At 30.9% G+C, this 464,647-nt stretch overlaps 19 protein-coding genes, 3 long non-coding RNA genes and 19 other non-coding genes across 56 annotated transcripts; 27 read left to right on the top strand and 14 right to left on the bottom strand.

Moving 5' to 3' along the window:
* The first annotated feature begins 30,009 nt into the window (after nucleotides 1–30,009).
* On the top strand, nucleotides 30,010–73,099 carry EndoB (endophilin-B). 4 transcript variants are annotated; one of them, XM_067275682.1, is made up of 11 exons: nucleotides 30,010–30,143; nucleotides 46,737–46,878; nucleotides 49,180–49,305; nucleotides 49,399–49,532; nucleotides 53,375–53,467; nucleotides 57,989–58,081; nucleotides 58,383–58,418; nucleotides 65,014–65,103; nucleotides 67,093–67,193; nucleotides 70,666–70,846; nucleotides 70,930–73,099. In XM_067275682.1, exons 1-11 carry the CDS (start codon nucleotides 30,072–30,074, stop codon nucleotides 71,035–71,037), a joined length of 1,176 nt encoding a protein of 391 aa, XP_067131783.1. In that variant the 5' UTR covers nucleotides 30,010–30,071; the 3' UTR covers nucleotides 71,038–73,099. The 4 variants fall into 4 exon arrangements, with proteins under 4 accessions (XP_067131783.1, XP_067131785.1, XP_067131784.1 ...); XM_067275684.1 differs by lacking the exon at nucleotides 57,989–58,081; XM_067275683.1 differs by lacking the exon at nucleotides 58,383–58,418.
* Nucleotides 73,100–73,619: 520 nt separating this feature from the next.
* Nucleotides 73,620–75,418, top strand: LOC136979607 (uncharacterized). The gene is made up of 2 exons (XR_010881408.1): nucleotides 73,620–73,947; nucleotides 75,265–75,418. It is a non-coding gene; the product is annotated as an uncharacterized lncRNA (long non-coding RNA).
* On the bottom strand, nucleotides 73,986–77,858 carry LOC136979606 (uncharacterized). Of its 3 annotated transcripts, XM_067275629.1 has the most exons (3): nucleotides 75,188–75,404; nucleotides 74,275–75,107; nucleotides 73,986–74,181 (listed from the first exon to the last, which is right to left on the bottom strand). In XM_067275629.1, the coding sequence occupies exons 1-3, from the start codon at nucleotides 75,376–75,378 to the stop codon at nucleotides 74,054–74,056; spliced, it is 1,152 nt and encodes a 383-aa protein (XP_067131730.1). In that variant the 5' UTR covers nucleotides 75,379–75,404; the 3' UTR covers nucleotides 73,986–74,053. The 3 variants fall into 3 exon arrangements, with proteins under 3 accessions (XP_067131730.1, XP_067131729.1, XP_067131728.1); XM_067275628.1 differs by lacking the exon at nucleotides 75,188–75,404 and adding an exon at nucleotides 77,601–77,858 and having other exon boundaries at nucleotides 73,986–75,107; XM_067275627.1 differs by having other exon boundaries at nucleotides 73,986–75,107.
* A 6,625-nt stretch (nucleotides 77,859–84,483) lies between these two features.
* On the top strand, nucleotides 84,484–95,706 carry LOC136979605 (uncharacterized). 4 transcript variants are annotated; one of them, XM_067275622.1, is made up of 3 exons: nucleotides 84,484–84,584; nucleotides 85,345–85,540; nucleotides 94,515–95,706. In XM_067275622.1, the coding sequence occupies exons 2-3, from the start codon at nucleotides 85,353–85,355 to the stop codon at nucleotides 95,575–95,577; spliced, it is 1,251 nt and encodes a 416-aa protein (XP_067131723.1). In that variant the 5' UTR covers nucleotides 84,484–84,584; nucleotides 85,345–85,352; the 3' UTR covers nucleotides 95,578–95,706. The 4 variants fall into 4 exon arrangements, with proteins under 4 accessions (XP_067131723.1, XP_067131725.1, XP_067131724.1 ...); XM_067275623.1 differs by lacking the exons at nucleotides 84,484–84,584; nucleotides 85,345–85,540 and adding exons at nucleotides 93,332–93,509; nucleotides 93,727–93,881; XM_067275624.1 differs by lacking the exons at nucleotides 84,484–84,584; nucleotides 85,345–85,540 and adding an exon at nucleotides 86,431–86,473.
* Nucleotides 95,707–98,457: 2,751 nt separating this feature from the next.
* Nucleotides 98,458–98,934, bottom strand: Pop5 (POP5 ribonuclease P/MRP subunit). Its single transcript, XM_067275607.1, has one exon. The coding sequence runs from the start codon at nucleotides 98,932–98,934 to the stop codon at nucleotides 98,458–98,460; it is 477 nt and encodes a 158-aa protein (XP_067131708.1).
* A 574-nt stretch (nucleotides 98,935–99,508) lies between these two features.
* Nucleotides 99,509–111,805, top strand: RpS18 (ribosomal protein S18). Its single transcript, XM_067275621.1, has 5 exons — nucleotides 99,509–99,618; nucleotides 107,278–107,376; nucleotides 107,610–107,696; nucleotides 108,642–108,835; nucleotides 111,673–111,805. Exons 1-5 carry the CDS (start codon nucleotides 99,616–99,618, stop codon nucleotides 111,749–111,751), a joined length of 462 nt encoding a protein of 153 aa, XP_067131722.1. The 5' UTR covers nucleotides 99,509–99,615; the 3' UTR covers nucleotides 111,752–111,805.
* A 5,081-nt stretch (nucleotides 111,806–116,886) lies between these two features.
* On the top strand, nucleotides 116,887–144,655 carry Vps52 (vacuolar protein sorting 52). Its single transcript, XM_067275673.1, has 18 exons — nucleotides 116,887–117,004; nucleotides 117,087–117,165; nucleotides 121,248–121,300; nucleotides 121,381–121,456; nucleotides 122,144–122,211; nucleotides 122,300–122,413; nucleotides 127,608–127,669; nucleotides 136,906–137,056; nucleotides 137,131–137,364; nucleotides 137,433–137,490; nucleotides 137,563–137,696; nucleotides 137,777–137,935; nucleotides 138,006–138,124; nucleotides 138,190–138,313; nucleotides 138,391–138,594; nucleotides 138,660–138,837; nucleotides 138,914–139,032; nucleotides 144,408–144,655. The coding sequence occupies exons 1-18, from the start codon at nucleotides 116,996–116,998 to the stop codon at nucleotides 144,552–144,554; spliced, it is 2,088 nt and encodes a 695-aa protein (XP_067131774.1). The 5' UTR covers nucleotides 116,887–116,995; the 3' UTR covers nucleotides 144,555–144,655.
* Nucleotides 144,656–144,661: 6 nt separating this feature from the next.
* LOC136979650 (uncharacterized) lies at nucleotides 144,662–179,448 on the bottom strand. The gene is made up of 17 exons (XM_067275672.1): nucleotides 179,432–179,448; nucleotides 175,103–175,127; nucleotides 162,910–162,969; nucleotides 162,554–162,754; nucleotides 156,505–156,606; nucleotides 151,146–151,337; nucleotides 150,280–150,399; nucleotides 147,846–148,097; nucleotides 147,668–147,760; nucleotides 147,281–147,583; nucleotides 147,099–147,200; nucleotides 146,799–147,017; nucleotides 146,352–146,723; nucleotides 145,783–145,942; nucleotides 145,557–145,711; nucleotides 145,318–145,485; nucleotides 144,662–145,255 (listed from the first exon to the last, which is right to left on the bottom strand). Exons 2-17 carry the CDS (start codon nucleotides 175,122–175,124, stop codon nucleotides 145,116–145,118), a joined length of 2,661 nt encoding a protein of 886 aa, XP_067131773.1. The 5' UTR covers nucleotides 175,125–175,127; nucleotides 179,432–179,448; the 3' UTR covers nucleotides 144,662–145,115.
* Nucleotides 179,449–201,242: 21,794 nt separating this feature from the next.
* LOC136979649 (uncharacterized) lies at nucleotides 201,243–207,426 on the bottom strand. The gene is given in 8 exon segments (XM_067275671.1): nucleotides 201,243–201,930; nucleotides 201,932–203,563; nucleotides 203,642–203,781; nucleotides 204,807–204,976; nucleotides 205,063–205,177; nucleotides 205,730–205,784; nucleotides 205,950–205,991; nucleotides 207,338–207,426. Coding segments are annotated over 6 exon segments (2,529 nt in total). The 5' UTR covers nucleotides 205,772–205,784; nucleotides 205,950–205,991; nucleotides 207,338–207,426; the 3' UTR covers nucleotides 201,243–201,500.
* A 9,108-nt stretch (nucleotides 207,427–216,534) lies between these two features.
* On the bottom strand, nucleotides 216,535–219,619 carry LOC136979602 (uncharacterized). Its single transcript, XM_067275620.1, has 4 exons — nucleotides 219,468–219,619; nucleotides 219,052–219,142; nucleotides 216,954–217,120; nucleotides 216,535–216,823 (listed from the first exon to the last, which is right to left on the bottom strand). The coding sequence occupies exons 1-4, from the start codon at nucleotides 219,492–219,494 to the stop codon at nucleotides 216,704–216,706; spliced, it is 405 nt and encodes a 134-aa protein (XP_067131721.1). The 5' UTR covers nucleotides 219,495–219,619; the 3' UTR covers nucleotides 216,535–216,703.
* Nucleotides 219,620–219,853: 234 nt separating this feature from the next.
* Nucleotides 219,854–287,885, bottom strand: LOC136979646 (innexin inx2-like). Of its 5 annotated transcripts, none has more exons than XM_067275664.1 (10): nucleotides 287,754–287,885; nucleotides 282,839–282,890; nucleotides 282,709–282,745; nucleotides 281,636–281,814; nucleotides 281,413–281,555; nucleotides 278,251–278,399; nucleotides 278,069–278,144; nucleotides 223,054–223,219; nucleotides 221,195–221,330; nucleotides 219,854–220,158 (listed from the first exon to the last, which is right to left on the bottom strand). In XM_067275664.1, exons 2-10 carry the CDS (start codon nucleotides 282,875–282,877, stop codon nucleotides 219,914–219,916), a joined length of 1,170 nt encoding a protein of 389 aa, XP_067131765.1. In that variant the 5' UTR covers nucleotides 282,878–282,890; nucleotides 287,754–287,885; the 3' UTR covers nucleotides 219,854–219,913. The 5 variants fall into 5 exon arrangements, with proteins under 5 accessions (XP_067131765.1, XP_067131766.1, XP_067131769.1 ...); XM_067275665.1 differs by lacking the exon at nucleotides 287,754–287,885 and adding an exon at nucleotides 283,024–283,105; XM_067275668.1 differs by lacking the exons at nucleotides 219,854–220,158; nucleotides 221,195–221,330; nucleotides 223,054–223,219; ... (3 more) ...; nucleotides 282,839–282,890; nucleotides 287,754–287,885 and adding an exon at nucleotides 254,275–255,638 and having other exon boundaries at nucleotides 278,251–278,303.
* On the bottom strand, nucleotides 240,238–241,895 carry LOC136979601 (innexin shaking-B-like). The gene has a single exon (XM_067275619.1). The coding sequence runs from the start codon at nucleotides 241,638–241,640 to the stop codon at nucleotides 240,555–240,557; it is 1,086 nt and encodes a 361-aa protein (XP_067131720.1). The 5' UTR covers nucleotides 241,641–241,895; the 3' UTR covers nucleotides 240,238–240,554.
* On the bottom strand, nucleotides 259,799–261,453 carry LOC136979600 (innexin inx2-like). Its single transcript, XM_067275618.1, has one exon. The coding sequence runs from the start codon at nucleotides 261,161–261,163 to the stop codon at nucleotides 260,051–260,053; it is 1,113 nt and encodes a 370-aa protein (XP_067131719.1). The 5' UTR covers nucleotides 261,164–261,453; the 3' UTR covers nucleotides 259,799–260,050.
* Nucleotides 262,418–263,939, bottom strand: LOC136979643 (innexin inx2-like). Its single transcript, XM_067275661.1, has one exon. It carries the CDS (start codon nucleotides 263,881–263,883, stop codon nucleotides 262,798–262,800), a length of 1,086 nt encoding a protein of 361 aa, XP_067131762.1. The 5' UTR covers nucleotides 263,884–263,939; the 3' UTR covers nucleotides 262,418–262,797.
* On the bottom strand, nucleotides 270,919–273,187 carry LOC136979642 (innexin inx2-like). Its single transcript, XM_067275660.1, has one exon. It carries the CDS (start codon nucleotides 272,788–272,790, stop codon nucleotides 271,675–271,677), a length of 1,116 nt encoding a protein of 371 aa, XP_067131761.1. The 5' UTR covers nucleotides 272,791–273,187; the 3' UTR covers nucleotides 270,919–271,674.
* Nucleotides 287,886–289,662: 1,777 nt separating the features above from the next.
* Nucleotides 289,663–298,950, top strand: LOC136979647 (glutamate--cysteine ligase regulatory subunit-like). The gene is made up of 7 exons (XM_067275670.1): nucleotides 289,663–289,832; nucleotides 296,880–296,936; nucleotides 297,009–297,081; nucleotides 297,150–297,206; nucleotides 297,287–297,477; nucleotides 297,548–297,662; nucleotides 297,727–298,950. Exons 1-7 carry the CDS (start codon nucleotides 289,740–289,742, stop codon nucleotides 297,891–297,893), a joined length of 753 nt encoding a protein of 250 aa, XP_067131771.1. The 5' UTR covers nucleotides 289,663–289,739; the 3' UTR covers nucleotides 297,894–298,950.
* Nucleotides 298,117–339,156, bottom strand: LOC136979644 (rab-like protein 6). 2 transcript variants are annotated; one of them, XM_067275663.1, is made up of 17 exons: nucleotides 338,961–339,156; nucleotides 318,058–318,204; nucleotides 314,768–314,874; nucleotides 313,056–313,184; nucleotides 312,879–312,970; nucleotides 310,625–310,765; nucleotides 310,449–310,554; nucleotides 310,231–310,334; nucleotides 309,136–309,248; nucleotides 308,821–308,978; nucleotides 308,643–308,742; nucleotides 308,404–308,560; nucleotides 306,124–306,284; nucleotides 304,879–304,928; nucleotides 304,555–304,717; nucleotides 301,633–301,733; nucleotides 298,117–299,226 (listed from the first exon to the last, which is right to left on the bottom strand). In XM_067275663.1, exons 2-17 carry the CDS (start codon nucleotides 318,155–318,157, stop codon nucleotides 299,017–299,019), a joined length of 1,992 nt encoding a protein of 663 aa, XP_067131764.1. In that variant the 5' UTR covers nucleotides 318,158–318,204; nucleotides 338,961–339,156; the 3' UTR covers nucleotides 298,117–299,016. The 2 variants fall into 2 exon arrangements, with proteins under 2 accessions (XP_067131764.1, XP_067131763.1); XM_067275662.1 differs by having other exon boundaries at nucleotides 318,062–318,204.
* Nucleotides 299,390–301,789, top strand: LOC136979648 (uncharacterized). Its single transcript, XR_010881418.1, has 2 exons — nucleotides 299,390–299,512; nucleotides 301,601–301,789. It is a non-coding gene; the product is annotated as an uncharacterized lncRNA (long non-coding RNA).
* LOC136979587 (uncharacterized) lies at nucleotides 319,849–321,945 on the top strand. The gene has a single exon (XM_067275606.1). The coding sequence runs from the start codon at nucleotides 319,849–319,851 to the stop codon at nucleotides 321,943–321,945; it is 2,097 nt and encodes a 698-aa protein (XP_067131707.1).
* A 10,594-nt stretch (nucleotides 339,157–349,750) lies between the features above and the next one.
* Nucleotides 349,751–407,731, top strand: LOC136979641 (ATP-binding cassette sub-family A member 2-like). The gene is made up of 50 exons (XM_067275659.1): nucleotides 349,751–350,083; nucleotides 367,643–367,736; nucleotides 369,722–369,836; nucleotides 370,901–371,058; nucleotides 371,142–371,263; nucleotides 371,983–372,258; nucleotides 372,913–373,011; nucleotides 373,092–373,193; nucleotides 373,289–373,351; nucleotides 373,415–373,567; nucleotides 373,643–373,766; nucleotides 374,737–374,858; nucleotides 374,938–375,066; nucleotides 375,145–375,406; nucleotides 377,791–377,963; nucleotides 378,063–378,166; nucleotides 378,262–378,376; nucleotides 378,442–378,632; nucleotides 378,699–378,849; nucleotides 378,959–379,163; nucleotides 380,195–380,377; nucleotides 380,615–380,685; nucleotides 381,203–381,312; nucleotides 381,383–381,514; nucleotides 383,435–383,515; nucleotides 385,170–385,366; nucleotides 386,913–387,101; nucleotides 387,178–387,429; nucleotides 387,506–387,763; nucleotides 390,111–390,420; nucleotides 390,490–390,791; nucleotides 390,869–391,091; nucleotides 391,168–391,273; nucleotides 391,349–391,460; nucleotides 392,364–392,424; nucleotides 392,496–392,670; nucleotides 395,587–395,702; nucleotides 398,312–398,459; nucleotides 398,552–398,675; nucleotides 398,752–398,884; nucleotides 401,477–401,597; nucleotides 401,876–401,947; nucleotides 402,015–402,121; nucleotides 402,193–402,334; nucleotides 402,395–402,529; nucleotides 402,604–402,707; nucleotides 403,970–404,162; nucleotides 405,437–405,574; nucleotides 405,655–405,801; nucleotides 406,835–407,731. The coding sequence occupies exons 1-50, from the start codon at nucleotides 350,018–350,020 to the stop codon at nucleotides 406,871–406,873; spliced, it is 7,305 nt and encodes a 2,434-aa protein (XP_067131760.1). The 5' UTR covers nucleotides 349,751–350,017; the 3' UTR covers nucleotides 406,874–407,731.
* Nucleotides 407,732–417,823: 10,092 nt separating this feature from the next.
* Gs2 (glutamine synthetase 2) lies at nucleotides 417,824–422,623 on the bottom strand. Of its 3 annotated transcripts, none has more exons than XM_067275658.1 (7): nucleotides 422,477–422,623; nucleotides 419,482–419,649; nucleotides 419,244–419,405; nucleotides 419,016–419,162; nucleotides 418,817–418,944; nucleotides 418,544–418,743; nucleotides 417,824–418,454 (listed from the first exon to the last, which is right to left on the bottom strand). In XM_067275658.1, the coding sequence occupies exons 2-7, from the start codon at nucleotides 419,633–419,635 to the stop codon at nucleotides 418,166–418,168; spliced, it is 1,080 nt and encodes a 359-aa protein (XP_067131759.1). In that variant the 5' UTR covers nucleotides 419,636–419,649; nucleotides 422,477–422,623; the 3' UTR covers nucleotides 417,824–418,165. The 3 variants fall into 3 exon arrangements, with proteins under 3 accessions (XP_067131759.1, XP_067131757.1, XP_067131758.1); XM_067275656.1 differs by lacking the exon at nucleotides 422,477–422,623 and adding an exon at nucleotides 421,300–421,450; XM_067275657.1 differs by lacking the exon at nucleotides 422,477–422,623 and adding an exon at nucleotides 419,944–420,098.
* A 21,028-nt stretch (nucleotides 422,624–443,651) lies between these two features.
* Nucleotides 443,652–443,724, bottom strand: TRNAR-UCG (transfer RNA arginine (anticodon UCG)). Its single transcript has one exon. It is a non-coding gene; the product is annotated as a tRNA-Arg (tRNA).
* Nucleotides 443,725–446,671: 2,947 nt separating this feature from the next.
* On the top strand, nucleotides 446,672–446,744 carry TRNAR-UCG (transfer RNA arginine (anticodon UCG)). Its single transcript has one exon. It is a non-coding gene; the product is annotated as a tRNA-Arg (tRNA).
* A 129-nt stretch (nucleotides 446,745–446,873) lies between these two features.
* On the top strand, nucleotides 446,874–446,946 carry TRNAR-UCG (transfer RNA arginine (anticodon UCG)). Its single transcript has one exon. It is a non-coding gene; the product is annotated as a tRNA-Arg (tRNA).
* A 132-nt stretch (nucleotides 446,947–447,078) lies between these two features.
* Nucleotides 447,079–447,151, top strand: TRNAG-UCC (transfer RNA glycine (anticodon UCC)). Its single transcript has one exon. It is a non-coding gene; the product is annotated as a tRNA-Gly (tRNA).
* Nucleotides 447,152–447,283: 132 nt separating this feature from the next.
* Nucleotides 447,284–447,356, top strand: TRNAR-UCG (transfer RNA arginine (anticodon UCG)). The gene has a single exon. It is a non-coding gene; the product is annotated as a tRNA-Arg (tRNA).
* A 134-nt stretch (nucleotides 447,357–447,490) lies between these two features.
* TRNAR-UCG (transfer RNA arginine (anticodon UCG)) lies at nucleotides 447,491–447,563 on the top strand. Its single transcript has one exon. It is a non-coding gene; the product is annotated as a tRNA-Arg (tRNA).
* Nucleotides 447,564–447,696: 133 nt separating this feature from the next.
* TRNAR-UCG (transfer RNA arginine (anticodon UCG)) lies at nucleotides 447,697–447,769 on the top strand. Its single transcript has one exon. It is a non-coding gene; the product is annotated as a tRNA-Arg (tRNA).
* Nucleotides 447,770–447,902: 133 nt separating this feature from the next.
* On the top strand, nucleotides 447,903–447,975 carry TRNAR-UCG (transfer RNA arginine (anticodon UCG)). Its single transcript has one exon. It is a non-coding gene; the product is annotated as a tRNA-Arg (tRNA).
* Nucleotides 447,976–448,108: 133 nt separating this feature from the next.
* On the top strand, nucleotides 448,109–448,181 carry TRNAR-UCG (transfer RNA arginine (anticodon UCG)). The gene has a single exon. It is a non-coding gene; the product is annotated as a tRNA-Arg (tRNA).
* Nucleotides 448,182–448,314: 133 nt separating this feature from the next.
* Nucleotides 448,315–448,387, top strand: TRNAR-UCG (transfer RNA arginine (anticodon UCG)). Its single transcript has one exon. It is a non-coding gene; the product is annotated as a tRNA-Arg (tRNA).
* A 135-nt stretch (nucleotides 448,388–448,522) lies between these two features.
* TRNAR-UCG (transfer RNA arginine (anticodon UCG)) lies at nucleotides 448,523–448,595 on the top strand. Its single transcript has one exon. It is a non-coding gene; the product is annotated as a tRNA-Arg (tRNA).
* Nucleotides 448,596–448,728: 133 nt separating this feature from the next.
* On the top strand, nucleotides 448,729–448,801 carry TRNAR-UCG (transfer RNA arginine (anticodon UCG)). Its single transcript has one exon. It is a non-coding gene; the product is annotated as a tRNA-Arg (tRNA).
* Nucleotides 448,802–448,934: 133 nt separating this feature from the next.
* TRNAR-UCG (transfer RNA arginine (anticodon UCG)) lies at nucleotides 448,935–449,007 on the top strand. The gene has a single exon. It is a non-coding gene; the product is annotated as a tRNA-Arg (tRNA).
* A 135-nt stretch (nucleotides 449,008–449,142) lies between these two features.
* On the top strand, nucleotides 449,143–449,215 carry TRNAR-UCG (transfer RNA arginine (anticodon UCG)). The gene has a single exon. It is a non-coding gene; the product is annotated as a tRNA-Arg (tRNA).
* A 133-nt stretch (nucleotides 449,216–449,348) lies between these two features.
* On the top strand, nucleotides 449,349–449,421 carry TRNAR-UCG (transfer RNA arginine (anticodon UCG)). The gene has a single exon. It is a non-coding gene; the product is annotated as a tRNA-Arg (tRNA).
* Nucleotides 449,422–449,557: 136 nt separating this feature from the next.
* On the top strand, nucleotides 449,558–449,630 carry TRNAR-UCG (transfer RNA arginine (anticodon UCG)). Its single transcript has one exon. It is a non-coding gene; the product is annotated as a tRNA-Arg (tRNA).
* Nucleotides 449,631–449,763: 133 nt separating this feature from the next.
* On the top strand, nucleotides 449,764–449,836 carry TRNAR-UCG (transfer RNA arginine (anticodon UCG)). Its single transcript has one exon. It is a non-coding gene; the product is annotated as a tRNA-Arg (tRNA).
* A 133-nt stretch (nucleotides 449,837–449,969) lies between these two features.
* TRNAR-UCG (transfer RNA arginine (anticodon UCG)) lies at nucleotides 449,970–450,042 on the top strand. Its single transcript has one exon. It is a non-coding gene; the product is annotated as a tRNA-Arg (tRNA).
* Nucleotides 450,043–450,175: 133 nt separating this feature from the next.
* TRNAR-UCG (transfer RNA arginine (anticodon UCG)) lies at nucleotides 450,176–450,248 on the top strand. Its single transcript has one exon. It is a non-coding gene; the product is annotated as a tRNA-Arg (tRNA).
* A 3,958-nt stretch (nucleotides 450,249–454,206) lies between these two features.
* Nucleotides 454,207–459,023, bottom strand: LOC136979599 (uncharacterized). Its single transcript, XR_010881407.1, has 2 exons — nucleotides 458,714–459,023; nucleotides 454,207–455,267 (listed from the first exon to the last, which is right to left on the bottom strand). It is a non-coding gene; the product is annotated as an uncharacterized lncRNA (long non-coding RNA).
* Between the last annotated feature and the right edge of the window lie 5,624 nt (nucleotides 459,024–464,647).

Genomic DNA, 464,647 nt, shown 5'->3' with positions numbered 1-464,647 from the left:
ATGTGGATTTTTTTCTGTTCGGTATTTTTGTTTTCTACATGGGAAATATCTGCTGATTTAGCTACAAAGATATTGAACAACGCTTCGACTTGGCTACTTTTTCCCCCCTTACGTTTTTTAGTCAGAAGAATTAAGCTACTTAGACATATATATATATAAAATAGACTTTTGTTTACTGGAAGAATCATTCTTTTGCATTAAAACGTCTCGAAAGAATGAATTACAAACGTTTTAAACAAGAAAATAGTTTTATAGGATTTTGTATTTTTATCTGTTATAATATATATATATAATATATATATATAAACAGATAGATTTAGCCAATTGATAAGGACGGATCGAAATCGTAAGATAAACGATGAAGCTATTAATGGAAAATATAACTTCTTAAACACGTCGTTTTATCTATTAATGATTTATCGATTTTTACTACAACCGAAACATTATCTAATTCTTTCATAAATAAACTTCTTGTTTATGATAAAACTCAAAATTCTAATTAAGATATCGATTTTTTTTTTCTCTTTTTTAAATAGGATTTTTGTTTTCTGGATTTAGGAGGGGGAGGAAGAGGAAAAAAATCATTTTTTCCTTCGTCTTCCCCTCAAAAATTCAGAGATTCGTATATATATATATATAAATTGAACGTGAACCAATATAAAAATGTTTTTCAAATGTGTATTTTTCTATTTTTGAATAGATTTACTGGATTTATTTTATTTTTATATATATTCTTGTTTCTATTTATATACACAATTTTTATATTTACAAACAAGCGAATGGCTGTGTATATTTTTTTAAATATTTATTTTAAAAATTACACATTTTGTTATTATTTAATGCCATAACTTGACTCTTTTAATGTAAGATATTAATTATATATATCTGATCTGTTATTTGTAAAATACTTTAAATTAATAAATTCCAGGCAATTCCTCTTCATTATTAATGTAATTTAGAGTTAAATTTCACTCAGAAAGTTATAGAAATGAAGGGAAAATCAGTTATTTATAAGGTCCTGAAAGTATCCTTAAGGATATTAAGAAAGTAAGACATTTATCTCGTGATAAACTAATTAATTCACGTGTTTTATAAATGTCAATCCTTTCAAAGGATATCTCGTGGATAACTTCACGTAGAGTTTATCTGTAAAAAGTTCTGTGGATTATCTTTAAAAATTTTAAATAATATATAAATATGTATTTAATATTAGATTGAAGAAAATATAAAGATAAATTAAACTGATTTATTTTTCTGAAGATGAAGAGTAAAAATGAAATATTTATCATCCTGTATACGATATAACCTTTTAATTTTATGCCCATCACGTTAATGTATTTAGATAAATATGGTTTTAATATTTCTGTAAATTAACAAGGAAATTAAATATGAAAAATAAACATATTAATCATTTTAAAATTAAACAAAATCGTACGTCAAAGCAAGCTTCGAGATTTCTCATAAAAGATTTCTTATAAACTTTAATTATAAATATTAAATAAACTATTAGAAAGACTTTTCAATAAATATCAACACTATTAATTATATTTATGTATACGTTAGAGGAAAAAAAAATAAAAATATCGAAAAGTTAAATATCATCTTAATGTTTTTCATAATTAAAACGGGGATTTTAAAATAATCTTAACACGTATTAATTAAAATTTGAAAAAAAGGGTACATTTAAGCAAAGTTTAATTACTATAATTAACGTAATTTTCAGATTAATTTTTAATCACTTAAATCACTTCAGAACATTTTCTAATCTCCAGATTAAAAATTACAGGAAGAAAGTTCTTTAAAAAATATTATTATTATTATTATTATTATTTTATGAAAGAAAGTGACAGGTTGCTGTAAAGTAACGTGATATTTAATAAAATTATTATTATTATTTTATTTTATTTTTTGCAAAGTTTAAAAAGAATTTCTTATTAAAAATAACATTCTCCAAAAATCGCTTCCCCTGTAAATGCCACTTTGCCTGAAGACACACTATCCGAAGGAGAACACGGAATTAAGGAAAAGTACATTTTACGACACCCCAGTAAAATTTATTATCATATTTACAAGATAATTAATAACTTTAATATGTTAAAATTTAAATAATACTTATCTCATTTGGATCTATATTTTCTTATTCAATAATTACCTCGGGTCATTTATCAAATATACGTATATAATTTCAGTCGAAAATTGTTATTTTGTGGAATTTATTTACATCATTTACCCGAATTTTATATATTGTAATGTTTCAAAACGAGTGAGTAAATATAAAAATCTACAATATATATATATATTTTAAAATTTATTCTTAAAATTGTTTGTTGTCGAACCAGGTCATCTAACACAGTTTATTACATTTTAAAGCAAAGGATAAAGCGGAAAAATACTTAATTATCATTTAAAACCGTATGTAATTTTATATTAATTGAATATAAGTAAATATAAATGGCTTTATTAACTATGAAAATCATCGCACGTATACGTTATGCGCCTTTAGAATATGCTATTCCTTAATATACATTATCAGGAATGCTGCCATTATCAGTAAATTAAACCAAACTGCACTATTTCGTATTAATGGACGTATGAATAATGATGATAATTTGCAAAATTTGTTGCTCAGGAAAGTAAACTTCTCACTTTCCGCTACATTTACTATGAAGTATTATTGAAATTACTATCTTGGAACGGACGTTTCGATTATTAGGACTGTTTACGACCGAATATAAGGTAAATTTTACGATTATTTATCAGGCTAGCCGACTAAAATCTCTTGTAATATTTATTGTCGTTATTATTATTATTATTTTTTATCGTTTAAGTCTTTTATAACGTTCCAGTGAAGGAGCATTGATATTTATTACATTATAATTCACCTTAAACAAAAATGTGTAGAAACTTTAACGAGTAAACCTTAATTGGGCTCCAATTTGTAGACCGTCCATTTGTCTGTCCTTCCTTAATCTCGAGAACAGTGTTAGATACGTGAAAGTCGAGAACAGATATGGAAAGCATAGAAGAGAAGACCTCGATTAAGGACTTTACATAGACTCTTGTTATCAGGAAGAGTATGGTGTACAGGGGCACGACCCTACTAATTTAAGGTGGAGAGCGTACTTTAATTTAAACATAAGTTTGACCCATCTGGTCTCGATTTTCACGTATCTAATTAGAACTTAATTTTGAGGGTAGGGATTTGTAGTGTAAATGCTAAAAACGAATAAAATCGTCGTCAAGTTCGACCCCCTCTATCTCCTCATCACCTTGACCTATAATCACCAAAATTTAACAACAACAAACCCTCTAATACACGAACCACCCCGCAAAATTTCAAAAATTTTCGACAAAAAGCGCAGGAGTTATTCGAGATTAACGAAGAACAGACGGACGGACGACGTTTGCAATTTGAAAATCGCGGCCCCCCAAAAAAGAAAAGAAAAGATATACTTTTAATCTGAACTAATATTAAAAATTTCGATAGGATTTTTAGGGGTATTTTTCCATTGAAAAGTGCTTATGCCTACGGTCGTAAATCTGTCAGCAAGTTCGGGAATTATCGTTGAAGAGATCGAAATCTTTCACGTATTTAGCGAAAAAAATAGTAGATTTTAAACTGGCGAAGAGAAAATAGGAGAGATAATTTATTTAAGTATTTATTTATTTCTTTCTTTTCTTTTTAAAGCTGATATTTAGAACTAACACGACTCAACTGATCCTACTCCGAGCCTCTAACAATCTTATTTATTGTAAGTAACCTTAGAAATTTATGAAGGGAACTTAATGTAATCCTCTTCATCCAATAATTTTTCTTACCGAATTAGCTTATAATTAAAAATTAACTTGTAAGATTTGCTTCGTCGCTGTAAAAATTATACACGAGAATATATTATTAATTAAATAAGCATTCGTTATCAGAAATTCTTAATAATTTAATACGTAAATCATTTTATAAATATAAATTTTAACAATTTTTATACAAAAATCTTAATGAAATCCCGGCTTAGTCCTGTTGTAATTTTAATTATTTACTCGTGTAACAAATAATTAAAGAATTAATAATATTAACGATGTGAAAAGTTTAGCATCTCTGCCAGTAAATTCGAATAACAATAACAATAATAATACGTTTTAAATTAAAATTTCATATCTATAAATTAAATACAGTGGAACCTGTAATGACGGACACCACCCAACAACGTCCATTTTTAATGTTTACGTCGGTGGTCGTCGTTCGGAGGTTCTGTATAAAAATTATAACGATTCAAACGAAACCCTTTTTATTTATGTATGCCAATAAACCCTGCTCAAAACGGATAAATATTCGGTACGTACGAGTCCGCTTTATACAGGTTTTACAGTAGCTACACTTTTTTTTTAATGCTAAGCATGTAATTTATTATATGCAATTTCAATTTTTTTTAAAGATTTTTATTTAAAAACTGCTTAAATTTTATAATTATAAAATTATTTTCTTAAAGTTTATCGATTATATAAGTTAATTTACTAAAAACAAATCCAGCAACGAGTTGCCTAACTTTTCCGGCAAAAAAAAAATCAAAACTGCGTGTGGCGCCATCTGTTAAGAGATTTCATTAAAAATTTTTCATATAATTAATTAATATAAAACGGCAAAAACTTAATTTTAAGGGCGTAGATGAGTTTTATAAAAAATTGTAAATGTAAAATTTTTATTAAGTCCGACACTACTCGAGACACGACACACGAACCCCTCTGTCTTCCTACCCACTCGACCTTTAACCACCAAAATTTAACAGCGTCAAACCCCATAACATACAAAACTACCTGAAAAATTTCAGAAATTTTCGACAGAAAGAACAGGAGTTATTAAGCTTCAAAGAGTGTGAACAAAATCGGGCCCCAAACACACAAACGTCCATACATACAGGTGAAAAACCCTGAATTTTTTTTGTATTTCTCGACATTTCAATGGCCCACGAGTCCGAAAATGTATAAAATCTTGAAATGGGGGTGGTCCAATCGCCATACTTTCCCTCTGTTATATATAACACCCGGGATAGTGTCATAAACAATGGGATTGCTTTAAACTTTACACACACAATTTTATTCATTTAGGGCATTTTAAATTAATTTTTTTTTTTAAATAAAAAATCGATAAATAAGCATAAATCATCGTTAAGAGTGGAGAGTTAATTATAGAAACGAGCGAAAATTTTACAGGATAATTATTTTCCTAAAAGATTATAAAAGTATAAATACTCGTTTGGGATTATTCGAAGGCATTAGATTCTTTTTAAAGGTGTTAAATTATAATCTACGGTTAAGATTCTGACAGAAAGGAGTTTTAAATCTATATAATGTTTAGAAGAGGAGGGAGAAGTGACGTTATCAATAAATTTACAAGCATTTAACGAATTCAACCGGGATTAAAATCAATTAATTATTATTCCGTTTATACAGGTTTTTAACCATAAAAATAGAATAAAATATCCGGTACGTAGAACACTCCTTTTCCCCCCTTTTCTAAATAAATATATCATCGTAATCCCCGTTTTAATCTTCGTTACCTGCGAAAAAAGAATTGGGAAGATAATCTCTTTAATAAATTCTGTAAATCTCTATTAAAGAGAGACTATTTTAATACCTTTTATAGCAGTAAATTCTTTACAGGAAAGGGAAAAAATAAATACAGTAAAACCTCCTAAACCGGTATTATTATGCGAGTTCGGATTACACAGGTTTTACTGCACATACGTGCAGTAAAACCTGTGTAAACCGGAATCTTTCAGTATCGAATTTCTTCCCGTTTTAGGTAGGTTTTATATACACACACACAAAAAGCTGGCCGTTATTTGGAGGTTATTTCGCAAACATTTCTGGCCGCTGTTGAGAGGTGGCTGTTATAAAACATTAAAAACTTAACCGATTTTCTATTAATAAAGATATTCTACAGGAAAATAATTGAAATTACATAATTTTATGTTAAAAAAAACAAATAAAATAATAACTGTGGATATAATTTTACATATTTATATTATTTTACACGAAGGAGATAAAAGGGGAAATATATATTTATGTTTCGAAATTTATAAATATTTAATGATGTTTATTTTTAATAATGAAAATTTATTACACAGTTTTAAAATTTATAAATAAATTATTCAGTTAAGAAAAAAAAATATTTAATTAATTAAATACATTTTTATTCTTGAAACAAGATCTGTATACATTCCGTTTAATTTATATTACATTAAAATTTTATAGCAGTAAATAAAAATTAATGTTTGTTGTTTTATTAGAATTTTCACGGAAATAATTAAATTAAATAATTAAAAATTCGTCTTCTCCCTTAAAAGATAAAGTTTCTAAAGTTTTAAATATAATTAAATATTAAAATATCTTGTCTGTCGGTATGTCTGTTCGCTAGTTTTAGACGATTATTGAAGAGGATCGATGCATTTGGCGTGAAGGGTTCCATATATAAACTAATAATTCAGTCCCGGGAGAGGCGAGACATTTTTATCACTCGACTAGTCACACTTTTCAGGCTTACTGTAACAAGAATTCTATAGAATAATATATGTATATTAATACGATATTTTATTTTATAACGCTATGACGTTTGTTATAATTTAAACAATTTAATATTTCTCTTATACTTTTACAGAATTCGTCGCTTGTATACGTGTATGTAGGGCTATCGGAGGAGGAGGAGGAGGAGCTGGGGGTTTTTCCCGGAAGAAAGGGCCCTACCTCTAACTCAGACTACCTTTATTAATAAAGAAACATTCTATGTATTTCATTAAAAAATGATAAAAGGGGTCCACTCTGTCCAGAGCAGATTGCTCACTAGATACTGTACATACGTAAGGCACATTTTAGGCGCACTGGGTCTCGGGGGGGACGTCCCAAAATTGGAAAAATGCAACTGTATATCATTAATTCTACAGCTAAAGTAAACGTTATTAGTTTACGATGTCGTAAAATTATGTAGAAAGCCCTTTTGTGTCTAGTGGCAACAAAGGTCCTAATCCACAATCGTCTCTACACCTCGGGCTCTCGACAGTGGCGCGTTATCCTATGGGCAAAAGGGGCAATATTTTATAAAACGATATTTTCCCCCAAAAATTTCTTCGAAGGAAAAATGAAGTCAACACTGTACGTGACCACTGGCTCTCTACTGCCCTGTATGTATATGTATACGTACAGTACAAGTACAGTACTGTACTTGTACTGTATATAAGAAAGACGTTAAGCAAATAATTACGTACAGTTTAGTTTCTACAGAATATAAATATATATATGTATATAAAGTTCTTTTTAAATTTTGAAGGGAACTTTTAAATATTTACTTTCAGAAAATTTATGAGAGTTCTTAACGTATAATGATTAAAACTATATTACAAGTTGTAATAAATTAAGATAATAGGGTAATTTAAGGATAATTATAGGGCAATTACAGTTATTCGGAAGTAAGAGATCCTCAACTTAATTACAAATATTCACCATTTGAATGAAAGTAAGAGGGGTTTACATTCAATTAAATCCTAAGTATTGTATTTAAAGTGTAATATTTAACAGATAATTCGTAATTTCGACGTGGAAAAAGCTTAATTTTACGTGCTGTTACAGTTCAAAGACACACTACGGATGCTGCGAAATCACCACCACAAAAGCTTTCTTCCTGCTTTTTATCTCTTATTTTGAGGAATTTCGAGTGGATCAAGGTCTTTTATCAGATGAAAATATCTTCTTTTAAAGTAATTTTCAACATATTTTATAACAGGAGAAAGAAGACAAAACAGTATTAATTTAGTGTCACTTTAAAATATTTTATTACGTAAACAGTTGAATCGATATTGTTGTTATATTTTTTATTTACTCCGCGGCGGTTTCTACGTGATAATAGAATAAAAGATTATTTAAAATTCGAATTAATTTCGGTAGAAAATTATTTAATAAATTTGGAATTATTTCTTTATCTATCGCAAGATGGCAGCATTTTGTTCTACTTTTAACAAGGTCTATATAAGAAGGTCAGGACACGCGTACTGGAGCCGCCATTTTGGCACTTTTTGAGTCGCATGTTTAAAACAAACTTGTACGACAGTTAACATAAATTAGATTAATTAAACTAATTTATGCAATTTTAGTTAAATTAATGCCGTATAAAACTGACTGCTCGTACAAGTTTGTTTTAAACATGCGACTCAAAATGGCGGCTCCAGTACGCGTGTCCTGACCTTCTTATATAAACCTTGACTTTTAACAAATTAAAAATTAACTTATACACCTATTTATTTTCATAATTACAATTTATTGCAGTTTTAAATATTTCATTTAGTAAACATTTAAAAATTAAGCGATAGGTCCATTAATTATTTTTAAAAAATTAACATTTATTCTTTAAGTACATCAATATCAAGCTTTACTTTCGTAAAAGCGTGATCTTTAAAATGAACATCTATTAATAGCATAATGCATCAAACGTCCATAAACGTAAATTATATATAATGAAAGATTAATCGTATTATTTCTTAATCAATTGAAGTTAATCTGTTGATTGAGTTAGTGATTAATAACTAAGTTTACTAGTAACTTTACGGGATATAGTGTTAAATGTTTAATTATCAATATAGATTAACATTTAATAATATGTATAAAGGTCGATGTTAAGTCTGTTTATTGTAACGAACAACTCTAGAAACTTGATACCGGAGAACCTCCTCTAAATAGCGGCCATTTTGTCTTTTTTCAACAAAATTGCATGCAAAATAACCTGTAAAGAACGGCCACTTTAGCCGTTCTTCACAGGTTTGGCTATATATTTATTTAATAATACTATAATTGCTCGCAATAATACAGGTATTATTGCCAGCAATTGTGACATCGTCACAATGCCAGGTTGCAATTTTTCGTCACAATGCTCTCAATTTTAGTAGTGTGCATCATACTTTTCCTGTTAACGATAGAGTCGTAACTAACTCCATCCAAGAGAAAATTTTCGAATTGAAATGATGCGACTTCCGGTCCAAACCGGAAGTTCGTATATAGTTAATCGAAGACCTCCGCCCCGAAGCTTTCTATATCTGGTCTAGACTTTCATCTGTCTCTTCAATAATGTTTTATTTATAACGAATGAAATATTTAATTAGGACCGTGCGTTAATTACGTGTAAAGTTGAAGGGAGAGAGGAGGTCCAGGAATTGTCTACGTGGACTTTTTCAAGTAGTTAAATTATCAATTTAAAAATATTTACAGAACTTTTAAAAGCCATTTCTTCGATGTCAAGGTGGGTCCGTGAATTGTTGTACACGTTACTAAAAGGGGGAGTTTGCCGAAAGCAAATCATTGTACACAATACGGAAAGGAAGAAGTCAAAAATGGCTGAAAAATTAACGGACGGCCCCTTACAGTTTGATAATTTAAGATGCTATTCATATAAATATACGTACATACAGTACATCAATTCAGTAAAATTCTTCAAGGATGTTTATGAAGACCTTAATTAATTGAACTTTAAGCAACAACAAGAAATGTACACCCAAGTTCGTACATATAACACATATTTTACAATGGGGTAGGATACGATATATAGAATAAGACAACGAAAAACATGACCGATCTGCTGCCCGAAGGACTATCTGTGGGAACTAATCCCTATTTAGGTGTTATACGCGTGTAGAAATCATGGGAAGACTCCTGGTGGCCAGCCTGTCGGTCAGGGACGAACCCACACCAACTACAGTACCAATGATTTTTATCTACTTGGCCACTGGGGACCTGCATATATATTTTTAAAAAAGGGGTTATTAAGTATACTTATATAAATTGACGAATATAAAAAGAAAAACTACAAAAATCGATCAAGTTTCTCCATTTATAAATGGATTTCGAACTGAAATTGGATATCAAAAGATAACAATTACTATGAATGACGATAATACCTATTTTTATATGCAATCAATTTAACGAAGATAAACGATTATCGTTTCCATATATAAAAAGACAGGGTTATAATTTATTCGCTAGTTTAAATTTAAACATGGCATTTATCTTAAAATATTTCAAAAGAAATTGCTCAGAAATTTCGAATTATCCTAAAAACATTTATAAACTGACGAATCCATTACTTTCACGTGAATTGTATTCGATTAATACTTTCGGTAGTAATTAATTATGTATTTCATTAACTAATATTCTGCAATTACTAAACAAATTATAGTAATATTTCAATGCTGGATTACTTCGAAGCAACAAATAAGTTGTAGAAGATCGACCAGAAAGTTTTATTGATATTTTCTAATCCGACATTGCAACAGATATAAATAGTGTATACATCAATCGACGTACACCTTCCATAACCTAGCATCAGTACGGATTTAGGAGTGAATCGAGCAGGAATTGCTTGCCTTAGGACATCAAAAATTAAAATATTCGCAATAAAAATCAAGTTATGACAATATTTTCCAGTAATTTTAGTTGTTTTTAATACATTTAATTAATAAATACGCAAAATAAAACAGACCACTAAGATTGGCATTGCAATCACTAGAGTAGGTACTAACTAGAATATTAAAGGGTTGTATTGATATATTGATGTATAATTGATTGGTTTGCGACGTAAAGCACAAATACACTACATGGAATTGTAAGTTGTAGATCCAGGTTCAAAAAAGAATTTCGATAAATAAGTTTATTTGAACAAATTAACGTGCTTGTGCGAATAACAGAAGAGTTGGTGTGTCCAGAATTTTGAGAATATGGGAGCTGCTTTCGGTAGATTAGGGGAATCACGGTACTTGCTTCCTGTCATTTCTAGGAGAATGTTACTTATAATTTCTTCAGTTACCTAACTGAACTCGTGCGATGTGATTAATATATTGATTTTTATTTTAAAGTAATAATGCTCATTGCTTCGGTATCAAGAGGGTGCTGCAGCGCCATAAGCTCCCGGATACTTTCCTGAGTAGAAATAAACAATAGACAACAAATTTGTTGTATAGGCGGCAGACTATACAATAAATCCGATTTCTGTGTAAGTGCAAGAAGTGCATTATTTTACTGGAAAACAAGATAAAAAATTACACTGTTTCGAGCCAAGATTTCTCAAAGGAAGAACAGGAAGGGCTCCTCCCTGTGAGCGCCCTAGGATTGAAGAACAGCATAGTTCTCAGGGACTGCACTATATAAAAAAATTCTACTTATTTTTTTGGTAGTTAGACTTAAGTATAAAACTAATATTAAAAAGGTTCATTTTTATATTAGTTTATTATTTGAAGCAACGGTAGGATTGTAGGATAGGCTAATGCAGTACGACAGATGGACTGTGCGCCAAGGGGGATGCCTCCGGGTGGATTTACAGGTTAGACACCCCAAGAAAATCCGGAAAACTTGGCGCAAACTCGCGACCAACTTCCAGTATTTCGTAGTTTCATCTATTCGGCCACCCATCAGTCTAATCTTTTAATGGATGAAGTGACATTCATTAATTGACGGATCTACATGTATTATGTAAAACACTAGTAACTGGCACCACGGAAAATATATCTGGCCTCATTTTGTGTACTATAAGCAGGCCCGAACGCGGTGGAGAGAAATGAAGCTCGATCTACAAGACTATATATAGAAAATAAAATAAAACCTGTCCGAATAATAAAAAAAAATCTAATTTCTAGATAATCAGAAAATGGGCCCAATAGCGGTGGACAAAACTACTGAACGATGGTCGTGGTTTCTCCCCGAACTAAGAACCACATAGAGTTTTCCGGATTTTCTTCACGTGTCTAACACAGAAATACGGGCCGGTTTTCTAGTCCTCCGGGAGGCATCACCTGGCAGACTGCCCGCATATTGCATTGCTGTATCCCATCAAACCAAACCATAAAAAGAGAAAAGCTCCCAGGAGGTCCTCTTATATTTTTTGTTCTTGATAACGTTTCCATGTTTAGCCTTTCTGATATTATGCTATTTATGTATGCTAATTAATTTATTAATTTTGATTTCAATTATGCCCTCTAAACTTCTTCTACTTGACGAGAAGACCTATAACTTCTTTAATTACATTTAATATCTACTAATCTCAACAGTAAAAATAATTAGCAATAAATAAACAATAAAAATATATAAATAAATAAAGTGCAGTCTAGTGACTAAACTTTATTTTGAAATGCAAAAAAAAAAAAAAGTCCGAGAGAATCGATTCTTCTCAGAAAGCTATTATAAAGATAAAACACCTTATGGATTTATTGACTAACTGCGGCTATATTACTTCACATTTTGAGTGTCGTATATTGGAAATCACGTCCATTTAATTGGACAAAAAAAATGAAATATGGAGAAATTTTTATGGGGAGAAAAAACGAAACTTTCACATTTTATATAAGTGTTTTTGATCTATCTATTAATAATAGCAACGAAACAAAAACAACTGATAAAATAACATTAAAATATTTGGTTAATGTTACCTATGGTTCCAAGATGGCGGATCGTCTGATTCCAGCAAGGAACAGTGGGGACGCACGTTCTAACCTAACCTATTCTAATAATTTTGTTGGTAATAATTATGGTAATTTATTAGAATAGGTTAGGTTAGGTTAGAACGTGCGTCCACTGTTTCCTTCTATTTGCTGGAATCAGAGACGAGCCGCCATTTTGGAATCATAGGTAACATTAATTAACCGAATATTTTATTTAAAATAATTTATTGTGCGCTTATCAGAAAAATTTTATAGCGCATACCAGTTGAACGTAATTAAAATACCCCTATTTAACACTGTAGAGAAAGGTATTCGGCGGCCAAAACTAGTATGGCGCTTCGGGATACGCGGAAGACATTTCTGTAAGGAAAAATCAGCTAATTTTAAAACTCCTCGCTATGGGAGTTGTGGAGCTGCGAGCGTCAACTCCATTTCTTAAGGTAACTCTCAAAGGGCACTCGCATCATTGGTATCGTTTTCATTAAGTTAAATGGCTTAATGAAGGCGCGGTCATGACTATTGTTACGGATCTGCACTAATACGAGATATTTAACACGCCATGGGTAGGTTTATACCCAGAAATTGCCCATGGCACGTGCGCATTATGCACGTGATATGTATTTTTTCTACCCGCCGTGCCACAAGTTCCATAATGGCGAGTTGCGGAACTAAATTTTTCCTGCGCAGAAATCTGCTCCGCAAGCTGGGAAACGAATATCTAGACTGAGATTCACAATATATAATATATGTTACAGATTGGACTGATGGGATAAGACAAAGTAATTGGCTAATCTGCTAAGGGAGAAATACGTTACTGGGAGCAAACTGGGATTGAATGGGAAACTATCCAGGTGTTAAGAGGGCGTGAAAGAAAAAAATTATGAACATTTCCAAAATGTTTATGCACGTCTTCCAACTATAAGTATTTTCTAATAATTTTCTGTTCTAGTTATATTCTTTACTTATCTACAATATTTAAAGACAAATTACTTTAAGTTTCTCTGCAATCGTGATAGTTTCATAGTATAGTTTCAATGACCTGAAGTGTTCCTTATTACAGTGATTGGATTAAATATAATACATTATCAAGTCCAATATAACAAGATATTAAATATGAATTAGTTTATATATTGGTATATTTATAATTAATAGATATAATTTAAATACTAATAAATATGTAAATATCTATCGATTATAAATAGTCTATACTTACATTTAAATTGATGAATATATTTTTCTTTTATAAAAATTAAGATTATGTGTATCAAATATTCAGGATACCAATATATATGTGCTTAAACACTTGTAATTAATACAGATGGATAATAATATTTATTCATTTTTGACTCTTTCCACCTTGCGGGCACTAAGAGGGCCTTTTTATCGAGTCCATCGTACCAGGCCCATAACGCTGATGGGGAGAGACATACTCGAGACAAACTGCCCAAGAATAAACTCTTGGGACTTTTTGTCCATCTGGATTTGATTCTGCGTCACAGAGAGGTAGACTGACGCTTAAACGCCTTGGCCAATAATATAAATGTAGGCTTAATTGTAAAGACAAGGTTGGAATTAACTTACAACTTAGTGCCACAACGTTATTATTTGGTGGGAAAGGGCGTATTATAATGCACGTAAATATATGAGACCTTAAGCTATAAACACGCGCAGCTTGTTTAACTTATGTGTAAATCCGCCCGTGTAAGAAAACTAGTTACAAAGTTGTATCTTTCAATAGAATAATTAACCTTGTTTCAATAAAAAATAAGTGTGTAAAGCATATTTATTTGCTAATTTCACATTTTATAACTAATTTTTTAACAAGAATAAAATTATCGGTACCGTTTCCTTTTAATAAATATAATTGCAGCCGGTTACTCCTACTTAAAAAAGGAAAGAAGACATAACTAGATGATAACTTACTGTAATTATTTAATTAAACGTTATCATTCAGTTGAAATGTGTGTAGTGTGTTCTTTTATGTAAATTTAGTAACGTATTTATTTTATTTCTATAACAAGAGATAAATTATATTAATATTACATGTACTTATTTTAATTTTATTAAAGTCAAGCGTTCTTATAAAATTTCTATTTAAGATTATTATTATTATTATTTTTAAATGATGAAAATTCAAACCAGGATGCTTGTTAATGCTAAAATTCTTATCGTTAACGAGGTTTAATACATAAATTACCCAGGAGAATAGCAATTGATTTACAGTACTTTAACCTTTAAACTTTCTTAATGCTATGACTTTAAAATAGCTCATTAAATTTAAATATTACAGCGTTTAAATGGTTCAAATCTAAGAGTTTGCCTGCCGGATGGCAGTTAAGATGTCAGTCTACAGTACGGAGCTCCGGAATTTCTTTTCGTTCTTTCCACCGTGCGGGCACTTAATGAGGTTGTCAAAACAAAAGGCCCTTCCTATATGGATCTGGTCGAACCCGTAATGGGGCGGCCAAGAGCGGTTCGGACAGTCCACCCCTCTTGAGTTTTTCGACCCTTCAGGGCATTAGGCTGCCACGTTAACCACTCGCATCCGGCCATTAGGGGTCCTCCTTATCGAAGGATCCAGTATCCAGGTCTGTCTCCTCAGCATCCGGCCACCCCACTGTGGGCTTTGCAGAACCATAATGGGCAGAATCAGGGAAAAGGCCGACTGGTGCCCAAAGGGAGAAAACAGTAGAAAACAAGATCTGAATTTAATAGTAATATGTATATACTGATTCATACTCGTACCCAGCAGAATTAAATAAAAAACTTAAATCAACACCTTAATGCTTGCTGAGAAATTTTTAATTAAACGAACGTTTTCGGCCTCATCTATAGGCCATCATCAGGTCGAAATACAAAAATTGGAACGCTTACGTTCCATACATAGAATACAGAATTCAAACTAAACGTTTTTTAAAAAATGGAACTAATTAACGAAAAAAATAAAAAATAAATAAATAAATAAACATATAGTGAGAAACTAGAAAAACAACAATAATAATAACAAACGAACATAATATCAATATTACCTATCCTAACTAGAAATAATTCAATTTAAATATAACTAAGTTCATGCCCCTCCTATAAGTTTTTAAGGGCATATTTCCAAGCCGAAGGAAGACCTTCCGCGTCCCTTGCGTTAATACATTTATCTTTTAGCTTACTTCTGTAAATTTCCATTTTTTCCGCTGTTCTCGCCAAAGTTGGGGAATGTACCTGTTTTATGATTCTCGCCTCATTCCACCGTACCACTGATCCTTCAGCTTGCCCCATCTGGGCTAGTACTGTTGTATTGGACCCTTTTCTAATATCATACTTATGTTCCTTCATCCTAATTCCTAAGTTTCTAGTAGTAACCCCCACGTACTCTTTATTAATAGTACGTGGGGGGTTTAGGTTTAGGTTTAATCTAGTTTCTCACTATATGTTTATTTATTTATTTATTTTTTATTTTTTTCGTTAATTAGTTCCATTTTTTAAAAAACGTTTAGTTTGAATTTTGTATTCTATGTATGGAACGTAAGCGTTCCAATTTTTGTATTTCGACCTGATGATGGCCTATAGATGAGGCCGAAAACGTTCGTTTAATTAAAAATTTCTCAGCAAGCATTAAGGTGTTGATTTAAGTTTTTTTTTTTTTTTTTTAATATGTATATACTTTTTAAATTTATTTTTTTTTAATGGTGTGATAAGAAGACGTAAGCAGAATGATGCAATTTTTATTCTTGTTAAATTCTAAACATGATAAAGTACAGGAACTTATGATAAATATATTTCGAATGTAATGTATACAAAAATACAATTTTATTTTTTTGATAATTTCCTCATGCTGTGCTTATTTTAAATGCAGAAACCGCTTAGAGCATTTATTATTGTCAGTTTGAATCACGCTCGAACGAATACTTTCAACGAAATCCATAATATTATGGAATTAAAAAATACGAAGTTACTTCTATACGTTCTTTATAATGAAGTAAATGTGCATGCCGAGCAAATTATTTCTATATTTATCTTTAACAATTTTTTCCTATTGTGTACAAGACTACTTTACATTAATAACTACTATTAACAATAGCCTAATTCTGATCGTTGGATAAAAAATTATTTTCTATTTTCCAGTTAGAAATAATAATTGGTTTTCTGGCCTATTTATTATTATTATTAAAGAAATTTTTTATTTTTTAAAGTAAACAAACAAGTCAAAGTATAAATATTTAAAATAAAAACTTTTATTATTTCAATTATTTATTACAATATATTAATGACTACTTATTGCTAAGATTTCAATAAAAAAATTTCTATATTTGAATTTAACGCATCCAAACGCTAGGTTTAGTCATTTTGTTTAAAGTTAATTGGAACGAAAATCATAAAATGACCCCCCAGTGGAAAAAAACCACTAAACACTGGTAGATATGTTCCTGTTTCCTTAGCATTTCTAACGCTAAATATGGCCTATAAGTCCTCCGTGAGATATCCCCTTGGCGTTGCCGTATCTCACCCAGATTGTGTGATCCTACCAAACCAGATCAAAAATAGTTAATAAGCCATGCACTTTGGCTGCAATTTGAAAAAATTGTAGACCTATAAATCCCTACCGTCGTCCGTCCGTCTTTCCTTAATCTCGAGAACGGAGTTAGATGAAAGACGAGACCAGATATAGAAACCTTAGGGGGAGAAGGCGCCAATTAATTTTATACGAACTTCCGATGCAAAGAGGAAGTCATGTTATTGCAATTCAAACATTTTTCTCCGAAAGGAGTTAGATTACCGGCTCGACTCTATTGTTAAAGGAAAAGTATGATGTGTAGGGGCAAGTCACTACTAATTTGTACATCAACCGCTAGAGTAACTGTCGGAGTTTCATCTCCCATCCGCATTCAAAACGTCTTGTTGTCTACTGGCCCACCAGTAGCTTAGTGGATAAAACCACCGAACACTGGTAGCCCCTGGAGAACCCACATGGAGTTTTCCTGGTTTACTTCACGTTTGTAACATCTGAATAGGGGCAAGGTAACATGGTAACATCCATAAAAGACCTCCCAGGAGACATCCCCGCGGCAGATGTCCCTCGTCTCGCGTTGCCATAACCAAGTAAACGAAACTTTGTTGTCCACTACCATTTTGAATACTTATTCAAAATGGCAATTATGCAACAGCGAAATCGTTTTGTTCTGCAGTTCGCAAAGCCGGAATCACGCACATTATGAAACACGAGTTATCTGTAGGATCTGTAGAATTGTGGTTGCTGTGAGAGGGCTGACAACGAATATGCCATAGCGAGCGTAGAATTTAAGTATAGATTGGAGGTGTGCACTCCAAGAAATTTAATAGGGAAATGTGAAACTCGAAGTTGTAATGTATGTTTTCGTACATAATCGGTAATCGGAACAAATCACTAATCTGAACAACCCCAGTCCCCAATTGATTCCGATTTTCGGTTCTCTACTGTAGTTACCATACTTTTTATTACAGGATTTCTAGATACTTAGCGCCAGGTATACCACAAATTACACGCTCCGTCTGACCCAGTTTGGAGTGCAATAAGCTCTCCTCGGCACCAGATAGGTATTAGTACATCAATCGGAACGAGATTTAGACCCGGAAACAATTATGGATGGACAATATAGACGACGACCACCTAAGAAAAAAGACCGACGACGTAACGATGGTTTTCTCAGAAGAGTGACGAAAAAATAGGTCTTTGGTCCACGAGTGACGAAGAATGACGAAAAAATAGGCCTTCGGTCTTTGAGGGCGAAGAAGCACGAATTTCGTTATTTGGACGAATTCGACGATTTCATTACAACACATCCTTACAAACACTCCTCGCCGTAACATTCACAATTGAACCATTATCTAGTTTGTTCGTCGCATCCAATCATTTACATATCACGCTTTCTTACCGTAAACGACACCGTCACATAACACCAACACTGCTTCCCGAAATCCAACCCCTAGGTCCTCGTCCTGGGAAGTGGAAACGTCACTCGATGTTTTCGAGTGGCGGCTAAATGGGCTCTGGAACACTGGATATAAACACACTACAGTTGTCTGTGCAACTTTGTCAACAGAGATGTAAGGATATTTGCAAAATGCTAAAACATTCTAAAAATATTTTTATTGAAGGTTGGAGGAATTATCTAATTATCAATATTTTCGACTTTTGGGTAAAGATGGTTTCTTTGATGTATTTTTTGGTAAACAGGAAACCGGTTCGTCTCATTTCCTATTTACAAAAAAATATTTTTTTTTTAAAGAGCCGATGCCATAGAACAGAACTTATGTTTCAAACGACTCTGCTGCAAAGAATTTCCGAAGGGATTTCATTGCTTTAAATGGTGTGCAGTTGTTTTGGATGATGAATTTTATCATACTATGTTTATTATATTATTGACTACTTAGGACTTAGCATATCTTAGCACTTATTATAGCCTGGTGTTCGGTTTTGCAAAAAGAGGAAGTAAATCTATGTTTAAAATAAATTCCAGCAACGAGTTGCTTAACTTTCCCGGCAACATTTAAAATTGCGTGAGATGCCATCTGTTACGAAATTTTATTTAAAAAAACTTTTTATATTTTTAAATATTATAAAATGGCAAAAAGTTTAATTTTGAGGGTAAGGACAGGTTTTATAAAAAATTGTAAATGCTAATAACGAGTAAAATCGTCATTAAGTCTAACCCTACTGGAGATATACACGCCCTTTATCTCCCCACCCCTCTCAATCTTTAACCACCAAAATTTAATAACGTCAAACCCCCCTGCAAAATTTCCGAAATTTTATATAAAAAGCACAGGAGTTATTAAGCAAACTTTTAAAAAAATTACTTTACAAAAAGATCTCATATAAACTGAGTTATGTATTGCACTATAGCGAGGTTGAGGCCGAAGTTTTAAACGCGAAAACGTGTACGTCGGACGTCGAGCGCCGCTTTCCTGTAAGCCTAGAAGTTTGACAATGGCGTTTGGAATGTCGAGCATGATTTCACTGCCTTTCCAAACGTCATTGTCAAACTTCTAGGCTTACAGGAAAGCGGCGCTCAACGTCCGACGTACACGTTTTCGCGTTTAAAACTTCGGCCTCAACCTCGCTTATAAACGATAATTTTATGCATAATACAATTAAGATAAATAAGATTTGCATTATATCTATTAAGAGAAGGATCAAGAGAGAACTAATTTGATTTTCATTCATTCAGTTACAAACTGAATTATTTAATATCACGTCATAATAAGAACGCGGCTTAAACGATTCAATCATAACTGGATAATTACTTTTCATGATTAATTTTTATATTGTCACCTAGTTTAAATAGTGGCCATTTTTTATGACCCTGTTAGTGGGCCTTGATCAGAAGATTTTAATTAAAAACGTTGATTTGGCTCTAAGAAAGTATGATATTTCACTGCCAAATTTAATTTCTGGATTGGGTAAGATTATGTAAACATATGAGAAATCTAAGACAACAGTACAGACAACTTACAATATAATAAATTTAACTTACACTACTTCTCTGAGTACAGGGCCGGCCATTTTTATCCAATAGTTTTCAATAGTTCACAAAACTTATTTTTCATTTTAAACAGTTTTCTCCAAGGAATTTTGATGTTTTCTTTATATTCTGTGTTAAACTTATGCTTTTCCCATGTATTTGTCCATATGCCAACATCACACCTACAGCAAATTTGTTTTGTTAACCTCCATTTTGGATTTTTTAAAACTATAAATATAACTTTATCTTAATACCTATTGTTGCGAGAGCTTTCAGAATATAATATATCGTATTCCTGTATCAACTTTAGACATAGACAAATTCCATTTACTTAATAAATAATCCATTCTCCGCAAAATAACCCATCGACACGAGTTTTCAAATCAAAGACTAATTTGCATACCAGCGTGTAATATTACACTATGTGCTACGTTCGATTCCTTAAAAAAAGAAATACTTATTCCGATTGCTTAACAAAAAAAATACTTTGTAAATATTATAATTAAAATTAATTTGTTACAATATTTTGATTTCTGGAAATCTGAGGCCACCCATTCAAGTTTGTCTATGTCGTTTCGTAAGCGATGCGACAGATTGCGATGGATACGTAAGATTGGAATGCGAGACGACATGCTCCAAGTGTTTATTATAATCTTCTACCACTTTTAAACGTTATTCTTAAAAATATTTCAGAATAAATAATTTTATACAAATAAATTATTCAAAACGTGATCACATGGAAGCAAACAATGCAAGAGTTTAGCTTTGAAAATCATAATTGTATTCAATTTGGTCCCCTAAGGACACTAAAAGCTTTTTTAACAGGTCCATCGTGGGTTTGGCCAGCCAACAATGGGGTAGATGGATGGTGAGGGACGGGGTTCTACCAGGAAAGACCAACACAAAAAAAATTGCTGGTGTTTTTCGACCGCGCAGATGCAATCCAAGGTGCTCCAGAGCGATCGGATCAGTGGCGTAGCGTAGTGGGGCGGCAGGGGCGGCAAAATTTTACAATAAATAATAATATCTTATAAAAATACCTAAATAAAGAGGCGGCGAAATTTTCCTCCGCCCCGGGCGGCTGACACCAACGCTACGCCACTGGATCGGATACCTCAACCGCCACGATCATCCGGCAAGCAATATTATATTGATATTATTTCGTGTGCAATATTAAAGTTTAAGAAAAATGCAATTCTATCATTACCATAGGTTTCATCATTGATGCAAATTTCATAAAATATCCTCGTAAATTAATTTTGAATATATATATATATATATATTTTAGGTTTTCAATCGTCCGAGCACTGAAATGGCCTTTCTTTTATTCCCATCTTTGATCTGGGACGATGTGGGGGATGATTGACATATCTGGAATTAGTCACCCAAGAAAATTTCTGAATCTATAAAATAATTTTGTCTGAATATACTGATAAATGAAATTTCAGATAATTCAGAAATTCGTTTGTTTTTTGTGTTTTGGATACATCAAGTATTGTAACAATAGATACTGTAATGCAATTACTGTATTTGAAGGTAAATTAATTTACTCAAAATCTAACGTAATGTTATCGACGTAATGTAATGTATATGACCTAATTTCGCGGCGCTGCAACACAATAGACATTATGATTCTCAGATACAAGGAAAGTTTGGTCTATATGTATTATACTCTGTGGTATGTAGTACAATGCTACACTTTTTTTAAAAAAACTGTTTCGGATTATCGGGAGTTTCCGATAATCGCGTTTCGAACAAATGACTATGCAGAGAGCTGTAAACATCATGTGGCGCCATCTATCAACAATATAATATATTAAGTTTTATTTAATTACGAATTTACGCAAAATATTATAGTGTAGATTGTGTGCAAGCATGAGAACAAATGGGATACTCGCCCCTCCCTAGAATCGAGTAAAAAATTACACAAATTATAATCGTAAAAATGATTGAGATATGTAACCTTAAATGTCTTAAAAAACCCCAAAATTGAATAAAAATTTATTGATGTATTTATTTTTCTCCAAGCTATTCCCCCCTGGAAGATTTTCTGCGGATGCCCATGTAGGATGGTATCTTGCATATGCAAGATACCATTAATTGATTTAATTAAGATGACCAGATGTTCCGTTTTAGAGCATCGTGTCCCGTGCCCGATGAATATTCTCGAGACAAGCATTTTCCCTGTATTTTGATAAATATTTGTCCCGTATAGTAGGAGAACCTTTTTCAAATTATACTCATTGTGGGTTTGTCCAGGACCACAGTGGGAGCAGTAAGATGGAAAAGAACGGGGTCTGACATTCAGAACAGATCACTTATGAAACATTTCTAGGGTTGTTGTTCTCTCGGATTTGATTCTGGCCCTCAGAATGGTTTGGTTTTATTCGATTACGGCACGACACATGGGCGATCTGCCAAGTGGGATTGCCTCCCGAGAAGTCTTTTATGGAAACAGGCCCCTATTTAGGTGTTACAAATGTAAAGAAAACCCGAAAATCTCCATGTTGCCAGCCCGTTAGGTTCGAACCCACTGTCAGTGTTCACTCGGACACTGATGGATTTTGACTATTGTGAAAGATATACTATAGACTCTGTAAAACGAAAGACTTAATAAACTTAAGTGGTTTAATATTTAAAAGGAGTTAAGCGATAAGCAAGTATCCAAAATACACGCACGCACATCGAAACGAACGAATAAATGAAATCCATTCAGTTCAATAAGCGGTGAATGAATTTCATAAAAGAAAGAGTTGTATTAAAAAACTTGTTGCATTTAAATGTAAATTTTCATTGACAACGGCGACTTGTAAGCACGAGATTTATGGCACTTCAAATTTTAATACCAGACAGTTGTCATTGAAAAGAATGTTACGTGTTGATAAAAATCGGTAATAAAAGAACCCGGTAATTGAAACTAATTGACAGTATCTTGTACGCAATCATTATATTTAAAATATTCATAAAGTGTTCATGAATTTTAAATGTACGAACACTTACTATAATTCTTGTCAGTAGACTATGCATATACACATAAATGTAGGCGTAATGATTAGTAACATGATAAATCATTAAACGGTGAATTTAGAACTGTCGGCACATAATTTTAATCTGCTTTGTCGATTTCGATCATACAGTGGCGTGTTATCCTACGAGCAAAAAGGGCCATTGCCTGTAGTCCCTACTGATTGTGGACTTCAAACCAATTTTTTTATAAGAAAATATTTCCCCAAAAAATTCCCTCGAAGAAAAATGTCTGAAGTCAACATTGTACATGGAACCCCTAATTCAAATTTGCCTGGGCCCTATAAAGCAATAATGCGCCACTGCGATCACATTTTTCTCTATCGAATCGACCGTTTTTATAAAGAAAAAACAAAACAACAATAATTCAGTAATTTCACTTTATTTTCGAAATTCAGTAATTCAAATCTGAATCCATCAGCTATAGATTTCTGCGTAAAAAAATATCAAATGCTTTCTTGTTAGAAATTACAATTATTGCACACTTTCAATCATAAAAGAATGAAAGTGTGCAATAATAGTAATCACTTCTTTACACTGTTTTTTAGCTTTGTAAGAAACACCGTATAACGTTGAAACTGAAACAACATATTTGAAACAACCAATCACAGATAAACACAGTGTAAACGTATGACATAAACATAGAGATTTCATATTTTAAAAAGAAATTATCAAATCTCTTTCCATTTTTTGCTCTTTCTGTGGCCCTGTGGGGTCTAAATAAAAAAAAAAAGTCTCACTCGTTAGTTTGTATGCAGTAATATGTTATTAATTAAAAAAGATAATATAAAAAAAGTAATTATAAATTTTACTTTCGTTTCGATGTGTCCTGACCTAATTTTGGAATAATAATAGTTCTAAGATAGGAGAATGGCACATAAGCTTACGTGGGTCTCTTGTTGTTATGGTGATCGTTATATATAACTTCTTCCAGACAGAATTTTACATAACAAAATGAGATGAATGAATGATGAAAATAGAAAAGAAGTAACCTAATCGTACATACCATTACATTATTGTTAATGGGAACAATTCAAAACCGATACTTGATACATCTTCCTATACAGCCCACCAAACGGCCACTGGTGGGCTGTATAGGAAGGTGTATCACGTATCAAGTATCAATTACCAACCGTTTAGTGGTGTTGATACATCGCTAAACACTGATAGTTGATCGGGGGTTTAACCTCACCAACGTACTAGTGGAATTTTTCGAGTTTTCTTTACCTAGATAAGAGACAGTTTACTAAACGAAGCGTGTAATGCCATAATGTTGTAAATGCCAAAAAACAAACTTTACAGGAGAGATAGAAAAAACACTTTTTCTAGTTAATGAATTCATTCCAATTTTACAATAAAATGGTAAAAATCTCGTTAGGATACAAATTCTCTGGAATATCAAAATGATGTAAATATAAGCAGTAACGTTTTATCGCCGAAAATCACTTTAAATGTTACGTCTTCGTAAATTCAATCTCTAAACACAGCCAGTTACAGAGTTACTATCACCACAATATTTTTTTCAGGAAAACCATTACATTTATAATTCAATAAAACGTATTTGGAGAATAATGGTACTTACAACGTTAAAGCATTGCACGCTTCATATAAAGTCCTCCTGGCAGGCACACCTCTTGGCAGTCATCCAAGTATTACGTTGCCTTATTCTATTAATTCAATCTTTACAAAAGTTATGACCTATAACGATGAAAAACAGAAAAAAAAGTTTAAAAATTCGAGTAAATCTTCGCATAAATTTCCTCTTTTTTAATCATAAATTCACCATTTTGAAAGAAAAATTTCTGAATCTAGCGACGTTTAGCAAGTCATAAATGCCCTGTGTTTTTTTTTTTTTTTTTTTTTTTTTAGATTAAATTTAGATGTAATTTAGTAAGGATTTTAATATTAAAAATCGATTTTTCTCTTGTTTTATTTGATAATATCGTCCAGATATTTAACTCACGGTTATATTTATCGATTTAAATAAAACATGTATTAAAAGCCCAGACTAATAAAAATTCATACCTTCGAACAAAGAGTGAAATTCTCCGAAATATTTTGGGGTTTAATTAAATTCAAAAGTAGTAAAAATAGAACAGATATTATTCTTATTGATCAAAAAATTTCCGTTTTTAACTTCGTTAAAGTAATTGCTATACTGTACTCTAACATTGGACTTGTATCTGTAATGTATTCGTACGAAAATTAGAACATTGCTTATTTTTTTTAATGATAATAACAATAATAAAAGCTGATTAACCGATTTTTATACTCTTTCTTTTATTGCTTACCGATTAGATTTAAATGTAAAAAATAAATAGAATAAAATAAAATTGTTTTAGAATTTCGAAATCAATTTTTTTTCTTTTTGGTTTAACTTTAAAAAAAATCACCTAGAAAAAATTTGTGCAGAGATTTGGGTTAATGTTACCTATGGTTCCAAGATGGCGGCTCGTCTGTTTCCAGCAAGGAAACAGTGGGAACGCACGTTCTAACCTAACCTAACCTAACCTAACCTATTCTAATACAGTAGAGAGTGGCAGGATGGCCGAGCGGTCAAGGTTAGCAGCCTGCCGCCCTGGGGGACCCGGGATCGAATCCGAACGGGTCGAGAAATCCCCAGGAATTTTTCGGGGGGTGGTCCGTCCGGATATGTCGGTCCCCGTCCCTCACCACCCTGGCCGAACCCATAATGGGCTTACTATAAGAGGCCCTCTTAGTGCCCACTGGGCGGAAAGAGTTACAAAAAAAAAAAAAAAAAAAAAAAAAATACGGTTAGAGAGTCGTTTATCCGAATCAATTGGAGACTGGGGGGTTGTTCGGATAACCGATTATGTACGAAAAATAGGCTATATTAACCTGTCCGATGTTAAAATTTTTCTCCGTTGCGTGTCGCTTCGTGTTGAATTTTCGTCGATTTTAAGCCTAACGAAAATTTTTATAATAATAATCGAGGCTATTGTATCATTAAAAATTATTTCTTTATTTTGTACAAACAAAATAAATATATTGAAGAATATAAAAACATAAAAATTATACTTTAGAAGTAAATCTAGTATCAAAAAAGTTCGATTCAGCACGACATAGTCCGACTGGAAAGCGTTCGGATAACCGGTGTTCAGATAAACGACTCTCTACTGTAATTTTGTTGGTAATAATTATGGTAATTTATTAGAATAGGTTAGGTTAGGTTAAGTTAGAACGTGCGTCCCCACTGTTTCCCTTCTTCTATTTGCTGGAATCAGAGACGAGCCGCCATTTTGGAACCATAGGTAACATTAACCGAGATTTGATATAATTGGAACTATTTGAATACATTTTTATTCTCACTTGTAGAATTTTATTAATAAAATTCGAATGATATCAATAGACTTTTGTACAAGAGATCGTCCATTAGTTACGTGTACAGATTAAGGAGTTGGGGCATTCTACGTGGACTTTTTTAATGGTATTTTTGGTGTAGCCATACAAATTTGTTTTTATAAGCTTACTTATTAATTATGCGAATATCAGAAAATATTTGAAAAACTTTTTAAAAAATTTTCAAAAAGTTAAAGCTCAATGTTTCTTTAACATTTATATATACATACAAATAAAATGTATCTGATGTGTTCTGTATATTCGTTTCGACTCCAAATTTTTAAAATATGATATAAAATAAAAATACGTACCGTATATAGTTTGGGAGGGAAAGAATTTTCTGGTACAATAAGGTTCCTTTGAACCTTATCGCCCTTGTCGAGATCCATGAACTAATGTACACGTAACTAAAGGTGGGGAATTTACAAAACGTACATCATTGTATACAACAAAGTGAGAGGAGTTAAAAGTGCCTCAAAAACTGTACACGAAATTAATGGAGCTCTATACAAGCTCTGGGAGCCATCGAGAGCTTGTATGAGGGCTCGGGGTCCCTTTATCTCTAAGCGGACCCCTTTTACCACTTTTTTTTAACAAATAAAATAGTAGAATGTTTTTTTAATCAATAAAAATCAGTTTTAAAGATTTTATTATCTGTTGTTAGTAAAAATAAGATTAATTTTATAGGGGTAGGAACCATTACGGGCCTCCAAGTTTTCTCACAGCTATACTCACTCGATGGCTCCGAGAGGCCCTAAAGAATGGACCAAAATTAGTTAACTATTGCAAAGACTAATTACTGTTTAATTTAAATATTTAAGTATTTAATGAAGTTTTTTCTCCATCAATTTTGTAAAAAAAACACGCTTTTCTAAACAGTTTTACGATTCAAATTCACAGATTTACTTGAAATACATAAAAGCAAAACATAGTTAATTAACTGACCTTATCTATCAAATAAATTAAAGATTAATTAAGAATTGGCGAAATTAATAAACTGCTTAATTTTTTTTATCGATAATTTGTAACGATCTTTAAATTTTAATATTATAGCAAGAAAATTAAATATTTAGTTATAAAATATTGTTTAAAATTAATTAATTCTGGATTTTCAATATTATTAACTTTATAGCTAAAAATATTTCTGAATGTTATATCGATTTTCCCATAAAAATAAATTTAATTTAATATAATTCTGCTAGATAATTAATTATGTAAATATACAGCATTTAAAAAAAAATATATATATTGATAAACGAAAAGTATTGTGTCATTTAGTGTTTATTAAATTCCAAGTAATCCTTTTTAAGTTATTAAATTTAAGTTTAAATTAAAAATAAATATTTATATGCAATTTTATTTATTTATAAAATAATGAAATATAGGCTATATAGGTCTATAGTTTAACCTCAAATAATAGCAGCCATTTTTTCAAAAACGTATTTATGTTTTGAAATTTAAATTTAAACACACACATAAACACACAGAGTAATTTAATTGTAATTTTATAGGTTTCAGTACAATGCAGTTTTTTAATATTTGATTTAAATTGTTTAGAATTTTAAAAAAATCTGTCAAAATATAAAATAAAGCTGTTAGAATCGGAGATCTGTCAGAAAAATATATAAAATAAACATAAAAATATCTTTAGAAAGTCGTGTTTACTCAAATTGATCGCGTTTCGCTCTAGTAAAGGTATAGGATTCAAGAGGTTCCGCTATAATTAACTTAATACATTATAATTATATGAATAGTTATGAAGAATAAAAACATGTTAGCGTATTTATAGCTCAATATTTCAGAACTATAATAATAAATATAAGGAAAAGAAAAGACAAATGAATTATTTTCGAATTTCTTTACATTTATGGAAGCGTATCTTTATGTACTGTAGCAGTTAAAATGTTATGAATCGCTTATTATTGTATCCAGGCGGGGTTTTAAAACAGTTCATTGATGCAAAGGCCGAATTTTGCATGCATATAAATCTATTTAGTTGCAATTGAAAACGATAAGAATCTTGTATTGTAATTAATTATATACACGTGACTCGCACGTCTCAAGAATTTCGTGAATAATAGAGAAGAATCTAAATGCTTAAGCAATATTTAATGTTGTATTAGTTAATACAGGCTACTATTTTGTATAGATGTTTAATTATGCAACAATTATCTTATAAAACTTTATTAAAGCAAGATAAAAATGATGACATTATCACCTTTATTCTCTAAACAACTGAGTTCTCACCATTTCAAAATTTCAGAAACTTTGCAATATATTCAATTACATGTTTTATGCAACTATGTCGAGTCATTAATTTCGTAAACATTATTTTATGCTTTTTTTTCTACGGAAGAAATAAATATATAAAAGGGAAATCTGACTCTTTTTCCATTGACAAAATTACAAAGTTGATTCCATAAACCATGCACTTATTACATTATCCAATTTAAGTAACGACAGTGTTTTGATATTAGACAGTCACTAGTATTGATTGTAATTGTCTGAACTTGTAAACAGTAACAAGATTTTTGCATTTACATATTCGAGACTTATATTAGATGCGTATCACGTTTCTTGCAACCAACTACAGATGGAAAATAATGTCGACTTGATGAAATTAACTATGTATACAGTACTACTGTTACATATTATTATCACGTAACAGTTGTCTGTTGCAAAAATGAACTCTTTTTTTTCTAAATATTATAAATATGTTATATTTTAAAATCTTTTTCTTAATTATTTTTTTAAAAAATGCTTTATAAAATAAGTACATAATCTAATTTTCATATTCAATCATAGTTTTAACTATTGATAAATTGTTTATAATTTATAAAACAATAAATAAATTATAAGATGTTGGAAAATCAATAAACAGAATAGCAATAAAGTACACACATTTCAAACTCCAGCAATTCAGATTTATTTGGAACAAATGTTTTATTCCTGATTTTAAAATCTTGAATAAGATTTAAGGACCTGAGGAAGGCTTTTAAACAATAAAGAATTAACCTTTGAAACTCCAGAAAACCAGATTTTAAGATTTATTCAAGGTCTTGAATAAATCTGAGAATCTGGTTTTCAGGAGTTTCAAAGGTTAATTCTTTGTAACTAAATTTTAAGAACCATCCATTATAAAGAAGGCTATTTCAATAGTATCTGTATATAATTATGCTATTTTGGTATTTAAATAATTGATTTAAACTAAAGAAATAAATTTTTTTGATATCATAAACAGTACTCCATCTCCTATTTTGAAAGTTGGAACCATAGAAAAATATTATATAAGCTAATTCCTTATATTAAGAAGAGTCTAAATACAGTATAACTATATTAGAATTTTTTCAATTTAAATAGAAAACCTTTAAATTGTTAGAAAAAGTCTTCAAATTTCATAATAATAATAATAATATATGGTAAATCTTATCCATTTTACACAATTTTTTAAAAAATTAACACATTAAAAATTACATTTATATATTGTTAATTTATTTGTATCTATTAAATGCTATTCAGTTTCTTGTTTCAAAGGAATATATTTAACGAAATTCATTACATTATTAATGAATGATGAATACCGTGTTCAATTAGCAATAACAATACTCTAAACAATAATAAAATGGACTTCAAAACATGTTATTATGATTGGTCGAGTGACGAAGGTGATGTCATAGTGAGCTTGTGTGACGTCAGCCACGTGTTAGGTTCACTTCAAACATTCAAGATGGAGTTTAGTGTGAAGACGATTAAAGGTTTTGCTGCCGAAGCCGCGACTGTTTTTACAAGAGCAGTTCAGGTATAATTATGAAATCTGCAGTGTTATTTAACAATATTTTTAATATATTACTATTTACTATAATATATATTTTAGTATTTATTGCCTTATTAAATAAACATTTAATTTGAAACACATCCAGACATTTAGTACTGTCATAAGTATGATTCATTATTTAAAATTCAGCAATGATATATGCTTTTTATGGTTTTTTTATAAGGAATATTCATCTAATGGTTTGATATGTTGTAAACATTCTATAATACATCTGTTTTATTGTTTTAATACAAGAATCTGTCTATTTCAACCTTTAATAATAATAATAATAATGAAATATTTTCAGTTGGATTATTCTAGTCATTATTCCACATCAACTTAATCTCAAGGCTATATTTTACTTAAGATATTTTAGTAGAATCTCTTGTTTTTTCTTAATAAGTTAAAAAGAAATGAATGCATCTACATATTTTCCATTATTACTATTATCATTATTCCAAATAAGTATTGTCAAATTACATTATTTTTCAATATTAGAAACTTATTGGTAAGCTTTCGAAAGTTTCTCGAACTTATGTCCTTGATGTATGAATTCTAACAACATATTATAAATATATAAATAATCTACTAGTAATAAATTAATACAGATAAACTGGTGCAGCCAAATTCAATGTTTGTTGTTTTATTTTTGTATTTATGATGACGACAATGCTGTATTGTATTCATTTGTCACTAAAGAGAAATAAAATTTAAATAAACAGTTTTGTATATATTAATGGAGATTTTCTGTTAATTATAATACAATTAATATACGTCAGTCTATTCGGTAGCAAAAATTAATTAGTCGGATATAAAATTATCTTCGGATGATGATCGATTTATTCGAATACGAAAGAATTTATTGTATTTATAAAAAAAATTCTCGATAAGTTATTATAAACTTCACTTCTTGTTCTAAAAGAAACGTACGTGATTCGTTTGTAGTGTTTTAATTAAATAATTTAAATGGTCGAAATTACATAAAAATTTTGCATAAAGATTTTAATTCGCAACTGATTCGATAGATTTGAACTAAAATATTATTAATTATAAATTTACTAATTAAATTTTCCCATTTAAACAAGAGTTTTCTACAAAATATTTAAAAAATACTTAATATAAATATTATTAGAAGAGATAATATTTTAAAAACAAAAACAATTAATTCTTGTTTATGGAGTAACAATAAAACATATTGATAGCCTTGACCTTTTAGGGTTACTCAGCCATTTTATAAAAATATCTCTAAAATCTCATATAACATTAAGTTTTCATTTAGACGTCTACAAATTTCTAACATTTACTATAATAATTGATTGTATTTTAATCAATTAATTCTAGTTATTAACAATATATTTTGTGAATGTTACACAAAAAGAAATTAATGTCTCAATCAATTATAAAATCAAACATAAAATCCTTAAATTTTGAAATCCTTTTAATTCAGAATATGGGTTATTTGAATTTAAAGTTTCTAAGTCTCGCTAATTAATGTTTCCATGTTGTATATTTTATCAATAAGAATGTAATTTACTTGAAAACTCATATTTGTTTCGTCTTGAGACTAAATATTAGTTGGATTTGTGCACTTTATGCCTTTATCATTCAACGCTACGGATTAATTTTGCGACCTTTCTCCCGACAAAATGGTACGTGTAATTATTTTATTACGATTTCTGTCGCTTAGAAATTGAATTATATAGTAACGATTATCCTGGAAACATTTAGAAAAATAAATAATTTCTTTTCTAAAATATAAAACTGGTTTTTTTACAATAAGATATACATAAATTTTTTTTTTGTATTTATGATATTTATAAATTAGCATCAGATTTTATTATATAATTATTTTTCAAAATATAAGTGAATTTATGTTTTTGATATGGTCATATGTGATGTCTGAAATTGTAATGTAGAATTAATTATAAATAAAATGACAGACAAGGAAGTTATAATTTAATTAGGACAGCAATATTATTTAAAATCTAACATCCCAGTGACTAAGTCCTTGGTGATGCAAATATAATTTTTTCCACTTACCTGTTTTGAAATTATGTATATTTTCCTTAAACGATTCAATTTTTTCCATTTGTTTATTAAAATATTTCCTATACTTTTATTATTATTATTATTATTTTTATTATTATTATACAATTTTATATTTTAGAAAATATAATAATTGATAATATATGAATAATAATAAAGATAATTTTTAGTATATTAAAAGCAATGGGAAATAAATAACAATTCACTTAAAGATATATTTGTTTATTTCCCAGTATCAGTTAAAAATGTATGATTTTGGAAGAGTTTCAAAATTTATAATGTAAAAACAAAAATAAATAATAGAGTTTTTAGCTCTGGGAAGCTTATTGTTTTATGAAATAACTCTGGAATAATTTATTCATAAATGTAAAAATGCAATAATTTATGAAAAATACATTTAAAAATACAATAATTCATTTGTAAATGTGCTTTAATAGATGTTAGAAAGTACAGTACATTCTAAATTTAGAAATGAGGAAAGTTTGATTAATTAATAATTACTGAAAATGTATTGTACGTTTTTACTTCATTAATTCAACTGTATCTAATAGGATATTATAAAGGAAATTTATTAGAAGAAATGTACATTTTGTAATCATTTTGCAATGCAGTTTAAATGATAAGACTATCTGAATGATAATGTTAATCATTAAATAAAAATTTAGCATTTATAGCAATATTTATTGGTATAGAATAATAAACTAACTATAATTAAAAGTTTTAGTACACATATTATCTAAAAACAGTATTTTTGGTTAAAATTAATATTCCTTTCTTCTAGTTTTAAGTTTACTGTTTACTTAGTACAGGGTGTTTGGAAAGTCACTGTGCACTTTTCTAATCATATTTTTGCATTATTTTGAAAGACGTGTGGCTCCCACGATTACCAGTTCTAAATCCACCAGACTTTTATCTACGGGGAGTAGCAAAATCCACACTGTATCGAGATTGTCGCACATGCTGGATGACTTGAAAACAGCAATAACACCATTCATTCAGTTTTTCAAGTGAACAACTGATGTTTAGAAACAAAATAAGAAGGATTCAAGCCTGTATTGATCCTAACGGGGGTTACGTTCAACATTGTTTATAATTGTCATTCATATATTCTATATTGAAACATATCTGTTAATAAATTTATAAGTGCACTTTCCGAACATCCTGTACAATTCATTAATAAAATTTTTATATTTGTGCTGAATAAAAAAAGTATCTAATTTTTGTTACTCCACATATGTTGTGTCTTAAGTACAGTTTGTTTGTTGTTTGGATTTTGGTTTTGTTTTTCATTTGATGATTTCAGGTGTCTGTTTGACATTAAACATTTCAATAACATGTTACTATCAATAATTTATTATTTATATATTGATATTTGCAATATTTTTCTGTCTGTGATATTTAAAATGGTCATCAGTCACGAATAAAACATAAAGTAATCATAAAAAAAAGTAAACGACAAGTTTTTTCCTTATACATTTTTATGGAATCAGTTGGAATCTGATAACATTATCCTTGACTACAATTAATGGTATTCATTACATTTAATTTTTATTTATTAATGTTAAGCTATTTCCAGTAAAAATGTTTTCAATTATATAATAATACTAATAATAATAAAATATGAAATTGAATAACTTTAGATCAAGCACTGATTATTTACATTTAAAATTTTTAAAATGTGTTTAAAGTCAATGACATTAAATTATTTTTAAAATGTCTATATAAAGAAGAGTTGTATTTAGGTTTGTAAAATGGAAAGAAAACACAAACTAATAATAAACTTGAATGACTGACAAATTTTATTATTATATTATCTGTTAAATTATTTAATTATTAGAATTATTTGAAACTATTATATTAAAAATTTTCCATTGAACTAATTAATGTTTAATAAAAAGATTTAATACTTTTGGTTGATCCACGGAATGATTTATTTATTCTTAACAAGGAAATATGAACTTTTTATACACATCCTGTTTGTTTGGAAATACATTTTGGACCTTTTCTTTTCTTTGAAAAAACCCAGGACTGAAGAAAGACTTTCTTCTGAGTCTCTTCAGTCCTGGGTTTTTTCTTCGTAATAATTCATTTTTACAATGGACTACTCAATTAAAACACTAAAATCAAAAAATTAAAAACTGTCTTGAATTCAAGATAAAGTTTTTTGTTAAAAAGAAATAAATTGAAATTTGTTTATTGGATTTCTCAAAAATGTTGAGTCTTGTTATTGAACATTAATTAGCTCATCAGAAAAGTTTTAAAACTAAAAATTAAGATGTGGATAATTAAAAGTTCAAAAAAATTAACTAATAGCGAGGTTGAGGTGAAGTTTTAAATGCGAAAACGTGTATGTCGGACGTTCGGCGCCGCTTTCCTGTAAGCCTAGAAGTTTGACAATGGCATTTGGAATGTGGAGCATGATTCCACTGACTTTCCAAACACCATTGTCAAACTTCTAGGCTTACAGGAAAGCGGCGCTGAACGTCTGATGTACACATTTTTGCGTTTAAAACTTTGGCCTTAACCTCGCTATTATGTTACCATCAGTGATAACTTTAAAGATTATATAATTTAGAATTACTGTATATTGCATTTAGAATAATTAATTGTGCAAAATGGTGTTTAAAAGCTGTAATTATATCTCAATTTACAAGTATATTTACAAATGTATTGTTTAAATAACTAAATATGGAGTCAGATTACTTCAAAATGTATGTCAAAGCAGTAAGTGAATAGTTTTTGGATCATCGAAATAATCTCAAAACAACAATAATAATAATTTATTAAATTTTTTTAATTTACTGATATACAGTATATTTTTATGTATTTGTTGGAAAAAACTTTTTTTTAATTTAAATTTAATTTATTCAAATTTAATGTAAATTATGTTAAAGCCAAACAATTGCTGGATTAAATTGGACTACATTACTGATACTATTAATAATTAAATACCGAGTAATTTGACACTAGAGGTAGATGTTAGGCATCATCTCTTATAAAATTTAATAATTATAATTAAATTAATATTTATTGAATAATTTAGAAACTTTTGGAAGAATCGGCCCAGAGTGAGATGCTAACCCACCGCACCCCTTACTGTACAGCTGCATTGCCAGTTATGCTACCCAGACCTCTGATCTTTGCTTCCTGACATATTTAATTTAGGCCTATATATATATATATGTGTGTGTAGAATTATCAATAGCAATAGCTAAGCAAAATTCTCTCTTCTAGAGCTTGTATAAAATTTCATTATAAAATTTTTGACAATTATCAGTATAAGTCATTGTTTTGTGAGTAACATGGAATATTTGTTTCTAGAAGTATAAGTATCACACACAGTTAACATTATTTCTGAAACTTCTGATTACAGGAATTGTGACTTGGTTACCTTGAAACCTGGGCTGTGAAGTTGATAAATTAAACCCCCTGACTCCAAATCCTGTCTCTAAATAATAATTTAAAATGTACTTTTATTTTATTAACTCAGAATGACATTTCATCACTACCAAGTGAATTATCAGGCTACTTTTTAAACATTTTTTAAGTGAATCAGCAGAAATTTCTGTTGAAACTGTGTGTGTTTATTTTTTCCACAGTTTTTCATTATTACCACTATCATCATTCATTAACCACACATTGACACAAAATATTTTCCATCTGTGCTTATAGTAGTCAAAAACATTAGATTTAATCCAAATTATTTTAGCAATTTTGTATGAGTCTTTTGATTATAAAAATTTAGACTTTAACTAACAAAGAATGTATTTGAATATAAATATCTGAAAAGAAAATCAACAATAATTAGTGATAACCAAAGAAAGATTTTTAAATATGGGAATCATCATAAAATAAGATCTTGCATTCCTATAATACAAGACAGGAGATTAAAGCTCTGACTAGGAGCTTAATATACAGCACATATAATAAAAAAATGGGAATCAGAAGTAAATTTGTTTGCTATGGGAGTCAGAATTGGTCCATTTTTACTGAATCTGACTCCTCTAGCAATGAATTTACTTCTGACATGCACATGAGTTCTCCAACAAATTCTCTGATTCCACAGCTTTGCTTGAAACACAGAATAACAGTATAAGGAATAATTATTCCTTATACTGTTATTCTGTTCATGTTCACTAAAATAGCAAATTTTGTTAAGTCTTACTATATTGAATGATAGATTTGTCAAATTTTATTATATTCATTATATGTCTTTAGTATGTTATTTTCTCTAAATATTTGTGTATACCAAAACACTGAAATAAATTATAAAATTAATTTTCATTTATTTAATGATTACAGTTATCATGATTGTATCATTACTACTTTCTTTACTGCTGTCATATTTTCCTTTAATGATAATTATCAAAATTAATTTTTATTATGGAATTATTTTCTATATATTCTTTCAGGATTTATTAAGTTTTCATCTTCAAATATCATTATATAAGCTTCAGTTAGGAAAATTTTAATTACAATCAAATTAAAGTTGCATATTTGAATCCTGTTCTATATCACTTTTTTTCTAGGCTTTATTCAAAATTAATTAATATCAATAAATTAATCATAAAAATTATCAGTAGATTGCAAGGTATATATATATTTAGAAATAAACTCTTAATCATTAATTCTTTTTTGTTAATACTGTATTTTAGTATGGTTATGTCATCAATAAAATTATTTTATAATCATTGATAAAATACATTATTAATTAGCTAATGATTATTTTATTTGATTAATAAGGCTTTTGCTTTCTAATTGCTTTTCACTTTTGTCTTATATAAAGTCTCTTTTAAGACTGTCAATGAAAAACAACTTGGAATTTTTAAGGGATTTATAATCATAGAATGTAGTGCAGATTCATTAAATCTTAATATTGAAATTTTACTATTTCTTTATGAACATTACAGTTCAAAATTATAAATGTTAAAGCTGTTTCCACTTGCATGGATCTGCATCAGAAAATATCTCCATATTCGGAATTTCAGAAGCAGGGCACGTTCCAAATTTTAAAAACCTTCGAATTAAAGAATCCAGCTCCAATGGAAGAAACAAATTAAGCCTGATGAAGCCCAGGAGGGGCATCGAAAACGTTTGCCGTTTTTGGATATTTCACACTTGGTTGTGAATATTATATCTCAATGGCATTGGCAGAACATATTTCATGCCATCCTGCAACAGAAAGAATGCTTCTGTTTCAAGTTCACCTTGTCTCAACTTTTTCATTGCAGTAGAAATTTGTGAGTGACTATTTTACTAATCCACACTGCTTTGAGATGATAATTTTCACGTATTAATGCATCTGTTAACATAACTCGAATAACAGCAAGTGTTTTTTGAATTTTGGAATTTATTTTAGACAGTCGTGACTGTGCATTAAAAGATTTCTGGAAAAAATTTACAAAACCCAATAGAAGTCACTGGATGCATTTTCTGTTGCATTTGCAAGTTTTAACCACTTTTCTTTCTGCAGCATAAGATGGCAAGTGGCTTTATTGTTATTACTGCACATTATTATTCAAATACAGCATTAAAATTGTAGATGAATCATTGTTGAATATGCAGAATATATAATACTCATTTTAAATATATTATTTAAGTGCCCTTTGTTTATATTCTACAATGATATAAATATAAATCAAATACAAATAAATATTTGCCAAATTGTCTAAATTATTTATTTATATTTGAATGATTCATATTCAACTTGTATATGGGTGGATGAATGTATACACCCATTTTGACATTTAAATTCGCTTGGATAAATGTGATAACGTATCTTGTAAAATATTAATTGTTTTAAAAAACTATGCAAATTTTCTAATTAAGTTTTTTAAATTTGTGAATAAAACTTTCGTGAAAGAAATTAAAAATAGTCAGGTTTATAGAGAAGCCAAAACTAAACATTTTCAAAAATGATTACAAGGTGTCAATAATTATACCACTTTACACCAATCTGGAGAAAAACTGTTAGAGATAGATTGATAAAGATCTTGTATTCACATTTATTTTGACATGGGAAAACTATGGACAGTTTTCTTGTATGTTAATTGCTTTCAAAGGAAAAGTTTTGAATTGAAATAACATGACTTTTGGTTTGCATCAGAAGTTCATATATAGCTAATAAGGGCCTCCTGCCTGTAAGGTTTCTATATCTGATTCGGATTTCATCTATCTAACTCTGTTCTCGAGATTAAAGAAAGAAAGACAGACAGTGGAAATTTACAGGTTACAATTTTTTCAAATTGCATCCCAATCAAATTACCTTCAAATTATTTTTATTGATGAAATTCAACTCTATTAATACTTATTTTGATTTTTATTGTTTAATAAATTAATAATATTTTTGAATTAATAGAAATAAAATTAAGTATTTTTAATTAATGGCATTTACATATTATAGTTTAAAAGTTAAAGTAGATATACTGTATTTCTGTGCGTACTGTTACAGATGGGACAAGATCAGCATTATACTCCACATAACACCTAAAAAACTTTTATATTATCGAAAATATTTTCTATTGCGGCTTTTTTATTATTTAATAATAGTTACCTCAGAGTTGTTATTGAATAGTATCAATGCATTTACATTTAATTTACATTGACACAGCAGTGCAGGGATCTTAAAAGCTGGCGTACATAAGAGCATTCTCTTACGAGTAAAACAGTACTGTATTTCGTAAAACATAAAAACAAGCAATTGTCATGTATTAAGATCATATTATTTGTGTAGAAATATGGTAATTTTTTCATTAAAATAAAATGCTTCAATTAATGTGAAATATTTTCAATTTAGCTAGGTCTATATTTTAATATGAATTAAGTTATTACTGTAATCTTTTATGGATAACTTGAATGTTATCTGTGTTTAAAAGTCAATATGAAAGCAGGTGTAGAATATCCATATGAAATTACAATAATAATAATGATTTGAAAGTGAGATAAAAAAAAATTTATTGAAATAAATATAAAGCTCTTCAGATGTATAGTAAATTTAAAATATTGACTTGAATTTTCCAAGTAAATGCTTAATGTGATTAAATAAAGAGAAATAATTATAATTGGATTTCTAAATGCAATCAGAGTTTTAAATCTAAGTTTGAATATATTTAAGAGTACTGTCTTTGCTTTCAACAATATTAACAATCTGATTGGACTATTCTGATTTTATCATTAGCCTGAATCATGGATTTAATTTGGATTACCATTACTTTTGTACTATGTAGGGTTGGAAACTTTATAGACTGCATTGTGTACATTTAAGGGTTAATGTTACCTATGGTTCCAAGATGGCGGCTTGTCTGATTCCGGCAAGGAAACAGTGGGGACGCACGTTCTAACCTAACCTAACCTATTCTAATAATTTTGTTGGTAATAATTATGGTAATTTATTAGAAAAGGTTAGGTTAGGTTAGAACGTGCGTTCCCACTGTTTCCCTTCGTCTGTTTGCTGGAATTAGAGACGAGCCGCCATCTTGGAACCATAGGTAACATTAATCCATTTAAGTAATATGGATTTTAAGGTCCAACACTTAGTTTTTCTCGTTCTCTCTTTTTTTTAGAAAACTATACAATGTTTAAGATGTGCAGAGAACTGTACATGCTAAAGACATTGGAGAAATAAATCTGGTTGATTATGTTTTATGAAATATTTTACTTTTATATATGTTGTTTTGGTGAAAAAATTAAATTATGGACTGATATTATTTAATTTGTTTTTATATATTAAAGTTTTTAGATAAAAAAAATTGAATCGAACAATAAGAAAATATCTTTGTCGAGTAGATTTTAAATGTAAAAATCATCAAGAATAGTTGAAACTTTTTTATAATCTGTTTTTAAATGAATTGTACATAATAATTTATATGCAAAATCACTTTAAAATTTTAATATTACTTTTTGCTGTTATCTGTAAATACAAGAAAAAATATTGACAATACCAACTTTACCTTTCAGGATACTAAACTTCCAGTTAAATTGAAGTTTAGCTAGAAACTCTCCTTGGACTTTACTTAATTTACATTTTAATAGGAAGCTGAATAGCTTATTCTACCAATTCTTTTTTCTTCTTGTGAGTTGTGATGATAGAATCAAATGACTTAGAATGATTTGTTTTTAAAAGTCTGTATTATTTTAACTCTATTGTCAGATGAAAACTTTTGTTTTAGTAGTAGTTAAAAAATTAAAATAAGTTTTTAGTTTACTGATATTTTAATAGTATTTTAGCTATGAATGAAAGATAAATAAATCAATTATAAAATACTAGCAGATGAACCCAGCATTGCTCAGGCAAAAAGTAACGATAGCAAAGGTTAAGATTATTAAATTATAGCCGATCTTACCAGTTTTTACCAGGTGCAAGAATATTGTTTCCCCCTCTTTAGAGAATGATGACATCGAACATATTTTTAGACCCTCTTTAGATAGGTTTAAAAATGTGTTTGATTTTCCCACGAAAATGCAAAAAACCACATCTAAAATAGTACAGTAGAAGCTAAGTTCTTCAGGGCTATCCTTAATCCTTAACCCTCTCCCTCTCCCCCATGGGGTAGGGGAATTTTTAAAAATCCCTTCTTAGTGTGCATTCTCATGAAGTATCTTAACTGTGTACCAAATTTCAACTTTCAAGCTCTTAACTGTTTGGTCTCTGCACTTATTATCATTATCATCATCAACCCATCTCGATTATATTATAAGATTTATAGATCTTATTTATCTGCTTTGTCATTAGTTAAAAATATATTTTGATCAGTATTATGTAAAATAATACTGATCAAATATAATACTACAGTAAGACTATTTTCATTGATGTGAATACATAAAAATGTAAAACTATGATTACATAAGTAATTGTTCATATAATTTAAAATATTAAATTAAAACTCCATATGTTTATCTTTTGTTGAAAGATAATCATATAAAACTTTAATTTATTTTTAAGAAAAGATAAAATGAAAGTAATGGAACCAAGTCAGTGAATAAAATAACAATATTTAGTTAATATTTATGAAATTGCAAAATAATAAGGTTATGTTTTATTTCAGAAAGTTTTGTTTATTTTTCATTTAAAATGAAAATATTTTTAAATTTAATTTTAAAAAATATACATAGAAGAACACTAAAACATCTTCACATCCATCTTGTCCAATCACCAGGAATCAAACAAGCTTGCTTCATAGACACAACTTTTTTTTTAGAGGCTACACCTCTGTAAAATTATGCAAATACAGTTATAAACATTCACTGATAATAAGCCCAATAATTAAAAATTGTTTCATTGTTTACATTGTTTCATTATACATTATTCATCATACATTATTTCAAAATACATTGTTTCATTTAAAAATGGCAGATGGTATTATACACTTTTAAAATAATATACATAGAAGAATACTAAAATGTCTTTACATATTCGTCTTATTAATTTAAATAATAATTAAAAGTTTAATTATACTTTAAGTAATTTTTCGAATAAACTTACAAAATATTTTGAAGTTATTTATTAAAAATTTACAAATTGTTACCTAAATGCTTAAAATACAATTTAAGGAAATCAAATTATTTCTCAGTCATAAGTATTGTCTTGAAAAAATAATGCAAACTGAGATATCTAAATTATTTATAAGTAAAAGTTTTAAAAATCTCTGTAAGCTCTATATAATCTGTATATTTAAATTTCTAACATACAATTCCAACAGCAATGTTAAAGTACTATTAGAAAATTAGAATTTTGGGTTAGTGTTACCTATGGTTCCAAGATGGCGGCTCGTCTGATTCCAGCAAGGAAACAGTGGGGACGCACGTTCTAACCTAACCTAACCTATTCTAATAATTTTGTTAGTAATAATTATGGTAATTTATCAAAATAGGTTAGGTTAGGTTAGAATGTGCGTCCCCACTGTTTCCCTTCTTCTATTTGCTGGAATCAGAGACGAGCCGTCATCTTGGAAGCATAGGTAACATTAACCAAATTTTGATTATTTTTGTAAATTATCTTACCAAAATTTAAATTTTTACAGCAATTCAAATTAAAGTTGAATATAGTCAGATACAAAATTTAAAATTTTAAATTGAACTTTTATGAGAATGAAGCCAAGAAATGCTTTGAAATTATTTATATATGACTTTTTGACTGAAAATTGGAAGGGAGAAATTATCATATTGACTTTTTCTTGTGGATTTTACAAGAATGGAATTATTCATAAATATCCAATTGAATACAAGTTTATTAATTAGGAGTAATTAATAAATATATTATTATAATTTAGGTATTCTTGAAACCGTGTTTTCTTATATGCTGAGCATCAAACACAAGACCGTGTTATTTATTAAACACTTGGCACTTTTCCACTTCTATTAGTCGACTTCTATTAGTTAGATCAACTAATAGAAGTGGAAAAGTGCCAAGTGTTTAATAAATAACACGGTCTTGTGTTTGATGCTTAAATATATTATTATTAATTATATACTAATTACCATAATAATGATTTGTAATGATAATAGATCCAAATTATACCTATTCTAAACTTTAGAAATTTCTGTTTAAAAAGTTTGTCTGAAATTTTAGTCTTTAAGATCATTTATTCAACTTATAAATATTTGCAACAGAATTTTAATGAGTATTTTTATTCTAATAAAGAAGTTTGAAGAGAAATTTTAAACTGAAAGAGATAATTATTTATTAATAATCATTATGAATACATTAAGAAAATATTATACTCTTTTTATTAATTGAGACAATTATCTGAAAATTAAATTATAATTTTATAACAAGAAAATTAGTAATTAGTTCGGCTTTCCTTTACATAATGAGTGTCTTCACGTAAAATTATTTTAATGATTTATAGCAGTTTTAATTATAATTAAAACCCTATTTACAGTTAAAATCTTAAAATCTATTTATATTTACCCGTGTTTAAAATTGTAAGTTAAAAATATATACTATGCAATATTTTAAGTTTTGCATATAATATAGAATTATGCTTCTTCTAAGAGAAAACTTCTACCACTTAGTCTTATAATTATCTTAAAAGATATAGCAATAGTATAGCGAAATATTATACTGAAATATAGGTTTGACGTTAGAATTGCGTAATACATTCAAAGTATTTTAGAAAGAATGCTTTAGCGAAGATTACCAATGAGAATAATAATTTGCATGGATTTGAAATTGTATATAACAGAGGTGGGCAAGCAAGAGTTCAGTGGGAGCTGAAATGTAGGTTTTGCAAAATTTGTGGAAGCCGCAGTTCTGTACTGTTGTGGCAGATAGTACGGTAAGGCAGGGAAGGATAGGGCGTCCCCCATCCAGCTCGAGAACTTGTTTTAAAAAAATAGATTTGAAATACCAATTTAATTTATTGCACCAACTTGGAAATAAATTACTAAATATTATATATATATAATTACATATTTTCACAAAATTGTGAAAATAAAATTGTAAAAATAATAATGAAAAGCAGAAATTAACACTTTCGGCAAGAGCCACTTGTAACTCAAAAAGAGCCGCATTTGCCCACGTCTGGTATATATGATTCGATGATTCATCAAATTTACAAAATTGAAAATGTATTTCAAGTAAATAGATAAATATATATACTTATTGAATTTGTGTTTAAAAACTATATTTTAATGAAATTAAATAAAATTGATAGTTGCATTAAAGCCATGTATAATTTCTGTACAATTCAGTGTCCTAAATACAATTACTGTCTTCTCAGTGCCGAAACGAATTAATAAACACATTTAACTAAACCTTTAATTTCCAGTAACAAAAATTTTTTAATATAAAAAATTTCTGATGAACTTTTTTGACCTTAACCAAGGTCTGTCTCAGGTTATTAACCAAGGTTATCAACAATATTCTAAAATTGGAATGCCCTTTTCTATAAATATGTGTATTAATTTCTTCCTGTTTCAAAGTATGTTTATTAATTCAATGCCTTTTTTATTTATAAAGAAACACCAGATACTTTAAATATTAGAAAAGACAAAGTTTTTATAGGATGCAGAATCATGTATTAATTCCACCTTCTTACTTATGTTAATAAATCATTATATTTATGAAATATTGTTCATAGGTTGAAATTTGGATAGGATAATGTCTGAACTGTATGGAAAAGAAGCAGATTTATATATTGGAGAGTTTAAACATTAATAGGCAACTCTGCAACATCATAGCAGAATATTTGATTACTAATAAGTTAAAACTTGAAAAAATTTAATGAACAGAAAAATGAGCATTATTAACTTTTATTAAAGAATTCTTCATACATTAGTAGGTTTGAACAGAATAAAAATTCTTTTTTGAATAAAAAGCAGCAGCTAGCAGAGATTTTAGTGTAGGAAAATTAAATAGTAATCCATTTTAATTTGTTTATTTTTGTTTGTCTGAACTTGCTTATTTCTAAAGAAAGCTTAAAAAGGCAAAAGAATATATATATTTATAATTCTTTTGCCTTTTTGACACTAATAAATGTGTGTGTGTGTGTGTGTGTGTGTGTGTGTGTGTGTGTGTGTCAGGTTTCAATGTTAATCTTTAAATGTTTTTGTTTGCATCAAATTACTGCATGCAGATCTCATTATATTAATACTTTTGTATTATGTCAACTATTATGAATTGTCAGTTTTATATGTTCTCAAAACATGACATTAGATGTATAATTAACTATAGAATCCCCTCTAGATATTATTATTGTATTGTTCCATGTATATAAAAAAAATATATCATATCTTTTAATAGTTATATTTTGAATTTTCTAATATAATGCTTTTAGAAATTTTTATTCTTTATTGTGGTACTTTCAGATACATAACAATGAATTAGATACTCTCACTATAAAAATGCATTTAATCGGGCTGCAATTTTCAAAACTTGAAGCCCAATTAAATGCAGGCCTATAAATTCCAACTGGTGTCTGATCTTCCATAATCTTGAGATTAGAGTTAGATAGATAAAAGTTAAGATATAGAAAGCATAGGGCAGGAAGACTTGATTAATATGAATATCCGATTTGGACCAGAAGTCATATTATTTCAGTTCAGAAATCTCCTGAATGGAATTAGATGATGACAAGCATGACTTCAATGTTAACAAGAAAAGTATGATATACGGGGCAAGACTACTAAAATTGAGAGCAATGTGACGAAAATTTGCAGCCTAGCATTGTGACGATGTCACAATAAATAATTGCTCATTATTTGTATTTATATAGATATTTGCAAAGGCATTGAAGTTATTTTCTTATACATGAACTGACATTGTTACATTTATGTTATAAAATATAATAATATCTGCAAATATGGTCTAAAAATTTGATGTGGGTATATAGATGCAGATCAGGTGTTTTTAGAATGTCAGTACCTCACTAAGCATTTGAGAGACAATGTCGATATTTTATGACTCAGTAGTGGCCTGAAAGTTGTTGTATGTTGATTATTATACCTTTCGGTGTATGTTTGCTGTCTATTGTATATACCCACGGTGGCCAAACTGTGGCTCTTTTCTAGTATACTTGTGGCTCACTGCAAGATACTTAAATTTATACCAAATTTGTTTTTATTTTAATTTTGCTTTTATTATTTTTTATGTATGATTCCTGGATAATATAAAATAAATAATATATTGTTTGAAATAAAAAAGTCAAAATATGGCAACGTTATACATTATTTATTGAAAAATAAATGTAATATTTATTAAATATCATAATACGTAAAAACATTAATAGAAAAAAATAATTATAATGCTTATTCATCCAAATCAACATTAAAAATGAATATATAATGAATAACAATTTCTATAACATTAATAGTTTTGAAATTTATATTTCCTTATTGACAATTGAAACTAGGAAACGTTTTAGCATTTTTTGGTTTTTAAATTTAGATTATGCTACTTAATACGGCAATTATAATTTATTTATTATTAAAAAAATTATATTGTATTATAAAACATAATATAAAATGAAATAATAGCTAGAGTGTTGTTTTTTTTATTAATATTTAAATGAATTGCTGTGGAAAAATATGTATATATGTATATGCGGCTCTTCAACGAATTCTGTTTTCAATATATGGCTCAAGTTCTAAAGAGTCTTGCTACCCCTGGTATATACCTTTTCTAGAAATTCTGATTATTCTGAATTATAATATATACAGAACTGAAACCAATCTTAAAACTCTACTTAATATGTAATCATTAATGATAATTATTCAAGATCATCTAATATTATCCATCAGTCCATGTTATCACTGATTGTTTCAATGATATTTAGTGCCTTTGACAGATACTGAAATTTTTCAAAAAGACTTATCATACCGTATATAGATATTATATTGTAAAATGAATTTTATAGATTAAATTAAAAATTGATGAACATTATCAACAGCTGGTATACCACTTGCTATTTCTATGTTAATGTTTCATTAATAGTGTCTGACTAAGTCTGAATTATATTCTGTCTAAATAATGTCTGAATTTATATTCTTATAAACTAATTCATTAAAATATGCTGTTACATTTTGATTTTTTAGTATACGGAAGAGAAACTTGGAACATGTGAAAAAACAGAACTTGATGCCCATTTTGAGGGCTTGGCTCAACGTTCAGATAGGACTAAACAATGGACCGAGAGAATTGCATCTCGTACAGAAGCAGTTCTTCAGCCTAATCCAAGTAAGATTTAATTTAATTATGAAATATATTTACTATAGTTGTCGATTAATTTAAATTTTAGTGGAAATATTTAAAAATTGTTATACGTATGAAATTAATACATGTAATAGGATGTTAATATTGAATTCTAATCCTGTACCACAAAATTAGATTAAGAATATGTTCTTTTATAATATATACTATTTTAAAAATAATTAAAATCTAATATATCTATATATATAAAAACGAATGTGTGTCTGTGTCTGTGTCTGTGTGTGTCTGTGTGTGTGTGTGTGTGTGTGTGCCTTCATGCATTACCACACCATGTATCCGATTGCTATGAAACTTTGGGAAGTTGTTTAATACATTCCCACGAAGGTTTGTGGCATATGTGAATATCACCATTTCCCCCCTTTCAAAAATATATTTATATATGGATTAAGGCTTTTATGTCCAACAGATGGCGCTAACTTCAGACAACCTAAGTTTGCTTTTCTGTGAGGCATTATGCTTTTCTGTGAGAATGGACCTAAGCAGATCATTTTCTACCTACCTAAATAAATAAAATACAATGTTTGTTTGTTCCTACCGATTCCTTTGAAATTTTGACACAACGTTGCATTCGAATATGCACGTGTTTTTATATAATAAACATGTCGAAATTCGCCCTACGGGGGGAGATGGACGGGATTAAGGCTTACTGTGAAGAACTCGGCTTCTATTTATACTATTTTACATGCGGTTTTTTGCGTTTTTAATTGCGTTTTAATACGTGACGTCAACAGAATATACACTAAAAAGGGATTTTTCGATATTTCCCAGCGGGGAAAGGGACAGGATTAAGGCTTACTGTGAAGAACTCGGCTTCTATTTATACTATTTTACATGCGGTTTTTTGCATTTTTAATTGCGTTTTAATAGGTGACGTCAACAGAATATACACTACAAAGGAATTTTTTAAAATTTTCCCCACGGGGGAAGTGTTACACATTTATAATAGATACATTTTGAGCCACAACAACGCGTGGCCGGGTCAGCTAGTAAATATATAAAAACGAATGTATGTCTGTGTGTGTGTGTGTGTGTGTGTGTGTGTGTGTGTGTGTGTGTGTGTGTGTGTGTCCTTAATGCATTACCACACCATTTATCCGATTGCCATGAAACTTTGGGAAGTTGTTTAATACATTCCCGCGAAGGTTTGTGGCATATGTGAAGATCACCATTTCCCCCTTTCAAAAATATATTTATATATGGATTAAGGCTTTCATGTCCAACAGATGGCGCTAACTTCTGCGTTTTTAATTACGTTTTAATAGGTGACGTCAACAGAATATACACTAAAAAGGGATTTTTTGAAATCCCCTTTACGGGGGAAGTGTTACACATTTATAATAGATACATTTTGAGCCACAACAACGCGTGGCCGGGTCAGCTAGTATATAAATATACCTAGTCAGGGCTGGATTAAGCCTCTAGCGGGCCCTAGACAAAATTTAAATTGGGGCCCCATTTAAATAAGTTGCTTCTAAACAAATCTTATATAATGTGACATTAGCGTAGCTAGCATGGGTGACACTCGGTGTGGATATCGTGGTGTCACCCCAAGTCACACCGTAGTGTCACCCTTTTTAACTCTTTTATAAAACACTATTGAATTGTAATATCTTCGCACTCGAGCAACTTGAATGCTATACCGAAGATGCGATGTCGCGACGTATAAGTTTAGATTTAGAAAATAAATCATAACCATATATCAGGAATATTTCTAGATGGTGCGAGAGATCTCGTAGCGTACATTACTTCTGACGCACGGGTGGCTGTTGACCTTTTTTTTTTTTTTAGTCGGGCGGAGCTTAGTAGGAATTCTTAAATACAGCCTTTTGTGTCCTATCGAATTTCTTAAATAATTTTAACTCGTTTTGAAACAGAGAAATCTTTTGCACTGAAGCCAGGCCCCTCCAAGTTACGGGCCCTAGACATTTGTCTACTTTGCCTATTCGATAATCCGGCCCTGTACCTAGTTAGTTAAATTGGAATATGCTTCAAGTATCATTCCTACATTTGTATACTGATGTTCATAATCAAAGGTAAATACAATTTAATGAATATAAAACTTTCATTAAATTGTAAAAATAAACACAAAGATAACTAATAAACTGTAACACTATTCAAAGTCAATTAGATATTTGATTAATGATTTACTTTCCTTAATGATGAAATAATCAAAATGGATTTACATGAATGTAATTGTAATTTTGTTCTTGTGTAATTAAAAGCAAGAGTTTAACATTTACTGAAATTGTATTATGTATTTAAAATTAGATACACGTGCTGAAGATTATCTCTTTGAAAAACTTGATAAGAAGAGAGATAGACTTACAAATTCTGAACAGTTAGGCCAAGATATGATAGATTCAGGCAATGATTTAGGTCCTGGAACAGCATATGGTGAGAGTAAACTTTCAATAAATTTTATTTTAAATAAAGATTTTTTTTATAACAAATTATATGTGAATATTAAATTTTAATACATTTGTTTAGGTAGTGCCTTGATTAAGGTAGGACAAACTCAACTTCGGCTGGGTCAAGCCGAACACGAATTTATCCGTGCAGCTGTAACTAACTTTGTTCAACCACTTCGTCGATTCTTAGATGGCGATATGAAAACCATAATGGTAAGATTGTAATATTTTAAAATTCATAGTGATTAAAGTTTGTTATAGAGTGTATTCTAAATACAAATAATATAAATATTTCAATTTATGAAATTTTTTATGTTACTTGAAAACACAATAATCTTATATATTTTTTAATCAGTAGAGGAACCATTAAGCAAATCCATAAAAATAACTGACAATTTGCATGGATTTTATAAGAAAGAAAATAGCTTTAATTTTTTACATTACTTATCTTTCTTCAGTTCTTAATCTGAAATTGTTGCAGAAATCAATTAACATTTTACAATACAAATACAGAAAATTCTACAATATAAACTTTACTATTAATTTTAAGAAAAATGACGTGATTTTAATAACTTGATCTCTGAGATATTTTGTTTGTACTTAACACAAGAAAGATATCTTTTCTTATGATGAATAACAATAAATTTATATGTTATGGAATTCTTTGTTTTGTGTGTAAAATTGCCAGAACAATTTGATTGCACTAAAGATAGAGAATTGCAAAGTGGCTAAAAACAAATGTCTGAATGCAGTTTTTTTCTAAGAAATGAAAGCTTTTTTTATAGTTATCACTGGAGATTTTATAAACTATCTATTATGTAATATTGGAAATGTTATGAATTATCTATTATCTGTAATGAATTAATTTCACTTATTTATTGAAAATGAATTGTTATAATTATTATTTTTAAGTTAATAAATAAAATTTAATTAGAGCATTGATATGCATTGTGTCTAAAATTTATTGCTCTGCTTTAAATATTAGCATCTAGCATTATTTTGTGATATAAGAAATGTTTATGATCTTTAAAGTAATTGAAGTAATTGATATTTATAAATAATTTGAATGCAAACTGTGAGGACCACCATTTCCCCCCTCCAAAAATACCTCAATGTTAACATTTTGTGAACTACTGTTTACAACATTTGTAATATAATATTATTTACTTAATCACTTATTTTTACCTTTTTTTGATAATTACGTATTCGCATGAACTTTAATTGTATCTTAAACAACAACCGAAGTTGTAAGAGGAAATTTGCCTATTTTACCAATCTAGGGACCCCCCTTTTCTAAATTTTAATATTAACTTAAAACGATTAGAATAAAACAGTTTATTATCCAAATCTCACAACATGCCAAGGGAAAAATGACAAAGCAATCAATGAGTAATGATGAGAACTGCCCCAAAAACAAGATGAGTCACATCGACTCAATGATGACTCTACAAAAGCTAGATGTCATTGCCAAATAAAAACAACAGAGAACAATCATCTCAGCTGTGATGACGACATCGCAAATAAATCGTCACCCGATGATGACACCACAAATGGATCATCACTGGATGACGAACCTTTTCATGCTGGAAGTATTTAAAAGGAGAATTCCAGTCTGACAAAAAGGAGTATCATTCTCATACTCAAGACAGGCAGTAAGTGAGAGCAGACCCAGGACAACAGACAAGAGAGAATAGACCAGAGGCAGTCAGACAGACACAGGACTTAAGCAGCCAAAGAGTGCAGTCCAGTCCAGACAGTACCGGATTATCGAGTAGGCAAAGTAGACAAATGTCTAGGGCCCGTAATCCGGAGGGGCCCGGCTTCAGTGCAGAAGATTTCTCTGTTTCGATTTCGAAACTCGATAGGATAGATAAGGCTGTATTTAACAATTCTTACTAAGCTCCGCTCGATTAGCCATTACCTAAAAAAAAAAAGTCAACAGCCACCCGTGCGTCAGAAGTAATGTATGCCACGGGATCTCTCGCGCCATCTACAAATATTCCTAGGGCCGCGTCTCGTGGTAGTACTGATGTATGGATGGTTATGATTTATTTTCTAAATCTACACTTATACGTCGCGACATTGCATATTCGATATAGCGTTCAAGTTGCTCGAGTGCGAAGATATTACAATTTAATAGTGTTTTATAAAAGAGTTAAAAAGTTATGGGTGACACCATGATATCCGCACCGGGTGTCACCTATGCTAGCTACGCTAATGTCACATTATATAAGATTTGTTTAGATGCAACTTATTTAAATGGGGCCCCAATTTAAATTTTGTCTACGGCCCACTAGAGGCTTAATCCGGCGCTGAGTACAAGCAAGAAAGAGTGAGAGGAAACAGGATCAAGAGATTGACCAACTGTCGAAATAGACGAAAGAAGACATCTTGTTTAAATGATATGTTGTGAGTCGCGTAGTTCGAATACCCCTCGTTGTATAGATAAAGATAGGCGGATTTCCAAAAATCGGATTTGATAACTTTGTTCTGAACTTTCAGTTTTTTTTGCTAATAAATTCCTTTTTAATTGATTTCATCTGACTCTGTATTTTTCTTCCTGAGAGGCTCATTCCTGGACTTCAGAGTGACTCTTACCCTCGCGCCTTAGTCATTTACTTCATCTCAATCAGTGGTGTGTCCGGTAAAACACACCTGGTGGCAGGACCCTATCAAAGACATACGTAATAAAACATCTTGACGGCCCCGAACCCCACAAAACAAAGAAATTAATTAATTCAGTATGAATCTATGAATGTTAATGTGTTACATGCAATCATTTTTTCAAAGCTATAAATAGCAACTGTGTGTATATCTACTGAATTAGCTACTATGTTTTCTTTGATGGATTTCTTTGTGTATAAAAGTAGATTTATTTAAAACTTCCTTTTTTTAAGGTAGACGGGACTGCATGTTAAGTATGCCAAGATATGCATGCCAATCTTATAGCATAACATTTTTAGAAATTTCTTTACTGATGTTACAATTGCTAAAAAACATTCTTGTAAAAATTTTACAGAACTTATCACATATTGGTTACTAAATGAAATTATTTTTGATTTATTAATAGACATATAGCTTTAGTTTAACAATTAATAAGAATTTAGATAAATTCGAAAGATATTTTAACCGATATTATGAAGATTGTATATATAATTGAATGAAATTTAAATACATTTGCTATTTAAATAGACAGTTTAGTTGTATATCATTAAGTTTTAAAAATAAATATAATTATTATTGAATGATTAATAGAAGAAATTATCAAATGACAGAATATTAATATTTTAAATGTCAAAAATGTTTTTTATAAAATAACTAAACATTGATGTAAACTTATAAGAATACTAAAGATAAATAAACAAAATTCTTACTGGAACTAAATAATAAAATAAACACCTTTAACGATCCAGCAATAAAGATTTAACCGATTTAAAGATTTCGTTTAACCGAAGATGGCTATTTAAGATGGTCAAAAACGTTATTAACGCATTAAATCTTTATTGCTGGATCATTAAAGGTGTTGTTTATTTTATACTTAAAGATCCAGACAAAAATGCATGATACTGAGGGAGATATATTGTTAGTTCATCAGAAGGATAATTCTGTTCAGACTACTGAATTAAATTTATTTACTTTCATATGCAAAGAAAGAATTTAGTACTAATCAAATAAAAACAATAAAAAATAAATATATAAAGTAATGTTGTAGAAATTTCTCAATTGGAATGTCCTTCTTTCCTTTGTTTTTAAATCTGAATCCATCTCTTCTTCTTTTCATGTTGTTTAAAATTGTTCTCTCCTTTTCAAAATTCTCTTCTTCAAACATTCCAAAAAAAAACATTTCTATGCCATCAAAAATATTGTTTTATATTGGAATTTGCACTTTAGTTATTCTTTTTGTTGAAATTGCTTCAATTTTTTAATAATACAGAACAGTAAAAAAATATTTATTTAATAAACAATAAATATCTAAAAATATTTGAGAACAATTAATAATATATTTGTAATTTTGACAGATTAAAAGATCTAAATGAAACTTTAAACTTTTTCAGAAAGAACGGAAGATATTGGAAAATAAACGATTAGATTTAGATGTCAGCAAAAATCGCTTGAGGAAAGCCAGGACAATGGAGAGCCAAGCAAACGTACTTAAATTTATTATGGGAATATTTTCATATTAATCTACTCAAAAATATTTGAACTTTATAAAATTGAAATGTCATTTGCTTTTATACTGAAAATTTAGTTATAATTGCAATTTTGCAATAAATTAAATATTTAATAATGTTTTTTTTTTTTTTAGATCAGTAATTTGATAATTTTAAATAAGATTTAGAAATTTCAAGATATTTTTATAATAATGTAAAATAATTTATTTTAGATAATTATTAAAATGTATTTAATTTAATTTTAAAATATTTCAGTTTTATTTTATATTGAATATTTTTTTAATTTGATATTTTGCTATTTAATATTTTATTATATGTTTTATTGGAACATTACATTTACTTGCATGAATATATAAATCATACATTGCCAAATTTAATAATGCCTGATGTAATTTCCAAAAAGTAATGATGCACTAAATTTTATAATTCTTTATTTGCTCCTTTATATATTTATTATACACTACAAATTATGTTGAGAAAGATAGAACTTCATTAGTTTGCAATATGTTTCTATCTGTCAACGCATATGTTAGCGGCTGGTGGAGCTTTATTTCCAACATATTTTGAAGTGTATAGTAAATGAATAAATAATTTATAAATGACAGTGCATAATTGCTTTTTGACATCTTGTATTTCTAAAAAATGATATTTTAGATTGACAGAATATAAAATTAATTCAAACTTCCTTTAATTACAATATGTGGTTTGAAATTAATAAATAAAAAACATTAATTTATGTAATAAATTTAATTTTTAGATGTAGAACATTTCTTTATAATTGCCACATATTCCAATTTAAAAATCCAATATTTTTTGTTTTTTTTTTTTATTTAAATTCTAAGCAGCTTTTATATTCAAAACTAAATTTTTATTTATTTATATTATTATTTTTATCAGTTAATGTCACCTTAGGTAGCCGAGATGGCGGCTCGTCTCTAATTCCAGCAAGGAAACAGTGGGACGCAAGTTCTAACCTAACCTAACCTATTCTAATAGTTTGGTTGCTGATAATTATGGTAATTTATTAGAATAGGTTAGGTTACGTTAGAACGTGCGTCCCACTGTTTCCTTGCTGGAATTAGAGACGAGCCGCCATCTTGGCTACCTAAGGTAACATTAACCTTTTTATCATATTCTTATATAATAATTTATGAAATTTATATGAATGAAGATGTTTGTTTATCGTATATAACTTTGCATCTATCATAAAATTTGTCAACAAATTTTATATTACAAAATTTTGGACAAAATAATTTACTAAATAATTTCATAAACTCATTCTCAGAAATTTTGAAATATTAAATCTTATTATATGTTTTGTTATTTATAAAATTTGAAAAATCTTTTGTCATATATTTTTTTTATATTGGCAAATAATTATGTTAAATTAGGTAAAATTTATAATTATGCAATTTTCTTTATTAGGCGATAGGTTAAAAAGTTTTTTTAAACAGATATTTCATTCAAAATGCACAGTTATTTTGCTTATTTCAAATTTTATGAAATTTTTTGAAATAATTTTAACGTAAAGATTTATAGAGCTTAAGATTTCGAATTTAAATTTATAATTCATATAAAGGAAGACAATTTTGATTGTATTATTTGTAATTAAATTTAAACACAACTGAATTTTATCAATAGGAAAGTCCATAATTTATTTAAGTTAAAATTTAGCATTCTTTTCAAGACTAAATAGAACTTTTTGAAAGAATGGTAAACAATGTTCTTGCAGCTTCTTTGTAAAGTTACAATATATAAATATTTCAGTAGAGCTACTTTGCATTGTCACTTTTTAGTATCATTGTTTTCAATGATCTTAAACTTAAAAACTATCAGTTGTTTAAGAGTTACATGCCTTATGATATTCTAAATATAATCTGAAGATGAAATATAAACATACTACAAATACCGTACTTTCCGGCGTATAAGACGACCTCCAACTTTTACGGTTAAAATATAGAGTTTGGGATATACTCACCATATAAGACTACTGTGCTTTCTGGCATATAAGACAACTGGGCGTATAAGATAACCCCGACTTTTGAGAAGATTTTCCTGGGTTAAAAAGTCGTCTTATACTTCGGAAAATACGGTAATATTACTTAGAATTGAATATTTTCCAAGTTTCCTATGCAGAACAAACTTAATCAATTGAATCAAAACTTCAAATTCAATAAATAAGCTCATTTGAAGTATACTGTTGCACTTGCATAGGCCCATTGTGTATTTTTTTTAAAAAATCCATTTAGGATGCGAGTTTATTCAAGCTTGTGGGGCTAATTGAATTTGTGGGTTTACTTTTTCAGAATTAATTTGTGTGTATTGTATTTGAAAGATTCTGTCAAATTTTACATAAAGTTTGAAAATGTATTGTTTCGAAATATTGTTCAATACATCAAAAATGTTTGAATTGAGCTGGAACATTGACTTGTGTAAGTTAAGAAGCTTGAAGCTGTCCTAAAACAGGATGAAAACATCCCCTCGTGAAGAATTTAAACAGTTTTCTACCTGAAAGTAAATAATTTTTTCTCATTTGCATTTTTGAATTTATCAATATCAAGTTTAAATTTTAAACATTAGAAAAACTTTGTTTTTAAAAATAATTTAATTAAATAAATATGAAAATAATTTGTAATATTTCATGCCTTTGAAATGCATACATATATATATATAAATTTATATTTATTCTAATGATGATAATTACTTTTATACGGCATGACATAACTGATTGTCATAGTTAAAATAATTTTATAATTGATGAATAGTTAAAGTAAATTAAGGGATATCATAATATGAAGATAATTCAAAGTTGTGATTACAAATAATGGACATTTTGTCATGTAATACAATACAGAAAGTACTTTCTATTGAAAATGTGTGTCAAAAATGAGAATTTCTAAGAGTACAGTTTCTAAATTTGTTTATTTTTACTGAATGATTTATACATTATGACAAAATATTTTATAATTTAAAAATAATGGAATTTTTAAAAATCTATTTTCAACATTTTAAGTATAAACATTTTACAAAAATTCAGTTATAGTAATAAGTTTTTATCCGTTTCCATGAGTTAGTTTCTTTGTTTTGAAAGTTTTTTGATTGATATTTTTTTAATCAAATGCTACAAATGTTCTAATTATAAGATTGCATTTGTGAAAAGGTACAGTACATCTATAAATTTAGACACTTTGAAGAACTGCCGTATTTAAAATATCAGATAGGCTGTTTCTTACGATAAACCATTATCTTTTTTCTGGTTGTGAAATTTTCAGTCTTGATTGCACGGATTTGATGTCGTCTTCAAATTTCAAGCTTCTTCGATTTAATAGGATACATTCTTAAATTTAAATTTGTTTATATATACATCCTCTTTATCAATTTCTTTTACTTCGATGTTAAAATATTGCGTAAATTTGACAGAAATAACGTTATTGGCACTTATAATGAAAACATCTTATATTTATTTCCTATCTTTTGATTCTTTGCCAAAATATTCTTTAACCAAAGGATATTTAAGAGCTTCACTATAGTATTTGGCAAAGAACAAGAAGCTGCAAGGATACATTTTTATCTCATAAATATAATATTTAAAAGAGTTTTGAAAAGATTTATTAATAAATATAAAATAGAAATACGACTTCACAAAGTTGGGACCTTGTCTTGTCTTTTACTTCCGCCGTTCCGCGTGTATTTAATTTTTTACTTAAGATTTATTAATTTTCCATCAGGATGATTCTTCTCCCATATTATTACAACAGTTTTATTAAATATTCAAGAGTATACTTAGAATGACTCGTAATAAGTTATAAAAGAGAATTATGGGATTCGTCATCGTGGAATTTTTTTTTATTTTTAGGAATTTATAAAATTGTATTACATTTATTTAAACTAAAAAGGTAATTAACTTAGTGAAATTTTTATTAAAGAAACGTGTCTTAAAAAATTATAGAACAAGTCATTATCATAAATAATTCATTAATAAAATTTTATAAAATTATAAATAAGCAAAATAAGATTAGACGTATTTTAAACATGACTCATTATTATAATTTCTAACATAAAAGTATATTTTTTACTGTTTATAACTTTTATGGTATAGATCAAATTTATTTATTTATTCGTTATAATTGTGTATAATCATTACGTAAGATTTATTTTATCATAATAACAAAGATTTTTAAAAAAATTATAAATTCAGAAAATTATACTTAATATAATAGAGAATTTAAAATAATATATTTAGGAAAAATGGATATATAAATATAAATTAATTATACAAACTAACCTCGTTAAGCTGTAACAAGGAAGTGCTGAATATTAAAAATTATAAAAGTTTAAATAATAATAAATAAAATTGGTTTGAATTTAACAATATGCAAGAAAATGTAAGTAATGTATGTAAAATATTTTTATTTTAACCAAAAAAAAATATTTTTAAATGGAAATTCTTCAGTCATGTTCTCGTGCTCAGTACACTCCTAGTTATTTACATGCTAGGATTCGAATGGAAGAGAGAGTCCTGATTTAGTCATGTGGGACTGTGGAGTTTCCATGCACGCCAGACGATTAGCACCTGCAAATATGAAGGAAGTACGCAAGCATAATTAAAGCATTTAATATTTTAAATAGTGTATAAAAAGCTTAGCATGTTGATTTATGTTGCTTAGTAACAGTTGAAAGATTGATAGGGTTTTTAATTTAAAAGATAGTTCACTAATTTCTGTTATCATACATTGTTTCCCACTGAAAACATTTTATAACAAAGCACAAAATTTTTGGGTTTGCATATAACAGTTGAACATTTTTTTGTAGGAAACATGTTTGATATTATATTGAACTATTTTTTTTTAAATATTTAATATTAACTAATGATAACTTTTTGAAATGCAAGTTAAAACCTGACCTGATTCAAAAGGAGATTGAACAGGTAATATTTTTTGTTTCTTTATCAATTTCAATTAAGAAATTTATATAATTTTGTGCTTTATGTGAGTTTTGTTGTGTGTTATGTCTTGTGAATAAAAGTGAGTGATATATATACAAATATACACATCAAACGAAACCCGATATCTTAAGCAAATACACCAACAACTGCCGTAAATGATCGGGCTAAATTTTGGATATATGATTATAGATTAGAAATAAATTTGGCACTAGAGATAGGCGTTAGATGCCATCTCTTATTAAAATTAATAATTATCATATTTAATTAATTAATTTAGATTAAACTGGAAGAAAAGAATCGGCTTAAAGCGGGACTCGAACCCGCAACTCCTGCTTACCGTGCGGACGCGTTGCCAGTTACGCTACCCGGACCTTTGGCCCGATCTCCTCCTCCAGCATATATTGTGGGTTCGAGTCCCGCTTCAGGCCGATTCTTTTCTTCCAGTTTAATCTAAATTAATTAATTAAATATTATAATTATTAATTTTAATCAGAGATGGCACCTAATGCCTAACTCTAGTGCCAAATTTATTTCTAATCTATAATCATATATCTAAAATTTAGCCCGATAATTTACGGCAGTTGTTGGTGTAAAAGTGAGTGATTTGAAATTGAAAAAATATCAGAATTGTTTTGGAATAAACTTCAAACTAGAGTTTCAAAGGTGAAGCTTTACATCTAAATTTTTTTGTGAGATATTTTTACATTCTGTGGTTTGAAATTGGGGCAAATATGATAATAGAAAGGAAATTTTCTAAGATTCTTGTTGTAAACCTTAACAATATAGATGTAATAGGCATGTATTTCTATTGATTCACAAAATTTTTGAAACGTTTGTTTTTTTTTATTTATTGGATAGTTCATTTTAGAATATATTACCAAACTAAATGCTGTTTGTTGGATTTTAAACTAGAATTTAATGAATTTTGAAATATAATATGGTATAGAAGTAAGTGATGTTGCCAACTTCTAAATATTTTAATAATTACAATATACTTAATTAATTTTATAAACATTCAGAGAAGATTAAATTCAAAACTATATTTGAATTCTGAAAGTTTGAAAATTGAACAAATATAGTACAAAATATGCCATTCCTGTTCTAAGCTCACTTTTTCTTTATAGATCAGGGGCCGTATTCTGGTCACCGTCTCTGGTCTCTCGTCTCTCACAAGCCGGTCGCTGATTGGCTAATCCAAATGATTAACCAATCAGCGACCGGCTTGTGAGAGACGAGAGACCAGAGACGGTGACCACAATACGGCCCCAGGATTCTGAAATAAAGTCACCAAGAAAATTTCATATGACCACCAGGTTATTTTTATGTAATTCTCTAAGCCAAGAAACCAATTCTGTGACCTTTCACTTATTAAGTGTCCACAATTTGGACGGTTTTTGACTGAAGTTCATATTGGATAATAAAATTACGTGGGCGAAGAGATAGATGCATGGCCAAACAATTGCCTTAAGTACTCAGGCTATAAATCTATTATTTTTTAATAATTAACACTAAGTAATTTGCTACTAGAGATAGACATTAGGCACCATCTCTTATCTAAGTTAATAATTATAATTTAAATAATTTAGAATCATCTGGAAGAAAAAACTGGCCCTGGGTGGGGCTTGAACTTGCAACCTTCACTTGCCATGTGATGTGTTTGCAATATGCAAATATAGATGATATTGCAAGAGATTCTTATTAAATTTCAAACAGGTGCAGCCATGAATCTTTTTCAATAGCTGCATTTGTGACCATATATATACATACATTAGACTTAGAACCCCAATTAACTGACATTCTCACTATCCGAGGCAAACCTGTAAGTGAATATGCTACTTATCGTATACTGTAATTCATTAAAAGAAGGTTTAAAACAATATACGTATTACAAAATTATTTGTTTTTTCATTGCTTTTTATCATTTAACTTCAATGTGATTCATATTAAAATAGAAGTACAATAATGTACATTTTTATTTTTAAAGCTATTGTATGTGTAATAAACATTATAAAAAATGTTGTTCTTACATATGGTTAAATTCATTAAGGTATAAAAAGAGGTTTAAAAGTGATTATATACTGTATTTACTCGTGTATAAAACAATCTTGCATATAGGATGAGGTGTGACTTTAAAGATCAAAATAAAGAAAATTAGATTTATTAATACAATTCTAATTTTATTTTGTTTAATCATAAACAAAATATTACGAAATGTGTGTATTAAGTCAAATGACTATGTCTGCCTTAATACATGATGAATAGAAAACAAAACCAAAACATTATAATGCGCAGGAAAAAGTTTATTTGTAATGATTCATTATGTACTAATATTCGTTAACAATAACAATTTAACGAATATGAAAAAACTACGTCTATAATCATTGCTAAGTGACCTGTATTTCACTAGTGATATTATAAGTAATGAGGAACTATTTTCTGCAGGCAAATGAGATAGAATGCGATTTTTAGTTGATGGACATAGGATTAAACCAATAAACAAAGGGGGTTGTATCTTAGTTTGTTTACAGTAAGTGCCAACTTACGATAAATAGACTGTAGACCTATAATGGAGCATGAACTATATATGATTCACAAAAATTACTGCAAAAATGCAAAAAATCCTTCGCTTGCGTGTATAGGATGACCTAGGTTTTTGAATCAGTGAAAAATGAATGAAAACCTCATCTTATATGGGAGTAAATACAGTAGATCAAGTGAAAATAAAGGTATTTTGTTTTACTTTTTTTGACTAAGATTTCCACTCTTTGCTAATCAGAAACTATACCAGAATAATAAGTCTTATTTATAAACAAGGTCCAAATAGACAAGATAAAAACAAGTAGTAAAACATTAAGGACATAGAGATAAAAAGAATTAATATCATATAAATCCGTTATGTTCATAATTTTTAATCCAAAATGGCCATGGCTCTGTTTTATCCAAATTTTCGGTTATTCGAGATAGCATCAGTCCACATTACCTCAGATAATTTGGGTTCTATTTGTACACCTATAATTTAGAATCATCATATAATTTGTTGGCATTTTCTAGATGTTTCAAATCATTAATAAATTCTTAATAGATAATACATATTTATATTAATTCAAATTATTAAAATATTAAGTGATGATATCACATATCTCTTGGTCAAGATTGTATTCAGAATTAATTTCTAATCTAAAAATAATATAAAACCTGATAACATTTGATTTTAATCTGTATGTTTTTTTGTACAGACATAATAATACAATACACAAATGTATATTTTATTAAAGGTATTAATATTTCTTGATTTCTTCCAGTTTTAATTGCATACGAAAGACCTATTCGATGGATTATTTCAATTCTCTTTTTATCTTCAATTCTAAACTTTCTGTATATCATCAATTCATTTTCTATTTTTTGGGAAATTCTAAAATATGCTTATGTAACTTTCATTGTTAGGAAACTCCTTCACAATGATTTTTATTGGATGTTTTAATTTTTAAGATAATAATAAAGATTATATTATCATCAATAATTGTTCATTTGGATTATTTTTATTTTTATATTTCCACTGTTTAAAATTTGTCTTATGATATTCCCTCCCTCTGTTTTATGAATTATCAACAACTGAAGTAACTTCATTTCAGGTATGATCCGTCTATTAATTTTATCATGCATTACATTTTCTGTTTTATAATTTTATCGTGACTGAAATGTCAAATTTTTTATTTACTAAATTAACTTTTGTCTTCTTTTCTGTAATGATTTAATACATTCGTGTACAGTACTTACTTTGAATTTGGTCTTCTGTAAATACTTGTATTATTAACATAATAAATGTTATATAGTTATGTTAATTATATATTGTTAAAAATTATTATATTTGAGTTTATAAAATACAAAGTGTTCTTGTCTACTTCTACATTAAAAAGTTGTTTGTTGTTCCATACATTGAATGTGGAATGTTCTGATGTTTACTATCTCATGTCTGTCCTATTTTAATTAAAATTATTTCATGAAATATTTTGTAATGTAAGTATCTCAAGCAAGTTACTTTCAGGCAGTGGTTAGCTTTAGATATTCCAATGTCAAAAAATAGTGTTAGATTTAAATTTTAATTTAATATATTAGCTACATACAGATGTTTTCAATATAAATTATACAGTTAATGAGAGAATTAAATAGTTTTACTATATTCAGTTTTTAAAGTATGCTCCATAACTGATAAAATGCTTTATTTTTATACAAATATATAAATTAAAAATGAGAACTTTTAGATTAAATATTAAATTATCATTCTTATTATTCATCACAAGAGTTTTTCATATTTAGTAGTTAATAAAATCCCATGATGATTGATTATTTGTTTGATATGATTTTATGTTTAAAATATCTGAGAACGTTTACTACCCTTTATTGAGTGCAGCGCATTATCTTCAGGAGAATTCTTATATCAGTTTGTCCTAAACATGCTAACAAACAGTTACTTTAACAGTCAGCTTTACAATGAATATACAAAAATTTAGCATTAAATCATTTTCTTAATTATGGAGAACAATAACTCATTGAAATTAGAGAACTGATAGAAAATATTTATATAAATTAAAATATACTTTGAATTTTTTATATTTAAATCCTATTTAATGCTTTATGTAGCTAGTGTTTTATTTTATTACCATCTTTGATAAACACTAAATTGCTATATTCAAGATTTTTTTCTCTGTACATGGTAAATAAATAGTGAAATGGATTTATCAAGGAAACGAATTGATATATCGTATTTCTGGGAAGTTTATGCCAATTTTTAAGAAAATGCAAAAACCATTTATGTATGTGAAGTCTACAAAGTCTACACATGTATATTATGTATAGATATGTCTTTGTTCAATTATATAAGCTCTGTTTTGTTCCACCGGCTTATAGTTGGAATTTTCAAGTTGCCTGGAAGATCCCATTCTTTCAAAATGTCTTCAGTTTCCTAGCAAACATTTGCTTGAAGTGGTTTTTTATATCAGCCAAAAGAATCTAAATTTTTTTCATTAAGAGAATTTTCCAAAGATTTTTCAGAATATCACTTTAGATTAATAAGTGATAGCGTATTATCTGGTGAATATGGAGGATGAAGTATCACATTCCACCCAAGCTACAACAATTCTTATTGAGTAGTCAGAGATGTATAATCTGGCAGTGAACACGACAGCTATTCCATTGACTAATTTTAACTAATGTTATACAAATTTCTTGGGTTACTGCCTTCAATTTCAGTTACAAGTAGTATTTACCAGAATCTGTTGTTTGATAGAAACTCATAATATTGGATTCTCTGCCAATCCCACCAAACACAGAACTTAACCTTCAATGGACACAATTTGGAAGTAGTTAACAGTGGTTCATGTCACTCACTTCAAGACTTTTTCACTTGTTGTATTTATTATCTTTGCACAGAAAATTGAAGATATAAATGTGATCCATAAGGTTTTGTGGTCAAATTGTGCAAGGCTCGTACATCATATTCAAGCTTAAATAAATTTTTTAAGTGATGATTTTTAATATTTTGAGGCCTATACTAATTCCTCTAAAGATTATTCTACATTAGTATTTTGATTTAGTTATTATCAGTGGTAGGTCTTCTAGAGAACTTTTGGTCTTTAAGCTTGAAATTTTTCAGTTCTAAACTTAGAGAACCACACTTAGAAACAGTTCCTTCAGTTGAAATACTAAATTGAATATTTGAAACAATAAATTGAAAAAAAATTATTTCTGATTGTAAATTATTATTAATTTACATAAATAAATTAATCACAAATAATTTTTTTAAAGAAGTAATGAAATATTACCTTAACAAGATATATGTATATCTATATATATGCACATGTAAAGTATAGATACATACAGTGCTCTTTTTCTATAAAAATATTATTGCTGGTGTACACATTGTAACTGAACATATGGAATTGTTTTTACTGAGCAACTGCTGGTACTGTTGTACTGTACCTGTGCATTCTGGAAGAAAAATACCCCTGGATATATATATATACCATATATACATCATATACTATATATATACATTTCATTTTCAGTGGCTTTGGAATGTTCATATATGATCCAGATGCTATATATTGAATATTGGCATATACTTTTCAGAGTATCCAATAGAATTCTGCTGTATAATTCAAAAATGTTTAGAGAAGCAAATTTTTAAAAATATTTTTATATTTGCTAGAAAACACTTTTAAAAATTTGCTGAGAAGAGATGAGTGTGTATATTTGCTGTTTGATAAGACATATTTCTTTTCAAAAATATTTTAGTATATAATGACAGATTTGAATTTTTGCCAAAATTATGAATATTGCTTGAGAAAATAGCATTTATTTTAAATTTGACTTAATATTTAACAACTATTCACAACATTTAACAATGCATGAAATTAAAACATCTGTTAGAGAAATAAATTAATATAATTAAAATTTTTGCCATTAAACTAATATGTAATATAGTTTATGCATGGAGAATTTTAATATTAATGTTCGATCAATAATACATCATTATTTTTATAAACAGTTAGACAATTTTATATAATTTTTTTTCCAGGCTGAACAAGAACTACGTATTGCCCAAGCAGAGTTTGATAGACAAGCAGAGATTACAAGGCTATTGCTTGAAGGAATTAGTAGTGCCCAAGTAAACATATTATCTTTTCTTTTTCTTGATGACGATTATTGAATTTAATATATATATATATATATATATATATATAATATTTTTACAGTATATGCAACATATAGAGTGATTCGGGGTAAGATAGTAAGTGGGGGAAGATGCCTACTTTTTGATATTTTCAAACGGTGACGTCAGATATTGTCATGTGTTTGTACGATGAATCTTTGGGCCAATATTGAGTGCGGGAAGTTGTAGTTGGCTACCATTACGTCATTTTCTACATTTGAGAAGAATAAAAGCAATATAAGAACAAAGTTTTTGTTGCAAAATGTTTCTAGAATCATTTTAAAGCTAAAAGTTAAAATAGAATTTATTAAAAATTAACAATTAATGTGTGATGTAGTTAAGGTTCTAAAGTTTCCATTGTGAGCTACCGCCGATCCCGATCGGACATGCTAGAACACGTGACTCCACTAGGCATCTTACCCTGACAGATGGGAAAAATGCCAGATTTTTCTTGGGGTAACATGCCTATTTTTTGTTAATTGAATTCCAATATGCCTATTTTTAATAAATTTTTTGTTTTCTCATTTTATTGCAGTATATGCATAGAAATTATATAAGGACTTCTCAAAAAGATTTTTAGACTGAAAAAAAGCTATCAGCTAGCTATAGAGCGCGTTAGAACGGGCGGAAACTTAACAATACTTTTATACTGTGCTGTTATACTTACTATGAAGTACTTTGTACTACATATGCAATAAATTAAATTTGGTTAAGATATTCGAAAATTAATTTAATGCAAATATATTTGTTATCTTACCCTAATGGCATTTGGCATCTCACCTGGATACTTGGGGTGAGATGCCTAAAATGCCAGACAGTAAAAAAGTCATCATTGCAAACACAATATACAATTATTTTTCATATACTCCTAAGTTTTATTTGAAAAACATGCTCAAGAATATGATATTTTTGTTAGAGGCCTCCAAAATGCAAATTATCGCTATAATTTCCTTCATAAGCAAAATGTTAAGCACCTTCCCCCGAATCACTATACATAACTTTATTTATTTTCCCCAAACATATTTATGTAGCTAAAATTAGTTTTAACAAATGTTAAAAGTTAAAACTAGTTTTATCTAAAATCAAAACATGTACAACAGTAAATTAACTAGACAAAACCTGTTTTGTCTAGTTAAAACTAGAATTTACTGCTAGTCAAAAATGAATTTGAGTTAAAACTAGTTTTAACTAGACAAAACGAGTTTTAACAAAGACATCCAGTATAAACTAGTTTCAACTAGTTAAAACGCGTTCTAACTAAAAACGGGTTTTGACTGTAACATATATACTGTAAAATATTTTCAGTATTAGTTGAATGAAGCTGTTGATTCTTTTTCTATAAAAAATTCTTTGCTTATAAAATAATGTTAGTAAACATGCAGAGAAGCATCCATAAATGTAGCTTAATTCTAATTGAATAAAGATCAAACTGCTATATTTTTACAGAAATTAACAATGAATCTGTTACTGTAAACACAAAATTGTCATTTTGTAATAACTTCATCAAATTAGAAATTATTTTCTTCTTATTAATTTTATTTTTTTTATTTGAAAATGATATATGATATGTATAAAATGAGCAGTTTCGTATTATTAGTTTAATTTAAAATACAGTTTTAATAGATTTACTTTTTAGATAAAAATATTAAAAAATAAATTTAATTATTTCTGAAGTTAATCATTATAAGTTAATACAAATTAAAGAATAATAATCATTTATACATTTATATCTAACAATGTAGAGAAATCAAAATTAACCGTTATATGTAAGGTCTATCTCATTTTTGATAATCAGATGTAAGATCATCTATCTTATAGATCTACATTGCGGGATATTGCTGTTCTTATATACTTCTTCAAACTGATTTATATAATTTTTCATTTATTTTTGTTATTAAATGACTGTATATATATTCAAATATATTTTTTTCTATTATTTTGAAGGCAAATCACTTGCGTTGTTTAAACGATTTTGTTGAATCACAAGTTACATATTATGCACAGTGCCATCAATATATGGTGGATTTACAACGAGAACTTTCAAGGTATTTATTCTTTTATTAATCAAAAAATTTAATATACCATATTTTCCGGCGTATAAGACAACCCCGGGCGTATAAGACAACCCCTGACTTTTACAGTTAAAATATAGAGTTTGGGATATACTCACCCTGTAAGACGACACCCGACTTTTGAGAAGATTTTCCTGGGTTAAAAAGTCGTCTTATACGCCGGAAAATACAGTACTATATATTAAAATAACATTTGGCCTAATTCAATAGAAATTAATATGAAATTATAATCTGTAAAATTATTTACAAATTTTAATTTCATATCCAGTACAATCTTCTAATCCAAACTAATTATTACAGAAGGTTGTTCAAATTACTGAATGCTCTTGATTAGGGATTACATATGAAGAAAAAAAATTAAATAATGCTACAGACAAATTATATATTTAAAAATACTTTTGTATTGTGCTCAGTATATTTGTTAAGTGTGTTAAGTTTATAGTAATTTTACAGATTTGTCATGTTCTTAAAAATAGCCCGATTTCCTCTTGTTTTAGACTAAAAATAAAATTGATTCAGATTGGTCCACGTTTTTGGATTAGTGAGTGTGAATTGTATTTATTTGTATAATAAAAGAAATTTTATAAAGAATTTAAATTATCTGTAAGATTGCTGAACGGCTGTGGCAGTTAAGGTGTCAGTTATTGCTCTGGTGAGAGAGACCACAAGAATTTTTCTGGACAGTTTGTCTTGGATATGTTGGGTCACTCACCCAGCTCTCTCCATTGTGGGCTGAACTCAAAATTGGAATGATTAAAAAGAGCTTCATAGTACGCGTAGGGCAGTATGAAGGCTTTTTTAATCATACCCATTAAAGAGAAAAAAATGAAAAAATAAAGGAATAGATAAGCAAAAATAAATTTACAAAGATTTTTAACTTTCTATTTTTTTATATACATAATTGTCGAAAATAGTTAATGCAAAACAAAATAATACACACAAAAACTAAGTGATTACATATAGTAATATTTAAGCAATGAAAGTAAAGAAATATCTTTTTATTTTTTATAAGATGACGATATAACACAATAATTAATATCTATTGAAAATATTTTGCCATTTGTTAGTATAAAATATTGGATTTAAAACTTTATTTAACACTTGAATTTTGTAATGTAGAGTTTATTTTTATAAACAAAAAGAAAAACACCCAGATAATTAAGGAAACCAAGAACAGAATTGAGAGAAATGTTTTAGATCTTTATTTTGACCATCATCACCTCTTTTGAAAAAAGAATCTTAGATTGCAGAACACATGTAATGTTTCATATATATGTTTAAATTATTTAAATTTGTAAAATTTTTTTTTTGCATCTTAAAAATTGAAGAAAAATACAGGATAAGTTAAAATAAAATAAAAAAGAATAAAAATACTATAAGTAAAATTATAAAACAGGAAAGCTGCTAATTATCCTATTATAGATAGATCTGTTTAATTAGTCCAATAACTACTTTCATGGTCTTTCAGGACTTGGAAGTAGTTATTAGACTAATTAATAACTTCACTATATTTGTTCAGGTAATAAATAAATAAATGTTCTAGTATTCTGAGTTGCAGAGCAAAGTTATGTTCTGTAATAATATGGGGTTGATTCCACAGGATTTTAACTCTAATCATAGGCCCACTGAGCTGATACTACTAGAAATATCAGCTTTACTAATTGACATATGTTTGTTCATTTTTTTTCATGATATTCCATGTAGTAAAAACTTTTTTGATCCCAAATAGTTTGATCATATATACCCTTTCTTTATCTTCTGTTGTGTTTGCACTCTTATCATTTCTTAATATTTGCTTAACAGAGGACGTATTTCACCACCAGTTGATGTATATTTTTGGTATACTGATGGAACAACTTATGCAGGAAGTAATCCATGATTCTTAATTGTATTCATTTCATCTGAGATATGTGTGCATTAAAGACATTCCAGATTACAGAAGAGATAATTGAGTTAACCAGTTTTTCCTCAAATTTATGCATAGCCACTTCATTTCTTATAAATAATATTTCATTCCAATGTCTATATTTAGCATTGAGTATACATTGTCAAGTCATATTAGTTAATATGCTCACTCCCTACTTTTGTTGTCAGCAGTGCTTAGCCAATGAAATAAGGCACGGTATGTAATACCATTAAATAAGATGATACATAGGCAATGTGCAAATATATCAGTTGCTGTCATGGGTAAATGCATGATTTATCAGATTTACAAAATGGGATGATCATCGGCTTTTGAAACTTGATGGCATTACTTTTGAAATGACACAGTTTGTGAACTGTTTGCTTGCTGCTGTGGTTAAAGTGTGCTGTGAATGGATAAACAGCACCATTGCGAAAAAACAACATGGAAATTGCAGAGCACCACATGCCATTGCTGTGAGAGGACATACTTTTGAACATCGGCTTCAAAGAAGAGCTGACCAAAATGTTGAGCATCTCATTACCAAATGAACAAGGGAGCTACCAGATGTATGTCTAAAACGAGATTACAGGGAACCCTGTTACATACGAGGTTCTGAAACAGATGGATAGTTACTGCACCTACTCTGACAAAGGTGCAGCAACAGAAATGGCTTCAATTTGCACAATACTACCAGAATTTGACTTCTTCTGAAGAGTCATGTTTTCCATCGAATGGGTTCACATAGGCATATCATATGAGAAACTTCCAAGAAGAGTCATTCTGCAACTATGAAAGAACACAAGCTGATGTTGGCAGCATTATGGCAGACCAGAAAAGACCACTTTTGACTCAGGCTTAGAATGGAAGAGAGATATATTTGTTTGCCACTGTAGCAGCTATTCTTTAAGTTTGATTTTTGAATAATAACCTTTGGTTATATACAAAATACAGATATACAGATTTAGTTTTAGTTTTTATATTATTTTTAAGAATAATTATATGTATATATAATATGTATAAAAAGCAAAATATTCCGTCACCACCCCAGACACAAATTTATGATTTAAAAATTAATTTGATTTGATTTTTGGTTTTGGTGTAAATGCCAGAGTTATAATTAATTTTTGGTTTAATTTATTTTGTTTTATAATTATTTATTATTATTATTTATTTAATTTTGCCCTCGTTTTTTGAACTCTTAATAACAATTGTTTTAATTAATTGCAACTTTTTTCTTTTGCAACATAACTGTAGAAATTGCTTTAGTGTTGCTTCACACAAAAGATAATCAAATTTAAATTTATTTTAATTGTTTAGTAATTTCATTTATTTTTGTTTTATAAATTTGTCTGCTTTTAAAATTTTAATTTTACGCGAGTTAGCATTAACCGAACTGTCGGACTACCTAGTATGTAATAATTGTAAAATATAATATTTCAAAGCAAATTTTTTCAGATTTATATAATAAATTATATTAATCATTTTCTAATTTTTACAATACAATATATATTTATAATTTCTTGTGTTTTATAATTTCAGCATGTCTATAGCGACATCTGCTGGAAATCATCCAGCAAGTTTTCAGAATCTCTATCCATCTCCATCCAGTCCAACTGCCCCACCATTAGATCCTGCAGTAGCAGGGGATAAAAAAAGAGCTAGAGTATTATATGATTATGATGCACATGATAGTAGTGAACTTTCTCTTTTAGCTGATGAGGTAATTTATTTTATTATTTAATGTGTTTTACATTCAAATTCTCGAGCATCAAATTTATATATATTATTTATGCAATTGTTCAGGTAATTTATGTTACATCAAATTCTGGATTGGATCCAGATTGGATGATGGGTGAACGAGGAGCTCAGAAAGGAAAGGTACCGATTGCATACTTGGAAATACTGAACTGAGGACACTGGGGAAAACATTTGATGCTAAACTTTGATAATGATGAAACATCGAAATCCAAATAAGCTCGGAATTGCAATACAATTCCTAATGTGATTATAGAGAATTTACTATAATTATGTTTAAATATTACTATTGAATGTTTATCTTCTACTTAAATTTGTTGGATCCTATTTAAATCACTAAGTGTGCTTATCGATGTATTGTAAATCTGATGTTTCACATAAAACATTCCCTTTGATCTTCAAATTCAACGATATATTAAAAAGAAAGAAAGAGAGAGGAAAAAAAAAAGGAAATTTAAAGAATGTGGTTGAAAATAACAAAATAATAGTAACTAATTATTCTTTTATTATTGTTATTTTTCTCAGAGCTTTATATACTGTATATACGTGGTTTTCTGTGGCCAAGCTATATACAAAAGTTATAAAAAAGTTCAGGATTGTAATAAGACTAAAAAAATATTTAAAAAATTATATCCAGTGTGATAAGGTAATATTCAGAGTAAAGTGTTTAAAAACTAAATTATTTAAACTTTTAGTTTTAGTAATATAATGCATTCCAGCTTATTTCAGATGTATATTACATTTAGTTTATTCATTATTTCAGTGTACATATTAAGTAATATTTGAATAATCTTCAATTAAAATATAATAAAATTGTTGTATTAGAAAATTCCATTCTATTTCTAATGTAAATGTTTAAATTCCACTAAAATTTCAATTGAAATAATAATCCGAAGAGCTTAATTACTACCGTATGAAAATGTGTTTGAATATTAAAATGTACCGTATAAGCAGATAATTTAATGGTAAAAATGTTTTTAGATTATTTATTCTTGAATCTAAGAGTTTTATAGATCGTTCGGACCGGAACGGATTTATAAGTAATAGATTTTAGTCATAAGTTTATAGTTAACAATTAGAGGATTCATTTCTTATGTGGAGTTAATTAAAAGCGAATTTAAAATCTTAACTATTAAGTATGAACAAATTATAGAATATAACATAGCGATATTAAAAAGTTTTCAAGAAAATTTCTTTAATCTTTATTTAAAAATTGCATTTAACATGTATGTTGTACAGTTTTCATAGTGAAATGTGATTTGTAATTAACTTTTATGGAGATTACAAAATGTTTCAATGAGATTATTAACAATCCTTGCGAGATTACTAAAATTCGTGCAGCACCTTTTAATGATGATGATAATTAGGGAAAGGATTAATAATTTTTTTAAAGATTTGGGGATTTATTTAAAACAATGAGGCATTATTGCTATATTTCAATAAGTATATACAGTGTATAAAGAGGATATTACCTCAAAAATATATTTGTAAAATTTAAATATATTTGAAAGAGAATCCTTCATTTTAATTATTCTATATCTTAGTGAATTTTTCTTTCGTTTCACTAATGTATAGAATATATATTTAAAAAAATAAGAACGAGCCCACCGAATGATTCTTTACGGCATAAATATACAGTTTTTTCTATAGTTCACAGGCTCGACTTTATCGTTACGGCCACGTTTACAAGACAAGGAATTTTTTAAAATAAAAAAACAAACTTTAAAGCAACTTCAAAATTTAAGAAATAATTATTAATATTTTATAAAGACAAATCTAAAAAATGTTTGAATTATTAAGATATATCTAATGCATTTTGGACCAAAAAATAAATAAATAAAATATTACAATGGAAACAAAATCAAATTTCGACATTTATTAAACTTAGATAAATTGAATAGCAACTATCTACATGTATATATAAATTGTATTTAAGACTTTCATTCTATTTGCTAGATGTTGTATTTTAAAAGATATGTCAGAAACAATTTTTTTTTAATGGTTATTAGATTGTTATTGAAAAGAAATGGTAAAAAAAAAATTGTAGTATTCAGTTATACTTTAAATTATACATTGAAAATTGTAAAACAGAAAAGCATTTTGCACTAGAGACGGATTTAGAATTGTTCTTCGGCATCCGAATGCGGTATTCAAATTTAGAAAATGAAATTTCATGTTGACAGATCGATAATAGAATAAATAATATAAAAATTTTAAATGAGTTTTTCTTTTATTTTAATAATTATACAGTACATAGCAATAGTTCTGAAACTGCGCACCCCGAGGGATGGTGTGATATACCACAAATATTACGAGTTTATTTAAAAAATGAGAATGATTCATATGAATATTTATTACATCCATGATAAATTATAAAGCTGTCATGGGTGTAATAAACCTATGGGGCCTACAGGATAGCAGTTGTTATAGTACGTAACTATTTATAATTTAAAATATATTAATGTATATTTAATTTTGTACGCGAGGTGTGCCAGAAAACTTTGTTTTACAGTGTGCCGCCAGCAACAAACGTTTGAGAACCACCGGTTTAGAAATGTTACACTTCATATTATTGAATGTTAAGTCTGGATTCATCTATTAAAATACTAATTTATAACCCATTGTTTTATTGATAATGAAAAGTTGTAAACTTAAATGTTATATTTTAATTTTAAATTCCAATTTTTCAGTTCTGTTGAAAATGTAATTTGTAAATATTAGAGATTTATTTATAATTCAAATCTACAGTTGATGATGATCATTTTTTTATATAACTCTCTGTCCCATGGGCACTAAGAGGGCCTCTCTTAGCAAGCCCATTATGGGTTCGGCCTTCCCACAATGGGACAGCCGGGTACTAATCATTTGATGTATTGCACTCTAATTCTTGATTATTGTTCTTAACAGTCATGGCCAATCACGACAAATTTTACAGCCCAATCTCCAATAACGGCCACCATACAATGCACATAAAATAACCTCCGAAAAATATAGTGGCACCTGTTCAGAGGTTTGACTGTTAGCATTTATATTCGAAAATGACGACGAAATTTCAGACAAGAAGGGGTATGTTAAATCACTTTAATTATCTAAAAACATATTTAATTGTAACTATTTGATGTTAAGAACAGAAGAATTTTACATTAAAATTTTTTGGAAGGACACTTCTGTGTTAAAAATACAATCTAACTTTGATGTAATATTGGCGCCATTCTAACCAATTGATATTCTCTTCGCGTAATTCATTAAACAGGCTGTCATCGATATAAATTGCCGGATTTTGTGCTATCTTGATGGTACCTACAAACCCAGTATTTTCTAAATTTGGTACAGCGTTAATAATAACTTCTACATTCTTTGGTATAAATATAGGATATGGAATACGGACTTCACCGTTTCTTTCACAATAATAATCGTCCTCTTGAATAGAATTTCCAATCATACATTTGACTCTAGCGGGTATTTTCGTACCCTCCATTAAATGGCAAATGGGGATAACAATTCTAGTTAAAAAACAATCTTCTTTAGCAATGAAACAACAATGGAATTTACAATTTTCTCGAAGTCTGGCATTAATTTTAGTTTTGAATTGGCGGCGGTGTTTATAATCAATCAAAGGTCTGTAACATTGCTTTGTTCTTTTCATTCGAATTGGACAGATATTGGGATGAATAAGTAAATCGGGAACGTCCCTGCATTTAGATATACTTTCTTTCTCTTCGAGTAATAATATATTTTTCATAAATACGAAGTTTAATTCTGTAGAAGTCATGGATAAAAAGCGTATCCTATTCAAGAAGGGTAATAAATAATGGCGGATTTTCGTGTTACGGTAGTTTGGATCGCTGCCGTTTCCTTCGGATTTGAATCTCTTTTCCGCCCATAATACTATATTATAAAATAGTTCGACTTCTTTTAAGTATTTATATTTTGGGCGGGAAACGAATGTTTCGATTGTTAGGGTTTTGCAACGAAGAAAACCTTTGGAAGTTAAAACTGCGTAACAGTAATCGTCGAACCAAGTCCAGCATCGATATTGAAGCCGTCGATCTTGTTGCTCGTATGCAAATTCATAAATTTCGCACACGTCGTTGGAATTTATGCTATCGTTTAAATATATTCTAGCGCTCATTAAGACAGAGTTCATGCGAAATTTCTTACTCATTTTATATAATTCGTAAGCATCTCCAAGACATGCCAATTCGGGATCTCCATTTTCTAAATACCTGAATTAAAAGAATAAGTGTGTTACTTTTTAAAATAATAATATACAATAAGTTAAATTGATATTTTCGTATGATTTTACTTCTTGGAATGTATAAGATTTTTAATGTCCGAATTGAATATCAGATTTTTAACCGGTCGTATGATGTTTCTTTCCAGCATATCTTTTAACAAAGGAGTAGAATTTTTCAGAAGAGAACTGCTGATGTCAACCTTCTCTCCATTCTCACTCCAAATGCTGATACTGTATACTTCGGAATTAATTGAGGACATTTTACGATAATAAATCTACTATTCGACATCTATTATTAAACTTTATTGTTTAAAATTATTATTGAAATTGTTTTATATAATGATAGGAATTTCTACTGATTCCTGTTGAACAGGAAACTTTGTTTTTGACTCTCCCCACTTCGCACGACCGTGATTGCTTGTATTGATCTCTTCTTTATTGTGTATGAAAATAATATACAGTAGAGAACCGAAAATCGGAATCAATTGGGGACTGGGGTTGTTCAGATTAGTGATTTGTTCCGATTACCGATTGTGTACGAATAAATACATTAACCTGTCCGATGTTCAAATTTTTCTCCGTTGCGTGTCGCTTCGAGTTGAATTTTCGTCGATTTTAAGCCTAACGAAAATTTTTATAATAATAATCGAGGCTATCGTATCGTTAAAAATTATTTCTGCATTTTGTACAAACAAAATAAATATATTGAAGAATATAAAAACATGAAAATTATACTTTAGAAGTAAATTTAGTATCAAAAACGTTTCGATTCAGCACGACACAGTCCGACTGAAAATCGTTCCGATTACCGGGGTTCCGATTAACGAGTCTCTACTGTATTTACATAAATTCGTTTTAATTAAGCTCTCGTATTACTGAAAGTATAAGTAAAAACAATGCAAACTGATGAGAGTCCTGTAGTCTTCAGTTATTCTCGTATCAAGATGAACCCATTTAAGGAATAGGATTGAATTGGTGGAATAAGACTCAACACATTAGCGAATTGTCAAGGTGGAATACCACCCGGGATGACTTTCTATATAAAAATGGTCCTTATTTAAGCGTTTAAACACGTGAATAAAACCCAAAATCAGCCCCAGTGTTCAGTGGTATTGGCCACTAATATTTGGCCCGCGATTTTCACTTATTAAATCTCGAATTGAATTTTGAAACTTTATTCAATTCGTCGAATTTACAATATAAAATATTATCTAGAAGTACAATCTTGCTTTAATAAAATAGTTAATACATTTATCGTATCCATAAAATGGCGCATGGTGTACATTTGGATCGGTTGTGTAGTAATCTGAATTTTTCGCAATTTTTATCTTACGCTCTTGCTCTTTTGATCTTATTTTGCCAGAAATAAACACCTCTGTGCCTTTTTTTATGAACGAAGGTTCAGAGAGAGAAATTTCACCAATTTGCGAACAAGAATATTCTGCCGTTGGTAACGATTCCGAACCTACATTTATTTCGATCAATACACACAAACGTTGTTCTCGGTGTATTATAGGAATCACCACACCAATTAGAAAACAATCGAGTTTAGGAATAAAGGAAGAATAGAACCCGCTCTTTTTTCCGAATGTTTTTAGTTTCCAAAATTTATGAGTGTGTCTGTTAAGATATTCCATTAACTGTCCGTAACACTGTTTATCTCTCGCGGTGATAGATGGACAGATCGTGTCGGGAAGCTTAGTTAAAGTACCTTGCTTTTGATATTCAAGAATTCCTCTCACTTCCTCCGATGATAGAATATTCCGAGAGAAAACTATATCCAATTCTTCCGTTGACATCGATAAAAAACGAATTTTATTTAAATATGAAGCCAAATAACGACGAATATTTTCATTTTCGGGCAAATTTCCATCGTTGCTTAAGGATTTTTTCTTGGCCCACGAAACGAAACCGTCGAAGAGATCGATTTCTTTTAATGTTTTATATTTCGGACGTGAGACGAATGTTTCGATGGTTGCCTCTTGGCATTGTGCGAATTCTTCAGATTGAAGAATCTCTTCGGAGAAATCGTCGAATGTCTTCCAGCAATGATACTGTATTCGTCTGTCTTCGTATTTACACGCAAAATCGTGAATCTGACAAACGTTTTTAACATTTATGAAGGATATGAGAGATTCCCTGCAGAACTTTTGCAATCTTGTTATCTCGTAAATAATGCCAAACTCGTACATCTCAAACCCGTTTTCTAGCGAAGTTAATTTGGGATCTCCAGTTTCCAGGAACCTAAGCATGAAATTATTGTGATCTTAAATTAATTGAAAGTACAGTACTTTATACCCACATATGCCAGACTCGCTCCTGAAAACCCGACAACATTGTGGACATGAAAAAAAGAGCCTTCTTAGTGTCCACGGGGTGGAAAGAATCGAAAATGAAAAATATATTTATATAATAAAATCGAATTTAAATAATTAGAAAGTATTTATTATTATACGAGGCACTCGATGTACAGGTACTGTACCTTTTCATTTGAAGAAGTCTTTGATAATCTTCAGATATGTTCAATACATTCAAATTCTCTTTATTTAAAAGATCTTTAAAAACGAGACTATGATCCAGAAGAGATCTTGCTATTTGAACGCTTTCTCCATTTTCGGATTTTAGGCTAATCCTATGAGAAGGGACGTATTCCATTTTATAAATCTATGGCAATTTTGGTTACAAAAAAAAATTCGCCTTGATAACGATTCTTTTCTTTGTTGATAACTAAGCAATTATTATGTTGAGATATTCAATAATTAATTTCAACAATTGTTATAAGAGGGCAATAAACGTGAGTATTTTTATAATGTTACAAATTTATCAAAAGCATCGGTCTTTGATAGAATAATCGATGGCAATATTGTGATGTAAAAGACTGAATTGGATTGACGGAATAAGGTAAACATAACATTTGTGCAATTGCTAAGGGGGATGCTTCTCGGAGACTTTGGGAAAATTGCACGTGAAGAAAACACGGGAAACTCCACGCGGCCAACTCGTTGATCACCGAACCCGCCATCACCAGTTTAAAATATCTATTCTTACATCTAATTTCTCTACCCAGCAGAGTCCGAGTGAATAAAACCGCTGAACACTGACTTCGGTATCGGATTCAAGCCTAATCATCGGCTAGTCACGTGGATTTTTTCGTACTTTCGTCACGTGCCTAAAATCTAAATATAAGTCAGATTCTCATTATGAGAAGCATCCGTCTTGGCACATTGCCCGAGTGTTGTGTTTGCCCTATTCCGTCGCGTGGTTACAAATAATATTGTATTTGAAGTGGTTAGGCTCGCATCTAATATTTCAGACCTAATGTTTAAATAAAATGTAAAAAATATATTATTTAAGTATTGAAATTTTTATTATAAAATGTATAATAATTTAATGTACATCTCAGTATTTATTATTATGATATTAACATTAATCTTTTATCTAGGATCAGTAGAAAATTGTCGAAATATTTCTCTAATTAATTATGTTGTATTATTTTAATAAAGACGGTAAAATATTATTTAAATATCGATTCTCGGCAGCAAGAAAATCAAAGATACGAAGTAAACTTTCTCTGATTGGCCACAATTGTTTTTCATTATTCTCCACAGTGTTGCCAGATTTGGCTACTTTGCGCCAAATTGGGCTACTTATTTTTCAGTTTGGCGTTAAAAAAAGCATTTGGCGCACTGGCTACTTTTTGGGCTACAGACATTTGACTTGGCTATATTTTGGGCTGGTTACACAAATTATTTTATCATTTGTTTTGCGCTTAGAAAGGTTATACCTGTGTGCTGTCTACTCGTTTTGTTTTTATACATAGTATGATTTATTACTATGTATAATAACTTACTTTTTCAAGGTGAGAGTATAGATACTTTTGCAGCTATTAAAGAATTACAGTCACTGTTTATGTCATTTGCTAAAAGAATTATAAAACCTTCAGTCGTAAATAACCATTTTGTAGAACAGTTCTTGTGCACAGATTTGATGAATTTAAAGTCAGTGTACTTGCTCATACCTGACTGTTAACAGCGTGGAATTAGAGAAGATGATACGCTGTGTCCAAAACATTCCAGGAATTACTCCAGACACAACGGGAGAACATTTTTGGAAAACAGTTATTGAATATAAGGATACTGCAGGTAACAATCCTGCAACACGACTTGCTGAAGCAGCATTGAATATACTTACACTACCGATATCAAATGCTTCAGTAGAAAGAGCTTTTTCTGCTGTTAACCATTTAAAAAGTGACACACGGAACAGAATGGGGTTGCAACTTTTACGTGCACTCCTTCACATTCGATTTTATTTATTTTCCAGAGACATACGTGTGAGTGAATACAAATTACCTGATAAATTACTAAAAAGTATTAATAGTTCTATGTATGATTAAGGTATATTATAAATTATAATAATAAATATGCAGGCTATAAAAATATAACCTGTATATTTATTCTATTATAATTTATAGTTTGAGAGTTCTCTGTAGTTGGATATTGTACTGTACATGTAAATTTTGCAATAATAGATAATTGAAATAAAAGCTGATAAATATGTGTTGCATTTATTCCATTAGTTCTTAAGCCTGAATAATTACTTAATAAGTATAGACTACTTACAAACCGATGTTAGTACTTTAAATTTTAAAGACTGCGCTTATTGAATCTAGTACTTTATACGTGTTGACTGTGGCATTTGGCTCGAGAGCAGGGTTGTTCCAAGCCTTTCTAAAAAAGGTACAGTACTAAAAAGAGTACTAGATAACAAAAAATGGTACTAAGTTTCCTTTAAAAAATCGACCAGTAATGTGCTATAGTATTTTTTTAAATTTATATTAATATCGATAATACGACATACGTATGTGCAAAATCAATGCATTAAGTCAAAATGATCTATTAACTAATGCAAGCATTACTTTAATCTTAAACTGCTGAATGTATGTATATATTATATATTATTTAAATATATACGTATAAATAATATATACATTTATAACTTATCAAATTTCTATTTATTAAAATATATATAGTGTTGCATGTAACACACAAAATTCATATACAGTAGAGCGTCGTTAATCGGAACGTCGGTAATCGAAATGGCCGGAAATCGGAACGATTTTCAGTCGGACTGTGTCGTGCTGAATCGAACGTTTTTGATACTAGATTTACTTCTAAAGTATAATTTTCATGTTTTTTTTTATATTCTTCGATATATTTATTTTGTTTGTACAAAATAAAGAAATCATTTTTAATGATACAATAGCCTCGATTATTATTATAAAAATTTTCGTTAGGCTTAAAATCGACGAAAATTCAACACGAAGCGACACGCAACGGAGAAAAATTTGAACATCGGACATGTTAATATATTATTTCGTACAAAGTCGGAAATCGGAACAAATGACTAATTGGAACAACCCCAGTCCCCAATTGACTCCAATTTTCGACGCTCTACTGTATTACAAGAATCTACAAGAATTATTCCTCAATAACAATCAAATGAACAAAATTTTGAAACAAAAGTAATGAACATGAAGTACTAAAATTTAAAATTATCACATTGAAAAATCACTGGTAAGATCATCATCATCATCAGAATCTTTTTCATTAGAATGTTTTTGTATGGTTGAAGCGGATCATTGTTTCCAAGTTAAACATTTATCGTTGTTGCTTTTAAGTAGCTCCTTTGTTAATAACTGCTTCAAGGAATCGATTTAGTAGTTTTCATTAAATTTAATTGCAAAAAAATACGTTCAACTACTGCACTTGAATGAGGAAGCAATAAAAAACTCAATTTACTGCCAAAGTAAAATAATAAAAAAAAAGAATAAAAGTGAATGTTTTGAAAGGAAAGGTATTAGGATTTCATGAATGGTACTAGGAAAATGGTGTTGGGTATCTTGGTACTGGGATAAGTAATAAGGTACTAGATTAGTACAAAAATACTAGGTAAAACAACACCTAGTACAAAAGTAGCCAACTGCTTGAGTAGTTGGCGACTTTTGGGCTACTTTTTAAAATTTTTTGGCTACAACGGCAAAAAACATCTGGCAACGCTGGTTTGGAGGAATTTCTTCGTTCGAAGGAGTTGTGGTTTGTAGGACGATATCTCCATCTTGGATTTTTGGATATAAACTGTTCCGGTGTGCAAGAATCGTAGGTAAGTTGATAGAGTTGTTGCGCGTTCGCGTCTATAAATTAATTCGGGTTGTTAGTACTTAAATCGGATGGTCGGTCGTAAAGTTGCGTGGGTCAGCCATCTTCGGGTAAGGTGACTAAGACACTGTTCTTAGATTTAAAATAAATGGTAATATTAAGTTATTTGGAGTAAAGAATCCTTGAATTCCGGATAGAGGTATGTAAGGTTACATAAATTGTTATCTTTACTTTCTCTCTCTCGTTAAATTAATATTTAATATATATCTAGGTTAATATAATATAAAAATCTCGTCAAAGAGGGTTATTCTACAGTTCTAGGATAATAACTAAATATTTGAATCCTTCGCTAAAAAATCCATGAATATAGCTAAGAATCTACAAATATAGCTAAAATTCAAAATGTTAGTAGGTTAAAAAGAAAAATGGCGGCGTAGAGATGATCCTGTTAATAGGTTTAAACAATAGATTTTTGTTTTTGTGGAGTCGGGTCGCCTCGGGGCTTTTCTTCTTGGGAAGTGCCCGGTTGTGTGCTAGGTGAAGGCGGTCTCCTCGTGTTCCTCTTCCGGTGGAGGTCGGTGACTAGTCGAGCGGGGAAAACAAATTACGGATTTATACAATTTAGATTAATTCTATTTTGCTTCAGATAATTTAAATCTTCAAATAAAATATTACTTTTATCTCTTCTTTAGTATAAACACTCATAGATTAAATACAATTTCTTAAAAAGTTTGTATTAATGTTTTTGTTTATTTTTCAGATAAGTTTCGCAATGAGTCATAAATGTGAATTTTGTTTTAAAACTTTAAAATCTATTATCGATCGCCACAACAGAACTCGTACCAGAGAGAAGCCGTTCAAATGTGATATATGTAAAAAATGTTTTTCCAGGAAATTTCTCATGACCACTCATCGCAGAATTCATACGGGAGAAAGACGTTACCAGTGCAAGATATGCGGCAAACGTTTTTTTCATAAATCCCATTTGGCCGATCTTAGCAGAAAGCGTACAAATGAAAGGCCGTTCGAGCGCAACACGAGTCACAAAACGTTTACGTATTGCTCAAGTTACTGTAAACACGAGAAAATGCGTACCGTTGTAAAAGATTTCGCGTGTTGTTTATGCAGTAGTTATTTTGCTCGAGAAGATAAAATGGTTAAGCATATTCGAGTGCATATTAATTCGGGCTGTCCAAAGTGTGACTGCCAGTTTTCCTGTGAACGAAGCTTTTTAGCTCACGTTCTTCAACATTCGGAGGAAACACCACGAATGTGTGAAACTTGCCTTTATCCGTTTGCTCGAATTTCTGCTTTTAACTTGTATAAGAGTATTCTGTTGTCGCCGGAAAATGCATCTTACTGCACCAAGTGTGGATCAAAAGTATAAATTGAAAGAAATCTAGAAAATTAACTTTGAGTTTTGTGCCATGTTTCGCTATTCGCTATGCGCATTAAATATCACTTACGAACAAGCTATCCCCAGTACGAAGAAGTTTAACTTTGATGTCTCAGCTTTCTGCTGAAAGAGTAAATGCAAATTTTCTTTTTATTTGAATGTAATCAAATGACCATTGTATTTCAACAGTAAGGTTTTTATGTTTTGTATCGAAGATGAGATTTTTATATAATGATTTATGAATGTATTTGAAAACTGAAATTTAGAGGAACGACTAATATTTTGTGTTTTATTTACTTTTTATTTTTTAATTGTTCTCCAATCAAAAGGTGTATTGTAAACGAATGTAATGTCACTTGCGTGTATTGTGAAATACTCGACAATGATTGTAACATTTTATAGTTTACTAAAAATATTTTATTATTTACGTATAATAAAATAAATATAAAATTAATTTTTCAAGCGTATTATTAAAAAGGAATATTTATAACTGCGCAAAAATATTAATATGCAAAATTATATCTTTTTGGTTGAATGATTAAATACTGTATAATCAGATTGGAATTTTTATAGTAAAACCATGCGATTATTCGCCTGTCACTTGGATATCTGTGCTGTCTAAATCAACTGAAAACAGACCCTGATTTAACTACATAATTTTTTGGTATTAAAAGAATTTCATAAATGATGAAGATGTAAAAAAAGAACATAAGAACACACAGAGAACTACAGTTAGTGTGATTGTTGGAGTTTGGTGTATTTGAGAAACGATCTTGAAAATAGGAATTAAACTTTGTTGTTATATATACATATTGAAACACTCGCTTCAAGTTTTATAGATTTTATTAGTTTAAAAATACGACTGACAAATTACAAAAAGTTTTGTAGATTACCGTGGGAAAAAGATACGTAAAATGTGCATTTCTACAGTTAGCTTTCGTTTTTGTATCTTTTTAAGATGCATAATATTTAAACCAGAAGTAGTTCACAAAATTATCGTAGCTGCCTTCATCTTTCATATTTCCTGTTAAAGTACCTCGACTCGATATGTACAATTTGATGGTAGAATTAACACCGTAAGATTTTAATGCATTAAAGGTAGGCAGTTATTTATTAGAAACACAGAATTTTTGAAAATTTAAAAATATCACATTGAAAAATCACTGGTAAGATCATCATCATCATCAGAATCTTTTTCATTAGAATGTTTTTGTATGGTTGAAGCGGATCATTGTTTCCAAGTTAAACATTTATCGTTGTTGCTTTTAAGTAGCTCCTTTGTTAATAACTGCTTCAAGGAATCGATTTAGTAGTTTTCATTAAATTTAATTGCAAAAAAATACGTTCAACTACTGCACTTGAATGAGGAAGCAATAAAAAACTCAATTTACTGCCAAAGTAAAATAATAAAAAAAAAGAATAAAAGTGAATGTTTTGAAAGGAAAGGTATTAGGATTTCATGAATGGTACTAGGAAAATGGTGTTGGGTATCTTGGTACTGGGATAAGTAATAAGGTACTAGATTAGTACAAAAATACTAGGTAAAACAACACCTAGTACAAAAGTAGCCAACTGCTTGAGTAGTTGGCGACTTTTGGGCTACTTTTTAAAATTTTTTGGCTACAACGGCAAAAAACATCTGGCAACGCTGATTCTCCATAATTTCAACGTTGGATAATTAATATTTGCATAATAAGTTTTATTCTCTGTATAACGTCAAACACAATAGTGAAACAATCATTTATATTTTGGCTGATTTGTATTGTTTATAGAAATAACAGCAGTATTAATACTGTGGATAAGTGAAATGTGTTTTTATTGTGAAATTTTAGAAAGACTTTTCTCGTTTTTTCAGTAATTCCAATTAAAGCCAAGATATTTTGGAAACTTCATCGAAATTATTATTATTGAAGTAAGTATTTAGATATTTTCAAATCGATATTTCGTTTTAGAAGTGACTGAAACATCTGTAGTGTACTTATTTACAATTAGAATTGTTACGAATATACAGTGGATGTTAGATATATTGTTCGTTTTAAATAGTTATTTAGTATAAAGTAGAACAATTCTGGTTTTAATTAAATTGTGAGTGATAATTAATTAATAATCTATTATAAATACTAGCAAAGATTACAGTTAATTTTGGCTAGAATGCCTTTTTGTCATACACTTTGAGTTGCAACCAATTGGGTTAACGTTACCTATAGTTCCAAAATGGCGGCTCGTCTCTGATTCCAGCAAATAAAAGAAAGGAAACAGTGGAGACACCACCATATAAAGCGATAGTTAGGTTATATACTGTACAATATGGATGATGAAATCCTTTGCAACAACGTTTCATAATCTAACTTATTGTATCCATTAACACTAGATTTAACAGAAGATATACTGTATGCATTTTTAGTGTCGTGCAATACCTTGTATGATCGTAGTGTTAAATTTGTTTCCCAAAGTGTCGTAGGCATACTGCCAGGGGTACGCAAAAATTCTTCATGTGGTACTGTACGTGGCAATTTTTTGCTACATAACACCTGACACACACAATCAGTATTAAGAAAAAATACCGAAGTAATGAATTATTTTAAACATAATTTATTGGGAAATGTATACGTATTTAAGTATTTAATTCGCAAATGAAATTGATACTAACACTTATTAAATGTCTATCTTAGGTTTTAGAATGGCATCATCATTATGGTATAATCAAGTAATCTTAAGAAGTGAAATTGGAATGGAAGTACCCGTTTCAAGAGATCAGGCATTCGAAGCCAGTCCTGTGATTAGAGAAATGTTAGAAAACTCTGTGATGTTTCCATACTGTATGGTAACGCTGAGTGAAAACTCAGAAAATATTATCCAAATAAAAAAGTAAGTTAATAGTGATAAGTCGCAATCGTAGTGTTAAAGATGGAGGGGGTGAAGAGTTAGAGATGGTCATGTATCATATGTCGAGAGGGGTTGCACTTAATGATGTTATTCGTTATTCCGTGGACCCTCAAAATTAAGCTTTTTTTCCGTTTTATAATAATTAATGATATTTAAAAAATTTATAACAAAATCTGGTAACAGATAGCACCACCTACAATTTTATTTATTATACTGTAATTAATAATATAAAATTGTTTTTTAAATAAAATCTCACAATAACCGGGAAAGTTACGCAACTCGTTGTTGGATTTTTTTGTTTTCAAGTTGATGAGACACGTATTTTTATCACATGGCTGAAAATCTGGGGGGATGTTGACAAATTACGGTGGTTTTGGAATGAAATAAAAGCGATAGAAAAGTAGGCAAGATGGATAATTTTTTGCATTAAAAAAAATTAATATCCATTATTAGTTCCAAATACAGAATACATTGCTTTAATGATTATTTAATATCTATCTTTTTCGGACAACAAAAGAAGAATAGAGAGAAATGGGCACGGCAGGTGTGCATTAAACAAAATTGTTTTTAAGATATGTCGAAAATAAACTTTGAACCTTTAATGCCAGTCACGCGTAGACATTCCCGGTTTTAAACCTTTACAAGAATCTTTTAGCGTAAAATTATACGATGCCCTTTTGGTTTTATTGTACTCTGACTGTACCATAACGAACCACACACAAAGCATTAGACGGAACTATGATACTCAAATTCCATAAATGTGGACATTCCTTGTTTTCTTCTTGTTAAATTAAATTTGAATAATAATTAATGATTAAAATTTTCTATATTCCGTGTTATAGGCATAATTAATTATTGCAATAAGCTGCCATTTTTATAAATAGAAAAGACTGTTTTATTGTTTAATTTTCTAGTGTAATAATTTAAATTATTTTCTAAACATTTTAAACATATTCTTTATTTTTTCAGATTTATGACCACAAAAAATCCGCATAATAACATCTATTGAAAATGCTTTCGAATTATACAAGTTAAGTAAAAAATATTCCATGAAAGCATTGCGGACATTTTGTACTACGTACTTAAAAAACAATATAACTGCTTCCACGGCATGCACCATTTACGATTTCGCTCGCGAAGAGAAAGATCGATACCTTCAATATTACTGTTGGATCGCATTCGACGATTACTGCGATCAAATTCTGGAATCCCCAGATTTCTCTCGATGCCAGAGGACTACTGTTAAAAGATTCGTTAAGTCGTCCAATATATAGAACGTTAAAAGAAATAACACTATTTCGAGCTCTATACAAATGGGCAGCGGTAAAGCTGGATTCGATAGAATTCAGAAATTCGGATGAGATTGGTCGCGGTCGAAAAGTTCGGCAGTATTTATCCCCCTTCATTAATAAAATTCGTTTCTTGACCATGAACCTCGATGAGTTACGAGAGGTGAGAGACTTAAATATTCTGTTTCCTGAAGAATTTCAATTTCTTTATGCATTTCAGAAAGGTGGAGATTTATCGGGTTTACCAGACACAATTTGCCCAATAACTACTGAAAGAATTAAACAAGATCATTGGAGATTGATCGATTATAAGAATCGACGTCAATTAAATCAGCGTTTTGACTATTGGTCAGTTCTAAGACAGAACTTGATTTGTCGTTTCACTCCGAGAGAAAATTGTTATTTAAAAACGTTGATTCTTCCCGTTACGTTGTATTGTTTCAGTATACCTGTGAGAACGACGATACAAGTGGGGACAAATACTATTAAGGATAATGAAATCTGCGACTGCTCGTTGGTTGGAGAAATTACATTTGAGGAACCCATTTACGTGCCTAAAAATGTAGAAGCGTGCGTAATTTGTAAATTACACGACGAACAACACAAATTGATAAAAGACAAATTTAATTTGAAATGGTATTATTATATAACGAATAATAAATATAAGGAAATAGGAAGAAATAAAAACGATAGGTTAAATTATTATATAAAAGTTAGTGTATATTTTTAATAATAATAATAATAATAATCTGAAATATTTTAAATACATTTTATTATAATTAATTTTATTTACATGTATGTCTTAAAAATTTCGACTATCAATAAAAACAAGGTAATCATTTTTTACATTTTTCTTGAATATCATTGACATAAAATTCCGATTCATTGGCAATTAATAAAGATTTTATACGTGAAACATACGAATTTTAATTGTATTGTTTTCTTCCACACCGTGGGCACTTAGAAGGCTCATCTTGGATTTTGCCAGACCCACAGTGGAGCAGCCGGTCGGTGAGGAACGAGTTGATCTTCGTGATTCAATTCCAGGTCCTACGGTATCGTGTAATGTGTATTGTAACTTTACCCTTAAATTAGATTAGATTAGTACCAGCGCTCATTTATTAGTTATTAACATTCGTTTTAACAAGGGCCACACCCTTCTTATAAAATAGCTGCCTTCCGTGCACTAACAAGATACACACCATACTTATTGGGGAGACACTTTAATAGAGCTAAAGATCTGGAGGACATAACTATAAAATATGAGTTAAAGAAGGGACCTAATACGTAATTTAGCCCGCGCCTACTCGAACCAACAAGCCATGCCAACAACTCCAACACCTAAAGAGTTTCCAACAGAGGTGAAACACGCAACCCTAACTTCAGGTGCGCGGTGATAGAATATAACCAGTATTTCCATGCATTGTAATAAGAATTCGCTGACAACACAGGACAATACTTAGATACAAGAGAGCTCCCACGACGTATAAATTATTACTCAAGGGAGGACAAGGCCGATAAACGTAGAACCACGGGATACAGGGATCCTATGACTGACGACAGATTTCAAAGGGTTTAGTCCTCCAAACGCTGAATACAAAAAAAAAGGGATTCTAATTCCCAATACAGGTTTTGACACATGAAAAATCATAAAAGGGGAATACATATTATAGTGGTGTAAACATGGCATTTGTAATTACGTAAAATCTAATGTGTCCGCTACGTCGGCACCGTGTGCCCAAATCAGGACTGCTACCGCTAAGATCGTCAAGCCCGTATGTTAATCTCACGTAATGGTCAGATTCGGTATGGAGGAGGGGGTCAAGATACACTTCTAGCATAAAGGGGGATGAAAACCCAGAACTATTCAGGTGTGAAAATGCAGAAAAAGTTGTTCTAGAGAATGGGCGAAGGTGAAGTAAAAGGAAGATAGGAAAGGGGACGAAGAGGGAAGTCTCACGAGCATCTGTGTCCGTATTTATTTATCGAAGTAAAAAAAAAAAAAAAAAAAATACAAAAGCTGCGGCTACTTTGCCATAGCATGAAAAACAGTATACACAATAATACCTGGTGGTAATGTTACTGGATTGCTATGTAAGCCAGATGTAGAACATTAGTTTACAGTTAACTCTGATCTGATGTTAAAAATAGTGTTACAGAAGATAAGTATAAATACATGATGTTAACCGCGACTTGCTGCTACCTAAGATGATGATGATTCCTGTAACGCGAACATTTACCGAGAGAAATCAGCCCGTCGTGATTCTCCTTGATGAGGTATAACAAAACCGTACAGTTTTTTTCCAATGGGAGGACGCTTGGCCTACAACATCGGCCGAGACAATACTACCCCTACCTGAGGTTTTACAAAACACGGTCTGAAGTTAAGCAACCATGGCTCGTACATAGCAAAATTTGGAAATTAATCGTTAGTCCTCCTGATAATCTTCTCCACTTCCCGTAGATAGATCGGACATCTTTTTTCCAGTGTGTTACGGTCGTGACTTTCTCGCTTGTGTCGCACGCAGTTAGCACACGTTGCTGTTTCTTCTTTCTTCTTGCAATTCTTAAACAGATGAGCTTCACCGCAGTGACTGCAGGTGTTCTTTTCCGATCGGCAATCCCTCGCAAAGTGCCGAAGGCAAGACATTTATAACACCTCTTGACTAATATGTAATCAAACACGGGGCATCTTGTCCATCCTAAATTTATTTTTCCTTCCCTTTGCATTATCTCTCTCAAGTCTACTGCGACTTCAAGAACCCACGACACACATTCCGTATTTCTCTGATTTATCGGAAAGTTTATTTTAATCCGTTCATCGAATTCTTCTCTTGTGAGCTCGCATGCAATTGGCACGTTTTGCTCAAAGATGTTTTCCAACAATGTCTCTCTGGTAATTGACTTGGGAACCGACACGATCTTTACCAACGGGAGATTCCTCTTCTTTTTAATTGTTTCGAACCCCTTTACGCTTTGTTAAAGCTTCTGAGAGAATTATCATGTCGTTCCAACAGCAAAGATCAATTGCTACTTCTCCGTTTTTTATATTCCGAACTCGTTTTACCCCTATTCCTAGAGTTTTTGGTCTCACTTTACTTGTTAGTATAGCTTTTGTTTGCTCTGAACTGCTCTTTTTATCTTTACTATATACGAGCACCGGTTTAGTGGCTATAGATCTTTTTGAGGTTGCTTGTTGCCTTGTTTTAATATGTCATTGTAGCTTGGAACAGAGTTCTCTTTCTCAACCGGGGGTTCAGTTGGTAGGGCTTTACTAAGTGCACTTATTTCCTCTTTTACATTCGAGATTGCCTCCATCGTTTTCTCATTTTGAAGAAGGGTCGCTTATTGTAAATCCTGCTTAGTTGCCAGTGCATCTAATTTTCGCTCGAGTATATTTGAAATGCCGTTATCTCTCAGCTTAGACTCGGCTAGATTTATTATTTTAGTTATCTGTTTTGTGATATACCTCATATGTTCCCTTGTACCCAATCTCCCAGTCGGGTTATCCACGAAATATTCCTTCGCTTCGTCCAAAATCTCATACGCTTCGTCTAAAAAAGCTTCGCTAATGCGTGGATTCATATCAATACAATTCACTAGTAGAGAACGTAAATAACGTAAAACACGTCGTAAAAACGACCTTGATATTATTTACAAAACTTTAAAGACGACCGCCGCAGCTGTCTACCGAACACCTGTAGTGTTGGCAACGGCCGTTATAAATAGTCGTTGAAGTTGGTGAGTTAGAAACTGTACTTAATATCGCCGTAATTTAAATAATTTTACAGATAATCCCGCCAAACTTTGTCGTAACATTACTGAAGAAGTCCTCTAACTGATAATGATGAAATTTTCTTCGGATGTAACACCGTGAGCCCGCGGTGGCCCGCCGTAACCCGACTGTAATTTTCCGAAAAGAAGTACAATATCTCCCTAACTAGTGATCCTAGGACCACGAAAATTTAGGACAGTATTCACAATATGTATGCTGTCAAGGTCCCGTCATCGATTCCGGTCGAGCGAGCTTGGTTTTCCGGAAAAACGGCTCCGAATTTCGTTGATTTCGGTCAGCGATAACTCCCGAAAAGAAATTGCTAAGTTGTCAACCTCGACGTCGTCACAATCCTCGTAAAATGCGGTTTCTGAAAATATATCACATCACATAATACAAGTAAAATCCTGGGTCAAAGTATGCGTGAAACAGGAGCCGAAACACCACACGTCCTCAATGCTCGACGACTCGACCCATTCACAAACGAACAAAGAGAAGACCCACGTGTACTAGACGCTTGTCGGATCAAGAGACAGCGCACCAAGACTAATGCACTCCCGCTTTTAACAAAATTAATAACAGTTTATTTAACGGGAGTAACTCTAATGTAAAACACTAGAAAGAAAAACGAAAACTTGGGAGCTGCTCTGTTAAGCAAACTACTCCCTTATTCCGTACTATGTTAAGTGGACTCGACTATAAAATTCGAATTCTGAAGTTCTTAGTTGAAGTAAAAATGTTAAACGAGAGAAAATAAAGAAATTCTCAGAGCGAACTCGTTTCTCCACTCTTTTGTAAGAAATCAAATAGTAATACATCACAGAATTTCTTTTTACGAGACTCGAACCCACATTGTCCGATCATACCGATTCACACTGTTAGAGCGTTACCATTGCTCCACCAATCATCACGATAGAAATCTTTTGTTTTCATATATAACTTATATGTTATTTGCCATTTGTAAAATGAAGAATCCCATATAATTAATATAAGTGCCGTGTATTGGGTTCGAGAATGAAACTGTTCTTTATCTAAGCACTTGAAATAATAAATTTCTTACGACTTACACCAATCTTAATGTATATTATTTCGTAACGGAAACATCGTCGTAACATTTCAACGTTATTTTATTTAAATATTATTATTTTGTTTAAATTAGTTCACGTTAAAAATTATTCATAATTATATTTTAATGGCATCTCGATATAATAATACTGCTGTCATTTGTCACAAGCTTTATTTTTAATATTTTTAAACGATTAAATAAGTCAAAATCATTTTAAAATTTCACTTCTAGTTGTTTTCAGTAAGTCGAAAAGTCTTTGTGTTACATCTTGTGTGCTTATTGCCAACAATAAGCACACAAGAGGTCGTAACACGAAGCTTATAAGCTGCAAACTGTTATCCTTGATTTTCGTCTATTAAACAAAGTCTATATCATTTTCTGAATATGCTGTAGATAAAATGGATAGGCCTACCAAAAAAATTGTATCCTTTTAGATCCCTCGTCTCACACCACTAAGATCTCGGGTTCGAATGGGGAGAGGTGGGCTTCTGATCTGGGGGCCTCGCTGTAGGATGTGGAGGCCACGCTTTTAATAAAGCTTTTGTATTGCCAGACATTAGTGGTAGTGTTTGGTCATTACTTGTGTGTACGATAACATGGTTACGCATTCAATAAATTAGAAAGTTTTTTCCATTATTGTAAAGAATTTCTAATAGGAGAGAGAATATTAGAGTATTTATTTTTGATATCCTCACGTGACAGAGGTGGTTTATGTTATCCTAATCGACACGTTACAACTTGTGCTGCTAAACCTACTTTGTAATGCTAAAATGTCTGCAAAATGAAAAAGAATTTTTAGTTTTTGACTAACGAGTAAGATTCTTTAATTGATGCAGATAATGTTATTTTGTGGCAATTCCTGCATCAAGCATTCTTCGAATGAATTGATAGAAAAGATATTAGCCTACAATGCATTTCAAATATTCTTCAGTTTTAGTTGCATTGAATATTTGAATATTCAATGCAACTAAAACTGTGCGCCCATCAGTAGCTGTGTGGATAACACCACTGAACACTAGGCCACGGGTTGGCGCATAATCAACGATGGATTTTTGTGAGATTTCTTCACATATGCAAAACCTAAATAGGAGCCAGTTTTCTATAGAAAGTTTTCCGAGAGGCATCCCCATTGGCAGATTGCCCAAGTGTTGTGTTTGCCCTATTCCGCGTGGTTACAGATAATATTGAAATTGAGATTGTTACACTCGCACCTAATATCTCAAACCTCATATTTAAATAAAATAAAGTATAAAAATATATTATTTATGCTTAAATTTTTGTTATAAAATGTATAATAATTTAATGAACATCTCAATATTTATTATTATGATATTAACATTAATCTTTTAAATAGGATCAGTAGAAAATTGTCGAAATATTTTTCTAGTTAATTATGTTGTATTATTTTAATAAAGATGGTAAAATATTATTTAAATATCGATTCTCGACAGCAAGAAAATCACAGTAAAACGTATCAAAAATGTTTTTTTTTTAATTAATTTTAAAAATCAAAGATACCAAGTAAACTTTCTCTGATTGGCCACAATGGTTTTTCATTATTCTCCAAAATTTCAGCCATGGTTAATTAATATTTACATAATAAGTTTTATTCTTTGTATAACGTCAAACACAATAGTGAAACAATCATTTATATTTCGGCCGATTTTTATTGTTTATAGAAATAACAAAGCAGTAATAATACTGTGGATAAGTGAAATGTGTTTTTATTGTGAAATTTTAGAAAGACTTTTCTCATTTTTTCAGTAATTCCAATTAAAGCCGAAATATTTTGGAAACTTCATCGAAATTATTATTATTGAAGTAAGTATTTAGATATTTTCAAATCGATGTTTCGTTTTAGAAATGACCGAAACATCTGTAGTGCACTTATCTGCAATTAGAATTGTGAATATACAGCGGGTAGTATTAAGTGTTAAGCAGTAAATTCACAAATAAAATAATTGAATTTGATGCTTAACACTATAAAAAATGTTAGTAAATATTTTAAACCTTACTCAAATTAAAATTTCGATCTTAGATTTAAAATGGCGCCGCTTTAATGGAACTCGTTTCGAGACATCGAGTATTCGAAGCCAGTCCTGTATTTAAAGAATTATTAAAAAACTGTATGATATTTTCATACACTATGTTAACGCTAACTGAAAATTTAGAAAAATCGATCCATATAAAAAAGTAAGTTAATAGCGGTAAGTCATAATCGTAGTGTATAAAGGCTGACATAAATAAATATAAAATAATTATTTATGGTGTGTGTGAGGGAGAACGATTTTGTTCACCCACTTCAAAGCTTCATAACTTCTGTTCCTTTTATCGAAAATTTATGAAATTTTGCAGGGAAGTTTTGGGTTAATGTTACCTATGGTTCCAAGATGGCGGCTCGTCTCTGATTCCAGCAAGGAAACAGTGGGACGCACTAAACCTAACCTAACTTATTCTAATAATTTGGTTGCTGATAATTATGGTAATTTATTAGAATAGGTTAGGTTAGGTTAGAACCTGCGTCCCACTGTTTCCTTGCCGGAATCAGAGACGAGCCGCCATCTTGGCACCAAGGATTACATTAACCAAATATTTAATTTTGTGTGAAATTTTATAACTAATTAAAACAATATTTAAACTGTTAATGGCTTTTGTAACAAAGATTACTCTTGAAACTTTTTATAATTACTACAGTAAGCTGACATTTTTAATACAGAAGACACTGATTTATCGTTTCCTTTATTTTAAAAAATAATTAGAAGAAATAATTAATGTCTTAGATAAGCTACATTGGATAATTTTATAACTCAAATTCGTTTTTTTCAGACTTATGACCACAGAGGATCCGCATATAACATCTATTGAAAATGCTTTCGAATTATACAAGTTAAGTAAAAAATGTTCCATGAAAGCATTGCGGACATTTTGTACTACATACTTAAAAAACAATATAACTGCTTCCACGGCATGCACCATTTACGATTTCGCTTGCGAAGAGAAAGATCGATACATTCAATATTACTGTTGGATCGCATTCGACGAGTACTGCGATCAAATTCTGGAATCCCCAGATTTCTCTCGATGCCAGAGGACTACTATTAAAAGATTCGTTAGTCGTCCGATATATGGAACGTTAAAAGAAATAACACTATTTCGAGCTCTATACAAATGGGCAGCGGTGAAGCTAGATTCGATAGAATTCAGAAATTCGTCCGCAATCGATCGAGGTCGAAAAATTCGGCAGTATTTATCCCCCTTCATTAATAAAATTCGTTTCTTGACCATGAACCCCGATGAATTACAAGAGGTGAAAGACTTAAATATTCTGTTTCCAGAAGAATTACGATTTATTTACGCATCTATGCACAGTGGTGTATACTTGTCGTGTTTACCAGACACAGTTTGTTCAATAACTACGAAAAGAATTAAACAAGACGATTCGAGATTGATCGATTATAAGAATCGACGTCGATTAGATTATCCGGTTTTCTATAAACTCGTTCTAAGAGAAAATTTGATTTGTCGTTTCGTTCCGAAAGAAAATTGTTATTTGTTAACGTTGATTCTTCCCGTTTCGTTAGAATCTTCCTCTTCCGGTATACCCGTGAAAACAACTATACTAGTGGGAACGAATACCGTTAAGGATAAAGAAATGTGCGATTGCTCGAAGATTGGAGAAATCGCACTCGAGGAACCGATCTATTTGCCGAAAAATGTAGAAGCGTGCGTAATCTGCGAAATAGATGAGGAACAACTTGAATCTATAATGTACAGATATCCATTGAACTGGGATTATTATCTAACAGATCTTGAATATAAGGAACTACAGTTAGTACCGAGAAGTGACGTTCGGATAAAATATTATATAAATGTTGACGTTTATTTTTAATAATAATAATAATAATTGAAATAATATTTTAAAAATTTTAAATATCAATGTAAATAGTGATTACCTTGTTTTTATGTCTTCTTGATATCATTGACGTGAAATTCCAATTCGTTGGCAATTAATAAAGTCTTATACGTGAAAGTTTCAGAGTTTTAATAGTACTTCCCCCCTTTCTCTCTTTCCTTCTGTGGAGATTAACTCTTAAGAGGACCTTTTTTTCAGCCAACAATGGGTCAGCCGGGTTTTATGGAAGTTATACTTATTCAAAAATTCGTTAAATTTAAAACAAGTGTAAAAGGAAAGACTGAATAATTATTACTTGAAAAGCACTTTTGTGCTTTGACACTAGCCGATTGTGACCAGAGTTGCTCGGACTTTTGAGAGAGTGGGAGAGGGTGGTAGAAACAATGGTCTTAGTAACTAAAATGTACATTTATTGGCTTGAGTATTAACAATAATCAAACCAATATGTTATGTCAACGCTTGCTCGAGCTTAAGAGAGGGTGAGCTTTAGAAGTGGTTGGGTGTCCGGACCCCACAGTGTTTTTTCTAGGGTGTCGAAGAATATTCGTGCCTAATTTTGTGTTGAATTGATACATTGAACAGTGTAAAACCTATTACCTAACAAACATACAATTTTAAAAAATCATTTCAAGTGGAAAAATATTTAATAGAACCTAATAAATAAACTATATATTCTTCATAACTTGCAGCAATTTTATTTTGTTTATTAAAATATTTTAAAATCAGAGGAATACTTTAAAATCGAATGATCTACTTAATCAAATGCATTGCGAATGTCACGAGGCAAGATTTTTTGGTCCTTACACGGATCAATTAGTCAGTCTATCTCGTTTTGTTTAAAGATTTTTAAAATATACTTCTGATTTCAAGAGATTTTAATGAACAAAAACAACTATATTTAAACTTGCCAGTATAGTATATAATTAATTAATAATAATTGCATTTTGGCATTACATTACACTGTTAGGCAATCACACGTTAGTAATATACTGGCTCCCCATATCTTCCTATGACATCTCCATAGGGGCCAGATCCTCGGTTGAAGGTCAACTTGGTAAATACGGCTGTTTCCTATTTATACAAATCATTTTACAGCTGCAACCAGCTCGATAACATGGCCAGGAAAGTAGGATTGAAGGTTAACATTGACAAAACAAAACTATATAAATCAACAACACCGCTCCTTCTGATCAAATTTATGTTCCATATATTATGTATTTTACTGTATTTCAAATAATCTCAACAAACTAGAGAGTTCGCTCTCAAGTTTTTCTTTAAAACGAAGGGGAAGAGTATTATCGGAAGGAGAAGAAAAAGAAATTCTCAGACTAAGTTCTCCCCAGGAATCTGTAGGATAATTAACTGGGAGTAATCGACATCACAGAATTTCTGTTAAGTGGGATTCGAACCCCCAACCTATGACACAAGCAGCCTAGAACGTTACCATTGCTCCAGCAACCTCAGCGAGTCTTCTTTATTTTAAACACAGTATTTAACTACTATCGGGGCAATCCAGAGTTAACGGGGAGCCATACAGCAAATTAAATTTATATAAAATTTAAATTTAGTTCGTAAATATTTTTTCGAACTAAATGCTGGTGTTTATTTAGCGACTTATACAGGAATCTCTCTGGCAATTTGCTCCTTATGCCCCCCTCTGTGAGTATCTGACTATATGAAGGCATGCGGTGCAAACAGGTATATCCTCAAAGTTTGTCTTTTATCTTAAATAAAAGTGAATGCTTATTCCTTTATATACTGTATAGCAGGGGTGGCCAACAAGTCGATCACGATCGACCGGTCGATCGCCAAGCCAATTTTGGTCGATCGCTAGCGATGTCTTGACTTAATGTATTATATTTGTAACCGAACGCAACTGTATGCATGCAGTTATGACTCGACTCATAAGCAGTGAGTGCACTTCGTACTGAAACAGTGTATAAACATAGTATGTATTTCATACTTTCCCCTCCCCACTTAGACTATGCCTATGACAACAAGTCGATCGCGACACATTTTTACGATAAAAAGTAGATCTTATGTGCACAAAAGTTGGCCACCCCTGCTGTATAGAATATGCAATAAAAAATGGGAATCCTTGACTTCATTTTCGAGATAAAAGGTCTATTTAAATGCAAAAAAAAAAAGTTTTTGATATACAGAGGTATTAAAGTGACAATGTCCGTGCTCTTCGATGTGACTAAGCGGCTTAGGAGTCAAAAATAATGGAAAATAGGAGCGAAAAACGAACAAAACACAAGAAATCTTAGTTTAAAATATGCCAGAAGCGTTTCGAGAAATTATACGCAAGTACAGACATTTATACAGAACGTAAAAATGTTTCATATTGTTAGTCATACTATTAATAAATAACCTGGTGTGGCGCCATCTGTTACGAGATTTTATCATAAAAATTGTTTTATATTATTAATTGTTATAAAATCCGATTCCTTTCTAGATACGACGTATTAAAAATTAACGAAGGGGAGAAAGAAAAAGAAATTCTCAGGTTACGATATTTTCCCCCTGTATTTGTAGGAAATCAAACGGCGGGTACATCATAGAATTTCTTTTAGACACTCGAACCCACGACATAATGGTTAGCTTTACAAGAACGTTACCACTACACCATGAGCGCCCAAGAATAAAAGCTTTTATTCTCTTACTTAAGGTTAGCTTTTTGTTGTTATTGTGTGCATGTATATACGTTATATACTGTATACGTTCAGTATGCGTAAACTATTTTGTATTTTAACAAAGTATTTTTATTTTACAAATAGTACTGTGATATTTTTACATATAGGCGATTATTAAATGAATTAACAAGAAAAACATTTGTGTTTCTAGACAAAACAATCACGTTTCTTCTTGTAAATCTTCGTCTCCAGTCAACTGTTTCTGACATTCTTTCATAATTACCTTCGCTTTTTCCATTAAATCTTGGTCGTTACATAATTTTATAAGTTCGTCCAACTTCTTTATATCGTACACAACGATGAATTTCAAACACGATCTGATAGTTCCTGCAAAATGTAAAACTGTCAACTTTACTTTTAATCCATTTATTTTATTCACGAAAGGTAAAGTGGAAGCTACGAAAGGATGACACCCTCTATGCACTCTCAATATGAAAAGCCTCGTTAGAGGATTAAACATTTTGATAGTCATTCCGTAAATACAACTTCCGAGTCCATAATCTCCATGAAACCTTTGAAGAGACTCTTTAACGGCTTCCAAAATATTTCTCCCATTTATAGGGAGACAAGTTGTCTCAGAAATTTTATCTAAAGTTGATATTTCTGTTACAAAATAACGATTTTTGATACGAACCATCTTCACGTCATGCCTTACTCCACGTGTTTTTATCGATTCTCTCGGTTTAAGTGTTGCCAGAATTGTTAGATTATTACTATTGACTTCGCCAAAAAACCGCCAACATTAAAACAGAGCGCGGCCGGTAATTTTAATTAATAAATGTGTGTGATATAACTGTATAAAAACATAATTTTTTTTAATGTTAATGTTCTGTTTGAATTAAATTTCGTACTTGATACTTGAAGCAGTAATATACTTTTTTTTTTTTTTTAAACTCGTTCCGCCCCGTAGATATTAAAACTTTTTTTATTGTTTTAGCAAGCCTATTAGAATTTCTGACAGGCTCATGATGGAAATGAGGGACAGAGTCCGACATATCTAAAACGGATCACTTCCCGAACAAATTCTGTGATTTTTTTTAACCGGATAGGATTCGATCCCTGATGACGCAGAGCGGTAGGCTGCTACCTTAACCGTTCAGCCATCCGTCTATCGTGCATTAACGTACTATTATTTTTTTTTCTTGTTTCGTCCTGTGATTCCGTAAATAAATGATGTTTTCGGTGCCTTTTTTATTCCATTTGAAAATTTCGGTTGGCAACTTGCAACGGATATAAGCAAGTTTTCTCTGGCAACACTGTTCTGTTCTTGGCATCCATTAACGAAGTTGGATTGTTGAACGTGTTATAGAAATCCAAAATGGTGAGTTGCTTTATGTATTTTATATCGTTTCAATCTTACTTTATTCAGCGTTAAATCGATGTTAATTATATAAAATTCGTTAAGCGATTTAATATATTTTGTTATGTCGTATATATTGTAGAGTTTTAAGACCAAATTTTTTTCCAATATGAATGCTAATTCGAGGTAAATTGTGCTATCAAGAGGTCCACCGAGTGTAATTTTTATATCTGAGAGAATTTAATTTATTTATATAATGTACAGTACCACACCTCATTTTCAAAATTGTAAATGCGAAAGATAGTTGTGTAAAGTATACTGTTTCATGTTGTATTTATTATCTTTTTGGATTTGTTAAAAAACCAATACTATTGTTGTTTTAATTATTGTATACTATTAATAAATGGTGTAAGTATCCGTTTTTTAACAATTTTACATTAGTAAGATCTGCTGATGATGATACTAAATTGTAATCTGATGGTCTATTCAAACATTTAATTACACTACTATATTATGATTACTAAGTTGATACTGAATGAAACATTACCATTTTGTAATCAAAACACCATGCTTTTGTTAATTCTAAACTGAAGGATTTTGCCATTGGGCCATGATACAAGAATTGTGAGCATTACCATTTTGTTTAACTGAACAGCAATGGACTTGCACACCGTTGAGGATACTTTGCTCCTTAATCAAACAACAGTGATATTTGCATTTTTCACCGGATGCTCGCCCTCTGGTTTTTAAAAACAAAACTATTCTATCTGGGTTGTTTGATTAATTTCTTGTGTATTATCAGCAGTAAAGACGAATAACAATAGAAAAAGCAAAGCTTTCTGTTGCGTTCCAAATTGCAATTTCAAAGATTTACGGGAGCCTAATATAAGTTTTCATCTATTTCCACATGAAAAACAGATGATTATTCGGAAATCGGTCGGTTATATTTATGAGCTTCTTAGAATTGTGAAAGAGTGAATTAGACTTAAGAATTGGCAGTTTCTCGATTGTCCAACTTTACATGAACAAGTTATGCTGCCAATTTTAAAAGATATTTTCTTAAACTTAAAATGCCAGTTATTTTGTGTGGGACACAGGGTCGGATTTAAGCATTTCAAAGCTCTAAGCTGAATGTAAGTCCCTTACCAGCCCTTCACAATTTTAGAAGTCATTCATAAAAAGAAAAGAATTAAATTAGACCACCTCTCTGATTCAATACGGTTATTGGAAGAAAAAGATGTGAGGTTTCACTAGTCTTCTGTTTTATAACTGAATTTAATTAAATTTTTATACACATTCCTTTAAAAATCTTTTTTAAAATTGGTTTTATCATTTTTTTTAAAAAAAAGACTTTTTCTTTTCTTTTTGTACAAATGTTTGAGGCTTCTTAAAAGTTGAAGGCTAAGTAACAATTTACATAGCTTTTTACTTGTAAATCTAGCCCTGATAGGACAATGTCAAAGCTGATGTTTTTAACACAAAGGGCACAAATATGTATAGAACGATCTCGCTCACTTGCTTCGATACCACGTAATGACGTATCCTGCTAGCAATAATTGTTCTGCTACTATAAAATTTCTCGATAAACAGCTACAAGCAGCATATATCATTATATCGGGCAGTAATATATGATTAATTTTACATTACTAGTTACAAGCGACCCAGATAAAGTAGCCATTTTGTAAAAGTTCAGCGCTCTCTATAGTTCATGAAAATCGCGAATTACACTAGAGTAAAGTAAACAAACATACCACTGAATGTGTTACCAGTGTGTGTCTTCTAATAAACAGACCATTATGAACGTTTTCAAACTCTCAAGTTCTTCTTCAGGTAACTAATAACTCCTGAACAAATGCAATCAAATTAAATTCAATTGGAACACCAGTTATCAGTTACCTGAAGAACCCGAGAGTTTGAAAACGTTCGTAACGGTCTGTCTAATAGAAGATGCACAGCACACTGGTAACAGGCTCAATGGTATGTTTGTTTACTTTGCTACTGTTAACACCACCATTTACTGATATTATGTTGATACTGGCTTGTATTTTTGGATGTTGTATAGATTACTCCCTATGGAATTTCAGGACTTTGAGTATATATCTGAACTGAGGGGACCGAGACGAGTTCAATGGTACCCTACTTTTGGACCGGAGACGAAAAATAACAAAGTTATAGTATTTACGATTTTTTGCCTTTCACAATGCATTCTACACCATTTTAGAGTTTTTCACTAGGTGGTGCTTTCTGATTCTTTATACATACTGTCTCTATTAACACATTTACGGCGTCGGTAGATAAATGTTTAGGCAGCTGCTGGGCATTACAAGTCATGGGTGACTCATAGTCTATTTTAATACGGGGCGGCACGAGTCACCTGTGCTTTGTACTATTAAATTAATATATTTTATTGCACATAATAAAATAATATCAATATATCAAGTATGATGTTTGTAGAATAATGTTATCAAAACATATGCGCCACTCATGGAAAAAACAAGCAGTTATGTCTGTCACCCTAACTAAACATGTCCATACAAGTCACATGTGCCTCGTAATGCCGTGAACATGTTAAAAAAGTATTTCGTTATCATCATGTTCATTGATAATCAAACTTTAACAACTTACATCGCGATCGGGAGTCGCGTCACTCTCTTCGCTAAGCCTGTCGCGTGTTTAACAGCAGTCCGGCAAGCTGGCCATATATTCTAAAGAAAACTGCTCACATAAAAGGCCAAGAAAATGGAACACTGATCGTCTGCATTTGGAGTAAGTTCTTTTCGCACACCCCTGCACTCCTTGACCTCAGGGCCTAAGGCCCCTCGACTGCCGACACGCTCGCTACCACTCACAGTCAGCTAGTACTACGCATCACTTTCACAGCTTGTCCAAAAAACCTAACCTACCCCTCTGGGAGGTGACCGCCCTAGTTAAGCTAATAAAAAACCTTTTATTTCAGCTTAATCAATATTCAAGGCTGCAAGTTCACGCACAGTTGGATTAAATACATTACTATGGAAAACTCTAAAATGGCGTAGAATGCATTGTGAAAGGCAAGAAATCGTAACTATGATAACTGTTATTTTTAATATCCAGTCCAAAAGTAGGGTACCGTTGAACTCATTTCGGTCTCCTCAGTTCAGATATATACTCAGTCTTGAAATTCCACCAAGAGTAATCTCTACAAAAGCTGTATTTTTTACAAAAAAATACAAGCCATAACAAACATAAACTCTCCTTTATAATAACAGTTTATGTAACTTAGTCTCTGTAGTTCTAGTACAGTGAGGTTTATTAGTGCTAAAGACAGAAATTAAGATGGCTGCCACCATAAATTATACTTATATTACGTACTGTACCTCGAATGAAAATTGACATACAAAAATCTACTTTAAACTGGTTATCGGAAAAATTTGAAATGCAGTTTTTCACATAAACTTTAATTCAGACAAATATCTTCAGATTTATTAGTAATGGCGAATGCATGTTCTATTGTTGTTTATCATTAGGTAATTGCATTTTCTCGATTGGTTGCCTCCGATATTTTATAGTCTCTGTGACAATTCTGTGTCATTTCTGACTAAACATTTTTATTTTACAAAAATTATAATTATAATTAAAACATGCCAGGACAAAATTCATACTTTACAATATTAAATTCACAGAAGCAATCACAAAACATTTGCGTCTTCTTTTAACGTCCTTTTCACCCTCGGGAAATAACTGTCTTTACGGCGGAGTCGGCCTTCTTTTGTAGGCTGCTCTTCCGCCTCAATATGTAAAACACGGTTAAAAATATCCCCAAGGCTTTTGGCACAATCATTAAATTTAATTTACAAAAATTATAATTATAATTAAAACATGCCAGGACAAAATTCATACTTTACAATATTAAATTCACAGAAGCAATCACAAAACTTTTGCGTCTTCTTTAATTAAATTTAATGATTGTGCCAAAAGCCTTGGGGATATTTTTAACTGTGTTTTACATATTGAGGCGGAAGAGCAAGAAGCCTACAAAAGAAGGTCGACTCCGCCGTAAAGACAGTTATTTCCCGAGTGTGAAAAGGACGTTAAAAGAAGACGCAAAGGTTTTGTGATTGCTTCTGTGAATTTAATATTGTAAAACATTTTTATTTGTATAAACAATGTATACAAAGAGCCAAACAACAATGCTGAGTAGCTGAGGTATAGAAGTGTTTCCTGTGAAAGTGCTCTCCAGCAGCTTAAAAAAGTAGCTTTACTAGGAAACTTGCCTAATGATTCTCACCATCCTGGATTATGAAAGCCTATTTCTATTGATTAAAACAGCAATAACTCTCAAGAAGCAGCATAGATGTAGTAAATACAATATTCCCTCATACTAATTTAAGGTTGCTACAACTGATAGACCACATTCTAAACAATTTTTATTTCATTTGGGAGGACAGATTTTACCTTCAAATAAGGGCATCCCAATGAAATCATCTCTTCAGTGACATTACAGAGCTAGTTCTAAGATGGGTGGAGGATTCTTTTATTAAAGTAACAATATCAAATTCATCTCATGATATGTAGACAAATGCAACATGCTTACAATTTGAAAAGACTAGTACAAAGTAAATAAACTTGTTAACATAAAACTGGCAGTTTCAAGTTGTAGCATATCCCAGCATCAATTTCCCAGATATGACTATTTATATTGCTTATTTATTAAAGTACAGTAAAGCTAAGATTGAAGATTTATCTATTCATTGAGAGTTAAACAATACAATCTCTCACAAATTAGGCTGCATTAATACTACTGACAACAATGACCACAAATCCTAAATGATGATGATTGTATGTTTTTTTTTGTCATATTTGTTCCTCACCAAAACATTCATATTACTCATTATTTTTCAGCTTAGACCATGTACAATTTACATTAGGCTTAGTGTTATTCCATGGCTTTCTGTGCTGTTAGACCAGAATCATCTGTTTTAAAATTGGATATGCAGAGTAAAATGTTAATTTTTCAACATTAACGGCAGAATTTGCAGGCAGAGCATTAGCAAAATTGGTTCCATGCGGCTTATAGAATTGTGTTTATTCTCAAAATCTGTTTGATTAATTTTGAGTAAATTTTTCCATTTTCCATTAATTGCAGTTAGGAATCCAAAAATGTAATAAAAAGATGAGGGTCTGTGACTTTGCTTTCAACATATAAGGTTGTTTCATGTGACTTTGTCGTGTGATTTTCCATGGTTGCTAGCACAGCTCAATTCAAGCTCTGAATGAAATGATTGGGACCTTATCAGAGCTGTAGAACACATCCCAATCTCATTCAGAGCTTGAATTGAGTCATGTCAAACTCATCTAAACAATGGGCCATTGAATGCAACACACATTATGTAGTTCGGTGAATTGAACTCACCAATATATAATTGCTATAGTATTGCTTTTATTTAAACATTAATTTTAGTTAATGTACATATTTATAAAACTAAAATTAATTGCTTTTACCTAAACTTGCCAGTGCTTTCTTCCTACTAGTTTTCCAATATCTGGATTCAAAGACTGAGAACAAACAACCGTCATTATGGCAGATAGATGTATATCAGTTAATCTTGATCCATAAGCAGTTTTATTTAATTTCATGTATGAAAATAATTTGCTCACGTAAGTACATACAGTAACACCCTGCTTAACACTGATCCGATATAACGTGGTTTGCTCGAGGCCTTAAAAAAGCTCAAAATTTACACTGATTTAAATTATCGTGGCATTTTATTAATTTGTATTATAATATGATTATTTATGAACATGGACCAATCAGGAAAGGGGGGCAATTTGTCATAACACTGTACTTTCCTTAAATCTGTTTGTTTTGTGCAGTTTCGGAAAAAATATAACATTATGGATGCCGTACGCAATATCGACTTCGCTTGGCAAGAATTAACTGATAAATGCACAAACGAAGTGTGGAAGAAGTTATGGCTGAGGGTATCCAAGAATTCTCAGCGAGAAGAGCCTATCGCTGTATATTAGGTTGACCAAATTGTCAATCTAATCGATACAGCAGGACTAGGAGATGTAGACGTTCAGGATATTGAGAAATTACTACAGGTTTCTGGCGAGAGCCTTACCAAAGACGACCTTTAAGAACTAACAGAACAAGGAATTCACGTAGAACTGGAAAATAGAGATTCTGAAAATGAAGAACCCATAGACTTTCTCTACAGATTTCCTTAGTAAAAGTTTGGTAACAATGACCAAAATCATTGATCAAATTGTAGCGAATGATCCAGATTTTGAAAGGAGTGCAAAAGCAAGACGAGGTGTTTTGGATGCAATCTGCTACTGACATTTGATTTAAGGAAAGAAAAAAGTGACAAAGGAAACTACACAACTTTATTGCAAAAAAAAAAAAAAAAAAAACAAGAATTTCAGAAAAGTCAGGACCTTTGTCACAAGAAATGAACTTTATATTTCTGTGTGCATATGTTTCTGTGTTATTTAACATATATTATTATGAAAATTAATATAATAATAACTTAAAATTGAAGTAAAATTTGTTTATTTTTGGTCGTGTGTTTCCCTTTCCCTATTTCCCTGTTTCGTTTAGCACTTTGTCATCTTACAGTAAGACCCCTTGTTAAGCGGGGTCTTACTGTACTTCCAAAAAAGCATAAAATTTGTGCAGCAAACTTTTTAATTTTCGGGTATTTTTCACCTAAATAGGAATATATTTTGAGAGTTCCTACTTCTCAATATTTGTCTTTTAATTAAAACCAAATCATTCTAGAAATCAGCTAATTCCGATTGTATCAAAAGTCGGAGTTTTTTCAACATCAAAGGAAAAAGGTCCAATGAAAAAAGAAAAAAAAATTCTTTTAACTCTTTGAAATCATCAAAACATTTATCAAATCCTATTTTGATTTCTTCAATTTTATCAACAGATTGTGAAAATGAAAATCTGTTTTTTTACAAAACTTGCAATTGCATTGTATACATTCATTGTTTATTAATTGATCTTTGCCTTGCAGTGTAATATTAAGATTATTCAGATGGTCTGTAATCTGTTAAAAATGCTAGGTCTTTTACCCATAATTGATCTTTTATAACCAATATATTTTCATTGTTTTCATCTTTTATTTCAAGAAATAATATTACTTCCTCCAAAAGCAGATACAAGCTGTTCAGGACAGCCAACAAACTTCTGTGTAATAAGGAAGATCTTTGAATTCGGATTCTAAATCTTTAAGGAACGGAGTAAATTGGAGATGGTTAAGTGCTCTTGATCAAATAAAGTTGACTGTCTTTGTAACTGTTTTAAGTACTTTGTTCATTAATAATTTTAAACGGGACTTTAAATTTGACATACGTGGCATGATTTTGTTTTTTCAAATGTCCAGTCCATTGATTTGCAGTACAGTATATTCTACTCAAAATTTTCCAATATTGCAGTCGATGAATTTTCTCTGAGACAATAAATATTTTGAAAAATTCAGAAAATACGGGACTAAAATGTGAAAAATAATATTTAATATTTATTTTTAAAAAATAAATTTTTGTAGTATTAATATTTTAATTGTATTGTCAGATACTTAATTGAAAAATTTTTCTATTGTGATGACATTTATTAAGAATTATTTAAATTTTCTAATGGTATATGTAACAATATAAAATCAGTTTAATAAAAATACAATTAAATATTTCTAGTCACTGGTCATTCCAGACAAGTTTCAGCACATTTTGCGTGTGATGAATACAAATATTGATGGACGAAGAAAAGTTATGTTTGCACTAACTGCAATCAAGGTAAAGAATATTTTAATTAATATTCCTCTGTCCTTATTTTCTATTTGTTATATATTTTGTCTATAATACAAAGATCGTTTTCTCTGAATAAGGTTTTCCTCGATTGCTAAAGCCAAACACCAATAAGTCTTATTAATAGGCTAAGTCTTAGTAGACAAAATATATAATAAAGAATATTTTCTCTACGTGAAAATTAAATACCAAGATATTCATTTTTTTTTTTATCTCACTAGGGAGTTGGGCGTAGATTCTCCAATTTGGTCTGTAAAAAAGCCGACGTTGATCTGAACAAGAGAGCTGGTGAATTGACAGAGGAGGAGGTAAGAATAAACAATTCATCTAATATAATTATTTTAAAAAATTATTATGAAAAGAGGTATTGTAAAGAACGTCATTATATCATTTTGACTGTGAACCTTTCATTTTTATCTGTAAGTCATTCTTCTGCTGGCCACCAGAGGTTATTTTAAGAATGAGTTTATCACTTAAAATTGTTTTTCGAATCAACAGTTAGAGAGTGAAATTAATTCATTATTTAATTAAAACCTAATTAAGTATATTAGATTATTGTTTTGGCTCATGCAGTTCCTGGATGGTGTAGTTGGTTAAACTTACGTACAAGCCTGAACATATGCAAAATACTTGTATATAAGTTTATATTTCTCATGCAAGAACAGAATGTTAACTCTTAACTAATATATGTGCTTGTTCAATTTCAACAAGTTTACTTCCCTGGCTGTTTTGTATACATAACAAGGGAAAGTGTTGGAATTGTGTCAAATCTGCTTTTCTAATAAAGGTTTCTCTACTTGTTCCACATTCATAGATATGCATGCGAAAGTATTTTTGTGCATAGAAGCCGACGTCATAGAATTAAATCTAGTTTCCATTATTTAAAATTCCAAAAGTGTTATAGAACAAAGATGCATTCCCTTTTAAAACAAGGTTTTATGTTGACGTGAGGGAGACTTGTAAATTAAATCAAAAAAATTTTGTCAGAACCAATTCTTTGCTGGATAAGTGCTCTGGTTGTTATGGTTTGATATTCAACTACAGTAGCAAAACTTTTACAATATATTGACCTTATATATTGTATTAGTGTTTAACCTGTTAGCTTTTTAATTTCATACAGATTTTGTACATCTGAAACATTAAAAACTCTTTGTCTCAGATATGATGTAAAAATGTACTTTTAATGTATTTAGTTTTACTGAATTTTTATGTGATTGATTTCACGAATTTTACAATTGATAAAATTATTCTAGGTAGAAAAATTGGTAACAATCATGTCAAATCCTCGTCAGTACAAAATTCCAGACTGGTTTTTGAACAGACAGAAAGATGTGAAGGACGGAAAGTACAGCCAAGTTACATCTAACATTTTGGAAATTAAATTACGTGAAGATCTTGAAAGATTAAAGAAGATTAGAGCTCACCGTGGTCTCCGTCATTACTGGGGGTAAGAGAGTTATAACAATTCAAAATATAGCAGTTATTCGTCTAATGTGCAATAACTTTTTAGTTTTTAATTTAAATAACTAATAAAAAATTACTTATATAGTAGAATCTACTTGTATTTATGGATAGTTATCAATTCTAAAAATTACCATTTTCCAAAGTATATAATTTGAATGTTGTAAATTTATTTATTGGGATCAGAATTTGTGGTTAACGTTACCCTAGGTATTGAAGATGGCGGAGCTTCAGGTCGCCATTTATGAATGTGTAATTATCGAAAATAGTGACTGCGATGTATTAGTTACAAAATATCGATTTTATAATTTAGATTATTAAAAAAGTAAATAATATGAAACAATAATTTTACTTACATTATTGTGCATCGGTTTTTCGTTTCCGACGTTTGGTTTCTACCGGAGGAAACTCCAGATTACAAATTGACGTTCTTTTTTTCCTGTTACCTTTTTTTCTTTCTTATTATTTTTAGTTACTGGAGCAGCGGGCACAGACTCAGGTTCCTTCCATAAAGATACTCTTCTAGAACCAGGAAATATCTTACTTAAATGTTTCACAAAAATGTAAAACCTTTCACCAGGTTTTTTTGATGGCCAATTCGGGTATTTTTTTATACATAAAAGAATACATGTACGAGTCTGATAGATCTTCTGTGTAATGCTTAGGCAAATTTTTTTTGTTTTTCAAATATCCCCATAATTTTTCGATATTTTGAGTATGAGTGCCTGTTTTCGGGTTCACAAAATTTTCGGAATGATTAACTGTCCTGTGTTCAGTTTCTACTCCTTCCAAGTCGTCTATGTGGTTGTAACCTTTCCATTCATCAGTCAACATTACACTGCTAGAATTTACAAATTTATAAATAATCCAATTAAGAGTTATTTCAGATCTATCGTTTACTTGACATATAAAACAACTTTCTACATATTCCGCCTACTACCCATTTTGTACTTTTTAGTTTATGGGCTTTTTCGTATTTACGTTTACATATTACTGTTTCGTCTATTTCTACGGTTTTATTCGGACTTCCAATTTTAAATGATGTCGTATTATGCAAAGCAACTAGCATCACAAAACATATGTGGTTAGACCAGTCTGCAGCCTTGTTAGAAATACAGTAGAGGGTCGTTTATCCGAATCAGTTGGGACTGGGGTTGTTCGGATAACCGATTATGTACAAAAAATATATTAATCTGTCCGATGTTGAAATTTTTCTCCATTGCGTGTCGCTTTGTGTTGAATTTTTGTCGATTTTAAGTCTAACGAAAATTTTTATAATAATAATCGAGGCTATTGTATCGTTAAAAATTATTTCTTTATTTTGTACAAACAAAATAAATATATTGAAAAATATAAAAACATAAAAATTATACTTTAGAAGTAAATCTAGTATCAAAAAAGTTCGATTCAGCACGACACAGTCCGACTGGAAAGCGTTCGGATAAACGACTCTTTACTGTACCTGCAGCAATAGCTGAGGTAGTTGAAGAGCATTCCAGTCCCAGATAATGCCATATAAATGACAATATTTTAGTCGAAGAAGTTTTACCACATTTACCACGTTTCAGCAAAGGCTGAACTATTATTCCAGCATTTTTGATATCACATCACACATGAGTTTCTATCATTTCGATATACTAATTTGCAAGCCTTTGAACATTTCTTGCATACATCATCAGTATGCTGTAATCCTAAACGTACTGCGAATTTAAAGGCTTTGTCAATTCTGGGATCCAAACCTATTTCCAAATGCTCAGATTCTAGTAGTTGATAAAAATTATGGGAGGTGCATCTGGCCCAAAATTCTTCAGAATTAATATCAATATCATTCATTTTAAACAAATTAATATCTGCAAAATCCTACTAAATTAATGTTATAGTTATCAAATAATTAAATTAGAATTACAATATTTTAAATTAATATTAACTTAATCCAATAAATCTTTAACACAATTAATACGTTATATCAACGATATCACTTCACTAGTTACTTTGTTCTTATAAATTTTCATATTACAATGTAATATATCACAGCTCCCTCTATCAACAACGTCACTTGGAAATCTGATTCAAGATTACCGGAAGCGCTGCCATCTTCGATACCTAGGGTAACATTAACCAAATTTGTATGTGACTTATATTATTCTCAGGCATTTTTAGGCTTTCTTTTTTTTTGCATTATTAAGACATAGTTGATAATGTATAATCATTGCTGATTTCATCAGTGCTTTAAACATCATTTTAATTGTTATTTCTTGCATTACTGTGTTTTTCATTGAGACATTTTTTCACTGTGCTAGTTGCTGTTAGAGACAATATTGCAAAAAACAACAGGAAAAGAGTACTAGATGAATTACTATTAATTATTAAAACTATAATTAATTAATCTTAGTTATCCAATTGTTTTTTCGGGCTTGGGTTATGTTAGGTTTTTTAATGTCAATCAATAAAATCATAATTTATTTCTGTAAGAATGAACTTCAATCTACATACATGCTTGCCTTGTCAAACTGTTTTTCATCAGTTGTCAGATGCATTTTGGGATCATTCTCTCCCTTAGTATGGCATTGAATGTAAAATGTGCCATACTGAGATAGGAAGAAGGATCCCAAAATACATCTATGACAATTGATGAATTAGAAATGGTTTGACAAGGCAAGCATTTGTGTGGATTGATATAATTTCTAAAGGATGGAACAATGTAGTCCTACTTTGAAATTATGGTAAATTGCTGTCTGAAAACCAGAATTGCCATTAATTGTAACCTTTATATACATATCTTATCCTGTTTAAAAATACTTAAAAAATCAATGATCTTTACAGTCTTCGAGTCAGAGGTCAACATACCAAAACAACTGGAAGAAGAGGAAGAACAGTCGGTGTATCTAAGAAGAAGAATTAATGTCGATACACGGTTCATTGTAACAAAAAATAAAAAAAGTGATTGAATTCTATACTTATGGTATCTTTATTTTTATCAATATATCTTGTTGTTATAGTCAGTTATGGCATGAAACAAAGATTTATACCATTTTAATACATTTCAATTTTAAAAAGACGTTATATAATTAGTATAATATAATTATTAATCATAATTAGGTACCATTTTATTACTTTTCGTGTCAACACAGGATTTGACTTAAATCAGTAGTTTCTAATGTAGTGAATGTGTTCATTTATTAATGTATTGAAATCCTTCATTTATCTTTTAATTAATGAAAGTATCTTGACCTGGAAAAAATGTCAATTACCAATATTTACATTAAACAATGAATAGAATGAATGCATGCTATTATCAATAGTTAAATTACTAGAGAAATTTTTAAATAATATAAAGGGAAAGTGTTTCGAATTTTCTTTGGTTTCAAGATATAAAATTACTTAATTACATACTAGAACTTGTTTTGAATATAGTAAGTTTGCATCAATATCAAAATTTATTTGCTGGTAAGTTCACTTCACTGTGATCTATACAATGAAGTGACCTGAAAGCATAGAACACTTACATTGTTGATGTTCCTTCAGAATGTTGGGCTGCAGTTAATCTATTTAAAATATGCTTTCCACCTCAAATTAGTAGTGGCTTGTCCCTACATATCATACTTTCCCTTTAACAATAGAGTCGTACCGGTCATCTAACACCTTTTGGGGAAAGTTTTGAATTTAAATAATGTGACTTCCAGTTTTCGTGGGAAGTTCGTAAATAGTTAACTGGGGTTTTCTGCCCGTAAGGTTTCCATATCCAGTCTCGTCTTTCATCCAACTGCTTTCTCGAGATTAAGAAAAGACGATGGACGACAGTAGGAATTTATTGGTGCAAGCTACAGAAGTAAAATTTGTAGATTTGTGACGAACGAATAATTGGTGAAAGCGTAGGGTGTCACATTGCAGAATTGAGATGCAGGCAACAAAATAAAATTAACCTAGAATTAAAAAATGTAATTTTCGGATCTTGCTCAGAACCCATGAAAATTTAGTTACAGATGAATTTACACACTACTGTAATTCAAAATGTAAACATGGAACTGTTATAATCAAAAGCAGCATAACCAGTGGTGAGCTTCAAAGTACACTCGCACGAGCCCGTTGTTAAATTTATGTCATTTGCAAATCCATTGTACAAATTTTGTTTACTTATTTATTTTCTCCAAAATAGCGCATAATTTTTTAAAATAAAAAGTCAATTATGTATAGAGTTGAACCTGTCTGTCTTGAATCCCACGGAAACGAGAAAAAATTCGAGATAGATGTTTCTACATTTTTGTTGTTATTTGCATTTTAATCCTTTGTTACAGGTGTTATTTATCGAAGGGATATCAATTGTCTTGTGGCATTCCCTTTCGTATGTGAAATAAATGAACTTGAGATATAGAAATTTTGGGAGACTGTCTCTATCAAAATTATTTGAGATAATACGTGGAAAATATTAGATTGAGTCATAAATAAGTTCCGTTTTCTAAACTGAAATTTATTTGCCAATAAAATGTACAAAAATAGACTTTAATCTAACACATATTCACCATCATTATTAATGACTTCTTGCCATTTTTCGGGCAACTTGTCAATTCCCCTTGCATAAAATTCTGGTGGTTTTGAATAAAAAAAACTCCTGGATGAACTCCTGGACTTGGTCATCATTTTGGAAGCATTGCCCTTGTAAAGCATTCTGCAGTGCCCGAAAAAGATGGAAATCTGTTGGTGCCAGGTCCGGTGAATATGGTGGATGAGGCAAAACAGACCAGCCAAACTCCAAAATTTTTTCTTGTGTAATCTTCGCTGTGTGTGGCCTTGCATTGTCATGCAATATGGTGATCTTTTTTCTGTTAACAAGTGCAGGACGCTTTTCATAAAGTTTTAGCCGAAGTTGCTCTAACTGTTGTATGTATACATTTGCAGTAACAGTTTCATTGCGTGGCAACAACTCAAAATGGATAATTCCTCGACAATCCCACCATACACATAACAAAATTTTCCTTCCATGCACACTGGGTTTAGGGTCTGGTTGTGGCCGATAATTTTTGTCAACCCATTGTCTTTTTCGAATAACATTTTCGTATGTGATCCACTTTTCATCTCCCGTAACAATTTTAGCCAAAAAAGATTCCTTTTTTGCCAAGAAAGCAAGGTAGCAGCTATTAACCTTCTGTCTGCTTTATTCTGTTCACTGAGGTTATGTGGAACCCAAACTCCCAGCTGGCTTACTTTTCCTAGTTTTTGGAGGTGACGATTGATGGTTGATTGGGATGTGTGCAGTTTCTCTGCTAACTCCCTCGTCGTTTGCCGTGGATTCTGCTCAATCAGGACCTTTAAAACGTCGTCGTCAAAGTCTGAGGAGCGGCCTGGTCTTTCTTCATCTTTTAAGGAGAAATCACCAGAACGAAATTTTGTAAACCACTTTCGAACTGCTCTGTCTGAAATTACACCACTGCCGTAGACATTGCAAATCTTTTTTGTTGTTTCTGTAGCGTTATTGCCGAGTTTAAACTCCCACAACATGATATGGCGTACATGCACTTTCAAATGTTCCATTTTAAATGAATTCAAAAATAATTTTTTATTACATTATTGACACTTCAGTGTTAAACTTTACATTTATAGACTATTTGCTAATGGCCACTAATAAAACTCAGTTGAAGCGACACAACATCTGGCAAGTATTCCACAGTCATTTACACTTACTCGCTAACGGAACTTATTTATGACTCAACCCAATAGATTAAATTTAGGCTGAAAATGCAGAGGAAAAATATATTTCGAGATAAACATGTTTGATATAGACAGGTTCAACTTTATATGCATGGGCGCCCACGGAAAATTTTCCAGGGGACAGAGCGCGGAGACAATTCATTGATACACTTTTATTTAATTTTTTGGGAATTTTTATGATAGTCAAAGCTCCCCATGATCGAGGGTTGAGTATACATCTGAATCACTTTTACGATTTTTATTTATGAAACTTTTACTCAATCTCGAAGGGCAAATGCCCTGTTTGACCCTATCTGCACGCCCATGTATATACGAGGTAGGGGCCAATGTTTTCGCCTGTTTTAGATGTTATAGGTATAAAACAATGATGTCATTTATCAATATAGTCTTGTAGTTTAACACACCTGTTACATTTTGGAATTAGCATTTCAGTACCCTTCAAAAATAGCCAGGGGCGGACTGGCCTTAAAATTTCTGTGTGGAAAAAATCATTACTGGCCCAGCCCATAAATAAAAAAAATGACCTTTTTCTATTTATATTTAAATATATTCAAAATACAACATTGACAAAAATTGCAATAAGCACAAGTCTAGAACATTAATTTTTTATTTAGAAGTTTGCTTTGTTGAGCGATAATATTAACACTTTACAGCTCTATACGAAGTGTCCAGTGAAGTCGGGTTAAAATACCAAATAGTCTTTTCAATTAGGGTTGGCCCTCGGGTTGGTTTATTTTTGCGTCTTTAGTTAAAGGATGATAGAATCGTTTACGAATGTACTGTACTGTACATACGTATACTCCCTTGGACTTCACTTAGTCTTGAAAAGGGGTCGAGCGCGTATGGACAGTCTACGAAAGTATATGTGCATTTGTACACAATTCTATCATCCCTTAAAGACGCAAAAATTAACCAACCCAAGGACCAACTCTAGTTGCGTCGAATATATGTACGAAGCGGGCTCTTGGTATCTAGTGCGATTACAAACGACTAGATGTCAGTATTTAAAATTTTTATTTTATATAGCGTTATATTGTTTTGTAATATTATGTTCGACGCCGCAGGTTGCCCATCTACAATCAACGCCATTGTGGGTGAATGGCAAACTAAAAATTAGTTAGCCGAACCTAAAAAATAGATTATTTTTAATTAAATCGTTTGGAATATAGAGAAATTATTATTGAATAACATTTTTACTTATCTAAAATAAAGGGAATGATATAATTGGCCATTAAATCTGTTATGATTACAATCAACGTTTCGGTGGCAGGGTGAAAAACCAATAACTCGTGCTTCCAAAGATTCATAGGGGTGGTGAATAGTTTCTAGCAACGTAAACAAATGACCAATTTTGTCTGTTTTGATTATTTTTCTCCTAGGATGCTTTGTTTGGGCCGAGTCGGCCAATGTAGTGTTAGACTCGGGTCGGCTGGACTAATTTAACTTCGGCCTCTGGTAGGGCCGGGTAAAACGATAAAGGCCTACACATATATCTATATTACACCTAAAAATTGAAATTTATCTTACTTAACGAAAAAAAATAAATGAATTTTTTTTAAAAATAAAACCGAACAAAACGGTATATTATGTACATATTTAGAAAAACGGCCCAAATTGTATACGGCCCGTGTGGAATTTTCCACATTTTCCACATGGCCAGTCCGCCCCTGAAAATAGCCCACAGTTTTGTCTGCAAAATGCTCTTAAGTAAGCTGAAAAATTGTGACTAGTATTTTTCTCTTTTCTTGGCCTATTAGCTACGATCTGAGTGTAAAAACGTAACAATAACCCAAGTTTACATGATGAAAGCGAAAGCATATACAATATTACGTATGTTGCATATATTGCCAAAAAAGCTGTGGGAAATAGCCACTTCATAGTATAGCTATGGTTCTGTGTATAAAAAGAAAGATGCTAAGAAAAGTAACATCTTGTTACGGAAAAACGGCAGGATGGTCGAGTGGTCAAGGTGCAGCCTACCGCTCTGGGGGACCCGGGATCGAATTCGGATGGCTCGAAAAAGCCCCGGGAATTTTATGGGTGGATTATTCGATCGTATATATCGGCCTCGGTCTTTCGACACCCGGCCCCCCATTGCGGGCTTGGCCGAACCCATAATGGGCTTGCTAAAAGAGGCCCTCTTAGTGCCCACAGGGCGGAAAGCCCACGGAGAAAGGATATGAGCAAAAAGAGAAAATTCTTAAGAAAAGTTATTAAACCTCGTAGTAAATGCAAATTAATATAGGAAAACTCAATAAAATTATTAATAACTAAATATAGATTAAAATAGCGCAAATTTTTATACATTTCTAAAAACAATTTCTAAAGAGATGGCAACACTTATAGATTTAAAAATGGCGACCAACTGTATTTAAAATGTCTGTCACCTTTCTAACTTTTAACACTTTTCTAGAATTTGCGCTTTAAATACTTTCCAAAAATGATCGACGTGAGTAAATTTTGTAACAGAAATAACTGAATTTTTATATTTAGTTAACAGAACGTTAATTAATGTTGATTATTATATTTAGCAAGTTGAACTGAATGAAGAATCTCCTGAATTATATGTAGAACCTGTTTCTGAAGATCCAATATTTGAAGAAGTCGATGGTATAATTCAGTTTATACGTATTTATTGTATGGATAAAAAATAATCTTAATGTAGTTAAATTTCAATTCCACATAAATATTGAACATAAAGGCAATTAAATGCATGTATATTTATTTAATTCTGTTTTTACATGTGAATACATTCTTTATCTTCACTAACACTTACACTTACAGTTTATGTATATACATGGTATAATAGACGGATACAGAGCTGAACTAATCAAAAATGTGGCCCCACCCATCTCCAAAAGCCATAAAAATTATACATGTGAAATCAATAAAACAAAAACACTTATTAGAAGAAATTTTAATTTATATTATTCCCATATTGTACTTTTACATAAAGAGAATATTGGGTTTTGATACCAAAATTAAATTATCTTGTATGTCCTATATATGTATAAATTATATATACATCTTGGTTAATTATATACACTAGTAGACAAACTTAAGTTTAAATTAAGGACATAAAGGCATATTAATTAACACAGTTAACCATTTAGGTTAATGTAACCCTTAGTTCCAAGATGGGTCCAGAGACGAGCCACCTTTGGTTCCAAGATGGTGGCTCGTCTCTGATTTCAGCAAGGAAACAGTGGGACGCACGTTCTAACCTAACCTAACCTATTCTAATAATTTGGTTGCTAATAATTATGGTAATTTATTAGAATAGGTTAGGTTAGGTTAGGTTAGAATGTGCATCCCACTATTTCCTTGCTGGAATCAGAGACGAGCCGCCATCTTGGCACCAAGGGTTACATTAACCTAAATGGTTAACTGTGTTAATTAATATGCCTTTGTGTCCTTAATTTAAACTTAAGTTTGTCTACTAGTACTTTATCAATTAGCAGGACTTATTATACTGGATTTATGAGTGCAGCAATTAGGTCTTACAGATCAGAAATAATATTGTTTACTTAAATCACCCGAACACATACACTTTAACATTGTGTTTTGGACTTGTTTGTCCCTCATCAGCAGGCATTTAAAAGACATTTTCTACAATTAAAATAAATTTGTTACAATCATAAATAAACATAAAATTCCCGACAATAAAACCATAAAATTCTTACAAATTGTGGTTTTTTAAACATATTGATTGTGCACATTCACTTAAACCTCACCCCAATCCGTTCCTTTTATACATCTCCCCCTCTCTTAACTGTGTTCTTTGATGAAAAAACTTTAAAAAACTGGATGTATTAACTTAAAATTAATATTAAAAAAAAAACCTTAAATACAGTAAAAATAGAATGCTTATTAACAGAACAAATGTTTTTTGACTATGTACAATGGCCTTTGATGTTTGGAAAGTATATTGTTTTTTTTAAATTATATTATTTTAATGGTTAGTGATGCAAGTAATAAGATATTTTGTTTTGTAATTACAAAAATACATTAAAACCCACTATGTGTCAATGCTAAATACCTCATTTAAGTAAAAAAAAAAGGTATTTTTAATAATTTATTTATTAATGCATAGTTATTGAATATGAATGAATAAATTAGAATTTTGAAATCAACTTATTTTTAATAAATTATAAAAACAACAATCAAAACAGACTTTTATTATCATCATATTTCTAAGATTAATGGATCAATTTTTGTGCCACTTTCGACTTCCTCTCTCTCCCTCTTTGTTGTATACAATGATGAATTTTTGGCAAATTCCTTTCTTGTAATCGTGTGTACAATAGTTCAAAGACCTCTTTGAAATGACTTAAAAACGTTCTTTAAATATTTTATAACTGAATAGTTCATTCATATGACTTTGTAAGTAGAATTATTTCACTAAAAATGTCCAAGCAGATAATGCTTTGACCCTCTCCTTTCCTGTTGTGTACAAAGGTCTACTTGATCCTCTTCATCTGTTTGTATAATTAATGAGAGCTTATATTGTTTTTGAGTATGTGTTAAGTCTAAAAATGAGTAGTGAAAGCTTAAAATTTTTATAATTTATTCCTTATACAGAGGCATAACTACTGTGGAGCAGTTGGAACAGACTGCTCCAGGCACACGAATCATGAGGGTGCCAAGTTAGAAAGGGTGAAATAAAAACTTGTAAAAAAAGTTTTTGGATTTAATAATCAATCAATTAACTATTAGATTTGAATCCGTTCGACAATTATGTACACTTTTTAAGTGTGTATTACCTGCATATCTTCTCACCTCATCTGATAAAAATATTCCGGAAGGATCAGAATCGTTACATTCGGCATATCCCTCTGATTTTTTGCCTAGTTTTGGACCTCAGCTACTTCAATTTAAAATGTGTTTTTATACTCAGAGAAAAGAAATTACTTCTATACGCGAAGTAGCCGAACTACTTTTAATTCACCCTGCAGCCTAAAGTAGCTTCTCTGACATTATTGCAGCATGCCTTGTTTTTTTAACTTTACTGGCAACAACAGTGACAGCAGAATGAAGTTTTACAAAAATTAATCAAAACTTATTTAAGAAGCAGCATGTCATAACACCGTCTTAGCTCTATCAATTGAAAAAACAATAGCTGGTCAACTTGATCTAGAGAAAGTGATTGACCGATTTGCAAACAAAAAAGCAAGAAAACAACAATTTTGAAGTCTTTTTTATATATTATTATGTATTTGTTATGAAACTAAACTTGCATACATTTTGTCAATACAGTTTATATAATATTTAGTAAATATTATTAGGTAAATCGTACTTAAAGAATTATATTTTATTATTATATTTGTATTTATTAAATTGAATATCTTAATTGTTGAAATGTCTTGAATCTCAAATAAATTGTTATTAAGTAAGGTTTTAAATCGGAATAATTAGATACATGTTTTTAAATTAAATGTTTAAAATAAATTTTGCAAGACCTCTTCCGAGGAACAAGGGGCGCATTGATTTTACTTGCTCCAGGGCTGAATATGTAGCTATGACACTCCCCTTATATACAATGTATTAGAGAAATGAATTATTTCTTATTCATAAATGATTTTAGAATTAATTAAAATTTCAGAGAAATAATTTGGAAATTTTTAAATTTTATTTTATATTTCAAACTGTTTATCTGAAGATAGAATTGTGAGAATTGCCCCCTTTATTTTTTCTCAAATTTTAAGTTAAAATATAATATTTTATATAATATAATTTTTCTAATGTTTTACCAAATTTTGTGGTATATCAAAAGACGCATTTGCGAATGCAGATGCTTTAAGTCGTATCCCTATTTAAATTAAATAGCTTATCATTTCGTATGATTGTAAAATCTTGTCTCCACCCTTTTTAACACTTATTTAGGAAGCCATCCCTTTGACAACTGAGGGTTAATCAAACGATTAACTGCCGAATAAACGGTATAGTGATCACAACGATATCTTTTACCCCGTCTAGCCCCCACAGAATGGTAATATTAAAGTATATATGAATTAATTCTATAACTTTGTATATTTTCACTAGGAATTGAATTTAAAAAGTAATTAACATGCAGATGAATAAAACAGAGTTTAAATATTGTTAAAATATTTATTAATTATCAGGAGTAAGGCTTAATTTTTGGTTTTATTACATTATTTTTTAAAAGTATAGAAAATATATTTACTTGTTTTGAAAAATAATACAAGAAAGAACTGATTTTATTCAGACTAAAAGTGCATTATTTAATTTTTAAAATTACTTGCATTAATAATTCTGTATTTATGCTGTTATTTTTTGTTAGTTAATGATAATTTAACTATGGAAAAGATAATTTAGAAAAAAAAAGTTATAATTAAAATTAAATTTTAAATACTTTAATAACGGAAATTACATTTCCGAATAATTCATTTTATTTAGGAATTTACTTATTTGAGATTTTTCAAAAATTATTTCTAAATATGGTGACTAAATTAGTGCTTATAAGAAAGGTAAAAAATTGTACATTGTACATTATAAAACAATTACTAGATTTTGTCATAGTTGATTCCAGAATGAGCTGTGTTTCAGACCCGATGAATATTATTTATATAGTTTTTGAGGTAATCAATTGATTTGATATTAGATTTTATATTATAGATTTTGAAATTTTTTATTACATTTTAGACTTACAAATTTATGAAATTTATATTTAGTGCACATTCAAGAAAACTTGGAAGATGACTTCATTAAAGAAGCACTTAATTCGGTATTGTATATTTGTAGTCGTCTGAAATTGTTTTAATTTTTTATTTTTTAAAATTACTTATTTTTTTTCTAATCTCTTAGGGTATGGATCTGCGTCAATATTCAAGACAAATTGAAAAAGAATTACAAGATGTTGAAAATGCTTCCATTAAGGATTGTATCCTTCTTATAGAATATTAATTTTTCATTACATAAAAATTATTATAAAAATTTGTTGTATAAGCTAATCAATTACAGTTATCACTAATAATTTATAAATAAATCATTTTAGAAAAGAAAATGCATATTGTTTTTAGTATATATAACTTATATATATTTCTGCAGCATTTATTTTTTAATATATATGACTCAGAACTGTCTTCATTATTGCCATTGATTATTCGAAGAATAATCAATGGTGATAAAGCCAATAACTACCAGAGCAGCCCGGGGTGGGACTCGAACTTGCAACTGCCACTTACTGGGTGGATGCATTGCCATTGACACTCCAGGCCAATTCTTTTCTTTCAGAATTTTTAAAATTATTTAATTTAATTATGATTATTAAATCTAATAAGAGATGGCACTTAAACCCCTTCCTTTAGTGACAAATTATTTAGAAATTAATTTAAAATATTTGCGATATATTAGCCCGTTGTAATTCGGTAGTTGTTGGCTTATCACGATTGTATATTGGGTTTGAAGATTGTTTGTTTGTTTACGAATAAATGTTGCATTTTTCATTAAAAAAATAGAGAAATATAATATATTACTGTAATTCTTTAATATGATTATCATTATTAATAATAAAACTGTGTTCGTAGAATTGCATTTTATGAATGATTCTTAACTTTACTTTTTAAAGATATAACTGAAAGTCAAAATATAGCTAGTTTACATAACCAAATTCATGCATGTGATGAAATTTTAGAAGTAAGTTATTTGTAATTATTGTGTACAAATTAAATGATATTATTAAGTTTCAAATAAAATTATCATTTTGTCCTATTATTATTTTCAGAGAATGGAACAAATGTTGAGATCTTTTCAAAATGATCTTGGTAGTATAAGCCAAGAAATACTTACGCTCCAACAACAGTCTGTCACCATGAATATACGTTTGAAGAATCGACAGGTAATTATCATTACTAAGAAACAAAAAGCCAAATAGCCATTAAAAATATTATATTTCTTATAATGCCATTTTGCATGTCTTTTTACAATAAATATATCTGATTTTATGATTTAAATTTCATTATTATTATTTATTATTACCATAAATAGATTAATTTATTTGCCAAAATATAGATAATTATTAATTTTTATAAAAATCTGTTGAATTACTTTTATTTAATTGATAAGAAAATTATTCTTTCAAAGAATTAAGAAGAAAGAAGTTTTCATAGAAAATTATTTAATTTATAACACAAAACATATAGTTCAAATTGAACAAAACTTGATACCATGCTTAAATATAAATTAAACTACATGCTTATTATTAAGAAAATTGATAAATACGTTAGGCCAGGGGTTCTTAGCTTGTGTTCCACAGGATCCTAGGGTTCTGCCAATAAAATTTGGGGTTCCACAATAAAATCTGTTGAGTCTAGTGATGTATGAATGTGTCAATGCAGATTTGGGATGAGGTGTAATTGTTCTAGTCTCGGATTGAGTCCTCTTATAATGTCCTCTACATATGCTAGAGTTATTTACAGCTTTATAAACAGATGAGATCAATTTATCAGTAACGTATTGAACTGAAATCATGATATAATGTTTGACAAGATAATGAAAATTGTAAAAACGGTAAAACAACCTAAAGCTAGAAAATCATAAAAAAATAATTGTAAAAAGTATCCAGCATATAAATAGTAATACAATTGTTAAATATGCCTTAATTCATTGATAACTACAGAGTAAGCCTATTGAATCTAATGACCGGAGTGGCCAGTCTGATGCCCGATGGTACTGTACATGATACTAGTGGTGGACACTCATGTCAGACAAGCATACACAGGTTTAATTAATGTCCCATCATCTGTGGTGTGTTATAGTGCAGTGGTGCAGTGTAAAAATGGATATATCAGTCAAAGATTATTATCATTCTGTGATATTTTTTTTCATATAAAAATATAGTGGGAATCATATAAATTTACAGTGCTTTTAATATTGTGTATACCCCAAATTGAAAAATCATGGAGAAGAGCTAAGCCGAGTGAAGAATTTTGAAAAAATTTAGCAAGTACTTCAAATGTTTCTAGTGACAAAAAGACTGAAAAGGCAGATACAAACAAAGAAGTTTAACCCTTCACATTAATAACCAGTTTGAATTAAGTAATAATATTTGTTTTCCATTATTAATCTTTTTTTTTCTTTTATTTTTGCATTTTCAATAAATTGTTTTTGATGTTTCTATTTGCTGTTTTATCCATAATTGTTAAAAATTTCAGGGTTCTAACATTTCTTACTAAGGTGAAAAGGTTCCATGATGAAAATGAGTTGGGAACTACTGCTTTTTAGACCATCATATTATGATGGCCTAATTTAATTATTTCTCTCATCCACCATTGATGATGAAAACATGTCAAAACTCTGACATTTAAAATTGTTAGAAAAAAATGCTAAATTCAGGAACCAAAAACAAATTATATTCGAAGCTCTTAAAAGATCGTCATCAGCTTGGAAATTTACACGTTAGCATGTTAGAACAAATACATTAAAAACAAAAATATTATTACCCGAATAAGTTTGTTCTTAGTTTCTGAATAATGATTTTGAACATGTGTCAAGTACAAATGTTTTTGATGTTATTCTGACATTTTATTTATTTTAATATTTTCACAAAACAGATATTTACATATTTTATACAGGCATATTTTGTTAAGTTTTCATTAAAAAGCACAAATGAAAACATTATAATAGATTGCATATCATTTATTTTTTCACTCATATTAGACAATACATAAAATGATATTTATTATGCAATTAAAAAAAAACTAAAAAAGCCCGATATCTGTACAGTATATTATTTATTAAAATAAAAAAGTACTTATGTTCTTTTGACATTGAGATGAAATTGAATTGTCAAGTGCTTTCTATGCAAATTTTGCAATTATGTATTTAAAAAAATTGATTTAACATTAATGTAGTTCTGAATATTTTACTATTTTTAGTTTAAATAGATCAGGGATCAGAAGTAAGTTATGAGTGCTGTGCTAAAGTAAAACGACGCAATGAATCATGCTAGTTTTAATTCGCTAAAAGATTTATACAAAATTTTCTGATGTTCAGAGTAATGTGAATAATCATAAATTTCAGCACAAAATCTTTAATAGCAAATATTTTTGACTCTACTCATAGGCCTTCATCAGACTATGTCACTTTGAACATGAAAGATGCTCACAGAAGTCTGTGGATTCTATGGATGCCTTTAATGTTTGGAGTTATGTAGTAGCCTGATGACTTTTGAATAAGGCAAAAAATGTTTGTTACTAAAGAATTTGTATTGAAATTTAAGGTTGTGTACATTTTGTTCCAGGTTATCCAGTTTCTGCATTTAATTTTCTAAGATTCAAGGAAAAATACTATAGTCTATATCAGTAGTTCCAAAGTAGGTGCTACCACCCACTTTGGGAACCGCTAGATTTACTCACCATTGCAGGCAGTGAGTAAATCTAGGGGGGTGAAAAGAAGCAAGTTGGTGCAGGGGCACTGGCAGGTTTACTATAGGCAAAGGTTTGCAGCCTAAAAACTGCATGCCAACATCAAACATAGAGGGTACTTAGTCATATATACGCCATTCAGAGGGATCCTACCTTTCTCTACTGTCTATCTCCTCTTCCTTCTTCTTCCCCTTACCCTCTTTTCTGCTAGCTAAACACTTCGTGTATGGCTGATGTCTTTCTTGTATGTATAGGCAAAGGTTGGGGTCACTGACAGTCTTTCCCTTTCCTCTGTTAAATGGGTAAGAAGAAATGGCTTTAATGACTTTCAGATGTTGAGAACAATATACAGTAAGGACACAAAGTGTGAGATTCAAAGAAAAGTTTTCCTAAGAATATTTCTAAGCCTTTCTCACACAAGGAAAAATGGGTTAGGGCATTGGGATACAGTTGGAAGAGCTTGGTATAACTTTATAAAACAAAGCATGGATCGAAAAAGTTTGGGAATCACTGGTCTAGATGTAGAATAATGTAATCTAATCTAACCATTTTTAAAACATTTTTAAACCATAGAAAGAAATGAATAGATTTCATCTTATGAATTATTAATGTTATTGATATGAATAAACATTCCTGCAGGAAAGTGTCAGGCCAATCTCTTGTTATCTGATCGTTATACCCCGTTCGCACCGAGCATTTCAATCTAGATTGTGACCAAGGTCAGCGACTATGCCTTGGTGCGAACACCCTCGACCGTTTCAATCTCGACTGAAACGACGTTCAATCGCGATTGACTGGAGAGAGTTCTTGAAACTAGATCCAGTCATAAGAGAGATCCCACAATCCCACGCGCATGAGAAAATACAACATGGCTACAGAACACGTGTCGGGCTATCGGCAAAGAAATAAAAAAGATGTTTGGAGAGACGATGACATCTGTCTATTATTAGATATATGGCAAGATAAAGTATTTATTTCTAATCAAAACTTCCATTTTGTGTGTTGGTGTTTGTGACTTACCGAGTAGTTATGCCAGTTTTATCATCGCTTACAATAGCCGGGTTATTCTCAAGCGAATTACCTGTGCGAACGGCACGACGTTTGAATAGCGACAGTCACAATCCAGATTGTAGGTAAATCGAGATCGAAGTTAGTCGAGGATTGTGTGCGAACGTAGTATTAGGCAAGGAACTCCAAGAATTTTTCATGAGTGTTCTGTCCTGGAGTGGTCATCCTCAGTGTCATAACTAGCTTTTCATGTGCCTTGTTTAAGATTATATTTTTGGCTTGCTTTCTTTCATGTATAAACAGAATATTATATTTATTTGACTTTCTTAGAAAAATAAAAAACAAATACAATAGAAACAGTTAATTAATTTTTAACTTTAACTAAAAATGTTATGAAATGGGCTGCAGTAGTGGCAAATTTGAAAATTTAAATATAATGCTGTTCATGTTTTGATATTGTATTTTAGGGCCCCCATTTTGTCTTGGCCCTGTGTACCTGCCTAGGTGATGAGGGAGGGGTAATGCCTTAATTAGCATTACTCATCTCAAAAACTGGCCATCCCTATTAAGGGGATAGTTAAAAAGTTAGTTCTAGAAAGAGTCTTAAGTAAAAAGTCATTAATTATCATGACAATTATTAAGGAAATATCCATCATCTATTAATTTAATATATACATTTTATTGTTTTATTAAACATTAATAAAACAAGTCAGATAAGTCTGTTATTGAAAGTAGACAAATATTGAATGACATTACATGATGAAGAGGACTATTTATTAATAAATAAAACAATGTACAGAATTATTCTCTCTTTAGAGAACAAAGCACAAATTTAAAAGAACAAAAGCTTAGATTTGTATTAGTTATTTGCACCTCATTTCTATATAATCAAAGTTTTAAATTAATGATTTCTTATAAAACATAATACTAACAAATTGACAAAAGTATAAATGGAAACACAGTCAACTCTGCGTAAGTCGACACCCGGATAACTCGTCACCGTAGGTTAATTAGTCAATTTTCTGTGGTCCCGGCCGACTTACATAGGCAATAATGTTATTAATGTTAAAAAACTCGGTTTACTCGACATTGTTTAACTCGTCACCACTGGATAAATCAACATGCTTTTTCCGTTTCACACTTTTTAGAATTTTGATAAGTCGACGCCCCCCTGAAAAATGAGTTCACACCACACAGCTTATTGTACGGTGTGAACTCATTTTTTCAGGAGGGGAGTCGACTTATCAGACGTCAAAAAAGTGTGAAACAGAAAGAGTATGTTGATTTATCCAGTGGTGACGAGTTAAACGATGTCGAGTAAACCGAGTTTTTTAAGGTTAATAACATTAATGCTTATGTAAGTCGGCCGGGACCACAAAAAATTTACTACGTAACGACGAGTGACGAGTTATCCGGGTGTCGACTCATGCAGAGTCGACTGTATAATAATATTTCAAGAACTGATTTTGGTAATCAGTCTTGTCTTATTTCACCACTTTCATTTATTACTAAAGAGCATAAGACATTGAGTAAAATGACTATCGAACAAAAAAAGATAAACTCGATATTTTAACGTTTTATTATTATACAGTTATGTTATATCAATACATTACTTGAATGCCACTGTATTAAAAAGTTATTTAAAATTATTTATTGTAGGCGGTACGAGGTGAGCTCAGTCAATTTGTGGATGAAATGATTGTACCTGACATTATGATCAAGTAAGTATGATCAAAAATAATATATTTTATTATGTATCCAATATACATTAATAATCGAACGATAAGCCTGGATTCATAGCAGGCTATAAAATGGCAAATTAATTATTAACATACTAAATAATTTGAATTAGTGATAGATAATTAAGCCACCATCTTGTGTTAAATTTAATCATTAGAAATAAATTTAGAAAATTGTGGGAAAAAAAGATTTATATGAAGTAGGACTTAAACTCATAACACATCTGCACAGTAAGCAGGAATTATCAGTTATGATAACCAGACCTCTGTCTGATTTTTGCTTCTAAGCTAATTAATTTAGAAGATACAACCATATTGGTCACTCACTGTGTCAACTGGAGATGACTATGTGCCTGCAGCCTTCCATGACCAGGATGTCACATGCTTATATTGGGTCTGGAGTAGAGCTGCCCCGTTTGTAATTTTTTTTAACATATGAAATATCTAGATTATTTCTTTATTAACAAAATGCAGCACCCATTTTATTTTTTGTTAGTAAAAATAACATTAGTTTATAGGTTTTCTTTAAAACTCTTTTCATCCTGTGGGCACTAAGAGGCCTACAGGATGGAAAATGCCTTATTTTTTTAGAAGTCCATTCTAGGTTTGGCTTAAGCCCACAGTGAGACAGCCAGGTGATTAAGGATGCTGATAGACATATCCAGATAGACCACATCTAAAATTTCCTACAGTTTTTCAATCTTCCTGGATTCGGTCCCAGGCCCCCCCAGTAGGTTGCTGCTGGTCATAATTTTTAGTAGTAGTACAGGCACCCATTTTTTGAGAGCCTAGGGAAAAATAAAAATCTTTAATTTTCCTTTCCTTTTGACAGCCCTCTCCATTGCACTCAGTCAACTCAAGCTTTTACACAGCATGATTTACAGTAATACCTCTGTTTTTGTTGACTTCAGTTATCGTCGATTTTTTTCGCAAAAAATTTGTCTCGGTTTTCGTCAATTGCCTCGGATTTCGTCGGCATGCTCAAGTGACATCGCTGCTAATTTTGCAAAAAGAAAGGGTGTTTTCCAGTGCAGTGTGGCATTATTTCTCGTTGCAGCCCACCATTGGCCAACGCTTCCATTCCCTGAACATTGGGAATTCGGTCGTGGGTTCGCGCTTCACCAGGGCGGGCTGGCCACGTGAAGTTTTCCGGGTTTTCTCCGCATCTGTAATGCCTGAATAGGGACCAGTAACCCTTAAATGGATTTTTCGGAAGGCATTATTCCCCTCGATACAACCATCATAAACGCATATAACTACAGTAGAGTGTCGATAAGTGGAACCAATTGGGGACTGGGGTCCTTCCAGTTAATGATTTGTTCCAGTTTCCGACTTTGTACGAAAAAATACATTAACCTGTCCGATGTTCAAATTTTTCTCCGTTGCGTATCGCTTCCTGTTGAATTTTTCTCCGTTGCGTGTCACTTCGTGTTGAATTTTCGTCGATTTTAAGCCTAACGAAAATTTTTATAATAATCATCGAGGCTATCGTATCGTTAAAAATTATTTCTGCATTTTGTACAAACAAAATAAATATATTAAAGAATATAAAAAACATGAAAATTATACTTTAGAAGTAAATTTAGTATCAAAAACATTCGATTCAGCACGACACAGTCCGACTGAAAATCGTTCCACTTTCCGGCCATTCCACTTACCGACGTTCCACTTATCGACGCTCTACTGTACTATTACATGACAGTTAGGTCACACTTTACCACGGGGCGATATAGGCTAGAAGCTCGTGTCCAACTAGCTTCCACAAAACAAGACATTACCCCACGTGTCTAGCCAAACAATTCCTTTGCTTTCATCTTAATGCTAATTATCTTATCTTTAATCTTAATGCTTTTATCTCTATGCTAATTAGTCTTTATGTTAATTTCTTATTGCTTTTAGTATTTAACGCCATATTAATTCTCTATAAAATGTGTTTTTGGTATGTATTTTGGAGTGTCTAGAACGAATTAATTGGATTTACATTGATTCGTATGGAAATAATTGCCTCGGTTTTCGTCGGTTTTGGATTTCGTCGATTGTTTTCAGACAGATTATGGACGAAAACTGAGGTATCACTATACATATATAGTATATAATTACATGTAAACCAAATTTGATATATTTTAATTGAATGATACAGCCAAATGCTTATTGGGCTATAATTAATTAATTAATTATAACCCAATAAGCAATAATTAATTTGTTTGGAAGGAAATTTGAGTAGCATAACTGATGATGCATCTAAACAGTAGGCAGAAGTTGTGGATTAAAGTACCATACCAGATCAATATTTTCTTCCAGAATATTCTAAATTAATTGATTTATTTTTAATGATTAAAGAACTCTGCACAAATCTTATAAGAATTGGGTCCCAGAGGATTTGGTTGAATCTTTGACACTGTAATTCTAGTGGTCCTGATCAAATGTCTCTATAGGAACAAAGTAAGAAAAAAAAATGGAAATTTTTCAGTTGTTGAGAATTCACGAAGCAAAAATAGTAATTTGCCTGTGTGTTGTGAGGCTTGAACTCTTTTCTGTTTCAAAGTATAAGATATGTCTATAGAGTTCCTTTTCAATTACTATAAAGGCTCAGCAGACTGATTCTCTGAGAAGAAAGGTATTCATGCACCACATAGAGGAGCGCACTGTATAGTGTGGTATGATTTATGGTTTGACATATGCAAAAATTATGCTTTTTTTGTACCTTGGCCACTCAATAACTCAAAAGTGCCCATTTTATGACTTTGAACCTGTGAATTTGAACCATATTATAGTTGATAAGAATCCTGTATTATCATTTGATAGTATACATTATATAAATTTATAATTTTGAATGATCGTAATATAATTATGAATTGTAATAATTGTATGAGAAATTAATTTGATTAACACTTTTTGTGTGTTAATTAAAAAATTTATCGAATATATTATTGAATAATAATTATATACTGTAATAACTGAATAATTATATGCTATTTATTTGCTGAATATTCAATATTTGGCAAATAAATAGTTATAACTTTATATATTCATAAGGAAGTTTGATAAATATATTACTGTACTTTTTTGTATTGTGTTGTTCAAGCATTACAATAAAATTGATACGATACAACCAGTGGCGGATTTAGCAGTTGAGAAGTCCCAGGCACAATTCAATTTTTTTGACACCCCCCCTCTAAATATTTTCACTACCCCAAACCCTACAGTGTGCATTCTACACGCATGTTTTTTACTCTAGTAAATCTAGTAATCTATGAATAATAAAAATTTCACTATTGTTTGATAAATAATGGAGGACATTTTGAACATTTGTTATAATTAATTCCATTCCATGTACTCGACTTCATCTTTTGGGTTTTCTGGGAATTCGCCGATTGATGAAGTGAATAAAGAAATCTGATTTTTTGGTTCCCATAAATTGTGATTATGTCTTGAATATTATTATTATTAATTTTTGTTAAAAATAAAATTATTTAAGAATATTTCCACTCTTTTTATACCTAATTTATGAAATACAAATCAGTATTAAAATTTAAAAATAAATTATTTTTTATATTCACGGATTACTAGATATTTTTGTTTTTGTTTTTAACTCTTTTACTTAATGAAACTTAATAATTCTTATACCAGTAAGTTTCAGTTTTCATAATTAATACAACCTGAACGTCAGCAAACCTTTAAATATAGCCAGGCAGTCGTAATTTTATATTGGTTAATTTTCAGTGTTATTTCCCTACGTCTCATCTTTTTGGACCACCGGTATACGGTTTATTTCAAAATAGGGTTTTTTTTAATAAAAAATGCATCACTCAATGTACACCATTGTCTGCGGAACAGTCAGTGCATACGGTTTGAAATACAACCACTAGGTTGCCACCTGCAAAACATGTCATAGCTAGCATTATTTATTTGTCAATTTAATTTAGGGAATACTGATAAATTATTAATTATTTTTATTTTGAGAGGCCCATTAGTTTTTGTTGTAATAAGTAAAAAAGTATTTTAAAATATATTAAATTAAAAAAACTAGATTGAACTAATTTGATAGTCGTTAATTAGTTCTTTAATGGTTGATAGTTTGTGTAATAACATAATTTGATACATTAGTAATACCAAACAATGTATCTGTCAGATTTTCATTGGGTTATATCAAGGGTAATTAATATAGTCTGTTAAAAAATCTCGTGGACTCTTATTCCTTCTTTTTGATAACCATAAAATAATTATTTGCAGAGATTTCAATCTTTCGAACATAACATGGCCTGATTTTAACCTTTTACAACATTTAAGTAACCAGAAGTTTTCTTTTTCAATAATATTTATATGTTCATTATGCATTTTCAAAACAACATTATGATTTACGCTGTCAAAGGTATCTTGATTATTTTAATTCAATCACAAACAAGTTTTTTTTTATTCGCATATCTTTTCGCAATTTGTTTCTAGTTATTTTAGGAAAAGCTAAATATAAGAGAAACTGCTCCTTGATAGTAAAATCTCTTAATACTTACAATAGTCTTAAACATGAAGGTTTTGTTTGTTTCTCCTAATACGGCACAGTTTAGTCTTCGTTTAAAAATTTTGAATTTCCCACTAAATCTGATATTCATAATAACGGTGAAACGAATGAATTGTTAAAGTTGACGGCTGTTATCTGAAGAATTTAACGTGTTTTTGACCTTGATTTAAATCAATGTTTTCCAAACTTTTTAAGACTATCATCTGCTTTTAGTGCATACATTTCTTGTTTTGTTTTTTGTCACCCCTGTTTTCTAACACTCTACTGCCCCCTTGCATTCCAGCATCCCCTTGAGTCTTTTACCATCCTCGAGGAGCAGTAGTATCCACTCTGGGAATCACTGATTTAAATCAAGGTTGAAAACATTCCTAATTAAAAACTTTTGGTAATCTCGACTTCAGCAGTCTGATTTATTATTACAGTATTATTATAATGGTGCCAAGTTTCATAAACTTTAATCTAATATTCAGTTTACATTTCGTAAAATTTGCTACTGTTATGAAGAAACTGTCAGTTTTATATCGTAAACCAGACAAGATACCATTAACTTTTGGAAAAATTTGGAAGATGTTTGAGATAATTTTAAGAGTGTTTTTATGTACTTTATTCTTTTATGTATTTATTAATAGAATTATTTCTTTTTTTGAATCTTTGTTATTAGCTTTTCCTGGTGATTTAAAACCAATACATTCTGATGCTAATATATTACACAAATAAATTCTTCATTATTTCTTTAGGGATGTTAAATCTTCAGGTTAATAAATAAATAAAAAATAGTTTGTTATTCCTTACTGGAAAATCTCTGTTGAGCCATTTTTTTCTAAACGGTCAATTCCATACTTGGATATTGTTTGCAATTTCGGCAAAACATTTGATAAGAAACTCATTTTCAATAATCATATTAAAAATGTTACTAAAATTCTAGCAATATATAGAAGTATGTTGTGAAGATATTGTAAAGTCACATCATCTAAATCAGTATTCAGATCATTGTTTTTTGCCGACTTTCAATCGGCGTTGATTATACTTTCCCAGTTTGAACTACAGTGCCGAAATCTAGTCCCGAGAAACTAGTATTCGAATTGTATAAATCCTATTTATTGCTAAATATATTATCAAATCTTTCCTTTAACGATTCTCCAACAAATGTTATTTGCATGCCAAATTTTACAAAAAATTATTTTCGACTACAGTATTTTACTATAAACACTATAATGGATTTTTAAATCTATTTTTACTTTCCCGGCTGTTATATATAATGGAAGGAAAGTATGGCAATCGGTCAAAAAAACCACCCCCAAGATATTTACATTTTTGGACTCTGCACTTTGAAAGGTAGAGAAATGCAAAAAAATTCTGGGATTTTTTCCTGTATGTTTGGATGTGTGTGGGGACCACGATTTTGTTTACTTTCTTTGAAATTTAATATCTCCTGTACTTTTTGTCGAAAATTTCTGAAATTTTGCAGAGAGGTTTGTGTATTAGGGGATTGATGCTATTAAATTCTGATGGTTAAAGGTCTAGGGGGTAAAGGGGGTCGTATCTCCAGTAGGGTCAGACTTAATGACGATTTTACTCGTTATTAGCGTTTACTAATTTTTTTATAAAACCATCCCTACCCTGAAAATTAACCCTTTGCCATTTTATATTTTTAAATACAATAGATGGTGCCACCAAATGTTGCCGGCGAAGTTAAGCAACTTGTTGCTGGATTTTTGTCATCATCATTCTCTAGTGAAAGAGATCTCATAATTAAAATTAATTCGTTCGGATGGCCAAGCGGTCAAAATTGCAGCCTACTGCTCGGGAACCTGAGATTAAATGGATACAAAAAGCCCCAGAAATTTTCCAGGGCGTGGTCCGTCCAGATATGTCGGGCCCCATCCCTCACCACCCAGTCGCCCCATTGTGGGCTTGGCCGAACCCATAATGGGCTTTCTAAAAGAGGTTCTCTTAGTGCCCACAGTTTGGTGAGTTAAAAAATAATAATACTAAAAATTAATTGAGTCAATTGATTTTTTTAACACGCGTCGCCAGATCTTTTTTTTTTTTTATTGTCCAAGGACCATTGACAGAATAAACAATAGCCTGCTAATGATAACAATGAATAGCTAATGACAGTTACTATTTTTTCATTACCTTTAACGACTGTGATAACGTCATTATCATAAATCCCTACACTTGATCTGTTGATCAAGTGTAGGGATTTAAAAACACTTAAGAAATATAGATATGAACATTTCTATATTACTAAATACTACAACTATTCCATCAAAAACTCTCCAGCCATCATTGGCAAATTCGCCTTTGTACACAATAATAGTTAAAGATAGATCTAAAGTAGCAATGCAAGTCAGTGCCTGGTTGCAGTGTATCAGAAAAAACAATGAAATGTTTCAGACATTCCATAATGTTCACAAGCCAGAAGAAGTGTTCCAATACTATAGTAAAGAATCTGAATGTCTCTGTCACTATCTGTGACTATGAATCTGAATGTCTCTGTCACTCTGTGACTATGAATGAAAGAGTAACTTTCATTTGTACTTGTCTCCAAAAACTCAATTTCTGAAGCACCTCATATTCTATCAATGAATGTTGATGTACTGTACATCTATGATAACTGTCGGACATCTTTCTGGTAAATATTCTTTAGGAGCTTTGGTATATTTTACTAGTTGAACATTATTAAGATCAAAGGGAAATTGTTCCGCTTCCTGAAAATATTCTACGTTTTCTTTAATTTTGGAATCTTCTCTTTCTTCCAAAATATCTTGATACGAACTGACCACAATAGCAAGGATAATATTCAATAGAAAATTAGTTCCAAAAAAATAAGAATGAGCCAAAAAGAAAATACCAAATGGACCTGCTGTGTAAAAGATATTTTTATAATTTTTTTTTTCAGTCTAGCATCATTACGATGCTAAATACACAAAACACAGAAGAAAGGTATCGAAATTCAGTATGTAATCTGGTTGATTTATGCCAACGTCTTTCAGACAGATGTAACCACGAGGACAATGCCTAGATCCTGTTATTTTTTCACAACTGATAGAATGACCCTCGTCGTCCGACGACCAATACGATTTGTTCTGAATGTTAGAAAAAGCGAATGGAATGGCGTCAAAAATGTATTTTTGTAAAAGAACCCCCATAAACAACTCTTTTGTCACAAGACTGGAACTTGCTACGAAAAGGATTGTAAGCAATGTGATACCAGCCATAGTTATAAAGGATCATAGCATGTACCGCACGAAGACCCAATGTGATTGAAATTATCTTTAGAATTATAATTGCTTTCAGCGATTGTATTTCATTCAGATATTCATTCTGATAGTTGACGTTTAAATTGAATGTAACAGTTGTCATGCGATTCTTCTAATCCAGTTGGTTGGTCCAAACATATACAGTGACTTCTCTTTGTTGAATCTGTAGACGTAATCTCTTCCAAATATATGAGAGGTCATCCAGTCGTCGAGCGGTCGATGTCTCGAAGCATCCCGAAGAGGAATTGTGGCATCTTTTTTCACACTTTGACCATCATTTCCTTCAGTAAATTCCCATTTAGATGTATTCATTTCTTTATTTTTCCAAATTATTGGCATAAAAGCTGTAGCTTAGCTGTTAAATCGGTAATTATTCTAATCAGTTTTCGAACATTTGAATTGGATTCGTTCAATTCGATTTGCATTCAAAATTTCGTAATGCGTTTCGAAGTTTTTCATCGTATGGAATTTCAAAAATTTTTATAATAAAAAATAATTAATTACGTATTAATAAAATTAATAATTTTAAATATATATTTATTCTGAACTTAATGACGATTTTACTTATTAGCATTTATAGATTTTTATAAAACTTATCTTTACCTTCAAAATTAAACGTTTTTTTATTTTATAATTAAAAAAAATTATAAAATTTATAAATATAAAAAATCTCGTAACAGAACGGAGCCGCTCACAATTTTATTCATTTATTACGATTAATAATATAAAAGTTAATTTTTAAAATAAAATTCATAACAGCCGGGAAAGTTACACAACTCGTTGCTGGATTTTTTTCTTCTCTTTGAGTTATAAGAAACAAACAAAAAATTTTAAATAATTATTTTGAAATTATGGATAAATCTAATATTGTTTTTGGACTGCATATTATTATTATTATTATTATGAAATTGTTTAATATGAGTATTGTCTTATTTCACTATATGTTTCCAGCAAGACATTTTTCATTATCAGATTATACAATAAAGGCATTGTCGTCTTATTTTTGTGTAAACAAGAAACATGCAAGACCATTCACATGTATCTATATACAAAAGTATAATTACAGCATATCTGTCGGTTCTTTTTTGATGTCTCCTTTGTCCTAGATCCTGTGCTTGTGCACCTGCCTATTTACGGCACGGACAAGTGAATTATATTTCCTAATGAAACGAAAATGGTCATTTTTGATGTACTATTTGCTTTAGACGCTCGCCCAAATTTTGAAAAGAGGCCCTCTGTATGTTCCTATGGTGGGAAAGACACAAGAAATAAAACAGAAATTATAAAATATGCAATTTTTCCTTTTAAGTTGTACTCAAAAATGAAGATTTGTATTGCTAAAACTATTTGGGGATTATATAAACTTAAGTTTTAACAAAAATCTTGTACATTTGCTTCATAGTTTCTTAATAATAATTATTTTTTAATCCCAGTCATATTTTAGAAACACCCGTAACAGAAAAAGGATTCTTGGAACAGCTGTTTATACTGGATCACAAAATATCATTCGTCAAGGAACAAGGTTTTAAAGATGCTCGCTCCTGTCAAGACGTAAAAGACATTTTAGAAAAATTAAAATTCAAGGTTTGTATTTTATTACGAATAAATTTATATCGCTTTAGAAGTCGAGTGTCTAAATATTAATATATATTATTTAGGCCATCGTTAAGATTAGAGAATATCTCCTGCAGAAAATCTATGCGTTTCGTAAACCCATGACGAATTATCAAGTGCCACAGAACGCCATGCTCAAACACAAATTTTATTATCAGTTTTTAATGACCCACGAGAGGGAAATAGCCAGAGAAATCCGAGACGAGTATATCGATACTATGATGAAAATATATTATTCCTATTTTAAGAGTTATTCTAGTCGACTGATGAAATTGCAGGTTTGTATTCTACCGTAAGAGTTTGGCATTTTATAATTAAAATAAAAATTGTAAATAACTCAATTTAGTTTGAAGAGATGGCCGATAAGGATGATCTGATGGGCGTAGAAGATACTGCCAAACGAGATATCCTTTACAAATACTTTTAAAAAAAACTTTTTTAATCCGTTATTTGTAGTATTTTCTTAACGTTAGAAAGTATTTTTAGCTCAAAACCTTCCCTGAAAAACCGATCGACGATATTCACGCTGGGAAACAGAGGCAGCGTCCTGACCACCGATTTAGAAAGTCCAATTATTGTACCGCATGCTGCACAAAAAAACGAAACCAAAGTAATTTCTCTATTTTATTTTCTTATCAAACTATCATTAAATCGGAGCATTTAAATGGTGAAAATGAAAATTGCTTTCAGTACACATTCGAGAGCTTATTTCGCAGCCAACATTTTGCCTTAGTCGACAATTCCTCTAGAGAATATCTCTTCCTCTCCGAATTCTTCATGGCCGCAAACACGGCGGCGGCACAGGATTTATTTAATTCCGTCATGGGTAGAACACTTACCACATTTTTGGTAAGTTCTTATATTTTAAACATATATTTAGTTTTAAAAGTTAAAAGCTTGCTCTTAAAATTTCTCGTAGAAACAAATCGATGTTTACGTACAAGACTGTTACGATTCCATTGCAATATTTTTATGCATACACCTCATTCATCGTTACCAACTACTGATGCACAAAAGAATAGTCCCCGCTCTCGATAAGTAAGTAAGTAAAAAGAAAAATTAAAATTACTTAATTTTTACAAGTTAAACGTGTAATTTTCTAGATATTGGGAAGCCCTATTTCAATTATTATGGCCACGCTTTGAATACATTCTTCAATTGAATATACAGAGCATAAGAGATTGCGATCCCCAGAAACTAGGTTCTATAGACATGAGACCGCACTACGTAAGTGTTTTTTTTTTTTTTAACTGCATAAAAGTTTATTTTTTTTTAGCGTAAAAATTTGAAATCTCATTTTTCAGATTACCAGGAGATACGCGGAATTTTCTGCGGCCATCGTGGGCATCAACGAGAGTTTCCCAAACGAATGCGTGGCACGACTACTCGCGGCTCTTCAGGGAGAGGTGGAAAATTTCATACTCAGGATGGCCGCGGAATTTCCCGAGCGTAAAGAACAGTTGATATTCCTTATTAATAATTACGACATGATGCTAAGCGTACTCCTGGTGAGTCTTATTATTTAATAGGGCACATTTATTACGTAAGGTTTCGAGATTTATGTTATCTTTAGGAAAGAACGAAAGACGATTCTAAGGAATCCGAAAGTTTTAAAGAATTATTAAATGCCAGAACTCAGGAATACGTGGAAGAGGTTCTATCGCCTCATTTCGGCGGAATGATATCATTTGTAAAAGAATGCGAAAAATATCTAGAAAGAGGCAACGTAGACATTTTGAAAAAAGAAGAGAGTAAGTAATTTAACAGGTAACCGAAGTGTTATATGTTTCTGGTAATCTCCCTTTACACGCATTTTTTTTTATTCAGAAAAGGTCGCCTCTCTCATCCGATCTTTCAATTCTGGATGGAAGAAGGCCATTGACGATATAAATCAAGATATTATGCGATCTTTTACAAATTTTAAGAATGGCACTAATATACTTCAGGTGGGTATTTTTTAAATTAATTAGGACAATTAAATTACAAATGTTTATATTTTAAATGCTGTGGGTTTTCAATAATTTCAACGTTGAGAAGTTACATTTACATTGAATGATAAACAAACTTTAACAAGATCAAAGACGATAAATTAACTTTCATTTTCTATTGGTGTAGGACTACTGGATACTGCAATGTCAGGTTATATTTATATTACACATAACACAGTATATTACAAGTTCAAGTTTTCCAGTTCGATTATCCCTTTGGAGGGTGTGCCCACAATAAATTCCACAATTTCGATAATATTTTGTTTTTAAGACATCGTACAGTATGTAGATGGTGCACTTCAGTAGTCTGGATTTATAACACAAGTCACCATCTACATAAATGATTTTCCTGGTTCTGAGCTTTGAGTTAGGCAATATGGTATTTGTGGTGTACTTACCACTATGTGCCTTGTGATGTGAATATAATTTGCACTTAATAATAAAAACAGTATTTTTTTAAAAATGTGCTTGAGATTATCTTTGTTAAATATTTTCTGCAATGTCATAAGGCTAAAAATTTATTGAAACCTATATTAATAAAATATATCAAACTGTTTTTGGTGATGTTTCTCACTCTTAAACAGCTTTGATCCAGGACTTGTATGGTGGTCTGCAGAGAAATTTGGACATTGGTCAACTCTTTGTTTCTTTGAAAAACACAAAATGCTCGGTTGCCTTCTTTTACTCATCGGTTTTAAATTCGAATAAAAATTCCCAAACACAAAATGACTGTTGTCAATGGTCGTCCTTTGTGGAAAAGAGCCAAGAATCCATATACTTATTTCAAACAAGCAGCAACAAAGTGAATTTCATATTAACCCTTTCCTTGCCGTTTGCCACGCCCCCTTATTTTGTAAAACGGCCAAGGTCAAAATAGGTAAATCAGGCAATATTATTTTAAAAATTAACCAAAAATTAAATTATTATTTGATTCATATGAAAAAAATCACATATATTTATCAATGTAGTTAGTTTTAAATACGACATTTTTCAATAAAGTTTGTTTGAAAAATTTATGAGAAAAAAAAAATAATATATGATAATTGACATTCAAACTTGAAAATTTGTTACTTTTTGTCAAAATTAACATTGTCTGGTTACTTTATTCTTATTGTCACTGAGCCAGAATGACGTAGAATATTGTTCTGTACAATTTGATATTACATTTATGCACGTACGTTTATTCGTTGTGAAATTATCGCACATTATATCAAACATTTGTTTGAAATCTGAACTTTATTCTGCTTTCATCTAATATAATTAACTAATATACTTTATTCATTTCATATCAAACAAGACTATATATTTTTGTAATAAACATATGATTACCAATAGCAATAGATGTAACATTTGCTAATATTTTAGATTTAAAAAAAAATAAAAATTAAAAATTAAAAAAATATATAAAATATCAGAACTGAAGGTCATAATACATCGTAAATATTTAAGTTAACATATTATAGCTGAATAAACTTATTATAGCATAAATCAACTTATTATAGTAATATTATTGCATGAATATGCTAAAAATAAAATAAAAAATTATCAGAAAATGAAAAATTAAGGAAAAATAACCGATAATTAAAATTTTTTAAGTCGACAAAACACCTGGACAAAAATATGTGAAACGAACGATAAACGAGACGATGCTGTCAAGTGCTGACATCTGTTGTCGATAAATTTTATAAAAATCGATTGTTAACAGGGTAACGATCAATCGGTACCCTGGCTGTTTTGCTAAACGAATAGGGTAACGATAGATCGGTACCCTGGCCGGGAAAGGGTTAAGTAGTGTAAAAGTTCCATTTTATTTTAATCTTTATAGATGTTCGTATCGTTTAAAAAAATTTATTATAGTGGTCTGTGGGATTCAGAATTGCGAGGTCAGGAAATTCATAAGAGAAGAGAGAGATTTCTATAATCTCTATTCTGAGTCAGTTAAATCAAATTTATTAATTATGAACCTCTTTACAAACGAATTACTTTGAGTGTATCGAGTCTATATAATATACAATTTATAACCTTTTTTTTATTTGCTGATAGTTATTTCCTTTAGAGAAATAATGGTAGGTTCTATAGTTATGTTGTAACTAAGAAGAAATTGTTGTGTCCTGGTTGGATAATATATTCACTATTAGGATTGTACTTTTGTGTCAATATTTGTTTGCTTCATAAAGAAATATTTTTGAGTATAGTAGTTGTCTTTGTGTGTGACAGACCAAACTCCTAGATATTGATTAGGCAGTGTTACAACTGAATTTAAACAATTTACACAAAAAATAAGTAATAGTTGAAGAGGCTGTAAATATCAGATGGCCCGCATGCTTATTTAATCACGTGAGCCTTTCAGAATTTTCGGTAAGAAATCTCTCTTAATGTACTCCCATTTCTGGCCTTGTTTGTAAATTTCTGTATTCTACTAGTTTTTGATCTTTCATTTTCTAACTGTGGAAACAAATTGCATTAATATTCGAAAAAAAAATTAAATATGTGCAGTTATCCTTTGTTCTCAATTTCATTTCTTTAAACTATACACTACTGGCCATTAAAATTGCTACATCAGGAAGGAATGCAAATAACAGAATGATATTTATTAGACACATACATTATAGTGGGAAAAACAAGTAATGAATTTTTGAAGTATAGATCTTGAGAAATCAATAATCTGGCAGCAATAACAGCACTTATCTGCCTCGGCATGGAGTCGAACAGAGATTGGATGGCATGTACAGGTACAACAGTCCATTCAGCTTAAACATGATGCCACAGGTCGTCTACCTGTAGTGACTGGCGAGTGGTGGTGTGCCAGTTGCTCGGCAACCGTGGACCGGGCATTTTCAATTGGTGAGAGATCGGGAGAACGTGCTGGCCGGAGCAACGGTCGAACATGTTCTGTATCAAAGGAAGGTCGGGACAACAAGGACAACTGTGGTCGTGCATTGTCCTGCTGAAACATAGCATTATGGAGACCTCAAAGATGTGTTAAGACCCATGGCTCTGCCCTATCAGAAATGTAACGGCTGCTGTTCAAAGTGATTGAGACATGTTTCAACAGCACCCCATACCATCACTCCAGGCGATGGGCCAGTATGACAATGTTCAATGCATGCTGGCAATGTGCATTCTCCATAATGCCACCAAACACTGATGTGGCCATCATGGTGCTCTAATGGTGGAATGGCATCGTGTCGGCTTTTCAGACGAATCCCAGTTCTGTTTAGAACAGGGATTCGTCCGAAAAGTCGACACGATGCCATTCCTGCGTCCGGGTTCGTCGTCGATCGCACCATTGGAGGCGCTTCTGCCCGTGATGCAGTGTCAAGAGTAGCCGAAGCTACGGTTGCCGTGCTGATAGTCCATGCTGCTGCAAATGTCTTTGCACGAACAGTTCAGACTGTTGTTGTCTTGCAAATGACCCATTTCTTGACATGGCTGTATGATCCGTTAAGGCTGTGCAGATAAGACCAGAAAACAACATTCAAATGCAATTTCTGTAAAATCTCTTCTTTTATAGAATCATGTCATGCAAATTTCACGTATGTGGCAATTTTAATGGCCGGTAGTGTATTTTAAATAGTAGGTATGTGTTGTGTATCCTGAAGCTCTAGTAATTTAGTTTTTATACAGATTTGCAGCTATTATTATTATATAGAATTGAAATTGTGGCTAATGGAGTGATAGGTTGAGGTTCCATATTTTATTATGAATGATGTTAAGTCTTGTTGAAGGTCATCAATTTCATGATATTGACTTTGTTGTGTCATAATAGTTGAATACCAGAAAAATGCAGCAACAAACTTCTGATTGTCTGATGCTGTGGGAATTTTGGATAACAAAAAGATCAGTCACCCTATATAAACAATTATTATTACAGTTACAATAAACAGAGTTTACCTGAATTTAAGGCAAGATGTAGGATTATGACATGTTTAATATCGATTTGGGGTCACAAAAATGCCAAGAAAGTTTAAGTTTCTTAATCTGTTTTCCTCCTCCTTTTCAGTGTCTCACATTATTCAATACGTATACTTAAAGGGTTACATCAGGAAGAAAGCCACAGGGAAAAATCATAGACTACATCTGGCACTTAGTTGAATTGGATGCGATGGTCCAATCAAACCATGTTGGGAAGTGCTTGAGATTTCCTGAATAGGGTTGCCAAGTGGAGAAAATCTCTTTCAGGAGCATGACTTATATTATTTCTTAATGTTTCATAAGAAACAATTTTACTTAGAGCTTCAGAAAGCAGCTTTTTATCTCAATCTTTTAGCACCGTTGTATACATCTGTTGACAGTATTTCTTTGAATTTAACTTAAGAAACGTTCATAGGTGTTTTGGATGAAAAACTCTTTCTACGAAAGCATTAGTATCTGAAAGTCAAATTATTATCAGAGTTTTGCTACAATTCAAAATTACATAGGAAAATTAATTTTCCTATGTAATTTTGAACTTTGCCATACTTTGCTGGTTCTGTTATATATAACAGAGGGAATCAGTCAAAAAATGACACAGATTTTTACATTCAAGGTCCAGTCCAAAAAAAATTTGGGGGTTTACTGTATGTGTGTGCATGGGACACAACTTTGTTCACCCTGTTTGAAGGTTATTAACTTCTGAAATTTTGGTGGTTAAAGTCAAGGGGATTGGACTTAAAAGACTTATACCATAACAGATGGTGCACATACTGTTTTAAATATTGCCAGGAAAGTTAAATGATTTGTTGTGTAATTTACTGATAAGCCAAGTCTTGCGATCTGAAAATAAGGATTGCAAGACTCAAAGTACAAAAGGTGTCTTTGATTTTATCATCAAAAGAAAATCCAATTCTATTTACAAGTAGCAGCATGAATCCTTAGCTTACATCGATCACGTGTGTGTGTTTAAAAATGCCATATAACAGTTTTTTGGCACACCATCTTGTCAACGTCCAGATGTATTCTAGCTGTCTTTGAACATTTGGTGCAGTTTACTGCCAGTCAGGGTTATCCCCGTCTTCAATGTCAAAACGGTGATTTTCTGATCCCATATTTGCTATGCATAAAACAGAGCTGACAAGAAGCCTGAAATGTAAATTTGGAAGGGCCTCAACAGATGATCAATTTGCAAAAAAGGTTTAAAGGGAGAGGAACTGTGGGTGCAACACATCCATTATGCTTACATAGTGGTAATTATATTTTGTAACAAAATTATTATAAAAGCTTTTCTTAACCTTTGTATTTTCATACCTAATTATATTATTTTAACTGGGTTAATTTTGTTGAAAAAGCATTCAAGCTTATTAAATATATGTTTTTTGCTCTCTTGCATGTAATTAAAAAAATTTTTTTTACAGGCAACACTGACCCAACTCATTCAATACTATCATCGATTCCAAAAGGTTTTATCGCAGACGCCGTTTAAAAATCTTCCCATTCGAAGCGAACTGTTGAACATTCATCATCTAATGGTGGAAGTCAAAAAATACAAATCCAATTTTTAAGATGATGATGATAAATATATGTAAATAAGATTTTTTTGCAGATAATTTGTATTAATTTATTGTGTGGAAAAGGAGCATAAAACTTCTAGTATTTGACAATACGCACGTTTTTTAAAAACAGAAAATGATTTATTTAACACAGTTATACAACTTTTTCCCTCCCAATTAATAACACAAATTTCTGTAGTCTAAAAATTGCTATATATAAACAACAATCACCAGAGGAAAAAAAAAATTTCGTTTTTATAAAAACTGCATGTTGACGTAACAAAATTAAACTTACGTGAAACGGTATTTTTTGGTAACTCAAATTGAAAACAAACCAGAAAAATAGACCCTAAGTACCGATAAGTGGCCTTGGCGCAAGAATATACCCATGGTTATCACAGTTATCGTAATTGGAAATTTTAATAATTATCTGCAAACATTTGATGTGGGCGAAGCGTACTTTACACTGATGCTAATTTTGATATTCTGTTTTATAACAAATGACGTTATTTACGTCTTCCACACTGTGGAATTTACAATACGTACATAATTTTATCGGTTGCTTGACAAAAATCAAGCTTCTGCAGATATATCCCTGAATTGGTGGTATTGGCTGCTGCGAAATCTGCGGTATAACGGAGGAACGAACAGTGCGGCCAAAATGCCGCAAATGAAGGCGATGGGCAATCCCAGCCCCAGCGCAACCGGAGAAACTGTAGAATACGATAATTATTCGGAGTTATTCTTAATTATATTAATCTATGCCTAGTCTTACCTCCTCCTCCTTCGTGCGACGGTGCGGGAGCCGGCGTCGTCGGAGGTTGGGGCGGTATGGGCCTGCTCGTACAGTTCAGTTCGTCGGTGTTATCTCCACACTCGTTGATATTGTTACACACCCAGGCTGCGTGGAGGCACATCTTATTCTGGCATGTCATGTTGCAAGCTAAATAATAATAGATTAGTTGAAAGTCGGATAAAATTTTTAATAATAGATCCAAACGTATCGAAACTTACTTTGTGAATGAAATTTCACCACTAAGTTGTCGGTCGGTGGCAAACCAGTTCTGTTGTAAACAAATATTAACTTATTTGTTCTACTTAGCATCTCTTTAGAAGAAACCTCTTTGGTCATGTCTCTTACAGAACCACCATCATAAATCTTCAAGTGACTAGCAAATAAGAAACGACTTATGAGTAAATTTAAAGTGTTTGTTTTAATCTAGTCGGGAAAATTACTCACTTATCTTTCTTGTCGCTCATCGTCACGGTGAAATTTATAATATTCGGATGATCAACATCTCCACTTTTTGGAACTTCGAGCTGCCAAATACAATAAGAACCGGTAGTTTTGTTTAGAGTGCTAAAATTTCCATCCTTGGCAGTTATTGTTCCTCCGCAGTCTTAAAATAAGCCAAATTTTCAAATCGTACGAATTAAAGAAAACAAGTATATATACAGGGTGGGCCAGCGAAAACGAAACGGCAGAGTGTTCGTGTTCATCCAAGCAAAGCGCTCGGACAGGTCGATTTTACTCTCGAGGGGACATCTTTTGCAATAAAGTTTTTGCGATTCTGAATATTAACTAAACAAACATTTTTTTCGAAATAAATGCTTGTTTAGTTAATACAAAATAAATGAGTTTTTAAAATTTTTTGTTGTCTGTTGTATTCAGAATCGCAAAAACTTTATTGCAAAAGATGTCCCCTCGAGAGTAAAATCGACCTGTCCGAGCGCTTTGCTTGGACAAACACGAACACTCTGCCGTTTCGTTTTCGCTGGCCCACCCTGTATAAATATCGTTTAAATTACCTGCAGATGTTACATTCAGAGAAAATCCCGGTGCCGTGTCCAAATTGACATTTTTTGTAGCGTTACACGGTCTGGAAACGAATTCGATGGCTAGATCCGGCCGAAACAGTAAATCGTCGGGAAGTGGCGAACTCACTCCGCTAAACATTTTCATCGTCGCATTTTTAGCTTTAATGTCTTCCCAAAACTTCAAGCAGTGAGTCGACGAGAGAGACAATCCATCAAATGCGACGTGATAGAGCCGTTTACTGCCGTTATTAGAAGTAAAATTAGACCAGCATTCTGCCAATAGTGGATAGGTGTTGGGGTAATTAGGAGAAGTAATTTGCAACATCTGTCCCGGTGAAAGCTGTTCTATTTTTTTGTCGCATCCTGAAATAAAATTTTACGCAAATCATTACGAGAACTGCGTTATCGTAAGTCTTTTCGGAAATTAAAAGTAATTACCGTTTAACTTCTCATAATTTACATGAAGTAACGAATTGGATGCGTTGCAGTTAACATTTTTGGTGTTCATTACGAATCCCACTTTTGCGGGTAAGTACAATTCCGGAATAGTTTCTATCGTCCTTATGTCTAGAACTTTAGTTTTATCTTTATCCAAAAGATTGATTGTCAAAATATCTTTCACGTCAAAATTTAATAAATGCATATGTAATGATATAGCTGAGGGGGAAAAAAATATATTTAAAAATTAGTGCATCTGAAGTATTTAATAACAAATATTTATACAAACGCATTAATTACTCTCGTAGTCGTTATCTGGTAAGACGGTCCACTGGCATTCCTGCTGACAGTTACCGCTAACGACATAATCGTAACTGGGTTGCGATGTCATTTGGTAACAGCCTGTAAAAAAAAAAATTACTATTAAATTCTCCATACTTTCCAAATTTCTTACAAAATTAAATAATAAAAATATTTCAAACCATTAGGAATTCCTTTAAAATTTGCTTTATAAGTTGCGGTGTCGTTAAAATTCTTTGCAATTATCATCATTTTGGAAGTATCCGACACGATCGGGTAATTCGGAATTTCTCCTTTTAGAGTAAACAGTAACTTAGACGAGACCGAAAAATCGTTATAAACGTAAAGAGGAACCGTCAACGGATTTCCTTTTTGACTTTCCAGAACAACGTTTTCATTTTCGTTAACTTCCAACAGATAAATTATGTCTTCTTTACTCTTAGAAAAGGAGAGTTCACCTTCCTTTTGCAAGTAACCACCCTGATCTAAAGATACACACAAATACATTTAAAATCATTGCGTATTATATGTATGGTAGGCTATAATAAAACTTTTGTATCCGTCCTTACCGTGGCTTCTAACTTGTGCATTTACAACGATTTTTCCATTAAATGGAGTAAGCGCTATCCTCAAAAATGTTCCAGTAGACAAAATATAAGTACCTAATAGACAAAAAGATTAATTCTTAATTTATTGTAATGCGTTGTTTGTTTCTTTGAATTAAATCACTTTGTTCTTTTATTTTACCTTTAAGTTTATAATCGAGCGACGAAATCTGTCTGATCGGCTGTGCTAATTTACTATTCCCGTCGCTGACGAGAATCTGTGCTCCGTTCGTCAACGAAAGATTCATAAATTGCAAAGATATAACTGTTTTCTCTTCACTTTCAATAATCCAGTGGATCTCGGAGGGTTGTTCTTGAAATGACGAAATTTCTGACGAATTGTAGGTTAAATCCTGAACCGTTTGGTTTCCACTTAACTTAATAAATTTACTTTCTGTAAAAATCAATTAAAATATTACTTTAGACACACACACTAATAATTTTTAGTTGCGTTAACTTTTAATGCATACGTTATTGTCACTTAACTGCATGCAATTAATGTGTCCCTAATTCCCTAACTAAAAAATTATAAGGTCCCTAGAAGTCTTGTTTCAAGTATTTAGAACAAATGGAATATGTGAGAGTTATACAAGATTATGTATACAAAGTCAGACTCAAGACAGGATATGGATACAGGAAGCTTTTGGACAGAAATAGAGATATGTCCATCAAAGTTCAGTATTAAATGTTTTGTCTTAGTGTTACAGATTCAATAAATAAGCTTAGTAATACTGTTAAAGAAAATGTAGCATACAAGTCAAGACCAATAACTGTGAAAGAATATAGTAAAACAGCCTTGTACCAATACTCTTCCGTGTCAAGTGGCATTGGCGTCGCGTCCACACTAGGCAGCTTACAAAACAGCATTGCCCAAATCGAACGGCCACCGTTACTTAATTTTTGATGGCCGTCATTAAATCTACCGAGACCCACTGCAGGACTACATAAAGTTTGGATTCGAGTTTATGTGGCTCATTGTCTACGTTTGTTTGGCCTTACTTGAAACTTTTGAACCTAATTACAAGCTTTTTGCAATTATACTGCAAAAAGCTAAACCGTTCATACAACCAGCAGTAGGTTTCACTAATAGTTTTTAGGTGTCAAAAAATTGAACATCATCTTACTGTTTGATTGTAGTGCAGTTTGATATGGTTGACACCATTTTGTAAACTGCATAGTAAATACAAATGTGACCTGGCAGAGAGAAGTAGTGGTACAGGGCTGCATTACTGTATGGTTATTAGTCTTAATCTTTTATGCTATGTTATTTTTTGAATTGGCCTTGAAGATTAACTGTTAGGAGGTAGCATTAAAGAAGAACCACATAACTAGAACTATGTCTGCAAATAATATGCTTACTGAAGGTAAGAAAGAATTAAGAGGCGAGACAGAAAAATTAGAGAACTAGAAGAGGAAAAATGGAGCTTATAAATTGTGATTTTTAGCAACAAGCATAAAGTGGCAAGTTAGTTATTGGAAATAGGGAAATAAAAAGTAGAGAAATTTAAGTACTTAAAATAAATATTAATGAATGGAGGGGAATTACAAATACAACTAACAGACAATGTGTCAATAATAGCAGAAAGCAAACAATGCTTTTTGATAAAAATAATACCAGTTAAGAGTTTTATATGACAGTTGTTAGAATTGCAATGCTGTATGAATCTCAGGTTAAAAAAAGATGCAGACAGTAGAAATGAGAATGCTCGGGATTGTTTGTGGAGTTGCCTTAGCTTATAACATTAGAACGAGAGATAAAAATCATAAAAAAGAGTAGTTTAAGAGACATTAGAGAGAAGCTTATGGAAAATAGATGACTTGAGCATTTGATTAAGAGGATGAATTGATTAGACAAATTAGGAACTTAGGAAATAAAAGAGTAGATTTAGGCTAAAGTTAGGAAAGATTTAAAGGAGTTATAGTTAAATGAGGAAATAATTCAAAATAGCACAGATCGAACGGGTAAATATATCAAGACCCGATCTCTCTATAAGAGGTAAAAGGGATGGCTGCCGCTGCTGATAATGCTGTTAATCATCATCGACATAGTGGGCATGACAATTATTAAAAAAAGAAACAAAAGTAGAAAGTTTATGTTTTGTCAGAAGGAAATTAATGCAGTTCTCTTTAAAGTAATTTAAACAGAATTCCCTACAATGATCATTTATCCTAATCATTAATTATTCTATAAATTTTTTTAATTAATATCTTCAAAAGTTACTCTTTAGAGTACGTTAATAATGCTCTAAAGAGTAGCTTTTGTTTTCCAAATGTCCGAAAATCTTACAGACAACGATCATTCTATTTATGCAGAGCAAGATAGAAGAAAGACAAAAGTTTCTTAATAAATTTGATGTTATTTTTCATTTATAATTCACATTTTTGTTGATTTAAATATTATTTCAAAAGTGTACTCTCAAAATACTTAGTTATTCAAATTCATTTATTTTTTACAGTCATAATTGTTTATATATGATAAAAACTTAAAACCGTTTCGTAGTTAAATATTCGCATTTATTTGTTTGATTAACCTACACGAATTATCATAATTTCATATAATGTAGAAAAGTTCTTACCATTTTGTACATTTTCATATGCAAAAGTTAGTCTGTCACTTTTTGTTTCTTTAACTTCAATTGTCAAAGTTAAGTTTGTGTCTGTATCTTTTCCAATAATCTCGGAAACATTTTCGTTACCTGAAATAAAATTTTAACGATAAAGTAGAATTACGTAAATGATTTGAGATTTTTTTTATAAACTAAATTTCAATAGAAATTTCTAACAAAAATAATAAACTTTTAATATTTTGCTAAAGATTTTACAACCTTCTCAGTGTATATTCAACTCATTTTATAATTGATAATGAGTTGTTGTTAAGGCAATGATATATTGAATGAAAGGATATTGATATGTTTTATAAATTAGCTACATATAATTTGAAGAAAAACTTTATTAGGAGGAAACATGTCACAGTGCTAATACAACTCTGCATTTTTTAATTAGCACAGTAATCAAATTTGCTAAAGAGATGACTATCAGAAACACTAAATTGAAAACCCACATTACAACAATTCCAATAATCTTAATAGCAAATTTTTAACTCTCTCGTAGTAGAGTCACGTATTCTGATGACCGCATTAAAGACACAATAATAGGGTCTTTCAAAAATCCCATTCCCTACAATCTCAAATTGAATAAGCAGTACTTATTACGCAGTTTAATAATAGCCAGTGTTTCGTAATATAGATAAGATCCCTAGAATTAAGCCTTCGACAGAGTGACGGTTATGCGAAACGTCTAATTTGTTAATACTAAGAGAGTCATCATTTTATATTTTAGGAGTCAACTATATTATAAGCTTCTTATTTTAAATTAAAACAAATATTTATTTCTTACTATATATTATACAATAATTTATATATATATACATATATTAATTTACCTAAATAAGCAGAATCTTGAGAGCCAGAACCACTTATGTAAATTTGCTGATTAGAAAGAGCATGGAGAAATGTAATGCTACGTTTTGAGTAACTAGTCTGAGAAGGACTCAATATAAACGAACAATTATCAGTAGCTCCATACAAAGGAGTAGACATAAATCCAGAATCTTTTTCAATGACATACATACAGTCTGAAAATAAATTATTATTATTTATAATTTAATTGTAAAAGCTTGATAAGAAATAATTTTATATCATACATTTAAATAATGCATCTAATGTTGTTGTTATTATTTTGAAAATGTCATACTCGACTGTTACTGATTCCAAGTGCTATGCCGGCCAAACTGAAGTCAAGATGTAGCTAACGAGTGTTACATTAAGTTCCTGTGTTGTTGGTATGCATCTCAACATCTAGAAACTTCCTAAAGATGTGACGTGTGTTCAATATTGCAGCTTTTTGTAGTGCCATGCATATGTTTTTATTAAGATTTAATGTTTCTAGACATTTCTGTAGTGTATGTGATAGAACACCAGTAAAAGAGAGAACAACAGGTACAATAAATATCTTATCCATCCTTCACATTCATCTTATTTCTTGAGCAAGTGGAGTGTACTTGTTGATTTTTTCAGTATGAGCATTTTTTGTTATGAGTGTTTGGAATTATTATTATGTTGGGTTATGCGAGATATACTCGGTTAACCAGTTGTTTGCGGAGTACTCCCATTGGAGTAACCGGTTTTCGTTAAACTGTCGCGGAGTACTCCACTTGGAGTAAGTGTCAATTCTTTTTTGTAATTAACTAGTTTGTGGCGATTTAAGCACTGATTGGCTTTTATCTACATAGACTAAGTCTGTTTCAACGAATAAGATATTTGTTACCACCCCGTATTTTTAAATTTAGGCACAAAACTCCTCCATTCCACGTTAAGTCTAAGGGATACCCTTCTTTTGTTCATTTGACAATAAAATCCTAGTTAGCATGCCCGTTGGGCTCTAATTGGTATATTATAGCTAAATGACTATCCTTTAACCAATAAGCATCGACTTGGGTTTGTGGGGTGGGAACTTGGAAAAAGTTATACCAACTCGGAGCTACAATGTCAGCTACAAACGTAAACAAACAATTATAAATCGTTATTCTTATCTATTTTTAGCTTGAATTTAATAAATTTTTATGTATATTTATCCTATTTAACAAATAAGCATGTTTTTTAAACCATTCAGCCATAAATCTTTCAAAAAACAAAGTACTTCCGGTTATCGTGGTACTTTCGTAATACATAAGAAATACATGTATAGTCGTTAATATAATAAAGTAATAATCGCTTATTATAGTCTACTATTAGTACAATAGTGTAAATAACGTATAAATAGAATCAAATACACATCATCAATAATAAAAGTGTATTGACCTAGATTTAGAAAGGCCACCACCCCCCCATGCCGATCGGCGTTATAATCTATAGGCCGTATTATTTCTCTACGTTGATTTAGAAAGATGCAGTTTTTTTTATTTGACAGAAAATAGACATATCTAAGTAACGTATATAACAAATTAATAGATTATTTATAAAAAAAAACTATTTTTTTAATATTTTAAAATATTAAATTTTATTAATTTTTTTAAACATACATAATATTTTGATGTTAACAATCATAAAGTGTAATATGTATGTGATAGAAAACCAAAAACAGATCGTATCTGCAACAATTTTTAAGCGAGATATCGCAAATTGAAAAACCACTTTAAAAACCACAAAACGTGTACGCAACAGCGGTGTTGTTTTGGATTATCCAGTGCACAGCTGACAGGTTAACACCAGTGGCTGTGTATATGCCGGACCAAAGTCAAGACATAGTAACCAAAACAAAAATTAAAAAAGTGTATCAGTGTGTGTGTCTATATTCACAAACTTCCTCACAATATGACAGATTCACACAACAATATATTGAATACATACGATGTAGTTGTTCTCTGTATGCTGTCATGTTTGTTTTTAAGTTTTGCGATGGTGTAGTAAGTACGGATGATAAACTTGTTCATTTCTATTGTCCATTTCATCTGTTGGCGTGGTTTTCCAGCCTTTGTGGTCTGTGGATGCATTGCCATAGAAACACCAAGGCTAGGTTGGTTCCTCACATATGTTGAAGCCATGCTTGGGCCGGTGCTGCTTTTGCCACTGGTAACCAAGGGAGACTGTGGCCTATTTTTCGAACGCAAGCCTCTGCCTAACCCACGAACGCGGACCTTGTTAACCCGGGCGACGTCCGAGCCAGTATCATACTTAGATCTGGTTACTACCATGATAAATATATCCACAGAATGTGGGTGTGGTCATTCTTAGCTTCATTTCTCCCCATAGACTTTACTGGCATGGGTGTCCCTACCAGGAGCTTGTGCTCCAACCTGCATTGCCCTATGGATCAGTAAAATTACTGGGCTCTCCCACTACGACCAGGTGGTGACCACGGGAGAGTTGTTGTTATTATTATTATGTTGGGTTTAGTGGGTTATACTCAGTTGACACCAGTGGCTGTGTACTATGCCGGACCAGAGTCACGGCATAGCAACCAAAACAAAACTAAAATACAATAAGTGTGTCAGTGTCAGTATTCAGAAATTTTCTAACAATATGGCATGTATTCAATATAGTGGCCTTCTGTAGTGTGATGTATGTGTTTTTATTCAATTCTAATGTGCCCAGGCTTTTGTGTAGTGTGTATGGTATGACACCTGTAGCGGAGAGAACAACAGGTACAATAAGCACCCTATCCATCCTCCACAGATGCCTTATTTCCTGGGCAAGTTCTGTGTACTTGCTGACTTTTTCAGTGCATGTATTTTGTATATTGTGAGTGTTTGGAATGGATATGTCTATAATGTGTGTGATTTTATTGTGTTTGTCAATGAGTGTGATGTCTGGTCTGTTGTGGTAAATTGTTTTATCTGTGATTATGGCTCTGTCGTAGTACATTTTGTGCGTGTTGTTTTCCAATACTCTGTGTGGGATGGATTCGTAGTGTGGTTTGTGGATGTCTAATAATTTGTGTTTTCTTTGCAAGCTCTTGGTGTATTATATTTGCTACTTGATTATGTCTATGTAAATAATCTCTCTGTGCCAAAAGCTTGCAACTGGAAGTGATGTGTTGTATAGTTTCTGGAATGATGTGACATTTTCTGCATGTGTCATTATTATTATCATTTTAACAAACTAAAAAGAAATTTTATTTTAAAACATTTTCAAAATAAAACCTAATGAATTATTTATATCCAATTAAATTAACATTCAGAAAAGATTATGTAGCTAAGTAATAGTATTACAGTAAAGAAAAATACTGTACAATTTTGTATTAGGATATGCAGTGTATTAAGGGCTAAAAAACTAATTAAAGTAATTACTTTTAAAAGCATATAAAAAAACTTTAAGACGTATTTTATTAACAGCTATGTGTTATTTGATTCAAACTATATGCTGTATACAAACAACATTGCTAAACCCGATATATTATAAGACTAGACACCAACCAGATGCCGAAACTCTATCGGGCTAGTTATAACATTAGTTTATATATGCTGGAAGGGGAGATCGGACTGGAGGTCCAGATAGCATAACTGGCAACCCATCTGCACGGTAAGCAGGAGTTGTGGGTTCGAGTCCCGCTCCGGGCAGTTTTTTTCTCCCACCAGTTCTAAATTATTTTAATTAATTAATTAAATTATAATTATTAATGTTAATACGAGACGGTGCCTAACGCTTACCTCTAGAGCCAAATTGGTACGTAATTCATTTAGTAATTAGCCTTAAACTAGCCCGATAGAGTTTCGGCATTTGGTTGGTGTCTAGTCCTATATGCTGTAATCTCAAGACAAAAAAACAATCATTCCCTGATTATAGCTTTTCCTATTTCTTCATTTAAATAAACATGTGTACATTTACATTCATTATATTTTGATTACTATTTTTTTTTTATTCTTTTTTGTTTTATATCGTTCGTCACAAGCTTCAATTATGAAACTCATGTTCTTATAAGATTGTAATTGATGAATACCAACATTACCAATAATGAAGCAATGAACAGATCTGATAAAATTAACTAGAAAAAACTGTATTTTCCAATTAGTTACAGCTACTGTTTTGAGTTCTGTAATATTTATCATCATACCAAATACTGATGATATCATTGTAAGCAATCCCACATACAATAAAAAATATATATATATAAATTTAAACTGAATCTGTTATAAAATGGTCATCATTACCTCCAATACATTATCTCCAGTAAGACTAAAGCTTGTGTATGACATTTACAAAAAAATTAAGGTTTCTAGAGTAAAAAGTACCTTAATAATAGTTTTTTCATGAGAAACAATTCTACATTTAAGATACTTAAAAAAATTAAAACCAGTAGAAGACAAGTCAGATGAATAAGCAGTATAGGAAAATATCTCATTGCTCAAGTCGATCAACATATAGACAAATTTGAGCAACACCGGGACTATATACTGTCTGTTCCAGATAATGCATAGTCAAATATTGCTCAAAGTGAGCCTTTGTAATTGATCAAAGCTGGCCATTTTTACTCAACTTTTGCATAGTAGTTGATCTTAGAACAATAGCTTTCTGCATCCAGTCTTAACACATTTCAAAAAGCTGTACATTAACCAAGCACTGAACACAGTCATGATATTTTTATGATTTCAATGTAAGTTTTGAAAGTTCACTAACATCCAGGTATCGTACAAATTGTTTACGATTATGTTAAAGTTTCTTTACAAGAAAGTGAATATGGCAAGCTGAATCCTCACAGTTCAGAGTCAAGCTTCTTTGCATTTCTAATATTGGCAAAGTATCCCGAAATGGTCATAATATTTACATCAAAATACCTTGCAAGATCTCATACAGTTTGATTGGAGTTTGATTCAACTTATCAAAAGACTTTAGCAATTTTCCAAGAATTCATCTTTGAAGCTTCCATCTCCAGCACAAATTCCATCAGATCATGTTTGCTTAATCCATTTTTGAGATGTAAATTCTTAAAATTCAGCAATGATGTTACAAATTGCTTTTACTGTATTATGGTCTAGTTTGAATACATTCAGAAAACACATAGGCGAGTCATGTTTGTTTATGGAGAAAAACAGCTTGATTTGTAATGCATATTGTTTCTGACAGTATAATCTGTGGGCTTTTTGTTGTTATAAACACTACTTGTGTTATACAATGCCACTTTCTATTCAAAATTCTGCATACCAAAAAATCAATCATTTCGTGTTACAACATATAGTAGAATATATAAAATTACATAATTAAAATGTAAAATCTAATCTATTAATATAATTATTAAAATCTTACCTTTCATATTATAAAATCCTCTAAATGTTCTTCGAACTTTACTGCTAGATGTATCAAGGGTTATTTTAATTTGCTTTGCTTTAATAAGCAAAGAAAATGGAACTATAAAAAAAAAATCATTTGTGATAAATTTCATTATTATTCTTATCATCGTCATATATTTAAATTATAAGCTATAAATATTTAAATTATTTGGAGAAATGTCACCCGACTTGAATTTAATTACACACAGAATTCTGGAAAATATTTTCTTATTAATATTTAAGGAAATGAGACTGTTGTCATCATCAGTGTTTTTGTAATTTTAGCATATTTTCCAATATAGTGGGTAAGTCAATCTCAAGATTTTGTAGCTACAAATAACTTACTGCGAGTCGTTTATGGGATAAAACCGAAATGCACATATATATGATAGCCTTTGGCAAAAACAAAGTTACTTTCCTTGAATCTTTAATGACACAAAAGCTCATATAAAGAAGAATCTAGACAACAGGAGCATATAGTTCATAAAAATCTTCAGTAAATTATTTTGATAAGACTTCTATATAAGTTTTATCAAGTTTACCAATAAATGCGTTCGTGTCAAAATCAACACTTTCAATAAAATATTAATAGTTTACGCATTACAGTACTATAGCCGTACTACTACGTATATTATATGATAAAAGAACATTGTAGTGATGTATGTTTTGTATATCAGCTACTAGAAACACTGGTAAATATGATAAAATATGGTATAAATGACTTTTTCTAACTATTATATTATTAATCTCAATGTTAAATAAGTTTATTAAACATAAATTTTAGTTGAAAACATTTCGGCTCATGCTGTTTTGACTTTTATCATTACTTAAATAGCTAATAAAAACTTTGCACTTGCTTTTGTTTGCATATTAACAGTCATTATCAAATGTATATATCATCTGCCTGATTTAATTTCTAAAGTTATGTTGTTAGTTAAATTTTCTTGAATTTGCAGTTCAACAAACAAACAATCTTGCAACAGAGTTAACCTTTTAAAAATATATAATTGTTGTCGTGGCTTTTATATTAGGTTTTTTTGTACTACTTTTTTAAATGTTATAATATGTATGTTTATGATTTAGCAATCACTTTTACAATATCTACATATGTATTTCCTTTTCATTAGTTTTAGAAATTTTATGACAGGTGAATGTTTCTATTTATATCTATAAATGAGAATGTTTGTTTGTTCACTATGTATTCCTAGGCTTTTTGACCAATTGCTACAAAACTTGGCAGTTCCATTAACATACTACTAACTTAGATAACGTCATACATATCACCCTAAAATATTATTAGATTTCTACACATCAATTGATTTTTGTCCAAATTGGATTTGCTGGATTTACATGTGGTGCCATCTATTGGCCAAAACATTTTACAAAATAATAATATAAACTAATTTTTGAAATTTACAATTAATAATGCCGAGTGTAACAATTACCACGATGGGTACTTTAATTACCAAGTGTAACATGCTAGTTTCTCTATATTTGAATTCACTATGTAGGTAAGTAATTACTCTTCTTGATATCAATAATAATTTTTAAACAATAATATATAGCAGGGATGGCGAACCTTTCTGAGAAGTGGGTCAAATTTTGTTTATTATTTTTTTTAGTACTAGCTCATGGGTCACTAAATTAGTGACGTCACATGGAAAGGAGGGAGGATGGTTAAAAACTAATTTTTTTTTTGTTCTCACTTTTAAAATCCTCTAAAAAGTTTACGTTTCCTTTTTGTTTTACAACTTTTACTTTTGCAAGTGAAGAGCAAAAAATAAAGGTCGACGTCAAAAAAATTGATATCAATGGGGTGATACTATGCTTAGTAGGCAGTCGCCCTGCACCGAGTATTTGAATGAACAAGGAATAAAGAAAATCACATATACATTATGAAATATTATTTATTAATAGATATGGTTATAGGTGTGTGTATGTATAATAAAGTTGAAGTATATTTAATGAGAAATCTGTTGTTGTTTATTTTCAGATAGTTTCTTAATATTAGGTTCATATTCCGTATTCATCAGTTTAATGCATTTTGCAGTCAATTCATTCCAAGTTTACTTCTGTTGGTAGATTTTACAAAATTCATCGAAGAAAACACTTTTTCGTACAAATATGTGGACCCAAACATCGTTAAAAGAGCATTAGCAAGTTTCTTCATTGATATAAAATTATTTGGTAAAGAATCCCATACATTTAATATAATATTTTCAATTTTTAGTGTGGGATCATTATTATCTGCACTACTTTCAGACATTTTTCTTTCTACTTCGGAAATCAAGTTTTCAAATTTATCCTTCCAAACTATGCTGCTTTGAAATTCAACTAATTTCATCTCTAAATCATGGATACCTAGCCACATAAATTCGCTTAACTCCATTGCTTCGAATTCCGTTTTGTATGGATATAAAATAAAGTGAAATGTATTTTCCAAACTTTTAAATTGATTAAATCTCTCCTCAAAACCTTGTTTTATTTCCTGTATAATCATTAAATATTTTTTAATTGCATTTTCTTGAATGTCAAGCGTATTTTCAAAAATTATTGTGTTTTTAAAATGTTTTTGTAATTGAGGAAAATATTTCATGATTTTCATTTCCAAATCCTTAGTAAAGATGTCAAGTTTCGTTACAAATATTTTAATATTTTCAAACATCATTAAAACGATTTGTCCATTTCCTTGAAGTTTTTTTATTCAGTTCATTAAAATGCCGAGTGATGTCACATAAGAACATTAAATCATTTAACCAATGTATATTTGAAAATTTGTCAAAACTATTGTCTTTTTCATTCAAAAAGAGCTTAATTTCTTCTAATGAAATGACAAACGATTAAGAACTTGACCACAACTGAGCCGTCGAACATTGTTATATGTCAAAATCCCTGAATACTGGCACTCAATTTCCTCTAATAATTGGTAAATTGTCGTTTATTAAGAGCTCTTGCATTTATAAAGTTGATGGCTTTTATTACAACTGGCATTACATTGGAAAATGTTTTTAAACCTTGCTTTGCACATAGAACTTGCTGGTGTATTATACAATGAAATTCAATCAGAGAATGTGTAATATTTTGCTTAAGACCAGTACACTTCCCTTTCAACGTTATTAGTTTCATTAGTTCTTCTTGCATTATATTGCCTGATTTATATCGAGCAAACACTGCTAATTGTGCATAACCATTTACATTATTACTCTCATCTAAAGCAATTGAATACATTTGTGCATAATTTAAGTCATTATGTATTTGCGAAAAAATATTTCTTTCTAATTCTATTACTCGATCTTTAATTGTATTGCGAGTTATTGGTAACTCATTTATACGCTTTATAATCAAGTCCTTTTCTTTAAAATCTGCAAACAAAGTAGCACTACATTCTAAAAACGCTTGTTTTACAAACTCTCCTTCTGAAAGAGGTTTCCCCTGGCGAGAAATGCAATGGGTAACTTGAAAACTAGCAGCTGTAATGTTATTTTTTGGAATCAAAAAAGTTTCTAAAACACTGGTTTGTGAATGATTCTCTTTTTTCTTTTGTAAAAAATATATTCTTCTTTCTTCATCTGTTGAAAGGCTGAGACTAGAATGCAACTTTTCAAAATGTCTTTTTACATTGTATGTACGTGATGTAACTTTTTCGTTACAAATTAGACACAAAGTTGTTTTATTCTTTTCAATCACACCATATTTATCAAACCATTCTGTTTGATATGGTCTAGAACTTGTATCATTTGTTTTTATTTTTTTAACCACCGACATGGTACGGGGCTACAACTAAAAATATTTATACTTAGTATACAATAATTTGAGAAAAAATTTCTGATTAACATACCTGATATACATACATATGTAGATGAGAAACTTTAATAATAAAAAAATAATAATTTTGAATTATTAAACACTTCTAGACGCGTATGACAAGGCTGCCGTTTAGTTCAACACTGGTATATCCCCGAGTTGGTACATCTCTTCGTTCTACAATGCAATAAATATGTATGAGCGTCAAGTTTATGACTAACTGTCATGAATGCACAGGTGCTGTGACACAATAGAAAATCAGCTGGCCAATGTCCACTTGGAAATATCTACTATGTAAAGTATTGGCCTTTTAGCAGAGAGGGAACAAAAGAAGCGCGACCTTGTCAATTGGACCCACTGCGGTCAGGTAATATACCACTTGTAAGGTGTTGACTTGTAAACAGAGGGAAAACAAAGGAAGCGACTTTGTCAATTGGGCCCACCTGTGGTCAGACGATAGGCTGCTTGCCATATAAAAAACTACTAAAAATGAGTAGCGGATGCTAATGTAAGCTCATACTTTATTTTTTAAATATTTTTGATTGTCTGTTCTCTCTTTTATGATATAAAAAATAAGTTTATAAAAATCAACGCGTGGGTCATTTAAAAAGCCTGCGTGGGTCAGTGTCTGACCCGCGTGTCATAGGTTCGCCACCCCTGATATATAGCAAGGGTGGCCAACAACTTGATCGCAAAGCCAATTTTAGTCGATCACTTGCAATGTCTTGACTTAACGTGTTACATTTGTAACCGAACCCATGTGAACATAACACACAAACGCAACAGTATGCATGCAGTTGTGACTCAACTCATAGGGAGTGCACCTTGTGCTGAAACACAGTTATAAACAAATACAAGTATGTATTTCACACCTCCCTCTCCCCACTTAGACTATGCCTATGACAATAAGTCAATCGTGACACATTTTTAAGATAAAAAGTAGATCTTATGTACACAAAAGTTGGCCACTGCTGATATATAGTACCTAATAATAAACCACGTGACAACAATTTGTACAAGGATTGGTCTAATGAAACCCATTCCATAAATTTATTAAGACAAATGAAACAGTATATCCGTCGGTATGGCATAATTAAACAAAGCAATAAAAGAAGCCAGAATACACTTTTGTTTGTTAAAAAAAATTTACAATAGGCACTCAGACATGCATCCCACTGCTCGGGGAGATGACTGATACCATCCAAAAAGTTTGTTGGTTCTTGAACCATTTGGAGACTGCTTTTCTTGACTTCCACATTGGTGTTAAAGCATTGTCCCTTAAAAGCTTTTTTTAAAAAAGTCTGAAAAATGAAACTCACATGGTGACAGATCGAGGCTGTAAGAAGGGTGGTGCAGAACCTCCCAACCTTTTCGTGCTCAAACATTCTGCACAATGTTTGCAATGTGCAGCCAAGCATTGTCATGTAACAAAATCACACCATGTGATAGCATGCCTGGTCACTTATTCTTTATAGTTTTATGCAACTTGTCCAATGTTACGTTGTAGTTGGAATTGATACTCACGTGATGGGCTTAGACAAAGACCCCACAGTGTCAAAAAAAAATGTAGTCATCATAACCTTACAGGAGGAGACTTGTGATATGAATTTTTTGTGTTGGTAAGCCAGGGTGTTTCCATTGCATGCTTACTTGTCTACTGGTTGGCTCGAAGTGTTGGCACTATGTTTCAACCTTGGATGGATTCCAAATAACTCTGCCCATGTTTTCACTACTCTACGCCGAAAACGAAACACGTGAGACGACTGAATTTCTCCCCATTTGTTCACTGATACATGCATATTGTGTCACATGTGATATCGTTCCTCTCTCCTTGTGCCAGACCACATGAAATGGCACAAACGGGTTTCATTTAACCAATCCTATATTATATTAAATGCAGTTTTTGTTATCTATCAAATTATTTCATGTGTGTAAAGAACTAATGTCAAGAAAACATCAGATTTAAAGCTCTGACCAAAAAGATATTCAACTTTGGATTTTTTAATTTTAATTAATTATTTTTATCAGATGAATCAAATTGAAAGAACAATTATTTTAACAGTTCAATTAACACAGACAAGTAGTTCTGAATATTTCAAAATACCCAACTTTTATAAATCAGTTGGTAAATTTTGAAAATGAAAGATAACTTGGCATAATAGAGACAAATGTTTGTATTAAATCAAAAATTTAAGTTTATAAATATTCTAAATTTAACTTACCTTGATTACCATGAAAATTAGATAAAGTTTTATTATCTTCATTAGTAATAGTCAAGTTATCTGCTGCATCTAAAAGCATATCTTCTAAGACAATTAAAATATTAGATAAATTATTTGAAATTATTTTTCCTTCCCACTTAACATCAGGGTCAACAGAATCATCTGGGTTAACATTAAACGTGCCATATGGATGTGTATAATCTGCAATTACATTATTTAATATTTTTATATTGAATGCATTTCATTAAAAAATATTTAATCATTTAAATGCATATTTATTTTTCTATAATTATAATTATTCGTAATTTAAAAAATTTTAATATTAGAAACTTAAAATACATCAAAAATAAACTTACTAGGATTATTTATACCAATTTCTCCATTTATAGAAACAGTAAAGGAAAGAAGACAAAGCACTGCAAAGAAAATTAAACTATTTAAATACTGACAATAATTTATTAAAACTTATTTATACTGAGTAAGATAACTGTTTAATAATAATAATAAATCCAACATGTTAAACAACATGGAATATGGTTACAATATCAGACACGAAAAAACAACACAGTTTACACTGTCACATCTCATGTACATGGATGACATAAAACTTTATGCATCCACACAAAAACAACTTCATCAACTCCTATAAATCACACATTCATACACCAAGGACATACAAATGGAATTTGGCCTAGATAAATGCAAAACAGTTCACATAGAAAAAGGAATCCTGAAGAAAGAAGATTTTGCACTTGGAAATGGAGACATTATTGAATCCATGGAAGAGGGCGAGTTCTACAAGTATTTAGGATTCCAACAGGCCAAACTAACAGAACATACACAAATAAAGCAAAGATTAATTAAAGAATACCAAAGTAGGTTAAATGCTATTCTCAGAACACAATTAAATGCAAAACACACAGTTAAAGCAATAAACACATATGTCATCCCAGTACTCACATATTCTTTTGGAGTTATACATTGGACTCACACTGATCTTGAGCAACTCCAAAGGAAAACAAGAACAACACTTACTAAGCATAAACAACATCATCCTAAATCCGCCACAGAAAGACTAACCCTTCCACGTAAAGATGGCGGACGTGGCCTGATTGACATAGTTAACTTTCACTACAAACAAATACAGTCACTGCGAGAGTTTTTCTACAAGAAACAAGAAACATCACAATTACATAAAGCAGTAACTCTAGCAGATTCAAATAACACACCATTAAACTTACACTCACATCATATGGACACAACACAACATATAAAAAGCATAGACACCATTAAGCAATCGTGGGCTCGAAAGGCACTCCATGGCAGGCATCCTTACGATCTGGCCCATGATTTTGTTGACAAAACTGCGTCAAACAGCTGGTTAGCTCGGGGATGCCTCTTTGGGGAGACGAAAGGATTCATGATCGCCATACAGGATCAGGTCATAAATACTAAAAACTACAGAAAACACATACTCAAAGATGCAACACTCACAAATGACACATGCAGAAAATGTCACATCATGCCAGAAACTATACAACACATCACCTCTGGTTGCAAGCTCTTGGCACAGACAGATTATTTACACAGACATAATCAAGTAGCAAATATAATACACCAAGAGCTTGCAAAGAAACACAAATTATTAGACATCCACGAACCATACTACAAATACATCCCACAGACAGTATTGGAAAACAACACGCACAAAATGTACTACGACAGAGCCATAATCACAGATAAAACAATTTACCACAACAGACCAGTCATCACATTCATTGACAAACACAATAAAATCACATACATTATAGACATATCCATTCCAAACACTCACAATATACAAAACGCATGCACTGAAAAAATTAGCAAGTACACAGAACTCGCCCAGGAAATAAGGCATCTGTGGGGGATGGATAGGGTGCTTATTGTACCTGTTGTTCTCTCCTCTACAGGTGTCATACCACACACACTACACAAAAGCCTGGGCACATTACAATTGAATAGAAACACATACATCACACTGCAGAAGGCCACTATATTGAATACATGTCATATTGTGAGAAAATTCCTGAATACAGACACACACACTGATACACTTCTTTAATTTCTGTTTTGGTTACTATGCCTTGACTCTGGTCCGGCATAGTACACAGCCACCGGTGTTAACCGAGTATATCTCACTTAACCCAACATAATAATAATAATAATATTATTATTATTATGTTCACTTAACCCATTCATTATTATATATCACTTAACCCAACATAATAATAATAATAATAATAATAATATTATATATTATTATTATGTTGGGTTAAGTGAGATATACTCGGTTAACACCGGTGGTTGTGTACTATGCCGGACCAGAGTCAAGGCATAGTAACCAAAACAGAAATTAAAGAAGTGTATCAGTGTGTGTGTCTGTATTCAGGAATTTTCTCACAATATGACATGTATTCAATATAGTGGCCTTCTGCAGTGTGATGTATGTGTTTCTATTCAATTGTAATGTGCCCAGGCTTTTGTGTAGTGTGTGTGGTATGACACCTGTAGAGGAGAGAACAACAGGTACAATAAGCACCCTATCCATCCCCCACAGATGCCTTATTTCCTGGCGAGTTCTGTGTACTTGCTGACTTTTTCAGTGCATGTATTTTGTATATTGTGAGTGTTTGGAATGGATATGTCTATAATGTATGTGATTTTATTGTGTTTGTCAATGAGTGTGATGTCTGGTCTGTTGTGGTAAATTGTTTTATCTGTGATTATGGCTCTGTCGTAGTACATTTTGTGCGTGTTGTTTTCCAATACTGTCTGTGGAATGTATTTGTAGTATGGTTCGTGGATGTCTACTAATTTGTGTTTCCTTGCAAGCTCTTGGTGTATTATATTTGCTACTTGATTATGTCTGTGTAAATAATCTGTCTGTGCCAAGAGCTTGCAACCAGAGGTGATGTGTTGTATAGTTTCTGGCATGATGTGACATTTTCTGCATGTGTCATTTGTGAGTGTTGCATCTTTGAGTATGTGTTTTCTGTAGTTTTTAGTATTTATGACCTGATCCTGTATGGCGATCATGAATCCTTCCGTCTCCCCAAAGAGGCATCCCCGAGCTAACCAGCTGTTTGACGCAGTTTTGTCAACAAAATCATGGGCCAGATCGTAAGGATGCCTGCCATGGAGTGCCTTTCGAGCCCACGATTGCTTAATGGTGTCTATGCTTTTTATATGTTGTGTTGTGTCCATATGATGTGAGTGTAAGTTTAATGGTGTGTTATTCGAGTCTGCTAGAGTTACTGCTTTATGTAATTGTGATGTTTCTTGTTTTTTGTAGAAAAACTCTCGCAGTGACTGTATTTGTTTGTAGTGAAAGTTAACTATGTCAATCAGGCCACGTCCGCCATCTTTACGTGGAAGGGTTAATCTTTCTGTGGCGGATTTAGGATGATGTTGTTTATGCTTAGTAAGTGTTGTTCTTGTTTTCCTTTGGAGTTGCTCAAGATCAGTGTGAGTCCAATGTATAACTCCAAAAGAATATGTGAGTACTGGGATGACATATGTGTTTATTGCTTTAACTGTGTGTTTTGCATTTAACTGTGTTCTGAGAATAGCATTTAACCTACTTTGGTATTCTTTAATTAATCTTTGCTTTATTTGTGCATGTTCTGTTAGTTTGGCCTGTTGGAATCCTAAATACTTGTAGAACTCGCCCTCTTCCATGGATTCAATAACGTCTCCATTTCCAAGTGCAAAATCTTCTTTCTTCAGGATTCCTTTTTCTATGTGAACTGTTTTGCATTTATCTAGGCCAAATTCCATTTGTATGTCCTTGGTGTATGAATGTGTGATTTGTAGGAGTTGATGAAGTTGTTTTTGTGTGGATGCATAAAGTTTTATGTCATCCATGTACATGAGATGTGACAGTGTATACTGTGTTGTTTTTTCATGCCTGATATTGTAGCCATATTGTGTGTTGTTTAACATGTTGGATAATGGATTCAAGGCTAGGCAGAACCAGAGAGGACTCAAGGAATCTCCTTGAAAAATTCCTTGCCTAATAAAGATTTGGTTTGTTTGTATGGAAGTGTTATGAACCCTGAGATGTAGTGTTGTTCTCCAGTGCTGCATAGCGTTTTGAAAGAATGTAATGAGTGATGGATGTATTTTGTACATGTGTAGAATATGTAGCAGCCAACTGTGTGGAACACTGTCAAACGCTTTTCTGTAGTCTATATATGCCATGTGTATGTTTCTGTGTTGTTTGTGTGCTTGCCGTAGAATGACTGAATCTATGAGTAACTGTTCTTTGCATCCCTTGTGATTTCTACGGCAACCTTTTTGTTGTTCTGTTAGAATGTCGTGTTCTTCAACATGTTTGTATATTTTGTTTGCAATACATGACCTGTTATTATTATTATTATTATACAGATCCATATATTTATCTTTCAATTTTTGAAAAATTTACATTCCAAAAACAGTATAATTTACAATTGAAACTGATTATAGATCAAAATAATAAAAATGATTTTATGACCCAAAGAATTATTTAATATTTAATCTAATTCAAAACATCATCCTAATGTTTTATTTTCAAACAATTCATTATTTAATCATTGATATCACAAAATGTATTTAAACTGTAAAATTTGAATTTCAATGAAGACTATTCTTTAAAGAGATGAAAATATATTATATTTTAACAACCTTTGAATTAGATTTAGACAGAAAAAAACTATATTAATGGATATAACATGACAGAATATAAGTTTAAAAAAGAATTTTTCATTTCCTGACACTTTCGATTTGTTTGTTAATACACTCATGTCCAACACTTCCAATAAAATATTAATAGTTTACACATTACTATACTATAGCAGTACTGCTATATATAGTAGGTATATGATAAAAGAACGTGGTGATGTATGTTTTGGATTCTGTATGTTTGGAGTGATGTATGTTTTGGAAAGATACCAAAAGAACTTATTGTTCTTTGGATGTCTTTCCAAAATCATTTATTTAATAACCTTCAAAAATTTTTGCAGCACACTTACGACCCTCTCATGGCATACCAGTTGAAAAATCACTGCCCTACAGGGTCAACTCCTGCCAAGAATAAGATCATCTATGGTGGGATATCGTGCCTATTCGTGGAACAGACATGTTCTTAGTTTGTAAAGATTCCGAGAAGGGTCACGGAGAGAAGCTAAATGTCTCCAAAGCATGTCCCATACATGCTTAATGGGATTCAAGTCAATCTTGCTGGCCATTCTATATGACGCATGTTCCCAAGTCTAAGTACTGACAACAATGCAAGCCCTGTGAACTTGTGTGTTATCGTCCAGAAAAATGGCACGAGGGCCTCGTGGCCCCAACAAATGGCAAACATATTTCCAAGGATGTCATTTCTACACCACATTTCAATCACACTACCAAGAGGAAAGATGTGGAGATCAGTGCAGCCACCAATAGTAATCCCTGCCCAAACCATTAAACCACCTCTATGTATGTGTGCATTTTACAATGTTACTGGTGTGATAGAGTTGCAGGCATTATCCAGACCAATAACCATTGGGAATCAGTCTGCAGATCAAACCTTGACTCATCTATGAAGAGTATACCACCCAATTGTTGTGGAAACCAGTTGAGGTGATCTCAAACCCAGTTTAACCGGGCCCATCTGTGTGAAGGTGTCAGTGGAACACAAACTGCCGGTTGCTTTGGATACAATTGGCCTGCATGTAGCCATCTGTAAACAGTTTGTCAAGACACCACTCTTCCTGTCAATGCTGAAAGGCCCAAAGCAAGCTGATATGCAGTGAGTGATGTGTAGCGCCACGATGCAGACAGAAATGGTCATCCTGAGTGGTTCTGACTCTTGGACGTCCACTTACTGATCTCCGTGACACTTTGATATTAGTTCCAAAGGCAACAAATAATAGGATGATTGGCATTTAGGATTCGGACTACTTCAAACTGTTGCAGGTCCCCTTGAAGATGCCTTATTGCAACAGTATAAACAATGATAAAGCATCTATATCAATATTTTACTTATTTTGAAGATGTCTTCTATAAATACTGTAGTATTAATGTAATAAAAGTTATAAAGTGGAACATCGCATAACGAGCAAAACAAATTGTAAAAAAATGACTCGCTCAACGAGCAATGTTTCGTGTAATGAGTGCTGAGAAGGGAAATCCTGGATTGTGCACATGCTCCATCAGTCTGTGTTTAGTACTCGTTCCACTAGCATCTTAGTGTCGCTTGTGATCAAACATTTTTTCAAACTTGTGTTCACACATATTACATATAAACATCAACATTCATTGCCTGTTATATAATAAACACACCAAACTATATGCTAAATTGTTGGGCTATGTAAAGGCAATAATTAAATATTAGAAATTAATTAATTTGCCTAGAGGTAGGTAGTTATGCTGACATCTTGTATTAAATTTAATGACCAATTCCAAATTAAATTTTTAAAATGTCTAGATTAAAAATTAATTATTTATAATTATTAAATTTAATACGAGATGGAAGCATAACTGTCTACCTCTAGGCAAATGAATTAATTTCTTTTATTTATTTATAGCACCTGCTGGCGCACTTTCTCTCAGACCTTAACAATACGAAGGAAGTCTTTGTATTGAAGTTTTTTAAATGTTCTTTACTAAACTAATAACTGACTTCAGCTTACCTGAAGATGACAAAGTACAGAATATGCCTAAAGATAAAACTGACTCACAAATAGATGACATACAAGATTTACCATCAACTTCAGATGAGTCGAATGTACCAACTTCGGTATAGTTAATACTACAGAAATTACAAACACCTCAATGACAGACTTATGGAATAGAATATCAGATTTAATTAACAACTCTAAGAAGAAACTAGCTAATCAAATAACTTCTATAAAAACTGATTTAGAATCAATAGGTGAATTTATTTGAGAATTTAAAAAACCAATTTCATAAGGCAGAAGTAAAAATACAAAACATGGAATTAAAAATGGAAAAGGAACTTGTGCACTTCAAAATGGATTCTCTAATTAATGATTTTAATCAAAATAATGTAATTATATACAAATATCCTAGTCCAAAAATATATGGAATTTTATGAAATGCACTCTGAATCTAGACTCCGTACTTTTAGAAGATATCTTAGACATAACTCAACTAATTAGTACAAAAAACTATTATAAAATTATCATTAAGGAATAATCATATTCGTAATCTTTTTTTCGCTTCTTTCATTTAAACGAAAACAAGAAAAATTACTTGGTGAATGCAAAATATGCAAATCTCGGATAAGACAAAATAATCATCTTCCCTTCTATATTGAAAAGAAAAAGCAAAATCGTCGAGTTAAACTTAACTTTATAACATTTTGATATTAGAACAAGATAACATACTGCATAAAAACAAAGCAATTAGTGAATGTGGAAAACTTTTTATTAATCCCATCAATACAGAATTTAACAATTTAAGGTCTAATAAATTGCAAAGAATCGTGCCTACAATAAATACCATAAATAATCAAATCTTAGCAGTGATAAACTGGAATTGCCAGGGATTAAAGATCAAGTGACCTATTTCAGCTTAAACTTGAAGCAATATCATTGGAATAACGGAAACATGGGTTACCTATGAACAGTTTTATAAATTAAATACATTCAAAGATTACTTAATAGAAAATATTCCTGCTAGAACACCAACTGGACCAGGCTGGCCTAGTGGAGGAATATGCTTATTACTAAAAAAGAATTTTTGTAAAATTCTTCAAATGAAAAAGACCGATAATTTTATAATGTAATTAATTGAAATGACTAAACCTAAACTTACTAATTTAAGAAATGAACTAATGATTGCGGCTGTTGCTTACGTTCCACCAGATAGGATAGACGTACTAAGAGAAACTTTTAAATTACTTGAACTCTGGCAGCATATAACACCATTAATTCTTCTTTTGGAAGATTTTAATTCTCGTATTGCTAAATAAAAGATTCTTGGTATAATGGTCCTAATAACCTAATTTTAAATACTCGACTTTTAAAGGATAAACGTAGTAATAAATTGGGTGCAAATATGATAAATATAATAACAGATTTAAAAATACACACACTCAATGGAAAATCAACCAACTTAATTTATCCTTTAAATCGTTGCACTTATCAATTAATCCTAATAAAACAAAGATAATGATTTTCAGAAATAATAAAATCTCAGAAAAAGAAACCAAACTGTATTTAGAAAATTTACCCCTTCAATTAGTCAAAAAGATCGACTATTTAGGAGTGACCTTTCACGTGTTACAAAATTAAATAGTAAAGTGAAAGCGACAATTGATAATTTGTTATTTCTATGTTCAAGATTATATATTTCTCTAATAAATTCAATTATATATTATGCAGGACCAATTTTGGGTCTCGATTTCTTATATGATCTGGAACGCTTCCAAATTTACTTTCTTCGAAGACTATATCAACTAGAAAGAACCATGCCTGGATATGCTATTCGACGTGAGACAAATCAACGCTTGGTTTTCCCATTCTTCTTAAACATATAATAAAATTTAAGAGTGATGGAAACATATTTTTTTTTTACACCAAGAAACATCAAAGCAAAGTAAAAGACAGAAAATTAACCAACTATGGCAAACAAAGTTAAACAAAATCCTACAAACATTCGGTGTAAGTACCCTCTTGTTTGAGAATAATATTTGTGATTGGAAATACATTCATTCATTACTTATAGATTCTGCAATATCACAAAGTATAAGCAAAATAGCTTATATCAATCAAAGTATCACTCATGGTATCCAAAAATACTAAAAATTCCTTCACTACAACCATATATAAACTACCTATTGGGAATAAATGTTAAAAGACTAATAATTCAATTACGTTTAAATAAAAGCTCATTATTCATAGGAAATAAATATGTAAATTTTGTAAATAAAAATTGTTATTGGTGCGACTCAAGCAACTTTTCAATATTACACGTACTATAAGACTGTGATAAGTTTATTCAAATACGAAAGTCACGTGGAATATCTTACATAATACAGCAAAGTTTAACTGAAAACTTTAGAGAAAACCTGAATAAACTTTTAAAGGAGAAGCTGTACAGCTTGTATAATTTTGTAATCAAAATTACTAGCAAATAATAAACAAAATCTAAGAACTTGTAAGAAAATAATTATTAATGTAAATTTTAATATTCTGTTTGTAAAAAAGCATACTTACCTCTTGATAATTGTAATTACTTAGCCCCCGAGTAACAGGACTTCCACCCTTTATACTAATAAAGATTAATTGATATTTATTTATAGCCTTTACATATTCCAAGAATTTGGCACATCGTTTGGCGTGTTTATCAGACATATTATCTGTGAATTTTTTTTTTGTTTTCTGCAAATCGAATTCGCATTCCAGGTTGGTTCATTCTGTGCTAGGAGAAAAGATGACGACGACGATTCACAGTCCTTAACAATGTATATCGTGTAATTTTCTTTGAATAAACATTATACATAAATATTTAAGTATTTTTTTCAGCATGGAACGCATTATCATATTTTACATTAATTTATATGGGAAAAAACTGTTTCGCATTACCAGTAAGATTCTGGAATGAATTATGCTCGTTAAGCAAGGTTCCACTGTATTAAACGTTTGGTTTATTTTTGGTTATCATACACATTTTACGAGAAAAAACAAAAGTAAATTTCTCTAAATTTAGGAATAATCAATAATGATATGATATAGCAATAAAAAGGTGTGTATATATATGTGGTACGATCCAAAAGTTCGGGGACAGCAGTAATCTATGACAACAAAAGCATGTATTTGAAGTTACAGTGTACGAAATGGATTCTACCAAACCACCTCTACGTGTTCGGGTTAATTTCACCCATGTCGTGTGATTAAACCGCGAGCGCTGCTGTTTTTTTCCAGAGATAGTTACCTTTGTTCTGCGACGTAATAAAAGTGGAGTTTCAAGAACGACCTCCAACATTTTGACTTTGCCATGGTAGAATCACCGCACACCTTTCTTAGCAATTTTAAAGTCTCCGTAGGTGTTTTACCTAAACGCTGACAAAATTTAACATTGGAGGTTGTTCTTGAAACTCCACTTTTATTACGTTGCAGAACAAAGGTAACTGTCTCCGGAAAAAAACAGCAGCGCTCGCGGTTTAGTCACACGACATGGGTGAAATTAACCTGAACACGTAGAGATGGTTTGATAGAATCCATTTCGTACGCTGTAACTTCAAATACGTGCTTTTGTTGTCGTAGATTACTGCAGTCCCCGAACTTTTGGATCGTACCACGTATATATATGGTTTTATTAAATAATTTAATTTTTGAAACTGAGAATTTCTTAAAATTTCCCTTATATTTTCTTATTAAATATTATATTATGATTACATATATAAGTAAGATTTTTAAGTTTCATTCAAGATCTTTATATTCTTCTTTATTTATTCACTTAAAGAGGTAATGTCATAAAACCTACTAAAAAAAATATATTGCAGATAGTCACATTTAAATATTAAACAAAAGACGAGATAAAATAAAATGTGTAACTTAGGACTCAAAGAATAATATAAATTAATATCTCGATTGGATCAGATCATAATTTTTTAGATTTCCTTCCAAGCTGCTTATCTATGAAAAATTGTTTTTGATATAGTTCTAAGACAGGAGATATTCTCTTGAAATATATATATTTGCAAGAAAATATAAATGGAAAATGCATAAAAGACTAACACAGAATGAGAATTACCAATGGCACCTTTTAATGAAATTTTGAAGTCATTTTATATTGCGCATATTTCACGTTCAGACCCAATGAATTAAACAACTTTGCTATTGCCACCTCTTGGCTCAGTACTAACATTTTATTTTATTTAAATGTCATGATTAATCTTTTTCCTCTTTAGGTTTGTTTTTTTTTTTATGGAAAAAAAAAGCAATTTGTAGAAAAAAAAAGACTGTAAGACTTACATTTATCAGGGAGACAAATCGATAAAATGACACACATTCCATTAAAGCGTGGCATTTTAATTCCCAACCTTCTCTTGTAATTATATTTAATGTTTGAAAAACTGAATAACGATTATTTATTTTTCTTTTTGATAAAACAAATAATTGCAAATATAACTACAAAATTCGAAACGACAGAAATAAATGCGTGAAATCTCGACATTGCAGACAAGTCTGTAGCTTAATCTATAATACTAACAACATTAGAAGCTTTTCATAGTAGAAGTACTTTAACCTACTTTATTAAGGCTTCATCGGTTATCAATATTCAAACAGTGTTCGAAACAAACTTCAAAAAACATTCTAAGGCTATGCCATTAAGTGACATGGCTTTAACAGAGGGATGGTCAAACCTTTTTTTAAATGATGGGGAAATGAAATGTCTAAAATGCATACAGATCAATTTTTTTTTTGGTTTAGTTTACCTTGATTTATAGGATTACTTTTAGAATTGTTATGACGATATATAATAAAAGATGGTCATAAAATATAAATTTTATATTATATATTATTGAATTTATACACACTCATACTTATAACCAATTTTATTAATGAGAAAATGAAATATAAATTCAACATATTCTGTTTATATATAGTAAAACTTCTCTAACTCAAATGTCTGTAATTCGAATATTTCTTTAACTTGAAGAAAATGAAGTACTTGGTAGGTCTCAATGAAAGAGCATAGGGATTTAATGTTTCTAACTTAAATTTCCTTTACTCGAATTTTTTCCGAGTCGAAGTTTTTCATAGTGCCCCGACACTGATTTATGTTACTTTCAACTTCCTAAGTCAAATTTGAATATTTATTCTATCCAAAGTAATCCTAATTATTGGATTTCCATGCAATTTTCAGACAGTTAATTGTATCTACTGTTCAACATCCATTTGCAGACAACGTTCCAGTCCAAAGTGAGGACCTCTTGCATTATCTCGACAAGATGTAGCTGCAAAACTGTTCGATTCCATTAGTTACATTGAACATTTTGCCGAAAGGCATTACATAGGCTGTTTAGGAAAAAAAAAACTATCTAAGATTCCTCGTATAATGCAAGAGAGGTAAATCTATTCAGAATCGGCATTTTTCACTCTATTGTTCTCTAACTCAAGTCGTATGTAACTTTGAGTTGTTTCCTGCCCCTTGGAGCTTCAAGTTACAGAAGTTTTACTGTATATATATTGAAAACAACTATGGGCCAGAGATTAATTATCAGTTGTGAATGACATCTGTTGTTGAATATTGACATTTTATGTTAAAGTAGATTGTCTATCCTTGTTTTAACCTGCTAAACTAACCAATTTTCACTGTCATTCATAACAGATTTTAATATATTTATTAGCCTATGCTCTTATAAACTTACTAATAATTATATTTTACAATTAAATTACAAAATTAAATAACGCATATTTTAAAAGTTTAAAAAGAATAGTTTATCAATTCCTTAATCTATCCAATTAAAATTTATTTTTTTCCAGATAAATTAATATTTCTTTTACTTACGTAATAGAACTTTGTCTTTCATGATCTGTAAAAAAAAAGAATTACATAATAAATATCTATTAAATTTAATCAAATGTAAAATAGATTAAATAAGCAACTTACTAAATAAAGTTTTAGCTTTAATAGCTAATAATCTGAACGAAAAACAAAATATTTTATATTTGCCATAAATTTTTGCAAGTTAATTGTTATTGCAGTGTTGTAACTAGGCAGGTGCAACTAGCGCACAAAGCCAAAGATATAGGGGCAAAAAAAGTCATCAGTATTATATTTTTATTTTAAAATTTTGCCACTGTGCGGACTGATTCTGTAACATTTTTCATTAAAGTTTATGTTTTAACAGATAAATCACATTACATCAATTTCCATGTAGTAAATAAACTTAATATGGTTGGCAACAGACAAGATATAGCATTGTCATGGTACCACTAAAATCAAACATTGTTATGTTACCATAAAACTAGATATACCAGATGAAAAATTATGAATGGAGGCCAAATTGTTCTGAAAATAACGACATTAGAACTATTCATTATTGTATTCTCGAGCGTTAATTTTGACAGCAATTCTTGGACATTTTGTAAAATGAGGAGGAGGACATTTTTTAAGTCGAAACAATTCATTCCTTCACTTAATTGTTTGAATGAAACCAATAAAGTAACTCACGAAAGTTAAAATTTTTGGACAACCTGAATTCTTAACAAGATGTCATTCTTAAAATATTTTTATAACTAATTATATTTAACAATGAGATAATAACATGTACAGTACAGTACGTACACTTCTGTGAACAGACTATAAAGTGCTGCATAAGCTCAAAACACTCACCTAATCTTATAAAGTGTTTTGTATTTGATAGTTTTACTTGATTTTTTTCTAAAATGTCACTATACTATACTATTCTACAGTTTCTTTCGGATATGTTTATTTATTAAAACTGCTTAATCTTAACTCTGTGTTCGTGGATCTAGCCTGCTAAGTGTATTTTTTTCTCGAATAAAAGTGCACGGAATTTGGTGCTATTTTATGAATTTCAACAAACAAGCTCTATGTTCGGGAAATCAAAATTATTCTCTATTTAGGAATGCTTTCAACCATTACAGAAGCAGTTCGGCTTAAAATGAATATAAAAAAAGCTATGCTTTTATGTTTATAATTTTACTTCTCTTTAATTTTTATCAGAAAACATACAAATTACATATATCTCTTATATAAAACAAAACTTATATCGATATCTTCGAAATCACTTTACTTCTATTATAGGTTGATTTTTCTCGCGGCAACAGTCCAAGTTGGGCGACGAAAGACTTTATTGTAGCAAGTTTCAAAAAAATACTTTTACGACAAATGCATTTCGGGCTAACGTAGCATTTTAGCTCCTCTTCGGTGATATATGAGAATACAGAAACAATTTAAAACTCCGGTACACACTTTCCACATAAAAAACTTGTAATATAAATACAGATGATCATCATTATGACATTGTAGTTATTATATAGTACTTACAAGATATAGTAGACTTTACTTGAAAAAATTTTTTTGAAATTTAATCACGTATTCTAATACTTCTTTATGTAATTTGATATGAATAAAAATAAAATCATCACTCCCCTCTATAAAATGTCTATTTATATAAAATTAAATTCCTAAAATAAATACAGTAATTAGTTTTCTGCACTACTGCATTACTAACTAATTAATTTTTGTATTTAAATGTTTTAATGAGTTTTACATCTATTATATTTGTAATAATAATAATAGTAATAATAATGCCTGAAGGAATTATTTTAAGAAGAGAATACAAATAAATGACATTTGGAAACAAATAGATTGACATAATATACTAGAAACAATATAAATGAGAGAGATCGGAAATTAAGAAAATTAAAAAACACAGAAAAAGCACTTATAGAATACATTGAGACCAATAAACAAAACTTGCAGCCAAGTCGCATTCAAACAATACAAAACCTGTACACTATGAAAAGAACAATATAAATTATTTACAAAACAATGAAAAACTTGTGTTTGTCTTAGTCATAATTAATGAGGAACGATTCAACATTTTCAATAATACTTAGTTTATTTAGGTGTACGTCGTCTTCCGAAAAGAAAAGAAAATGCAGGCTGATTAAATATGTGTAGCACGAAGCATTTTTCAATGATTTTTAAAGTTGCTCTTTGTTAGATAAAGCAAAGCTGTTGGGTACAGGTAGGTTCGCGACTGCAATTTAAAATTGACAACTAAACTACACGCACTTTCGACGTGACTTAAAAGCACAGTTAAATCACATATTACATTAATTGTAATTCTGTTTTAAAAAAATTGTTTATATCTCTGTTTTGTAATAATGTGAAATAGTTTGATTATTTTTATTTTTATTTCCAAAATTACTTAATAGAAAATTAAGTGAACAAAACACTCGGAATAAAATACATTTTCAAATGGCTTTTTAAATAATATTTAAATATAATGAGAAATTATTAACAAATTATTATAAAAAATTAATTAGTTCTGTAATTTGATTATTATGATTTTTAATGCATTTCTAATATAACTTTGTGCAATGCAAAAGTAATGATATATTGTGAATAAAATTAGCCATCAAAATCACTTGGTTACTTTTAAAATGTTGTTTAAAAGTTATTTTTAGCCATTTTGTTAACTTTCTACTAATTCTATTATTATAATGCAGTTTAAAGTCAAAAATTTACATTTATGAGTGCATTAAATGTTTTTCCTCATTCCAAATGCTACGATTGACTAATTTGCAAGTGTTCAAGTTCAGACACATTCAATATACTGATGTTTCTAAGAATAAGATTTTGTGCTGAACTTGAACTTTTTGCCTTGTAAAATTTTTCACGCATTGGAAGCATTTTTAAATCTAATATTTTGCATTATCCATTGTGTGTGAGCGAGGTATGATTGTGATTCAGTCGCCATATTTGAGCCAGTTCTACATTTGTCGTCGGTGGCCGAGAGACTGTGGTCAATTTTTCAGACGTGACCCTGCCCGAGACAAGTATGTGTTATCTTGTTTACATAGGCAATGTTGCAATGTCCAAGCCAGTTATATTCTGAGAAAATACCAGGATCTGTATTTTGTGTTTGTTTTCTCCACAGAAATAGGTATGCTTATGCACCTAAAGTCAGATGTTTATAAATCAAATCATTCCTAACATGGAAAACACTGTGTTAAACAGTCACCCACTCTGAATCAAATGCTGGTTGTGAGTTGATCCTTGCTTCAGTACCTTACTGGCAAGCCATCTCTACTAGAAGCCTATGCTCTGTTGGTTCGATTGCTTTATGGTTCTCGTCTTGAGAAGATATCAAGTAGCAAGAGATTTATTATTACTACTAGCAAATAAGCCCGACGTTGCTCAAGGAAAAAGTAACGATAGCAAAGATTAAGATTATTACATTATAGCCAATCTTACCCGTTTTCACAGAATGCAAGAATTAGGTCCCCCTGCTTCCAGACTAATTAGAGAATTTTTAGATATGTTTAAAAATATGTTTGATTTCCTGCAAAAGCGCAAAAAACTGCATCTGTGCCTATAAATCTTTCTTGTAACACTTCCATTGTTAAGGAATTCTCCTGTGGGAAAAGTGTTAACACTTCCCCTTACCTCTCCCCACAGAGGGGGATTTCGAAAAATACCTTATTAGTGTACATTCTCATGACGTACCCTATCAAAACACAATCAAAAATACAAAAAATTGTATCTAAAATAGTATAATAGAAGCCAAGTTCTTCAATAAGCCAAGTAAGCCTTAATCCTATCCCTGTCCCCTGCAGAGGGGAATTTCGAAAAATCCCTTCTTAGTGCAAGTTCTCATGACATACCCTAACTGCGTACCAAATTTCGACTTTCAACTCCTAACCGTTTGGGCTCTGCACTTATTATCATCATCATTATTATTATCATCAACCAACCTCAATTATATATATAGATTATGAAAATACACATTAATTTGATTCAACATATACACTTTTACATATACATAAAACTCATTTTTATTATCGTATTAAAACCAAATAGATAAAAATAAATGATATAAATTAAATAATTATTATTTAAGTTTAAATTTTAATAACTAACACTTAATAAATTATATTTTAAAAAATTTATCTTAGTATTTCAAACATAATCATATTAATAATAAGTCAATGCTGTAACCTCACCACTACATAAAGACACTAAACACATTTGATTAAGTAAAAATAATAAATATAAAAACATGGCAGACGGTATTACATTTAATTTCATTACATGTAATTGTACGAATATAAATGTAAAATTGCAACGTTTAACAAATACTTTGCTTCGGTTAGTCATCCGTCGTTCGCTCCAGTTGACACGTCCATAATTTCACAAGCACAGAGGCGACCTTTCTTTAGAGGCTACGGCCTCCGCAATAAAATGCAAATATGGTAAAAAAAAGTCCTCTGGTGCTATCGCCATCTTCTCATTTTTATATTTATTATTTTTACTTGAAAATGTATTTTATGTGAAGACGGCAATAGCACCAGAGGACTTTTTTTTTACCATATTTGCATTTTATTGCAGAGGCCGTAGCCTCTAAAGAAAGGTCGCCTCCGCGCTTGTGAAATTATGGACTGTCAACTGGAGCGAACGACGGATGACTAACCGAAGCAAAGTATTTGTTAAACGTTGCAATTTTATATTTATATTTATACAATTACGTGTAACGAAACATTTGATTAAATTTAGTTGCTGAAAAAGTGTGTAAGGCGTGTTTAGTGTATTTACATAATCATATTGATATCTCATTATGAGAATTATACTTTTATATATTAATACTGTCATAATAATTCAATCATGTTTTACAGGATTATTCTTAATATCAAATATAAATAAATTGCAAAAGTAAGTCTTACATAAAACTTTTGATTTCAGAATAAATAATAAATTCAATTAATTTCTACAGTGATATTATTTTTTTATATTACAAACAAATAGTATTTAAGTAAATATTAAAAAACACATACAGATTTTAAAATATGAAAAATACTTAACCTGTACATAAATATTTTTACATTTAGTGATGCATTTTAAAAACAATTTTATCAATTTATAACATATATCCTGCCATTAAGTATGATAAATCATATAATTGGCATTGACTAAATATTTGCAGCAATTTTATAATTTTATTTAAACAGCTAAAGTTTATATATATATTTTAAATTATAAACTATTAATATCTAGTCCTAGTAAACTATTTTTATCAATTTAATCGAATGTTTAGTCTTCTACATTTTAAAATTGTTCAAAGATTAAAAAAATAATCTTCAATGACTAATATTTTTTGAAATAATGCAAATTAATAAACGATGATAATAAAATAACTGTAATAAAATTTTTTGTTTCATGTAAAAATATCGATAACGTGTAAGTATCATTCGTAACATGTTTATCGTATTTCTTACACGTTTTATTGAAAGAATGACGATCTCGTGTTTCGATAAAAGCAATCTATAAAACTGGCTTGACAGCATATCATAGCTACGAATAGTTTACATGGATTACTAATCATATTTCAATAAAAATTCAGAAAATGTTTAGCATATATAAATTTAATACACCTGTATCTTAATTCTTGGTTGCTTGTTGTTCTCTATTATATGTATTTTCATAGCACAATGTTGCCGTCGAGAACATATCGCACGGGAAACAACTACGTGTGTATCTTCGGACAAGCCGTGGTTTAACTGTCACCATCTTGGGACTGAAGAGGGGCATTAAGCCCCAAATGCATATCACACCAATAAACCAACCTTTTTCCTCTGAAAGTGTTTCCTGTGTGATATGCTTCTCGACGGCAACATTGTGCTAAGAAAATACCTATCTCTTAGTTTATAAAAACTTATATAATTTACAACAATATTCAAGATGAAATTCTATGTATAATACAGTTTTATATTAGTATTTTAAGATCATATACTTTATGTGGATCATATTAAAGTTTTTTTTTTCATATTAATAAACAGTTAATTAATTTTAACACTACAGTTATAATTATTAATTACAGTATTAACATTTTTATATAAAGCAATAAAATCAATAAAAATAACATCAAAAATTACATTGAAATTATTTATTTTTAGAATAATATTCAATAGTAAAACCTCAATCTCTGCAATACACTGAAGTTTTTTTATTACAATTCTTATCAATTATAATCGTTATTTTAATAATAAAAAGCTTTGAATAAGCATTATATTAACAAAAAATGTTTTTAAAAAATGCTGCAATATCCTTTAAATTCATTCATCTTATCACAATACTTCTTTTTCACGAAATTCATATGCGCTGTTTCTGTATTGTATCAATGACAATATTGGATTAAATCTATTGTAAATTCTTAAAAATTATATATTGTTTGAATTTATAATCTTCTCGTGAACCTATCGCCTATATTTGATGTCATCAAACAAGTCTTTTTCTAGTATTGGTATTAATTGGTATAAGCATTCAATTGATTTTTTATATATAGTACCCCCCATTATATTGCATATTCTGATATATCACATTATATTTCTGCCTTCCAAATATAAAAGTACTTTAGCCAATAATGGATAGATATAGCAGATGACACAATATAACTGACATTCTGTCGTTTGGTTTGTCTCCTTATATGCCTGATATAATGAAGAGATACCGTGTTTGGACAAAATAATTTAGTAAATAAATTTTCAGTTAACAGTAAACATATCTTAGCACAATGTTGCCGTCGAGAACACATCACACAGGAAACAGTTTCAGAGGAAAAAAGATTGGTTTATTGGTGTGAATGGATAAACCAACCTTCACACCAATAAACCAACCTTTTTCCTGCGATGTGTTCTCGACAGAAACATTGTGCTAAGAAAATACATATAATAGAGAACAACAAGCAACCAAGAGTAAACATTCCATTTGCTTGGGATCATTAGATAATAAGAAACAGATACCTTGCCTGCCTTTTAAAAGTAATCGGTATGAGTTAAACAATTTTTTTCGTAAGATGCTAACTATTTCTTCTAAGTACGTGAATCTAATCCATTAAACATAAATCATCTCATTAAAAAAAACCAGTTTTCATTATTCTGTTTAACCGACCAACCAAATCTTCTCATATAATTTTCAATAAAAATGTTTTGTTGTGAATTTAAGCATTAAATGCAAGAGGGAAAAATATGAAATTCTTTGATTTTTGTGTGTTGAAGCTTCTGACAACTTTAATATGTTTGTTAATAGAAAAAAAAAATTAAACTTAATTATATAATTATGAACTATATAAACTATATATAATACTTTAAAAAATTATTTTCACTATAAGCTAAAGTTTTTCTTTATTAATTTGTTTTCAATTTATCTTCAAACTCTATAGTTTGAGAAAAATTTATACAAAATTTCAGTAATTATTTACAGAAATAATATTCCAATTAATATTGAAAGATTTCTTTTAATCCAGAAATTAATCGGATTGCTCTCTCTTTGAAACTTTTCTAATGTACTAAATTTGTATGTGACAAATTGTTTCAATTTCTTTTAATTATGTTGTAACTGAGGGATTTAAGGCTTATACGCAAAATCAACTTTTAAGATATAGCCCTTTCTTTTTTACTCTTTCCATCCTACGGGCACTAAGAGGGCCTATTAGTTATACTCATGATGGGTTTGGCCAGACTCACAATGGTAGCAGCTAAGTAGTGAGGGTCGGCACCCGATGTATCTAGAACAAACACTCTAGAAAAATTTCTGGGATGTTTTCGGGCAAGTCTCTCGGAGCAGTAGGCTGAAGCCTTAATTGCCTCAGTCATCCTTTCAGAGTTGATTTATAACTAACCCTCCTCAGCTGTTGATTTATGATTTATCTGAAAGTGTGTAGTGGCAATCAATCAATCTTTCATTCTGACTTTATCCTATGATTTAAGCCGTCAGAAAGAATTGTAGTTAGAACTGGAAATAATGCATGGCACTCACTTCTTTACTTTCTTAAAAATGAAGTATTTTTTAAAGACTTAAGGATTGTGAAAAATTCTTAAGCACTTACATCCTCAAAGTCTTTAATAAAGTAAAGAACTAAGTATAATGGGTGTTTTAATCATTTAAGATTAGATCTAAATGATATTGAACAGTCGACTATGCACAGCATTTTACATTATAATTATGAAAGAATTAAATGTGAATGAAACTTGTAACTGTCTAGTATTTAACAAATAAGCAAACAATCTCATACCATAAAGTTGCATTTTTATTGTCAGGTTCTGTGATTAATCTATTCATTATTTATGGTAAGAGATTATTTCTTCAACATAAAATGTAAAATTTATTATTATTGAAAATATCTTTACAAGTAATAGTTAATGCTTAAATCTAAGAAACTGGTTTAACAATTTTTTCTTCTGCAATAAAACAGATAATCTTTGACTTATTATTAAGTCATTCATTCCTAAACATAAGTAAAATTAAGAATCGTAATGGAAAACAGTATAAGATAGGGTCTAAACAGCTGGTCAGCTACATGGAAAGGAAATTACACCTACACTTTATTCGATATTGTAGGAATCAATTATTATCAGTCATACGTTTTGAATTTTTTTTATAATAAAAATAAACAAGTAAAATTGCAAAGCCGTATTTGGGACAAGACTATGTCTCAGACTCTCGCTACTAAGCGGAATCACTGACGCTTAAGTGGGTCTCGTTCTCATTCTCCAATCTTCTTTGGTATCTCTGGTTTTGAGCACAATCATTCAAACTTCGCCGACCACGTCTACGATGCATTTTCGTGAAATTAACCTATTCATGTCGAAATTTCTTTCCATTGTGTCGGCCTGAGTTGAATTTTTGTCGATGCCTAACGAAAATTTCCAGTTTTAGAAAAAAATAATCGTGGCTATTGTATCGTCCAAAATTATTTTTTTTATTTTGCACAAACATTATACAGTTTATCCCAATTATAATGTTGTCGGATGTAAGACAATCCTAATATAACGTCTTTAGCGGCGTGGCTAAAATCTGTACGTGGCACGTCCTACCTTGTCCGTGATGTCCACGTTGACCTCGACCACGTGTTCTGCGTCTTTTGTTCTGCCGGTAAAAATTAACAGAGAAATGATCCAGGCAAATAATCTACTTTATTTGGATCGGCTATGCGATATTTACAATAGTGTCAAGATATAATACAAATCCAAGATCGGCACGGCTGTCGACTCAAAAGGTTAACTAACGTGAAGTGAAAAGCTGACTCTCCCTGTTGGAGTTTGGGAGCAAAGTAAGGTCCGAGGGCAAAGGTCACACGGTGGCACCTTCCGCCCTACACATCAAATTTTTATCGGTCCCATGATTTTACTATACTAGATGATGTTAAAAAACCCACTTGTAACGACATAAAACCGTTTTAACGTAATATTTGAAGCACTCCCAAATTTACAAAATAAATTACAAATTTTATTTAACAAAGAAAATACTACGTGTTCACTCCTAAGGTCAGAGTTCACTTTCTAGAATGACTGTGGGTGGTACTCTCCCCATCTGACTTTGGTGGGGTGAGGTGCCTGTTTTGCCTGTTTGTAGAAGAGGGTCACCATTTTGTATTTTATTTTGACTCTGTTCTCGGTCCCCTGACTACCTACAAGTCTGGATTTTTTTATGTGCAAATGATTTGGGCACCTAATACTCTGTGCCAAATTGCAACTCCTTACGTGTACTCCTTCATACCTCTAAGCTGGTAACACAAGTCGGCAGTACGATTTTATACAGTCTTGTCAATAAAATTGAAAAGTGTAGTATTTCAAATAATAAACTTAACAAAAATATTTTAAAATATTAAATCATACATATCAAGAGTAATACAAAATTCCTACGTTATTCACATAATACTCATGCTTCAAACTCATTTCATAATTATTATTTTCATAAATAAAAAGCTGAGATATTCTTTGTCAGACAAAATTTTCTAATTGTCGATGGGAACCTGGCAACTGGGAATTTCAAGCACCAATAGTGATTTATCAAATACAGATTTATTGTCACTATTCTGCCTTATTTCATGCACAACAGAAAGACAAGCTAGGCAAGTATATTCTTATGTTTGTTATTAAAAACTAGAACAATTTATCCTTTATACTCTTGAAACTGCTCCAAATTTCTTTAAACATACATTTTCTAGGCATTTTGACAGTTAAATGAATCACCAAAGGGACAAAATCACTGAATAAAGGAATGAACAAGTGTAGAGATGGGCAATACGATTCATTTCTGTAGATAGATTCAGTTGAAAAGAATCTTACGAACGAATTAATTTCTTAGCTATTCAAATAATTGGAGTTTAAAAAAAATCATTTCTTTGGTTTGCTTACAAAATTATTCATAATTTACTACATAAGAATATAAATTTATCCAAACAAAAGCATCTGAGATGTAAAAATATTGCACCAAGTAAAAAATTATGACAATTTGGATGACAGTCAAATATTTTTCTTAGGAGTTTTTTTCTTTGACAAAAATAAGTTCAGCACTTTGAAGTGGTATCCACAAGATTTTTACCTGTATTATTGTTTTCTACAAATTGCTTCCAAGTGTCAAGCTTTCTTCACCAAAGAAAAACTCTCAAGAAAAAAAATTCACTGTCATTCAAATTGTCATAATTTTTTACTTGAAAGCAGATGATGTCAAAACTGGAAGGGAGGAAGGGTTACAAATTAAAATCGCCAAAAACATTCATGATTGGAATATTTCTGTGTGACTCGTATCATCAATGAATGAATGAATTCTGATCAACTTTTTATGAATTCATTCAAATGAACAACTCATTAATAAATTGCCACAGCTCTAAACCACTGAAGTTATGACTATAAGCTATTCTGTTATTTGCTTTCTGATTGGACAGAAGAGAATTATTTTTGTAAAGAAATATTTTTCAATGATTGTTTTTCAGTTGGCAATAGAAAATTAAGGACTTTTAGTAACGATATAGCAATATGCATTATTTTCAATATTCATTCAATAATGTTAAAAAAAAAAAACTAACTTCACATAAACTAATGTTTATGATGATGATTTGTCTTAAACTGGAATGCTGAATATTTAATTTATTTCATTAAATCAAATAACGAGATAGAAAGTTTTCTTACATTTGATAAATTGGTTAATTCGAATTGTTAAACACAAGACCATGTTATTAACTCAATCACTTGGCTTTTGACTCCACCTTAACAATAAAGGTGGAGTCAAAAGCCAAGTGATTGAGTTAATAACACGATCTTGTGTTTAACAATTTGAATAAGCAATCTAGAACAACACAGTTTCTCTACAACTGAAACTGGTTAACGTTATCTATGGTTCCAAGATGGCAGCTTGTCTCTGATTCCAGCAAATAGAAGAAGGGAAACAGTGGGGATGCACGTTCTAACCTAACCTATTCTAATAAATTACCATAATTATTACCAACAAAATTATTAGAATAGGTTAGGTTAGGTTAGAACGTGGGCCCCACTGTTTCCTTGCTGGAATCAGACGATCTGCCATCTTGGAACTGTAGGTAACATTAACCGATAAATTTTTAAAGCCCATTTAAAGCCTTGATTCCTAGGAATTCCTCTCTATAAAAAACTTTATGACATTAAGCTTTTATTTTTAATAAATTTTACTGAAATAATAATAATACTTTTTCTATATTATACTCGATTGCAGGCAATTTTTTGCTCTATCTCTTACTATTCTGAATTTTTAAACTATTTCCATAACTAATTGTTTTTAAACTTTTATTTTTGAACTTTGTTCAGAAGCTTTGTGCTATTTCTGGTTTTGGTTTGACATATTTATAGTTTTGGTTTTGATTTGACTTTGAGATGTGTATGGTTTCAGTTTGGTAATAAATTACAAAACTGTAACTTAATTTATGTAACTTTAAGTTTCTTTGTAAAAAAACCACAAAATTAATAATAAAAATGCATTACAAAACATTTTGAAAGAGTACGAATAGGATAATGAAACTAAATTTATATCTCAACCCGAAATACTAGTGTATTATAAATATACATAAAAATTGTTATCATTATAAAAATAAACTGCTTTAATTCATTTAGGTATGGCTATCAGGAAAGGGAATAGCTAGGAATTTTTCCTCAGTCCCACAGAAAACTTAAGGCCCCATAATGGTTATAACATTATTTTTACTAACAAAGAAATTAAAATTTTCAAGACTACTTTTTATTAATATAGAAATATTCTCTATATTTCATTTGTTCAAAAATGTAATGGCAAAAGAGGCCCACTCCACCCCTATCCTCATGCAACCCTGCATATAGGTTATAAACATTTATGGTACAACAAATTATATTTTATGCAGTAAAGATACAAATGTATATGTCTTAATATAAAAACAAAACTTGTTTTTATGAGAAATTTTATTAAAAAGATGTAGAAACTGTGTGTAAAATTAGCTTAATCGTTATTTTTTTCACATACATGAATAACAATAATAGAAAGTTGTGTAATCTGTCAAGTGTCACCAGACAAATCTTTATTTAGAAATCTAGTGTTTTAACATATGTTTAAATTAATTCATATTTATAAAAAGGGGCAGAATGAAATAACACAATCACGATAAGGAAAATGATTGATGGTATGGCATCCATTAAATTTCAATTATGTTTACAATACTGATCCAGTGTGATTTTAATAGAAAAACATATTATTTTATAAAAACATAACCTGAAAATTAATATAAATGTTATATATAATATATTAAAATATTTAATTTAAATAAAAACAATAGATTTAAATTAAACACACAATTTACCCACAATTCACATCAGAATTTTAAATTCAAATTCGGAAATAGACAAATTTATTCGATAAATATAAATTTCGATTATAAATTTCGTTTATTTAATTATAAATATATTATAATTCGATTTACCTGTTTAATGACGATGGAAAATTGGATTTTTCTAATAAAAATAGACGGAAAATATAGAAAACGTCGTATCTCTGTGACTTCAGCAGCCTGCTACCGGTCACGAGACATCACGTGCAAGAAATTTATTCGTCGTGTTATTAAAAATGATAACATTGGCTTAAAATTTCTATTTAAAATTTTAATTCTAAACGACTTTTGAATAAAGAAATTTAAATGGAAATTTATAGTTTAATATTTTTTATTAATTTAAATATAATTTTAATATGACCTTTCGACGTATTCCAAAAGCTTGTGACGTAATACGCGCGACATAATAAATCGATAAAATAGAAATTTTAAACGTTATTTTATGAAGTTTTAATTAATTTGATTAAATTTTAATGATTTTAATACGAATTAATATTTTAATAATAATAATTTTATTAGTAAAAATTCGAGTGGACGGCATCGATCTAACAAAATTTATCGATTTTAAGATAAGTGTTAACAGTGTGGAGTTGCTGGTGTTTATTTTGCTCTTGATAAAATTATTTAATCAGTTTAGTTTCATTTGAAGGGAAATTTGCTAATATTATACAAAATCTGTTTCCTCATTTCGCAAAAGCGATTAATAATCATGATGAAATTATTTTAAACACAAGAAATGCAAACAATTGTCTCGTTTGTCAACGTATGACACCAGCACTTTGTTACAATATAGGCCTATATAGCGGTCAAGGTGGCAGCCTACCATTCTGGGAATCCGGGTTCGTATCCGGACGGGTCAATAAATCCCCAGGAATTTTTCGGGGGATAGTCCGTCCGGGTATGTCGGATCCGCCCCTCACCACCCGAATTCATAATGGGCTTGCTAAAAGAGACCGTCTTAGTGCCACAGGGCAAAAAGAGTTTAAAATATACATATTATCCATGATATTTTCCTTCTTTCCTTCCTTCTAAAAAACCTTTATGACGGGTCCAGCTCCATCACGGATTCGAATCCATGTTCACTAGACAATGTGGTTCGTTCAAAAGCTATGCAAAATGGCGTGTGGTGTGTGGTATAACAATGATCTTGTGTTCATGTAAAAAGTTACAGGTTGTGTTTCGTGACGAGGGAACAAAACGCCGTTTACGACGTCGTTATATAGATTTAGACATAGCTTTAATCGCTGCAACCAGCGCTTGAGCGGTTAACACATTGCAACCCATTGAATTTGTTTGGCATATACTGGAATATGTGGTGAGGCTGTCACCCGCTCCTCCGTAAAATGTGCACCAACTGACAAAACTGCTCGAGTAGATACGGGTCCAGTTACAAATGGAGGATGTTCGGCATCTGGTAGGGTCCATGCATCGACGTTTGCAAGCCGTGATTATCCAGAAACGTGGACTGACCGTTATTACGCAGGTGTTCCTAATGTAGTTATTGTTCAGTGTATATTTATATAAATATAATAATAAAACTCTTAAAAAGTTATGTTATGCATTTCCAGTGTATTAAAAGTAAAAGTATAAACTTTCAATTACGTTGGAATCACGTTTAGATTACAAAATGATAAGCATAAATTTTAATTTTATTTCAATTCAAATAAAATCCTAATGAAAGAATCGTTAAAATATTTATTTTGTTTTTACTGCAGGCCCGCCTCAGACGACGGTTTTTCGGGCCTCAGACAGGTCCCGCACTTTCAAATTTGTAAGAAAATTTGATATAGGCCTAAAAGAAATTCAAATATTTTGGGGCCTACTTATAACTTTTCCCCCAGCCTCACAAAACTTGCAGCCGGCCCTGTTATTGTGTAACAAAAGTATTTGTTCAGCAAATAACGTTATCAATTTCGAGAATTTTATCTTTATGAATAGATTTTATTTTAAGATCAACAAAGAAATTAACTTTAGTATCTGATATATATTATAAGAAATAGATAAAATTATCCATTATTTATATAAATTAAAAAGTTATTAACTGTTTAGTTAAGTTATTAAACAAAGATAAAAATTATGTACTTATTTATGGGCCCTACTTCGAGAGCGGGGCCCTACCGCCTCGGCCAATGGGTGTGATTAAAATGACATTCTTAGTGACCACAGGGCGCTCTTAATGCATTTGATGGATTGATGAAACACACGGGCGATCTGTCAAGACGAAAATGCCTCTCTGGAAGACGTTTACGGGAAGCTGGTCCTTATTTAGGTGTTAGACACGTGAAGAAATCCACGTGGACAACTCGTTAGTGAGGCTCGAATCGATGAGCGGCTACCGGTGTTTTATCCACTCGATTATATTACAATAACTTCATTATATTCTTAAATCAATATTTATGTAAATATCTGAAATACTTTTAAAATGCGTTCGATAAGTTTGGCATTAGAATATGAATCGACAATACAGCTGTTGTTGAATGATAAGATAAACTGCACACTTATCTATCCGATGGTGATTATTAAGAGTAAATAAATAAAGTCAAACATGCATTATAAATGTCAAAAATATAAATGATTTTACATTAACAAGATTTGTTTCTTGTGTTATACGATGCAACGACAAGAGACCGAGTGTTAATATCTCGAAATAACAATGTAAAATTCATTTAAGATTATTTCAAAACACAAATTAATAAAGAATTATGAATCAGTTCCAAAAGGAGTTAAATTAAAAAACTTGCCCATTAGTCAATTTAAAAAGTAGTATTGTTTGATATGCAAGACAAGAATTATTACAAAATACATGTCAATCTATTGTGCGATAACTCGTTTGGATACTTATCTATTGTCTGTGAATAAAGTAAACACAGGCAATTTTATAAATCATTTTGGCAGAAAAAATTTTCGTGAAACAATTGGAATAATACAATTGACATTGTAGAAGTTTTTCGTTTAATGATTTTTAGATTGTATGAAGTGTTGTATTCAAATATTGTATTTTGTTTTTTGTGCCGAAAATTTCAAAGTGATTACACTGCTGGCCGTAAAAATTGCTCCACCATGAAGGCTTCACGCAACAAACGCGAAATTTGCATGGTACAACGTGCTGGATGCTCTGTACAGTACCTCAAGACTACAAATATTAATTTCATTTGTATATTAGTTTTTATTATTCGTGTATATTTCGAAATTTTGTAACACCTAAATATGGTCAGTTTTCCTTAAAATGTCTTCCCGGGTAGCATCTTTACATACGGTACATACATCTTTACATATAGGTTACAACGAATATTTAATTAGCTTTTGTTTTCTAAATTATGTTATTTAACAGATCGATTAGAATACAATAGTGAAGTTGAGAATTTCAATAAAAATAAGAATTTTTGTTCAATTTTTCATCGGACTCAAAGCTGGCGAGTACAGTAGACCCCCTATAACACGGTAGATACGTTCCGTGTTATATGAATCCGTGTTGTACGAGTCACTTAAATACATGAGCCAATCACAGCCCGGCACGTGTGCAGTTTAGGGGCTACGGTTGTTTGAAAGGTTTTAATAAAATTAATCGATTCTAGACTAACTTGACTCAACATTTCCAAATCACGTATAATTTTTGGGGAATAATCCATATAAACTATGCTATAAACAAATAATTGTAGGATTACTTACCGAGTGTGCACCGTTCGACGACGCCGTTGCTTAAGCTTGTTTTCGTCGCGGAGCGGCTCGTCGAACGGCGGACTCGTGTTTCCTGATCAGCGAATTTTTCGCAGAAAAATAACTAAACTTTGGAGACATCATTAATAAAAATATAATTTTTATGGCCGTTGAATAATAAATGCTTTTTAGTAGGTCCAGTGCCGTTTAAACTCAACGGTTTGTACAATATCCGCTATTGGTCCAGATTCGACCAATCCTATCTCGACACGAGTCGGCGATGACGTTTTACCGTGTTATACGAGTCTCTTTTAGTGTGTTATACGAATGCGATTGCAATTTTTTCGCCGTGTTATACGAATCCGTGTTATATGAACCCGTGTTATATGAACCCGTGTTATAGGGGTCTACTGTAAATAAATCATTAAAGTTAACACCAGAAGCTAACAAAATAGAAATATTTGAACAGGAAGGGGTTTGGCCCGTCTGATATGTCACGTGTGTCGCTCCGAATTTCCCCAGACAGTCTGTGTGTGTTTGATTTCTTTGTATTTGGAGGAGGGTTTGCGCCTGACCAACGGGCTGGCAGCATGAAATTTTTTGAGTTATCTTCACGTATATAACACATAATTAGGGGCCAAATTTCATAGGAAATCTTCCTGAGTGGCCAGCCCGTTTGTCTAGTCCGAACACACGATCAACGTTCAATGGGGACTGATAAAAGTGGCATGACCTTATGCACTATTTTATAGTTTTCTGCTTATCAACAGATCATGAGGTTTAAATTATAACCTCATTTACTGAATTTTATCAATGGGAGAGTGAATGTAGTGACTTCGATCACTTATATATATATATAATATATATATATATATATTAAAGAGGATAGAATATATATATATATTCTATCCTCTTTTATTTCCTTCCAATAAAGCTATCAGTTGTTTTCGAGTCTGCTAACTACAACCGAAACGTGCTCCGTCTCTCTAAATTAGACTTTTGGTGTATCAACCCTTAATTCACCGAATGTGCATCAAAACACAAAGATTCATTAGGCTGCAATTGAAAAAGATTGTACACCTTTAAATTCGCACTGTCTGTCCGTCCTTAATCTCGAGAAAGATGTGAGATAGACGGAATCCGAAACCGCATATGGAAACCTTAGAGGCAGGAGGCACCGATTAACTATACAGGAACTTCCAGTACAGAACGACACATTATTTCAATTCAAAAACTTCCCCCTAAAAGAAGTTAGGTAGATGACCGGATTGAGTTTATCACTAACAGAAAAAGTATGGTGTACAGGGGCACGACACTACTAATTCGAGGCCGAGAGCAAAAATTGCAGCTAGGCATTGCTACCATGTCAATAAATAATTGCTCGTTTACAAGTATATTACATTATGTAACAAATTTACATAATTATCATACAATAGTATCAACACTATTTAATTGTGCCAACTTTTATAAAGTAGTATTGAACGGTTACAAGAGAGAACTGTTGAAAGAGTTTTCTGTAGATATTGACACACATAATTTCTTTTTATTTACATTCTTAAATTCGAGTAGCGTCGAGAAAATCGAATAGAGCATTTTAACCACCTTAAACATAAAGGAAAATAATAATTATATTTCATTTGAATAAAACGTGCGATTTATGGAAAAGAGAAATACGGCGATGAAAAAAAAATTTCATTAAGCAACATTGTAAATTTTGATAAAAGTAGTGTTAGGCCAGGAACACACATGCGTAAAATTCGGCATAAAATCTAGCATAAAACAGAAAGCGTAAAAATTTTTATGAAATTTTGGCTGAAACACAAATGAAAATAGAGTAGAGCATGTCTCTACTTTTTACGCCGAAATTCCTCCAATAAAGAGAAATCTTTTCTGTGACGTCAAAGTAGACACGTGGCTCTTATTATAACGATGAAACGTTAGGTATAAATTTTTAATGTCCAAGTGTAATTTACTCAAAAGTATTATTCTTCTCCGAGCGAATTCTGTCTTTATAACAAAGAAACTAGAATTTTTCAAACCTTAATTCTAAAATTCTTTTTTACGAAGAAGAAACCAGCGACAGAAATCCCGATAAGCATTTTACCGAATCGTTTCATAAAATTCAAAATCTGAAAATATATATATATATATATTTTTTTAACTCTTTCCGCCCTGTGGGCACTAAGAGGGCCTCCTTTTGCAAGCCATTATGGGTTCGGCCAGGCCCACAATGGGGCGACCGGGTGGTGAGGGACGGGGCCCGACATATCCGGACAGACCACCCCCGAAAAATTCCTGGGGATTTCTCGCCCGTCGGGATTCGAACCCGGGTCCCCCAGAGCGGTAGGCTGACACCTTGACATCTGAAAATATTTTAAAATATATTTAGAAAATATAAAACATTTTAATACTAAGAAGTACGATAACGAACCTTGAATTTGAATTCCAATTGAAGATTCGCTGACCCAATCTTGTTAATTCCAATGAAATCGCTACATAACTGCATAAAAGAAAAAAGAAAACTCAATTGTATAAATCAAAAATGACAATGACGTAAAATTATACAATTTACTTCAATTAAATACAATTAAAATTTCAATAATATCCGTGCAGTCGAAGATTAAATGGTTCCCCGTTCCCTTATAATGAAAAAAACTTCTTTTTTTATCAATTAAATGCTGAAAGACGAAAGAACAATCATTACAAATTACGTATTATTCGTTTATTAGGATTTAAATATTGGTCGAGAACCTTCCAATAACCAATTGCATTCTTTGTATTTTAACGCAAACACAGTTATATTACACTGGCGTGCAAAGACCTAAGCAACGATGTAATTTTTAAGCAGGGAGACGAAATTAATAGAAATGGGCTTGTTGAGATCAGTACAATGAACACCCATTTCGGTAGAAAAGTGGTTCGTATGTAGAAAGAAGACATCACAGGTGATGTGAGGGCACGCAAAATATCTTATGTCTTCCGGGTGATTTCTTGCGGAGTTACGGCAAAAAACGATTGTTACTTAGGTTTTGCACACCAGTGTAGCAGTAGCGTAGCGAGAGGGGTGTATCATGCACCGGGCGCCACTCTCAGAGGGGCGCCCAAATGGTCTCCAAGACAAACTATATGTGTTTCTGGAGGGGGAAGAGGGGCGCCAATAAAGTGTCGGGTGCCAGTTATGTTCGCTACGCCACTGCAGTGTAGTATACACTATTAGTTACTATTGTTCAAAGAATCTATTCGAAGCCTTCATTTTTTATATATACCGGACATTTCATTCCGAATACAACTGAAACTATCTAATCATAAAATCTATCTAACCTTGTAGTTTGGTGCATTAATGGTATTAATTAACTTAATTAATCAATGGCTTTAATTATTATATGCAAACACATATTAATTATTAAATAAGTTACGTTTTACAAGTAATGTAATGTTCTCAGAAACTTTACCATTAACGAAACTTACGAAAGTAGAAAAGGTACAACAATACATCCCGTTAAGAAGACACATGCTAAAATGCTTCCCTCTATTTTTAAGGCAAGGTCTAACTCCATAAATAGTAATGAATAGATTATAATGCAAGTGAAATTAGTAAAGAATATGTAAACACAGGGAAAGAAATTGCTAAGTTGTTCGTTCACTTGTTGTACAAATTCCCAAATTTCTATATGTTTGTCAATGTCCCAAATTTCTGTATGCTTGTATTGTTTTCCCAATAAAATCGTGATCTTTTACGTGAATATAGTTTCTTGTTGTAGAAGGGATTTATTCCTGTCTTACAATAACTGTATAAGTTTAATGGCAGCACACCAAATATACTTCCGACAGAGAGTAACGGATGCAAATAGCACAGAGGATGACGAGGTAAACTTCCGTCTGATATTAATGTCTGTTGTAACGAATTAGAATACATTATTGTATTCGGTCGGCGAATAAACTCAAACGATGCGAAGACACCCGTAGCAAAAATTACTCTGAGAAAATATAAAAGATGGATTCTATTATCCAATATTCATTAAGCTATTTAATTTGTCCGAGATGTAAGGTTTTATATGTATAAAATAGTGGATTTCTTACAATGTTTACTTGTTTATGTGTATAGATGAACGTGGTAAATTTATTACTTAATTACCATAAAATGATTTCTCTTCCGAATTTTACTGTATATTAAATTACAATTTTTCCTAATTAGTTTTTCTTCCGTGTTGCATCGCTGTTAAGATGCAACACGGCATAACGTAATTATAAACAAGATGTTTATAATTACGTTATTGTTCAAAAGAGTTTATATAATGTCACTTTTGATCGATACAAAAATATAACTTTAAAGGGAACTTTTACTTGTACTATATAAAAATTAATAAAGCAAATGAATGTATTGTGAATTTCGTACTGTGTTCCTCTTAGCTACCAGGGGGTGTCCCCCCTGCGTTCTGTTTGCTGCGCTCCGCCATGTTTTTTGGCACAGAAAAATTCTGATGTTCTTTCTGTAATTGTTTGTTTATTAGACACAGTTTCAGTTAAAACAATGTACAGGTACCACTGTACATTCTTTTTTTACTCTTAACATACACATGTTTGAAAGACGAGTAAATAATTAAAATTTATCCATAGACTACTGATTTTTCCATCAGTAGCCTATGAATGAAAGATATGAATCTGATTAACCAACTGCATGGAGTTTTCTTAATTATTTGCACATATCTAATGGGTGCCATCATAGAAAGACGTTTTAAGAGTTGCAAAATCATAGTGTTTTTCAACCTTTTTATAATAGTGGCATTCTAACCTGGTAGTTTTTCTCTCGCGGAATCCATTTAAACATATACTCATATTGATTAGGTCTAATAAATGGTGAAATAAGACAACGCAACACTTGGCAGATCCGCTTAGAGAGGGCGCTTCCTGAAGGACTTTCTACAAAAAATTGGCTCCTATTTATATGTTAGATACGTGAAAAATTCAGGAAAGTTCACCTGACCATCACGTAGGTCTGAAGCGAATTCGCAATAAACTACCAGTGTTCAGGAATTATATTCACTCGGCCACCGGTGAGCATTGATAAATGAGGCGAACATTGTTATAAAAATAGTTTGGAAAGCGATAGAATGGGATGAATGTCTTTAATAGAGACGAATATCATTAATAAAAGAATTTCATACATATTCCTTTATTGATGTAATCTCTATATACAGTCATACTGGTATATTACTCTAAAGGTATAATCCATTTTTTCATTCGCAGCATGGAAGCATTCAAATCATACACTAGATTACGAAAGATCCATTTGAAAAGTCAGATAAAACTGTTACTGTTATGTATAACATAACAGGGAAAAGTATTGAAATCGTGTCAAATTTGACACTCAGAGTTTTTTGAAAATCTCCACGTTTTAAAATCTCCTAAATCCAAAACGTAAAAAAAACCAACAGAAAATTTCGTAAATGTGTGTGCGTTTAAGGGTCATTGATGTCATTAAATTTTTATGGTTAAAGGTCCAGTAGGTGGAAAGATTGAAGAGGGTCAGTTTACACTCGTACGACGTCTTATGTACACAAAAGAAGCGTTACTACTGTATATAAAACCACTATATTACTATATATGACCATTAAAATCAATGGTTAATGTTACCTATAGTTCCAAAATGGCGGCTCGTCTCTGATTCAAGGAAACAGAAGAAAGAAAACAATGGGGACGCACGTTCTAACCTAACCTAACCTATTCTAATAATTTGGTTGTTTTCTTTCATCTGTTTCCTTGAATCAGAGACGAGCCGCCATTTTGGAACCATAGGTAACATCAACTAAATCAATAAACTGATCACGCTATCTGTTAGCGAAAAACTAAATTATTTTATACTTTATTCAAAAAATTGTAGTCTGTTTTGCATTGTAGATTGTAGGCAACAAGCGTAAACTTATTCATTGCTGACGTTTGCCTTTTATTAACAATTCTGCACGTTTATCGCTGGTATTTTATAACTCTAAACCATTTATTTACAAAGCTGCTTCTCGAATTTTAAAACTTTTATTCCAAGTCCGTCTGGAACGTTTGGATATCTTTGCAAATTGTGTATTTAAAAAAAAAAATTAAAACTACAGTAATTTAAAACTAGATGTAATAATTATAAAGTAAGATTTATCGTCTATGTTGTATTTAAAGATATAATGATAGTTTATAATATTGTCTTTAATAGAATTTACAACAGCCCGAAATGCATATGATGTATAATCTATTTAAGAATATACTACAATAAAGTCTTAAGTAATAACTTTGAGTTGCTGTGAGAAAATCAACCGACACGGATTAAAGTGATTTTACATACAACCCAATACAATAGAAGAAAGCAACACTGATGTCGCTTGCGTTGCTTTCTTCCTTGCTCTAGTTAACTAATTTTAGGTAGTAACTGAAAAAGCTTGTGCCATGGGCGTATTCAACCGTTCATAATTTTAATGTAAAATCTTTGTTATTAATTAAACAAATTATTAATACTATTATTAGTAAGCCGTAAGCGGAGTTCTGCAAAAAAAAGATTAGCGAGGTTGAGGCCGAAGTTTTAAACGCGAAAACGTGTACGTCGGACGTTGAGCGCCGCTTTCCTGTAAGCCTAGAAGTTTGACAATGGCGTTTGGAATGTCGAGCATGATTCCACTGACTTTCCAAACACCATTGTCAACTTCTAGGCTTACAGGAAAGCGGCGCTAAACGTCCGACGTACACGTTTTCGCGTTTAAAACTTCGGCCTGAACTCGCTATTATGAAAGTGCTATTTGCTATGAAATATGGAGGACAAAGTTGAAGAGCTGAAGACAAGTCATGTAAAATTAGAAATTGTAGAGAATATTAAGTGACTCTTCTTGAATTTCTTGTGTGGCCAACCTGGCAACATTACCGTGCCCCTAGATTTAGCCCTTTGTCTCCCGTCGCCATTCTGACGCACGTGCATTGGTACTGCCGACACTTCTCTGTACTTAGAGCTCCAAAATAAATTTTGTTTTATCCGTTAAGTTCTGTGGTTATTTCATCTAGAACCCCAAACTTGAAATTTACTCTTTTCAATACTTCAATCTTTTAGTTTATCAAATTTAGGGGAAATTAGGGGAAAATTTTTGGTCTGGGAGACTATCTAGGGGAAAAATTTTTTGAGAAGGGAAATGAATTCTAAGCGGGGTGGAAATTCTGGAAGATTTAGAGCCACAGAATAAAAATATATTTGTTGTTTGATACGACTACGGTGTTTTTATCATAACAAAAAGACCGCGATTACAAAGTCACAGCTGTTAAGGACAAGATGTATCTCTACTGAATCATTTCTTTTCCACTCTTAAGCCCTCACCCACTTCACATTTCTCCCCTTTTTAAAATTACCTTCTTCATAACAGAAAAGTCTGTCTCACCTATTACCGAGCTGTCCAATCCATCATGATTTGCGAGTTTTATTTCATCTTTCGATTTTTAGGGGATAACTCGGGGGAATTGTTTTTTTTTTTTTTTTCTAGGGGGAGTTGTTGCTTGTAACTTGGCAACACTGAAAGAAAACACTGGCTTACTTATGGGGGGTGATGTAGGTGTTGGATCTTCGGAGGCTTTGGGAATAAAATTTAAATTAAGAAATAGATTCGTCTTGAAAAACAAAAATTGCATTGTATTAATGAATAATTCAAAATCAATCATTTCATTTTTTATTATAAAAATCTGAGTTACGCCACTGAGAAAACAAATATATCTTCTATTTACTAAAAGCTTCAACAGATGGCGCGTACTGTCCCGATGCCGACATTACAGCTGCATCCGTAAGAATTAGAAGTTAACCAATCACAATTCACTTTACTTTTAGTAGTGTACTGTACGTAAACGCTTATTGGTATATTTTTAGCTGTATTTTGATCTTTATGAATACGGACAATATTATTATTATTATTATTAAAAATTGACTAAGCCAACTCTATTATAATTTCGTAAAATTTCTTAAAGTAAAAATGATAATTTAAACCTTGTAACGAGAGAAAAATGAACCAATTAAATAGTGCTAAACATTAAGCGCAAAAAATATGCTTCTATAACGTGTCGCCATCTATTGATACCACTAGTAATTACAATTAAAATAAAAATTTTAAATTTATAACTTCGCAATTGTGCGTAATACGAAACGATTAAAAAGTTCACAATTATTAATAATGGCTTCACCATAATTATAATTATTTTTAATAAATCGAAAATAATTTCGTTTTTTTTTTTAAATTCTAAATTACAAAATGACGTCAAATGGAAATCAATTATTTTTTCTTCTTTTAAATATTTTAATAGAATATAAAAGTAACTATAATAATGAAAATCCGCATGCTAAATCGCTTGTTTATTTTTAAATTCATTTAAAACAATTATTAAAATTATATTTTTAAAAATGAACTCAGAAATTTTTCTGCGAATATAAATTTTTAATATCGCGTTTTGAGAATTAATCATCCAACTTCTCTTTACTTGTATTTAAATTTAAAAAAAAAACCTTAAATTAAATTCAAAAATTTTAAACACGTGACTTAAAATATTTTTGAATTCGAGCCAACGAATTAAAGACAAAAGATAACAGCACGTGATCCCCGATCGCCTTCCCTATTGGTCTATTTGAATTTCTTTACTTTCGCCATTAATGGTAAAAGCACCTGCGGGTTACCGAGAACGTAAAAAGTAGTCGGACTTAAATGTAATTATGTTGAATTAAAATTGTGCAATGTGCAATTTATTCTTGTAATATTAGTGGAAAAATCGCTTAGGGGAACGACAAGGTTGAATAAACATTTGAAGGTTGACTGTCATATTTAAATGCCAACGTCCAGTTTTAAAGTGTTTAAGGATCATCCACTGTTTAGTTATTCAAGCCGCCAACGGGAAACATTGCACGGAATTTCGCAATAATCGTGCAAAAGAATTATCTAAAAGTGAGAAATTTACGGTAATTTTCTTATTGTATACAGATGTGCTGTATAATAATTTGCAGGATTTTTCTTTGAAGTCATTTCTTCTAATATAAATGGTTTTGGTCTGGATATACTCACTATCCTGCTGTTCACGACACACTACGTGTTATTTGAGGGCTAATTTCTTTAGGGAAACGTTTATTTGGCTTTGAATTTCGAGGAAAAATTCCAGAAATTGGAATGCGAGTGTTAATTTAGGTGTAGGAACGAAGTATGGATGAAAACAAAAATACAAGCGCTAGTATAGGAGCGCGAGTGGCTTATCAAATTTCCAAAAAATCGATGGACACATGCAACCTGATCCGGCACTAGCCGAGTGGATAAAATGGGATGGCCACCTGTTTTTTCCACGTTTGTAACACCTAAATAGGGGCCAGTTTCCCATAGAAGGGCAGTCTCGTCGCCGTATATAAACAGATGAAAATTTAAATAAATACCATTTCAAACAATCGTAAATTTGTTTGCATTTATTAGTAAAAAAAAACTTTTTTAAAAAATGCAATTAAAATTTGTTGTGTTCTACCTTTTTACATAAAAATACAAAGTATAATCGAGTTACAAAATTCTGGTAAATTTTTCCTATATATATATATATATATAAATTGTAAAACCAAATAAATAATTTTCGTATTTTTCTTTAAAAAAAAAAAAAGAGAGAGATTTGTTAGTACAGAAGTATCGCTGAGGCTTGCCCATATGATTTGAAATTTCATTATATATATTTTTTTCTTTGTAAGAAAAGACTAGAGAACTCGTTTTAGGTTCTGTAATCTCTTACAATATTTGTTAAAATGTTTTGACTAGAAGTTGTTACACGGATTAACGAATTACCACAAAACAAAGTTTACTGGACAGAATATACCGACACCGTATTAGATTATCTAAAAGTTATTGAGCCAGCTCGTTACTTGTAATCGATTTCTTGTCGTTCGCTGTTAGTGTGAATGGCTTCCAATATGGGAGAATTGATTATGATTTCTGTACTGGATCTCTCGAATAAGGCGTGATTGTCACGTGATCTGGTGCTCCTGTGTACTTCCGCTGCGTTGGAATAAGACCTCATTTCCGACGAACTCGATGTGAATCTTCCGGATGATATTGTATCCGGGACGGTGACAAATTCCGAAGACGATCTTTCCAACGGTGGAGGGTGAGACCGGAAGTAGGTAGGGACGTCTTCCACAAATTCCGAAGTGGATCTCTCTGCTATGCTTCTACTTGTGCGATAAGTGCAACCGGTGTCTACACTCCACAGAGATTCGCGTTCTGCTCTCGTGAAGTCCATGTCGTATTCCGTTACTGATCTCATATCCGTATCGATGGTTTGCCTTGTTAGGATAGGAAGGACGACGCATCCCTTCGCTTCTCTTTCTGTATCTTTGTACGTAAACGGATGGCTGTGGCAGTGTTTCGGCTGGAGGATTCAGGGGAGGAATGGTAAGGATCTTGATGATGACCGTCCACGCTTCTCTGCTAAACAGATTCTCGTATCTGACGTCTTCCGAAATTTTTATGTATTCCTCTACCGTGGTAGCTTCTTGAATTAAAGATCGGAATGTTTGGTTCGTAGTTATTAATGTCCTCCACGTTTCTTTATCTTCTATGTTAAGTTCTTCGATTCCTTCCATACGAGGTGGTTGGAGTACTCTTATTAATACATCCCAATCTGGTGAATGAGATGTAGTTGGGGGAACAGGAGGTGGAGGTGGCGGTGGCGGCGGCTGTGGCGATGGTGTTGGATGGGACGATCCTTCTGTTCTGGAACTTACCTGATATTTATCGGTCACTGTATTAGAATAATCGGTTATATCGGTTGGATAATGTCGAATGGTCACATCCCAAGATGGCGAAGGTGTCGGCGCTTTTTCTAGTGGCTCTATGGTATCGCGAGTGTGTTTTGTGACGTGTTCTGTGGCTATTGTTTCTGTAGTTGTCGTTACGTAAACGTCATCGATATTCTGGACCATAATTTTAGGTTTGCGTGGCACTAAAGCTCTTTCTTCTTCCAACAGTTGCGTTGTTGTCTTTTGATGGCGCGTGGTGTCTTCAATGGTGTCAGTTAAATCTTGACTGTCGATTAAATAATCAGTATAAGTGGCGGTTTGTATATTTGGCTGTCGAACGTAGGGTTGAACGGGTGGTCTACTTTCTACTTCAGACTGTGACCAGTTATCATTATCGGGAATACTTCCGTACAGAGAAGGTGGACGTCTTTTTACTCGAGTTTGAGTAGAAGCTATTTGTGGTTGAATATAAGGAGGGGGTGGTCTTATATCTGATTTTGCTTCAGTCATTTTGGCATATCTTCTATCAATAGATTCCTGTTGGAGTATGTCTTCTCTTTCGCTTATCGTAGTCAACAATTGCTCCATAGCAATCTTGGTCTTCAGGCGAGGTCTCTTTTCTGGTGGTTTAGTAAGGGTAGTTATTGGCACAGAAGAAACGCTTTCATCGCGTTCTTGATCTAGGGGATAACCAGATCGAACGCTTCCCTCGTCTGGGATGAAAGCAGTATTTTCGTAACGATATTTATCGTGTTTAGTAGTTGAAGTTTCACTAACCAAAATGCTTCTTCGACCTTCCATTTCTTCAGCGTCGGAATTAATCGAAGAAGGGGATTCACTCGGATAATCTGATGGAATCGTATCACTACGATCGGCTGTAGTGAGAAGTGCAGCTTCGGAACCAGAAATGGATTGTGCAATAGCACGAGGTATCCGAATCTGATCGAACATCAGACTACCCATAGTCGATCCACTGAGTTTAGTGATAGCGCTTCCGGGTGCAGAAGACATAGCTTTCTTTCGTTTGATAACTTTAATATTTCTTTTCTTGAGGCAATAATAAGCAACTCCTATACCTAAAAGTAGAAGCGTGAGAAATAATAAAGCGCAAATAATCAACAATAGTTCCACTTCGGATAATTTAGGTGGAAGAACAGCAGCTGCTGCTGGAGCAGGTTCGATTCTGCAATTAACAAAATTGTGTTAATCATAAATGACCATTTAGGATTATAAACTACAGACGGTGTGAGACACCACTTACATGGGAGCTACCGCATTATTGGGCGTAGGTGCAAGAGGCGGGGGATATCTACAGATAATAGTTTTTATTTCGTCTTCTTCTAGTTGCAAAGAACGGTGGAATCTCACTATAATATTGTTGACAAATACCCTTGGCGCTTCCTTAAAATAAAATATATACATTATTCAAATAAATATATCAGTTCGTTTTATTACATAAATATTTCACGAATTTTATACGTTATAAATCCTCCACAATAAGTTTTTTTTCCTCGAAACTTCACTAAAAATAGATTTCTAAAGAGAAAATATTCTAACTAAATCTTATAGAGACATTAATGCAGTCTACAGGTGACACTCATCAATATTCTCGGAGAATGTTCTTGGAGGGAGGAGGTAACACTGCGGGGGTGCTACTGTCGAAACCGGTCGCTAGTCAAAACTTGCTAAAAGTGGTTTTTTTTCTTTGACTCCCAACATCATATTTATCTTACTACCGGTGGCTAAAATTATATATAAAACCGGGACTGGTTTTAATAAAGAAGTTGTTAAACCTATACAGGGTGGAATTGTAAAGTAGTACAGTACAAAATACTAAAAAGGTCTGTATTTTGAAGTATAAAACAAAATTCATATCAAATTCACAAAAATAACTTTTTGTTCTTTAAAGTTTTTGGTATATTTGATTATATTCTATTTATTCTTCGATATGCAATGAAGAATTTTTATTTTTTTATCTTTTTAAAGAAGAGTTTTATTGAGGAAGTCGTATAAAAACATAAAAGAAAGTTTACAAAATGAAATTTCTTAATGGAATTATAAAATCGACAAAATGTTTTGCAAGCAGATGTCAACATGGGTGTTGTTCTTCAAATTACAACGGGTTGAGTCAAATACAGGAAATAAAAATACAGTATTTAGTTTGGATTCAAGCCAAAGAACCAGGTAACGGAAAACTAAAAAAAATATTCATCATAAAAATGTCATAACCAGAAGTTTAACTATAGTTATTGTATTATGGATAAGAAATAAAAGTGAAAAAAATGCGTACAAAATGGCTCGGAATAATTTTAAAAATCTATTTTAAAAGAAAGACGTAAAAAAAACAACGTTAACTTTCTTTAAATATTTCAATAATATCTATTTTTACCTTCATAATTTTTGCAAAAAAGGCGTGATAATGTTACCTGTCGAGTCCCACAACCTTTGAGTGGGATTCTGAGTTGATAGTATTTACTTCCATCGCCATAAAACCGGCACGGGCTGGTTCGATCATAATCTGTATATGTGATACCACGAAAAGGTTCGCTGAAGTTCAACTTAACCACCATCTCTCCGGAGGCACATGATAGAAATGCTAAAAAAATAACATTAAAAAATTTAATGTATAATTCTACTTTGCTAAAATGTTTTTTTGCTTTTTTAGAAAATAGGAAAGTTTACCTCTTGTTCTGTTTGTGACAATATCGCTGCTAAATTCGTCAGCCACAGCTTGACGAACAACACTTTCCACTCGGCTATCATCACGAATGCCTTCTTGCAAAACAGCAGATAGAATCTAAAAGAAAAGAAAATTTAATCAGAATAAACACTTATTTTTTTCCTATTCAAATAGTTTCAAAAGCAAACAGTAAGAAAAAAGAAATTCCTTTATAGTCGGCACTTTTAACATGCCATTGTTTGCGTACCTTTACAGCCATTAACTGCCAATGATCTCCGTTTTTCCTTTATAATCACTCAAAAAATTATTTATAATGCAATCTATAGCACAATAAATCTTTTGCATTGAAAATTGCAAGCTTGAAATTTTAAGCAGGCCATTTCCACAATCAATCTTAAAGTTAAGATTTTTTACTCAACCGAGATTTACTCGACCGAACTTTCTTTTTCTCCTATGCAATAAAACTTTACCAAAAAAAATCTCATCTCATCCAAGTCTAACAGCGTAGTAAAGTTCAATGGCAAGAGTTTAAACGAAAGTGACGCCATTTTGTTAATGATAGAATTTTACGTAAATCCAACGATAATTTTTAATCCCAGACAAATTTATAATATTTCCAACATATATTTATGAACTCTTGAATTAAATATAAAGTAAAAATAATCTTACCTGAAGGAAGAAGACAGTGATTGATAACCACAGCGAAACCATCTCGCCACGAAATCTAAAGAAAGAAAGAAAAAAAAAAATATATTATTAATGTAACATATAAAACATCTTAAATATTTTAATATGCTAAAAAAATAAAAGTTGTAATCTTTATAGGATCGAAGTAATTTAGAAAAATACTCCAACAAGATCAAACTTGACACTGTTTAAAGCATCTTACCTGTACTAAAGGGTTACATTCTCCTCCATCTGCAGCATTATCCTACAGAAAACAGAAATAAAAAGTTATTGATATACAACAAACAGCAATTGGCTTCCAACCCACACTAAGTAACAACAACGGTGAAAAAGGCAAACCAGCCTAACCACGCAAAATCTCGTCAAGGACAAATTCTAACGGGAATAAAATACAGAGAAAGTGAAATTGCTCATTTCCAAAATCGATTTTAATAACCATCTGTTGGTGTCTTTCCCTTTAATTATTAAATGCTCGAGTTTTTACGACGAAAAGTGACAGCGAGAAAGTTGAAAGAAAAAAGAAAAAAACGTTTTCATTGTTCGTAACTGAATGGGAACGGAGGTAAAGAAAAAAAAATGGTAGTTTTAGATCCTTACGAAGTATGCGAAGTTTTTATTTCGGGTTCCACTAGCGAAATTGAGGTCGACTGCACTTAATAAATAAATCCAATTTCTTGCTGTAAACACAAATAAATTTTACACATTCTTCGAAAATAATTTGTACTTTGCTACTGTTTTCGTATAACGACAACATTTCTTTGAAACTGAATTTCTTATAAATGAAATTTCGTGTTAAATTCGAAAAGTTTCCAATTTATCAAATAGAATGTATTATCAATTGTAATGTATTTCATCTTGTGAATGAGCGTGAAATTGGGTTTTTTCCCTTCATTCAGAGTTACGAGCCGACGTGAAATTGCCATTATTTCCCATTACAAATGAGAATTATATTGACATTACACGCTTCTGAGTCTGAATGGGCATAAAATAGATATTTCTAAAGATGAAATCGATAGTGAATAGTTTTATTTGTGAGTGAACACGAAACTGGCACTTTTGTTTTGTAATTCATGAATTCTGAAAGATATATGTGGTGTATATATACTGTAGCAGTACATTTCTCTACTGGAATACGAATTAATTTCGAATTCTTCACTGGCCGCAAATGTATTAAAAGTGAAAAATTATTATTTTATTCCTAGCTTAGAGGAAAATTTATTTATTTTAAATCGTATCGAGAGAAGAATATAATTATCATTCTTAAATAATTAATTCTAAATATTTCATTGGCCTAATCTTATGAATAAGAAATAAAGCATTACGCAACTTCACCTACGAAGGAATGCAATTATCGTTTTCATTCCATGCCAGGAAAGAAGGGAAATTTAATTTCGTAATGTAACTTGATTATGAAACTGATAATGAACTTTAAAACGGAGACACTACGAAAACATCTTAGTAATAATTTTAAAAATTATATATATATATTGGAAGGGATTTGTAACAATAAATTACAATTATATAATACAAAATATTCCTTGCCAAAAGTAAAAAACTAACCCAGTTTCCAATACAAAAAGCTGAACTTACTTCTCAAAACGGCTTCTAACAATCCAGCTTGGATCAAACTGTATCAGTAACTTCACGAGTACCGTTCTTATGACGTCACGTTTTTCCCACAATACCATTCGACTCAATCAATTTCTATAAAAGGCTAAACTGTCACACAGCAAAGAAGGAATAAGACAGACATCGCGGCGAAGGCGAATAAATAACAAAAATCATTCACGATTTATTTACACGCGACGTGAATGAATTTGATTTTAATCTTATTTTTTCACTGGACTGAACACAATGATATTCTTAAGAATTTAACACGAGAAATGACGATTTAATTTGGAAATCGCTCGATTAAGTAACTCCTTTTTTTCGTTAACGAATAATACTTTATAGAGTATATTATAATTAATATACATACTTATACGAATTCCGACACGTAAATCAACGAATGACCTCAAGTTTCCTTTATAAAATAACAAAGTGGGTGTTACATAACTCGTCTTAGTGAAAGTGGAAGTGACGTCATTAAGGTGTGAAATGCGGTTACTAGCACTTTCACACCTGTTCGAACACCAACTGAAAATTATTAAATTTATTCATTTCGATAAATATTCCATCCAGAGAAACCGATACGAACTATTCGAGTAAGAAATTTTTATAGAAAAGGCAAAGAATAATTTTATTGTTATTATTATTATTTTTTAACTAACTGTTACAGAGGAAACTATTCGGAATGATCGTTTTATAAACGATTGAATATAGGATGCCCTTGGCCTTCACATTGGGGGAAAAAAAAAATTTTACCTTAAATGTGCCGGCGTTAACTCCATTAGTGGTACAACCAACGGGTCAACAACCGATCACACACAGTAATGGAAAGTTTCGAGCATGCGTCTTTTAACAGAATGCAACTTCATCTTAAGCGAGACGTCGATAAATTAATTTCGAACAAACTTGACCCCAAACATTCTCAAATTTTAATGACGATTATTATGAAAAAAAAGAAAGAAAGAAGTTTTCGCTCGTTCACTTTCTAAACTCGGAAACATTCTTTTCAATTAAACAAGAACTAGTTATTCAAACGTTCCGTAATCAATTCGTAGGCAAAATTCGTCTGGTGGAGTTAAATAGTACATATTTACAAATATGAAGCATTCCATTAAGTAATTGGACTCGGTGAGTTTTAGCTAATGAGATGGCAAGAATGCTAATATTGCATGTAAACTCATCATCTTAGATCTACGTGAAAGACTTCTAACGATTCTTTCACTCGTCAAGTTCGAGTAATAAGTTAAGCTTCAATATAATTACTTAATTTTTTTTTTAATTTCTTGACGTCATTCTTACGTCGGATGAAAGAATGCCGATGCTCCGAGAAGACAAGCGATGCCTTAAGCGATACCGACGATAGTTTTATTGCTGGTTTACAAATGAAACTGTTTGGTTTGCCGAGATGTATATATTTTATTTCCATTACCATTTTTCCTCTGGAAATCTGGTTCTCCTACTAGTCGACGCCTACGTTCGGACTAGAGTTCAGTGTACCCTACTAAAATTCTACTCTCTTCACGCAAACTTAAACTTCTCCACCCAAAACTTGCAGCTGCATCACGTTTTCTTAAAGTGCCAGCTCTTGTTAGTTTCGTAGATGCTCACACAAAAATGATATCTTGTTACTCGAGAACTGATATATAAAAATGATCTCGTTTGAAGAAGAGCGTTGAACTTGAGATCATCATCGAGTAAACCCATATGATGGCCATCGGCGCGTGCCAAAACATTCGTATGATCGAAAAACAACCACCGTTGTATTCTATTTTAATTATATCTAAACAGGAAGTAAAATTTCTCTCTGTTCACATGAATAAACTCGTGTTGCAGAATAGAAAGTAGTAAAAAAAAAACCAAAAACAAAACTTGATATGGTTTCAAGCTCGTTTGGCTATTTTAAGGAAGAGTAAAGATGATGATGATATGATTTTCAAAAAGTATATTTAAAAAAAAGGATTTTTAACGAAACACGAGAGTTATTATCTTTCAAATTTTTATCACAGTACTACACGTTGTTAGTAATTTCACACATTTGTAATTATGAAATTTTTATGTTTTTCTTTGTTTTAAAAATAATAATAAAACTTGTAAACTTAAATTACACGTACTGTACGTGTGAACGTACGAGTAATTTAAAAGTCTATATCAATAGTCTATTACGTAGGTTGACGTTCGAAAAAGTTTCATATTATAATATAATTTTCTCTTAAAATGCCATTTTTAAATAAATTTCATAAATAAAATCTATATTTTCAGAAAGATAATATCAAACTTTCTACACATAAATCTAATTAAGAAAGGAAGTGATATCTAAATGAATTACAATACTGAAAACGTGACTTGATACATCAAGTCTACGCTATACTTCCTCTCTATAAGATATTATGACTTACGGGTTACAATGTTATAAATAATTGTAAAATATTAAGTGTTCTTGCTTTTCCTACAACGTTTAAAAATTGAATAAAACGATGTCACTAGTTATTGAATTATATAGAAACATCTATTTGTTCGACTCTTTACGTACAGACATACTGTAAAAAAAGAACTAAATCACGATCCAGCCCGTAGGCCGAATCGAAAAAGTTCGTGACATTGACTTATGACATTCATATATAAGTGAAGCCAGCGTGGGCTTTTTAACCAGACAGAAACAGGGGCAGAGATGACGGATTTTTGAAAAAGAAAACACCCACTAAACAAAGGTTAAACCCTTTTAATATTATCCATTTTTAATAAACGCATAGATGTTCTTCTTCTTCTTGTTTTAATGTTTAAACGAACAGCTCGTGACGGTGAGAATGACTTACATTCGTGCACAAAAATCACGTTAAGACAACCCGAAGGATCTGGTCAAGTCCAAATATTGTCAAAAGAAAACTTTCATCTTGTTTAAAGTTGTTTAATCATAAATTAGCATACAAAAGAGTTTTCGCATTAGCATGAAGTGATTAATTATAAAAGAGGACTTGATCTCATTCATTGGAACTTGTTTTTCCTAGTTTCTTTTTTTATTTTTCTTGGATTTTTTCTCTTTTACTAGATACAATTTACAATGTAAAACTGAAGAAAACATAAGAAGAAATCGAGGAATTTTTTAATACTTTGTACGTCAAATAAATTTAATACGATAAATTCCAGAAAATAAAACCCGTATTAATCGATGATCCTATCTTGAATGAATGATTTGATTATAGAAAAGCATATGTAATAATCAACCCTAAATATAAAACCCAGATAGTACAGCTTAGCTACGATGGAGTCACCTGTTAGGACCGGTTTAAGGACAACCTCCCTCGATTTCACCTACGTTTAATGTCACACTAACCTAAATAACATCTGTAGAAGCCTAAGTACTGCAAACAGACCGGAGAGAGATGATAGCCTTGGAGACGTATCTCTATCTAGCGCGGGTGGCTGGAGATTTATACTTCTCGTATACGATTATTATAATTATCCTTTAATTATTATACATATCTAGATCTGTCAATGCCCTGCTAATGTTCATTTTTGACTATTTTTAATATGTAGAGAGATTTCTTCGAAATTTGTAGAATTATCGTAAAAAAATACTCAAGATTCTTACAAAATTGCCCTTTTGTTAAAACTTAGATACTAAAGACTGAGATGAGACCCTTATTTCTCAGGCACAAAGTCTTTTTTGCAGGCATGTGCTTCGAAAATAGAGGTTTTCATTGTTTCGCGACCCACACTTTGTTTCTTTTAATAACCTGCAAAAACAATATACAAAACTAATTTCTTTCTCTTTCAATTGTTATCTGTTTTTTTAAAGACATGTCAAAAAATAAGATGGCCAACATAGATATCAGCGATAGTTACACCCAATTTGTTGACCCGCAATTAACTACGTAATGGTTTCGTATTAAAGAAAGAAGAAGAAGAAGAAAAAAAGGCATTCGTTTATTATAAAAGTCGATGATTAAAGTGAAATGCTACTAAATTGATAATTGTATAAATTGTATAATTTTATTCTTGTTGTGAGCCATATTTGGAATGGAATATTTCGTGAATCAGATTATAAGACCCGAGGCAAAGAACGTCTTCTGAAGACACACCCAACGTGTGAACGTCCGAAATAAGGAGCACTTCCCAACTTTGTTTTCGCCTATTCGCATACTCACATAAGACAACCTACTTTACATTTTAAATAATGCAACATCGTCACTACCGTATATGTGACACCAATACAGCTTTCGGAAATCCTTCTCCTAGTTCCTCGACCTTTTCGGGCTGATATACGAGCACGAACTGACCCCCGCATAAGAGGACCTCGTTATAAAATGAAACAAAAATAAGGAGGAGGATTTCTAGTAAAAAAAAAAAAAAGTTTGCTACTACGATTATATAATATAACGTGGCTATATATATATATATATACAGCCTTACCCCCTTTTCTTTATTTAGAAAGGTCAAATTCCGAAACCTCTGTAAGCTCGTTTGGAAGATTTGGAGAAGACAATGGTCCTTCCTCGATTGTTATATGACAAACCCTCTTGTTTATGAGGTATAATTTCGGGTTTGGTAAAGTGGAGTATTCACTAGAAGTAACAGGTGTGGCATTTTTAAGGAAAATTATACAAAATTATTATTACTCGACAAAGAAATGTTGAACAATGTTATTCAGATTAAACATCGCAAGGTAATTTTTTTTTTTTTACTAAGAAATTGCTTAAATGATGCACTTTCCACCAATAAGAATACAGCTTTGAAACACCGTCGAGCTTAACTCCACGTGTTCTTAACAGAAAAGCATATGGCGTGTAAAGAGTAAATTTTACACGTCTTAAACCGTTACAGAATTATTTTGTTTTATTCATAACAACAATAGAATAAAAAAAAAAACAATCTTCATTGCGGCGTGTATAACAATTAGAAAAATCGACATCTGAAACGATCATCCTGATTGGTTATTGAGCGAGAAAAAACATCCAGATGAAGATCCGGTCACGTGACTCGGTGGCAGACGAACTTCGGCACTTCTCTTCCGGTCGCTGATTTTTTTTTTTTACTTAATTACGAAGGATTTTTACGCGGAATATTCAGTTTTTCTTTATTTTTTAAATAATTAAATAAGTCGAGTATCATCGAACGGAATGTAAGACATTATCGAAAAAATCCAGTTAGGTGGGAAGGGGTTCAGTTAAGGGTTTTAGGGATAAACTAACATTAAAAAATAAACAAATAAAAAGCGAATAACGTAAAATAAAAACGATAAAAATACCTTAAGATCTTCACTCAATCTTCACGTATTTATATATATATTCATCCAAATTTATTAAAAATAATTATGGAGAAAAACGCCAGACGACCGACCCATCCAACGTTTTCTCGCCAACTGAAAACAAACCAGACGACGACGATCATGCGCAGACGAAATTCACGTGCAGACAAGTTGTCCTACCGGATTTCGGGTTAGTAGAGTATTTTGTTATATTATATCGATCGTATAATTTTCTATCGATATAAATCGATTAATTATTCACACATTAATTACTTTATTAATATTAAATTAAATAATTATTTTGTAAATGATTTTAAAAAATTTTTAATGTTACTATTATTTTTTTTCCTGGCGGTTATTTTTAGTATTAAAGTTATTAGACCTAAAAAAAATGGTGGAAAATTTTCGTTATAAATTTTATTTTGATGACGTTTTGAATTTTCATTCAGTTTCGCTTGTGTTCAACGATAAATTATTTCGATTTACAAATTTTCTAAATAAATAAATTTGTTTTTTTTTCGATATTTTCTTTTGAATATTCAATTTTTCAAAATTCTTTCGTATGTTTTTTCCTTTCTTTTCAAATGTTTTATCGCTCTTTTCCTTTCTTTTTGTTGTTGCTGTTGTTGTTGTTGTTGTTATTTTATTTTAACTTCCAACAAATACGTTTTTTTTCTTCCTTTATTCTGTATTATTTCTCTATTTTCCCCACTTTTTTATTTCACTTTTTCATTTATTATCTATAAATTTGACCATATTTTTCACATTGCGTTCTATATTTTATATATATATATATATATTTACAGAGTTAAGTTTCTTCCATTTCCAACTATTAATTTTTTTTCTCTCGGTTATTCTCTTCTCCATTCATTTTTCTATTCCTGCAATTTAAAAATTATTTTATAATATTTTTTTCCCCTCTCTTATTTTAATATTTATGCTATCACTTACACATTCTTTTACATCAATTTATGGACATTATTCTTCTCTTATCGTCTACAAACGTTTCAAAATCTTCTGTTTTAACAATTAAATTTAATATCATTGCATTCGTATTATTAAACTTTTCACTTCCATCAATTTCAATTATCATTTTTCTCCGAAAGTCATATTTTTTCAACAGTTTTAAAATCATCTAACGACTTTCTATTATTTTCAAATCTATCTCTTTCAACAGTTTATGGCTTTTATATATATATATTTTCTTTTAAAATATTTTTTTCTTCCATAACCGAGCGCATTTTTCTACCAATATCACTTTTATTCTTCATTTATTATCTACATTTTCAATCATTCTTCTAGCATATTCATTCTGTTTTTCAATCATTTTTCCTTTCTGTTTCGCTTGGAAATCTTTTAAAACTATTTTTCCCTATCAAAAGCAACTATTTAAAATATTTTTCTTTCTTTTTCCCTCTTTTCATTATTTCACCTTAAAAAAATTGTTTAAGGGGGAAAAAACACCAGGGAATTTATAATGGAACGATGCAGAATTTAGCCGTGTTTAGATACTGTATATAAATTATTTAATAAAAGTGTTTTTCTACCATATCTGATTACCGCAACCATGCAAAATTATCATTACTAACAACGGTTTTTCCACGTGGTTTATGACGCAATTAATAACGAACAATATTTAAAATTGTTACGGGAGGATTTTCCTCGTTAATATAAATACCTCCTCCTAAAAAAACAACAAAAAAAAACATTAATTTCTCTAGAGAAAAGCCGCGTTATCGTTGGTTAATTAATTTGATAACGATAATCGATAGACACATTTGAATTATTCTCGATTGTTTCGGGCCTTAATCTAATTACGTCACAACTTTCGATGTCGATGATCTATCTGATTATCACGTGAGCACGAGCGGTCACATACTATTAGTCAAGCGAGCGCCACAATTGGCAAAATCCGGAACTAAAAAATGTTTTTGATTTGCTTTCTTTTTTTATTTATTTCTTCTTAAATTTTATTACTTTCTACCAGAAAATTTAAATAAATATTCTAAAACATTTACTGGTTTTGAATTACATTAGCAAGGAATTTTATTTCTTTCTCTGAACTGATTTCCTTTAAATAAGTAAAAACACGAAAACTTCAACTGGAACTTTCACATATTTTTTTTAATGATAACAAAAGAGATTTTAAAACCATATACCGGTTCTAATTCCATTAGGGAGAATTAAATTTCCGAAAAATATAGGTCAAAACACATTTAAATTTAAATATAAATACGTTATTTTAAAGGCGAATTTTAAGCAATTAAAATGGGAGATCCGTAAAATATTTATTAAATGAACGTATCCCATATCGAAGGACGACAAGATAACCACCAAACAAGTTTTAATATAGGAGTGTATAAGTTATATATAAATGATGACAACACAGGAAATCTGAGACAGTTTTTGTGGAAATCTCGTCACAAATTTCCATTAATGAGACAGGACTTGTGTTAATCTCACGAAAAACTTTCGGCAGAAGGTACGTGATATACAAACCAAAGAATGGTTATCCCTTTTTTTTCGGGATATCCAATCAATTGTTTTTTTATGTGATCAAGATATTAACGCTGATCGCATAGGATTATGTGAGATCAAAGAAAGTCGTGATGACAATCTTATATTGTCAGAAAATAATACAACATTTTTTTTTTTCTTTTCCTTTTTTTTAAGTTTATTTTTCGTTCGTCAATTAACGAGGACATATTTTTTCGTTAGAAATCGCTTAAAATTCGTCTCCACGTCTGAAAAAAATGTGTTGAATCACCAGCTGCATTTCGTAATTAATTTTACAGCGAATTGCGCTGTAGGGAAACTTAAATATATGAATTTTTCACTAGGGTAAACCAGTATTGATACTGTAAATGGCTGAAAAAAGAAAAGAGTTCGGGAGCCTTCAAACCAGTTAGTAACTGTCTTAACCTTGTCTCGAATTTTATCCATATCTTTTTAGGCAAGGTCACATCATTAACAATTGTCCAAGTAGGCGGATTTTTACTGACAGTCAAAACAACGCCCGAATTAATCAAAGCCTTCAATTTTCTTCGATAATTATAAAGTAACGAACGTCTAGAACATCTTTTAGTTATGCCTGAGCTTCTAATCATACAACTCAGTGCCCATGATGAAATGTTTAACGTTCGCAAACGCAAAGAATTACCCAAATGAATAGTTGAAAAAAATCCATGAACCGAACACAATACAATTCGCCTGTGCACTTTATGCTTTACTTAAGAACGTGAAGGTGTATTCTAGTTATTTAGTAACCTGTAAATACAATAAATTATATATAAAGGGCGTTGGTATATATAATAATTCACGCCAGGACTCTAAAAAGCCAACTCGTTGAAGTGTACAGGGAGCAGTAAGTGTGCATAGAAGGATGTAAATTCTTTATAAAAATCACACAAAGTGGAACAGGTGAAAGTTTAAAATACTTTAAAACATTTGTGAAGAGAGAAAAACATCTGCTGGAGGTAGACAACAGTTGCGTAGGTGAAATTATCAGACACAGTTACCTTTATAACGGAGTGTTCAAGGTAACGATGCACATCCTCGGAAATAATATTCAGTTTTTTTTGGTGCTTAACCGTAAATCCGGTTGCGATAGTTCGGCAGTTTAGAATAGAGAGGAAATAATTATTTTGTCACCGAAATTATGGTTATACCGGGTACAGATTCAAGGTCGACCAGATTTTCCTTATGGTGCGAGAAGTTTTCATAATTTGATAATGAAATGAATATAAAATATATACATTAAAGCAATATAAAATATATAATTTTCTAAGAAGATTTACATTTATAATATGTATTATAAATAATTTAAAAGGGAAAATATTCAAAAAACTTTTAATTTTTTCAAACAACATCTAACGCCATCTGTCGATAACCCGAGGAAACATTTATGTATTGTAACCATTCATTCTACAAAAGGGAAACTTTAAATAGCTTTATTTAAGTTAGTTTACATTATAAACTTCAGCACCTTAGTAGATTTATTACGTCATCAAGCGTACGGAATTACAAGAATTACAATATTTTAATCAATTATTAATATTGCTGTGGATTAAATTTATACGATTCTAATAAATTGAATTAATAATTCAATAATAACGTCGTGGAAGGCCGTATTTGCAACGAATTGAGTGTGATTCGTCCTCCCCTCTTGTTAAATTTGGCTCGTATTGAATGGATAATAAGTTTGTAAAGCTTCCTGGTGGACACTGCAAAACCATAATTACAAATTTATCAAACTAAAGCTACTTAATTTTCAAATTTAAAGCATGTGACTTCCATTATAAAGGCCATTTTATTTAATATAAAATTTAATTATTTAAAAATATATATATTTACGTTTTGTTTAGTCCCACAATCGTTAAGCGGAATTTTCATAGTATAAGCCCTCTTTCCGTCTCCTCTAAGTACACATTTATTATGACCTTTTCCAACATAAGCCAGACCTCGAAAGGGGTATGCAAAGTCTATTTTCACTGTCATGAATTCTCCACACGTTAACGACACTGAAAAAATATACAACAATCGGTAACAGTGTTATAAACACAAATGTTATTCAACCTTTACTGTATATACGTTTGAATAATAGAAAAACATACACCGAGTATAGAATTAACAGGAAATATTATCTGTCTGAAAACAATAAATAAATTTTGATATACCTGAATGTTACAGATTTAGTTCTTGTACGTAATCAAATTTTATAATAATAATAATAATATATTTTAATTAAATTTGTTTAGTAGCTGTATATATGTTTAATAGGTGGTTGTCTCTTTAATCCGAAAACATTCGGTAGACTAACTTACAGCTAAACAGGCTTAAAACTTTTTTATTGGTTCTTCATCAAATGCATTTCGGACCAGTTTTATGAGTCCTGGACCCTCATCAGTGCTTTTTTGTTCTTCGTATACTCTTTATTAACAATACATTGCTTACTGGTATCTGTTTTCATATTCGTTTTTAATTCCTATTTTCCCGTGTATTTACAGTAGTATATTTTTTCGGGTGTATTTCAAACATTTTACAGCAAATTTTGGTTCTATAAATATACATATTTATATGTATATTAAATGTATATTTATAGAACCAAAATTTGCTGTAAAATGTTTGAAATACATCCGAAAAAATATACTACTGTAAATACACGGGAAAATAGGAATTAAAAACGAATATGAAAACAGATACCAGTAAGCAATGTATTGTTAATAAAGAGTATACGAAGAACAAAAAAGCACTGATGAGGGACCAGGACTCATAAAACTGGTCCGAAATGCATTTGATGAAGAACCAATAAAAAAGTTTTATTAAGCCTGTTTAGCTGTAAGTTAGTCTACCGAATGTTTTCGGATTAAAGAGACAACCACCTATTAATAATATATTATATTATATTAACAGTTTTATATTTAAATAATATATAGAGTCAGTGGCATAACTACGATTTTGCTTTTGGGGTGATCCGGGAGGATGCCCCTTAACAAAATGATTATGATAATGAAATGATAATGTAATTATTTACTAAATATTCTTTATATTCCTTAATAAACACTTCGCATCTGAGAGTGTACACGTACTGTACTGTACTGTATTGTAACTCAAGCTGTGAACGTTCTGATAGAGTTTTGTAAAATTTGATCAGTTTGAAAGAATAAAATTAAACAAAATTTGGTTAATGTAACCCTTGGTGCCAAGATGGCGGCTCGTCTCTGATTCCAGCAAGGAAACAGTGGGACGCACGTTATAACCTAACCTAACCTAACCTATTCTAATAATTTGGTTGGTAATAATTATGGTAATTTATTAGAATAGGTTAGGTTAGGTTAGGTTATAACGTGCGTCCCATTGTTTCCTTGCTGGAATCAGAGACGAGCCGCCATCTTGGCACCAAGGGTTACATTAACCCAAAATTTATATTTTATAGTTCTGAAAGTAACGCTAAAATGTAATTAATTATATTTTATCACTTTAAACACGTAACATATTTTAAAGCCTACTTCTAATGAAATACGGTCAAAGCATCGTTTGTATGCATTACTACTTAAAAAAAAATGGCCGCTGTTTAGAGGTAGCCGTTACTACAGGTTCGAGTATATTAATTATTAATTTATATACATTATAATAATTAAAATCTGTTAGTAAATATTACACTGGATCTAAGTATATCATTTAGTAACAATATACAGTAATTAATACTTAAAATTCATCGTCTAAATATATGCAGAGTCATATCTCTTGAACAACTTCATAAATCTAGACATGTATAGGCCTAAAAAGTGTAGTGTTGTATGATAATAATTCAACAACAAATGGTGTGAGTTAAAAAAATGAATCACGTTTAATCCACTTATCAGAATAAACAAGCATGTATAGAATAAAACACGATACATATTCATCACATCATATAATAACACACAAAGTTAATGTCATTAAAACTTACATCTGGCTCTTGAAGACGTACGACGTGTCAAAGGATTATAATCAAACCTCCTCCTTCCGATATATTGATTAAAACAGCAACCGAACGATAACTAGAAGAATTTTCCAAAATATCTTTTAATTATTTAAACATTAGTAATATTTTAATCTCTTAGTTATTTAAAATTAACATCCTAGAGCTTAAGGAGAATTCTTACTGAGTAGTTAATTAGCATATACTCATGTGAATAAAACTAAAAATCTTCTTTTAAGTTAAAAGAGTCAATCATCTAGTGTAGCAAAACACGAGTTCGTTAAAATTCATAACATCTACTGCTCATTATCTCGTCTTTTATATGCCGTTTTTTTCTGTTTATGTATTGCTACGTGCCTTTTTTTTTACGTTGGACGAAGTAATGAAACCATTTTAGTACTTACCACGATTATAAACACTGTCAGCTTCATTGTCAGATAGATTTCCTGTAGCCTGTATCGGTAAGTGGTGTGGTCATCTACATAGAAGACATTTTGATTTCATTTTTCTTTTTTTTTTTTCTTGGTAACCGTCTCATTCAAACTGGTTTTCAGTTTCCCAGGTGGCCTCCCTAAATATGGTAAAAACACAAGGTTTATTCAAAAATAAAATAAATCGAAGCCGAGTAAAAATAGTTCACTTACTCGAATCTGTCGAATTTGTTAAGCGAAAATTACAATTTAGTGTGAAAAAATCGTGTGTAATGTAAAATCTATACTGTTTTTAGTGTGTATGGTGAATAATGAGTCATGTATATAAATTCAAAAGCAGAATTATAGGAAGAAAATAATACAGGAAAAAAATTTTTTTATTAATTAACCCACTAAAATACATTAATTTTCTTTAAAAATTATCTTTTGAAAGGGACCGATGGATACATTAATTCGATTTCTTTGTGTTCTCGTTCTACTATGTCCATCTGGTGACAATCGCATGAAGCATTGCGCGAATGTCTCCTCTGTGCTATTAATAGATAAATGTTTACAGTCACAGAAATGACGAAAGAAGTTAAAACGGCAGCACTTCCGATCAACCAGGGTATGGAAAATCTGGATTTTGTATCTGTTAGAGACGAAGACGTAGGCTTGACCTCTTCTGTAATGTATAAGATAAATAATCAGTAAAAAATATATATATATATTTTTTAATTCTTTGTTATAAATATTAAAATTATTATTCTAGGTGTATCGGTAGATTGAGATTAGTGTAGTTGCTTAATGACTTCTGCATCTTTTCGCTAAGCTGCAGTCATTTGTTATCTAGAAATCTTGCCACCATTAAAGGTTTATTATGTGTTTTAGAATCAATACCACAATGTTTCGGGGCGTAATTTATATAGATCATGGAGAGATGTAAAGTATAATAGTTATTACATGGATAAGAGGTCTAAATATCTGATTTCTTTTTGAAAACTTTTTGTATGAAAGTAGGTCATAGATTTCTGTTTTCTTTGAGGTTTAACACGTTCTCTATCATCTCCACAATACATTTTTGTTAATTAAATAATTATTTTCTTATGAGGTAAATTTTTTTCACGTAATAGACGGCTTAGCATCTACTTTTTAAGAATATTTTACTTTAATGGCTGAACTTTTTTTCGGTTTTCACGAGACTTACAGTTTACGAAAAACAATTACTTTGCGAAAGAACAGTAAAATATATGTTCTTAAACGATAATCTATAATTTAATGTTTATTTTATTTGTTTTTATAGATCTATTTTATAAATTACATACACTTTTCTTTTGATTTTTTAAAATAAATATTAGTTTATTCACGTTCAAAGACTAGCTTCCACCTAAAAAATGTGCGATTATCAGAATCATAATTTAGAATTTTATTTTAATTTATATTTAAAGAAAAAATTAAATTGTTTTTTTTTGTAGAATTTCAACAATTAGAAGAACAATTTATTTCCTAAATTACTCAATAATGTCTTATTACGTTATTTTTTATTTTTATTATTAATTAATGTTTATATTAATATTTCTTTCATTTTTTTTACTTGTAGAGTTATCGGTTTGGGGGAGATTTTAATTATTTTGGCACGTTTAAAGCATAATTATAAGACGAGTGAAAGTTTTTTTTTTAGTTTAAAACATGTAAAATTTTTTAATATATTATATACTTACCAGGGGGATAAGGTATACTTCCTGTACTGTCCACAACAGTCACTTCATTTCTGACAGTCATGGTATATAAGGGTGGTTGAGAGATAGATCTTCGTTTTCTCCCATAGGACATTCCACTAAACTCTCCGCAATCAGCCTAGATTAAACACAAGAGAGAGAGAGAAAACATCATTTTTTTGTATACAGTAAACGTACTCTTAACTGATAAACGTACCTTTGGATCTCTTAATTAAATCATTGCTTAATTTCTAAACGAGGTTTTTAAAGTATTAACAATCTCAAATTATGTGGATAATGTATTCTTTTGTAACGTATCAGATAAATATTCATTGTGAAAGTTTATGAGATGGCTCGTAAAATGGCCTGACTTGGAACCATTTCAAGTTATTAAGAAGCGCTACACGAATTATTTTTTAAACTTATAGATAAATAATTTTTTATTATTCTTTCTTTTCTTTCTTTCTTTTATCAGATTATGAGGTGGGAATAGGCGATAGAATTCTGTGGTAAATTGCAAAATGCTAGTAAATATTCAGGGTTTAAGTAAGTTGTAATTCTGATTATTATACATTTTCATATGGAGAAAAATGTCTGTGTAAAAGTATAATAATAACTTGTATATCGTTGATATTTTTTTTTAAAAAAAGCAGGTTTTTTGGGAGTTCGAAAAGAGAAATAAAATTTAGATTTGTTGTGAATATTTTCGGTTGAAAAATTTAGAATTTTCCAGCTCATGTTTATGTAAAGAATATAAAAGAGTTGAATAGCAGTGGTTGGAAAATTTTTATTTCTATTTATGTTTATTTTTAGTTGAAAATATTTTACATTTAAACATAAAATTTAAATAATAACTAATCATAATAATAATTAAAATTTAAAGGATTTAAATATGATATTTGTTGTGTAAACAGTTTTACGTTTTCGTTATTTTGGATAGAATTTCATAAAAATGTAGTCACAGTTTAATATAAATATTAATTTGAATAAAAATTATCTATGTAGCAGGGCCATTGAGAGATTGTATACGGCCCGGTGTAGATTGGACTCCCTTTTTTTAATAAACAAATAGAATACGTAGAATGTCCCTTTATTAATTAAAAGCAGTGTTAAACAATTTTACTTTTTATTATAAAAATAACATTAATTCATACAGGTAGGATCTATTATGGCCTCCTAATTTCCTGGAATAAATCCCCAGTTTTCCCTCTCGATTAATTGGCCTGCTTATAGAACATGTGCAAATCAATGGCGGTTTTATGGGCTTTTGCCTTTGGTATGGATGGCGAACCTACGACACACGTTTTATTTATTTATTTATTTTTACTGTAAATACGCTTGCTAGAACCTCCTAGAACTTAAAGCTACCACTAATGCAAATAATCTTTGAAAGCTTAAGGGTTGCTGCTAATGATAGCAACAGCGCTTAAGCTTTCAAAGCGCAGAGAATCATCAATAAAAATATATTATTTCTGACAATTTACTTGTATAATTGATTCGTAACTATTATTATTATTGTTGCAGGAATCAATTAAAAAAATTATTTGACTATTTTATAATATAAAATAAGTTTTTCTATTGAAAATAAAGTCGTCAATATGCTACTAAGTTATTTTCTTTAGACAAAAATTATAATAATTTTTATTAAAAAAATGGTAGAGTTTTTAAAGAATAGTATTATATTTTTTTAGTATAAAAATAGCAAAATTTATAGATTATTTCCCAAGTAACACGTTAGAAAAAAAAAATAATGCAGACGAAAATGTTGAGATAAAAGAAGTTGGCATAGGTTGAAGTTATAGTAATTTATATTTTTAAAAAATATATTGATATAAATAGAATATAATAAATTTCATATTTACCTCGGGACAATCATCTTGACAAATGACAACGTTACAAGTGAAAGCAACTCGGACTCCATCCAGAAATCTAAATACACGAAATGGTATATAAAGATAAAAGTCACCAGTTGTTCTGCTTTGATCATCGACGTATACTTTATCAGAAATACTCAGGTCGACTGGACAGCTGAAAAACAATTATCGATTTTTTTTAATAAAACTTTTTTATATATAAAATTAATTATTAAATTTAAAAAGAAAAATTAAAAAGTGTGACACGAATCGATATACTTTTTTTTGTGTGTGTTTAACCTGCTAAGTTGATGAGTACACATCTTTAAAATGTTTTTAACACTACAGATATTGTAGAGAAAACATTAAATATACGCCATTTTGTTTCGTATATCTGTTTAAATTGGGAGTTGCCAATCTTTTTCCTGCATTGACCCTCCATACAGAAAAATTCGTTTCAATCCACCCCCTTAAAATGTTTGTTATTTTTCAATATTTTACGTAATATATCAAGTAAATTATTAAATCAGTTAACGATTTTCTCACATTCTTACTTGAAAATTATCTGAAACTCACAATAAGTACCCGATTTTTACATCGACTCCTTGAGTTCCATCGACCCCTTTCAAAATTCCATTGACCTCCGGGGGGGTCTGTATCGATTCCATTGTAAATCCCTGGTTTAAATTTATAAACAAAATGGCTTATGCTTATTTTACGAAATACAAAATGGCGTCCATTTATGGCATATGACATACTTTATTTACGTATTCGTACAAAACTAGAGTTGCTAGCTATTTAGAGATAAAATCCGGGACAAAACTGGTTCTTCCCGAAAGATACTAGGATTCTTCAATTTTATAGACATGCATTTTGACTCTGCCAGCGACATAAATACACTTAAAAGATACTTTACTTTAGTAAAAGTTTTTAGAATAAAGTTCTGTCGCTAGATGGCAGTCGGGAAAAAACCGGGACGTATACAAAACTGGAAACTATAAATGTTTGTTTCTTTAATGGTGAGTTTAAACTGTAAGAGACCCAAGACTTGCGTAGACTCTTTTCTATAAATTAGATAATATATCACACAATACTCGATACTGTACAAAATCTAGGATCTTATTACTGAAATTCTAGATCAAATCGGATATCTACAAGCATAAATGTGTTCGTGTATGATGCTTCTAAAAGCGTGAGACCCTAAGCAAAGCGACTTTAATACAGCTGGATAAGCAAACCAATAATGTAGCCCGTTTTAAATGAAACGGTCTACGTTATTGGTTTGCTTATCCAGCTGTATTAAAGTCATTTTGAATATACAAGGCAACGTGCCCAACTCCCAGATTGCTTATGCCTAAAACTGCTTTATCATTTTAGTAAAATTAATTATATTTTAATTCTATAAATTTCAGGTAAAACGAAGTAAACTGGTTTAAATTTACTAAAAATTTCATATTCTTACTCACGACAGATTAAGATATATATTCCTCACGGACATCGTGACGGACAGACACGCAAAAACGAACATTTTTCAATAAAAATAACCTATCAAGAGCAACCCAGAGAGGTGAACTGGGGAATTTTCCCCGAGTTCAGAGAAAAAAAAAAGGCCCCAACAGTAGCTACTACTTTTATAAATTAATGTTATTTTTACTTAAAAATCTTTGAGACTGTTTTTTATTAATGAAGAAACAAATGAAGGTATATCATTTGTTTAAAAATAGGCAAAAGAGGGCCTGGTAATAAAAGAAAAAAAAGGGGGATCTAAGCGTAAAACGGGCCCCATACCAAGCTTTCGAAGGCCTTAATAATATCTAGATTTTTCATTTACGTCAGAAAATGGAAAAATATACGTTTACAAGGATGAATTAATTAAAAATTTGAGAAGATATTCAGCACGAGCAAAGAAGTAAATCAAATTGATGAACCGTTTCTAATTTGCGTAAAGGGAAAAATTTCGTGTAACTTTATAATCTCCGACGATAATTAGCGAATACTGCGAAAAGAAATTTTTAAAATTTATTCACAAACCAATGAAAAATCGCGTTACTTTCTCTTAAAACAACAAAAAAAAAAACCTACGCATTTATTAGTCAAACCAATCTGCGAATTCAAAATTTAAATTAATTGACGTAATATATTAGATTCGTCAACAGATGGCGCTAAACGTAAATATCATTAATAACCATTAATCATTAAAATTCGTTTCGTATTTTTTAAAATATTTAAATTATTTTCGATACGATTTTTTAAACTCTTATATATAATTAATTGAACGAAATTTTATACTTTAAAATCTTTAAATAAAAAAAAAAAGACGTTGTAATAATCCCTGTAGCTCTCATCTACTTTTGTCCTAATTTAAATTTCCATCTTCATAACGTTAAGCTTAAGAAAGTAGAACATTAATCACTGGTATATTTAATTTTTAATGCTTCTATAATTATATTATGTTAGCTACGAAGTTCGATAAATCGAATAAAAGTCAAAAAAATAACATTTATAGGCTCTATAATGGGGTAGAAAAATCATCGACTCCTCTATGCTGATACAGAAAATATTGATTGTCAATTTTATCTTATTTACTTAAGGTCAATAACACTTTACTTTCGATTCTTGTTATATTTTAAGCGTTTTTTTAAATATTCACCCGCTTAATTAGCGAGAAATTTGCCTGTTAAATGCCTTAAAATGGATGCTAATGCACTTAAATGGCGGCTTCGTGCTTGAAATATGTCGGGGTGTGAGGTTAGGAAAATCGCTATAATGATTGACTAATCAATATCAGTAGAGATGTTACTGATTGTAAATTTTTAAAGTAGAGTGGGAATTTCCTCTATTTAGCAATCGAGATAAAAAAATTTCCGTTTTTAGTAGGTTTAGTCGGCATCCTACTCCATGCCGCTGGCCGATTATGAAGTGCCAAATATTTAATATAAAAATGTACAATATATATATATATATTGTATAAATTTAAAACAAGACTCAACATTTAATCCACGATATTAATTCCAATTACGAAGTATCAAAGACGATTCTGATCAGGGTCGGGCCATAAACTATGATATATAGGCCTAAAAGGCCTTAACAATAATAAATTTAAAAGCGTGAGGCACTAACTGTATCCTATTGCTTCATGCCCTAATCTGTATCTCGTAGTATTTAGGTAAGAGGGGCCCCTCTTACCTTTGTAAATAAATAAATAAAAATCAGGAAAAATATCTGAATGTGAAACGCATATATACACATGTGTATATAATACCTAAGAGCTTACTTTGCATAGCGCTAGTGGCTACATTCTCAGACCTTCTCAGACAAACACGTTCTCATGCCTGAGAAGGCCTGAAAATGTGTATATCAGACGTCCTCTATCAGTTATAGTTACGCTAATTCAGGCCCTAAGCTGTATCTCCTAGCTTAAGGCCCTTAGCTTAGGGCCAAAAGCTACGAGATACAGCTTACGTCATACGTAATTACGTGCCTAGTTCTGGTTAATATAATTTTTTTTTTTTAAATTGGTTATTTTTATTATATACAATGCTACAAAATATAAAATGATATTATTATTGGGAATTAATAAGAGAAGGAAAAAATAACTTTAAAAAAAAATTGTTTATTTATTCGATTTTAACAGCATCAAAATTGTATTTTTTCTAAATATATAATTCGATAAAATGTCAAAATAGCTGGATAGAACAAAGATACACTAGAACAAAAATCCTATAATGACGTAAAAGTTGGCAAGTATCCATAAAAGCTTTTCTATATAAACGAAATAAATTGATTTAATTTTAATTGCACATACAACAATTCGAGTGAATATTTTTCACAGCGAATATTTGTATATCTAGATTAGATACGGTCGAGAAAATATCCGATATTTTAATAGACACTGCGCCATTCTTATAATAAATTTCGAATAAGTTTTCTTTGTTTACGTTTAGAATAACTTGCTTTTTATCATTGTAAGTTCTTACTTAAAATATACACAACACACAAACACGACTCGCACAATACACACGACACACAACATATAGACACAGCACACAGCACAACACAACACATTTAAAAGTAAATTATAAAAAATAAACATTATTTTCCATTAATATATAATTTTTTTAAGTGAGTTAGATTGATCTAAGTCTTTTTAAGAATTTTTTTTCAGTTATGTAAATGATGTATGTGAGGGAGTGCTATAATCCAATTTTGTTTGTTAGTGAATATAAAATAGCTAATAAAACGTATAAATAAAAAAATATAATAATTTTAAATGAAATTTTACGTTGATATGATTATAAATTTCATATATAATTTTGTTGTTTAATATTTAAATAGTTCCTTTTTTTTTGTATATCGAAGCGAAGCGAGGAGTTGCATCGATAGATATAAACAAAAAATTAAACTATTTAAATATTAAAAAAACAAAATTGAATATGAAATTTATAATCATATCAACGTAAAATTTCATTTAAAATTATTATATTTTTCATTTCTGTATTTTATTAACTAAATTTAAACAGTTTAAGCGTTGACGGTCGCGTCAACGCTTAAACTGTTTAAATTTAGTTAATAAAATACAGAAATAAAAAATAATTAACGATTTTAAATGAAATTTCACATTGATATGATTATAAATTTCATACTTAATTTTAGTTTTTTATTTTGTACATCGATGCGAAGCGACGCGAAGAGTTGCGACGCGTCGATGTACAATATAAACTACCGTATTTTAAATACAATTAACAAAAGAACAGAAATAAAAAATGTAATAATTTAAGACGAGACTTTGAATATATACAATTAAAAATTTCGCATTTAATTTACAATTTTAAATGTATTTTATTTTTTAAATTTTAATATTTAAATAGCGCAGAGCTAGGAGTTGCGTCGCGTCGCGTTATGTCCTTTGATTATTTTTTTTTTTTAAATTATCGAAATCGATTGGTTTTTATGAGCTTTTTAATTAAACTGTTTAAGAAAAATTCCGAAATTTATTGGTTTATAGACAAACAACGTTTACTAAATGAGAATTTATGGAAGATAATGCGATTTTTTTTTTATGTTAGAACCACTCGGTTGCGACGCGCCATTAGGAAAAAAATGGGGGCGAGAGAAAATCAACAAACTCATTTTATCAATGCCATTTACTGATAAATAAATTTGCGTGACATTTTAAATTCTGCATACTTTTATCTGTAAAATACTTAATTTTTTTTTTAATATATTTTCAGCAGAAATTTAATATTTATGAGTTTAAAATTGTATAAATTATACAAAGTCGAGGGGAGGGAAACACTCGCGAAAGACTAGAAGAATGGATCGAAATTTTATCAATTTTAAAATTAATTCTCTGGATAATTCCTTTTAAAAATTTTAAAATAGAGTTGTGTAACCGATTTCTAGCTAATTTCGCGTTTAAAAAAACGGAAAAGTCATGAGAAAATCAAACCATTCGCCCATTTGATTGTTTCACACACACACACACACACACACTAAGAATGGACGGACAGACAAATAGAACGCATTAATGCTTTTTTTTTTTTTTACGATCATTAATAACAGGGTAGCTTCGATTCTTAGACTGTGATGCTTCGAACATGCGACTATCTCCATATGGGGAGAGTTAACAGTCATCGACCTTTTCCCCATGTGTCGGTATGTCTATTTTTATATGACTTTCTATATTTGAAACACTCTAGATTTAATACTACAGGTAAAAAAGGAGGTTTTTTTATTCCTTACAGAAGAAAAAATGCTTTTTCTGTTTCATTCATGTGACTGTTTCGATTCATTGTTTAAACATCTCATTTTGTAGTAGATCAGGCTCCATTCATATGCACACTTTAATTGTTGTGTTTGCATTTCGGTTGATAAATTACATCTCATTTATATATATATGCATTTTGCTTTAATTTTCTTCAATTTTTACACCTTTACCTTCATTTCAATTGAAAATTACCTCTTGTTCTTGTTTGAAATTAATGTAAACACAGCGGATCCTCGATTTAACGAACTATTTGAGAAAAGAGAGTTTGTATGTTTTAACTTATAATGTACAGTACTGAGTGTATTAAAATGTTGTTATAATATATATAAGTATGAAGAAAATAATAATGTAATGTACAGTGCATGGAGTAATTTATACTGATTGTCTCATCGATCCAGCCTCAGCTTATGAGAATAGAAAAGATTTAAAATTTTTCCTACAGATTAGAAATATTTTGTCCTTTAAATCGAGGTCTGTTATATCGAAGGTCTACTGTAAATCGAAGCAAAATATTCTTCAATTTTTTAAAAATGTATTTACATTCATTTCAATTAACAAATTGCCCTTTTTTACTTTCCATTCACGTCATTACGCTTTAATTTTCTTCGATTTTTCCACGTTTACCTTCATTTAAATTGAAAATTATCCGTTAATTTCTATTCGCACGTACTATATTTTGCTCTATTTTCCTTTGATTTTTACATGTTTACGTTAGTTTCATTCACGTTCAAAAAGCCTCAATTCGTGAATGGCGACATTTTTCATTCACGTATCCCTAAATGATTTCTATTCTATTGTTCAATTTGTATGGCAGCTCGACGATAAACGTTATCTAAATTTTATATTTACACGTAAATTCGAAAGAAAGTAGGTTAAAGTATAGAATTAAAAACAATTGAATTGTTTGGAAAGGGGATAAAGAGTAACGAGCGATGTTTACAAACAAAACTTTAATGATATATATTAGCAATTTTTCTAAAGTCGTAAATAAGATTTAAATTGTAAATTTCGTATATTTACACCGCTAAATTTATTTATTTACATTCATTTTAATACGGTTATACTTCGATTTTTTTTTAAATCGATAGATTATGTGATATAATTATAACTCTCTTGTGTTAATCTCTTCGGATTAAATGCTAAACTAAGTTAATTAGTCCCCGCTTTTAAAATTCAGGATGATACTTTCCGTGTTTTAAAATATTACAAATTTATCATTTATTATATTTTAATTCTTTAAATTTTCTAGGGGAGGGGGGAAAAATATTATTTTAAAATTTTCTTGCATATATTTTTGTAGAGAAGAGGTTTGAAAAATTTCCATTTGTTTAACAAAATTATGCGTGTCAAGTTTCGAGTGTAAAATATCAGAAACGTTATATAAACATTATTTTAAAAAACAAAGAATAAACAGTAGAATTGCAGTGTTAACCCGGTTTTAAAGCGTAAATATTAATATTAAAACGCGCTCCTTGATAATCCGGCCGTTGATGATTGGGCCTCTCGATTATCCGGCACGCACGCGACGTATCCTGTTTTGCTGTGTACGTTATTTCGTACGTTGTTATAATACAGAATTAAACTTAGAACTCCTCGTACAGTATACATTATTTCACAATAAGAAATCCATTGTCTCCACGCTCTCTCTCAATTATCCGGCATCCCTCGAGGCGAGAAACGGATTGGCGAGAGTACGGTTCAATTAATTTATAAACTTAAACATTTGTTCTGGGCTGTAGAACGGCGGTTTATCGAAGTTCGTTAAGGTATGGCTTAACGGGAAAGTCGAAGCGGAACAAATTATTATTATTTACAAGTTGAAGATCTTTTCAAATTCTATACATTTGAACTTTCCAGAGGCGGTGTGTAATTAACCTAATGGACGGTTGAAATCAAGCGATTGTACAGACGACGCCCATGATGTGAACGGACAACTTCATTCGTCAACTTCATTAGCAACACGTTTCCGAACGGATCGCGTAATATAAAAATTAATAATTTAGCGCCCTCTTCCCTTCTGTTAAAAAAACAAAACAAAACAGTGACGTAATCATTACGTCAAACAAAAAGTTGAAACATTACTCGTTCCATTTCGAACTTTTTTCGAAATGGAAAAAAGTACCAAAAAAAAAAAATGGTCGTGTGAGCGGAGAAGAAATGAGAAATGGAAACATTTTCTGATGGAAAATAACGTGACTAGAAGGTAGAAAATGATAATGGCTGCGCTGTGTAATCACGTGACCGTCCCGAAAACACTCGATTATAACCAGACCAATTCGTTTTGAAGTAATAGACCCAAGAAGTTGGATCCTAAAACGTGTAAAAAAGCTACGAAGTATTAATCACACCGAACGGGAAGTGATCACGTGACGAAAGAGGAGGGAACGGGTAATATCGAGAGTAAATTCAAAAATAGATCATTTCGGATCACGTGTGCCGTAGAGTTTCCATATTTATAATTTTCCAAAAATACACGTGCGCCCTATTAAATATCCTAATATAAAAAAAATAAACAGTAAAGTAGTGTATTATAAACGTTTATATACAGTGTATACTTTTAATTCTGTTAAGTTACTACTTTTAGAATGTGCAACCCCTTTAGAATAATAATAATAATAATAATAATAATAATAAATTCGATACGTAAGGGTGGAGAATGGAGAAGAAGAAGAAGAAGAAGATGGAGCTTATAACGATAACCTTATTACAGAAAAATATATATCCACTTTGCGGTTTCAACTTTATAAAGAAGTTTGGTACCATAAAACTCTTTCCATTTCACGTGACTTGGGTGCGTTTAGTAGAAGTGGGCGCACTTTGTAGTCATCTAATGACTACAAAATGAAAGAATTGCGTTTGTTCCCAAGTACACTCGATAGAGCAAACACAGTTAAAATTTTCTTTGTTTTTTACCTTTACTTCAATTATTATCTCAGTTTGGCCCGTACCCTACAATAAAAACAAGTTTAATTAATTAATTGAAGATTTTAAGATCGGCTTACGAGCTTATAAAACTGCCAAATTTACTACCCTGCACGTGTTTTTTTTTTTGTTTTGTTTTGTTTTAGCTCATCTTACGCTCTTCCACTTTTAAATGGGTGGAGAGCTTTAATGTTGAAGTGTACTTACATAGTTGGTTAGTTTATACGTAGTGGGGAAGGTCTTGTCGGCGTTACGGATGTGTTAGAAGGTGAAGTGTGATGTAAAGGATGGGAAATGTGAACGAACTTTCGAGTGGTGTAGAATGTCTGTTTGGTCTGTAGGATACGCTAAATGGAGAGAATGAGGATGGATGGGCGCAATGTTTAAGTGAATCGTAGTTTAAAAGTGATTTATATTACGTGTAGAATAACTCAAAATTGTTTCTGCGGTTGGTCTTAGCATTGTTCTATCGTTTCCTATGTATTATGACGTAAAATATTTAAACGCACATAAATATGAGCCTTCTAATCCGCTTATCTTTAAGCTTTTAGTTTATATGATATTGTATGTTTAGCCTGTAAAGCCCTCAAGTTCTAGAAAAGTTTACACATGATCTTTAAATTTTCACGATAAATTAAATAGTATAAGAGCATAAAACAGTTTATTAAGTCCATTTACATATGCATAATATGAAAAAAAATCTATACAATTGTATATATTTTTAAGTATATAAGTAAGGTTCGAAAACTATCGATTAATACTCTAAGTAATAAAGAAAGTCTGCAATAAAATTGTCTAATTAACAATATAAGATAAACAAAACAAGCAGAATAAGCTTATATAAAGTAAGGTACAGAAAATAAACAAATATATCAAATAATTTACACGTATTTATCACATTTTCAAGAATATTTTTATCATCATATATTCAAAACATCGATAAAAACATCAACTAAAAATATATATATTACAACAATAGGTCCCTGCACGATTACAAGTTAGACAGACCTGATGTATCATGTATAACGAGTAGAAACAAAAATAAAATGAAAAAGTCGATATGTAAAGAACGGAAATCAAACCAAAAAAAGAAAATATATCGAGGAATAGAAAATGGAGTAGGATAAGGGATGCGATGCGTAAGGATGCGGGGGATAAAATAATAAAATTATTAATAAAAATTTAACGTAAACAAATTCCGAGCTTGCTTAAGAGTAATTATCAATTTAGAATCATTAAAAAAAGATGGCATTTTTAAATTAATAAACACAAAGATAAAAAAAGTAGGCTATCGATATTCCGTTACAGACAACTTTCAACGATTTATCAAACAAAAAAAAATGTTTTTTTTTATATATAAAAACAAGAGAAATGCAGTAAATCATCACTTACTTGACACTGTCAATATTGGAGACAATGCAATCGACTGGGTGTTTTTTTTAAATAGTGTTTTCATTTATTACTATTATTCATTTTTACAATATATATATATAAATACAAAGGGATAAAGTAAAGCATCAACACGGGATTAAACACAGTAATGTGCTCTTTTGAGTATGTAATTAGACGTTTTTAAAAGGTAACGTACTGGAAGATGTTACACAGATAACCTCTAAGTACAGTAAGCAATTAATAACTCGTTTAGCTAAGAGATTTTAAAAGTTATAACGTTGTAGCAATTAGGTCATTTTTGCAGTCGGAAATGGAATAAAACGAAAACAGTTCTTTTTTTCCGCTTTAAATATACAAAAAGTTATTTTATACGTAATTGAATAAGTGCAAAAATTCGAGAAAAATTTTAATCTATCAACCGAAGAAAAATTCAATTTCTATATTTTTCCAATTCACTCGGAGTAATAACAGTTTGTGAATAAGTTTCATCCTATTATCCAATTCGGAATTGCCCTAGTATATGGAGAGGTAAAGAGGGAGTCGAAGATGATTTCCCTGTTTTCTTTATTACCATTTCCTTCCCTCCACTTTGCACAGTTACATGTTGATGGGTTAAAGTTAATAATCACAACGACCATCTTGAATATTCTCACGATTTTTTTAAGTATGAAAATAGACAGGAAAATATCTTTTTTTTAAGTACAATTTTTATATACATATTTGTGTATTATATATTTATACAGTCATGAAATTTTGATTCTAGTACAATGCTATTTCTGTTACGTGCTCCGGCGCGAAGTCATTCCTTTAGATATATATCTACTTCTTATGAAAATATAGGAGTCGTGATGTTTTAAATGCACTCCTTCTTATCAAAAAAAGGTAGCAATATAAAATGAAATAGTTGAATAACCTAGGAAAATATCTAAAAAAAAAATATATATATTTATTAAAAAAATGTCCGAAGTATTACGTATTTTTCTTTAATAATTTAATTTCGACCGGTGATGTTAATCTCTATATTACGTCCCCCCTTTAATGTAACTATTGTTATTTAAAGTAACATCTGGGAATAATTAACCTGATTCTGTTCTATTTTTACCTTTAAATTTATTTTTAAATTTCTAATTTTTTTCTTTAAATATTATTTAAAAGATGATAGACGGTAATTCTCGTCCCTATAACGCTTTCTGTATCGAGAAAATGTCAATGCTCTTCGATTTAACGTTTGAACTTTAAGGATATTTATTTATTTTAATCTATTATAAATTCAATTTTCTATATTTTATTATAATCATAACTTTAAATATATCGTTAATCATTGGATTGTTAGAGGACAAAACATTAATTTCCGAATTAAAATTTATGTATTCGACTAAATTAGGGGGTTGTTCTCGATGCTGAATGAGTAAACCCACGCAGTTTAACGAACGATTTTTATAAAAATTTTATACGTATCACGTCCTTGTTATCGAGTTATTCTAGCTCCTGTTTGTTTAAGGAGCATATCAAATAGAAAAATGAAGGCTTGACTTGATAAATAAAAGTCGTTATAAGATATGATGTTACAAGGAAAGCACTTAAGAAGGTTTTAATTGTTACAGGGAACTTTCGTGGAGGGTTATACGTTTTTACAAAGTCTCAGGTGGATTTAGGGTCTGATTTGATTTATAAAATCAAAGTTGGCCCCACTCCAGATAACAAGAAACTCTTAAATTGTGTTTTATCTCTAAACTCAAATTAAAGGAATCTGGGAAAAGCTCTAACCAAGATTTTTAATTTTTTTTTTCTCTTGACTATATCTTTTCAGGAAAGAAGCAAAACGTTTTAGTTTTTAGTCTAACGAAACTTTTTAGTATCACTCTATACTCCACCTCACAAAAGATGCTGCTCTTTTTTAAGTTCTAGTTCATATTTTATAGATAAAAAACTTAGTTTAAACCTTACATTTTACGATTAAATCAAAATTTATATAAGGGCAATTTAAAAAAATAAAATAAAATAAAAAGCAAATTTCTCGTGGTTTATATTTAAAAATTTAAAATAAGAACGTAAAAATTCATAATCTCTCTCTCTCTCCTCCTTTAATAATGCATTTTGTATAACAATGAAGAGAATGCAACGTTTTTATTCCATTAAAATCATTAAATTTTTGAGCTTATTTGATAAATATTGATGATACGAAAGATTAAATTGATAAAATATAAGTTTTTCTATAACTATAATATTTTTATAAGGCAACAATTTGTATAAAAAAAGAGTAGGAGAGAGGAGAAAAACTGAGAAAACAATACGAAGGAGGGGAGGAAAAAAAAAATAAGCATAAAGAAGAATCCAGTGTGGCAAGTTAGCGTGCGAAAATTATACAAGATATATTAAAATAACTTCATTTAATTTAAGTGAGAACTTATTTTGAAAAATGCCAAAATAGCAACTAAGTTTTATAAATTGGTTTCTTTCGGTATTTCTCTAGGGTTTTTACTCGGGTTGCGAATGTAACTTCAATTTATACCCCTTGGGAATAAAATTGTTCTTTTCTTTTATAATATGCTCTCAACTATTTTGATGCCAAAGAAAACGTTAAAACAACCGAATTAAAATGATTTAAGTTTAAAAAAAAACACGCACACACACACATACGCCATTATTTGAATTCTTAAACAAATAAAATAAGAATAAAAGACGTGTCGTAGTAAAGGAATAAGGATCAAGTGACAAAATCCTGACCATAAATATCCTTGCTGTGTGGTTGTTAAACGTGATATGAAGATAGATAAGATAAAAATTTGTTTCTAAACTCCACATTTATATATATATATATATATACATATAAAGTTTTAAAGCGTGATATGAGGCCTAACTTGAATATATAAGGCTTCATTCCGTGACGTGTAACAAGAATGAGGTAACTCATAAGGGACATATTAACGGAGGTAATATTAATCATGTTCCACGATTACTTTCGATTTCTTCACCCCTGTTTGTTATGGAAAGATTGACCCAGAGCCTGTATTGCAATTAACTAAAAGTGGGTTTCGTCCGTACGTGAAACCAATCTAAATTGTGATTATTGTTCCTACTAACCTTGAGATAAAATAGTTTCGTACGATAACTGGGTCTTGCCTTAATAAAAAAAGAAATAAAATAAAATAAAGTAGGGTAAACGTAAGAAGCTCTCATCTATAAAGTTGATGAATGAGATTAATAGTCTCCAGTCTAATAATAGGGTTGGATTATAGTTAGCATCGGTGGTTTAAGTAGAGTTATATGCTGGATCCGTTGGGAAAAATATATTTAAATAGCGAATAAATTATATAAAGTAATGTTTCTATGATGTCGAATAAAATAAATTTAATATTATTTTATAAATTATTCATGAATAACTAGCAATGTTTTAAAAATAACGTTTAGACATAAATTATCGAGAAGAGCCGTAATAAATAAGCTTTCCTAGCATTCTTTATCCTTAATAATTGCTCCCATTACTTTTAAGTCTTCATATTATTTCGGGGGATATTTAGGGGCCATATTTCGTGCGATTTCCCTGAAAATTTCTGGAAACATTTCTCTCTAACACACAAACTTCCTTACAAAATTTCAGAAATTTTTGACAAAATACACGTGAGTTATGAAGCTTCGAAGTGGATGAACAAAATCGTGCTCCCCCCTACACACTAACAACCATACGTACAGAAAACCCCCCAACTTTTTTTACGACGTTTCAAGGTCTCCCGAGTCCAAAAATGTAAACATTTTGTGGGTCATTTTCTGATCGATCGCCATACTTTCCCTCTGTTATATCCCATATAACAGCCGGGAAAGTAATTTAGTTTTAGCCCATCTTTAAGGAGAAATTAGGACGTAAATATTATATAAACAACTAAAAATAGAACGTAAAATCTCGTATATAATCTCAAATTTAATAATAGAAGCTATATGTAAGATAATTATCATTAACATGATTAATGGTGTGCATCTCGAGTATTGATGTTATCGGATAATTTTCGTTATTATAATCTAAAAAAAAATTATGTTTATTGGATACTAATTGGAAGAAAATTAATGATATTTTCTCATAAAAATATTCCTTTCATTATCATAATTTATCGAGAAAACAGATTAATAAAATGGGGTAGGCATAACTTGTTCGTAACACTGATTAACGAGCATAACGATGACGAGTCTTGTAATATAATCATCATCAATATAATCTTAACATAAAAGTAATGGCTTGGTATCTTTAATTATAATTAATGCATTATAATCGAGGAGATTATTATAATTACGGGCAATTAATTAGAAAAAAAATTGATAAGAGCACGAACTAATTCCAAGCAATAGAATATTATATAATGTCTCAATGACCGAGTAAGATTTAAGCTTGGTCTATAGTAATTATAATTGGGCATAAGGCAAATTGACTGTAATTTCGGAGCATGATTGGATTATCGTTAACGTGAATGTAAAATAAAATTATAACCATTAAAATTTGGGGTAATTTTAAGAAGTACGATTAAAGAAAGCTATAATAATCGTTTAAGCAGGGTCGGAAAGGGCCTCACTCCGCTCTCAAATAAATTATTTAGTGAAGGGAAAAGGCCTTGCGTGTTACAGCTTAGGGCCACACTAATCTAAAAGTAAATAATCTCTGTAGTAGCCATAGCATTAACGTAATAAAGAGAATGAGCGTAAAGTCGAGGAACGAGTACAGGTATAAAGTCGAGGAATGATAAGAATTGAACACGATTATAACTTAAAAATAAAATATAAACGATTTTATAACGTTTAAGACCGTAAAAATTATAATATTTAAGAGATTTAACTGTTACGAGACGAGAATAAATCCAATATATTCTATCGATAATCCATTCAAGCATAGATCTGATAAGTGTATTAAAAAATATCAGATTTCGGCATCAATACTGCGCTATACATTATCTAGCAGAGACCCCAGCTGCAAGTAGATAGCTCCATATCAATTTTCTTTATTTTATAAGATTTCTCTCCCCCCTTCAAACCGTTTTTATTATTTATCTTCCGTAAAAGAAGCGCATTAAAGAAATTACGAGGATCATCCAAGGCTTTTATAATTCTGATCGATGTACGAAATTTAAATTCTTGGATCCATATATATATATAAGAAATCGCTCTTTGAGAACGGCTAATGCGAGTTAAACACGCGAGGATGCGATCTTAAAAAATAAAATAAAACGAAGTCAAAAAGTTTTACAGACGTAATGAACTTAATTAAGATCGTAGCGATAATTTCGCGTAACGTTCTCCTTTTTATTTGTGTTACAGTAAATAAAAAAATCAATCTTAAATGGCTGTAAAATGTATAGAGTATCCGTTTTATTACAATGTGACAATGACCCGCGCTTTAGTTTCATGTAAAAGTTGGAAATTTATTAATAAAATGGAGTTATTCAAGTTTCAAAGTAGGCCCGATTCGGAGGAAAAATCCCCAGTTTCCCCCTTTACCGGGGCCTTCGACAGAGGGGGAAATGGGATATTTTTCCCTAATCTATAGTGGTTTCCACCCCTATAAATTAATGCTATTTTACTAACAAAAGAAATGAAATATTTAAGAGAAAAGGGCCCTCTACCAAGATTTCCACGGCCCTGCTTGTTACTACAATAACAATGACTTTTTTGCTTTAGTTCTTGAATTATTTTAATAACAATGTAAGCAAGTATTTAATTATGAATCTTTAAAATTTTTCTGCATCTGTTAGTAAAATGCGCTATTATTACAGTAACAATGATCCTGTTTTAATCTCTTATACTAGTTTATATTAATAAAATAAAGCTATGGATCTTTAAATAATAGAAATTTCATCTAATTATGGCGTTACAATAATAATTTTCATCAGAATAACGTTGCTGACAGACTCTTCTGCAGATTACTAAATCGAAATCTCCGTGTAATTAATAGGGGGAATGAAATATATACATATATATATGCAAGTGTATAACTAGAATTTTTTCCGGTTAGCATAAAACTAATAAATCACGTTATATTTTTTCATAAATGTCACCAAGTTTCCTACGAAGAGCGGAGAGTAGGACAAACAGGCAATCTATTTCTCAGTATTGTTACAGTAGTAACATCCAATCATTTACGATGTGCCTACTGCACAGACAAAAATATAGTTTGACTGTAACAATAAGGGTGGGGATATTCTTCACTAGATCATCGGTGATAACATCTATCAACAGTTACTACGGCAGTAACAGTCCATCAAATATAATCGTTATCAGGAACTATGGGTAACCCTTCATAACGTAACAGCTGTCAGGAAGGCCCGATTAAAGACACCAGAATGTAGGCCTAACACTACAATAGTAACAATAAAGTTAGGGGGGATGTTAAAAATCGATTTTTATCTATGGCTTTTATGGTAATAAACACACGGAAATTTTCGATAACATTTTATTTAATATATATGAATTTTTACATTTGATAACTTTTTTTAAATATTTCATTCACATGCTTATGTCCAACATTCTTTTATTTTTTTTTATTATTTTACATCTTGCATAGACCTATTTTTAACATTTGAAAGATAATTTTTTCATATATAATTTATAATAATCAATCGAGAAATGTTTCATTTTAAATTTTTTCAAACCTACATAACTACAGCTGCCCATAGTTATAAGAAAACGGTGTGGAAACATTATATATTTTTTTGTTATTTTTTGGTTTATTTCCTTGTAAGATATTACTAGAAACAACTGTATGTATGTATATGTATATGCTGTGTGTATATGTATATATATACATATATATAATCGTGGATCGTTCGCAAAGTTGTACAGTACAGTACAGTACGCACCCCTGTACGCGTTAAAATACATACGAAATTTTTCACCCTAATTCTATATTACTACGTATCTGATCTCATTTCATGTATTTTTTTTCAGTTTTCCTTTAAGATCCTGTGTCAGTAAAATGCAAATTTAAAACAAATACTGGCAGTTTGAATGCAGATAAACCATTTATAAAAATCCTAAATTGTTTTGTGTTAGTTTATCCCGTATAAAATATAAAAAAATTCATAAATAAATTCACAATATGGTACTTACTTTGCGAACGAGCCTAATTTTTTGTTTTGTTTTTTTTAAGGAGAAGGTTCTATATTTATGTATATTTTTGAAATATATATGTATATATACATAATTATTTAGAAGGGAAAAAAATGTTTGAATGAAATAGAAACGTGATGGCAGTGCCTGAATTAAGGTTTTTTTAAATTTTTTTTTTAGTAATAATTTTTCTTTAAATAGTCCTGAAGTAATTTTAAAATTGTTTGAAGAAGAGAAGGCTATATACTTATGTTCTAAAGTACATAACATGACGGAAGAATTATTGTGTTTATATAGGCACTCTTAGTGTAAAAATTTATCATGCTACTCATTTTGTTGGTCATGCGGATTCTTTGGGTTCGGTGGTCATTTTCTTAGCCATATCGGCGATAACTTCTTTGAATATAACAGAATCTATATTTTGTCCTAGCATGTATATGAGAAACCAGTCACCTATGGATCCCCTGCGCACTACCGTGTGTACGTGGTCGAGGTGCAGCACCCGAAATCTCATATTGAGTAGGTAGACCCGAACTGGCGGACAGGCTGCGATGACTAGACGAAATATCAGCACGATACCCGTAAGGGCAGCCAAAATGATGAACCAGAACCAGAGAAATATGTATATTTTCTCGTTGATAATATTTAAAGGTAGGATACAAAGGGCATCGTGCGTTTCTACGTTGCCAGACGCGCCGTATTTATAAAAACGGCACTTGGTGACGCGTGGAAATATTCTTATCATGGGATCCGTCCGGTCTTCTTGGTCCATTTCGGAGAATTTAATCACTTCTAGGCCATAGGTGAGGAATTCACAATCGAAGAATCTATCCATAAGGAAGATCTGTCCCACCACATTGCTGAAGGCGATGGCTTCGCACAAGAAATATCTGGCAGCGTACCAGTCGTGATGCCTTAAACTGCACATGAGATAATCCACTAATAGTTTCTTCTTCTGCTTCTTTTCTGCTTCTCCGCATAATCCCACATCCAAATCCATCATCAAAGCCTGGATCTTCCCTCCCTCCCACACTCTCCATAACCAACGTGGTATATAAAAAAGGGCGGCTTGAAAAAACAACATAAAACATACCCATTGATAGTAGCGATGATATTTGAAATTGGAGGCATCTTGAGAGGCATCTATACCTGGATGGGGCACCTCTTTACCAACTATCTTATCGAAAGCTCCGGGGATGGTGAAAGTGGTGTGGATCCAACAGAAAGTGTTGATCACCGTTTCTGGGATGTCTGTGCTACGAATGCAATTGATAGGTTCACCGGCGTACTGCTTGGTGGTGACTATGATGCAGAAGGCCAAAAGAACAAGAACTGTGACGGTGTAGTGAAGGCGAAATACATTGTTATCTATGTGAACTCGGCTGACCTTTAGCAGGCTCTTCAAACCCCTCAACACGTCCAACATTCCGACCCCTTCCCTCTCCAGGATGCTGGTGTCTACCCTGGGCTCCCGCCTACGAGGGTAGCTAACTCTCTTTCGCAAGTCCCCGGCGAGGCCCTCTAATGTAGCGACCAGCCAATGGACCAGAGACTCTTTAGCCGATCCGGGGACGGGCGTTGACACTTCCTCCTCATGGGCACGGTTCGCAAACCAACGAATCACTGTTTCGGACGGTTTAGTTCTCTTTTTCAAAGTATCAGAAATCTCTCCTACCTTTCGTCACCCTCTGGCACTCAGTTTGCACTTTTGATCGTTGGTCGCAACCATGGCGCACATGACGACCTTTCTTGTCCCGAACGGGGAAGAGCATACACCTTATTGTCACATGTCTCGTTTCTACGCGTTTTACACGATGTCGTGAAAGTGCCGTTACTCGAGCATCTACGGCTCCATCTGCTGGTGGCCAATGTACGTCTACACGTTTTTGACAGTCCGCGCTGTCTGATTGGTGCAGCAATCGACCAGTACATTTCTGCGGCGTTTAGGTACTTTCTTTATACGGTACTAGCGGTCAAAGGTTCGAAACGGACGAAAGAAGAAGCAAGAAAAAACAACAAAAAAACAAAACTTGGTGAATCATAAACTCTCTCCCTGCCTTTACGAGAAGGTGGAGAGGGGAGTAAACGCTTCTCTCTACTTTCTATAAATAGTCACCCGACTTAAATCGGCATTAGATGGGGAGAAAGCACCCTTAAAAATCATGCAAAACGTCCGGATATGCAAATGATCTCCGCACTACCTCTACGAGTGGCGCAGAATAATTTTATTTAAAACACACCCGGAGCGGGGTGAAGCTGTACTCTAGCTTCTAGCGCTACTGTACGTGATGTACAGTACTCTTAAGAAATAATATCAGCTGAATTTGTCGTAAATGATGCACAATACTAGCCAGTCCCTGCCACTACAATAACGCAGCGTTTGCTATATTTTATTATAAGCGTGATCTCCAGCATCATACGCTTCTCTAATGCGGAAGATGGCACCAAAAAAAAAAATAAATAAATAAATAAAAATACTTAAATATAAAATTAAATAATAAGAAAACTGCCGTTTGATTAATCAAATGCAATATTAAAGATATTCACTTTTTAGATTCGGTAGTAGATAAAAGCTTAATTAAATATACATGCAGCAGCAATCAGGATAAATGACAGCATTAAGAGATTTAGAGTTTCTGTTACGTCCTAAATTCGAAACAGATGAATTAATTGGATACAAGAGCGAATAAAAATGGAAAAATTTGTCAGTTTTTGACGCTTTATGTATTTATAAATAAGATGCGTGGGTGAATGCGAACACATCTGTTCTTTCTATTCATATTTTTTCTTAATCAGAAAAAAAATGGCAAGAAAAATAAAGAAATGGCAAAATAATGAGTAGTGTTAGTTTTAAAAACACGAAGTAAAGTCAAGTCGAACTTGCCAAAAGTATCATTTAAAAAAGGAAAAAAAAATTTTTTTGGAAAGAAGTGGGTATACAGGCTACATCTTTCCGGGAAATTCAGTGTGTGTTTGTAACAAGTTCACAAATTTCCCAGACAATTTTCATAACTTTACATTAAGAAAACTTTGCTGACTACTACTTTTCTACATTAATGTAAACATAAGTTGAAATGTATTTTTCTCGACTTTATTTTTGTGGCAAACTTCTTAACAAAGAAAAATACAATCGTATCTAACTACACTCGGAAGCTGTGGAGTACTTACGGGGAGGATAATGTGGGTGTCGACCCCTTTTAGAGACTTTAGGAATAAAATTTAAACTAAAAAATCTCGCGAAAACTTAAAGTAAGTTGTATTAGAATTATATAGATAAACAATACTTTTGGTATGCTTAATTTGTCTTTGTTCTGATTGTAATTTTTACATCACCCCCCCAGCAAAACTCTGTTAAAATATTAATAAAGTTATGGGCCCGTACAAATTTGGATTTTTTTGGGGGGGATTATCCTTTTTGCCCACGAGACTACGAGTGATTCGAATCGAAATTATGAAATGTAATAACTGCGAAACTTTTAAATGTGGTAATTAATTAAGCATTGTGTACTTTTTACAGTTGTTTATACTGCCAAGAATTACAATCAAGTAGAGTGCTATGCGGGAATAAAATAAAATAAAGCAAAAATAAAAATCACTCATTTAAAGAACATTGTATCAGATGCTGAGAAAAGAGCTGTTATCAGCAAAGATAAAAATGCGTGAAAGGAATTCAATATCATTTTCACTTTCATACACAAACTGTTTATCACAAATGCAAAAAATAAAATAAAATAAAATAAAAATTCATTAAAAATACTCCATTTTTTTCCTACTTAAACGGTTTCCATTTTCTTCCTATTCAGCTCGATAAGTATGTGTATGTGTTTATACGAGTTAGTTTCCTTCTCCTTCTTTGTTTGTTATTACTTTAATAGCAGAAAGTAAGTTAAAATATTAATAAAATTTTAAAATAATCGAATAAAATCTACATTTCTTTGACTTTTTCCCTGTTTTTTTTTTTTTTAAATATTTTTTTAATGCGAAATTTCCTATTTTCGAACATTCCAGAGTAGGTAAGAAGATAAAAGATTGTGTTCTACTTATAAAGGTTTTTCTTTTTTAAAAAAAAAATAAAATAAAAGTCTAGCAAAGTGGTAGGACTCTTTTTTAAAAATTACATTGGAGTAGCTTATATATATATTTTTTTAATCGTTCTATTCGTAAGGTAACTCTTTTTAAACGTTATTGAACGTTCGGTTAGCCTGCTTAAAATATTTATTTTCATTTTTTTTCGTTTAAGATATTCATTTTTACATCACTCCTGTGAATTTTTACATGCGATTATTAGTTATGTATGTAGGCTACATTTCATATAGGCCTACTTTTAACTTGATCAATTAGTTTTTTAATGCGTAGTGATTAGTCGAGTGGCCATTTATAAGAATTTTAGTGTGAATAAATTAGTTTTTTCCCCCTCCCCCTTTCTTTCTTTCTTTTATCCGTAATGATCGATCAACTAGTTATTTATATGTATTACTTACGTGATCGATCGATTTTTTTATACGTAGTGATTAGCCGATTGGTTGGTTGGTTGGTAATTTCGATGGTCAATGAGTATTAATAGCTAAGTAATCGTTTATGTATCTATTAATTGTCCATTTTTATAAGGTTATTTTACGAAAATTAACAATGTTCTGACATATTATAATTCTTTACGGGGTTGTCACTTAATTTTTACGTCGTCTCACGCTTCTGAAATTTATCAACCTATATTCTAGATATAATTATCGTTGAGAGAGAGACAATCAACCTATAAGCCTAGTTGTATAAAATTTTCTCGGCTCGAACCGGATAAAGAGAAGGTGAGAAGATTGATGATCTCGAAAGGCATTTATGCTTATATAAAAATGCTTTAAAGCCAAATGGAAGTGAAATTTTATAAGAAGTAACTAATAACTTTACAGTAAAAGATCTAAACGTACGAGGGGAGGGAAAAAACGTGATAACATTTTACGTATGCAAAAAGAAACTTCCTATTATTTCTAACCCATCTTCTTTTAAAACATAAAAACGATAATATATAGGGTTGAAAATTCTTCAAAAATACTTATAATATTGTTTATTTTTTAATTTTTTTTAAATAAAAATAAAGCTACCTTAGTAACTTTTACGTATTAATGATATGGAAGATATATCTGTTTGCTAATTTTAAAATATAATTAATAATAGGTCTACATTACAAGATTCTAGGGGAATACATACATCCTTATATCTGTATTAATAATAGTATATAATATACTACAAAAATATATATTTCATTAGCATATTAGGTATACACATACACCCTTATAAAGTAATAAAAGCCTTAAAATGTATACATATATCCTTATCTTCATCCATATCACTAAATATGTATGTATACTTACGTGTATTTTTACAGTATATACACGTATACTACGTACTATTTATAACCCACAACTAGATATGCAGGTTATACATAAACAAATGGGAATTTTAATGAAAATTCCTTAAATTTGATACTTTAAAATAAGAATTCCATATGAAAATCTGAATGCATTCTTCATTAATTTCTTAGTAAATATGAGAAGAAAAGTAAATTAAGTCATAATGAAGATTTCAAGAAGGACGAATTTAATTAGAAATAAAAATAAATGATGAAAAAGTTGGAAGAAAACATAAGAAAAGTCAAATTTATTCCATCAATTATGATATAAAATTTGATTATACGTTTATAAAATAAATAAAACCAGTCGAATTATTACTTTAAAAGAAATCAAAGCATTCCAAACAATCAGAAATAAAATGAAAAATAATATAAATAACTTAATATGCAAATATTTCTATACTTTAATAATAAAATCTAAACTTTTTTTCCGTAAATAAACTTATAATAAATTGGTAAAACTTAATACAAAAAAAAATATATAAGAATTTCTAAAGAGAGTGACTTGAAATAAATCATTAAAATTGATCATATTTTTTTTATTAACTTTTATGTAAGTCCTTCTTAGGGTCGTTCTCCTGGTACTGATGAAATTATTCGTCTATAGTCATAATTTATTTTTGAGTAAACAAATGTAAAAAAAAGACGAGAGACAGGCCAAAAAAAATATAAAAAAATAAAAACAACACAACTAACTTTTGAGTATAATATCTATTTTAAAAATTCAATAGAGAAGACGTTCTCTTCATTATATACCATTGTCTAAGAAGAAGTGAAGAAAATTTTAATTCCGCTTCTTTCGAGTCTGGATACGTTGTGAGAACAAAAAGTCTGTTGATGTCATTCATAAATCGACCAATGAGTGGTAGAGAAAAGCCCTCCGTCATCAATAATCCCCCCATCATGTACTGAATACATATTAACAATTTTAGATATAACTAAGAAAAAAAAACACACACACACCCCACGAACGAAAGTAAAATTTATTTTTAATTTAAAAAAAAATGAAAAATACATTGACGAAAAAATCGTTCATTAAGATTTTCCATAAATAAATAAATTTCGTTAAATTCGGCCACGTGACTGGCGAAAAATTCGAATAATTAGAGGGAAAAAAAGGGGATGAAGGTAAAAAAATGTGTATAATAATAAATAATAAAAAAAAACACAGAGTATTTGTAGGTTTTTCAGTTTCTGTAAACCTGAGACGAAGTGAGCGGGAATATCGACATCTGTTCGTCAGATAAATTCGTGTTTAAAAGAGGAAAGAGGAAAAAAAAAATGATTCTCCTGAAAAATTTTTTCCCCTGTTTACAAACTTTTTGATAAAGGTTTGGCTTTCTCGCTATCCTTTATAGGATAATAGAAGCGATTAGTGGTAAAGTTTTTTTTTTATTTTTTTCCTCTACCCCCTCTTAGGGAATTAAACTAATTATAACAAACACACAGCACGCACGACAAAAATTTCATTTAGTTAAAAAAAGAAAGGGAAGAAGAATAAGTGAAGATTTGAATTTGAAGTTGTTTAAAACGAATTCTACTTTATTAATTAATTAGTTTCCGTGAAGAACGAAGAGATTCGAGTGAGAAAAAACGTAATAAAAACGTACGAAACTTCTACGTTTTCCAGGAGAAAATAATAATAAAAAAAGAAGATGCTAATATTCTAAACTCCAACTTTATCTTACTTCTTAGAAAATTTACATAATAAATATTTGAAAATTTTATTACTACTATTATTATTATTATCATACGGTAAAAACCTCTCGAAAACAGATTAATATATTTCCCTACTGATTATTATTACGATTATTTACTGAGAAGAGGGGGGGATAAATACAAAAACATATGGCACAAATTATGATTTATCAGCTCTTCTAGAGTTGAATATTTTAGTAAATAAAAGCGAAAGTTTAAGAAGACAGCAAAGAATCTTTTATTTTTTTTTTGTTTTCTGTCTTTTTTTTTTTTTTGTTAGGAGTGACATTAAATCTGTAATGCTAAGGAAAAGGGGATAAAAGTTTAATGGAAGAAAGTAAAAAAGGAAAATGGGAAGAGATTAATGGGTTTTTTATAAGTTTGGAATTGTATAATTTTCTGGAAGAGATTTTTGTATGCAGAAATGTAACTTAGTACAGGAAAATGCAAAGGGGTTTCTTCATACAGAATAAAGAAGAGAATGTGTAAAAGAAGACAAATATAGTGTGATGTTAGATGCGGGAAAATCAAGAGGATGAAGGTAAGTTGTCATTAAGAAAGTAGGTAAATTTGTGTACAGTACTGTCGAAGAATAAACAGTATGCATATTTAATGACGTATAAGCTGGAAGTACATTTAAAAAAAAACATATTTCGTAAGGGCAAAAAATGTACTGTACAAAAATTGTATAAAAAATAAAAACAAGACTCAGCTGGCTATTGGAAGATAAGCTGGCTAGTAAAACGTGACAATCACAGGACATAGGCAACTGTACATGTAATCAGGAGAGAATCTATTTTCTGGCGAAGAATCTACATCTACATTCATTTGTACTGTACTTCTCTTATTAACAGCTAGAAGTTAAATACAATTATTTTAATAAAGATAACACTAGGAATGGAAGCGATGTAAATTGCTATTTAAGCAACTGATTTAAAATAAATTGAAAGTAATTCAAGACTTGGAAATGAAGAATAATAATTGGAATTCTTTAATAAAATCAAGTGAAATTTGACTTAATATTTTCTAAAAATACATTTTGTTTTCTTATAAAAAATATATATATAATAAAATATGCTCATTTTCTGTATATTTATTTTTAGCTACGTAATAAATCATTCATGTTCTCGAATGTTAATATATTACTTTATTTTTTTATGAGTGTGGGCATGAATTAAAAAGAAATTTCTCTAGAAGAAACTCAAAGAGGAATAAGAACTATTAATAGAATATAGAGTACATTTACCTGATGGGAATATTTTTAAATTTTTTATTTACTTTGTATATTTTTCTTTATATCACGAATAGTTATAAAAAATTTATATTTTTTTTATTTACTTATTTATTTTTACCTCCGTTTAAGTGTGTATATATATGCTATATACCTACCTACGTGCTTAAAGTTCGCAACTTTTATGGAGCGAGTGCTATATTTGTGTTTTTTCAGTATTTATGTAAATACTTGCTAACGTTTTGTGTTATAGTTCGATCTTATACATATTTTCTTACGCTGTATATTTGTATATGAATACGAATAATGTATAAGAGAGTATATAATTTATTCGCAATGTACAGTACGTTATATTATAAGATAATTACGGTAATAGAAGTGTATGACATATGAACAATATTGTTCATGTATACACATTAACGTACATATATACGTGTTGTGTGTAATAAATACTCTTTAAGAGCTTATATACGCATAAAAAATAATTAAAAATGTCTTACTTAACAGCACAAGCACGTTTTTGACAGTTATTATATAGAAATTTCAAGTAAAGCCTTTACTTATATATCCTGTATATGCGTATAAGTTACATAGAACCAATATCTTTATATGAGTTGAATGTTCGTATATATGTGTGTATATACACATTCATAATACAATTTATGTGTGTTTATATATATAATAATATATATTAAATAAATTAGAAAAAATAGACAGTATAATTATTACGATTTATTTTCATAAATGTATAAACTACGTTTATATACATGCAATTAGAGCCCGAGAAAAGGCTGGAGTAAGTCACAAATGAATTGCTTCATCCCTCTCTAAAAGTAATAAAAATCTATGAATAAAATCAATAAGACAAATAGATTTTCTATCACTTAAAAACTTCAATCTACCACTAATTTCGTATCATATTTTCAGATAAAAGACTAAATTTTGGGATCCTTTCGTGTCAAAATCCGAGCCAAATGGTTCATTTTTGGCTAATCTTTGCATTTGGCCCGCTTGCAATAACCATCACTTCTACACTACGCTTCTTATATCTTAAAAATTAAATATAGAAACGTAAATTTGCATATGTTACGTATCCACCTTCTATTGTACTATATAAGATTTATTATTATTATTATTATTATAAACGATTGTATATATAATACACGAGAGCAGCTTCGTACATTGGAAAATGAAGAGTGAACTACGAACCTAAGTTAATTTATTATCTGCATAAATTGCGGTGATGATCTAATAATTTTAATACGTTCTCCAAAACGTCTTTATGTCCGATTAAATATATTTAGTGCTTGTATTATCATCAGTGTAGGTTCTATGTCAGTATTAAGTGAAGAAATGTGTTTTGCCTTAGGGTTAGTCAAGTTAAAGGTAATCTTTATTGGGTTTATAATAGGATATAAGAGGTGAGGAAAAGGACTTACTAGATTTTACTTCATAATCTCCTCGGGAGGTCTTAGTGAATGAAGCAATACGAGACAACAGCGGGATGGAAAAATTACTCATCTGGAGCAATTTAATACTTTCTGATAACTGGAAAACTTCAATTAGTCTACGGGCACCACTTAAAAGTTTAGTAGGTTTATTATTATTATTATTTTTTTCATTAAAAAATACTTTTATATATGTTTTTTAAATCTGAAAAAGTTTATTTTTGATATTTTTTTTCTTTAAAAAAAGAAAAAAATAAAGTATTTCCTAGGAATAAAAGGTGGTTATTTGGTCTATCTAGTGATTTGTGAAAGATAAGGTGGAAAAAAAGATTGTCTTTTCAAATAAATTCTTGCAAAAAAATAAGCAGGAAAAATCATTTCTTGTACGAGAACAATGAAGCAGATTCGGTTTACTTTTTTTTATATTTTAGTTTTATTATTATTTTTTTTTTTTTAAATTTACTTTAAAAATAAGGTTAGAAAATTTCTAAAAATCCTTTCCGTTCGGTTTAAATATTTAATTTTACCGTACGTTTAGCTGATTTATTGTAAATACTTAAACTTTAATACAACTCTGTGTATAAAATTTATACTAAAATGTAATCGACGATCCTTAAAACAAGCAAACTTGATTGTTTTTTAATGGGATAAAAACAAGTATTTAAGTCGTTTCCAAGTTAAAAATATACCCTTTTATTGATAAAAATTAATATTTTGAGCTTCTTAAATTAAAAAAAAAAAAAAAAAGGAAATGGCGATAAATTTTCTTTTATATAATTTATCCCATTTTTTTTTTTAAGGAAAAGAAATGTTTAAAAAATCGAATTAATAGATTTGTATAATTTTTTTAATTATTTAAATAGATAGATATTATTATTATTATTATTAAAAAACAAGTTTAAAACTCGTGTGACCATCTTCATCACTCCTTAGTATAAAACTTTATTTATACATATATATTTATATTTAAAAAATTATAAATTAAAATATATATATATATATTTTTATTTATTTTCGTCGTGGCAATGTGCCATCTGTTAAATTTTTGAATTTTACATGAACATGAAACGAAAAAAATCAAATAAAAATGGTAAAAGTAAAATAAAATTTATATCATTTATTAATTTTTTAAATTATGTAACGGTTATTACGGTTATTTTTAATGTAAAAATTATTTATTATGTATAAATTTATTAATATATTTAAAAGATTAACTTCGTTTCCATTTTTTTTTTTTTTTTAAACCTTTATTATTTAAAGTTAGTTTTAAAATAGAATAAAATAAGATTTTTGTTTAAATTATTCGACATTTTCTTAATGATTTGAACACGAGAAATATATTAATTCTTATTTAATTAAAATACATTATAAAACTGTCGCCTTCGTGCTGATCGCAAACAATAGATGGAGCCAAGAGAAATTACCGAATTTACTATTCAATTTGTACTTTAAAATTAATTATTCTAAGAAAATCGCCGTTAAATTATGTCTTGTTTATAAATGCATTTATAATTTCTGGCTGTGGTAATTCGTTCCGATGATAATTGGCCCTTTAACGATCGGCGAATATACGAAAGCGTGCGGAGAGAGTGGGATGCCACGTGCATTCTTTTAAATGTAGAGTTATATACACATAAAATAACCCGAATTTAATCGAAATTAAATTGTTATTTAATGATAATAAAAGATCATAATTTGAATATTCGTCTTCGTTTGCATGTATTATTGTAATTAAATTGAGTCATTACTTTGGTGCTTCCATCTGGCGTACGTTATCGTAACTTATTAACGAATTATTATCAATTAGAGGAAGAGATAAATTTAAAATGCTGTATTTTACTGATATAATGCAGCCATATTAGTTTATCTCGGTTACAATGAACAGAAAAGAAGTACATTTGGAGAATTGCAGAGGGAAGTTCTGCTAACATAAACTGTTATTTTTAGAAACACGACGATATTATACTCCAGAAATAAGGGAAAAGTTTTGTAAATAAATAAATAAATAAATAATAATAATAACAATAGGAAGGAAGGAAGGAAGAACGTACGAAGACTGCTGCTAGTCCTACAGTCCTAGTTTAGATACGAGTATAAATTAAAATGGAGAATATTTTTATGTTTAAATATTAAATAATACTGTATAACCCAAAAATATTCGATCTGATGCTTAACTTTTATAATTTTTTGCAGATTTTTAAAGACCTTTTTTACTAATATATATCTGCTTAACAGCCCATAAAAATATGTTTTTAATTAAAGCAAAAATTTTCTTTATAAGAGCTTTATAAAGGCAAGAATCGTGCTTTTTAAAGGTAATATTATGGACAAAATAAACCTGTAAAAGAATTAAAATAAATAGATTAAGAACCTGTCTAAAACGGACACCGACAAAAGCGTTTTTGGAGATTATTCGGATGCAATTTTCAAATTTCAGACATATAAACTCCCACTGTTCGTCTGTCTGTCCGTCCTTCCTGTCCTGTAATTCAAAATTTTTTCTAGAACGAAGTTAGATGACGGCGTGACTCTATTGTTATTAGGAAAAGTATGATGTTTTTATATGCATTTTTGTTCGAAAAAAATGCCAAAAAGTACTATATACAAACATTATTATGTAAAAAACAATGGCTTATAATAAATAACTTAAAAAACTTATTATATTTACTAAAATTATGCGTATAACATCTATTTATAAACGGCTTAAAAAGTCAGAATATTAAATAGCTTACAAGAATAAAATTATAGGTATTAAAATAATAATAAAGTAGCTTATAAAAGATATTATGAAAATAAAATTTAATCGGGTATAATTTTCCTTTAACAAAAGGCAAAAAATAAAAATAAAATATATATATATATATATATATTAAAAGAGGAGAACATCTGGAATATAACAGGAAAAGGGGACATTTTGTGAATGAATCAGGAAGGATATTTTAGGAAGAATTCTAAAATTTCTATATTAGAGAAGGTAAACTTGAGCATCTTCTTGATAAATATCACGTTGGTGAAGCTAAAGATTACAGTCTGTGGCTTACTTATGGAGAGTGGTGTGGGTGTTGGAAAACCCAAGAAGATTTAAAGAATAAATAAACGGTATTTTATGGTACGCTTAATTTTTATTTTCCCGGCTGTTAAGCAACAGAGGGAACCTTGAAACATTGAGAAAAATGCCAAAAAAGTTGGGGATTTTTCTGTATGTACGGATGTTAGCGTGTGAGGAGCACTATTGTCTTTAATGTTTAATAACTCACGTGTCCCTTGTCGAAAATTTCTGAAAGTTTGCACGGAGGCTTGTGTGTCAGAGGGAAATGTTTCTAAAAATTTTCAGAGTAATCGGATCATTGTTTCGCGACATATGACCTCTACCCCCCCCCTCCCCAATATCTCCCGAAGCAATATGGAAGTTCCAGCAATAACCAATCTGAAAATCCAGCTTTTTTCTTTCTACATTCTGAATATACTTTTCACATCACCCCAGAGCGAAATCTTATTTACGCCGCTCGTTTATAGTGGATGATATTTAAGATGTACGTAGATACGAGGAGTGACGAGCAGATGTTTAAGGCAAATTCATAAAGGAAACTTTTATGATATATTAATAGACCACGCTGAAGTGTTGCATTCTTTCTGCTCAGCCAACCGAGCTATTGTTTTATTTATTATAATAAACAAGGTTATTAAATTATATTGTATTTACTCGTATAATGAGTAAAGGTGATAAAACTTCACTTTTCTTCGAGTTTAAGACGTTAAAACGTCGTACGTAATAAATTTTAAATGTTGTATTTTTAAAATAACATAAATATTTAAGATAAAAATAAATTTTTTCTCTTATTTCATGCCATTTAATAGTTACGTAAATTTTATTTTTTGAAGTATTTTAATTTTATTATATATATAGCCTATAGAAACTTATTTTAATAATGTTTTACTTATTTTAATTTAATTTAATGGGAAAAATTATAATTAAAACTTTATAATTTTTAATGTTTTTAAGATAAAATTTCGGTTTAAAGTTAAAAAAAAACTATTTTTTAAACTATAAAAATTTAAAAAATTGGAACTTTAAAATAAAATTAATTAATTTCTTATAAATAGGAGAAAATATTTCCAGGAATTTCATTAAATTATTACATTTTAAACGTGGCATTCATAACGAAAAACAAGAAAAGGAAGTTGGAAAACTGATTATAGTAAAAGGAAATTTATAAATGAGATAAGTACATAAAATCACGTCCGTTTAAAAATAAACACGAACAAAAACTATGTGGAATAAAAGTGTATAAATATTTATAATTTATTTGAATTTAATAATAAATTTATACAATTTATATACGTATATAAAAAAAGAAAGAAAAGAAAAGCAAAAAAATGCATTTCTGAAAGTGAAAAAGTACATATAATTTCCATTAAAACACGTCGAAAAAATGAGACAATTTCATAAACAAATCATCACGATAACAATACAGATAAGTACTTTCATATATACATAAATTGGATTTTATATAACTAGATTTTCCTGTTCGAATTCTTCGCCTTCTTCTAATTTCCTAGCTAATTCGCTAATGACGTCTCTAAAGAGGAGAGTATCGATATTTTTACTGAGTTGATACAAAACGAACCAATCGCCAATATTAGTCGAACTAACGATAAATTTTAGATGCTTGAGGGGTACGTGACGGCATCGAAATCTCATAAAATAAATCCTCAAACAGGGTATGGCCAGCGTTAGGATACGAGCGGCGAGTACAATGGAAGTAAAACATGCTAAAATAATAAACCAGAACCATAAAAATATATAGATCTTCTCGTTGACGATGTTTAGAGGTAGAACGCACATGACGTCATAGGTTTCCACGTTTCCGGAAGGGCCGTAGAGGTGAAAAATGCACTTTGTAACCCGTGGGAAGACGTAGATCATGGGATCGATCCTGATGTCTTGATCGTCTTGAGAATATTTGATCACGTCCAGTCCGTATTTGAAGAATTCCCCGTCGAAGAATTTGTCCATAAGAAACATTTGGCCCACCACGTTGACGAATGTGAGCAATTCGCATAAGAAATACTTGAGCGCGTACATCCTGTGGTGTTTGAAATGTTTGACCATATACTCCATGATCAACTTCTTGCGTTTCTTCAATTGCTCGCCTGAGAGGACGGCTACTTGCAATTCAAACGACATGGCTTTCATCAGGCCACCCTCCCAAATTAACCATAAATAATAAGGGGTATAGAATAGCACTGCCTGGAGGAACAGGACGAAACAAATCCATTGATAATACGCGTAGTGTTTGCGTTCGCCATTCGCAGAATTGTCGATTCCAGGATGTGGCACCTCCAGGCCGATTCTCTTGGTGAACGAGTCTGGTATGGTAAAGGTGGGATGTATCCAGCAATAAGTATCCAAGATCTTTGCTGGTATCTTTTCAGCAAGTAGGCATTCGATGGGATCTCCTACATACTGTCTGGCTGCTGTTATGAAGCTGAAAGCGATAAGAAATACAGAAGTTATCAACCAGTGCAGTCGGAATACTGCATTGTCGATAACAACTCTTTCTTGTTTGAGAATCTTCTGCAGGCCACCGAAGATATCCAACATGGTAACGAACCATTAGCCCGTCTACCTCGGTCTTCGACCTATTTGTAACAAAATCGAAATGTCAGAATTCTCAAGAATATAAAAATAAATTACCAATCTTATCTAGAAGATTGCCGGGTGTCAACTCGATAGTACGCAACCTCTCTGATGCATTATATTTAAATATAGCCCCCTATAAATCGTTACTAAATCGTAAATAATTTTTTTAAGGAAACATGTTTTGTAACTCGTATTCATTACAGCGTTACAGATTATAATTAAACGGAAACCATTCATTTGTAAAGAGAAAATAAAATGGGGAAATTCTAATTGGATCCGGGCACAATACCTGTCCTTTTTAATAACCCCAAAAATTAATCTTTCCTAACAAATTTCGACACCGATCACGTGACTTTCCTTGTGGTTTACACACACATACACACGCATCTGGCGAGAAAGTCGTTCACCTATAAAGGAACACAATAGTTTTTCTGATGCATAAGTTTATTTTCTGAATGTTTATATGATAATTTTATGAAGGATTTCGGGGGGGGTGATTTTCCGGTCATAGGGACGATCGATTCCACCAGACGAAAGCAATGCATCAGTCGTAGGGTCATTTATCGAACGCTATGACTCATTACTGTCGCGATGTTGATTCATAAACTCTCGTTTAGACGATTTCCAAAGAAAGATTCAACTATTATCACATATATATGTGTGTGATTGTATTCCGGCGCGCATTAGACGTAGAAACAGGTTTCGGGAGCGAATTAAAATGTAATGAAGTAACGAGATCTTCTCCATATAAGAAAAAAAAATTAGGTTGATGCACTTAAAAAACAAAAGAAAAACCATTGTTAAAATGCACCCCTTCAAAGAAAACAACCCGACAGAAAAAAATTAAGCAGAAAGCCTACAACAGAACACACTTACCTACGTAATTATTCATAAACTTATCTTCACAGATTCGGAAAGGAGAGGAACCGCATCCCAACACGACCTTGCCTAGTCTACCACCGGACCTAGATGGACTAACACGTGCTACTACATAAACACGGCGTGACTAATCACGTGACGTGTTACTACGGCAACAAATAGGGCTGGGGATGATTTTTTCCTTCCCCCACTCTATGCAGCAAGACATGACTCCTGTCTTAATGCGATAAAACGGGGAAACCTTCTCTAAATAAAATTCTACAACTGTGCAGTGACGAAGAATCACTTCCCTGTCGACGTCGTTATAAATATTATCTTTTCTACAATTTTTCCCATTTCCTACACCTACATTAATAATGACTTGATTACAGGATCTGTGGTAACAATGAGTTTCGACATTGATATATTATTAAATATAGGTTTAGAATATGAAGACCGATAATTGTAACTGCTGCAGGATTTCGTCCTCGATATATATTTTATTATATATATATATATATATATATAAAATAACAATAATAATTAAATTTCCCTTATATTCTCCTCTATAATTACTAGCAACAGATGGCGTTAGTGTAATAGATGCCCGAGGCTCAAAAATTCAAATTCTGTGGTATAAAATTCGGTAAAAAAATTATGTAATTGTTAATTGGCTACTTTATGCACATTTGGGTCACTTCCTGCGTATAATTACTTAATAAACGTGATTTCTGTATCCGTGTAAAGCATTGAATTAATACCAGTAAATCTTTTTATATTAAGGATATGTTATTTTATCAAAATTCGTATTTTAAATTTCGATATAAAATCGGAAATTTTTATGTTTAATCCACGTATCATCGATTCTGTTCGGTTTAAAACGTTAAAAAAGTCACAGTTTTATCATTTTTTTTACATAAAAATCTGTTTTAAGCTTGTTTTAAGCTCGTTATTTTATGGGAATTGACTATTTTCGTATTTAATTAATCTAGTATTGGTTCTAATTGGGTTTTAATGTTAAAAGTTTTAATAAAAATTAAAGTTTAGATATTAAAAAAAATTAATAATAATAATAAAATGATTTATATTTTAATATTCTTACTGCAGTTCCTACTGATACTACAGCAGAGTAGGAAGTTCCTATTATAGATTTACATCAAAATCTGTATTAGGAACTTAAATTTGCAGCTTATATCCTTTATGTACTCTCAAATAATTAATTTTTGTTAAAATTTACTTTATTTTCCTAATTTTAATAAGCTTTTTCCACGTAATTTCAATCAAATTTCGTGATTAATTCGAGTCAAATCTCTTCAGTTTATATTTAAAAGCGACGTAAATTAATCAGATTTTTTTTAAAAAAATTATTTAATTCGAATTTTTATAATAATTTTCGATTTATTTAATAATTAAAAATGTCCAAAATTTAATCGAATTTACTTTTTTAAACATTTTTTTTCCCTCCCCCTTCGTCGATTCTAAATTTGATCACGTTAATTGCCACTATTTTAGCGAATTTTTGCACACTTCTTTGATATTATTTTTAAAAAAATTGGCAAATTTTGATAAAATTTGCCAACAAAAACTTCCATTTTTAATCAATTCGAACGGTTAAAAACCTCATTTTTGTTTAATTTCACCAAAAGAAAACGAAAAAGACTTTCGTTTAACGTTTTCTTCGATTTTTCTTTCACTTTCTCGAATAATTTAACGTGCAAAAAAGAAGGGGAGGTGGGAAAAGTGATTAAAAATCCTCCGACAATTGTCTAAATGTGATTTTTCCAACCGAGCAGAAAACACAAATTTCGATTTTATGATCGTATCAAAAAATAATTAGACTTATACACCTATTGAAGCGTGTAAAATTTCCTATCCCCGTTCAAAATTTATCACCGTTATTAAATATAATGGATTCGGCACAAAAACCTAAATTTATCGACCGTATCCTTCGTCAATGCATCGAAAAATCAATAAAAAAAATAAGCAAAAAGAAGCATCACATCGTCTACAAATCGTCATACGAATGCAACAAAAATACATAATTAAAAACACATTAATATGGTGTGTGTTAAAAATACGAGGGGGGAAGAAAGAAAAATAAAGCAAAAGAGGGTCAGTGCACTTATAAAAATTAAATTTTAAAAGTGTTCCTTCGTATGTGAACTCGCCACACTGGCTAGATCGAAGAATCTTCACCCCTTTCTCGCCTAAATTACATAATCTTCACCCTTCCTTGCCATTTTCTACACCCCTATTAATACTTTAACCTTACGTCGAGTAGTGTATAACAAGTAACAGTGAGTGCATGAATTTTATAATTAAGAAGATGAAATCTTACATGAAACTATTGAAAAATCGAAGCCGATACCAACGTGACTCACGAATAACACGAGTTCCTTATAACTGGGGGGGGGTGACCTAACGTAATTACTCTGTGTCAACAGCTGCTCTAAAGTTCTTTAGTTGCTATATTAGTTTGTAAAATAACCCGGCATTCTTTCATTTTATTGTATTTTTTTTTATAGAAGCGTGATAATGAAAATAAATGGGAAGGCAAACTGGCCGGTTTTCAATGTCGACTAAGAACGCGTATAGATACATATAACGTACCTTTTAGGTCCTTAGGTGACGTCACAGCGATTCGTTAGTGTATGGAACAGTAAAGTGTACACGTGGAAGGGTAGAGAACGGAAATTGCAACAATGGCATACGGCAGACAAATACAAAAACCGCTCGTATGGAAAGTTTCCGCTAGTTTTTTTCGACGGGAGGCTTGACCACATAACCATGACGAAAATATAAGGTCATATCGTTAATATATAAACTCTCTTTTATATTCTTTTCAACTCTAACCGACTTCCCTTCGTATCTTAGCGATGTTTATGACGTAGAAAATCATCGTTTACGTCATCGAAACGTCCCCTCTTCTTTGTTTTCTTACTCTAATTTATTAAATAAACCCATTTTATAATATATTTAAAATAAAATCTAGTTTATACTTTCTAGACAAGTTATTTGTGCCAAACAAATATTTACTTTTTATAGAAAATTTTTCAATAATTAAAATTCTACGCCTATGACAACTCACAAACCATAACATTCGTCACGAGAAACTAAAGGAAATTTTATTTATTCTAAATTTAAAATAATAATAAATTGCCTTAGAAATTTTACCTCTGTTTTAACTTTATTGATCCTTACTTTTATATTAAGAAAATTAATTTTTTAATTAAATAATCGATCAAATTTTAAGAAATTATAATGTGAGAGACCGTTGAAATTAATGAGAGAGGGAGAAAAATTAAAAAATTAAACATAAAATATATTTAACAAAACATAAAAATAATACAGAAAAAAACATTCTGAACCTGAGTAAAACACATACTAAATTCAATGCTAGTGCTTTTGCAGTATGTATGTGGGGAGTGATGGCAGTCGTCGATATTTTTTATCTTTTTTTTTTTAAATCCCTTCATCCCAGTTCTGTAGGAGAACCGATAAAAAAGGAGGGATTTTAACTGTATTTGTGTTAAATTTATAGTCTTTCGCTGTGTCAAGCTTCCGGATCCTTCGTTCTAGCTTCTAATCTTCTAGCCAATTCGGCCATCAAGCCCCTGTAATTCAACGAATCCATATTCTTGCAAAGGAGGCTCAAGATAAACCAGTCGCCCAGCCTCGTTCGTTTCATAACTATATCAAAATATTCCTTACGAACTAAACGTGCACGTGGCCTGAGTGCAAAGTATCTACATCGGGGAAATATCAATAACACTATTCTATAGATAATAGCACCTGCTGAGACGAAACCGAGGAGTAAGAACCAGAACCATAAAAATATGTATATCTTCTCGTTAACGATGTTAATGGGGAGTATACACATTGCATCGTGTCGTTGGACGTCACCGGATGAGCCGAATCTGTAAAAGGTGCACTTAGTTAGCCTGGGGAACACTTCTATCATGGGATCATACCTGACTGACGAATCCCATTCCGTGAACTGTACGACTTTGATACCGTATTGGCTGAATTCACCACCCAAGAAGGCATCTACGAAGAATATCTGACCCACGACGTTGATTAAATTGAAAAATTCACATAGAAAATACTCGAAGGCGTACATATTGTGCTGTTTAAAACTGGAAACTAGGTACTGAGCTAATAGTTTGCGCCGTTCCTTCTTCTTCTCTTCATCCATGATGGGTGCGCTCATCTCGAGCATCAGTTGCCTCATGCAATCACCTTCCCAGATGGTCCATAGATAATGAGGAGCAAAGAAGAGGATGGCTTGAAAAAAAAGCATAAAGCATACCCACTGATAATATGCGTGATATATTCTCTTTTCTCCTGGTTTATACTTATCGACCCCCGGATATGGTACCTCGGAGCCAACGTTTTTGTGCCAAGCTTCCGGTAAGCTGAAGGTCGCATGCACCCAACAGAACGTATCCAAAACTTTATTTGGTATGTCGTCCCTCGATATGCAATCGATCGGATCACCTATGTACTGCTTACTTGTTACCACAATACTAAAAGCGATAAGAATGACCGTAGTGGCTTGATAGTGTAAGCGGAAAACTGCGTTATCGATGACACAATCTCTCCTTTTCAGAAACTTCCTGGCAGCCGCAAAAACCTTGTCCATCTCTATCTGGTCAAGCTGCAACATGATGTTATACGGTGCCGTACACAAGCAAAAAAACACGAAAACTCAAACCGGTTCTGTTACGTCACGTTCAACACAATTAAATAGAAGTGGCCCTCCTTCACTTCACCTCTTTCTGGTGTAAGGAAGTCGTGGAAGAGGTTTTAAATGGATTTGGGATACGTTTCATCATCTATATGACAATGCGATTTTTGTATATAACGTAACTAATTTTAATTAGCTGACGCACGGTGTTTTTATTAAGTAGAAAATTCGAATCCTCTGCTCGTAACATCTTCCTTCGTTTTGATATTGTACACATGTACCGTACATGTATGTAAAGTTGAAGGAGTATGAAACGTAAACTTCACGGGACAGTGTCGTAAACCAAGTTATTTGCATGAGTTGATTTAAATGAATGTCGGGAATGGAAAACACATTCGTGACATCACAATGCATTGTGATGTCACGAATTTCAAAAATTCAAATTAGCGCCTGTTTCTTTTCCGTTGAGCAGCTGTAAAATTGTTTTTAAACGCCCAAATTTGATATCGACACACGCATACAATTATCGTTTCTATTCTTAATGCATTTTACAACAGGGGTGCACCGAAATATAATGCTCAGCAGCATTATAACACTTACTAAAAGGCACAGTAACAGGTGCCACTATAAGAAAAGAATTGAAAAAACACTGCATTAACGAATTAAAAATCGATTTTAACATAGTTTTAACGCATAGAAACTTATATTATTTAAACAACTTCACTTTTTATCTGCAAAATATCAATTTTATCAAGATCTATTGTAAATCATAGGTAAATTTATTTTGAGAACGTAAAGATAAATGGATTTTAACCTGAGAGGATGTATATCACTTGATACATTCTGCAGAATGATTGGTTAGAAAAGCTTTAGACCTGGATATCTTATAGATAACACTATCTGAATTTGCCAGGGCCTCTCCTAAAGGGTGATAAAATAATGAACACTTTAAATTATACATTTCAAAATTTTTATTAACTATATTTCCATATAAAAATACAAATTTAAATCACATCAAATTATTATTAAAAATTTTTAAATCATTCGTTGGGTGGAAACCTTGTTACAATTGCAAGTCATACAAAAATACTCTTTCTATACAACCTTCATTCTTTACATCAAGCATAATTTAATAAAGTATTATCATAAAAAAATGAATAAAAATAACAATAAAACAGCGCAAGAAACCCATTTCTAAATTAAATATTCGATTTACAATAAAATTATTATTAAGATTAAATCTCATATAATTTTACGAGGAATATCCTTATTTCGAAAGATATACAGCATATACGTGATGCGAGTGACGTAAAATGATGTCATTTGTTTACATTTACTTCGATTTTTCTAAGAAGTAATTTGCATATGTTAACAAATTTTTAATTAAGTTATACTTTCGAATGTTTTGCGTATTTTAAATGGTTATTTAACGTTGAAATTACAACGCACATCAATCAGAAAGTGAAAGGACTGTATGGAGTCTTTCAATTGACAATGAGCTAACACGGGGGATTACGAAGCTAAAATAGCAACAACCTAAATTCACAAGACTTGATATGGCTACTGCAGAACAAATAAAAAAAAACAATGGCAAATTAATTAATATTTTGTAATTATTGCGAAATTTTAATACGTCCTTCCAAGTGTTTTGCATATTCTTCTATGGCGTATTTGAAGTGATGTCCGTTTATATTTTTACTGAGTAGATACAGTACATACCAATCCCCTACTGCTGATTTATCGACTACAGTTTGTAAGGCATCATTTTCGGTGGTACTCGAACGTACTTGCAATATTTTATACCTCATCTTAGCCGAAAAGAAAATTACACCCCTATATACGAGAGTTAAGCCGGTAACTACTGCCAATATCACGAACCAGAACCACAAGAAAACATATATTTTCTCGTTAACAATGTTAATCGGGAGAATACACATAGCATCGTGACGTTGTACGTCTCCCGAAGAGCCGAATCTATGGAAAGTACACTTAGAAAGTCGCGGGAATACTTTAATCATGGGATCGAATCTGGCACTCCAATCCCATTCCGTAAACTGCAATACAAGATGGCCGTAGGAAGAGAATTCGCCTCCCAGAAATCGATTCATTAGAAACATTTGGCCCACCACGTTGAGGAAATTCATAAATTCGGCAAAACAATAACAGCAGTAGTATAGTTTGTGGTTACCTTTATTCCTGAGTAGATAATCGATCAGCAATGTACGCGATTCGTCCTTACTGTCCGGTTTGAAAACCGGAGATTTTAGATCCATGACAAGGCTCTTCACGCGATCTCCTTCCATGGCCTTCCAGAAGTATCTTGGGAGGTAAAATAATATGGCTTGAAGGAACAGAACGAAACACACCCATTGATAATAAGCGTGATGGACTCGCTTTTCACCTTTGACGAATTTGTCAACTCCGGGGTATGGCACTTCTTCTCCAACTTGTTTGTGCCATGCTGATGGTATGCTGAACGTCGTGTGAATCCAACAGAAGGTATCGAGTAGATCGGATGGTATGTCGTCTTTCGATATGCAATCTATGGGATCTCCGAAATATTGTCTTCCCGTTACCAATAGACTGAATGCGATCAGTATGATCACGGTTAAACGGTAGTGTAACTGGAAAACGTAATTATCTATAACAGTTTTACCTGTTTGAAATAGTTTTCTTAATCCACCAAAGAACTGATCCATCTTGATTCTAACTAGGCCTAATTCTAATCACACATTTACTGCTTACGTGGCAAATCAGTGGTAGAAAGTAAGAGATAAAAACTTCACTTTTGACCAATGAGGAACGTAGTAATCTCTTGTTTGTTTAGTTACATTTTATGGAATTTTATCAAAAATTTTCGCTAAATTCTTACAAAACAAAGGCGAAATCAAAATTTTAAAAATAAGATCATTTATAAAATTTTATTGTGAAATTATATATAAACAGGAACTGAGTAATTCTTTAAATTCAATTACTGTATCAGAGAAATATTTAAGCGTTATCGTGAATGTAGACGTAAATTACGATACAGGTAACGATCATAGTCCTTTTAATATTTAAATGTTTAAGTGGAAGCGACTTAAAATAGCCTTTGTCCTAAATTTGGGTCAATTTCTCTATTAATATATAATCGCGTCCAATTATGAGTGAAATTATAAAGCTATTTAATTATAAAAATAGAATAAAATTAATCTCAATCAAAGGGGCGATGTATTTTTTTTTTTTTTTTTAATTTTACTTAAATTACACTAAAATTTATGCAAATAGGGTGTAAGATGTAAAATTCAAAGAGATCTTTTCCAAGTCGTGAAATTTTTAATTGCTCGCTGACACACGGACGGACGAATAAATTTATATAAGATATTTTTTGAACTGGTAGTATTATAGATTCTAGATTTTATTTAAATATATTAAACGTTAGGTAGCTTCTCTGTTGAAATATTAAAGAATAGAACTGTTGGAAGGTGTAGGAGGAAGAAAAAATAGGGTAAGATAATTTATTAAAATTATTTGCCAAGGAAAATTATCAAGTATTGGAACGTTTCGTGTCAGATAGATCTTATCGTCGGCTGAATAATTTCCTGGCAAAATCGCAAGAATTGTTAAATGTAATTATATAAATAGATAGATTTTCTAGAGAATTATTTCATTTCTCGGACATTTATCATAAACGCACCTATTAAAAGTATGGAATTTATCATAAAGGGTTTGTGAATTTGTAACTCTATCATTTGTATACAATGAATTCGTCGTAAGTAAATGCAATCTTTAAACTTTTGCCTTACTTAAATACAAGTTCCTTCGTCTGTAAAACACAGAAAAATATTTTTTGATCGATATGCTTTACTTATTTTATAATGGAGTAGGGAAAGGCAGTACACGTTACAGCCAGTGGCGCGTCATCCTATGGGCAAAAAGGGAAATTCCCCACCAATAGGGGACCCCGAACCAATCTTTTATAAGAAAAAATTTCCCTCCCGAAGAAAAATGTCTATGGTCAGCACTGTACATGGGGACCTTTAATTCAAATTTGCCTGGGTGCCCATAAAGCTATAACAGAGAGATTAGGGAACAGAAGTGAATGGTGAGCTTGATGCTAACCACCAATTCATGGTTTGAAGAGAGAAGAGCTTTGTCTATAATTAGTTTCACACGATTTGAAAACTATTTATTTCTCTTGCTAACCATAAAAATATAAGATTAATGATGGTGTCGTCCCAGGTCACGTGAGACTTTACTTCTGTATACCTGCTTAAGACTTAAAGGAGAACTACAGGGGTTATCTCTTGGCGCGTGCAGTGTAATTACTTCAGTGTAACGACTATTAAAATAAATTTACACTTACAAAATACCTTTTCATTATAAAATTGTAATACGAAAAGAACAAAGAAGAAGAAGAAAAAGAATAAAGGAAGCCTCAGTAGGGGACAAATGTACTACATCCTGTCTCTCCCTGTGGGCGCCTTTTGATGTTATTCTTCTATTAATAAATAAAATAGTTTATAACTAAGTAACAGCGTATAAAAATGGAGGACGAGTCTAAGATTTATTATCAAATTTCAAATATTACTACAAAATGAACACGGTTTAAGTCTTCCAGGAAACAACAGCATGGAAAAACTTCAAGTAATAATACTTCAGAGACTACTTTTATAAGCTTATTTAACAATAAAATAGACTTTTGATAAACATTTTAAGAATTTAATATAAATATTAACTTAATTTCCTACTAATTAAAGCTAGGAGATTCATATCAAATGCCAAATTACGTTCTACGTACGACCGGATCTGCACCTAAGCTAAACAAGCTTCAGTTTAGGGCCTCACGTTTTTTACATCTATCATTATTTGATGCAGGGGAGGGGCCTTATATGTTACATCTTAAGTCCAGCCTTGATTCTACATGCTAACTTATGTGCAATTTATCAGAAATTCATCAATTTTCAATATTTTATTCCAATATTAGAATAAATACTATAAATTTAAATATCCACCAATGAAATTTTGATTTATATAATCCATCGCATTATAATGAAACCTATCAATATTAGATAAGCTATTATACAGCATCAAATGCTTTCACTTCACGGTAATGAAACAAAAATGGCGATGACAAGAAATCAGCAATGAATAAAAGTCTATTTATATCTACTTATTTTTTCTTAGAAGTGATTCTACAATTAGTTAATTATATATTATTAATTATAATTGAAGTACACGTCAAAAATTCCTGTACAAACATACACACACGCGCGTGTACTATTTTTAATTGTACCCGACAGAGTTAATACATTTTTTTTATAAAGAAGAAAAACAAAGTTTAATGAATAAACATACATAATCTATACGATATTTCCATTTAAATTCACCCAAAACTTTCTGAATTTATATCAAATCAAAGTTGAAACTAATGCAATCAAAATCAAAATTAAAAACGATGATTCATTCTATATAATTCTCGTCTTTGTAATAAGAATTACAACATAAAAGTTTGATGTACTGAGGTACCTTACGGTCTAGGAAGATAATATGAAATACATAAGCCAGACAACCGAACGGACACCGAAGAAAAGTAATTATTATCGTAATAAAATTACATATGCGACTTCTAAAATTTAATTTTTACTTTTGTTTTCTGTACATAATAGACTATTGTACCTAATAATTCAACGGAAAAGTTAGCATAATTCAAGTCTATGAAGTTTTCATTTTTTTTTTTCAGGCCCTGATTTGTAATTTTAAATTACGATCAGCGCCTGAGAAAAGTGAGATAGGGTCCAAATTTCAAAACTTTAAATCATTTTTTTTTATACATAAAAGATTAAATTTTGAAGCCCTTTATGTAATAATGGACCTCTCTGTAGCTCGTGTAATAATGGATCCCTCTGTCAATTTATTCTTTTATATAATAAATAATGGCCGCTCTGTATTGCTCCCTGTGTGGAAGGGTCCAGTCCAAATGGCTTCTGTTCGCACCCCCTTCAATCTAATACCGATTATAATCATTTCTATCGTTAAAAATACTTAAGTTCTATTAAAAACACTTAAAAAAAAAACAGAATTAAAATTAATGATTTCGATTTTTTGATCCAAATTTAGTATAACTAAGTCGTTCTAATTTCGCCTACGAAATTAATTAACCTGTCAAACTGTCTATAACAGTAATCCATTGTTAAGCCAAGTCACATAACTTGAAACAGGATAGAATAATCTCTTGTAAGCAATCCTTTAACTTATTAGTGTTTATTTTTGTCTATGAAACACTACGGACGATCAAGTATACATTGTTTCAATTCGACAATTCTGATGATAGCTGATTTAATAAGTATTGACTTCCATAGAAGCTTGTGTATATCCGTTATAAAACAAAGGAAATCGTTTCTAATAATATAAATGAGAGGAGGAATAACATTGCTGATTCATAGTAAAATATAATTGCTGTTAAAAAAAAATAATAATGCATTTTAAATTAAAGTTATTTTGTGTTTAGTTTATGAAATCATTCACATAATGTGTTAAATATATGAGACAAATTAGTAGAAAAGTTCAAATTTCTCATTGTAATTAGTAATTTATCGATATTTTGTAACTTATTTAAAGTAATAAATACTCAATAATTAGCATCATTTAGTAGTAAAATTGTTGTATTTACATTGGAAATTACATGTATTAGCAAAGACTAATAAATTATAAATAAATGACATTTTTAAAGAATTTTAAAGGAATTTTGGATGATTTTTTAAAAAAAATTATGAAGTTTTAAAGGAGATTTTAAAGTAATCTTATAGATAAAAACACTGTACTGAGTACAATAGATAAAAGTATTTATTTCCTCAAAGTTGAGATGTTTTTCATTAAAGATCAAAAGAACAATGATAAGAATGAATGGATGGTTCTATAATTTTAAAATAGGTCTTATTTGCTTTATAAACACTGATAAATTTAAAATATATATAAGTAAAATAACATATTTGTCTAAAGAATAAGCGCATGAAGAGAAACGAAGTTATCGCTATTCCTTATATTTATCTTCAAGGCTAAATTTATTATTAAAAATATTAGAACTTATTGATATTCCATGCCTGTCATCATCCTCTACAGCATATTTATTAAAGATTAAATCTAAAACAAGGCAAAGCAAACACTATATATCAGTGAAACAGCCAGGAATTAACAAATAAATATAAAATACGGCGAAACCCTGTCTTAAACGGAACCCATTTAAAACAGAAACCTGCCTAAAATGGAAAAACTCCGATACGGGTTTACCATACACCAGGATCTTGTTAATCCGGCCTCTCAATTATCCGGCACATCCCATCAAAATATCTTTCTCTTATTCGTATGTATTACTATTGTTTTTTAAATACATAAAGAAACTTGTAACTAACTTTAAAGGCACTCTCACTAATACGGCATTCTGTGCAAGGAATAGCCGGATTAGCAAGAGTCTACTATTTAACCAAAAAAAAAGGTTCTAGAATTTAAAAAAAAACTCTAAAACAGCAAGCTAAAGCTATTCTTTTTGGAGGGTTAAAGTCCATACACCCCCCTTTGACTATGCCAGCGTGAAGCCAAGGGAGGATTTTCACGCTTTTAATTGTATAACACAGGGGCTATGCCCGTGTTGTACAATAAAAGAGGTGTAAAAATCGCTAACGAATAAGCCCTACAAAACAAATAATTCAACCGTAAACTAATCTAATTTTTATCATTTATATGCCTTTTAATCGATTATAAAAAGCGATACAATAATTAATTATGAAAGATACATCTACCATTTTAGATTAAATCTGCTATCTTATCGCACTTATTTAAAACTCAAATGAACACTTATGATCTCATTTAAATTGAATTAGTACAGTTTATACAAATGAAATTCCACATGAATAGTTTATAAAATCAACTACAGATGGCGCGAGAATGCATACACAATACATAATACACTAAAGGTTTAATTGTTAATCGTTAATAATGCACTAACTACAAATAATTAACTTAATTTTCTGTTTATAGTTGCGAAACATCAAATTAAATTACTGTAATTTAAAAAAATAATAATAATAAATTATAGTGGATTTAATAGTTTTATTTGTAATTAAATTAATGGAGCAAAGGTACTAATTAAGAAGAAAATGCAGTAATCACGTGGCTGGGCGGTAAGTAAAATTCAAGAAATTAATGTTTCGACTCGAATCTTTATTAAAATTTAGAATTAAATTGTTTTATTTGACTTGTTTCGTACATTTATAATGTAAAAAAAAAAAAAAATTGAATGTGACGTCGTCACAATGCCGAATTTAATTTTAAAAATCACGTGGCTTCCGGTCCAGGACGGAAGTTCGTATAATTAATCGGGGCCTCCAGTTCCCTACGCTTTCTACATTTAGTCTCGATTTTCATCCATCTAACTGAGTTCTCGACATTAACGATGGACAGACGGATAGACGAACGGAAGACGACAGGAGAATGTATAGAATCTGCAATTTGAATTAGGACCTCACAGAGAGCGCGAAATGCTTCTTAACTTTAGAAAATCGAAATAACGTTAAACAGTTGTATTATATTATTTTTAAACAATGAAATTTTGGTTTAAAAATTGAATTATTCCTTAATACAAAAAAAAAAAAAACTAAATTAGTTATAGCAAATGTCTTTGAGGCTCCGATGTGAGGCCTCCCGGGCCTGATTTAAATAAATAAGTCAGATAAATCTGCAGATATTCTAATTTTCTTAAAGATTACGTGAATGTTTATTGTGTAATTTGCATATAAATTTCTCGTATTTTAAAACTGGTTTCCTAGAAAGATTTATATTTTTTTCGATATTAAAATGACTATTTTTAAATTTCTATACAATATTTCAATATTCTAGAAGCGTTTTATTACTATATTACCGTATATACTTTAGGCTTCTAGAGATGATTCTATAAAAATATGCATTTCTCGATTTGTACTGTGTTATTCTAGAATATAAATATTGGTAAGGGCCTATTGAGAGATTGAAAGAGACCCGGTCATTTACTTCTCTTATATTAAAGCAAAAAACAATATTTAATAATAAAATTTGACAAAAAATAAGTTTTTTTTCCCTTTAATTAGCAAGAAATGCAATGGGATAAATACTTTATAACAAATATTTTGAGGCCTCCTGGTAGGGCCACCAAAAGTTTGGTATGGGTAGAGCGGGCCTTTTTTTCTCTTAGCACATCCCTTTTTCATTCGTTTTTTGACGTATAACGCTTTTTAATTCATTAATAAATAGCAGTCTTAAATATTTTACTTTTTGTTTGTTAATAAAAATAAAATTAATTTTATAGGAACCACTACGGGGCCTAATTTTTCTTCGGGCCCGGGAAAAATCTCTCCAATTGGGTCCATAGTCGTCGAGAAGGGGAGCTGCAGTGGCGCCTTATCCTCTGGGCCAAAAGGGAAATACATTTCTTATAAAACGTTGGTTTGGGGCTCCCTCTTGGTGGTGGCCCCAAACCAATCTTTTATAAGAAAATATTCCCCTCAAAAAATTCCCCATAAGAGAAATTTCTGAAGTCAACACTATACACGGAGCCTCCTAATTCGTCTGAATCACACGAAGCTATAACGCACAATCGGGGATCTGGGCCCTTTTCACAGGATAGTGGCTCCGCTAGATTCCCCGTGAAAGGGCCTATTCTAGAATAGAAATTCGTTAAGTTTGATGCGAAAATAATTTACGATAACGACACAATAAAGTGATTATTCATATTTTAAAATACATTTATTGCTATAGATTAGGGTCATACAAAAATATCGCTTCTTAAATTAAGATTTTAAACCCTTTAAGAAAACAAATTACATACGAAATTATATATTACAGCAAACATTTTTCTTTTTGTAATATAAATCAATGTATATACTTAACTAATACATCCTTTATGACAGATATGACAAACGAGACACTTCCCTTTACCGTTTCGAGTACAGTGTATACACTGTATACAGTCTATATAAAAATATATACTCGTAATTAAGCAAAAATTAGACAAAGGCACTTTATTTAATATTACTGCTGATCGTTGTATAGAGTAAATAAATAAATTTATAAAATTTAAAACCCTATTTACAGTGAACAAAAGCGCGAAAGTAATTTACAGTTTCCTAAACAGTTAACTGTAAATTGCTTTCTTAAATGTTATCTACTTGTAAAATAAATACAAAAATATATTTTCTATATTTAATTAAATCTAATACTATTTTAAGAAATGTACTTATTTTTTTTTGTTTTTGTACAACTACTTCACTAAAATTATGAATAAGTATGTAGCGCTTTAGACTATACAGATATATTGTAAAGGAATTAAAACAAGAGATCCTGCTTTAAAAAAGTCCTTGTTACTTGTTCCCTTTAACACAGAACTAACCATTAAGCTCCCTTCTTATTCCTTGTTACTTTATAATGCTTGTTCCTTTAGCGTAGGGGGTCGAAAAACTGAGTTTTATAACAATAAACCACTATGTTGCAATAGAATCGCTGTGTAGACGTCTTCTTTTCTTCGGATTCTTCTCTTCCGATAACAAAATGGCCAACTCAGACATAACATCCCTAAAATGTATGGGCTCGATGTTTTTACACAGTGTATAAATTACAAACCAATCTCCCAGTCCGGCTTTCCTCATAACGGTTCTTAGATCTTGATCGGATGTAAGACGACAGCGCGACTTCAACACTAAGTATCTCAGATAAGGCCATACGATGATGATTAAACGGTAGAGTATTATTAATAAACTCAAACCGGCCAACAGAAGAAACCAAAACCAAAGAAATATATATATCTTCTCGTTAATTATATTCAAAGGAAGTATGCAAAGTGCGTCGTATCTCTGTATGTCACCGGAAGATCCGAATCTGTGAAAGGTACACTTGGTCATCCTGGGGAACACTATAACCATGGGATCTGTCCTATTTTCCTGTTCCATTTGGCTAAATTTAATTACGTCGATACCGTACTTGGTAAATTCACCTCCTAAGAATAAATTGATGAGGAACATCTGGCCCACCACGTTTCCCAAATTCAAAAACTCGCATATTAAATAAAAACTAACGTACAGATCGTGATAGTGTAGATTCATGTATAAATACAACGCTAACAAGTGTTTATTATTATTTAAATTAGGATCGGGTACCGGACGATTTAACTCCAATATTAAATTTTTGATACGGTTACCTTCGTAACTTTTCCACATATATCTTGGCACGTAAAACAAGATGGCTTGTAAGAACAAAACGAAGCATACCCATTGATAATACTGATGATACATGCGCTTCTGTCCTGGCTTGTACTTGTCTATACCTGGATGAGGTACATCCACGCCTACCTTTTTATGAAATGCTTCAGGAAGAGTGAAAGTCGTATGTATCCAACAGTACGTTTCCAATACCCTCTCTGGTACATCATCGTTTTGAATGCAGTCTATGGGATCACCTAAGTATTGTCTACTGGTAACCACTATACTAAATGCGATTAATATTAAAACTGTGAATTTATAATGAAGGCGGAACACGTCGTTATCAATGGAAACGCGATCTACCTTGAGTAGGGCCCTTAAAGAATCGAAAATGTCAAACATGTTGCTTACACTATGATTAACGTTTGAAGCACATTGAAGGAACCATCAACTTTTCCGTGCGTATGTCCACTTCCTCTGTTTTACATCTACTTTTCTAACCCCGGATGATGATTGGACTAATCGTAACAGATGTTTATTCAGGGTTCATGGCTGTCTATGTCTTCGAATTACCACAGATATTAATTCTGCGCGGGAGATAAAGATGCTGTTTGACTCCAGCAGCGTGTTTCTTCCCGTTGTGTTACTTTTTTACGATTTTTTCCCCGTTACTTCTAAATTGATTAACATCAATTTGAATCATTTACAGCTTATGTAAGCGTCACGGAATTTAAAAAGTAGTCAAGTTGCCCGAACATAAATTGAGATACGATAGATAAAGGATTACATTTTTAATCTATAGAAGCATTTTTTATATTGTAAACAGATGTTATACTATAAATAAATGGGTTTAGAGTTAAGTTAATGCGATCTTATATCAAACTATTCAATCAAATTTAAAAAATGGCGCGCCTTCTTTTAGGTCATGTGTATTGTATGAAGTTGTAAAGGGTATTTTCTTTTTATTGTACAACTTATCTACAAGCGTAAAAATAAAAAAGTACACATCCCTACTTATAATTAACAATGAGATTTATCATCGTATGACTAGAGTTTTTTCTTTCAATTAATAATTCTTTTCATAGTTACATTTATTTAAAAAAAATAAATAAATTCCTATTTATATTTAGGCTATAAAGAGTAACACAGCAATATCCTTAATTTGAAAATTAATTTTTATATCTTAAATTTTATTAGTTTCAATGATAATTGTTTTATGTTTCTTCTATTTTAAAAATGTTCTAGAAGGTCGTCGAATTAAAAAATCACTACTTCTCTTACGTCAAGGACGGGATGATATGTTACGTCAGAAGGGATGTTTGTGAAAAATTATGAAGTGTGTGTTGTTGAAGAATAAAACGGTGTTATATATAAAGAATTATTAATAATTTAACTTTTTAAATATGTATATAAATGGTAAATTAAATCATATATTAATGTATCAAGTATAATTAGCACACAGAACTTTTTTGATATGTAAATAGTATATACTTGTATAGTATGGGGTCTGTTTACTATTTTAATGTATTATTAACTCGATTTTCTAAGTTATATATCAAAATATATTTTTAAAAAGTTACAAATTAGGTTGAAATTAATCTAAGTAGCACATTCAGTATTATTTTTATATAAACGTGTATATAAAAAAAAAGAATTTATAAAGTGATAATTAGGAAATGTAATTCCTGTAATTGGTTCTTTTTTTATCTATTTTTTTAAAGTGATATTTTCTTTAGCGGTTTACAAATAAAATCTTGGAATGAATTTAACGTAAATGATCTGGAGTTTTACATGAAAAATAAGACTTAAAGATAAACAGTGAAACTAATATCTTAGTCTAATTTGAACATGTCCTATTCATTAGTAGAAAAAGACCATAAAATATTTTTTTACTAAAGTCGAAAAGGGATTTTTCTGTGTTACTAGAAAGAGGGTCAATATCTTAACAGATGTAATCTATCTAATTACTATACTTTAAACTAAATTAATTTGTATAATTAGTAAAATTTAGATGTTATTCTGATATTAACAGTCATTAAATATAATTAAAATTTTTGTTCTTTGTCCGAATGTTGTTATTCTGATGTTTAAAACGGTGATTTACAATAAAGAAAGTGGGCATTTTCATTTTAATATTAGTATTAAATAATATTTAAATTTGATATGAAGAATGACAGATAAAATTTAATTAAATTATTACTTGTGCGAACCGTAAAAAGTTCAGTAACCAAACCTGTGCTAAAATTAAATAACCATATCATATTTTACTAGATTATTTTTATTAATAAGCTTGTAATTAATAACAGTAGATTTATTCTGCGAGTTTTACTGACCTTGAGTGGCCAAGAAAGCTATTTTGAGTAAATTAAGACAATAAAAACAATAGTAAAGAATAAAACTGTAAGATTTCCTTTATTATTTACCACTATAATTGAAAATTGGATTGATTTACTGCTAATATTTCCTTTTGAAATATTTATAAATAATACAAAGTTGTATAGCATACGTTAACCTTTTATTTGCAGGTTATATTTCCATAAATAACTAATAAAAGAGCATTTATCCGAATATGTAAATACTCCATAGTATAAGAATAACAATTATTATATGGTCCAAGATATACAGCAAGAAACGTGATATTTCCTTTGGGAAAATGACATCATATTAGTACATATGTAACACCACGTGATACGATCAAAATTAAAGTCATCAAATAACGAAAAAACAAAAACACTACGTCATATAATTATGAAATGACATAATAAAATAAACATAATTAATATCAGCATTTATTCGTGTAAAATTTTAGTATTTTAAACTCAATGATATTTATATCCGGTTTGGTTAGTGAAAATTCTACAAGTGGCGAACAATCAACAAGTATGATTATGCTTATCAAAGCTATAAATTATAGCATGCTTCCTGTAATAGAAAAGATGTGGTTTTTATAAAATTTTTAATGGCGTTGTTGTAATTAATCGATCTGCCAATCATGATCAATTATGTGCTCTTGTATCTGCTACTACCTAGCAACTAAAAGATGTAAGATTTAAATTGTTGTTGTTTAATATCAGCACAAACACGACATAGTGTCTCCAAAAATTCAACCAGAGACTTGTTTACATTCGTTTATCCAACCAGAAACGTTGTTTTGACATTTAGAAATGAATCAAACAATAATAATAATATGAGAGAAATTGTTTAAATTAAAAATGCATAACTCATCTCTTATCATTTTAAATATGCTTAAAAAAAATACTTGATGACTCGAAAATTTCCCATTGGTTATCATAATTAATATTGTACAGTATAATAATTGGATCAAGGTTATAATATATTTTATATTATTGCAACTTTTAGCGTGATTTTATGAAAACTTTTCATGATTATTTATTTGTGTTTCTATGTAAATTCACGTTCTATAGAATTACTTAGATGCATTCTCTTAATTTAAAGGATATTAAGAAGTCTCGAAGATGAGTTAATAATTTAAATTAAATTATAATAGAAAATTCACAAAAAATTAATAAATTAAAATAGTATGAAATTTGCGAGTTAATACTTTTGAGAATTGTGTGATATTTAAAAGATAATGTAAATATAATATATTTGAAAAGTATTAGAATAATGCTTTAAAACATTTATTACAAATTATATTATTTAAAAAAGATATTACGAGAATAATCATATATAATTTATAAAGTTTTATTTATTCGTAAACCTTCTTGAAATACCTTCATAGCATTTGAGATAAGACTCAATTTTATTTCGTTAGCAGATAAAAACATTCCTTTCAGTTTATATTATTGAGCTATCCTTTCATAATTTAATTAACTTTAATATACATATATCAGTATATACACATATACACTGTAAAAATATAAAAAATATATAGATAGATATACTGTATAGTGCTAATTTTTAATAAATAGCACAATTCTGTGATTAGTGCTTCGTAAATCAACTTATCAATAAAAGAAATTTCACTAGCTTAGAGAAAAATACTAAAATAAATCTTTTTTCATTAGAAATAATCATATTTAGAATAAATATTTCATAGAGAATTCAAGAATTCTAAAATAATTTGTCATCATAATCATCAATTATACTAATAAATATTTTGTATAATCCATTTCGTGGTATCTTAGAAAAAGTATTATTATGGTCAATACTTCAGAAGTACAGTATTTTTATCAGTAAATTCGAAAATATTTTATAAACCTCTTCTTACTGTAAGTTAATATGTCAAGATTTACAGCTACTAACATATTATAAAATTATAAAATAAATTATTTAGTTATAGTTTATCATTTTGTTATATTTTTATGAGACGTTTTATGGCATCATCAAAAAAAGTTAAATTATTAATAAAATAATAAGTGTTTATTATTTACATTGAAGTTTATGTCTCGAAATATCTAAAATTTATTTAGTTTTATTTTATGTAAAATTTTTGTTGTAGGATTTTATAATTAACGAAATTTAATAACTTATTAATTATAGTAGTTAAAGTAAAAATACTAAAATAAAACAGATTTAATTAAATTATCTTTGATTTACTTTCGATTAACTTCAAAAAATTTTAATTAGAGTTGTAATTAAGGGAAGAATATTAACTTAATCATATTTTAATGCAAATGAAGGTGGCATGGTACGCAACAAAAATTGTTTTCTGACCTCGAATAAAAGGCTGTACGCGAAAATAAGGCGTTAACTGTTTAGATAATTTTATTTTGAAAAATTTTAAACATTTATTGAATTCAATAATGATTGTTTAAAATTAACTTCAAAGGGTAAACAAGGAAGGACACATTTTAGAAAAATTATCCTTCTGGTATTTACACGTAACCGTAAGAATTTTTAATTTAATTTAATTCAAATATCTCGTCAGTTTCTTTTGTGAAAATCCTAACATTTATGAAAATATTAATTCCACCCATTATTGTGAAATATGAATATAGTTAAGAAATTCTTTAAATAATAAACTCTTAAAATAACATCTTTAAAATAAATTCTGGTGAAAAATATGGCTTCGACTCCAATATAAAAAATAAATTTTGTGAAGTTTGTTCACTCAAAATTTTTGAAATATGTAACTTACACGAGGTTTAAGAAACATTAAAGTAAACAATAAAATTCTAAATATTAACGCAGTGGTTCTCAACCTATATTCTGCATACTTTCACTGTGTGTGCCACGAAAAATAATTTTTAAGTTTATATTATTTGCTTCTTGTCCTTCACGTACATTTTAATACCTTAACTCGTCACGAAGACTTACTTATATTAGGACTTGTTACATCAAGGGGTGAAGGAATCTCATACACTAGAGACCAGCAATCATAAAAGAGGAGTTTATTATAAACACTATTCTGTATGTTAACAATTCAGCATTTCGGACATCATATTAAGCCGGATTTTTAAGTTTATATTGCAAGTTTATTCATAAACAATTCCATGTTTCTAATTTATTCAATAAAGTTTATTAGTTTACTGCATAGTCAACAATGTCGATTTTATAACACATTGATGCTAATGTTCTGTGTAATAAAAAGTATATGAATGGTATTCCTCGACCTCAGAAATGTTGAGAACCACTGTATTAATTTATCAGTATTGAAGGAGGTGTTAATGATTTACTTTGAAAGTTCATTAAAATATTAAATATTGAACTGACTTACTAATTTCTGATCACGGGAAACATTGTTCTGTTTTCACCAAAAGCATCACAGTCTGAGACTCTTCCTTTGTACAAATCTAAAACAAATGTGTAAGCTTAGTAATCTTTACATCACTCTTTAAATTAAATAAGTATAAAGTATATTTTCGGACATATTTAATTATAATAAATGATGATACTTACTGCCGTCTCTAATTGTGATTTCCAATTCGACTACTTGACCCAATCGAACTGTTTCAACAAAAACATCATTTTCAAAATCATATACTCTTAGAAGAACTTGAGGTGGAGAAACACTATCGGTAGAAGCACTTATATTAGCGGACGGCGCCCTGAAAGGATATTTACTTTAGAAGAACAAGTCTACTTTATATACAGTAAAAACAAATTTCAAATATTAACTACAACAGATTAATTATTAGTAAGATTAAATGCGAATTCCAAAGACTTATAATTGTATGTTATGAAAGAATATTATTTGGTAACATTTACATTTATTCTTTATTCCAAAAAAAAATAAACTTGTTATAACATTTCGTAAATTCTTTTACTGATCCGCCTTTTTGATATATGTATGGAATATTTATAACATACCATTTAGCAAATATTAAAATGTTATATAATATAAAACTGCATTTATTAAAAAATTAATATCGAACGATTTACGTAATTATTTTAAAAATTATTCTTTAGATATTTATTTGTTAAATAAATAAAATAATTTTATTTTGAATTTTTTTATCAGTGCCTTCGAGAGGGGAGTTGAGGATTTTTCTCTAGGCACGAATAGTTTACTACCCTCTATAAAATTAATATTAGCAAAAATAGCAGAAAATAAAATCTTTAAGGCTTCTTTTTATTAATAAAATACATTTACGTATTTCAATTATACAAAAAAAGGGGGGGAAGGCCTGCTGTAGTCATACAAGATCTCGAAAGCTCAGTTTATAATAAATTCTGTAGGCCTATCTACTTTATTAATTTATATATATAATATAAATTTTATGTCACGTTTATTATATTTATATTTATTTCTATATCAAGATTATTCATTATTATTCAAATATCAATAAAAAGTTGGCAAGAATCTTATATATGCATGTTTTTAAATGCTATGCAGTAATCGTTTCTGCGTGCAGATGGCAATGTAATCGTATTCAGCGCTCACGCAACACCGTTGGCATTCCTTACATATTTGATAGCCTCATCGACAGGACAGGATTTAGACTTGTTATAGCCATAAACTATAAGAGGCCTTCCCCTCTGCCAAATATTAAAATTTAGAAGCGCCAGCCCTAAATTATAGCTTGCTAGCGAGAGACTAAGCTGAAGATTGTTTAGCTTACTTACTGATAAATAAAGTACACAAAATATAGTTAAAAATCCTTTAAATTAAGAATGTTTTATTAGTTTTATCGAAATAAGTAACTGTCCATCTTAAATCATAAAATTAATTCTTGCTGTACGGAATAAACATTTTTTTTTTTCATGAAAGTCTGCAAATCTTGGCTTCTCGTAGTGGCTCTACCCCCTATAAATTAACATTAATTTATAGGGATAGGACACTTTTTCCGGGCCTGCAGAAAAATCCCCAGCTCCTCCTGGTCTGTGTATTATTATAGTATGTAAGTAATGTTTGTTTAGAGCCAAAAAAACTACAGTAAATATACTAAAGTAAAATTAAGTTCCATGAAAATGATTTTAAATTAAATCTGTACTTCATTGCGTTAACACACGAAGTAAATTAAGACGTTACTTGTTAATCAAAAATAAAAATCTTTCGATAAAATTCCGATAATATATTGATTACCCACTTTTAATTATTTATCGACTTTAATTCGTTGAATTAATTTGAAATTAAATTATATAATTTCATTCATTTAACACGTGAGAATTACCTATACAGTCTCACGTATATAAATATTTATTAAAAAGTCGTAAGAACATTTTACAATTAAAAAAAAAAAAAACATAAACTAATTTACATGATAGTAAATTATCCTAAATGATTAATGAGAATGAAGACCTAGTTAAATAAAAGTACTAGTTAATAGTTAATTAAAATGTGTAAATATAGCTGATGACAAGTGCATAATTTAACTTATATTAATGCAATTATTTAAGCTATTTATTAAATTTTGGTCAATTGTTAAAATTATTTGACTCTCCATTCCAGTAATACCTTCTCTAATTCTTAAATTTATTAACATTGGCACATTATTTTATATATTTCAATGTACTGATGTGGTATAAATTAGTGTACAAGTATATATATTACTTAGCTAACTACTTTATAACATGTGCATGTTTGTAAATAATCTTATTTGTAAGTAATACCGAGATGTATTTTTAATTAAAATTTATGATTATTGGCGAGAAATCTTCCAGTGTTATTAAAAATAATTCTCCAATAATCATAAATTTTGAAATACGTACAAATGCAATCATCGTGCAAACACTTATACCGAACGAAGGCCTTTTTGTTCCTTGAAAAACCTTTAAATTTTATAAAATATACATAATAAATACTTTACGATTTATAAATTTCCGGAAAGAGAGGATATTTAAATGATTAAATTTAAAAAAATTAATTTTATATTTCAAAATTTATGATGTTATCAAAATCTAATCGAGAAGGAAATAATTATAATAAGTAAATAAATTATACAAGTCAGCTTATATAATTTATTAATTTATCAAACTTTATAATAAAGTTTAATATCAGTATTTAATCTTTTCGTTAATTAAAAGTTTTCGTAAAAATATAAAAAATATATTAATTATAAGCTTAATTTTCAAATGTAATTTGAGATAAATTTTGCAATAGAAATAATTAAACGAATATTTAAATTATTTTTATATTTTAATTCGTGCGAATTTTCTTATATTAATGAATTGTAATATCTGATTTTCGAACCGTAAAATTCTTTAAAAAATAGAAATTTATACAAAAAAAAGCACATGAATTTCTTCAATTTTTATGTAAAATTATATTTAAAATATTTGATATAGTTTTATATATAAGATTTATGATATTACATGTGTTTTCTTCCTGACTGAATAATATTATACAGACTATAATAATAATTATTATTAATATTATTCGAAGCTGTGTTCATTATTTTATTTTCTCCGACTATTTCTATACAGTTCAATTATTTATATCTTAAAAAATTTACTGTTTAAACTCAATCCATGTCTCTCATACTCCGTGAACCTGCTACACAGCTGCAACTTTATGAAGTCCTTTGTTACTACACTTTTATCGCCTTTTTTATTTTATGTTAACATCAAATATAATTGTTTCAGTTAAACTTCCTAGCTATAAGTAAACGGCCGACTTACGTGACTTCCATATTATTTCCGCTATCAATTTGAATATCTCCAGAATACATTTTACATCCTACTTCATACTCGCCATCTCCAGAACTAACAATCAATGGATGTTGTTGAATAGTTATTCTATTCATAAATAATCCTGTATCTTTCTGTAAAAAAATGATGATAAAATAAATAAATAATAGCAACATAAATAAAAATACTGTTATATCAAAGGAAGATAATTTACTTTTGAAGTATTGCATCCTAAAAACGGTATCTTAAGTTTAGTTGTATTGTTACCATGACCATGTATCACGCATCTAGGATCATTATACTTAGAAGTAACATACGCAAGACCCAAAAAAGGTATATCTGTATCTATAGTCACAATTATATTTTCAGGATCATTATGACAGTCGACAGTAACTGCAATTAAAAATAAGATCATTTTTATTAAAATTAAATGCCATTATACTATACTAAAGTTAAGAAATCGATATAAACTTTCATATAATTAATCTTATAATTATAAATTTTAATAAATTTATTCTTCATTTAAAATGCAGATTTTAATTAATTTTTTTTACAGATCATTAATGCTAAAAATATTATTCTTTTAAACGTGATTAAAATATAAGAAACCTCAAAGTTTGCTCTTATCTTTACAGAGGAAAAAAACTAATAATTAATTTTGCTTTTGCAATTAGATGAAAAAGAATTTATCGTTATTTTTCTACGGTAGCAGAAGAAGAATCAAAGAAAATCCTTGTAATAGGCCTACTTTCTTTTCCAGGAATTTATAATCCATTGATAAATCGTTAGATCCGTTCATATAATTGATGGATCTAACAATAATCCATTGTTGTTAGATCCATCAATTACAAGAGATAAACTGGAAATGTAATGTACAAAAGAGTCCATTTTATATAAAGATTGCCAAGGTTATCTTTTTCTTAATCGTCATTTTTATCAATATTTAATCTAAATTATTTCATTAATGTTAAATCTCGAATGATTATTTTAATGCCTCTTACTCATTTTTGAAGAAATTTTGAGAATTGTATAAATCAATTTTGTTTTAATTTTGTAAATTTCGAGTAAAAACTTTGTGTTGTTTCATTTAAAATTGTTAATGTATTAAAAGACACTATACAACGCTATCTTCGTAAGCATCGTTTTAAATATTAATTCCTTTTATTTATCTTTTAAGCTTGTTATAATACAAATTCTCAATGTCAAGTCTTTAATAATATGACAGATATTTATATCAACACTTACTGATACCTGAAATTAGAAGTGGAAATTTCTATTTACACTTACTTCTTTTATCTAAAGCAGATACCATTCGAATCAAAACCTGTAATAATAATAATAATAATAAATACATAAAATTATCAGTAAAATGAAAAAAAAAAATGATTCCAAGTACAATTATTTTTAATTTGCTCACCTGACACAAGACAACAAACGCTGTAAACGGTGCCGCCATCTTGTTGTTGAAACTGAAAAGAAAAGAATAGTGAAATCGTTATGTACTTTACTTTAAAACGTGACAAGGATGACCTAGTCACAACATCACGATGATAAGGGAGTGGAATAATTCGGGTGGTTCATAGGAAAGGATAAAACACCCACCGAATGCCCTATATTCTAGACTAATATAGCAAGAAATTTATGAGTAAACAATATCTTTTTAAATGTTCATTTCACGAAAAGGGAAAATTCCATATCTCAGTCTAATAAATTTACAAAGCGAGTGCAGGGTCAAGGTTAGTATCGTTAGCTGCATCCTGTCAACTAGAACGTGTCAGAGGTGGGGAAAAGTCAAGGTTGTGCCATAGGTCCAATCATTTGCATTTCAAGATAACTGTAAATTCTCATTTATTGTTATAATTTATATAGATGTAATTATGCATATTCGATTATATATTATTCTTCTTTATATAAACCGTGCGTGAGGCAATGAAATTCATAAATATCTTACAAATGTAATAAGAATTTGCGTGGAAATCTGCAATAATTGTTTCGGGTGGCATTGGGAAAATACATCTAAACGTATGAAAACGAAACAAAGATGTTCGTAATTACTCATACTCAAATTATAATTATCTGATAGGACGATATGTAATGTCTTTAAATTTCCTTGACCTAAATACAACTGGATTCAAACGATAATAGTGGGTTAAGTCTTTAATCCTACCTGTCGCTAACGGACAAACTTTTAAAGAGACGAATAATTATTTGTATTACAGTAGCTCATTGCATCCTCTTTATATACATAATTTAAAGTTCATTATGCTTTTACGTATGCAATTTCATATTATATCGTTAACAAAAGTATATAAACTCGTGTTTTACACGATTAAAGATGGATAGAGTCATATGTTATCGGGATATCATATTAAATTTCATGTAATAAATTCGTGTTGTCAGTTTTTAATAAGAAAAACAAATATATTCAAAAGTCAATAAATAAGTGGCTGAAATAATAAACATATATGTAAGTAATTTAAACAGTACAAACAGCATTATTTATTAGTTAATATTTATGAAAATAAATGCACATGAACTGGCTGAATATAATTAAAATAATAAATTTCTAGCACAGTTATTCTCGTGTTGTCATTTAACATTGAAAAAAAAAAAGCATCAAGAATGATTCAGAAGTAAATTAACAACTCTAGATTCATACGCAATGAAGTCACGAATCCACATAAACAAGAGTCACATTCTGATTATCAAACAGCAACCATTACTGAATTATGCGAACGAAATAATACGAAAACTTACGTCTGTACTCGAAATAGATTCACTCATAAATTTATTAAAAAAAACAAGGTGAGTTTCACCCTTTATACTTGAAAATTTGAGATTAAAATATTTATCATTTAGAAAGTCGAAGAGCTCGTGTAAAGATATCATATCGAAAAAATAAAACCCATGCGAATAATTTCGTAGAGATAATGCCAAGTGAAAAGAACATCTAATGAATTAAATAGGAACTAATAAATTTTTTACGGGCTTAAATAATGCATTTGAAGACAGTCTAATTTCCTCTTCTAATACTGCTCATTTTTTCTTGTATTGTTCTTTCGAGAATGCACTTAAATTAATTATTTTTCCTTCTTTTAGTCTCATAAAAGTTCAAAAGTATCAAGACACTAAGTTTTTATCAGAGCTTTCAGTCTCGGTGGGATCCCCGAGGAAGTAATAAAAATAACATTAGGACGCATGATTTACTTCAATGTATCCGGATACAACAAAATACTCTTTGTATATATATTTTTCTTTTTAATAAATGTCCTTAAGTAGGGAAAATATTTCTATCAAAACATGATCTGTGTATAACAACCGGGAGACTTGGCCTAATATTATCCTATGATACTTCAGTACTGTGTCTGAATATTAACAAGGCCACTCATACGTGTAGATGGGGATTTAACTCCTCTATTTAAGAAGAATTTAAAAAATTAAATAAAAAACATTATATTTCTTTTGTAACCAAACACTTCCTTCTTAGTCTATTGTATTATGTTACTCTAAATACCTATATTGTAAGCTTAAACCCCTATTTAACAGGTCTGTATCTTAAATATTATTCTATGTAAATGGATGCTAAACTTATATCTTAAATAGTAAATTAATGAATTATGTGTAAATCTAATCTCACTTTCACAATAAAAATATATTTCACTATTTCACCTTGGTAAATTTTTCTTTAAAGACATCTAAAGATTTAATTATTGTATTTTTATCGACCAAAGTTTATGAAGCTTAAACTCTCGTTTTCTGGTTTTAATGTATGTAAATAAAGCGCGTATGTATTCTAAAGATGAGTTTAATACTTCTAATAAATAAAAAGAGAAAGTTGTTTAGTTTTTATTTTATTTCGTGAAAGTTTAAGTTATGTTTTATATCTATTTAATCCGACCAAACAAGATTCTGGGTGTCAAGGGCGTATTGGGTCGATGACCAAATGGTTCGACGCCCATTGACTTGAGCAAATAACTAAAGATAAATATCTGATAACAACTGTCAAAAATTTATCAAGGAAAATGTTAATCATACCGAAATTTTTATAAATTCGATATTCTATTAATGAAATTTTAATAAAAGAATATTCTGTTTAGATGTAATTTTTTTAAAATGTAATATAAAGTAATTAACATCCAATATATTTTTATAAACGAATTCATAGATGAAATAAAAATACATTAAAATGTCTGTATAATTAATTAATTAACGTTTAATTAGTTATAATTATTTACTATAAAATGATTAATGGCAACTGTTTAATGATGATAAAATGAATGTCATATCATCGATGATATATTACACATGAAACCCAGATATTTTTTTACATCGTCTTATGTTATTTAGGCTTTGAAAGTTTTAAATTTGGTATTACCGTAATTTTAATCATATAAATTACTATAATAAAGCGTATTGAGAAGAGAAAAAAACTGCCTTCTTCAGAAAACCCACGCTACTTAAGGTCACTGGCAGTCTAACAGGTTCGTAGTCATATTTGGCAGTGTCTTCTTTCCACAAAACCTGACGTAAAATCCATGACTTTATAAGCAAAACTGGTCAGAAGGAATAAAATTTACAAATTTGTAGTCATAAAAATAATTACGAGAACAGGAGATGATTTTTTTTAAATATTATTATTATCATTATTATTATTATTTTAAACTGTACACAGAATTGGTACCAGCATAAATATGGGAAATTGCAACCTGCAGCAGATAACCTAGAATCTATTTATAATTATAAATACAAATCACTTTTCTCTTCCTGTGTTTTTTACAATAAATTCTACAATACATTTTAAGTGTCTTTTTTTCCTGTTTCATTAGAGAATAAACTATAAATTACTTACGGTTCTGTTCTGTTAAAAAAATAAATAAATAAAATAAAAATTAAAATGCATATTAATCATAAACTTAATTTACAAGTTTAATACCGAATGTTTTCTGAGGGGGAAAGTAAAATGTTGAGTAACATAATTAAAAAAAAAGTATATGAATAATTTTTATAAGGAAGCAATTTATGTTTTTTTGAGGGCTAGTAGAAAGGTAAGAGCTTATTAATGTTTATAATTATTCTAGTAATTTATAAAACCTTCAGATTATTATTATTATTTAAAAAATAAGAGTGTTGCTAACAACTTAATAAGTATTTAAAAGTATTTAACATGATTTCATATATTACTTCCCTTTGAAGAACTGTAAATGTACAAAATGATATAATTCCTATACAATACCTTCATGTAAAAATCCTTATAAACAGATAAGTTAAACATCTAGTTATTTTATAATGTTATGCCCTGTATTAAGGTGTTTAGCGAATAAATCCATTGTTTCAGTTGTGAGGCAAATGTCATAATTTCTTTTTTTTTATTCTTGAAACCTTTAAGGAATATCGATATGTTATACATAAACAAATAAAAATAAATGTAAAAGATCATATAATGTTTTTTCAACTTAATTACAAAAAATATATTATAAAATTTTTATAATAAATAAACTTTTTTGAACTATAAATAGACTTTTATTTTCAACAAAGCAAGCAAATCCTTGAAATCCTTATACTCCATGATTATCTGTAAATTGCCTACTTCAATGTTTAGTCAAGAAATAAATAACCACTTGTACCTGTGTACAGATAGAAGACAAATGTAAATTCTCAAGGAAGTTTTCATTCTATTCACAATTAAACTAAAAATTTTAAGATGAATATAACCTTTGTCCAATTTATAATTACTCTAATGTCTCACAAGTAAAGTAATTTAATTTTAATAAATAATACTAATTTGCAGTGGTGCATTACAGCGAATTTAAATTAGGGGGGCCCCTGTAGAGTATTGTCTATACAGACATTTATCTTGGGAAATATTTTCTTATGAAAGATTGGTTTGGGGCTCACTTTTAGTGGAATCCCCAGGCAATTTGCCCTTTTTGCCCATAGGGTGCTATTGCTAATTTGTTTCAGAGATAAGATAAAATGTCCCATTTATGTCAACTATGCAGGATAAAAATATCTGTAACTATAATAATTTTTTTTTTGTCATTTTAAAGTATATAAATGTGTAAATTTGATATAAAATCCATTAAGTTGAGGATTTCATATTAAATCAATACATAACTAATCTGTTATTAATTGATGATCCTCAATAATATTTTATGTTTTTGTTGTTGACACGTGCTTATACATGTTAAAAATTGTGTAATTAATGATATTTTAATGTAAAATGGTGCATTTATTGTCATGGATGATCCTCAAGTGGCATCAACAAGTTCATCAATTTATATAATTTCCCTCTCATATTTTAATATAGAACATTATACGTTACGTCTACTTACCTATATTTCTTGTTTTGATCGTTATTTATTCTAAATTTTACGAGAAATCCGAATATTCCACCAACACTGAGTAGCAGACGACATCTTCACGTTTGTTTAAAACATTCACCTGTTAACGCGATAACAGCGCCACCTGAAATTATAATACCTTCCACCTGTTCGCCTGTGAATATTTTTAAAATTTTATTATTTTATTTTAAATTTATATTGAAATTTTTTCATTTTTTGACAAAGAAAACTTTTAAAATACATTGATAAAATAGAAAATAATAATAAATATTATATATAAGATAAGATATTTGCATGTTATCAACTCCGATAAGTGTTTATTACGCTTATAAATATATCTACGCTTAATCTTTGTCAAATCCGTTTACCTGCTGCTTCCATCTATCGGGAATAAAAAGTATAAAAATTTTGGTTTTAACATAATATATATATATTTGTTTTATTAATAATCAAGTTATATATATCTAATAAAAAATTTCTGTATAAAAGTTAACTTAAGTATATATTATTTTAAAATTATGCGTAAGGGAATGGTTTTCAAACCGTGAGGCACGCCTCCTTAATGGGTCGTGAGATCCTTTCCAGGGAGGCGCGAAGAAAAGTCATTACAGTATTGTAATTATGGCTACAAAGTAGTCATTTTGTCATTAAAATTTGATTTTATTTAGCCTTTTTATTTTTTAATTTAGCTTTTTCAAAATAAAGCTATAGGTCAGTGACGTTGGTTAAAGATCAACCAACCGCTCTGGGAGACTCGAAATCGAATTCAGGCGGGGACCTCCTGGAATTTATTCATGAGCATATCCGGGACAGACTCTCCCTGGATATGTAATGCTCCCTCCCTCATCATCTGATCGCCCGACTGTGGACTTGGTCGAACATATAATGAGTATGATTAGTTCTCTTAGTGCCCGTAGGGCTGAAATAGTCAAAAATTAAAAAGCTAGAGGTCAAGACAAAAGGACCGCAAGATTTCTTACAGAAAAAAAAGGGGAATCTCTTTAACTACTTTGAGAATTACTGGTATTATGAAATTTTAGTAATAAAATGTAATTAGTAGAGATTTATATAGTGAAATAAATTCAATAAAGTTTCACAAAAGCGGTCCATTCTTTATTGATGATGTTGCGAGTCAGCGAAATGGCCATGTTATCTAGACCTGGTGGTGCCTGGATTCGAGCAGTGCCTTGACCGCCTCGGCCATCCGGCCATCCGGCCATCTAACAAAAAAAGCATTGTTAACTAAGTTCGCGCTGTATACATTTGTACGGGATATGCGAAATTCATCGACATATATGCCAATCCTTAACTTTTCGGTTTTGCAGGCACTAAGAGAACTTTAGTTCATGCCATTATGGATTCGGACAAGTCCGTAATGGGAATGATCGAACTAGACGGAACCCGGCATTTTTCTTCCAGATTATTCGTGAAAATTTCTTATTTCTCTTTTCCGAACTTCAAGCCTGGATTTTCCAGAGTAGTAAATTGATCCTCTTATCGGGTCACCATCTAGTCATATAGAAATATATAGAAGAAAACTTAAAAACAGCGATTTAAATCTCGTTAAAACTTAAAACTCTAGAGTGCATAAAAATTTCATTTATAGTAAAACCTGTTTAAACCGGTACCGAATATTTTTTTCCGGTTTTGGCAGATTATAGAGTTATTTTTTTTTTAACAGAAAATTTTTCATTTTATCCAAGTTTTGTTTTGTAAAGGTTTAATCATTTATTAATAAGTAAAATATAATTATCAATATTAATAAAATAAACATTTATAATTTATTGTTATAAATAATATATAATAATTATATTATATCTGTTTATTTTACATTTCAAAAGGGCGCGCTGAACGTATTTATTAAATAGCCCTCTGGTGTCGTTTTCGGTTGTTTTTTTTTTTTTTTTCTCGTCTGTTCGCGCTGGTTTCGTCGTAGATAAATTCTTTTTTTCCCCCGATCGCCGAAAGTATTTTATAATGGAAGGAATTCAATATTTAATTATCGATACAGGTAACATTATGACTTTAAAAGACTTACAAAGAAAAACAACTCAAACTCCAACAGACGAGGTAAATACGTAAGTGGTTTTGGCTTTTAAATTAACAGTTGTCATGGCAACACATGCTTAGAATATTATAATACAGTTGAATTCTTTTCCTATTTAATATTATAAAAATATTATTTTGTGTGTAAATATATTATAATATATTAATAAATTAAACGTTGTTTTAATTTGGAAAGCCATAATTATCTATTATATGATGGTTCTAAAGAAGTGGACATTTATAAATAGGTTTAATTATAAGTTTATTGTTAATTGCCGGGATTTAATCAAATCCAGGTCCTTTCCCTCGATCCCCATCAAATGGATATGTGAAGAAGGGGGAGAGACAGAATGTGCAAGGATAATTTTGAAGAAAAGAAAGAAGAAAATAAATTGAACGATTTAATTAGCAAAAGCTATCGACAAATAGAAGAAAAGCGCGACAAGAGCAGTCTGGTGACTTTGAGAACCACGAAAATTAATAGTGAGGTTGAGGTCAAAGTTTTAAACACGAAAATGTGTATGTTGGATGTTCGGCGCTGCTTTCCTGTAAGCCTAGAAGTTTGACAATAGCATTTGGAAAGTCATGCATGTTTGACATTCCAAATGCCATTGTTAAACTTCTAGGCTTACAGGAAAGCAGCGCCGAACATCCAACATACACATTTTCGCGTTTAAAACTTCGGCCTCAACCTCTCTAATGAATACTTTGAAAAAGTAAGACATAAAGAATTACAGGTACGGGATGAATCCGCAATTGATGTACAAGCTGATACGGGATAAATTTTCACGGCTCTAAAATGAACTTTGAGGAATTAGAATAGAGGTCAATTCTTTAAAAGAAGAAAACAAGTATTTACATGGAGAGCTGTCTCAACTATCCAACAAAATAGAAGAAATAGTTATAATTATAAACTTTGTTTAATTTATCTGATTATGTTAAGGAAATCAATCAGTTTATACAAAAGGATTTGGAAATATCTAATAGTTATATAGAAAATTTTTTATTAGATTAACCAAAGACAAAACTAAACCTATACTGAAAGTTCTATTAGACTCCGTATTTGATAGGAATTTAATCCTTAAAGAATTTTGGAGAAAGAAAGATAATTTTAGTGATGATGAGCAGAGGAAAATAATACAACAGATTTATGTAAGAGATCATGGATGAGAAAGAAAAAATTGTTAGCAATAATTAAACAAGAAAAACTCAAGAGTAATAAAATAATTGTAAGAGGAGATGATTATATTAAGGACAATAAGAAATATTCATATATACCAATCTGGATAGTGATTCAATTGGAGGGAGTTTTGTGAAGAAATCAAGAGAAATCCCTTGAAATAGATTTGAAATGTGCCCTAGTTTTATGGAAGTTGTTGTTAATTTTTCTCATGACAGACGCTAACTGAAGAGTACCAATATACTAGAGAGTCTTATATTGAAAGTTTCTCAATTGATACAAATGTTTTGAAATCTGCTTGTTCAAGAAAACAGATTGTTATAACTGGAATAGTCTGTTACGATTAATAAAAGAAGTTAACAGCTCGTATGCTTGTGAAATCCAGTCATAGATGTAAGGCTATATCCAAAATGATAAGTTTCAATTTTATAAAAAGGTACGGGAATTATGATTCAGATACTACCTCCGAGCGTCGAACAAGTTTTTTTAATGAACGTATTAAGTAATTAATTTTTCATTTACTAAAAATTATAACTAAACACCTACTCAAAAACCTTTAAATAGTGCAGCCATACTTTAACATTTCAAATGTTTTCGGTCTTGTTCAAAGACCTTTCTCAAGAAAAGAACAATGTAAAATTAAAACATAGTACGAATTCAAACCGAACAATCTTTAGAACGTTTTTAAACATTAATCCGTTGCAAAATCACGTGCGTCATCTTAAAACATAGCTAAATTTAAAAAATATGCACGTAAAAATAAATAAAGTACTGGAAAAACAAAATAAAATAAAAATAATGGTAAGACGTCGGGATCGGAGTGAAATAATATCCGTTATACTAAGGATTCCAAAGTATAAAGTAAAACAAGTTTGTTTAAAAATGTTCTAAAGATTGATTTGTATTTGTACTATGTTTTAATTTTACATTGTTCTTTTCTTGAGAAAGGTCTTTGAACAAGACCGAAAACGTTCAAAATGTTAGTTTGGCTGCACTATTTAAAGGTTTTTGAGTAGGTGTTTAGTTATTATATTATGCAGTCCCAGAAGAATTACTAAAAATTATATCTATAGTTTATAAATAACTCAAATAAGTTTTTGTAATAGAGAAATATGTTTTGTGACTGTAAATAATTAAGTTTATACTATTACAGAAATGTATGATTAAAGAAAATGGATAAGATGTTATAATAAGATTAAACCAACTGATTGGTTACCATCTGAAACTCTTTTGTAAAAGGCTAAACCCTATTACAATAAACATATTTACTACTACTACTACTACTACTACTACTACTAAAATTAAATGTTTAATTTATTAATATCTTATTGCATATTTAAATTTCAATTGTATATGCATATGTATTAAACCTCTGCTTTACAACCAATCCTATACAATCCCATGCTTTACGACTTGTATAAATTATTATTATTTTCTTTTATTAAAAGAAAGTGTGAGAGATCAATGATTCCAGAACTACGTGCAAACTGAAGGAAAGCATTTGCCGGAGTATTAAGCTATCGATGTCTGTATTTTAGGTACAATTATACCTTCGAACAAGACTGTAGGGACCGTACCCATAGGCATAATAAAGTCAAAGGAATCGTACCTCATAGTTTCGGGAGTGTGGGGATTGCCTCCGTGTGACTGCTTCGATGTGAGTGATAGTGAGCAGCAACATGCATGACAGAAAAGGAGAGCAATAGCGAGCCTTGATCAATGCGTGGAGATTAAACAGTATGCTAGTTTTTGGTAAAAACTGACCTTTGAAAGAGTATCTTGCAAAGGATTGCATATATGGGTATGGTTTTGTTGACTTATAGACCTTCCCATAGAAGTATAAAACTCTGGGAATGGCAAATCCCTCATTCAGAGTTCACATCTAAAAATGTATGTTGATGCACAAGGACACCACTTTTGGCATCTTCTGTAAATGTCTGTATATTTAAATGTTAGTTTCTAATGAGTGTCCTTTGCCTAAATTTATATTGTTTCCAAGAGGGGCCAATTTTATGTGGGGCATCCTGTATAATTAAAATTTGCCTAGGACCTAATGTATGATGTTGCACTGAATTGATCAATGTATCTTTAACAGTGGGTGAAGTTTAAATAACACTAACATTTTTGACAGTACTGCAGAGTCTGTACACACATGCTCCAACTCTAACTCCTCAATTTATAGCTTATTCCACTCTAATGTCTTCAATGAAGTCCAAAGGGTATAGCTATACTATTGTTGTTTTAGTGCTATCTTTTTAAAACTCCAATGTTACGGTAATTCAGCTACTTTACTACATTGACTAGTACATCATTTTCATTGAATATACATATCTTGTAGTCTACTCCCGACTGTTTACTCTATTGGGGTCTGTCCCATCTTATTTCTAATGCTGGCATTTCACTTTCAACCGTTTCACCTGAAGATGGCTTCTTAACCAGATCGATTAAAAAAAAAAGCATGATTATTTAAACTGTACCAACTGTTAAAGGTGCATTGATTAATTCAGCCGAGTAATTATAATGGCTAGTTCATCCTTACGACAGCATACTTCTGGGAAGTAGGCTGGCTTATGACATTTTCCCAGAGCCAGTGAGATTCTGCTTTATTATTTTGAGGAAAAGAGAAGCAACAAATATATTAGTATTAAAATTTACCTGTAGTTATGCTCCCTATATAGCATATTATAGTTTTTTGAAATTGTTTCAAATAAAATTCATATCTATTTATAGAAAAAAAATCTAGTTTATATTAAAATTTTTTCCTAGAATAATAAAAATATACAATTTCCTTAAATGTCTGTGATTAAATAAAACTTTTATTAAAATTTTCTTTCAATTATTAAAAAATGGAATTGAAATTTTTCTATTATATTATTTTAATTTGATTTTATCAATATGAAGCAATGCAAAACATTTAAGTGTTAATACAATTATAAAATTTATAGAACAGGAAATTAGTTCTTATGTAACGATGTACGAGTTGTCCTGTTTTTTTCCTTGTTTTGCAGTTTTACTTTTCCTCCCTGTAGATAAAAGTAAGAAAATTATTTCCAGATCTCCACACTCGGTGATAATTTAAGCCTATTATTGTCGTTATATTTTTGAAAGCTTTGTATGTTTATCAGATTTAATTAATAACTTGTACACAACAATTAATTTAATTTTATGAGAATTTTATATGTTTCTATCCTAATTTCTTGAAAAATATTAAAAATATACATACTGTATTTAAATTTGTTTCAAATTGAAAATGTAATGATTAGAATTAAAAATGGATATTTTAATTAAGTTTCTGTTAGGTAAATAGGGACGTTAGTATATTAAGAATAGGAAAGACTGTTTTAAAAATTAATTTTAATTCTGCAATATTAAAGATGCATATGGGTTTCAACAATTGTATTTTTTCTTATTAACTTTGCAGATATTTGTTTTTCCTAAGTGAAACTCAAAGCATACTAAACTGCCATATACAATACTACTGTGAAAATGTTAACAGCGAGGAAATTAACCAGGTTTTAAATTTGAATACCGTTCTTGATATCCTCATTTGATTTTCGGTTGTTGTCTATAAATTTATTGGAGTTTTAATTATCAAAATTTTCAGAAATAATGCCTATTGTATTAATTTATCAATTACATAATGTTTCTGTGATAAAATGTGTACAAACCAAGTATATCTGCAGAGGGGTGCAAATTGGGACACTTGTCCTCCTCTGGAATCAAGTAAAAATTCCACAAGTTATAATCTTTAAAAGTGATTAAGATGTATGTAATCTTACATTCTTAACCATGTTTGAATTCTATAATATAATTGTGAAAAAACATAAAATTAAATAAAAATTTATCTATAATTATTTGTATCTGAGCATCACAGAAAATATTCTAGGAGAGGCGCACGCTCTTGATACAAACAATTTATATGTAACGATGACTATCGTGACAACATTCATTATTAAATTTCATCATTATTCATCTAATTTGAAATTATACATTTAAAAATTTATACAAACTAATGTTGAAATATAATATTTATATAAATATTTCGTAATTTCTTATTTACTACACGCTAGTATTGACCTGTACCAAATTTTTTTCAATGTTAGACAAATTCTTATCGTCAAATCTATTGAACTTTTCACTAAAATTTCTTTTAAATAATGTACTTAGTTTCAATTCAGAAGCTTAGCATAAATCAAAGTGTCAAACCTTGATTTGTGCTCACCTAAATACTGCTGTCCTCATAAAGTATCAATGAATGCTCACGAATGGATCTTCCCCATAAATATTACAATCTCTTTAGTATCCATGAATTAATAAATGTACAAATGACATTTTTATTAAATCTAACTTACAAACTTGTTTCTAACTCATTACCATATAATTAAACTTGTACCTATCTTATTATTGTATGAGGTACTGTAGTTCAGTGCCACGCTTGATTTGGTACTAAACTAAATTTAATTTACATATGTTAGGAAACAAGAAGTTATAAATGCCAATCATATTTGAGACCATATTTAGGGATAGAAGTCTACACAAACTGAAAATTTTTAGTCTTTGTTATGGCTCGGTGCATCATTTATTTAAAACCGACTACTAAAGCCTAATTCTAGTTAAATTTTAATCCAAGAAAAGTGGTTATTTCTTCATATAGACCTGCTTATTGTAGTACATAGAACTAAACTGCTTAGTTCAGGGAGTTACACCTTTTATTACCAGTACATTTATTATAATAATAGTGTATGATGCTGTTTAAAGTGATTGTATGCGGTATTTGAAAGGGAATTTTGTCGTTTTGGGAATTTAATGAGTTAAATCTCAAAATAACACTTCTATAATTATTATGATGGTTTATAATGGTGTAAAATCGATTCTGCTTAATTAAAACTTGTTTTATACCTTTAAAAACCAAATCAAATATTAATTTGGAATTATATCAAATGAAACAATGTTAAAATGCTTATGACTGAATGTTTTTGAATACTTCTAAATTTTGATGCATCTAAATGCATCTGTTTTTTAAATTTTTATAATTATATTCATTCATTTAATTAGGTTTGATAATTATTATGATGATTTATCTAAATTTTATCTCCTGAAACATTTTAAATTAACATATCTCGAGTTTAATCTTTTAATCTACTAAAAATTATGGTGACATCACCACTATTTTCCATCAGTTTTAGACCATTATTTACTTTTAGATGTACACAAGACTTGATTTTAATACATTAAATTATACTTGATTAATCTTAAATTTTTCTGTATTCTTATAATATCTTTAAACATGTTTTAAATCTTCTTTCTGCATTTTTTTTGAAAATTATAAATTCAGTATCAACTGCTTGTTACTCTTATCTATAGAATAATTTTAAAATGGGAAAAATAATTACCAGCATTAATATTCAAGTGTAAACAACAGATAATTGTATACATCATTTAGTATAGAGTTTCAGCTGTATGTAATAGCTAATTTTTACATATAGTTACACGTGACAATATACAGGAACCTAAATTTCTGTGTGATTTGTTGAAGTTTGCTGTATATATAAAATTTTCTTCATAATTTAAATTTATCAAGTCAATTTTAAAGTAATTTATACTTTATAAACTTGACATAATTTACGAATGGTATCGGTACTATTTTAATTTACATATTCAGGGTTAACTGAAAAGTTATAATGAACTTGTTCCTGTAAAATGTGCATTTCAAGGACGTCTCTAGTTCATTCTAGTTATCATTTTTTCTACACACGCAAAAGTTTTTCTCGGAAATTACCTTTACATAATAATACCATTATGCTGTTAACATTTCCCGGTTATGACAATAATTTGTATCTTTTTGTATTTACAATGTCTTGTCAGAATTTTCTTAAGAATTTCTTTTTCAGTTGGTGGAAAGTTCTGCTTATACGCTGAAAGAATGGTTGAATTGTTCACCACCCGATGTAAATGGTGAATTTTATAATATAATAATCATAAATTACATTAGATAAAATGCAACTTGTACTTATTTACAGAAAACCAATGTGCTCGAATGTGTAAATAAAACTAAAATTAACCAGGACGATAGGCAAAATTTAAAATTAACAGGTACGGACGGCCAGGTTATACCATTACAAATTTACGATTAAAGTTATAGTATCTGTCTTTACTTCCAGTTAAAATATTTTTATCCGAGAGCAAACCGAACCTTCTGATCAATGCTGTGGAAAGAAGTGAGTGTTTTACTTATACAAACTAACTTTATTTAATAAAATGGAAATTTCATTGCTCACTAATATGTAATTTTTTTTAGCAATGTCTCACCTAGGAGTTAATTTAATAGATTCGTTAATAGTATCTGTTGAAAATACTCAGATAACTCTAGGAGAGATTCAACCATTATGGATTGCATTACAAGAAATGGTTATGAAAGAAAAACTAGTCACAATAGGTTTTAGCGATTTGGATACGAATCTCTTGCGTAATCTGTACGAGTGGGCGAAAGTAAGCTTGTAATTTTGTAGCGATCGTATCGGTTTACTTATCGAGTAATCAAAAAATTGTCCTTTGGTAGATAAAGCCTAGCGTAAATCAAGTCAACCTAGAATCCTGTTGCGTCATGCCTCCGGAGATGATTCAATTTGCTAAAGAGAACGATATTCAACTTCTCACACACAGCGATCCTAAAGGTTAGTTTCGTAATTACGCTTATTTAAATTTTCTATTAACGTCCGATTCGAAATTTTCGTTTAGATATTCTTCCTCACGACATGATTCTGAAGATTTTTAAGGAAACGACGCACGACATCGATCCCAAATCCTGGGGCATGCAGTGGATCACACGTTATTCGGTAATGGTTAAAGGAAGAGGGATCATACAGAGCAAAGGATTCATACTGTGCTTATCTAAAGTAACATGAAAACGTCTTCTCACGTAATTTGTATATATCGAAGCGATTTAACCAAGATTTCAAACCGTAGATGTTTTCAATTAAAGTTATAAAGATGTAAATATATTAAATTATAATCGAACAAATGCAGTTTTAAATATGTTAGTGTTAAAAGTTTGTATAAATTTGAAATATAATTTTTGTATTTTCCGAAAAAAAATTTTTCATAATTTATAATTTAAACTCATAGAAGTAAATTGTAAATAAATCTTTATTTCAATTACATTTAAAAGTGGAAGGATTAGTTTAAAATCTGAAAATAGTTTTTCAATAAAACATCAACAAAATAATTGGCAGGTGTAGTTATTTTCTTCCTTTACAATTTCAGACATGAATAAAGTTTTTAAATTGGGCTAACATTATACATAATAAAACAGTACTATGTTGTTTGTTTTTTTTTCTTCCCAAGTACAGTTTAATCTTAGCAGAAGTCGTCTCGGGATCCGACTAATATAAACCCGAAATCGTAAATTCTTTTGTCTTAAAACTGGACGAAATTGTAAGGCAACTTATACAAATGAGCCGCTATTTCCCGTGAAAGACAATGCAAATTTGTCGGATTGCAATAGTCCAAAATGAATTTATAGATTCTCAAAATTGACCTATATACTAATTTTTAATTTCCCCCTAGTGAACATTTCTTATTAAATTTAAATGATTAAACATCTATTATACAATATTTAAATATGTTTAACTTTCTCTTTCCTTAAGAGCACTATAAATCTTACATTTGCCATCCGAGAATAACAGGACAACTTTAAAATAATTATTATGTACACCAACAGTTTGTCATTAAATGGCAAAAGAAATTATTTTTAATTAAAAACATAAGTAGCACATCTTATCAATCCAATTCACTGGTTTTATTTACACAAATAATGGCATATAATGTTTTTAAGTTTACATATTTGAAATTATATTACACACTGTTTTTTTCTTTTTAGTTAATTTAAAAAAACTCTTTTTACAGCAAACATCAGTCATTGGAAAATGCAACCAATTCTCCGTCCGACCGGAGCTCGAGAGCGGGTAAAACGTTGCGCTCGCAAAGACAAAAGAGGCGAATCTTCCGGCTCCGCTTTCCTCTCGGCCTTCAGATGGTTTCGTACATCTCCGGTCCTCCGGGGTGGTCTGCGCTAGATCCGAGAAATTCTTCCAGTCTGTCCAGGTCGGAAGAACTGTCCATTTCGCCTCCCGCTTCCTGCTTGTGTTTCTTTTTCTTCTTCTTTTCCTTCTTGCCCGAGTGATCGACTTCCTTGTCTTTCTGTTTCTTGTGTTTGTGCACTTTTCGATGTCCTTTTCCCTGCAAAAGTTTAAGAAATTTAGATTTAATTAATAAATGGCAAATTATAATATTGTAAAAGCCATATATAATTTTACATAAATAATGAGAATTTCTTTTAGGTTACTTTAAAAGTTTGGTTTTATGCCCTTGAACTCTCTCCAAAAAGCATAGTGGTGGAAAAAATTATGGATGACGATAAATATTTTGCAGTACTGTTGACAATAGAGTCAAATTGTGATTTATAATCCATCAACGGATGCAGTCTGGTAAAATGTAGAGCCAGAAATATTCGTAGCAGACAGAGGTAAACAACACAGTTTGTTTCATTTACCAACTGTATTTTACATTTTTCTGTTTCCTGCCAATAATGACAGTTTCAGTGTGTTTCTTTGTGTAAGGAAAGTGTTTGAAGCTCTATTATATAAGGAAAGTGAAAACACTTTCCTTACATAATAGAGCTTCAGTTGGTGCAGTGGATACAACTTAATGATCAGGTGTAATTTTATTACTTTCTTTGAAGATGAATTACATTATTTAGAAGCTATACCAGTCTTAATTCTTGTTGATTTGAGATAAAATAAACACTATGGTTGAATTATTTAAGAGGGAACACATTACTTGACTGGAAATATTCTTTCCAGTCCATTTTTTTCCAGCCTTCTGACACTTAAATTAACTCCTTTGATGCATATGAACTCCTAGTTAGCTGGTGCACGAAACAAAATTCATTGAATAGGCTATGAAATGATTCAAATGCTTATTTTTGTTTCCCTCAAAAAAATTTTTTAATAGTTTGGCTGAAGATAAATGCTATAAATTGAGTATTAACACAATATGTTGACATAATCCACGATGCAGTCTACGTGTAAAAGAAAACCACCTAAAAATGTAGCATCCATTTTCTGGAGAGTAACGAAAAAAATTTCAATGTTAAGCATTTCATTAATTTAGTATTTTCAAGCACAAAGACTAAGATGTGCAACAGCTGAATTATCAGACTTATTTATTGGTTGGCTACACATTGGCCAGGACAACAACAATTTTTAAAAAAAAAGTAATTTATAGTTTTTTCTATATGTCGTCCTGGCCAATGTGTTAATATTATTTTACGTAGTGGGCGAGTAGGCTCTAAAAAAGGTCGACTTCTCACTGGGAAAAAGTGTTTTGTTCCCCAGATGTGTGAAAGGACAAAAAGTAGTAGTAATATTTATATCATATTTACTCGCATATAAGACAAGGTTTTTATTCGTTTATCGTAGCTACAAATTCCTACGTCATCCTATACGTGCGAGCGAAAGATTCTTTGCGTTTCTGCAAATAATTTTTGTGAACCGTGTATTCGCGTTTTTTACCGAATGCTCATCCTCTTGTATTTAAAAACAGAAGTATTTTATCTGGGTTGTTTGAATGGTTCTTGTATATTGTCAGGAGTAAAGATGAATAGCAATATGAAAAGCAAAGCTTTTGAATTGAGTTCCAGATTGAAATTCCAAAATCACACTGGAGCACGATACAAGTTTTAATCCATTCCCACATAAAAACATGATTATTTGGAAATTGGGAGTTTCTCCGATTTCTAAGCGTAATTGACGGAGAGTGGATTCAACTTTGTTAAGAATTGGCAAAAAAAAAAAAAGGTTCCCGATTGTCCAGCTTCGTGCGAACAAATTATGTTATCGATTTTACAAGATTTTTTCTTAAAGTTTAAAATGCTAGTAATTTTTGCGGGACAATGTGTGCATTTATGTTCATTTGATACTTTAATTTATTATTTCATTTAATCAAGTAATTTTCCTATAATTCTATATTTCGATCTTTAAAGTCACACCTCGTCCTATGTGCGAGGTCGTCTTATATTTGTGTAAATACGGTAGTTCCTTCTAAAATTAATTTTTAATGCAACATCAGTAAATATCATCTTTAGCTTAAAAATAAATGGATTAACTGTTACAAGTTCTGTGCTTAGACATTGTAAAATTATAACTGCTTTATTTCGTTCACTTTGCCGTACGCTACAAAATGTGTCCGTTTCGTCTCACTGTAGAAGCAACGGCAGTGTCCTAATAACATCCATTATTATAAATTTAATCCTGGAGTCAATTAAGAAAATGTACTGCTCTTGCAAACTATTGCTTGCAGAAACATGCAAAAAATTATTTAAAAAAATGGAATCTGGATTCAAGTGCCAGTTAAACTGAGATATGCATCAATTTCTGTCAAGCCCTGCCAACTCAAGTTATTTTGATGGAGCCAAGTGGTAGGCTTGTAATTTGTTCATAAGGAGATCCTGCTAATTGCGCACAAAAATTTAAATTATCGTTTATACTTAATTATAAAAATTATTTGTAACATTGAAGATTAGTGTTTTTTATTTACACGTATACTCTTACAGTTTAGAAGAAAAGAAAGAAATATATACAAAACCTTGTTTTTTTCTTTGTGCTGCAAGTTTCTAGTGGTGGTGGAGTCTTCGCTCACCGCTTCCGATCCTTCGGTGGTTGCGCTGGCAGAAGATCTGCTGGGAACTGAAAATAGAATACATGAATTTTATAAATAAACAATATTTTTTTCAAACTTTAAATTTTGGTAGAATTCATTATTGAATAAAACTAAATGCAAAGAAAATTTTATACACAAAATTGCTTTAAGTCAGCTAAACTTAATTTTTATATTATTATTCACAAATAGTATAGTACACTGTAACATAATGTATGCAAATTTTCAGATAGCTTATTCTCTAAACTTTCGTTCTTGCTCCATTCTGATTTTCAATTAGCATAAGTAAATTTATGTTATATTCTGATAAACTGGGTACAAATACAATCATTCATTACTTCATGATATTATAGTAAAATTTAATTAAAAAAGGTCATAGTCAAAAGATTATAGCAGAATTCTGTAATCGGACGTTAGCGAGGTCGAGGCCGAAGTTTTAAATGCAAAAACGCGTACGTCGGATGTCGAGCGCCGCTTTCCCGTAAGCCCGGAAGTTTGGCAATGGCATTTGGACGGTCGGCGGAATCGTGCTCGACATTCCAAACGCCATTGTCGAACTTCTAGGCCTACGGGAAAGTGACGCCGAATGTCCGACGTACACGTTTTCGCGTTTAAAACTTTGGCCTCGACCTTGCTATTGAATACATTTATAAAACATTGAGTAAATTTCTCATTGTAATATGAAATTTACTCAAAGTTGTTCTTTGGGTTACTTAAATTTTTATTTTTGGGTAAATAAGCTATTTGTTTTAATTTAGAAATAGCTATCAAAACATGGCAATATGAGAAGGGATTATCACATTGGGATGAGATGGAAACCAGACTCAAACTTGGACTCATCCTAACGCGATGATCCCTTCTCATTTAGCCGTGTATTTGGGCTAAAAGCATACTTAATTTAGGCATTTCTAAGCTGTTGTTTTGTGCTGTCAGCTTTAACATGTAGCATTAACACAAATCATCATCAGTCTTAACTAGGCTTTACAAGATCCTAGCAATGGTTTAAATTGCTAGGATTTGTTCCTTCAATTATATGGTCAAGTGAATTATTGGTTAATAATAATAATAACTATTAATACAGTTAACCATAAATTGTTTTAATACATTTTTAATTAACGAAACCAGAATTACCACTAATTGCAGTCTTATTTACCTCCTCTCAATAATATCGGTACAAGTGAGTAGTAAAGGGATTACATTAAATGGATTCTACCGTATATTTTTTTTTTTTTTTTTTTTTTTTTTTTTTTTTTTTTTTTTAACTCTTTCCGCCCTGTGGGCACTAAGAGGGCCTCTTTTAGTAGGCCCATTATGGGTTCGGCCAGGCCCACAATGGGGCGACCGGGTGGTGAGGGACGGGGCCCGACATATCCGAACGGACCACCCCCCGAAAAATTCCTGGGGATTATTCGACCCGTTCGGATTCGATCCCGGGTCCCCCAGAGCGGTAGGCTGCCACCTTTACCGCTCGGCCATCCGGCCGTCTAATTTTACCGTATATGATATCGTATCGATATGCAAGCTACTATATTGAGACCGAAGAGATGCAGTTGAGGAAATGAATACCGAATTAATGGGCCATTTACTGTACTCGTAACATTTTATATTAAACAATTAATTTCGTATTTTCTGAGATAAGCAATAATTTCAATCGGATTTGAACGAGGCCACGACATTGTTAACAGTATCTACAAACCTCTGAATTAACGTTTCGAAACAAGTTGAATATTAAAACCATTTTTCATTAAAAAAAATTCATCTTAAAACCAATAAAGGTATTTTTTCCATATTGTCAAAATCTTATTTTAGTATGCAGCCTATAAATGTTCTGAAAATAATTACATCAAACTTTAAACAAGTTTACTGTAGTAGTTACATAAGAATACAGTGTTGAATCTGTTAATGTCAAACAATTTTTTATGCAAACAGTACAAGCACGTGCAAAAACGAATTGGATCACCTGCCGACAAACCATAATACAAATGTAACTGACATTTACAATGTATGTCATATATAACACAGGTATATGAATTAAAAATACAGTAGACCCCCCCCTATAACATGGTAGATACATTCTGTGTTGTACAAGTCACTTAAATACACGAGCCAATCACAGCTCGACACGAGTGTAGTTTAGCAGCTACGGCTGTTTGAAAGGCTTTCTTCCATAAAATTAATAGATTCTAGACTAATTTGACTCGACATTTCCAAATCACGTATAATTTTTTGGGAATAATCCATATAAACTATGCTATAAACAAAAAATTGTAGGATTACTTACCGAGTGTGCACCGTTCGACGACGCCGTTGCTTAAGCTTGTTTTTGGTGCGGAGCGGCTCGTCGAATGGCCGGCACATTTCCCGATAAGTTATTTTACTGCGAAAAATTCGCTGAACTTTGGAGACATCATTAATAAAAATATAATTTTTATGGCCAACGGATAATAAATGTTTTTTAGTAGGTCCAGTGCTCGTTTAAACTAAATGGTTTGTACGATATCCGCTATTGGTCCAGATTCGACCAATCCTGTCGCGACACGAGTCGGCAATGACGTTTTGCCATGTTATATGAACACGACTGCAATTTTTTCACCGTGTTATACAAATCCGTGTTATAGGGGGGTCTACTGTATATTATAATTTACATATTTATGAGTTTTAATTAATTTCTACAAAATAAACAGAAGAAACTGGAGAAAAACTTAAAAGATGTTGTTTAGTTTCTATCAATTAAATTCTAGCAATTAAAATTTAATCATTAATTTCTTTGGTTTCAATTTCTACAAAGTAGAAACCAAAGAAAAATTTGTCAAGACCCAATTAGTCTCTTGTTTATAATACAAGACTTACCACTTGTTCCATTTGTTGGTTTCTTTGAGAAAAGATAACCTTTTTCTAGAATACTTAAGTCTTCATTTTCAAGTCCGTAACATGGTACTACTGGCAAAGTTGAAGGAGTACTTATTTCGTTTGATGTATTTGTTGCATTTTCTGACACGTTCGACGGGATATCCTAACATAAAATAAGTAAAGTCAACATCATTGTTGTCATTTTTAAAATACATTAATTAAAAAAACTGATAACAAGTTTAAGAATCTTTTAAAGCACTTTCTAACGTGTCATCCAATTTATTACGAGTGACGTCGAGCAAATTAAATTCTTATAGAACGTACCGACGTCGAGACAGGAACCGCAACCGATGGCGTTTCAGAAATATTTTTATCTGAAACATAAATATATTGTTTTAAAATAACAATTTAACTACAATACAATATCTACATAATAAAATGGTCAATGTTACCTATGGTTCCAAAATGACGGCTCGTCTCCGATTCCAGCAAATAGAAGAAAGGAAACAGCGGGGACGCACGTTCTAACCTGACCTAACCTAACCTATTCTAATAATTTGGTTGGTAATAATTATGGTAATTTATTAGAATAGGTTAGAACGTGTGTCCCCGCTGTTTCCTTTCTTCTGTTTGCTGGAATCAGAGACGAGCCACCATTTTGGAACCATAGGTAACATTAACCGATAAAATTCTTATTGAAGAGTGAAAAAAATGACTTAAAAGATTATTTTCTTTAAAGTTTTATCCTACTTTCTTCTTACTGTTGGCCGGAAAGTTACGTAAGATATGAAATATTTCAATTTCAATCTTTTTAATAGGAAATCTACATATTATCATAGAAGAAAAAAATTATTCACATTTATCTCGTTTCCTTTTATCCCTTTGCACTTTAATTAATTATAAATTTGAAATTATTCTGTAATTATTATAGTACTTTACTGAAAAATCTAACACTTCAAAGTGTGTAAAAAATTATTTATAGAATTAGAAGTGTGCCTAAAATGTTACGAAACAGTAATTTTGTTAGTTAATAATGAATGTCCGTGCCGAAATGTCAAAAATTCGTTTTATATTAATAAAACTGCTTTTGTAACACATAAAATGCTAACTTCCAGAACATGAAGATGTAGATGAGGCGCCTTCAAATAATTCCTGGAAAGTGGTATTTACGCAGGTATCAATTAATTATAAAGTTAATTGATACAAGCATAAACTTGTTGAGACTTGTTTTATCAGGTTTTCATATCTAGCCCCCATTGGACATTTTTTTTTTAAATTCCAAAATTTAAGAAAGCATTAAAAAGTGTTCACTGATAGCTGGCAGATCAATTTAAATGTTTTGTAGTACACTGGCTTGGTTCAAAGAGCACAGATTTCTACTTGATCTGCTTCTTTATTAGTCTCAACTCTCAATCCAATCCATCTCTATACTGACAAAACTAATTAATACTGAATAGAAACAAAATGAATATTTAGGGATATACGAGATATATAACCATCTTTATGTTGTATTAAAAAAGGACATATCCTATATTTATTCAAAATATAATTATTTTACTTTTATATTACCGTTTTCTTTCATTTTTACCGGTTCTTCGTCACTACTGATGCTTTTATCGTTATCGATGGCACTAGTGTCTATGGAGAAATTGTTAACTATACCACAACTATCTTCTGGATCTAAATCGTCTTGAAATTCTGCTACCATGGGATTAACAGTCTCTCCTTCACTACATTAGAGAAAGTAAATCATCAGTTTTCTACATAAAAATTTTTAAATTATTATATATACAAATGACATATTCAAATTAAAAATATTCTTAAGTGATAAATAACTACTACGTGACAAATTAGCTTTTGTATTTTGCAACTTCGACTTCAATCCTATTGTTATTTTACAATTGAGTTAAATTGTTTACAGAGGACTATAGAAAAAACTGGATTTGAAAAATAAAGTTAATGAGTTAAACATTTAAAATATAATAAGCAAAAGGGTATTATTCTTTATCAAAATTCATAAAATTTTATTAAAAATAATCTAGAAACCCAACTAACAAAATTCGACGTACGGCACTCCTCTACTTACGAACGGGTTAGGTTCCCGAGGTTTTGTCGTAAGTCGAAAACTAAGCCAGAAAGTACATTTGTACACGGAATCACATATTGTTAGTGTTTGATCCTTCGATATACTTAATAGAATACATTATGCTCATTTATCCACTTGCTACCATTTAGCAGCGTTTTTCGGCAAACACACTTGGTAATGTCGAGTTCGGTTTCCACCGTAATAGAGCAACACTTCTTGCATTTATCTCCACTGCTAGATTTACTATTATGTTTCGGATGCAAATTCGAAGCACTAATCATAAAAGTTTATAAAAATTGCAAGCACTACTGAAAAACGCTGTTACTTCAATGTTACCAACTTCCACGTCAGCTCACAAGCAACAATGGGATGTATGTGAAAATTTGCACAAAAACAAAAAATGACAATATCCAATAGAAATAAATCCACATTAATTATTTATTACTGGCTAAAGACCGAATTCGACACCATCCCACGACTGGCAAGACAAATTCTGAATTTGTGCAAAATTTAAGTTTTAGATATACGTCAAATTGTTAACAAGTCTGAAAGTTTGTAAGTCAAATGTTCGTAAGTAGGGGAGGTCCTGTATCTGTTTATACAGGATGAGTCAAAGTATCAAGCAGTTTCAAGCTCTATTCGTGAATTGTTTCTTTCAGATTATTATTCTTAAATTATTTTACTTATTTAAATTCAATTTCTAATTACTAATAGTGATATAAGATGGCAGTCTAACTGTCTTTAGGCTAGCTTATATGATTAGTTAATTAGATTACTAGCCTAATAAATTGGAAATTAGGTATTTGGATTAATGTTAATAAACTGTGCTTAATGATTTCTTCTCTGCTAACTTTCAATTGTTAAAAGTATTGATAATTTTATTACAATTAATATTCAGGGTTTAATGCACTCATTAAATAACTATTCGATATTTCTGCTTTAATAAAGGGAACCAACGAAATTCTAGGTCAGAATGCTTTAAAAAATTATACGACCTTGTATCTTTTCAGAATCTAAATTTCTGTCCAAAAGAGTTAAAAAAAAACTGTAATTTCTAAAAAAAATTAATTTTTTAAGATCTAAATTGCAGTGTTGCTATAATACAGTGGACCTTCGTTATAGCGCTGCTCACTATACCGCGCATTCGGTTATAGCGCGGGCGACGTTTGCGACGCGATAAGCTCATACACGTTTATACAGGTCCGTGAGGCGTTAAGTGAGTAGCGCATTTTATTGTTACTGCGTATTGAGTTTCTGCATGTATTTTTTAATAGTGTTTAATTATTGTATGCATGATAAGTAAAAGAAAAGTTTGACATTATTGCTAAAGTAAAGAGGTGATCCGCGTTACACCACACCTTATAACGCGCGTGTTGTTTCCCGCCCGACATGCACATTATATCGGGGGTCCACTGTATATTGCTTAAATCTGTTACTATAAACATATATATGAATCGGTTCAAAATATATACTAATAAATGAGAAAATATTAATTTCTTTCCTAATTTTCTAAAAATTTAAGAGGAAATATTGGAAATAAATTTAAACTAAATTTTTGTATAAATCAATGGCCTAATCAGACTTTCCAGTTTGTCTTAATTAAAATTGTACTATCAAAAAAGTAATGTAATAAAAATTTATTAGTTTTTTATATACTGAATTAAAATTAGACCAAAAGTATGATGATTATTATTTTTATGCAACCATCATTTCACGTCAACTTAAAAAAATAGCAAAGGTTAAAACATTTGTGCTGTTGTTACCTTTCGCTTTCCTCTTCGAGAGCGGGCATACCAGTATCTATTTCCAATTTAGACATAGCAGCCTCTTCTAAGAAAGAATTAAAAGAATAATCTAAGTCCTCGGGGACAAAATCCTCTACTCTTTGTACAGGCTGATCGGAAGTTGTTGGAATTGGCTCTAAATAAATTTGCAGCAAATTTTTTAAAAATCAAATTTCAATGTATAATATCAACTTCGAAATGTATTTACAATCACATACCATTTTTAGTTTCTTCTACAACTGGAGTATTAGTATTAGTATTAACATTATTTGATGATTTACTAAATAACCGTGATATAAAACTTTCCTGTTTTTGTTCCTAATTAAAAGAAATCAATAGTTTCATTTACGATCAATAGCTTAATATGCAACAAACTTAATGTTAAATCAACTTTACCACAGAAGGCAATGGACTAGATAACTGAGGCTGCTGTACATTTGACGATGGCAAGACCGTAGAATTAACCGTCTGATTTAAACTGACCGGTACAGAAATACTTCTTGGCGTTCCTGTTGGTGAACTGACAGACTGAGTAGTAGCCTGATGATTCACAACTAATTTAAAGTACACATCTTTTAGTAGTTTTATTTGTAATAAATATTTGTAATTTTTAATAATTTTTTTCCTATTTTAAAAAATTATCCAGTGTTAATTTTGAATAGTGAATTAATTAAGTATATATATATATATAAAAAACAGAAATTTTCATACAGTTAGGTATGGAAGAACTTGGTGGGAGACCATTTTGTATCTCGTTTGGTTTAACCGGCTGCGACAACTGTTCTGCCACTTGTCGTCTTCTATTTGTTAATGCTTCTAAAAACCTGTTAAAATTCCAGAAAAAAATTTTTAGAAAAACATAACAACACACATTAAATACTTAAAATATATAATTGTTTGAAATTTTTATGTAGATATCTGAAGGATTAAATACTATAGTTTGGATTAAAGAAATAATTATTATTGTTGAGAATTTGAATCATTACAAACTTAAAACAAATCAACAGGAGAAGCTTAAATGGACTGATGATGAACTGACAAATTTCAAAATAATCAACTTTTCAAATTTTAACAAGCATAACATGTACCGTATTTTACGGACTATAAGACGCACCTGAATTTTGGAGGCAATTTTTCGAAGAACAAAATGCGTCTTATAGTCCGTAAAATACGGTATATATGAAAATCCATTATTACCCACAACTTCAAAAACTGCTACACAGTGAATACGAATCTTTTTGTCAGCTTTTCTTTCTTACTTTTTAAATCTAACTTACATTAAACAAGGAATTTTTGTAGAACAAAGAGAGTGGTATTCTCTTATAACAACATTCTTCCTTGTCACACCATCTTTCCTTTTCAAGAAAACAAGAAAATTTTTAATTGGATGTAAAACTTAAAAAGCCATCTCAGTGCAATGAATGGAAATTATTCTTTCAATAAATAGATCATCAGTACTTATACACAGGATGACGCAGACTATCCATAAACTCCTAAATCATAAAAAATCATAAAAATTTTGGTAAGTAAATCAGGTACGCTCTAATGGCAATATCTTTCGGCTTCAGAACTGGCCAGAAACGGGCTATCCAGACCGGAAGTCAAATTTTTTAATTTTATTTTGAATTAAACTTTGACTTTAATTCAAAACTAAATTATGGAGTTACATTAAGAACATTTTGTCTCAAATATTTTTACCGAAAACACCTTCATTGACCCTAAAACAACATCTAATTCTTAATACGGAAAAAATGAAAATCACAATAAAATAATATCAAGTAAAAATTTATTAAATTTGTCACTTACAGATCATAATTTTGGTCTTCGGATTCTTGCAAGAAATCTAATTCTTCTGAAGTTGCATTAATCTCTTGAGAATTTATTTCAAGTTGTTTTAATAATGTCTCTCTCTGTGGAAGAAAAGTAAGTTTAATTATTTGTAAAAATAAAAAAAAATAAAAAACCATTTTAAAATGATAAGTTAATATATTACTTGTAATCATTTTTTAAAGCCATATATTTACCTGTAATTGCAAAAATGGTAAATTAAAGAATTTATGAAGGAACTTCAAACCAAATCCATTTCTCATTGATGCTTCGGCATATCTTATCTGAGCACTTCCTTCGGGTCTAAAAAAGTAACATTTTAGAAAGATTCCTATAATATTTAAATATGTATCGCTTGGGCATAAGACACTACCTATCAAGGCCTTCGATAAAATATCGAACTTGATCCTCCGTCACTGTTCTGTGATGACCCATGTCCCTGTGATTGGCCAACACTAATATAGGAATGTGAAGAGGAACTAATTGGATTTCTCGTTGAACGTAAGCAAAGGTCCTAATAAAAACATAATATGGCATGTTTATTACATAGAAAAAATAAATAAATACAACATTGAAAATCCAGATTATTTTCAAGCTAAAAACAATTAAATTATGGAATTTGGTCTGACTTGCTTCTACTCAAACCGAACAGTGCTAATATTTCTTTCTTCTCTATATTTCTTTTCTCACTAACGTTTTCAAACCTCCGGTTCTTCTTCAGGTGAACAGACAATAGACAAGTTATTCTAAGACAAGAATCTTTTCATACTTTGGAACTCAAACTTTGGAAATGTAAACCAGATATGTTGACATTTGTAGCCCAGTTTAATAATAACTCCTATGGCTCAACTCTGGGTCTAGAACAGGAGAGTTACAGCCAAGTCCATTTTCTCGACGTGAACATCACAATTAAAGGATCAGACATCTGCACAGAAGTATATAGAAAACCGCAAGTAGATCAATTGTATATCCCGGCACGATCATGTGATCCAATGAGGTATAAGATAGCCGCATTTAATAGCTTGGTAAAAAGGGCGTACACCCACTCATCTACATCACAGGCACTTACAATGGAGATCAACACGATTAATACTACTGCTGAACGACATGGGTATAATAATCTGGTGGCGGCGCTATACAAGAAAACCCTTCAGCTCCAAAGAGCGGAACAAACAGAAGTAAAAAGGCAAGAAGATAGCTTGAATAAGGACAGAATAATGGTTACATACAATCCGTACTTAGAAAAGTTATATAAAGAGATCGCCAAAAGAAAACAAGTCACCATTATATATAGATGTCCCACTATTTTTAACATGTTGAGTAACGGGAAAGATGCTCCACAGCAGGGCAAATTGGCTGGAGTGTACGCAATCCCTATGAAAGATCATAGATGGGATAAAGAGTTAATATATGTAGAAGCCACGAAAAGATCATTGGAGGTGAGGGTTAAGAAGCACAAAGCAGACATCGCGCATAGCAGATATACAACTGCACTGGCGCAGTACGCTACAGACCCAGAGATAGAACCATTTTTTAATGAAGCGAAAACAATACAAACGACACAGCGGCCACAACATTTAAAATGGATGGAAGCAATATGGATACATAAAATAGCAAGGGAAGAAAAATGTATTAACAATAAAGAAGAATTATCATTATCGGTAGCCTGGCAAACACTGGTCTATGATACATGATAATGTAAAGCTAAACTTCCATCAACTGTGCACGCGCAGAATGACGAAGATGGCGCAAGTTTACGTAGAACTTTCGGAATTCGTTTTTTTGAAAAGATTCTTGTCACAGAATAACTTGTCTGTTGTCTGTTCACCTGAAGAATAAAACTTCCAAATTATCATCATAATTCATATGTTAATGGTTTTTGGGCAGCACTAGACTGGCAATAAGTTTTGGCTTGGGAAGTTTTTGGAATTTGGTCTGTTGGTGAATAGCTTAATCATGTATCTTTAAACTAAACTCTATAATTTAACTAATTAATAATTAATTAAACATTATAATAATGACTCCTTTATAATTCATCTAAGAAGCAGTTCTTAGTATAACACCTAAGAAGCCTAAGCGCCAATTAAAACATTATATAAAATAAAAATGATTCTACTGATGTTGTGTGCTGCAACCTCTCATGCAACAGCACCCCTGTATTAGATGCCACTGGACAAATCCCAAACGATTACAATAAGCAGATTCTATGAAAAAAATTGACTATATTTGTATTTAATTATGTTTCTATGGTGCAAGAAACACTTAAAGGACTCCAAATTAGTTTGTTTTTGTATTCAAATTATTTATATTTTTAATCTTAGTATATGCATCTTTGAATATTTCTTGTATCTCGGTATTTAGTTACAATACAACAGAGGAGAATAATTTTCTCATTAAAAAAACACCTAGACAGATTATTACTGTTTCAAAAAATATTTAAATAACAGAAAATATTTATTATATGAAGTTTAAACCAAGATCAAGCATGCTTGATCTTGGTTTAAACTTCATATAATAAATATTAAATAAAAAAGAATTACCCAGCTTATTCAGAATACTTATACATATAACACACAAATATTAGCATAATTAATATATTAAAATAATGAAATATCTGCATAACCTACCATTGTTTAGTGATATCCATCATCATGATAACACCATTTGTTCCCTTGTATACATCTATAAACTCAGCATCAAGTGCAGGTTTTTCTGCTGACTAAATCATACGCAAGACATTTAAATTAGCTTAAAATTGATAATTTTAAAATTATCAACTGTTTTTTAAGATAATAAATGCATACTTCAATAACTGAATTATCCAATTTAAGTCCCTCGATTTTTTGTCTTTTCTTTCCTTTATCCACCACATCCCATACTTCAACTTTCACAACATCATCTGTTGCTTTATAATTCCACTGAATACTTGTTACCTGAATGTAAATATATTTATTAATATTTTCCTTATTGAAATATTTAAAGTTATCTTAACTGAGATAAGTAATGTTTATTATTAGTAATGTAAATTATTTAAAAACAAACAAAAAAAAAAAAAACACATTTTAAATATGAAATTTAATAATGTAATTAAATTTTATTCTGATAACGAAATAATTAACAATAGCGTTTCATAAACCAACGAATCCTGATGGCTAACAGTAAGTATACTTATTGTCCTGGTAATTTCATTAATTTATTGTTTATAAAAAAGCCTCTCTCTTAATATTATGTAAAAAGCTATATAATGATTCTTGTATTAGGAATATCAGCTGACTATAAGGATGGAGAGATCCGTGCATTGAAAGTAAGTGTTATTAAATTTTATGGCGATTCCTTTTAAATTGTATGAAATTATACATCTATTTTTAAGTTTCTAGCTAAAGCAGACCAACAGCAAGACAATTGAAATATATACACACAGGACTAAAATAAAACTTCCAAATTATCATCATAATTCATATGTTAATGGCTTTTGGGCAGCACTAGACTGGCAATAAGTTTTGGCTTGGGAATGCATACCAAATATAGGACCATATATGTACAGTACAGTACATGTATATTGCTGGCTGGATGACCAAAGCTGTTTAGGCATGAGTTTATCACTCTGGGACACTTAGTTCAATATGAGCCAAATTACAACAGGTCAAGTTGTGATCAGTTATTTACAAATTAGAAGTTACAAAATGCATATCGTGGCAGGCTGAATGTCAGTTTGCATGGGCCATTCCGTGGTGACTCATGTCCAAATTGGAACCAGTCACTTGAAAATTTCAAGAAATAGGACATGTTTGTTGTGAGCCAAATGTTTGTTCTTATGGACCATACGAATTAGAATAAGACTTTAAATTTAATACAATAAACAGATATAGGTAGATAATGCCTATTTATTTATTTATTTTTCTTGAGTGAAATATAACATTATTAAAACAAGGACTGGTCCACTGAGAAATTCGAGATTCAGACAGCGGAAATTGTGACACACTGTTGTCAATCATTTTTTATTTAAATGAATATAATTTACTAATTCCTGAATAATCTTTAGCACTATAAAACTATTTGTCAATAAATAATACAGTGTTACAAAGATTTAAAAACAGAATTTATAAACATAATAAAAACTATTGAAAATAATTGTTATGTTTAGTTCTAGACTATTACACTTCTAAGTGTTCTAATTTCATTCAACTCTACAGTTAAACTAGAACATCTAGAAGTGTTATCTTTGAGAAATGAAAAACCTATTCAATCTAACTGTAAGTTGAAATGGCCAGAAATGCTTTTTGATATTATTATGATGTTTTACGTTATGTATGAGCATTTAAGCACCTAGAAGTGTCGTCTTCAAAAGATTATATCTCTGAAGATGGGTTGAAAGATCTGAAAGTACTAGGAAATGTTTGCAAGGTATGTTAATATGACTGACTCCTCTGAGATTCAGATTGAAGATTTCTTTATAATTTTAAATATTTTTATTTTGTAATAATTTAAATTGTTTTATTAAATGTAATTGACTTACTTGTATTTCTTCAGTAGGTATATATTCTTCTTTAAATTTTTGACCCTGTAATCTAAGAAAGAGACAGCTTTTTCCTACGTTTCGATCCCCCTTAATGATAATTTTCACTATAAAATAAATATATACGCAAAATTAAATAAACTATTATTTATTTATCGAAATTTTACATGAAAAAATTTAATCGTTTACTGATTAGCACAAATAATAAATATAATAGTAATTAAGTAATTTATAAATTAATGTAAAGGTAAGAATAAATTTAATAAAACCTCCTTATATATAAATATAATACTGCGAATAAACTTGTGCTTCACCATCATCCGACATTCTGAACTCAAAGAACTGCTGGATGCTAATCATCATAGTGAATGCCCAGGCTTACATGTATTACTTGAGTATACTATGTATAAAGTACTGTACGTGTACTCGGAATAAGGTAGGTATAATAAAATTTTGCTTTGTACATTCGGAAACATTGGAATAAAATGTTATTGCAGTAAAAACATAAGTGAAACATTTTAAATACATTTTAATGTTTTCCTGTTAATTGTAAATGGTTGTGTAAGTGTCTAGCAATCATCTAGAACTACTTGAATCATAAATTTATACAAAATTTCAACTGTGATACCTGCTGATATATGCAATTTCTGTACAAAACATACCGTACTATGTTTCACTCTTCATTCTAATGCTACAGTTCTCTTGAATTGGCAAAACATTTATGTAGTGGCGAAGAAATGAAGGTATTCATTTTCGCATTTATAAAGAAACTCAAACTGAGAACAGAATTATAATGTACACCTTTACAGAAACTAGAAAAAAAGAATTAATTCCAGTATAAAAGTTGAACAAAAAATAAAAACCTATATTTATTAAAAATGTTTTTAGCTAGAAACATGAAATGCATGTAAATATTTATTCATGTAAAAGTTCGTTTGTTCTTTTAACTATTATTATTTAAGAATAATTTAAAATTAAGAATTAATGTTAAACATTTTTATATTAAATGTAGTAAAAATGTGTGAATTATGCTGCTATTTTAATTTTAACTTTTTATAATAAACAAAAAAAGCAAGACAATACTTGACTTATAGTAACTTTATTTGAAGGATTAATCTTGAATTTTGCACAATGAAAAATGCAGAATAATGCATTTTGAACAATAATACACGTTTCTCATGAGCCTTATTTTTCAAAGGCTGATTATCATCTTGTAAAATTTATTTTAAAAAAAAACACTAATCAAATACTTTATTTATGGGGCTGTCCAGAAATTACTTAACACATACAGGTGAGTGGTTATAGAGGTAATCATTACATGTTACATGGGAGTGGGGATGTTTTGGAAGTGTTTACAAAAACATTATGATAAACATAATGCTAGGATCTAACCAGTGGTAATATTCGAAATAGTTAACAAAGGGTTCGCTAGCAGAAAATTTTTCCCTGACAATCACCGACAAACGAAATGAAAGTTTTGGCTAGAAATAAATACAATACCTTTTCTTCCGACATATCTAATAATCAGTGGCGTATTTGGAACATGACGAGCCCTGGGCGAAGACTGGGTAACAATAGTATATTAGTGCTGTCGACACGTGTTCCACAGCCATCTTGTATTATCTCGCGTGCGTGAGATTGCGGGATCTATCTTATGACTGGATCTAGTTTCAAGAACTCTCGTGAATCGATCGTGATTAAACCTCGTTTCGGTCGAGATTGAAACGGTCGAGAGAGATCGCACCAAGACATAGTCCCCGACCTTGCTCACAATCTAGATTGAAATGCTCGGTGCGAATGGGGTATAAGGCTCTAGTTTAGTAGTATTACAGAGTATAATACGTATATTTCAATATATTTAAAAAAAAAAAACAAAACTACTGAGAAATGTTCCGTGTGTTTAACAAGGTTCGGAAAACTGAAAATTTTAACAACGGGTTCGGCCGAACCTGTGCGAACCCGCTGAATATCACCACTGGATCTAACACTTCGGTAACATGATGGTTCATTGTTATTTCTGAAGTGTTGCATAGCAAACAATACTGTTTTTCTTGCTGATGTGTACATTATGATGCATTTAATTAATAAAATAATGTAACATTTAGTACTCCATGTTGTGTATTATTTCTTAGTACAATTAAGGGGATTAATTGAGGCTATGTGTTTTATGTAATTTCAGGGTAAGCAGGGTAACACAGGGTATTACAGGGGTGGGATGGTAGTTGAAAAAGTATAATAAGTCTAATTACTCATAGAATAAAATTGTATATAAAATATCAATTGCATAGGGTAGATGTACCAGTTCTGGCCAGAAAACAAATTTAACTTAAAAATATAATCACAAATGAAACAAACTTTTATTGTTAACTGTTCACACAGTTAGCAATAAAAGTTTGTTTCATTGGACAGATTTGAATATGTGGTGATTATATTTTTAAGTTAAATTTGTTTTCTGGCCAAAACTGGTACATCTACCCTATATTTTGAAATTAATAAATGATTAAAACAATTGTTACATAAAAACAGTGTTATATAAAATGTAATTTACATTTCCTTTATGGTGAACGTTATGCCAAATACAAGAATACAACGTTATGCATAGAATATGAGAAAAAAATATATTTAAAATAATTCCACAACTACAAATAATTCATTCTAAAATTATAACAACTATCTGCTTCTTCTGGAATATTATAAAATTTTCTATAATTTATAACCTAAGCACTTTTGGATACATCCGGCCCATTTTCAGAGTCAATATTCCAAATTCTGTCAAGTGCTATTTCTATTTTGAATGCCTCGTCTACCTTCGTAAAATGGAATCGGAACCTTCGTGTTCTTAATTCTCCAACAAATTCCGATTTGAATTTAATAATACAAAGTGTTCAAAACAGTAGCAGCATTTAACAGAATAGGAAACTTCGGATGTTTCTTTAACTCCGAAGACGGACGATATGTATCCTAAGGTTATAGATTATATAAAATTTTGTAGTGCTCCAGAAGAAGCTGGTAGTTATTGTAATTATACGTGAAACTATGGAGTGTAATAATAGTCAATGCATTCTAACTTAAAGCTTTAATTTAATTCTGTCTTAATATTTTAAAGTATCTTCTATTTGTTTTTACGTACGAAATATTAAGTTTGTAAAGACAAAAAGAATCTGAAAAGGATAATAAAATTTATGAAAAACCCCAATAAACTGGACTTATTTTCATAAATTTTAAAATATTAAAATAGTTACTTACATATTCTTCTAGAAAATATATTGCAAATAAATTTATAAAAATACTAACTGTTATACTGAACTCCTCTTGCGAATTTTCTTTGTAGGCTCTGTCCCATAGCCTGCATACCAGGCGGAGGTTGCCCTTTAATTCCAACAGAATCATTGCTACTGACTAATTTCTTTAAAGCAGTAAACATTGTAAGGAATCTTCTGTAAAAATAAAGAAAAATAAACTTTAAATTGTAATTTCCTAATTATTATTATTAAAAAAAAATTTTAAACAGGAACAATTTCAACAAGAGTAACGCTTAATTATAATGTCCTTATTCTGAAATTATATTCTTAATGATTTATTAATTATTCAAAGTAAAAAATATTTATAAATAAGCAATTTCCTTTTATCACCGAACGGCAACTATAAAAATTAACAACTTTATATAAACGGCCCTATAACTATGGAATTTATAAACTTGTATTATTTTAAGACACATTTTTATTTTCTATATTTCATTAATTTATGCTTTCGTTTACTGATTAATTCTTTGAAAACATAAAAATATTAAGACAAGAACCTTTCACACTTTGTCTCTAGCAGTTTAATCACCGAGTACAAACGTTTTTGGCCATTTTGAATGGCCTTTTTCGAGTACAATAAGGTCGATTGGAATGTCGGTTAGCAGATATTTAAATGACGTCACTGTTTATAAAGGTTTCGTCTTACTAGTGACGTCATTGCCGAGAAAGTTTGAACGATATTGACATTGTTAATTATCTTTTGAGTTTAACTAAGATGTGCGAATGACTATCGATAATAAGATAATTGTTAAAAGTGGAAAATAAAAAACGAGATTAATTTAGAAAATGCTCGAAAGATTGCAACGGGCTCGATGAGGGTGGATTGGGCTATTTAAGGGGTTGTCGAAGAGTGATTGCCATGCGGTGGAGAGCGAGTCTGCGTCTCTGCTGTTAATACAGTTCTCTTTGAGGGATTTCGTAAAGATTTCTATTGTTTCAATTGTTCTAAGCTTGTTATAATCAAGCATAGGTATAATAATCTTAGCCTTTTCCCATTTGGCCATTATATTCGGTTCACTTGAAACTGGGCTAGGGTGGAATTAAACGTTTTGTTGTATGTGTCGTATTTATGCTCAGCTATCCTTTTTGTAAGTGATCTGTTGGTTGAGTCCATGTATTTTTTGTTCAGCTTAAATCTATTGTTCTCAAGCGGAACCGAGTAAATTCCCGGTTTTCTGGCTTCGCTGCATTTATCCTTGGTATTAGCCAGAAGTGCATATATAGTACATTTGTATGTAAGATCAGCTTTGACCTTCTTGGTTATGATTTTAAATGTTTGGCTCATTCTAGGGTCAAAATCAACTACAATTCGTTTACATTACTGTTTAAGAGGTCTGGAATTAATTGCTTCGTTTTTTAACTATGTATTTTTTGAGCTAGCCTATCTATAAATTTATTGTTGTAACCACGGGCTATGGCAATGTGTTGGATTTCATGAAGCACGTCATTAATGCTAGAGCAATGGGTAAAAGCTCTACAGATTAGAGTCCTGTAAGCGGATATTTTATAAGTAAATGGGTCGTTCGAGGTTGAGGGGATGAAGAAAGATTGAAGATTAGGCTTATGGTGGCTATACAACCCTGATTCAGGTAAATATTGAGGTCAAGGAAATGGGTCATCTTATTATCCTGTTGGTCTAACTTTAACTTAAGCTCAAACAGATTGTTATTGACAGTCTGTAGAACTCTATCAATATCTGGCTTGGATCTCCAAATAATAAGAATATCATCAACCGTAGGCACAAAAACCTTTCACACTCTGTTTCTAGCAAACAAATTAATGAGCACAAACGTTTTCAGCCGTTTTAAAAGGCCTTCTTCAGGTGCACTAAACCTACAAGAGCAAGTTCAGCAGTCTCTACGCAGGAAATACGCCAAAAAATTGAGTTGGGTCATGAAAAACCAAAAGAAACAGCGCAAAAACAAGCTGGAATGTCCCCTCATATGCTGGGACAATATTAAACCTCCGGAAGAGTTGGTTCAAGCCTTTAGATTTGGGCCTATGTTCGCTCCAAAACCTCCGAAAATCTCAGCCTATACTATCGTTCCGAATATCGAGAAACTTCTACTGCCCGTTACAGCTCAACATAAAGAGTTCTTTAGATGGAATACAGCGCTCAGCAGAAGAATTAAAGAGGTTGACGACAGAGACAGGGTTTTCTGGACAAGCGTAGATAAGAGTAAAAAATGGTTACAAGCTAACGATATCACCCTTACTAGGGCGGATAAAAGCAGAAACGTCGTTCTTATGAAGAAGCATACATACGTTCAGCTCCTCGAGGAATATATCAGGTCTACGGAATGCCAAAATATTGCGGAAAGTTTCTTAGACAAGCTCCAGAATAGAGTTGTTAGATTTACATGTTCACCTCTAGCTAAACACCTACGCCTAGGAAATGCAACGATGCGGTCTCCCGAGGTACCAAGGCTTTTTGGCTATGCTAAAGCCCATAAACCAGGCAAACAAATACGGCCGATCGTGGACAAGTCAAGATCCCCAACACTCCCCCTTGAAAGGGGTCTGCATGAGCTCCTCAGAGCTTATTTGAAAGAATATAGCTACACCGTTTCAAACGCGGGTGAACTCGTCTCTAAATTACAAGGCATTGCTTTAACCGGGCAAGAATTTATCACAGTGTTAGACTATGAAGCTATGTATCCGTCCATTAAATTGGAGCCGTGCTTCTGTGCCCTTAGAGACTTCCTCTTCCAAGCCGTTCTGCCTGGACCTAAGCACCACAAGCAGATTTTGGAGCTGGCCCACCTAGTATGCTACAACTCCTTTTTCACCTTCAACCAGCGAATCTACCTTCAAAGAAGAGGGGTCCCAATGGGTAGCCCCCTGTCTGGAGACCTCTGTGAGTTAGTGGTTAGAAAATTAGATAGCGAAGTCCTACAAACCTTCAATGCAGGCATTGTACTCTACACGCGGTATGTTGATGATATTCTTATTATCTGGAGATCCGAACCGGACGTTGGTAAGCTGCTGCAGACTGTTAATAACAATCCGTTTGGGCTTAAGTTAAAGCTTGATCAGCAGGATGATAGGCTGGCCCATTTCCTTGACCTCAGTATTTTCCTAGACCGCAGTTGTATAACCACTAGTGTATTCCATAAGCCTAATCTTCTACCTTTCTTCATCCCCTCAGCCTCAAACGACCCCTTTACCTATAAAATTTCCGCCTACAGGGCCCTGATCCGTAGGGCCTATACCCATTGCTCTAACACTAATGACGCATTTCGTGAAATCCAGCACATCAAACGCATTGCCGTAGCCCACGGTTACAACGGTAAATTTATAGATGTGCTGGCCCAGAGAATACATGATAGCGTTGTTAACAATGCGATTAGTTCCAGTCCTCGTAACCTGCGAAGTAAGCAAGTTGTTGTTGATTTCGACCCTAGGTTGAGCCAAGCGTATAAAATCTTATCCAAAAAAGCCAAAGTTGGTCTTATGTACAAGCGCAGCCCTTCGATTTATAAGCTTCTAACAAATAACAAGGATAAATGCAGCGAAGCCAGGATTCCAGGGGTCTACTCTGTTCCGCTGGTGGACAATAGAGTTAAGCCAAGCAATAAATTAACCTACATAGGCTCAACCAACAGATCGCTTACCAAAAGGATAGCTGAGCATAGGTACGACGCGCGCAACAAAAAATTTAATTCCACCCTAGCCCAGTACGCAAGCGAACCCAGTATAACGGCCGAATGGGAAGATGCTAGGATTACTGTTCCTATTCTTGACTCTAGCAAACTTAGAACAATCGAAGCTATAGAAATCTTTACTGAGTCCCTCAAAGGAAACTGCATTAACAGCAGGGATGCAGATTCGCTTTCCCCTGCCTGGCGGTCACTCCTCGATAACCCCCTTAATTAAATAGGCCGGTCCACCCTCTCCTTGTCCGTTTCGTTCTCTCGTGCAGTTTCTAAATTTATCAGGTTTCTTTTTCCTTTTTCTTTCTATTTCCTTTTTTCCGCCTTTCACGATTCGCATATCTTCGACAATAGTTCACGCAGCTTGGCTAATCTTAAAATATTTTCCAAGGTCAATTTCGTTTAAACCTTCTCTGCTAAGACGTCACTTGTAAGAGGAAACCCCTCATAAACAATGACGTCACGTAAACATTGGCTATCCGACTTTCCAACCGTCCTCAGTGCACCTGAAGAAGGCCTTTTAAAACGGCCGAAAACGTTTGTGCTCATTAATTTGTTTGCTAGAAACAGTGTGTGAAAGGTTTTTGTGCCTACGATTTTAAATTAGTTCTAGCTTTGTGTGCAGAGATTAATATCATCAACATAATGGATGTAAAGTATGATTTCTGTGTTGAAGGATTCTAGGACTTGGCTATCTAATTTTCTAACAACTAATTCACAGAGGTCTCCAGATAGGGGGCTACCCATTGGAACCCCTCTTTTTTGAAGATAGATTTGCTGGTTGAAGGTGAAAAAGGAGGTGTAGCACATAAGGTGGACTAGTTCTAAAATCTGCTTGTGGTGTTTAGGTCTGGGTGGAATGACTTGGAAGAGGAAATCTCTCAGGGCACAGAAGCACGGTTCCAATTTAAAGGAAGGACACATAGCTTCAAAATCTAGAACTCTAATAAATTCTTGATCTGTTAAAGCAATATTTTGTAATTTAGCGGCGAGTTTACAAGTGTTCGAAATGGTGTAGCTATCCATATTCTTTCAAATGGTTTCTGAGGAACTCATGTAAAGCCTTCTCAATGGGTAGCATTGGGGATCTTGATTTGTCCACGATCGGCCTCGTTTATGGGTTTTAGCATAGCCAAATAGCCTTGGTATCTCAGGTGACTGTATCGTGGCATTTCCTAGTTGGAGGTATTTAGCTAGTGGTGAACTGGTAAATCTAGTAACCCTATTATGGAGTTTGTCTAAATATCCTTCTTCTATTTTTTGGCATTCTGTAGAACCGACGTATTCTCCGAGCAGCTTAATGTATGTATGTTTCTTCATAAGAACTACGTTTCTGCTTTTATCTGCCTTAGTAAGGGTGACTTCGTTAGCCTGGAGCCATTTCTTACTTTACTTATGTTTGTCCAAAATTCTTTGTCTCTGTTGTCAATTTCTTTAATTCTTTTGCTGAGAGCTGTATTCCACCTAAAGAAGTCCTTATGTTGAGCTTTATGGGCAAAAGCAACTTTTTGATATTCGAAACAATGGTATGCACTGAGATCTTCATAGGTTTTGGAGCAAACATAGGTCCAAATTTGAATGCTTGAACTAATTATTCCGGTGGTTTAATATTGTCCCAGCAAATTATAGGATTTTTTAGCTTGTTTTAGCGTGGCTTCTTTCAGTTTTTCATGATCCAACACATTTTTTTGGCATATTTCTTGCATAATGATTGTTGAACTTGTTCTTGCAGGCCTATAACTCTGGAGTTGACAATCGACAGCAGGTCCTGGTCTTTGTTAATGCCGTCATTTTAACATGCCATACCTCAATGTACGGCATGTTAAAATCACCAAATACACATTTAATAAGGTTAAAACACTCCTTCCCCAATAAAAGTAAACCATTATGTTTTATTTTAAAAATTTCCAAAGAAGATTACAACAATTAAAGTACATTAAATTATTCTAACGTAACATAAAATAACTTTGTTCATACCCTTATTTTTAGGCATTCCGGTAACTGATAAGATTAATAATGTGAAATGACTATTAATGAGTATGATTAACAATGTAATTGATAAGATTTTTGATAAATTTATCAACATTTTTACAACAGTTAAAAAAGAAAATTACCTACAAATTTCTGAAAACTTTTCAATTAAAATAAAAACATTTAAAATGTTCTTAATTTCAAATTAAGCAGTTATATAAAGTAAACAACAAGACAAAATTGATATTTAAACTAAATAAAAGAAGAAATAAAATGAACTTCTACAAACATTTTTGTCTTAATTAATATCAGAATTCTCCCGTGTGCTCGTTCTAATAATTACTTGATTAGTTAATTATCATAAAAAGCTTGCAGGAGAAGGCTTTAATTAAACTATAGAATCATTTTTATCACTTCATCACTGTTTTAAAGTAATTTTTTGCATTTCATGCTGGATTTTTGAGTTTTGTTGGATATCTTATGCTTGTTATCCAGTATACTGAAGTTCTAAAGCTGAAATAGTTGTTAAAAAATAAAGCCCTTTTAAAAATAGGGCCCAAAGTAGCCACAGTATGTAGATTCAACCCTAAATATATCAAAATTAGTACTACTACTTATTATCTTTTAATATTCTTACATATACTACTTTTTACCTACCATGTACTAGTTATTTTTACTAATAATTTTAATGAACTGTTATATTTGAAAATAATAATTACATTCACAGATATTTTTGAATATATTAATACAAAGCAGTAGTGTTACTTTCAAATAACATTACAGCTTTGCATAAAATTTAAACTAAAACGGCAATTCATTTTTCTACATCGTTAATCATTACATATACACACTATTTCTTCAATAATTAAAAAGGAATATATTAAATAATCGTATACATATATAATAAACTTATGTTTACGGCATAAAGCATATTTATAATTAAACTGAATTATCTGAGTGCTGATATAACCCTCATTATAAATAATAAAAAAGTTATAATAGTAGTAAATGTTAATAGGGACACAATAATGTAATCTTTCATTGCACTACCTATTCATTTTCATCTACTGTACAAATTTCATCAACCTAAATCTTATCAATCATCATTAAATCTTCATTGACCTAATTTTCTATGACCCAGTCTAAGCTTAAGACAACGTAAAAAACTTGAATTAAAAACGAAACAAAATTAGATTTACGCGGCGAGTCCGACATTAAAGGTACGGGCCAAAATTACGCTAACATTTATAAATAAAAAAAATATTTAATACATTCTATGAAAACTGCATACTTTTGTTTATTTCTCGACATAATCACCATAAACGTCGAGACATTTATCCTAGCGTGACGCTAGTTTGAACATCACTTAACAGTACTGTTGCCTGTCAAGTTGCTTGTTCCAGTTCCTCCTGATCCGCAAAGCGTTTCCCTGCCAAAAAATTTCTCTAAAGGTCCGAATAAACGAAAATCTGACAGGGGGCCGAATTTGGACTATATGGAGGATGTTGCAGGACCTCCCGATTCTGCTGTGCCGACCACAGTTTGGTTTAATTTGACACGTGGTGTCTTCAAACTTTTCAAGTAATCTAATGTGTTTTAAAGCTGCACAAATGGTACTCCAGATGACCATTATTAGAAAAAAATGTTTATTAAACTATCTGAAGAGTTCTAAAAAGACTTAGCAGGATAATTTTTCATTCCCGATGGCATGTGTATTTCTAGGGCAGTTCTGTTTGAAATCAAATTTTTACTTTGAAAACACTGTTACTTAATTGTTATATTTAACAGTACAGGGTGGACCAAAAAGAATATATGTATTTCAAACTGATATATTTAATAAACTGTAAGACATACAACTATGGAACTTGGGACACATATTTATGAAACTCTCTAGTTTAGATTACAGGTGTTCAATATGTCCTCCACCAGCGACACGAACAATATCACACTGATACTCAAATTCCTGCCATACTCGACTAAGCATGTCCGGTGTCACTGATGTAATGGCAGTACGGATCCGGTTCTTCAACTCATCGAGGTTCTGTGGTAGTGGAGGAACATAGACGGTGTCCTTGATGAAACCCCACAGGAAGAAATCACACGGCGTCAAATCCAGTGACCGTGGAGGCCAGCTGAAAAGTGCTAAATCGTCAGCTCCTTGACGTCCAATCCAACGGTTCGGAAGAGTTTCATTCAGAAACTGACGAACTTGACGATTCCAGTGAGGGGGTGCCCCGTCTTGTTGAAAAATGAGGTTGTCCTTGTTCAGCCTCGGAAACAACCAGTTTTGCAACATATGAAGAAACTGCGGACCGTTAACCATGTTTCCATCAAAGAAAAAAGGGCCGTAAACAGATGAGCAGGATATAGCACAAAACACATTCACTTTAGGTGAATCTCGACAATGTTCGATTGGCACATGTGGGTTCTGTAGGCCCCAAATTCTAACATTCTGTTTGTTCACCTTCCCACTAAGGTGAAAACATGCTTCATCACTGAACACGATCCGTTCTGAGAAATTGATATCGTTGTCAATAACATCCTGAATCTGGCCAGTAAATTCCACACGTTTATGTTTGTCATCATTATTCAGAGCCTGTAACAGCTGTAACTTGTACGGCTTCATAACTAACCTGCGTCTCAAAACACGCCAAAGTGTTGTTTTAGGCAGCTGCAATTCCCGACTGGCACGACGTGTTGATTTTGAAGGGCTACGTTGGTAAGCAGCTTGAATCCGTGCGACATTTTCTTCAGATACACGAGGGCGGCCAGGACGCTTTCCTTTACATACACAACCTGTGTCAACAAACTGACGGCACCAACTGCGAATGTTCCATCCATTCGGAGAATCAATTTGGTACCTCAACCGGAAACATCTTTGCACTGTAATCACAGAATTACACTTCGCAAGCTCAAGAATACAAAAGCTTTTGTGCTGTGGCATAGCCATTTTACAACAACTGTGAATATGTCATTGTAACCAAGCACAACTGACATCTGGTGGACATGGACACAAACTAGACAATGCACTCGTTCCTCCGATACCCGCAGCACACCGCTACTATCGATAGTTTACTAAATATATCAGTTTGAAATACGTATATTCTTTTTGGTCCACCCTGTATTTTAAAAAAACATTCTGTATCCAATTTCTAGAAAATTTCATGTAACTGTACGAAAAATTTAGGAAAGGACAAAGAACTTTGTATGACTGCAGCAATAAGGCATCAGTTTACTATTCTAGGGACCCAGAATTGAATCTAGGCAGTGCAAAACCAAGAATTTTTTATGGACAGTTAGTCTCAAATAAGTCCTTGCCACATGCATTTCGGGCCTGACCAAATCCATGATAATTATAGTAAAAAGGCCCTCTTAATGCCCACAAGATGGAAAGAGAAAAACTGAAAGATGGAAGTCCTTTTGGAGTATTCTAGACATTTCTCCCTTTGTTTTTATAGTAGACAAACAAAGCAGTTCACGTATGGTTTCAGATGCACAAACTGTTTATTTTTGCATTGCAAAATCATTAAAACAAATGTTAGAACTGCAGTAAAAATCTCCGATTTAAGATAAGAGCAAAAATAATTGGGCAATATGCATTTTGGGGCTTTTCTTTTCCATATAACCTGTCAAACTAAATTACTCAAAAAGATACAAGCGAATAAATTTAATAACAACTTAAGTAAAAAAATAAGTTTAATCTTCCACCATTAAAATTTAATGGACTGTTCTAAAGTATTTAAATTCAAATGCAATTGCCACGGAAATGCATATTTTTACCAATAAAAAGTATCGTATAGATGTAGGTTATTACGTTACTAGATATTTCGTTAAATACGGTATTTGATATACTTTTTAATAAAAGAAAAGTAATTATATTCTTATTTTACTTCAATATACTGTGGTAATATTTTAATAACTAACTTTAAATATATTTTATGAATGAAACATTATCTATATTATTCGTTTTTGTAACATGAAATCCAAAATACTTGAAGAGCTTTATTCAAGATCATTTTCTATGTATCTAGTTCTATTAAAGTATCCTTTTATTATCTATTATATACATTGTTATACAGTATAACATCAAGAAATTTCTACCAATACACTTATAAAGGCATGCCAAAATTTATATACTATAGAATAATAATGAAGTTCTCTATAATATTTCTTTTGTGTGTGAATGATATTTTTAACAGATGAGAGAATTTTTATAACAAAACACAACTAATAAAGTACATGTACTGTACATCTGGTTTTACAATTGTGCCAATGTAATATCTTACATAATAATTTCGAAAACTTGACATATAATATTCTCTAATGTATTATCGTATTGATATCATTATCCTTATTTACAAATATAATGAAAATATGCTTAATTATACAATTAATTATAATTTTAATAGACAATTAGAGTATAGAATTTGTTTAATATAGGAAAAAATTCTTATTGTAATATTATAATAATGAACAGTTTTTATCGAGCTCTCGTGTTATAATTTTGTTTTATCCTATTTAAGTTATATACTAGATAACAAAAAAAAAAAAAGAGGAGAATTAACTATAATATAATGTTAAGTATAACATTACAACCTCAAAATATATATTTTCTAGAAAATATATTTTTAGATTTTTCAGAAAACGAATGACGACGATTCTATTACATAAATGTACATTGTGAGATATTAATATTTTATTAATGTAAAAATTGGATATAAGATGGTAAAAATCAGCTTTATTTGAACTTTATACACGTCTTATAATAGTGGTGAGTATTTCAGTGTGTCAAATTACAAAAAAGTTCTTCATTTTCGACAAGCTACCAGAGCCCACGTTACGACCAAATTCATCGTGATTAATGTGGACGTATTGTAATTACTCTCCGGAAACGGAAACGGTCGTTGCCGACGTAATGTTTCAGTTTCGTTTAATGTAAATTGAAACTACTCTTCACGGTGCTCTATTCAAAATGAATCTTTCATCTTTACGCTGGAAATTTTATTTATAATCGTCAGAAAATCCTTTTCGGCTCTACTTAACAGCCTTCGTCGGGTGTCGTGTTCTTCCTTTTTAGAAAATTCCAAATTCTCCGAACGCTTTCAAATATCTTTTAACTTTAGAAAAAAAAGTAAAGTTACATACAAATGAAAGGTTAAATAAACTAGATTTTGTAGATGAAATAATAAACTGCGACGTTAGGGCATATTTCTATTTAAACTCGGTATAAATGATTTTTTTTTATATATATAAATATTAGCTTTGCCATTAAATAAATATGCTTTATTAATATTAATTTCAAGAATTTTCAGGTAGCATTTTATTTTGTTAAATATGTATAACTAATAGAGAAACTACATTACTGTTTTCCAACAAGATTCTTCCTACATTTCCTTTACAGAATTGGGGAAAAAAAAAATAGCAAAGTAATGGAATTAATTTTGCAAGCGGCAGAAAGTGCCGTCCTAGTTTGGAATTAATTAAAATTTTATTACGTACACATACTGTACAGTATTCATTCTAAATTAAATAAAAACATCTTACTATAAAATTAAATTAAATACTTAGAGTAAATTCCCTTAAAAGTAAACACTTTTGATCATTTTTCATTCTCGAAATGTATTATTAATAATATAAAAAAATACATTATTTTTAAAGCTACGCTATGAGAATAAAAAAAATTCGGACTATTTTACCAAACAAATTAATTATACGAGTATTAATTAATTATGAGGATAGTCTTCGGACTTTACTTGTACACTCGAGGAATAAAAAACACGAGAATTAACATTTTGTTATAAGAATTTCTTTCGCAAAATTTACTTTAGTGAAAGAAAAAGTTTTACAAATATAAAATAATCTTCTTATATCAAGTAATATCTGAAAAATGAATCATTTTCAAAGAAATTTGTGGAATGAATAATAAAATTTTATTTTATCACTTAAACAATAAAAATTTTAAATAAACAGAAATTTTGTATATAAAATATATACAAAACTTATCATTACAAATGAACAAACAGATATATATAAAAAAAAAATACACCAACAATCTAGACTTGATGACAGTGGCGTAGCGAGGGGGTGCAAGGGGGTGTATCGTGCACCGGGCGCCATCGCAGAGGGGCGCCCAAATGGTCTCCAAGACAAACTGTGTGTGTTTCTGGAAAGGGGAGAGGGGCGCCAGTTATGTTCGCTACGCCACTGCTTGACAACGAACAATTATCCTGTATAGAATAGAATCTAGTATAGAATCTAGAAGTTTTTATGATATAAAATATTATTATTTTAACTGTGACTTTTAACTGATAATGAAATCTTTTACACAATACTTTAATTTCAAAATCTGCGTGAAAAAAATAATTAGCTGTTTAACATAATGACCGTCGATAGTAACTACGTAATGCTATATAATAAACTAGAAATTATGAAAATGATACATTTTCTATGTCAGATTTCTTTGGTAATATGTATTTAAATTTAAATAGTTTATTATCAAACTTTTTGATTTATTTAAAATGCTTTTTTTTTTGAGAAATAATTAAACATATGTAGAATTTAATACATATTTATGGAAAAATAATAATAATACCCTAATTTATATATATATATATATAAAAGGCACACAACAAAATTTAATAAGATAATTATGTTATAGTATACAAACATGATGATATATAATACGTACTAATTAACAAACAATCCGATACATTGTAATACCAAAGCCAACCACTGCCGTATGCTATCGGGCTAATAATCGGGAAGACGAGATCGGACCGGAGGTCTGGGTGGCATAATTGGCAATGCATCTGTACGGTAAGCGGGAGTTGTGGATTTGAATCATGCTCCGGGCCAATTACCTTTTTCCAGTAGATCTAAATTATTAAATTTATTAAGAGATGGCACCTAACACCTCCCTACAGCTGTTATTAACCCGATAGCATACAACAGTGGTTGGCTTTGGTATTTATTAATTACTTCAGTATCTATACCTTAGCCTAATTGGTTCACATTCAATCATATATCATACACAAATCCATGACATAAAATAAGTCTGTCTAGTGTATTTAAACCAAGTTATGTGAATAATGATAAAGGTCTCTCTCTCTCACAGTTGAAAAACTTTAATTTTAATCTAAATTCGTATATTAAATGAAATATTTTTTTATTATAGCATAAGGCATTGACATTTTCATTAATAAGATGCTGTTAAATTACTATTCGAGGTTTTGAATTCCTAAACAAATCTGTAATAAAGATAAGATTTGATTGTGAAATAAATAAGTAAATTATTGAAAGTATTTACGATAGAAAACATGTACGAAAATGTGCATTGAAATAGTTTTATTTCATAGATTCAATATTAAAATAGCAACAAACAATTTCCTGGAAAACATGTATTACAGAAGAGATAACATATATATCAGGGGTGGCCAACAAGTTGATCGCGATCGAGCGGTCGATCGCCAAGCCAATTTTGGTCGATCGCTAGCGATGTCTTGACTTAATGTATTATATTTGTAACCGAACGCAACTGTATGCATGCAGTTATGACTCGACTCATAAGCAGTGAGTGCACTTCGTACTGAAACAGTGTATAAACATAGTATGTATTTCACACTTCCTCCTCCCCACTTAGACTATGCCTATGACAACAAGTCAATCGCGACACATTTTTACGATAAAAAGCAGATCATATGTGCATAAAAGTTGGCCACCCCTGATATATATGACATTTGAAAAAATTAAAAATGATCACATCTATACATTAACACAATGCAAACTTTAAAAATATTTTCTATTCGACTGTTGAATAGAAATATTTTTGATTACTATTGAAATTTTGAGTCACGATTCAATAAATTCCTAATTTATTTCTAGATTTGAAGCTTAATCCTTTGTATGTATGCATTATTATGATTTTGATATCAAATAAAATCTTTGATTTTTAATTTTTTGTGTAATAATAAATCATTTTAATCAAGCGTAATGAAATAATTACACCGCATTTTACATCTTGAAGCGAATACGATAAAAGCCGAGTAACAACATTTGAAATAATGGATGACTCCACTAAATTTGGTTTGAAAAAAATTTTATTACGTTATCTTAAAAAAATAATAATAATGATAAAATTAAAGAAAATGTTAATTTTATGATTGATAAAACATTTTTAAAAAAAATTTATATATATAAATCGAAAATTAAATCATCATCAAAAAGAACAGATTGTTTTGTTTGTATATAGAAATGCAACACGTGACAATCTGCCGAGATAGGGAAGGACTTTCTACGGAAAATTTAGGCGTTAAAGGTGAAGAAACCCTGAAAACGCCACACGACCAGCTCTTTGGCGAGGAGCAAATCCGTGACCAACTACCGGCTTTCGGCGGTTTTAATCAAAATAATAAACCGTTTAATGATTTAATAAACAACTTAGTAAATGCATTTCTATCTGTAATAACAAATTGCATTAACCATTAATGAATTTAATTGCTGAAATTGTCATCTATAATTATTAATAAAATAATGCCTAGTTTATTAAATTATAAAATATTTATTGATAAATGAGACTCTTATTAATAAATTCATTAAATACAGTGCAAATCATCCTAAACTAAAAATAATCTCAAAAATCAATAATAATTTCCTTTCTATTTTTTCAATAGAAGTTCTCTATTATCATCTTTAAGACAGATTTTCGTATTTTCTCCGAAATCTTAATGAAAATAACGACGACAAAAGTCTTTTCAAATATCAATACTAATTGCTAGAAATATTTCTAGTGTTTTCGAAAGAGATGATTTGAATTATTTTAAAATGTTATCGTCATCATCAGAGAAACATTTAGAATTTCAAATATTTTCCATTAATCACACATTAAAATTTATGATTTTTTTCTAATTGCAGCTTTCTAACTCAGCAATTTTACAACATATAAATAGCTATTATCATCAATAATCTATAAATTTATCTTTCTCATTCTAAATTAAAAATATTATTCACTTTTATAAACACTTAAAAGGGGTTTTTCGGACGAATAAACCGGAACATTATGTCCTTCCAGTCCGACGTTCACCCGAGTCAAAGAATTACCGATTGATTTCAAAGAGTCCGAAATATCGGCGTAGGATCTGTCGCAGATTGTACGTTTACCAAAAAGGGATTGACGAGAATTCCGACCCAAAATGCATTTAAATATCTAAGAATTAATTGTCTTCTGAGTAATTCTTCAACTCGGGTGAATGTCAGATTCGAAGGACACGACATTTTGGTTTATTTGTCCGAAAAACCCCTTTCAATTAGTTAATGGAAACAATAAAACAAGAGAAGAGATCTATTTTGTATGCAGAGGTTTTGTTAACTGTAAAAAAAAAACTGCATATATCATCCTTATCATCCATAAAGTATCAGATCGAACTAAATTATTCTAAAAATATTTTTATTGGGCTGTAATTTTCAAATTGGAGACCTATACATTCCTACTGTTGCCCTTCTGTCCTTTAGTAATCTTGAGAATAAAGCTGGACAGTTAAAATCAAGAGCAGATATGGAAAACTTAGGACTGGAGGCCCCAATTAACCATATACGAACTTCTGGTCTAGACTGAAAGTCGCGTGATTTCAACTCAGGTTTCTCGAGAAGGAGATACAACGAAATTGAGACCGGATACAGGAAGTTTATTTTTAAATTATTAATTATTATACTTACAAATTTAAGTAAATTTAAAATAGATAATACATAAAAGTGTCTTCTTTTTCCATTGGCGCACGCATTTTACTTAAACTTTGTAAGTTTAAACTTATTTGTCCTGGCAATTTTTATCAAATTTAATTATTATATTTACTAATAAAAATTAATAATTAACAACTGGAAAATTGTTCGTTACTCGAAGCCATTAGAGCATCGCGTTCATTAAAAACAAAAAAAAAATAAATAAATAAAAAAGCAAGGACAAGTCTGATTTAATAGGAAACTTCTAGTAGAGGAAGGAAATGAAGGTCTACTAGTTACGTACATAAATTAATAATAAAATTACATGCTTAAGTTATCATTCAAATAAATTAATTTCACAGTTTTAATAACAATAATCTTTCTAAATCAATTTAATCAAGGTCTTTCAATTTTCATAATTGAACAATTCTTGTTACTTAACGAAATGTAATTGGAGCATTGCAATTTATGAAGTTAATCACCTTATAAATTTTTATTTTTGAACATAAAAAAAAAAAGAAATTGTACTAAAATGTAATAATGGTCTTACTCCATCAAATAACATCAGATAATGATTAAGAAGTTAAAATATTTACGATTCATTCAACGTTAACAAATGTAAAAGTATTTCTTTACGTTAATATTTAATATGTAATTTCCTTAATATGCAAATAGAAAATATGTTGTTTGGTTATTATATGTAATGTAAAAATTATGTTATAACTTTTAAAAATTTGGTTAATGTTACCCTTGGTGCCAAGATGGCGGCTCGTCTCTGATTCCAGCAAAGAAACAGTGAAATGCACTTTATAACCTAACCTATTCTAATAATTTGGTTGCTAATAATTATGGTAATTTATTAGAATAGTTGAGCATCAAACACAAGACCGTGTTATTTATTAAACACTTGGCACTTTTCCACTTCTATTAGTTCTATTAGAATAGGTTAGGTTAGAACGTGCGTCCCGCTGTTTCCTTGCTGGGATTAGAGACGAGCCACCATCTTGGCACCGAGGGTAACGTTAACCAAAAATTTATAATAGTATAGAATATTCACTGACTAAAAGTACATAATATCTACAGTATATTAAAATTTCCTCCTAAAAATTATAAATATAACGGTAATTAAAAATTTGATAGGCCTATTGAAAGTTTATCTAAATAAATCATTAATAAAGTTTAATTAAATAATGTAATATCAAATATAAATGCAACAAGAGAGGGAAGTTCATTTATAGAACCATGAAGAGCTGTAAATATTTTAAGATATTCTATATGAATTGTATATAATTTCATATATAAACAAATTATTTATTTCAACATGCACTCCAAAGTACGACTACGAAAATATAGTGAACAAAACACTGTCGCTGTTAGCATCAAATCTTAATTTATCTTCCAAATAAACTCATTTATCTCACCAAATATTGATTAAGAAAATTATATTGATAAGAAAATAACTGCTCATGTTTATTCTTAATTAATTAAATCTATACTGGTGTTCTGTTTCACTATTATCATCGTCATTTTTCTCTTTCAGTCATATTTCTGTCCCTACATAATCATAATCTTTTACCTTTCTGATAGATTAGTCACTTACGTAATCATTTTTCTATTGTCACACTATATGTTAAACAAATAGATATGATCTAATATCAATTTAAGATATATGTATACGTTACTAACATTCAAAATAAATCTATTATAACTGGCCAAACCACACAATAAATACAGATATCCCCTGTATAACATGGTAGTTAGGTTCCAAAAAAGTGCAATGTTATGCAAATCCATGCTACGTGAAACAAAGGACTAGTACAAAACAGGATTAGGTTCCAAAAGTATACTATTCTTTTTCACAATTAAGAGAAATATGTTTATTAAAGCAATCAATAATTAAATAACTATCATAATCGAAAGTATTGCCATTAATATTAATTTTTGATTCATTGATAAACACCATTAAACAAAAGCATTTTCTTTTTGGATGAATATCATCATCATCTGAGCTTTCCTGTTGACCTTAAGATGAAGTATTGGCAACATTTTGATTTTTCTCTTCTTTTTTGATAAAATCTAATATTTTAATTTGCTTGTGTTTTCCTTAGAGATCTTTAAAAATTTAATCTTTTCATGTAGTAACTTTTAATTTAATCTACAGAAACAAAATACAGCAACAGTCTTTCGATTCATTTACAGCACTAAAACTAACGATGACGACACCTGGTTTATAATGAAGCTAGGACAAGAAAAAAAGAAATATCGTATAATCAATTCTCATTAAAGAAAAGTGGACGAAAGGTGCAAAACAAGATTGTAAATTTAATATTCTAAAATCCATGGACAAATATGAGACAATACACAAGCTTGCTTGTTTTGTACAGGGAATTTCCCCAATTCTCAAACCAGGCTAGAGCAAAACTGTGTTATATGAGGGATACCTGTACTGATAAACTATTCAAAATCTTTTAATTTTTATTTATTTTCTTCTAATGTAATTAGTTTTATTTTGAGGCAACATCTTGACCAAATTTTACAGACTTATACAGGGGAAAAACCTGAATAAAAAATTTGGGCAATTTATTGACTTAAAGCTTAATTTGTGAATTATTTAAGAACCATTCATAAATGATGTCATGCTATACCCCATGTCATTCATTGTCAATTATGACAAAACTGCTTTCACAAACAATATCAAAATGGTTTTCATCCCTAATTTGCATTATAATGTCAAATATTCAATTTTGTAATAGATATTAACATAAAATGATTTATTTATACTTTTATCAAAATAAAACACTATGTGACAATAGCATTACATTAATCAAATTATTTTTTCCACTACACTTTGCCATCAAGTTATTTCACTCCCACGGATTTGTATGGTGTTCTTCAATTGACCCAATGGGAATGTTGGAGGCACGTGTCCATGTGAGTACTTTGTATCCTATCGTGTCTATTCAGCAAAATCCATCCACTCAACACCATCTGCATTATATTCCCACTAAAGAGTTCCAAACAACTTCTTTCTTTCTATTACACGAGACGTGATGTAGTCTACAGATTTAGAAATCATTATTGAGTTTCATTTCTTTACATTTCCTTTTACAAGTCTAACACAGTAGCTGCTCAACTGCAAATACCTTCTCTGTGTTGAAACTGTGTCCTTTAAATTATATTTTGAGGCATCATGAAGTGTTGATACTAGACACCGGACTTTTTCACATCCACTTTATTTTCTGATGTACTTTACAGTGTATAAACCAATTCTTCCAAATGCCAATATGTGTTTCTGGCTAGCACTCAGGCCTCCTCTGTTGGCTGATATGTTTTCCATAAAGATTGTCAATGTATCGTTGATGTAGTACATAAAACCAACCATAACTGTAAGCCAGTTAAAAATTCCTAAAACTTGAAATAGAAATTGCACTAAGTATTCAAATTTCTCAATGATAAAAAGAATACATAAAGATTAATAGAGTGCACAAGTAACTGAACTCATATTGTCATCAGAATAAATTATGTCAGGTCTTGTACACCATTTTGGATAACTCACAAAGTCATGGATCACTACAAGCATTGGACTCTCCTCGTTAGTCATAAATTGATTACTTCTATGGGATAGTGGCCCACAGGCAGCCAGTTGGCCATCATTGAACTATTCATAACTATAAATTTGAAAAATTATTATATAAGAAGAATGTTAAAATTTACTTTTCTAATTTGCTTATAGTTTTATAAAAATAATTCATCCTTTATATTTAAATCTATTAAATGCATTCCTAAAAACCAATATCATTTTATTTTCTAAAAAACTATTTCTGTACAATTTATGATTTATAAATGGAGCATGTTATAAATCATAATTTTATGTAAAAACAAATTAAAATGAATAGCTATATTAATTAACAGATCATTAACGGTGGGTGAAGCTAAAAGAGCACTAATGTTTTTGATGTTTTGAATGGGCCATACTCAGGTATGAACAATCAAAAGTAAATGCTAGTGTTGGAAGAAAGGACAGAGAGTAAGATTCAAATAGAGTAAACAAGCAGGGGAGGTGGGCTATAATGGTGGAAGTTGATATGAAAGAATAAGGATATATTGCAGGGAAAGAGATTCCTTGTCTCTGCTGTATATACATGTGTTAGTAAATGGCAGGGATAAGGAATCCTTTGCATGCTTAGCAATGTCTCATCATTCTTTCATATAAACTGCCACCATCATAGTCCCACCTCCCTGTTTGATTACTCTATGGGAATCTATCCTTGTCCTTTCTTCTGACACTAGCATTCAACTTTTCACTGTCCACACCTGAAAATGGCCCATTAACTAGAGCTCTTTTAGCTTCGTCCACTGTTGAAATTACTGTGATCAGTTCATCTTCATTAAAACAAAATATTGTTTAATTTTAAAAATAAGAAAAAAAAATTAATTTTTTCAATATAAAAAAACAATATAACAGAAACTTTATCTAACACAAGTTAAAATGTCAACCATTCAACTTTGGCTACTATTTTTTTTTATACTCAATATCAAAACATTAGACAAGTCCATATTTAGTTAAATGTAACATGATCTGATATTTGGTATTTCAATCTTTAATAAACAGTCTACTGTCTTTTCATATAGTTACAATTTATCTTTAAAGTAATTCCACGTAACTTTCATATGTATAATGTATTTTACCAAATCACAAAAATGTATAAACGGAAATAAACCGTCGACGAACAAATTTTAAGCAAAAGGACGAATCCAAAGAGTAAGTTAACGTTTCTCTTCCATCACAAAACAGATACGAATTACGTCAACGTATCTGGCCGCCGTTTTTTATACTCGTACTTATTTCAAAATCCAATTAATCGCACTTGCAGATTTAAACTTTTAGTCCCATCATACTTAATTCATCATCTTCCTTAACAAATCAATACTAATTGCTACCAGGCATTGATTTCAAATACTTAAAAAAAAAAAAAAAATCAATATCTTACTTTCTACTCTCTATTTTCTATTCATCACCATTACACTCGCTTCTTATAATCAATTGCGTGTTTGTCGGGACAAGAATAACGCATACTTTTTTACAATTTAATTAAATTTGTTGAGTTTAACTAACAAACTTATCTCGTATGAAATTATGACTGGAGGAGCATTTCTTTTAATTCATTAATAATAAAAATTCATGTTTATTTACTTATTTTTCTGAGAAATCCATTTAAATATGGTTCCTTATTACACCATATTGGATTTACTGTATGCATACGAGCAACAGATGAAACACTTTAGTTACAGTTGTATCATTAATGGTCCATTTAACATTGAGTGTAAGGTTTCTGTGAATAAAACACTGCTTAAATCCTGTAGGAAAGAAAAGATATTTAATAAATTCATTTTAAAAAATAAACTAAACAGGATATTCTTCTTAAACGGCTAATTTAACTGCAGTTGAATCAAATAGGCGAAAATATATCACGACATGGGAACTAAATTAAGAAACACCAACACTTAAGATATAATTTGTCAAGATAAAAGTTCTTTAACCTTTACACTTACCAAATCAACACATGTAGCACTCTCAACATGTTATATTACCGATAACTTAAACGTTAAACGATACACATGACACAAAATTAATAAATTACAGCAATTCTTATTGTTTACAACGTTAAATCCATATGCTGTTTTTTAATGGAAAATAAACCATACCAGCTTTAACGTAAAACATCATCAATTCTACACATGGCGTACCCTACCGGCGGAAATGTTAACTTGTTATTTTTTTCCATTATTATTATTATTATTATTATTTTTTATTATTATTAAAAAAAGAAAAATCTAATTTATTACTCGTATTTTTTTAAAATAATTTTCTATAAATATTAATAATTAATAATTTATTAAAAATTCGGAAAAGATCGAATATATTAATGGATACGTTTTTAATAGTCATACTCGGTCAGCGCCATCTAGGAAAACTCAAAAAAATTAATTAATAGCGAAGTTGAGGCCGAAGTTTTAAACGCGAAAACGTGTACGTCGAACGTTCGGCGCCGCTTTCCTGTAAGCCTAGAAGTTTGACAATGGCGTTTGGAAAGTCAGTGGAATCATGCTCGACATTCCAAACGCCATTGTCAAACTTCCAGGCTTACAGGAAAGCGGCGCCGAACGTTCGACGTACACGTTTTCGCGTTTAAAACTTCGGCCTCAACCTCGCTATTGTCAAAATTAAAGATTTTAACACCCAAATTACATACTTTTAGAATATATTGGGAAATTATTGAAATAAAATAAATTATAGGTTGCTATATTAAAAAATTATTCAGATTATCTTGAAAGAATAATTGATTTCGAAACTTGATTTAATAGAAAAATTCCACAATGCGTATTGCGCTATTATGACACATTAAAGGGAACTGTATAAAGAAAAAATACACTCTTACAAAACAATCAAATTGCCTTAAAGCCGTCGTGTAAGAGTAATCAAATTCTACACGTAGTGAAAGAATGAAAATAAAAGAATTTATTACAACACTACAGCGCAAGTCGAAGAGCTGTTTTCGTCACTAATGTTGCATATTTTTTAAAACTTTTCTGCCCTGTAGGCACTAATAAGTAAGAAAACCTTTTTAGCAAGCCCATTATGCTGGGCATAGCCTATATTAATAGGGCAAGCCCACAATAATGGGCCTGGCCGCTCTATTGGAATTTACTTTGATCTAAACTGTTGACAATGACTTCTACACCAATTTTTCTTGTTCTTTCGTTCTCTATAATTAAAATTGTCAAATCTGGTAATTTAGACTGTCCCACTAGATTGTCAAATAATTTTTAATAAGTCTTAACTTTGAGAATGAGTTTTCTGATGTGGCTAATGTCACCGATAACTTCGGAAATACTAAGTAATAGAGTATACACAGGAAAATGTATACGTGTAGTAATTTTCAATATGAATTAAATCACTTATTTCTCTTGTGGTATACACATTTTTTATATTGCCAAATAATGCAGCTTTAAAAAACGTAGAATCAAATCCCGATCCGGTCGAATAATCCGAAGATCGGAAGATCAGATATGAAAATCTTAGGGGTCGTCGGTCGACGGTGTCTAGGTTTTCTGTAGAACAAAAGCAAGAGGCAGTTTCTGCCCGGTTATACATGCTCAGTAAGTAGTTGAGCAGTAGCAAACGTTAAATCTCTGAGTGGTGATGAGAACCTGCATTTAACACTAGGAAAATAAAGTCTTTATTCTACCACTTTTACTGCTCAACTATTGTTGATTCCACTATTGCACAGCGTTGTAATAAATATAATTTTTAAGGCTACTGCGTGAGAGAGGGATGTGAGTGTAGTCCTTTGCAGCTGACATAGCCACAATGTCGGCTTTTTTATTTCCTAGTATGCCAGTATGACCACGAACAAACATAAAAGTTATCTTAATTACAAGATTTTTAATATGGTGCTGGATATATGTGATTTTATTGCTATTGCAATTGGGATTTAATAGAGCTTTTAGGACAGACTAAGAATCACTGTAAATGTTGATATACAAAGTTTTGTTTGGTAGTGAAGTGGCCCACTGAACAGCTTGGTAGTCAGCATCTTCTTCAGCTTAATATGTGGGGGTATCTGTACCTTCTAACATATTTTGGGCAAAATATGCCAGTTTTGAGAAAGATACAGATACTTGAGCAGACACGAAGGGAGCTTTTGGACCTATCTGTGTATATATTAATGTCTGCATGGTTATCTATGGAGGAAGCAGATGACACCAAATGTACCCCGAGGATAACCTTGTTTACGGGGTGATGATCAGAGATAGGATAATTGCAATATGGTAGCATTTGAACAGCCGTAGATAGGAGTAGAGACTGTCGTTGAGTCTTGATGTTTGTAGTGTGGCTGTACGCCATATATTTTTGTACATATGTATTATAGATTTAATTAGTTTTAATAATTTTTCTCTTTCTTAACCCTTTTTTCTAACTTCCTTTGTTCATTGTTCTGGCTTCTGGGAACAGGGGCTTCCCACTCCCCGCCCACCAGGGGGCCGTGTGGAACAAAGACTTCGAGTGGAGGACGAGTCAAATCTGGGTCACGAAGGGTCACTTTTTCTCCGGCCGGACACGAAGAAGCACGGACGAAAACAGCGAGCTCGTGAGACGGAATTCCACGAGGGCCGAATAGAGAGCCGTGAGGTGAGGATCCGGACTGTAGAATCAGAGACCCCGAAAAGAAATTATAGTAGAAGATTTTTAAAACATTGACGAACCCAGAGACACGCAGAATAAAACACCAGCCGGCATCGGAGTCCAGCGAGAACAAGGGTACCCCACTATCCTATCAATTCTTCTCATTTCCCTATCTCTATACTTTTCTATCCTTAGATTTAAGTTAGTTAAGGATCGCGCGGGTTTCATTAGTATTGTCGGGCAAGTAGTGGCCAAGAAGGTAAGCTACTTGGGTTTTTGTTACTATCGGACAGTAAGAGAAATTGGACCGAGGGAATCCAAAAGAACTCATCTGTATAGATTGTTTATCGCGAAATTAAATTTGTTTTAATTGAATTCACGTGTCTGTGTATTCCTATCGCGCTTCACAGTTCACAGTAGTTCTAATGTAGTAGTTTAGAACCTTTTTTACAATACATAGTGGCGAAGGAAGGAGTTCTGTTAGAATCAGAGAGGCATTAGTACAAACAGTTCTACAGCGCTTTGAAATTCTGATGGCAAACTGTCTTTGAAGAGAGTGTAATTTACTCGCTACTAAATTTTTACTAGTTACATGACCCCAGCTAGAGGCCGCATAAAGTAGCATTGGCTGTATTGCCTTATTATATAGAGTTTTATAAGCTTTATGATTTAGTCCCCCGGTGCACCTAGCACATTTTAGCAGAATGTAGTTTATTTTCTTGGCCTTAGCCAAAATGTAATTAATATGGCAACGGAATGTGGTTTCTATCCTCTCTTGTTTTATTTTGTATAACGTTTCTGTTTACACGTGCTAGTCGATCTGTCAAAGTATTTTGCGTCATTTTGGGAAAATTAAAATTAATAAAAAAATGAATATTATGACGTTGATTAGTGATGATAATGATGAAAAGATTGTTAATAATTAAAAAATAAAGTTCTTAAAATAAATTGTTCATTCGAGTTCATTAAATTTTTATATTTTTAAATTTGTTCACATAAAGTCTTTTATAAATAATAGTACATATTAATTAACTAATTAATAATTATATATTTTGGGTCTAAGATTTATAGGGTTTCATTAAAAAATTTATTTTTATTAAAATCTTTCTATAAAATTATGCTTAAATATTACGTAAGATAGGGGAGGGAAAGGGAGGGGGGATCAAAGAAAATATTACGGTGTTTTACACAGGGGTGGGTGGGGGTCTAGAATGACCGAAATCGCCCTTACGTAATTTATGAACGGCCCTTTAGGGACAGAAGGCCTCAATTAACTACATATTAACTTCCGATGCAAACCAGGAGTCACGTTTTTTCAATTCAAAACTCCCCTCTCCCGAAAGCAGTTAATAGATGAACGGCATGACTCTATTGTTGAAGGAAAAGTATGATTACAGGGCCAAGCCACTACTAATTTGAGATGGAGAGCACATGTTTTAAATTAAACGATTTCAAAATATGATTAAAAATTTCAACCTGGCATTGTGACGCTGTCGCAATAAACAATTGCTCGTAGTTATGAAAACTTTGGTTTCAGCTTGTGAAAATATTTACAATGACAAATTACATTTTGTCGTGTTATGAATCGCAATATTGAAGTTAAAATCCTTCTAAGAGGTAATAAGGACGTATTTTGAAACCGTGCCGGTAATTTTTGTTGATTCATAAACTCCATAAGGTTTAGATACACGGACACTTGGCAATGTTTATCAAAAAGTTTATTTCAGTCGGTACGTACACCTGTATTTGTGTAAGTTTCGGGCTGCATAGGCCCCTCTTCAGCCGACTTGGATTCTCTGTACATATCCGTTATCCTCGCTGTCGGTTGTATGCATTTCTCCTGTTAAACGTTGCCGTTTCTGTTTTCTACTTGTGTTAGACGTATTTTGAAACCGTGCCGGTAATTTTTGTTGATTCATAAGAAGAAATGTATACAACCGACAGCGAGGATAACAGATATGTACAGAGAATCCAAGTCGGCTGAAGAGGGGCCTATGCAGCCCGAAACTTACACAAATACAGGTGTACGTACCGACTGAAATAAACTTTTTGATAAACATTGCCAAGTGTCCGTGTATCTAAACCTTATGGAGTTTATGAATCAAGATAAATAAGGAGTTAATAACTGTTGGAAATGGAAGAAGCGTTGCATTTGCCCATCAAAAATAGACACTTATAACATGCCAGTAAGTGCAAGACACTGATATGTCGTAAATACACCATTAAGATGTGTACAAATTGCGCGCTATATACATCATTGTGGATAACAAACGTATATTAAGACGAACTATCCTTTTGTTCGTTATGTTGTAGACAACAACTTTAGACACTGAAGCCGTCAGCCCGAATAGGGATTGGAAAATTACCAATCCGAAGTTAAATAGGCGAATTAAAGACAACTGTTTTAATCTCGGTCTCTGTTAATTATGCATAATTAAGAAAGACATGATAGATATTATTAGTGTCAATATTTGAAGAAGACTTGTAACTTTTTATACGCACTCTAGCCCTACGAAATAGTCTGTCTCCTCGAAGTGAGCTACCCGAAGGCTTTCTACATTTCTAACCTATTCAATTGTTTCGGTCGAGGCACTATTTTCTCTCAGTGGCATCTTTTTCATTTCTAAGGAGTGAGGAAATTATAGGGTTTTTCTAAAACTCTACAATTTCCTTACTTTTTAGAATTCTGTGCCTACTATATCCGGCTATCTCTTTATAGATGGAACAGAGGGCCTTGTGGTATGTGACTACAACACCGTGTGATACAACTGCCTCGGCTGAATATTCGAAAAGGATAGATATCTACAAACTGTTCGAGATAAGGACGACACGGCTAGTGCATTTATGTTACTGTAGGCCTTTAAAAAGTAAAGAAAATTTTATGTTATTTTTATGTACAGTACGTTTCTTTACAAAGCTATATTTAATTATAATTTTCTTTAAAAGTATATTCATACAATTGAAGAATATTTTGTACCAGGTATGCATATCCACCGCACAAGTAAGTTTTTATAATTTTATTTTTAATTTTAGCCCTTATATCAGGGGCTCGCGATTTAGCTCATTATAGCTCGCGATTCAGAATGTAATTGCGATATTGAAAATTTATTTTAAAAAAGTTTTGGCTCAAGACCATATAATGAAAAAAGAAAACATTATTAAAAGAGAAAGACCAATGCCTAAACGTTGTTCTAGAAAAAGAAAACGAAGGAAGGAAGACGGTCACGTGATCGGGCGGGCGAAAGACCATTGGTGGAGAATAGCGGTTCAGCGTGTCCACAGTCATTGACGTTTACAAAATCTTGAAATTTTGCTCACTACTTAAGAAAATAATTTTCCTTCGAACGACACTAGATATTGGAAAATACCATAGGGTGTTTGGGGCAGAAAAATCGACCCCCGAAAATCGGAAACTCTGATTCCTGTATATGTTGTCAGTTAGTGACTTTTTTAGTGTCTTATATCAGGAGTCACGGTAGTGACCCTGATATAAGACACTAGATTATTGGATCAAATTTCATCCGTTATTATTAAATACAGAACGTCCTCAATATATGTCATACTTAAGTTCCTAAAACCCGTCGTGAACGAAATGGTGTACATCGAATATCAATTTCTCACCGAAATAATATATTATGTGACATTGCCGACCAACTAAAAACAATTTATGTGTAAGTGTCTAGTGTACAGTACAATAAGAAACTGTTTATATGGAAGTGTCGCTACTTTCAACACCTAGAAAACAAGGTTACGGCCGGAAGTTTGAGCGATTAACGAGTTAGCAATACTTGAATACGAGCGAAATTTGTGGGCAGATAATTTCTTACTACACTAAATTTAACAGAAAAATTCATCACAAAACGATTATTGATGCTAATGTGTAAAATTCCATTTAAGTGATGCAAGATGTGTGATTACCAGAGCCCCTTCGGCCGCCAATTTAAAGTATTTTAATCTTTAAAATTGGCGTTTCCACTTCCCGGGACGAGGACCCAGGGGTTGGATTTGTGGGAAGCGAGTGTTCGGGTTGTTTCATTGTGTCTAATTACATACACAGAACGGGGCGCTTGACGTGTAAGTGCGTGAGTGCGAGAATTCGAGTAAAGGTTAAACGGTGTATATCTTCGTGTAAAGTGATGTTGTGTCCGTGTGTGTGTGTGTGTGATCGAAGAACGTCTTCGGCATGTCTATAAACGGAAAAACGGTAAATTACGATACGAGAATAAGATGTGTTAAAAAATAAAACGAAAGAGTTCTTACCATCGGAAAATATTCACTTGTCCACTTGGTCTTCTTCGTGGTAAAGTTGGGGAGGGAGAAGAATCTCCCTCCCAAATGTTCCTACAAAACACAAAGAGAGTGAGAAAAGGAGAAGTTGATTCATTTATTACCTAAGGTGAAAATTATTACCTTTGTCAGATAGTCTTTCTTCCCGAACAGTGTTATGAGAAGAACGAAGGACCTGACCTAGCCTAGCCTAACCTAACCTACCCTAACCGGAAGCTCAATCCTCATAACAGCTGTTTGGGAAGAAAGATCGGCCGAATGTCGCTTCCGGTGAGTAAACGTGTCACGTCCGGGTGGTCACAATCGGGAGTCAAATCCGTTGTCGTCTGCCGAGTGTCACGTTCGGGAGACAAGTCCGTGGGTCACGTCCGGGAAAAGGTGTCGAGTCCGGGTAGAAAGTGTCGAATCCGGTCAGAATGTCGCATCCGGGTGCAAAGGACGAGTTGGGGAAAATCGAAGAGGATCACCGTCTAGGCCAAGGGAAACGCAGCCACCCGCAGCAACAAAACCGCGGTTCCTCGACTTGGGCGGCGCTCTCCTCCGATTCTTCCCCGTTCCGACTTCCGAAAGACGATGGCGACGACGTCGCGAGCGTGGACGAAGAGGCAGACATCGCGAAAATACGAAGTAACAACGAAATCCAAGAAGAGGACTCGGAGGTGCTGTCACTCCCTACGTCTTCTACAGCAAGGCCTGTGGCTGGCTGATCCCTGACGACCTTGGCCAAGTGGAATGGACTCAGAACTCTCCCGCCTCCGGGAGAGTGCCACGCCACACGCACTGGGGGAAGGTCTTCACCACCCACTGCCTCTCGCTGGACGGTCTCCAACGACACCGAACATTCGGCAGAGACCAAGTCCACCCCCGGGTCCTCGAACGTCTCATCGGAAAATCGCCCGAAATTCGTTCGAATAAACATATTTTTCGTCCGTTTTCGGCCATGGCATGAAATAAATCAAATTCTTAGGATTTCGCCCAATATTATTTCGTATTTCGGAAAGATTCCTCGGTCGCCGTCGGGGTTGCGGGTTTCGCGTATTAATGCAACATCAAACTAGATAAAGTTAAAGAAAAAGTATGGCGTACAGGGGCAAGACACTACTAATTTGAGGTGGAGAGCATATATTTTAAGTAATCAAATAGATTTGAAAAAAGTATTGACAGTTGTAATTACTTAGAAATTTTGTTTCTGCAGATATAGCTAAAAAATCCAGCAACGAGTTGCTTAACTTTCCCGGCAACAACGGTGGCGCCATCTGTTGCGATATTTTATTTTAAAAACTTTTTATATTTTTAAATATTATAACATTGCAAAAGCTCGATATTGAAGGCAGGGGTGGATTTTATAAAAAAATTGTAAATAGCGAGTAAAAGTAAAATGATTTGTTTTAATTCATTTTAATGCTGTTAATCACTTAATCCTTGACACATAAAAATTCTATTTGAGATATAAGCGTATGATTGAAATCGATAAAACTATAATAGATTAGAAATCTTATTTTTATTTATTTATCTTTTAATAATAAAGGAGTGCCTTCTGGGAAGACTTTTATGGGAAATTGGCTCGTATTTAAGTGCTACACATGTGAAAGAAAGGCCTTTATATGTATAACACGTGGAGTTTTCCTGGTCCTTTGATCAGGTTGAAACCTGTATTCATAGGTTTTATCAACTGGTCTACTAGGAGAAAACATCATTTAGATCATTTGATTTAAATGAAAAGCCACACCCCATTTTAGAGGGTTCCATAATAGAAGAATGTAGTATTGCAGATTGCATGTGTACACTCAGCAACTGTGCACAAAAAAACTTAAATATTCAATATATTATATCTAGACAGATATTTTTACTAAAAGAAAGAACAGAAAATACTTTTATAACTGAAATTGATAAAAGACTGATGGTTAAAGGCTTTGATCTATATTTCTATTGTTAGTCATGCGCTTATTAGTCAATCATATGTGAAAACTGACTAATAAGCGCATGATTAATCATATACTTTCAGTTCTATGCCCTTTTATACAATTATAAAATTAAGATAATTTATCAAATTGATACTGAAAATATTGCAAATAGTTATTATCAGCTATATATTTCTTTGATAATGAAAGTTCTTGAAAAGCTTTCTATTATCTTTTTTAATCTTCATTAAAAATTCTTAAGAATAATATCAAATTTACATAAAAATACTCATTATCTCAACTAATTGAACAGCCTTTTAATCTTTGGTTGTTAAAACGGACCTATTGTCAGTTCAACCTGTTAATACGGACCTATTGTCCGTATTAACAGCGGCATAACTAGAATGAAGTTCCCTTGTATAGATAAATGAAGAAGAAAACTGGTTATTAAGGTGGCATCCTGCGGCTCTGTAGGATTCAGGATCGAAACTGGATGGCTTATAAAAGGCCAGAAATTTTTCGGAGCCGCCATATTATGGGTCTTGCAGAACTCCTAAAAAGCTTGCTAAAAAGCCCCTGTTATTGCCCACAATTTTGAAAAAATCAAATAAGTACAGGAAAAGATTTGAATTTATATTTGTATACTTATGCATAAACAATATCTAAGAATTTACTGTTTATCCATAGCTAGTTGCTGTGGATCCACAGCGGTATAGGGATGAATGCAGGTTTGCACGTTCTAATTCAGGCCTCCCGTAACGTCGGCTCTAGTTACGCTACTGACAATAGAGTAACATAATACAGTAGACTGAAGAAATATGTTTTTTAATTCAATTTTTTAATTCGTTCCAAATGAAAGCGTTAAACCCCTCCAAACCCATAGCCATCAACGACCTTGTTGATGGCTATTAACACACGTCAGATGTGAAGATACAGAAATGAGGTTGTAGAAACGAAGCTAGTAATTAATAAATAGTTTATTTTATACAAATATTTCCTAAAAATATATATTTAAGAATTAATATAAATAGAAGTTAAAAATTTTTATTTTTAAAATAAAAATCTGTATTTAATAACATAATTAGGCATTATTATTATGTTGGGTTAAGTGAGATATGCTCGGTTAACACCGGTGGCTGTGTACTATGCCGGACCAGAGTCAAGGCATAATAACCAAAACAGAAATTAAAAGAAGTGTATCAGTGTGTGTGTCTGTATTCAGGAATTTTCTCACAATATGACATGTATTCAATATAGTGGCCTTCTGTAGTGTGATGTATGTGTTTCTATTCAATTGTAATGTGCCCAGGCTTTTGTGTAGTTTGTGTGGTATCACACCTGTAGAGGAGAGAACAACAGGTACAATAAGCACCCTATCCATCCTCCACAGATGCCTTATTTATTTCTTGGGCGAGTTCTGTGTACTTGCTAATTTTTTCAGTGCATGCGTTTTGTATATTGGGAGTGTTTGGAATGGATATGTCTATAATGTATTATTATTATTATTATTTTGATTATGAAATCAATTTTAAAATTGTATTTAAAAGATTTTAAAACGGGTCACGTGATTTAAATCGATATCGATGTTTTCCTTAAAAATAGAAAGCATTTCCGGTTTTTTTAATGACGTATTTTTCCCGGAATAATAATAATAATAATAATTATTATATATAATTAAAATTAAAACAAAATATATTTAATTTTTATTATTTCTGAATATATCACGTCATAATTTAAAATTATAGAATAAAACAAACGTCACTTTATGAATTTTCTTCCTAGAGAATATTTTCAGACGATACGTCTTGACGTCATCGAATTAATTGTCTCGAATTAATTTGTCGGAAAGAAAATTTGATTTATTATTATTAAAACGTTAACGAAAGTAAAAAATAAAATAATGAATTTGAATTATATCTTATATTAAACGTCGGAAACGATCGGTTAGTGACGTCATACTGTGCAGTATTTGCACGAACAAAGCTCGTACGTCAACAGACCGATGTTGATCGGATGCGATTTACGAGCTGTCGTTTAATTTCTCTTAATGTAATGTTAAAGATGGAGAAAAATTACCCAGTCTATTATAATCTATTTAATTGTTGGTTTAGGTTCCTATATAGAGTAATTGCGTTGATTTAAACAACTATTTAACGATTAATCAAGTTACATCGAATCAGCTGATTTGTTTTGGTTTTTTCAAACCAGTTAGTTGTACATTAAACAAAAGGGAAATGGGCTTTTGTTTACAGTTGAAGTTACTTCTTTGGAAGAATTTTACACTAAAGAAAAGGAGACCAGTAAGTCTTTTTAAGCATTTTTATTGCATAATTAAGTGAAATTTCTTTGATAAAGATATTTACATTTCATCACTTTTTCTCATAGATAAACCAATGTTGAAATTCATTCATCTGTCTTCTACTTTATGACATAAATACACGTTTTATATATTTGACAGACATAGAAAGTTTGGTACTTTTCTGTTAACTGGGTGCCATTTAATTCAATTACAATGAATATGTTTATACACGTGTGTATAAATGTATTCATTGTAACATTAAACATGTAAATAAAATATCAATTTCTCTAAAACTGGTGGTAGAAATGACTGGCACCCGGTTAACGGAAAAGTACCGAAAGTCGTTTAATAACACGACGGGATCAAATTTAACTCGTAATCATTTCCCTTGCTGTCAAGTTTACATATTGCTGCTTTGCTTGATAGTGTACGTCGTCCTATCTGCAAAAAGGACAATTGCTCGTGCCTTTGCCAACGGGGGCACCGATTCAGTCTTTTATAAGATATTTCCCCCGAAACATTCCCCGAAGAAGAGTGTCTGAATTTTACGCCGTACGTGGGCCCCGACTCAAATTTGCCGGGGCCCATGAAGTTATGATGTGTCGCTGACGGCGGCACGTTAAACAAACTCCTTACGTAGACTACTTTTATCGTGTAAAATGGCATATTTCTACCTTCGTCGGCTTCCTGCCGGAGATCGAATGCGTGTTGTCGACTCGTATTCGAGTTAGTCGAGTAGAATTTTTAAATGCTTTCCTTGTAAAATTGACATTTTTTAAAAATTTTGCTACTGTCAAAGCGAAGCAGTGATATAGAATTTGTAATGCCTGGCATTCCTCTTTCTTGTATTATTATAATAGAAATTGTTTCCGTTATACAATATGTATTCCTCTGGTGTTATTTAATACAAATTATCAAATTACCTGTAAAGTACTATAATAGTTTGTTTATTTTTATATTTTCTTTAACAAAAGTTTCGAAAATTATATAACGGCAAAAGAAATTGTTTCGGTTATACAATTGCAAGTCACTTACCTTGAAAGATTGAATATCTATAATTTACTTTTAAGTAAACTATAATAGACTCCATTTTTTGTTTACTTAATTTTATTACTAAGCATTCAGTTAGACATAATTTAGTAATGTAGTTTAATTGCTAAAGAATTGGAAATTTTGTAGATCAAATATTAGAAATAATAATTTAAAATTTTTTTCAATTGTAATATGTAATGTACTGTGCATGCTAAGGCATGATTAATTGGAATGTACTTTAAATTAAGCATATTTAATTGCAAAACAGTCATGAATAACTATTAGAAAAAGGCATTGTATGTACTGTACCACATACTGATTTGTGAAATTTAAGTAGTATAAGTTCTGCTGGATTTTCACTATTATTTTACATGGTTCTATTTGAATAATATTGATTTATATATTCCAGACTAAGGTAATTTCTCTACTGTTGATCAATGCCCTTTTTTCGGTTAATGTTACCTTAGGTGCCAAGATGGCGGCTCGTCTCTGATTCCAGCAAGGAAACAGTGAGATGCACGTTCTAACCTATTCTAATAAATGACCATAATTATTAGCAAACAAATTATTAGAATAGGTTAGGTTAGGTTAGAACGTGCGTCCCACTGTTTCCTTGCTGGAATCAGAGATGAGCCGCCATCTTGGCACCTAAGGTAACATTAACTGCTTTTTCTAAAAAACATTACTGTCGGCTACATAGCGACTAAAAAAAGTTCCGTTGTATGAAAAATATAGTAATAACTAAAAAACAGCGCTTAATTCTACTAATTTATTTTTCTTTACAAATGTACACATTTATGTTGTAATATTTATAGTTTTTCCAGATTTATTTTTAATATTGCCATCTGCACTTTCTTCCCTATTTCTTGTTTTGGATTTAATGTCGGTTGCTTGGTGCCTTTTTAGTAACCGTGTTTTTTTTCTTTACCTTTCGAAATATCATCATCAGCATTTCTCTATACCTCATTTCTTGAAAGGAATGTAGCAAGGACAGACAATTACCAAACAGTTTCTTAATTGAAAGATTGCCTCTGATGAAAAGGGGAATCCACACCTTATTTGCTTTTTATGACAGTTCCAATAAGCTCGCAGCATTTATTGTAACCAATAGAGTGGCCTAGTTTGTTTGTGTTTTTATTGTATCGATCACCAGACTTTGACTTGAATATAGAATTTTTCTTACCGAGAAACTGCTAGTACTACGTACCGGGCTATTGATACTTTCTAAGCTATCTGCTGGTAAGACATACTAGCACGTTCCGGTTAAAAAATAGCTCTGCTGTAAATCAAATTGGGGAAGCAGTTACCAGTTTACTCTTCCTTCACAGCTATTTCAATACAAATGTCTGAAGTATAAAAGTTTTTCTTTGTCATATTTCATTTTAATATATTAAAAGATTACAATGTTTAATATGTGTTAACCTGCTTGCACTTTTCAGTAAATAGCCTAGCATATGTTAAGTGTTAGATATTTGAATCCTAGAAGAGATTAATGAATATTAAGATTAATGACGTAGAATAAATTAATTCTTTAAAATTAATTATATCACAATTTAAATATGTAAATGTTGTTATATAATAATGTAAAATTAGTATGATTTTAATTTTATTTATATCATATATAATGATTAAAAACTTAAATTTAGTTTACAGTATAAATAATTTTAAAAGTTTTAATTAGATAAATGATATTTTAGAGGCTATCCATAAATGACATCCACACTGGAAGGGAGGGAGGGGGTTAAATTTTGGATAACAATCGGCTCTATTCTCTTCCTACATTATTTTTATTGTACAACTAAAATTGCGGAAAAGGCCTAATAGAAGACGGTCGTACTTCCAGGGTCATTAAAATGCCAGATCTGTCCTTTTACCTTCGGACAATCAATGCTTGATTCTAAATTATCCAGATGTGGAAAAGCAAGAATTCTTATTGTTAAGTTAAAGTAACAAACAAACAGTTATGGAATTTATTTAGTAACAGATTCTATTTACAAATTAAGAAAATTCATACAGGCAATCTTGAACTTTATATACATTATGACAAGTGCTTGATTGTTTGGGAAATTATGTGAAAAAATACATACTTGTTTTGATGTTTTGGTTCAGTTCTGTATTGTACTGTTATATGGCAGCACAAATTAAATTCCTTCAAGGATCCATCATGCTTGGTTACCACATGCATGTCATTGTTCTTTGTCCTCATTTATTGCTTGTCCCTGGATACTGCTTGTAACCAGAGACAACAAACAATTCAGAAATATATGTTAATTTCTTAAAGTCTTCTTTGTCAGATTCATAAAAAATTAGTGTTGCCACCCATCTGGTTTTCACCCAGACAGTCTGGTTTTTAATTCATTGTGTGGGTTAACACACAATTTTGTCTGGGATTTCATAGAAATTATGATGAAACAAAGTACTAGCAAATATTTTTATAAATTTACTTTATTTTAACAGCGAAAGACTTCACACTTTCACTGAAAGTTAATTCACCATCTTATGCCACTGACGTACAGTACAGTACGTCGCAACCTGCCAACCTTTTTCTTTTTTGTTTCTCAGCTCTTTTAAAGCTAAGTTATTTCATTTCTTAATTTAAGTTGCTCCTATACAAGTCCCTAACTGGTTTAGAACTGGCTTGCACGTTATTCTTTGCATGGTAACATAACATTGCGCATGCATCAGGGACTTCTGTTCGAACAAACCTGACCTGCCGTCCGGCTCAGCAATTTTGAAAAGGTGGCAACGCTATAAAAAATTTATTTCAACTATTTTTTATCATGGACAAACTGCTTAAGCCAGAGTTGCTTAACGTAGATCTGAACGTGGGACAAGACAATAATAGATTCATTGGTGTCATGAATTCATCAATTTCTTTCTGTTGATGGAAAAAAATGGAAGATAATTCAAGCTCGTGAATTTTGTTATCCTGCAGATCTACACTTATATTTCTTAGTGTTCAAACTTTGAGAATGCCATTACTATCCTATTGGCTTTATATGTTAAATCAGTTAATGAAGTTTGGCATTGTTTAGCTTTGCATCATCAGCAATCTCAAGTGATTCTATCAATCAATATTATCAGATCCTTAACAGCTCTCAAAAATGACTAACTTTATTGCTGTAATGACTGAAATCTACAAGAGGCATTTATTGAGAATATCCTTTCAGATAGAGGAGGCTCATTACTATTGTTTTAGGTATGCCAAACTTCTTAGAAGCCTTTTTTCACCCTATTGTCTTATTAAAAAATTGTAGACCTATAAATCCTCACTGTCATCCATCCGTCTGTCTTTCCTTAATCTCGAGAACACAGTTAAATAGATGAAAGATGAGACCAGATATGGAAACCTTAGGAGCAGGAGGCCCTGCTTAAATATATACAAACTTTTAATGCAAACCAGAAGTCATGTTTTAATTCAAAAATCTTCCCTGAAAGGTGTTAGATAGATGACAGGCATGACTCTGTTGTTAAAGGAAAAGTATGATGCACAGGGACAAGTCACTACTAATATGAGATGGAGAGCATATATTTTAAATTAAATAAATGAAAAAAAAAATATGATTATCACAATGCCAAGCTGCAATTTTTAATGTCACAATAAATAATTGCTCATTTCTAATTTCTGCTTCCATTTTTTTGAGCATCCCAACTTCTCTTATAGGGCCTATGATTACTTGGAGCTATCTGAAACATGATTTCAAATTACCTTAATTAAAAAGAAGAGTTTTTAAAATTCGAAATACAGCTGTTCAACACACACACACACACGTCTGTAAGGCGTGTGTGTGTGTGTATATATACACATACATACATATGTCTGTAATCCTTGTAATGTACATAATGTACTTATATATACATATATACATTAAAAATTTTTTACTTATAATTATATAGGTCCATATATTCATGTATATAATTATAAGTACAAAACAGTGCAAAAAGTTTTTATAAATTTTTTAAAGAATAATTATATACAGACACAAGATGCATGAATGGAAGACACAATGATGGAGTACATTACATGGCTCCCCCATGCTAAAACATACAAGGAATTAGGTCGGACGACGGGAATTATCTTACAAAAGAAATCCGACAGTTTATAGGCTATTCCGGAATGATAAATAGCCCGTCGATCCAACACGTACCTATATACAAAATGGAATATACAAAGTGGAATATACAAAATACTCATAGAAGACAGCAAAAGACAAGAATTATATTGCAAAGAAGCTACTAATAGATCATTGGTAGAAAAAATTAGAGAGCATAAAGACAGCAGTGATAAAGTCAATTCTAATACAGTGCCTGCAGCATGTCTGCTTGCGAATTCCATCTCCATCTTGGTAGCTTGGAACCAAGCTAAAATAATACAGAAAATGAAGCAGATAAAATATTTCAAAGCTTGGTAAATTTACAAAGCCACTCAAAAGGGTTAATAGCTCTGGAAGTGATGATTGGCTATAGATCTGGATAGCATAGCTAGCAGCACATCTGCACAGTAGTAGGAATTGCAGGTTTGTGTCCCATTCCAGAATGTTCTAAATTAATATTAAAACTTAATTTATTTACAGTTATTAAATTTATCCTGAGATGCCACTGTCTACCTCTAGCCAAGTTGCTTTGTATCTGATTAATTAGCTTTAATATACTCCAATAAATAAGCCGAGATTGCCGAGATAGATTGTTTGGTAATAAAAATATATTTATGTTAAAATATGTAGTATACATTAATTTTATAATTCATCACATTTGTAAAAAAGTTCTAATTTTTTTCTTTTGGCTGAAACAATAAGTGGAAAAATAAACAAGATTGGTTCAGATTAAGTGTTATTCAGATTTGGACCAGTGAACTGCATTTTATACATTATTTTAAGCAAACTTTCATAATAGATATACTATTCACTTAGCTACTTAATTAAAGTTTACATTATTCATTTAATCATAACTTCTATTTCTGTGATGCTCTCAATTCCAGTAATTTGTCTCCTGGGGCTCTTTAAAAGTCATTCGAATAATATATCAATTCAAAATCATTTACGTACTTAAATTTGTTCTATTCTTCAATTTGAGGTAGAAGTATCCTGATAAAAGAAAATTCAAATTGCTTGTTAAGGAAGCCAAAAATAAGAATTTATTAGGAATGTTTCTGGTCTACTGTTCGGCCAACTGTGGCTAATTTCATCCAATTAAAGTTTCTGCTAACTACGCTTAACTCGAGTTTCTTTTATTTAAATATGGTGTTGAGTATTGTTGATATGTTATTTTTGTCTAACACTTACGTCTGATTTTTTTTTTGACAAGTTAGAAGTTGAGAATTATTTGGTTAAATATGTTATAATCTGGTAATTCTAATTTTTCAAGTTAATCAAAAAATAATGTAATTTATATTATTTTTGTAGGTGAAAAATATATATTAATTTTTGGAACTAAAGAGTGAACTGTTATATATAAACTAGTGTCCATTACAGAGATGTAACCAGAAATTTCTGAGTGTATTCACCTGCATCACTGATGACTTGTATAAATGTAGCGTAGGTAGATAGGCTGCTGTAAAACACAATAGCTCAAGATCATTAGTATCACATTCAGCACCGTAACTGACCTTTTATGCGCCCGGTGCGAGCATCCGTAACTACGCCCCAAAACTTGGTTCGGGTTGTTTCTGCGCCCCCAGGGTCTACGCCCTGTGCCTGGGCACTGCCGGCACCGCCCTAGTTATGACACTGATCACATTACTGTGTAAGGAAATGTAAAAATGTTCAATTAAAACAAAAAAAAAAGAAAAAAGGCTGAATAGGTATTAAATTTTATTCTTCTTTACCTTGTGTTTGTTTGTGTAACCTGGTATTTGAGTATAATGTGCTTGTTTTCTGTTTCATCTAGTCGTCAACTGTTTGTGACTTTTTTTTTATGTTGTTTACTTTTATACTTATGTGGAGCAGCTGAGAATGGGGAATGGAAGAGTATTAGTGTAGAAAATGTTGCACTCTGTATCTACATCTCTGCAGTTATCTATTTACAACAGTATAATAGAGATCCCTATAAAGATTTCTGTATCATTTCTGTTAAGATAAGGTTATTTTAGTCTTATCTTTTATAAAAATAGAAGATTGTTATGTTAGTTCTTTCAAAATGACAATGCCCTCAATGTCATTTTTTAAAATATAAAAATAAATCTTAGTCCTTTCAACATAAACAGTAATATTCCTAATGTTATGATGTATCCGATTGATAAGTGATTTGTTTACTACTAAGGGAAAATATTTTAGAGCATTTCAGCATCCTGTCTTTAATCACATATTTTATATCTAAAGCTTAATTATAAAGATTTATTTAGTAATTCTATACTTTTTGTAATTAGATATTATTGTTTTTAAATTAAGATATTTTTTGGTTTTTTATTACTAGATACTTGTACTTAGTTAATAGCGAGGTTGCGGCTGAAGTTTTCGTCTCTAAAACGTGAACGTCGAGTGCCGCTATCTTGTAAGCGTCACTTGGCTTTTGACGTTCACATTTTAGAGATGAAAACTCTGGCTTCAACCTCGCTATTATCTTCATAATCTAATTTTTCGGTGAACTTTTTTTCAGCCATAGATTCTAAATTCCTTTTACCAGAAAGATGAAAGATTGAAAGAAATAGAATATTTGCTAAAATTTACTTGGTTGATTTGGCTTGACTGCCAGAATATTAGATCAGTTTTTTGAAAGTTGGTGTTCAAATTAATAATTTACATACTTCTTGATGCCTAAATTATAAATAAACATTTAACTTTGGAGAAATCGTGACATCTTTAGTCTCCTCAATTCGGTATTATTAAACAAACAATACTGCTGAATTTTAATCAGTCTAAAATATGACTAATTAATCACAAAGCTAATTATGTAATTTGGGCTAAAGTTAGGTGGTTATGCTGCCATCTTGTATTAAATTTAAAAATTCGAAATAAACTTAATATTCTGGAAGAAAACGTGTGCTGAAGAGGAATTATGTGTAAGAGTTTTGATATATATTTTCCAAGCAATAATTTTTTAAATATTTTAATTTAAATTCCTTAGAGAAAATTACTGTATTTGATTAAAATCTGATAAAAAGGTGTTATATTTAATTTTCTCTCCTTAAAAACGATACAGAACTATTTCAGAATTTGATCGCTTTAAATGACAAAATGACACAATTTATGAGCATTGTAACCAATGGAAAAAGTTAACTGTTGTTATAAGTTTTTAATAAATACTATTAATTAACAGATATTTATTTGTTAATTTAAAGTGCTTATTAAAGTATTAAATACAAAAGTATTTTAGAGTGTTAAAAATTATAATGATAGAAATGCCAGAACTTTTTCTTTCGGACTGATGTCATATGTAGGACTATTACAGTGATCCTCGACCATTGTGCCACGAGAATTTTGAAGCGTGCTGCCACTGCGAATGCCCGTACATAAAGCGACGTCAGACAAGTAGTTCAATCAGTTCTACCTTCTTAGGGTGCATTTGGAAATTGTAACTGGTGTTACCGGTAACTGCCAGTAGTTACCAAGGCGTTTAGAAAACGTGACCTAAATAACCAACTGAGTTTTAAAATCACTGTTATGACGTCACCGGTCGTTCTGCGGTACGTACCGAAGTAACCGCGCGTGCAGCCAAATTTTTAAATTATTAAAAGTGTACCATGACGAAAGAAAGGTTGAGAATCACTGGACTATTAGTATATGCAGGACAGGGTGTATTTAGACATTTATCATTGGGGTGTGGAGCCTGATTTTTCTGACCGATATCTATGGTTGATACTAATAGTTCATACAAAGTGTCAGTCAAGTAGGCTAGCACTCCTCTTTCATTCTCTACATCCTTCCTGCCTTTCTGTGTACTTTTGCATTTTTCTTAATTCCAAAAACTAATAATTTTTTTTTTTTTGTGACATGATTTTGCTGACTATTCAGGAGATTTTGCTGCAATTGAGGGGCAAGATAATCTCCCAGACTTTCCAGTAGCTTTGCTTCTGCTTATATGTCTATTGCAGTTGTATTTTAATAAAATGGCATTTTGTGAGGTTTTATTTTAAAATAACTTCATGATAATTGGTATGTTCTATTTTATAATATGAAGGAAACTGTCTAAACTCTGATGTATGGTCGTTATCTGGATAAAACAAATGCCAGAATCATACATCATGCGTTGTGACTAAGTCAGAATGTGGGTTGAACTTACACGATATAACTGTTAGTCACGGTATTGCTTCATTAGTCATGACAGTCATTTTGCTTTACTTGACATTTTCAATATAATTACTGGATTTTTACAAAGATATAATCACAGAATGAAGAATTAATTAAAAATTTTTATCACATAAAGTACCTTTCACTTTAAAAAAAAATGATGCATATATTTTTTATGGAATGATAACATTAGTAATTTTATTAATTTAGAACTTCATTATCTGAATTTATATTATTAAAATTTTTCTGTAAACAAAATATGTACTGTACATTAAAGAGTTTTCTTTATATATTTCATTAGTGAAAATAATACATAAGGGCTGTCCATTACATTGCATCTTTTTTGAAATTTTTATTCCCCCTCCCTCTCTCGTCCAGTTTATCCAAGTTTCCGTAACCTCCTCCCCTCTTCGGACATCCAATGACTCTCGTTAAAACCTTTGACTTTATGAACGATAGATACCATAAGTAGAAATGAAACATACGAGAAATTTTGAAATAAGTATAATAAAATACATAAACTGTTTAAGATTTAATGAAATAAACAGACATCAGCTGAAGCTCAACCCCCTCCCCTCTCCCTTGTCCAACTCATCATAATCCCTTTCCAATCTTCCAGTGTGAACATCATTTATGGACAGCCCCTAATGGTAATAAGATTGACTGTTTTTGAGCTTGAATTAATAATAATAATAATAATATGGTGTGTTAGAATGATATTCTAGTGAATATTATGAATTTAAGTTTAATAATTACAAGTTAGTTACATCTGACGAGAGGAAAAAATTAATTTACTTTCGTGTGCATAATCCACAATGATGTACGCTAGCAGAAAATTGCTAGAACAAATTAGTATTTTGTCGTATCAAACAAAATCGATTTAATATTAATAAAATTAAGATCCGAACTTAATTTACTAAAATCAACTTAAAAAATACACTCTAAAATGGATTCGGAGGTTGGAGAAATCTGTAACCTGTGTTTAGTGCGTTATTTCTATACTTTGCAAATATAACTCTATTAATATGTGTTTGAGTGAAAAAGAGATTTGTTTCATTGTTTAGAGTTCTGTATGTTTGTTAACTGAATTATTGAAACGAATACCAGTAATTAAAATTCTTTTCTTCAAGTTAATGTAATCATTGGCTAAATTGTTCTGTTGTTAATAATATCAAATTGACGTATTCAATGTAAAAAAAGCAGACTGTGTTTGACCACAATCTTCTATAGATTTTTGCTTTGTCTGGATTTATGAGTCGTTGACCTGTTAATTATTCCATATACCTTTTTTAGCATTTAATTTCCTTCTATCCTGATGTATTAATGTTTTATAATTACTAAATTTTGATAACTTTCGTTACCTGTTAGAATCTCAAATTATTCTTATTTACATAGTTTTGGATTGAGACGTTATTTAGAACTTTGAAAATCAGCTGAGTTTAACTGGATACGCGACAATAAAGGATATTTTTATTTTGAAAATTAATTAATTAATTAATACTATTAATTTTTTGAATAAAATTTGTAATATATCTAATAAAAAAAAATTATTTAACAACATAAAATGACAATTAAAAATTAATCAAATTGAAGACAAGTCTGCCCAAGAGGGACCACCATTTATTTTGCGCTCCAGACTAAAAACATACACACATGGCGACACTTTGGCGACATGATGCCTAAAGGAAGGCCTGTCGCCATATGTGTATGTTTTTAGTCTGGAGCGCAAAATAAATGGTGGTCCCTCTTGGGCAGACTTGTCTTCAATTTGATTAATAATAATCTCTCCATCGGTCGGAAAAATCGACAAAAACAATTAAAAATGTTTTAGAAAACTGATATTCAAAGAATGAAACCTAATTTTTAAAAATATTTTAACGTTATAAATTTTTAATTAAATCAATTATATGATTGTTAGTAGCAGTCTATTTGTAGACTTAATATCGATTTTAGTCGTCGTTCCTATTAATCGGATCCGCCGTGGGGAAAATAGATCAAAATAAGAGGACGGTCAAATATTTTAAAAAATCTTGCTTTATTGGCGACATTTGTATTTAATTCAATTGATTTTCCACCAGTTTAAACGTACGTATCAGATAATATGCAAATCTAATAGATAAAACAATGAAAAAGTCAATATTTACATTTCTTAACGGCTTATTTTGTTAACGTTAGTTTGCTACGTTCTATTGGAACGTATAATAGCTTCATTTTTTAAATTTTAAATGATACAAATTTCAATAGAACTTTATAAGTATCCAGAGTTCTTCAAAAGTAGTGGTGCGTTAGGGGGCTCGGACAAAAAAGGCAATTGCCTGAGCCCCCGAACCAGTGTTTTATAAACTCATTGCTGTGGTAAGAATATCGAAATTTAAATTTGGCACCATATGCGGCGACCCTAGTTTCGGGTGTGGTGCAGGTGCGGCAAAGAACTTCATCTTTCGGAGGTCACACTAAAAAACAAACAAGAATACCGACGGATTCCTACCAAAAATTCTCAAAAACTAAATAAATAAACGACATTATAAAATCATTTTAGACTGATATACTTCATTTATTACTTCTTACTAAGTTGATAATAAGTACTGTATCATTACTAAATCAATACAATCAGAATTTTTATTTTTACAGTCAACTACATTTATGGATTTTAGAATTACACTATTTAATTCTTTTTAAATCATATAAAATTGCTAATAATAACAATAAAAAAGAGATTTAATACAGATACAGGAAACATTCAAGTATCAAGCTTCAACATAATATTCCTTCTCAAATAAACTTCAGAAAGGTTATTTTGTTTACATTTTCGCAAAGGTAAACGTTTTAAAATAAACATTTATTTTAATAAAATATTAAATTTTATTTAATTTTAAATGATGCAGTACAGATAACGAATGCGTTTTCCAATAGAAGGTTAGGTAGTAAAGAAACGTTACGAAAAATTTTAAATTCTAAAGCCGTTTTCTAGTGAAAATTATATGGTCTGTTAAAACTTTTAACTACACTTTCTAGAAATATAAAAGTTTTATTACACGTAAGATTTTATTATTAAGTTGAATGGAATAAATAGCTTTTGCAGAACATGAATATGTAACATGTTAAGTCTTAATGTGGAAGTATAGCTATCATTGCACGAAACTACCTAATTTGAACATTTTTAAACGACGAGACGTCACTTTACGGTAATTACGAGCGTGTAGATTACAGTCTGCGCTCGTAGGCATATATTTTATCACCGATATCAAAGATAAAATTTCAAAGAACGATTATAATACTTCTAAATATATCAAAATTTATTTCACTTTAATTCTGAGCTGAAAGTTAAAATTGAGTTTCACCAGAATGTTTAATGAATACAAGAGAAATCACTGCACTAATTGAAATTTCTCTTTCGTAATAAGAATGTCCAACGAATCACAATAACAGGACAATGACAATTATAACTTGTTTTGAAACTTATCTTTGAAAACTGATTAACTTTTAAATGCTTTATAAACATGCTTTCCAGCTTGTTTTTATTCATCATATAACCAATATATTCATTATACATTTAAAATATTTGTAGAGTGCATAGATATTTAATTATTTTTTTATTTGTATTATTGTTATTGTTTGATTATTAAGGAATAAACTCTATTACAGGGGCAAAATAATTTTATCGGCACTTTTAAAGTGATGTAGCCATATATTTTCTCTGATATATCACCTAAAATTTCATAATTTTATATATTACATTAATAAAACTATTTTAAAATATCTTCAAAATTATTTTTTTAAAACACTTTTACAGTTATAGAATTCAAATAATTATCAAAATATTTAAAAATAGAAATTAAAACAAAAAAATAAATGAATCTACCTGAAATTATCTAAAAAAGTAATTTAGTTATTCTTTTATTTCAAGGAATATTATTAATTTCATAATGCAAATTATGGGTGTAACAATAATTCAGATACTTCTGATAACACTCAAGTGTCGATTTTTCCTTTTATTAGTCTTCTTACTGTATTTTCGAGGACTCGAGTTTAAAAATATAAATATTTCAATTAAGTATTAATTTAATTTAATCGACATTAATCGTTAATCTTACTCGAGTTTTAAAATATTTTAAAAATTAACCCAAAATAGCATTTGAGACGTAAAAAAGAATATCAATAAAATCATAATCAAAACTTAAGACCGTTTAGATGATTACAATTAACAAATATATAGTCAATTTGACATTTTATTTACTTAAAATATATTAAATTATTATTATTTTTAAAAGTTTTATTTTAAAATAATTTTTTAACAATTTATATTTTAATTTATTAATTTAGAATGTTAATGATTTCCGTAATGAATTCAATAAACGTACTGTTATTGAAAAATCAAACTAGTTACGTAACAGTCTTATTGATTAGACGACGACGACGGTTGTCCGAATGAAAAACCCGACGTAAATTTTTAAAAAATGTCTGTTTGTAAACAGAAATAAGTTTTATCTTTCGAATTATCGTATTTACAATAACCTTCTTCTTATTCCTAGCATAATTTTATAATATTTCTACAAAATATTGTTGAAATATTCATCATTAAAGTATTTATTTGCTAATTTTTCACACTTATTAACCTTCTTTTTAATCTTGAATTTATGAATTAAAATTTAGTAATTAAACACGCATTTCATGATTCATTTGATGAAAGGACTTTTAAAAATTTAAAAGTCCTTTAAATTTTAATTTCGTTACTCTATCTTCAAATTTACGTATAATTATTAAATTTTAAAAGACCGTTATAGGTCGGCAACAGAATAAAATATTACAAATGGGAATGCCCGACACAAAACGCCATAGTTTCGAGACAGAAATTAACAATTACCTAGGAAACATCAATGAACTAGGACAAAACAAAAACAGATGTCTGTATAACAACGCACACATCAACCGCCGTGCAAATATTTAAAGTATTTTGTTAAACCGAATTAAATATTTAAAATAATCCATAACTATATTTAGTAATTTTAGATGAGAAATAAAATATTAAATTTCTTTTTTTAATTTTAAATGCTATAATATTATAGAATTTTATATATTTTAAAGTTTTCATAGCATTTTCTATTACTGATAAGTAGCTATATTAAGGATTCGTTTAAGTGTTTGTTTTAATTTAGATAACATAGATAAGTTTTATCTTAAGTTTAATTTTTTTTTCCTAAAATTAAGGAATGCCGAATAAGATTTTATAGAATTACTTAGAAAGTAATTCCATAAAAGCATTTTTATTCAGTAAAATAAAATAAAATGCAGATTATTTCTAATGATTTTTATAATTAAACTCGATTCAGAATTCGTGTTTTAATTAAATACAAACTAATTTGTAAAAGTAACGAAACTTTTATTTAAAATAATTTAAGTACATTTAAAACTATTGAGAAAATATTCTTAAACAAGCCAAAAAATTGCACGAAATGAATTAAAAATTGCATCAGATCAAAATTTTCTTTTTAGTATTTAAAGGATAAATTAATGGTTTAACTTATTTGATTAAAAGTAATATAATAAAAGCTTAGTTTAGTTGAATAAATTAGCCAATGACTGTATGATGTACAGTAGGGCCCCGCGATATGCGACCGAAACACTTCAAGACACCTCGTGTAAGTGGAAATTTGCATAAAGTAACGAACCCTGTTAATTAAGTATTAAGATAATTCTCTGTACGAAGGTGCGAGTTATATACGTCGATTTAAATCGATATAACTACCTTAATTATTTCAAAATTTACCGAAGAATAATTGACGGAAATAGAAAAGAAAATGTAATTTAAAATAATTATGTACAAATTAATAATAGTACATATTTTAAATGCTTAAATTTTATTTTAAACTCTTTTTCGTTGCGGATAAAATACCGTATATTACCTATTTCTAGGTCGAAGTTTCCGTCGTCGACGTCAACTTTGAATTTAATGCCGACTAATAAAAATATTAATCTAAACTAATTTTTCTATAAAATATTATAATTCTACTCTATATTCATTTTTTGATGTAGCAGTTTTATATCTTATAAAATACTATTAATAAATTTTTAAATGTTTCCTGTCTATTACATACATATTAATAGCTTGTAAATATGCTTTTATATATCATTGTAAGTTAGTTATATTAATTTCTCATATTTTAAATTATACGCGAAGATAAAAAAACAGATGAAAAAATTGTATTCCCGATTACAATTTCCTGTAATCACGAGGTAGATTTTAGATCGGAGAATGAGATTTATTGACGAAAACGTTAATAGGATTTATGGATTTCGTCATTCCTTTAATTCGAAAAGTCTATTTCTGGGACCGGTTTTATCGATTTAAAAAAGCAATTTCGTTTTCAAAAATTAAAAAAGAAACAATAACACGAAGTTAATTTTCGTGTGATACACGATTGTTATCGAATCTTATCCAATTCATTATCCAAATTTTTTTTTTTTTAAAAAACTGAATAACTAATCAATATTGGAACAGAATATTTTAAAATAAATGTTAAAACATTCATTTTATAAATATTTTTAAACATATTTCGTGAATTTAGTTGTTTACATTAATCTTGCGTTCATTATAAATTTATTTTAAAAAAAAATTTTGAGTTCATACATCTACTGAAAGTTTTCATACTATTTTAAAGATCATTTTTCAATTTATTGTTACTAGTATATTCGGCATTCATAAATCTATCACTAATGATCCTTTTTTACAGTTCATTACTTCCTGTTACGATTCGTTAAACGTTCTTTTAGTTTTTCGTTCGCTAATCTGTTTTATACTTCTTTTTTCCTGTCTGTCTGTATACCCGAGTCCGTATTATTCCGAATGAATCGGTCGTATTTTTTGTTTTTTATGATTAATAAAATCTTCAATAGCTTTAATTGGTATGATCTTATTTTTAGCATATGTAACTTCCTACTTGCTTCCATTTTTTCTTAATATTTTCCTTTAATTCTAAATTTATATATATATACAGTCAAACCTGTTTTTATGCGCTCTTTTTATGTGCGATTTTTATTTGTGCGATTTTTTAATGCGAATTTTTAATTTGTGCGGTATAGTTGGCGACTAGTCTCGTGCGATTCGTCATGTCTCACGTTGACTTATTATAGCATAAATACACTTATTATAGTAATATTATTGCACTGAATATGCGAAAAATGAAATAATTTACTTTTTAAGTCAACAAAACACCACCTGGACAAAAATATGTAAAACAGACGATAGACCAGACGATGCAGTCAAGTGCTGACATCTGTTGTCAATAAATTCTATTTCGTACGGTTTTGAGTTATTTTCTATGTGAGACTTTTTTTATGCGGTCCCTGTTGACCGCATAAAAAAATATTTTTTAATTGTGTCGCGAAAACTATTATTTACAGCCATTCGTGAAGTTTCGTGAGATTTTTTTTTAATGCGTTTTTTTTAATGCGGTCCCTATCCCCCGCATAAAAACAGGTTTGACTGTATATATTTGTCTGAAATATTTTAAATTTTAACTAGTTTTTTTTTTATCTAGTATGATACATGTTTCTTAATTTACTCGTCATTTTAAAATCTATACTTTTCTTACTTGACAGATTATTCTTTTTATAGACTAGATTTTATTTGTTAATCAAGAAGCCAGCGTTTTTGCATTATGTCGGCAGTTTTGAACTTCCCGATATTCCGACTCCTTTAGTTCGTCGTATATGATATATCTACTGTTTATTTAAAATTTAAATGAATTATTAGATGTCAGGAAATCTTGAAGTACTCCTAGAAACTTGTTGCAACACCCTGGGGTATTGTGAAAGTCGGGTTGAAATTATATTATATAATTTATACTAAGATTTTTTTTAGTCTAATAGTATGATGATTTAAATAATACAGAATTGTAAGGCAGGAAACTTAATAAATTCGATCGGTTATAATGCTAGTTTTCTAAAGAGGTTAACGGTAATATATTCGAAGCGGTCGGATTTATTTTAATCTCTCTCCTACGTACAAACGCTCCAGAAATGTCTGTTCGACCATATTTCATTCTTATTTCTTCGGCATCGATCATTTATTTCGTACGGTTGCGTGTAACTAAAAATGTCTGCATAACTTACAATATAGGTTATAATTATTTAAACAGTACATTAACATTTTACGAAACACTTCTACATAATGTAGATTTAAAATACTTACTCTTAAGTATCAAGATATCATTTTAATATATATACATATATGAATTTTTATAACTCGTAGATATGTATCAGAATTTTAATTTATTAATACATTCGTAAATTTTCTCTTTCAGATTGTTTTGCTGTTCGAACTCTTTATCCCATTGGTTCTTTTCTTTATTTTGCTGGGAATAAGAAAAAAACAGCCAGCTTATCCTGTTGGATCTTGTTAGTAAACATTTCTACTTTATAAATTACTTTTTAGATTAATCTATAAGATTTTATAATTAATAATAATTAATATAGTTGCAGTTTATTCAAACTAAAGAATTTACTAAAAAAATTTTACCTTTCTCGCGGGAGTTTAATCCGTACCGGTTACTAGGCAACAACAGAATTAAACTACAAAACATTACTTCGTTAGATAAAAGTTAAAAAAAAAAAAAAAAAAAAAACAAAGTTATAAATTGAAATTACTGTCTAAATATAATTTTTGTCGGTTCATATAATTATTAGAGAGGGAGGAAAAAAAAACTAACACTGTAATTTTATTAGGCAAATTTTTCTATTCACTTCAATTTTGCATTATTTGATAAGATTACTTTGTGAAAATTGCAATCTGCTGCTATTTTATCATTAAATATTAATCATTTTTTTTTATATCACCTGTCTTTTATGAAAGTTTTTCTTCCCGATTAATTTACGTTAAAATAATGCGAAAATCTACCAAAATCATAATCTTATTTTACTCCATTTTTTATGGTGTTTTTTTATTTTATTTTTTTCAATTTAAATTCTTAAGAAATGTGAAAAATTGTTCTTAACGAAACAGAATTTTTTTCTTTTTAATAAACTTTAAACAGTTTCGAAAAAGATAATAATCAAGCTTAAAACATTATAGAAGTAGATATTTAAAAAAAAACAAAAATGCAACCTTGACTCAGTGCGACGTTTAATAACTGTATTGAATTACACTTGACTAATAACATAGACGAATGCAAATAGTATTGTTTTCATTTACTGTTATGTTTATGGACGACGAGTAAGAGTAATTGATAAATGCTTTGAAAAAATCGTGAAAAAATTAATTTATCCGAAGATATTCTTCTTTTTATTAATTTGATAAGACTTCTATTAATAAATCTATATTATTTCAATAATTTTAGCATTTTTTTAACCATAAAAATTGAGGAACTGGTTAACTTTTTAATAAGTTAAAACTCAGTTTAAACTCTTATTATTTTAGAAAGATTTATTTTAAAAAATGAATTATTATATTAAGAATTTAGTTACGATTAAAACGTCGACCGTATTACTAAATTACCGAGTTAGCGAGTTAATTTTTAGTACAGAATATTTGAGTGGAAAAACTATTGATGTAATAATATGGTTTTATTTAAATTTCCACTTTTACAAAGCCAGTAATTAGATACTATGTAAAAGTGTGTATAACTTATTATCATTTCTGTATGAGTGTGGTTATTAAAAAGATTAAAAAGACCTTGTAAATTAAATCTTGGAGACGTTCCTGTTCTCTGCAGAAAGTTCGCTTTATAAGAATTTTTTATCGTAACCGCCCAAAAAATTCTGTCGACGATGATAAATTTTAAAAGCTTCTCGCAATATCTAATCATTAAATATGTTATTTAGAAGTGTTTTTAAATTACTGCTAATGATAGCCGAAACATTTTTTTTTCAACCGAGATTTATTTATATACGTACTAAAAACAAACATTTTGAAGCTAGAAAGACATGAAATAAGTAATCACCTCTTACTGAGTAAAAATAGGTTTCATCCCTCAAAAATAGCAACTTCTAACATGGATAAACTCGATAGATTGTTTGTAAAGTAGCTTAAGTTAATGTTTTTTTTTTACTCAACCAAACGATCACTAATAATCAGGCTATAAATTTGCTATTATTAATGATTAGACGATCACTCGGTTGAGTATCAATGTATCGGGCTTCGGGAAGTTTGTTATGTAATGTTCTTTTTGTAGATACATCCATCGTTAGTTTCTAAAAAATTTTTTACGAGAGAAATTTTGAAAATGAATATTATTATTATTATTTTTTTTTTTGAGACTTTTCAGTAATAAATTATATTGAAAACAATAGTAATAATAATTTATATATATTTATATTTATTTATTTAAGCTCTTGAAAATACTGTGTACGTTTGTTGCATCATTAAATAAAAATATTTTTAACAGCCACTTTTCAAGCTTATCCACTTCCTTCAGCTGGTGTTATTGCCATTATGCAAGCTTTCTGTGATAATGGTGTAAAAAATAAAAGTACAGGATTTGTTAATTTTCCCAACAGCAGGTAAGATATTTAACTTCTTACATTTTTTATTATACATTTAATGAAAAAACCGACGTAAAATTTATATTTTAATCTAATATGCGTTTATTTATATATGTATATTTATTTTGGCTCTTCAGATTGTAACAGATGATAAAATTTTATCAATTATTTTTTTAAGAAGTCAATAATTTTATTTCTTAAATATTTTATAAATAGCAATTTATTTTCTTAGATACGTCTAATGCGATAAATATCAAAACTATAGCGTAATTTTAAAAGATTGAAACCGAGAATAAAAATGGAGAGAGGGAAAAGTTAAGTGTTTGAACCGAGGTGAAAAAAATCCACTTCAAAATTAATGTAATAGAATAACAATTTTATGTACAATATGAATAATTTAAGATAAAATTTTGAAATTTTAAATTCTATATAAAATATGGCCCACTAGTAGCCGAGCGGTTCCGTCCCCGTGTACTTGAGCTCGGTCGTGGGTTTGCACCTCGTTAGGATTGCTGGCCACGTGGACTTTTCCAGGTTTTCTCCATGTCTGTAATGCCTGAATAGGGGCCAGTTACCCTTAAAAGACCTCCCGGAAGGCATCTCTCCCCCCATAACGTCGCGTATCCAGAGAAGGCAACGGGGAACCATTCTGCTACTAACTTCTCCCAGGACATCACTTGGCATGCAAACTAATCCACGCTAACCTGTGCCAGGTGTTTGCTGACATTTGGGAGGCCTGATATGGCACACGAAGAAGAAGATGATATAAAAAATTAAAATATAGGCAACACACTAATTTAAAGAAAAACAAATGCTTTCATATTGTATGAGATCTATTGTATTCTTTGAATACAAGAATTTTATATCTTATATGATTTTTGAATGGCTTAATAACTTGAAGCCTGCTTCTTTTAAATTATAAAAAAATATACCGACTTCTTAAAAAGTGTGTTGACGAAACTGATTTTATTCAAATATTTTGATTGATAAAATAAGAAAGAAAGTATGAATTGATACTTATTTGTTTCTAAAATTAAGTAGTGTGTTAAAATAATTTATGAAAAATTTGTTTTTCAAAATAGCGTGACTCCATTTTTGGAAAAATTGGATAACGTTTCAAAAAATAATAATTTTTTTCAACCTGGATTTACGCCAAATGATATGGATGAAATTCCTCATATATACCGTTCTATAATTGAAGATCCCGTTGCCGTGCATGATTTATTTACAAAAGCAGCAAGTACGTTTGAATGTTTACTTAATATAAACTATTTAAATTATATAATATGAAATAGATAAATTTTAATGTGTTTTGTTATGTAGCGATGCAAATTGGATCCATATTTGAAGATAGAAATGAATTTGAAGATTACATTGTACATAACTTTTCATTGCCTAAGCATGCTCTCGATGTTTTACTTAATTCATCCCTTGATATGGAAAAGGTATTGTTCTGTTTAAGTATTTATTACATATGGTGAAACCTCGGTTTTGAACGTAATTTGTTCCTAAAACACCGTAGTCCCCGTCTTGTACGTGTCTGCTTGCGCAGAAGGATGTCGCGACACAAATCTCCCCACCCAATTTTTACACGATAACACACATTTCTTGTGTTTTCCGTGAGCAGTTCTGTACGTACTGTATTATTTAAGCCTATACATACTGTGTACATTTATTGGCTTCCATATTTCTTTTAATAAACGTGTTTTAGTTAACCAAAATGGGTGTTTCATTTCCATATTAACCTAGGCAGCATTTTACTCATAAAATGTAGGAATATTGTAGGCTACTGCTAGCAAAACAATGCCAAATATATAATCACTTTTGGTAATCCGACACCCCCTTTGGTCCCATACCTGTCGGATTATCAAGGGTCAGCTGTATCTAAATTAATATTTTACATAACCATTTTAAAGATTCGTCTCAGAAATTTTAGAGATTTAAAAAAAAAAATAAACTGAATAATTTACAATATTAAAAATTATTAGTTCTGTTGTTTAAATATCAATTTAAAATGTAAAGAAAGGTTTAAAAATGCAGTTTAAATGATGATAACATTTATAAGCTATTATCAGATACGTAGTTAAGTTAATAAAAATAAATTATTTGGAAATCATACTAACTCGATGGAAATAATTTGCAACTTATTATATTTATATTACAGGTTTATCATTTGGTCTTTGGGAAGGAGTTGTCGAGTACGAGTACGTTAAAAAGTGCAGAATTATTAAATAATAATAAAAATTTTGGAGGAATATTTAGTGACTTTGTTGAATTTGTAACTCCATCATTGGAACGTATTGATTTCTTGTTAAGTTACTTGAAACATCAAGAAAATAAAACCAAAGCCCTCTGGGAAATAGTACAATGGATATTCGATATAAAAAAAATAGGAAAACCACCCAAAATAGATATTTCCGAAGCTGTTAAAGAATTAAAGGTGATTAAGTTCAATAAATGATTAAAAACTTATACTGAATTTAAAAAATATATATATATTTATGTTTTTTCATCCTTTCATAAGTTTATAATTTAAATTCTTATTGACAAAAATTTACATATCAAGAAGAAGACACCTGTAATCTAAACTTTATTAGTGCAAATGTAATGATTGTAATAAGTGACTATAATATCACAGAGAATTTCCAAGGTATTAAAGGTTTCTTTAAATTATCAATTTAAAGGAACTTTTAGTACCTTATAGGTTCTCCTCTTGCATAGATATCATGTATCGATGCAAGAGGACCTCCACCTCATTCATATCAGGCTCATATGGTGGGCAGTTTGACAAAACAACCATCTCTATGACTTATCATCTATGTTTATACTATCTTACTTGAACTTTTTCAAATCTGCTTGCAAACTTATCATAATGACATAAACAAACCTTCATATTTTATATACATCCTGTGATGGATCTTACTAGGTCTAATGCTTTTGGCTGTCAAAAATCAAATGACAGCTCTCTATTCAACTCTAGTGCAATTAGACTTATAATAATTTTTATTATGCTTTTAATTATTTTATTTCATTACTGATTAAAGAATTTATTAATATAATTGTATACTTATTGGTATTATATTGTTTTTCTTAGGATTTATTATTTTCTCCATCTGGAATTCGTACTTTCATATGTGATAAAAATGGATTGTCTGTGGTTTTAACTCCAGATTCTCAAAACATGGCAGAAATGGTAATTGAATATTTTTATTTTAAATTAAATTTTCACTTAAGCGATGTAATACCATTTACATTTACATAACTAATTTTCAGATGGACCTTCAATTAAAATTCTGTGAATTAAATAATACGGAACAATCAATATTTGCAAAAGAATTAAAAAATCAAATTAATTCTACAAAATTAACAGAGATGGTATGAAATGCATATGGCAGTTTTGTCAAATTTAATTAATTCTATTTATTTAAAAGTTAATGTTTATATTTCTTCGTAAAAAAAAAATTCTGTAGCTTCATATTGAAGATTGGAACATTAGTCTAGCTCAAGAAAGAGTGTGGAAGTTAGCCGACGATGTAAGTAATAATTAATTAGTTTAAATTCTGCATAACTTAATTTTATAGTTTTATATGTTATAGTTAAGAAAATTTAATGAATTTGAAACAATGCTCAAAGAATTAAGTGAATTAGCCTCAGCACTTCCTCAAGATGCCTGTAATAGCTGGAATGATACTAATGTTGCTGCTAACGAGACAAAAGAAAATAATGATAATGAAAATGAACCAAAAATTGTGAGTTACATATTTCACGATAAGTTTATTTCGTGCATTTTGTGTGTGTATTTAAAAATTTAATTTTATATTCAGGTCAAAAAACACGAGCCACAGTATGGGCTTTTGCGTATTTGGTTGGGAATGCAGAAAACAATTTGCGGCAAGGAAAACGAAATACCTCCAACTTTACCAGTCGATGGAAGTAATATTAATCTAGGTAAATATATATAATCATAAGATATTTATACTTAAATATTTTATATAGAATTTTCTTTCTTATAAAACTTTTACTTAACTTATTAATAGTTTCAATATCATTAATATTTTGCATACAATTATCAAAGAACAGTATAGTTTTGAACAGTCAAAACACTATTTTCAACTGAAAAAGGAATAAATTTGATTTCAAAAATCCAAATACGACATTTTCCAATGATGTAATGTAACATAAAATCGATTTTTTTCAAATGTATTTTGAAGTATAAACCTTTATTTTCAATGGAGTTTAATGATTTATTCCTGAAGATAAGTTGTAAAATTTTAAAGTAAACATATTTGTTCACTTATAAAAAGCTCCAATAAAAAAATATTTTAAAATAAAAATTTTTTGTTATATGTAAAAATGAGAAGAAAATATTTTTAGATAATTACTTAAAAAGTAATTATTTACATTTTGCTTCTTTGATTAAAATCTATAAAAGAAATTATGAAATTATACTTTTATTCATTTCAAACGTTATTTATTTTAAAAATTTTGGTTGTTTAACAACAATGAATGTAATGCAGACGACAATCTTCTAATTCAAAATTTTTAACCCGATAAGGCAGTGGTAACGTCTAGTGTTTGGTCAATATAAACAAATAATATAGACATTATTTATATTACTTTTTAATTTTTAAAACCAGCTTTAAATCGTGTTTTTTCTTTTTTTTTCAGATTCTAATTTATTAAAATTAAAGTTGTTATAAAAAGTAATAACAGATGGTGACATTGTTAACTCTAAAAATCATTTACTATAGACAAATAAATTTAGTAATAATTAATCAGTTATAATTCTACAGATCTAGAGATTAGAGATTAAACTCTTAAATAAAATATAAATTCCCAAATAAAATTTTATTTGTAATTAAATTCTACGTATTAAAATTGTTACAAAATTAATAATTTAAGAAATTGTTTATTTTAGACGAGTTAGGAATGTCTGCATATCAGCAAGAACAAGTCGGTGTTTTAGTTCATGTCCTTTATAGTAATCCTAAAGTACTCTACAGTCCAAATAATACAGCTGCGGATAAAATAATACAAAAAGTAAGTTATATTTTTCATTCAATATGTATTTTTAATTACTTCAAAATACTCGTGTTAAATTTAATATTTTCTCATTTAGGCCAACGAAACTTTTGAGTTATTGGATATGGTAACACAGTACGCAAGAAAAATGTTAAATATATCAGAGGAAATAAAAGCATTTTTAGCACAAAATAGTACCGAACATTCATTGTCAGTTTTACAAAAGGTACTAATTATTTTTAATGAATTGAAAAGTTAAAGTTTTGTTATTTTACCCAAAAAAATTAAATATTTTTTTTTACAGATACGAAAGAATTTGAGGAAACATCCATTATTACTAAAGGTTTTGAATAGTATTGCTTTACAGCAGTTTGCTGAAGGATCTGTGATTGTAGATAAAGATGTATTTTTACAGCAATTGGATACAATTGATAATGCAGCATGCAGTTGGATATCATTAATGTCTGGTCTCAATTTAAACATGTTTCAAGGTTTTCAGAATGAAGATGATCTCATGTCTTACGTTCATAAAGATGCATTTTTTGAAAATGTTACTGTATTAGCTAGTAAGTTATGCTTTTTTTGAATGGTTTTTGTTTTTTTTAATAAAATTTTATTACTACATTTTATTTGAATAACTGACATAAATAGCAATAAGCTGTATTTTGTTATGATATGATTTTAGACCCATTTAATATAAAATAAAATCACGTAATTCATACATCATAATTATAATTGGTTTGTTTTACTTATGCTAATAGATAGTACTTTTGGTAAACGTCATTTAATCTACAAGATTAATTTCACTCATATGGTGGTCATTAGCGAGGTTGAGGCCGAAGTATTAAACGCAAAAACGTGTATGTCGGACGTTCGGTGCCGCTTTCCCATAAGTCTAGAAGTTTGACAATGGCATTTGGAAAGTCAGTGGAATCGTGCTCGACATTCCAAACACCATTGTCAAACTTCTAGACTTACGGGAAAGTTGCGCCGAACGTCCGACGTACACGTTTAATACTTCGGCCTCAACCTCGCTATTATTTCTTAAAATTTGATTAGAATAAATGTTGGATTAGATACTGATGATGATGATATAAAACTAGTAAAATAGTTTGCTACATAAAATACATTTTTTACAAAGAAGTATAATGTAATAGTCTTTTACTGAAATGTTGCTTTTTGCATTTATTTAGAAAATGTATCTTTCATGTGAATGAAACTCGAATTTAAACTTTTTAGTTCGAAAAATAGTTCCAAACTCAATTAGAAACTTATCTCTTATAAGAATTATTATATAATATTTAAACTAAAGTTGTTCAATATGCTTTTGTTAATATGATATTAAATACATGTGTATGTTAAGTCTTTTTAAAGTTATAAAGAGAAGTTGAATATATTTAACATTTAGTTGAAAAAATTATATAAACGTACACTATTCAAAAAAAGTAAAAAAAAAACTCAATTTAAAAAGTAGTTACACTAAATAACTGCTTTTAAACGTCGCAAATGAAATCAATTAAAAAAAAATTCTTTAAAAATTTTCTTTTTGCAAAATAAAATCACTGGTATACATAAATACTTATACATTTTATCACAAAAATAATTCTGTGTATATGAAATGATTCGCTACTATATGAAATATTACTGTAAATTCTGATAACAAAATATGATAAATATTATTTCTGTTAATTCTTGAAAAATTTTTAATACACAAAATTACATTTAAATTTCATTTTTGTAAAAAAAATTTAACTTTTAATATATTTAATAATAAATACTTGAGATTGAATTTAAATTTATAAGTTTGGAAAAACAAATATATTCTTTTTTCCATCTTATTAAAAATATTTCATATTATAAATAAAATTTAATTTATATTTATTATGTTTTTAAATATTAATATACTCTAAGTAAATTAAAGGATTAATTTTATGAGGAGGAATCAAAGTCTTTGTCAACCGTGTTTTTCTTAAAATTCATCTGTTATTTCAGAATTTTAAAATATACATTTGAAAGCCCAGTTCTTCTTATCGTATTCTTCCATGTAATTTTCAAGATGGCTAAACATTTCTCTGATTGTGGCACAGATTTTTGGATACCACTCTCGTAGAATGCATCCGGTTGCTTACACAGCCGCAGTTGAACTGGTATCTTCAAATCATTGTCACTTTCAAAGTGGTGACTTGCTAATTCCTTCTCGAGGAGACCAAAAAGGTAATGATTACAAATCCGAACTGTAAGGTGGATGATTATGAACAGCCTACTTGGGACATTTTGAATGTTTATTGTTCCATTTCTGATCTTCTTGCATTGCTTTGACGTGAATGGCCGTCTCCGTATACATTTCATTTCTTGATAAATTTTGCTTGCATTCTTGCCAGATGTTCACAAAAATATAATCACGGTTCTGTTCCTCTGGCGTGGAAATTGCAGAACGTCTCCTGTCTTCAAATGTCCGTATTTCCACTGCGTTTCACCAGACATTGCATTTCACCCGACAGAGCATTGGAAACGGTTGAAGCAATTCAAAATTTTTCAGTTTCGTCTTGCATAATTCATTTTTTGAATATTTTAAATGTTAATATTTAAACTATTGTTATTAATATCTAAATATTATAAAATAATTCTTATAAGTGATAAGTTTCTAATTGAGTTTGGAACTTTTTTTCAATTTTAAAAATTATATTTGAAATTTAATTTTTTTTATTTCAGTTTTTTGAGTGAATTTAATGGGAAAAGTATGATTGTTTTTGCCATTAAAAAAAAATTATTAAATGTTTTCTAAGCTTACGTTTAGCAAGAAAATTTACCAGAATATTTTTTCTCTTTATCATGTTTCAGAATGTTGTTATTCATACATGCTTTAACTGACTGTTTTATTTACATTATCATTATATATGTGTATATATTCTGTATTATTTAAAATAAAAAAAAACTTTTATATTTACAGGTGTTATTTTTAGTATGAAAGACGACGGATCTCTTCCGAATCATATGATATATAAAATTCGACAGAATGCATCATTTACAAGTACGACTAATTTAGTTAGAAATAGGTTTTGGTTTCCAGGACCAAGAAATTGGGGTTATAATTATTATCAGTTTGGATTTTTATGGATTCAGGTAAGCAAAGAAAATAACTGCAGTTGAAATCAATTGTATTCTTTTTTATGTAGCAAAAGATTTTACTTATACATTTTTTAAACACAATTTTTATTTTAGGATGTCCTTGAGCGTGCAATGATAAATCTGTACACAGAGAAAGATGTTATAGAACCCGGAGGTTATGTTCATCAGTTTCCATATCCATGTTATATTCAGGATGAGTGAGTTAACTCATATATATATATATATATATATAGAATTAAAATGCTTTTATAAGAAAATATTTAATAGAACAGAGTATATTATTGCTTTTTAGGTTCTTGTTTATGATTGAACATGTCATGCCATTATGTCTAGCTATTTCTTGGGTATATTCTGTAGCAATGCTTGTTCAAAATATTGTTTATGAAAAAGAACAGAGATTGAAAGAAGTATGTATTTTCAGTTTAATTAATAAATTCAAAGTCTAATTGCTTAAAAAGAAATTCAATTTTAGGTAATGAAAACAATGGGACTGAACAGTGCTGTACATTGGCTTGCCTGGTTTATAACAAGCTTTGTTCAAATGACTATCACTGCTGCTATTCTTACAATAATTTTAAAATATGGTTTAGTTCTCACATACAGCAATCCTCTATTGATATTTCTCATGCTGGAAATTTTTGTGATAGCAAATATCAGTTTTTCGTAAGTATATCATTTATTGTTTGTTAAGGTTATATGAAAATTTATAATATTTATAAAACGTTATAGGTTTCTTGTGAGTGTGGTTTATTCAAAAGCTAAATTAGCAGCAGCGTGTGCTGGGATTATTTATTTTCTTACGTACGTTCCTTATATGTATATTGCTGTGAGAGAAGAAGCTGCACACGATCGTATACCAGCATGGCTAAAGAGTTTAGCGGTAAGACATTTTACTAAAATTATACACTAACATATTTAGTTCTTTAAAGAATGTATAAAAATTTAGAGAAAACACTGGATTTATTTATATGCAAATTATTATTTTTTAGTCTTTGTTATCAACTACCGCATTTGGATTAGGTGCTAAATATTTTGCATTTTATGAAGAAGTTGGTGTTGGAGTACAGTGGTCTAACATTGACATATCTCCAGTAGAAGATGATGAATTTAGTTTATGGAATGTAGCTATTATGATGCTGATGGATACTTTCCTTTATTCTCTGCTTGTATGGTATATAGAAAATGTCCATCCTGGTAATATATTTGTCTTTATTTTTTTTTATATTATTTAATTTTTAATATATAATTTATTCATTTCGAAACATTTTGAATTATGTATGACCAGTTATGCCTATGCAAATAATTCACATGTATATAAAATAAAAAATTGAATGCGAAAAATAACTTGTTTGGGAAATATTTGCAAGTGGACATAGGATGGAATTTGAGAACAAAACTTTACAATTGAGTTAGTTATGGATATAAATTGTTTTTATGGTTTCTATTTGCATTCACCTGTGTTTTGGACTGGATGATGGAATAAAGCAATGGGTGATCTGTCAATAGGGTGACTTTCACAAGGACTTTCTATGGGAAACTGGCCCCTATTTAGACATTAGACACATGAAGAAACCTGGTAAATTCCACATGGCCAGACCATTGATCAGGCACAAGCCCATGACTAACTAGTACTGTTCAGTGGTTTTATCCGCTCCTGGTTTTTCATTCAGCATCAGTACTTTTCAGGCATTGTTGTTGTTGTAATGGAATTAATATTTAATTTGAAAATATAGTACTCGCTAATTTTTAAGTAAAAACAAAGTGAGTGCTTTCAAAATGGATAATTCAAATCAGAAAGTGACAACACTCTGAAATCATTTCAGAAAACCTATGAACTTTTTACATTTAACTTTAACGTGTTAAATTTTTTGTTATGGTTATGAATTAAAAACAGCATTTATACTGGCATTAAAAGTAAATTGTAAACCTTTTAAACAATATATTATTGTGAAAAGACAAAATAATTTAAGTTGACAGTGCTAAAAAAGAATATAAAGTAAATATTTACAATGGCAAGTAATGCTAAGATGGATACAATATTAATGTCAGTAAGTTAACATTAAACATTATTTTATCATAAATGTATTTTATTCAAGAAAATTTATATAAATTAAAGATAACCTTAATTTGCCATTTTTTAATGTTTATTTTCACCATCAATAAATATGAAATTAAATTTATTTCATGCCTCTAAATCTTATTTCTTTTCCTTTCTTTATTCTAAGGTTCATATGGTCTACCTAAACCATGGTATTTCCCATTTACTAAAAGTTACTGGATTGGTGCACCAAAAACTGATGCCGAATGTGGTTGCATCAATGATTGTTGGCATAAATTAATCAAAAAAAGTCATTGGGGTCTTTCAGTAACGGAAGAAGATCAAGCTTGCGCAATGGCAAATAGGACACGTAAATATTAATTTATTATTATTATTATTATTATTCTCAGTACTAATCTAAATAATGAAATTTTGTTTTCGAGAGATTAAGTATCAGAATCACAAATTTTACAAAGATTAATATAAGTAAAAAGCAAAAGTTATAGATTTTTAAAATTTTATTGTTATTTTTTATATATTTTGCCAAAACATAAATGGAAATAAAATTATTTTACTTCAGGTATGAACAATAGCTTGTTATTTTCAGATGACAGTCGCTTTTTTGAACCCGATCCAGAGCATTTACCTCTTGGTGTTTGTATCGACAATTTAGTAAAAGTAAGCATATGTCATATTCATACATATTGGTATCTAATTTTCAAAATTCAGATGATCTAATTGTAATACAACAAAAATTTCCACATTATTTAAGGCAGAGTATAGTGTGAAAGACATCAATATTTTTAATAATACATTTCTCTGGAAAACATTTTATTATTTTCTATTAAAATGTTAGTTTGTAGGTTATTGTAAAATAAATAACATTTCCTTGTGCTAAAACTTTAGTATATTGAAACGAATTAAATTTCTTTTTAACAGATATTAGATAGATATAGAAATTACAATTTTTATGGTTGAATTTATTTTTATTTGATAAATAGAACTATGTGAACTATATATTTAACTAGATAGATAACTTAATATGCTCAATGAGATACTTTACGCAGCATTTACTTACATGTACGTACACACAATCAAGTGGTATATTATAGAAGATTTTTTTTGTAATTATTAATAAATTTGTTCAGTTTATAAACTATAAAACAAACAAACATCATTTATTTTTTTAAAAAAGGTGTATAAAACTGGAAATAAACTGGCAGTTAATAAATTAAGTTTGAATCTTTATGAAGGACAGATAACATCATTTCTTGGTCATAATGGAGCTGGAAAAACCACTACTATGTAAGTTTTAAAAGAATTACAAATATCTTTAACTAATTTTATGGATGGTTTAATAATAATTTTTTTTTAGGTCTATACTTACTGGCCTGTTCCCTCCAACATCTGGTTATGCAACTATTTATGGCCATGACATAAGAACTGAAATGGAAATTATTCGACAAAGCATGGGAATGTGCCCTCAACATAACGTTTTATTCGATGAGTGAGTTTGATTTTTTTACTAATTATTATTAAAAAGTAATAAAAACTGCAATTTTGAAATACAGATCAAAATATTTCAACAGTAATTTAAGTAATTTTAGTTAATTTTGCCTATGTAATTCTCTATATAATTTTAATATATACTGAGACTTCAAACTTCTTAATAATAATCTTATACACTAAAAAATTACTTAATCATCTTAACAGAGACTCAAAAAATTAAATCGTAAAATTATTGCTACCAAAATTTCAGTTGTGCTACTCCTTGTTGTAATCCAGAATCAGTTTTTCAATTATCATCATAGTCATCTAACTTCCTATACTGACACTATTAATGATCAACAAGTATTTTTTATTATTACTAAAGATTAACATTAAATTGTATATAGACCAATTAATAAAAAGGCATATATAGACCAATACACAGAGGCATTTATACAGAGATACTGTTACAGGTATACCTCCTCTTACGTCGGTAATTGGTTCCAGGAGAGGCAACTTAAGTCGAATTTACTTGTCACTAGGCTAAACTACAAATAACCATTCCCAGTTCTGTATTTTATTTATAAATGCATTTTTAATAACATATGGTTAATAAGAATCTATTTTAAGCTTACAAACAAACAAATTTTAGTTTTTAATATAGTAGAGGGAAAAAAAGTAATCTAAATTTATGAATACACGTACGTAACGTACATACTTGTAAATGTACACATTTACAGTACATCGCGGACTCTTTATTTGTGAATGTGGTCTGCTCTGACACATTATAAAATAAAATGCTTTTGTAACGTTAAATAACAAATACAGTTATTAAAATTATTTTGCTATAGTAGTAAAACTAATTTGTTAAATTTATCAATATTTACATTCAATTTGTTTATTTATATCGCGGACGTAGATTGCTGTGGATCGTCGGCATCAACAGCTGATTCTGATATTTCGATTCTGAGTATTTTAATATGATTTTATATACTTTTATTCTTATTTATTGTACTGTACAGTAACATGATTTTGTGCACTTTTAACGCTTTTCTAGTGATATTACGACTTCAATATTTGTGACGGACAGATGTAAAGTCGAATAAAATGACTTAAACTTGATTTTTATTTTTCCACGTATTTTTTTTGATAAGTCGTTCTCGATTGTGCGTTATTTAACTCGAAACGACGTAACCTGAGGTATACCTGTATATTATTATCGTGAATCAAATTACACACTTTTTGAAGTTCACTAGATCAGTCTAAAATAGATTACTACATTTCTTTATGATCATTTTATTATTAAGAAATGTCAGACACAATTGAACAGATTACTAATCAAACAATCCAAAATCCCTTACAAATTACTTGGTTTATTAAGAATGTATCTCTCAAAGTAAGCAGAAATATATTATATTTAGTTATTTTTAATAAAAGTATTGTCAATTTTTAAACTAAACATCAATTTTTCATATCCAAAGCAAAGTTTTATCTATTAATTACTATGCAGATTAGAAAGAATGCCAAAGTTTATAGAATTGCAACTTTTGTTTATCCTGTATAAAATTCTTTACATATCGATCTAAATAAATTAAAAACTATTTGTAAGAGATTATTATATAACTGATAACTCTGTTTAGTTTGAAATTCGTTTGCTTTTTAGTTAATTTTGTAACCAGTAATTTTATACTTTTTGTTTTTAATAAAAATGTATTGTTTTGTTTTACTTCAAAGAGGCTATCATTATATTTTGGTACTGCCAATTATAAAAAATCGAATTAAAGTATTTTAGAACAAAAATTGCTTAGAAGGATTTTAAAATTTGTAATATTAAGTTTTTGAAAAAAAAGTGTAACTTCATATAAAAATTAAATTAAAATTCTATGTACTAAAATTAAATTTTTGTAATTTTGTTATAAATTATTATTATTATTTTCAGGTTGACTGTAGAAGAACATTTATGGTTTTATTCAAAGCTTAAAGGCACTCCTGATGAGTTTTTAAAAGATGAAATGGATAAGTAAGTATATTTTAAGTAAAATTTATAAAAATTAAAAATGCAATAAAGTCAAAAGTGCAAGAAATTTGTCATTAAATAGCTTTTAAAAGATTACATTTACTATTTTATAAATTTTTGATAATAACAATAAGTGACTGCCCATTAATTATGTGTACAGTTAAGAGGAGAAAGAGGAGTGCAAAAAGTACAGTACATTATTCTACATAGTGCATAGGAAAGCAGTCAAAGAATTGTCTGTATGGACATTTTACTGTATTTAGTACCATAAGAATTTGTTCTTATTAGCCTACTTACTAGTCATGTGAATAAACTATCAGAAAATATTTGAAGAATTTTAAGTCATTTTTTTCAATATCGGTTCCAAGAGCTATTATATATGTAAATAAAGGGAAGAGAGTCGCAACTAACTCAAAAATTGTACTTATAATTAATGACGGCCCTTAATAATACATTTAAAATTTTTTAAACAATAAAAATATCACAAACTCTTTGTTTTTGTAATTCAGTTAATCCTAGAAAGATTCTTTTTAGAATTATAGAATGCTCTTAACTCATTTAAACAATATTAACTTTTTATACATTGTTGCTTATTGTTTGTTAATATCATAGATAAAGCTAAATGTTATAATTCAATAATTTATATAAACACTTAAAAATTAAAATTTTAATTTTCGAATAAAGAAATTAATGTTAAATAACGGTTGTAATTAATGTATAATAAATTTGTTAGCTGTTAAAGCATTTTACCTCGAATGCATAAATCAATAAAAATAATTAACATTAAAAATTAGTTGATAAAATGAAAAAATTTAGATTTTATCATTTAAAACTGTTTATAATTTTGTAAATAATTACTTGTATGAACTATTAAACACCCATCAATCATTATTACAAATACATGCCACAGACAATATTAGTAAACGACACTGGAAATATACTAAGACAGAGCTGTAATCACAGACAAAATAATTCATGACAACAGATCAGATATCAAAATTAATGACAAACAAAACAAGATTATATACATTATAAACATAGCTGTTTCAAGCACTCACACTACACAAAATACATACACTGAAAAAAATAGCAAATATGCAGAATTTGCTCATGAAATAGTGTTTGGGGAGAATGGGTGGAGTATCTGTCTTGTAGTCCTTTCTTGCACTACCGTGTGCACTATAAAAGTCTAGAAACATTAGGACTTAACAACAGCACTTACCACACTATGGAAAGCAATCATACTAAACAGATGTCACATAATTAAGAAATTCTTAAATACAAATATACACAAACAGCACGGCACACAATTACAGCAACAATTTCTTTCGTATCTCGGACTCGACATCGATACGATGTAGTACTAGGCATAGATAGTAATTGAGTAGGATACAGTTCGCCATAACATAATTATAAGATTAAATTATTGATGATTTGTCGGTCCATTAGTCTGAATTAAATCAAAGATTTTGTTTTGATAATCTTACTTTGAATATGACAAGCACGAATGGGATTCATATATTGATAATATGATTTATGTTATTTTAAAAGCTGAATTGTATTGACAATAAAATTAAATTTGCATTACATTTTAAAATTTATAATATAGTATTTTTATATAGGATTAGAATAAACGAATTACTTTTTCTAATTAAAGAATGATTGAAGATTTAAACCTGCCATTAAAAAGAAAAAGCAAAGTTGATTATTTATCTGGAGGCATGAAACGAAAACTTTCTGTGGCTATTGCATTTGTTGGTGGGTCGCAAGTAGTAATATTAGATGAACCAACTGCCGGAGTAGATCCCTATTCACGTAGAGCTATTTGGGACCTAATTTTAAAATATAAACATGGTAAAAAGATTTTGATTTATGTTAATATATAATTTTACATATATACCTTGTGTATATATATATATATATAAAAGGTGTGTAACAAAATTATTCTAAAACATAACTTTTTTTAAATGATTGATACAATAATTTTTTAAAATTTAAAACAATGAATTTAACTTTTTGTTTGTATTATCTATTAGATAATTATATATTATTAATTTCCTAAATGATAAGTGAACTATAGTTAATATATTTGTTCTACAACATAAGTTAAAAATAGATAAATACTAAATAAATATTTGCATTTGTCTATTCTATTTTTGTTTATATTTGACAGTATGTGTAGTTATTCAGATTATTTATCTAAATCTTTATATAGAATGATTCAAAAGTGGTTGATAAAATGTTACGGAATGATCAACTATTCAATTTACAGTATAAAAAAATGTAATAAACTTCTACCTGATGACAGAATTACAGAGAAAACTCTTTATTTCAAATCATTCATAGTTTTAATTCTACTTAGCAATGAAAAACAATAAAACAAATAAATTGATGCTGTCACATTATTCGGAAAAATGATAGTATTGCAGAAACGGTAATGTTTCTCGTGTTCAAAAACATTCATGTTTGGAAAATGATTTTGAAATAAAATGATGAATTTGAAGTGATAGTTAACAAAACATAACCTGCTTCTAAATTAATAATGAACTGTTGTAGTTTCTACTAATTAATGTTGAAATAAACTGATTTGAAATAACTGAGTTATAGAGAAAAATCTTTATCTATGAGACTTGGACAGGAGTGTATTTCAAAGCTGTAACTTGAATAATTGATTGAATACATTGCAACAAACCCGGACATAACCCCGATTTTTAATGAGGCAAGAGTGATCCGCACCACCCAACATCAAGAACATCTGAGAACTTTGGAAGCGAGGGAAACTTTCAAGGTCGATCGCACAACAACATGCATCAGTTTCAAAGAGGAAATGAATCTCTCTACAGCTTGACGATTTTTATTAGAAGAAAGGTCATAAATTGTTAAATGTTACATGTAATTAACATAGGATGCGCACATCGTTTTCCCAATGGATAAAAAGAAATTTAAAGGTTTAGAACGGCACGCGGTTGCTGCACGTACCTGAACTTTTAGAAGCGGAACACGTTCCATTTTTTCAAAGCATTCGATTATAGAATCCAGTTACAGCAAAAATTGGCTGCAGGAAGAGCCCAGGAGGGGCAGCGAAAACGTTTGCCAATTTATAAATATTTCGTGCCGGTTATCGGCTATAGAAGGTATTTATTTTCGTTTATACAACTCGGTGTGGGAGAAGCTTTAATTGAATAAATAGCTGTAAATTGAATAATTGATCACCCTGTACAGTTTTATCCACCACTGTATTACTCTGTATCTAGTATTGAAGATAAAATCAAATGGTAAAGTACATCACTAAACTTTAAAAATATTTACTCGACTTTTTTTTTACAAAATTATAATTTCTTAAGTTTTATCTAATGTTTTGTTTGTTTTGATAAGTTAAATAGAAAAATTTATTTTTTAGAAAGGACTATACTCTTATCAACACATCATATGGATGAGGCAGATATATTAGGAGATCGAATTGCTATCATATCAAATGGCCAGTTACAATGTTGTGGCACTTCTCTCTTCCTAAAAAATAATCTCGGAGAAGGATATCATTTGTACATAGTCAAAAAACCTTTATCTTCACCACCTGTTGAAACAGAAGGTAAATTATTTTACTTTTATTTTAATATTTTGTATCAAATAATTAATTATTAAATAAAATAAAATATTTCATTTAGTTTGCGACGAGAAATCTGTAACAAATTTCATTACTCAACATGTTACAAGTGCCTATCTAGTAGCCGAAACTAAACACGAACTTCATTATGTGCTTCCTATGAGTGAATTAAGAAAAGGAAGCTTTGAAAAATTGTTTACAGCCTTAGAAAGTAGTTTAACTCAGTTAAGAATATCAAGTTATGGCATTAAAACAACGACATTGGAAGAAGTATTTTTACAAGTTGCCGAAAATGGTCAGAAGGAAATAGAATGTAAGAATATTTTATATGAGATTAACTGATACAATATAGAAAATATAAATAATTATTATTGTTATATTTTTAATAGCTTCACCAAAATCAAGGCCGTTAAAGAACATAAAAAATGTATCAAATGGTTATTATTCACCAGATATATACTTAGACGACAAAGACGTGTTTTTAGAAAGAGACGACGAAGGTTCTGTTCCATTACTGCAAGTTGGTGATAATTGTAATCAAACAAATGGAATTTCATTAAACTTCGAAGAAAACGTAAAGAAGAAGCAAGCAGGTGATGGAAAAGCAGATTATTTACAATTGAAAAATAGCCCATTAATAGAAAATAGTAAGTTGTAAAATTTTAATTAACAATCAAAAGAAATAACGATAGAGACTTTCTAATAAGGAATACATTTTTTACACCATTAACTATGCACGAATAAAGTCGTAAATTGTTAATTTCTTGTTAAGAAGTATGCTTTTTTTATGAACGCTAAGAAAATTTATAATGAAATTATTACTTTTTTGAATTATCTACTTAAAATAAATTAAGAACAAAGGTTTGAAATACAAAGATATATATAAAAATGTATTATTTACATCGTATAAATACTGTTTGTATTCATTTAAAATGATGGCTATATTTATTTTTAAAAAATCCGTAATTAAAAAAAATTAATAATAATCTGTTTTAATTTTTAGAGGATAAAAACATACATGTATGAATAATATCCAAATCTTCAAGGAAAAAGTTCCATAAAATTAAAATAACAACAATAATAAATGGAAATTAGATGTATTTCAATGAAGATGCTAATAATTTCTAGTTTCTATTCTCTGAAATATTCTGATCGTAGTTTGAAATGTTTGGGGAATTTCATGATTATGTTTTAAAATCCTATAAATAGTTGGAGATTTTTTCATAATAATCACGTTACTTAGATTCTTATGAAAAAAAGAATCACTTTAGGAAAAATTTATGATACGCATTTAAAAAATCTGATTTTTATTTTCTATATATTAGTATTGTTCTCGCTAGATCCTTTTGAATGGATAGTTTACCTGGCTGATTTTACCGACCATTTGGCTAGATAATCTTGGGAATAATTGACATGTCAAAAGTAATAATACAGTATTTATAATTTATAAAACTCTCATTCCGTCTGTGAAAAAGTAATGAAACAAAGTCAGAAATATTTTCTATCTCTACTTAGACCAGAAAATTAAGTAACGATAGGCATTTTTTGTGTATTTATTTTATTATTTTTATTTTATTACATTATTTATATCGTTTTTGTATTAGTTAATTCAGTATATTTAGTTATTTATCTGTTAATTTATCATTCCACTTGACGCCAAGTCTTCTGCTTGTGCCATACAGGATAATATTGTGTTGCAGAGCCCTTTGTTGATATAGTATTTGTGCTCCTTAAGTCTGGTAGCTAAATTACATCTCGTGACCCCAATATAGTCCTTCTTAATTCCTAATTCGATTCTCAAACGGAATTTTATATACGCCCACTTTTTCTTCTTTTTTAATCGTGTCTTTGTCGTTTCTTAAAATACTGTATACATTAGGTGCTTTTTTGAAAACCATTTTTGAATGCTTTGTCTGACACTTGCCTCACGATGTTTTCGATGTTTGGATTATAGGTGAACTTGGAGATTTTTTTTAAAAATAATTTGCTTGGGTTCTTATTACATTGCATCCTTCATATCTTTTAATTAGCCCTTCTATTATACTCTTTTTATATCCCAAGTTTGAAGCTGTTTCTTTAATTCTATTAAGTTCTTTGATCCTGTCCAGCACATTAGAGCAATATGAATACGCTCTTCTGATGAGTGCTCGAAAGGCGGACAGTTTGTATCTATAGGGGTCGTTCAAGTTAGCCGGAATGTATAGTGGACTATGTGTTGGTATAACGACAGGTATCTACATAAAACCATCTCCTTTCAATTGGATGTCTATATCCAAAAAATATCTGTTTGTGACATTTTTGCTCTAGTTTAAGTTTTAATCCATCGCTGTTGTTATTGTTGATTACATGTAGAAACTGTTGTATTTTCTTGTTGTTTTTCCAAATAATGCTGACACACATTGCCCACATATCTTTTGTAAAATACAATATCTATCTTGAACCCATTGATATAATGCTCTTCTCCAAGTTGCGTAGGACTAGTTTACACAATAATCCTGACATCGGACTTCCCATAGGTACCCCTTTCTTTTATCTGTAAGCTTGTTTGTCGAAACTGAAGGAGGACTCATAACAAATCAACTTGGCTAATTCTATCATAACTTTCGTAAATGCAGCAAAATTTTTAATTCGCACCTGCCCTTACAATTAGTGGCATTTTTGTGTGTTTATTTTATTATTTTTATTTTATTACATTATTTACATTGTTTTTGTATCAGTTAATTTAGTATTTATTTGTTAATTTATCCAGTATTTTGTTTGAATTTAAATGTAAAAAGCGTTCGAACGTTCTGCTGTTTAAACGTTATATACGTTCGAATTTCTGGTACATATGAAAGTGGCCTATCATAGTAGGTCGAAAACGTTAATGTTTCTTTAATAAACGTTTTCTCGGCAACAGGTGTTAAAGTCTCTGTCGTAACTTCTTTGAAATTTTGTTTGGTGTTAAATTAGATTGTTTTCGAAAATTTTTAAATTTTGTTTCTGATTTTTTAGACATTCCTCCAAGAAATCTAAATTGGGAAGGTGCCGGAACATATAAAATAGAAGGAAAGTTTTTGTTGTTACAGCAGTTCAATGCAATACTGTTAAAGCGTTTTTACTGTACCAAACGAAATTGGAAAGGGTTATTTTCTCAAATATTATTACCTGCATTCTTTGTCAGTATTGCCATGTCTGTTGCTTTAACAGCTCCTAAGATAGAAGATCTCCCACCTCTTATTCTAAGTCCGTCACAATATTACAATTACACGCAACCCGAAGGGAATGTTATACCTTTCTCCAATAATTTACAAGACGACCAAAGGTACTGAAATTTAAATTTGAACGTATTAGTTAATTATTTCTTCTTGTTCTTACTTTTCGTTCCTCGTAGGTGGTCGACCGATGCCGATTCTACGAAGCTAGTACGCACTCTAGTACACATGCCGTCTGGTGTCGGTGCCACTTGTGTGCTGAAGAATCCGTTTAATAACAGTTTTGACGAACGGATGGAAAAACTCAATTTTTCAGTCCGTAATTTTGAATTACTATCTGATTATTTTGAACCGAGTTGCGAAAGTGTGTTTGTACCAGGTTTACCCTTAGAAAATTTTGTACCATCTCCCCCTACGGCAAGTTCACCAATATATAATGGTAAAGACAATCTAAACAATAATACTTGGCTTCGTACGACCGGTAATTTTAATAAACAGCTTTGCTAATTTTAAAATAAACTTATACAAAACTCAAATTTATTATAAATTGTTTTCTAGAACCACCATCTACTAACAAAAAAAGATTTTATCCATATTGCCACTGTTCTGAAGATAAAACTGGTTACGTCTGCCCATCATACGACTATTCTAATCCATATTCATACAAAGTTGTCACTGGAGATATCCTTCTAGACATTAATAGCGATAACGGAATTGATAAGTATCAGCAAAATGAACACGAGTATTATTTGTATACAACAGATATGTACAGATTGAGAAGGTTTCTATTATTTTAACATTTTTTTTTTTTTAAATTTAATTATGAAGTTTTCTCATTTTGAATGCATTATTAATAGGTATGGAGCTTTTTCGTTTGGTTGGGTTAGAGATTACGTGCCGCCATATTTTGGCAAAGATGCACCATCTCTGTTTCGAAAAATTGCCGTGAGAAATGTTGCAAAGGTAATGTAAATTTATATATACATGCATATGCAAGTAAATTAAAGTATTTTGTATGTAGTAATAATGTTTTTTTAGGTATGGTACAACAATAAAGGATATCACAGTGTACCAACATATGTAAATAGTTTAAATAATGCTATACTGAGAGCAAACCTTCCAAAATCCAAAGGAAATCCATCAGCTTATGGTAAATAATTATTTTTCATATCTTGATTTTTTCACTTAACCCGTGTTGTTTTATGAGATACGGAGAGAATTAGCCATAATACATTAATTAAGATGACCATTTATTATTTGAAGTTTATCGCAAATAGTATAGTGTATCCATATTGTACTTATTTGTTTGCTTGTGAATTAGCAGTAAATTAAGTATGATGCTAAACTGAAGTATTTCAAACAAGAATTATATTTATTAAGGAGAACTGTATACAAGTAATGGAGTGAAAAGGATTTAAAGGACTCTAACGTTGTTGTATTGTCTAGATTTTCAATTATTAAAATATTTTTCTCATATTAAATTTATCAAAAAGCATTTATTGATTATTTAGTGAATGAAAAGTTTAAAATGGAATATGAAATTGATTTATTACTGTAGCAGTACTTTTCTGTAATTTTGCTTTGTGTTCAAGCTGTTAGTTACTTCAAACTGTGTTAACAATAGAATTTTTAAACAAAACACAATATTTATCCTTTTTTTTAAAGACATAATACTTTTTCATATTATTTTACAGTAGATCAGTACTGGATTTACTTTTGTATTAGCTGTTTTTCATTCTTTTATTTGTATTCAATTTTAGTAATTATAAATCAATCGTATCAAACAATTTTTGTACTTTCTATAAGCTTTTTAACAAATATTTAATGTTACCGAAAGTATAAGACTGCTCTAAATGATTTAATTTGATGATGATATAGTGGAGATTTAAATCAAGTTGATCTATTGATTTAAAGACAGTACTCTACACACTTATTAATAATATGAAATGCTAGCTATTTTTATTGTTAGATTAAATAATTGAATATATAAATAAATCTAAGAGATAACAATACAGAAGAACAAAATATAGTTTTTAATTTAAAAAAATTGCAGGAATTACAGTAATTAATCATCCAATGACGGATACGTCGTACATGCTCTCGAAAGATCAAATGTAAGTTGCTATTATTATTTACATCAATTAATAATTAATAAATAAATTTAAAATTATATAATTTTTTACAGTCTGCAAGGAACGGATGTCTTGATTGCAATATTCATCATTGTAGCCATGTCATTTGTTCCTGCCAGTTTTGTCCTATTTCTCGTATATGAAAGATACATTAAAGCCAAACATCTCCAATATGTCAGTGGAGTAAATGCTGTCATCTACTGGGTTGCTAATTACTTTTGGGACATGGTAAATAAACAGTTTTATTTAGCGTGATGCGACTATTTTTATTCTAATTATTTTCCACTTTGTTTCTGACTTTGTAGTGATGTGAAATTATGTATTTAATAAGTGCCAGATTCGTATACTTTTCATTAACTTTTACGATATTGAAACCTTGATTATAAATGCGATTTTGATCCAAATGGATCAAATTAAAGTTACTTGATAATGCATTTTTTACTGCACATTTTGCAGATTTGAACAATTTTTAGGAGTAATTAATGCTTTATACACTTTGTAACTTGTTTTGCATGATTGCGAATGCTATTCTTTCAAATGATCTAGAGTCCATTTATGTTTCCTGTGCATTGAATTTGTTTTGCACATGTATGGTTCACATGAGAAATATTACTCTGACATCCAATTGCAGGTGAGTGTGCAAAATTCAAATGTTTTAAATTTGAACCATCTAACTCATTCTTCTGAAGTCCCAGAAATATTTTTTTTTTCAAATTCTCAAAATTCTTTGAATTAATTGGATCAAAATTATAGTAAATGTAATATTTATTAATTTAATATTGTTAATATATTACAAATTTAATGCACAGAAGTATCATAATTTCTAATGTCCTTTACATACTTTGGAAACAAACAGTCCTTACGGCAGAGCTTTATAGGCTGCTTTTTCCAGCCTCGATGTGTAAAAACGGTAAAAAATATTTCCAGGCTTTCGGCACAATCTTATAAAATTAATTAACAATTTACAAATTAATTTAAAATAATTAATTAATGTCTTAATTGTTAATATTGTTAAATTTAAATCTTTCAAAAGATTGAGTAAATATAATGTTTAATTAAATATAAGGAAATTAATTTCTTATGAGTAAAGTAAACTTGAATGTATAGAGCATGCACAGAAAAGATTTTTATATTGATTTACATTGGTTCAAACAATGAGTAAACAATTGTTTGAGATCCACGGGATGAGGGAATTAATTTTTTTGAAGGGATTAATTATTTTAAAATATTATAAAAGAACATTTTATTTCTTGATAAAATTTTAAAAAGAAGGATGTATATTTTTCCGAGAGAGAAAGGAAGCGAACTTCCTTTTCTTTTTGACTAAAAGTTACTCAATGCCCTATGATATTGAGTCAGTTACCCAGCCATCCTTATAAAAAGGGGGTAGATTTCCTGCTTTAGTGTGCAGTTCTTAGAAGACAGAATTTGCCATAACAACTCACACAGTTCATTATAGGTTCGGCGAGACCCAAACTGGCCACATAAGAGCGGCCTTTGATGGGTCCGAAGTCGCCATATTAGATAATCTCCAGAAGAGAGAGCCACATAAGACGTTGGCAATATTTTATAATGCGCACATAAAGTTACTCTTCAAGATTCACATTCTCCTCCCGATATTCTCCCAATATAAAGACCGTAGCAACAACCGAAGACAAGAATAAATCTCAAGTGGAGGTAGTATAATATTAGAACGTTTGCAATGCTCCACTTGTAAAAATATCCCTCCTAAAACATAACAGTTTATGCATGTTAGTCCACGAAATTGACTATCTGGTGTCGGCATCCTGACGTTAGGAGAAGGGTCATTACGCGATCGTTCATCTTTGCATTTTACACTCATAAATCTCCATCCTTCGACATCGAGGTTGAATCTTACCGATTTTGTGGTGATTAAGTGGTTACCTGCTATCACTCGTGACTCTCGGCTTATCTCACAATTGTTAAGAAAGTTACATACAAGAGTTTTGATCCAAGACATTTAAAGCAGAAGAATTCTTTATTGTAATGTATGCCACAAATTGTTTCTTGCTAAAAGAAATTTGTTTCAAGTGAAGTAGCATGTTAATGACCTTACATCAGTACAGCATTGTGTGTCAAAATGATCCAAAAGTAAGTTCTAGTTGCCTGAAACTAACTTTTTAGTAGTTTGTAATATTAGTTGGAACAAAACATTACTATTAACTTTAACATTAAATCTATAATTAGTGAATAACTTAAGAGTGTTTACTCATTTCTCATTATTTGTACAACTCTATAAACAAAAATATATGATTACTTTAGACTAGTAACGTAACTACAGACCAAAGGAAACTAGATTAATCCAGTGCTTCAAATGTCTTGTAAACAATTGTATAGATAGAAATAAATTCAATAGTGATCAAATAGCGTAGAAACTTATAAAATTTTATTGAGTATGTAATTTTATTTATAATTGACTTGATTATGCACCTCCTATATGAAACATTATTTTAATACATGCTTTGTGATTCATAATTTTCAAATCCCTTGTCACCTATTGTTGCATGTTTATCCCATCTCATCTAAAAAGTGTAGCAAAGTCATTAAATGACAATAAGATTTGCTTGTGCGCACAAGTAAAGTACATATAAAGTACATATGCATTTTAACCTGCATATTTAAGCATATGTTACTGGTGCTTTTAACATGCATAATGCATATAAAAGGTATTTTATTTAACACGATGCAGCAGTGCATATATCTGGCCCTTAATAATCAACTAATGAAATTATACATTATTTCATTTCAAACTGTTAATTTTAACAGATTTTGGCTTTATATGATAAATATAAATTTAATTTTTAGTTAAAAATTATTTAAAAAAAAAATAATTTATATAGTAATTCTAAATATTATTTGTCTTTATTTTTCTGTTACAATATTGAAAATAATTATACAGTTTCTTGATGTTTTAGACATATTTTAACTTTATATTACGCTTTGTTACTTTTAGTAATTTTTTCTCCTGCATAACTTCTATATTTTCAATTTTTTTAAACAATATTTTCAACAATGCAAATTGTTAGTGAATTGTTGGGCACGTTTATATACATTTATTATTTGAAGTAATAAAAAAAATGCTAATAAAATTATGTATTTATATATTTATCTTTTTTTTTACAGTGTAGTTATGTTGTTCCTGCAACTTGTTGTGTTTTAATTTTATTAATTTTTGACATTCCTGCATATACTTCGCATAAAAACTTTCCTGCCGTTGTTTCACTCTTTCTAATTTATGGGTAAGTGAAATACATATCTTTTTTTCAAATTAATAAAATAATTATTATTAGATATTCCAACTATTATGGATTTCTTTATATTTTCTACAGAAATTATGTATAAATTAAAGACTTTAAAGCTCTAAAAACTATGCAATGATCTTTTATAACTTCAAATTTATCAAAACATTGTATTTAAGAACACGGCAAGTTTTAATAACTTGCCGTGTTCTTGAATACAATGTTTTGATAAATTTCTATGCCATTGGTATGATACTTACAAGACAAATTGTATTGGTACAAGAAATTACCATATTTTACGGACTATAAGACGCTACGGACTATAAGACGCACCTTAATTTTTAAGCAATTTTTTAAAAAAAATACCTATAAGACGCACAGACTATAAGACACACCTGAATTTTGGAGGCAATTTTTCGAAGAAAAAAGTGCGTCTTATAGTCCTTAAAATACGGTACATTGTCTTTAGAGTTGCGCATATACCAAAATCATGTCCATTGCCATACGTTATGAAGTGAGACCCAAATGAGATGTCATAGGTTACATGGATTGGAAAGAACATCTCTAAGAACTGGTTTGTTTGATAGCTTTGATATAAGCAAAATGTTGATTTTAGAAACAAAAAAGTGTGTGTCATTATTGTAACATTAAGGAAATTCGATCCAGTCAGACAATGTTGATTTTAAGAACTCCGCAACTTTGTCCACGTAGAACTGCTAATATGCTGTGTCTCAAATTAATCAGTGTCCTCATATTGATGACATGGAATGTACAGACATTGGATGCTTCTGATTTGCATGGACTAACTAAGCATCTGTCTAAAAATTGTTACTTGCAAGATCAAGTTGCCAAGTTGTGCCAAAACTTGTCCAAAAATTATGCTTGCTCTTCTGTCAAAATTGGTCACTCTGGAAAAACTCGCACCAAAAGACATAGTGACGTGTGTATGATGTAGACAAAATGGTGGATTTTGTTAATTATATAAATTTTTATTTTGTCAAATGAAATTTATAATAGAATTTTATTAATTCTATTATAAAATAATTTATTAATAAATACTCAAAATTTTAAGAACAACCTTACGTTAAAATAGATTTGTTTTTTCCTATTTATACATTTAATTAGCGACATATGCCCAGCGTTGCTTGGGTTTTTGAGAGAGTATTGAATTGACAGAGGGCGATAAAAAGCAATGGTCCTAGTAATTAAAATGTGCATTTATTGACATAAGTATTAATAATAATGAAACTGAAACAAAAAATTGCTCAGGCTTTTGGGACAAAAATAAACAATCATTCTCATCCAACTGCATAACTTTAGTGGATCCAAATTTTGCAAAAGCATCACTGGTGCTTGAACCTATAGCTTTAGGTTATGAGGTGGTAGTCCAGCTGATTTCAAGGATTTTAAAAACTCCACTGAGTACATTTGGCAATGCTTTTGTTTTTAGATGCCAATATTGCTCTTGTATATCCATTTGTGGTTTATGTAGTAAGTGTTATCAAATTAGTAATTGGATCTTTAGTGAATTTGTCATCACTGAGTTGCAAAACTTGTTTGGTATATTTCCTCAGATCTGTCTCCCAATAGATACTCTCATCTATATAGACACTCAACTAAAAGGACAACTTTTTAACATGATTTCACAGTAATGCCAAGTAGTATAATGCCCTTAGGCGGGCATTAAACTACTTGGCAGGTGTCGGCAGGAAAATCAACAATCTTTTCTCAACAATCAAAAAAACCAAAAATCTATTATCAACAATCCAACAACATTGGTATTTATTTATTATTTTTGTTAACAAATGGCATATGTAAAGGATGGGAATCTATATAATACCCCAGTATTACTTAGACCTTGGAATCGACACTAAGTTATACATTACCCCAATATTTGGGGGTTAATATATATCTTAGTGTCAATCCCAAGGTCTAAGTAATACTCGTACAAACTTTGGTCCAGATCAGTTTAAGAATAAGAATAATATTTGTATAAAGGACAAATCAACAAGAATTGATTTTTATATACAGTATATAGATTGCTCATTAATTTTACAAATTTAATTATATTGACATTATAATTTGAAAACATTAGAACTTATTTTACAATAAAATTAAGATAATTTATGAATATCTTAAATCGAAGCAATGATGGCATATTGGAAGTGGGGGATGGGACATTTTTCCTCTGCTTTTCAATCGTGACATATGATCCCGCACTTCTCGGGTCGGAATCTTTGTTGTTGTAATTTTGGCTGTAACAAAGGTAATACCTTTCTTATTTCGACTATATTATTCGTATATGAATGTTATCTGTATGAATAAAATAATAATAATGCACAAACAAAGATTAATGAATTGATAGAGTAAAAATATTAGGTGGGGATGATAATAGTAATTAAATTAAACCTAAAGGAGTGGACATAAAATAAATTTCTGTATCTTGTATAAAAGATGTTTCTGAAGCTCACTACACTCATCACCAGTCTGTTGTTATCGTTTTGAGTTATGTATCTAGATCATAAATTTTTAAATTTTACTGTTTAATAATAATTTGAACATTAACTATTTATAAAATTTTTAACATTATATATTCAAATTTTTTTAAGGTGGTCTATAACACCGATGATGTATCCCGTATCATTTTTATTTAAAGAACCAAGTACGGCTTACATATTTTTAATTGTTATCAATCTATTCGTTGGAATAACCTGCGTTGTGACTAGCTTTTTACTCGAAGTTTTCTCGTACGATGCAGTAAGTATACTTTGAAAGGCAATCATTTATTTTGTTTCACGGATTTATTAACGTCGAGAGTAAGAGTTTCTTAAATTAAATTTTTTATTTAGTACTTAGGAGAAGTTCATGAACTACTGAAAATGATTTTTCTACTTTTCCCTAATTACTGTTTGGGTCGAGGACTAATGGACATTGCATTTAATGAATATCAAAACTTTTTTCTTTTCAAAACAGGTTAGAAAATTATTTAAAATATATATATATATTTAATATAATTATAATTTTCATAATTTGGTATTACAATTTTTAGGTCAATATGATAAAATGAAATCTCCGTTTGCATGGAATTTAGTTACAAGAAACTTAATTGCTATGGCATTTTGTGGCTTGGTATTCTTTTTCATTACACTTTTGTGTGAATTTAACTTTTTCAGAAAACCAAAGTAAGTAAATTCAGATAATTTTTCTAAATTATGTGTAATAAATTCTATTTAAATATGTATGACAAGCAATATACGTGAGCAATCCGGTAAGTAACTTACGTTTTGGTTGCTAGAGCTGCCATTTTGGTGTCAGTGTGTCTTCTCACTCATTACGTGTTCAGCTATGTTACTGAGTGGTTTGTGTTGCTTCTGCTTTGCCCATTGTGAATTCTTAAAATATGCGATGCAGTTGAAAATTTCGCGAGTTGTGAAGTGCAGTCAGTGATTAAGTTTTTGTTGGCAAAAAACCAGGAACCAATTGAAATTTACCGACAACTTTGAGGTGTATGGAAACAACATAATGCCCACTGCCTCACTCGCATTTACTCATTATGTTTAAAAATGGCTGCACTAATGTTCACGATGAAAGATGAAGTGGCCGACCAAGCATTTTGAATGATGAATGGTGACAAAAATAAATGGAAGGATTTGTGAAAATTTCTGCTTCACGATTATAGAGCTCTCGTTTGAGTTTTCACAAATTTCATGGAGTTGTAATGCACGAGCTAGGCTACCATAAGTTCTGTCCCAGATGGATACTGAAAATCTTGTCAGATGACCGCGAAAAACAGTGCACGGCAGCATTGTTGACATTTCTGGAAGCTTACCACAGAGATGGTGACTCACTTCTTGATCGTGTCATAACTGGGAATGGATAAAACATGTGAATTGTGAGACAAAAAAACCAGTCTATGTAGTGGAGACACAGAAGTTCTCCACAAAACCAAGGAAATGTTTGCAAATGTTGTCATCAAGAAAGATCATGGTGACTGTTTTTTGGGACCGGAAGGGTGTGCTTCTGATGAATTTCCTCGAATGTGGTTCAACAATAAACTCTGAGAGATATTGTGAAACATTAAAAAAGTTAAGAGGAGTAATTCAAAACAAATGTTAGGGAAAATTGAGTTTTAAGATTTTGTTTTTCATGACAATGCCTGCCTGCAATGGCCAATTGCACTCAACAGCTCTCGGATGGATTCGGATGAAAGTTCTTTGATCATCTACCGTACAGTCCAGATCATGTACCGAGCGACTACCATTTGTTTCTATGCATGAAGTTGTGGCTTGCAATGCAGTGCTTAGACAACGACATGGAACTACAGGCAGGCAGAGTGGCTGAAGTCTCAGGCAGAAAAATTCTATGACGATGGAATTAATAAGCCGTTGCACCATTATGATAAGTACCTCAGTTTGAACAGCGACTATGTTGAAAATAGGTTGAGAGTGACTTTCAGATGCATATAATTAATGTTTCTTTTCACTTGGGTTTTTTTTAAATTCTAAAATATAAGTTACTTTATTGGATTGTCCTCATATATATATATACAGGGTTTTTTGAAACTCACGGACAAAAATTTAAGGTGGCATAAAAAAAAACATCTAAACAAGCAATTTTCACCATACAATGCATGGGCGGGGAGCAAGCGGTGAACCGCTAGGAGGTATCCGTTACTGTCACATGAAAGAACGAAACACCAAAATGATATGCATGTCCGCCTTTTCCTGATTACTGTATGTTGCCATGCCGTCTTAAATCCACGGTAGAAATGACGACGTGTAAGAAAACTCGCACTTTATGCTTTCCATTACAGTGCCGTCTAGCGGTTCACTGCTTGCTCTCCGCCCATGCATTGTATGGTGAAAATTGCTTGTTTAGATGCTTTCTATCACACCTTAAATTTTTGCCCACAAGTTTCGTAACACCCTGTATATATAATCTTAATTTTATTTGCATATAAGTATATTGTTGGACATAAATAGTTCCTTCTTTTTTGAAATGCTATTGAAAAATTTATTTATTAAAGTTCATTTGAAAATTGATTCTATATAAAGAATTTGAAATAAGCAAATCTTTTATGGAAGACTTGGTTATTTTTATATTATTTAACTATAATAATACAGTCTCAAACTATTTAAAGTAATAAATTAACATGATTATAAAGCATTTATCTAATACCGTAGTCAGATATTCTTTTATTTAAGTACTTTTTTTACAATAGTTTTTGTGCTAATTTTATTTTAGATATTAGAATACTTCAAATTTATTTAACACATGCAAAAATATTTTAAAACTAATTTTAAGTTATAATCTTTGTTCTATTTAGAAGAACACAAAATTTAAAATATTAAACACTTTGAATATATTATATATTCTTTAAAATTTTCTGTTGATATTAAACTTCGATAATGCAATTGAAATGACAGTATTATTATTTATTAAACTTAATATAACATATTAATTCTTTTTCCTTTATGTCCTTACTCTTATCAATTTCCGTTTGTATCCTTGTCTACTCGGATCTTGTTTAGTAATAGTACTTATTATAATGGTGTTATTCCGATTAGCAAATAGAGGCGATCTTAGTGGAAAAATGAAAACTTGCGAAAATAAAGATATTTCGGTTTGATTTTTTGATAAAGGTCGCCTCTATTTGCTAACCAGAAACAATGCCGGTATAATAAGTCCTATTACTAAACAAGGTCCAAGTAGACAAGGTTACAAACAGAAATTGTTCATATTACTTATATTTAAAAAATGAAATCTTATTGCAGAAATGTCAAAGTTCCAGAATATGTAATAAAAGACGAAGATGTAGATGTTTCATTTGAGCGTCGTCGAGTCTTAACGGGCCAAGCTAGTAACGATATATTGCATTTAGATAATCTTACAAAGGTAAGCTTTAATAAAACATATTTGAAAAATAACTGTTTGCAATGTTGAAAGCTTTGCATTTAACAAAAATAAACTACAATAGGAAGGTCTTGGATTAAAATCTATAGATAAATTAAATTTTTTAGGAAATGTTAGGATTCGGATTCGAAATTATGTCATAAAGATTAGTCAGAATATTTTCAATTTGTTTAAAAAAATTTTGGGAATTTTATAATAAATTATTAAAATATAAACTCACATTTTTAATGTACTTTTTCTGAATATTATTTTAAATTAAGGTATATCAAACAAGAAAATTAGGGAAGCATCTTGCAGTTGACAGACTCTGTTTAGGAGTTTCGGGTGGAGAAGTAAGTTGCTGTTGCTATTTTTATATATAATAAATTTCTTGTAAAAACTGTGTTTAATTTTGTATAGTGTCTTGGTCTCTTGGGTGTAAATGGTGCTGGTAAATCAACAACATTTAAAATGTTGACAGGTGATACTTCCATAACAGCGGGCGATGCATTTTTAAACGGATACAGGTTATTAACGCTTAGTTATTACGTTTATTTAATTGTTAAAAAAAAATAATCAGAATTAAATAAAATTGCAGTATTCGAAACAATTTACATAAGATTCGGCAGTTTATTGGTTACTGTCCCCAGTTTGATGCTCTTTACGACGAATTAACTGCCAGAGAACATTTGCAACTGTATTCTAGATTCAGAGGCATCCCTCCTAAAGAAGAAAAAAAGGTACAAAATTAAATTTATTATTATTAAAAGAACAAAATAATCTCATTGAAATTATTTTAGGTAATTGAATGGGCATTGAAAAAATTAGATTTGGTTCATTATGCTGACAGACCAAGTGGAACTTACAGCGGTGGCAATAAACGAAAACTATCAACCGCCATAGCGCTTCTCGGTGCTCCGCCATTAATTTATATGGTAAAATTTATTATTTGCATTTACATGAATTATTCAAATTATCAGTTTTATATATTATTTCTTTAATTTATCAGGATGAACCAACAACAGGAATGGATCCGTACACGCGAAGATTCTTATGGGATTTAGTTATTGAACTAGTCAAAAGTAACAGATCGGTTGTTTTCACTTCACACAGGTATTTTAATATAAAGCTTTTAAAGATATTCTGAACAATGTGGTAAAAGTATAATCAATGTAAATCATTAAACCATTACAAAATTATTTACAATTAATGTAATAAATCTGGATAAATTATCTTATATGAACTAACATGAAAAGAAAATGATGTTATAATTATGGATGCTTTAAATCAATGGGTTGGTTTCAGATAACTTTCAATAATCTGTGTGGTTACGTACGTACATATGTATGTAACACAGTTCAGGATGAATGGTATTTCCTTAGTCTTATCGAGTAATGAGATGTAAATAATCTAAAAAAAATTGTTATATCATAATAAACTTTAGACTTCTATTATCTGCATTTAAAAAAGTAATCCATTTAATGTTGGTTTTTTGATTTTCTTAAAAGTTAAATCAGTTTCAAAATGAAGAATTAAGAAGTAAACATTTTTGCTTGTGATTGATTGTGATAGAAGTATTAAGGGGAAAACAAAAAACACTATAAACTCTGTCAGATTATACCTTTATTTAGGAGGAATCAATGAAAGCGCCAATTTAAAATTCATATGAATAAAAGATCTGTGAATTAAAATTGTCTTCTGAGTGATTCTTGACCTCGGGTGAATGTAAGATTTGAAGGACATAACAAATTTGTTTTATTCATCCATTTATAAGTACAGGTATACCTCTCCTTACGACAGTAATTGGTTCCAGGAGAGGCGACGTAAGTCGAATTTACTTGTGTAGTTACGACGTAAATTGAAACTACGGTGGAAAACGCCAATAACGAGCACTTAAAGACCACTAAATAAGACGACGACACAGAAACATAGATGTTTTCATGTTTCATTCTCTAGGATTTATGATGATTATATTAACATTTACTGTAAATGTACATATTTTAATATGATTTTGTGCGCTTTTAACACTTTTCTAGTGATATTACGACTTCAATAATTGTGGCGGACGGATGTAAAGTCGAATAAAATGACTTAAACTTGATTTTTATTTTTCCATATACTTTTTTTGACAAACGACGTATAATCGAGAATGATGTAACTTGAAACGACGTAACTCGAGGTATACCTGTAAATTTTTGTAGTCTGTAGATGAGATTTTATTTCTTAATTCTTCACTACGATGAAGTACCAACTTCTACATATTGTTAATGACAAAATTTTCAGAATATTTGTTTAAAATCTTGATAAACAAATTTTAAAAACTTTTTATGTTTATAATAATGTTACATTATGTATATTACAAAAAAAAATTTCAGCATGGAAGAATGTGAAGCATTATGCACAAGATTAGCCATTATGGTAAATGGGCATTTCAAATGTCTTGGAAGTATTCAGCATTTAAAGAACAGATTTGGAGAAGGTTATTACATAATTCTTCGTACAAAAGACTGTGAGCAGGAAGTCGTACAAAGATGGTTTCGGAGAACATTTCCCGACGCCATACTAAAGGTGAATATTACATATTTAATTGTCATAATTAATTAATTAAATCATAATTAGCATATTGTTGTCAATAATCTGTCTTCAATAAATAAATTAAATATTTGATTAATTTAATTAAAAACATAAAGGGCATAAAGGAAATTAACCAGGCACTTATTATTGTCTAGGTAACAACTAGAGAAATTAGAATTGGTAACTTAAAAGGAATACAAGACCATCTGGGGAAAATTAAATATTCACTTATGGGAATTATTCACTTAAAAGAAATGTTTACTTATATGAAGTTCAAATAACAATTTACAACATGTTCAAGAGGAATTTTCTGACTGTTCACTTAAGCAAGATGTTCACTAATACTGCATTTTTCATGAGGCGAATTAATCCCGATTGACTCATAACTGTTGTAGGTGCACATTTGCATTGGTAGCCATTTAAAAACACAAATATTCAGATAATATGTGGCACAAATTATATGATTTGCTGTAAGGTATCTTGTATCTTAGTAAAACTCTTCCAGGAAACTCCACAAAAAAGCTTACATGGATTATGTCAATGCTTTAGGATAGCCACATATTGCAGCAAAGTGTTGGCACAATCAATGTAACTTTTTTAAGAGAAGTTGTACTAACGGATGCAAGAAATCTTATTGCAAATTAGAGCCAAAATCATATAATTGCATTATACAGTGAATATTTCTGTGTTGTCAAGTAGTTACCTATGTAACTGTGTACCTCCAACATGCTCCAAGATGAAACTATCATACTAGGTGGTCGATTTAACTTGACATTTATATTCAAAATATCAAATTAAACGATAAATGTGTAAATATTTTTTAATTGAAAGAAAATTCAGGGGAACAACAAATAATTAAACGAAAAGTTTTTAAACAATTAGTTTTAAATTAGTAATATTTATCTTAACCTTTAACAGTACAAAGTAAATAAATTGTTTTTCAAGTAAAAGGGTATACTTTAGGTGCTTATAAATGCACATTAAAGAGTTTTAAGTGAAATATATCACGTACAGTATTATTTTTTGAGTTGACGAACAACCGGTTCACCTGTGATGCCCTTTAAAGGACACCTTATGTGAACTGGCGGTTTGTCAATTGAGAAAACACTCTACCGTTGTCCCAAAAACCCATTGTATCATATCTTAGTTACTGCATTATTTTGTCTGCTTTAAAAACTTATATTTAAAATTAATAGATGTATCAGACTGCATTTAATATACTACAGCAATATTAAAAGAATTCTTTTTTTTTTTTTTTTGTTTATTAGGAAAAGCATTTTAATATGTTACAGTACGAATTGAAATCTGAAAACATTTCTCTCGCTTATGTTTTTTCTAAAATGGAATCTGCACTGAATGATCTGCCAATTGATGAATATTCAGTATGTCAGAACACTCTTGATAATGTGAGTAAAAAAAATTTTAAATGTAAAGTTTGTTTTTAGAAGTTTTTTAACTAAAAATTTTAACTAAATTTTGTTTTCAGGTATTTATTAATTTTGTCAAGCAACAGTCGGATATTGGAAGTAACGAGAATGAAATTTCTCTAAGGCGCTGTCCTACTTCTTCATCTTTGAACGAAAGCTTAGATGGTAGTGAAGATGACATTGGCACTCAGATTCAAAGATCTCATGTGAGTTAATTATTTAGTGTAAAAAAAAAGTGCATAAATAAAAATCAATAAATGTAGTTGACAGATTTTTTTGAAGTTTGACTATACGATTAAAAGTTTTTGAAAGTTTTATGAAAAATTCAATTTTTAATGCTCAAAATAGACCAATATTAATATAGGTTAAGATCAAAATAATTCAGTACAGTGGACTCCCGATATAACGCGCAGATCGGGCGGAAAACAACACCCGCGTTATAAGGTGAACCGCGTTATACCGAGCGGCGCGGTGTAACATGGTTCACCTCTTTACTTTAGCAATAATGTCAAGCTTTTCTTTCACACTGTAAGCTTTTCTTTTACTCATCATGCATACAATAATTAAACACTATTCAAAATACATGCAGAAACTCAATACATACACAATTACTCAATACGCAGTAACAATAAAATGCGCTACTCACTAATGCCGCACGGACCCGTATAAACGTGTTCGAGCTTATCGCGTCGCGAATGTCGCCCGCGCTATAACAGAGTGTGCAATATAGTGAGCAGCACTATAATGAAGGTCCACTGTATTAAGTATAAAATATAAGAGAAAATTTAAGAATGAACTAGCCACTGTGGTTACTCAGCTGAATTAATCAATGCTGCACCTTGTCAACAGTGGGCAAAGTTCAAAGAATTCTAGTGTTTTTTACTTGATTAATGGTTCATCTTTAGGTGTGGACAGTTAAAAGAGGAGATTGCCAGGCAGATTTAGTTTTGTGCATCAATTGCCACTGTAATACTTTATCTTTCCCACTTATTTACACTTTCCCATTTTTCCTTACCAACACTAACGTTCCACTTTGTCATGCATACCTGAAGATAGCCATTCAACAGTGTTTATATTTCTACATGTTTTTATTAACGGTAAAAATAAATAAAAAAATGAATTCAAAAATTAAACATAAAGAGTGTAATATTATAATTTTATTAGTTTAATTTATAAAAATAATTTTTGTCTTTATAACTGCCCGATTGATACATTTGTCTTTTTTATTTTTATTTCCAGAGCCGTCTTGCATTCGTTCACATGGATGTAGAATATTGAACCGCTCATAAAGAATAAACATTTCATCTCAGAAAAAAAAAATGGAAGTATTATTTGCATCTTTAAATGTAATGCATGAATTTTATAACAGCCATAGCTTGAAAAATATAAGGACAAAATTATCGTTTCTGGTCATTATAACACTATATAATATAAAAGATTTTGTATATAATTTGTACAGTTTAGCAGACAAGAGCTTTGTTTTTTTTTGATAACACTTTTTATTCAATTTTAGTTGTGTTTTTAAAGCATTGCACATTTTTTTTTAATATATAGGACTATTAATATTGTAAAAAGTAGAATTACAAGTTTCTTTTATCGAAAGAGTAAGTTAATTTGACACATACTAGTATGATAAACAAAGTATACACACATATACATATATAATCTTAAGCTATTGATATATTTGACAAGAGATAAGTTACAGAAAGGTAATATTTTTCGTTTTTTTTCTAATTATAAAAATAACTGTCCAATAATTCAACAGATATAAACCATTCCATTATCATATCATTAAGTAGTACGTATCATGAAACAGTTTATTTAAATATATCAGATTTCATTGTTTTGGACTTTGTGATCGGTCGCAGAACCATTTTTAATTTTTCCATCTTTTGTGTATATATATTTTTAGCTAATGGTGACTTGTCCCATTTGTAAGCATATTGTAGAATAAAATCTTCCCCTCTAACTGATATTGCCGAGAGCAATCAGCTTGTGTAAATAAAACTGTTAAACTTTTCACTCTCTCTTCCTTCATTAACTATGTGGCATCTCTCCCACTCTTTCATAGATTTTTATAATTGCATGTAAAGGTGATTATCTTGTGAATTAATAAATTTACTTATATTTATTGTATTTGTGGTTATGGATTTATAAAATAAATTTAATATCAACAAGATCTACGAAATATTTTTATAAAATAATTATATAAATATATACGTTTAATTCACGATAAAAATTTTCGATCCCACGTGCACGTTCGGCTCGTTTCGCGAATCTCGGCTGGACTATAAACGTGCATAGTAGTGGGGACCGGTCTATTTACTTATTGAAGGGAACAGATTATTTGATGAATATGTAGCGAGGTCACTGTGCATTACCAAAAAGGGGTTCTTGAACTTTAAAAATATGAGGTGAAGAGCCCCAACCGAATATCTCGTATTACCTGGCCAAGGTGTATGAAACAATTTGTACTTGAATTAATTAGATGATAATTGAAAATTCTATAATACTGCATTTGCAGGTGTACGAGAACTCTAATTGTAATTCAATAATCCAAAACGTAAGATTTAATTATATGTTAATAGGTGCATTTCGGGTTAAATTACAGTAAAATGTAAGTTAACTCAATTTGTAATACAGTTGGTGTCCCAACAACAAAAGAAACAATCTGTACTTTCTTTAATCTAAACTTCTTGTAGGTTTATTAAAGAAGAAATTGAGTTTGATGTCCGAATTTTCAATTAGAACATTAATATTGACATTTAAAACAAACTCCCAAGGTTTATTTGTATTATTCTTCTGTAACGAATTAAATTACTGTTAGTTAGCCAAATTACTAATGATTAATCATAAAAATTGCAAAACTAGTCTTGCTACAATCTCCATTTTACAATGCTTACGCATCATAAAATGTTTAGTAAAACATCTTAATGGGATAATTTAGAATTACAATTAAAATTTAGTAAGTTTTGAAAGTAAAATTTAGTTTTATATCTTATTATTAATAATAATTAAAATAAATGTATGGAAATATGTAAACGTATTCAAATCTCGATTTCTCGGATGATAAATTACATTATATATCAACAACTGAATTTAAGTTATATCCATTAGAAATTATCCTGTAATATTGGTTTGCATCATTTTGAAATCTTAAACATCAATGAATGCAACACAAAGTATTATAATATTTCGAAATTATAAATGTTCGTTTATAAGAAAATTCACAGTTTTCGTTTGCTGATTGGTGTAATAAGGAAGATTGTTCTTTGTATTAGAAATAAAACAAATAATTAATACATGAAGATAACCTTAATAAATTCCTGCAAACACTTTGGTCTCCTTAATCATTTGTTAATTTAAACATTTGATAGAATTTATGGGTTGTTTACTTTCCATCTTATGTTGTATCTTCTGGTTTATGAAAAGTTTTTAAGTGTAGGATCAGTTTTGAGAACAACAAAATTACACACACAAAATTACATTTATCGAATGTGTATATAAACAATTGCGTTATATCTACAACTATTTATAATAATTGAATTACTTAACTTTATCATATTTTTAATCATGTAATTTTAGTGTCATTACTATTTTCTTATAAGATAATTTGTATACATATTAAAGTACAATAGAGTCTGTAACTTGCCAGTCAGACGTGTCGAGTAATCCGACACGCTGCCGTAGGATGGTGCGTGTGAAATTTCGTATTACCGCTTGTTGTATGCGACAGAGAAACCGATTTACAGTACAATGTGTGTACGCCGTCGGTCGCTAGTCATTTATTGACATACGCTTGGCAAAACGGTCGCAGTCCAGATTAATACAATAAACTAATATAGGAACCAAGTGCAGTTTTTGTACTTACAGTATGTACTTTCAAAATCCAGTAATTGACACCCACTGGTCCAATATATGGTCAGATTACAGAGACTTCACTGTGTATAAATGAGTATTATATGTGAAATTGGGTCTCTTCTTTAATGTAAGAAATTATCACAAAAAGAAAAGACAGTTAAGTGACTAACAAATGATTTTTGTTTGATGTAAGTTGTCAGTTAATTATGGCCAATATCAATTTAACCTGTGTAAGTAGACTTGATTTTTAATGGAAGTGATCAATATGAATACCAGCCTCTTTTGATGCATAATATTAAATAAAATGAAGACTTCTTATGCGGTATAATAGAGGATAGGATATTGATTCTGAGAGGACAATCCATAATGTGAGGCATCTATTATATCAGTACATATTCAAGATTTCTACCATAATCTTTCACCGAAGAGGTCTTTTTGTAGACTCGTTACTGTCGGACATATCAGTTTTGATTGCGGTACATCATTTATTACAAAAAATTAGCACAAGAATGCATCAAATATATAAAATTTGGAAGGGAATAATAATTGCCTCTCCGTGACTACATTGAAGTCAGTTTAAATAAGTCAAGATCGAAGTAACAACCCATGTGATCAGTTAGAATGCTGCTTGCTTCTGGTGACATAGCTCCTTATAGCCATGATCAGATTTGGCAATTGTAAGAAGCATACAATTTGTATTAAAGATTTAATGTGTTTCATCATCAGGAATCTGGTTTCTTATGCTAAAATACATGTTTTGCTATATTTTTATTTTCTAAACAATAAATCTCAATGGTTGTATAAATGTACATACACCTATCCATACAATTTAATGTTTAGAATTGTTTAATATCAATTTGTGATGTATAAACTATGTTAACAAATTATAGTTAAATTACATAAGAAATAGGTTAATTCTATACATTATTAGAAAAAAATTTATTCTTAAAATTAGATGCGCATTAGTCATCGTAGTAAAGGATCTCGTAGAATATTGTATTACTAATATATAGTAATATTGTAGCCAGAGATATTTAATACAAATGACATTTAATTTTAAGATACAACCGACAGACTGGCCATATGATATTTTCTGTTTTCTTCACATGCCTAACACTTATATAGGGCCAGTTTCTCATGAAAAGCCTTCCAGGAAGCACCCCTGTTGGAAGATCACTTATGTTCTGTGTTGTCTTATCCAATCAATTCATGTAATGCCCAGTTTCGCAGATAATGTTGTCATTATTACAAAAGCTTACTGCTTTAATTATGACAAAATTGTCATTTTCCAAAGAATGGTACAGACTTCATTTACAAAATTTCATCAGGCTATAAGGCTTTTACATTCTTTATAAAAAAATATTACATTGTTGATAGATATAACTTAGTATCTGAGAAATAATGTATCAATTAATTCGTATTCCTCGGTACAAGAGGTGATATTAGGACAAACATTGTTCGGCTGTTTTTGTTTCTCGTAATAATTTCACCTCTCCAACTAGCTCCGAATCCGGAGCTAGTTGGAGAGGTGTACCAAAAATAGATATACTGCAAGATAAAACTAGCAAAAAGTAAATGTTAAATGCCATGCCGGGAGCTGCTAACGACTTCATTCTGCTATAAATTGAGGGTGCAGGGTTGGTCCTAACTTTCTGCTCTTACAAACCACATATATCTGTTGTCCTTCAGCTTTGATTTTTATAATTATATTGGGTTAATCTGACATTTAAGTTAGTAAAATATACTCTGCGTTTCTACCACCAGATCCGAATTAATGTACGAGCATACAATAGTAGCAGGGACCTCACCCAAAAGACCCTATCTTGTGTACTTTACAAGCATTTTCTTTATCTATATAAGAAATTAGGTCAGGCCATTTCAAAAGTGTTTAACACAGCCCGGCAGACTTCAAAATTTGTGCACCGTAGGTGTATATTTAATATGCGAGCCAGTGCGCAAGTAGTAGATTGTTGTTAATACTATTGTACTATACTGTAGTAATATAGGTTGAGCAATTTTTCGCATGCTTGGTTCCAAAACTTTGCAAGAATAATTAATCATTTTGCCAGATTGAGATCATTTGATAGTAATTCAACCTTCGAAACTTTAGTTACGTGCTTTCTGTGTCACTAAAAAGCACCACGGACTTCTAGAAACACAAATTAAATGTATATTAAATGTGAACTGGTGTTTGTTTGATGCTTCTGACACACACCTTTTTTACAGCTGTGGCTTCTAAATAAAATGAGGTAAAAGTTGCACAGAATAGAGAAATCATTAACCAGTCATCTCCCGTTGTGGGTCTGGCCAAATCCACGAAGGGCCTTTTAGTGCCTACAGGATAGAAAAAGTAAAAAAAAAAATCATATCAGTTGATCGTTATATGTATAATTCTCAAATTTAACAGATGTGGATATGAAACAATAATGGATCTTTCTCAGCGGTTCTTGGTTAGTCATCGCAGTAGAATGGCAACGGATGCAATCCACTTCTCGATCGACCCGTCTAACAATTTAGTTATCAAGACACACTCACCGACTCGCCTTGTGTGTACCAGTGAATATTTGTACGTGTAATTTTTTACCGAGTAAACATTTCGCAACAGATATTTTAATTGCCAGTTTGATTTAGGGGAGGGAGGACGAGTCACAAAAGTACGTCGTCGTACAAAATGAGGAGGGAGCATTGTCTATGTGGGCTTTTTTAGTGGTATTTGTGGCATACGAATTTGCATTTGTAAACCTACTTACTTGTCACGTGAATAAACTAATACTACAGAACTTTTTAAGTTAATTTTTGGTGTCGGAAGAGGTCTGTGGACTAATGTACTGTACGTGTAATCAAACGTAAGAGGATTTGCTAAAAGTACATCATTGTACACAACAGGTAGAGAGTGGGGTTAGAAGTACACGTAGTTCAAAAACTATATTTAACTAATGGATGGCTCCAATTCTGTTTTCAAAAATTACTATTTACCAAATTAAAATGAGTTCTTAATGAACAAATCGATAGTTTTTTTAATAAATTATTTTACTTTTCTAGTCTATTCTAGCATTAATATTCATTGATACCAATTTTATATACATATATACAGTAAATATTAGGGATAGCCAAACCTCGTCACAATAGGAGCCTTTATACTATGTAACAAAAATACATCCTATATTGAAATGATGTTTTATATATAATTTTTTTAATTCTTATTCTAGTATTTATGAAACCATGCCGGTACTTATTCTGCAACTTGAACACCAACTATATAGTGTATTCACTCGGACACATGGCAAATCTCACCACTAATTTTTATTCAGTTGATTCAACTGAATACTGACAACCGAACTGAGTACCGGCACGGTTTTATATATAACCTATATTATACTCTATATATGTATAGGATCACTAATACTAGTAATAAGGGATAGGGGTCTGATACATGGGAGCCGCAATAAGGATCTACAAGAGGTGTATGCGGCTCGTGAAAACGGTCGGGTTGAAATTATTAAGTAGGACTTATTTCCATAAGTGGCAATAATTTCGGGCATTATCAAAAAACATTAAGATTGGACGATAACGAAAGTCTACGTCAAATGCTTACAGAAGTACGATCAAAATTATTGAATGTTTTAAGACTACGAGACACAAAAGATGCCATTAAAAAAGTTTGAGTTTTACAAAATATATTTCAAAAATTATAAGAGAACCTGTAAATGAAATCGAGAGTTGATTCGGGGAGTTTTCCATTCTAGAAATAAAAATTTTTGATAGATTTGACGTATTTTACTCTCTCGGCAATATAAAAATGCTGCCGTCTGTTCTAATGCATAGCCGTAAAGTCCATCGTCCCGTCGAGTAAATGCGCGAGGAAGGGGCTTCGGTTTGAAAGTCGAGAATTTAAAAATTTTTGCCGAATACCGGGAGTCTTCCGACGAGTTTGGACAGTTGGAAGTTCTAGGTATAATTAAGATATATTTTAACTGTTATTACAGATGAAAATGTCGTAACAGTCAACCTAGTTTCCTCACAGTTTATTTTGTCTTCTGCAAGTTAAATTTTTCCCTAATAAACACAAACCGGCTTCTATACTTATCTTTAAAATTTCAAGAAAATGGAGTCGACTCTACTGCATACAAAATGTTAACATGTTATTTGATGTTATCCGAAAATGTACCTGTATTGCTTACAGTGTTTACAGGCACTAAAGTTACATTTTCAGATAATGGTAAACAATGCAGTGACGTGTCGTATGTGGAAAAGTCGTTCCGTCGTACCAAGCATACCTGAAAATCAGTCGTCGAATTCTTCATCTCTAGAAAAATCATTGTCATTATTTGTACTTGCAAAACTACTTTCTGTCCCCTAGTGGCCCCAAAATCCAGGGGACGGAAGCCTGGAGACCTAACGGGCTAGATTTCGTGGGAGATTATGCAATCAACAAAGAAGATTTCCAAAAACTCTAGTTCAAAACCAGAACATCTGTGAGCAAGCAGCAATGCCATCTACCAAAAAGTGGAAACAGGGAATGTACAACTTATGTGTCTCGTATGCAATGCCATATGTATATGAGTCAGAGAAATCAAATTACCATTAAATGGATCCCATTTGATGGTTTTTAAACACTTAAAAACACAGGGTGAGGCAATTAATGAAGGAATGTGGACATTCCATGACACAACTAATGGTAGGAGTAGCAGCTCAAATTAATTTCTACTGTTTAGTTGAAAAGACAAAATTGCGCATCATTTTTGGATAGAATAGTAACAGATGATAATGATACTGTAACTTTCTGTTGGGAAGAATGTGGATTAATACGTAAGGGTGACATATGCCCGTGTGAAAATCCACCACTGCCATTATGAAGCAAAGGCATTGAAAAATGAAAATAAGGGACAAACTGCATCCTTTCTTGTTTCAATAAACGACAAGGATGGTTTGGCTAAAATTAAAGGATTTTCCTTTGAAATAAAGAATGTCTGGCACTCTAGCTCTAGTCAAAAGAATACTGCATCATGATCATGTCTATTCACACACTGCAGCAGTCCTAATACAGAAAATTAATAGCTTTGTCTACGAAATTTTGCAACCTTTCCTATTCACCAGACCCAGTTTCTAGTGATTGACATCTTTTTTGTTCCAAATTTAAGCAAAAAAAAATAATAAAAGGATCAAACTGGTTGTCTTCATTCATTCCGTAGAGTTTTCTATTGTATCTTTTTGAATATTTTTCTCAATCTTCTCCATAGTCTCTTCCCTTCGTCTTTGTTCATGTTTCCAATTCGGTCTCATCTGTGCTTATTTCAGTGTTCCTTATTTTATCTAGCCTTGTAACTCCTACTATTTTCCTCAAAATGGTCATTTCCTACTGTCTTCCATGATTTTATATTATACATCATTACTGGTACTGTTTTACAAATGATTTCTATATAATATTATTCAAAGGACAGCCCTGCAGCTCCAGTTTGGAGTGCAGGCATTGCCCTGCACACTCCCTTCTGGGAGTTTTTCTGTGTAAAGTCCAGTACTTCGAGACAGTATTAAAAAATTTTGTAATTTTCCTTAATCCCTCTAAAGATTTTTGGATCCTCTATTGATTATTCAAGCATCCTGCTCATTTTGCTGCTTTGTCTGTTCTGGTACTTCACATTGTAATTTACTCTTCTATTTAATTAGCATACCAAAATCAAATTGGCAAAGAAAACTGCATAAAATTTATATCAATGGTGATTTGACAAAATAGCCAGATTTATGAGCGTAGTCATTTCAAAACTATTATTAAATACTACCAATTCATAATGATTTAACTACCGGTAATACAATAGCCCCTTGTTATATCACTATTTTTTTTAAGCTTCCAAACATGTAGAAGTGCTTTAGCCGATAGATATGTCACGCTAATATATCCAATATATTGCTCATTTGGTTTGTCTTCCTCCATATGCAATATACAAGGAGCTACTGTACTTATAATAATCAAATTTCCCATTTACTAATGCTTTATCAATGACACATAATTACAATTTTTCAAAACTCTTTTACATTAAATCACTATCAGGAGGTACTGGTAATTATGATGATCCATCTGGTATGAGTAATAGAGTAATACAAAGTCATAAGTGAAGAGAATCATATGAATCAACAAGGATATTTGCAATCATAATGTTATATTGCGATATTGTAGAATTTATAACAAGGTTTTTATTAAACTATGTATACTGATGAGTAATGCACTTATCTACTATACACAATATGATTCATCAATATAGATAATTTAGAATGTTTTAGATTTATTCTGTATATTCTGACTTTGTCAGAGAAGCAGTTTGGATTTTAAAGTTATTCTGTATTCAGTCTGTAGTGTTTTTCATTGTATGCAATATATAAACATTGCATACAATAAATTGTGTGTAACATTTGTCTCACTGTATGCATGTTGGTGAATACAAATCATGCCATTTGTTTACTGTATAAATTTGTAAGCATACAAAATTAAAATTCTCTAACTATAATAATCAATCAATCATGTCCCTCTATGCAGGTTGACCATTTATACTTTCCTTACGCAAGCTCTTTGGTTTTTTATCTCTTAAAAGATGCAAAAATTTAGTTATTTCTTCAATCGTTCAATATAAATAATTCTTTTAAGTATCTAGAATTATCCAGTTTAATTTTTGCTAATAACAACTAAAATTGTTATTTATGACAATCGATTTGTGTTTAAAAATATCTGGAATTACAAAATTAATTTAATTTATGAGTGATAAGAACCTGTAGACAATTGCTCATGAGCTTTGGAAACTTTGATATTCAGTAAAATCTGCTTATTGTTATTAGTGTCCCAATTACATAGGTATATATAACTTTGCTTATTTGGTATTATCTTCAAGTAAATGAGCATTTTTAAGCTGTTTTTTGCACTGTCAATCTCAATATTTAGCTGATCATCAGTATTAACTAGTACTTTAAATGTTGAATGTTCATTGCTTGCAATATAGTTTAAATTGCTAACATTTCTTCAAACATATGCTAACTCGGTGTTTTCCAATCTGCAGGGTGCACAGCTTTTACCAAATTGTTCGTATTAAAAAAAATGTTGAAAAAATAAATCGGCAAAATGGTTGCCTAATTCGCCACCCTCGTCTAAACGACTCCGGTACGAATGCTAAAAATCCATCCGCGCTCTTGCCGAAACGTCTCTACGAGTCGGGCCCCGGCAAATGATATTCTTTATTTAATAAGGTATATTGTTTTGTAGGCCATTAAATAAATTATAAGGATGGTATTTATAAAAAATTGTTACAAAAACTGAAGGGGTGCAGCATTTTTTTCCCAAAAAAGAGGGGGACAGAAGTATAGAAAGTTTGGAAACCACCGTGCTAGCTTATTATAGGGAGTACTTGTATCCGACACATTCTGGCAATAAAACTGAAATTTCCACTATGGTCTTATTAATGGAGGAGGAGGTTATGTTATCAATACAAGAGAGTCACAAAGCAATTACAAGAATTCTGCTGTACTACTATCTTTTCTGGGAAATGTCTGTTAGTACTGTACATTATCTAACAATAGAAGCAATTCTTATTTCTGTAGAAGCCAAATAAAAATATAAGGGTTTGTGACAGGACTATACACAATGTATTGTTGAATATTTAGTAAAAAAAACATGCCTAACTTCATTTTGCTTATGCAATTAAAATGAACTGTTTCAGAGTATCATTAAATCAGTGAAGAAAATGATTGTTACAATATACACGAATTCAAAAAAGCAGCCTAATATATTGTCATTTTGACTGAATAATTTAGAAATGAGAACTGTTTAATCAAACAAAATAGTCTATTCTTAGTTATCCGAAACATTACTCGGATATTCTATCGAAAAATGAAGGTTGTAACAATTGAGATATTTCAAAATAATTTTTAAAAGTTATTTCAATTGTTTTTCACTTGTCTATTGTTAAATCATGAATAAGATAGCAAATTCTTTTTTTGATTAAACAGCATGACGACAAACACTGGCTAAATTCGTATAGAAAATACATTCGAGGGAGGGAAAAGTTCTAAACAATACATCTTTAACAATGGATTTAACTATAGTGGCTTGTTCGACTAAATACCCAAATGTAATACTGTAAATACAATCGGTCCAGATTTTCGAGATATTTTAAAAATTAAAAACATGTTACAGTTGTTGAATAATTTATATAAGAAAGAAGCTATTAAATTTGAATTTTTTGGAATATAGTTATTAAACTTTGGCTACTTTTAATGGAGATCGGGAAAGCTAAGAATTCTCTCGCTTTCTCTGCTCGGACAATTTTACGGCAAGTGTAGAAACGTGCTTAGAAATTTACCACATTTAACATTTTCTATATGTATTTGTATATTTATACTTTAAGAGTTTAATACTTTATTTCCTCTTTTGCACAACAAACTCTTGACATCTTGACAGTCTGATTACAGTTGTATACTATATATACATAAAAACGAGGCCAAATAAAAATGGCCAGTGTTTAAATACAGTACATTTATAAAATAACATAGAAACTTTAGAAACGTGTTTTGTAAAAAATGGACAACTAGTATGGGAATTGCTAAACTGAAGGAAGAGAATAAAAGAATGCAGCAGTATTTACATAAATATTAAAAAGCAACTAAGTTTTTTTTCTATGTTTAGACTGGATCTGAATACGGGTGTTTTTCGGAATCTGGTGCGGTTTATTCTCCCAGACAGACGGTTCTGACGAGTGCTTCGGAGACGACGTACGGATCACAGTTGGACGAGGGCCTCCTGTCTTCTAGGTAGCCCATTTTTTCGTCTGCCACCTGTCGCGGGATGCGTATGCTCGCTCCTCTGTTGGCAATTCCCGCGGAGAAATCGTGAATGCTCGACGTTTCGTGTTTGCCCGTGAGACGACGTTCGTTGTCTTTTCCTTGTTTTGGATCGTAGGCCATGATGTGGCGTTTGTGGTTTATTCTGAGTTTTTCAATTGCATCTTCAATTGCTCTTTAAGTAGAAAACAAGAAGTTATCTTGTAAGTTGACATTATATTTTTTATTGAAATTCTTTTTAAAAACCTGTACACATAAGCTTACTTTATTCCATTTTCTTCTCTCATAGCTTGAGTGCTGAAATTGGTGTGATTACCTGCACCGTTCCAGTCGCCGGGAATGGGTTTGGGATCGAGAGAGACGACGACGTTGAATTCTTCCGCAACTCTGTGAAGGAGAAACCTGGCCATCCATAAATCATCGCCAATACTTATACCTTCGCAAGGTCCAACTTGAAATTCCCACTGAAAAATCCAGAAACTATTATTACGTACCTCGACAATAAACACCCGAGCAAGTTATATATTAAATTTATACCTGAGCGGGCATAACTTCTGCATTTGTTCCGGCTATGTTAATACCAGCATAGAGACATGCTCGATAATGAGCTTCTACAACTTCTCTTCCATAAACCTTGTTAGTTCCGACACCACAATAGTATGGTCCTGTAAGCATTACGAGCCATTTTAGAAAATGTACGTACGATCGGTCACTTATTTTTGACGGAAACGTTTACCTTGAGGTCCGGGATAACCGTTCTTGGGCCAACCGAGAGGATAGTTATCGGAATCGAGCAGAGTGTATTCTTGCTCCATACCAAACCACGGATGCTGATCTTTAACTTGGTTCATTGCTTCGAGACACGTTTTTCTATGGTTGGAATCTAGAAAAAAAAGGAAGACGACGAAAGGCATTAATTATATGAAATTTAAACCCGAACGGAGGAGGCGGGAAAAACGAATACCTGTAGGTTTACGGTTATACTTATATGTCTCGCACAACACCAATTTGTTGTTTCCCCTGCGGAAAGGATCGTTGTACAGCGCCACGGGATGCAGGTACACGTCGGCGTTGGAACCTTCCGCCTGGTAACAGCTGGAACCGTCGTAATTCCAGATCGGTAATTCTGCGGAACGTGACGATAATTAGCCACCCGAACGGACGACCGAACTCGCCGGCGCATCCGGTCGTCCGTACGTTACCTTTAGGATCTTTCGGTACGAAGTTGACGGTCTTCGTCTTGGCTCTCAGGTTCTCTCCGGTGCCATCAATCCACACGTACATGCACTGGACTTTATCCTCGGGCTGAGGTAAATCGAGATATTTCTGAAGGGCTTTTCTATCGACTGCCATCATGTAGTTGTTGTTACCTGCAATAAACAAAGACATTCTGAGAGAAGAGAGAGATGAATTCAAATAAACAAATCTGAGAAAAATCGATCATCTCAGGTTCTAAAAATGGAAACGAGCAATCCAGGAATATATTTATGAGAAGAGAAATTGGGACATGAATCAATTAACATGTAAATAGTCAAGAGTATAGCAACAGGCAAGATGCCAAGAACCCTCTTCCACACGTGAACGAAAAAAAAAATGTTAATTTCAAATTCAAAATTCAAAAAAACGTGTTAATTTCTCCATTGAATAAAACGATGCAAACTCACCTGATTCCCGGTTCGATGGCTTTAAATAATTTACTTTTAGACACAGTTAGCTGTGATAGAGAACGAACGTCGTAAACCCTTTTGTTCATATAGATCCTTTCCCTTGACAAGCGCGCAGAGATTGTCCCTTGTTCGCGGATATCCTTTTTATTATCTACTTCGTCCACGTGATCACTCGCTTCTCATTGGTCCGTCGTCCACGTCATCCTCCACTTTCGTTACGCTATTGGTCGATTGGCATTTAACATGCTTCGCTCCTGTTTCCATGCCAATACGTGCAATTTTGATATCGAAAGTAATGTCGAGTTGCCAACTTTATTTTTTTATTTATTTATTTTTTTCGTTTGGTGATAGAGACGATCGATCGGGATTCTTTAATATTTTTTTGTGTAATAAATAAGAGGGTGATAAATAGTAACGATTTTAAAATTTAAAAAAACGATAGATTTTCTAGAAGATATTCTAGAAAAAAAAGAAATCTAGTTTTTTTTTTTAAGCGACGTTTAACGCCCTCTTACGATCGATCGATTCGCTGCCATAAACGTACTTTAATAGCGTTTTATGGATCTATATTCTGTCTTCGTGTCGTTCTTCTGCCAGGTCATTGTTAAGGTTGAAGATGAGTAAACGAAGTTCGTCCCAGATACTATTGCAGGAATGAGAATCTAGAAACCGTCTTACGTCAGACGCGACTACATCAAAATGGCCGAATTTCCCGATTTATTTAATTATTTTCGAGTACACAAAAATTCGGGAAAATGGAGCTTAATTACCACTCCGAAATCGATATTTTTAAGTATTAACGTCACGTTTATAGAGAAATCTGTACTGTCAAAAACATGTTTACACCACGATCGCCATTGATTTTAGAGAGAAGGGAAAGAGAGGGAAGGAAAAAAAAAGGTGCCTTAACCGATGACGCAATCCTTTAACGTATTAACGTCATCCATAAAGCACAGAACCGATTTTCGTTCGATCGATATCGGTATCGGGGAAGAAAGGGAAAAAAACACTCGCTGTTTCTTTCGATAAGAAATGCACGTTCTGTGACGACACCCAAGGACGTTCAATTTACTAAATTATGTTTTAAGTTTTGACAGCTGGTAGCGTTCATTAAACACTCTACCAGTTATCATTAACGTAACGTTAATAGACATAAATAAAAAAACATACATATATATATATATATGGGCTTACACCGACTGGCAACACGTAAGAATTAGTAACTGGCGAGTGTAACAAACAAACAAACAAATAAAATATATTTTAAATTTTACTCGAAATACTAAAATTCCGAACGTCATCGTTTGTGTGACGTCGAGAGGTGACGTCACACAACCGAACGTTTCCACTTACCGAATACGTTTCCGCTGAAATGGAAGAGGCGCGAGGCTTGTCCGCATTTAGCAAGTTTTGACTTGATTGCGGGTGTTTTTACTCGTACCTCGATGCAGAAAATGTTGAACAGGGACGACGCTACTCTACCATTCATGACTACTAAAGATGAGAGTTTGTGTACGGCAACAAACCCTGGCTCTACATCTTGGTTTCCCGGTCGAAATTTTGGTTACGGGCCATAAGGTTTATTTTTAGATAAACCAATGCAATTATACTTAAACTGCAAGAGGTGATTTCGGTAAACAAAAGGTTAGATTTCGTGCTGTGGTATAAGGCCGTGTCCGCCGTAAATGCCCGTTTGTATAAATATCGTATCCTCTCTCCCCCCTTCCTCCTGTTTCTACAGGATTAAGTTAATTTTGAATTCTGGTATTCGAGCCAATCGTTTGCCAAAATTTTCGAGTAAATATATTCTTTTTTTAATTTCGTATCCGAAAAACTATTGGGTAAACTTTTCTGGATAAATTCCCGATTGACTAAATCGGTAAGGCCGGATAATTAATTTCTACGAAAAGAACCCCCCCTCCCTCTGCTTACGTCAATTCGACGTCAGCGGAAATAGCGCAACCGTCCGATGTCGTATTGACACTATCTGTTGCTTCCGGTTTATATTAGCTAACTCGAGATTGATGATGATAAACAGTGATTGATCTCCCTCCCATAACCATACTTAAAATCCTTCTCCGGCGAAGAATATAAGACTTATTTTTTAAAATTTAAAATCAACCAATCGTTTCGATAGACGAGTTACGTATTAAACTAACAACAACGTGATTCGTCAGTTTAAAAAACGTCACGCGAAAACAATAGCACCGTTTTTAAGACACTTAAAAATCATTTTTACGTTTAAAATCTAGCGTCTTCAGTTTTTTTAACGCGATTTTAACTTTAAAATATGCGATTTTATCATTTTATTTACACGGCCAACCTCTACTCAAGGGTGGAATTTATAAACTAACGCTCGGATTTTACATAAAACAGAATAAAAGAGGACGAGACCTTAACCTATATATATATATAATATATGTTTTTTTTATTATTATTTTTCATTATTTTCGTAAAAATTATTCAAATGGAGGGCCTAGTATAACTTAAGACGATATAAAAGTGTAATTTGCGAATGTATTCGACCTACCTGAATTATGAATTCTCACCAAAACATACACAGACTGGGAGTGAATGCAATCTTTTATCCTGTCTTTATAGCTTATTTGTCGTCACGTGGCCGAATGATAGTTTACGTCACACTTATACGTCCTTGGAATTATACTATCTGTCTGGTGAAAACATGTAATTTCTATCTACATAGAAAAATATACACACATATATATATTTTTCTTAATCCTTTCTCGCGCAGTTTGATTGCATGTAATTGCATTGTATATTCGTTGGGCCTCTTATTTTATAATCCTTATTATTTTTTTTAATAAACTTAATAATACGGGGTATTTTGACCGATTCTAAATTCACCCCATTCTAATTTTTAAAAGGGATAATGATATAACAGTTAAATATCCTATGACGCAATAATTAACCGTGTTATTTTAATTATTGCGTCATCAAAATTGTTTGTGTGTTAATCTGTTTCCGTTCGTGTTTTATTTTGAATTTGACGTCAGATTTTTCAAATTTTACGATTTTTTTTGCTGCGTTGCAGTACACGTGTACTGCAAGGGAGGTATGAAAGCAGGTGTTTCAACAATAGTTTGCATTGTTTAACTTCTACGAAATGGAAAAATAATTATTAAAATTAATTCGAATTTTACAAAAGTTTATCAATACAAAATGGACGTTTATCATCGTCCCCTTTATTGATTACTTTTTTATCGTTAGTGTAAGCGCTGTATGGCGCTTTAACACTAGAATTAGGTTTGTTGTGGCCCTAAGCTGGAAGGTATACAAGGTCCTTTTCTCTACCAAATAATACGGTAAGGCCCTAAGCTATTTTAAAGGCCCTTCCCTCCACCAGATAATAATACACGTAAAATGTGAGGCCCTAAACTGTAGACACGTAACGCAAGGCTTTAAGCTGCAGCTTGCTCAACATATGTGCGAAATTCGGCCTTAAAGGTGCTAAACAATAGGAAAAACACAGTTCACGAAGTGTCTAAAATTTCTAAACTTTCCACGTATCTAAACATTCCAAATTTTTTAAAAAAGTATGACGTCAATACACATCATCCCGGATAACATATCGGCAACTGTATTGATAAACACATAACACAGAATGTATTACAGAACGTTTAAAAAGTATGTAGAGTCCCCAAAACCACCTTTGAACTGTGTCGATCTTGTGATTGCGATTAAAAGCGTACGGATGTTTGTTTACCCACTCGAAAACTGCCGATACGATATCCTACAGGCAATGGCGATCACGTGATCGAAAGGATAATGTCGAAGTAGCTCGTGCGGGTTATCCTCTCTTCCCCCCGCTTTCCATGTCCTTGTTTCGAATCTCGCATCGATAGAAGGCATCATTACCATTGTCAATAAGGATATCCAGGGATGTACCGGTGTATAAAATAATTACACTTCCTGGTGTATTAGACGTGCATTCACAAAGCAAGGACGGATACGGTCATAATTACACGTAGTTTATATTGTTATAAAATAATAATAATGTGGAATTTTATTCCGGAAAAACGTCTTTAAGTACTGTACATTGAAATGTTTGTATTTAATTTATATATTTAATTATGTTACCTGTGTAGCGTATTGTATTATTGTTTTATGTGATGAGGCAGCGCAACTCATGGACTGCATGCCAAGAGGGGGGTGGACGACTTTCCCGAGAAATTGGCTCCCCCATTCAAACTCCACGTGGCCAGTGTTGTTGGCGGGGCTGAACCATCGACTAGTAGTGTTCGGGGGGGTTTCATCCTACGTGCGAATCACGTGACGACTGTTCGGTACGTATTTTTCTATGTAAATTGGGCGGAGATTTTTGCTTACTTCTACGTTTAACACGAGATTATCGAGGTGTTTGATTATCGATAATCGATTGTATAAGCAAACCGGAAGTGGGTCATAAGTCTGCGATGAAGTGTAAACGCATTAAATAACAATTATATGATGCTTTATTCCTTATAAAATGAAGGGCTCCGATGTATAAATACTCCGATTTAACATCCTGTAGGCCCCCCTTTATTATTTATTTAAAAAAAAAACTGGCTATATTTTTGGGCCCTCGAGCTTGCTGCTCACTCTCGGAGTACCCGCAAGTCACGGTCTTCAGGGCTTTAAACACTAAACTATAACACTAGTTTGTATGAAAATGTATCTCGTATAAACTATTTCTAATTGTTAAATGATTAGTTTTGCTATTTTCAAAGCAAAAACACAACAATAAAATAGACGTTCTGAGCGATTACAATACGGGGTTCTCAGGTAAAATTTTGGAAATCGCCTAACACTTAATGGCAATTAGCCAAGCTGCAGGGTTAAACTACAGTTTAGTTTGGAAACGGTAACTGCGGGTTGCCTTTTTTTTCTTCTATTTTGAAGAGATAAACAAGAGGAAAACACATATGTTACTATACAATACAACGTAGAAGATGCAACGTCACAATTCTTTAAGTTACGGTTCTATAATTATGATAATCACTTTTAATTGGGGTTTATATAATAATATAAATGTTTATGATTCCTCGTATATTTTGATAAACGTCACACGCTATCGGGTATATTTTATAATGGCGGATCGCACGTGATACACCATAAATCTATGCGGTATTATCGAAGTTTAATTTTCATTTTTATTATATTAATTGTCTTATTATTTTAATCTTACGTTATCGAAGTTTTATGGGGTTAGGCAACGTATTTTCTAGACAAAATGTAAACTTCTTTATCAAGATTTTTACTCACTTTACGTAAATATAACCCTATTTGATACGGAAAAATCATGAGAATCTGTGAGATAATCTTTAAAAAATACCCGATAATCAACGATTGAGTAATAATTATCCAATGTTATAAGTAAATTTAAGATGAAAACTCATCGAATGATGTACAAAAATCGATTTCTTTTATGCTCAATCGTGGAACAATTTCATAACAATGGCAAATACCACTCGTTGGTAATCGTTGGTGTATCGATTAGAAGATAATAAACCGCTGATTAAACGTTAAACAATATAAAAATGCATTAAATTATATGATTTTTAGTGAGTTTATTTCAGTCTTATTAACGTTTAATTTAATAAAAGATGATCGTAAAGTCACCGTGAGTCTCCATTGTAAACGATGCTAGGCATGTACACGATGACTTTCAAAGATTCACACGGGATGATTATATTCTGTACAGAATATGTTTATATTTTCGACAAAATTTACATAGTTTAGACGGAAATTTTCCTGTTTTTAGACTAATAAATCCACTATACACCTCTATTGTTGTACTGTATTTAATACTAGTGACTTAGAACAAAACATGCAACTGTATACACCAGTCACTTCTTACAACAATTAATGAGATATTAATCATAATATTTATACAGTATGAAGTCATTTTTTGATGTGTATTTATGCTAATATAATATCTGTATACAATTGTTCGTTGTTGTTTTTTTTAATATTGTGGCACTGGTAATGAGAGCGTGGAAAGTTTTAATGGCTAAGGTGACCTTGTTCGCCATTTTAAAAAAAGAAATCTGTTACTAGAATCGGATTGATTTTCGTTATTCCGCTTATCGTTTTGATCACCCGATTATGTGTAAAAATAAACTGTATAAGGCCTAGCTAATTATTTATAAAATTCTACTTAAAATAAAGTTTATTTATCTATTTATTAACTTGTAAAGTGCATATGGTTATATCTGATAAAATCGAGCCAAAATTTTAAGTTATTTTTAGAAATTTTTAAAATGTTTTTAACCATTTATTCTAACCGGAAGTGTGTAGTAAGAGAGCCGGATTTAGGCTCGTAGGCCTTCTATTAACATAGAAGAGGCCTTCATCCTTCACCAGACAGTAAGAGGCCCTCCATTCTTTACCAGAAAGACAGTAAGACCCTTTCATCCTTCATCAGTCAGTAAGAGGCCTTCGTAACGTCAATTATAACGTGAAGAAGGCCTTTCATTTTCGTTAAGTTAAAAACGTAGCTGTTTACGTATAAATCAGGCCCTCGGCTTTTATATTTTATTAACATAAACGTCAAAACAACAACAAAAAGAAATTGTATCATTAATTAATATCGGGTTGCAATTTTCAAGTTTATAAAGTCCTATAAATTCCTACTGTCGGTCCGTCGGTCTGTCCTTCCTTAATCTCGAGAAAGCAGTTAGCTTGTTATCCCATTATCCCCCCGCCATTCTTGCCATTCACTATTACAAGTCTATTACGCGTACGGATTGAAACATAAGAGTAATTACCAAAGTCACGTTTGATAACGTTAATAAGAAATTTAATGAAATTATTTTAAAAGATATAAATTCTTTACGCATTAATAATAATAATAATAATAAGTTGCTATCTGGATGACTAATTATAATACTAAATACGCCTTTTGTCTCTTCGAAAGAAATGCACGAAGTCACGAGATCAATTCGGGTCGTTCACACGTAACGAAACTAGTGATTTAATGGCGGCAACTGTCACGAACTCGTTCCAAAGTCTTATTACAATGTGAAAACCCCCCGAAAAAAATGGTAAAAACTTTGAATTTGGCAATGTGACCTTTCCTCGAACTCTAAAATGCCCGGTCGAACGTCTGTGTAAACATAAAAATGAATCTTTTTTACTAACAGTTTCACGAGTAATTATGCATGTATTTCACGTGTAGTTCCACGAATAGGTCCATGAAGGTTCTAACAATAGTTCCATTCATAGTTTATAATATTAATTTTTATGGTACAAAACTTATGGAACTATATGTAGAGTTATGTATAGAATTATGGATCTATGTGTAAACACTACATATGTATGAAATACAGTATATATATATATATATATACCATTAAAACCATAAAAAATCCACTTTTATGGTACGTCTTGTTCTGTAGTAGACTATACGGTTAATGTTACCCTAGGTATACAAAATGGCGGCTCGTCTCCGATTCCAGCAATCAGAAGACAGGGAACAGTGGGGACGCACGTTCTAACGGTTAGAACGTGAGTCCCCACTGTTCCCTGTCTTCTGATTGCTGGAATCGGAGACGAGCCGCCATTTTGTATACCTAGGGTAACATTAACCGACTATACTGTGAACAATGCGGCTCCACTTCATTATTTTCACAATACATTCGACACAATACATTCGATTATACTATGAGCAGTAAGGGTACACACTTTATTTGAGGCCTTTTATTTGCTTTAAATAAGTCAAAAATATGTATAACGGATCGATTTTTCGTTTAAAACACTACGGACGTAAGAAAATATTGATTTTCTTTTGTTTATTGGCACAAGGGCCTCTTGGATTATAAATTATTTGATAAAGACTATACTATAGTAGTACTGTATTGACTTCTGATTATATTGTATTAACTTCAGCTAAAGTTATAAAAAATTTTTAAATATTTGCAGATGATAGGAAAGACATGCTACATGTACAAATATAATTTGTACATGTAGCATGACTTTCCTATAATTCATGATTCATTAATTCGGGATAAATATTCAAGCTGCAAAGAAAACACTTGGCAATTGTACTACAATGACAAGCCAGAAAGAATTTAAAAAGATCGAAGTTAATAAAGTAAAAATCCAACGGTTTTTTAAAAAATTCGTTTTTATTACGTTGTTTACACTCGTTGCAGGCCACTATTATTTTGTAGTAACTGTATAATTGTTACGTAAAGGAACAACGTGTACATTTCCTGACGATAACCACGTTAGTCAATCTTTAAGTTTATACAATTAAACTTTCGTTAACTGTGTTTGATTTTTAATAATAAACGATTTAATATGCTCGAGTTTTCCTGGTAAAGCTGCCTTTTCTTCACGAAAATAAGTTGTAAACAAGCAAAGAGCGACTGTTAATCACTTACCTATGGGGCGAGATCGTCCTTGTACTTGAGAGGATGTGGTTAAAAATAAACGTCACTGGTGTAAGAAACAAAAACAAACTTATTCTCTTATCTGCGGATTTTAAAGCTTTCGATTAATGGTCCTTTGTGGTAATTTTGGCAAAAGTTCGAAAGAATTTAACTGTGAGAAAAAGAAGAGTTAATTGATCGATTGACGTATCTACGAGCGAAACACAGAAAAAATCGCCCATACCCGGCGATTTTTTTGTAATTTTTTATGTCTATATTTTAGTATTGATATCCTTTTATAGTTTAGTAGGGCATAAGTGACATAATTCGTTGAAAATTTACTTAAAAGTTTACCTGTCAATCATTCTTTTAACTCGTGACAAACGTGTCAAAATGGCGAGGATTTCTAAATATAAACTTTGGCATATGTAGAAAAGTTAATTAAACAATCGATATTTGATTTTAATGAGATCTTTTTCGCTGTTGAATTAATTAATAGCGCGTAAAGTATGAGTGATTCGTGAGGTGAAATGCCGTTGCAGTGTTATTATGTGTGCATGTATGGAAACATGAAGTGGTATCATCAAGGATTTCTTATCGTGTTATCGTGCCATTTAATATTCTTTCTAACCCGAAGCAATTTAGGAAACATTTCCTAGAAAAGTCTTAAGTAAAAACTTGTTTTCTATTGTTTCGTTTTCTTTTTATTCAAATACTAATTTTTCCTATTAACAAGACAAGTTCGATAACCTGTTTCTCTTCCTTTAAATAATTATATAAATTTCTTTATTGTTTATTATATAAATAGATTAGTGTTAAAATATTATTATATTTAATCCTATTTTTACATATTTTAAACAGTTCGTGCATAGTTCTATGCGTAGTTACAAATACAGTAGTGTTTCATACACAGTTCCATTTGAATGTATGGGATTTTCCATGCTGATTCTATGCATATTTCTATATATAATAGAATAGTTTACAGCATTTACGCAAAATTTCAAAAATTTGCGTGAATTTTATGTTAAAAACCGGGGTTAATGTTACCTATGGTGCCAAAATGGCGGCTCGTCTCTGATTCAAGGAAACAGAAGAAAGAAAACAGTTGGGATACACGTTCTAACCTAACCTAACCTAACCTAACTTAACCTATTCTAATAATTTGGTTGGTAATAATTATGGTAATTTATTAGAATAGGTTAGGTTAGAACGTGTTGTTCCCCACTGTTTTCTTCTGTTTCCTTGAATCAGAGACGAGCCGCCATTTTGGCACCATAGGTAACATTAACCAAAACCGGACTTATCAATGGATTTTATGAAGAATTTATAGAGAAAAGGGGGATTTTAATATCAAAAATAATGCAAATACGAAAACTTGTTTACTTCAAAGGTGTTTTTTTGAAGTTTCCAAGAACATTTTATAAGTGAATTTCACAATAAACGGGTTTTTATACGTTTTAACGAGGTTTTATATCCTTGTAGAAAAACGAAAGTATCGTTTCAGGTACTTTCATTCGGTTATGAAACATTGTTTACCATAGAAAATAAGACATAAACAACCGACGGATGCGCATAAAAACTTAATTTATATTCCTTAATTATAATTAACGCGTTAATTTTTTAATTAAGTTAGTCACCCAGCTGTTTTTCCTCGTTAAGTTTCACTACCAAGAAATTTTCCAGGAAAATAATATAAATAATGGATTTATTTAAATAGTTATTGCGTATAAATTGCGGTATATCAATTGTGGTGCAATAGAGCAGCAATGTTTCGATGGGATTTGCATTCTTTAATTCCCTTCCGCGCCACATTTTAGCGACTTTTATGAGGCTTATATGGAAATATAAGCCGCATAAACCTTGGCCTCTTATGTACCACAATATAATTTCTTAGCTAATAATTGATAAATTTGATTTTTTTTAAATAATAAGCAGATATTTCAGATAGTTACTATGTCATCATTAAGCAACTGGACTGCATTTATAACCTTGACATAATTTCTTTTTTTTTTATCAACCTGATTAAACTGATAACATTTTTAGAAATAATTTATTTAAATATTAAAAGATTATACTTTTATACGTTTGATTTTAATGTAAAGCGTGTACTCTTGCGTGTGATTTTGCTTAAAATTCACTTCTTTTTACGATCACTGATGGCCGTGTGGATAAAACAGTGGTCTTGTGTTCGCGTGGGCAATCTTCCGTGTTTTCTTCACGTGTCTAACACCTAAATAGGAACCACAGAAAGTTGTCAGTTTCCTTATGACCCACTTCTCTTCAAGATCCACTGATCTTGAAGAGCATCAGTGAGATTTTCTTCAAGATCCACTGATGCTCTTCTTAACCATACAGTAAATTAGAGAAGATGCAATACATTTCGGCTGTTGTACACGTATTTAATATTGTTTACGTTATTGTAATTAAGTAAATATCCGTTATACGTTTATTTAATTGTATTTAGAGTCGTTATCGCGAGAAATCGAAGCGATACGACGCCATGTTTTAGCGATTGTACTTAAGTCTTTGTTGAACGATGTGAGTAATTTGCTAGATTTTCGTATAAAAATTCATATAAACTTATTAAATTTATTCAGCAAGGACTTTTTCTTTAAAAAAAAGAAGTTATTGGCAATAAATGTAAAAAAAAATCAATAGAAAATGCAATTATTTCTGTTTAAATTCGTAATAGATACAGTCAATAGTGCACGGAGGATGGCTTATTTTTGTAAGATCAACTGCGATAAGATCAGTTAAATATCATAATTTTGAACGTCTTATGCATAAAAAGCCGTGACATTTATTCATAACAATGAAATGTTGTGTAAAAATTAAAGATATTGTGTCATTTTTATTATTTAGGCAATATATAAATGACTTTTTATACTCGTCACCGAGCACGTTTGCATAAAATCCTCACGCCAACTCGATCTACGGGTATAAACTAGTAAATTTTATACTCTTTAACGCATATATTTCGATTTAGCGCCTCCGAAATTGGCGCTAAATCGAGTGTGGCGTTAAACTGAACGATCTGAAACAGTAAGAATTATTTCATTTAGTGATAACGATGGCGTTTTTTAATGCAAAATCGGCACTTTAGGAGGGTGGACTACACAGGAAGGCGCAATATCGAGGTCGGTCTGTAGTTATATTCGTTTATTATAGAACATATTAAGCTAATCTTCACTCACTTGATAAAGTTTTCGATTAATTACATTTTAAACAAACGAAACAGGAATTACGATTAACGACTTAATGCGATTAATTTCATTAAATTAATGACATTTCATTAGGATTAACGATCTTATAATCTGTATTTAAGCAGATTAATTACAATTTTATAAGAGAAATAATAAGGAATTCAGTGAGTTTGCTAGACGATCGTAATTAAAGTACCCCTATTTAACGATATTTGGAACCAAATTTCGTATAGTGATATTTCAGGACATATATTTCTATACAAGTATTAGTACCAAAATTCACCACGATGGCACTTTTGGCGTTGCAAAGTATGTTCATTTCATAGGAGCCATGGATCTCGGGGTGCTACGAAGTCGTGAAATTAAGTAGAGGGGCCCCAATCTTCTATGCCCAGTGGCCCAAAAGGTCTTAATCCACTACTCGAGGCTCCCAAATTTACGTGTCGTCGATGATAAACCCCTCTAATCTCGTTGCTCGCAGCACCAAAAGTGCCACAGTGGCGAGTTTTGGTACTAATTTTCCGTTACGTTAAAGTAGCATTAAACAAGGGGTTACGCGGCTATTCCATTCAAATTTGGAATTTATTTTACGCTGGAAATAACATTAATTAATTAAAATTAGGAGGGATAAACGTATTTTAATGTAACCTTGATCATTTTTCGTAGACTCAACATGCATTCGCTTGTAATTATCATTGCGTAACTGACTTACAACAAGGAAAATAATATTATATAACTAATTTAAATGAGAAGATATAATATCATTTGCATAAAAATAATAATTAAATAATTATTTAAAGTGTCTTTTCTTTAATAAACATCAAGAGAAATTCATTAGATGTACGATAACATCGATGCAGATACAGTACATTGTTAATAGACAATAGGCCTATATATTTTATTTTAATTGGGTATTTATGATGTATAATAATTAAACTGTGTTAAATAAACAAAAAAACATGCTAAGGTTATAACATAATAACCTCTATAACAAAGGAAAACAATTTAATTGGGATAATATCCTATTTAAATGAGGCAATTTATAGTTTTTAAAACGTTATTTTACTCGTTCATTTGCTTGTTTCCATCAAAAAAACACGAGAAAAATTCTATATTATTTTAAATAATACATATATATTTTTTTGTATTTTAAAGTATTTTGAAAGAATCTGTGATCGATACGGGGATATAAATCCCTCTTCAATAAGTGTTGATGAATAGTGACGTAACTAGATTTGTCACATCAACAATTAAGTCGCATAAACTCGGATTGTAAGATGCAATATAATGTCAGAATGAGGATACTGGGATCGTATGATTAATCAATGTTATTGTAATCTATTTAAAGGGGAATTTAGAATGGGAAATTGTAAAGTTATGAGGTCTCTCGATCGCCATCTTGACGATTTCGTTCGTGTTGACAACCTAAAATGTTAGAAGTTCCCAAAATAAATTTGGCCTTATTCCATTCTTACTCCCCAGTTGACAGACAAAAGAAAGTTTCGGTAACGTTTTAATGACATTAAAGTACAATTTACAATTCTTTCCGTTACTTTTGACCGTTTTTTTTAAATGAAACGCGATTAAAATCGTTTCAATTTCAAAATTTCAAAATTTAAATTAGCCAATCGGATCTTACCGTTTAATTAACGTGGCTGTTACGATGAAATAGGCTTATATTTTGCTGTTGATCGATGAAAGGTAAGGTTTAAAGTTGAATATTGATGCTATATCGATAATAAACGATTTATTCTAAGTAACGTTTAAAGCGCAACGAAGTTTGAGTAATTTAAAGTAACGAGTGACGGGAAATATAGAAATTACTATGCTTTAATTGTATATATTCTGCTTACAAATGAACCATGAAATGGGAAAGATGCCCTATAGGAAAGCTGTAGTCAATATATACAGCATTGTCTGGAACACGAAACATTTATATCGAATTTTATCCCTTTAAAATACACTTTACCGTGTTAAAATACAAGTAAACCTATACGACACAGAAGGCAAATTTACAGGCTGAAAACAATTAATTATTAATGAAGTTCGTGTACATCTTGTCTGTAAATTATTTAATGTTTCTTAATTCTGGTGATATTTAAAAAATAATAATAATGTTAATATCGTGTTTAATACATGTAATACACGATATTAAATGTACAGTACAACTCGGACACTGACATTAAAATACGTCACACGCAAAGATATTTATAGTGTAAATTGTTGACGTTTCGTCCACGTGACCTTGTGCATACTTTTACAGATTTTCTTTTCTGTTACGTAACTTTTTAAGTTAAGTACATTTAAGTTTTATTTATACACGTGTACGCATTTTAACTATAATTATATTAGAGAAAATAAGGATAAAACAGTAAAGGGGACAGGACAGTCTTCTATTTAATAATTTACAAGAATTGAAGTTATATTTTAAACGTTCTATTTTAAAATTCGTGTTAAAAAATCAACCCAGATGTCATGCTACAGTTTTAAAAAGGACAATTCGGCATTCTTTAGATAAAGATCCGTTTGAAAATAATGAAAAAAGAGGTAATGAGGAGTTTCCTAAACAGCATCAAGTTAAACGATAAATAGGGCAAACTTTTTCCCTTTAGAAACTGTTAACAAACCATTTCCTAAATTTAATTAATTAATTTTTTTTTTGTTTGTTTGAAGAAATTATGCAAGTGTCGAGTCTCTTTTAGAACCCTTTAATTGGGTTATTTAAAATGTTATCCTGTAATTTAATTAAATATACAGCTGTGAAAAGTAGAGAAAGTGCCTTTACGTTATGAACTGGAAATTGGCTCCTATTTTTAGGTGTTAAATACTCAATTTTTAAATGAATTTTTTAAATTTTATTTATACAATATCTTCTTCCTATCTCCATGATAGCGATTGCGCTTATCTATTCTTTCAGTATACAATGTTACATTTTAAAAATCTATTTTCGTCACACACGTATTTTAATATAAAAATTCCAATCATTATACCCGGCGATCGTAATTAAAGAACCCCTTTTTGATACTGTCTAAAGAGATATTTAGCAGTGTAAATGCAACCAAATTTGGTATGGTGACATTTCAGGACGTGTGGAAATAATTCCGTAAAAATTTTAATACTAATACTCGCCGTTGTGGGATTTTTGGCGCTGCAAGTAACAATCGTCTTTTGTGCAAGATACGTAGAAGTTTTGTAGTGGGGCTCCAATGGAATCCCATTGCGGATTAAGATCAAAGAGTGACTGTAGACAGTGTTTGATACGTGGAGAGCCTCTATCTTGACTCGAGCATTGTCTCTGTTGCATTGAAGGATGACAAAAGTGTCAAGTGTCTCTCGTTCTCCGAGCCTTAACGGTCTCACAGAGCATGTCATAAGCCCATCGAGACTGTGTCAAGACTACAGTAAAGCCTTTGATCCTCAGCAATTACTTGGTAAAGTTTATGTATTAATACATCATAACTGATTGCCGAAAATTTAATCTATTTTAAAATCTATTCCTTACAACAATTTGTTCTGCTTACCGATCTTATAATAGATGTATCCATTCAAAATTCTATGATATCTATTTTTTATCTTTTCTTTTGATTCTGTAACGGAGTGCTCCACAACTTTCCCTTATTTAGGCACTCCGTAAATTCCGTGGCACACTATAAATAAAAATATACAAATGAATATTGGCGTTACAAAGTACTGTACATACCATACCACATCTGTTCCGGAGCAAGATAGAGATTTTTGACGAAAAGCACAAGAGTTAATAAGCTTCAGAGAGGGTGAACAAAATCGTGTTTCTCCACATACACACCTAACACCCATACATACAAACTCTTTTGCATTTCTCGACGTTTCAAGGTGCTCCGAGACCAAGAATGTAAAAATCTTGGGGGGGGCCAGATAGACGGAGGCAAATTGCAACACTCTCTTGTAACATCTTTTAATACAAATAAAGTTAATTAATTAGAAAGAAACACATAATTTGTAATTCTTATATAAAAGTTAAAAATGATTTCGTAAAACTTTATTGACTTGTCATTTTGCTGTTTCATTTATTTAATTAATACAGATATCAAGGTTAGAACCTTTTTTCAGATGTCATTGTATTTAGTAATTAAATTACGTTATTATCTGTGTTATAATGTTAATCAATGAAGTTGATTTAGAAAATGGCGCCTCTACATTAAGTTGCCAGGTAGCACGTAAAACTGTGGTAAAAGTTGCAGACAGCCCTTCTATAACAGTAAATTGTACAGTAAAAATTGCACTAATAGGCTCATTGTGCACTAAAATTGCACTAATAGGCTCATTGTGCACTAAAAATTGCACTAATAGGCTCATTGTGCACTAAAAATTGCACTAATAGGCTCATTGTGCACTAAAATTGCACTAATAGGCTCATTGTGCACTAAAATTGCACTAATAGGCTCATTGTGCACTAAAAATTGCACTAATAGGCTCATTGTGCACTAAAAATTGCACTAATAGGCTCTTTGTGCACTAAAAATTGCAGTTTCTCTTACCTTACGTTAAAATAAAGTGTCAATATTGTTGTTAAAGTAATAATAAAATGAAAATGCAACCGAATTTATTCCATTAATAGTCGCCCTCTACTAGTAAGCCTCCTCCGACGGTCGATTGTGTAAGGTGGAAGCCTAAGTCTGGGAACCCGGGTTCGAATCCAGACGGGCCGAAATATCTCAGGAGGTTTTCGGGAGTGATCCGTCCGGATATGTCCTCGTCCCTCACCACCCGCTACCCCATTGTTGGTCTGGCCATAGTGAGCTTGCTAAAAAAAGTCTTATTAGTGTCCATGGGGAGAAGAGAGTTAAAAAGAATAAAGTAAGCGCCCTCTAAGAAATAGTGCAGTTTCAAACTGAAAAAAGTTATTACAGCGCGTTGTTTATTACAATAAATACGGTAACATCTACCAAGGTCTACATTGTTATCATGGCCATTTTATATTTTTATTTTTAACTACTATTATCATCATTGGCTACTTTTCGTATGGGAAAAGTTCACGTAAAAAGTGGCCAATTTATGACTTTTCATATACACCGAAAGAAGTTATCAAGTTTCCTAAAAAAATCCGAAATTAACGACGTTTTTTCGCCCTATGGGCACTAAGAGAGCCATTATGGGTTCGGCCAGGCCCGCCGTATGGTGAGGGACGGGGACCAACATATCCAGACGGACCACAGTTCGGATATGTCTGGCCCCATCTCTCACCTGAAAAATTACTGGGCATTTTTAGACCCGTCCGGATACGATCCCTGGTCCCCCAGAGCGGTAGGCTACCACCTTGACCACTCGGCCATCCGGCCGTTTTTTCGGGGTTAGAAAAATATGAAATGTTATTTCAAATTATCTGTAAATTGTATAATTTTACGCAAATTGGCAACCCTGAAGCTGTGGAATTACCGGTGCTCCATATTGTGGTACAGCTTGCTTACGATGATTGATGTTGCTATAAAGGTACAGTTATTACCATATTACCTTAATCTCTAACATCTGTCCGGTCTCAACAGATTAAACCTGTATACAGATCTTAAGCACTATTCTTACAACATTAATTACTGAAGATTTCAGACGATTTTCATTATCAAATGATTAATATTTGAGCTAAATTTTTGCAATTTTCCGCAATGTTTCTTGCATGAGAACATGTTATAACAATACGTATAATCTAAATACAGTACCTCATTTAATTACCAAATGTTTTTTATAGCATGTGATAAGAAACTGCCTACCTATCTAATACAGTGTTTTCTAATGGAACTAAACGTCATTTTTGTGGGGCACAATTTGTGGACCAAAATAGGATGCGTGAATAATTGAAATGATTGTAAAATTCTTCAGATAATCGTACTTTACATTCTAATGAATTCGTTGTTACTAGTTTACATCACCAGACATTAAGAATCGAACAATTATTCATTGGCGCCATATTTGAAATTAATGTTCTATTGTGAAAAGAAGGATTCCTGCCACTATAAATAGTATGTACGAATAATCAGTACGTATTACCTACTTACAAATGCCATTAAAGAATATACATAGTGTAGTGTAAGTAGTCAGTTATCCGTACACACTGCATACATAAATAGCCAATTGTCCATACGTAGTGTATACCACATCCTAATAGTATACACAGGATAAAATTAAGATTTTTACACTCAGAGTTGTCTATATCCATACCTGAAGCGGAAATTTGGAAGATATGCCGTACAAAACGAGAAATAGTTCATATTAAAAAATTAATTTTGAAAATCGCCACCAGAAGAAAAGACGGCGCTGTGCATAGTAAGGAAAACGTAATTCTAACGTCACGATTGCTTCAATCTTTTGGTATTCGCAATTATATTAGAAATATTTGTTTTCCTTAAGATCATATAGAAACATAAACAAGAGAGATTTATTTCTTCATCTCATATTACCTTTGATTTCATATAGAAGCGTAACGTAGGGGAAACCCGAGTTACGTTTCTGTTTACTCTTTTCAAATTTCATTCTATTTCATTCTCTTGATTAATGGTTCAAGTGCATCTCCACTGCACCATCCTGGAAACGGTCGAAAGTATTTTATGATATAAATTTAATCTATAACACTAAACTACGTATAATCTTGAATGCGTGCTTTAATTTATTTGTTACTTAACACTTGTGAAATACGCTGTTTGTTCGTAACATTATGACTAGACACTTAGGAACAAACAACAAGTAGAAATAACATATTTCTGGTGTAACTTTTGATTGCATCAGATTTTATTTTTCTCTATTGTCACTTCTAAGTTGAAGAGTAGTAAGCAATCCGCTTCCAGATGTTACAAAACATTCGTTTCTTAATCCTACTTTTACTTAAATAATCTTCTTGACGTTTTCTAGATCCTTACTTAATCAAATATTCGTATTAATTAATAATTCAATAAGAAACCTTTGGGCCTCTCGCCGAGGTGACAGCGCAAGGCCTCACACTTATTTGGTGGAGAAGAAGTGTTTTTACGTGTTATAGCTTAGGGCCTTTAAGTCTAAATCCGGCCTTGACTACAGGATATTAAAAAAAAACAGTTATACAAGTCACGAAAGACAATTTATAAACAATTATAATGAGTCTACCAAGTTGTATTATCTTGTTTTAAATTCGAGGAATAATTGTGTACAGTACATGCACATTATTTTTGTGATGCGCTCCTCCTGTTAAATTTTTTTGGTGTCGAAAGTATGGGTGAGAACACAATTTACGTAAGCAATTCACATCTTGGCATCTGATCGAAGAAGACAAACCAAATTAAAAATAGAATCTGTACAATTACGGTCAATAACTGCAAATACGAGACACGTATACTTTCGTAACACAGGTAGATCGTGCCAACGACCATTAAGATTGGTATAAAGCACCTACATTTAAGCCTATTATAAATTTAAATGATTCAGTACCCAACGTAGGTAGAGGCAAAAAAATTTAAAAATTAAAACCAAAAATTCTTGTGTATTGAACGATTGTTTATTGATTGGAGTGCTCGGGAAATCGATCAATCGAGCGATCAATCAAAGAACCATTTCATTGTCAAGAGTTATTGTAAGGGATTAAGTTCTAAATAATATTATCATTGTTTTATTAGAGCTCAAGCGTAGCTTCTATTATTTTCTTGGAATAATTTTATTTAAAAATAGGGAATCAATAATGGCTACGGTATTCGATTGCGTGTTTTGATCTTCAGAATTATTTTTTTATATAAATAATCATAAATCATACATAGACAACAAGCAAATAGTCAAAAATGCACGCGTACATACATTGATTTTCAGCTCGCTATACAGTGTAAATAAGTAAAAATAATAATGCCATTAAAATAAGATTGATCAAATTGATCATGTTCAAGAATATAATCAAATTAAACATTAAATCGGCGATCGATTTCAGGAATTTTTCATGGAATGGTCAGACCCGAATATTTCGGCCTGTTCTCACAAGTGGTCGAGTGGATAAAACCACTGAACATTGGTAGTGGTCGTGGGTTTTCACCTGGCCAGCACGTTGGACCGGTGCAGTTTTTCGGGTTTTTTTTTCACGTTTGTAACATCTAAATATGGTCAATTTTCCCGTTGAAAGATCTCCCAATCTCCCATCGGCAGATCACCTGAGAGTGGCATTGATTGCAAAGGTTCTCTTGATGTCCACAGGATGGAAAGAGTAAAACATAAAATAGAATATGGTTGATTCGCTATCTCGTATCGATTTAAATTTCCTGTAATATTGTAAATAGCACCACAGCAAGGGTGGACGATCTGTTTAAGTTTGCGTGCCAAAATCCCTAGAATCTATGATGCAAAATTTTCTCACGTGTCAACCGAAATTTTTGAGAGCATCTTATTATTTGGTGTCTTTTAAGTATTGAGAGAACCATTTCAAATAATCAAAAATCCACACGTAGAATAAACCAGGGTTAAGAAACATGAAAAAAATATATTATAAAATAATATGCAGGGATAATAGTCGTTGGTGTGCCACGTTTGGTGCGTGTGCCAATTGTTGCCCATAACTGTTTGCCCATAGAATTTGAATTGTGAACAGTGTTAACTTCAAACATTTTTGTTCGGAGAATTTTTGAGAGAATCTCCTGGTATCCTCGTTCGTTTTTTAACGCGATCTTTGCGCTGTGCCAGTGCACCCTGTATTTGCGCCAAACCGGCAATCTAGGGTCCTCAGATATGGCCCAAATTTAAATTTTGATATTCTTACTATAGTAATGAGTTTATTAATGATCAGTGGCGTAGGATACATAACTGGCGCCCCTCTCCCCCTCCAGAAACACATATAGTTTGTCTTGGAGACCATTTGGGCACCCCTCTGCGAGTGGCGCCCGGTGCACGATAACCCTCTTTCACCCCCCTCGCCACGGCACTGTTAATAATTAGTATGAGGCCTTCTCTTGGTGGGGCCCAGGCAATTGCCCTTTTTACCCATAGGATAACGCGCCACTGGGTTTGGTTCGAAGGAATACGGCAATGCAACACAAGGACGATCTGCCTCTCGAAAGATATTTCTATTGGAAAACTGACCCCTATTTGTGTGAAGATAATCCAGTAAATTCCACTGCTGGTGAAGCACGAACCCGCAACTAGTGTTCAGGGGTTCTATCTACTTATCGGCTCGATCATTGGACCAATTAAAGAGGAATAACCGTAATATTATTCAGAATCACGTTCTCATGAGAAAGGCATTTTAGTAGAAGTGAACTTGTGTTAATAATTTTGTACATCGTTTCTTCCATTTAGTAAACAACTTGCTAAATTATTTTAGTTCCGTAGTCATGAGTTATTTGGGTGTTGATGTTGGTGGTGTTGGCGAATAGACAAACAAACTGTTTTTTTCATGATACATAAACAGGAAGCGATGAGTAAACAATCAGAATTTAGTTGAAGACAAAAACATATCTTAAATGCTGAATATAAGTATTATAAAGTATAATATAAAGTTAGCTGCTTTCAATTCCTTTTAGTAACCGAGAGATATAAACACATCTGTAATTTGTATTTCGGTTTTACAAGCCAACATATATTTTTGGAAAGGTAATTTCAGTTCCGCCATCTGTTAAAAGGTGTCGTAAACTTAAAAATAATATCGTAATTTTAAATATATGCTCTCCACTTCAAATTACTAGTGTTTTGCTCCTGTACATCATACTTTTCTTGTTAGCAAGAGTCGTATCCTTTCGGGGAAAATTTAGAATTGAAATAACGTGACTTTTGTTCTATACTAGAAGTTCGTATATAGTTAATTGGGGCCTCCTGCCCCTAAAGTTTCCATATCCTGTCTTATCTAACTCCATTCTCGAGCTTAAGAAAGGACAGACAGCCATTGGAAATTTATAGGCCCACAATTTGTTCAAATTGCAGTCCAACTAAGAGTTGAAAAAGACGAGATGGAATGTATATTATATCAATACAGAAGCTTGAAAAATTGCAGACGTATATCGTCCGTCTGTTCGTCTGTCCTTCCTTAATCTCGAGAACGAGGTAAAAATTAAAGTATGATTATCATTAAGACAGGTAAAGAAATGATAATAATATGTATTAATAAATATCTCGTTTAAATAAATTGAGTTAATAGATTTTTAATTGTAGCTTGATAACCTTCATTTAAATTTCGAGAATAAAGTTAACGTTCTGTGAAGTATACAGAAATTTAATTATAATATGTGAGGCAAAGATAAAATAAGGATCATACAATTGTAGAAACGACGTTTGTCAAAAAAAGTAAGGTTAATAACACGACACGTGAACAGTGCATGAACACTTCAATGCAAAAAAATAAGGTAAATACATTGGCTCGAATTTAATGATTTCAGCCTTGAGTGCTTCGCCATTATTTTCTATTAAGTTTTAATTAAAAAATTGTTCTTGATTTGATAATTATTTAATTGCTTTTTTCAATTACACATTAAGAAAAATCATTGCAATGATTATTTATGGAGTAAAATACCTACAAATCTTCACAGAGGCTAATTTATTTGTTTTTCTGTATTAATGACTGTATTAAAAACTTCTACAAAGTGTTAGAGACTAGAACCATCGTTTCTAGGATCCTGCCAAAAAGATATGCTACCGAGAAACCCGGGCACCACACCCCTCCTCTGATTTCATCTCCTTGCAAACAAGCTGGATCATTTACATTGTTTTTTTTATATATTTTATTTTAATTTAAAATAAGAAATTCTGAAAAAAACGTTAATTTATAAACTTCATTTAATACACCTTCTATTTATTATTTGAAACCAAACTTTGTCTAATCTCATTATTTATAATCTTCTAATTATCTTGTAGCTACTGCATCCGCCGAAATGTAATTAATTACATTGAGAATCCTTCGAGATGAGCTGTAATTGAACGGATAGTTAAAATGGTAATAAATAAATGTGATCTGTATATTAATTAGATAAAAAAAAAAGGTCGACTGTAATTAAAAATAATAATAATAATAATAATAATAATTAGCCAGTTAACTGAATGATTTATTAAAACAATTACTTACGGTGCGGATTTATTAATTAGAATGGAAACGACGTAAACGAAAAAGGACTGAATTCTAGTTTAAAAATGGAGTAAATTTAATACATAGAAGAGTAAATGGAATAAGTTTAATTACGTGAAATGGATTTAAATTGAAGCAGATGAAAGTGACTGAAGTAAACCGGATGAAATGGTGCAAATTTAAATTGATGAAATAAAACTAAACCGAAAGTGATGTGGCGAGTGGAAGAATTGGATTACATTGAATGAAATGGGTTCAATTTATTGGACAAAAACTAGGAAGAAATGAATTATATTAACTGAAATATGAAATATCAGCGTATCTCGACATTTCTAAGCCCAGTAAAATGTCCGAAAATATTCTACGGATCACTAAGTTATGTAGGTCTAATTGGCGCGTTATCCTACGGGCCCCCACCGACAATGGACCCCAGACCGATTTATTATAAGAAATATTCCCCCAAAAAATTTCCTCTAAAAAAACTGTGTGAAGACAACATTGTTAAAATTCAAATTTTCCCGGATTCTGTGAAGCTATAATGCGCCACTTCATGTTGATATTACCGACATTTGGGACGTACTGTGCTATTTATAAGATAATAAATCTAAAAGCATGTTTCGAATACGTGCGGAAATATAATTTCTCTTTCTCGTTACTAAACATTGAAATTCTTGTACTTCAAAAATGATCAATATCTGAGGTATTTATTTGTACATCGCATATAAAGGCCAAGAACGTTTCCTCGAATGTCCCAATAAATTGCATTACACAGAAAAAAGAATCAAATTTTTATTCTATTAACTGAAATTACATTAAAATACACGCCACAATAAAAATATGACGTGATTTTTATATTCAAATAAGTATAAACAGAACATGTGGACGAGTGCTTCCATCTTTCGGCGATTTTATAAATATATGTTTTCAATAAAATATTTTATTTAGCTTAAACGTACTTAACGGTATAGTTTAAGTACGCTACTGATAAAATACAAATACAATAATTAAACCCGCTCAGCAGTTTAATTAATTAACACAATTAAAAACACAGAAATGGAGGCAGCAAAATACACTACTGCAGTGTAACTAAAAATCACCCGCCGTCCGCGACAGGATTCGAACCTGCAATCTTCTGATTCGAAGTCAGACGCCTTATCCATTAGGCCACGCGGACTTGAGGGGTTGTATCAAAGTAACTATATTAGTGTATGGCAAAATGACATTGGTTACGCAAATAATAAAGCATAAGATTGCTTCGGAACAAACAACCCCAAGCTCATGCCTCCCTCCTATAGTCTCGACCCATTGTTGTTAACAATAGCAGACATCTAGATAGAACGTATAAGCAAATAGGAAAAAACGGTGATGTACCGGTACAGACGTAACCCCAGCATATACGACACACTACGTAATGAGGAAGACACTATCGACCCAAATATCTATGACTGTTTCTGGGTTGTTGTCCGTCCAGGTGCAAAAACAATATCAGCTCTCTTATTAATTTAATATTATTTAATTAATTTGCTTAAACATACGTAGTGTTTACTTTTACATCTTTATACACATAGTTTTATCCAGTTAATAATCCCCAAAAACGTTTTCATTATTATTCTTATTAGTTATGATTTTACATATAATAAACGGTCTAGGTTTGGCCACCCGGCTTCACGGTCACTCATTGCACTCATCCAAAGATGGCCCTGGAAAACCGCTACGGGGTTTTTCCAGGACCTTTTCTAACGAAATATCAGTGACGTTAGGTGTGAAGAATCGTGTCAGCCAATGCATAGGAACGATACACAGCGTGTAATCTTCCTACAAGGTAAAAGAACATGAATTAGGTGTCTGAAAAAATACAACACAGCTGTCGGAAATACCGCTGTGTTATACCACTGTACCGGAGAATATTCCGCATTTTGATTAGGCTGAGATCCTATGCACCGCTAAAAAGGGAAGAATTATTGAAAAAATAACAATATATATGCATGCCAAGAACCACGAATTAATCAGTCAGAAGAATCTTGATTGCCTCTCGATGGCATGGAAGTATATCTAACATAATACCCTTCACCCCTATCCAAAAGCTATGGTCTAGCCATGTATTAGGTAACCATTAATATATAATGTATTCGATGTAAAAGAATAATCTATATTTTCAGTATTTCACTTACTGTGATCCTGAAGATGACCGAAAACGTTGAAGAAGGTGTCTCACCATCTCTCAATGTCACGCTAAAGTCACGATAAACACATACACACACACACACACACACACACACACACACACACACACACACACACACACACACACACACACAAAATATTTTTTCGTAGTTAAAAGAAACACGAGAGATGAGAAAAATGGAGGAAAGCCAACTTTTTTGACTCTCATTCGTTTGAACTAGGTATTCACAGCCATAGGTATTCACGCTATTATTAATGAATGGTAAATATGAGCAATGCTCGCTATCCTGAGAGTATCACAGGGCATGAATTCCAGAACTGACCACGAACTGCAACAACTGAATTCCGCTTCCTAGCTGATATCTTAAACTTGATGCGTCCAACCAAGTTACGGGATGTAGCCAGTGGTGATATTCGAAATAGTTAACAAAGGGTTCGCTAGCAGAAAATTTTTCCCTGACAATCACCGACAAACAAAATGGAAGTTTTGGCTAGAAATAAATACAATACTTTTCTTGCGATATATCTAATAATCAGTGGCGTATTCAGAACGTAACGAGCCCTGGGCGAAGACCAGTAACAATAGTATATTAGTGCTCTCGACCTTTTTTTTTTGGCAAAGAAATTTTACACCCCGAATGGCCCTGCTAATAATAGACAGATGTCATCATCTCTCTAAATACAATATCCTTTTAATTTCGCTGTTCATAGCCCGACACGTGTTACACAGCCATCTTGTATTATTTTGCGCGCGTGAGATTGTGGGATCTCTCTTATGACTGGATCTAGTTTCAAGAACTCTCTTGAATCGATCGCGATTAAACCTCGTTTCGGTCGAGATAGATCGCACCAAGGCATAGTCCCCGACCTTGCTCACAATCTAGATTGAAATGCTCGGTGCGAACGTAATATAACGCTCTAGTTTAGTAGTGTTACAGAGTATAATACGTATATTTTAATATATTTAAAAAAAACCCACTGAGAAATGTTACGTGTTAAGGTTCGGGAAACTGAAAATTTTAACATCGGGTTCAGCCGAACCTGTGCGAACCTGCTGAATATCACTACTGGATGTAGCTTAATCCATCAATCTGGTTGTTGGCTTTACTTGAACACGATTCATTGAAATAAGAAAACAACACTCTATTAGCTAACCTTTCAAGTGAATTCTACTTATGTGTCCCAACCTGCGTCTACGGCAGTCTCCCGCTCTGGAAACCCAAAATCGAATCCCGACAAATTGGAATAACCTCATAAAGTTTTCGGAAGGTAATCAGTAAAGACTTGTCAAGCTCCATCACTCGAAACCTGGAAGCCTCGTTGTGGGCCTGACCAAACCCATAACGAACTTGCTAAAAAAAGATCAACTGTTTGCCCATGGGGAAAACAGTTGAAAGATCCATGGAGTAGAGTGTGGATTGATATAGTGTTTCGCATTACGTAGTATATTGTGTATGCTAGAGGATTACATTTGTATGTCAATCTTATGCCACTTTTTTCGTATTTGTTTATATGTTGTATATAGGTTTATTTTAATTAAAGACAACGAATAAATCTTGTAAAAAGTCGTGAGTTTTTTGTTGCGAAACGATTCAATAAGCTTTATTATATAACCTTTTGTTTGTTTAACCAATGTCATTTTGCCATTCTCTTTCAATCCATTCCTCCGTTTTTTTGTTTAATTAATATCACTTTGCCACACACGAGTATACATACGTTGATGGATTCCTACAAGTCCGCGTGGCCTAACAAATAAGGCGTCTGACTTCAAATCAAAAGATTGCAGGTTCGAATCCTGTCGCAAACGGCAAATGACTTTTCGTTCCGATGCAGTGGAGTATTTGTCTGCCATTCTTTTTCAATCCATTCCTCCGTTTTTTTTTGTTTAATATCACTTTGCCACACACGAGAATACATACGTTGATGGATTGCTACAAGTCCGCGTGGCCTAACGGATAAGGCGTCTGACTTCGAATCAGAAGATTGCAGGTTCGAATCCTGTCGCGGACGGCAGATGACTTTTAGTTCCAATGCAGTGGAGTATTTTTCTGCCATTCTTTTTCAATCCATTCCTCCGTTTTTTTTGTTTAATATTACTTTGCCACACACGAGAATACATACGTTGATGGATTGCTACAAGTCCGCGTGGTTTAACGGATAAGGCGTCTGACTTCGAATCAGAAGATTGCAGGTTCGAATCCTGTCGCGGACGGCAGATGACTTTTAGTTCCGATGCAGTGGAGTATTTTTCTGCCATTCTTTTTCAATCTATTTTTCCGTTTTTTTGTTCAATTAATATCACTTTGCCACACACGAGTATACACACGTAGATGGATTGCTACAAGTCTGCGTGGCCTAACGGATAAGGCGTCTGACTTCCAATCAGAAAATTGCGGGTTCGAATCCTGTCGCGGACGGCAGATGACTTTTAGTTCCGATGCAGTGGAGTATTTTTCTGCCATTCTTTTTCAATCCATTCCTCCGTTTTTTCGTTTTATTAATATCACTTTGCCACACACGAGAATACATACGTTGATGGATTGCTACAAGTCCGCGTGGCCTAACGGATAAGGCGTCTGACTTCGAATCAGAAGATTGCAGGTTCGAATCCTGTCGCGGACGGCGGATGACTTTTAGTTCCAATGCAGTGGAGTATTTTTCTGCCATTATTTTTCAATCCATTCCTCCGTTTTTTTTTGTTTAATTAATATCACTTTGCCACACACGAGTATACATACGTTGATGGATTGCTACAAGTCCGCGTGGCCTAACGGATAAGGCGTCTGACTTCGAATCAGAAGATTGCAGGTTCGAATCCTGTCGCGGACGGCGGATGACTTTTAGTTCCAATGCAGTGGAGTATTTTTCTGCCATTATTTTTCAATCCATTCCTCCGTTTTTCATGTTTAATTAATATTACTTTGCCACACACGAGTATACATACGTTGATGGATTGCTACAAGTCCGCGTGGCCTAACGGATAAGGCGTCTGACTTCGAATCAGAAGATTGCAGGTTCGAATCCTGTCGCGGACGGCGGATGACTTTTAGTTCCAATGCAGTGGAGTGTTTTTCTGCCATTTTTTTTCAATCCATTCCTCCGTTTTTCATGTTTAATTAATTTTACTTTGCCACACACGAGTATACATACGTTGATGGATTGCTACAAGTCCGCGTGGCCTAACGGATAAGGCATCTGACTTCGAATCAGAAGATTGCAGGTTCGAATCCTGTCGCGGACGGCGGATGACTTTTAGTTCCAATGCAGTGGAGTGTTTTTCTGCCATTTTTTTTCAATCCATTCCTCCGTTTTTCATGTTTAATTAATTTTACTTTGCCACACACGAGTATACATACGTTGATGGATTGCTACAAGTCCGCGTGGCCTAACGGATAAGGCATCTGACTTCGAATCAGAAGATTGCAGGTTCGAATCCTGTCGCGGACGGCGGATGACTTTTAGTTCCAATGCAGTGGAGTGTTTTTCTGCCATTTTTTTTCAATCCATTCCTCCGTTTTTCATGTTTAATTAATTTTACTTTGCCACACACGAGTATACATACGTTGATGGATTGCTACAAGTCCGCGTGGCCTAACGGATAAGGCATCTGACTTCGAATCAGAAGATTGCAGGTTCGAATCCTGTCGCGGACGGCGGATGACTTTTAGTTCCAATGCAGTGGAGTATTTTTCTGCCATTATTTTTCAATCCATTCCTCCGTTTTTTTTTTGTTTAATTAATATTACTTTGCCACACACGAGTATACATACGTTGATGGATTGCTACAAGTCCGCGTGGCCTAACGGATAAGGCGTCTGACTTCGAATCAGAAGATTGCAGGTTCGAATCCTGTCGCGGACGGCGGATGACTTTTAGTTCCAATGCAGTGGAGTGTTTTTCTGCCATTTTTTTTCAATCCATTCCTCCGTTTTTCATGTTTAATTAATTTTACTTTGCCACACACGAGTATACATACGTTGATGGATTGCTACAAGTCCGCGTGGCCTAACGGATAAGGCATCTGACTTCGAATCAGAAGATTGCAGGTTCGAATCCTGTCGCGGACGGCGGATGACTTTTAGTTCCAATGCAGTGGAGTGTTTTTCTGCCATTTTTTTTCAATCCATTCCTCCGTTTTTCATGTTTAATTAATTTTACTTTGCCACACACGAGTATACATACGTTGATGGATTGCTACAAGTCCGCGTGGCCTAACGGATAAGGCATCTGACTTCGAATCAGAAGATTGCAGGTTCGAATCCTGTCGCGGACGGCGGATGACTTTTAGTTCCAATGCAGTGGAGTATTTTTCTGCCATTATGTTTCAATCCATTCCTCCGTTTTTTTTTTGTTTAATTAATATTACTTTGCCACACACGAGAATACATACGTTGATGGATTGCTACAAGTCCGCGTGGCCTAACGGATAAGGCATCTGACTTCGAATCAGAAGATTGCAGGTTCGAATCCTGTCGCGGACGGCGGATGACTTTTAGTTCCAATGCAGTGGAGTGTTTTTCTGCCATTTTTTTTCAATCCATTCCTCCGTTTTTCATGTTTAATTAATTTTACTTTGCCACACACGAGTATACATACGTTGATGGATTGCTACAAGTCCGCGTGGCCTAACGGATAAGGCATCTGACTTCGAATCAGAAGATTGCAGGTTCGAATCCTGTCGCGGACGGCGGATGACTTTTAGTTCCAATGCAGTGGAGTATTTTTCTGCCATTATGTTTCAATCCATTCCTCCGTTTTTTTTTTTGTTTAATTAATATTACTTTGCCACACACGAGAATACATACGTTGATGGATTGCTACAAGTCCGCGTGGCCTAACGGATAAGGCATCTGACTTCGAATCAGAAGATTGCAGGTTCGAATCCTGTCGCGGACGGCGGATGACTTTTAGTTCCAATGCAGTGGAGTGTTTTCCTGCCATTTTTTTTCAATCCATTCCTCCGTTTTTCATGTTTAATTAATTTTACTTTGCCACACACGAGTATACATACGTTGATGGATTGCTACAAGTCCGCGTGGCCTAACGGATAAGGCGTCTGACTTCGAATCAGAAGATTGCAGGTTCGAATCCTGTCGCGGACGGCGAATGACTTTTAGTTCCAATGCAGTGGAGTGTTTTTCTGCCATTTTTTTTCAATCTATTCCTCCGTTTTTCATGTTTAATTAATTTTACTTTGCCACACACGAGTATACATACGTTGATGGATTGCTACAAGTCCACGTGGCCTAACGGATAAGGCGTCTGACTTCGAATCAGAAGATTGCAGGTTCGAATCCTGTCGCGGACGGCGAATGACTTTTAGTTCCAATGCAGTGGAGTGTTTTTCTGCCATTTTTTTTCAATCCATTCCTCCGTTTTTCATGTTTAATTAATTTTACTTTGCCACACACGAGTATACATACGTTGATGGATTGCTACAAGTCCGCGTGGCCTAACGGATAAGGCGTCTGACTTCGAATCAGAAGATTGCAGGTTCGAATCCTGTCGCGGACGGCGGATGACTTTTAGTTCCAATGCAGTGGAGTATTTTTCTGCCATTTTTTTTCAATCCATTTCTCTGTTTTTAATTTAATTAACAGTAAATAAATTTTTTTCGAAAGTTTTGAAAACTTATGAAAAGCATACAATTTTTTTCGTTACTAAAAGGACTATGTTTATTAAAGGAAATCGTTAATTTATTTTTAATCAATATATAATTAGTAATCACAATTAAAAGTACTGTATTATGCGTTAATATAATTTTTAAGTAAACCAGGGCGTTTTTACAAAGTATCGTTGTCATCTCAGCATTTCTGTTGAACTTATTAAAAATATTAACAATGTCTTCATTTTTATTTTTATTATAAATCATTTTTTATGGTTGACAAAATAAAAATATGATATTAATTGAAAATTTATTATAGAAAGCCCTCGTTTGTTCAGCGATTACAGAACGATTTTTTCTTGAATTTGTGTTCGAATACCGAATATTTCGAATTGGAAACATTTCGAGTATTTAGATAAAACATATTTCATTTGTCATTTTTAAAAATTATTATTTACCTAAGGTTAAAAAAAATACCTATTATCACTTATCTAATAATGTTTAAATAAACTTTAGTAAATACAGTAGAGCGTCGAAAATCGGAATCAATTGGGGACTGGGGGTGTTCAGTTTAGTCATTTGTTCCCATTATTGACTTTGTACAAAAAAATATATTAACCTGTCCGATGTTCAAATTTTTCTCTCTTGCCTGTCGCTTCGTGTTGAATTTTTCTCCGTTGCGTGTCGCTTCGTGTTGAATTTTCGTCGATTTTAAGCTTAACGAAAATTTTTATAATAATAATCGAGGCTATCGTATCGTTAAAAATTATTTCTGCATTTTGTACAATCAAAATAAATATATTGAAGAATATAAAAAACATGAAAATTATACTTTAGAAGTAAATCTAGTATCAAAAACGTTCGATTCAGCACGACACAGTCCGACTGAAAATCGTTCCGATTACCATCTATTCCGATTACCAGCGTTCCGATTAACGACTCTCTACTGTACGAAGATTAATCTACAAAACGAAATCACGGTGATGGTAATAAACTCGTCAACCCTTAGTCTCGAGTTTTTCGTGTTACAACACCCAACGTTTTGAAGGTGTCTCGTTGTTTAAAAGACCGACGAATATTTCGTTTAATTATATAATATAATTTATATTATTATTGTTGATAATAATCCTATATCGCTATAAAACAAAGGTAACTGTAACACGTGCAAACTAATTAAGAAGTGATCGAACGAAGGTTGGCCATTAAGAAGTTAGTCACCAGATGTTTTCTGTACTATACCTCCTTCATAACGTTGCACCTTGTAGTAATACCACTTTCGAACTCCATCTTCCTACTGTTATGTAACCCTTACCTCAAGCTATCTTGTAGCAATTATGAAGCCTTCTTATGCCTGCTCTTCTGCACCCATTTAATGTTCACAGATTATACCTTTATAGCAGTTTGTTTGTCTTGTATAATTTTAAGTATTAACCTTTTTATATTAATACCAATTAATACCTCCCCTTTTGTTTTATTAAATGTACTATATTGATACCTGAGTATTATCGCTGGTGTGATGAGTCTTTATTATCTACCCCACATTAGTAAATATTTAATTAATTTAATTAAACCAAGGGCTAAAAGAAATTCTTCGTAATAATTTTTGTTTTGTGGAGTTAATCGATTTGGTAACTGAGCCGCTCAATTCACGTTGATTCGTTTACAACTTGTTACAGTTAAGTTGATTGGTCGAATCATTATAGTCGCATAGTCAAATGCATTGTAAACAATCCCATCATGCTCAACGATACACGTAACCAAGTTTGACGTATTTCCGCTCGCTTTTCGAGTTTGCTTAATGGGTTTAACTCGAGACTACTAATTATGTAAGTCATAGTAACACGAGTGAGTTCGATGACGTAAATTCGAGTACTACACGAAAAACTTGAGACTAAGGGTCTTGGCGAGGTGCGAACCCACAGCCAAACTCCTAGTGTTCAGGGAACAGAACCGCTTTGCCTCTGGTGGGCTCTTTGTTCTGTTATTCTACGGTCATAAATTATATAAGACTATGAGATTACAATCGTATTGGTTCTTGGAAAGCTGCTATTGAATTTACGTAAATAGAACTCATGCGGTTCCTGTGGCATAAACTGAAGTTCTATTCAAAAAATAAATTTTTATATTATCTTATCGCCAAGGCCAACAGGAAATACAATGTACAGTACTTTAAACGTCGCACATTAAACAACCACAATTAGAATTTCATATAATTGTAAAGAAGAGGTTCGTGTTCAATTTTGCTGTTAATTTAAACACCAAGAAGAGTATCAAGAATATTACGAAGAGTAATTTTCTTAATATTATAGTTTTTACGGCCGGATAATCGAAGTGATTAAGACATGAACAGTGGCGGGCATACATATTTGGTACACTACAATGGAACCCATTATGGATTCCTTTGCAATCAACGACAATACAGCAACGTTCAACAAGGTGCAAAAGGCTTGCTGCCTTTTCAAGGACCTGAAGGCTCGAATGGTGGAGAACGAGACAGTTGGGTAGTGTGCTTGAAAGTGGAGTCTCTTCCCACCAGGAACGAGGTCTGGGTAATAACCTTTCTTCTTCAATGGAATTGTTCCTCGGCAGTTGATAACAATTTTTTTTTAACCCTTCAATAAAATTATATACTACGTATTTGTAGAAAGTATATTGTATTATATATAAAAAGGAATTAAAGGTTAATTGATAAATAAATAAAAAGTTGCTTCAGGATCCTTTCGGGATTCGGGTCCCTGAAGCTTAAACTTCATTACTTTCATATTAGATCCGTCATTGGCGTTAACCTGTTGTTCCAGGAGACCCGGAAACGAATCCTGAAAAGCAAAAATTTTAAGGAACTTTTCATAGTTGGTGTGTTCCGGATATGTCGAAGTCCATTTCTCACCACCAAGCCATTGTGAGCTTGGCTGAACCTAACGAAAGATGGGCATGGAACTCACGGTAAATATTGTAAGCCTGCTTTTATCTTACATATTTAGTAGAAGATATGCAGGAGCAGAAAGTAAAAACACAAATATTAAAATGAAAATCATATTAATTAAAACTTTGGTTATTTTACTTTAATGTGTATACTGTATAATACAGTAGAAAACCGAAAATCGGAATCAATTGGGGACTGGGGTTGTTCAGATTAGTGATTTGTTCCGATTACCGATTGTGTACGAATAAATACATTAACCTGTCCGATGTTCAAATTTTTCTATGTTGCGTGTCGCTTCGTGTTGAATTTTCGTCGATTTTAAGCCTAACGAAAATTTTTATAATAATAATCGAGGCTATCGTATCGTTAAAAATTATTTCTGCATTCTTTACAAACAAAATAAATATATTGAAGAATATAAAAACATAAAAATTATACTTTAGAAGTAAATCTAGTATCAAAACGTTCGATTCAGCACGACACAGTCCGACTGAAAATCGTTCCGATTACCGGCGATTCCGATTACCGGGGTTCCGATTAACGAGTCTATACTGTACGAAGATTAATCTAAAAAACGAAATCACGGTGATGGTCATAAACTCGTCAACCCTTTTGACAGTAGAAGAAACAAAGCAAGCAATTCAAAGACTCATCGATACAGGAAATATGGCACCGTGAGAGGGAAAGATTACAACAGGGTAAATTAGACAGGTGTGGGATTGGGAAATGGACCTTGCTCGGTGGCACACAAATTTTAATCTATGCATTTTGTTGTATTCGTTTCGTACATTAATTCTGTACGTAAAAGCGATTAAATGTCACTAAAAGCTGATAGTTGCTTTAGGACATTGCCAACAGGAACGGATCACATACTAGGCATGTGCCTCAAATGACTACGAACCCCGAGTTTCAGAGCCTCAAAAATTGGATAAAAATAAAGCGAATTTATTGTTAAAATCGTCATACTTTATTATATTAACAACTCTAAAGCTACAATTACAAATTATTAGTTTACGATGTCGTACAGGACTCTCAAATCTTGTGTGTCTAGAGAATTCGGAAGAACTTAAAAAACAGATCTGACCATGTCTCCGTAAGTTTTGTTATAGGTTTTAATGTTATTTTCATCGAAAATCTTCGGGCGATCGGTGAATACACCAGAAAGATGATGTATTAAAAGATGTAGCGTGTAAAATTTCTTCCATTCTTCGCTTCTTTCTCCGTATAACATGTAAATTAAATTATTATCCACTCCAAATCCGCCGACTACCGTATGCGCAAATTCTGGATGTACGAAAAGAATCGATTTCGATGGTAATTCACCTCCATTATAATACTATTTTTCGGGATGGTAATGCCTGTAAGATTCGTGCCAATATTTTAAAAACCTTGCATTCTTATGCGCTATTATCACTTGATTCCCTAAATATTGATTTATATCGCAATTGATAACGAACTCGAACCTTCGAAAATCGTGTAGTGACTTAACGACAAAAACGTCGTTATCTAAATAAATTCCTCCATATTCCTGAAGGATTTCTATACGAGAGATATCAGATGCGTGTTGTATATAGCTAATTTTTACACCATAAATATATTCTGGTTTCTTTCTATACTGCAATTTCAGCTGTGGTATGTGTTTAATCGTGTCCCAATATTTTCCCGTTAAGTTGTGACAATTGCAATGGATGATAATCTTCTGCGGCTTGTGATTCTGAAGTATGGATTTGATGTTGACCATATCAACAAACGTCAAGTTTGTACTATCGAAGCGAATTAAGTGAACAATATCTGGAATAATGTAACGAGAAAATCCGGTTTCGTTGTTTGAATCGGTAAAACCGATCAGATCCTCTGAATACAGCTTCGGGACGTCATGACTGTGGTTGTAAATAATGAATATAAGGAACATTAGGAGTACCAATGCAATTGGCAATTTCAAAATATCTTTGCAAAGCTTCTTAGAAAGGATCATGTTTTACGTCTTCACAAATTTAACCACAAACTGAAATTGAAAAAAGTATATTAATCAATATCTTATTATATACTAGCAGGTAGGCCCGGCGTCGCTCGGGCAAAAGTAACGATAGCGAAGATTAAGACTATTACGTTACGTAAACCTTACCCGTTTTCACAGAATGCAAGAATTGGGTCCCCCTGTTTCCAGACTAAGTAGAGAATTTTTAAATGGGTCTAAAAATATGTTCCATTTTCCGCAAAAACGAAAAAAACTGCATCTGCGTCTTGCACGTCGCTTTCTCTTAACAATTCCTATTGTTACGTAACACTTCCATTGTTACTTAACACTTCCGTTGTTGATGGAAGTGTTAAGCCTTAATCCTGTCCCTCTCCCCTGTGGGGAAGAATTTCGAAAAATCCCGTCTTAGTGTGCGTTCTCGTGACGTACTCTAACTGTGTACCAAATTTCAACTTCTAACTCCTAACCGTTTGGGCTCTGCGTTGATTATTATTATTATTATTATCAACTCGTCTCGATTATATATATAGATTGATTTTTGATTAAGAATTAGGGTGACCATATACAGTGTTGACTTCAGATATATTTCTTCGACAGAATTTTTTGGAAGGAAATATTTTCTTATCTTACATTGGTTTGGGTTTCTGTTGGGGAGGGCTTCATGCAATTCCCCTTTTTGATCATAAGATAACGCGCCACTAAATTTAGGCGCCTCTATACGTTGTTGATGAATGTATATTACACTCAAACACATACATTTATACATGTGGTTATTTATAAAAATATCATCATTACGAACATTTAAAAAAATATTTATTTATTAACACTAATTAACGATCTATCTTTTCTATGTTTAAGAGTAATGCTGGAGACTCCGTATTCCACCCCCTTGGCAATCTTGGCGTATTCCACCCTTGGCAAATCTAAGACAAAATATGTGTTTTCATTGTCGACGGGCCCTTCCGAACCCTTAGAAACAAAAGATTAAAAGTCTTCTCTACATGACTTTACGACATAATAAAGTAATAGCATCTAATGTAATTAGAATCGTTTATAAATTGTAATATACAATGGTAAAATTGCTTTATCTTTTTTCCATTTTCAGGGCTTTCAGGAATGCCTAATGGAATCTGGCTATGATAACAGGATACAAAAGAGACAAACACTATGCTTTTTGCACATTTTACTCACGCAGATAAAAAACGATGTAAATCAACTTCTGTCCGTTCTTATTGTCGGTGTTTCCTTTCTTATAGGCAACGTAATAGGCACAAAACAAGATAAACAATAAAACGTAAACGGAACAATGGAAATAAGAAATAGTATTATTAACTAGCTGACCCGGCCACGCGTTGCTGTGGCTCAAAATGTATCTATTATAAATGTATAACACTTCCCCCGTGGAGGGAATTTCAAAAAATCCCTTCTTAGTGTACATTCTCTTGACGTACCCTATTAAAACGCAATCAAAACCGCATGTAAAATAGTATAAATAGAAGCCGAGTTCTTCACAGTAAGCCTTAATCCCGTCACTTTTCCCGCTGGGGAATATCGAAAAATCCCTTTTTAGTGTATATTCTGTTGACGTAACCTATTAAAACTCAATTGAAAACGCAAAAAACCGCATGTAAAATAGTATAATAGAAGCCGAGTTCTTCACGGTAAGCCTTAATCCCGTCCATCTCCCCCCACTGGGGGGAATTTCGACATGTATATTATATAAAAACACGTACGTATTCGAATGCAACGTTGTGTCAAAATTTCAAAAAAATCGGTAGGAACAAACGAACGTTATATTTTATTTATATAGATAGATAGAAAAGGATCTGCTTCAGTCCATTCTCACAGAAAAGCATAATGCCGCACAGAAAAGCAAACTTAGGTCGTCGGAAGTTAGCGCCATCTGTTGGACATAAAAGCCTTAATCCATATATAAATATATTTTTGAAAGGGGGGAAATGGTGTAGGGGTATGAAAAATAGATAGTAGCCGATTCTCAGACCTACTGAATATGCATATGAAATTTGGTAAAAATCGGTAAAGCGGTTTCGGAGGAGTAAGGTAAACTAACAATGGAAATAAGAAATAGTATTATTAATAACGCGAAAATACTTGCAAATCAACTTTGTCCTTTACCATATCAAGTATTTATAGAAACTTTTCTCAAGCTTTTGTACATAATAATAAATAAAATCAAATGTAAATTGTTAACAAATTTAAAATTTTATTGTAATACAAAATAGTACAGTAGTCTATTTATCACATATCATCAGGGAATTAAATTCTGTGTGTACCCAATCTACAGGGTAATGGTTCTCCTCCGGCATATGTTGGTAATTTCGTATACGTGATCACGTATATGAAATTACCAACGTATAAATGTATTATGTATCAATACATATTCGTATACGTGAAATTACAACCAGCGAATTTTAAACGTAATGTGCAAAAAGTTTAATTTGAAATTATATTACGCAAAATCTTAGGAAGTAACAAAGAAAATATTGTTTTCAGTTTATATGGGGTGAATATAAAAACAAAGGTTGGAAACACCTGCCTTAGAAATTACGTAAGCTAATTAGAACATTTGGAAAAACTGATAACCTTATCTAAAACTGAGATATGAAGTTGTAAAGTATTGTAAATGAAATAAGTATTGTAATGAATGAAAAATATCTCGTTTCACACCCTTTTTTTGCTTCCTTTCTCAATGCTATATTTCATAGTAAACATAAATCATGAATAATTTTCGTGTATTATTTGAAAGCTTTAATAATAATTTTAATAACTGGGGCAAGTGCCTACTTCACCTTAGTTACGCTTCTGCAACGACAAACCTGTTGTAGTTTTAATTTTAAAAATACTTCAAAGTACTGATTTTTAAAAACAATGAATTGATAAAATATATATATATAAAAGGTCGTCCATTAATTACGTGTACAGTTTAAGGGGAATTACAAAAAGTAATGTCCAAGGAGCATTGTCTACCTGGACTTTTGGGGTCTTTTTTTGTGCTGTGGTTTACAATTCGTAATTGTTTTGTTATAAGCCTACTTGCTACTCGTGTAAATAAATTATCAGAAAGTATTGCAGAATATTAATTCATTTCTTCAAAGTCGGAGTCCATCAACTCTCGTACACGTAATGAAAAGGAAGGAGTCTTTCCAGAAGTATATCGTTGCACACAATAGAAACGGAGGGGAGTCAACTGTGGCTCAAAAACTGTACACGCAATTAATGGTGGCCCCTAATACGACACAAAGATGGCAACAAAAAGTACAGTATACTATAAGTTTCTGTTTACATTAACGTAAATACAGCGTTTCATATAATCACAATAGAAAATTGATACTAAAAGAGAGAATTACAAAGCGAGAGAGCGTAAAGAGGAATTATACTATATGCAAATATTATTAAATCTCACAGTAATGAACGAATAAGAAAATTAATAAAATGTTTGGGTAAAAACATACTTTAGTCTCCTCTTAACATTTACTTGAATTCGCCATTTTCAATATGGAGTAACTTCAGTGTCAGTAGCAAATTAGTTTCGAATTCACTTTATCCGTACGTAATTTATTCGTAAATGCGTTTCAGTCAGTTCTTTCTCTCAGCTGAACTCTAAAAATAATAAAAGTAAATAAGAAATTAAGAACTAAAATGTACACGACTCGTGCTAAACGTAATCCTGAATTCCTCAATGACCATGAAACCTTGTTTTATATTATCTGAAAGATTTATCTCTCGTATCGTAGTTGTGGAAAGGGAAAGCAGGTGACCAGACGTTAAGCACACCTACACAGCTTCGATATAATTAAACACATAAAGTAAAATTATACAGATATGTTACACGCGTTAATTATTTAAAAAATATGCAAACAATAAATTAATTGTTATACGGTAAAATATGTATGTTTATATTTAAAATATTGTTTATTGTCTTTAAATCGTGTACTCTATATAATCACTAATATAATTTTAGATCAATTATACAAATACAGTACAACTTCCAATAACGGGCCACGTCTAAACGGCGGCCATTTTGGTTGCGGGAAAGAAAAGTTCGATTTACAATGTTGTAAATTTGGCAATCTGGAGACAATAGACAATCACACTGCACGTGCAAATTAATTTTAAACTATCGATACGTAGAACAGAAATACAACTTACTCCAGACTCGAGAAGTGTTAACAAACGTTTTTAGATTGAATTTCAAGTCAAAAGATTACGCAAACAATATAAAAATATGATTATATTATAACTAATATTATCATTTTTCGATTTTAAAATTAAAGTTTAAAAATTATCTACTGGTACTCGTCTTATCGGGTTTAAAAGGGCGGACACAGATAAAATTTGTCTCGGTGTTATCGAGATTTCTAATACATGAATAATAATTTTAAAAAACTGGCCACTGAGAATTTTATATTGTGCTAATATTAATATTAAAAATGTTAAAATTCACTGATTTGTTCATCTTCAGTGCATTGCGATAAAGTGTGTACAGTTATACAGCGGCAGTCAAAAGTGGTCAGGGGAAATAATGCCAAATGCAAACACTAAACACGTGCTTTGAGTTACCTGCCGATGTAAATTTAGTCTATCTCAAGCAAATTTTAGGCGAACTACACATAGGATTTTTTTTTTTAGAAAAAATCAGCAACGATAGGTAATAGAAAACAATAATATTACACTACTACTGTTGTTTTACTACTAGTAATCTACAAATTAAATACAATAATGCCTGTTAATAGATGAATGCCTCATTCATCTATTATCATTATCACCGCAGTGATAATGAAAAAATTTGGAAACAACATCATTCTTACATAACGTGATGAAGTAAACACCCGAACGAATCGTGACTGGGTCTCCGTGGGTTGCTATGGACACAAGTTTTTGAAGGGGCAAATTAATTTCTTTAATGTAGTTTTTAATAACTTGGTATATGTCCTTTCCACCTGTATTTCCATGTAGTGGCAAAACCGAGAGTATATCTTTTACTGAGCAATCCTTAAAGACCATCCTTATAAAAATACTTATTTGAGCAATTTTGCAGATGTCTGTTGATTTATCACATTGTAAACTTAAAAAAAAAACGTTTTTTTCTAAATGTTTTTTTCTTTGTAATTTGATAATTTCATACATTGCTTCTATTCTACGAGTGACTGAATTTCTTGATAATTAAACGTCTTCAATAGCTGATATAATTTTCTTCTTATTTTTAAATTTATGAAACAGTGTTTCTAATGCCGCAAGCATTGCTTGTTTAATTATGTTGTCGTACACTCAGGTTTTCTTTTAGACCCTTCGGGGGACTACGGCCTTGCTGCCTAAAAACTGCACGCCAACATCAAACACAGAGGGTACTGTAGCCTTATGTACGCCGTTCAGAGAAATCCTACCTTTCTCTACTGTTCCCCTCCCCTTTCCCTTATCCTCTTCTCTGCCGGCTAAACACTTCGTGTACGTCCGATATCTTTCTTGTATATATGGTGTTCTGTCAGTCTGCGGTGTTATGGACTGCTTGCAAACTTGATATGTTTTCAATCATTCTTCAGCTTTGAAGGCAAGATATGTAAACAAAAGAAAGGAGTTCCTACGGGCAGCCCGATGTCCGGCTTACTCCGCGAGATAGTTTTACGCCGATTAGAACAGATTAAGGATCTGATTAGAACAGATTATTAGGAATTTTAAGGAAGATATAATCTTATACAAAAGATATGTGAATGATGTATTCATTTTATGGCAGAATGACAGAAGAATACGGCATTTTTGAATGAGATAAATTCTAACAAAGATGGTTTAAAACTAAAATTGGAGCAACTTAGTACAAAAGAAGTACACTTCTTAGACATTGATAATTTATTCAAACACGGTTCCATAAGCACAAAGGTCTACATCAAGCCCACCCACGACCCATTCCTACCTTACAATACATTCCTTCCTTCTCCAATGATCCACATTTAGAGCTCTAGTTAGAAAGGGAGGGGCATTCCATTGCTGCTCCAACGTGTACGACAGGTTGCAAGAATTGAATAAGAACCGTTGCTAGAACTTTGGGATTTGGAGCGAAAGTCATTGAAGAGTTAATAAGTTCCTACTCAGATTCTCACAAAAGGACGACAAAGAACAATATGAACAACGACGTTACCAAGTTCACTTACAACAGAGGCATGTCCAACATCATAAAAGAAATTATACGAACTACAAGAACACAAGATTATTGTACAGAAGGGCTCCGACGGTTTATAATTTGCTTAGAAATGACAAAGATGCGATCAAGAAGGAAGAACGATCTGGGGTATACAAGATACCATATAAAAATGATCAATTAAGTATGTAGGTGTATATAGGTGTCACCAACAGGAACTTCAGCAAGAGGCTTAAGGAGCACATATACGATGTATACAAAGGGCACTATCCAGAGTAGAACAAACAGATGATTTGCTGGTTGAGGTTGGGTTTAAAGAATTATCGACCGAGTGCCGTTCATTTTAAAGATGAACATTGCGAAGAGGCTAGTCTTTACGAAGGAGCATTTAAAACATTTACAAAGTTTTGGAGTAACGTGGTTAGATGCGACGAATCGAAATTTGAGCTTGTGGGCTCGAAACGGTGTCAAATTGCGTGGCAAATGAAAAACACTGCCTACAAACCTGCAAACTGCATTGGGTCTATAAAGCATTTCTAATACATGATGATACGGGGTGATTCTCTCGTCGTGGACTGATGACTACAGTACATATACAGTATATAATCATATATCTTATGTATCCTCAAGAATTTTCAATAGTATTAACATTTAACTGCTGTTGATAGCTACATTACCATATATACCTTAGTATGTCCTATTATTCTTATAAAATGAACTTTCAGTATGAATAACTTTTGTAGTAAAGATGTTTACCTGAAAATTAATGTAGATATGTAGGCGTTATGTCTGGTTATATATGCACTATAGTCATTAGAATAATTTCATCAGTGGTTAATTGTCAAAGCCTTCGAATATTACTTGATAGATACCTAAGTTACATGTAACTGATTAGCTCAATTTTTAGGTCAATTAGCTCAGTAAAAAAGCTCAATTGTAAATGTTAATACGAGTGAAATCGGCATTAAGTCCGACCCTACTGGAGATACACACGACCCCGTTATCTCCCCATCCCTCGAGCTTTAGTCACCAAAATTTAATAGCATTGATTCCCCTAATAAACCAACCTCTCTGCAGAACTTTAGAAATTTTTGACAAATAGCACAGGAGTTATTAAGGTTCAAAGAGGATGAACAAAATCGTGCCCCACACACACCCACACCTACATACATATACACCTTCCCTCACACACAAAAACATCCATAATACAGAACAACCCCCGAAATGTTTGCATTTCTCGACGTTTGAAGGTGTTCCGAGTCCGATTATGAAAAATTTTGGGTGGCTCATTCTTTGACCGATTGCCATACTTTTCCTCTGTTATATATAACAGAGCCGAAAAAGTAAAAATGTACAAATTAACATACAAAACATGTTTTAAAACTACAACTAGGAGTACTTCGTCTCTGACTGAAAGGAAACGACGGTATTCGTTGTACACCATTTTGTTCACGACAACTTAAGTATGACGTATTATTAAATACAGAACGTCCTCAATATAACAGACGAACTTTGATCCAATAATCTACTGTCTTATATTCCTCTCTTTCATTTATAAACATCTACTAAATGAAATAAAATGGATCCACCGATGGCCAAGGGTTCCCTAAACACTGGAAGTTCGATCGTGGGTTTGCGCCTCACCGGACGTGAAGTTTTACGGGATTTTCTCCACGTTTTTTTGCTAAATACAGTTGCATTTAAGAGTATTTAAGTTTACAGTTTCGTTGTAAATACTTAATAATAGTATATACTTGTATTATCATTTAACAGTAGAAATATTGTAAATTTTAACGAATTTTAAACTTGATACCATTTTTAAAAATTTCTCATTATAAAGCTGAATTACGTAGAAATGTGCACTATCTCGATTAATCGAACAGACCCTAATTTTTAAATTAATTACACAAAAAGTAATTTAAATAAAACTTTATTTCCGTGCAATATTTTATACCTCAAATTTAAAAGGAAAGTTATAAATACATTATTCGTAACATTTCATTTAAATAATGTAATACTTTTCTCAATAAAAATCAGTCGAATACATATGTAAATCACATTTATGTAAAACAATTTCTTCATTTAAGCCACCATCTTGATTATAAAGTTACCAGTAGATGAGCCCGGTGTTGCTCGGGCAGAAAGTAACAATAGCAAGGATTAACCCTCTCTTCCCTTTACGAGGATTTCCAAAAATCCCTTCTTAGTGTGCATGCTCATGATGTACCCTGTGTACCAAATTTCAACTTTCAACTCTTAACCGTTTGGGTTTTGCGCTTATTATTATTATTGCTATTATTATTAATATGCAATAATAATAAGCCGAGGGGATTAATATGCAAGCCTACCGCTCTGGGGTATCTCGGATCGAATCCGGATGTCAAAGTACTTCAGAATTTTTTTTCTCGGCACCAGATTGCCCCGCCCTTGGCCTAACCGAATCCACAACGGGCCTGAAAAATAGGCACACACAGAACGGAAAGAATCCAAAAAAAAATAATAATAATAATAATCTTTTCAAACGCATAATTATACATTAGTTAATCACATTTCGTTATAGTTTTTATAGAAAACACAAAAAATTGTAAACTTCTAAACTATATTTCGTTTCCTAAAACAGATCTGACCATGTCTCCGTAAGTTTTGTTATAGGTTTTAATGTTATTTTCATCGAAAATCTTTGGGCGATCATTTGGTACTAAATAATGATTACGAATTAAAAGATGTAGCGTGTAAAATTTCTTCCATTCTTCGCTTCTTTCTCCGTATAACATGTAAATTAAATTATTATCCACTCCAAATCCGCCTACTACCGTATGCGCAAATTCTGGATGTACGAAAAGAATCGATTTCGATGGTAATTCACCACCATTATAATACCATTTTTCGGGATGGTAATGCCTGTAAGATTCGTGCCAATATTTTAAAAACCTTGCATTCTTATGAGCTATTATCACTTGATTCCCTAAATATTGATTTATATCGCAATTGATGACGAACTCGAATCCTCGAAAATCGTGTAGTGACTTAACGACAAAAACGTCGTTATCTAAATAAATTCCTCCATATTCCTGAAGGATTTCTATACGAGAGATATCAGATGCGTGTTGTATATAGCTAATTTTTACACCATAAATATGTTCTGGTTTCTTTCTATACTGCAATTTCAGCTGTGGTATGTGTTTAATCGTGTCCCAATATTTTCCCGTTAAGTTGTGACAATTGCAATGGATGATAATCTTCTGCGGCTTGT

The sequence above is a fragment of the Centruroides vittatus genome, unplaced genomic scaffold (genome assembly GCF_030686945.1).
Source record: "Centruroides vittatus isolate TY-2023 unplaced genomic scaffold, ASM3068694v2 contig_630, whole genome shotgun sequence".
Lineage (NCBI taxonomy): Eukaryota > Metazoa > Arthropoda > Arachnida > Scorpiones > Buthidae > Centruroides > Centruroides vittatus.
This window is presented reverse-complemented; position numbering and strand designations above follow the sequence as displayed.

Coding starts and splice junctions, on each gene's coding strand:
- LOC136979606 (XM_067275627.1), bottom strand. CDS start 75,378: ATGTCCTCAATTAATTCCGAAGTATACAGTATCAGCATTTGGAGTGAG. Junction 75,108..75,187: donor AATCTTATACATTCCAAGAA/GTAAAATCATAC, acceptor CTTTTAATTCAG/GTATTTAGAAAATGGAGATC.
- LOC136979600 (XM_067275618.1), bottom strand. CDS start 261,163: ATGTTGCAGCTTGACCAGATAGAGATGGACAAGGTTTTTGCGGCTGCC.
- LOC136979587 (XM_067275606.1), top strand. CDS start 319,849: ATGAGCACAAACGTTTTCAGCCGTTTTAAAAGGCCTTCTTCAGGTGCA.
- LOC136979642 (XM_067275660.1), bottom strand. CDS start 272,790: ATGTTTGACATTTTCGATTCTTTAAGGGCCCTACTCAAGGTAGATCGC.
- LOC136979601 (XM_067275619.1), bottom strand. CDS start 241,640: ATGTTGGACGTGTTGAGGGGTTTGAAGAGCCTGCTAAAGGTCAGCCGA.
- LOC136979602 (XM_067275620.1), bottom strand. CDS start 219,494: ATGAAGCTGACAGTGTTTATAATCGTG. Junction 219,143..219,467: donor TGACAGTGTTTATAATCGTG/GTAAGTACTAAA, acceptor AAATTCTTCTAG/TTATCGTTCGGTTGCTGTTT. Junction 217,121..219,051: donor TACGTCTTCAAGAGCCAGAT/GTAAGTTTTAAT, acceptor ATATTTTTTCAG/TGTCGTTAACGTGTGGAGAA.
- Gs2 (XM_067275656.1), bottom strand. CDS start 421,435: ATGAATGGTAGAGTAGCGTCGTCCCTGTTCAACATTTTCTGCATCGAG. Junction 419,406..419,481: donor CGTACCGAAAGATCCTAAAG/GTAACGTACGGA, acceptor CACGTTCCGCAG/AATTACCGATCTGGAATTAC. Junction 418,945..419,015: donor CGGTTATCCCGGACCTCAAG/GTAAACGTTTCC, acceptor TAATGCTTACAG/GACCATACTATTGTGGTGTC.
- RpS18 (XM_067275621.1), top strand. Junction 107,377..107,609: donor TTGCACTAACTGCAATCAAG/GTAAAGAATATT, acceptor TTATCTCACTAG/GGAGTTGGGCGTAGATTCTC. Junction 107,697..108,641: donor GTGAATTGACAGAGGAGGAG/GTAAGAATAAAC, acceptor AAATTATTCTAG/GTAGAAAAATTGGTAACAAT.
- LOC136979646 (XM_067275664.1), bottom strand. CDS start 282,877: ATGGCGGCACCGTTTACAGCGTTTGTTGTCTTGTGTCAG. Junction 281,815..282,708: donor ATCTGCTTTAGATAAAAGAA/GTAAGTGTAAAT, acceptor TTTTAATTGCAG/TTACTGTCGACTGTCATAAT. Junction 281,556..281,635: donor TAGGATGCAATACTTCAAAA/GTAAATTATCTT, acceptor ATTTTTTTACAG/AAAGATACAGGATTATTTAT.
- LOC136979644 (XM_067275662.1), bottom strand. CDS start 318,191: ATGTTTACTGCTTTAAAGAAATTAGTCAGTAGCAATGATTCTGTTGGA. Junction 310,555..310,624: donor TTTATCGAAGGCCTTGATAG/GTAGTGTCTTAT, acceptor TTACTTTTTTAG/ACCCGAAGGAAGTGCTCAGA. Junction 308,979..309,135: donor AAGTTCTTCCATACCTAACT/GTATGAAAATTT, acceptor ACTTTAAATTAG/TTGTGAATCATCAGGCTACT.
- LOC136979641 (XM_067275659.1), top strand. CDS start 350,018: ATGGGCTTTTGTTTACAGTTGAAGTTACTTCTTTGGAAGAATTTTACA. Junction 350,084..367,642: donor CACTAAAGAAAAGGAGACCA/GTAAGTCTTTTT, acceptor TTTCTCTTTCAG/ATTGTTTTGCTGTTCGAACT. Junction 392,425..392,495: donor ATGCTCTCGAAAGATCAAAT/GTAAGTTGCTAT, acceptor AATTTTTTACAG/TCTGCAAGGAACGGATGTCT.
- LOC136979643 (XM_067275661.1), bottom strand. CDS start 263,883: ATGGATCAGTTCTTTGGTGGATTAAGAAAACTATTTCAAACAGGTAAA.
- Vps52 (XM_067275673.1), top strand. Junction 138,125..138,189: donor ATAGTCCCCGCTCTCGATAA/GTAAGTAAGTAA, acceptor GTAATTTTCTAG/ATATTGGGAAGCCCTATTTC. Junction 138,314..138,390: donor TAGACATGAGACCGCACTAC/GTAAGTGTTTTT, acceptor CTCATTTTTCAG/ATTACCAGGAGATACGCGGA.
- LOC136979605 (XM_067275622.1), top strand. CDS start 85,353: ATGGCATCATCATTATGGTATAATCAAGTAATCTTAAGAAGTGAAATT. Junction 85,541..94,514: donor AATATTATCCAAATAAAAAA/GTAAGTTAATAG, acceptor CGTTTTTTTCAG/ACTTATGACCACAGAGGATC.
- LOC136979650 (XM_067275672.1), bottom strand. CDS start 175,124: ATGAAAGACAAAGTTCTATTAC. Junction 156,607..162,553: donor TAATTTTCATGGTAATCAAG/GTAAGTTAAATT, acceptor TTTTTTTTATAG/TTCCATTTTCTTTGCTTATT. Junction 147,201..147,280: donor TTTTAAAGGAATTCCTAATG/GTTTGAAATATT, acceptor TTTTTTTTACAG/GCTGTTACCAAATGACATCG.
- Pop5 (XM_067275607.1), bottom strand. CDS start 98,934: ATGGTTCGTATCAAAAATCGTTATTTTGTAACAGAAATATCAACTTTA.
- EndoB (XM_067275682.1), top strand. CDS start 30,072: ATGGAGTTTAGTGTGAAGACGATTAAAGGTTTTGCTGCCGAAGCCGCG. Junction 49,306..49,398: donor AGGTCCTGGAACAGCATATG/GTGAGAGTAAAC, acceptor ACATTTGTTTAG/GTAGTGCCTTGATTAAGGTA. Junction 70,847..70,929: donor TTTCTCTTTTAGCTGATGAG/GTAATTTATTTT, acceptor GCAATTGTTCAG/GTAATTTATGTTACATCAAA.
- LOC136979647 (XM_067275670.1), top strand. CDS start 289,740: ATGGAAGGAATTCAATATTTAATTATCGATACAGGTAACATTATGACT. Junction 289,833..296,879: donor CTCAAACTCCAACAGACGAG/GTAAATACGTAA, acceptor TTTCTTTTTCAG/TTGGTGGAAAGTTCTGCTTA. Junction 297,663..297,726: donor CACACACAGCGATCCTAAAG/GTTAGTTTCGTA, acceptor ATTTTCGTTTAG/ATATTCTTCCTCACGACATG.